This window comes from Pseudopodoces humilis, chromosome 2 (genome assembly GCF_049639895.1).
Source record: "Pseudopodoces humilis isolate 2021_Gansu_Grassland_sample_001 chromosome 2, ASM4963989v1, whole genome shotgun sequence".
In the NCBI taxonomy this organism is placed as follows: domain Eukaryota; kingdom Metazoa; phylum Chordata; class Aves; order Passeriformes; family Paridae; genus Pseudopodoces; species Pseudopodoces humilis.
Window position 1 is genome coordinate 101,451,620 of NC_142201.1, and position 576,716 is coordinate 102,028,335.

The window sequence follows — 576,716 nt, forward strand, 5'->3', positions numbered from 1 at the left end:
ACTATTTGTCTCAATTTTCAGTTGCAGTAGACAACAACGTAAGGATGGACACATGCAATTACTGTTGTCAAGGTAAGGACAGGGACAACTTTCAAGCTATAGCAGATAAAGAATTACCTTCCCTCCTCCCACCCCTTTTTTCTCTAAGGAAATCTTCAAAGTGGACTGAAACATCTCATGTATACCTGTATCTATACTTATCTGTGATTTAGGTCACAGAATTTAAATTAATTACCCAAGACATTTTTGTATGAGGCACAAACAAATAATGTAAAAATACACATTTTATTATGTACATTCAGAGGTTCAACTTAATTTAAATTGATACAGTTTTTCCCTCTTCAGTTCCATCTTTTGCCTCAAGACACTGTGCTGCTGCTTCCAAATCTTCTTCAGTGACCTGCAGAAAGATATCAATTTTGTTATATTTTTAAAAATTACTTCATTCTCCTTGATCCTGAAAATCCTTGCCTCACACTGTCACTGTAACAAGAAAGGACAACCTACAAAGTCTACTATCTTCTCCAAAATGAACCTGAAGGACAAGAATATTCAAACTAAGTTCAGGGAAGATGCCATGGGCAGGCTCAGAATATATCCTTGGCTAATAAGTTTCAGAAGACATGAAGTACTTCTTTTTTCTGTCCCTTCCCAAACAAGTAAGTAAAATTATTGATTGGAAGGCTCTAAAACAGCTGCTCTTTAATTCTTAAAAAGACTTCCTATGTTTATACATGTCTTGATAGTGGTTATTTGGTAATATGTGGGTTATAGTATCTTATAGTTCCATTTACCTTAAAATATTTTAAATTGGACAAATCATATCAATCAACTAGTATATGTTTTTTTAAATGGCACAGTGCATTTTAATAACAGACCTCAGAAACAATGCTACCATGTCCTCTAATGAACAAGCAGTTAGATTTCTGATTTCCATTCACCTGTGAATATTTCCATTCCTAAAGATATGTTCTTGAGTATGTTACCTACCTCTGATCATTCAAATTGTCCTCTATCAGAGTATACCCTTGTATTTGGTAACCTGTAGTTCACCACAAGTGAGACTTACCAGCCTCTTTGATCTTTCCAGCAGTTTGTGCCATACAGTGTGGTGAGCCTGCATGAAATGTCAGTAAATGATGTTAACAGAGGTAAAAAATACTCTTATTACAGAATAGATTCTGACAAATGTATAGAAATAATGGCGCAAAACCACAAAAATGCCCAGTTCAAATGCCACAATTTACAATTTTGATGTCCAATCTGCCCATATTTACATGGGGGACTTGAATAAATGTCTACCCATCACATGCCCTATCCCTGGAAGTGCTCATGGCCAGGTTGGATGAAGCACTGAGCAACCTGGTCCAATGGAACATGCCCCTGCCCATGGAAAGGGAATTGGTACTGCATGAATTTTAAGGTCCCTTCTAACCCAAACCATTCCATGGTTCTATGATTGATCCAGTGTATGGAATCCTTGAGGAGTTAATTGGCAAAAAATGGGAATTATGCTTAGGATGGGAACACAGAGGTGAGCTGAGGAGCCCTTGAAAACATCTCCAACTAAGATAATAACACATGTGCTAGACCACAAGCTCAAAATCATGTAAGTCAACAGGAATGGGAATAAAGACTCCTGCCTCCATATTGAGTCCTGCAAAACGTTTAAGATTCATTAGAGCTAGGACTTTTAGTTGTTGTTGCTACATTTTACTTTGGTGTCATGAAATTCTTTGAATGGTATATTTATCATGAGTATAAATACAAAATTCTGATCTTTTAAGCACTGTCAGTAGCCTTGATATCAGAAGACTAGCATGCACAACTTAGGCAAGCAGAATGAAATATCCTCGCAGAAATTACACAACCAAAACACTTTCCATATGGAAAAACAAAATCATGAGGCCTCTCATGCAAACTTTTCTAGTTCTTACTGCACATCCACAACAGTTTCAGGAAAATGAACCCCAAATATCCAACAGAGTCATTATCAGGGCCCCCCCCACTTTCTACGGCTCTCAACTCTGAATTCCGTTTAGCTACCAACACAACATCTAACAAAGATGGAAACCCAGGCAAAATGCTCTACCTTAAAGAAGGAAAACCTGTGCAAAATGGATTATTTACCTTCAAATGGACTGGCAAGGACACACCCTGGAATCTCCTTATTAATTCAGACTGGTCAGTCTGAAGATTATGGGCTGCTGTTATCTCATACTGGAAACAGAAACTTGTCCTTGGAATATGAGGACCTTCACTAACATCTACAAAGTCACCAAACCTGGGGAGATGAAAAAAAACCCAGCTTATATGCCAAATATTTGGAGTGAAATGCAAGGAGATTAGGTTTTATTTTTAATTAGGAAATTACAGTTAACAGAAAGAAAATTCACACAAATTACATACCATATATAAACAAATCTCCAGCTCAGCATTTTTAAGTTTCCTAAACCAAAAGTACAGGTCACACAATTTCCTCAAATGAACTTAGGACATTTAAATCTCAAGTCTAGAAAGTATCTTAGGTTTAGAAAATCTTTGATGCCATGTTGGCTCTAAAACTGAGTTAACTCTCATTCACCAAGAAAAGATTTGTCTCCAAGACTGCCACAGTACTGTGTTTACTATGTGCAGTTATTTCCCTTTCCAGTTCTTTGAAAACTGCAAATCAATTAAGAAAAGAGAGATGGCAAAGAAATACTGAGAATGAACCTCTCCAAGAAAGCAATAGGTAAGGCCATTTTCCCCTTTATTGAGCAAATCAGAGTGGGAAGAAGAATGACCCAACATTGTTCTAAAATTTCAAGGACCACCACTGCAAAGACATCTGTTCCTTTAGATACATGTGCACCACAAAAATTAAGAACTCTTCAGACATCTGCAAAACTGAATATCCTGCAATAGCCTAAGACAGAGAATTGCCTGAGACTCAATACAAGCTTCCTGCCTCCAGGCTAAAAACTCTGTATCTTATTGTGGTGGTTTGGCATTTAGGAAAAAAAAGTGGAAAATGCCCATGGAAGTGATGACTCGGAGAGAGGCTGCTGGGAGTTTCTTCTCTGCTTGAGATCAGGCCAATAGCTAGCCAGTTTTAAGAACTGACAGCATTTTAAACCACTGAAAAATAAGATCACCTTTGTGAATGCCACCTTTTAAAAACTCAAGCCCAGAAACTCTGGCTCTATTTCTTTCCAGCCTTGAAAGGTAACAGAACTCTGGTGCGGCTGACCCACTCCCCCACGGCCTTTGTGGCCTGGGGGAGGGCTGGGCCAGAGCCCAGCAGCTCCTAGGAGGGGGATGGAGACTGTGGGGTGGCAGGAGCCCCTTCCCAGAGGGGCTGAACCCCTCAGGAAGCCCGCTGAGCCCTGTACAGTGGTGCGGCCGGGCCAGGCTGGTCCCTGGATCAGCTGAAATTTCTGCCACTGCTGAGTTTCACCAGAGACTGCCGAGTAAGGGGAGGGGAAGCCATCGGCCCACAGAGTGCTGCCTCTGACTGCTAGCCTGGCTACTGAGATCCTAGCCACCCTCTCCCAGCACAGCCACCAAAAATCCTCCATCGCAAACATCCCTGGCAGAGATCATGGGACCATCCACAAGACTTAACCCTTTCACTACACAGATGAGACCTGCAGATTTAATCCCCTCTACAGAAAGAGGAAAGCAAGAGCAATCAACATGTAAAGAGGCAACATGAAACATCAAGGTCAGTAAAAGGAGTCAAGCCTCAGGTAGAAGGAGAATGAAGAGATGCTTTAATAAGCTGAAATATTCTTTTGGTAGAGCCGTGGAAATAGACAATAATGTTCTGAAAAACTTCATTAATTCATTAAAGAGTACTGGGGGGAATGAATTATTCAAACTGTAGACCTGAGCAAAGGTATCCCTTGATGAAGGTAAGCAGATAGTGGAGTAGTTGTGATCCCATGAAATGCTTGAACAGAGAAAGAAGTGAGAGTTGATGAAGACCCTTTGCCCCCAGGGAGAAAAGGAGAAAACCTGTTCCCAGAGATGATCACAGAGACAGATGAAGAGAACCTTTGCATTTGAATAACTCATCCTTAAAATAATACCCCATGAGTTCATGGCCCATGGATACACCTCAGAGTGGTGTAAAAATGAGAGGAAAATATGATGGCAGAGTTTTTTTCTGGGCGGCTGCCAGGCATGGAAATGAAACACCATGAGAAAACTCTTTTTCTTGTAGAGAACTCTCTCTCCATGGAATGACAAGAGAAAATTCCTCTCTCTACAAAGACTGATGAAAAGACTTGTATAGTTAGTACTGCTTTAACATCTCAGGTTTTGTCTCTGTGCTGTCAGTTGAAAAAATAAAAAGGTTGGGTGGAGGGGAGGAAAGGTTTCTGGAAGTTTTATTCTGGTTTCTTATTCTTATAGTTCTATTAATAAGCTTTCTCTGTTACTTTTAAGTTTTAAGCCTGTTTTGCCCTTCTCCTAATCTGTATCTCACAGCAAGATAAATGAGTAAGTACTCTGGCGATTTTAGCTCGAGATAAAACCACCACACTTAGGCTGTATCCCCAGGATGCTGTTCTATTCTCATCTCCACCACTAGGGAGCAGTAGCTTGCAAGTTAGGAAGATCTTGACAACTTTGAAAGAAAAATTCATTATACAATGCTAACTCTTAATTTCAAACCAGTAATTGGTTTGTATTTTATTTAGCCTGTCAACCTAAGAGATTTATTTAGTTTTCATGTGAAACCACTGAAAGCAGTAAGACTTCTTTGGCACTTACCACCCTTAACATAACAAGAAATAGAAATGTAGTATCACAAAATAATGTTTGTATTAAAATAACTAAGCAAACAAACCACCCCAAGCAACTTAAGACAGACCACAGACAGTAATGAATACAAATAATCTTTAAATTTAAAACCATCACAAGTAATTTTCTCTTCTCCCTTGCAGAAAGTACTTGTAAAATACTCAAATGTTCTAGTGAATCATTACAGAATGGGAGTTCAGTTTTGCTTACCTATGTAACTGTACAATTCCTCCCATATTCTGAGAAGCTTTTCTTTCTATCATCTCCATTTTGTATCTGGACAAGAAAAAGAATATTTTTTTAAAAATCTTCACCTCTAATACCTAGTTCTTATAAGAACACTTCAGAAATTAATTTAATTCATTTAAAATTCCTAAAAAAATCATGCTTGTATTTATGTGAGCTTTGAGACTGGTTTAAATTCCTAATGACAACACATATTGATATGCTTCATTAATAGACCTGTTAGTTAACTCAGTTCATGGAAAAATTACAAAGACTTTACTAAGCACTGCTGAAAGGCACTTTAAAAATAATGCAATCATCAGGCACTATCAGGATGGGATCCTGAGACAGGATGTTTGGGAATGGCCCAGTGCTGTGCTGGGAGGTAATTCAGACTGGACACTAGGAAGCATTTCCTTAGGAGATGGTGTTCGAACACTGAACAGGCTTCTCAGAGAGGTGGTTGACGCCCCAAGTCTGTCACTGGTTAAGAGGCACCTGGGCAATGCCTTTAATAAATTGCTGTAACTTGTCAGCCCCCCATCAGTCAGGCAGCTGAACTAGGTGGTTGTTGTAGGTCCCTTCCTATTGAAACATTTATTCCAGTCTATTCTGTGCATATTTTATATGAGGGCCTTGCTCCCACACCAGAGTTTTATTCAGAAAAACAACGGACCTACTACTACAAATAAGAGTTTTTCAGGTAACCTGTAAGACTAGAAGACACCAATAGACCACATAAACTGATTTTATGCAATGTGTAGCCCTCAACAGCAAGTGCTCTAGTCACACCTCGGGTCATCCTGCTCCTGGGGTGTGACCCACTCCTGGAGCGGGCCGAAGTGATAGAGCCCGATAAGCTCTGGCTGATGCAACAATTTTACCCGTTTTCCCCATGAAGAGTTCAAAAACTGCATTTCACCAAATCTCCATTTGAAGATACCAGGACATGAAAAAGGTACATTTCTTTAAATATGGAAGCCTTTCAGCAAAGGCTACCATGTCAAGGCTAACCACCAGAGCTTCAATTTAATAGTAGTGGAATCTTGAAGCTTGCTAGTGAACAAAAGAAGTCTCAGTCTTTCAGCTTGTCACAAAACGACATCCAGTAAAGGTCCCTGGTGTTGGCCTCTGGAGAGAACAGTAAGAACTAAGTTAGCTGGTGTAAGTTGGTAGAAAGAGAATGGAGGCAGTCTCATTCAGAGCAGTGGGAGAAGTACCTTCTTACTTCACCTGTCACATCTTACTTTAGATTTATAAAACCAAGCAGTAATTTGATTGCCTCTTAGAAAGAAAGGAAAATTCAGACACTCACATATTATGCTGAAACATTTCACGTGCTACTTTTGCTTCAACATGCAGTGTTTCAAAGGGCAGGTCTTGATGGATTAGCTTTTTGGCATCCCTTGTAAGAGAACGGAAGTTGTCCTAGAAAAAGGACATAAAAACTGTAACCACCTTTTCACAGATGTAGTGAATAGATAAGCAAACACTAAATATTAGTCAAAACATCAAAGATCATCTACTATAAACCCTAAATACAGCAATTTTACTGTAGGAGTATCTTACTATTATCGTAAGAGCACTACAGATCTTCACTGTTTTAATGGACAGATTCAATGCCCAATAGGCATTTTTCAATTGGAAAGAATATATATTAATTAACATATGCCCAGGTATTTCTGACATGGCACTAAATACACAGTCTTGCTACTGTAAAATACTCATCTATATATCTCGTTTCCCAGAGTGGTGTTTTCACTTACAAATAAGATCTATTGTGATAGATCAAAGCGAAAAAAGGTACTGAATATTTAATAAATAAAAATTGGTCACCTTGGACAAGAATCTGAGGGTCTGCGTAATTCAGATTTACTCATAAAAAATAAATTGTTATGAGGTGAAATTACATTTAAAATGTCAAGTAGAAAATATTTCTAACTAAATAACTTCAGGTGCAAGATCATATTGAAGAAGAATTCTGCATTGTACCAATATTGCTTTGCTAGCCATACACACCTCTGATGGTTTTTGGGCACAAGAACAAGAATGGGTACCAGAGTGGCAAAACACTTGTGATCACAAATGTTTCTGACATTTAGAGTATTCAAATCATTAGATTTACTGCAGAGAATGAAATATAAGCAAGCTATCAAGGAGAGCTGCAGCTGAATGTGCTCACAGATTTGATTCAACAACAAACTGATTCTGCTGCAAACCACCAGAAAGTATGCCTTATACACACTTTAATTTTCAGAGGCTCTACTCACACAAAGACTATGGCTGCACCTACATTACCAGGCAAGAGCAGCTGAGGAGGAACAGATCTGTACAGTAACAAAAATGGCACTGAGGTCCCGAAGGCCCATCAACTGTTTCTGAACTCGTACTTCAGACTAGAATTTTCTCGCTCCACAGACCTAAAGCCTGAAGCATGTGGAAGACAGCACAAGGTTTATTTTTGTCTGAAAGGAAATCTGAGAGCACTCTGCCATAGCACCAGTGTGTGGTAAATGCAGAGATGAGCTCCCAAAGACTACTCCTAATGTGCATTAACAAAAAGGGGGAAAAAATCTCTGTCTATTAAAAAAGAGCAACTGGACAAGGAAACAAGCTATAGAACCTTTTGGGTTTACATTTGAAAAGTGCTTACGTTTGTTGGTTTCCAGTCATTCAGTTTATTGTCCAGAACTACATCATAACAGAAAGCTCCAGAGATTACTGCAATTCCAACACAAAGAAAAAATATTCATGTTTGTAACAAAGTTTGTATTTCATATTCATACTATATTCTTACAACAAAATGAATGAGAAGAAAAACAGAATTATCTCTAGAAATTCATCATAAAACCAAACTTTTCAGCTCAGATTATGCTATGAAATGGCAGATTGAACTTGTGTTGTTTTAATTTTGTTTCACTGAATGAGAAAGTAATTTGAAAGGCATTTTAATGCAATGTCAGTATAACAGAATGCCAAAAGAGAGGAAAAAATACATTGCTTCATAAAACTGCATCTAACACTGCAGAAAAAAAAAACACTCACCTTAAAAATATTTCATTGTTTTTCCATTGTACGCTTCATACAATAAATGTGTGCTATTAAATTATAAAGAGGAATTTCTTGCATAGAGAAATCAGACAATATTAGAGCTGTTTATCCATGACACAAGCATGGCACAAATTTCTGGTAAAGGCAACACAAGTTTCTCTGACAGTTGTTGGAACACTCTTGTGTATATAGAGCTATGGCTATTTAGAAATCAAATCTAGGAACTCAGTAAGATCATACTGTTTCTATACATGCAGTATAATGGCATAGCTGAGTATATTCAAGATTATTCCAAATTCTGCTAGAACTGAAACTTATCAATCACAACAAGTGCTACAATTGCTAAAGAGAGAATCAGTTATACCACTTCACATGACCAGCAACCAACCTTCTCATATATTAAATGCACAATTACACAGGTTTTGTTATTGAAACAACCTCCTGTGCATTTTCCCACTTTTCTAAATCTTAAATCAGATCACAGATGAGCAGAAGTTTGTACCTCAAGCTTGTTTGTACCTCAATAATCTTCCAATTTAGTGTAGACATTGTCATTTTTAGTAACTCAAGTGCTAGACAAGGTTATGCAGTTATTAGAGCAAACTCCACAGAAACATGTCACATCACATCTAGAAACCTTGCTCACATCACTTCACAATACAGAGGTTTAGTTACTAATTTCAGCTATGGAATCCTAAGTGGTCTGAAACCCAGTGGCCACACGGACCAGTTTTCTGAACATTGATAACAAAATCGTTTTTAGTTGGGTTGTTATTAATTAAAGGCAACTACAACAGCATGTAATACACATATTTATGCTAAGTACCATCAATCACTGCTAAAAGAGCCTCTGATTTTTTTTCTAAGTTTGGTTATTAAACACTCACTTGAGAAGCAGCAAAACAATCAATATAAAACAATCAATAATACAAAACAATCAATATAAAACTCTTTTTTCACCTGGCACTTCTGGAGCTTTAACTAGGTTGACTGCATATTCATTCTTGAATGCTCGCTTTAGCACACATGCCATGATCATGGCACAGGAACGCCAATATGCCTGCAAAGAGAATTTCAGAACATGGATTTACTGCCTAGAAGCTAATATTAAAAAAAAAACCAAAAAAAACACAAAACTTAACTGGATGACGCACAAACCTAGCTGTCAACCCAGGCACTCCACCCCTGGAAGTGTTCAAGGCCAGGCTGGACAGGGCTATGAGCAACCTGGTCTAGTGGAAGGTATCCCTGCCCATGGCAGGGGGTGGAACTGGATGAGCTTCTAATGTCTCCTCCAACCCAAGCTTTTCCATGATGCTATGATTACTTTCTTTAGTATTTAAACTTCTATTTGGAGATGATTCTCCAAACAGAATCAAATAAAAATCAAAACCGCATTTAGCATGTAAGCCAGACATAACTCTGGAGATACTTAAATCTGAAATCATAGAATAATGCAACAACTGAAAGGGAAGCAAATAATTCACCTAGTCCACACACTGGTCCAGCTAATGATAGCCACGATGCACCATTAAAAAGACATTAAAAAAGTCTGAGCTTTAATGACAACAAAGCTCAGAAAGCAGACAGGCATGGAACTGAAAGGTGCACACAGAATCAAGTGGTCATAATCAGGGCCACCTGCAATGAGATAAGGTAGAGAGAGCCAGGGTCACCTACAGTGGAACAAGATAATAACTTACCTTGTTTACTTCCTCTGGATCTTCATCTTTGAAGGTAAGGAACTGAATTTCACATGATTTGGTCAGGGGTCTGTACATGTCCCAGATTTCGCCATCCACTAAAGCCAGAACAGAGTTCTTGCAATGCCATTCACTTAAATCTAAAGAAAGTAAAAAAAAACCCTTAAATATTAGTTATTAACCACATTTCCCAGGATCAGCAGTTCAAATTGCTGCACTTCTAACAACTGCAAATTTCGTATTTGTAAGTGACTTGGAAGGATGAACTGTGAAAAAAGCCTCCAAAAAATAACTGTTTCTTTTTCAATTGGCAGCACAATATTCACCACGAGGGGCTAGTTCAGAAGTCCATCCACTTACGCATGGCACAGTTGTATGGTGTAGACAGAGCCTTGTTCATGACAAACGTACTGCCAGGCTGCAACTTCCCAGTGTATTTCACTTCAATTTTCTCAATCCGTGGGTGAAGAGACAATTGTCTCTCTTTTTCTTTGGTGAAGAGCTCACTACGCATCCGAATCACTTCATCAGGTCTCAGATGAGAGAAAGCTGGTGTGGAGATGTACCCTGGTGACAGGAGAGATACTGAGTAAGCAATAATCCTGGAGTAAGCAATCTTGGGGTGGGTCCAGCAAAGCAACACTCGTATGAGGAAAGGCTCAGGGAACTGGGCCTGTTCAGCCTCGAAAAGAGATGAGTGAGAGGAGAACTCATCAATGTCTGACAGTGTCTGCAGGGAAGGGTCAGAGCATGGACCAAGCTCTGCTCAGTGGTGCCCAGCAATAGGACAAGAAACAGATGCACAGGAAGTTCCACATGAACATGAGGAAGAACTTTCCTGTACAGTGACCAAGCACTGGAATAGATTGCCAGTAAGGGTGTGGAGTCTCCCTAACCAGAGATATTTCAGAACCATCTGGATGCAATCCTGTGCCATGTGCTCTGGGATGATCGTGAGCAGAGAGGCTGGACCAGATGGCCCACTGTGGTCCCTTCCAACCTCAACCACTCTGTGACCCATTCTGAGTTTTCAAAGCCTCTTTATAAGGTGTTGGTTTCTACAACGCTACTGATTACTCACCTGTCTGTCTCAATATTTACAAGGTAAATTGTAAACTACACTTCTGCAGCTCCAGCAAGTGACCATGCTAGGCCCCTGTACTACCTGCACAAAGTCACAACAGGAGACTCTGAGCCAACAAAAGGGGTCAAAAAGATAATGAGGGGTCTTGAGCATCTCTCTTATGATGAGAGACTGCAGGAGCTGGGCCTGTTTAATTTGGAGAGAAGACTGAGAGGGAATCTCATTAATGCATATAAATATCTCAAAGGCAGGTGCCGAGAGATTGGAGGCAGACTCCTTTCAGTGGTGACCAGTAACACGATGAGAAGCAATGGCCACAAACTAAAACACAAGCAGTTTCACTTCAACATGAAGAAGAACTTCTTTCCATGGAGAGGGGCAGAGCACTGGAATAAGCTGCCCTTGGAGGGTGTGGAGTCAATTGCCCTGAAGACATTCCAAATCCACCTGGACAAGTTCCTGCGTCACCTGCTTGTGGTGACGCTGCCCTGGCAGAGGGGTCTTGGACTGGATGATCTCCAGAAGTCCCTTCCAACGCCAACTACTCTGTGGTTCTATGCAAAGATTAATGGCTGCAAAGGCCCTTCCCTCAGACAGGCCAACTCCCCCGCGGCGTAATAAAGACATCTCAGTCCCTGAAAGCACCGCCGCAGCACGAGCCCAAGCTGGGCCCGGCCCCGCACTCCCGGCTCCCTCCCGCACTCCCGGCTCCCTCCCGCATTCCCGGCTCCCTCCCGCACTCCCGGCTCCCTCCCGCACTCCCGGCTCCCTCCCGCACTCCCGGCTCCCTCCCGCACTCCCGGCTGCCTCCCGCATTCCCGGCTCCCTCCCGCACTCCCGGCTCCCTCCCGCACTCACGGGTTCCCGCCCACAGCCCGCGGGCGGCCCACGGCGCCGCCATTCTCTCACGGCCACGGTGCCTCCTCGCTGGGCTCCGCCGGAAACACCGGCAGCAGCCGCGCGGTTCCGCCGCCGCTCCGCGCGCCCCCGCCGGGCGGCAGGAGTCTTCCGGCACCCGGGTCACCGCTCCTTCCGCAGCCCCGGCGCAGCTCAGAGTCACAGACTGTATTCCGCATCGGCAGAGACCCGCAATGATCATCGGAGGATCTCCTGGTGGGTGAGAGGCTGGACATGCCCCGGCGTGTGCTCAGGAAGCCCAGAAACCCCCCGTGTGCTGGGCTGCATCCAAAGCCCCGTGGGCAGCAGGGCAGGGAGGGGATTCTGCCCCTCTGCCCCTCTCTGCTCAGACCCCACCTGCAGGGTTGCATCCAGCCCTGGGCTCCCAGCACAGCAAGGACAGGGAGCTGCTGGAGCCGGGCCAGAGGAGACACCAAGCTGACCAGAGGGATGGAACAGCTCCTCTATAAAGACATGGTGAGAGAGCTGGGGCTGTTCAGCTTGGAAAAGAGAAAGCCTTAGGGCGTCCTAATTGCAACCTTCCAGCACCTGAAGGAGACTTACAGAAAAGAGAGGCAACACAATTTACCAGAGCTTGTAGTGACAGAAGAAGGAAAAATGGCCTGCCTCAGTTGAAATAGAGTAGGTTTAAATTAGATATAAGGAAAAAATTCTTCCCTATGAGGGTGGTGAGGCCCTGGTACAGGCTGCTCAGAGGAGCTGTGGATGCCTCATCCCTGGAAGTGTTCATAGCCAGATTGGATGTGGCTTGGAGCAACCTGGTATAGTGAATGGTGTCCCTCTCCATGGCAAGGGATTGAAATGGGAAGATCTTCAAGGTCCTTTCCAACCCAAACCATTCTGTGAATCTATGACTGTGATTGCAGTCCAGCTTTTGGCCCTGCACAGGACAACCCCAGGAATCCCACCACCATGTGCCTAAGACAGAGGTTGTGGAAACACACCATGTTTGCCCAGAGAAGTTCTGGAGCCTCTCCCTCTGAAGATATTCCACAACCGTCTGGACACAATCATGTCCCATGTGCTCTGGAATGACCCTGCTTGAGCAGGGAGGTTGGACAAGGTAGTGCCTTCCCACCTGACCCACTCTGTGATTCTATGATTCTGAGAGCATTGTCCAAACACTGTGTGTGCTCTTGACAGTTTTGGGGCTCTGACCAGTGCCCTGGAGAGTAGTTCTGAGCATTACTCTAGGCAGGAACCCCATCCCAGAATGTTGTACCACCACCACTTGCTGCCTGCTCCCCTTTGCTAATACTGCCCACCTGCACTAGGTTTGCATGGCTAGGCTTTGGGAAGTGGAGCGGGGGAGCTACAGAGGACCACCCAAGTATTTTGATGTGAGAAGCTGCCAGAAGCTTATCCAGTGTCCAACAGAGCCAATACCAGCTGGACCTAAGGCAGACCCACTGTTGGCCAAGGTAAACCATCATAGTAGTAGTGCTCAGGGATAAAAGATTTAAGAAGGGGAAAAGTTACTCTTTAGCAGCAATTGTAAGCAGATAAGGAAGAACTGAGAATGCATGAAAGGAACAGCCCTGCAGATGCCAAGGTCAGTGCAGATGGAGAGGGAGAACATGCTCCAGGCACCAAGAGCAGAGGTTCCACTACCCAGACTGGAAAAGTGTGAGTCCTCCTCATGAGGAGCAAGCAGCAGAGACAAACTGGCTGGCAGCCCTCATTCCCCATCTTCCTGTGCCACTGAGGAGGGGAGGAGGTAGAGAAATCAGGAGAGAAGATGAACCCAGGGAAGAAGGGAGAGATGAGGGAAGACTTGTTTTTATTTTTCACTTCCCTATTCTGATTTGTCAATAAATTAAATGAACTTTCCTCAGTTTGGTCTGGTTTGCTGATGGTGGTCATTTGTGAGTGATCTCTCAACCCACAAGCCTTTAACTCTTTCTCTTCCATGTCCAGTTGAGGAGGGGAGTGATAGAGTGGTTTCAGGGAGCACTTGGTGTCCAGCCAAGGCTAACCCCTCACACCTCCCAACTGTCTTTCCTCCTCAGATATGCTGCCCATATAGAAAAAACATGGTTCACATTAAAACAATACATTTATGAAATAACTCAAGAGTTCATTTTGATGCTTTACAATGTAGCTGATGATGATCTTCATTGCAGCCCTCAGCTGGCAATGATATAAGTGGGCATCATGAGCCCAGTCTCAGACAGTTACACTGAATTAGTATCATTAAGAGCTAAAGCATGTCATTAAACTCAGCATCAAAAAAATAAAAGACATGGAATTTTCCACTGTGGAAGCACATCTGTGGAGCAGTGGGACAGCTGGATCCCCTTGGTTTGGTACCTGGCACTAGCTTCCCTCTTCACCTGGGCTCTCATCCAGAAAACCAGGAGTGTGAGTATGGTAACTATTTGTGCCCTTCGTTATGTTATTTGATAATTTGATAGGTTAAGAATTTCAGAAAGTAAATCATCCTGCTTCCTCATTTTTAAAATTAGTTAAATACAAGTTACTTAGAATGATGCTAATATTTGTGTAATTACAGCTCAGCTACACCATTTCATCTATTAATTCAAGGAGTCATATGCAGTTAATGATCACATGACAATCATTTTGGTTTAAATGGTTAAAAAAACATAAGCAAAACAAGGTTACTAGTGTAGGGTATAAAAAAACACATTAGTATTATATAAGTAGATAAATGCAGAATGTTAAGAGAATGAGAGACAGAAACTACCCTGTTCTGTCACTCTGAGGGAGTACTAAACAACAGAAGTAAAGTCCTACTTAATACTGCACACTGTACAAGGCACTGAATGCAAGGTCACTGAAGTGATACAAATTACAGGATCAGTACTGCTGAGAGATAATGTTTTATTCACATGATTCACATTATTTCTTAAACTAATTTCCATGCACAAGCTAAGTGAGAGCCGTAATGCATGGCCAGAAGCAGCAACAGCCTTGTAAGACAACATGCAGTGTAACTGCGGAGAGGGCCCATAGCGGGCTGGAGGTCAGACTAAAGAGTTGACAGAAAGAAGAAGCCAGCAGGATTCCTGTGTGTCTGTGAGAAGAAGAGAAAGAATATAAAAGTAGAAGAAAACAAAAAACACCTTTGCTGTGAAAAACACCATGGAAAAACAGGATTTATCTGTATTTTGGATTTTTGGGGATGCTTTCTCAAAACTACTTCCACAAATGGACTTGAGGGGTGGTGTGATGATGGCCAATGAGATGGGATGCACTATGGGGTCAGAAGGGTATAAAAATGTTATGTATGAGCACAATAAAAAAAACTTGGAAGAAGTTTCTTAAGGATCTGCTTTGTGTTGTGTCTGCTCCAACTATGACATGTAACTACATCTTAAGAGGTGTATTCTTCATAACACCATAGAATTATAGAATCATAGAATCATTAAAGTTGGAAAAGACCTCCAAGACCATCAAGTCCAATCTTTAACTGAATACCACCATGTCTACTAAACCATATCAGAGTGTACCACATCTACTCATTTTCTGAACACTTCCACCACTTCCCTGTGCAGCCTGTTTCAATGATTTACAACCTGTTCTGTGATTAAATTTTTCCTAATATCCAGCTTGAACCTCCCTGGCACAACTTAAGACCATTTTCTCCTGTCCTATCACTGTTACTTGAGAGTAGAGACCAACCTAGCTACACCATCCTGTGAGGTAGTTGTAGAGAATGGTAACATCTCTGAGCCTTCTTTTCTCCAGGCCAAACATCTCCAAATTCCTCAGCCGTCCCTCATCAGACTTGAGCTGCAGACCCTTCCCCAGCTTTGTTGCCCTTCTGGACACATCCCATTAATGCCCTTCCTGAATTAAGGGGCCCAGAACTGAACACAAGATTAGAAATGTTGCCTCACCAGTGCTTAGTGCAGGGGACAGTCCTGCTGGCCATACTTTTTCTGACACAAGCCAGGTGATACTGGCTTTCTTGGCCATCTCTCTGGGCATGTGCTGGCTCATGTTCAGCTGCTGTAACCAGCACCCCCAGGTCCTTTTCCTGCTTTCCAGCCACTCTGCCCTAGCCTGTCCTGCAGGGGGTTTTTGTGACCAAAGGGTAGGACCTGGTAATTGACCTGGTTGAACCTCAGACCACTGGCCTCAGCCAATTGATCTAGCCTGTCCAGATCCCTCTTGCAGACCCTTCCTGTCCTCCGGCAGATTGTCGTTCCCACCCAACTTGGTGTTATCTGCAACTGACTGGGGGTACACTCATTCCCCTCATCCAGATTATTACAAAGGTATGAAACAGGGTTGTCCCCAATATTGAGCCCTGGGGACACCACTTTTGACCAGCTGCGAACTGGACTTAACACCACTCACCAGAACTCTCTGGGTTCTGCTATCCAGGCATTTTTTTACCTAGTGAGCAGTAAAGTGCTATGGACACTGTGGCAAAATAATTCTGAATTCTCCACCAACAGCATTGTGGCTAATGCATTGTCCACTGTTGCTAAGGTTGAATTGTGTCCTACAATGCCATGCTGTGTGATGGATCTTTTATAGAAATGTACCTTTGATTGCTACTGAGCTGCTTACTCAGTGGCAGTAATCTTGCAAGTTCAGTTGAAAAGAAAAAAAAGACAAAGACATTGATTCTGTACTTTGCAAGTCAAAGATAAAATCATACAAAACATTCCAGAAAATGAAGGTGGGGTGTAGGGGGTTTCACTGAAAAAATCTACTGAGAACAAGTAATTTGTATTGTCTTTACTGGTACTACCCTCACATTTTATGGCCTCGGTTCAAGTTTGGCAGTCCCATTATATATAAAATATTTTAACAGTCTAATAGTGATACAGTGTTTATCACAGTACTCTAGTCCATTGCATTAAAGCCAGACAACTAACCCATGGCATACTCTGTCTTTAAACACCCATTTGTGACAGCTTGGAGAAAAAAACCCATATCTTAAAATGTTTTAGTTCTTTTCTCAAAACTATACTTGCGCACAGTTTTTAGTTTCAAGGTACAAAACAAGCAGATAATCTCTCAGATAAATCAGAATTTTTCCCCAGATGTAAGTTAATTCACATGAAGCAGCTGTAAAAAATAATAAAATGCCACAGAAGTCAAAAGGAGACGAGGCCTTCTGTAACCAGGGGAGTGGACAGCCATTAAAGCAATACCTCAGGACATTGTAAAAAAACAGGTGTGGTGATAACTAAAACTGAAAAACAAAAAAGTGTCCCTTAAATTGGAAATACCAGCCTGTCCACACACACATGGCTGCTGATTATTCATTATGCAAAAGGGCAAGGCTTTCAAACTGATAGATTCAATGTACTGCAGACTGGCAGTCAAAGCTGCACAAAAAATACATAGTACATCAATCAATGGATTTTTGAAAAAATATTTGTGACACAGATAATAAAATATGCATATTGGCAATTGAACTAAATTAAATGAAATCTGTTTTAGCAGTTTTGCAAAATAGTTTTCCATCAGCTTGTCCCATAACTATGCCTGGAATCACATCAGAATGGTCACTTTACAGCTTTGTGCTACTGTATTCAGCATTTATTAGAGCAAATATATGTGACAACAATTAATGCACTTAGAAAAAAGATGTTTACAGAGATCTTTTGCACAGGCTGTGGCACCAAATCTCAAATGGCATCTCTGACCACCTCAGACATAATATATTTTTTTTAGAAATATGAAAACTTCTATTTCTTCTTCATTAAATATGGAAAAAAATATTCAAAGGTGTCTTCTTAATCAAAGCCTGATCCATGTAAGTTCTAATAACAGAAAGTTCTTAACGGTCCATATAAAGAATGATAGGCATGCTTATGCACAGGAACACTTTTTTTCCTATTTCTTTTATTTTCTCCCTTTGTGGCTCCACATTCTTCATCTTCCCCACTACTACTCCTCATATCATTATCACGCTCAGTCATCAGCAAACTTGCTGCATTACCTTCTATTACAGATGAACCAAGAGACACTAAAACATTTAAAGAGCAATCATGATAATAAAGCACAGGAAGAAAAAAGAAAAGCAGAGCAGAACTGTAATCCTTTATGCTTTTACTGGCTTTTCACTCTGCAAACAAGAGAACAGCTACTCCAGATCATCACACATCTATACTACCTGTTTATCAACAGGATAAATAATATGTGCTTTCTAACATGGAATGAGGGTTGTATTACTTAACCTTCTTAAATTTAGTGAGGAAACTTGAGATATGCCTGAATGTTACATACTAGGGAAACATGTTTTTTGATTAAATTCTTTTCTAAAGTTATTTTTAATGGCAATGCAAGGATGAGCATTCATTATCTCTCCCACAGCTATCTTGTAGTCTGGCATGTGTAAGTCATAACAGAGAAGAGATTCCAAAGAAATTAGCATCTTACTCTTCAAGCTGCTTATTAAACAGACAGTTCTCTTGATGTACTGCACTGCTTTTGCCCCTCTTCTATGCAGGTTTTTGAGAAGAGGAATCACAGTCATCTTCCTTGCTAGTCTATCTGTGGTAGGTGTTTGAGTATCTACATTGCAACACCTTTGCAACCAAATTCAGCAGTTATAATTTGGTTTACTGATTTTTTGTTGTTGTTATTTTACATCAAAGCTATTCTAGAAATCAGCACGCAAATTGTAGAGGAATAAATCTAGAGAGATTTTGTTCCCCCTGTAAATTCAAACATATTTTGAGTGGAGAAATCACCAAAAGGAGGATTTTCTTAATATAACTTAATTTCTCTTTATTCATTTTTAGTGTCCTGTAGCTAGGAAAGATAAAATGTTTCCCAAGTGAAGAGTCAGATCCTTTGGTGTTTCACAGAATTTTTACAAATTATTTTTCAAAACAGTTTTTTCTGTTAGGTAAGGAGAACAGAACTCTTTGACAGTGTGTCAGGGACTGAAGTGGTTCATGCCTTAAACATTGTTATGAAGAAGTTTTGCCCATTATAGCAAAAACTGTATAAAGAAGCTACAACCACAGAAGCCCACCTCTCCTTGAAGATGTCTGACTGGAATTTTGCACTGTGAGTTAAGCCACCTAGATAAGGGCAACATTATGTTCAATCATCTTAAGTCCAGGGAGAAACAAACAAGGCTGAGGGAAACGAATGCATCCACAAGAAATCCAAATACAGCAGAGAATCATCCCTGGCTGGGTTTGGGGTCGGGGAGACCACAGCCCACAGAGGCCAGGTTTATACAGACTCCCCCCCAACCAAGGTGGGAAGAGGAGGTTTTGGTTGTGTGTGTTACCTTGGTCAGAGGCAGTGAATATGCATCCTCCCTCACACAGACTGTCCCAGCTGTGAAACCTCCAACCCCACAGGCCACATCCATGGGACATTCATGTGAGAGGCAACTGGGGGGGTGTCATAATCCATCAAAGATCCCCAAAGTGCTCCCCAGAGGCCTTGCACCACAGGACTGCATGCGATGCAAAGTGATGCAATAGATCCAGAACCTGCCGCAAGAAACTGTGTCAAACTCCCCACCCTAGGGGAGGTACCTGGGCATTCCCAGCTTGTCTGAATGTATATGAATCCATTGGATTCTGTGTTTTTCAGGGGGGGACCTTCACCACTGAGAAGCTGGAGAGGATGAACAGAACATCATTGGGATTCACACAGTGGTGAATATTTTCTTTGATCTACCTCTGTCACTCTCTTTGTCCCCCCACCTATTTTCTATTTCTTTCTTTCTCCCACTCTCTCTCCTATTTACTATTAAATAAAACCCATATTATTGACTTTGGCATATGGTCAAGCAGAGGCATTTCTAATAACTCTAAAAATTGGACCATAATACAGTGACGGTGCAATAATTAAAGAGGTAAACTTATTATTAGAACAGATTATCATCAGCACTTCACATTTGCAATAGAAAGTTGCATTAAAAAGAGGAAGAATTCCATTGCAATGTAAGAATATAGATTTATCTAAAATATTGTCTAATAAAATGAGGGCAGTCTTTAATTTTATAAATTCCTGGGTTTGTTACAAAACATCCAAATCTTGAAATTATGTTGCAATTACACAAATTTTTTCAAGGTTTTTCTGTATGAAGAACTCGACTAGAACAGCTAACACAAAATAAGATAGATATTCTTGACTGGCATTTTGTGTGCAGATGTTAATTATAGACTATTTTTCTTATTCTGAAAAGGAGTGTCTGTGGAAAGTTCTCCAAGAATAACTGCTAAACTGAGCATATCAAACAAATTCTTCCATTTTGGGTTCTATGTGTTATTTACTGAAAACATTTCTACTACATTCAAGTTTAAAAGATAAAAAATATGGATAGCAGTCTTGTGGTCTTCTAACAAAGTACTTAACAGTATTTTTAAGAATACCATTGTTGAGCAAAGTACATAGAGGAAAAAGTGTATATGTTAAATAACTATATGTATTACAATCACTTTTCCATTAATTCTGTAAATGCTTTCAAAATACTGACATTTAATTGCTGATGTTTCCTGCAGCTGCATAAAGCAAGCAGAGAAACCATGGTATAGTCATTGCTGAATTAAAAGAAGGGAATGGGAAGAAAATATGAACTATACTAGAAAAAGTCAGAAAAATGTGGGGGAAGCAATCCTGTGCACTAGGAATTTGCTTCACTTGCAAGAGAAATGAAACAATGAACAGGAAAAAGTTAGTTTTTCATCACCCATCCTTTAATTTAATTCCATAATGCCATTTCTTAACATTCCCCACGTTTACAACTTTTCCACCACACTTGCCATATATTTAAATGTTAAATCAAGACAACATTTCCATCACTGTCTGACTAAATAGTAAAGCAGTCCTACTGAAATCAATGAACTTTTGTACATGCCTATAGCTATGATGTGCTGGGACACACAAAAAACTTTTCTGTTTTCAATGGGACAGTTTTGATTTAATTAAATGCACGTTATGGTACCAGTAATATATACTGGACATACATACATACATATATGTATAAAAAAAATTTAAAGAAATATTACTTGTGTTCTGTATACAATTTTCCCACATGAAAAACAAACTAAAAAGATTTTGCTGTGAAGAGCATCATGACATCCTACTTCCTTGCTCTCCATTAAAATAGCTGTTAGAGATTTTATTTATAAATTATCTTTCTTTATTGCTGCCCTCTAACAAAATATAGCCGACATTGCTGTTCTGGTTACCAAAAAAAAAAAAATAAAAAAAAAAATACTTGTGATACTTTTCTTGTTATAGAACTGCTTTACATCAGTGGTAATGCATTTTTAAGAAGTCATTGGAAACTACTCAGATACACTATTAACTGTCACAATGAGTAATTTTCGTTGATTCATAAATTTAAAGGGCCACTACACCATCTGTATATTTAACCAAAACCTCTCCCGGTCTGGTATAAAATAGTAACATAAAAGCTTTTGAAGGTCACCGTGTGACCCATCTCATGCTTTAGGTGGGATTCTGTCCAGTCCAGCTGTACAGACAGGCACAAGGAGTCACTGTGCCTTCTTTTGCCTTAAAACAGCGCGTCACCCTCACACGGTTTTTCTGTTAGCCGGAATATCCAAATGTTTGTTCCGTGATTTCACCCCTTTATCCCTACTTCCAGCCCGGGGGGCGGGGGTCCTGAGGGAAACGCACCAACAGGGAAAACGCTCTTCTTTGAGAAACTAAACCTTTTACTAACGAAAAGTTTATTCTGTTGCAACAAATGTCCTTGAGCTTATGAAGATGTCCCAGCTTAAAAACAAAGCAATGAATTAACCAAACGGGGAGAAGAGCTGCTGGATTCACCACAAGACAGCCCCCGGGATGCGCGGGGGCACTGCGGAGGCGGTAGAGGAAAGGGATGCTCCCGGAACCGCTGCCCGCCGAGGATCCCCTCCAGGGCGGGCGGGGAGGCGGCCTGGGCACATCCCCGCATCCAGCCCCGGCTCCTGCGCACCAAGCGGGGAGACGCCTCCTCGGATACGTTAAAAGTTTGGGGCGGCTCCGGGCTCGGAGGAGGTAGAGCAGGGCCGGTTAGTGGAGGAGCTCCGCGGGCGCTGAGCCCCCGGGCTGCCGGGCACCGCCCCACGCCGCCGCCGCCGCGGGAAGATGGCGAGACGCAGCCTGCGCCTGCTGCTCCTCGTCTGCGTGGGGGTCCTGAGCTGTAAGTGGCTGTCCCTGTCCCGCAGGGCGATCGCGAACCGGAGCCTCGGGCAGCTCCCCCGGCCCGCTACGGCGCTGCGCTGTGGGGGGACGGTCCCCGCCAAATGTGTGTGTGTGTGTATGCGTGTGTGTGTGCGTGTGTGTGTGTGTGTGTGTGTGTGTGTGTGTTTGTGTGTGTGTGTGTGTGTGCTGAGGGGGATGGCTCCTGGAGGTGTCGCTTCCCCTCCCTCAGCCCGCAGCGAGAGGAGCCAAGTCGCGTCTCCAAGAGCGGAACGCAGGCGAGCGCGTCCCCTCGCCAGGGACAGCCGGAGCTGTGTGCGCTGATTCCTTCCATGTGTCTGTCTCTTGTTTTCGCCCAGACGTAACCTGTTTAAGGCCGGCCTGCTTGAATTCAAGTCAGCGGCCGTCTGCCGCCGCGCAAACTTTAAGATGCGGGCTGCATAGTTTTTCCTATAGCCTTTACGAAGTGAATGAAGAAGGGGCGGGAGTGCTTTTTCTGTTGCCAGCACTGGATACTGCACCTTCGGAACAGACTTGAGCTTCCAGTATTTTTATGGTCCTAACTCCTTAAAAACAAAAAGGAGGGGTTGTAATAAGTTGGACAAAGATTCCCCAGTGAGAAAGCACGTATAAATAATAGGAAAAAGAAGATTGTGGGGCCATATACCTGCAGAGAACCACTGAATTAACACAGTGTTAGTAGTGCCAGTCGTGATAAGGCTGTCAATTTCAGATCACATCTTACAGTGATCCTGTTCTATGTCTTTTGTGTCTTTCTGATGTTTTTGGGAAAGGGCTGTACATGAAAATAGTGTTTTGAAAAGACTTATGTAGCACAGTCTTGCAATGAAATGACCACCTAGGACCAGCCCAGGATGGATTCTCAATCCACTGTAGACATGGAACATCCATGGTACTGATGCTGGGTATATTTTGAGGTTTACATTTAATTCCTTTTAATAGAACGTTGCCTAACAGAAGACTCTGTGTCTGTGAACTCCTTATTTAATTTTTTTTTCCCAGAGTTTTGCAGTGGAGGGACTTGGTTATGCATGTCTGATAGGTCACTGGCTTGGAAATTTTTCTTTTCCTCTCTTTTTTCTCCTACAAGACCTTATGAACAGCTAATGCAGAAATTCTCTTTCACACAGTAACTAAAAATAATAAACATGTTCAGTTTTTAAACTTAATTTCTTCTTAATTGCATGATATATCTGAGCAAGTGAAACTGCTGTGGTCTTTTTTGGTGACAGGTTTCAGTGTGTTCAGGCTGCTCAGCCTTCTGGTTAGTTGTCTGTTGGCAGTGCTGGCTTTGATTGCTAAGGAAATGATAGAAGGTGCAATACAGTGCATCAAAGTCTGGTGCCTACGTTGTTATCAGACTTGGAGATTTCTTCTCGGTGGTCTTTTTTTCTTTTCCTGTCCCAATTCCAAAGAAACACTAGGTGGAAAGGAAATTTACAAGCAAGGTGCTGATAAGAAGTCACTTCATGAAGAGAGTGACTTTAGGTGCATGGGTGCCTATTATTTGTGGGAGCCAGAGGAAACCCAGGCAGAAATTCAGGCAGTCAAAAGTCTGCTGCTGCTCCTGTGGCTGGAGTGTGTTCACATGAACAGTAAGTCTGAGTAATTCTGGTGTCCAAGTCAGACATATGGGCTGAGCAGTCTCTTCTGTGGGACCCACGTCTTCTGGAGATGGTGGGGAATGGGCAGAAATTGGTGAGGAAAAGGAAGTAGTGGTTGATACCTCATAAGCAGCATAGAGGTCAGCCTCTTCTCCGAGGCAGCCAGCAACATGGCAAGAGGACACAGCCTCAGGCTGAGTCAGGGGAGGTTCAGGTTGGACATCAGGAAGAATGTGGGAAAAGTTGTAAACCATCACTGGGATGGGCTCTCAGGGAGGTGGTAGAGTCACCATCCCTGGAAGTGTTCAAGAGACAACTGGACATGGCACTCAGTGCCCTGGTCTAGTTGTGAAGGTTGGACTCAATGACCTTAGAGGTCTTTTCCAGACGAAATGATTCTGCAGTTCTATGGTTATATTGAGGAGCAGGTGTCGAGAACTTTCTCTACAGCTGACCTGCAGAAATTAAAAGCTGTGTAAGTTGGTCACAGGGCATCAGCATGGCCAAGGTAGATGAGGTTTGGATTGCTTTTCATTGAAAACTTACTAAGAAATATTCATGACCTGCAGAAATTTCTGTGAGCTAATCTTCCCTTCACCTTTAATTTAAGGGTAAGTGAGGGTGCTGGGGGTCTTTAATCAATTTCTCTCTCAACATGAGCTTCTGGAACTGACATCTGAAAGTTGTAAAAAGTGCCACAGCATCTTGTGACTTGTGAGCTCTGTTGGCAAGAAAATATGTACAGAAATTATTGTTATTAACCATCATGGGAAGAGATAGTATGTACTGACCAAGTGGCCTTTCTGTGAAGCATCTAGGTGTGGTTTTTCTTAATATTAGTGCACATTGAAATTAGACTTCAGCTGGTGATGCTGGTAGCAAATGCAGTACAATGTGTGTATGTGAGGACAATGCAGAGGCAATAAATAGTAGTCTTACCTAAATATTTGATGGAGCTCACTGGGGTAGTTTGAGCAGCAGACAAGGTGATATTTTGTTTATTTCTTTATTTTGGCTTAAGAAAACCCCATTCCTATTCCTTAAAAATCTTTCACTCAGATACAGAGATTCTAGATCCCCAACTCTGACAAGAAATCATAGAGTATGACTGCACTGCTGTAGAAATTGACAGTGATGCTTTCTTGACTCTATGTGAAACACAACTGATGTACTCAAAATTAAGACTATTGTCAACCCTCAGTCTTCTGTTGAATCCTCTTTGTTTGCTGGATTGTCCTAGTAGGAACTGATTTCTAAATTAGGCCATATTTAGGTGAGATAGGAATTCTTAAATTTGTAAAAGTCTGTATTACTGTAGTAATATCTGTTCAACATAATGCTGTAAAGCAGACAGCCTGGTTTTGGAGGAGGAGTGGGGAAAGAGGCATCAATTGAACCATTCTCTTGCTGGTTTAGGTGAGAAGCAGTATTTTTTTGCTACAGGCTGCTCAAGGTTTATAAGCGTGCACAGACTCTTAGACACTACAACAGAAGTTGTAGGAGGAGAATAAACTGCTAATATATAAACAAACAAATGAAAACTAAGTACAAAAACCAATATTTGTTTCTAGTCTTCAGCCTAACATTTTTCATGTATGGCTTTGGTGAGACTGCAGAAGATATCCAGATGCTTCTAAAACTGATACAAATTTACATGGTGGGAAAGATTATTTGTGTCTTTAAAAGGGTTACATGCTTCTCTCAGCTTATTTAATAAGCTTTACAATTTCACCCTCTTGCTTAGGTCCTCAGGGCTCAAAAGAAACTGGCTGTGAGTTACTGGCATGTTTCTCAAAAATCATGGCTTTTGCTGCATTTCAGCAAGTCATGCTGTTTTCCTTAAACTTGGGCATGCTGCTTTGAAAGGGCTCTGCATTCCTGAGAGGGCTCAGCCAGAAGTGTTGCTGTTCTATCTCCCTCCTGTCTCTCTCCAGCAGAGAGGAGGCAGAGAGAGCTCTTCCTTGGCTGGCCCCATGGTATCATTCTTCTAGGTTGCTGGCCCCACAGACTACTGTTGGATGTGCAAAAGACAAAATGAGGGTGGCTGTCTCCCCTCACTGCATACAGGAGATAAGAAATATGCCTGGAAATGTTACATCAAGACAGTTGCAATTCCTTGTTTCTTTTTTAAGGTGGATGTATGCAAGAGGAGGACTTGCTTTTGTTTTTGCTTGGCCTCTGAGGTCCTCAGCTTTAAAGTTGCAACAATTCTTTATTCATGTTGTAGGATACATATTTCTGGTAATTGTGAATATCATAGGGCATCTGGTATTAATAATGAGACTTAAAACTACCACTGTGATTAGCAGATATAATTGAGCCTGGATGAGGTCTTCCCATTGGCTATTTAACTGAATTATACAAAGATATTTATGTGGTTATTTCCTGTGTTACACCTGTAATTCCTGCAGCAGCCTGTTTTGGTACCTGCCAGATTCTGCTTCAGAAACTGGCTGATGCCAGTGCAAATTATTTGAAGTAGTTGAAGTAGAAGCAGTTGAATTTTGACATCATCTTTTCAGATGGTTGATTTAGCAGAACACCTGGTTTCATCTTTCATGACCTAGAGCTACCAAACTTGTCTGTGTTCACTGGCTCCAAATGTTATTTGGGGTGTGTGCAGACCTGTTTTTAAAGAAGTGAACTAAACACATTACAGCAGGCACTTACCCTTCCTCCAAGGGTGCCCCAGTTGCTTTAGTTTCTTCTCAAGTGCTGGTGGTCACTAGGGAGAAGTCCTCTTGTGAAGTATGGGAGAATCTTCTTGTACATCTGATATTCAGAATATTCTGTTTTCTCATAAATTCACATGAGTAAATAATAGTAGTATTTCTTAACTGAAGATAGTGACATGCATGTGAACCTTTGTCAGTAGCAGTAAGCAAGCTTCCTTTGTTTGAGGGGGAGTAGATTAGGGTTGGTGGTGCTTTTAGAGAGCCAGGAACAACTAGTAATATAGTTCTGCAGTTAGCATGTAAAAGTTTCCATCTGGTGTGGTCTACTTAGAATGCATCAATACTCAAAATGTAATCTTTGTGTTGGAGCACTTCTGAAGACACTTGCTCCCTGCATATGGTGAGCCCTTTTAGGAACACTTTTCTTTAAGTAAGGCTTAGTGTTGTACTTTCCCTTAGAAATACTAGAGGTGACTCCAGTGCAAATGCTTATGTAAAGGAAGGTTATTTAGAAATGTGTGCACAGCCAGAAATGTCCACATTGCAATATAAATGTCTTGTATATTAAAGCAATTGAAGTACAAGGTAGACATTTGGATTTGTCCTTGCAGACTGCTTGCCAGGGCCATATGGAATGGCTAAACTCCCTTGGAGTTCACTTGAAGTTATATAATGGTATCAAACCAAACAAAATTTGCATAAAATAGTGTCCTTGTGGATGTGTACAATGACCTGTCTTATTGCTGGTTTTTCTTGTTTTGCTGTTTTGTTTCTTTTCTCCACCATGATAACTTTGTGGCAGTATTGCATAGATGTGGGAAAAGAGATGGTTTACAAGTTCTTATTGTCTAGTTCAGTGTCTAGTTCAGTACCATGGGGTGAGCACTTCAATGGAAACTGAAGGAAATGTTATGTGGAAGCTGTTTATTTTTTTCAGGTCATTAATTGTATTCTGGTTAGCTGACCCTCTCTCCCGCCACTCCCACTTCACTTTTGTTAAGCTAACTTTGTTACAGTTTTACTTTCTGGCATGTCTTCTCCCATCCCCAGTACTTTTGAAAGAACCATCAGTTTTAGTTAAACATTTCTGAAGAAAAGCCTGTCTTCCTCAAAGCACTGTGATTGTGCTGTAATTACACTTCAGGAAGCTTAAAGCAAATATTATGGTGTCTTGTAATCAAGACAAATTATTTGTTTCCTTAATCTAAATGCTAGGGCTTTTTAGAGAATGGAATATGAATTTCAAAGAATGAGACAGCAGATGAGGCTGGAGAAGCATTTGGATGGTTGCCAGTGCTTGTGCTCACCTGTATTTCCAAAGTCACTTTTTTTCCTGGAGGACTCCAATTAGTTATGTCACCTCTGTGCTCACAATATATCATCAAGCACTCAAGTGTTTACATAAAATTTATTAAACCAGGCAGAAAGTAAGCTTGGCAGCCAAACATTTGGTCCTATTCACTTGTTGGTTTCTAACACAGTGGGAAGTGAAGGAGCTTTTGGAGAAAGAAGGGGAAAATGGCTATTTCTGAACAAAATAAGTCCTATAACAGTCATAGTTGGTGAACCACTAGTAAGTTTGTAAACCTTTCTGGTTAATGAAAATTAAAGCAGGCATCCAATTTCTCCCAAAGATTATTTGCAGGGGAAAACAGGAAAAATAAAAACCCAACTGGTAATGAACCTTTTTGAATGATTGCATCTTAAAAGTTCAAAACTTAGCAGTTTTCAGGTACAGGTGGGAAAATTTAATTCTGATTGTTTAAAGAGGTAGGAAATAGTCAGATTTGAGCTGGAAAGAATAGGACCTACAAGTATAAAGTTTCAATAGATATATTTCATAGCTCTTAGGCGTATTAACATCTTAAGGATTGAATATGCTTTTGGCCCCATCCAAACCACTGGAGCACTGGAAGGGGAACAAAACATACTATTGTCTGGATGGAAAAATGATGTATTATAGGGTTGTTTTGATACTACATAATTTTAACAAAATTTGCTAATATATATATGTATTTGTTGCTCACAAACTTCTGATATATTACTTGGAGGTAATGATGGAAAATTCCTGAGCAATTACATTTGCTCAAATTAATATAATATACAAATCAAAATGATTGTATCTCAGCCTGTAGAAAGTGCCCAGTATGAACTGCAAGACAGTCTTGGGGATGTTATGCTAAGGACTTGTGTATGTTTGTTAGAGTTGGACAAGCGTTTGTGTTTGGCATACTTGTAAAAATATGAGGAAAATACATGCAGAAAACTAGCCTATTATGTGAGTCAGACAGCAGTTTGCCACTAGAATGTATAGATAGTACTTGTCTCTGGAGGCCTTGGCTCATAACAGAAGCCTTCTAGTAGATGGCAAAAATGAGTAAAAAAAATGTTGGATGTTAGGATTTTTTCTTTTTTTTTTTTTTTTCTTTCTCTCAAGGAATTTTCTTCCATTTGCTGATTAAGAGATGATAATGATGATACTTGATACAAAAGATGTAGCTGAGAGGAGGAGGATGGGGAAGGGTGCAGTTGGCCACCCTCTTGGCTGGGCGACTTTCTCTTGGAAGGTGCATAGATACTGTGAGGTTTTGGCTGGTGGGGGAGCGGGGCACTGGAGCTGGGCTCAGCTCCTTGCTTGCTCTCAGGATCAGGGGAGAATAGTTGGGCTCATGCTGCAGCAGGGAGAATTCACTGCCTCCACTGAGTTCTGTCCTTCACTCCTTCTCCTACTGTGGGTGAGCCTTTGCTCCTGAGAGCAGCCATTGTACTTCTACCTTCTCAACAGCCAACCTCACCATCAGCTTGGGTGCATTAGGAGAAAACTGGGGACCATGGCCCACTGTAGAGGGAGAATCTCCCAGCTGCCATTCTGCAGCCCCACCATCTTCTGCCGCTGCTTCAGTATTTTTGCTTTCAGGTCTTTAACCTGACAGCCCATGCCCATTCAGACATGCCGCAACTCCAGTTTTTGCTACACCTTGTTTTGTCACCCTGGTTGTGCTCACCTCAGCTGTTCCAGCCTTCTGCTCTGAGGTTCCTCGTATACTCCATTTTGCCATCCATAGGGGCACTGGGACTGGCCAGGGAGCCCCATTTCTATCTCTCCCGCTGGCTGAGCCGCCATTTCCAAGTGGTGAGGCGGCTGAGCTCACACTACAGTGCCCCCTGCAGCCGTGGGGGACTCATTGCACCTGCCCAGCCAGGGGCCAACAGCACCCCTGCTGGCTACGACCGTAACTACACCAAAGGGGAGGTTGCTTGATGGACTAGAGAGGGCTGTTATTGGGTCTCTGGGGTTTTCTTTTCTGTTTGTTGCTGCTCTTGTTGTTGTCTGCCTTGTTTGATACATATATATATATATCTTTAACACTCAAGAGAAACGGAATATTTTCAAAAAGGGACATAACAGATTCAAAGGAGAAGAAGGAAAGGAAAAGCTGAAAAGCCTCATCCCCTGCTCCTCCTCTGACAAACTGGGTGCAGTTACAAATAAACCGCCAAAACATGCCACTGGGACTCGGAGGCAGGGTCAGACAAAGAAACTGTAAGCCAGACATACCTGAAACAAACTTCAGTACCTTTATGAACTTCCTGTAAATCGTTATCACTGAGCCCAGCACAACAGCTATTTTAATCTGTGCTTTTCTACTGTAAAAGCTATGTGTTGGGGACAATACTGGAGCTATCTCTGGGAAAGAAAATAAACTTAGGGGCCAGAAAGGTGTTAAACATCAAAAAAGTCTAGGGACCAGAACCACATGAAGGCCTCCACCCTGAGAGACATTATGTATTCAAACAGCATGGCTACTGACTGCTTTATCCCAATACAGAGTGAGTACAACCAAAATACAATTAGTAATCAGTACAGGTTTTTTCTACTTTCTTAAGCCCCATGTTGGGCGCCAAGAACTGTATTTGTCCTGGTTTAGGGCAAATTTGGGAGAGAACTGTTAAATAGGGCTCCTCCAGAAAAGCAAATTCAAGCGGCCCCTCCCCCCAGCTGGTTTGGGAAAAGAGATTTTCTTGGAGAGAAGTGGAAAAAAATGTTTATTTAACAGAAATTTAATAACATTAAACAATGAAACTTCTTGCTGTTCGATGAGATGGAAAATCCAGGAAAAATGTCCTTTTCATGGGGTGTAGCTCTGCTCACTCTGGTTCTTATCAGTCCCTCCAGCGCTGGAAAGTGCCGAGGCCCAGGCCCCGGTGGGCCACAGGCGTGAGCTTCTGTAGTTTGTCTGGGTTTTCAGTCCAGAGCAGGTTTAAACAGATTCAAGAAAAAAGGAAAAAAAGTCCAGGGAACTCCTCTGCCTCATCTAGCCAACACTAACTAACAGCAAAAGAGAAGCTCTGTCCCGCTGTCTGTCTGTGCTGCAGACACCACGGTCCAGGAGCAGGATGTGGGGGAGTGATATTTTTCTTCAACACAAACTTTGCACTTCTTCTTCCTCCCCTTCGCTCTCAGAGCCAGTCTTAAAGGTGAAGAACTTAATATGCAGCATAGACAAGGCAACTGGGGATACAAGCATCACAAAATCACAGCAGGACACCATGTTATAAGGTTATATGGTCCCCCTATTTGTCCTGATTCTAAGTTTTTAATTAGAACTGGGAGGTGTTCTTTCAGTTTTGCTTTTTTGTTGTTTAAAAAATGTCTGTAAATGGGGGGATCAGTCTCTTCTGCAGAACTATTCAAAAAATTGTAAACATACAAAGCTTTATTTAGTCTTCTTTGGGGTGTAGCTGGGAGTTCTCCCCCTTTCTGTTGATCTAAAATGAGTTTTAAAGTTTGATGTGTTCTTTCTATTATTCCTTGACTTGTGGGAGAGTAGGGAATGCCAAATATATGGTGAACATTCCAGTTATTTAAAAATGTGGCCAATTCTTGTGAAAGTTAAGAAGGACCATTATCAGTTTTAATTTCTTGAGGAATACCTAACGAAGAAAATACTTGTGAAAAATGCTTGCAAACATGCTTTGCTGTTTCTCCTGTGTGTACAGAAGCAAAAACTGCATTTGAAAATGTGTCAATAGAGACATGGATATTTTTTAATTTCCCAAAAGAAGGGTACTTAGTAACATCTGTTTGCCATTTTTGCAAGCTCTTCAACTCTTGTGTATTGGTAGGTCCTGTAAAAGAGAGAGGCTGGACAAGCTGGCAGTCGGGGCAGGCCTGTACAATAGCTTGGGCTTGCTCTAAGAAATGTGAAAATCTTGTTTGAGTGCTTGCGCATTTTGGTGAAAAAAGGCATGACTCAATTTGGCTTGTTCAGCAATGTTAGGCAAAGTAGTTGCAGCAAGCACTGAAGCAGGATTTTCAATGTCTGCTGCTCCTTCATTAGATGCTGCTGATGCCAGTGCATCAGCTTGTTCATTTCCTTCTGCTATAAATCCTGGAAGACCTGAGTGAGCTCTAATGTGAGAAACAAAATAAGGACTAGTTCTGTGCAACAAAATTTGATAAAGACAGGTAAGCCAAATACACAATTTCTCATTGTTCACATCTTTTAAAACAGATCCTTCAATTCTCTTAACAATGTTAGCAACATATAGGTTAAAAGGTTCTGGAAAGAGTGGAAATGCTCTTACAACTGCTGCCAATTCAACAATTTGAGGAGAGCCTTCAACTTTCTGAACATCTTGTTTCCAGGCATTAGTATTTTTATTTTGCCACGTAATTGCTGAATTGTGTGTTTGTTCTGACCCATCAGTGAAACAAGTAATTGCATCTAAAGGTTCTTCACTGATCGGAGGTTTTTCTTTGTAGCATAATTTAGCTTTAATCAATTTGTGTACTGGATAATGAATAGAGCAAATGCCTGGAAAATCTAGCAAGGCATATAGCAGATCCTCTGATTTTTGCATTGCCCAATCAAAACAGGTTTTAATCATGGGTAAATAAATGATTGCAAATTCGCAGCCTGCTATAGAAAGAAGCCTTGCTCTGCCTTTGATGATAATTTGAGAAATTATTTCTAAAGATGTGAAGATTGTCTTTGGTGACCTGTAAGAAACAAAAACCCATTCAATTATTAACAAAGGATCTTTTTGAGAAGGGTTCCACTGAAAAATGAGGCCATAAAGTCTTAATGTTTTTCCTAAAACTGCAAGGAAAAAAGGTTTCTTTGGAACATAACAATGTGCCTGTCTATTTTGCAGAGCATCAGTGATATTCTCTAAAGCTTTGTAAGCTCTAGGGTAAGAGATCTGGGGGATTTGATGTCATTGTCTCCTCTTAATGAGTCAAAAAGTGGAGAAGTTCACCAGCAGTGATTCCTAACACAGGCCTGACCCAATTAATTTCTCCTAAAAGCTGTTACAAGTCATGCAAAGTAAAAACACTGGTTTTGAGTTGCATCTTCTGAGGCCTAATGGGTTGTTCTGTTAGCTTCCAGCCTAAATATTTCCAGGGAGCAGTCTCTTCTATTTTAGATTCAGAAATAACCAGTCCAGCTTTCTTTACTTCAGTCGTAATGCTTTCACAGGTCTCTTCCATTTGTTTTTGTGTTGGTGCTGCAATGAGCAAGTCATCCATGTAATGAAGAATAATTGATTGCGGGAATAGCTTTTGGACTGGAGACAAGGCGTGGGCTACAAAATATTGACAAATAGTGGGCAAGTTCTTCATGCCTTAAGGCAATACGAGCCAATGATATCTTTGAAGTGGTTCCTGTAGGTTTGTGCTTAGAACTGAGAAGGCAAATCAAGGTGGAATCATCTGGGTGGAGTGGAATGTTGAAAAAACAGTCTCTGAGATCAAGAATAACAAGTGGCCAGTCTCTTGGGATCATGGAAAGGTTGGGCAGGCCAGGTTGGAGTGGGCCCATGTTTTCAATTACTGCATTTATAGTCTGAAGATCATGTAACAATCGCCAGGTGTCAGAAGTTTTCTTGTGGATGACAAGCACAGGTGAGTTCTAAGGACTATCAGTGGGTTTAATGTGGTCTTTTTGTAGTTCTTCAGCCACTAGTTTTCTGAGGACACAGTATTTTATCTTTTAGGGGCCACTGGTTGATCCATACAGGAGCATCAGTTTTCCAGGTCAGCTTCAGAGTGTTGAGTGCCTCAGTGGCCCCTATTAGAAACCCACTTAAATTTTGGCTCCCCATTGAGAAAGCAAATCTCTTCCCCATACCATGATGGGTTTTTGCACTACATAAAGACAAATCAATGCTTTTTTCCCTTCTGGTCCTTTAACATTAATCATAGATTCACTTTGCAAGCACAGAGTAGCACCTCCAATGCCTGTGGGAGCACATGAGGGATTTGTCAACTTCCAATCTCTTGGCCAAAGATAATGAGATATTACAGTAACGTCAGCTCCTGTATCCAACATGCCTGTGCTATCAACTGGAACTCCACTATTTGACAATTAACAAGTCAGCAATGATTGTTGGTTACTAATTTCTTGGACCCAAAAACCTCAGGATTATTAGGAGCAACTGCAAAGCAGCATAGTGGCATTTGATCTGCAGTCCCCAGAGCCAGTGCTGTAGCAATGGCTATAGGAGTTTAAGGTGGAATGTGCAGTGAGGGATAGCAGGCTTTAGCTAATACTAATTATTCTTCATTGCAGTTAACAGACATTATGCAAGGCAAAACAAGTGGCCAACTTTCAACCTGTCTCTCCACCTTGACTCGGAGCCTTTTGACAAAATCTATAAAAGCCTCAAAGGGAGACTGTTTAATATTCACATAACTTTGCTTAGGTACTTTTGTGGGCATAAGGATAAAGGCCTTCTCTCCAGCTATCTTTATCTGTTCTAACACAGGCTGTGGTATTTTTCCAGCCTGCGTTCTAGCTTGTGACCAATCCCCTTCACCACACAAGTGGTCCATTGAGATACTGTTGTTATCTGCATCAATGGCACAGTCAGAGTTTTGCAAGAGCACAGGAAGGAGCTCCAGTACTAATATCTTCCATGTCCTCTCTTACAACAGATATTCTGTTTGGGTTAGAAGACATGCAAACAAATCCCTGATATCATCAGGAACTAGTGTGTTTGAGGAAAAGGTGGCCTTTAAAGGGCCTTTAAAATATTCACTTTTCCTCCCAAACTTCTTCTGAGCCTTGCAAAGCTCATTTTTATGCTGATAATCAAAAAGTTGCCACCTAGGGGTTCCTCTTGCTTGGGTGTAGGTAACAGGTGCAGCGGAGGGGATGGTCTCCTGTTCCAGGTTCTGTTTTTTGGACTTGTGGCTTCTGGTTCCCATGACATTGTGGAAACCTGAAGCTGGAAGAGGATGAGAGCTGCCAGAGATGGAGGAGGGAACAGGGGTGGGACAGCCATTGGAATGGGAAGTGCTGTTCACAGGTGACATCATGGGAACAGATGATGTCATGGGAATGGGAGGAAGAGCCAGTGGAAGGGAAAGGGGGGTACCTGGGGAAGTGGTGGAGTTTAGGGAGAGGGGAGGAGAAGGAGGGGCATGAGTAGGGGCAGGGTCAGGAGATAGGAAAGAGTTGGAAGTAGCAGGATGAAAGGAATTCTGGGAAGAAGCACAAGGAGGGGCCTGAGCCATGTGGCTTCCATCATCTTGTGTCTCTTGGGGATCATTCTGAGGGGCAGGGGCAGACTCAGGGAAAACTTGGGAATCTCCTTTAGGGGCATTCTCTTGAACTGGAGGATTAACAGCTGGGAAAGAGGGGTTTAGGAAAGGGTCCTTGAGAGCGTGGCCATCGCTCTCAAGGCAAGGGTGCCGAGAATGCTGTGGGAGGCCAGGGAGTTGGTAGCTCTCCTGCGCTTCATTGTGGTTTTCCTGGCACAGACTTCCCGATGCAAGGGACAAGGATTTTGGATCAGGGGACAGGGGAGGTGGGGGTTTTAGTTCGAGCTTTTCCTCCACTTTCTTTTCTTCAACTATCACTGACTGAATTAGCACAAACAAGGAAAAGAATTTAGCAACGAAGACATCCCCTTTATTTTTCAAGACTGTTAATTTGCTCCCAACTACATCCCAGAAGGGGATGGTTGGTATTTTCTCTGGGGATACCCTTGGAAAGTGGAGGAAAAGCCATTGAACAAACCGTTTTAACAACGCCTTTGAAAACTTTCTTTTCCATCCTCCAGGGTACCCACAATTTGAAAATAAATCCCTCTCTGCTGCGCTGACAATTCTGCACCCATTTTCCTTGATGTTGAGCTGCATCAGCACAGCAAAAATCCATCCTCCCCTGTAGCAAAAGAAACAACAAACTAAAGAATTCCATGGCCAGTCTAAGAGACAGGGTGGTTTCCGCAGCCAATTATCATGGCCTGTAGGATTGTGGGCCCCCCTCCACCACCCCTGGGGTGCAATGCACCCTTCCCACAACTTGTGAGCACCCTCAGCCTAACTTGGGGTATACTCACCCTCCTTTGGCCCACTGGACAGGGGCTGCAGGGAAGTCCTCCTCAGGGAAGTGGTCCTCTGGATGCTAGACGGTTATCACTTCCTCCCCCCAAGAGCCACTGGAGAAAAACTGGTCTGCTGCACTCGGAGGCAGCTGATGGCCAGAACTTCTTGGATAAAATCCACAGTTCATCCGTGGGGTCCATTCACAGGGTCCTGCACGGTGAGTGCCAGCTATCGCATCTTGCTGGAGCTGATCTGGCTCTATCACTTCGGCCTGCTCCAGGAGTGGGTCACACCCCAGGAACCGGATGACCCAAGGTGTGACTAGAGCACTTTCTCTACGGCTTTTTGGCTGTCAGTCTGTGCTCTGAGGAGACAAGGATGAGAGGGACATCTTTTGCATGGGATGATAGAGGATTTATTGCTCTGGGGAATCTTGGGGGCAAAAGACACCAAATGTGAACGTGCAGCAGCTGAAATAGGGAGACGGTTCAAAGGGAGGGTACAAAGCATCAGCTAATCAGAGATATCCTGGGGAGGGTAAAAGGCAGGGTTCACAAAATCATCATCCAATGAGGGTGGTGGTGGGGGAAATTGGGTCACATGGATTAATCAAATGTCAAAATTTAGGGGATTTGCAAAGTGGAATTCCAAGCATGTGGTGGGCCTAAGGTAGGATTGACAGGAGACTCAGGGTAGATTGAGAACGTGGGGTGGGAGGGTCTGGGCAGGGTGATAATTTGGACCAAACCATCACATTGGGCAATAACAGAACATACCATTAAAAAGAAACACACTGCAACATGAAAGAAAGACATGGAGGTGCTGGAGCAGGTCCAGAGAAGGGCAACAGCTGGGGAAGGGTCTGGAGCACAAGGCGGATGAGAAGCAGCTGAGGGTGCTGGGAATTTTCAGCTTGGAGAAAAGGAGGCTCAGGGGGCAGCTTCCCACTCTCTACAACTCCCTGAAAGGAGGGTGGAGCCAGGTGGGGTCATTCTCTTCTCCCAGGGAACAAATGACAGGAGAACAGGAAATGGCCTCAAGTTGTGTCAAGGAATGTTCAGGTTGGACACTGGGAAGAAATTCTTCTTGAGAAGAGATGTCAAACATTGGAATGAGGTGCACATGGAGGTGGTGGAGTTCCCATCCCTGGAGGTGTCCAAGGAATGACTGGACATGGCACTCAGTGCTCTGGTTTGAGAGATAAGGGAGGGATTGGTCACAGGTTGGACTTGATGGTCCTGGAGGTCTTTTATAACCTTTATGATTCTGTGACTTCTAAAGGAAACTTTAAGCAATAATTGTGTCACCCAAGTTTCTAGAACATCAATATGCCATGAGCAGCTGGTTATAAAGGGAATGTAGGCAGAAGCAATGTAAATGACAAAACAGTAGCTTAAAGCAACATATATGCTTATATGGCAGGTATGGCTTAATAAAATATGTTGATCTATTGACTCTAACAAGAATTCTAGAAATGTAATGTTGATTTCTTCTAATGAACTTTCTCCTTTGAGTGTGAAAAACAGCTTCTGTTTGTTCTAGCTTCTCTAGGCATGTGTTAGCCTTAATGGGATTAGAATGGCTTCAGTCCTGTTCAAATGTGCCAGATGTTTTTATAAAATTTGATATTAAACAACTGAATTAATGATGTTATATGTGTTGTAGAGATATTGCAGACAGACATTTTAACCACCAGACTTTTAAGCATGGTAGTTGTGCTGGGGATAGTAGTGACCCAGAGGGCAGAATCCTTAATTGCATATGGCTTACTCTAAAAAAAAAATCATGGCTCTAAAAAATATTTTTATTGTGTTTTTACAGAATTGCAGGATTGCTGACATATTTTTCTTGTTTAATTTTTGTCTCAGTTTGAGATAATTTAAAGGCGAACATTCTGGAATGAGTTACCTCCTCTAACGGGTTCCAACAATCCATTTCCAGCAATAGGAAATGAACAAATAGACAAAAATGGAAAAAAACCCCACACAACAGTTTATTAACTAACAATGCCCACAAGGCAGGGAAAAAAGTAAATGATTGGTAGATATCAAACTGTTAGACTTCACCCCCCACACACTGGAGCAAAGACCCAAAATGCCAGAGGTTACCTTGCTCTCAACATGCAATACAAGATGGTGTAATCTTCCATCTTGGGAAGGTGGGAGCTTTCACGGAGTAGTTCCAGCAACAAATGGAGGCCCAGTGGCCCATCTGGCATCAACTTTCTCTCCACAACAAAGCACAGCAGATCATGGCAGGTAAAGCAGCTGGTCTGGAGCCTCTCAGTGTGTTTTCTCCCCAGCTCAGCGTGGTTCACTGTCACTTGCGTTGGAGTGGGGCAGCTCTACTGCTGGCACAATGTCCCTGGTCTCTGACAAGGAGCTGCTCAGTTCGCCTTAAGGCAGCCCAAAGACTGCAACTGCAGCTTCTCCAAGCCAAGGAAAGGAAATGCTTTTTGCCTGGGCTGGAAACCAAACCAGCCCAGCAAAACCCACACCAGAGCCATGAAAAGGCCATGAAAAACCTGGACAGGGAGCTTTTAAAAATGCTTATGGAAGAGCAAAACTCTTCATCCCCCTGGTCCCCCCACATACCAGGTGTTGCATACAGGGTCTTAAAGATACAATGCCCATTTTTGGGCACAGAGCAGAGGATCATGGAATACACTGTCATAATAAATAGTTCTAAGACAATTTTTGCAACAGTGAAACAGCTTAATGTATGTACCTGCAGACAAGATCATCAAATCCCATTACATGAAGAAGCAAAACACTGAATTGTGGATATTGGCTCATGTACTGAGCTTTGCCTTCTTCCAATGCAAAGCTGCAAAGTGTTTCATCAGGGAAACACTCTTGAGGATGTGACTCCTAAAACATCTTTCCTGTGGAAACCTGTGATGATCACCGAGTTAAAATTTATGCTTGATTTCACAATAGATAAGGCATAGAGTTTGTTTATTCCTGTTTCCTGTGTAACTTTCCAGTGTTGTTGTAATGCTTTCAAATCTGAATAGCTGTATGTTGTTTTGCTTGTGTAGCTTTTACTGTGATGAAGACTGCAGTGTTTTGTAGTTGGGTTTTTTAATTTTCTTCTTCCCCCTAAGGAAAACTTGGCACCTCTTATACTGTGGCCTATTGTTCCTAGCTTTACCTTCTCCTTTGAGTGTGAAAAACATCTTCTGTTTGCTATAGCTTCTCTTGGCATGTGTTAGCCTTAATGGAATTAGCGTGGCTTCAGTCTTGTTCAAATGTTTCTATACATCTACAGAAGATGTTTCTATAAAATTTGGCATTAAACAACTGAATTATCTATTAAAGGCCTGTGGAATTAAAGTTAAAAATATGCATTCATACTGTAAAACTACAACATTGATTGAAAGTACTGGTCATCAGACATGACTGTTAGTTGCTTCTGCCAGGAAGGGATTATTGAGCAACTTTATGTAATGTAAAAGATCACGTGCGAATGAGAATGGGATGAGCAATTTGGCCATTGCATTTGGATTCTTAGGAAGGGTTCACCATATTCTTTTAGCTGTGAGAACTGGTCATCATATTTCCTGCTCATATTAGCAAAGAATCTAGTCTTTAGTCTGCAGAGCAAAAAGCTTAAAAACTAAGTTCCGTGCTGTTGCTCAATAGGATGCAGTCCTAAAATTAATGGTTCAAGTGATATTTACACAAGTGAAACCCCCACCCCAGTTACTGAAAACATCTCAGAAATTCTGAAGTCACAAAGCATTGCACAAGACCCTTGCTGAATATTTAAAGAGCATCCTACCAGTGCTGGAAGGACTTTTTATTTTTTTTTTTTATTTTTTTTTATTTTTTTTTTTAATGGGAATGCTAAATAGAATAAAGTCATGGTAGTGTGGTCCAAAGTCAGACAAATTTTAATGAGAAAAAGCATATGTAAAGCCCTTTTTAACAATTCATCTCAAGGAGTTATATGCATTGCATGTAGAAATATATTCTAGGTCAATGTTTACTTCTGAGAGAATGGGTTTTTAAAAAAAATTAAAGGATTTCATATGTTTTATCTCCGTCATTGGGGGAACGTAGTGGGATATAAAGTGTCGATGCTGACTTGGTTTTGGTCATTATACTTTGCTGCAAATGAGATATTTGTCTGTAGTTTGCCAAATTAGCTATCTTGCCAGCTATTTGAGATGTTTGCTGTGCACAATTCTGGTTAGTTGTGTACTCCTATACCTTTAGAAGCCAGAACTTAATACAGCGTTGTATGTACTCATCCTCTGCAGTATGTTTTGTAGAAATACTGAGATTAATCAAAAAAGCTTTGAGAAAATCCATTTGAGAGGGACTGAGGATGGCAGACAGGTTGAAACTGGATGATTTTTAAGGTTTTTTTCAACCCAAATATCACAGATATATATTCGATATATGTTCACCCAGATACATATTCACCCACATATCACAGATAGGATTTTGTGATGCACAAGAAATTTGGTTCCATCTTAAATTACTAGGACTAACTATAGGATGCGACACCTCCCCACTTTATCGATGTATTTACTTAGAACAATTGTAAATTATACTGTCAAGGTGTTCCTCCGAAACATCTGGAAACATGCTCCAGCAGTAAGGGAACTTGTCTGACTTCACTGGCTCTGAATGAGCAAGGTCTCCAGTTTCATATGCAGTTTATTGGAATTGTAACTAATACTAGTTGATAAAGTTTGAAAGTAAACTAAATCTGTTTTCAGGATTTCAAGGTAAGTAATGAGTGTATTTATAGGTTTATAAATGAGGTGACTTCATGAAAGTGTTTATTCTTTTCAAATTGTTTGGCAATTCCAGCAAAAGTCACTTAAAGGTTGTAGGCGACTTCAGAGGTCTTTATTGCAAATCATGTGCCGGAATCAGTGTGTTCATTTAGACAGGGTGGGGTATTGTTTGTTTCTTCTGGTCTCCCAACTTTCTTGTGTTTCAGAACTGATTTTTCAGTTGATGTAAATCAGTCTTGGTACTATTGACTCCAGAGAAACACGCTGGTTTGCACTGGGTACCAAGCTTTGTTTTGGGAATTTAATAATGGAGTTTCTCTAGGTGTTTGCACAGGCAAGTGTTTCTGCTGAATTCTTACCCCTAGAAATGCAAAGGGAAATCTGTTTGTTCAGCTTTGCACTGTGTGATACGAGGAGGGTGGGACAGCAGTGGTAGGGGGCTTCTACACCAATGGCCTCTTCACACAGTCTTTTGAAACATGAAGCGCTAGACACATGTCCTCAGTATCTTGATGCATCCTAAAATAAGCAACAGCTGCAACAGCTATAGGCTCTCACTGCATTTACAAGCTGTCTTTGAGCTGCCAATGAGTTGCTGTGGAAACCATTCCTGAGCAGGACCAGGAGAAAGCTGTAAAATAGGCTTTTTTTGAGAGCCTGACTAGTTTAAACCACCATCCCCCATTTGCAGAAGTTCCCTCTGAATTGCCATGGAGACAAGAGGAGTACTGGTGTTTTGAGACTTGTAAAAGTGCAAGCTATAAATATTTATTTGGCTAGCAGCATATGTTTTCTGTGATGTCTTGGAATAAACTCCATGCTACATTGAACCTTTGCAAGTTGTGCATTCTGTGCATTCAAACCCTTCCTCTCTTCTGTGTGAGTAGAAAAGAAGGAAGCTATATAAACATTGAAGGGAATTAAATATTACATTTTGATTATTAATTATAAAACATTAAATTATAGTTTTTCCTCAGCATTTCCCTCTCTCATGCAGTACTCTTTCAGTGTTGCAGACTACTGAAAGCACATAGGAGTCTGTTGAGTTTATCTAAAATTGTTCTACTTTTGTGTTCAGTTTTTCAGAAAGGCTGACCTAAATAATCTCTTGCTTTCTTGCCCTGTGCCACTTGATTTTCTTTTTTCCTTTTCAGTTTCTCCTCTACAAGCACTTCAAGTTTTGTGTTTCCAGAGCCAACTGTCCTTGGGGCTCTGAAATGAAATGAATCATTAACATGACCTTAAATTCTTAGGACTCCTACTGATAACTTTAGATAATTGGCTCTGAAAACTTTCGTCTTTTGTTACCTTTACTTTCAAGATTTATTTATTTTTTTAATTTAAAGTTAAGAATAAAGACACCATGACGGATGTGCTGGTCGTTCTTACGTTGGCATTATAAATAAAAATCTCCTGCTTGGTCTGATCTGTAGTTGTGGCATTTACCACAGGAACTTCTTGTCCCTGTGAGACTTAGTGTTCCTCAAATCATCCAACACCAGCTTTTATTACAGGTAGAAATCCTGCTCTTAGTCACTTTCTGGAAACACTTGTCTTCCCTGTTTAAATAACTCCTAGCTGAATGAAAATGCTGTTCTGCATTCTGTTTCTCAGACAGTTACTGAAGCTGCTTAAAACCTACTTTCTGTAAAGATGAGTGGGAAGGACTGTTTTTCAGATTATGCTATATCTAAGTAAAATAATGTATTAATTAAAATTAATGTAATTTTTGTATTAGGCTCTGGAACTCTGGATATGTAATTAGTAAATTGACACGTATTTCCTGTTCATGTTGCAGTTGTGTCCAGATTCTCAGCTGCTTTTTTTAAGGGGGAGAAGAGAGGTAAAACAGTTCAACAAAGGCTTTGCCCAGTTGTTAAAGAGTGCAGTGGCTTGATAACATAAATTGCTGTTGTGAGAATGCACTGACTTTTTTGAGAAAATAATAAAGTGATGTCTCTAGAAGCATTTGAATATATTTAAAGTTTGTTCAAAACTTTAGAAAGCTGTGTGAACAGAGAAAGAGGAGAGGGACAGCTAGTTCTTCTTGCATATATAGACTTTAGGGTGCAGAACTTTTTTTTCCTGAGATAACCCTTTTTCCAGGCATGCTATTTAAAATAGTATGTCCACTATAGATATGTTAATAACTTCAACACCTTTCGTTTTGGAATGGGACTAATCATCTGAAAACACAAAAAATTAACTACTGCATCATGTTGCAGTACAGGAAAGCTATTTCAAACTGGGCAGCCATTTAAAATCTGTCACTTTAGCTTAACTTTTGGTTGGTTGTGGTTGGGGATTTTGGCTGTTGCTTGGTGTGCTTTGGGGTTTTGGTTTCTTTTTCCTCTAAAACTAGTACTTGTCAGGGGAGGAACCTCCCTATAAAGTATTTTAGGGTGGCACTTTGCTTTGTGGCAGTAAAAGACCTGGAGGCAAGAGACCTTAAAACTTGATGAGTTTGTCTTACTTGAGTATCTGTAGATATATTTTTTTAATAATTTGACTGCTTTTGTTATTGAGATCTTTTATTAAAAAAGGTGAAGAGTGTCTTCTGACTTCTCAGCAAAACATTTAATGTCTGTATCATATACCTAATTGACCTATCATCTAGATGCTGGCCTTGTTGTCAGTCTCAAATGTATACCCCTGCTCAGGAGAGCAGCTGGAGTGGAGGATTAGACAAGACAGAAAGTTGGTTCCAAAAAGGCAAGTGTAAAAAAAAAAGTGTAGAGGATGTTTTCCAGCGCCTCACCGTCCTCACAGGGAAGAATTTCTTCCCAATATCTAATTTAAACCTGCCCTGTTCCACTTTAGAGACATTCTTCCTTGTCCTGTTGCTACATACCCATGTAAAATGTCACTATCCATAGGTCTTGTAGCCCCGTTAGGTACTGAGAGGCTGCAATAAAGCTTTTCCAGGCTGAATAATCACATTTCTCTCAGCCTTTCCATAGCAGAGGTATTCCATCCCTCTGATCAACTTGGTGGCCTCCTCTGGACTGGCTCCAACAGGTCCATGTCCTTCTTATGCTGGGACCCCAAAACTGGATGCAGCCCTGCAGGTGGGGTCTGAGCAGAGAGGGGCAGAGGGGCAGAATCCCCTCCCTGCCCTGCTGCCCACGGGGCTTTGGATGCAGCCCAGCACACGGGGGGTTTCTGGAGGCAGTTCTGCAGGTGGGGTCTCACCAGAGCAAAGCAAAGGGCCACAAGCCCCTCCCTCCCCTGTGCCCAGAGGGCTTTGGATGCAGCCCAGGACATGGTTGACCATACTGACATGTCATTGACTTCACACAATAAAGCTGAATTTTTTTCCAGTTATTTCAGGTTATGTTTTGATGCTTCAGTCACCAGTTTCAGAGATGGATTAAGGGCTTTGGGTAGCTCAGGAGACTCCAGCAGAGGCTGTGAATACTCCCAGTCTCTCTCCAGCATGCCTGCTGAGGGTTGGCATTGATCAAGCAGAACTGATCTGTTGCTTTATGTTGCAACAGAGTCATGTCCAGGGAGGGTGCAGCCACCAGTGACCAGCGTGGGAAATCAACAAGACTGGTCTCTGTTTAGTTAAACTCAGGAGTCCATTTATTGGGGCATCACCAACACAGAATTTAACCCAGCATGAACCAGACGAAGAACCCAGAACAGAAGCAGGGTGGTGGGTTTTATGGGGTAGAGCAAGGGTGGAGTTTAGGGTCTGGGTCTGATAGAGATACAGCAAGGGAGAAGTCTCAGCAGTACAAAACAATGGGGGTAGAATAGGAGGAGTTAATGCAGCAGAATATGACAAATAGCAACACAAGAAGGGTAGAACATTTTGGGCTGATACTTGATAAGGTATTTGGGGGTGGAGTAACTCTTCCTGGGTTTGTAGGGCACAACCCCCAAGGCAGAGGGGTGGAGTCCACTCTTTCCAGGATTTAAAGCCATACTTCTCACCTTAATCCTGCCTGTCTAAAATCAAATCCTTGCCTCTTCGGGCGAGGGCACTCCACACCAATCACAGGGGATTGTCGCCCTGAAAATTAAGCCTTCTGACCTTGTTTTTCATCGTTGTAGCTACTTTCTCAGAAAAGTAACTATAAACATAGTTGTTTATCACATTCCTTCTAAGAAACATCTTTTGATGGATGTTTTGTTTGACCAGTGTGCTTGGCAAGGTGATAACTTAATTATTCGATCCCTGGTCATTGTCAAGAATCTATAAATACTGGAGTCAGGAAATAAAGGGACAGGTTTTTGTTCTAGCACTGAAAGTAGTAGTGTGAATCATTTTGTGTCCTTTTGTGACAGGGGAAGGCTGCTTAACACGTACCCTGACAGGAGTGTGAGTGGGGAAGAGTGGGGGGGTCTGAGCCCTGGGTGCCTGTCAGTTAACATGGTCCAGCTTGCTGATGCCACTCTAGGCAGGTTTGGTAGACTTTGGGTTGTAGCAGCCACATCTTGGACTACTAAAAAGAATGGGAGCTACTAGTTTGGGTGTTTTCTGATAATTCATAATTAATCCTGTCCAAAGGTAGGCATCTTCTCCTTCCCCTTTCTCTTTTACGGACTTTGTAGTCTGTGGGCTACTTCTGCTAGGAAGTATGGCAAAAAGGGAGCCAAAACAGGTATGCATGTGACAATGGCAAAACTCTGGGCATCATTTGAATGCCTTGTGGTAAATAGTTCCATGACTGAGAAGTCTGCATCATCACCTAATTGTGTTGCTGAGGCTTTACCCTGGAGTGATCACATCTGGAGGATGCTAACACCAAACAGATGTCTGGTTTCCTATTCTCTTTCAAGGACTTCAGTAAGAGAATTGGCTTTACTCTTGAGATGTTGGACTTCCTAAATTTACAGTATCCTCAGAAACCTTTTGTTAAACTTTGCTTTAGACCACGTGTTGTTTGGAACTTGGCAAAACAAATGCAAGACTGGTTTTTCTTTTGTACTTATAACTTTGTTTTGATTCTGTTCTCATGTAATTTCCTCCAGGCACACTGTTTCTTTCAATTTGATTTGACTAGTACTTTTTTCTTAATGATTTGTCCAGCTTCAGTTTACAGTAGTTTCAGTTTACAGCTGTGTTTATCAAATGGAAAGTGTGTTTTTTTGGAGTTTACTTCTAAACAAGTATAATTACTGACATGTAAAAGCAGCTTTTTTTCCCCCCCTGGTCTTTAAAAAGCAGCCTGAATAAAAGGCTTACTGGTACAGTAATATGTCATCTATTCACTATTGCTCTTTATATGGTGAATTAAAATCCAAAGCTGAAGATTTGTATTCTGAATATATGGCAGAGGCGTTTCTCGAAGGATGTCTAAGGGAAGAGATGCTCTAGCTTTAAGGATCTCTCCCATCTTTCTGCTTGATCAGAATATATGGTCAGCTGTCTCTGCACCACCTTACATTACTGTTTATAGCTTCTTGAAAAGGGTTGTTATAGATGATAAAATAATATTGGCTTTTGCATTAATAGATTAGCTTTTTGCATCACAAGTATTTTGATATAGTACAACTTTTAACTGCTTCGTAGAATCTGTCAGTTTATGTATGCACTGTATAGTTCACATTAATACAAGTGTGATAAAAGTATCATAGGCTTTAGCAAAATGTTACAATAGAGACTAAAATACTTCTATGTAACTAACTCAGAGAATAGTGTAAAGCAATTACGCTATTTCTTACATCTGTGGACTGGCCTCTCCAAGTGATAACAGTGACAAAAAACAGAGCATGAGTATCTGGGAAGGATTTATCAACTCTATTGGCACTATCAGTGAGTGTGAACCAACAGGATAAAACTACAGTAAGAAATAAAATACATGTACCTAATTTACAGAATGTCCTGCTGATAAGTCAGAGATTAAAACCAAACAATAAAAACATAAAAAACTCAAAGGAATATTTGAATAATGTATAGTCTAATGAATATGCATGTAACCCCAGCAATGTAAGTGTATATAGAGAACATGATTTTAAGTTACCTCAGTGCTCTTTGGCTATTTGCCAAGAGCACCCAGCACTGGATTGTTTGTCCTTTTATCCTTTATTAAACTTCCAAAAATTCTAAAGAGTGAACTCTGTTTTTCAGAGTGTGGTTTGTGTGTGTAAGGAGGAGGGCTGTGTTTATGCTGAACTTCTTTCTCTCCCTTTCTTCCCCCCTTTCTCATATTTTCTACTTAATTGTATTGCATAATAGAATCTTCATGTATTCTATAAATCCCTTGATATAAGGGTAAATGTGGAACTTTGTGCATTTGCAGGCTCCCAATAAAAAGCATGTAAAGTAATTCTGTAATGACTTTCATAGGGGAAAATAAATACCATGGTCCTGTCCCAGAAGACATAAAATATGTTTTCCTTTTGTGGCTTCATATTCTGTGAATATTTTCAGCATGACATGAGTATGACACCTCTATTAATGAGGAGAAGAGAAATTTCCAGGCCCATGAAACAGTGAATGTAATACAGTGGTGAATTGCATGTACTTGAGCTGTTTTGTGTCCAGACAGAAGAGGCTGATGTGCCAATAATTTAGAAACGGTTTTAGCCACACACTGGAGACCCAGAAAGGCTTCCTTATGAAATGTTGTCAAATGTTAGCTGCTGTGAGAAACAACACACACTTTTAAAATTTTAAAGGTTTATTAAACCTTAACAAAATACAAAATACAACCAAAGACTGAATAAGGAGAAAGAGCAGCGCTGGGAGCATGGAACTAAACTGCCATGTCCTCGTCTACCAAATGGATGCTCTACCTTTTATATCCTTGGCCCCCTCCTGAAGTCTTGTCAGCCAACTCCTTCACCATCCATTGGTGGAGATCACTTTCTTACATCTTGATTGGAGGCCAGGTGCTGCCATGCCATGCCTCTTATTAACAGACCCTCCCCAAATGCCCCGACTATCAAGGCCATCCAGTGACAATACGAGGGGGAGGGGAAGGTGGACTATGGGGAGAACATACCACGATAACATAACTATACATCTGTAAAACTTCTCTCAACCTACACATAATATTCATCCCTTGTGAGAGCCAACCATCACATTACCCATCTGTAACAACCGCTGTCAGAGTCTTAGAATGAAATGCTTCTCCCCATCATGAAGGAAGCTGTTATTTCAATAGATAAATGTGATTTATTAACTATTGGCATCTAGAATATGGGGGAAGAGGGATATTGTTCTAGAAACATGGTTTGGGTAAAAGTCACACACATATTAGGTCTAAATAGGACCTAATATGTTAAAAAGTAAATTACACACAGACTTCAGGCTATTCTAGAACAAGCCTAAACAAAAACAAGGAGCTGAGCTGTGTGTGGACTTGCAAGAATAATGATTGCTTTGGGAGGGACTGGAGAAATGGTTTCCTCCTCCGATTTCAACAGGATGTGAGGGGGCTTATATAGAGGATTTTAAAAATTTCTTTCTTTAAAGTTCTGTAGGAAAGTTTTCTTTTTTGGAGGAGTGGAAAAAATTTCTAAGTGCTGTTTGTAGTGCAAATATTTTTTTGCTATTTCAGTATTCCCAGAGTATGTAAATGTCATTGCTAGAATTCTTCATTTCTTATTTATTTAATATTATAAATTTCTGATTATAACTCTTTTTGGGTAGCATAAGTTGATAAAATTGAAATACATTACAGACAGGATAGCTACAGATAATTTGGATCTTTTGGTAATGTGCACACATAAAAACTCACTTTATAGTGTCAGGTGTGAGGCTGTGTTCTTTTAAACAGAATTGTTGGACATGTATTTGGAAGAGGATGTGAGATAGCTAGAAAGCACTACAGAGAATACATGTTGGAGCAGGCTCCTGGCAGTAACTGTGACCTATAGAAAGCAGCCCATGCTGGAATAGGGGAGAGCGTGCAGAGGAAGGAACAGCAGAGAGAAGCTCAATCCCACAACTACTGCATTTACTCTGTTTTAAGCAGGCAGTAAATTTAATTATTTTTTACTAAATTTAGTCTATTATGCCTATGATGGTAACTGCTAACTAAACTCCCTGTCTTTCTCTTGACACATGACCTTTTTAATCTTATTTTCTCCCTGGTCATGTTGAGGAGGAAGAGTGAGAGAGCAGCTATGTGGGTGTCCAGCAGCCACCCAAGGTCAACCCACCACAAGATACAGTGAATGAATAACTGAACTCTTGCTACAGTGCCAGGGTCTCAGACACCAATTCTGAGTGTTGCTCCATGACTCAGAGGCAGTGGTTGTAAATACTTGTAGAACGGTAATTTTTAAAGGATACTGAAAAAAAACCCTAGAAAATTAAGGAGGAAAAAGGCCATAGGAACAGAATGAATGAAGACTTCCCTCTGTTGTGCCAGACTTCAACCATGTGGAATGATCTTTAATTGAGAAGAAAACTGTGACAGGCTACTATGGTCTATGGGATCAGTGCTGTTTAATGTCTTCATTATTGATATAGATAAAGGGATCGAGTACAGCCTTGGCAGATTGACAGATGACACCAAGATGAGTAGTGCTGTTGCCACACTTGAAGGGTGGGATTGTCATCCAGAAGGACCGGCACTGGCTCAAGAAGTGGCCCATGGGAATGTCATGAAGTTTAAAAAGACTGAGTTCAAGGTGCTGTACCTGGGTCAGACCTAGTACCAATCCAGGCTGGGGGATGAACAGATCCAAAGCAACCCTACTGACGCCTTAAGAAGGCTGTCCTAGAACGGAGGCTAGGCAGAGTTAAGAATAAAGCAGGCATTTATTGAAAGGCCTTAAAGGATACACCTTGAGCAGTACAAGAACCTGGCCAGGGCTACACCCAAGATGGACCCAAAAATGGTCACAAAATGGACAACTGGTCACAAGGTCTTACATTTTTATAGGTTTTGGTGCATCTGCTTATCAGGGTTAATTGTCCAATCACTACTTCAGGTTTTGAAGTCCCATCCTTCTTGTTTTCTCTCTTCAGTCCATCATTGTTTATTCTTTGGGCCTGAAACTTGTAACTAATATTCTTGGTATCAAGCTGGAAAAGGAATTGTTTTGTCCACCTACTCTGTGAAGAGAGCTCACTAACAATTAATACAAATTATCATTAGTATCAATTATTAATTGTTAAGTATTATTATTGTTATTATCTATAATAATATGAAGGTTAAAACTACACACTTAGGCTCCACAGAATATGAAAAATATAAAAGCTAAAACTTAGGGCATCCCTACAAGAAGGACTTGGGGGTGCTGGTGGGTGAGAGGGTGGATATGCCCTGGATGTGTGCACTGGAAGCCCAGGAATCCCCTGTGTACTGGGCTGCATCCAAAGCTCCATGGGCAGCAGGGAAGAGAGGCAATTCTGTCCCTCTGCCTGACTCTGGTGAGACCCCACCTGCAGGGCTGCATCCAGCACAGATGTCCCAGCACAGGAAGCACATGAATTTGTTGGAGCCAGTCCAGAGGGCCTCTAAAATGATCATGGGGATGGATATGCTACATGCTGGTCATGGCACACAGAAATCCACAACTTGAGTCCTCTTGATCCTCAGACAAAACAGCCTGGTTTGTCGTTTGGAACTTAATTATGTAGTCAATTCAAAACTCCTGTGCTTAGATAGCTCATTGGCTGGGATCTCTCTTCACCCCAGATCTCTGGCCAGTGATGTGCTTGCAACTAAGCTTGAATGGGGGTGGCTGAGGGTCCCCTGTAACTTATCCAGGGACTTGTTCTGGCATGAGCTAAGCTAGCCAAATTGGATTTGTGTCATGGTCAGATTTACGTTGTCCAGTACAGACCAGCTGTACTGTGACAGGGATACAACACTTCTCCTGTGAAAATAGTCTGAGAAAATTGGGGTTGTTCACCCTGTGAAAGAGAAGGCTCTAGGAACACCTCGCTGCAGCCTTTCAGTACTTAAAAGGGACTTCCAAGATGTAGACAAACTTTTTAGTAGGGCCTGTTATGTGTTAGGACAAGGGTTAATGGCTTAAACTAAAAGAGGGTTGATTCAGACTAGATAGAAGGAAGAAAGTTCTTACAGTGAGGATGGTGAAACATTACTGAAAGATATAGTGGATGCCCCATCCTTGGAAACATTCAAGGTCAGGCTGGATGGGGCTCTGAGCAACTTACTCATGTTGAAGATGTTCCTGCTCATTTGCAAGGAGCTTGAACTAGATGACCTTTAAAGATCCTTTCCAACACAAACCATTCTAAGTTTCTATGACGGTATCTTCACATAAAGAAAACAGCGTGTTAACTTCGAGTACTGAAAGCCCAAATAGACTCACTCAAGGCAGAAGTGAGGCACTAACTTCAACAGAAGTAATCAACTGTTAAAAGAAAGCCATAAGAATCAAGAGATTGTTAATTTGTTTGTTTCTTCAGGTGAAGACTAGATATTCATCTGGTGGGGTGTGGGCAGCTCTTTTCCCCATTAAAAAGGGGAAAGGGAAATTATTTAGGGATGGACAAAGGAGGTCTGTGTGCTTAAGAAAGTCTAATCTTGTTATTTTATTAGTTTCTATCAGTCAAAAGAAGATTGTTCTTATCCAAGTCAAGTTTCTAAACGTTGATGGAAACATGTTCTCAGTTCTTGTCCATACCCTCTATACCAGTTGTTCAGTTGGCTGATGCAGACGGAGGAAATGGACTGCATTAGAAGTGTCTGTGCTGTCTTCAAAACTAGTCCTAAACCAAGGGAACTTGAGATGCTTTTGGGGAAAAAAAAGTAGACCTGTGCTAAGAACTGTGTTCAGCTGTTGTTAAGCATTTGCTAGCCTGACATGGACTAATTGTAATACTTGTGACCAACTCCTGGTAGCTGGGTGGGAGTTGATGTAGGTCTAGTGGTTATTTCACTTGTTCTGTCTGAAATTTCAGAGTTCCCAATACATGAGTGTAAGGAACCAATTTAATTTTGAGTTCTGTCTCAATATTGTTTGAAATTACCAGAGGTGTGGGGGGAGAGGCTGAAGAAGTGCTACTTGCAGGAGGCAGCGAGGAGAAGATGGAAAGCCCCATACTTCAGGAGACTTTGCCTGGCAGCCATCTCACATGTCACATACCATAGGTAGTCAGTAAGAAACCAGACAGGATACTGACCTCCAAAGAGCTTCTCCAGTCAGACGGTGAAAGGGTCATGAGCTGCAGTGGAATGTTGGACTGGGCCGATGATCTCCTGTCAGCATTGCAGAACTTGGGAGGAGCCAGGAGGTATAAAAGTAACTGTGTCACGAGCTTCAAAGCTTTTTGTTATTTTGCCCTGACGAGGTGGTTCTAGGTGCCCCCATTTTTGCCTTCACTGGCCCTCTCTTGCCCTTGTTCACTTGCTTTCCCTCTCCCTGGCTGGACACTTGCTGACCACTTCCTGTGTCCTGCTGTTGGGGGTTAGGTGTGTCCTTATTTTAGTTCTGGCTCACCTGTGGAATTTTTACCCATTAGTTGCGGGGGGAAGAACCTGACCGCAGGTACTTGGTGGGTGCTTGAGAAACATAGAGGGTTCGGCTGGGCCCAGGGGAGAAGGGGGGCAGGAAAAGGGGAGGCTGGGGACAGTTTGGCTGGCTTCTTCAGCTTCAGAGAAGGACACTTTTTGCTGGAGCTGTTGCTGTGGGGAGAAGGGAATTTGCCATCACCCAGACGGAGCTGCTGCTTCTTCTTCCCTCTTCATTGGTGGCCTCGCACCCCCTGTCCTGCTGGGACATCCTGCAGTGCCAGCCACTGCTGCAGAGCTGCTGATCCACCTCAGCCACCAGCCCAGGATCTCAGCTCATCCCTGCTGTTCCAGCTGAGTGTTCCTCAGAGCCCTGCAGGAGCACCGGGACTGACTGCCCGAGGGGTTTGTGAAGCAAAGCCTCTCCTCCATCCCTTCCCGTCTCAGCCGAGAAGGCTGTCCCGGGGTCCCTGGTTCTGTTTTGTAGTTATTGTTGTTTGTCTGCCTTGTTATACATACTAGTAAAGAACTGTAATTCCTATCCCCAGATCTCTGCCTGAGAGCCCCTTGATTTCAAAATTATAATAATTCGGAGGGAGGGGGGTCTACATTTTCATTCCAAGGGAGGTTCCTGCCCTCCCTAGCAGACACCTGTCTTCCAAACCAAGACACCTGTCCTGCCACTTCATCTCCCTCATATGCTCCAGCTGTTGCCTGTCCTGCCTACCTGCATTTCTGCCTGATGCCCTATCTGCTTCATCCCTGCCTGCCTTGTTCTTGCTCCCAACTCTGTGTTGCTGATCTAGCTTGTCACCATGATCCCCATCATGACCCTGTTCAGGGTTCTGCGCCTTCTGCCCTAGCGCCCACTCACCTGGTGTCTGGTCACCCACTGATGCAGGAGCTGTGCCTCTGCTTCAAGAACTGCAAAGGCTCCCCCCAGCAGGGCATGGGCACATGCCACCTGCCAGCTGGATGTTGACAGCACACTGAAATTCTTGAAACTCACATTTTTTCTCTCTGTCGCCCCCCTCTCTCCTTCTCTGCCCATTCTTTTTCCTTCTCTTCGTTCCTTTTCTGTCTTTTCTGTTCTTCCTTAGCAGAGCAACACTTCCCATAAATGGTTCTCAGATACAATACTTGCCTTGTTTCACTTAATTCCATCCTTGGTCATCTGTTTTAAAAGAACCCCCTGAAGTTCCACCTTAGTGGAATGCAGCGATGAGATATCCAAGAGTGTATGGGGATTTTTTTTCTCTTTTTGAATTAAAACTATATAAATCTTGATTACATTCCTTCCCATTTCAACAAGAATTGGAGATAATTGCCAATTACTGTACATATTTTTTACCCTGTAGAATCTGTAAGTGGTATTCTTCCACAAACTTGTATGCCTGAAATAAGAATGTATTGGAAAATACACTTACGGATTAATATATATCTTCCCAGTTATAAACAGACTGAGACATTACCCCAATATAAAATGTTTAGTGTTTATATAGAACTTCTTACATGTAAATATAATTATGTTATTGTAAAAAATAAACATTACTTATTTTTTACAGATGCCAGAGCCTGGAGAAAAGAGATGAACTGTTCAAGGCCAGCCCTGGTCTAGGTTTCAGTTTGTACTCTTTCTTGTATGCAGTGTCTAACTTGTACAGTGTGAGGAGCTCTCAAAAATATTGCTTGTAGCTGCCGAAGCACATAGGAAATCAAAAATGTTTATTGCTGAATTGTCTTTTTTTGCTGTCCCCTTGCAGATCCTGATGTGTCTGGAATCTCCATTGAAACAGATAACAAAAATGTAAAAGCAGAGGAATTTAAGGGTACAGTATGGGCATTGTTGTGATAATTTTTAATATATACATAATATATGCAAACTATGTATACAGAACCTGTGCAGCTATTGAGGTTGTCTTCCTCTTTCCTGAGGGGTCTTGTGTCTACTCTCTCCACTGATTCTGTGTTATCTTGGTCTTGTCCCTGTTTTCTCTTACTCAAGGTGGGGTTGAGCTAGGTGCTCCCCAGAGATCCTTTTCAACCTCACCTGTTCTATGGTTCTATGACTTGTTTGTCAGTCCTGTAACTTCTGCCTGGTTTCCTTCCACACAATATTACGGGAGCCAATGGAAAGGAGAAACATTAAATATCTTACAAGACAGAAAAGTGAGGGACTAGAGAGAACAGGTATAAGTTAGCTATATAAGTATATAAGTAACAATAATTTAATGGCTATTTTTACTTGTCAGTAGCTATAGTGGCTATTTACATAGTTATATATGTATGTGTCATATATAAAATGGCAAATTACTTTCAATAATGGGGTGGGGAACTTACAGAGGCAAAGAGGAAAACCTGTTTGCTGGGTGGATGAGAGAGGGGTATACTGTAGTCTGAGGTTTATGGGTTATGTGGGTTTATTTTTTGAATTTGGTTGGAGTGGAGAGAGGTGGGAATTTGGAATAAAAAAACCCTGTTCTCTGAGCTTTAAATCTCATTCATCTTCTTGAGGTAATAAATAATTTAGAGGTCTCTGTGTCATCTGGACTTCTGTTAATTATTCTTCTCTTGACAGAATACATTTAGAGCTCAAGGCAGGCAAAAGCAGAGAGAAATGCTTCAGGTAATATTAAAGCTTGATTAGGTTCTGTCTTTTTATATGGTATATAGCTTGCATTTTGTTCTTTTGTTATTTATACATTGAATTAAATCAGTTTAGCACAGCCCAGATGCCAAGCCAAGTTCTCCATGTGTAGCAGCACTAAAGGATAGTAGGGCTGATAGACATAGTTGTTCCACTGAGTGCAGCTGGTCTGAAATGCATTTTCCTTTTCTCTTCTAATTCCTGTTACTGTAGAGGAAGATGGTCAGGCACTGGGACAGGGTCCCCAGGGAAGTGGTCATGGCACCAAGCCTGACAGAACCCAAGGAGCATCTAGGTGACACTCCCAGTCATGGTTTAGTTTTAGGTAGTTCTGCAAGGAGCAGGGAGCTACGCTCACTGATCCTTAGGGTTCCTTTCAACTTGATATATTCTGTAATTCTATCACCAATGATAGCCTCCAGACCAGATGTAAATCCAAATTAAATATTGTGCAGATCTCTCCAAGATTCCAGAGGGCTTTTGCAGGTCTAGCAGTACCAGTGCTGATGCACAGTATCCTGTGAGTCTACTTTAATGCAAGTCAAGTGCACCTGCTCTGGAAAATACCTCTCCCTGACTTCATTTCTTCCATCCATTCATTTTCTCTGAATAAGATTAGTGGGTGGGCGTCAATGCTAGGGTTTTTTTCTGAAACAAAAACACATGTCATGCAAGAAAGGGGCAGCTCATTCAAGAGAGGTGACTTGTTCAGCTGAGAATGCTTCAGCTGAGATGTCTCTGTGTCAGCTAATAGAGACCAGCTCATTTGACAAGCCAATTGTCACAAGGCCAGTAGCAAAAGCAAGCTGAGCTTGAATTATGGTTTTTCTTTGTCAGAAGGACACAAAAACAAAATGGGAAGGAAACTAGCAAATCTTAAGATTCAGGAAGCCTCCACCCATCCACTTAATCTGAAGTCAGGAACCTCAGACTTCCTGAGTGCACAATATGTTTTTCAAAACGGCCAGTGCATGTGTAACATGTTTCTGGCAAGGAATGCCCTCCTGCCTCAATTTTTCTTTCAAGTCTGGATATATTTTTCCCCTGTGAGATATCATCAAGACTACCTTTCTGGGTTTTTGTTTCTTTTCAGAGCAGACCTAGGAAATCAGACTCTGAAGGGCAAGTGAGAAGATCTGTCAGTAGCTCTTAATTGCGTTTCAGCCTCATTTGCTGAGAGTGGAAAGAAGGATGATGGTTGATTATGTTTGAGCAGTGCATATTTGCATCATGAGAGTTAGATAAGCCATGTCAAAACTATAAAGGGTTTTGCTCTGGATATGTGGCCTGTATTGGAAAATTAGTAGCCTACAGGTAGCAAGGTCTGTATTGCATTTGTTTCTTTAACTGTCTTACTGGAATATTTTCAATCTCCATTAAGTTATACATTTAAACAGAAAAACTACTGATACTGAATTCAGAATGGTAGTTCAGAAAATATGTTCATAACAGGGTCAGAGTCCCTTCTTTAGGGGTGATCTGCTCAAAAATGTTTAAGCTAAAATGAGGGTAGTAATAAAGAATGTAATTGATGAACTAGATATTCTCATGTTGGATGGGGAAAGTAATAAACCCTATCCAGCATGGAAATATCTAGTCCCCAGAATCTGAAGTTTGACCCAAAGGCCGCTGAAGTATAGGAATATACTATATAATTATATAAAATATAAATATAAATATAAAATAATATTAAATATAAACAATATACTATAATAATAGTATTATTATATTATGATATTATTATAACATAATAATATAATAATACAGTAATATAAGAATATAATATAAAATATAAATATACTTGTTTCTTTTTCTCCACTATGTTTGTGTAAATCTGAAGAAGCTTCACTTTGAGAAGTAGATCTGGCCATTGCTGACTGTAAAGTTCTTTTGAAGGGGGAACATGAATTTTAATGGATCCTGAATGTGTACCAATGCAATACTAAAATCTCTAATTTTCCCTTTTTTCTTCATTCTTTTTCTTTCCTTTAGAGGCTATTCTTAGTTGCAAACACAAATTTTCGAAAGGGATGAGTTTAAGAATAGAGTGGAAGAAAATCCAATCTCAAGGAGTTTCGTTTGTCTACTACAATAGTGAATTTACAGGTACAGTACTACAAACAGATGATTTAACATGTCATTCTCTAGCATAGCTATTTACTCTTTCATGGGGAACATCACCAAGAATAAGACTGAACAAGAAGGCTCTTGAGTGTTCATATAGAAGAGCTCTCCTTTTGAGAAAAATAATTCTTCTCTGGGGGAAAAAAAGGCATTTCTTTATAAAATCATCAATTATTAGTTAACTTTTAATGCAGTTAAATATAATAAAATTCAAGACTAAGAAAAATGGCATGGCAGATTCCTTGGGATTTTTCAACAATGAAATTACATGAGGATGCAAACTCCCCTAAACTGCTGCAGGCTCTGCACTCCTATCCTAAAAAGAGGATTCTAGAGCCTTTTGTAAAGCAGGAGGCTTAGATATGAATAATGCAGCATTTTTTATATACATAAAATATAAACTCAGCTGTATATTTAAAATAATTTGCATTCTTTTCAGAAGTAGAATTTTTCTTTTTATATTCTGAAAAGTACTTACCTCAGCTTTGTGTGTTGGAGAATGTACAGGTCTTTGTTACATTGTACACAATAAGTGAATGTTGAGAAGTAAAATAAAAGCACAGAAATTTCGTTAGTTTGTAGAACTTGCAGATGAGTTGACCTTGATGGTGAACTTGGGTTTTTTCTCCATATATTTAATTTGGAGAAACACTGGAACTCATGGTTCTATGTGTGCATGTAACTTGAATTTCATAATAAGCTGTAGAATTAAAAAAACTTCTTCATTGTAAGAAGTCTGATGGCAATATCTTTGCTAAATCCATCAAGTTTTTCTTGCCAGGTCAAAATGTCAAATACTCTGCTGTGGTCTCACAACTTTTTCTTTAAGGTAATTAAGTTAGCGATTGCCTGGTCTCTAGTGGAAAGGGATGTCTTTCAGTCACTACTGCTATACATATTTTATTGAAACACCTGCAGAAAAATGCATTCCATCTTCCACCTGTGTAATGTATGGCAGATGGAGGTTTTTTGCATTGAGGGTGGTTTTTTTTGACTAAATGGAAGGTTCATAGTGTCTTGAGAAGGGGATTATATATTGCTCTTTGCTGATAGGTGACTAACACTGAACAAATAGTTTCATGTACAATATGACATAAAATATCAAGAAATAGTACAGGATTTCAGAACAAGCCAGTGAGCCATAGATATTTGCTTCGGACTGAAAGAGGGGAAATTTAGGTTAGATATACAGAGGAAATATATAAAGGAAATTCTTCCCTGTGAGGGTAATGAGGCACTGGCACAGGTTGCCCAGAGAAACTGTGGCTGCCCCATCCCTGGAAGTGTTCAAGACCAGGATGGGGCTTGGAACAACCTGGTCTAGCAGAAAGTGTCTTTGCCCATGGCAGTGGGGGTGGGACAAGATGATCTTTAAGGTCTCTTCCAATCCAAACTGTTCTGTGATTCTATGATTCTATAAGCAAATAGCAGAAACCTGTCTGTCTGTTCTCCCTAAAGGTGATCTTCGGGGCCGAGCAGAGATGCTGAATACAGGAATCCGAATTAGGAATGTGACTAGAAGGGATTCTGGGACCTACCGCTGTGAAATCAGTGCCAAGAGCGAAGAGGGGCAACGTCTGGGAGAGGCTACTATTACTCTCACAGTATTGGGTACAAACTTTATTACTTAGGCTTTTTAAAGGAACTGGATGATGGGGTGTTGGGATGTTGAAGGTAGGGTTGTCATAGTGTGTGGCTTCTGGGTTTTTGGGTCTTCTTTGGGCTAGGTTTATAAACACACCTGCACATGAACATTCTGCAATGGGTAAAACAGCTTAGCAAAGGTCACACTTGCATTAGAAAGGGTCATAACTGGGGTTTTATTATATCAAAGTAAGTTTCAGTTCTCAGAACTGAAATTGCTCAGTGACTGAGAATCTGGATAAGATGATCATGGTGTTTGGCACTAGAAAGTCAGCATCTGTCAACACTTATTAAATATTCATAAGCAGAAGTTCGTTCTAATATGCTACAGTGTCCTCCTGGTTTTGGAAGGAGAGAGTTTTTGTGCAATGACAGCCAGAGATCTGGCAATCGGTGGACTTTATTTACAGGAGAGATGGTGGTACCTGCTGGGGAGCAGTTGTTCTTTGTGGGTCTTTGTTTTCTTTCCCAGTTAGGGAATGGATGGAAAAGTGAATACTGAGCACATTGTTCTCACACTGGGTTTGGTATTTGTCCCACTGGATGAGTGGTAGAGGCCAATAGTTTTCCTTTTTTACCTGTGCAGACACAAAAGAAAATACTTGTATTTGTAGATTCTATATTTGTCCTATTAAAAATAATAATAATTTGTCTTTAAAAATTATATGTAAAGTCTCTAAGTTCTTCATAAAGGATGATAAATGCATGAACTTCTGATTAGCACCAACAATGAGGTAACTCCACTTACTCTTTCTTTCTTCTACTTTCTCAATAGCTTTCCTGTTTTAAATGTGGCTTCTTATTTTAAAGTTGAAATCTTGGAGGCCAAGGGAGAAAGAGCAGGATGGGGCATGTTGTGTTGCTTACAAACCTTGTTGAAAGTTAATGTGAATTACTATTACTATTGGTTTTCTTTATTTCTGCTTTTTATTTTTAAATCAACCAAGAAAAAACTATCAATACTAGTTAAGGTGTCAGTTGTTCTTTTAATGTTCCATGGATGCCTCTTCACCATTATTTTTCTTCTATATAATGTTAAGTACCGAAAAATAAAAAAGTTTCTTTTCTGTTCACATATTAAAAATCAAAAAAGAAAAGAGACATTTATCTTCATAGGAGAAGGAACAAACAGTTCTCCTGCATCTGTGTGAGGGAATGTTCATTTTTAATTTAAACTGGAATGCAGTAACCAATTGGTTTTGGTCCTCAGACTGGGGTTTACAAAGTGCCTATGATGACTGCCAGTGTCTCGGTTAATCTTTCTGACAATCACTTCTCAAAAATTTACTCCTTTTTATACAAAAACTCTTTTTGGTCTTCCTCACTTCCTCACTAGTTTTAAAATCCTAGAGCAGGGAAGGGGGCAATTGCTGAACTACGGATTCTGAGTTATTCCATCTCTGTCTGTGAACAAGAGGCTCCATACAAGAAATTATGTGAAACAAACTCTCTGGGGTTGAATGGAAGTACACAGATTTGAGACAGGATGACAGAGCATATGGTGGGGGGAGGCTGGCAGTAAGCACCTCTTCCATTTTTAGCAACTCATAAATTTTACTGTGCTCTCAGTAGCAGGATTGTACCTTCTGGCCCTTCTCCTGCACCTCATTTCATTGATGTGGTAGTTATCAAACGTGCACAAGTACTCACCTCCTCACAATTACTGCCAGGCTGTTGTTGATCCCATTACTAAAGTTCTTAGAAATGCCTCTGCCTGAATTAAGGTGCAAACGAGACATATGCCAGTGACAATAGTATGGGGTTTATTTAATTGTGAATAGGAGAGAGAGAGAGAGAGAGAGAGAGGGGAAATAGAGAAATAGAGAGAGAAAAGAGAAATAGGAAATAGATGGGGGGGACAGAAAGAGATTAACAGGGGGACAGAATAAGGAAAATACCACCACTGTGTGGATTCAAATGATGTTTCATTGATCCTCTCCAGCTGGTCTTCTTGGTGGTGAAGGTCCCCCCCAAAAGCATAGAATCTGATTGGTTAATATACACTCAGGCTAGGTAGGAAAATCCAGGCACCTCCCTTGGGGGAAAGGGGAGTTTTCCATTGTCTCTTACAACAGACTCTGGGTGTTTTGCAGCACATGCAGTTTTCTGGTGCAAGGTTTCAGCAATGACTCTGGGGAGCATTTGGGTGGTTCTTTGATGAATTAAGGCATCCCCTCAGCTGCCTCTCACATGAATGTCCCATGGATGTGGCCTTCCCAAGGCTGGGGATTCCATAGCCAGTTTGTGTAAGGGAGGATGGATGCACTGCCCCTGAGCAGAAGTTAAAACACACTGAACCTTCATCCCCGCGCCTCGGCTGGGAGGAAAATCTGTGCAAACCTGCTCGCAGCAAACATGTCTGTGGGCTACAGCCTCCCCCACCCCAAAGCAAGCCAGAGATGATTCTTAGCACAGCTTCTGGGTTTGGCTCACATTATTTTCCTTGTTTACTTGTTTGTTTCAGGTGATTGAAGAATGCGTTTTCCCTTTATCTGATCTCAGCAGTTTGACTTTCAGTCCAAAGTCTCAGTCAGGTATCTTTAGGGAGGCTTCTTTGGTTGTAGCTTCTTTATATAGTTATTGTTATAAAAGGCAAAACTTTGAGGCATGAACTATTTCAGTCTCTGACACATGTGGACAGTATAAGCACATATGTAACAAGTGCAATTTCACTGTCCAGTTGCTCCGACTACTCCAGTGTGTGAGGTACCCAGCTCCGCAATGACAGGAACGGTCGTGCAGATGACCTGTAAGGAAACTGAGGGCTCCCCTCCATCTGAGTACCAGTGGTACAAGAATGGTGTTGCCTTGCTGGAGAAGACAGGAACAGGCAGTGCTAGAGAAGCAAACATAACTTACACCATGAATAAAAAGTCTGGCACTCTGGTAAGTGTAATTACCAACTCTGTCATAGACAGCTATCAAGGAGACCAAATTTACTGTACAGTACAATGATGCACAGGGGTCTAAATCCAAAAGCTCACAAGGTCTTTGTTGGAGGACAGTGTCATGCTGAAATATGTGCTGAGAAATGTAGAAGGTAGTTTCCGTCTCAAACCAGTGACAAGCCATAGACATAGTGATACACGCAAATTGGGTGAGGTGCAAGGCTGCAGTAGTGATAACTGAGAATCTAGAAATATGTGACAAATTTTATCTTGTCAGTTGGTAAACTAGGGCCAGGTGAGAATGAGGTTCAGTACAGCAACAGAGCTATATTTGACAGAACCTTACAATTTGGAATAGTAGCTTCATACACTTCAGGGGGAGTGCAGCACTCAGGGCAGTGCAGAATCTCTGCAATCCAGTGCCATTTACAAGTTCCCATCCAGGATCTGTGAAGTCAGTGGGAATGAGTTGGGACTGTGAGTTTAGTTCTTCATTCTAGTTGTAGTTTGTTTTGTGGGTTGTGGTGTTGGGTTTCTTTTCCTTCAGAACTAGCTGTCTCTCTCTTGCTTCCCTCATTAGCTGGTCCTTCAAAAGAACTTGATGCTGCTTAGGGTGCTGAGATTTTTAAGAAGTAAAGAGTTGTTCTACAGACTCTACTCATGCAAAATCAAACTTAGAAACTGAGTATGACTAAGCATTCAGATGTTCTGAGGATCCTTCAGCACATCACAGAATCAGGTGGACTACTCAAACTTACTAATCCCTTCTAAAAATATCAAAGTATGGCATATATTAAAAAGAAACAGTAAACAAGTCTAGTGATTAAAAAAATAGAAACACTGGAATTGACATGAGGTCAGTCTCTATCCATCTCTTTGTTATGGATCAAGTGTGAGATTTAGACAAGCCCTGCCTTAGATTTTTGGCAGCAGCTCTACTTAGGTGACCTGCACCTAAATCACTCTGGCTTGCAGTAGTTGCAAGTCTATTATAAAATGAGTTACTTATTGAATTGGCAAAAGGTAACAGACAAGAGACCTTAAACAGATACTTATTATACAGTATAAAATAAAAGAACTACTAATAAATTACATAAAACAGTGCATGACATTAAAGTACCTATATCATAGCTAGCAAAGAAATAGTATAGATTAGGAGTCAATGTAATTTACCACCAAATTGCCAATAGCATACACAGAGTCCTTTCACTCAGCCCCTAGGAGAGTAACCACAAAGTGCATCCTGACTGTGGGGAGAAGACCCCACACATCTTCAGGAAATGTGCAGAAGATTTCTGCTTTGTGAAAATATGCTATAGCTTTTATAATTTGTAAAGTGAAGTGTGTGTCAGTCAGAATTTCCAGCTTGTCTTCCCACATCTGCTTCCAGGAAGATGTTTACTGTCAGCTGAAAGCATCAATCCCATGATGATGAAATAATTCACTGCACAACAAGCTGTCCTAATTTAATTACTTCATCAAGGATCACGTGAAGCTCATGTGAGAGCAAGATGCCCTGAATTATTGCACCAGCTAAAAAGCAAGAGCTAAGCTCTTCTGTGGTGGAGGGAGATGTCCTGCTACAGTCTCACTTCCTCATTTTCATTTTTACAGTAGTAGTATTTGATAAGTAGTGTGTTTTAGCATTTCTCTGTTGGAAGACATAAAATGTATTTTTGGAGGGTTGAGAATAACCCAAACAACTCTTTACTTCCAAAACATTTCAGCTGATAATGCATCCTAAGTAATATGTGTCAAGTTTTTTGAAGGATCAATTAATGGGGTTGTTGTTTTGATAAAATGAACAAACTGTTTGATTTCAGGTATCCTGAAATTAGAGCATATCTTAAAAAGTGGATATTATTGGAAAGTTCTGATCCACTGAAAATTAATTTTCTTGTAGCTACACTCCACTTAGTTAAATGTCCATCTAAAGGAATCTCTTAGGCAACAAGTAGAAGGACCAAGGAATGTGACTAAGGAGCTGTTACAAGGTTGAAATGGACCTAAATTTCTTACTTGCCTTCAGGGGTTTTTTAGGTTTTATTTATTTAAAACAAACAAATACACACATTGACATGCCAGCATTTCTATCCAACAGGAATTATTTTTTTTCCCTGTTCTGATAATGTTTTTTGACTCTTTCTTAACAGCTGTTTAATACAGTTACAAAGAATGATACTGGAGAGTATTTCTGTGAAGCCTCCAATGGGATTGGATTATCTCAGAAATGCTCAGTGAAGAGAATGCAAGTTGGTATGTGTTAAAGAAAACAGTAGTGGAAAACAGTCTTGCAGTAGGATTTATGTAATTGCATGGTGCAACTAAGAAGCTAAGACCAGATTGAATTAAATCTTTTTATTTAGTTGTGGCATTTGCAGGGAGGAGAAATACTAAGTTCCTTATCACAGTAGCTAGCTTTTAGATTGCTAAACGCTGAACTTCACAGAAAAGCATCAGCCTATATAAGACTGTTAATATTTCCAAAAGCTTTTGTGGAAGGCTTACAGAAGAGTGTGCCAGTTAACTGGGGTGTTTTCTTTATGTAAAGCCTCCCTTTTGGGATTCATTTGTGGGAAATCTTAATGTAACAGTCTGTAATAACCCAAAATGCATGAAGATTTTTGCAAAATATACAACTGGTTCTTGCAGATATCATAGGAAAGCAAATGGTAACAAATCCTAATAACTACTGCAGAGAAGATCCTGTCCAAATCTTCCATAAAGCAGTACATGGAATTGCAAAGTTCCACATGGTGCTTTCATGGGACTTAGCTGAAAATCACTGTGTCATGGGTTTCAATGCATTCCTGGTGGATTATGAGCAAATGTTCCCCAAGCTACTGAGATAGAATCTCAGTATTATGTATATGCCTGAGTTAGAATCCAAATAAGTAATTGGAAACATAACAAAAACCAATGAAAATGTTTCTGCTTGTTGATAATTTTGGTTTTCCTGAAATGGATGACAGTCTGAAGCTCTAAGTGATTATATCAGGATATGGGTGTGGTCTTTGTCATGCTTGAATTCAAGCCATCACCTTCAAAATAAAAATGGCCAGATGTTTCAGTAGGCTGGTGCAGAGCTTAACTTCAGGCAACTCAGCTTTATTGTGTTGTATTTTAAAAGCCTTGCTATTTAAAAATTAAAAAATCATTGCATTTCAAATAACTGATTTGAAGAGTTCTTTAGAAGTGGAACCCAATTGCTATCAGCTATTTCAGTTGTGTAAAGCAAATTAACTATATGAAGAAACTTGCTTTAACTCTTACAAAGATTTTAAGATATTTTTCCTCAGAGACATATGACTTGGGTAATACTTATCTGGGGAGTGTGTATGATGGGGAATATGTATCCCTTGGTCCTTCTTATTATTTCCTTACTTTTTGACTCAAACTAAAAGATAATGTGTACCAAGAACTTCTGTTAAAGTGGCTGTGGCACATTACTGCTTTTTTACTGCTTAAAAACATCTAAGTGTTACAAATTATTATATGTATCTTAGGCCAAAGACCATCTGTAGACACAAAAAATGCCTGTGGTAATTAGGTAAAAATCCAGTCAGTGGATATTGTTACAATTTAGAACATTGGACCTCTGCTTTATAATTACAGATGACCTTAATGTAAGCGGTATCATTGTGGCTGTAGTATTTGTGGCTCTGGTGATGGTACTATGTGGTCTTGGAGTATTCTATGCCCAAAAAAAGGGCTACTTTGCAAGTAAGTAGAATAAAATCACTCCTTCCTTGTGTTAAAAAATGTCTTTATTTAGCAGAGTTTCCATGACACTCTCCCTTGCCTAGAGAAGCTGTAGATGCCCCATCCCTGGACGTGTTCAAGGACTGATTGGAGGGAGTCCTGAGCAACCTGATCCAGTGGAAGGTGTCCCTGCTTATGGCAGGGAGCTGGAACTAGATGATCTTTAAGGTCCCTTCCTAGCCAAACCATTCCATAATTTTATGGTTCTGATGACATGTGCTCCTTTCCATGAAGGTTCTAACTCCATGGTACTAAAGCTGGAGAACATTAAAACAGCAACATTTTGTGCAGACATTTTTATTCTGCCAACATCTACTGCAAAAGGTACTTTGAAAATGACATGGAGATGTTTGTGCAGTTTCTTAAGGCCACTAAACAACAACCTAGGGAAAGCAACAAGCTAGACCCTGGTTCCTGGAACCTCTCCACCCTAGTTTTGATAAGGAATGCCTAAGAAAGGCAACATAAAAATAAACCAATTTTAGTCTACTGCCCCTGTAGTTAGTCTACAGCTAAGTTCTGATGAAAGGGAAACTAGATTAACTGTCTTCTTCCTCTGGGTCATGGATAAAGTTTGTTTTTTGGGATTGCTCTAAAAAGCTTGAAACCGAGCAACCCTCTCTGTAGCCTTTACATTGGTACCTGTAGGGTTGAGCACAGCAACAATGGATGGCAAATATTGGGGTCTGAAAAGGTCAGCTGCCTGAAAGAACCAGAGGCTACAGACCTGCTTGTTAGAATTCACTTGGAGCTTCATTTACCTTTGAAAGCAACCTAATCTTTCTTCTGCCTAAACTCACTACACCAAAAAGAGACATTTGGTTCAGAAACTCCTTCTAGAAACTGAAGAGCTGAATATTCTAGGAATAACTATTTCAAAGAACTTTAAATCAGCTAAGGGAACTGTTCTTGTGCTAATTATTTTCCTTTTTTCTTTCTTTTTCAGAGGAAAGCTCTTCCCAGTAAGTATCTTGATGCAAGTAGTATATAAATCACTGTAAACCTCATTTATGTTTCAGGTGATTCAGTAACTGTAATGATTTTTACAGCCTTTCTAACACGATTCTTGTGCAATAGCTTTCTTGACACTGAGATAAACCTGATCCTATACACTAGCTGGTTTCCTTATTAGAAACCAGTGTGCTAGTCAGAAAGTAAATCGTTACATTACTGTAGTAAATACAGAGATGTGTCTTTTCACATAGTAGCTTACACCCCTAACCGAGCTATAGGCTTTTTTGTGTTTCCTCTTCAAACTAGACAAAAGACAGTGAGAACCAAATTGAACTGCTCTCATATCCACATCTACAGGTTATTTCAGGAAGTGTTTTGTAAAAACATAACTGGTAGAAACTTTCTGATAGTGTCTGGTCTATTCCTCTGGTATGTGTTTATTTCACTCAAATTTCTTAGTAGTAAGTCAGAATTCCTCAAGCTATTTTAGTTGTGGCCATGAGCTAGACAAAAAGTATAGCTGGAAGACGTGAAAAGACAAGGTTTGGCAGTAGTTTATGAGATAATGACTGCTATCTAAAAGCATTCAATGGATTTGTTATGGTAAGTTTTTTCTAAGAGACAGGGAAAAAGCCCTGAGGATTGCTGGAAATCTGGAAAAATGCATTCATATATAAGGCTCCCAAAGGGGTAAACCCAGCACCGGAAAAGTCACTATTTAACCTGCATTCATTTCTTGCTCTGTTAACAGAAAGAAGACGAACTATCAATCTACAAGTGAAAAGGCAAGTCTTTCGTGTGCACTAGTGTGTTTTAAAAGCTTTAGATATCTTCCTTAGATCTGTAATGTCTTTGCACATGTACACAAACTCCTCACACCTGCTATGCCATACCTGGCACCAGTACCTGGAGATACTTTATCTCTGCATTTAAAGCTTTCTATTGCATATTCTCAAGTGCCACACAACTACAGCACCTTGCTCCATACTTTGCATCTTCTTGTACATATTGATTAACTGAGACACAGTCCAAGACAGCAAATGAAAGATGGGGTCCTAACTCTTCTAAGAATAATGTGGGTCAAAAGACTTGACTAAATATGGAAGCTGAATTTACTACATCCACCCCCACTTCCTTGAGTGGGCTCAAGGGCTTTAACTACATGTACATCGTTCCAGCTTTTCAGATTGGTGCAAAAGGAATAGAGTTCTAAGTAAAACTTCATCTAGGAGTGACTTAATATCACTATCTACAGTTTAAGGACATTAGGAGTTTTAAGAAGCATGAGGAATACTGATATAACCTTAAAAGATCCCTGAACACCACCCATTTCCTTAATCAAAACAAAACATACTAAATTGTATAAGCTTATTCCTTGACTTAGTATGTATATAAGAAACTTCCTGAGACCAACTGTCTGTTTGCTCTGAGTGAGAAGGATAAAGCTTTGAAGAGCTATGGTATTTGTTTATCATTTCTAATGCATTTAAAAATCAGATGCTGTATTTATGAATAGGTTACTACTTCTATGTAGAGTGCATTTTGTAGACCTCCCATCCCAGAAAAGAATAAACATTTAATAACAGTGTGTCAGACACATTTCTTGTCAAGCTCAATGCCTTAGTTTTTTCTGAAACGTTCAATAAATATTAACCGGCTTAAAATCTTTGAACTATTATTTATGTAACCTTGTTTGTTTCATTTAGGATTTCAAGCATACCAAGTCCTTTGTTATTTAGAAGATTTCAGCCTCTGTGAGGGACATCAAATGACTACTTGTTATAAAAAAAGTATCAGTGTCCTGGTTTCAGCTGGGATAATTTTCTTCATAGTAGCTGTGTTTTGAATTTAATATGAGAATAAAGTTGATAACACATTGATGTTTTTAGTTGCTGCTGAGTAGTGCTTACTCCAAGTCAAGGAGTCCTCAGATGTCCATGGTCTTCCAGTGAGGAGGTGCAAAAGAAGCAGGGACAGAGCACAGCTGGGACAATGCTCTGAGCTGTCCAAAGGGATATGCACAGAATCACAGAATCATAGAATAAACTGAACTGGAAGGGACCCATCAGGATCATGAAGTCCAACTCCTGGCCCTGCACAGAACACCCCAAGAATCATACCCTGTGCCTGAGAATGTTGTACAAACACTTCTGGAACTCAAACAGACGTGGTGCTTGGTGACCACCTCCACACCAGAACATCATGCCCAGTATTTAAATTGGGGAAGTTGGTCAGGAGGACCTAACTGCTGCTGTGAGACAGGCTGGACATCGGTCAGTGGGTGGTGAGAAACTGTTGTGCATCACTTGTCTTAGGCTTTACTCCTCTCTCTCCTTTTCACTACAATTAATATTATTGTATTGTTGTTATTATCATTAGTATTATTAGTATCTTATTTTGCTTTGTTTCAATTATTAAATTGCTGTTCTCTCAACCCATTGGTTTTACTTTTTTTTCTAGTTCTCCCACTGGGGATAGTGAGCAAGCAGCCACATGGGGCTGAGCTTCTGGCAGTCCTTTTTGGCACCAAACATGTGACTCAAAAGGTTGAGATAAAAGCAGATCTGGCTAGAGCATGTTAAAACAAGTTTGTTATAAGCCTTCATTGTATTGGTTAACAGTTGCTGGTTACCATATTGATTCATTTGCCCTGGGCATGGGCTAAAGGTATCACTGTGTTGTTCAGTGTTGTACTGGCTTGTGATATGATAGAATGGCTGGTCATGAGCCTGCCTGTGTCCCTGCTGTCCTTTGGGAGCCATCTGGTGGAAACTATCCACAGTTACATCTACTGCCTTTTACCCTCAGAGAGCCAATCCATGGGAAAAACACCTTTCTTCCCCTCCAGGATGATTACAGTAGCATTCTAGAATTTTAAACACCTTGCATATCTTGTGACTACCCTTGAAACCAACCTGGTCCTTTTGGTAACTATCAGTATGTTGTTGCATATGGTTCAGACCTTCTTTAGGGTTAAGAAACAATCTGTGGCTACTGAAAACCCACCAACACATACTGTGCATACACAAACTTCAGTGACAGGCCACAGGAGGCAACCACTCAATCCTTATTCCTGAGTGAGCTGCAGGATATACATAAATATTTCAGCTGTTGTCCTGATGAGCATACTATCACCTGGCTGCTCTGATGCTGGGATAATTGGGCTAACAGGCTGGAATTAGAGGGTAGGAATCGCTTTCTAGGAAAGCAGGCATTGACAAGGTGATTCCACAAGAGACACAAGTCCTTAGACTCTGGAAGTGACTCCTGTCAAGCATGGAAAGTTATCCAATACTTGAGGGAATTAGCTGTGCTAGAGATTACTAATTTTGACCTGGACAATACAAGGTTTCCCACAGATCCAGACCAATTCCTCAGCACATGAACCACGTGGTGCAAGTTTGTAGAGTTGTATCAAGACTACACACCAACCCACTAGCAACGTTAATCTGGAAAGACATCACACCACCATCTGTGGATGCAGTGGCTTGCCATCTCTAGGAATTTGAAGACAACCCCTCTTCCTCTCATCTCATCCGTGGATAAACTATCAGATAAAATGTCCCAGGAGATTAAGCAGTTCAAAGAGGGTATGCTCTATTTCCCACCTCTACAGACCCATGCTAATGACAGTAAACATTGGCTCAAGAGGAAGGATATGGAAGGTACATACCATGGGATACCCTGTGGATTTAGCTAAGAGATCACAGAGAGGGCATGAATAATTGGGATGGAAGACCTACCTTGACCCTATAGACACGGGATATGAATTGTAAGGAAAACAATCCCAAATGGGGGTTCTTCCAGGAAAGCCGCTACTCCCATCTCCAGTGGATGGTTTCCCAGGCAGAGTGGAAGGGCTGAATTTACTCCTGATCCTATGGAAAGAAATTCTAATCCATTTCTTCAAAAAGTAAGCTCTTAGATGTTGTGGGTTTTTTGAAAATGCATATTCCAAACTAGTCTCACTGTAAGCCCTCTTTATTAGGTGACTCAGAAGAATGATTTCACATGAAGCCCTGAGCAACACCAAGCCTTTGAACAGATTAAACTAGAAATACTTTGAAAACACTCACAGACACTTGGGCCAAAGAACGTGGCATTTGTTGGTATACTGTGCCATGAACCAGCTGAGAAAACCAAATGATCCAACAGACTGTTAAGACTACACTGAGAGTAATGGGTAGGGGGACGTTCAAACATTGGTATGCATATTGGCAAAGGCTACCTGGGAGTCTGCCCTAGATCTGCCACGTGGCTGGCCCTGCCCAATCAAAACTTGTACTGTAGAAGGGAATAAAGTTCCTGAAGTGCACATGGAAAATGTGCTGCGGAAGACAAACTGGGATATTCCTGCCTTGGGCACAGGCAAACTCATCAGTGGGATTGTTTCTGCTCAAGGACCTGGGCACACTTGTTAAGATGGGAGGATGGGCGAGTCTGGTTTGTGCATTGAGTGGATTTGATTGAATAGCCAGTGAGTTGTGTGATGTCAGTTGCTGTGTAGTGCTGGGTATTAGCACTTCCACGCCAGCTGCATGCCAATCATTGCACTGGATACCTCATGGTGCCTGCCTCCACCCTTCCAGCTTTGAGGATACGAACCCAACTCCCCTTCCACAGCCACATTAAGAATGAACTTTAATATAACCAGACAAGCAGAGCAGTGATGGAATCAGAACTGACTTCAACACGCAACAATCCAACACCAGACACCCTTTCCTGCCCTGAAAAGCTTTATGACAGTCCTGACTGTCATAAGCCAAAAGTCATGGACTAAATAAATTCAGTAGACTTCCACAGAGATTGTCTACAGATTAAGGAAATGGTATATGTGTGTGCATCTATAAGAGAGGAAAGGTGGTGGTGTATTGGGAAGTGTAGGATCTGGCATGACATGTTATGGAATAAGCAGCTGATACTTTTCTAGTCTTAGCTGGGAGTTAATTTTCTTCCTAGTAGCTGGTACAAAGCTGGTTTTTTTCAATTGGTATGAGAATGTCAGTAACACAGTTTCAGTTGTAGCTCAGCAGTACTTACCCCGAGTCAAACACTTTTCAGTGTCTGATGCTCTGCCAGTGAGGTGTTCAATCCATGAGGGAAGAGGGCCAGGACTGTGACTGAACTGGCCAAAGTGATAAAGAACATCATGCTCAGTATATAAAATGAGGGGAAGTTGGTTTGGAGGGGCCATTTGCTGCTAGGGAACAGGCTGGGCATCAGTCAGGAAATGGTGAGGAGCACTTGGGCTGTGCATCACTTGCGCTTCTCAGGTTTTCTCCTCTCTCTTTCCCTTACTATTACTTTGGTTCAATTATTTAACTGCTTTATCTCAACCCATGAGTTTTTTTTCTAATTCCCTTCCCTACCGTAGGGGGAGGGGACAGGGAGTGAGCCAGAGGCTGTGAGATGCTTAGTTGCCAGCTGGGGTTAAACCACAACACCAAGAGATCTTTTGACCTCTGCTCTGTAAATATTGTTTCAATGTCTTACACGCTGAAAACAGAAACTGCCAATATTTAGTCAACCTAGCTTAATGGCATTTCAAAAAAAATAACCCCCAAAAAACTTACAAATTAGCTTGTATGTTCAATTTAGTTCTGTGTGAAAGCTTCTCATTTTGTTCATATGTACATGCAGCAGTACAAGATTCACTCTTGCAGCTTGGAACAATCTATTCAAATAAATTTCATAGATGACCTCACTACTTGCGTTTCAACCATTGTCAAGGGCTCAATTTCTCCTGCAATTCTGGTTTACTAGGACTCAAGAGACGATTTTGGCAAATCTGATACACTTCCAAAGTGTGTAGCTGTGCAGAAGTAAACTCACTATGCTGACAAAATAAATCTTCCTGCAATTAAAGCTCAAGCAGTGTTTCAGTGTCTAATGTGGAAATCTCCCTCTCTGTAGACTGCATATGTAGTTTCATTCTGAAGAAAAATCATGTCAATACAATTCAAACTGTAGTATGTAGACTCAAACTGTTGAAGTGTTTATGTATTTTCTCAGATAGCAATTATTATAAACAAATAGCTCCTCAGAAGCTTAAGTGTTTTTGTCAATAGTTCAGTCACAGAAATTCACACCTTACAACCTCTTTAGCAGATTTCAGTTTCTTCTGGAAGATTAACTTCATCACCTTTGTGTTAATTGATGCAGTGTAGAATTTGGGCGTTCGTGCCTATGCTTTCAGCTGTGCAGGCTCCATCACTACTGTAGGGATTTGCTACAGACTTAAGGTTCATGGAGTTTTTTTTCTGCAGAAGCCTTTTGGATAAACTCAATAGAACAAGTAGTTCCTTCCTGGTATATCATTATGAGTGTTATAATATGTAAGCATTAAAACATAGTACACAAAGGAGTTTTGCAGTTAACATTAAGCAGCACTACTCAGCTGCCTCTGTCATGTAAGAATTGATGATCACAGCTAGCTATGCTCACCATGCAATTAAGAGCTTCTTCACACCACTGAAATCAAACTGAAGCACTACATTTATTAAATTACAACTGGTGCCATGTTCAGCAACTCCATGGCTGTACACTGCTGTTCGGTGTACAAGCTGCAGAGATCACTTTGGAGTCTCCTCAAACTTGGGCTCTACAGGAGGAATGGGAGAGAGAAAATTCGTATTAGTCTCTTTTTATATCATCTTCAAACACCACAATTAATTTGTAATTCAAAGAAAACTAACCATTACATTGGGTAAAGCAGTAAATTGCAGTCTATGCACCCACTTACCGATTAAATGTGGGCAGCAGTAAACAGTAACTAGGCTGGAGACAGGTCTTTTTCACCTTGCAGGAATATATATAAAGGCTAAGCCTCAGTAATATTCTGCCAAAACAGCTTTTAGCAACACCTGACAGCAGAGAAACTGAAGAAGTCAACCAGAGTATTTCCACCATAGCTCTGATACAAGAACAAGTAATCAAGCTCTTCTCTCCCCTTCTTTAATGTATTATCAGTGTATATTAACAGAGAGAAGCAGACAATTTCAACTCAACTAAATACTCTCCACATGCAAACATTGACCAAGGAGTTCTTGATGTCAGAGGTACAAGCTCACAAAGGTTAGGGCTTTGGGCACCTGGGCTACTAATGCCTGTTGTCTTTAGTACAAAGTCTGAGAAGCAGGGCTCAGTTTATAGCAAGCATCCCTAAGGTGAAAAAACTGAAGTTCCTACCCATATAATTACATATATAATTACAATTTGAAACCTAAATGAAATTAGATCAAGGATAGGCAACAGTGGCAAAAGAACATAGTCATGTTGTGTCTGTGCTTTGCTCTATTCCTATGGTCACACAAATTCTTTTTCCTTACGAAAACAAGTAAAATTTAAATATGCATTGTTTCACATATGACACAGAAATAAAACTGAATATAGAGAAACTACATCCCTAAAATAGTGGAAAAATGAAAAAAGAAAAAATATAGATCCTACTTTACAGGTACTCTGTTGGTGCAACCTGACACCAACTTTACCCAACTGAAGTATTATCAAAACCCAAAACATTTTCAGGTGTGTTCCTAGTCTAAATTAGAATTCCCAGACAGTCTGATCAGAACTACAACTTACTGACTATGGTGGCTTGGCCTTGGCTGGCTGCCAGATACCAACCAAGCCTTATGTTGTGCCCTTTCTCTTCCAAGCTGAACAAACTTAGAGCAGTTAAACAAAAGTCATATCCAAATACCTGAAGAAAAAGGTTTAATATAATTTAGCCACAAAACATTTGTAAGTAAGAAAGTTAAGTCCTATGTTAATTTTCTGAAATCAGTGGCTTTCCAGAGGAGTTCACAAAATCAAAAAAGTCACTTTGGATGATGTTAAGACTAACTGATATTCACATTATAGTCTGCTAATCTCTTTGGCAAGATGAGAAAAATACAGACCTGAGGCTATTTCTATTTGAGCTCTTTCTTTAGGGTGTCTGAAGGACAATTAAGATAGCCTGATCTGAGTTCAAGTTTTGTTAATCATTAGTATAAGGAAGATCACATCTCTGCCAAAAAAGGCAAACGATCTAACTAGAAGTCATGTGGAAACAGATGTGAACTATGCAAAAGTGTAAGATAACTCACCCTCAAACTTAAATTCCGGAAACTTGGTGAGATCTCCCTCACCATATGCCCGTTGAAGTCTTGCAAGGGATTCATTCATATCTTTTTGAAAGTCAGGTCCTGCATCAACAGGCCCTCCAGCTTGCCTAATAAACATTAAAAGTTGTCATCAACAACTCAGTTCTAACATTTCATGTGGAAAATTCTACATTTTCAAGCCCACTTATGAATTAAAACATTTTCAACAACCAACCAAATGAAATAAAGTATTTCCAAAACTCAAGATATCACGCCTTAGGGCCTCCTTACCTTACATATAAACAAGATTTTCAGGGTAAAGTAAAGGTTTTCTGCTATGAAAATCCAAGCCTTTTGAGACAAAAGATGGTCTTATGAGGCAAAAACACTGATGGGTATGCAGGTTCTCAGGGCTTTTAGTTTTGTTTGTTCCAGGTGTGAATTCCTAACAAAACTGTGATTTTCACCTCTTCTATCTCTGAATTAGTTATCCCAGTTAGTAAAGCTTAACAATTCTTGCCAGGGAAATGCATTTGGAATGCTGAAGAAGCAAAAAACTCCCACCACTAAGGGAGCTTCTTGGGATTCAAACATCAGATAACTAAAATAGTAACTCTTTAGATTGCCAGCACTCAGTTGTACCAGCACAGGATCCACGCTTAGAATTGGTAAAACCACCAAATATCTGCCTCCCTACACAGACGCGTTTGCAGGTAAGGATACACACATCTTCCACCAGTAGAGCTAAGAAGTGTCTTAATTCCTTCCCAGGAATACTTCCCAAGAATAAATTACACAGAATTACTAAAATTTTAGTTTCCTGGTCAGTAGTTCATTCAAACATTACAAGAATCTAAGATTCCATTTGAAGGAACTGCTTATTAACTGAAGATGTTAATTGAACCATCCTGGTTAATTCCATTAATTCTCAATTGCTTTTGGAGGCTATTTCCATTCAGCTTCTGGAAACAAGACTACATAATAACTGTTTTCCCCAGCTGAAAAAAAAGAAAAGAAAGGATTTGTTTGGCTTTTTTCGCCCTATTTACAGAGCATGTATATGGGTAAAAATTAACATACCAATACATTCATGCAGTGTGTAAGAGACCTTAACTGTGTGCCTTACCTACCCAAAAACAATTGGTATTTTCTATTAGATATAAAGGAATAAGCTTTCCCACTAGTGAAACCATCACTAAGTGTTGCAGAGAAACACACCTTGAATATTTACAGACTAGCCTACAAAACTATCAAATTGTCATAAATCAAACACTTAATGTCTGATGTTTTTATGTCAAAATCAACAGATTTTCGCTTTTTGTCATCAACACCCTCCTTAAGACAGTTTCCTTTACTTACTTGCTCTTTGTGTTGTACTCTCTGATCTTGTCTAAGAAGAGCTTCTGAACCGGGTCGAGTTCTTTTGTCTTGTTGAAGACAATCGCAGAGAGCCCAATGTTCCTGCGCAAGTGAATGGACACAGCAGAGTGGAAAAGGGAGGAAAGCCGCAAGATCTGTCGCAGGATCATGATGGCACTGCTGCTTAACCATTAACAAAACACCAAAGAAGGAGCAATGAATTAGTCACAGCGATATAAATGCATATGAAAGGCAGGAAAAAAAAATAACTTGGAGCTGAAACCAGAAAACTATTTAAAATAGATTTATTAAGATATTATTAAGATAAATATTTAAAGAAAAAATAAAAACGTACTTTGGAGCTAAATTTAAAGCAGAGAGGTATTTAAAGGTTATTTAAAACAGCACGGAGGGGAGGGGAAATTCAACCACCCACTGAACCTCAGGGTACCGTGATCCCACGGGTGCAGCTCCGTGGCCCGCTCGGTACAGAACCACGAAAGAACAACCCAGACAAACGCTGTATTCAGCTCTTCGCGTTGTTTAAGTAGAATATAAGGTAACAGTTCCAACCCAGCAAAGGTCCCCGGAGTCACCTTGGCCTCACCACCGCTTCCGCTCGGCCCCGCCGCCCTCGTGGTGCGCGCCGGGAATCACCCCCCACCCCCAGCGCACACCCGGGGCTCCCCCATCCCCACACACCGTTCGGCCCCGCTTAGCGCCCGCCGGGACCTGGAGAAGCGCGGGAGAGCCCCGGGATCGCCCAGCACACACCGTGCCCGCACAGAGCCACTTCCGAGTGAGAGGAAAGGGCTTGAGGCTTTCCGGAGCCGCTGGAACTGCCGGGAGCCGTAGTTCCCGCGCGGGGGCCGCCGGGAGTCGTAGTTCGTGTGGGGGCGCGGCGGTGTTGCGGGCTTTCCCCGCGCTGGGCCTGCGCGCCGCCCCGATCTCGGCGCAGCCCGCTCCTGGACCCGCTCCCGGAGCCAGTCCTGGACCCGGAGCTGGGGGAGTTCCCGGACGCGGACGGACGGCGGGACGTGTCGGTGCGGCGGGCGGACGGACGGACGGACGGACGGACGGTGGCGACGGGTGAGCGCGGCCCGGCCCGTGTTTTGTTTCCGTTTCTCTCCCGGCGGCTCTGCCATCCCATTTCCGTTTCGGGTTCAAACAACGACACGGAGGCGCCGCGGGAAGCGGGGCCCTCGGAGAGGTGGCGCCTCGGCTGTCGCAGGGAAAGGCCCCCGGTACCAAGGACCGAGCGCTCCCGCTCCGGAGCTTGCGAGGCCTCCCCGGCGCGTAAAAACTTATCCCCGCTTGTAAAATCCTTGTTTTGTGGAAAAAAAAAAAAAAAAAAAAAAGTGAAAGCGTAAGACGATGCGGCGTCTTGTGGTTTTCCCCTTGCAGTGGTGAGAAGCCCCTCGAGTAAGCCCCTCCAGTTCTGGGCCCCTCTTTCCAAGAAGGACTTCGAGGGGCTGGAGCGAGTCGAGAGAAAGGCAGCGGAGCTGGGAAAGGGTCTGGAGCACAAGTCTGACGAGGAGGAGCTGAGGGGGACTTATCCCGGGGAAAAGGAGGCCCGGGGAGGACCCCATTTCTCTTTACAATTCCCAGACAGGAGGTTGCAGCCGGGTGGGGGTCGGGCTCTGCTCCTCTGCAAACCAGTAATAAGCCTTAAGACGTGCCAGGGGAGGTTTAGGTTGGACATTAAGAGAAATTTCGTCACTGAAAGCGTGATTTGGAACAGGCAGCCCAGGGGGGTGGTGGAATCACCATCCCTGGAGACGTTAAAGGAGAGACTGGATGTGGCAATTAGTGTCATGGTATAGCTGACGTGGTGTTCAGTCCTGATGGTCTCGAAGGTCTTTTTCAAAGTAATTGATCCCATGATCTTGCATAGTTTGCTTCCCAGTGTTCGGCCAGGTACATGCTGCACAGCTACAGCTCCCATTTTGGCTTTATTTTCTCACTGCAGGCTCTTGATAGGGAAGTTAAACACATTATATTGGGTGTGATTTTCCCCCACCCTGTTCAGTGCTCCACTATCTCCATCATAAAACTGAACTGGCTCATGATTTGTAAGAGCTGATCTGTAAAGGACAGGCTATCTGCTTTCTTACATGCTTTGTGGTGATATTTATAATTTGGATAATACAGATGGATAGGACACCAGAGCTTCTCTGGGGCACAGATAACTCCAGTGAGTGGGCTTCAGTATCAGCTGATTATGTGTATGAGCTCCAGAACTGGAACCTATTTCACAGTTACCACAGTTTGGATAGCAAACATCATTCTACTCAGAGAGTTTGTGCCCATTTCATGGCGGGCTCATTCCTTGCTTAACTCCTTGTGTTCTAGGGAAAAGACAGATCTTAAACAGAGCAAAGGGATTACTCTCCTTACTGTAAAAGATACTGGAGAAGCACTGGGCTGTGCTCTCCAGTAGCTGTGAGGGAAGAAGGTTCTCTTGATAGGTGCCTTCTTGTATGTTAGTGGAGGCCAGATTTCTTCCTGGCTAACAGGTAAGTCTTAGGGTGTGTTAGGTTGAAGGAAAAAGTAGAAACAAGCAGAAATCAGTAAGCTGAACCTTCCAGGAATCAAGCACAGTTTTTATGCTCCATTGAACAAATGCTGCTGTTCTAGTGTTCCAGCCACACTCCTCCAGGCAAACCACGCTCTTTGAGTCTTCTTGTCTCTCAGTAGCCTTCAGGCAAGGGTGAGGCAGCTCAGTCCCATCTGAGCTTATGTTCACTTTCAAACTGCATAATCCTGTACGAACAAACAGCTAGACTTCATGTGAAAGTTTAAATTGTAAGAAGTCTCTTTATGCTAGTATAGGGAAGACTGAATAATTTTCCCCTTTAGGCTTCTATGAACTTCAATGATTTTATGTGTTTACATTATGGTGTTATTCTTCATACCTGTCTCCTTTCTTTGTATCTGTGCTCAGGGGAGCCATCTTTCTTCCTCTTTGTGTACTTCTCTTTGTGCACCTTGCTCTTTGTGCCTTGGTTCCTCTTTCCTGCCCCTCCAGGGATCCAAAAATACAGCAAAGCCTAAGAGATTCAACCATGAACTGCCTTTGAAGAGAGAGTGAACAGTTACTAGTCCAGGTGCCAGTTTGGAGTCCAGTCCGTAGGGACTTCTAAATGCCTTACCTAATTCTGTGAGGTTACTATGGGCAGTAGTATTTTCTCACTTTGCATCACTCTGCATTTAGCTGTATTGAATATTTTCTGCCAGAAACCTGTCAAGATGGTCAGTTCTTTCTGTAAGTTTGCACTGTTTTCTCAGTAAATAACATAAAATTATGTCAAAGAACATAAATTCCAGCCTAACCCCTTTGTGACCTTCCTGGTAAACTCCATCACAAAAAAAAAGACAATTTACCGTTGTTTTGTGTTTTCAATCTGATTGCTAATACAGAAAAGACATTCACCCCTTTTTTATCATACCAGTTTGATTCTTTGGGAGTTTTCAGTAAGAGACATTGCTCAAATCTCAGTTTTGAAATATTTTTTAACAGTCTGACAGATCACCTGTAACCATGTGGATGTCAGTGCATTCAGATAATTAAGCCTGTCTGCATTCTTCTCAAGTTGTGTTTCAGTCTTTTATATTTATCATGAGAATAACAGGCAAGATTAAGTGATAAAGGAATTGGACTTCTGGTGCCCTATTCAGTGGACACTACACTGGCTCTTTGGAGATTTTCACAAAGCCAGATCTGTGAACAGGTTCTGGGTTTGCTTCTAGTGATAAGATATTGATAAGGTGACGTTTTACTTCCTAACCTTGGTAGCTTCTTTCAAAATGAACCACATGCAGCACTTGATTTCTTCACAACTGATCTTAAAAAATAGTTTCTGAAGGAGATGATGAGTAGTTTGAATTTCTTTAGGCAGTTTATGTAGCAGCTGTAAAACATAGGTGGTTACTATTACTTCTAGAAGTTTTAAAGATTAATATGTATTCTTGTTATCTTGTCTTCAGTAGATATTCTTGCTAACAGTTGGGTTTGGGATAGAGTAGTACCTAGGAAAGGATGATTCCAGGATAGAAATCTTGGTGACCTCCTCTAATTTTGGATATTTAGGTAGTAGTCGCTTTTTTTCCAGTGGTTTTTTTTTTTTTCTTCCTCTGTATTTCTACTTCCTGCTTCTTTTGAAATGAGTTCATGATGTTAGTTATTGTAAACTGTTAATATAATTGGGCCAGGGTTTTATCATTCATATTTCATAGTTACGGCATATGTGCTGGTTAGTGAAAAATAGTAATACCAGACCAGCTATGTCTTTACAGACCAAATGCTGTAATTCTTTATTTCCTGATACATTCCTAGCGGACTGGGAATACGTTCCCAACACTGTTCTACAGGGCATGAAAATCGGCAGTGTTAGTGAGAATGTCGTCACAGAATAGCTTTTCTTTTCATTACTAGTGTCCTGCTTCAGTTTGGGACTTCACAAGCTATGTTTATGGTGCTCATGTCATCAACCATTCACCTGTGGGAGGCATGAGTGGAAAGATGGGATAGCTGACAAGCACTTTGTTGTTGACTATTTACCTATGAAGAAATCATAGATCTTCTCCCTAACTGCCTCTTGCAGCATTTCATGTAAAATGCTGCTTAAATTTATAAGCATCTTTCAGCTGTGCTAGGAAGGTAGTTTGAATTTTCAGATGTGCTTTACTGTAGGTGGCCTGTAGCAACAACAAAAAAAATCCATAGATTTGGGTGCCTCCAAGAGAATCAGACTTTGGGCTCTGTGCAAATGTCTTAATAGTTACATGTTTGCTTCTAGAACATTTGTTTGAGGACAGGTATAGTAATATATTTTGTGAAATCTGTATTAGCTTTTGGATATATATTTTTTTAGATTAATTCTTTGCTTTAAAAGGCTATTCTGGTATTTGATTAAAAAAATTGTGTGATAGGACACAAAACATTGCCTAGTGTTGGTCTGTGACTTACACAAAAAATTCTTTTCTGTTCATAGCTCTGTTCTTAAGACATTGCAGCCATGACTAAGAGAGAGGCAGAGGAGCTGATAGAAATTGAAATTGATGGAACTGAGAAACAGGAGTGCACTGAAGAAAGGTATGTACTGTCTTTGATTTTTGGGATCCTTGGGCAATTAATTAACTAATTAGTTTTTCTGTTTCTTATCTAATTAAATGGCAGTTTTCCAGAAGCTGAAATGTAGTCACTATAGGAAATCAGTATAGTGCTGTCATATTTCTCAGCCTTAGTTATCTAAATCCCAAACAGTTTTGGTTCTCTTTTGCTAAGTTATTAGCACTTTACTTTTCCCATTTTTATGTCTGTATTAGTATGTCTGTGTGTGTGCTGCAAACCTTTCAGCTTCTGTCGATCCTTCTATAATTGAGATCAACCTTTCTGTATCTCCAGTCATTTGCTTTACTGTTACACAGGATTTATGCAGGATGATTGATTTTTAACAGTGCAGAAATGATGCTGGTTATCAACGATACTGTTGCTGGGGCCATTGAAACTGTAAATGCTGAAGTAGGATACCTGTTGACAATTCAGTGGGGATTCAAGAGAGGATTAGTGGGTCTCAAGAAAACATGAGTAGTTGTTGGTTGCTAGAAAGACATTTATTGTATAAAAGCATCAGTCTCGAAGGCAGAGAGTTCAGAGCATTAGAGTCCTTGCTAAAAGCTTTGGCATAAAGCTGAATTCTGAGCAGCAGCTCTTTGGTACAAAGTCCTAGTGTTATGGGCAGCAGCTTCTTGGCGTGGAGTTCTGGGCCTCAGAAGCAGTTGCAGTAGTTCTTCATGGTGATGATGATGGTGCATCTATTCTTCTTTGGGTGTGTGTGTGTGTATCCCAATACAGGGGATTAAATTCATCAATCATCCAACCAGCTAAAAACATAATTCTAAAACAAAACTTTCTGTGCCAATCTAAGCTTAGTTCTTAATTCACGAAAGCTGTGCTAGCCTTACCTAAATCCTACGTACAGGACATTATCTATTTATGTATATAGTTCTATCTGTTCTATCTAGACATGTAAGCTATATTTTCATTATGTCTGGAGCTAAGTTGAATCTGTGAAGGTTATTATCACTGAACTTTAAACAGGGTAGTAACACTTTTCTCTAGCTAACACAGACTCTTAAGGCATTTAAGCTATATTAACTTACTTAAAACTAAAACCTACACTCTTACTTCATATCTATGTGGTTTAATATCTTTCAATTCTTTTCTCTCTCTGGGGGACTTAGAGGGACTTTTATTCTGGATTCCAACAGATACCCTCTGATTTAATTACCTCAGCCTGGATTTTTAGTTTCCAATGCTTCCCTTGTAATTTTCACTAATGTGTAGTATAGTGTTGCTATCCAGTCTGAGCAAAGAAAACTAATTCTCTGTGAATAAAGCAGATCAAACCCAGAAGGTGTGAAATATATCCAAAAACTTGATTAAAACCAAATGAGGCTAGATGTTGATACCAAAAAAATTATATATTTTAGTTAATACTAAAAGAGGTAAAGAGAAAGAAAGAGAAAAGAAAGAAAAAAAGAAATAGAAAAAGAGAAATAGAAAAAAAGATGGATGAGTGGGGTCAGGGAAAGTGACAAATACTAAGTAGAAGCATATCGCCCTTCCAAGGGTCCCAGCAATATCTCGTTGCTTTCCTGCATCTGGTCTTCTTGGTGGTGAGAAAAGTATAGAATCCAATGGATTAATATACATTTGGGCAGGTGGGAGCACACAAGTACCTCCCAGAGTGGGGCACGTTTGACACTGTCCTTTGCAAGACTGTGGATCTGTTGCATCATGTAGTATCTGCACATGCAGTGCTCTGGTGCAGGGTCTGGGGACCCCTTTGGGGGCAGCCTTTGATGGGCCACGACACCCCCTCTGTTGTCCCTCACAATGATTTGGCCTTCCAGGGGTGGGAGGCCCCACAGCTGGGCCAGTCTGCCCAGTGGAGGATGGGCATTCACTACATCTGGCCAGAGGCTATGCCGCACACATAAAACCTTTCCTCCTTCCCCTCTTTGGTGTAGGGATCTGTGGGAGCCTGGCAGGGAAAAACCTGGGGCTGTGGCCTCCACCCCAAAGGGGTGCTGGGCTTATTCTTTTTCCTCAACCCAGACTTGGGTCATTTTATCTTATCTCTATTAACTTGCAGTCAAAGGCCTTGGTCAGGAAGCCCATTCAGACTGCAGTGGTCTTCATGCAGCTCTTGTTACCCACTTTTACTATAATAGGCAAAAGTTAGTCATAAAGATGTTTAAGCCACAAACCGTAACATCTCAGTCTCTGACAGGTAGAAAGAACTAAGGCTGGTTAGGTTAACGACTCTTTACGAACCTGCTCTGGAGAGTCGATTCAAAACCACTTACTGGTTTCTTATTGTTCTAAGTTCCTTTTGCATTTTTACCGCTTACAGACTATATCTGTGTACATTCTGGTTTCCTCCTGTGTAAATGAAGAGAGCCCAACTGTGTACGGTCATTGTTATGACATGAGTACCATAACAATGACATTTCTGAATACCTTTGCCAATACTGTCATTGTTGTAGTGTGGGACAGCCATGTCATGTGACTAATAGTTCCTTCAAGGCTCCATGTTGCTGTACTTCCTTCTGGTTGTCCCTTTTATTTGTTAGCTTGTTATTCTTGTGCTGACTGGTGAGAAGACATGAAAAGTTGCTATGTGTGAATGTATCTTTTTCCTTCTATTTTCCCTGTCTGTTAAGTTTCTGTGTTTGCTTTTAATTTGAGTATCTTTTAAATACAGTCCAGGCAAAGCAAATAAAATTGGTTTACTCTACGTGCAAGTTAACAATATATAATATGCTAACCATGGCTTACTCTCTTGAAAAAGGTGATCTGAATCTTGGTGTTTACCTGAGCTTTTTAGTGGTGACAGGGTGAAAAAAGAGTTACACTGAAGAATTAATGAGAGCCAATTTAATTTGGTCTACTCAAACAAACAGTACTAAAACTAATACCGCATTGTATTAAGATTTCAGAGTCAGTATTACTTTTTATCTAGTTTACTTCTAACTTTTATTAAGCTTTCCTATACCTGCTCTATTAACTTGTAGGTAATGATTTATTATATTAATTTGCTATTTAAGCATTGTCGAGCAAACCTACACCACTGCAGAATTTGTGAGTCAGGCTATTGACATCAGTGAACCCATTGGAAATCTTAAGAAGTTGCTGGAACCCAGACTGCAGTGTTCCCTGGATGCACACGAGATTTGTCTGCAAGATATCCAGGTAAATTGAAAGATTATGAAAGATTTAACTTCATAATAGATGTCCTAGTTTAGGGCAAATTTTGGGAGGAAACCTCCAAAAGGGATCCCTCTAGAAAGCAAATTCGAGTGGCTTCTCCCCCATCTGGTTCGGGAAGAAGATTTCCTTAGAGAAAAGTGAAAGAAACTGTTCATTCAACAAGCAAGGTGTTCACAAGCATAAAGAATGAATAATATTGAACAATAAAATCTCTTGCTATTCTGAAGAGATGGCAAATTTAGAAAGTCCTTGCCATGGGTTGTAGCTTGCCCAGTCTCTTATCGGTCCCTGCAGCACTGAAAATACCGTGTCCTGGGCCCTGGTGTGCCTGGTGTGGGTTCCTGGTGATTTTATGGGTTTTTAGTCCAGGTTTAAACAGTTCCAAGAAAAAGAGAAAAAAACAAAACAAAACAAAACCAAAACAAAACAAAACAAAAACCCAAAACACAGTCTGGAGAACTTCTCTGACTCAGCTAGCTCAAAAACTACCTAAAAAGGAAAGGAGAGCTTTCTCCTGGTGTCCTTGCTGCAGACAATAACAGTCCAGAGAAGGATGTGCGGGAGTGAGTGCAGTTTCTGAAAACAAACTGCACACTTCTTCTTTTCCCCCTGTTCCCTCTCAGAATGAGTCTTAAAGGTACAGAACTTAATATCCAGCATAAACATAACAGACAACTGGGGATACAAGCATCATAAAGTCACCCCGGGACAACAGAGAATTTTCTCTTTTTTCCATTGTCTGGAATTCATGTGGATTAACTACAGTTAAGAGTTTAATTGCACGTCAGGTTCATTATCATCAGACCGTTTAATATATACACACTAGTTCAATGTGAATACAATCAAAATATTCTTGGAGTTCCTGTGAGTTAAACCACCTTGCAAGTGGAAGAAGAAGGAGGGCGATGACCATACTACTTTCTCTTGAGGTAGCCCATGTCATTTGTTGCTGCTGGAACTTCATAAATCTAATCTTCTTTTGAATCTAAATGAGAAGGTTTCTTTATTATTGAGGTATAGAGGTAGCAAAGCATTACTCAAGAAATCCCCCCCATTTTTACAGGCATTGCCACATGTTAGACAGTATAACTGATTTGCTTTTCATTTAGCTACATGTTTTATTTGAAGTTAGAATCAGACATTTGTGGCTTTTCCAGAAACAACAGGAGAATATTGTTATAAGATAAGAATTTATATGAAGGTGTTAAAAACTCAGAGAAGGAAGTCTAGATAGTTTTCAGATCGTGAAGGTTCCTCCCTGTATTGCATTGCTTCTTTTAGGTCAGAAAATGTTTCTGCAGGTGAAAATATCTTAAACAGAACAGAGTGGCAAGTTTCAAATATGATTAGATTTTTTTCTGTTGTGTACTGTGTTTACACGGTACTAAAAATAATTGCACACTTCTTTGGAAAATTTTCTGCAGGCATCAAGTGTTTCTAAAGTTTAAAGGAAAATAAATGTATTATAACTATGAGACTAATACATCTTTTTAATTTTTTAATTTTTAATGCTATTATCAAGCTGGACCCAGATAGAAGCCTTTTTGATCAAGGAGTGAAAACAGATGGAACAGTGCAACTCAGTGTGCAAGTAATATCTAGGCAAGGTAAGTAGTTACATTTGTCTGTTGTACAGACAAACTAATACTGCAGGAATACTTGTGAGCAAACCTAATCTCCTATTCCTAGCTGTAAAATTGAGAAAATCAATGAATGGTCACAGAGTTTCAGAATGTCTTTTTCATTGTGTACTGTAGTTCTAAGTAGTAAAATTAAATGTCATGGACTAGTACTATTTGAAATGTTTTTTAAAGGAATTTCATATCATTTTTATAAGTAACAAAATCAAACACAAATCCAGAACCCAAACAACTCTTCCTTGACTAGTGTCCATTGCATTATGAGGTTTTCCTCAAGGCTGAGTAGGTAATCATATCAGACAAAGTATTGACACAGGCAAAAGATTGTTGTGAAGGTAGGTGACAGTTTCATTCCTGTGAGGCAAGTGAGCTTGTATGCTTTAGGAACAATTACAATTTGAAGGTAAGTGTAACTAATTGAAAATCCTTATCAGGATCACTGTCTATTTTTTCTTTGGATGAGAAGTCAAAATAAATTGTTGTGTCAGAGGAACATTAACCAGTTTGGTATGGATTTGTTGAGGCATAGTTTTTATTTGTGTTATCTGGTATGACAGGATTTCCCCTTGTCAAATTCTCAGGAACTAGCAGCTTCATTGTTTTGCTTTTTGTCCTAGTTTTCTGCTTTGCCCCTCCATATGTCTTGAGTGGAAGGACAGCCACCACTCTCTAAAGGCAATGTACATATTGGGCTGTGGGAACAGCTACAGGTATTTATTCCTGGATTTTTAAACAGGGACAGATTCATTCAGGAGTAGATTAGTTATCTGTTTTGAGTTACATCAGCAAAGCAAATGAGCAAAATTTGGGGGGTACTTCTTGTTTCCTTGTGGCTTCATTGTCAATTAGACTGAAGACTGTGCTGCTTTGTATTAACAGTCTTTGGTAAGACACAATTTGTACTTAATGCTGAGTGTCATGTGACTAGTGCTAGATTGCGTCCTCAGTTCCCCATATGTAATGGGAAGTGCACTACCTTTCTGCTTATAAAATAGAATGGAAATATCCTTCAGGGAACTAGAATATTAATTCATGCTCTTAATTCATGCCTAGTCACTTCCAGTATTCAGTGCTCAGACTTCCATTTTCAAAAGGGTGTGAGTGATTAATATCTTTGCTATCATCCTGTGTTTTGTTTTCTTCTCTTTTATGTAAAACTGAGGTTCATGATCACATAGCACAAGGAGCTTCTTGCTCCCTGCCCCCATCACACCTTCTCTCCTCTCTCTCCCTCCCTCTCCCCTCCTCCCATCTTAAAAGAAACATTTGAATATTAAAGTACTTCTGTGTCACTTTGGAACACTCTTCAGTGTTGTTTTTCAGGCCTTGATACTTGAGCAACTCATAAGAAATCTGTTTGTTGAAAGCATGTAAAATATGGCAGGGCAAAATATTAGAAAACAAATAGCATACATTTAAGTAGAAGGAAGATATTTAGATCACTAACAGAATAATGGACTTGTTGCTCTTGACCACAGTACCCCTTTGAACCAGATGGGATAAAACGGCTTCTTACTCCATCCTCATGTTTTACTTGCATGAATGAGGTTTTGAGAGATTCTCAGTTCACTTATGTTAATTTTTCCCTAACTTGTGTAATGTATAGAATTCAGCTAGGAGTAATCAGTGATGCTTGGATTGGACTCTTTTTTTCTTGAAAGAAAAGCTGCTTTGTCAGTTCAAATGTTCTACCACATTTTGATCAGCTGACCTTAAATTCAAAGACAACAGGTGAATTAGAGTTGTTTAAAAAGTCTCTTTGGTTTTTTTTCCCCCAAGGTCAGGATTAATGAGCGAGAGAGAGACGGTTTTTGTGTTTGGACTCAGTTGTTTATTTTTTCCTATTTGTATTACATTCTCACAGACAGTGTGTTTGTCTGCATACTAAGCTAACAGTTTAGAAAATGGAGCTTCACTCTTCTGTAGTTGAACTTGAGTGTAGTTCTTATATAGCATTTCATTCTACAGCAGATAAAATAACATTCCTATTTTTTCATTTTACTAGTAAGATCCTTATGGTGCTCTGCCTTGTCCTGACTAATTTCCTCTGGTTGGAGGAATGGCAGTGTATGTGGTTTTCCTTTCATTGTGAGAGCAGCAGCTTTGAGTGCAGCCCAGTTCTCTACTGCTCTGAACTGGGCCTCTTGTATATCTGTGGAACTGTGGGTAACTATGTTCCACTGTATGTCAAAGAATTTGAATAAAGCTTTAGTTTTGAAGACCTCCACAATAAGATATTTTGTGGTTTTTTCTATAATAATTTCTGAAATAAGTAGGCTTTTGTTATTTTTAGTATGTAGAAGAACAAATAGTAAGTGTAATGACACTTTATTGGATTAAAGATGCTAATGTCCAGTTTCTGGCTATGGTTAATACAAGAAATTTCAAGGTGAGTAAAACCAAGCAGGCTGCCTGTAGTCATCACCCCAGTATATTCCTCTACCTTCAGACAGTTGGCAGTCCTGTCAACATCTACATGTGTCTTGATGGCTCGTGTCCTGAAGCTTTGTATTGCTTGTACCAGTGTATACTTCTGGGGTGTGTGGCATTGTGTTCCACAACTTGGGCGCTGTCCGAGGAAGACTTGTCATCTCTTATGCAGTAGGTAAAGGGAGAAGAGATGTGAGGAGAGATGCAGACAAACCCAGGGAATTAATGTTGATCTAGTGTTGCAGTAAGTTAGATGGCAGACTGTTAATTCACGATTTTACTTACAAAGTGTTTCCTCTACAGACGCATTGCTTTTATCTCTGTGTTTGTATTGTGAATAAAGCATGAAGTTTTTTGACATGTAGTTTTGTGACACACAGTGAATTACTTTGTTGAGCAGTAATGAACTGTACCTCTCTAGAAGCTTTTTCCTTTATTTTTTGAAGATTAAAAATAGAGTCTTGACCCTTAGTGGCTTCCCTTACCCATTTTCATATGATTTTGGAAGGAGCATATGTTGTACATGTTAGTTTTTCATGGCCTAGGTAAAACACTCTCCTAAGGAAAATACTTGTTTGCTTTTTCTTCTTGTTTGCTTCTTCATCTAATCAACCACTTACTGGTTGTCAACATTTATTTTCACGTCCTCAATTTCACATTGCTGAATTTTGTACTCAGTGTCTTTGTAATGTTTGTTCCCTTTCTAATATTTTTTTCAAGCTGAATGACTTTTAAAATCTAGAGGAATACTTGTCTGAAAAAGACTTATTTTTTCTTATTTGTAAGACAGGTACATACTCCATTTGTTTTCCCTTACAAACTGTGACTGGATTCTGGATTTAGCATTTAAGGCTGTTACCTGCAGAACCATCTCATGCTGTGCTTTAATGTAGATTAGACGGGAAGGACACAAAGTAATACCTTTATGGTACAGAATATTGAAATTACTCTGGCTGTATGATGTTCTGTGAATCCTACTTTCATCAGCCTAACCATAGTCAAAGTTTTCCAATTAATGATAAAATAGAATTGTAAAGATTGTTTATGTGAAAATATGTTTGATAAAAATCTCTTAACATAAGCGTGGTTGTTGGCATTATAATGACAATTGTATGTCACAAAAATTGAAATAATTTTGAAAAATCTTCTATACAATGTCAGAAATGTGATGAGGCACCATCTGGACAAAACACCTCAGAAGACAACAGAGAGGGTGGTGATACAAAGCATTAGTGAATGTGTTCTTTCTTGCTGCAGAATGGATACAGACATACCTTGTTAGCTCTGTGATCTAATATCTGAAATGGCACACATAAAGCCAAAACACGAATAGCTGATGAAGCCTAAAATGGGAAGAATTTTCTTTTAACTTGCTGTTTAACACACTGCCTGCTGCGGAGTACTGAAAGAAAATGTTAAGTGCTTTGTGTAGACCCCAGAGATACCAGGGAAGTATTGTAAAGGCTGAAAGAAATGCCTTAGGGTTGGAGTGAAGCTGGATACTGGGGTCCTTTTGGAGTTTGCTGTTTCTATTTGTTTTGGGGGTTTTATTTGGTATATTTCTTACAGACCAAAATACTTGTACTTTATGCACACATGTTGAACATTCTGTTCAAGATCCATGAAATAGATCACTTAACTAGAACAGGAAGCTGTAGTACTGGGGGAAGAAGGAGGGACAGCTTTGTTATTCACGTTACTAAAGCATACTTAATAGAGTATGTCATTGTAATATAGGACACCCGCAGCAATTGGATGACACTTTTGTGTCCTGCTTCTTTCCTGAGTTTGCTAACCCTACTAATCAGAAAGCTTTAAAACAATGTTTTTGTCATATTTGCATTACTCTCGTTAAGTTTTGTGTTGTTTCCATGCTTAGGGATAGAGCCCAAGTTGAACATCCTGGAAATCGTGAAGCCTGTGGAGACGGTGGAGGTTGTGATTGACCCAGATGCTCATCATGCAGAGGCTGAAGCTCACCTTGTTGAGGAAGCTCAAGTGATAACCTTGGATGGGACAAAACATATTGCAGCAATTTCAGATGAAACGTCTGAGCAAGTGACACGATGGGCTGCAGCACTGGAAGGCTACCGGAAGGAGCAGGAGCGCCTTGGAATACCTTACGGTATTATAGTGCATATGTAGTGCACAGCTATGGGTGTATTCAGCTGGGGGCTGGGCCATTGTGTTCTGTGTGGGGTTGGTGCTCAAGGACCTCAGAGAAGGAAACCTGTGGTATGGGTTAGTACAATGCAAATAATCTGCATAATGGAATTATATAATCATGGAATGGTTTGGTTGGAAGGGAACCTAAAGACCATCTGGTTCCAATCCTTGCCATTGGCAGGGACAACTTCGACTAGATGAGGTTGCTCCATGCACCATCTAGCTTGGCCTCAAACACATCCAGGGATGGGGCAGCCACAGCTTCTCTGGGTACTGTGCCAGGGCCTCACCACCTCCACAGGGAAGAATGTTTTCTTAGTACCTAATCAAAAAAACAAGTAAAATGGATGCTCATAATAGTTTCATTAAATGAGTGCTTTCTTGCCCTAACTTACCTTGTCAATGCAGTTTTTAAAAAGCACTTTTCTTCCTGCCCTCCTTAAAAATGCGTGTGTTAGTGATAAAGCTCTTCAGGTTGTGTGTGGAATTGAAAAGACTCAGTACTTGGTAATGGGGCCTGTAAAGTTCCTGAAACAAATTGTTCATGGACTGGAGGATCCTGGCTATTCTCTTTAAATCAGATTTTGTATGAGAAGCTGTACTGGCCTTCATCATACTGGAGGAAGATGATTAAAACTGTAAATAAATATTATTCTGGATGATCATCTTTTTTTGAGTTAATTTGTTACTTAGCAGGTTGCTCTTTGAATGTTAGCTTAAAAAAAATTCTCTGAATGTCTGTTTAAGATTGAACTGGAACTGTGGGATGTAGACCTATATCATATTTGTGAGATTATCCAGCTGAATTGCTTCTTATGACTGGCAGAAATGTACTGTCAAGGCATATTCAGGAAGCTGTTCTATATGAGCAGACCTGTAAAACTGAATATATTTGGCAAGGAGGATATTTGGAAGGGTTTAAGAATTCCAGTCAAGTCACAGGTCTTTGCAGGATGTAGCTCACCTATATTTTGAGTATATTTTTGCTAACTAAAGCAAAGTCTCTTTCATGGCTTTTTAGTTTTCTAATTGGTAAGTACTTAAAAAATAGTTTTCCTCATGTTATGTCTGTCGATGGTCAGGGATTTGATGCAGAATGTTTGAAAAAAAAAAAGTGAGGGATTTCAGAAGCAGACTAATATTTTCATCATGCTCTCTAAAGAAAATTACTTAAGCCAATGTTGTTATGTTGAATAGTATTTTTAATAAACTTTAATAATGTTGATGCTTTAAGAAAACCCTATAACCCCCAACTGTGGCTTCAAAAGTTTAATGACCTTTGGGCCATAGGAGTGCAGATTTTTTAGGAAAACTGTATTAGTTCATTATGACAGAGATCCATGGATTGCAAATAATAGTGTTCTCTTGATATCAAAAAAATGTGCTAAATTACACTCCTAGAAAGAGTAACACTTTAAATGTTTTCTGAGTAGACATTACAGGTACTTGGGCTGAAATAAAGTGCCCTAGGTTCAACATTATAACCCAAAATTATTTCTTCAGTCTTTTCAAGAAGACAGGATGTGTTGATGTTAAGAGTCAAGGCTATTCAATAAATAATCATCCAGAAAAGTAGTGGTTCTTTGTCTTCATTCTTACAGACTTCTCTGCTTTGCTGCAAATGGAAAACTAGCTTTTAGCAGGTCTTTAAAATGTTGTGGCTTTCTCTTTATGTTATGTTTTGGGTGGGTTTTATTAGAGATTATAAATACTCTTCTGTTAAAAGTATTTCTTCTATTAGAATCCAAATATTTGGTGCCTAGAAGGAAGGAAAATACTAATTGTTATGAGAAATAAATGCAGAAAACAGAGCAGCAGAAAGCTTGGGAACCACAGAAGTGGTTAGAGAAAGTAATTATGTTTGTTTCCTTGCAGATTGTGTTCTGTCAATGAGAACAAATTAGAAGCTTTTTGATGAAAGTTCACTGCTGCTGATATTTAGTAGATCAACCCCCTTATGGTGTGTCTTCTGCCACAGGATTACATTGCACTGTTTTAGGTAGCATTAGTGAAAAATGATGCCATGTAGCTGTCCTTTGCTAACCAAAACTAAATTTGTAGCTCCTAGATAAATGTTTAGATACTTTACTTTCTTTAATTCTTAATATTCTTAATTTTTCTTAATTCTTAATTTTATTTATTTTGGATCTTGAAAATTGTCAATATAACATCTGATTGGAATATCAGAATTTAAAAATACATTATCACTCTGCTCCAGTGAAAAGTAGATGTCCTTATTTTAGTTACTAGTTCTTACTTGTTGGCATATTTTAATATATTATGTACAACATTAAGATCTCAAAAATTTATGCTCTGTCTGAAAAAGTCATGCAGAAACAATCACTTGCCTCCAGCAGCCCAGTGCTCAGCCAGGCTCTATGCAAGGGATACTTCAAAAAAACTCTGTTGCTCAGTATTCCCTGTAGTGTGGAATATCCCTTTGGTCAGCTGGGATCAGCTGTCCCTCCTCAGTTTCATATGCACCCCTAGCCTACTCACTGGGGTGGATGAATGAGAAACACTGAAGGCCTTGCATTGGAGTGCAATAGTCTGACCAGGTTCTTTTAGATATTCCATGTGTGGAGGCTGTCATATTGAGTATCAAAGTTACTTGAAAATCATTGCTGTTATATGGGATTTATGGTTTAGTAGAGTGATACAAGGTACATTGTATGGTACAAGGTACAAGGTATATTGTATGTACATTGTATGTGCTCAGTAAAACCCAGCACAAAGGTAAGATAGATGAATAGAGCAATTGCAGAACATTGCACAGTCCCAATCCCAACAGGATTACTGGTACAGGTGTCTATAATATACTCATGAGATTAGGCATCCCTAATGGCCAGGAAGGAGAACATGAGTTGCAGCCAACTTAAGCCCATTGTTCTGTTCAAAACTCTCTTGCTAGTTTTGTGGTTTATGTTCTCTTTGTTGGGCTGAGCCACATCTTTGCAGCTTCTGCAAGAGCTGCTCAGCAGTAGACAAAACATCTCAATGTACTATTAAGAGTGGTTTGGTCACCAGCCTATAGTACAACACAATAGTGGCTTCTGGGAAGAAAATTAATTCATACCAGACATGTCCAGTGGTGGTTTTTGTCAGCAGAAACTGAGATGATATGAATGAGTTTAGAATTTATTATTTTGTCGTAATCACAATCTGATGAACAGTTTTGAAGAGTATCCTTCTGTGAGAGAAAGTACTCTTTTTTTGAAGCTAAAGACCTGTGGAAGAAGAAAATTCTTTGTGTTTGAGATATGTCAGGCATAGTTCTGATATAAAAACTTTCTCTGAAGAAAATTGCTCTTTCACCTTTTCTGTCACCCCACCATCCCACACCATTCCATCACCATTTTCCAGCACAGTCACCAACTTTCCAGGCAGATTTGGTCTCAGTAACTCTGCTTCTTGATGTTGTGCTTTTACTCTTATGGAAGTTATTATATAATTGAGGAGGAGCTTTGCAGTGTATGATGAGGTGATTTGCAGTTTCATCCATCTTTTTCAGACCCAGTTCAGTGGTCAACAGACCAGGTGCTCCACTGGGTGGTGTGGGTGATGAAGGAGTTCAGCATGACTGACATTGATCTCAATGCACTCAGCATTTCTGGGCGGGACCTCTGCAACTTCAGCCAAGAAGATTTCTTCCAGCGCGTCCCAAGGGGAGAAATCCTCTGGAGCCACCTTGAGCTTCTTCGAAAGTGTATGGCAGTTAGTTGTTTGGGTTTTTTTCAGACTTCTTTCTTGAACTATAAAACCAATTATAAGCAGTCATTTTTCCTTTACTTAATGTTGGGGGTAAAAATGAGGGTATCAATACAAGATAAGAGGAAGTATTAGAATGTTTGCTGCCATGAAACATTGTCTTGCAGACTGCCTGTCTTTTATCAAACCTCATAACTGGTAGAAAGTAGTAAATGATTATTCCACCTTTGTTTTTTATAAAGCTTCATAGTTTGTGCATCTGCTGAATTTGTTATTTTTATAATTAAATATTTATTTAGAGTTAGTAAATGTACATTTATGTGTCATATAGAAGTGGAGATTATTAAGCACAGGAAGTGAAATCCTTAGTACACAATACAACTGCTAAGTGATGCATTGTATGTGCATACTACAGTAACATATATGTGCATTTCAGATGTACCATGCTTGAATGTAACTTGCCAGACTAATAACTATTTCTATCTTAATTTACATAATATCCCTGAAGGTTTTTGGGGATGGAGAATGCATAAGGTTGTGGAAATTTGCCATGTACATCGTTCTAAAATGAATGACAGATGTTAAAGGTCTCCACTTGTAAGACCATGAACTGTACATGTCTCTTGCAGACTGATACCTAATTTTTATTTATTTTCCTCTATGAAATATGAAAGTTTTTGATCTTCAGGTGACATATTATTCACAGGTTAAATATAAAACTGCTGGGTTTTTTTTCCAATTTGTAGATGTGTTGGCTAGCCAAGAACACTCTGGAGAAATAGCAACTGTTACAATTGATCAGCGTAAGTGCTTCTGTCAGCATTAATTCACACAATTCACTGTTTGTAGGTTTAGTACAGTACTGTGGTTCAGCAGTATGATAGTACAACATTTAGGAAATCACTTGGGAGGGTATTTTTCCTTAGGGAAGGGAGGAACACATACTTTAAACTTCAAAACATGACATTGAGTTTCTCTACATTTTGTTTGGCTGAAGGGTAGTGTTTGACTTGAACTATGGAAATTTACAACTTTCATTTTGGATGGTAGATTTTCCACTTTCTTGAAGTAAGCTCTCTAGGATACATATTTGAGGTTTTTAGTTGTTTCAGGGCTTGAGGTTATATACTGCATTAATGAATGGATCTATTTAAATATTAATTTAAAATAAAAAAGAGTTTCAAAAAACTGAAGGGTTCAGTGGAAGAGATGATTTGCTTAGAAACCAATATTAAAAATAATACATTAAAGTAGCTTTCTAGTTATTTGAAGCTCATTCTTCCAGCTAAGCAGTGTCATCAATTATTAAAATGCACCAATTTTCAGAAGACTTATATATTTAATAGACAGACTGTTTATTACATCCTGTGGTTGTGTCTAGTTAAAGCCAGCTTGAGTGGGGCATCTGCACCCTCCTACACCATTGCAATAGGTGTTTGCTGTTTGAGTATCAGGTATGGAGGTTGTGCGGTGGCTGTAGAGGAAAGGGCGTTAAGGCAGATCATGTGGGAACAGCATGAAGATGAAAACAAGGGCTTGAGAGAGTTTGGGTTCTTTTTGTGGAAGCATGTAATAGTAATACAATAAACTAAAGCTGGTGTTTTATCTGTGATGTGACACTTCTGCAATTAGTCTAAAACTACAGTTTTCATGCAAGAGGTAAAAAGGTCTTTAAATTATACTTAGCATTGTGACTTAATGCAGTGTACATTTTTAGCAAAGGGAAAAAAAATAGCTTCTAGATGTTATGATAATAAATAAAATATGCCTATTTCTGTGCCAGCAATTTATAATTGATGTTCTTTAACATTCTCTGCTCTACAGCTGTGCAGATTATACCAGCGTCTGTACAGCCTGCTACCCCAACCACCATCAAAGTGATAAACAGCAGTGCAAAGGCAGCTAAAGTACAGAGATCTCCAAGGATCTCCGGGGAAGATAGGAGTTCCCCTGGAAACAGAACAGGTATTGCCTTCATCATTTTTACATGCTAATGCACTGAACACTGACCCATTCATTTGAATTACTGTTTGATGAAACATGTCTTTGTAACTCCAAATGTGATGTTTGTAGGAGTCCATGTGGTGTGAAGGGAGCCCTAGGTACAAAAATCTGGTAACCACAGGCAGCCTTGGCAAGTTGGTCAGCTCACACAAGCACCATGTCAACATGATGCTGCAGTTTTTCCATCCTGCAGCAAATAAAATGCATAAATTTCCCCATCACTTAAGAGTCTGTCATCTCAAACCACCGCATAGCATTTAAACTTTTAACTTCTATTTGCTAAAAGGGAAGAAAATAAACTGTATGTTGTAAAAAGTAGCCTAGCTGCTACTTGAATTGTCTGTTCTGCTCCTCCTCTGTTTTTCCCCAATCTGTTGACTTCAAAATTTATAAAGTTTCTTATTTCTTGTCTAATTAAATGAATGTATGTCTGGAAAACGTACTAAATCTGCAGTTTAATTTTGGAATTATTGTTATTTGTACGTACTCTTTGATTATTAATTTCTTTATTTTTTTCTTGCTGTCATTTTTGTTTTGCTTCTCTTTAATGTTGTGGATTTTTCTGTTATAGTCTTCCTTCACTTCTTCCTTGAGTTTTTATTTTAGTTATGTTAAAAGGCCTCTAATGATGTCACTCAGAATTTTAAGGCCAAGGTTTTATCGGCTGACATTAGCAAAGAATACTCTGTGTTTCTGTCTTTAGTCATCAGGTCTCCCTGTATCTCGTTGAGAATTCAGGAATTTAACTGTGGGTACTAGAGTTAGAAGGAAATCTTAACGATTGGATGTGAAAGATGCTACATTGATGTAAGCTGAAGTTTGGGGGTTTCTTTTGTGTTTCTCATATTTCATGTTGAAAATTTGAAACCAATTTTTTTTTAAAAAGAACAGCTTCTATTACACATATGTATGTGTGTGAAGAGGAATAAGCAGCTCTTGCTAAATCTATTCTATTTTAAAGACAGGTATGTGTCTAAGTGATTATATTGGGGGGTTGGGTTTTTTTAAGTTCTAGGGGAAGATTTATGTGAAATCTTGATGAATTTTTTTCCTGTATTCAACATGTTTTAAATAGAAATGGATACTGAGACTTTGCAGGGAAATGTTTGCCAAAGAATCATTAGAAGGGAATAATTAAGTGGAAGTTTTCTTTCAATCATATAGACTGCTGGTCTGCTTTAATATGTTGATGGCAGGTTTTCAGCCATGAGTGGAACATAAAAAGGACAAGTTGAAGTGAAACTTGTTATTCCTATTTTAACAGGGAACAATGGCCAGATCCAGCTGTGGCAGTTTTTATTAGAACTTCTCACTGACAAAGATGCTCGGGACTGTATTTCTTGGGTTGGCGATGAAGGAGAGTTTAAATTGAATCAACCTGAACTGGTTGCACAGAAATGGGGACAGCGCAAGAACAAGCCCACGATGAACTATGAGAAGCTTAGTCGGGCTTTGAGGTAAGAAACTTAAGGAACTCATGGGGTATGATTTGCTTTCATTTGGCTACGTCGTTTTTAATTAACATAATGCAAAACTTGCAGCTTTTTTAGTAAAGGCATAACCAAATCTTCTGAAGCTGGTTCTTGCAATGAAATCCTGCTGGTCTTAGGGGAGAGGTATTTGCTGGGCTTTTTGCCTTTGTTTTGTTGGGGTTTTTTTCATTTTTAAAGAAGCTAGTAGAATAACTTCTTGAAAATAGATTTTCTTTTTTCAAGATTGTTAATTTGGGTCACTCACTTCCAGAAATATACCTCCTTTTTTTTTATCTTCAATATTTATGCTTTTAGTAGCATGCCAAACAATATTGATTATTGGTGAAGGATACAGAAATATGTGAATTATTAACTTTTTTATATGTTCTACTGTCCGTGTTCTTCTTTCTCTTGTTATGGAATAAAGCAGATTTACTTCTAACTGGTAGTGGTTCTCTGTATGTAAGAACCTTTTCTAACTTCAAATATTCATTGTTTCATTTCATTGTTCTTGTTGTGTGGATCTTAAATAGAAAAATACACGTGATAGCTATATTTCAACGGTTGCAATTCCAACATCACACTGATCTGAAGAAATGGAAGTGTCTCAGTGTCTTCATTTCATTTAGTTTGACATACGTAAAAGGGACTTGTATTATTGAGTCACTGTGGGTGAGGTACTTGAGGAGGGGGAAGAATGCAATTTTAGAATTTTAGACTGCTTTTCCCTGATTATTTTAGTCTTTGGAATATTTTAAAAATTCATCCATGTTCTTGGAAATTGTTGAGAGTGAACTTCTGGTCTTTTTATTGTAATATCATTAAATATATTTGTCTTGATTTGTTTTCAAGATGGTTTTTGCCTAATCCTGCAAATTATTCAAGCAGGTTTAGAAATTCTTTTTGTATGAGTGAAATTGCATTTTGAATGATGTCTTTGTTTTACTTCTTAGCACTTTCACTTTTGGATATGTGTTGTTTGCATGGTTGGTTTTTTTGAAGTAAACTCCTCTAGCATTATATAAAAATATCAACTTCTATTTAAAAATACCTCTGTAAGAAATTATGGTAAAGTATCATAATCTTTCTTTACCCTTTTAGGGAGGATTTAATTAACATTTGACAGGCTCGAGATATACAGCTATACTATACCATTTTGTTTGTCTTAGAACTTCTTTAGGCACAGTATTGTGGATACCAGAATTATTTTATGTGTTTGACAGACAAGTGGAAAAATTAATGAAAAATAAATATTTTTAATGATTTTAGGTATTGAAAGATGCAACTTCTAAGAGTTCTTGAGCCTCAGGTCACTAAAAGCAAGAGCATACAGTAGATGCTGACTCTCATGCTTTTCCTTAGGTGTTATGTTTCAGTCTGTTGGAGCCTTTGCCTGTTTTAGATCTTTTTTGGATCTTTAGTCTAGTCTCCTATGGCTGTTCTTGCATTATTTATATATTAAATAGAATGTTCATTTTTTTCATAGAATCACAGACTCTCTTGGGTTGGAGGGGCCACAGGAGGTGTTTGGTCAAATTTCCTGCCCAAAGCAGGACCTTTCCATTACAGTTCTTCAGCCTTTATTGTTCCAGTACCATTCTCGTGTTTCCAACCTGTGTATCTCTGAGTCTGTATGCTAAAAGCATATGTGAAAACCTTCTGGTACATAAAAACTATGTAAACCATGATGATGTTTTCAGGTTTCATCAACAATCTTCACAGAAGATGCCCAAGGCAGCTGAAGAACTTTGGAATAATGTTCTTATCAGTGGGATATTAAACTCCAGTTTGCATAAATCACTATTAAAAAAGTTTCGCATTTATATTTTAGTCACAGAATTGCAGAAATCACATTCCTCAAAGTGGTGTCATTTTGGCAGCTGCATCAATATTGACATGTTTTCTAACAGTTTAATGTCTGAAGGGATATTTAATGCCTCTTGCTACTCCTGTGATAAACACTGTTGCCAAGCTAAAGTTTGATAAATTATTATGTGTTTAGTTTACTAATCTATTGAAATCACTGTGTCAATTATTGATTAGTACAGGAAATTATGTTGGTATTATTGAGAAATACACTGGCTCTTCTGCGCAGCTGTAGGAAAAGCAGGCGTATGGAAACTAGGGCAGATGGCAGAAAGGGAAGAGAAGCTTTTTTTTGTTATAGATATCTTGGTAAATGTTTTAAAAATCCAGGTCTGTTTAGTTATCCAGTAGGGAGGTGAGACTTGAAAAATAATCCATTTCCTGGATTCTTAAACTTCTTAAACAAAGTTTCCATGTGTCTTGGAATGTTCTGGTAACTTTGTGAATTTGCATGGGTGTTTAATTTTATTTATTTTTAGCTTTCTGTATTTTTGAGTAGGCAAATGCTGTAATCAGAAATGCATTTAACATAATATTGAAAATACCCTCTTGCCACATTGACTAATTTTAACATGTGTTTCAACCATGAGATGTAGGAGTCTTGCATGTTTTGGGCTTTTGTATAAAAATAATTTCTTGTGATCCTTTTCCTTTCTGATCATACCAGTAGTGTGGACTAAATCATTCAAGGTATATTCTGTTTTTTAAAACATTTTTCTACAACATTTTTTGAGACAGGAATGATTATATGGGATTGTACAATAAATGTAAAGGCTTGTACATAGTTAACTAACTTTAAAAAAATGATGACCACTGCCACTTGACATATGCCATGGCCACATATTACAAATTATTTGTTTGTATTATTACAAATTACAGTTACAATTGTAATTGTGCAAATTACAAATTATTACAAATTACACATATTTGTTTTTGTACGGGTGCTTCATATTGCCCCAAGTGAGCAGAGTTCAGTTTCTCTATGTCCTCTATCCTGTCATATTCAACATGAGCCTCTGCCCAGTGTTCCTACACATTATTTCACACACAAAGGACACACCAGATTATTCCTCATCCTTCCCCAATTTTGCCCAGTACTACAAGACTCTACTTCAAAGCTGAACATAAATTATCATCCCACCCTCATGGTTACAGAGTTCATTCAACCCACTGCAACTAAACCTCGGTAAGAGGTTGAAAGTGCTGGACACCATTGCACAACAGTTCCTTCAGCTGGTGCTGAGATATTTTGGAGGACAGGGCTGGCATGAAGAATTGCTGGGTGGAAGTTGTAGTAGCAGCCAAGAATGTAGAGATGTAGAGAAGGAAACGGAGGAGTTGAGGGATGTAGGTGGCAGTTTGAGGGGTAGAGTGAGGAGAAGGACTGAAAAGGAAGCTTTTTTATAATTGTATGTCGTTCAGAAGGAGAGCTTTAGGAAACAAACCACACTGTCTTTACCCACAGAGCAATAATAAGCTACTCTGACACTTCCTGTAGTCCATGACAGACCTCTGTGGTTTCTTGCATGATCTCAGTAACCAGCAGGTTTACCAACATTGTTTTCTACACAGCCTGTCTCTCATATATCTTTGGTCCTGGTGCTTAGGTCCTAACCCTCAAAAGTAAGGCTTTTTTTTCTGGAACGGAGATGTCTGAAGAATTTACTTGGATTCTTAGTTACCTCTTTACCACTAGAGCTGAGGGTCAGAAGTTCGTCTTTTAATTGACTTAATTTTGCTAGCGAACAAGAAACATCTTTGCTTTATGAACGTGTCCCACGATTAAGTTTTAGACAATCAAGAAATCTGGGTTCATTTGTTCTACATTTGGGTGATGGTTTTGAGGAAATTATATTGTGTGAGTTGTGTTGGTTGAGTTTTTATTATTTTCCAAATTTATTACAAGCTTGTCAAGCTTATCAAATCCAAGTTACATCCCAGTCACTTAAATATCCTTAAAGAGAATGTGATATGCATTCTATTAAAGCTTGTAGTGAGAGAAGAACAGCAAGAACTTCTGTTTTATTGGTGTGACCTGAACTGTCTCTGGAGTGGGGCAGGGAGGTGTAATAAGGTCATGTAGACCTTGTTATCTCACTACATTTCTGCCCAATCTGATAATTCTTTTTGTCACACAATATAAAAGATATTTATTGTTAGAGAACTGTCTTTTAGTTGTAAATAAAGGGAAAGATGTTGTTTTGACAGCATATGAATTATAATAAAACAAAAAAACACAAAAAAAAACCCAAAACAAAAAACCTAAACCAACAAAACCCCACAAATTCAACCAATGTCTTTATAGTTTTATTTCCCTCTTTGAAGACAGTATGGAGGGAGTAGCTGCTTTAATATCATAGAAACTGCTTGGTAATTTTCAACCTGTTTCCAGCATTGTTTTTTTTCTTCAGAAAAGCAAAGCAAAAGACAATAATAAGGGGAAAGACAATATTTTCTTATTATGACAAAGCACTATATATAAGACATCCTTCCTGCCAAGCTGTTTTTAAACTACTGTAAGATTTATTCCTGAACTGGTGCTTCCAATGGCCTGTAAAATAATTATTGTGTTTTGTTTCTCCTTAATATACCAAGGTACAGACTCAATTTTCAACACTTCCCTTTTCTCATATCAGAAAATGCCTCAACAATGTCTTAGTATATGAAATTACGAGAATCTCAATGAGAAAAAGAATAATATTTTAGCCTCTGGTGACCTTAACTAAGTAATGGATGCATGTGAAAATTTCAGATGCTAAAATTCTCTGTTATTGATTTCAATTTTGCAGGTATTACTATGATGGAGACATGATCTGCAAGGTGCAAGGCAAGAGGTTTGTGTACAAATTTGTGTGTGACTTGAAGACTCTGATTGGTTACAGTGCAGCAGAGCTGAACCGCTTGGTCACAGAGTGCGAGCAGAAGAAACTGGCCAAGATGCAGCTCCATGGCATTGCACAGCCAGTTACAGCAGTGGCACTGGCTACAGCATCCCTGCAAGCAGAGAAAGATAATTAAGCACTGGGACCTGTAAGTGGGAACCTGAGGCCTTGCATCTATAACCAGAGCAGTTGGTGCTCTTAACCTTTATCAGAGTTGGAAACTTTTTTTGTTTCTTGACCATACAATATAGAGCATGATTTTTTATAAAGAACTCAGACTTGCATAAATTTGGATCTTTTAACAGCATATATTTTAATGTACGTTAAGGGATCACCCCAACTTCTGCAGCTAGTGAGAGGTGGAGCCACTCAGCGCTGTGACCACAGCTGTGCAAAGTAATTTCTGCAACACTTAACAAAAATGAAGTCCCTTTAGTCCCCAGGCTGATCAGTTCTATAAATGCAGCCTTTTCCAGTCTTTTGTTCTCTGCTGAACTACCAAATGGCATTTGATGCTTTCAAAGTTTACAGTATATTCATTCTGTTAATCAAGTGGAACTGAAAGATGTTAAATGTTACAAAGCATCAAGTTCTTAAAATAGCTTGTGTTTAAAAGCAAAGGAAACTTAAGACTAGACTTAACTGGAGATCAGTGCTGAAGAAGGAGATCCAGGTTTAGATATGGCTTAGGTAAAAAGCCAATTAAGAGTATTTCATTGTAATATACACATTATATGCATATACAAGGGCAGATACCTGTTTTGAAATACGTACTTGATGTTAGCCATTTCACAGAAAGCAAAGGTGAAATTCTTCCCCCACTGCCATTCCCCATCAGGTAATTCAAAAACTTGAAAAAACAGCCCTCACCCAAAGAGTAGATTGTTTTGGTGGGGAGTATTAATTCTGTGTTCTGCAAGGTGCTTATACCTGCATGGTAGTCAACCTTAGTAACCGAAGACTTAAGTTAATCACAGTCAGTAGTCCCTGGTTAGGAACAGAAAGCAAACTGAAAATAGTTTCACAGAGAACTGAAGTTTAATTTCCCAATCATTGTACAGTCTAACATTTATTAACTACAAAAAGGTACTTTTTATTTAAAATTAAATTCTCTTTGAATTTAAAGTGATATTTTTGAAGCTTCTTAGGCCAAATGTATGCTTCAGAGCTGGGTGCAATTTGAAGTCTGAGTCAGGATGATAAGTCAGAAATAGTTGGGATGTATCCTGAATTCTGGACTACTCAGTGCTTCTTGCAAACTTACACATGCAGTAAAAAAGTAGGCTTCAGCTTTTGAGTTTCTGTACTGATGCTTGTTAGACTGCTTCTTTTGATGTCTGAGAACAGTATGATGTCTGAGAACAGTTGCTTTTGCCTCTTCATGTTAATAAACAGCATAATTGCTATGTCACCATTGATGTTCATCAACTTTTTATAAATTAAACCCCCTCTGGTAACACTTAACAATTACGAGGGCAGACGTTTAATTCTGTTAGGGATTGAGCTACTCTTAAACCTTAAATCCAAAGTCCTTGAACAGTGAGGTTCTGAACATAAAGTGTGCTTGTCCTGAACAGTGAGAGCACTGGGCTGGTGCTCTTGAGCCGAGCAGGAATGCTTACACTTGCAGGCAGAAGGCAGAGAATACAAAGACTTGTGCATATGCTAAACACGTGTTGAGGACAAGGCTTTTTGTAGGTGGATGCTCATCTGCAGGTAGTTTTTGCTTGACTAGAAGTATTGCATATAGTTCTAACTTGTGTTTTTTCATCATTGGCATGATTATAAAATCAAAGGGGTTTTTGCTGGATTCTTTTGGTAACTCTTGCTGTTTTTTTCATCCATGAGTACTTACAGCACCCCATCTGCTGAATATGCTGATGTCATTTTGCTTTTAAAAAACACTGTAAGCCCTGAGCAAAAAATGTAAATGTATCTGTCACAAAAGGTCAGCATCACTCCTTTTCTTGCTATTAGAGTTGATGTCACTGATTGGCAAGTGTTGGAGGTGGCTTGTGCAGGAGATTCAGGTTTGCTTACCAAGAATTATGTGAAGTTTGTATTTGAGGGCAGCAGTTCTGCATGTAACAACATTCCGTGACTAAACACAAGTCTACTACAAGTCACTAGTCCTAGTTAGCAAAGTTCTTGAGATGCCTTTTTGGTTAAAATACAGGATAAAAAGAAAAGAAGGTTAAAATACCAGCTTTCTAGATCAAACCTGACTGTGGGTAAACACAGCAAAATTGAAAAGTAGTATCAATACTTCATTCTCCTGCCTCTTCTTGTTTCATGGTAAGCCCCATGGGAGAAACTTCTGCTCCCAACCTTTGTTTGTGATTATATCCTGTTGTTGCTTTGCAGTCTTTCAGTAGGAGTAATTGTCCTTGAGGTTCTTTGTTGTGGTTCCATCTTTTCCACCATGTTCTAATTAGTAAAGAAAGAACCTTTCAAGCAGTATAAAGTTATTATCACACTCTCTGTATCAAGGGAGAAATCTGTGACTTAACTTGATGTTAAACTTCAGTAAACAAACTAACTTCAGTAAAGCAGAAGATGTAGAATATATTGTCAAAGGGTTTTCTGTTGCTGCCAGAAGGAAAACAGAATATTCTCAATTTTTGTAAAACAGAAGGGTTTTTGCATACTTTTTACTCTTAAATAAAGACACTTATACTCTGCTAATAATTACCTATTTCTTTTGTGTTTTGCTTTTTTGTAATTTTACATGAAACAATTTTCTATTTTTACTCTGATAAAGTATTTGTGCATAAAATGTCAATATAGTAAAATAAAATGTTATACAGCTAATTTGCCTTCTTAATTTTTCAGACATTTGTAATGTCTTTCAGGGACAAGCAGTTCAAAGATGAATACCTGCCCTTTATTCTCTTTTCTCTTAGAAGTCAGAATGTCAGTAGAGAAAGAAGGCAAACTCAGTTTATATTCTGAAGATGCCTCTTCTTTGACTCAGTATTTGGCTATGTGTTTCTACTTTTAAACTGTAACTCGCTCTCCTTTATTTCTGTAGCAGCTTTCTTTAACATCTTAATTGTAAATCTCAGAATGGTCCTTAGGTTAAACGAATGACAAAAACTCAGTAGGACAAAATGGAGCCCTGTGAAATGTTTCAATTTATGCTTTTAGCAGTGTTTAAATCAGAAGGGTTCATGTTGACTTGTAAATTTTGGACTTTTTCATTCCTGAAGCTGGCCCCTTGTGTATGGCCACATGTACTTCATGTGGCTCTGCTAACAAAACTGCTAGTACTGTCCATGTTAAAAACAAGATAAAATTCTGATTGTATCACTCTTACTTTATTTCTACTGAGACATGATTTAAAAATATTCTCATTATACTTTTGAACTCTTCCATCTGAAGGATGCATTATTCCAAATTAAAGACTGCAATATTTTGTCATCTTCAAACCTACCACATCACTTGATTTCAAAATATTTGTGTTTAGCTTAGCAGCAACGACATGTAATGGACTGAAAATACCAGTTTTCAGACATTTCAGTAACTGTTTTGACTTGATGATCTTAGAAGTCTTTTCCAACCTAAACAAATCTATGATTTTAAAGTTCAGTTACAAGTGTTCCGGTACCATATTAATGGAGGACCTATTATTTGGGTTTATAGTTATTAGTGTATTTATTCAGTGTGAGTTTCTTCTGGGATTCCTCTCATACAGAAATTATTATTGAAACAACATAGGGAATTACAACTAACAGCTTGCGATGTCTTTCTTAATCAAGATAAGTTGATGTGAGACTCTACTGCTGATACTGATAAAGAAACTGTTATATGGTCCATTAATACAGGTTTGTGAGGAATATTTTTACTGACTGGACTGAGGTGTCTTGTTCAAGATCACACATGATCTTAAAGGTTATAGATTTAATATTGTTATATCAGGGCTGTTAAAATATATTTGGGTTGATACCATTTAATTTTTTTCCTTTGGAAAAGTAATTCTTAATATGAATGATGCTTAACAAGAAATTAATTAAAGGAACGGAATTAATGATTGACTGGTTTTGAGGGTTGTGACATGGAACCCTGTGCATTAGATACATTATTACTCTACTACATTTTGCCTCATTTTTCCATGATTGGAGCCCAAAGAATCTAATTACGCACCAAACTGAAATTTTACCATATTGTAATTTTAGAGTATTGACATCTTACCCATTAATAACTTGAAACAAAGGTTAAAAAATGCTGAAGAGGAAGAAACAAATATCAAGGGTCTGATTTTAATTAAAATTGTCTTTTACTTGTGAAACTGGGCTTCTGAAAACCAAAACGAAATGGTTCTATTGGCAGTTGTATCAGAAGATGGATCTGGAAGCCACAGAACAGTTCTCATTTACTTTGAAAAGACAGAGGAATCAGTTGTTGCATTTGTGGTTTGTGGTGCACAGTGTCCATGTAATTTCTTTTTGTAGGTGGTGTCACTGTAACCAGCTGTGATAGGAAGGAAAGAATTCAAAGAAGTAATTGATCATAGTGTTAAGCAACTTAATTGTGCAGCTACTTAATAAAAATTAAGTCAGTTTAAAAGCAAAGATAATTATAAAGAAACAATTGGAATCCTCATGTAAATAGTTGTTACCAGAAAAAGCTAAAACTCCCTACAGAACATTAGTTTTTTATAGTCCAGCAGTTCTTGACTTATAAAACAACTACTGGACATAAAATAGTAAAAGAAGTCAATTTATAGTAATTTTCATGTTGCAGGAGTTGAAATAGTTGTTCAGAAAAAAACAGAGAAAATGCTTGTTTCGTTTAGCACAACTTTGGGGAGTGTGAAAATTTGTGGAAATGTTTCATTTTGTCTATGGAATTGCTTCAAGTATTTGTTACTAATGATCTAAATGAGCTCACATAATAAAAAACTCACACTGTCCATCCACAATAGGTCTGAAATCTTAAGACAGTTCTTTTTTCTTACCTCTTCAACCTGCCTTTTAACCTAAGTGTATGGAATTAGCATTTATGAGCCATATTTCTAGTCCTATGTGACCTACCTTTCAGAATTCGCTAATCAAGGTAGAATATGCCCATCTCAGTAGACAAAAAGCAAATTATAAGAATTATATGAGTATGATCAATTACTGATTATAGGGGAAGGAAACATGGATAGCACTAAAAGACTTGTTTCTTAGTTATTGTTCATTTGAAATTCCTCCCAGTCAGGGTAATGTAATTTAGGATGAAATAATGTGAGTTAGCTGCTTCCCTCTTAATCCTGGTAGTCTTAGGTTTTTCAATATTTTCATTTTTAAGGACTCTGCAGGAGCTGCTTCATAGGAACTGGTTTCCATAAACCTTCAGTTACAGAAGGCAATGAGAAACCAGCATGTTTTATACAAATATCATCAGGGTGAAAGCTGGAAACCATGCATGGAAAAAATGAGTCTGGAAGTGTGAGAATGCAAGAGATGAAATCTAATGAGATTAACTAGACATTAATTAGACACCTGCAGGGTGCAGTTCCTTAAACTTCAGGGTTAGGATAGAAAATACTTTTTTTTTTTTCTCTATGAAAGCAGTGTTTTATTCCAGAAACTCAGGCCTATAGTATTCCCATATCCTCTGGCATGCCAGCCTGTTGGGCTTCAGAGAAGATGCCGCATGTCAAAACCTGTAGTACACACTTTGATGTCCTGAGTGAGAACAGTGAGGGGAGGTTAGGGACAGTCAGGCTGCAAAACTCACTGTGAAACTCAAATTGTTCCTGGCCCTTGTCCTGTGAAAAGAGCTGAGGGATGCAGAACCAATGGGAAGCAGTTTGGCTAACAACCATAAATTAATAAGATGACCTGAACTGTACCCAAAAATGAACTAGAAGCTGTAACAGGAGCTTGAACTTGTCCTCGGGTATAATTCACCAAGCCTAAAGTGAGATTTGTACAAATGAAAAGGAAAAAAAAAATCACCTGGAGGATAGCTACAGAATAGAGGAGTTTTAATAGAGAAATTTGTGTCTTTCTTGCTCAACCAATGGGAAGAGCTGTATACACAGCATCTTAGTTTCTATCACCAGCTTCAGAAGGTGTTTCTTTATTTCCCCATTCATCCTTTCAACCCGGCCCAAACCCTGGGGGTGCCAGGGGGTCTGGAGGTTTCACTGGATCCCTAAAGCAGTCATAACTCCTTTAGGAATTTTTCCTGTAAAATGAGTTCCCCTATCTGAGTCTGTTGCTTCCACAATCCCATATCTCGGAATTATTTGTTCCAAAAATACTTTAATAACTGACGCTGTAGTTGCTGAAATGGCTGGGAATGCTTCTGGCCACCCTGTTAACTGACATACTATTACCAGAAAATATTTAAATCTTGCCACTCGGGACATTCAGTAAAATCTACCTGGCATCTCTGGAAGGGACATAGAGCCCAAGCCTGGCAAGTTTCTTTGTAACTGTTATTTGTTATAGCACAAATCAAACAACCCTCAATAGCTCACTTTGCTAGAGTAAAAAGACCTACAGCAGCATACATTTTGAGGAAGGCTCCTGCCAGTCCTTGGGAGCCTCAATCACTTTCTTCATGAGGTTGTTTTAACAGCTGTAAGGCCAGAGCTTTTGGTATCCACTGTTCACCATCCCTTGTAAACCAATTATCCCCACTTTTAAATTCTGCATACATTTGTTCCATTAAACAAAATTCATACTGTAATAACCTAGCACTGCTCATCCACTTAGAGGGTCTCTGTTAACAAAGCTTTAATCTGATGTGAAACTTTAACAATCAGATACCCTCCTCTTGTCAGCTTCAGGCCTCAGCCACCACAAGAGCTGTGGCTGCACAGTTTTGCAGACAGTGGGACCAGCCTCTGGCCACCAGGTCTAACAGCTTAGAAAAATAAGCAACAGGTAAAGGAAAACCGCTTGGAATATTCACAGAGTCCCCATAGAGGTAAAAGTGAACTTCGCTTTATTTCTATCTTTAGCACACTCTTATAGGGTCCTACAGGGTTCACACGGCTTAACAAGCTACTATTGGCTAATACATTTTGTTTATCATTCCTTCTCTTGTACACATCATTGTTTTTCTTCATTCTCACTGCTCTAGGAAAGTCCCAAGGACACTGTCTTTGGAATTGTCGTCTGGGTTGAAAGCTGGGTTGTGCAGACAGGCTTTGACTAAAATAGCATGCCCTTGGTCTGTTAAAATGTTCTCCTACAAACAGGCCTCTGTGTTCCCCCATGCTCTTGCACCAAAACTCCTTTAGCATGACCCTGTTTAACATCTGCATATAGTTCAAATTCCTTTTCTGAGCCTGGACGAGCTAAGACTGGCATTAACCAATTTGTCTTTTAATTTTCTAAAGCTTTGCTCTCCTTCTGGTGTCCATACCACAACATTAGGACTGTCTTGGGTTAAAAAGCCATAAAAAGGTCTGGCCACAACAGAAAAATCCTTCATCCATACTCTGCAGTACCCCACCAACCCTAAAAACTGCCATAACTCTTTTATTGTCTGGGGTAATGGTACTTGTAAAATCCCTTGTATTCTTTCTGGATCAATACACTGTAACCGTCCAGTCAGAATGTGTCCCAAATATTTGACCTCTTTTTTTTTTTTTTTCTACCAACTGGCCTTCTTTTCAGACACTCTAAGTCCTTTTTTAGAAAGAAAATTAAACAGCTTTACAGTAGCCTCTTAAACCACCTTCTCCTGTTCCCCTGACAAAAGCAAATCATCCACAAACTGCAACAGCCTAACTCCTGAGGCTGGAGTAAACTCTCTTAATATTTTCTGCAAAGTTTGTCCAAACAAAACCAGTGACTATATATCCATATATCCTTGCTGGAGGACTGTCCATGTCAATTGTTGCTTTACCATTTTCTCTCCCTTTGTTCCAGTGATTTTCCTTTTGAACATGATCCAGTTTAGCAGCAAGCAATACCACTGCTTAAAGACAATCACATTTTTTAGTAACCAATTGCTCCCTGTCCCAATTTTTCACATCAAGTCCATCTTAGACATAGGGAGGTGACTAACAAATTAACCAAGCAAAGATAATAAAATATTTTCCCCTGAAGTTTTCCTACGGCTCCCACAGAGGAAGCTGCATGTTAAATACCTAGGCCTGCATAGGGACAACACCATCCCCACAAGGCAGCAGCTGCAGAATTGGCCTCAGGATTAGAACCTGACAATTCTAGCTCTCCACAACAGACCACAGACTGGTGGGGGGGTTCCCCACAAGACAGAGGTTGCAGAATTTGCTTTAGGACTGAAACCTGCCAATTCTGGCTTTTTACAACAAAACACACAAAAAGCAGAGGGGCGTGGTCCCCTGCAAACTAGAGCCTTTCAGCTCTGCACAAGACCCCATGTGGACAAAGGAATCAAATCCCCAAATTAATTTACTACAATTTCCACAATTCCCCCAAAGAAAGATGCATTCAAGCTTCTAAGCCTACAGAAGAAACCACAATTTTCACAACTTCTTTGAACAATCAAAGATCCTTCTGACAATTTTCCCCCATCAGGGATAAAATTTAAGGTGGATCGAGAGGCCCCTGTGTTTACTAGGAACACACCTCCTGTCAATCTGGACCCACTTTAAAAGTTAACAAAGGCTCCAGGGTGGTGGGTCCTTGGTACAATGGGAGCCCCTGACACCCCTAACAATCCATTTCCATTATCCTCTGGACTTCCTCCTCTTGAGGGTCCAGCTGTTTTTGTGGACATTGCTGTTTCCACTGTCACTCTTCCCTGCAGATAACACATTGATTTTTTTTTCCCCAACTGCTGTTTGGGTTGGGTCTCCCCTGCTGGGGAGAGAACGCCTCTGCCACATCCTTGTGGCTGATCCAACCCCTTCTGTCCCAGTGGACCCCTTGGGCCCTGTGGTTTTTCCCTCTTGGGCCGTAAAAATTCTGCCATCACCTTTGCCTTTCCTCTTTGTGCTCACTCTATTTACCACACATCATATACAAGAGCCAGTCCCTGTCCTGCCACATTGTCCAAACAGCTCCTCCCTGCTCTGGTGCTCCCGGTGGGCACAGCCGGCAGCACCACAGGCAGCCAGGGCATTCTGCAGCCTCACAGGACCAGCAGCTGCTGCTGCCCCTGCCTGGGACTGGTGGGGTCAGGCACTGCCTGGCAGTGAGTCCCAGCAGCCCCACAGGCCCCCATCCCCATGCTCCTGGTCCTGCACCTCTGTGCCTGGTCCTGCTGTTCCTTGCCTCAACTATATCTCTCCACACTCCCCTTTAACCAGTTCTGTTCCAACACAACAGCAAGATCCGTCCATCCCCTGTTGTCAAGACTCCTTCTCAACTCCCCTTATTGCCACCCTGGGCATGGATTCTCAAGACCCCTTCTCAACTGCCCTTACTGCCCACCTGGGCATGGAGTATCAAGACCCCTTCTCAATTTTCCCTTATTGCCCTCCTTTAGGCATCTATATCCTTAATTACCTCTGGGAGAATGTGTAAACCAACACCACAATCTTCCAAGGGAGATATTTTGGGATCGTCATCCCTTTCGCTGGGGCCCCTTCCCAGCTGTACCCTTGCAACCCTCCAAGGGTACCATGTTTTACCTGGGCTACCCCCCATGGGTGCTCTCCCAGGCTTGCCTCCTGAAGATCCCATTCTACTCACTGGTGCGATTTTCAGTGGTCCTTCCCTGTGGACTCTTCATGGACTCCCGTGGTCTGCCACTCATCTGTCTCCTGGACAGTCTTGGGAACCCAATCGATTGCCCGGTGCCGGCCACTACCAAGGGGAGCTGATCACCGAAACTGGGTGAGGCGCCTTCAGCTCCGCTGCCTGCCTGCTGCCCTGGATGGTGGAAATATCCCGGACGAGCCCCCAAAATTGTCAGGAAAATTAATCCACGAACACCAGAGGTTTATGTCCAAAAAGGAGATGTAATGAATAGAGACCCTTTTGTTCGCCTAAACATGTAAGATACGATGCTTTGCAAAACTATGCTTTGTGTAATAGAGATGAGGTTGAAGGCTGCTGCTGACGTCTGTATAATTATGAGAACAGCCTTGCAAGCTCTCTTGAATTCCAGAAAGTTAAGCCACTCAGATAAGCCTTAAAAGGAGAACAGTGAGGAAAGGTCAAAAGAGGAAGACTCCTGATCTTCATCCTACGACCACCAGAAGGCAAAAAGCGACCACCAGTGACTGGAGGCACATGCGCAGAGACACCCGAGAAAGGACACGTAACCCGGAAGTCAGACCACTTAAAAGGGAAGACACGGAAATCGGACGTGCGGCAGCCGAAGGAGTAGAGACTCCCCTGCCGCCCAGCGCTGATTTTTTGCTTATTGCTTGCTTGCTGTAATTAATAAAATTTTTACCATATCACTCTCTTGAGTGCGTTCATAACAATTTGGTGCCGTGACTCGGACATAACAGGACTTCATAACAGGAGAGAGAGGAGTCCTTTTACTTTATTCGAATAAAGGGAGAGACCCCAGGGGAATGCCCCGTGGCATTTACTTTATTCGAATAAAGTAAAAGGACTCCTCTCTCTCCTTTTTGGACATAAACCTCTGGTGTTCATGGATCAATTTTCCTGACAACTGTGACAATATTGTGACAGGCTGCAGGGGGACAACCTGCTTCACCATGGTCCTCACCACAGCCGGCAGAAGAGTCTCGGCTCTGGCATCTGGAGCACCTCCTCCCTCTCCTTCCCCACTGACCTTGATGTCTCCATGTTGTTTCCCTCACATGTTCTCACCTCCTCCTCTTCTCTGATTAGAAGCAATACTGTGTGACTTTGTTTTTATTTCCTTCTTAAATATGTCATCACAGACGCATTACCAACCTCTCTCATTGGCCCGGTTTTGTCCAGCAGCATATCAATCTTCAGAGCCATGAGCTCTGCCAGACATGGTGGGAGGCTTCCAGCAGCTTCTCACAGGAGCCATCTCTGTGACCCCCCTGCTGCCAAAAACCAGGCCATGCCAAACCAATACATAGGAACTCTCACTAGAAATGTATACTGTAATGCTCTACACTTTTCCATTGCTTGAGCTACTGATGACAATTTTCTTTCAACCAGGAACAAAATAAAAGTTTTTTCACTGCAGAGAAACTCACAAACTTCATACCAGCTCAATATGACTTTCACAAATAATTTGGGAATTACTTGAGCTATTTACTTTATTTAAGCACTTTGTTCCTTCCTTTTACTTATATGACCTTTGAAAGTCTGCAATGAAGTGGAAGTATTCCTTTTTCCCAAGAGTGGTCCCAGGGAATGTGTTAGCTCAGCACCTGCCTTTTTGCCAAGGGGCACTGGTGCCAAAATAAGTCCAGTAGTCACTTTCTCCTTGGAAGCTCGGCTTTTTCCTTTCTTCCAAAAGGCATGTGTGTGCATACTGGTTTTCAGGAGATATTTTCAACATCTTTTTAATTAGCTTGTGTCTAGAAAATGCATTTTTTTCCCTATGACCCTCAGGGCAATCAGTTTTCTGTATGGAAAAGAGGCAATTTCCCTTTGCAAGGCTTAACTTAGACAATGAAAAAATGCCTCCCACTTCCTGGAGCTGTAAATCTTTAGTCATTATCAAAATCTTAATTGTAACCCTGGTTGTAGTGGTTCAGCAAACCAGTAATAGGTGTAAGAGAAGCAAACACAGATATTACCAAGTAAGATCTCATACAACTTCTTTCCCAAAAGATGAGCTCAGCTGTACCTATAGAGATTTTTGGCTAAAAAAATTTAATAAATAGTCTCCTGCTCCAAGGAAAAGAAACCTTTTTTTCAGTGATCTGAGTGTCTGAGAATTTCTTTACCTATCTTCCTCTTCAAGAAGATTTATCCACCCACACCTATCACACATTCAGAAATGTGATATGCATTCTTTCTTGTAAAAAAGAAATCCTGATATATTTCCTGCTCATCTATGTATTCTAGAACTGTCCATGGTACTCTACAGCAATTCTTGATACCTTTCAGAAAGAAACACAGTTGTGCTTAATGCCTTGATCATATGAAACACGTTAGATTTTTGCATAGTAATACGTGTTGGCAACCTGTGACAACAATTATTATAAACACGTTGACTCAGTGTTGTGTTGTAACGTTTCGCCTTTTAATGAGGAGCCTGTAGTCTTAATAGTAAGTTAAAATACAATTACTATCACCAGAAGGACCAGGAGAAAAACATTCCCAGCAGCCAGCCCTTCAGTATGACGGCTGTCACCTCCAGCCCCCATAAGAGCTGATGCTGAAGCTTCATTCCTGTATGACTAAAAGAGAAAACTCCACTGTGCTGAGCTCTATCCCTCAGCTGTGCTGCTGTTCTCCTCTTCACTCTTGCTCATTTCATCTATAAAGAATTTACAGTGATAAGAAATAATTAAAATACAACTTCACTGGGTATTAATCTGGGTAATGCTCTTGAAGAGGGAGGTAATTTCTTGCTTTTAGGTTATGGAAAGTTATCATTTTCTTAGAACATTTTGATTTCAGAAGAACTGAGTTGATTTTCTATGCACTGTAGGGGGAAACACTTTTGAGTGGAAAGAAACTTCTTAAAAAGAAGTCCTGCTCCACTACCAGCATTTCCCAGCTGATGTCACTCTGACAATAGATTCAAGCACACCAAAGATCACCATCACTCTTTATAAAATCTAGTGATGCTTCTGAACAGAGACAGTATGTCCTGGGGTTGCAGGAGGGAGATGCATTAACACATACAGCAGAACTGAAGGCTGAGCATGGGCACCACTGGGCAGCTGAAGCCCACTGGGAGGGGGCAAAACTGCTGTGGGGAAGCGGCTGGTGCAAGGACATATCCCAGCAGCCTGACAGCCCAGCCCTTCTGCAAGAAACAGGAGGCCTGAGACTCCCAATCTGAATTTGCAGCGAGTCTGGCACAACTGTGCTGAAAAGTATCAATAGCTCATTTGTTTTTACTGGATTTTTGTAATGGTGCTTCACTCTGTTTTGTCCCAAAGCCCAGCACAGAGCTTCCCATTTGCTGCTGCTGCACCTTCACCCTTCCAAAGCTGCCTGGTTGGGTTCCATCTTTCTGAGCAGATGAACATCTCTCCTCCTCCTCCTTTCCACCACCTCCAACTGCTGGCTGTAAGCACAGAGCTTTCGCCTTCCTTGCTGGAGGCAAGATGTGTCTCCTGCGGCAGCAGGTAGTGAATTCAATTAATCACTTGAAAATGGCTATTTTCAATCCAGGATTTTTCTGGGTATATGGCAATTACTCCCATCCATCCCAAATAAGCACTTTGGCTGCCTGCTATGACACTCTCTCTGGAAATGGTTTGTCATGGTTTCTGAGCTTTGAGCTGAATTAGAATAAAATGGTCATCTGAAGTAAGACTAAAATCATCACTCTTCTCTCTTCCTTTGGAGAAAAGTGTCAGGCTGTAGCATTCATAGCAGCAAAGTCTCAGCAGAAAGGACTGCTCTCTGTGGCTTCCCATATGATACAGCTGTGCATCAACAGCACTCTCCTCTCCATATACTGATTTTTCTCTGTAATTTTCAGTGGTGTGATTGACACACTTCTATTGAATTAATGTGGGGGAAAAGGAGGAGCAGGGGTGAAGCTGTGAAACTACAGAGTCTGTGTGCCTCCTGTGTCACAGAACTCTGCTCCCATGTATTTGCTGGAGAAGTACTCAGAATTCCCTGTGACCATGGGTATTGCTGCAGCTATCTCTACTAACCTTTGGTTCTCTCAGTCTATTGCTGGTAAAATCCTGGGTGCATGTGTCTGACAAGATGGATGAAGGGTATATGTTCTCTTAAGTGCATATACAAATAACAGGGAAATTAATAGAAGATTGCAGTACCAATAATTTGAATGAAAACTTAAAACATAATCTTCAAAATTCCTACTCATTTGTGCATAATTCCAGCTTCCTAATGAGCTGAGTCAAAAGATTTATGATCTTTTTACCTCTTCAAAAGCAGGGCCATTTTTATTAAAAAAACATTCCTGTTATGTGTTATGGCACAAGTTGATGTTTTAGCGAATGCAGGGAGCAGGGGGACCCCTTGGGCTGCAGCTCCCAGAGCAGCAGAGATGTCCTGGTTTGGTGGGGGGCAGCTCCACCGGGCTGGAGCTTCTGCTGAATGAGGCCAGACCCCTGCCAAGGGCACAGCCCTGCTGCTTTCAACAGCTCTGTTTTGGGGAAGCTGAGAAGGAGCCTCTCCCTGCTTTGCCCCTCTGCCTGCCTGCAGCCACACAGGTGAGCAGGAGTGAGGGCACCATCGGGTTTCGCAGGGTGCATCCCCATATCTTATGAGTCCCCATCACCAGGTCCCACAACCAGCCAGCAGCACTGACTCAAATGGTGCCACCATTCTCAACACCTGGGTTTTGTGTTTACTTGGGAAGAGAAATGATGTGTCCTGCCTACTGGGCTAGGACTGGATTCCCAGCGGGAAAACAGTGCCAGAGGACAATCAGAACTAGTGCATCACAGAGTCTTCAGGAAATATGAGTGTGTTAAATATGCTGTGCTTCACAGGAAGGTTAGCCATGGCTATTAACTCCTCTGGGTTAAAAATGGCAAGTTTTGATATTGGGGCAGATAGAGTAAAAAAATAATGATTTCCTTGTAGGAAAACATGCATAGCAATTATATATGACATAATATATGTTGATATTTTTCTAATATTTTCCTGGAACAGATGAATTGTTTTAAAACAATCTTTACAGTTGTTTTGATGTGTTTATTTTCAAGATCAATTCAGTGTTGTATCCCCTTGAGCTGCTGTACAAACTCAGCAGTGAAGATTGCATGGGGACAAAAATATGCACCTGCATCTGACAAAGCCTTCTCAGCCTGGGTTTGCTGCCAGTATCAGTGTCCTGAGGCCTTGAGGCACTACAGCTCTTAGCTCTGATCCCTAAAACTTTCCTTTTTCAGTTTACTGGAAATGCAATTTAAAAAGAGAAAGTAAGGATCAGCCAACAGCAGTATGTGTCATTAGAATGGCACCACTGCTCACATCTCTGGAATGCCAGCAGCTGCTAAAATTACACTTGAACTACAATAACTGGGCCCGTGGTGTTGCTTTACAACTGGAGGGAAGCCTTCTCATCTCCATTTTAATGAGAAGTGGTAGGTGGCTTGTCCCAGTGTGTTGGCACCAAGTCCTGCTCACACTGCATTAGAGGGTTCCATGCTGTCACATGTAAAGCAATTGGAAGGAAAAAACATCCTTCTCTCCTCAGATGCTTTCTCCTCTCCCCCTCCCCTCCACACCCCCACCCCCCCCCCATTTCAAACCGAGGCTAATTTTTGTCATTATGAAATGTCACTGTGATGGTGCTGGAGCCTACAACTCAGTAGCCAGTAGCAGCTACTTCCTGCATTCAGAGTAAGAGCAGAAGGATGGGTTGGTAGGGTGAGAGAAGTTAAAATGGGACAGCTATTTGCAGAGAGTTATTCACTGAAGTGCCTCAATAAGCAGTAATTTAGAGACACAGGAGTCTAACATTTTGTAACCATTATTGCTTAACAAGACAAAGTCTCCTCCTCTTCCTTCAAGCACCACATTAGTCCTCAGTCCTGTAAAAACTATGGTATTTTCCGTTTTCAGAGGCTTCCCATCAGTGTCTGCAATCACGCTGAACCTCAAGACAGCATATCATGGGTTTTACGGATCTCAAGACAAGCAAACTGAAATAGATGGCTGTGTGCATAACTTACACTTCTGCTTCCCAATTGTCTCATGGCAGAGCCCTGCTCCAGGGTCCAATGTCAAACACCACTGACAGACTGAGCTCATGGCATGGAAAAACTGATACTCGGATGAGTTCCCACAGCATCTGTAGGCTTGAGCTGCTGGTGTCAAGGTAAAGCTCATTCCTATTCAACTGTGACTGGGCAGAGGCAGCCACAAAGACAGTAGAGTGGTGTGTGTGATGGATTAGCATCCCTCAGCACAGCTACCAAAAAAAATCTTCCAAAAAAATCTTCCATCACAAACAGCCCTGGTCATTGCCCTGGCAGAGATCACGGGACCATCCATAAGACATGGGCAAGATTTAAACCTTTCACTACCCAGATGAGACCTGCAGATTTAATCCTTTCTCCAGAGAGAAGAAAACGAAAGTGACCAACATGTAGAGAGACAATAGAAACCATCAAAGTCAGTGAAGGAAGAAGTCAAGCTTCAGATGGGAAGAGAATGAGGAGATGCTTTAATAAGCTGAAATATTCTTTTGTTAAGGCTATGGAGATGGACAATAATGTTCTGAAAAACTCATTTAATTCATGAAAGAGTATTCTGGGAGGAATGAAGTATTTCAAAGTGTAGATCTGAACAGATGGTGGAGTAGTGATCTCATGAGACACTGGAACAAAGAAAGAGAAGTGAGAGTTGATAGAGACACTTGGCCCCCAAGAAAAAAAGAGAAAACCTCTGTTCCCAGAGATGATCACAGAGATAGATAAAGAGAACCTTTGCCTTTGAATAACTCATCTTTAAAATGACACACCTTGACCCATAACACACCTCAGAGTGGTGTGAAATGGGAGAACTGATGGCAGAGGTTTCTGGGCAGCTGGCATCAGGGGAATGAAAATCCGTAAGAAAACTGTTTTCTTGTGGAGAACTCTCCATAGAATGACAAAAGAAGACTCCTTTTCTCTACAAAGTCTGATGAAAAGACTATTGTATAGTTGGCACTGGTTTAACCACCAGGTTTTGTCTCCGTGTTGTCAGACAAGAGACTGGTTGGGTGGTGGGGAGGAAGGGTTTTCTGGAGGTTTTATTCTGGTTTCTTATTCTTGTAGTTTTGTTAATAAACCTCCTTTATTCCTTTTAAGTTTTAAGCCTGTTTTGCCCTTCTCCTAATCCATATCTCACAGCAAGAAATAAGTAAGTTTTCTAGTGATTTTTTAGCTAGTGCTTTAAAACCACCACAGTGTGAAACACCAGTCTCCTGCTACTTAAAAAATAGTGCACTACAGTAGTAATTATAGTTACCTATACTGTGCAGTGAATTATTTTGATTAAGATATTTTAGGCTAATAATAATCATTATAATGATAAATTTAAATAATTTATTTTATTTAAATAAATATATTTGTGTTGCTATCCTTAGTCCTGTGGAACAAAATCATATAAAGGTTCAAATGCATCTATATAGTCTATTAGATCCTCTTGGGACTAGATTTGGATCCAGCTGCATCTAGGCTCCTCTTTGAAGACTATAACAAGCAAGGGGGCACCTTGTGACTCAACAGGAGGGTCCCCCTGATAAACTTTGTCTGAAGCTCCCATTCTGCCTGCAAAAATAACAATCCTATTTAACCCTAAAAGTGAAACCCCTAACCAGGCAAGGTTATCCTGTTTTCCTACAAATCTGTTATTTCTGACAAGTTTGATGCACGGATGCAAGTCAGTGAGTCCCTGAAGCCTTCTGAGCCTTCAACCTGCCTATGCTAAGAAGGAAAACCCTTTTTTTGTCTTAGCAACCTACTGCCATATGCCTGAGTAGAGGCTTCTCAGCAAAATCTTTGCTGATGCCTCCTAAAGGGCATTGGAATAGTCTTATCCCTTCATCTTTTGTCTTAAGAGTAAAAAGAAGCTAAAGGCATAATGAAATGTTCTCCTACACACACAAGCTGCCCATGTAATAATAATAATTATTATGCTGTGATACTTTCTGTGAAATTTGTTTATATTAGTGAAAAGAAAGACACAAATTATGTAGATGTAAAGGTCTGTAACCAAGATAAAATGATCATTGACTGAATATGTTTCAAAGATGGTAAATCATATGAAAATAGGACAATAAATATAGGTTGCCACAGAAATAACTCCTAACAACATTTCCTCCAACTCATATAGGAGAGCCCTGCCATGGTCTCAGGCAGCAGCCTGGAAATGTGTGGCCAGGGAACAATTCCACAGACTGCAAACAGAGAAGGTTTTCAGACAGTGCCAAGGCTAATGGATTAAGTGACAGCCTAAGAAGGGACTCTGCATCTGAGCAATGCAGATGTCCTTGGGCTGCTTCTGTGACTGGGTGCTCTGTGAAAGCTGTGTCCTTCCTTCACACATACCTCCCAGCCCCACTAGAAGGCATGTGCGTGTATGAAGATGTCAGGACTCTGTCCTGGTTTTGCATTAATTGAATTTTTGGTGAAAAGGAATAAACCAGCTACAGAAGTAATTCTCTGAGAGAAGCTGCTTAACAGCTTCCTCTGTGTCTGGAAAAAGCCAATTGATGGCTAGCTCTGAGAACTGGCACACTGTTAAGCCAATTAGAAAGGCTGGACATGCCTCTATGAATCATATTCAAGAAAGAAAAAAACACAGGAGGTTCCTTTTTTCCTACCTTGGAAAAAAGGGAGCGGCCTCAGGAGTGGCCCCACGCGGCCCCAGTGTGGCAGCTGAGATAATGCTGCTGGAAAAGCTGTCCTGTGCTGCTAGCAACTATGCAGCTGAGATCTGCACTGGGAGCGACCCTGCCATGACCAGTGTCCGGCAGGGATCATGTGGCCATCAGCAAGAGACAATTCCCCAATGTAAAGCCTGGACAAGATTAACCTTTTTAGCACTGCAGAACTCTATAAAGTCTTCAATTAACTGAGCTTGAAAACAGGTGAACCTATAGACACCAATTCTCTCCCAAAACAGAGAAAAGAAAAAGGTAAAGACACGTGAGGAGAACAACATGGAAAAACAAAGTCAGTGGAGACGGAGAAGGAAGAAGAGATGCTCCACGCCTCAGAGCTGAAATTCTTCTGCAAACCATGGTGAAGACTGTAATTCACCTATTTCCCTGTAATTCATAAAGCATATGATGCAGCATTCACCCACAGCCCATGAGAACTGGAGAATGTAGATGTTGAAAAAGCTGTGATCTGACTTGAACAGAGAGAGGGAAAGAACTTTTGCTTTCAGAGAGATAGATGACGACTCTGCTTCTATATTAGAACAGTTCATCCTTAAAAATTGTACCCCATCCAAAATGGCCACGAATGGCCATGAACTTCCCAGTCTTGTGGGAAGACTGCCAGACCATGGGAGGGATTCCACGTGCAAGCAGGTGCTTGCAGACTGGCAGACTGTTTAGCCGTGAAATTAATACCACAAGAAACTCTTTCCTGTGGCATGGCAGGAGACACTTCTCTCTCTAAGTGAACTGAAGAAATTAGTTTTAGAAGTAGTAAACTTACTCAAAGTCACAGGTTTTGTCTCTTTATGTTGTCAGTGGGATGGAAAGAGGGGCTGGGGGTAGGAAAGGTGTTCTAATGGTTTATTTTAGTTCTTATCATTCTTCTTTTAATAAAGTTTTCTTTATAGCTTTTAAAGTTTTGAGCCTGTCTTGCCCCTGAAGCATTTTCTCCTAATCCTTATCTCAAACCCATGAGCTTTATTTTAACTGTTTTTTGTCTCCTCCTCTGCTCAATTATAGCAGAGGAAGATGAGTAGATGATTTTCACAAGTGCACTGGTGTTTGGCCAGCAGTCAACCTGCTATAGAGTGTTTTTCCATATCTACCTCTCATTACAAGCATCAAAGAGAGAGAAAATCAGTAGTTTTGTAAATAAAGAGATGCCATCAGAAATCTCTTGACCAAAGTGATGCACAGATGACTGAGCTTACCTGGCTATTCCTTTTCTCTTTTCTCCTCACTCTGATGTGAAGCTTGGCAGCTGCATGGGTCACCTTGATGGTACACAAACAAGCCTTGACTTGAACTCTGAATTACTATTTAATCTCCTCCTGGGGCTGTGCATGGGATTTGACCAATGACATCAATGAGTTGCTAGTGAAAATAACACCCTCAAGTCTGTGTGTGTTTGGTTAGTAAAATTGCAATACAGTTTGTTACAACTGCTCTTTTCTGGTCAGGAAAGCCCCAGAATCAACATTTTGATGTAAACAGGTGAAGGACCACTGTGTGCTGCCAGACTTTATCAAAGGGAATTAATGCCTGATGATAACACAGCCACTTGTCTTCCCATGTTTGTGACCTCCAAAGTCCCCTGCAGTTATGTAAGATCCAGTGCAATGTTTTCTTAAGTGTGCATTTTAAATTAAATTAAATTACATTAAATTAAATTTAAAGTGGTTCTTATGGACTTCCTATGAAACAAATGGATTCCACATGCTCGCCGTGCAAACATCCGAAGTGCAAAAGGGTCTTCTAAATAAACCTCATTATACATCTATCTAGTATTCATTCGAGCCTGTACAAAGCAAGAAATATTTTATACCTCATTCTTCTGAGTTAGAGGATAAAAGGACATGACCAAAATGCAAAGATGAAGCTTTTCTATGACAGCATCAACACTGGTCTTAATTTGGTCATAATTAAGTTTTTGCTAACAGAATTTTTATTTTCCAAAAAAAACACATGTATTTGGGCATCTTGTCTTTCCCAATGACATCTCTTTCTTATTTTCCAAAAATGAAAATACTTTACCAGGAAAACCTTGATCTGGACTTCTCAGAGGCTTTTGTTACCTCTCTGAAGTGCTCTGAGATAAAGGTAAATATGGAGAATCCCTTGGAGAGGGAGTGCATGTGCTGTGCTCCACACACCTGATCAGGGGTCTCCTGCAGTCATGGGAAATGCCATGCCAGAGCAGGTAGGTGTTTCCTGCATGTAGCCCATGGAGAGGCCACACTAGAGCAGTGAGAGACTACACAGAGAAAGGAGTGGCAAAGTGAAGCCATTAAGGACTGACCACAGCCCCCCATTCCCTATTCCTCTCCACTGCTTCAGGTGGGGAGAGGGAGGAGGAAGAGGAGTTGGGGATGAAGGAGTGAAGCTGATCTTGGGAACAAATGGTGGGGGGAGGGGTGTTCTAATTTTTGGCTTTGTTCTTCACAATCCAATTCTATTTTAATCATCAATAAATTACATTACTGCTTGTCCATGAAGTAACTAGTGAGTGATCCCCTTGTCCTTATCTTGTCCCATGAGATTTTTTTGTCTTCTTTTCTTCCCATGTCCTGTTGAGGAAGTGGAGAGAAAGAATGACTGGTTGGACATCTGTCAGCCAGACAAGGTCAACCCACTACCTTCCCCTTCCCTTTGGAATTTTTTGTAGAGCAATCAGCTCTTTGGAGAGTCAACATGCCAGGGAGGAGCACACACAAGCCGTAAGGAATAGGAGAGTCACTGATCCTCTCTACCCAGCCCACAAAGCACCATTCCCTGCCCGAGAGGGCATATGGCTTCTGGCTGTGGCAGATGCCAGCAGCAGCCTACGCTCTTTGGATTTTGCATGTGATCCCTGGAAGTAAGTTGTCTCTCCTAAGCTCTTGAGTGAAAACTCCACTCTCAGGTGCTCTCCACTTGCCTAAAGATATATCATCCTTTTGCAGCTCTGTCCCCACCCCATCTCAAAAATGAGTCATCCCAATGCTGGGATCAGGGAAACCTCTCATACTCTGCAACCCATGCATTCTCCTTGACCTGCTGCCTTTCTTTAGTCAGAGAATTACTCACTGCTCCCAAGGCAACAGGCTGAGCATACTGCTACTCAGTTCCTTTTTTGAAAAAATCAATCCACCTTAAGGGGGTCTATTTGCTTCAGGGTACCGTGATATTCCCCCTACAGATGAGAGGAACAGGTGACAGGTTGTGTTGAGTTTGCATGGCAAGGTTTTGGTAGCAGCAGGGGGGCTACAGAGGAGGCTACTCTGAGAACGTGACAGAAGCTTCCCCACGTCCAACAGAGCCAATGGCAGCTGGTTCTAGGATAGACCCTCCACTGGCCAAGGATGAGTCACCAACAGTGTTTGCACCTCACAGAATCACAGATTCACAGAATGGTTGGGTTGGAAGGGATTTCTGGAGATCATCCAGTCCAACCTCCCTGCTCAAGCAGGGTCATGTTGAGCAGGTGACACAGGAATATGTCCAGGTGGGTTTGGAATGTCTCCAGAAAGGGAGAACCCAGGACCTCCTTGGGCAGCCTCTTCCAGAGCTCTGCCATTCTCCATGGAAAAAGTTCCTCCTCAGTTTGAGGTGGATTTTCTTGTGTTTTAGTTTATAGCCATTACTCCTCATTCTGTCACCGAGAACTGCTGAAAAGTCTGGTACCATCCTCTTGGCACCCACCTTTGAGATATTTTTATGTACTGATGAGATATCCTCTCAGTCTTCTCCAGACTAAACAGACCCAGCTCCTATGCTCTCATCTCCTAAGACAGATGCTCCAGGCTTCTCATTGTCCTGTGGCCTCCACTGGCCCCTCTCCAGTAGCTCCTTGCCCTGAGGAGCCCAGAACTGGACACAGCACTCCAGATATTACCTCACTTGGGCCACGTAGAGAGGAAGGATCACCTGTCTCGACCTGCTGGCCACATTCTTCCCAAGGCATCCCAGGATAACTTTGGCCCTCCTGGCTACATGGGCACTGCTGGCTCATAGTCAACTTGTCACCCACCAAGACTCCCTCGTCCTTCATGCTTTTCTCAGCAGAGCTGCTGCCCAGCAGATCAGCCCAAGCTGTGCTGTTACTTGGGGTTATTTCTCCCCAGGTGCAGGATCCCTACACATGCCTTCTTTGAGGCATTAAGGCATTTCAAACTTAGTCATAACACATTTATGTAGGAGGAAGAACATCCCTGCTGCTTGTTTCAATGCCCATGTCTGACTAGTGCAGTGGTGTCTAAGTTCACACCTCCAGCATTTTTAAAAATTTCTTTTCATGGGAACAAGAAATAGAGAAATCTGAGAGACTAGTGGGGAATACATTATCTCCAGGCTTCCTGAGCTTGCTCCTTGTCAGGGCCAGAAAGCTGCCCCTGACAAGTGTACTGGGTAAAGCCAAAAAACCTGGCAGTTGCCTGGTAACTGCAGATGTGGCATCCCACTGCCTTTAGGTATCAGCAGCAGAAAGGTCTTTTATTAAAAAGTGAAGTTATTTTCTCATGTTCTTTTTTGCAAAGCTGCCTTTTTCCTTTTGATTACAAATCCTATTAGAACATGGGGGTCCTGAATTTGAATGGCACAGTACCCTAAAGATCATGTAAAAAAGACAACCTCACATTCAAAGTCCCTATAGTGTCAGAAGGCACTTGTTCATAGGGAGAGAGTAACAACACATACAAACACAGGTGTGAATCAGAAGTGACAGTGTAGCTGGTCACCTCACACAGGTAGGTCAACATGAGTGGTACAAAGAAAAAACAAGGTCTCTCCTGTCATATCTTTAGTGGCTACTTGGAGACAGGTTTGTTAATCTCTGGTCTAAACAGTAGCACCACAAAGGCTATCTGCAACAGCTGTGTTCAGGAACTGGGCCCCAAACTTCAGTGCCACTGAGTGATAAATCTTGGTTGCATCCTCCCAGAGATCTCTACCTGGAATCTCTACTGACAGAGATCAGTTCTTGTTGTCACTGTGTAATGGCCATGGCAGTTCATCCATCCTCCCCTCCAGCTTGGGATGCATGTCTTGGCTGCTGCAGTGACAGACTGAGACAGCATAGCCTGGACTGGATCAGCACAGAGGGTAAGACATTACTTCAGTGATGTCTGAGGCAGTGCATCCCTGTGGCACTGTTAAGGATGTATGCTTCTGAGCTTCCATTGCTCTCACACTGCTGGATTCAAATTTGACCAGTGAAGGGAACACTGACCATGCACACCCTTAACCTCTCCCTGGTCGGAGCTTATTCCATGTCAGCATTGTGGTGTTACTCCTCTGTGTCAGTACCCATTCCTGCTCCAAAATTGCCATTTTCATTCTAATTTTCTTATGCATGTAGAGCAGGAGAAGAGGGCAGCAAAATGACCACAACAGTGATGTTTGCTGACAGCCCATATGAATAATTACTCTCAGTGCTTCCCAGTGCTGGCTGACTGCAGAGTGGTCCAGGGAGAATAGGCTTTACACTGTAGTTAAGCAGCTCCTGTGATGGACAACACTGCCAAAGCTTCCAGGGAGTGTAAGTGGTCTCTTCATCTTTCTCACTTCCTGCTTTTCTAGGAAAAAGGAAGTCACATGGAAGGGCTTATTTTTTCATTCCCTGCCCAAAGGCATGTTTGTAACATGACAAATGCTCTCCTATGTCACTAGAGGACATGAAGTTTAGAGTGAGTAACACAATCAGCCAGCCAGAGGTTTTTCTTGAAGCAAAAGCCATTATTTTGTGATTTTTCAACCCTTTTTATAAGGTGTTCTGTTACAGGTTATCCTGATTGGTAGAAGTAACAACACCTCCCTTATCCCATTGGTGGCACAAGAGAGAAACACTCTCAGAACATCTGTGTCTTGTTTTGGGAAAGTGAAATCTTATTTACACAACAGTCCTTGAGAGAAGAAAGAGTTCCCAAAGACTTTCTCTTGGGAACAAATCAGAACCTGAGAGCTTGAAATTCTCTCAGGTTCAGAAAATCATGTCCACATTCCTAAATCAGATTAAAGGGCCATCCCTGCCACCCAGTAGCTCAGTCCTGACAGTGCCAGCTGTCACTTAAGGTGAGCACATGAGCCTGTGTACCAGTGGCAGTCCTTCCTCCTCACTCTCCTGGACTTCCCAGGTGCTGTATTTGGGCTGTTAGAGGGCACATCCTTGGCTAGTCCCTTTGGTATTTGTTTATGGACCTGCTGTAGATTAATTTTTCTAGCCCATTTTTGGAGCTGATGATCCCGATGCAGCGAGTCCAAGATGACTTGCTGTGTACAGATGAATGTACTTTTCCCTCTGGACTGATGGCCTGTGAGGTTCAGCAGGTGTCCTCAAACTCTGGTTGTGCACAAGGTGGTGGATAAAAGTTCTGCATCCTGCATCACAATTCTGAAAACCTTGGGTCACACTGTCCACCCCATGGCCACTCCAAATGATGCTCTCTGTTTTTACCAAGTAGTTGGTGAGTTCTTTATATTCCACATGATGGGTAAAGTTGTGATCTTGTTAGTTAGGAAGAGAATATATGGTTAATGTGTGTGATGTGTAAATGCATTTTTTGGAGGTTAAAAAAAAGAATTCTGAAATGTTGATACCTTAAGTTGTGCATATTACTTTTTTTTTTCTATCTCCTTACTGAGGTTTCCATAAGTGGTCTGTTTCTGGTTTGGCTCCATATTAGTGTCAAGTTATAACACACTAGTCTGAAGCTCTGCCTCTGGGGCAGCAGAATGTGGATATTTTAGACAGACTTTATTTTCCTGCTGTGTTTTGATCTGCTCAAATGAAACAAGAATTTCTCCCTGTCTCTCTCCCCAGCTGTGCATCGCACTGCTGGGTGAAGGGTTCACCTGCGTCTGAGGACAGGTACCAGTACCAGCAGGAAAAAATATTTTCTGCAGTACAAGGCAAAATTGTGGATCATCAGTTAGCTGGGATGTCTCGGGAACTGCAAATCAGCCTCAGTGTTTTCTCCCCCTCTTCTGTCCTTCTCTACAAAGCTACAGTCAGGGTTCCCTGGGAGGGAAAAAGACCTTTCCTGGCACTTCCAGATAGCCAGCTTGAACCCTCAGTTTTTGGTTTAATTGCCTTGAATTGACTCCCACATTAACATCTAACACCTTTACACCACCTTGCACCTATTCTGCCGGTACTTCTTTTTCTGCATTTTAAAAATACAGCTGCTACTTAGTAACAAAGGAGTTAGTTCAGAGTGACCCAGAGTCTGTGGTGTGCTGTGCCTTCAGAGATTGTTTCTGCCTGGGAAAGGTTTGCATTTAATTGCCTCTGTGGCACACAATCTGACTGGGACACCCACATTGGAGCCTGCCTTCCCTGACTCAGCCCAAAAACTCTTTCTCCTTGCCCACAGAGCAAGCACAGGACAGCTGGCTTGCTAACTCACACCCCAAACCTTGTGTATACCAGCTCCCCTCCCATGTCATGAGCATCATCCACATACCAGCTGTCTAATTAATTACTTGCAGGCATAGAGATGATGGTGTCTTACAACCAGAATGGGAAAGAGGCAAACACTGCACCTTGGCACCAATAAATACCTATTGCTGAATGAAGGAGCTTTCTGAGGCAGCCATTGAAAGCTATTTTGAGCAAAAGGTTTAAACTGATGCCTGTACGATTTCCTGCTGTTTTTTACCCTTGAATTTGGATTCCCTGACTTACAAAGACTCTAAATTTTTGCTAGTTACATGCTCAGATTTGGCATTCTTGCTCCCAGCTTTTTCAACCGGAGTCTTTGTTGTAGAGCTAGCAGCCTCTTCAGCTGGATCCTTTATTGCTCCACTGTTTCTTGCCTTGTAACGTGAAGGTCATGGGTGGGGAGACAGAGAATCTCCATGACTCATGCTCCAGATGCTCATGAGACAAACAGCCTCATTTATTAATCAGAGCTCACTTAAATATTCAATTCAAATTTCCTGGCCTAGACAGCCATTGGCTGATACTTCTCTCCCTGCCCAGTGTCCTGGCCAGTTGTGTGCAGTGGTTCAGACATGAATTAGGCTATCTAAATTAGATTTGTCTTGTAGCTAGACCAGATCTGTGTTATGTCTATATTTACTTTGTCCAGTCCAGACCAGCTGCACTGTGACACTACTGCAACATTGCCTCACTGTAAATCTCTATCGTGTAACATGAAATTGCCATGAAAAAATGAATAAATTTTGGGTTGAGATGACTCTTTGAGGTGACTGTTAATGCACAGTGTAGAAGCACGGAAGCATTGACAAACTGCATGGCCTGGACTCACATGACCAGGATAGTGACAAAACCTAATGCAGCTTTTGCTTTTTGGTAGTGTGTCTGGTGAAGTAAGAGGCTGGTCCTGTACACCTGTTAGATGGAGGAAGTAGTTACCATGAACAAACTCAGGGCACTCTAAACAGTAAAAAAAAATCTCCAATTGTCTGTCAGGCAAAAGCAAGTCTATGTTCCTGCTGAGTCAACTTAGGTTCAATTACTTTTAGCTTTTTGTAGATTCAAGATGGATTACTGAAAAATCATTTTGCATTTTGAGGGTAGTGCTAACATTTCTTACTGATGGGGGAAGGGATGGAAAAAGAAGGACAGGAAAGACTGACTGTGTCTCACACCTGAAAAAGAGACACTGTTGACTCTAATGGTTTGGTTAGGATCTACTAGGGGGGTTAAAATAACCCCCCTGAGAGTGTCCATGTTACCTATTGACATATTTGTTTCCCAGAGGGATTTTGGTGTATGGAAGATAGATCCCTTTCGGAGGACATGAACCTGCAAGGTCTATTTCAAAGATGCACAGGTGCCTGATGGAGATATAAGAGCACAAACCACTGAGGACAAGGAGAGGGGTAACCAAAGTAACTCTTCTTGCTCCAAGCTTGTAGATTGAGTACTACTCAGGAGTGAGAGACTGGAGTAAACAAATCTTAGAGGAGGGTGAAGGAAGTCCTCTGAGGAAAGGGAGAAGAAAAAGATGACAGAAAGAAGCACTGGGATTCTTTTGTATTGACAGTACATTTACTACAATGACAAAAGCTTTGGTCACTAACTACCTTACCATGCAAACCACTCCTGATGACCAGTGTTTGTGGCACTCATCAGTGACAGCCATGAGCTTCGTATGCCAGATGCCACCGGAAGACTGGCTCCATTTCTAGGTAGAAACATCCATTTAACTTCCACCATGAACATGGTGAGGGCTTAAAAAGAAACATACTGGCAAAGATATGGAATCCAAGGCTGGGATCAGATGCCCTGAGTGACAGAGTCCTTCTGCAGAGATGTCCATACCTATATATATGAGGGTCCATGAAAGCCTTGGCAGTCAGAGAGTCCCTGAACTAAGCTTGGGATGGGAAGGTGAACATAGCCAGCAGCTCCAACAAAGGAAGAGAGCCTGGAGGACTATCTGACAAACTCTGGGCACCACCTTACTCTGGCTGTCTTGTCCAGCCCAAACTGGGTAATGGTTGGATGGCAGGACTGGCATGGTGAGAAGCCCCAGGCAATAGCCCCAGGGCACCAGATCTTCTGATCCCAGAGATAAGCTCCCAGAAATTGACATGGAACACCAGAGTCTACTCACAGCTGATGGCCTAGACTGTGACCACTCACACTGAGAAGCTGTTTGCCATGCACACCAAGAGGGATGAGGCAGCACATGTCCCTGAGGTCCTGGTCACACTCAGACAAGGCATGGTGGCCACTCAAGAGAAAATCCCGCCATCTTCATCCTTTTGGAAAGACAGCCCACAACAACAGGTATCAGCTATCTTTCCACTTTCAGGATTAATCTCCCACCCTTGACACACATCCCCTTGGCAATCACGCTGTCCTCACATGAACACAGTGAATGGATAAGCCAGCTTTGTGGTGCCCCTCAGGAGCTGCACCAGGAAAAACAAAAATAGAGATTTTTCTGGCATTAACACTTAAAAGGGAGATAATGTGTGTACAAATTTGTGAGCAGCAACACAGTGACAAAGACAGAGGAAAAGACACTGAAATAATTTCTAGAAAGGGTGATGTGTGCGTGAGACAGGGTTTGATGGGCTTGGCTCATTAAAGTGCCAGATTATGTGTGCAGCTGAATTCTTTAGCCTTGAAGGCTGGATTATAGATACTCTGAGATAAACACCTCGAATTTAGGTTGTAATGAGTGTGGCATGATGTGTCCTTCCTCTGACTGCCACAGATAGTTGATGCATAAAGCAATAACCTTGGATCAAAGGTCCAGAAAGGGGTCATCACTGGTGCCAAAAGGGCTCAGAGCCCAACTAAGAATCACCATCTTAGTCTGGAGAGCAGATGTGGGAAGAGATAAAAGAAATATTCTTGACTGAAAGACACTGTTTTACAAACTATAAAAGACACATGAGTTATCACAGAGTGTTGGGGGTTGGGTGTCCTTCTTTTTGTTCCATCTCACCTATGGGAATTTTTTGCCCATTAGTTGCGGGGAAACCTGATTGCTGGTACTTGTTGAGTGCTTGAGAAACACAGGGAGTTTTGCTGGGGAGAAGGGGGGCAGGTGAGGGGGAAGGCAGGGGCAGCTGGGGGCTGGCTGTTTCTGGGACTAGAGAGCAAGACATGCTCTCAGAGCTATTGTGGCTTGGAGAAGGGAATTCGCCATTACCCAGACGGAGCTGCTGCTGCTTCTTCTTCCTTCTTTCTTCTTCATCTCTGGACTCTCACCCCCTGTCCTGCCAGGACAACATGCAGTGCCAGCCACCACCGCAGAGCTGCTGATCCACCTCAGCCACCAGCCCAGGATCTCAGCTCATCCCTGCTGTTCCAGCTGAGTGTTCCTCAGAGCCCTGCAGGAGCACCGGGACTGACTGCCCGAGGGGTTTGTAAAGCAAAGCCTCTCCTCCATCCCTTCCCGTCTCGGCCGAGAAGGCTGTCCCGGGGTCCCTGGTTCTGTTTTGTTGTTAATGCTGTAGTTATTGTTGTTTGTGTGCCTTGTTATACACACTGGTAAAGAACTGTTGTTCCTATCCCCAGATCTCTGCCTGAGAGCCCCTTGATATCAAAACTATAGTAATTCTGAGGGAGGGTGTCTACATTTTCATTCCAAGGGAGGCCCCTTCCCCCCCTACCAGACACCTATCTTCCAAACCAAGACACAGAGGCAGAAGCCTCTTACACCCTGACAAGAATTTGAGACTTCTTCCCAGAGTTTGGGCGCAGATTTCATGGTTACTTTCCTGGGAACTGAAGGAAAGTATCTCTATGTGTGCCTCACCAACAGTTAGATGATAGGATACATTGAATCCTAAATTATATTATTTTTTCACAAGCTGTAAAATTAATAGGTACTTTTAATCTCACTCTGTATTTACACTAGGGGTTTCTTTATGTGTATATGTTATAAATATGTGTTATATATATATATGTTATATGTTTATGTTATGTCTATATTTCTTTAATATTCCTGTGTAGTATTAGTTTAAGTCTTATCCCTGTTAGTTTTGTGTCTATTAAATACATCATTAATTCCATAATAAACTGAATCAGTCATTTCTGATGAATTTGCAAACAAGAGGGGGTTTTGGGGTGCTGGCCACATCAATAAAGCTACTGCCTGCTGCCAGAGGCCTGGGCAAAAGGTAAGGACTTGTCTAAACCCACATCTATTAGTAACAACAAGAACATGAGACACTTGAGTGCTTTGATCAGTGGATCCACATTTATTACATTGCATTAATTGATAAGATAGGCTGAACCAGATGTCACACCAGGTTTCTCTTCATCAAAAGCAGCAGCAGCAGCATGAAGTTTCCAATGCATCTCAGCACTCATTCCTACGCAGAACAGCTTTTATATTTTATGGTTTCCTTGCTCCCCTGCTTTCTTTTCCAGCTGATTGAAGAGCTTTTTTAAAAATTGAAACTCATGCACTTCCCATTTTCATGAAGTCCTAAGCTGGAAGCAAAAGAAAATGACAAATGTTATATGTTTACAGATTTCAAGCTACTGAAGACCTTTGCTCACAGGTAAGAAAAGGCTATCAGTGCTTATTGAGGTCTAATTATTTATTGTTGGAGAAGATCTGCTTTTGGACCAGAGTTTCCTTCAGCTACATGCCATTGAAGTATATTTAAAAAAAGCTACTTTCGAAGAGTTTTTCAGTTGACATGGTCTGCAGCCAGGTTGGAGAAATATAATTGTAGTGTCGGGTGGTGATGATAAAGTGATGCTACCTTTCTGAAAGCAACTCCAGGGAGGAAGGTGGCTGGAAAGGCTACAATCGCACTCACACACACACACACACACACACACTCAGAAGCACTCCACAAATAGATAAGCAATGACAGAGAGTCAGGAAGGGTCCTTGTATGGAGTTCCAGTGGGGTTTATTACAGGCACGCACTGAAGGGGTCCAGGAACAAAGACAGGGAACAATGGAGGATCCAGGGTTATATATGGGTTTGAGGGGGTGGATCCAAGGGTCAGGGTCCAATAGGAACAGGGTAAAGTGGTGCATAGGAGGGGTCAAGGAGAGGGAGAGCCAAGGGATAACAGAGGCAGAGGATTGCAGCAAACTGGGGCCAATGGAGAAACAGGGAAGGGAGAACTTTCTAGGGGAAGAATAGAAGATAAAAACAGAAGGGATGACCCACAGGCCAACTGGGTACATACAACTGGGGTACACTGAAATGGAGGTGCAAAGAACTATGGGTAAAAATTTCTTCCTTCTATTCTTATATTGGGGGAAGACCTTCTCTTTATGCTTTAACTTCATACATTAGAGGCCTCCTTCCATGCCATTACTGTCCTTGACTCTGGAGCCCCCACATATAATCAGAGGGGAGTTATTAAAAAATGTATGGGTTTGTGTTAATGAAGCCAGAGTTTGTTCTTGAGTTGTTTAATAGTCTGTTTAATAGCACGAGCTAAAAATCACCAGAGTACTTACTCATCTCTTGCTGTGAGATATGGATTAGGAGAAGGGCAAAACAGGCTTAAAAAGAATAAAGAAAGTTTATTAACAGAACTACAAGAATAAGAAACCAGAATAAAACCACCAGAAACCTTTCCTCCTCACCCCCACCCAACATTTTTCTTTCTCAACTGACAATACAGAGACAAAACTTGGGATATTAACGCAGTACCAACTATACAATAGTCTTTTTATCAGTTTCTACATGAGAGTTTTCTCTTGTCATTCCATGGAGAATTCTCCACAAGTAAAATAGTTTTCTCATGGCTTTTCATTTTCATGCCTGGCAGCCGCCTGGAAAAAACTCTGCCATCACGCTTTCCTCCCATTTTCACACCACTTTGAGGTGTGTTCATGGGCCATGAACTTAAGGGGTATTATTTTTATGTTTCTGTTTCTATGATCATCTCTGGGAACAGAGGTTTTCTCCTTTTCTCCCTTGGGGCAAAGGGTCTTCATCAACTCTCACTTCTTTCTCTGTTCAAGCATTTCATGGGATCACAACTACTCCACTATATGCTTAGCTTCATCAATGGATACCTTTGCTCAGGTCTACAGTTTGAATAGTTCCTTCCTCCCAGTACTCTTTCATGAATTAAAGGAGTTTTTCAGAACACTATTGTCCATCTCCACGGCTCCACTAAAAGAATATTCCAGCTTATTAAAACATCTTCTCATTCTCCTTCCATCTGAGGCTTGACTTTTTTCTCTTACTGACCTTGATGTTTCATGTTGTCTCTTTACATGTTGATCACTCTTGCTTTCCTCTTTCTGTAGAGGGGATTAAGTCTGCAGGTCTCATCTGTGTAGTGAAAGGGTTAAAATCTGGCCCAAACTGACCATGAATACCAACCAGGTATTCATGGTGTCGGATTTCAGCTCGGCAGCACTGGAAGGCAGTGGACATTTTTCAGCCACTGTCTCAGCCTGGAGCCATCTGTGCAGGCCATGGGGGTGAGATGTCAGCTGTCGTGGCTTGCCCCAGCCCAGGGCCAGGGGCCACAGCAGAATCCAAGCCCCTCATTCTCCATCCCCACCTGGGAGCTGCTGGAGTCCAGCCTGGCCTCCTCCCCAGCCCGCCAGGCCAAACAGGCCAGGCAGGGGAGCGAGTCAGCCACACCAGAGCTCCAACGCCTTTCAAGGCCAGAAACAAAGCAGGAGTTCCTGGGCTTAAGTTTTTAAAAGGTGCCATTCACAAATGTGATAAATGAACTTATAAAAATTCGTAGAAATCTAAATAAATATATTTGTAGCAATAATAATATAAAATATAAAGTACAGTGTGGCCCACAAGTCCTTCCCAGATCTAGTCGCGAATTCCCACTCAAGAGATAACGACCCTAGCCGGCGCCCATCAACGGAAAAGAATGAACAGGACGTGGACCATCAGGCTGACAGGGACAGGCTCGGCGCCCATCAACGGAAAAGAATGAACAGGACATGGACCATCAGGCTGACAGGGAAAGGCTCCGACGAGATGCTCATCACCGGACCTGAACACCCCGCCTTGCAGGCCACCGTTGGGGAAGCAATCAGGCAGACAAAGGGAAAAAGTCCAGCCGAGATATCCATCAGCTCCAACCCGGATCCAACCATCCCATCCAGATGGCCTGAACCAAAATGAAATCAAGGAACACCCAGAACTTCTTTACATATGAGGAGACTCTGTCCGGACGTGCAATTGGCTCTATTCTCCAACGCCAGGAAATCAATTCATACAACAATCAAGGACCCTTGGTGAATGGTGCCTGCCTGGAATTTGGCCTCAAGGCACAAAATCCCCTATAAAAACCCCGGACAGTCTACCCTCCTTCGTGGATTTGGGAACACCTATACCTTTGGGTATAGACCCCTGTCCACCCAGCGCTGCGCTGTTTATTTTATTGTGGTTTTTCCTCATTGTTTTTTTTTATTATAAAAAAATTTTTTTAATAAATTGTTTTTTATTTTAACCCAAATTTGCCTTTGCATTTATAACAGATTGGTGCCGTGACTCGGATCGGAGAAACTGCGGGGAATCTCGCTGCCCAGGACGGGTACCCCCGCTGATTTTGGCGGCCTGGTGAGTTGAGAGCCCCCGTAGTTCATTCCGATATCCGAACCAAATTTAGGCTGAGATAAAAACCACAATAAAAAGGAAAAGGATCCGGATCGGAGAGCTCGGGAAGGCACGGAGCCTTCGGGAAGCCGCGGCTTGCTTTGCTCGTAAAACGTCTATTGTGCACAAAGACACCCACGCAGGAAAATAGCTGTAAGTACTGCTGGTTGAGTGGGCGATCGGGCGAGTGTGTGAGACGTGATCTGATCACGAGGCGAGTGTGGACTTCAAGGCCGCGTTTCCATCCTCCCGCGAGGGAATTGGCCGGCCGCGAAGGAAGCGATACAGAGTGAAAGTTTTTTTCTCTCAACACACACTTGTAAAAACCTGAGGCCAAAGGGTGTCTCGGGGGACTGATCGCAAGGAACTAAAAGGGGAAGGATACGTCTTGTCGAGCTCGGGAACTGGTAAACCCTTTTAGTTAACGGACCCCAGTAGAGGTCCAGGAGAGGATCAAAAGTACCGATTACAAGAGACCTCAGCTCAGCTCGCTGAAAGGTGAGTATCGGCAAATTTTGATTCCTAGAGTAAGTACACAACGCAGAAACAGATATCGACTCCCGGAGAAGTCGAAGAAAGGTAAGAATATATATTTGCGAAAGTATGGGGCAGAAAAAAGAGTAAGCTTCAAGGAAGAAGCACAGGGAAAGATTCCTCCGATCAGGGGAGGAATCACCAGACATCCCACTGGAGAGTCCCTTGGGGTGGATGCTAAAACACTGGGAAGATTGTCCCCAGAGGAAGGGGAAATCAAAAGGAGAAATTAATACATTATTGTATGGAGGTTTGGGAGGACAGGAGTTGAGAAAGTCACCTCACTTGGCCAGTGTTAGGCACATTTGAAAAATGGACGTGTAATAAGTTATTCTCCTATGTGAAGAACAAGGTCCCCTCAGATCCTGAGGAGAGGAATATGCTAAGCTCTGGGTAAATGTCAGAGTAGGGCTATTTCCAATAAAACAAAAAGAAAAACGTGAGTCGAGAGCTGAGTCCTGGGAACCCCTCGATCACTTACCACCCCCATATCGTGGACCGGCGGGACCTTCCTCTGCAGATCAAGTGGTGCCTTCAGCACCCTTGGGCCCCGAGACCAACCCACTGAGATATGTGTGTCTCAAGCGGGAGACTCGGGGCCAGCAGCGATGCCGGCAGCCCTTCCCCTTTCCCCGCCTGTAAACACCGTAACCACGGCAACCTCCTCGGAGGTTTTTCCTGCACAAGGCTGGGGACCACCCTATCCGTCCTTGCCGGTCCAGCCGCCACAACCGGGACCCTCCCATACAACGGAGGGGATTCCTCCCTTCAGCCGGGTGGCGGCAGAATTCCCACAATTGATAACAGGGAGGCAACCCACAATCACCAATTCCCCTCCCGCAAGTAGAACCCGTTGAGAGCGAGAATGACGGATAATGAATGGGGAGAGAGTGAAGAGGGCACCGTTGTTCCCCTCTTAGGGAAGTACCGACGGCCCCGGGAGTGATCGGTTTTTGTGAATGTACCCCCCCTTAACTCTGGAGATGTAAGGGCATTTAAAAAAGAGATGGGGCGGTTGTTTGGATGACCCTTTTGGTGTGGCTGAGAGGTTAGATGAATTTTTTAGGGAGTAGTTATTTATACCTTTGAACGATCTTATGGCAATCCTGAGATCATTGTTTAATCAGGAGGAAAGGGAAATGATTAAACAAGCCGGGATCAGAGACTGGGGGACAGACGCAATCCACAGGGGACGCCAGGTAACCAGAAATGGCCTAGCGTAAGCCCGAGCTGGAATGCACAGACGGAGGAAGGCAGAACGGAACATGATGGATTTAAGGAGCATAATTGTACAAGGTATAAGAGAAGCGGTCCCTAGGGGCCAGAATATTAGCAAAGTTTTTAGAGAGTGTCAAGGAAAAGAGGAACCACCCACTGAATGGATCGAGAGATTATGGCGAAGTTTACAGATTTACTCTGGGACTGACCCGAACTCTCCTGTGGGGGAGGTTCTGTTAAAAACACAATTCGTTGCTAAATCTTGGGAAGACATTAGGAGAAAATTAGAAAAGATCGAGGGGTGGCAAGATAAAAGCCTCCAGGAGCTCCTAAGGGAAGCTCAAAAAGTATACATGAGGAGAGAAGATGAGAAGCAGAAATTGCAAGCTAAGATTTTAGTAACTGCGGTAAAAGAGGTCCAGAAACAAGAACAGATGCAGGGTAAGTTTAAAACACTACCTGGAAAAGGTCGAGGTTCTCACCGGGCAGCCCCGGCCCCACGGAGAGAGCCCCCTGAATGCTACTACTGTAGACAGGTAGGACACGTTCAGCGGAGTTGTAAACAAAGAATAAAAGATGAGAAAATTTTTCAGGAAGATTAGGGGTGTCAGGGGCTCTTTAATTTGGGGACCGGAACATCCAAGGAGCCCTTGATAAAGTTAAAAGTGGGACCCCAACAACAGGAGGTAAGTTTTCTTGTGGATACTGGGGCAGAGAGAAGTACCCTGCAGAAATTGCCATACGGATGTGTGGCTAGCAGAGAAAAAGTTTTTGTAATCGGTGCAAAGGGAGACCCCTTTGAAGTGCCTGTAATAAAAGATGTGGAAATAGAATCTGAAAATAAAATTTGCTTAGGGAATTTACTATTAGTAGAAGAAGCAGAGTTAAAATTTTTTGGGAAGGGACATGATTGTCGCTTTAAGAATTAATATCATGATTAAAAAACTCTGAATTGGTGGTGAAAATATTTAAGTTGACTCCTAAAGATGAGGAGAAAATATACCCTGAAGTATGGCATTCAAAGGGAGAGGTAGGAAAGCCAGATATCAAACCTATCAAAATAGAAAATCGAGAACTCTGAGGACCCCATAAGGGTTAAACAATATCCCATCCCGATGGAAGGGAGAAGGGGGTTGAAACAAATAATTGATGACCTCCTAAAAGGGGGTACTTTAGAACCTTGCATGTCTCAACACAACACCCCCATCCTGGCTGTAAAAAAGACGGATGGCAGCTTCCGATTGGTCCAGGACCTACGAGCGGTAAACGCTAGGACCCGGACTAGATTCCCGGTGGTGGCCAACCCCTATACTTTACTAAATAGGCTCACACCAGAAGATGTGTGGTATAGTGTGATTGATTTGAAAGATGCTTTTTGGACTTGCCCTCTGGATGAAAGAAGTAGAGATTATTTTGCATTTCAGTGGGAGGACCCAGATACAAACCGTAAGCAACAGCTAAGGTGGACAGTCCTCCCCCAGGGGTTTGTGAAGTCTCCGAACCTTTTCGGACAAGCTTTAGAACAAATGTTAACCCAATTTGCTCTTGAGGACAGGACAAAGCTTTTGCAATATGTAGATGACTTGCTAATAGCTGGACCGACTGAAGAAAGCGTGAGGAAAAGCACGATTGCCTTGTTAAACTTTCTAGGAAGGAAAGGTTTGAAAGTATCAAAATCCAAGCTGCAATTCACAGAGCCTGAAATAAAATATCTCGGACATTGGATATCTCAAGGGAAAAAAAAATTGAGCCTGGAGAGGGTAGCAGGCATCCTTGCATTGCCTGCACCAAAAACAAAAAGGCAAATTAGACAAATTCTAGGGCTCTTGGGATACTGCAGGCAGTGGATTGAGGGTTTCAGTGAAAAAGTGAAGTTTTTATATGAAAGATTAAACACTGACAGGCTGAAGTGGACTGAACAGGATGAGTCTAATTTCCAGAAATTAAAAACTGTTCTTATGACTGCCCCGGTACTAACTCTACCAGATACGAATAAAGAATTCCAGTTGTTTGTGGATGTGAGTGGACAAACAGCACAGGGAGTCCTGACTCAGGAATGGGCAGACAAAAAGAAGCCTATAGGGTTTCTTTCAAAGATCTTAGATCCAGTCAGTCGGGGTTGGCCTACGTGTTTACAAGCAATTGTAGCAGTGGCTCTGTTAGTGGGAGAAGCGAAGAAAATAACTTTTGGGGCTCCCCTGGTAGTTTACACTCCCCACGATGTGAGAAACATATTGCAACAAAAAGCAGAGAAGTGGCTGACTGATTCCAGGCTCCTGAAATATTAAGCCATCTTAATCAGCTCACCCGGTTTAGAATTGAAAACTACTTCTGCACAAAATCCTGCTCAGTTTTTATTCGGTGAACCTCTAGAGAAGTTAGTGCATAACTGTTCTGAGATCGTGGAGCTGCAGACCAGAATAAGACCGGACTTAGAGGATCAGGAGTTAGAAGGGGGAGAGAAGTGGTTTGTAGATGGATCCTCGAAAATTATTGAGGGAAAAAGAAAATCGGGATATGCGATAATAAATGGTGCGTCTGGGGAAGTTGTAGAATCTGGTCCTTTGAAAGCAAGTTGGTCTGCACAAGCTTGCGAGCTCTATGCTCTCCTAAGAGTCCTCCGGAGGTTGAAAGGAAGGAGAGGGACCATATACACAGATTCACGGTATGCTTTCGGTGTGGTACACACTTTTGGAAAAATTTGGGAAGAGAGGGGTCTGATAAATACCAAAGGAAAAGACCTAATTCATGGGGAAATAATCCGACAGAGTCTGGAGGCAGGGGGGGAGCCGAGAGAAATATCAGTTGTCCATGTAAAAGGACACCAGACAGGGTTGCAGTTTCAAACCCGAGGTAACAACCTAGCCGATAAAGAGGCAAAACGAGCAGCTCTGCTCACCGTAAGTATTCCCGAGGTGACTCCGGAGGAATCACCTGAAATCCCCATGCTCCCTTCAGAGAAAGAGATTGAAGAATTCAAGAAAATAGGGGGAGTCATGAAACAAGGAAAATGGTGGTTACCTGATGGGAGGGAACTGATCCCGAGGGGAGTGGCAAGGAGGGTATTACAAAGACTACACAAACAGACCCATTGGGGAACTCGGGCGCTGGCTGATCAGTTCCTGAAATTTTTCGGATGCAAGGGGATTTTTGAAATTGCCAAGCAAGAGGTACAGGGGTGTGTGGTTTGCCAAAAAGTGAATAAATCCAACTCCAAACAAACTGTTTGGGGAGGGCGTCCTCTCTCATACAGACCATTTGAGAGGATCCAGGTGGACTTCACCGAATTACCAAAAATCGGGAGATATAAATTCTTATTAGTAATAGTTGACAAACTAACGCATTGGGTAGAAGCCTTTCCCAGGGCAAGGGCTACGGCCCAAACAGTATCAAAAATTCTATTGGAAGAAATCATCCCTAGGTATGGGATAGTGGACTGTATTGATTCGGATCAAGGAACTCATTTCACTTCAAAAATTATAAAACAAATCTCAGAAGCTCTGGGTATTAGGTGGCAATACCACACTCCCTGGCATCCTCAGAGTTCCGGGCAGGTGGAAAGAATGAACCAGACACTTAAATCCCAATTGTCTAAACTCATGATAGAGACGAAAATGTCATGGATTAAGTGTCTCCCCCTTGCTTTACTAAATATTAGAACAATGCCCCATTCTGAAACGGGTCTGTCCCCTTTTGAAATGTTGTACGGAATGCCATACAAACATGGAATGCCAGTAGGACACCCTCAAGTGGAGGATGTGCAAATACAACCATATCTCATTGCTATCAACAAAAATTTACAGGAACTGCGAAAACGAGGACTGATCCCCCAAAGCGCCACTCTGGGATTCGCAATACACCAGATACAGCCTGGGGATAAAGTCCTCGTTAAAGCTTGGAAGGAGCTTCCCCTCACCCCCCATTGGGAAGGACCTTTCCTGGTTCTCCTGACCACAGACACAGCTGTCCGGACCGCAGAAAGAGGTTGGACGCACTCATCTCGAGTAAAAAAAGTAAAGGAATACGACACACCTCCAAGTGGAAAAGTCACCACCCCTCCGGGAGAACTGAAAATTAGACTTCAGCGTCACCACAAATGACCAGTGACGACCAGATAAGTTGTATCAACCCTGAGTGTGATTGTTTTCCGTTTATACATTTTAAGTGCGCCTATTGTAACCAGATTTGGGTAACTCACTGTTGGGGAGGGTACAAACCTAAGGGATTGTGTACAAAGTGTCTAGAAAAGGAACAGGATTTGACTAGCCGTCTCTTAATACTTGCCACCAGGGCGGGGTTGTTGGAACTCGACTCTCCTGAGTGGTTCCTACTTTTTCAAAAAGGGATAAGGGGGAAGCTAGACTCCAAGGCAGAAGCTTTGGAAATCGAGTCCCGAAAGACAGTAAAGGTACCGTGCAGGACAGACACGATTAAGTCGTCTCGGTGGGCTGCTTTCAAAAGAAGGTACGCCATAAGGACTACAAGGGCCCCTGAAGAATATCCTTGCTGCCGGGAAGATGGTAATCCCCGCCGTATATTTTTATATACGGGCGAAGGCAAGGCAGGGGGATACACTGGTGGGGAATCCTGATAGTCCTGAATCTAGCCATGTGCTTGACCAAGGGAATGAGCCCCGAGGTGCCTCTGGGGGATCATCCCCTAGGGAAGTGTGAGCAGTGCCAGACTGCCACAGATGCCGGACGAATAATTGACTGTCCTCCAGAACAACAAAAGGGGTTTTGTTTATCCAACGGCACTCAGTATAATCTCTGTGAACTACAGGGGGAGGTCTGGTGTTATCACTCAAAGGCAAGTTTTAAGGACGGGCAGTCTAAAACTCCTATGAGAAGAAAAACTGAAGCTACCCACTTCAGGTATAGGAGAGAAGTGGGAATGCTCCCTCCAATTCCAATCTGCAGCCAATGTAACAAAACTGTCTGGATAGGAGGAAAAAGACAATCCACCTTTTTGGCATATTATAAAGTTAACCCTTTATGTTACAATAAAGCAAACTTAAAAATGTGTACCATGGGAGGAAAGTGTATTGGGAAGGTAGAAATTTAAAACATGAAGAGAAAGCTTTTTTTTTAATAATGAACCGATAATTCTTGATTTGTTAAAAAGTGATGATGACCAAGTATGTTTCCAATTCGCCCAAGTGTTCTGCTCCTCCAGGGATGAGGAAGGGATGGACCCTGAAAACAAAATAATACAACTAACCCTAGAGTTAAAGAGGCGAGAAGTGGAAACTCGGAAAAAAGAGGCTAGAACAAGAAGGCTTAACTCTCTTAGTGAGCACTATGAGCAATTAGAGAGACAATACAGCAATTGGGGATTGCCAGCCCCCAACCAGAACCTTTTCATAGAACTAAGGCAAGAAAAAGCCACAGAATTAGGTCTATCTAACTGGTGGCTCTGTGGCGGTTTAAAATCGGCTGAAAGGTGGCCTTGGAAGGGAGAGGGACTAACCCCAGAGCAACTTCTAAAATGGGAAGGCTCTAAAATATCAAAAACAAAACAAAGACCAGAGGGATGGGTTTATAGACCAAAGAATAATCGGTACCGTCTGCATTAGCAGAGAAGGAAAAGAATTCACTGATTTAGTAGGCTATACCCCGTGTGTAAGCACACTCACGGTGAATTCGGACAGCAAAACAAAAACCTGGCAACCTGAACCACCCGCGGGCTATTGGAGTCGCTCCCGGGGGAATAACTGTGAATGGATGGAAATAATTGGACTTTGCTGGTACAAAAACTCTGGGGCCAATCCCTTCCATGAGCTAATAGGCCTGAAAGAATATTGGGATGATCCGGCAAAGTTGAACAAGGGTTGGGAAGCTCCTGATGGCATATATTGGATATGTGGAAAAAAGGCATACAGCGAGCTACCTAGAAAGTGGAAAGGATCCTGCACACTTGGAATAATTCGGCCCTTTTTTTCTTTACTCTACCTAAACCAGAGAGTAAAGCATTGGGGCCCTCCCTTTGAGAAATTAAACAGACAAAGGAGGGAATTAAAACGGGAACTACCAATAGCGGGAGGCAACCAGAAGTGGAACGAGGAAGAATGGCCTGCCGAAAGAATCATTCAATATTACGGGCCCGCTACTTGGGCAAAATGATGGCAGCTGGGGTTACAGAACCCCCATTTATCTCCTCAACAGACTTATCAGGTTGCAAGCGGTGGTAGAGATAGTTTCCAACCACACTTCAGAAGCCCTAGAACTCCTAGCCAAACAACATTCACAAATGAGAGCTTTTGTGTATCAAAACAGACTAGCTCTCGATTATCTGCTAGCCGAGGAGGGAGGAGTGTGTGGCAGATACAACGAATCCGAGTGTTGTATGGAAATAGACGATTACGGAGAAACAATAAAAGGATTGGCTGCTGAAATAAAGAAAGTAGCGCATGTACCACTCCAAAAATGGAATTCAATCCTACAAGCCTCCTGGTGGGACCAAATATTCGGGCAAGGGGCTTGGTGGAAGAAGCTAGTATTCTTCATAACTTGTTCAATTGCCGGAATCATTTTCCTTCCCTGCTTAATTCCTTGCTTCATCAGACTAATTCACTCTGTTGTGCAAGGAATGCAGACCCTTCCAATCGATCCTGAGAAGGCACAAGGGAAACCTACTTCCCTCTCTAAACTAATGAAATTAGAGGAGGAAAAGGAAAACAAAAACGCGATGAAGGCCTTAAAGAATTTTGAAAATAAACATAACCTGGCACAAGCATATGGTGGGAATTCGTTAACGGACTGGGAAGAAAATGAATGTGAGTGAAAATTATAGTCCTTCCCCCATAGAATTGGATAAAATAACACGAATTTTTAATGTGATGGATTATTAGGCGGGGGACTGTGATAAATGAACTTATAAAAATTCGTAGAAATCTAAATAAATATATTTGTAGCAATAATAATATAAAATATAAAGTACAGTGTGGCCCACAAGTCCTTCCCAGATCTAGTCGTGAATTCCCACTCAAGAGATAACGACCCTAGCCGGCGCCCATCAACGGAAAAGAATGAACAGGACATGGACCATCAGGCTGACAGGGACAGGCTCGGCGCCCATCAACGGAAAAGAATGAACAGGACATGGACCATCAGGCTGACAGGGAAAGGCTCCGACGAGATACTCATCACCGGACCTGAACACCCCGCCTTGCAGGCCACCGTTGGGGAAGCAATCAGGCAGACAAAGGGAAAAAGTCCAGCCGAGATATCCATCAGCTCCAACCCGGATCCAACCATCCCATCCAGATGGCCTCAACCACAATGAATCAAGAAACACCCAGAACTTCTTATACATATGAGGAGACTCTGTCCGGACGTCTATTTGACTCTATTCTCCAACGCCAGGAAATCAATTCATACAACAATCAAGGACCCTTGGTGAATGGTGCCTGCCTGGAATTTGGCCTCAAGGCACAAAATCCCTATAAAAACCCCGGACAGTCTACCCTCCTTCGTGGATTTGGGAACACCTATACCTTTGGGTATAGACCCCTGTCCACCCAGCGCTGCGCTGTTTGTTTTATTGTGGTTTTTCCTCATTGTTTATTTTTATTATAAAAACTGTTTTATAATAAATTGTTTTTTATTTAACCCAAATTTGCCTTTGCATTTATAACACAAAGGTGATCTTACTTTTCAGTGGTCCAAAATGCTGTCAGTTCTTAAAACCGGCTAGCTATTGGCCTGATCTCAGGCAGAGAAGAAACTCCCAGCAGCCTCTCTCAGAGCCATCACTTCTGTGGGTGTTTTCTATTGTTTTTCCTAAATGCCAAACCACCACAGTCTGCTATCATAGTCAGCTCTTTGTGATCCAGGACCAGTCCAGCTGGGCAGTGTGGCGATAATAATGGGACAGGTTTGATGGAATTGCCCAAGATAGATTTAATGTTCATAGAGACGCCGTATGGTCTGAGGGGCAGCTTCCAAAGACCCAGGGGTGTTGTGGGCTTCACAATACCTAGGGTTACCTGGGGAGAAATAGCCAATCACCGCCACAGGACAAGGTTTTGACCTTGTAAGTCTAAGGTAAGATGACCCTATCAGCCCCCCCGCCAGCACCCTGCCTCCCAAGGCTTCAGGTTTATTCCCTTTGTGCTAGGAACTCTGTCCAGGGTATAACCTTTCCTATCTAATTAGGTTCCTACAGTCTGCAACACTGTAAAACTGAAGGAAGCATTCATTATACCTTAGCAAAATGTTGAAGACTTTATTGTGTACATTACAAAATAGTTTAGTCAAACCATATGGAGCCATTTTAAATGCCATTTGGCTAACACTGACTTACACTGTGCATATATTTAGTGTTTATTATCATTTTAGAGTGAGACATCTTTGTTTTTAATGAGGTTGACTATGAGATATTAACCTGTTTTTATTATGGCCTTTGACTTGCAATGTTTCTTGAGTTGTGCAGTTAAATCTGAATTTTAAATATGAAAGCCCAAGGTAATGGGAATTTTGTGTATTTTATAAAGCTCTGTGGAGCTACAGACCTCAAAGAGCTCCAAATTATTTCAAAATAGAAATAATAGTAACATTTTCCATCTTTCTTCACAAAAAGCAAGAGAAATTGTTTGATTAGGTATTAGCTGTTTGTGTTTTTACATACTGTAGGGCTAAGAAAGGGAAATTACTGGGGAAAAAGAGAATATCTATGATGCTTTCTGAGTCTGAAACCTGCCTCCTTTTGTCTTACCTGCACACAGGCACTGAATTTTGAACAAATACGTATTTTAGGTGTGCTAACTTGGTAAGATTTCTGACACAGAAACAAGTGTGTTATGCAAGTGCCACAGGATTTTTAAGGGGAAATTTTATTATCAGGGAAGTCCAATATAATCTTTTGCTCTTTTGTGTCAGCCACAGCAGCATTAGGGATTTCATTTGTGCTGCTGATAGATGGGACTAATCTGACCAGTGTCTGCCCAACCACAGAATCACAAGCAGGCTGTATCTATGTGACTGAAGCTGAGCACTTGAAAGTGAGATGTGAGTGGACCTTCAAGGTCTTGAAAAAGAGGCAGATAAGAATGCATAATATATTAAAGTCTCAGGATCTTGCATTGCTCAAGCATGTTTTGAATGCATAGGAGTGTGAAACCTACAGAATGCCCCTTCTTTAAACTAAACATGTTACAGCTCTCACACACAGTTATCAAAGCCATGTGCCAGGGCCCAATTTTAGGTAGATCAATGGAATACTCATGTACATAAAAGCTGTGGGTTGTTTTGGTTTGGTTTTTTTTAATGTGTTTGGTTCCCAAGCTTCAGATGATGTCTTACAGTCAGGATAATGATTGGAAAGTCCTTTAGAGAAATCCAGTAAGAAAAACAGAGGATATGAATGTTTATTCCATATCCTCAGGGCTTCAGAGCTCTGTCTCTGCTTCCTCAAAGCAGGGCAATGAATCCTTTCCAGAAAGTAGGTTTGTATGTCTCCTCCTTCCAAAAACTGTGCAAAGTCTACTCTTCTGCTCATAAAATAAAATTAAGGTTTTTGCTCACTGTTTATGACTACCTTACAGGAACCTTCTTAGTCTCTTTTTTAACTCCCAGGCTCAGTTAACTTGCAGCTATGAGATGGCACAAGCTGAGCAGAAGGCCCTCCTTACCTGTGAGTCATCTCACTGTGTAGCCAGCTGCTGTGCTGCAGAAAGTGGGACAAACATGTTTGTGACCTCTTGAAGGCTTGAGCCATCTTGTGCTGCATATGCTGAGGAAGGTCCCTGTCACTGGACTTGTCACTAGAAAATAGAAACTGTGATGAGATTAACTTATTCTTTGTACCCTGAAGTCACAAAGAGCTGAATCTCTTCATTACGGTACAGTGAATGGACCCTCCTTGGTAGGTGGGCATGGGACTGAACCCACACTTCAGGAGAGACAGGCAAGCAAACTGGCTTCCTTGACTTCCTAAAGTGTGGGCACTGCCTGGGTTCATAGGCTCTGTATATTTCTTCGGTCCCAGGGGCAGTCATGAAATCACCGACATCTTCACAGAACGAGTTTCATGTGGTTTTGCTGCAAAGGCAGAAGTGATCTACAGATTTTAGCTTGGGGTAGCAAGAGGGGACAGCGGAGCATGAGAGCTCACTGAACTACAGCCCATTCCCTCCACCAGGATCTGAGGCTAGGTGTACCCAGGCTGGTCTTTTGTAACTGTGACAATCTGCAGCAATGCATCTGAACAGCTTGGGCCATAGTGTGCACCAGCCAAAATGTCTGTAGAGTTTCTTATCAGACCCTCTGGAATTTCTCAAGGTTGCTGAGATATAAGCTGTTCTAAAAATAAGAAACAAGAGGCTGAAAAGGAAGAAAACTACAAGAGCCAGATAACAGAGGGCAGTTGAACACCTGGGCTGTAACCAGTCCTGTGCCCTGAGGGGTGCGTGCAGAGTGTGTGGACAGGACAGGGGCACCAATGAAAAGATGCGTGTTCCCGTGAACAGTAGTTTTAGAATCTATAAATAAGTGTATAAGGTAAACAATAAATGGCTTCTGCACAATCATATTGGTGTTTTGGTCAGAGGTCCTGAACTGACTTTCCTGATGGCAACAATCAGCCATTCCGTAGATGTGGTTCTACAGGGAGAAGTCCAAAATGCCATTTACTGCCACAGATTGCTTTTCTGTCTGGAGTTCAGATTTGAAAGCTGAAGCCACCTTCAATCTGCATTTACATTGTTTAGCTTAATCGTGAGACCAGCAGCAATTTATCTATAAATTTACAGAATCCTGATAGTTTAATATGGCCAGAAGACCAGAGAATGTGGGAGTTTTGGGGAATCCACAAAATAATCATTATGATTTGCAAAATGTTTCTTAACCACTATGTTTAAACATTGTATTATTTTATCAAAGTCATGCTCAAAATTAATGACTCAGCCCTTTGGCACAACTGGTGTTGGGATCGATCAGACCATAAATATTAACCTAAAATTATAGGAGTCTGGTCTTTAGGCCAGTGTCACCATAGGTCGAGCAGTATCCTGCCAGCATTGCCCCCTGGGAAAGAGGCATGTAAATAGTTCTATCTTTATAAGGTTGTGGTTCTAGAAAGTCCCACAGTTCTTCCCTCTGATTGGCTGTTGTGTGTCACATTGTTTTGCATATTCCTAATCATTGTTTCTTATTGGACTCTTACCCTCAGATTCTGCCCCTAACTTACCCCTCATATACTTTGTGCCTACCTTGGCCCTGGCCTTTGGAGTTCACCCTATACTTGCTGTTCAGATTATCTTGTTTGTTGTTTTGCCCTTAAAGTATTTCTGTTTCGGATTACTGCATTGCATCCGTCCTTTCATTTTATTGTCACCATTACTCTTGGCTGATGTGGTCCCAAGGTGGGAGCCAAGTGGACCTTGGCCAGGTTTCTACAGACTGGTCTAGAAGTTTCAAGTTTACTGGTTAAAGAGTTTACTATCAGACATATCACTCTCCTAAAAGCAGTGGGTTTCACTCTAATGATTCTGTGCCACAGAAGTGATTCTGTATTAAAATGTCAATAGAGGCCAGTTGCAGTTGTCTTGGCTAGTCACATTCTGCTTTGTAATTTCTATTATATGCAGTGTGTACATTTCTGAATCCCATCAAAGCCCCACCTTGCACTGCCATGTTCTAGATGGGCCCATCCTGAACCAGGCACTGTGGATGTTAAAACTTCTTCAAGGTTAGTACCAGCTGACATACACTCAGTCACATAAACACAGAATTGTTGAGGTTGGAAAACATTTCTGAGACCACTGGCACCAACTGTGCCCCCCCAGCACTACCAAGCTCACTACTAACCCATGTCCCCAGCTGCCACATCTACATCTCTGTTAAATCCCTCCAAGGATGGGGACTCCACCACTGCCCTGGGCAGACTGAGCCAGGGCTTGGCAACCCTCCAGTGAAGAAATTTTTTCTAAATTCAATCTAAATGTCCCATGGTACAACTTGAAGCAATTTCCTCTTATTGCCTGGGAAGAGAGACTAACTCCTCTCTACACTCTCAAGCAGTTGTAGAGAGCAATATGGTACCCCAAGCTTCCTTTTTCTCCAGGCTGAACACCTCCAGCTCCCTCAGCTGATCTTCACAAGACTTGTACTCTTCTCCAATTATGTTGCCCTTCTCTGGGCACCAGGTCAGAACTGCAGCATTAGAACTGCAGCTGTTCTGGGCAAGCAGCAGAGAGAGGCTTGGGCAATCCTCCTTGGGGAAGACAAGCTCTTCTTTGGGGCCTGTCATCAGCTTGCTCCTCCTGACTTTCCCTTCATTTGTGGGATTTTTTTAAAGATAATACTTATCCTGGGGCACTGAATGGAGAATTTCATTATCTATATCTAGGTTTATACACCTTCTTTTATATCAATCATGTAAAATTTAAACTTTGCAAAATGCAGGCTGTTGACTGCAATACTCTTTTGGCTACTGAATTTTGGCAGTCCAGAGACTCTCACAGCAGATTTTCTAGCAACTCTATTGTCAGAAACAGTCAAGTGTCTTTGTTTTTGGTTTTTTTTCTGTGCCAGGGAAACAAAAGAAAACTGTACTACAACACTTTGTATAGATAATAGGGTATAAATTATATTTTAAAAAAAGACTTGGCTAGTTGCAGCTCAGTCTTTTATTGCTCATTTTTTATGTCACTTCTGGGGAGACTTTATGCTGTTGCAAACAAGGGGTTTCTAATGAAGGTATCTGCAAGGGAGGTGAAGATCATCTTTTGTAGTGCTGTGTCAAGACTGCCCTGGCAACAGACCAGGGAGTTCATCCTGACTCCCCAGGTGTTAAACCCACATGCTAAATCAACTTCCCAGATCCATCCCTTACAGATCTAATAATCACAGTTTCCCCAGTAGGTCAGTGGGCAGCCCGGGTATCAGGCATGGAGTAGGATTCCAGCCCCCACTGCTGCTGTTCATTCTGATTCATACAGAATCACTGCTGTGATTCTGTAACACCAAACTTGTCAGGAGTAGGCTGGATCCCAGCTAACATAAAACATTGGTGCACCCCTGAGAAGCCTGAACATTACAGACACATCCTTGACTGTGCCCTGGACCAGGAACACTCAGTGAAGGAGCAGAGAGTTCAATGTGGTTGTTACAGGCTGGCACAGCCGCACAGCAGGCCAGATACAGGGTTTGGAATTCTCCCTCCAGGCAATCCTAAATGAGTGCCCTGGGCCTGCAGCTTCATCCCAGTTAGGTATGGGAGCACAGCATCCAGCCCCTCCCCAGGAAGCAGCCAGTTCACATACACACAGTAAAAAAAAACAATAAAAAAACCCCCCACCCAAACAAAAACCACCATCAACAACAAAAAACAACAACGAAACAACAAAAAACAAAAATACTGCTCTTTTTCATAAAGCAGGTTGAGAGACAAGGCTGTTGAAAAGGAAAAAAAAAAAACACTTCCCCAATATTTATTTGGTTTAGGTTTGTTAGAAATGAAGCCCACTACTCCAGGGAGAGTAGAAATTTAAAGAAAATTTAATAAGGGACAACAGGGGACAAAGTCAATAACGCAAAAGGAACAGCCCTCAGTCCTTATCCAGAGCCAGAGGCACACCAGTGAACACAGCAACTCCCCTTATATACCCCGGGTATTGCATCAGCCAACTACATATTCATAAATGGTCATATATATTCAAATATTTTAATATAGTTCCTCCTCTGTCCCACCTTTTTGGAGCATGTGCAGTGGTCTTAGCTGTGGTCATTTGTTACTTTTTGATACATTCGACAGGTTTTGATTCCTTCACTGGTTAAATGTTCACATTACAACAACTTGTCAATAACATTGGTATTACAATACAACATTCACATGAAAAGAACTCTGAACTGTACCAGAACTCCTCTTACAGAAGTCAACATTCTAGAACACATAGTATTCACTCTTAACAATTTCAAAAGCCAACACTGTAATAGATTTATCACAGGTTTGGTTTTGTTTTCTTCTCAAGGGACTCTAAAAGTCAAGTTAAGACTCCAGAGTTCAGTTGCCGTCCAGGCAGGGAGCACTGCTGGCCATAGCTTGAGTTTGCTTTCATCTCTATGCAGTATCATCTCTGCTTTCATCTCCTCTGCAGCTGCAGGGATGCAGACCTTTCTTCATAAACCTTCCTAGAGGAGCAACATATGGGGTAAATAGGATTTTGCCTGTTTCTTCTGTTACAAATACATACTGTGATATTGGCTTTTCGCAAGTATTAAGATGAATGCTATATGTATAATGTTGGATAGCTCTTGCTATGTCTTTTTCTCCTGATAAAATTTAGGCGTAGGTGAAGAAGAATTTCAGATGTTAGGGTTAGGTCCTTCTTGAGCAAAGCAAGATAACCTCCAGTGAACAGATGATGGGGCCCAGGCTGCTATCAACGCTGACCACCTGTAGAAGAAAGAACCCCAGCCCAAATAAAAAGATGATAAGAGACATTAAAACCAAATGCACATGCTGCTCTAAAAGGGCGGACCCGAGGAGTGGCCATGCAGAACAGATCCTGGAAAAGTTTGAATATGCATGAATCCATGTGGCAGGAATGCTATATAAAGGGTGTTTCCAAAGCATAGGTGTGTTCTTGGCACTTTTAACCCTTTGCTTTATTATCTTTTTTTATCTTTGTCTCCTATTGTCTTTTTGTTTATAACAAACCTTTTAAAATTTATTAGGTGAGTGAACCTTGTTTTTCACACTTCCAAGCCCTCTCATCCTAATTAAATGGAAGAAAGATCCTGTGCATGCAACACACCCTAGACCTATAGCCTGAAGTAGTGCTTAAGGCACAGTTAGATGGACTTGGTGTGGGGCTCAAAATAACCATAATAACCAATAACCAAAACCACAGCCTGTTTTGGACCAGCAGCAATGTCACAGCTATTTCAAGTATCTGCTTCCAGCAGGTGCTGGTCAACTCCTGCTGAGGTGTGTCTGCCTTGTGCCAGCTAGTTTTCTTCCTCTGTTTCTCTCTCTTTCATTTATTTATTAATTAGTATCATTTAAAAAGACCAGTTGTCTCAGTTTTGGAGACAAATTCCAGGAGAAAAAGCCCTGGAATGAGCGCTTCCTTTAAAGAGAAAAGAGCTTCAATAACTCCCTCCCTTTTCTTTTGCCAATGAGAGAAATTGATACCACTGGTTAAAAAAAAAAAAAAAGAAAAGTTTATAAAAAAAAAAAAAGGGGGGGGGGGGGGGCGTGGGCTATGTGCCCACAATGCACAGAAAAGGATTGAACTCCCAGAACTTACTCTCCACCCACACCCACAATAGAACAAAAATAAAACAAAAAATGCTCGGGGAAGGAAAATACACGGATGGACCCCATGGCCCAGAAAATGGCGACTGGTCCCTTTTGTCTTCGGTAAGGGGAAGAAGAGTTCACGTAGCAGCCCGGAGCAAATCAGATGAGAAACCTGTTGAATTTCTGGTGTGGGTGTCCTCTTCACAGCAGCCAAAGTTGGTGGATTTTAATGTCCTTTCTCGTGTTGGTTCAGCTCTTCCTAAGTCTTGGGTTCAGGGTGATCCCGCCAGTTCCCTGGACAGACTGAAAACAAGCCAAGCCTAAAACAGTTCAAGAGAACAAAAAATCCAAAAAGCTGTCAGGAGGATTCCCAGTATAGCCTCCAAGTTAGGGGAAAGGAGGGGAAAAAACTTCTTGCTTTAAGCAAGCAAAAAAAACCCCAATCCCACAAAAGTAACAATGAAGTGTTCCTGGTCCACGCTGTCTGGAGCACACCAGAGAGATATTGAACAGAGCCTGTGCCTGGTTCCGGAGCCCAGGCTTCAACCACACCCCCTGGTTCATCTTAAAGATACCACAGCCATTTCTGGGCATAAAGCAGATGTATTAGAGAATAAAGTATCATCATAAAATCACCCCAAGACACCAATCACCCTTTGACCTAGGTAGTATCCAATCTGAAACTGCTGGGGATGCTTTCCCCCAGTGATTTTCCTTAGAGAAACTAGGTTACAAAGGCAGAACCACAGAACTGTCAGGGTTGGAAGGGACCTCTGTAGATCATCCAGCCCAACTTCCCTACCCAGGCAGGGTCACCTTGAGCAAGTGACACAGGAATGTGTGCAGGTGGGTTTGGAATGTCTCCAGAAAGGGAGAACCCAGCACCTCCCTGGGCAGTCTGTTCCAGTGCTCTGCCACTTTCCATGGAAAGAAGTTCCTCCTTGTGTTGAGGTGGATCTTCTTGTGTTTTAGTTTATAGCCATTACTCTTCATCCTGTCACTGAGCACCACTGAAAAGTCTGCCACCATCTTCCTGAAAACCTACTTTGAGGTATTTTTATGAACTGATGAAATACCCTCTCAGTCTTCTCCAGACTAAACAGGCCCAGCTCCTATGGTCTCTCCTCACAACAGATACTGAAAACCATACATGGGATGCACTAGTTAGGAAGACTTAATTTCTAATTCAGTGTCCAAATTCAGCTTTAACTAAGAAACCTATTAAAGCCAGAATATTTCATTACTTCAATATAAATCTCAATACTGCTATTTGGAACCTTGAAAGATTTTGCTATCTAGTCAGCCAAATTAATTTCTCAGAACTGTAGAAAGCTCTGGGGAATATTCACTGCTTGTTTCTTGTAGGAAGGAAATAGATGATTACTGGAAAGCAAAGAAAGAGAGGAGCCATCATAGCCTGACTTAATTGAGCCACTCATTTTCAAGGGATGGGAAAAGTGCACAGAAATACAACCACACGTTATTTGTAACCTGTTCCTATGTATCATTAGGGTACTTTAACAGCAGCTTGCCTGATGCCCACAAAATCCATTAGTTTAAAAAATAAAAATTAGCCATTTGGCCACACAGTGAAGGCCCTAAAAATGCTTTGGTAAAATTGGATTTTGGTAAAATTGCAGACACAATGAGGATGGGGACTTTGGAGCTGTGCAAAGATCACAAGAGACCTAGAGGAAAATACTGGTGTTTTTTCTAGAGGAAAAAGCTGCTGTTAGGTGTTGCCTGCAAAGGCAACACAAAGCCTTGGTTTGCTTCTCCTAGATCACCAAGTAGTCAGAGGAACACAGCATCATCAAGGTTGGAAGACACCCTCAACATCATCTAGTACAACCGTCAACCCAGCACCACCATTATCACCCCTAAACCATATCCCCAAATGTTGGTTCTCCAGTTTGATTTGGAGACAGACTGGATGCAGAGCATGGCACATTTTTTAGGGTGGCTCCACTACTATGTGCCTGAAAATGTCTGAAGGTTCACCTTGCACTTGGTACTCATTAACTTGAGCAAGCCAACACAAGCCAGCCAAAGGAAGATCACCAGCATACCCCCAAAGCTGAGGAGGCTGAGGAAGCTTGGGCTGGCCCTCATCCCTTCCTGGAACTCACTTTCCAGGGACCACCCTAACCAGCTCTGCTGATGAACCTGAAGTGTAAACACTCCCTAACCACGTTCTGTTGAAATGGACAGGCTAGAAAACTTCTCCCATTTAATATATCAACTCAACAGACAGGGATATTTTTATTTTACTTATTCCTCCACCCCTCCAAGAGTAATTTCCTCAGGGCTGGGGAATACCATTTTGTTTCCAGCCCACAGCTGCATGCAGTGGCCCTGACTGGTTCATTGCTGAAGAGGGAGATACCAAATCAATCCCACACTTAGAAGCAAGACATTCAGCTACTGTCCTCTGCTTTTCTACTTTATGAGCCTGTCAAACTCTTTTTATTCATACCTAATATAATCTTTCCACAATAAGGAGCTTGCATGCCTAGAGGTGGGCAGGATGCTGCCATTGTTACCTGGGAACATCAACTTCCAGAGTTGGGAGCAGTTGTGGGAGTGTTTCTCTTGAAGTTTTGAGAACTTTTTTCACGTCTTGTGCTTCTCATGCATACCATGGTGTGCATTTATTGTCTTTCTTTCAGGAGATGTGTGTGGAAGGAATCATAAAACTTGATCACTTAATCAGTGCATAAAGCAGCAATTTATTAACAGCTCATGCACAAGTAGCAAGAGCAGCACCAGTATCTCACTAGACACATAACCCCACACCAGGAGGCTTGTTTGTCTGGGAACTGGTGTTCAAAGCAATTGCATTTTTCTTTAAGTGGGATTGCATGGGATTATGGTATTATAAATGGGATTTGCTCTAAAGGCTAGTGCCTCTCTGTATTTTACGGATTACTCCAGCTTCATCTAAAAGGAATTTTGATAATCCCTCTTTAATGAGACTAGGCTAAATTGAATTGCATCCTGACTTCCCCCTAAAGTGGGATCTTCTTCTATGATACTGGACATGCACAGAAGACAGCCTTACGTATTCTTTTCTAGGTGATATGTGTGACCTATATAACACCACCTATACAAACAGACACAGGCTTAAACCTAAATATTTGTAAAAGATCTTTCTTTTGAGCAGTTTGGGGCCTGAAAGCCTCTGCTCATCATCACACATTATTCTGGCCCAACCAGTTCAGTTTTAAAACTGGAGATGGTAAATCCCCTGGGATATTTTTAAAGTTTTTTGTAACATACTGCTACTCCAGGGCCTGCAAATAACACCAACCATTTCCAGGGCTCTGATCCCTTGAGATGAATTCCCTTGACACAGCAGGGGTGGAAGAGCAAAGGAAATAAACATTTGGTTGGTAACAGGCAACAGGAAGCTCTTTTCCCAACTACTGGTTCAGAGTAGTTGGTGTCACCTCATTATCCTGAATCTCCACAGCTGGCTTCTGAAACTCCCTGACCTGGTTGTTCCTTCACTGACTGAACATCCCTCTTGGCCAGTCTGCCAGCATGGCTGTGTTCCAGGCCAGCAGGTGAATTACCTGAACAGGTGAGGTTTTGTGTAAGATCATGTATGGGGAAGGACTAGTGAGTAACAGGACTGGAAACTATTATTTTCTCCTAGTTGAAGTTGGGAGTGACTCAGCCATTTGCCTGAGCTGTGCGGCCCCACTGCAGCCATGCCTCATCTTGCTTGCCGAGACAAAAGCCAGCAGTGAGGCTGAAGAAGAGACTGCCATGGCTTGCACACAAACTGAGTTACAGGAGGCTTTCCCTGAAGAGATTATACTGTCTCTATTCTGCTCCTAGTTCTTCCCTCAGTCCTGCTTTATCTAACACATTCACTGTAGAGAAACAGTAATTCACTTTATTTTTCACAAACACACCCCTCCAGTTTTATTCCAGAACCCACTTCCAAGTTCAAACTGAGGAGTCCTTACTTAGGGCTGGGTACAAAAGCCATCTTAAAGATCCCCAGGTTCCACTTGCCCACTGTAGTCTCATCTCTCTTGGCAGGTGAGCCCTGTGGTGTGAGTTAACTGTGCTCTCCCTGTGCCACAGAAGTATTCTGGATGGCCAGGAGCTGAAGGAAGCTCTCAGGCAATGGAGAGAACGTGCTGGGCTGGGGGTTATGTATCAGAGCTCACCGATGGCTTTGCCCTCTTCCTGCAGAAAAAATTCCTAGTGCTGCTGTCCTACTCTTCCTGGGCACCCACTGTGAGGCAGCAGAACCAGGTTGGATGCAGCCGCCGAGGCTCCTCCTTGCCTTCACCAATATAGCACATTGCAAGGCATGGATCTTGCCAGAAAGCCAGCAGAGGTGCAGGGAGGAGAGGGAAGAGCTTGCTGGTAAATCACTCCAGGGGATGACCAGGAAAGTGAGAGGTGGGTTAGTCATCCACATCGTGCTCCTCTGCACAAGGGCGGCTGGTTGGCACAGAAACGCACTACTACAACAGGGCTCCTCCACAAATGTATTTATTTACATTAAAACACTGTTATACAAACTGAAAGTAAAAGAATAGGAAAAAAGAAAAAGACATCTTAGAGGGGTAGCTGTGCCAAAGATGGCACTCCCCACTTCCCACCCTGTCTCTCTGCTGCCTTCCTTCTGCTCTGGTCCAACTGTCAGTGCCACAGTCTCTGTAGGATCCCATCTCTCTCTCAAGTGTGAAAACCTATGTATCCTGTTTAAATGGCTTTCTGAACTCTTTGTCTTCTGCCTCCAAAGAAAACTCCCACACATTCTTTTCTTAATTTATTTATGTAACACAGTGTAGAAAGCTATCAATTCATAAGCAATGACTCTGTACAATCATCCTGCAGAGGACACCCATTAATTTTTGGCCAGCAGGCACTTTTTCCCCAGAAGTGCTCACAATTAACAGGGACTCTTTTTAATAATTTTCTTTTAAGATCAAAAAGATACATGGAAAAGAAAATAAAGTTTACGTTTCAATGCCTAAAGTGTGCACATAAAACAGGCACAAAGAAACAAATGTGTATGCTCATGATTTCTACATCACTAATACAGCAGGAGCAACAATCCGTACAGTAAAATGCAGCTGCAGAGGAAAAGAATTTCAATAACTCATCTGAAATACTTTTTAAAAATGTTGGTTTACTTTAAAATGCATAGTGATCAGAAAAAATGCTCAGCAAAGAGAAGCAGCTAAACCCCACAGACACAGAAAGCATCCCCCATCAATTCTTAAAGCATGTTTCAACTAGGACTTAATTTTTGTCACAAATCACAATAATAATATACAACTGGCTAAGGAAGCTACATGATAAATAATTGGGAAAGAGAATCTATCCATGCACTAGTTAAATACAGCTAACCTCTTTACAGTACACAAAAAACATTCATTAATAATGAAATGTAAAGAGAAAGAGAGAAAATACATTACTGATTTTATTAATTCAAGTTCAGGCATCTACTTGTGTTACAGCACAGCTGTCAAAAGGCGAGAATGAGTAAATAATAAAGCAGAGTGTTTTTCTTTCTTTCCACATTACTCTATAACTGAACACCAATGGGCAGTGAAGCAATTTTTCTTCTGTCCAACTCATGAGGCTGCTATGATGTCCTAGTTCTGCATCTGTTCAAAGAACTTGTATGTGGGATTTTCATAGCCATTTTGCTGCATCTTGGAAAGGTGGCGCTCCTCTGGTGTCACTGCAGCATCCACCTGTCAGGAGAGGGGACAACTGGGGTCACAATCCTGCTTAATTCACAGCATACCCCATATTTCCCCACTTTACAGCCATCCAATGTACTTTGTACCCTGTGTGTTTGGGAAGAAAGCATCCACTGGCTCACTTCTTGAACAGATGATAATGCACCAAGAACAACTCCAGGACTTCAAAACCAGCTAACCAAAGTCAGCAGTACCAGCTTTGGAATTTGCTGTCTGGTTTGCAAAGCAACTCTCCAAACAAAAAAGGAGGATGGCGTTTGTCTCTCTCTGCTAGTCCCTCATTAAGAGATTTTTTCCCCCTAGTGTATATATACATATATCAATATCTATACTTAGGATCAATTTGGTCTCAAAAGAAAAGAAAAAGCTCATTAAAAATATGAAGGCAGTGGCTTGAGTCTGTCTTCTGTCTGCATTGTGCTCCCACATCTGTCACAGGTGTGGTGGTTTCAAAACAAAAAATAAATTGGAAAAGATAAAATGAGGGTAGCAAGGAAATGCCAGAGCAGCCAGGCACAAGGTGAGCAAAAAATCCCATTTCACTCAGGGACACAGAACTCCTCTGCCTCCAAGGCTGAGTTTGGTTTAGTTTAGCAACAAAAAATTTGACATGTCTGCACTGGTTTAAGTATTTACACTTAACAAAAATTGACCTTTCTTGATTACTTAGAAGACAGGCACAAAGTTCAGTTTTGACTTCGCTGTTGAATACCTGTATCTCTCTTTTCTTCCTTCACTGAACTTTACAATAATATAAAACTCCATCAAATTAGAGTGGATGAGAACTGCCTCTAAATCTTAATTACATATTTTACCTCTGCTGTATGAGCTCAGCAGTTGTGTTTTCAAAACCTACCAAATCCTGGATATCTTGCTAAGCACCTATGAAAACTGTCCGCTTGTCAGTTATTTCATTTGCTACCTATGTCTCCAGTGTTTGATAGCTCCTAAAAGCAATGGTAAGAAGTGAATTTTACAGTGTCTAAAATCAGGAAGGTGCCTAAAGCTCTGCTGTTAAATGTTAAAACATTTTCCTGTGGATTCCTCTAAGCAGTGACCTCTTGGAAATACAGCAAGTCACCTTCAGCAACAAACTAGCCATTAAGATAAAGGAAAGTGTATTCTCTCAAGAAACCAGAACTTAATCTAGCTAACCTTTAAATAAAAAGGCAAAGGAGAAGTATTGATGTCTGACACCAATTTTAAATCTACTCTGAAATACTGGAAATATCTCAGCCTAATGAGAAGATGTTGGTAAGTTGTTCCCTGATACCCTGGAGAAAGACTGAAGGTATCTTCTTCCCATGCTTGGGACTAACACAGGCTGTTCAGCTTATTTTTGCAGCTGTTCCTTCATTGCTGCAGGTTACAATACACTGCTGACCACCTTTCCTACAGTTCCACCACAGAATGGCTTCTCTCAGAGCCATATCTACTTTATATGATCTTTTATTTGCTATTTAAGAAATGGTTCTTTGTGTGGTACATGCATTTGATTACTCAGGTTAACTGCTAACCCCAAATCTGATCTATTTTTGTATCCTTTTTTATGTCCTGACTCTCAAATTGCATTTTAAATCAACACTGTATCTCCCATCAGATGTGTTTTTCTTACACAATAATTAGACATTTTTGTGAAATATCCAACTTAAAGGTTATATATTGCTCTCTATATATGTATCATTCACCAGCTACTGTGAAATTCTTCACAGCTGGGAGCCCTGAGATTTTCAGCATCCCTTGACTCCTATGGGCAAGGAACAGGATGTCAGAAAGGATCACTGGGCTGTGCTGACTGTGCTCCTTGTGTTTCAAATTCTGCAATGTAACTTGGACTTCTAATACTGCCATTCACAGGGTTTTTTTCTCTTTCTTTTTAAATTAAACACCTATTTCTTCAACTCCTGTAACATGTTTTTAAGTCATACTAAGCATACTTTAGCAAGAGCATACTTAGATGTTGCTCTTGCTTTGTCTCCCTTGTTCGAGAAACTGGGGAGGGGAATATTTTTTTTCCTTTCCCTGGCCCCTCCCTCTCCAAAAGTGACAATCTTGTTCTTCTGACGGATGCAAGCTTCCCCTGGCCAGCCCATGTGCATGCTAAATGCTCAGCTTGGCTATCAACAATAATTTTGATCCATCAAAGAGAGAAGGACCCCATGGATTTTCACAGTCTGTCTCCTCTTCAACCTCCCTCTCCCAAATCTCAAGACATCCTGTACAGCCATGCTCAGCAGTCTGGGTACAGCTTTGTGCTTGCATTTTAAAGAAGGGTCTGGGCCAGCTGCTCTGTGTCCCCTACACCGGCAGCAGGGCTGGGGAGGGATGGGGACAGGCCCACACCTCACAGAACTAACCTTTGCCACTACCCCAGGGACTGGGTTGCTTTCTGCTGCTTTACCTGTCCTTTCTGGGGGCTGACAACTTCTCCCTCCACAAAAATACACCATCTAGATCCATATGCAGTGAATCTTTTACTGGCAATCCCTCCATGCTATTGCTGTTCAGTAGAGCACTTGTTTTGCCAGCAGTTTAACAGCAGTAGGGTCTAACAAACCCATTCTGCATAGATTTTATACAAATGTGCCAAAGGCCTAATCCCCACCCTGAGGACTCAATAATTTAGCAGTATTAACAGCATTCTGCTGCTGCTGAAGTTGCTGTGAACATGGCTGTGAAGGCAGGAACGAAGGAGGAACATGGCAAATATTCCTGCAGCCTTTTCAGCACTTATGGAAAATAAAAACAAAAGCAGGTACAGAGGAAAAGCCACGTTTCTGTTCACTCTTGAAAGGGCTGCTACAGCACCCAGTCAGCCCTGGTTCTTCTACACTATATCACCACTATCTCAGAGCATCCAGAGCATCTTCATATCATGAAGTGAGAGTCTCACAATTCCCACTAGTCCTACTAACAGATTCTCTTCTAACATAAAATTAAAACTCAATATGAAGCTCTGGCATTTACAGACCAGTGTTCCATATGTATCAATACCTGCCCAAGAGCTTTTTCGTTACTAGGAGGCTCCGCCACTAGGCTGGGATGCAACAGAGGGGGATGCCAAAACATGTCCTGGACTTCTGTCTTTAAGCTCCAAACAATACTGTATAGAACTCTGTCACTCATTTTAGTCTAAGTCTTTCACTCAGCTTTTCTTATTCATGACTAGAAAATGTGGTAAGTACACAGCATAACCTGCTTGTGAGAAAGAAATGGAGTGAGAGACAACCATAAATTAAAAATAAGTCAAGAAAACTGCAAGGCAGAAGAGACCAAAGAACTGACGAGACACTTGGAAGAAAATCAAGGAGGAAAAAGAGATTAGGAAAAAAAAAAAAAAGGATAATTAAAAAAGATCAAATTTTTAATGCCTTTGCACAATTATGGTATTAAAAATTTTTGCTTTGATAAAACCAGTTTCCAATGAAATTCCAATAAACTCCGAAATATGGCATTTATAGATAAAAGGGATTTAGTGAAGTTCCAACTTCCCGTCTTAGTCAATTATTTTTTTAATTTCTCCTTCAGCCTTTAAAATAACTAGTGCTGGTACCTCATCTCCTTCCTGTAGCTCTCTGCTGCAGGGTAATCTGTTTAACCATCAACCTACATGTGCTATCACCCACCCTGAATGTCTTCTATTCTCTTTTATACAATTTGATGCTACCAAACTCTTCACATTCCTTACAACCTCTGCCCTAGGTACCACTCTTTCAAAGACATGTTTTGAACCCAGTTATCTCCTTGTCAGTAAATTCCCAAAGCCCCATACCATTTAAAAAAGCTTTTAGCACCCATTATGGAGGTGGCAGAAGCTGAACACAGCATGTAAAAGGCATAGGTGCTCTGGTTCAACACTTCTCTTTTCTATGACGTGATGTCTCTTGAAAAAACACCTCAGTCAGGCAGATAACCTCTTGTGAGACTGTTGTCCACCTATCCCCTTCAGCATTTTCAGTGTCATCTCTGCTCCATTCTGCAAAGCCCTCCTGTTGTCACTGCTGGAGGTCCTGCTTCTGTCAGCAAGCAAATGAGCTTTGAACAGGACATCCTCAAAGAGAAGAAGCTGAGACAGTCAGTGGTTGCCCAGTGCACAGCAGACGTGAGAATCTCTGTTCTGCCACCTGCTTTCATGGAGAAAATAATCTCCTGCAGACAGCTGGGGCAGGTGCACCTGCAAAAAAAACCTTCAAAACATTTGCTGGAGCCCCTGTGTGCACATGTGGTAAGTAATTTTCAATCTCAGTCATTTCTTTACTTTACTATGAAAGGTTTTTTTCTGGGAAGGCTGAACATCTTTGGAACATTTTTATTCTCAGAGTAGGGAAAAAAATGACACTTCTAAATAGGGCAAGTATATCTATTCTCTGAGCTTATAAAAAGGCTAAAAGGATTTTTAATAACTTATTTTGACAAAAAAAAAATCATAGTGAAATGAGAGTGTACAACAGAGGTAACTTTTTGGAAGACAAGAACACAGGTGGAACAAGACCTGTTTTGTAATCTTCCATTACCACTGAGTTAAATTGACACAGTAACTTCTGACACACAACAATGAGGTGGCAAATTAGTTAAAATACACTCAGCCAAGCTAGAGCTGATGGACAGTTATTTTTACATCAAGTGATTTTGCTCATCCATGCTTTCTGTGCACAGTATACTAGAGGTGGGCAGTAGCTAAATAAATTAATTCTCTTTAGACTGTAACAGATTAATTTTGAAGACATTTTATTATTAAACATCAATTCAAAAGGGGTTTTTTTGGTTTTTTTTGTCCCCAATACGAGTGCTACAAAATTTTTACCAAGTTAGAACAAAAACAGATGTTATGCCTTTCTTGTAGGCGAGAAGATGGGACAGTGAGACTGTGCAGTCTGTGAGGACCACTGAGCAAGTCAGGCAGAAGGAGGAATCCTGGCTGCCAATGCTAGCAAATCCATAAGGTGACACAATGTGCAGTGTGATACTATAAATCCACTAATATTTTTCGTACATTTGCATGCTAAAACTTTATGGTTCTATCTGTAAAATTTTTTACAGATAAAAATCACTTAATATTTATTAAGTGATGATGTAATTTTGGCATTAATTACTTATTCAGCTTGTTCATGTTATTTCTAGGCCAACAGTTCCAAATTCACTGTTACCAAAGAAAGCTTGTAGAAGTCCAGGATGGCCTTTGTCACGTCATTCTATCAAGCAAAACCCACCTGGAATTTTAAGGTTGAGAAGCCAGATTGTCTCTCTCACTGCAATAATGGTATGTCTACACTCAATGTCTGATTTAGGGTTTGGCCTAGTAAGGTTCCTGCTTTTTCCATTCTCACTAAATTCACCCAAAGGAGAATTTCTGGTGGCACAACTGTTGGCAGCAGATACCAGCTTGGTGGAATAATACTAAGATCTTCAATTTTCTGAAAATGGGCTGAAAGCTATCACATCAAAAGCTGAAGCTGGGATTCCTGTTTGCTGTTTTCTGCCTCTTGGTCCAAAATTCTGGACAGATTTCTACCTGTGCAAATCACCCCATGCTATTGGTGATCTTCTGACCATGTCTCTTTGGAAGGTTTCAAACCACATGGATAACCATTGTGGACACAAGGATTCACAAGCACAGGCTTAAGACAAAGGCTTACACAAATAATTCTTAAGACCCTTCATAATCCCAGATAGTGGAATAAATGCATCATGAAGCACGTGTGTCTCCAGAAAGACCAAAGCAAGGTTCATTTGACTCGAGATGAAACCAACATAAACTATGGACTTGATCAAGATTTCAGTTTCAATCAAAAATGTAAATTACCAATTCTAAAAGGAAAAAATATACAAGTGTCTCAAGTGCTTACTAATACAAGTACTGTCGCAAACCAGACATCACACAGAAAACTAAATAGGAAGAAAAATAATTACATTAACCCCTTCCAGTTCTCATAATGAAGTTTTTCTACTTATAGAGATTTTATCTTGAAGCCATGAAATAGATATAATATTTTAAATTACTGTAAATTGACCACAAACTTCCTTGGCAGGCTGAGAAGAGACAAAGATTTTTCTTGAAAATCCTATATAAGCCGTATATACTATTGGTTTCTCTAAAGTGTGAGTTTCAGATTGTAGGAATCCCAAAACAGAGAAACATTTCTCTGTTTGCCCTATCCTCCAAAAAAAAGCATTAATTTTGTCTCTCACTGACAGAAAAGCTTCCAAATATCCCTGGGTAAATCAGGATTTATTAAAAAAAAAAAAAAAGATAGAAAGTAGTACAGAGTATAATATATCACTGAAGTAAAAAATATAAATTTTAAAGTGTTTTGTAAATAAAGTTGAAAGAAAAAGGGTGTGGTTCTTAACCCTTCTTCCTTCTTTCCTCTCTCTTCTCCATAATTCTGCAGTTTTTAGGAGCACAAGGGGTGATTAGTTAGAAGTTAGTTGCAGTTTTAGTTACGCAAGTAGATATAGAAAATTTATTGGTTAATATATAAAAGCAATACATGTGTCTATTGTTAATTGGATGAAAATGAGTATAAAGATAAAAGAGCTGCACCTTTCAGAGCCATTTTGTGCCATTCAAGCCAATTTGAGCCAGTTGATAATGAGTTGAACTTGAGCAGAAAGTCTGGGAAGGCCTGCCAAGTCTTTTGATAATATATTAATAAACACGAGAAACAAGAGCCTAACATGCCTTTGGAGTATTCTTCCTGACACAGAACTAAGATAAGCGAGACTCCCAAAAGAGCTCAGCCCTGAAGAGACCAAAATCCTGCATCACAGATTAGCCATAAATCCAAAGCTGTTCGTGGCAACAAAAAATCTTCTTTAGAGAACAGAGAGCAATAAAATACCTGTCTAGGGAAAATCCTTGCAGTGCATTACACAAGCTACAGGAGGGCCAATCTCAAACATTAAAGCTAAATAAAGAAATTGGTGTGTGAACTCCCAACAGTAAAACCAGATTTTTCCTCTTGTGCAGTATCTTCTCATTGGTTACTGTCAAATTTCTTACAAAATGGACTGTCACTTTATGAAATGACTGGTCTGGAACAGTTACAGAAGAAAGTTTTGTGGTTTTACACCCACTTTCACATGGTTTACATTGTGTTTGCATTTACTAAATAAAGCAAATTGATTCCATGCTGCTGGATGTAACTATGCACACATAGCCAAAACCACAGTTTCTTCCTTCATAGATTATTATTTATAAAGCAGTGTGTTGACTGTGCTGCACCAGTTATGCTTGGAAGTCTTACCTCCACAACTCCATGATGAATAGATGTATACTGCTTCTTCTTCAGCATCACCAAAGTAATGACAATCACTGTTGCTATGACAACACCTCCCACCATTAGTCCAATGATGGCACCTTTATTTGAACCCACATCTTCAGCAAAGAACACCTACAAAAGAAAAATAAAGGAAGATGGTTAATAAAAAGCTTACTGAACATTTGACTAACCTGGCCTGCTGCCACAGCAATATGAAGACTATTGAAGCATCTGTAATTGAATGGCACTGCATGTCTTCATAATTATTCAAACCTGGATCGCTGTGCCACAAAGCTCTGAAAGCTGGAGAGGAGCAATCTGGGACATACACATGGCCTGTGGTGTAGCAGTGCTGTGCTAAATGGGGACTCAGCTCCATGTTCAGCTTCACACAGGCCTCAGATAGTAGCTCCCTTTTTCACTTGAGTAAGAGAGAAAAGCTAATTGCACCAGTGATAGGCTTGAGGGGAGTAACCCTGGAGTAACCCTGTGTTTTCAGAATGTTAATCATGAGTGTGGTCATAAATTTACATCTGTGTGACCTGTTTGAACTACAATGCATTCTTTTCATAAAAGAGTAGTGAAGGACCTGTAGGACTACAGTGAAACTTTCACACAACCAGCTGGGAGAAAATTCTCATACCAAAGGAGATGAGCCAACAAAAGCTATCACTGATTTAAGTGACCACCAAGATTTTGCAGGGTAAAGAGAATAAGCTGTATCTGCATGATGTACTTCTGTGAGACCTAGGAGGTAACAGCTGTCTGAAAAACAGAGAAAATCCACTTGAATTTTATACACTGATAAGGCAAAACAGGACAGCAAAATGCTTTACTATGCATATAGTAAGACTGGCTTTTATAAGCAGGAGCAAGTATGAAAAATGGGTGATAGTTTTCATTGCCATGTTCCGTATTCAAAGAATACATAGGATTAGTTCACATCTGAGCATATATTACAATCCTTCTGTCTGCATGCCAATAGCAGGCTATTTTAATTTTTATTATTAATATTATTATTATTGTTGTTGTTACTGTTATTATTTTAAACCAAAATGGGCAAAAAGGATTGGAGAAGAAATTGCATTCACAGAATTGTACGGCTACCTCATGCTGGAAGACTAAATACTTTGACAAGTATTTAACAAAAATGCAGAGAGAAGCAAGAAACCAGCTGAGAATTATAATTCTGAGCTGTATAACATTTGCACTCTTTAATAAACACAACCTTCCTCAGAAAGGTATTAAAGCATGCAGTATAAATATTTAAAGTACAGACAATGGATAGTGTTGGCATAAGCCAGTGCAAAGCAGTAATTTCTTCCACGAATTTTACCTGCCTAGGACTGAAATTCTGTGACTATACAATTTGAAGAGCACTGTGAAATGCCCCAGTTAATATGCATGTGCAAGAGAGGAAGGCCTTAAGCACCCTGAGACATGAAAAATCAACTTAATGTATAGTTCAAACATGAACCTCCATAAAGGAGAAAATAAATGCAATTTCAACCCGATTCAGAGGTCTGCATGTAAAATACAATGTGCAGCTGAATTCAAAGCAATATCCTTAGGAGACTGCTGCAGGAAATTTTATCATAGCACAGAATGGAAGCACAGATCAAACTGTTTTCTGCTTCCTGCTTTTGAATTAATGCTTAATGGAGAGGGACACTGGATAGGACATGGTGCATGGCAGGGAAGCAAGGCCTTGTAAGCATCAGTCCAGAATCCCTGTTCAGTCTCAATTGAAAAGATAACCTAGAAGACAGCTCACTAATTTTTAAATAGTGGTTGTACCTATCAGTAAAAAGCATGGCAAAAAATGGCTGTGAAAAGCTGGAAAGCTCCCATTTTAAGCATGACACAAATTACCATGTGCAGGGATGCCCTCTCCCCATCAGCCACCATGGTATGGGGAGTTTCCAGCACCTAATTCCTTGAGATGATATCAAACCACTTACACACTAAAGGGTGCTGCTGAAAACTATGACAACCAGTAACTCCTGTGTCTAGCACACGATCCTGAAAATTTCTTCCCTTCTGCACCCTGCACAGTTTTGCCCCATTGGCATGTTTAACCCATTTGAGCTAAGCACGTCAGACTTTCCCAAATTACTGCCAATGCATTTTGGATTAACTCATCACATTGGAAATTCCCAGTTCTTGGCATGAAGAGATTGCAGAATATCGTTTCACAGAGTGATTGTCTAGTTCAAATGCAAATTTGAATCCCATGTTAATTTTGATTTTCAGCACTACTTAGCTTTGAGAATTTATTAAGAAAAAGAAGCTTTCAAGTTTAATATCAGGATATTGAAAGCTATGGAACTGAAACCTCATAACATAATAAATATACCTTTAAAAACAAGAAACAGAACATGTCTATAGTCAACATTGCTGTCTGGGTTCTTCAATGCTTATTAAGTGACCAAAAAAAGCTTTTAGTAGATGCTTTTCCTACCCATAGTGCTTTTGTTTGTCATTTTTATGTTCACAAGAAACACAGTTTAAATGTGGAACAATATTTTGCTCCTAACTGCTTTTCCCCTGTTAATAACTTCATATACCTTAAGGAACAAAAACACACAGATGCAGCCAAACACAAACTAAAATCAAGGCCAGTGGAGAATCTCCTTTTATCCCAAGCAGCCATTCTTGTGAAAGGTTATGCTCCATGCATACAACACTACCATTTGTTTTGATGGGAAAGGACTATATTCCTGAAAGAGTGCAATTCTGTCTTTTTTTTCTTTTTTTTAACTCAGCAATTTCCTCTGTATCCCTTGTATGATTCAGAGACTATGAGACAGATGGACTGTGGGACAAGTATTCTCCATATAAGCTATAGTGGTTTAGGTTTGCCAATTTGAGTTTCCTGGCCAATACACCAAATAATGTGGTGGGATTAGCACTGGCTAAAATTACCAGTGCACTTACTAAAACTATTTATTCATTTCCTGCCATGAGATATGAACTAGGAGGAGGGCAAAGTAGGCTCAATTCTTAAAAGGTATAAAGAAAACTTTATTAACAGAACTAAAAGAGTAAAAAGAATCAGAATAAAACCTTCAGATTCACCTTTCGTCCCCCTACCCGGTATTTTCTTTCCCAACTGACAACGTAGAGACAAAACCTGGGATTTTTCAATCAATTACTACCTCTACAATAATCTTTCATCAGTTCTTGTAGGGAGAAGAGTTTTCTCTCCCCATGCCATGTAGACTTCTCCACAAACAGTTCTCTTGTGGCTTTTAATTTCCATGAGTAGCAGCAGCCTGGGAAAAAAATCTGCAATCGTGACACCCCTCCCATTTTCACAGCCCTCCCACAGCTGAATTAACAGGCCATGTCAGCTTACAGGGTACTGTTTTAAGGATGAGCTGTTCAAAGCAAAGGTTCTCTTCATCTATCTCTGAGATAATCTTTATGTCTGGGAACAGAGGTTTTCTTCTTCTTGTTTCCCTGGGGGCAAAGAGTCTTCATCACTCTTATTTCTCTCTCTGTTCAAGCTTCTCATGGGATCACAGCTCCTTCAACATCTACTCTGCCTCATTATGGATACCCCTGTCACCCTGAAAACTAAAGCTTTCTGATAATGTTTTCAGTTTTAGTTACTTTCCTATGAAAGTTCTATAAACATAAGTTGTTTATCACATTCCTTCTTAAGAAACATCTTTTGATGGACGTTTTTTATGTCCAGTGTGCTTGGGAAGGTGGTAACTTAATTATCCAATCCCTCGTCATTGTCGAGAATCTATAAATACTGGAGTCAGAGAATAAAGCTTCTTTCCTGTTCCAACATTGAGAGGCATTCGTGTGAATCAGTTTGTGTCCTTTAGCAACACACCCCTGCTCACATCTACAGTTTGAACACTCTATCCCCCATATTTTCTCATGAATTAAAGGGGATATTTTAGTGTATCACAGTCCATCTCCATGGCCTTACCAAAAGAACTTTCAGCCCCAATACTACGGCATCTCCTCATTCTCCTTCCATCTGGGACTTGACTTCTTCTTTGCTGACCTTGGTGTCTTCATGCTGTCTTTTACATGTCCTCACCTGAGGGGAGGATTGAGGTCTGCAGGTCTCGTCTGTGCAGTGAAAGAGTTAATGTCTCACCCAGGCCTGCAGATGGTCATGATGGTTTCTGCCAGCAAGTGGCTGAAGCAGTCACGGTGATGGATTTCAGGCCGTGCTGGGGCTGTGCCAAGAACTCAGGGGGCCCAGCCAGAATGGTTGTGGCCGTTCTGGTTGCATGGCTAGACTCTGGCCCCTGTTTCCTTCAATTTCAGCTCTGGGCTGATGGCTTCCCCTCCCTCTGCCTGGCAGCTGCTGGAGGTAGGGCGGGGTGCCATGGAGGGGGCCTGGCCCGACCCTGAGCCACTCCCAGGGCCCGGCAGACCCCGGCTCAGTGCGGGCCGATGGCAGGGCCAGGGCTTGGTGTCAGCAAGATGTCAGCAGTGTGAACCAGCCCAGCTTCAGCTGAGGCCCCATGGCCTCCTGTCCCTCGCCTGGCCACCGCTGGGGTCCAGCCTGGCCCCGCCAGGCTGCACAGGCCGTGGCAGAGTGGGGCTGGCCCAACTGGAGCCCAGTTACCTTCCAAGGCCAGAAGCAAGAGAGAGCTCTTCCAGGCTTGCCTGTCTTTAAAATGTGGAATTCACAGAGGTGGACCAAGCTTCTAAATGGTTTAATAGGATGTCAATTCTCAGAGCTAGCCAGCTATTGTTTTTTTTCCAGGCACAGAGGAAGCTCTTAGCAGCTTCTCAGAAACATCATTTCCGTGAGTGGCTTCTTCCCTCCTCACCAAATATCAATCAATACAAAACCAGCACATAAACACATCCAGTGACATGGCAGTGCAAGGACAGGAACTGTCAGAATTTCCTCTCATGTAAGGCTGTGACTTTCTATCCTTTTTGGTGACATTGTTCCAGGTTTACTCTCACTGAAGAGAGAACCAGAAAAATCATAATCTTTTCACATGGTAACTTTTTGTTAGCACTTTCAGCTTCCGCATCACTCAAGAAAAACATGGCCATAAGTGACTCACTAGTTCAAGATTGAATCAGCATCTCAAAACACACAAGTGGAAAGCACTGTTTGATCACTCACCAGCTTTTGATGATGAACTTCATATCCTGAGTCATGCCGGAACTCCGCATCCATCTTCACCTCAGATATCTCTTCTGTCTTAACATTGGTCAACCCGGAACCTGGATTGTACCACAAAGACAATTCAATAAAGTCAGCATTCAGATTCAGGAAGATTCTGCTTAACCCCATTGCTGGAGAGCAGAAGGCAACAATTCACACAGTGGAGGTGTGACGCAATGTGAAAGGGAATTGGGAGGAAAGTGAAGCATATCTGGTGTTTCAGTCTCACTGAAGTGACACAGAATGAGCTAGTAAAGTTTCTCCTCTGTTAAACGATCCTTAATCCTCAGAAGCTATATTGGTACAGGCATCAAAGGCTTCCAGCATGAAACACTGCATGAACTAAGCTGTGAGGGACCGACAGAGGCCTCCTGAACTGGCTCACAAGCTGCATATAGATTTGCTCTGACAGTGTCTTTAGTAATGTCAAGAAAATTTGTTGTTTAGGCCAAAATCTTCCCCCTCCCTCAGCTCAGGCTGCTGTGGGGAAAACACAGAATACTCATGGTGTAAGTAAGAGAACTCCAGATATCTTATTTTTTTGCATCCTGCAACATTGTACCTTTTCCATAAATACGCACAAGCTAATAAAATGTTTGTGAAGTTTACAGAGTTTCTATTTGTTTTCAGATTTCATACTGCTCAGGATTAATGATTCTTCTTGTCTTCTTGCTGAAACTTCTCTCGATTGGAAACATACAGAAAAGCAAGTGAGTACAGTCTGCAACAATTATAATCACACATAGTTTGTAGTCCTGTTCTCTTATGGGTGTGAAGAGGAGATGCTGCACTTGTCTAGCTGGAGAGAAGGCCAAAATTTCCTCCTGGAAAAATAGCCTTAGGAGAATGAGCCAGACTTAACAGCAGAGCACTGAATCTTGTATATGTCTGGATCCTGAAGAGCTGGCTCTGGCTTAGAGAGAATACATGGATATTCATGGAGCTGGTTGTTTTCCTTCTCAGTACCAATGCACCAAACATTTGTATTTCTTGGAGGCAAAAACACTGCAGAAGAATGGTGTTTATGAGATGTTACTTCCTCCCTCTACTGAATATAATAAAAACAAACCAGTTCATATTCCTTGCTTGCATTTATTTCAGCATCTTTTCACCCCCAACTCCTCTCTCCAAGGCTTAATTCTTAGAATCTTGTGCGGAACTTAAGTTTTGATGAAGAATCTCTTTTAAAATTCTCAACACTACTGACTGTTCCTCTGCTCCACTGTCTCTCTGGACTCTCCACAGTAATTCCTTAAGACTTCCATATGCCAATGAGCTCCACAATCTAAAATAGCAATCAATCAATTTTATTTTTTTTATTGCCCTTGAATGTGCAATTTCTTTTTTTATTAGGTAGTGGTTTATTTTTGAATTATGAACCAGCAAGAATAGATCTTCCCAAGAACTTCTCTGGACTGAAGAGACAACCCACTCTAAGGTTCTGATTTTTATTTTCATAGGAAACCATGCAAAGGAGAGAACAAGAATCATCATCATGTTATAAAGAATTTATAGTTATTTTTTTGTAGAGTCTGACTGCCCCATAAATTTTACTTTTTTTGATGCTACATCACAGTACTGACACAAATATAGCATGACATTTATGCATGGGAGACCATTTTTAAATGCAAGAACTGTAAAGTACTCAAGGAATTGCAGTCTGAAAACAAAACAATTAGATTCTGTCAAATAAATGCAGGAGGAAATGGAGCTGCAGGAAATTAAGCCCATGAAAAGGTACCTGAAAACAAGTTTAACTTTCTATCCTTGAAGCAGCTATGGCCAGTTTCCCAAATTAAGAATAGGATTTACTCTTTTGTGCATCATCTCAAAGTACTCCCTATGCCTGCATCAATGGGAAATGAGGAAAAGCATGTTGGAGACTGAAATGTTATGGTTTATGGCTTATATATTTTTACAAAGGACTTTTGCCTATTTTAGCAAAACTGTACAACAAAAGCTGCACGGAAGACCACTTTGCTCCTGAGGCCCTGGACTGTAAATTCATTAGAGATAAGACAAAGTGACACTATTCGCAGGTATGGTTTGGGAAGAATAGTTTCACAGGAGGATTAAGCCCAGCACCTTCAGGGGTGGAGGCTATAGCCCCAGGATTATCTTTTTATCTTGTAATTACCAAGCTTGTACAGACACCAAGGGGAGGAGGAGAGGTTTCCAGTGTATGGCAAAAAAGCCTCTGGTCAGAGGCAGTGAATGCCCATCCTCTACTATGTGGGAGCTGCAGGACCTCCCACCCCTGGAAAGCTATGGGACATCTATGGGACATTCACATGGGGCACAGATGAGGGGGTGTCATGGCCCATCAAAGGCCCTCCCCAAAGGGGTCTCCAGACCCTGCACTAGAGCACTGCATATGATACTACATGATGCAACAGATCCACAGTCTTAAAAGTGTCAAAGTGGCCCCCCTCAGGAGGGTACCTGTGTGTTCCAACCTGCCCAAACATATATTAATCCATTGGATTCTATAGTTTTTTGGCAGGGAAACCTCACCTCCAAGAAGACCAGATGGAGGAAAATAAGGAGATGTTGTTGGGACCCACAGAGGGGTGGTATGCTTCTACTATCTGTCTCTGTAACTCTTGCTGTCCTCCCTCCCCCCACCCCCATTTCTATTTCTTTCTTTCTTTTCATTTCCTTTTCTTTCTCTTTCCCTCTCTTACAACTAAATAAAATATATAATTTTTTTTTGGTATCAACATCTAACCTTTTTGGTTTAATCACACTTTGGGGATTATTTCAAACATCCAGGTTTGTTCCATTTCACTCACAGAGAGTTAGTTCTTTTTTCTCCTCCCTGATTAGAGCAGATTGCAACAAAGGAGAACATGGATCTGCCTGCAAGGAAGCTTGATCTGTCAACTCCTCTTGCCTTTTTGGTTTTGGAATTAAAAGAGAAGGGAGAAAATTACAGTAGTGGAGTACCAGTGCAGTAACTAGAGAGAAAGGGCTTTCCCAGGACTTGTTTCACTGCCCTTGGCTGCAGCAGCTGAAGAGGCAGCTACTCCCAGCTGCTCACCACTGTCCATGGCCACACTTGCTGTCCCTTGTAGATACCCTGGCAAAAGCAGGGAATGAAAAATTCCTCCAAGGCAAAGGCTTGAGGAACTGCACAACTTGGCTGCTACAGCTTCTATTTCATGCATTCCAACAAGCTGGCAAATCCACTGAAGCTTGATTATTAATCCACTGAATATTGATTAGAACATATCCACACACATATAAAATCAGTGAAGAATCTGCTTGTCTTTTGCTGAGGGAAGTCCTACCTCCCAAAACTCTTAGAGGTCACTGGAAGAGTTAGGAATCACATGGGAAACAGTGATTCTGCTTGGAGTGAATCTGGATTTTAAAAAAACTTTTGAGAAGGTCCCTGATCAAAGCTCTGGCAGAAGCTAAGATGCCAATGATTAGAAAGGAAAGTGCTATGTTACTTTCCATAACTGACTAAGAGAAAGGAAATGAAGTCTAAGTACACACCTGTTTTTCACGATGGAAGAACATTACCAGTGGGCCTGTGCTGTGCTGTTTGTGAAGTGATCTGGATAAGAGAGTGAATAGTGACAAGACAAAGTTTACTGATGAAAAAGAAAAGAAAAAAAACCAGGGCAGTCAAAGTAAAAATAGTTGCAAAGAACTGCAGAAGGATCTTACAAATTCCAAGAGCACAATAGAAAGGAAATTATATTCAGTGTTGATATAATGCAAAATGGTGCCTGTGGGGACACACAGCCCTAACTATATATAGTTATAAAGATTCTAATTTAGTTCTGATCCACAGAGACCTTGCAGTCACTGTGAGGAACTCTGGGCACTTGGCTCAGTATCAGTCAAAAAGGCAAAGAGAAATTATTATAGGAGCAATTATGAGAAAATAGAGAAAACAGAAAACATTGTTATACCACTATATAAATGATGCATCCTCATTTTAAATTTGGCAATTTGTTATGGTCACCTCACCTCACACTAAGGCAGAGGAACTAAGAAAGATATAATGGAGGGAGACCGATGATCACATGTATGGAATGGTTTCTGTACATGAAGGGCTGAAACTGTGAGTCTTCAGACTGGAGGAGGCAAAGGAAGTGAAACGCAACAGAATGTGTGACTGAGAATGACAAGGAAAGTCTACAGGAAATGGGCATTCATTACTTCTAAGAAATGCAGGTCACTAATATAGCTATGATACAGCAGATTGAAAAGTAACACAAGAAAGTGTGTGCACATATATATACAATTCAGTATAATGCAAAGCTGGACTGTGGAACTCACTGGCATAAATCATGAGGATATTTAAAATACAAAGGAACTAATGCAGAGGAAAGCTTCCTTCAGGGTTACTAAACACAACAGTGAAAATACAGTTTTCAGTCCTGGAACATACCAAATGCTACCTGCTCAGTGGATGTGCTGGGGTATAAGGCAGAGGTCAAATCTGTTCATATTCTATTTGTGCCACTGCTAGATGTCAAAAAATGGACATGAGCACTTCTTTTCTTGGGGTTTGACCACTTTCACTGAAAGCAAAGCTTCAACAGCTGAGTTTGTGGGTCTTTTCAGCTTCTGTTCAACAGTCAAACGCCACAGGCAGGAGTTACAGCAGCATTTCAGGGGCAGAACAGGTCACATCAATGGGCACCAGAGGGTGGTAAGTTCACCAGTAGTCTCAGCTGCTGGAAAAATGCAGGCTCTGGCTTCCCTAGAGCAGTATTTTTTAAATTTGGTTCCCTTCCCTCCTCCCATTTCAATCCAACAGTGCATGGAAGTCATACTTTCAGTATGTAGCAGGTTAAACCATGGGTGTTTGCCTTGAGATCAAGCAGAAATTTTTTCGTTTGAGCCAAGTGACCAAGGCCCCAGAAAAATGCCATGGAATCTGAGCACAAGGTAGGATCTGGTATTAGGAAGTTAATGATGTTAAGACTTACTGAAACTTGTTTTTGTCAACTTGCACTACAAAAAATTCAGAAACAGAGAAATAATTTTTTTTAGCTGTTGCACTAACAAACCCGATAGCAACCTTTTCCTTCTTTCTATCTCCCTTACAAGTGAGGAAAACTAGGGTAAACTGCTGGTCTTCTGCAAATAACTGATTATATAGTAAGGCAAAGTATGGCATTGCACTGGAATCAATTAAATACCTGGTATGAGATAAAAATATATATGGGGTTACATACGCCTTTCCATAATGTTATAAAATAACATATAGAGATATAGAGACTTTTTGTTGAAGAGTTTATCTTTATTACCAGTTTATTCACTTTACTGTCCTGGTGACCACACATTTAGACTTGTATGCTAAAATTAAAGATATACTTTTTAAGGGTAGTAACTGAAGAAGGAAAAACTTCAGGGTCTTTCTAAAACTTTGATCAGGGGTGAGATGCAAACAGTCAAGGGATTCCTAAGACCTCTTTATCCTTGCACTGAAGACAATCACACAAAGAACAGTTCTCTTTCTGACAAGAACTTCAATCCTGACCTAGGACAAAATTATGTTTTTTCAGTACCAATTCTAAAATAACCAACTCAAACATGAAAGTTAATATACAAGATGAAAAGTGCGAGCAACAGCCTCATTGCAAATTCACAAATAATGATAATTGCTAGCATTTTCTTCTGAATTACACACCATCTTTAGGGAGCTGCATTCCTAATCACTTCAATTTAAAAATGCTTCAATTCAGCTGGCAAATACATTAACTCACAGTTTTTAGAAAAACTGACAGAACTATTTTGTTATAAAAACCATGGCCTTAAAGGTTTCTAAGGAAATTCAACAAAATGAGATTACTATGATGGGCTTTTTATTGATATTGCTTTTAATTAGCAATATTAACTGCTTTTTTATATACATGTGTACACATGCATGTGTGCACACATACATTTCCAAACATCAAAAAATGAAGAGTATGAAACCCTTATTTTTCCTTGCCCTAAAGGGAAAAAAAATCATATCAAGTGAAGAACGACTCATATGAAAGAAACACCAAATAGCTGCTTTGGGGAACACTTTATAGTAGCATTGATGAGCTTCTACATTTGTGTAAATATATGTTTATGCTTTCAGAAGACTAAAAAAAAGAGGATACAGTGAGTCCCACCAAGGATATAATTAGGTGCACATTATCTACCAAACTGCTTGCAATTACTTACTTCCTCTACTGGTTAAATAAACAGCTAGAAAAGTTTTGTGATATTGTTTTGCACAGATCTAAGATAGTGTTAGCTGTGTCTGAGGTTACATCTAGAGTTAAAAATTAAATATCCAAGTGAAGCACAGTTGAAACAACTAGACCTGGGTGGTCTGTACACAGAGAAAACCAAAGTAGCAGTTTGAGTGTGCGGTACTGACAGCATTCAGGAAAACACACAGCTCCATGTCCATGAACTGTGCTTGAGTCATGTCAAGAACAAGAAAAGAGTTGTTGAATCAAAGCCTACATGTGTAATCTACATGTGGAGAGAACAGCTTTATCTGGGTTAAGCTTCATCAAAGATAAAAAGGGTGTAAGGGAAGGAATGAAGTCTCTGAACAACTCCCCCAGGGTAGAGAGCTGCCTGCTCTAACTAGAAGTTCAACTATTACTTCCATATGACTCTGTGACTTTGTGCAGGTCATTTAATTTTGAAATGAAAGAAGAATGAATACTGTAAACTCATAAAGAGGAAAATGAAGACTGTATACTCTTTTTTGTAAGGATAACTCACATATCTCTGGGGGATATGTACTTTTAAGACTGCATGGAACTAAAACTTTTGGTCTCTCCTAAGATGTCAGTGAAATGCTGGTTCACTTTTACTTCACGTGGCTCTCAAACTGAAGAAAGCAGAAAATCAGTGCAATAAATTGTTATCTTTTTCACAAAAGAATCTCACTGGAACGGAGTATAAAATAATTATTTCTCAGAATACATGTGTGTAGAAATGAATAATCAAAACAAGTAAAATCTGGCTCGATAATTTTTCTGGCATGTCAATCCAGATGCTGTGCATATGCACTATAATTGCATTCACAGTTAGCACTGATCTCATTTATAAAACAAACCAAAACAATCTAATGGAAAAAAACTCATTAATGATTTTTATTTAGTAGCTGCAGACTTTAAACAGTTAGTTTGAAGCAACTGTATTGAACTAGCATCACAAAGACAGGAAAAAATATGTTAGCAGTTACCAGCAAGAAAATCATAAATAATTAACTAAGCTGCTCTATGCCCTCACCTCATACAGACTGCAGCATATGTGTTAATGATTCTGCAGAACAGCCATTAGACTTACAGAGCCACTGCATGAGGAGAGAAACCCCTCAGTTATTATGTGATGTAATAGACATGTCATGATTTATTAGAAGAAGGGCCAAAGACTCAGAAACAGCTTTATGTGCAGCATTTCCCCAAAATAGTTAAATGTTTGCAAAAATGATCAACTGGCAAAGAACTGGAATAACACAAAAAACCACCAAGTCTAAACTATACTACATGGAAGAAATTAACATACTTAATAGCATAAAATCCTTGCATTCTGAATTATGAGCATCCTGTAAGTGATGTATTTACAGGTGTGAGGGTATACTTACAACTGCAGCTCTGCAACAGATGAAAGTATGATCTTCCCAGAGCAGAGCATTTGTTGTTTATCACCTTGAATTACAGAAGATACACTAATACTAAGCAATGTCCCTTCTGATGGTACATTTTTTAACCTTCACTCAATTTCCACAGATCAGACCTGCTGAATTAATGTAAGTAAAATGAGCTTGCTCATTCATGAGCATCTAGAGATGTTTTTAGATGTATTTTTATCTGTGTATGTCCTGATATGTACACGTGTACACACACACCAAGAAAAAGTTACTAATAAACAGATGCCCAAAATTCAGTTGCAAGAAATTAAGTCAATCAACCACAGGACTGCATTCCCAAGAATGGGATCCAGCCAGTGCCTCCCTGTCCATCGGTCCCCAGGAAAGGCAGGAGGGTTTCTCTAAATGAAGCAAATTTCTTTTTCAACTTCAGTGCTGGCTTTGGCACAGATACCCTGTTGACATGGAAACATCGGGTTGAATACACAGTGTCTACACCATAACAAAGAAGAAGGGTTTTGTGACTCCCTCTGACTGACTGTATTCATTCAGACTCATCCCACATCCAAGCCCTCTGGAAGGAGAGAGAACACCAGGTCAGGAAACTCCCCTTATATCAACATACATTCCCTTTCTATTTGCTGTTGCATCAGCTCAGGAATAGCAGGTCCCTGGGAAAACAGATTTCCTTTCATGTCCCCTTTATTTTACATGCTGAGCACTGAAGGAGTCATGGTGGTTCAGCCAGGTGGTTCAGAGCTGCCAAGGATACTCTAATAGAGTAGAGCCCAAAAGATTTCTTGCAGGAGGGACTGGAGTGGGAACAGCAGTAAGAACTTCCCCAGCTTCCTCTGGTCTGCTGGCACTATGGCATCAGAGGGGCTGATAAAGCATTTACCTGACTTTTCAGTCACTTTCCTTCACACATAAGCTGAAAAAAAGAGTTTTAAACGTTTTTAAAATATTAAGATGTGGCTGTCCCATCCCTGGAAGTGTCCAAGGCCAGCTTGGACATGGCTTGGAGCAACCTGGTCTAGTGGAAGGTGGCCCTGCCCATAGCAAAAATTAAATCATGAAAAAGTGAGTACTGGAGCACAGGAGAGAAGGAAAAGCTACTGAATAAGTTGTTACAGTGAGATTATCAAGGAAAGAGGTACTCTTTCTATCTGAAGTTCTTCCCATGGAAGCTCTCAGGCTGGACTGGAGCCTTCCAACATCTAACATTTCCCTGTATAAAGCAATTTATAAATAGCAAGAAGTATGTCATAAATCTGTTCTAATTTTGTGCTGTATTAAAAAATAGCTCACTGATGACTACTTAGTACATCTAGATATTTTTCTTCCCTTTGACCTTTTACCATCTCATTTACTTCCTTTTTAGAAAGGAGATGATAAGAGATGGTTTTAGGCATAATTTTTATTTTTGTTTGCCCATTTACAAATTAGGAAGGGGAAGGGCAGTAAGTTAAGGCACTAGAGTCCTTTTCTAATGCCCATGTGAATTACACAGAAGTTTTATCCATACTAAAAAATGGGGTTCATCCAGACAATACTCTTTCCCTAGGACTGATGCAGATCAGATTCCAATTCAAGCTTTAACTGTGGACAGCCAAGGTGAAGCACAACAGAGGTGGGGGTTTAGACAACTGGCATAAATTTCAACAAATGCTTTAAACTTGGTGCTTACTCATAAACTTTTCTACTCTATAACTGGACAGCTCCTTACTTTCTCTGACTTGACTGACAGACTTCATTTTTTGAAAGAGAATGATGTGGTAAAGGAAAAAGATCCTACATATCATAAATACTACTACCACCTAAATACTTGTTGAACCAGATGATCGTTGAGGTCCCCTTTCAACCCAGTATTCTATGGGTCTGTGATGCTATTCTGTACTGTGACCAAACTATCTCTCTTGTAAGAAAGTGACAAAGATGATCTGCATGATTTTGATCTGCCTTTAAGAAAAACCTACTGATCATTATAAAAATGTTGTGTGAACAAGAAGTAAATAAAATAGAAAAGAGAAAAAAGGGCACATGTTTGCATGTTTCTCTTAGTTCTTTCAGAGCTCATTTTCTTCAAGAATTTCAAACAGCTACTAAACATTCACTTGTTTTCACTTCTTCAGTCTTGGAGTGTTGCAGGCTGACATGACACCAGTATTTTCACCCCCAAGAAGAAGGTCACTTGAGCCAAGCAAGTAGAAGTATCAACTGGAAAGTCAGGCCCACAAAAAGGGCAAACCTTTCAGGAAACCAACAAGAAGCAGGGCAATTAAAACAAAAAGTCACAAACATCTGGATGGATTAATCTGCAGGTCTTTCATTAATACTTTTTCACTCTAGAGAAATCTACTAATTTTTTTACGTTTTTTTCTTCAATAATAGCCCCAATCTGTAAAAACAGACTATCCAAAAGGACAGTTATTGATGACTGAGAGAGACTGGGACAACTGACTGCTGATCAGAAACCAAATTTACTGTGGGCAATATATCATTATTTACCATTCTAGGAAGGTTAGTCATTTTTTACTATAATGATTGGGTTAAACATCACACAAACAAGCTTATACATTTTCGCAACATCTTTTCTATTTGCAGAAATTGATTCGATCTTCTTCCTTGTCACCAGTCCGATCCAATCCTCTTGCAATCTTCAAAGCTCCATTTGTTCTTGCAAAGTCATCCTGATTATTAAGTCTCTTTTACTAATCAGATCCAAAGTACTCTCTGTCTTTGCAACAGCAGACAGTTACTGGACAAAATGCATTTTTTTTTTCTTTTGAACCTCTAATATAGAAATTTTATTTGCAATTAGCAAGTAAAGTAAAGCAGGTTTAAAGCACACCTTTTTAAACTATCAGAATCCCTTCTGTACTTCAGTTTAAATAAGCATTGCTTTGCTTTCCTCTATTCCTTGCTCATGAAGATATTCAGATTGGGACAGTTTCCCTGTTAACTTGAAATTTTGTCACATAAATTGCTTTTGAAGGATGATGAAAAACTACATGGACATTTATAGACAGAATCTGTATCAGTAAGAAAATTTTTTTTCTAAATCTGTAAATGATGATTAAAGACATCAGGAAGTTAAGCACTACTTTTGCACTTTAGCAGAACACTGAGAAAATATCCCATGCTATTTTCACAGTGGAAAAGTTATAGCATCTGCTATCTGCCAAATTTCAAGCCATAATGGTCAGATGCTTAAATATTTTTTACCTATCTTTAGTAGTCTATCGCACACATTCACCAAGGTGACTCATGACTGAGCCTACTAGTATCAGTACTACTTGTACTGATAGTACTACTTGTACCACCACAACCAACAAAGCACTCTAATGCAGTTGACTAAAACATACAGTTTCACTCTGAAACTCGAGAGTGGCAGTGAGAGAAAATCCTTTCTCTAGAGAAGGGACAGGAGGAATTTCTGAGATGTATGTCTATGTGTGAAGGAACAGAAGGGAGGAAGTATAACCTGCAGTAATAAGTATGAGCCTCATAACAGGAAATTTTCCAGGATGTCTGAAACTAAAATTGTAAATAATAATAGATTTCAATATAGTAAGAAAACTGCTAGACTGAATTAACATTTGGATAACAAAATTTGGATTAAACCATATGCATGTCTCATCTGTGATATTTCTACTACTCCTGAGGAAGAAGGTAGATAATGCAGTACTGGAGGGATTTTCCCTGATCCCAAGATTTTTGGCATTGTAGTTCTGTACCTGTTTCCAGGCTCTCTTTATGGACTGATTAAAGACTCTAAACACAAGTAAATATGTCAGATTCCTAAAACAGTGCCAGGAACACACTACTTACAACACATATCCCAACATATGAGCTTATTTTACCTCCCACTGTAGCAATGTCTGTAGTTGTAAACATTGGTGGGTTAAGATCTAAAAACACTAGGAGGGTGCTATCCATGATGCTATCTAATGGATGTTTGGAAGACAAGAAGAAGGGAAGAAGGATACAGATCAATCAGTTTAATCTGATCTGAAGGAAGAAAACACAATTATGATGTGACACTGAAATAATCCTGACCCTAAACCACATTCTTACTACATTGAAGAGTCGGAGAGTAGCCTCTTCTGAAATAAAAGGCTGTTTCCTTTCAGTGGTTTTAACAATTTCAGATAATTCTGAACAAAAACCAGAGGAAAAAGAACCCCAAAAGAAAAAAGAAAAAAAAAAGAAGTTAGTATGAAAAGCTGAAAGTATTCTTCCTTTTGGAAACTGGACTTGTCCCATTTTAACTTTTCCAAACATTTGCAGCCTGACTCAGCCTAGTGATCTGCTGTTGTTCTGAAATCAATACAAAGAGAGAGATACCTACAGAGGAGAAACAATCACCCTGCTCTGTCCTAGAATGGAATGAATAGCTGTGTCCTCAGGCATCCTCAGGGAATCCAGAGGGATAATACCCATTTTTAGGTATTTGGACATAAGATAAGTACCATAGCAAAAAATATCAATGTCCCCTGAAGTTCTGAAACTATACGCATCAATTCTTTTTTAGCCCTGCTCACTCTAAAATAAAGGATTTGACATTTCTATTATACCTTCCCAAATTAGAAGTAGTGTCTGTACTACAGGGTACCAAGTTTACCATCTGCTGCACCTGCCAAAGTATTATTTCTGGAAGGGATGAGATCTTTGATACAAACCAGTTCTGGGTCTGGGACTCACTCCCGCTGCAAGCACACATCCCAAATACCCTCGATATGCACAGCACACACACAAGGGATTTGTGAGGGAATGATGTTTCCATCATTCATGGAATAGCATTAAATTTTGTGAGAGGGGTACACCAAAGCAAAGGTAAATCATTTAGGCCCAGGCAGACCACATGCATGCTGGAAAAATACAGATTAGGTAAAAGCCATGCAAGTCATATACCTGGTCGTGTGGTGAGTCCTCTGTCTGCAGCTGGGCGGGCATCAACGGGCTCAACTAGGTATGTGCAGAAAAGAAACAAAAAAGTAAACAAAAATAAACAAAATTCCCCAAAATTACAGAGTCAAGGGCTCTTCTGTTTGGATAGTGCAGGAGAGACATACTGCATTAACAGTTACCAAAGCAAAAACTAGAAAATATCTGTTATAACATATCTGCCTGATTTTAAAAGGAAGGGATGGACAGGACTTCACAAGGAAAGTTCAGAGTTGAGGCATCATTTTTACATCATATTCTGGTTATTCCTTCAAGTCAGAAACCATTAAACAAAAGAATTTCTGTCAATAGAACAAAACCATATTCATTACATGCAAACTTTTCCCTATTGTCTGATCAGAACTGGCAGCCAGAATGCACATGATGAGCTCCTGCAGCTGCTCTTTATCAATATTGACTTAAAAGTTTCCTGAATCCCTCCTTTTTCCTTTCAACAGGGATTCTTTACAGCACCAGCTATAACATTTAAAAAAAGTCAAATGCATCTTGAAAATACAATCAATATTCCTATATGTTCTGATTCTTGAACATCATACTTCCAGTTTTTGGAAGGGAAACAAAGTAAAAACACAAATTCCTATCTAAATGTGTGTCATATACAGTTTAACAAAACTCTTTTATTACCCTACTAAGGTTTTGTCCGTTGAAACCTAAAGTTGATGGAGCTCGCTGGCACTAATAGAAAAACAATATTTGCAAAACTTAGAGCTATTTGAGTCACTGTCTACTCCCTCAGCAAGTTCAAACATACTGGAAATGTTGATTAAAAGATTCAGATTTTTACCGCTCTTTTTTGGTTGTTTCTCTCTTTTGCTCCAATTGTGCTGCCTTCCTTATCTACCCTATCTTTGACAGTGTCAAAGAACTTAAATTCAGAAATTAAGTGTTACATTGTTCCTTAGAATTACAAATTTTTAACACATATTCTAATTAATTTGAATTTCTGGATTCAGGTATGAGCCTTTATCAGCAGTAAGTATGAGATAAGGTAATGATGTGAGGTAAGTAAGAGATGCAGTAACACAGGAAATCTGACAGAACCACAGTTTTCAATCAAGAACTGCTCATCAGAAAATCACACAAATCTGATGATACTGTTGATTTGAGCAATGGAACTGTCCATCTTCTCAGGAAGTCTGTGTCACTGGCTGTGGTCATTGGCCACTGTTCCTGTGGGTTTGACAAACAACCTACTGTGCTTGTGAGAGCCTAAGTGTCTTCCGTGTCCTTTGCACACAGGAGATGACTGCATGAGCTCCTGCCTCTGAATAAAACCCAGTAACTTAGTAACTTTAGAGTAGCTGCAGACTAAAAGCACATCAGCATATCTGACTCACTTGTGTCTCCAGAAAGGCAGACTTTCATACAGCTTGTTGCAGAGCAGGTCTGGTGCTGCAGAGGCACTTCTCTTCACAGCAGTTTAGAGTGGCACTAGCATACCATGTAATTGTTTTTCTTACATAGATCTATACAAAATGCAATTTCCATCCTTAAGTAAAAACCAGTTTTGAGTAGTTTCCTGTTTATGTATTCTGCTACATTCTTCAATATTGTTAAAAACGACAATATAATATTGGCTTTCACATTTATGTATTAGCTTTTACATGTTGTTATTAATCATAAGTATTTAGATATGGTAAAATTTGTAACTCCTTTTGGCTGCTTATTAGTGTAACACAATCTATTACTTTTGCACTGTATAGCTTGTAGAAACAATAGTGATGAATGTATTATATCATAGGCCTTAGCAAAACAAGAAATGTTAAAGTTCTCCAGTGTAACTAAGACAATGGTGTAAGGCAACTATGCTTGCAAGGCAATTATGCCTGTTTCCCCCTCATCTGCTGACCAACCTCTCCAAGTAATAAAATAACAGTGACACAAACCAGAGCACTGGAGAAGAATCTTAGAAGAATTTGTTAACTCCTTATCAGGGAGTGTGAAACAACAGGATGGAAACACAAGAAGAAATAAAATATATGGACTTAACCCAAAGGATGTCATACAGATAAGTCAGAGTGTAAAATAAAACAAAAGAGTTCCTGAAACATCAAAAAGCTCACAAGAATGTTTGAATAATGTATGAAACACATGATTATGCATGTACTTCTGTAATGTAACAGCATATAGACAACACTGTCTTAATCTGCCAGTGTGTTCTTTGGCCAATAGTAGTCAGAAACACCCCAGCACTGGACATGGTCCCTTTTTATCCTCTTATTAAACTTATAAAAATTCTAAAGAGTGAATTCTGGTTTTCACTATATTTTCAGCACCAACCCTCAGATTGCTCAGAAGTAATTTTCAGTGGCAAGGACCCAAGGGAAGAAACAACCATGAGCAAACACTGCCCAAATTGCTCTTGCAGATTCCTCCTCTGTTAACTTGCATCCTCCCTAGAAGTCTGAGGGGGGTTTTCCCTCCTCTCTGTAATTCTGCATGACAACACCTATGGAGAACTGAGAGAGAAGCCTGTGCAACAGAAATGGGAGTAGGTGTAGGGAAAAAGGATGAAAGAAGTTTCTGTTGTACAGTAGCATGGACCTGACCATGTATTTGTGGTTAGGTGAGAGTATTGGTAATGAATAATTCTTATCATCTATAATCTTGGAAGCCCTTTACAGGGGGGAAAGGCTGGGACACTGGCACATTTCGTAACTGACACAGAAGGAAAAATACCTGGTCAAGGTCACAAATTACCTTCAGGGCAAAAACTGGAGGCAAACAGTAAGAGTCAAAAGTCTTCCAAAGCAGATGTGACGGACTGGCATTTAAGAAACAAAGGGAAACACCTAGGGAAGATAAAGCTGCTGGAGGATGGGAGTTTTTCTCCTGGCCAATGACTAGCCATTTCTGAGAACTGACAGCAGTTTTGACCATTGAAAAGTGAGATCAACCTGTGAACACCACTTTAAGACCTAAGTCCGGGAATTTCATATTATCTTTGGTTTCCAGCTTTTGAAGAGGTAACAGGGCTCTGGTTCAGCCTCCTCCTCTCTAGGCCGGACAATGCCGTGGGAAGCGGGGCTGGCCGGAGCTCTGCGGGTCCCGGGGAGGATGGAGACTGTGAAGTGTCAGGAGCCCCTTCTCGGAGGGCTCACTGGGCCTTGTACAGCGGGGCTGCTGGGCCAGGCCGGTCCCTGGCTCAGCTGCAGTTTCTGCTGCTGCTGGGTTTCACCAGAGACTGCCGAGTAAGGAGAGAGAAAGCCATTGACCTGCGGCAGGCTGAGACAGTGGCCACACTCTCCAGAACAGCCAGGAAAAATCTTTCATCACAGACAGCTCCAGCCGCTGCTCTGGCAGAGATCACGGGACCATCCACAAAGCCTGGGCAAGATTTTAGCTCTTTCACTACCCAGATGAGACTTGCAGATTAATCCTTTTTTCCAGAGAGAGGGGAAGAGAGAGAGTGATCAACAGGTAAAGAGACAACATAAACTATCAAAGACAGTGAAGAAAAGAATTAAGCTTCAGATGAGGGAGAGAAATAAGGAGATGCTTTAATAAGCTGAAATATTCTTTTGCTAAAACTATGGAGATGGACAATAGTGTTCTGAAAAAAAACTCCTTTAATTCATGATAGAGTATTTTGGGGGTAGTGGAGTATTTCAAAGTGTGGATCTAAGCAAATGGTGAAGTAGTTGTGATCCTATAAGATGCTGGAACAGAAAAAGAGAAGTGATAGTTGTTGAAGATTTGTGGTCCTTAAGAGACAAAGAGAAAACTTCTGTTTGCAGAGATGGTCAGAGACAGATGAAGAAAACTTTTGCCTTTGAATAACTCATCCTTAAAATGACACCCCTTGAATCATGGCCCACAAACACACCTCAGAGTGATGTGAAATGGGAGGAGAGAACTGATGACAGAGTTTTCTGGGCGGTTGGCATCAGAGAAATAGAAAGCCATGAAAAAAATGGTTTTCTTGTGAAAAACTCCATAGATTGACAAAAGAGAACTTCTTCTCTACAAAGACTGATGAAAAGACTATAGCAAAGTTGGGACTGTTTTAACCACCTGTTTTTTTTGTCTCTATGTTGTCATGTGAACAAGGGGAATGGTTGGGTAGTGGGGAAAAAGGGTTTCTGGAGGTTTTATTCTGGTTTCTTATTCTTGTAGTTTTGTTAATAAACTTTCTTTATTCCTTTTAAGTTTTAAGCCTGTTTTGCTCTTCTTCTAATCCATATCTCACAGCAAGAAATGAGTACGTTTTCTAGTGATTTTTTAGCAAATGCTTTAAAACCACGACAGCAGATTGTGATGACAGGCAACATAATACAAAGAAAGTCTGGCTTCTGCAGAGCCCTGAACTATCACTTTTTGAATTTCAGCCGGATTTGAAAACCTTCTTGTTATGCCCCAGTATTGGTATATGCACAAACAGCAGTTAACTCTGAAAATCTTGTCTGTGGGTTTTCTCACTGCTTGCCCTCATATGGTGGTTTTGCATTAAATTGATTTTGATGAGGAGGAAAAACATCAGACACTGAAGTAATTCTCTGTAAAAAGCTGTTAACAAGTTTCTTCTGTGCCTGGCAAAACCAATAGCTGGCTGGCTCTGAGATCTGACACACTGCTAAAACAATGAGAGAAGCTGGGAACACCTCTATGATAACAATACTTTAGAACAAAAAACCACGGGAAGTTCTTTTTCCTGCTTTTGGAGAGGTGGCTAGCTGGGGGCCACTGGGCCCCTGGTGTGCTGCTGGGCCAGGCCCTGCTGAGCCATGCAGCCACCACCATATCTTGGCATGGCCACTGCGCTCCTGGCTGCTCCTGCCACTGACCATGAGCCTCCTGCCATACTGGCCCGGCCAGTAATAGACTTTGTTTGAAGTACAGCAGGTTAGAAGCAGACAGTCATGCAAAGGGACAAAAAGGACAGCAGCTTTTCTTTTTTCAGTGTCCCACAAGAAGAAAACCACAGAGTGGAGCCGACAGCTGGCGCAGATTGTGCAGTGCTGGGAAAATCACATGACCAACAGAGAGAAAAGCACAATGAGCGTTTCCACCGATTTGTGGAATCTGGATAAGATCTACTTTTCAGCATTGCAGAACACCACTTGAGAACAGATGAACCTACAGACACCAATCTTCTCCCAGGTCAGGGAAAAGGGAAAGTGGGGACATGTTAGGAGAAGAACATGGCGATACCAGGTCAGTTCAGAAGGAGTAAGGGGAGGAGGAGATGCTCCACGTGTCGGAGTTGAAAATCTTCCGCAAGCCACGATGGACTATGACATGATGACAGGACTATAATACAACAAACTGTTTCCCTGTAATTCAGGAAGCGTATGGGTGGATGTAGCATTCACTCGCAGCCCATGAGAACTGGATGAGAGGAATGACAGGTTTGTCTTTACAAACAAGCTGTGGGTCTGCTGGTAAATAAAACTAGCACTGAGAGATAATAGAAAAAATTGGATGGATTCCACTGATTGATGAATAGAAAAAGATATTTGCCTTTACAAACAAACTGTATGTTTGCTGGTAAATGAAACTGGATATTGAAAGATGAAAGAGACAAGGGGGAAACACCATAAATTCCGTAAGAATTAAAAATTAAGAGTGAGAGTTATACACATTAGAGGGGAATCTTAGGTATTAGGCATTTCGGGAAGCCTGTACCTCTCAAGTACCTCAGCCAGTGGGGAAAGAGAGAAGGGACATGCAGCCAGGAAATTAGGATAAAAAGGAGGCTGCACCCTCCAAAAATCTAAAGACCCCAGGGGAATGCCCCGTGACGTCTCCCTTTATTCAAATAAAGTAAAAGGACTCCTCTGGACATAAACCTCTGGTGTTTGCGGATTAATTTTCCTGACATGGAGAACGTAGATGTTGAAAAGCTGTGATCAGAGAGACAGAACTTTTGCTTTCAGAGACAGAAGAGGACCCTTTGCTCTTGTACTAGAACAGCTCATCCTTAAAAACTGTACCCTATAAGCTGAAATGGCCCATGAAAGCAACTGAGGGAAGACTGCAAGACGTGGGAAGGATTTCATGATGCAAACAGGGTTTTTCAGGGTGGACTGTTAGCTGTGAAAATTGGAACCATGCTGGAAGAGTTCACAGGGAGCTGTTTCCTGTGGGAAAGACTCCATGGGGTAGCAGGGGAGTCTCCTCTCCCTGAATGAACTGAAGAAAGATTCTTTTTAGAAGTGATAAACTTCCTGAGAATCCCAGTTTTTGTGTCTGCGTTGCTCGTGGGAAGGAAAGAGGGGCTGGGGGAGACGAAAGGTGTTCTAAAGGTTTATTTCAGTTCTTATCATTCTTCTTTTCCTTCTTTTAATGAAGTTTTCTTTTTACCTTTTAAAGTTTTAAGTCTGTCTTGCCCTTAAAACATTTTTTCCTAATCCTTATCTAAACTCCATGAGCTTTATATTAACTGATTTTTTTCTCTTCCTGTGCTCAATTCTAGCAGAGGAAGATGAGTAGATGATTTTTGTGAGTGCACTGGCATTTGGCCAGTGGTCAACCCACTACGCCTCACTGGACCACATCATCACAACAGCCAATGAAGAGGGGAGGAATTCAAACCTACTACAGCATTTATCAATAACCAAAACTCAAATATGTACTTTGTGTTATTATAAAAAGTGCATTCATTTTGATGCTCCAGCATTTTATTTCTCTTGAATATACTTCCAAGTGCACAGAAATAAGACTGAAAATGCATTGTCTAAATAGACTCATCAAACTAAACTGGTACATGTTTATTTACACTGGCTACTCAGACTTCATAGAGGCCACACACTCCCACCTTTACCTAATACATCTCAGAAGAGCAAGAGAGAATATGTTTACTTCTCTTTTCAAAAGTAGAAGAAAAGTACCTTAAAACCTGGTGCAAACCAGCAGGTGAGGAGCGCTACGTGATGCTCACCTATCAAGAACGTTGTTGAAGGGAGCAACTGAAAACTCATACACAGTACATTTACAGGAATCTCATTTTAGATAAATACTAGATATTGGCATTAAGGCTCCCCATAACCTAAAGCTAAAATACAAACCCAGTTAGTCATTGGCAAAATGCCTAGAGGGCTTGGCAGTGTCAGAGCTTCACAGCTGTTGGGGGCTTGTTAGTGGTCACCTCTGAAGATGTGTTCTGCATTGCTGAAATACAGTTTCCTGACATTTTTCATGGTGCCTCTGTACGGTTCTCAGAAAGTGTTTTCTTTGTCAACCTAATTTATGTTGCAGCATGGTAGACATCCATACAGTATATTAACTGCTGCTTTGGATTAACTTCTGTCAGCATTTCCAGGGAAACTACCTCAGGGGAAAATAAGTGAGAAAATACTTGCAAAAAATACTGAGTTATGCTAGACTTTCAAAGTCTATTTATTTTTAGACTATTTTTCACTTACTTGTCAGTAAAAGCAATTCTAGGGAAATAAACTATTTGTATAAAACCCATTCTTTAAAACAGTTTACATTGGGAAAATTTCAAAGGGAGTTATGGAACCTTAAGATTATATGGCAACATACCAATCCAATACACTATTAATATCTCTGGGTGAAACCTGGGATTAGATCATGGCTATGGAAGGAAACAGACATGGAAACTAATAATAACAAATTTTAGTGGGGAGGGTTGTGGTATTTTAAATTCATCAGAGGGGAAAAGAAAGAGTAGGAGAAAATTACGTCAATTGTTATTAACTTCTTGCTACTTCCAAACCATATTATAACACAGAAACATATTTTTGGAAGCAATGTAGACAAAGCCAGAAGTAAGATCACTGTCAAAGAAGAAAACACTCATGGGAAGTGAAGACAAATGACACAGTCAGTCATGGGATTCTGGAACAAGACGGGAGACAAACACAAGGGAAAAAATAAAGCTGTGAAATTCCCCTTTGATGCTATGGGTAAAGGTATAGAAACAGTCACTAAAGAAAGAAGGTATTGTTGGCATGATCACATAAAGAACACTGTGATTTGGGTAAAGGACAGAGAAGTATAAGGGGAAACAAGAAGGACTTGAAGAGGTTTGAGTCACTAAATGACTTCCACTTCTAACTGTGCATACTTGAACAATTATAATGGTTGACCTAACTGAACTGACTGCTGCAATAAGTTCATGACAGATACAATGTGATCCTGGTACAAAAAACCAAACCAAAGCCCATCAACTTGAAGGCATGAAAGACTAAGTGCTGCAACAAACCACATGCTGCATTAAAACACATACTCTAATAATTGAGTATGGTATTCCATGCAGGAGAGTTTTTGTTTCTTATTTGCTGCCATACATTTGAAAAGGAGAACCATGCTCAGTATAGTTGCTTGTGGCAATTCAGTGTCACTTTGAAGTACCTTTCATTATTAGATTCTGACCTTAGACAGGTTTCTGAAGGATAAATACACTTGGGTGATTAAATTGTGGATATGTCTGGGGGCACCTTCTACCTAATAACTTTTAAACCTGGTGACTGAAATAGATATATTTTGAAAGCTGGAAGGACAGACATCAAAAATAATTAATCCCCACCATGTTTTATGAAAGCAGGCAACAGGTATAGAACTGATGCCCTAGGTGCCTCAGCTACAGAAAACACTGAAGCAAGAGCTGCAGTTGAAAATTCCTGCAGGACAGACATGAGCTAGACTGTGACCTGCTCCTGGCAGACAGCCTTGACAGGTGTGCTAGGGTTAGAGCAAGCTGCAGCTCCTTCCCCAGGAAAATGAGGTTCAGCCTCCCAGCCTGTGAACCATCTGTACCCATTGCCAGTGCCTGATGTGTTTCAGCCAGCTGCTTTCAGTGCCTGGCATGCCACTTGGCTGCAAGTGCCCTTCAGACACAGCTGGAGTCCTTGCCATCATCTCCTGCCTTCTGGTTCTTCCTGCCAGCTGGTCTGTTGAGTTTGCTCTGCTCTCAGGTCTTAGACTCTTTGTCCCTAACTTGCAGTGCTGACTCCCTGGTACTCCGATTTTAGCCCTACTCCTGACCACCCTCTCCTGTTTCCCTCAGATCTGCTGAATATCTGCCTCACTGACCTTTGTGCAGGTCTTTTCTTTTGTCTGATTCTAGGCAAGGAGTGCCAAGTGGCAAGGAGTCTTCTGACTCCTTGGGACAAACTTTGATTGCAAATTTATCTCTGATTCCACTGATTTCACCTGGTACCAACACCAGACCTGGCAAATCCGTGTCCGTGTCCCACACACACAGTTGCTCACTGTCACTCACCGTGCTGGAATGAGACTAACTGCATAAGGATGACCTCAGAACTCATTCTGAGAGCAGGTACAGCCTAAGCCAGTGGTTTCAAAAGACTTAAGGAGGATGTTAATGTCTGTGCAGTTCAGCTACAAATCACAAATTTGCCTGAGAAGACTTCTGCAGTACCAGTCTCTGTGTGTACTGTGGCTTTGCAATATCAAACTTTTATCACTGATGTGGTTAACTTAGCACTAGTAACAGTGCAGTTGAACAAAGGAAAACCAAGGCAAGAACAGGAACTTGAATGACATGACCAAAGTCCCTCAGGTTTCTGATTTATTTGCTCCAGCACCTAAGTGAACTACCAATTCCAGATGTTACATGGATTTTTCACGGAGCGTGCAGTCACTTGAGTGAAGTAGTCCATATAAGATTCCTCAGGAAAAACCTTTTCACTAGCCAAGTTGTATTGATGTGCACGTAGGAACATTTCTGCAGTACATTCCAGGCAACCAGTGTATGGAGTGAAATAACAGTATCTGTCTGCTAGGATTATGCTGGAACTGTAATAATTTTCATGCCAGCAAATAAAAAGCTCTACCTGAAATAAAACACTCACTTCATCATGGCACAAATCTAATAACTTATCTGCCTTCATTTATTGTCATGTATTGTTTAAGACTTACTCATAATCTCCTAGAATTTATTATTGTTTGTTTCTGAAGGCAAGTAAGCTCAACTCTGAAATTTATTGTGTGTTTAAATTACAGATTTTAGTCAGGACTTTCTATTCCATCAAAGAAACACAACTGACACAGCAGACCTGTTCCAAATGTACATTTCAGGACCTCTATCTCACTTACACATAAGAAAAATACTGATTTTCAGGGAACAACGTGAAGAGAAACCACAAAGAAAAGTTTTTCACCTCAGAAAGTTCTGTGGTTTCTCCCCCTATTGTACTTACCTTCATTTTCAGTATTGGCTGGAACAGAATCAACTCCAAAGGGATGCCATGGCTGAAGGTCATCTAGGCTGAAGTCTCCATCCACTGGAAGAAGTTCAACTGTTGTCTTTGTTTCAGTCAGTGAAGGCATAAGAGCATCATTTCCATAGCTGATTCTGGGTTCACTGATCATATTGGCCAAAACATCATCAGAGTAGTTTTGCTCTTTCTGAAGTAATTCATCTGCAAGGAAATTTTAATGCAGAAATTATCTGAAAGAGCCAGCATATCTAAGGACCTATTTTCAATGCTACTCAAGTAAGAATTCACTGTTGTGAGATTCTGTTTTCTTCTGATAAATAAAAACATTAAGGCTTGGAATAGTCAAAACCTCATGATAAGCGCTGCAGCTAAGGCATTTTTTTGAAACATCAACCAGAATTGCTTAATGCTGTTTCCTACCCACATGTTCACGCATAACAGATCACAGGTCTGTGCTATATACATTCCTTGTCTCTTCCAAACCATATTGAAAGGAACCACAAAACAATACCCTTCAACTCAACATGCTGCTGCAAATGAACTGGTGAGAGATCAACAGGAAGAAATGTCTGCAATTTCTCCTTCCTCTTAAATGCTTGCTGTCAAAGCTCGTAACTCTTAAATCCTAAATCTTCACAGAAGTCACTGTATCAAATTTGGTTTACTATAACACATCAAATCTGAAGAAACATTTGATTTTTTAAACATATATAACTTCATCATAATGCTGAAGAAGTTCTTTGTTAAAGAGCAGTAGTAGACATCTACTAGTAGTAGTAGTAGTAGTAGCAGCAGCAGGCAAATTATTTTACAAGCCACCAGCCCCTAAAGCTACATTCTATTATCTATGCTGTGGATTTTTTTTATTGAAGCAAGGTGAGAACAATCAAAGCACTTTTCAGTTCCATCAGGTGTATAAGACAGACTGTTCAACTTAGTGTTAAAAATAAGCTCAGAGGTTGTGTGTGCTTCATTATTCCTATTCCCTTCTCACATCAAAGTTCCTCTGCTCTCAGTGCAGAGAAGACATGGACTTGTTGGAGTGAGCCCAGAGGGCCAGAGAGTTGATCAGAATGCTGAAGTACCTCTGCTATGAAGACAGGCTGAGACACCTGGGGCTGTTCAGCCTGGAGAAGAGAAAGGTCCTAGAAGACCTTACTGTGGCCTTTCAATACTTAGATGGGGCCTATAAGAATGGACAAACTTGATATCAGGGCCTTTTGTGATAGGACATTGGGTGATGGTTTTAAACTGAAGGAGAGTAAATTTATGTAAGATATAAGAAAAATCTTTTTCAATGAGGGTGGTGGTAGATGCCCTGCACCTGGCATTCATGGCCAGGCTGGACAGAGCTCTGACCAAGCTAATCCAGTTGAAGATGTCCTTGCTCACTGCAGAGGGGGCTTGACTACATGACCTTTAAAGCTCCCTTCCAACCAAAACTATTCTACAAATCCATTCTTGAGTACCCCTGCTTCACTGACATCTGTTTTTGTAGAAAAACATACTATTTGCAAGTATTTTGAGGGAACTGGCTGCACAAGAGCACATTCAAGTAAGCAATTGCAATTTGGACCAATAACTACAAATAAGGCACCAATAGTAAGCAGGTGCCACAGAGCTAAATAGTTCATAATAGGACACTGTAATAGAGTGCAAGTGAGCACATGAGAACACACATGGCAGCTGATGATACAACACCTTTTATTAAGACTGTCTTCCCTGCACTTCATTAAGGACCTCCTGGACTGTCCCACCCACACATCTCACACTTCATACCCACATCTCTACCATGCAGCAAGTCAGGGACATGAATCACCACTGCTGCTAAACCCTTTATGTCACTCCATAGGGGCTCACTCATTTCCTAGTAATATCAGTGATGAAGGGCATCTAATTTTCTATACATACCACAGCTTTAGACACTTCAGCAAAATCTTTTGAATGTTATGTTTCTCCCAGCTTTACACTATGAAGCTTCATAACACAGAGGTACAATGTAAACATGCAACACCCTCAGTAAGGATTCTTACCACCTCACAAGCATTACAAGTGCCACTGTTTCAGTGCCTCTATCAATGATGATGCAGTAAGGTTCTGCACTGTAATACATCTTTCAAAGGCCACCTTGAGATAGCCAATGAATATCTCTGCCACTCTATTTCCATAACTAAATTCAGAACATCAAAAATAAATAAAATGTTGCAACCTTAGCTCTGGGGCAAACATGGGTTTTGAATCTTGTAAAGTAATGTTTTAAGATGAATTTTAAACATTAATTACTTGAGCAGATGGTAAGACTAATGTGAATACAAAATTTAATCCTGTGATTTAATTTGCCCATTAGAATGACTTACTAGGTCAGTATAGAAAGCCTATATCAGTCACACCGAATTGTTTTTCTTTTCATGTTCATTTTACTGAAAACAGTACTATTTTATGACACCTACGAAATCTTCAGCATAGATGTTAAATCTGTTTTTGTCTCCAAACCCTTTTTCAAATTAAACTACCTCCTTTTATCAGAAGAGAGATAGGTGAAGCACCTTGATATTCTGAGCAGACACTATCACTTGACATGTTTTCATTAGATAGGGATGAAGAGACTTTACAAATAAGAGCTGGATTTTAGTGGCCTGAGGGAAGAGTCTGGTGTCCATGTGCCTTGCAGGGAGCCACAGACGACAGCAGCTGAAAATATTAATACCATGTACTGATGGACCACACGAGAGAGTGTTACAGTACAGAAAATCTTTGTGACCACAGACCTTTCAAAACCTGGGCATTGGAGTGGTTTTGGGACACAGCTCCCCTTGTTCCTGCTGTCCTCCCCATCCCCAGAGGATGGTGTGGGGCATCTGTAGAGACCTGGAGCTCAGGCAGCAGTGGCAGGGGATGGTGCCGGAGAAGCTGTGTCCCTTATTTTCCAAAAATAAGTCACTCCTCTGCCCTGGGCAGTGCCTATCCTGTACAATTCCTGTCCATACTCTGCTGCCAGCTCACTCAGACAGCTCCTGCCCTTGGAAAGGAACAAATGGTGCACAGAGGGGAAGGAAAGACCTGAGCTCTGGCAGTGCAGGAGCAGCACCAGGACTGGCACAGCACTCAGGAGAGGCCATGGTGCAGGCATAGGTGGGCCTGCCAGGCTGACAGAGAGGGGCTCCAAACTCCCATCATAATACCATCATTTTATCCAAATTTCTGAGGGCTGGGAGTGATCACACACAAAGTCTCTCTCAAGGCTACTCAAGTGGGAGCACATTGTTGCCAGCTCCATTGTTTTCCACTCAGCTGTGGCATGTGGCATGGAGAGGAACTGACCTGCACAACAGCTCAAGTGAGGCAGATAGATATTACAACCAGCAGATTATGATCACATCCATCTTACAAGCCGGGAAACAATAGCCACATGAGTCAAGCCCATCTGACAGGAAGAATCAGACATTGAATGACAGTGAGAAATTGGAAGTGCCTGGCATAGAAACTGCTGGAATCCATCACACTAAGGCAGCTGTATCTGCACTGAGTAAATGATTCACGAACAATTGCTTCAATCATTGAACTGCTAAAAAAAGTTTGCCTTAGGATTTCCACTTATTGATACTACTGGTAAAGTCCAAGATCAATTTTTCAGGGCTGATTTTGTTCCAAGTATTGATGGCTACTTGAACCATCAGTTACGCTAATGGAAAGCCATACATCTATTCATCAACACAGTACTCCCTCCATCTGCAGCTGCCAACTCAATTCCCCCACCGTGCAGACAAAGCTAGAGGCTAGGATGTGCATTCAAGACTGTTTCAGGGGTTTTATTTGTATCGTAAATATCATTAGGTGCTGAAAATAGAGAAATCCTAGGTTGCTTCTCAAAATTTCATCTCACATCAAACCAACAGGACAAAAACTCTCTGAGAATCTTCCTATAATAAATGGGTTTTGCTTGGCTTATTATCACCTTGTAGCATTCTGCTAAGCCTTGCCATGAAAAATAAAGAGGATGACAAATCTTTCTGTCCCTCTGAGAGCATGTGCTCCAAAGCAGCCATGACCTTGGGAAAAGACCACACTCAGCTGGGACCTCAGACCTCCCACCAGCTCTGGATTTGGTGTGAAGGCACAGAATTGCTGCTTCTCCTCCAGACACTCAAACTTCTCCTTGAGGCACCTAAACCCTTTCCTTCACAGGATGAGAGACAGGCTCACTTCTGGTATTTTAATAACATGCTTCTTGGACTTCTCGTAACACCTAAGCAAGTTTCACTCATTCTTGGACTCACTGCAGTCATTTCCTCATGGGTCAATACTCCTCAACAACAGCATGTAGAAAAACTGAAGTGAAATATGTTTGGGGAACTGAATGAAAGTGTAATACCACTCCAAGCTCCTTTCAAGATTATTCTCTTATCCCACAAAGAGGGAAATGGAGCCAAAAACAAAGAAAGAGCTGAAGAAACTTACTTACTACAAAAATACAAAATCATCTGGTAGGTACTGAGTTGTTAGAAGCTATTTACCTGCAATACCCCAAGACAACAGTTCTATTTGCAAATCTTTGCAAATAGCACTGTGCTATAAAAGATATGACAAATCTCAACAAAGTTGATGGAGTCTTTCAGTGGCAAAACCCATGTTATGTTAAAACCTTATCTACTTTTACTGTCACACAACATTGTTTCCAATGTTGAACTTGGGGACATACTCCCCAGCCCTTAACTGTCACAGCTATAATGACAAGAATTTCATATAGAACAGCTTCTCTTGCTGTCCTGGAGTGCCAACAACCCATTAGCTCTCTTTCAGACCATAATTTTTATTTGGTTCATAGTTCATTATTTAAAATTTCCAAAAATAATTATATTTGTTTGTTGTGTTTTCAAGGAGATCATCTACTAGATGAAAATCTCTGCAATCACTATTATGTACCAAGACCATTGAATTTGAAAAGCACTTGAAAAGCAGCTTTAAAATTGGCAATTGTAATTGTGGAGTTCTAGAAAACAATTTCTTAAACCAGATTAGAAATTAAGTGCACCCAAAATAACTCTAATTAGGACTAGTTAAAATACCACCAAATTATAGGCCATAATTTTGACTCAACATCAAACTTCCTTTGTAAAATGCCATCTACACGGTAGAACATATACTTGATCCAACAAAGATAGGCTTGGAACCATCTCAAATAAACTTGTACAAATGCAGAGTCATATTGCCTCACTTAGCATCAATGACCATTCAGTCTGAACTGAACACGTTTTTCCCAAAGTTACTTGCTTTTGAGCATGTGCTTTCAAAATTACAAAACTAAAAAGTGTCAGTGACCTCTCTGTTCTTATTAACAGTAGAAATTACAGAGCAATTGAGTCACAGCAACAGCTTCATTTGTACTGGCACACATATTGCCTTAATCCAGTCTGAAGGCAGTTTAAATCATGCACATGCTGTATATCACAATTAGGATTCACTAAGAACACAAACACAATCATTTATTAGAGTGCACCTGGTAACATATCAAGCTGCATCTTTCAATTCTACGCCTACTTTATGGGCTAATTCAATATGTCGCACTGATGTTATGCAGTCAGGTTTTAACTAACTTTGAGTGTCTCCATCTTGTCATATACATGAATCTTGCCTCTATAAATCAAAATTCCCAAATTGGTAAATAAGAAAATAAGATCTCCTGAGCCTTAACACAAAGAGTGAAGCTCCGCTGAATTTCAAGTATTATGTTATTTTAAGATGTTTTGCTGAATCAAACACTGCATGATCATGATGTTACATACTGCCATAAGTCATAATTATAACATTATCAAGCTATAAAACACAATTCTGTGGTATTCAGTGCTGAACTAATTAATTTGTATACTACAAGCCAAATACAATTTAGAGAGACTGATGAGAATGTTATTGAAAGTGAACTGCCTGCTGGAGGGTAGAGGAGTGACTTTGTTGCCTGTATGTTTTGAAAATGATGAAAGAGGAGTGATATGGTAGATCATTCCTGTGAAATTCTGGAAATGAGCCCAACCTTCAGTGCTCAGATCCATACTGACAGAGAAATATGACCACAACATCAGATCTAAGCTTTCCTCTCACCTCCTCATCAGCCTGTGAAATTATGCCACAGGTCTTTTTGTCTGGAAACTTTTTCAGTGCAATGTATCTCTCCCTAAGGACTAAAGGGAGACAGAAAGAGCAATGGAACCATGGAAAAAAGAATTTCATAGTGTTTATTTTCTGTCCTTCAGAGATATCACCACTAGGTAACAGCAAGTAGCAGCCAAAACCCTCCACATTTAAGAAATTTCTTATGTGTGTGAAAACATTGTTCAGTAAGTTGAAAAAAGTTTGCCCTTTTCAAATTCTCAGAAAGTGAACATTTAAGGTATCATGAAACAATTGACCTAAAAGATTTTTTCTAGAAGTTGGTAATAGAATAAGCATCCCATAGCCTTAAACAACATCTTGATGGCTAAGAACCTAACTTTAGAAAAAATACACATTTGAACTTGAGAATAGATGCAATAATTAGAACCATGCTAAAAAGAACATGCCTCTTCTAAATATTTTTAAAAATCACAACTTTAGCACTTCCATTTCTCTCATATTTCTTGCTCCTTCTATTTCAGCACATGTGGATTTTGCTGTTTCCTGAATTGTATCATAAAAACAACCCAAGTGAGTTTCCTCCTGTCAGCTGGTAAATGGAATAGTGTTTCAGTTAAATCTACCTTGCAGACTTTTGTCTCAAGTCATTAAAACTCCCAAAGATCTTTAACTAATATACAGAGCTACTTTCCTTGTGTGGGTAAATCACAGGTTTTCTGGTACAGAAGAGTCTTTAAAGCTTGGGTAATCCAATTCAGGAAAATACTTATTACCAATGTTTGATTTCAAAATGACCTCAGTGTTTTTTCATTAGGGATGGACTTCAATGCAAATTTAGTTTTGTATGTGGCCATGCAGTTACTGAGCACTCTGAGCAAAGGTTCATGACAATTTTCACACCAATTCATCAGCCTGCTATAAAACTCATGATGTGAAATTTTGTCTAATTTTCCTAGAAGGCAGGTATGATATTCTTTAACTTCAGTGACAGAACACTTTAATTACTACAGACCCATAGTTATCTAACAACTACCAAAACTAGCTATTAACTCAAATTAAATCTCAACATATGGCTATAGCTAAGTGCACATTTATAATTGTTTTGGATTTAACAGCCATTCATCTAATTAATAACTGCATTTCATCCTCACTTCAAAGCAGAGAGTATCGAAGTTTGTATCATCTGAGAGTTATTTAAGGGAAATTAAAGACCCTGTTCTTCCCTTTCACAACATGCCTTTTTGTAAATTTCTGTTGTCTCTTTCCCTTCCTCTCATCCCCTCCTCATTCAATTTGGTTAAATTAGGCAGTTCCTCTCCAAGTAAGACATGGAAACAACCTAATATTAAAGTAGACAAGATAATATTAAAAAATACTTGGGGAAAAATTGAATTGAAATTATACCATAATCCAGAGCATATATTGTATATCATCATCCTGATCCACAGAAAGCACTGTGACAAACTCCAAGTTTAAATTTAGCTCCACATTTAATTCCAAATTAACACATCATTAAGTGCTTTAAAATAGGCTGAAGAGTCTAAATTAAAACAAATAAACAGCCCAGCCAATCGTCACTGATATTACTGCCAGATGAATCAACAATCATTATTCCTGCTCAGGCTTGTATGAAGTAGAAAAAACCAAGTACCTTTCCCTCTTAAGTATCCTATAAGGTTTATAAGTGAAACTTCTCTGCAAAAAAACCCATTTATATGAAATATTGCTACAGAATTTTATTGTCGTATTTTCTGAGAATAATTATTTACTTTATTTAAAAATTATTTCTTGGTCTTATTTACTGATAAAAACAATTATATTTACTTGTCAAACTTACAATACGCACTACAATTTAAAACTGCTGTAGGACCTAAAACTACCACTTTCTAACACCTGAAAGAAGTTACCCATCATTTTCTACAAACACTCCTAAACATCAGATTTTAAATCCCACAACAATTTTTGATATGCACTGATCTTGGAAGCAATAAATAATCCATGAAAAAATATAAAGATCTGCCCATTAACTTGTTGCAGTCATGCCTTAAGATTTTAGCTTTTATATTTTTCAGATCCTGTACTGCATTAGTGTATAACTCTGAACTCCATATAGAGTGTTAGTTAATTCTCTTCACATTTTGATCAGACAAAAAAAAATCCTTCTAGGCATGAGATCCAAGGACACGATCTACCTCAGGCCCCAAAAAGTGTAAACAAAAGTGAATGGGTGCCTGGGGGGGAGAGGGGGAGGAGTGAACTAGGGGTATATGACTTCATTACCTGAAGCTGTATTTGGAGGATTAACCACTGATATGCTAATAGACCAAACTTTGTCTGAAAAACTTGTGACCATTGTCCATTTTGGGTGTTACCTCTTACTGTACCTGTAGGCCCTTCATTGAATATATCCCCTTCTATCCTTTATCCACTTTGTCTTGCCTTTGTTTCTAGGCAAGACCAAAATAGCCATTAGCAGCTGATACCCTTGGTCAAATTAGAGTATTTTAAAATTTAAATCCAAATTTACCAAAACTGAATTCTGCAGTTCCTGCTCCAGATAATAAGTATTTTGCCTATTTATTAACTACAGATTCAGCACTTGATAGGCCAGATATATCCTAGGTTGTCAGAGTAATCTAAAGAGATGCATTTATTAAATTTACCAAATACATCTATGAAGTGGGATGTGGTCAGTTCTTATGCCTTTTGGGCTATTTTTCATACACATGATCTAAAAGAAGGATGCAGAACAGAGCAAGAAATAGAACCCTGCCCAGGCATTCAGAAAAATGCATTTTTCAGTGGATTTGAGTATAGGAGAAAGTTGTACTGAAGAAACATCACTTCATTTGTAATCCCATGTGCATGGGAATTACAGGACATAACTGCAACTTCTCCATCAACTCAGCCATTCTGTAAAATCACATATCCCCTGTAATTTTTTCCTTTTTTATCCCAACAGTAAGAATTTGCCAAGGAAGAACACCACAGATACTCTTGACTGTAATAAACACCTGCGAATTTTCCCTCTGCACTTCTGGAAAGCAAGCTATGCTCCAAACAAAATTTATTACGCCATTGGCATTAAAAGCTTATTTCGCCAACCCACTCAGGATACCTGCCCACAGTGATGCAGTTCAGACTTCAGTGTTTAAATTCTTCTGGATAACAATTCCAGAGACTGACACATTAGCTCTGTAATATATATAAAACTATATTAGCTTGTGTAGACGGTCTGTAACTGGTTGTTACTGTAGACTTGCAATTTGCCAGCAGGTAAGAATTAAGATGATTCCTTTGTTTCTTACACAATTGAAGACCTCTTACTAGGAATCTGATCTTAGAGTGAATCATACAGAATGACACAACTGTATTTCCAAAACATGTTAACTGGGAAAAAAAAAAAAAAAAAAATCCATCATTCAACAGCACAAATAAGCAGATGTTGGAGTGTCTATGATCCCAAAATTTTGGGCTGCTTCAGTGCTCGTGGGCATTGACATCATGAACTTGATATAAGATGATGTATTTATGAAAAAAAATACACATATATTCAGTCTATAAAAAAAATAAATTTCCAAATAGCTCAGTATAATGAGATTTCTGTAAGCAGGCAACATTTTACCAAGCCAGACCCTCTCCTCTGACTGGAGCTATGCATTTGGAAAGTCACCTGCTCTCAGATCATATCTGAAAGCTGGATACCTGGAAGATGTTTTCAGATTATAGTTATCTACAAAAAAAAAAAAACAAAAAAAACCCAAAACAAAACAAAAAAAAAGAATGACATCTTAAATTTGGCACGTGATGAACTATCATATGAGTTACTTAAAGCATAAAGCTAGAAGCAATTATTAGGAAATGCTAATGAGAAAGGCTGAGAAGCCATTCTGCTTTCTAAGACTAAAAGCAGACTTTAAAAAACATTTTGGTATCACCATATGTTTTATCTGCATCATCTCAGAACTGAGTGCTCGGCTTTCGACTTTTCACTGAAGATACAAAAGAACAGGAAATCTAATCAACTAGACGTTTATGAGCAAATCTGTAGCGACAAGGTAATCCTGATGTATAATGCTTTTTAAAATTAAATATATCCAGTATAGTGATCTAAAATAATACATGTACTCCTTTAAATACAACATTTTCATATAATTATAACCCTACTACTTGCAGAAACAAAGCTCTCCAAGACAGAATTTCCCAGTCTGTTGTCATCATGACACCCGAAAATGACTGGTGATTTAGAAGAAAATCCTGATCAAATCTGTGTATCCAATCAAATAAAAAAATTAGGAAACTATACAACCAATAATTGGACAATTATTCAAAGTTTAATGCATTTTTTCCCATTGTGCACAAGGTGACTGTAGACTGAACTCTTGCAGAGGTGTTTCAAAAGAAGTTTTTAAGTGTACACTGTCTCAGCCTCAGCCTATTGCCACTGTGAGCCCTGAGTGGTCTCATGAACTCCCTGTGGGATCTGTAGTGGGGATGACAAATTTCTATTGAGAGAGAAGTGACTATGAAAAAATACTGCAGGCTAAAGTAATGGAAAGGTCACAGAATAATCCCCTCCTTCTTTCAAGAAGGATCTAACAAAAGGGCAGAGTGCTCTCTCCATCAGCTCCTGAAGAAGAAAATCAAGGCAACACCTTTAAACATCTGCAAATAGGTGAATTTAGAGTGAAAGATTTAAATACTCATTGAAATAGCAGATGCTCAGAAAATGTTAAAATTACTTTGTTTATAATTTACAGGCCCATGATTATTATCACTTTTCAGTTCTAACATCTGGATCATGAGACCAGATTTTTTAAAGGTGGAAGTGAAACAGAATAGCATTATTCAACCCAGAGGAAAATGTTCTCTTAATAAACTTAGTCACTTCTATAAAGTTTTTATTCTGATTAAATTTCTGAACTGGAAAACAAGATGTCTCATATATTTTCCTTAAGAGAAAGCTACCTCAATCCAAAGTCACCTGAAGCCATTTATCCTTTTCCCAGTATCTGTGAGCCCTGGAGGAAGCTGTCTCTTTTACTGACTGAAGTCATGTTCACAGTATTTATGAGATGGAAAGAGGGCTTGTGCACACAAAAATTAGGATTCATATCTTTTCTGGAGAACATCAGTGCCCATGACAGAACACAATAGCCCATTTAGCTACAAAAGATGGGGAGGATATAGCACATTGCTAATGAAAGCAATTCAGAATACCAGCATCTGTGACGTGCATTTATATCTATTTTTAATCATCTACAATTCTCTGTCTAATTTTCTATGACAGTTAAATAATCTTGACAAATAATAAGAAATGCTTAGAAGAATAAATTGTTGGATCTATTTCCAGGATTTTTTCCCTTCTGTCCTACCCTGAAGCAAAGAACATCTCTTATTAGCAGATAGGGCTGAGTCTCTCAAACATAAACATAAAAAAGCTCTTTCATTGTGAGGGTGACCAAACACTGGCAATTGGCTCTGGGTGGCCTTGCTTTTGTAGAGGGAACAGAGCAGATGTCCTCCATCCTCCAGAGTTTCTTCCAACCTCAGCCATTCTGTGCTTCTGTGACATTGGCTGATTCCCTACATAAACATCATACATCACCTTGCTCCAACAAATGGCATTTTATTATTTAGGGTGTTAAAGTAATTGTAAGAATATTTTACAGAGATAACGAAGTGATAAAACTGATAGCTTAGTAAAGACCATAGGCTTGTGAAGATTAAAGAAAAAAACACTTGGAAAAAAAAAAAAGCTCAAGAGTGTGTGTATATATATGTATATGAATTCGTGAAATGCTTTAAAAGCCAATGTCCATGGGTGGAAAAGGTCTTAATTGCTCAGGCATTCCACCTGGGCTGTATGTCAGCATTTAAGCATGCAAAATCTATCTCAATGTAGCTGCGGAGAGTTTAACACAGAATTCATTTGCTTTTGTGGAAGGACTCAGCTATTTTTGACTACTGATACAACAATATATATTTTGCTAGAATGCTAACAAACCAGCTTTTTGACTGAATGCTACAGGCCTACAAGGTAGAATATTAGAGGTAAATAACCACTTTGCAGAAAATTAAATTTTTTCTTTGAAAAGCTGAGGTTACTGGATATACATAAATATGTCGAAACAATTATGGGGAGAAAGCACAGGCATAGTTAGTGCTGGAAAGTCACTTTAGTGTACCTGTACAAATACACATTCTCTGAAGGCTGCTTTTGACTGCTTGTTCCAATTGCATTACACTTATGAGCACAAAGGCAGGAACATGGGCTTGTATGATACAGCACAGACACACCAAAGAGGCCCTTTAAAACTAGAAGGCAGGTTTTACAGAACCTTTGGTAAGACCTACATACTACTGTCCTACTTCCACAAACTCTGTTTATAGTTTACTAAGCAATTTCTGTGTGGTGTAGATATCCAACAAATCTCAATGGAACACTTGCTGTCACAGAAAAATGTGCTGGTTTTAAAGAGATGAGGGTGGAAATGCAATACTTCTGCTGTGGCAAAGAAGGTGTTTCCTTGCATCCAAAACTGAACACTCCCCTACACAGTACTAGCCAAATGGCTGGGGCAATTTAGAAATGACAATTCCATTGATCTCCAGATGTCAGAAAGTATAGAACTGAAAAAGGACTGTCCAACTTTCCCCTGTTATGGGTTTTTGAAACTACTGCAAATACTCACTCTATTTACACTGTCTGGATTAACCACATTCGTCAACTAGTACAAAACCCAACTGCCCTGACAATAAGCACCACTGGTGATTGACTATTCATTTTCTTTTTCTATGCCAGTTCACTGAACATGGTCTGTCTCAGTGCATATTCATTTGCCCATGCCTCAACAACACTGTTTTACTTTACCAGAAAAAAATATTAAGGCATTATAAGCACTCTGATGCATGACATTAAAGCGTCAATCAGATGCTACCAATATTTTTGCCTCTGGTTTTAGAGAAAGGCTAGAACTGGTTCCTATTAAGCAGCTTAGAACTACCACCTCTGCAAACAATAAGCAATTTCAAGAATTTTCTAGTTAACACACTCAAATTGAGTTACAACATAATTACTGTTCTTACTAGATAGGAACTACACCATTTTGTATGATCCCATACAATACTCCTTGAAACCTTTAAACAAGCTTTTGACACAGCCAGTGTAAGTCAACTTCCCTTTATTATTCTGATACCTTGACAGGGCAACCCAAATAAAGGTTCAGAAATCCTAAGTATTGCTTAGACATCTTTAACATTTTTGAAGGCTGAATTCTTCCCATCAGCTAAATTTTAAGACAGAATGACAAGGAAGAGTTACAGAAAAACAAGACACTGAGAAGTCCCACTGCAGTCTGAATGACATTACTAATTATATATTCAAAACACAGCATTTTAAGAGAGAGGATGAAGAAAACAATCACAAAAGGAATGGCACCAAACAAGACAGCACACAGAATCTGCTTTTGCAAAGCCTCCATGAGCATGTTTTGGTTTTGCAGTACCAGTCCCCAGACCACTCTGGTTGTGGGTTTGAACTGTCAGCCTGTGGCAAGAAATTAATACCATTAAACCTCTTGAAAAGGATACCACAGAATGATTGGGAACAGTATCCTAATTCAACTCACGACAAGAAATGCAGTAAGGCTGTGGACTGACTACAGGTCAACATTACAAGGAATCAAAAATTAGTCTAATAAATGCTGAAAGACCAGACCCAGCTGAGGTAGCACTAACTTTGTCCTCCACTCAGACAGGTATTGGGCCTGATGATTAAAGACGAACTGTTAAAAGAAAGGAAGTCATCAGACATCCTGAAGCTTGTCCTGTTTCTAAAAACACAAAAATCTTCAAAGCAAGTTGCAAGGCAAATGTCAAGAGACAAATGTCTCTTGTTTCAAATTCTGTCATGCTAAGCTGGAGTACACAAATGCTTTAAATAGCACCTGACCCACAGCACACTATACATATCTGAAAGCAGGCACTGATTTGGGGTCAGCCCGGGTTTGCCTTCACTTCTAGGCAAGTAATGTGGGTATGGCATCTAGAACATGCTGCAGAAGAACAGGACAGGCAGAGTGGAACACAATAATAAAATAAGAATAGCCTGATTTTATTTGTCAAGGGACAGATGAAATAATATTTTTTACTTATTGCTCGTAACTGAATGCTTCTGGGCTTGGGTACAATACTGCTGTAGTATTACTACAGTGCTTAGTATTTCCTCAGTGATGGGCTAGAAAAGTTGAAGCTGAGGATATCAGTTTGGAAACAAGTAGCAAAGACAGAATTAAAAATTCAGATCACTGCCTTCTCATGTGACTGATGCACAAAGTTGTGACGTAGTTTCTGATCCAGAAGCTGCGCCTGCTGTGCCACTCTCTGCAATAAATTGCCTTTTACATACATGGATAAGCAATCTAATCAAATAAGGATTTAAAGCAGGATGTGCTCAAAGGAACTGTTGATTTCTCTTAAAGCCTACTATTGCTTTTTCTCGGTTTCCATACATATTAAATAGTATATGAGATTTATCAGAGGGAAAAGGTGAGTACAAATTTCTAGGTAGGCAAATAATCTGCTCAGATTTTTTTTTGTGCCACTTTCTTATTCACAGGGCATACTCCTGCTCACAAGAAACTCCATTTATCACCAAGAACTACATCAATTGCCAAGAGTGACCTGTTTTTTAGCACATTTGCATCACTCCCCCTTGAGAAATCATTTGCAGCCAGAATGCCAGTCTCCAACCCAAATGACCTGCTTATTCTTTCCCAGCTTTTTCAGTACAACCATGGTCATGTGGCCTCTTTCTGGAACTCTCAGACTGGCTCCTTTCCCCCTGCCCCCACATGAACAAGAGACAGCCAGCAATATCCTTCCTCACACAGCTGGAATTTGCTGCTACACTACCCTTATGGGTATTTACACATTACACATTGGTCAAATGTTTAGGATGAAAACCCTCACTTAAATTAAGTGCTGTTTTCTACCCTCTGGAGTGCTGTGGGTCTTCCAACTATCTATATGCTCCTATGACACCCACTGTTAAAGCTGGTGGATGTCAGCTGGTGATGGACACCTGTAGGTAAGGACTTCAACTCTGTTAAATTTTACCTTATCTTTGCTGGACTTATGAAAATAGCTAGAAAAGGCTGCTCTTAAAAGGCATAAAAGCCTGTTTTAAGCATAGAACCAGAACTTTTTATTTTGGACTTCCCATATTAAAATAATGGCTGCAAGCCTGCCTTTTAAGGTAGAAACTTCAAACATAATCTATATTTTAAGAAAACTTCAAATGTCCAACTGCTAGACTGTGATTTATCTGATCAACTGTGCAAAAATAGGTCATAATATTTCTAGCAATGAGAAAAATTGAGTGAAAAACAGCACCACATTAGATGTAAGAGGAATTAAATCCATGGTACAAATTCACAGCAAACTAAATCTTATTTGTATTGCTGCTTATGGAATTACTTGTTTGATTCAGGGAAAAACTACCTTTATCAGAGCCCTGTTGTCTAAAGCAAAGACTATCCATTCCTCAAGGTAAAAACTGTTCATGAAGAACTCTGCTGCAGAGTGGAACTAGAAATTAAAACTATAATGAAGAAAGAAAATTAACTATTTTCAACTGTGTCTCCTTACCTGCAATTTATTAGTCAGACACTCCATGTGAGATGTTCCTACCTCATTTATTTTTCAAATTTTCTACTGACTCAGACTTTCTAAGTCAATGGTTCCAATAAAAGGTATTTAATCAAACATTTGTCTTTTTAATGCGAGTTGTAATATTTCTTGGGAATGCTACAAAGTGAAGTGTTATTAGAAGTTTACTTTTCCACAAATTTTGCAGCTATAATAGAAGTCCTTTTCCATGAGTTTAGGAAAAGGACTAGAGAGACTAAGAAATTCAGTAATTTCAGAACAGAATTTGAAACAGGCTGATCAGAGCTAGAAGGCTCAAAGCTAGAAGGATACTATCTTCTTGAAAAGATGGGAATGACCTCCATAAACTCTGATTAAAACCAACATGTAAAACCAAATATACAGACAATATTATCAACAAAAAGCATGTTGATACTGAAAGACATCGCCTTATGGAAAATTATTTTATCTAGATCTGATATTTTACCCAGAAAAGATAGCACTTTAATTTGTGCTGCTTAGTAACTCCCAATTATGAGAACTTCAATTGCTTTAAACTTTCCAATGCTTTGAATAGTTTTTTAGCACAGCCTAAACCAGAAAAAGAAGAAAAAAAATCAAGGTAAGGAATGTGACAAACATTTTCTTTGTGATTTCTTAGCTGCTCTCAGCTTATTAGGAAATAATACCTTACTATGTTTAGGCTCTTTTTTGCCCCTAAAAATTAGTATTAAACTTGAGATTAAGAGTCAGATTCTTGTAAACCACTAAGCAGTTAACAGACTTTTGGTCTCATGTCATTTGAAAGATTCTGAAATTCTTGTTCCACTTCAGTACATAGAAGGAAAACAAAATTTACAAGAATGTCCTCAGCAACAAGCATTAACATTAGAATAGAAGAAATTGAATTTTGAAGCAAAAACCCCAAGGGAATGACAGCAGTGCAAAAAGAAAACTGAGCATCTCTAAGACCTCACAGTACTGATACCTTGTTTCTACAGAAATCATATGCTTTCAAATTATCAGTAAGACGTTGTTCCTCCCTGAATGACTACACCCACAGACTGAGGCTGTTGATTGTACTTATAATTGTGGAGCATAGAAACACATGGTTAAGGACAATTACTAACCAGTTATCTTTTGGCTGCCTCCCAATCCCTTCCACACTTTCTTGATCTCATTTTCAGCCCTATCAAGCAGAAGCACATCTCCATCATAACTCATACTTTGGGCAAATGAATCCACCACTACTCCCTGCCCATCCCCTCCCTGTGTCCTAAATGCATCCTAATCCTTACTGCAGTGGCATGCCTCTCTCCCTTGTGTTTTGAAGAAATCAGTGACTTATTTAGTCAGCTGAAGCTGGTTATTAGTAACATTAATACATTAACTGCCATTTGGCAGAGTAGTACAACTTGTGAAAAAAGCTGCTCCAAAAATGACTGTCCCATCTCTGGGACCCATCATCTACCTTTACATTTAACCATGTGTTATTTTTCTTAAAGACACACATAAACAACGTGATGTCCAAAACTGAGTGCAGTTGCCTTGCTGCAATAGCAGCACACAGCAAGAGTCTGAGTGCTGTACTGGAGATCTCTATGCTCCAGAAATGCCACAGCCAAGAGCAGGAATCTGGATGGAAGGAAAGGCCATTCTCCCTCACAGCTATCTGCCATTACAGCTCTCAGGGAAGAGGCAAACATGGGACTGCTGCTACTTGATTCATCCACAGTCCACCTTGTATGCTGGAAAAAGTGGGAGGAGCAAAGATACTGATTTCATAACTAACCAAGAACTAAAAGGCGTGACCACTAGGACAGTGCCAAGTTGATACCTACACTTTTCTCAGACGCTTGGTTCTGCAACCAATTTTTAGCTGTGGGATTTCCAAACAGTCTATATCATGTAAATACTTACCACATAAATTACATATCCAAAGGATACGATTTGCTAAATCTCATTGTCAATTGCTGCATCCTTACATCATGGAAGGCTCCAAATGTCAATTACTATTAATATTTCAGGGAAGATATTTACAACAATATGATGATGCCACTGCATGGGTGTAAGAGATGGTCCAAAGTTTCCCACATCTGCCTCATGACCGTCGCAAGAACAGAGACTAAGACCCTGGAGACCCCAAGGGACTTTGTACAGGGGTTCTGGCCTGGTTGAGGTGGATGCTTGCCAGGTGATTGTTTGCAGGTGTACTTGCTGTGCTGCCATGGTACCCTGCCTTTGTTCCTGCTGGTGAGCAGGGACTTGTAAGGAGCGGTCTGTTCTGTACCTTACACCTGCTTCCCAGACCAACAGGTCTCATCACAATAGCGTAGGAATTTCCCCACCTCTTGGCCAGCTGCCCCTCGCTTTTGAAACAGACTATGAAAGTGACTTTCTAAGTTACTTCCTCTGAGAGAGATCTCCCCACTGAAGAAGACACTGGTGATCCTGTCTCATCCATTGATAGCTATAACTCCCCCTTCTCCGTCACATAACCCCTGTTGTTGGCACTAAAATAAAGGTGCATTCTTGTTGTGATTTAAACTGAAATCCCTTTGTGTCCTTTTTGCACTCTGAGATCAAATGAACCTCTCATGACTCCCACTTGTATTAGTGGATCGTGACAATGGATTACATCGGATTTGTCTTCCAAGGGTTCATTATAATTTAATTCAAAGTTTAAGAACACTTCCAGGTTTACTCTTCTATTTTTCAACTAAGGTAGTATATCAATAGGAAAAGTGAGATGATGTATTTTTGCTTCTGGTGGTATTTTCTCATCACAGAAGTACATTTTTTTTCTACATTACTAGTTTGCATACCAACTTCATCCTGGATCTCCTCTGCCACAGCAGGCACATTGTAGAGGAAGGAGAGAGACTGGTTCATGCGTTCATATATCACACGTAGATGTGTCATAACCTATGGAAACAAAAATATTCAGTGGAGGGGAATACTATGGATAATTTGACATTATCACAAATTTCATAGATTATAGGAAGCAAGACCATTTTCACGTGTGCAGGTGTAATATTTCAATATGCTCTATGTATCAAAACTGTAATGTCAAACCCATTACAAAACTCACCTCTCTCCTGAATTAAAAATAGCATTCTAAATGGTCTTCCATAGCAATCACCTGAAATCCCAGGGAAATGCAGTAATTTAAAGTAGGGGTTTACATTTGCTGTGAGACAGAACATGAATGTAAGCAGCTGTTGTGGCAGAAATCCACAGCTTCATTCTTCTTTCAGCAACATTTACATTTGCTCATACTCGTAAGTTTTCACATAATGCGTAAACCAAGTGAGGCACAGTGATTACTACATCAGAATGTTTACTTCCTGATCCAAATACTGAGAAAACAAACAGGTCTCCAAGGAAAAAGAAGGTAACATTTGCAAATTGTAAACACTTTCAGCTGCAAACAAAAACTATTTCCACCCAGAAGCATTACTGCATGGTCTCATGAGATCACAGCTCTACTGCCCCAAGTGCCTTCACACTGTTACAGGCTGAGTTATGACATCACATGATATGTGCTCCCCCAGGGTACTCTTCACAAGTATCACCTTTCTTCAGTAGAAAGAGAAACTGAGGTGCATCTTAAAAGAGTTAGAAGTCTGACAGGATAATTAGGCCTAACAAGTAAAATGAGTTGCAGACAGCAATTTTAATAAAGCAGCAGTATGATTTATTCAAATCCAAATATTTATGCTATTGAACAAAATATTTTGTTCTCCATTTTCCACTAAAAAAAAATTTCACAAATAGAACTCTAAGGCCACGTTTCCCCAACCATCTGACCAGTTCTAGACACAAAGATGCTGTATCAATACTCATTCCTACAATGACATATTAGGCAATACAGTGCACTTCTTATATTTATATGTCAGTTTCAATTCTTCACCAGTGCTACCACACAACCTGTGCTCTGCAAAATTTCACTGATTTCTGTTATTAAATAATCCAATGGCTTGGAAAATAAAAGTAATGTTAGATGCTTAAGCCAAGGCAAAGACCACAGTCACTGCAGAGACTTTTAGAAGTGTGAATTTCTCACTCCAGCCATTTCAAGACAGCATGATCTCAATGTACACATTTGGCTGAAACAGATGTTTGAAAATCTTATCTGCCATCCAGGGAGGTATATAGTTTTGATTTTTCTTTTAGTAATATCAGTTAATTCAAAAACGATGGCTGGAACAGTGCCTGTCATTGAATGCTACAAGAGGGAACAGCAGCAGATTCCACAGATTCCAGTACATTGTTTTTACAGCTTATCCATTGTGACTCCAATTTTAATTGCTGTTTTGAAAGCCAGCTACATCTTCAATTTTGGTTGTTTTCTTTCTGCTTACTTGCCCTCTGTGATTTATGAAGACAGGATAAAAGAAGTTCCAAAACATATGCATTGAGGACTACAGTACCATTCAGCAGTTACATGCCATGAACTACGGTGTCTATTTTAAAAGAACACATTAAACTCAAGTGCATTGCAGTAATCACATTTATAGACATTACAAGTGCCTCTGCAATGACTGTAGAAAGGTTGGTCACAGTCAGATGGCTACACTGCTTCTGGTTCTGCCACTTCAGCTGAGAGAAGCACAACCATGTGCTGCTGTTAAATCGATTGTTGATGTTTTCCCAGAGGTATTATTTACCAAAGCACTAACAAAGGCTCTCAGCATTACTGCTCTGGAAATCTCCTCAGGACATGCTCACGACTGACTCATGGTCCATGAAAAAAAACCCGTTTTCAGTTCTTCTCAGAAGAAAAATCATACCCATATTACTATATCACTTTGCCTTAATCTTCTCAGGGAAAACAGATTATTTTTGATTGCATTTAAAATTGTCCACGGAAGGGAGTTGGGTATTTTATAAAAAATAGGTTGACAGAAATTTCACAATAGTTATGAACTAACATGACCCCACAAAGCATCAGTGGGGATTACCTGAGATCTGATTTGGGCAGCTTTCTTTGGATCTACCATGCGGACGTGTTCAAAGTGTTTGAGTGTGTGCTGTCTGTCTTTCTGCTCAGCACGCACATACTTCTTCAGCATGTTGAACACGTGACGAGGCTACAGGGAAGAAAAAGAACAAAAACCTATCAGTTTAGAACAACACACATTTTTATTTCTTGCACTGGATATGTATCCCAAGCCAAAAGCCCTTGGTGCTATCTTGTAGAAGACAACTCTGACTACTTTGAGGAACATCCTTTCAACTGAACACCATCAGGATGCGCCATTAAATAGTAGTTGTAGGCATAGATAATGTTCCTGAGGAGGGTGTTCAGATTTTCTATGTTTCTACTAATCCCCAGACTTGACTGCAATACTTAAGGAAAAAGAAAATTCATAATGTTCCTGTCCTGTCACTAATGCTACTCCACCAGAGGAGAAAACAGGAAAAGAACCACTAAGCTGAGGTAGAGAACATACACATCTAGAACACACAACTGACTGAAAACCCGTAAGAAAAAAAAGACATCTGCCTACTAGTTTTCAGAAGCTTCTCAGCTTAGATGCTAGATTTTGAAAAAACGTGAAGTCTATTGTAAGTAATATCAATTAGTAAAACCTACTAGATATAAGCCTTCAGGCACGTAATTGCATACAAAGAAAGAAAAGATAGCAAATGAAGGGAACTTGAAAATATACACTGTGATGGCAAAGCACTGAAGGTTAAGACATGCATTTCTATGTACTTTCCTGCTCTGCACAATAATACAGTGTCAAAACAGGAAGTGTTCTCCAGCTTCCAGCTAAGACATCCATCTTTAACTGAGATTATGATGGATTCTGAAAATGCAGTCCCCTTCTATCCATTCCCACTTGTGGTGCTGTGCTTGTGCATCCTACCTGAAGCTGCTAAGCAGTAAGAAAGAACAAAAAGATTACCTTATTGTGTGGCAGATTAAAGAATGAACATAAGTGGTAAACAGCTTGTCTAGGCACTGACAGTGACACAGGGAAGGTGTGGAAGTGGTAAAATAAGTGTCAGAAGCTCTGTGCATGGCTTTCCAAAGCAGGAAGAAGTGTGGGTGAAGTTTTAGGAAGACTTAGATTCATGGACAAATATAGAACCTAAACTGATTTAACATTTACACAAGAGAAAAATACTAAGATACGGAGTCCAAATATTTCAGAATCTTTTCAGTTTAAGAGAAGCAACAGATTCAAAAATGCCTAAGGAAAGTAAACTAGAGGTTATTTGGAGAAAATATGTCAGATGTGAAGCCATATCCTGCCAGAGAATTAAATTGTCTCCATTGCTGAAAATTCATTAATGAGGAAAATAACTCCAAGTTCCCAAAGCCATGTGTTTTCAGATGAAATTGCAAGAAACTGTGGACAAATGCTAGAAAGTGAGTAATCCTCACGACATTGTGGTAATGGCCAAACAACTGAAACGTCAACTGTAAAGCTTTTTCAAAATGAAGGCTAGAAAACTAGAAAGTTTAACAACAAGAAGAAAATTTTGAAAACAGAAAATTTAGCTACCTTTCCTGATAATTCAACTTTTCTTGCCCCCAACACTCATCAAGGTAACAGACTAGGGCAGACTAGACAGAAAAGGATTAATTTATTTTTTTTTTTCATGAGATATTACAAGTTAAATATCATGTCTAAAACCAGAAGGGAATAGCTTTTGTTTTTCCATAGCATGTCTGTATTCACTGGAATGTGTGAATGAGACTTTACAAGTAGATTTGTTAATAGGACAACCATCTTGAAAATACCTAACAAATACCACTAACAGCAGTACTTGGGTACACTGTCAGTCCACTTTCAGTGCCTTTTCTAACACTGAGAAATGTCCCACATATATATCACTATAAAGCAGAAATGGAGATGTGTTCCTCCAGCATGTCTGACCAAGAAATCTTCCTGTTATGGCAGCAGAAATCCAAAATTCAAGTTTAGGACAATGAAAGAATATTTAATGCAAGGTGTTTCCTTAGGACAGGCAGAGACTGCTTTTTCTCAAGCAGGAAAGAAACCCCAACAAAACACTGGAAACTCATTCTGTGAAGGAATACAAACCTAGGGAGTTTCAATGTTTTGGTTTTAGAACTATCCATTTGCACGCTTCAGCCCTGATGTGGTGATCTCACATGTCTTAAGAACTTGTGACATTGCTTGAACAAGTGATCCAGAGCTAAGAAGTCCCTGTGAAGCACTGAATCACCTGGCACAGACACACAAGGACTTCCTGGTCAGCAGGGCATTGCACTACATGTGACCTCTTAGGATGTATGTAGGCATCTATGGAAACAACAGGATTCTCTGAATGGAATGCTGGAACCTGAGATATATATGTGCCTCCTATATATATGGACCTCCTGATGTCTAAGTTGAAAAGGATTAGAAGACTCACCACATACTTTTTATTGCCAAAAATGTCTTTATTGTGACCTTTAGGAAACATGCCCTGCCCCAGCTCTTAAGGTAATGTCCTAGGTCATTTCCACATAGATCAAAAATCCCCAAAAGGTGGTGGTATCCCTTGAACATCTGACATGAACTAAAACAGCTCTTCTTCCTTTCTGGAAGTCCCAGGTACATTGGATCAGGTCAGACCTCCAACTTGCCCAACTATTTTTCAGTGCTTCTGCCTCATGGCTTCAGGGCTGTGGCTGGAGGCAAAACTGCCAGAGTTGGTGATGAATAATGACAACTCTTCACAGGGCTTTGCAGACCCTAGTGGGGCATCTACCATAAATGAGGCCCATGTTGTACAGTTGAATTTAACTTAGACTGCAAAAAAAATATTAAAAGTTATTTGAAAATTTTCTTCTTGATGCAGGAAGCCATAGACTTACTGTTTGCAGAGTTTTGACAAACTTCTGCATCATCAAAGTAGTTGATCTCAAGTCCCAACTCTATATTGTACTCTATCCCCATTTTCTTTTAAATGTCATTGAGTGAACTGATTCTACTTAAAAGTTCTGCACATATAGACACTTTTTGCAGAAGCACTTCTGTTGTCAAATTAAAAATTGTTTGCAACTGTGGGTTAATACAATGCTTATTCTTCAAAAAACCACTGGCCTATAGAATTGCAAAATTCTTATTCTGCAGGAAGAAGAACTGAAAGCAACTAGTCAAGTTATGACATATAGAGGAAATCACTATCATATATTTGTTTCTTCTGGGAAAACTGAAGCCATTATATCCACAGCTGTCTACTACTTTGACCCTAAGCAGGAACTTTCAGACTAAATTATAAATCAAAGTGGTTCTATTATGAGCTAAATTAAGTTCCCAAGGTCCTAGCTCTGACACTGTCTGTGGCAGAAGAACAAATGGCTGACACGTATTTAGGCCAGCTTGGCACCTCTTGCTCTTCTTAAATAATGTACCAACCACCAAATTTCTTTAAAAAATTCTGGGTCTAACACGTGGAAGTTCTGCTGTGTATTTTGCCAGGGAAAACTCTGCATGTTTATGGCTGAAGTCGTCTTAGTAAAAAACATCTCACAGAATATCTGGGATCAGCCACCAGTGGCTACACCTAATCATCATGAAATAATTCCACTATTTTCAGTGATCTGTACCTGTTCTGCTGGCTTGTTTCCTTTTTTTTTGTTTTGGTCTTCCTCTGAAGGCAACCAGGATACTATTGATGACATTGGTGATTTTCATTTAGGCAGTGACAAGAATGGCCAGTGACTTCCTCAGCAACAGGATCCATCATCAAATTCTGAATACATTTTATTCCACTAACTATGCTGATTAGTTAGGAATAACATAGGTACTGTGTATTCCAAAACTCTGGCCTGGCTGGCAAGAAGCTTAAATCCACAGTCTCATGCCACACACTATTCAGGCATATGCAGCAAAAAAGACATACCTAATAAGATGTGAACCTACCAACTAATTTAAGCATATACTGTAACATAGTTTGCTCCTATCAAACTCATTTCAAAGCTCCCCCTTCTCAGCAGATTCAAACATCTGTTTTTTATCTAAACTGAGCACAACTGAGATTGATCATGGTCCTTCTTACAAGCTATTGTGACCGTCCAGCAGATGTGCTCATGTTCTTGGGTATTTTATAGTTGTTAGTTTAAAATCCCATTTATGCTGGAGAATGTTGTCAAAGTACTATTTTAAATAGCTTTCCTGAGTATATGAGGACTTGCATGCATTTGATACATTTGGGACAAATTAGACAGGTTCACAGACAATGTATGTGGGCTACACAGACAATCTGAGATGACAATGCACCATTAAGAACAAATGTTCTACCTAGAATTGTAGAGAATATGCCTTGTCTCATTTGGAAGATGATTCATTCTGTGGTCTTGTATATGAGATCTAAAATAATCCATAATCCAGTTTCTAGAAAGTTATATATAAACACATATACCTAAAATACAAATACATACACATACAGATGTTTCCCCACCACTATACTGATCCTGATCTGCTGTTTCAGATTTTAAGGGAGTGATGACACAGTGCTGTTTAATTGAGCTTGGAAAATGGAAACATCAAATGTAGTTTGCATAGCTAAAATCTCTCCTCATGGAAAAAAAATCATCTCATCGAAATCCAAAATACTTACTAGAGAAACCACACAAAAACCATATTAAACCATATTAAAGCACTTTGAAAACACAACTTGCTGGCTTTGTGCCATGGAACTTCCATGGGAAATTCTGAGCTGGCTTGTCATTTTCATCAAAATTCACTTGAAATCAGAAAGGAAACTTTCAGAATGCTGTATTGCTATTTGACCTTGCCTTTAGAGAAAAATCAATCATCAGTCCTTCAGATTACTCCTCTTGCAACAATTGCTTCTTTTCATTTACTATTTTGAATACCTTGTGTACCATATTCAGTACATAGTTCACTTGCTACATTATTAACTTACAGGTCATGTTTCATCTAGGAGAATTAGCTCATTTTAGAAACATTCAAGAAAAGTTGAACTGGATGAATGCAAACACTTACTCATGGGCAAGAGAAATAAATCCCCATCCAGATACCTGTTCTGTGGAGTTAAAAATGTCTTCTCATAATTTCTGCTAATTTGTAACAAAGCATGTTATCTCACACATCAAAACTGTGTGGGTAAAATGATGCCCAAGACTTGCATTTCTCTCCCCTCTTAAAGACTCCTCTGGGGGCCAAATAAAATGAAAGCTATTTGCAATTTGTGCTATTTCACAAAAAAACTTAAAAAATTAAGTGTATGTGAAAAATTCCACATCTAGAAGTTAATGGGGTTGGAGGAGCAGAGGTAAAGGGTGGAGTATTAGAGCTGGACTGTTGTTTCCTGCAGCTCAGGAAGATTTTTATCACGAATTCTGCAGCAACACTTTGGCCTGCCTCCAACTGCGATTTTACACAGCAATCTCCTTGGATTCAGGAAATACTCTGACCTTCCCAAATACCAAGACACTGAGCATGGGCTGCCCTGCAGATTCCTCTTCCCCATCCAAATAGACAAACCTGACTAGTTTTAGCCCACACTGTGCTCTCTCTGTGAATAGACACTGCTCCCAAGCATAAAAGGTACCAGAGTGAATTCTGAAGAAAAAGAAAACATGGAAAAAAAAAAATCAGATGGATTAATATATATTACAGGGTTGATCTTAATGATCCCACTCTTCTAAGCAAGAATTTGCATTTAAGTAAAATAGTGCTGAATTAGAAGAGAAGCATTTTAAACTGATTTCAAGAATTATATACTTACTTTAATTTATGTGCAAAGTAAAGAGGTTAATTAATTACCTTTCAAAGTTTTCCTGTATGATTCACTCCTCTAAAATCCTTTATTTCAAAAATTTTCTTTTCTGCTTGTCTTCATTACCCACCACCAGCTTCCCACAGACAATGTGCCTCTCTTACCATCAAAGATTACAAAGGGAGACATAAATCCACAAAAATCTGACATGCACATGAAGAAAGGAATACAAGAAAATTACAGAATAGATCTGCTCACAGAGAATGATGGATTTGAATTCCCCTATTTAATGTACAAAATGAAGGGGAAAATTTCCAACTGTTTAAAAACTAGAGGCATATTGCTTCCAGATGCCACTAATCCTCCTTTCCTGTAGTAAGCCCATTAAGCAGGATGAAACAATATACTATTTTGACACTGGATACTGAACAGCTGCACCCCATTTTCAAAGGCAGCAAAGTACAGCAGCACAGCTAAGCTGCATCAGGAATCAAGAATGAGGATCAAATTTTGAGTTTCTGGACAGCCTGCATGACAGTGCTTCTGAGAACAGAACAAGAGTAAAAATATTTGGTTTTGCTTAAATTTATTGTCTTATACACCTTGAAACTATGCAATGTCATCTCTGTGTGCTCCCTCTCTCCCTTGCTGCCCTAAATGGTACTCAGAGGCACACCTCTGACACTGCCACTGGGCAATCATCCAAGTAACACATTAAAAAACCTGCAGTTACAGTTTTTAATCTGATACAGAAGCTATTCACAAAGGATTCACAGAATTTTTAACCCTCCTAACTGCACACAGCACTTCCATAAAAAAGTCTAATTTATTTTTTACATTTAAATCCAAATTCTTCCATGCAATTTTAGGGAAAGAGACTCCATCACTTAAAATATTTAGAATCTATTTTTGTAGTAAACATACTAATAGCATGTGACTTGAAGCAGGCTGTGAAGGGAGTTCTTAAAAATAATTTGAGAACTCCAGAACCCTCCACTCACACACTTTTTCTAATAATACTTAACAAGTTATCAGTAAGGTTATGAATTACTCTCCCAAAGATAACACAACTGCATCAAATGCACTTTTAGTTTACTAGGGAACTGCCAGAGCGAAATACAGCTAGGGTACGAGAGTTGCATTTTTCATTAAGCCCGTTTTCTCTTTGCCTAGACAGCCAAATTTGGATTCACAGTGTATTCAAACTTCTGGCTCTATATCCTGCAAAGCTGTTAGTGGACTGGAATAACTCATTAGGTTGCTCAGCTATCATCAGCTGCTCCCCAGGTTTCACCCTCACAGAATCACTAGGTTGGAAGGAACCTTTAAGATCATTAAGTCCAACCCATGCCCTAACACCACCTCAACCAAACCACAGCACCGAGTGCCACACTCAATCTTTTTTTAAGCACATCCAGGGATGGTGAATCTACCACCTCCACAGGCAGATGATTCCAGTACTTTATCAGTCTTTCAGTAAAAATATTTTCCTAATATCCAGCCTAAATTTCCCTTGGCACAGCTTAAGACTGTGTCCTCTTGTTCTGTCAGTGGCTGCCTTGAGAAAGAGACCAACCCCACCTGACTACAAACACCTCTCAGGAGTTGTAGAGAGTGAGAAGGTCACCTCTGAGTCTCCTTTTCTCCAGGCTAAACAAGCCCAGCTCCCTCAGCCGTTCCTCACAGTGCTTGTGTTCCAAGCCCCTCAAAAGCCTCATTGCCCTCCTCTGGACATGCTCCAGTGTCTGAGGGGGCCAGAACTGGACACAGAACTCCAGGTGTGGCCTCACCAGTGCTGAGTACAGGGGAAGAATGACCTCCCTGCTCCTGCTGGCCACACTATTCCTGATACAGGCCAGGATGGCATTGGCCCTCTTGGCCACCTGGACACACTGCTGGCTCATATTCAGCCCACTGTCACCAGAACCCCCAGATCCCTTTCTGCCTGGGCACTGTCCAGCCGCACCATCCGCAGCCTGGAACATTGCAGAGGGCTTTTGTGGCCAAAATTCAGGACTCAGCACTTGGACTTATTAAATGTCATCTTACTGGACTCTGTCCATCCATCCAGCCATTCCAGGTCTCTTTAAAGAGTCCTCTTACCTTCCAACAGATTGACACATGCTCCCATCTGCAGATTTAATGACAGACTCACCCATGCCATCAATAAAAATATTTAACAGAATTGACCCCAGCACAGCCCCCTGAGGGACACCACTGGTCACTGTCCCTCAGCTGGATGCAGCACCGTTCACCACCACTCTCTGGGCCATCCAGCCAGTTCCTATCCCAGCACAGAGTGCTCCTGCCCAAGCCGAGGGCTGACAGCTTTTCCAGGGGTGTGCTGTGGGGGACAGTGTCTAAGGCCTTGCTGAAGTCCAAATAGACACATCCACAGCCTGTTCAACATCTACCTGGTCATAAAAGGAGACCAGGTTGGTAAACATGACCTACCTCTCCTAAACCCCTGCTGGCTGGGTCTGATACCCTGGCCATCCTGTAAGTGCTGTGTGATGACACTCAGTATAAACTGCTCCATTACCTTACCAGGTACTGAGGTCAGGCTGACTGGTCTGTGATTACCAGGATCCTCCTTCCCACTCTTTTTGTGAATGGGTGTCACACTGGCCACCTTCCAGTCATCTGGAACCTCCCCAGTGAGCCAGGACTGCTGGTAAATGATGGAGAGTGGCTTTGCAAGCTCAGCTGCCAGCTCCTCCTCACCCTGAGATGGATCCCATCTGGGCCCATAGATTTATGAACATCCAAGTGGCTCAGCAGTTCTGACTGCCTCCTCCTAGATAACAGGGGGAACATTCTGCTCCCTGACACCATCTACCAACCCAGGAGGACAGTTATATTGAGGACAAGCTGTCTTTCTGCTGAAGGCAGAGGCAAAGAAGGTGTTAAACACCTCTGCCTTCTCCTAATCTGCAGATACTAAGTTCCCTCCCACATTCAGGAGAAAACCAAGGTTGTTCTTACCCTTTCTTTTGCTGTTAATATATTTGTAAAAACACTTTTTATTATCCTTCACAGGAGTTGCCAAGTGAAGTTCTAACTGAGCTTAGGCCTTTCTAGTTTTTTTACTACATGCCCTAGCAATCCCCTTAAATATTTCCTGGGATACCTGACCTTCCTTTCAAAGATTATGCTTCCTCTTTTTATTCCTAAATTCCTTCAAAACCTCCTCTCTCAATAAAACCAGAGAAATCATCCTGCTGAATTCAAGGTCAGTATTTTCAAGTGCTTTGGCATGCACCTGATCAGCAGTTCAACACCTCAGCTGTCATCAGCTACAGAGCACACAACCAAAAAATGCTGAGGCAAGGACAAGACCATCTACAAGACTGAACAAGGACTTGTTTAAAGACATTATTTTTAAAACTGTTCAACCCTGTTATTCTGAGATGAGTCCCTGGCTGGTAGCACCTTCAGCTGATGTTACTTCCATGCTTGCTGTCTCCTCCTTTCAGAATTATCAGCTTTTGTACGACATATATAGGACATATATTCAATACAGGATGCACTTCAGTTTTTCAAACAGTACCTTCAAAACTTGCTTTTACTGGACTCATGTCACCTTTCAGGCCTGGTGCTCTCCCCCTAACACAGGAAATGTAACAGTAATTCAAACATCCTGGGAGCTGACTACAAGCTACACAAGCACAAAATGCCAGTATTTCTGGTCCCAGAGTCACTGATAACATTTTTTCCCTTTAGAGTTCTGTAGCTGAAGTTCATTTTGTGTCTTCTGCATTCCACAGTTTGGCAGCTATAGAGACCTCTCTTGCTGTTATGTGTGGCCCCCATCACACCCTTCAACAACTGCAGATACCTGCAGAACCAAGCTGCCAGCCTGACACACATACAGCTTGTAGTCAATTCATTTTACTGGGGTACCTTTCTGAGAGGATTACATTTGTACAATGCCAAACTTCAAAGCAGGAAACCCTACCTTTGGTGAACTACCCAAATGTGAGGTGCCCCCCACCCAGGGAGGCAAAGATTTCATTTCAGATAAGCATTGTTAAAGTGAGAGGTGTGGCTTCAAGCCCAGGAAATGTAAATTCTAAACTTTTGCCTCAGGAAATGTGCCCTTTGAACCCAGGAAGAGTTGCCCCACCCCAGACCCCTTGTGGGGTGTCAGCCCAGGGAGTTCTGATTGGGTTTGAGCCCCTGGGGTTTCTCCCTTGCTGTGTTCCTAGTGGTCCCTGATCTTGAACTCCACCCTGGTTCTGTCCCTCAAAACCCATCACTCTGCCTCTGTTCAGGGCTCTCTGTCTCTGGATCTGAGTTTGTTCCTGTGCTGAATAAATGGTTCCCTGAGCAGAAGCTCATCTTGTTGGTGTCCCATGCTGGTTCCTGGTAACTGTGGCTTCTCTTGGACACGATCCTGCAGCTGAGGAACGTAACACCCAAATCCACAGTGGAAGAAAGCAAACATGACCTGCAGCCAGTCCATATAATCACCTTACCTCAGTTCTGAGCCACAGACTCCAGCTTCCTAAAAGAAACTGCATCCCAACTTATAACTCACTAATCACTAATGAGTTCAAGCCTTTCACTACCCTTACTGTGGTCAGAGGTTATAACATGAAACTCATATTCAGGCCAAATAATACCCTCTATCAATTTAACACCAACTAGCTTAATTTTCCACAAATTACTATGGCAAAATATATGGAAACTCTTCACACAACTATCCTGAAGTCACCCCATGACACTTTTACCTGAGTGAAAGATTTTAACTTTTACTTGGCAGACATTGTAAAAGCAAGAGAGTTAAAAGAGAGACATGGTAAAAGCAAGTTCCATCAGGTGGAGGAAAAAAATCAATTCTGATGAAAATTATAAAGAACTAAGACAATGATGACTTTTACATGGTCACCAAATATGCAGGTTTCTCCTCAGGAGGAAATTTATTGAAAATATATAATGTAATCATGTTAGCCATATTGGTGTAACTCCCTGTGAGGTCAAATTCACTAAAAGACTAAGCCGTGTAACAATGTTTTTTTTCCATCTAGGAAGTGTTCAAGAGGCCAGAGATACATAAAACAATTTACTGCTTTCCCCGAGTCTTTTTACAAATTCTCTTTCTCTGGAGGTCACTGACCAGCTATTGTGGTATTGAAACAAGTATCAGAGATAGAGAGTCATTAAATTCCATTAAATCTGCATTCTGAATGTACACCCACCAACAGCCATCACATCCACAGCAGACATTCGAATTGCTAGTGTGCTAACTTCATGCCATCCAACAATCCTCACAAGATCATTCACCAAATACTTCAACAGTTCAACAAACAAAACAAAAAATCACAACCATCCTATCTTTCAGCTCCATGTTGTCATGATGAAGTACCCTAATACGCATCATTTGGAGAGACACCATCCCCCAAGATCTGTGAACAGCTACCATTTCTGACAACCAAATCACTTCCACATGATTCACTTAAGTATCTTTATTATGAATCTATCCATCAACAGGTATGCACATGGCGAGCTCGTGTCTGTATTTAGGCAAATTGTCTGACTGCTTGTCAAACTGTCACAGATCTTGCACAGTGAACACACTCCTGGCTCCAAAACTGGACTGTACCTGGGCACATCTACATTTCCCCCACATTTCCCCCAGGACAACCACAATGATTTTGACACAGCTGGCACAGCTCATGGTATCACACTCACCCTGGGTGGGACAGTTTGCAGGGCTGTGATGTAGTTCTCCAGAGCAATGCGTCGACGGTCATTCAGCATGGCTTCCACTCGTGCCATGTGTGTCTCCACAAGCTGCTGTCTCTCATTTGCTGCTTCTTGTTCCAGTGATTCCACTTTCTCCTGGAAATGCTGAAAAAACATCAATCACAACAGAAATAGAGAAGACATCAGCATAGACCAGCATACATGAACACCTCTGCAAACCATGAAAATCTTTCCCCACGTCAGTGTAGTTTGCCTCCCAGAAACTGCACTGCATACACCTTTTACTCATTTCAGTGGGAACTTCAGTGCCTCTTTCAGGAACACCTGGCCATGTTTTATTAATCTAATAAAAATATTCCTGACATGTTCAGCACAACCACCAGTGAATCCTTTGTGTGCCCCGAGACAGAGGTTCCGCACCACAGAATTGTGCCTGGGGGAGGGTGAAGTTTAACAAGTGTAAACCTGTGCCACTGAGAGCCATCAACACAACTTCATGAGCAAATCTATATGGGGAGAAAAAAATGTTCCGCCTGAACAGAGTCACTGTGATTTCTTGTAAACTGGCCACAAGGAAGAAAAATTGAATGCAAACTTATTCCAACAGAGGAAAAGATTGTATGGATAAAATGCACAGACAGGAAAGCTGTGGGACCTAATGTGCAAACCAATCTGGTTCTGAACATTACTTTTTTATAGTTGTGCACTGAAATCATTCCAGCAGTACTAAATAATACCAACAGTGGGATTCTAGGAGTGTCTGGCTCATCAGAATTTTTCAATTATAATATAATTTTTGATAAAATAATTTTTGGCTAAGGGTTTCTTCTAGATAAAACTGATGGCAATTCCTTCCTTAGATCCCATTTTCCATCTCTGCTTTGAGCTTAGGTTCTACAGCTTGCATTATTTTATAATGGCCTAAATTTTGATAGGAGCCCATGGGAACCGAGTTTTCAGATCTCACTGAAGGCAAATCTCAATTCAAGTGGAATCTACCTCTCCATTCAGTCAGGAGCAATGTCCTGCACTGCTGTTCCAAGGATTGGCTGCGAAGTACAGAGACACCCAGTGGCCACTAACAGCTGGGGTAAAAAAAAACCTCAAGACAAAAAGGGAGCAAAGACAAAAAGGGAGCAAAGAATAACATGAAATCTCCATAAAGTAGATTATTAAATTACATCACACTCAGTACCCCTTGTATCTGAACTGGGGCCCTAGATGTTAAGGTTGTGGTTGCATTTTCCTTTACCTGGATAACAGCTTTCTTGTCGGCCTTTGGCAAGTTCTTTGCTTGGCGTTCTGCCTCTTCCCACTCTCTCATGACCTAATGAACAAAACAAGGAGTGTGACTTTCCTATTTTCCTCTCTTGTCCCACGGCTTAGCATCAGCCAAGCACTGCAGCTCCAAGAGTCATATTTTTACATTCCTCTCCTCCATTTATCTCTAGAAAAAAAGGCAGTTACAACATTTTATGAAGGTAGGATCCTGTTATTAAATTAAAAAAAGACAGTATTTGTGTCTCTGAACACTGTGTCAAGCTCTCACAGCTCCACTGTGAAGGAACACATTAACCAGCCCTCAAGCAAGGGAAGTGGAGATCTCCATGGGTGAACACACCAGCCCTTTTTCATCTCAGACAGGAAGAAAACAGATTCCACCTATTGTACATCCTTGGACAAAACAAGTAAATTTCAACTCATCCCAATTGGATCATGCCACCTTTTTTGGCAACATAAAACCTTTTAATTTATTCAGTCTGCATAACTCACATGAGTAGGGCAGATCAAAAATGACACATAATTTGTGCTAGTCCAGCTATTTGTCCAGAAACAGAGGTTGTAGAAACACTTCCAAGAACTGAATATGTATCTCAAGTACAACACTCTCAGAAAAATAATGTAGGAGATCTTTTGGTGTCATTTCTTTCAGCAATGTGAGAAGCCTCCTCTCCCAGTAACACAGAGCAGTAGTATTTCAATAGTCAGGGAGTGGGTTACTCTTGTTATAGATGGGTAACGTGATGCTTGGCTTTCACAATCAAGGGATGAATATTATGTGTGTGTTAAGAGAAGTTTTATAGATGTATAGTTATGTTATTGTGGTAAGTCCACAGTCCTCTTCCCTCTCCCCCGTGTATTGTTTCCATTGTCACTGGATGGCTTTGATAGTTGGGGCATTTGGGAAAAGGGCAGGCTTGTTACCAGGAAGCACATCATGGCAACACCTGACCTCCAATCAAGGTGTAAGACAGTGATCTGCACCAATGGAAGGTAAAGGAGTTGACTGACAAGACTTTGGGAGGGGCCAAGGGTATAAAAGCTGGGCATCTATTTTGTAGATGAGCACATGGCGGTTTAGTCCTATGCTCCCAGTGTTGTAATTTTTCCTTATTCAGTAATCTGTTATATTTTGTAAAGTATAAAGTACAAATTTGTTATATTTATATACTTTGAAACTTTGAAAGTGAGTGTCATTTCTGGCAATAGTGAAAGAGGTAAAGAGAAAGAAAGATAAAGAAAGAAACAGAAAGAGAGTTGGGGGTGGGGGTGGGGACCAGGAAAGAGTGACAGGGGTTAGATAGAAATGACATTTCGTTCTTCTCCATCTGGTCTTGTTGGTGAGGGTCCCCAAGCCTGCCCTCCCCTAAATGTCCCAAACAGTGACAACAATATAAGGGGGAAGGGAAAGAGGACTATGAGGAGAACATACCAAAATAATGTAATTATATATCTCTAAAACTTAACATACACGTAATAATAATAATCTCTTAATTTTGAGAGCCAACCTATGCATTACCCGTCTATAACACTATTAAATAAAATATATTAAGTTTCTTTGCATCTAACCTCATTTGTTCTTAATCATGTTCTTTGGGTATATTTCAAACCTTCCTGGGTCCAATCCATTTTCTTCACAGAGGCTTAGTTTCCTTTGGTCTTCTGTGTTAAACTGGTTTGTAAGACCCCCCAAAGGGGTCCCCAGATCCTGCACCAAAGCACTGCATGTGATGCTACATGATGCAACAGATCCACAGTCTTGCAAGGGACGGTGTCTAACTGGCTCCCTTCAGGGAGGTACCTGTTTTCCCACCTGCCCAAATGTATATTAATCCATGGGATCCTATACTTTTTGGCAGGGGACCCTCACCACCAAGAAGATCAGATGGAGGGAAACAAGGAGATGTCGTTGGGACCCATGAAGGAGTAATATGCTTCTACTTAATTTTCTTTTTCTTTTTTTCTTTTTCTTTTCTTCTTTTCTCTTTGCCTCTTTTAAGTAAAATATATAACTTGTTTGATATCAACATCATGTTTTGGGGAACATTTGAACTAATATTTGAATGAATACTCAGGGTTCTTTCTGCTTTATTCACTGAGTTAGTTCTCTTTGTTTCTCTGTGATTAGCAAAGATTGCAACAGCACATGAACTTACAGAAGGCCCAGAATTTATGGCATTAAGCCAAGTCATAAACTACAATGATGTGCTCAAGCTTGAACGTTGGCCTAGGTTAGCAACTTTATTATTTTTTTCTCCCTCTTCTCCCTTTCTGTCTCAAAATCATACTTCTGACATCTCCCTAATTTTTTGACTCTGAAAGAGCAGTTATGAATTTTCAGAACAAGAGTTCCCTTGCCATCTTTATCCCCCAAACTAACCCTCTGCTAATCCACATGATGAAAATAAGCACTGTGGGTAATGAGATTAAGGGGACCTTTGGCTACACCAGGTCTGTCTCTGTCCATTTTATTTCTTTTAAGGCATGGAAGGCAGGATGATAAACTGACAGCCTATACAGCTAGTTGAGAGAGATGTAAATTAGTGGCCTCTTTATTAATTCGAGTTTAAAATTATAAAAAAAAAAGATTAAAAAAAAGTAAAAACTTTAAACAGACACCTGAACTGTTCAGGCTGGTTGAGAACTGCAGTATTTTGAGATGTTTGCTTTGGAAATAAACTTACAAGAAGCAAAACTATTCTTGGACAAAAGGTATCATGAAGTTCCTATCGTAAGTATTCTATATGCTACAATTCCAAAAATATTGTAGACAGCCAAAGGAAGAGCAAATTTAAGACATGAAGATATCACAAGATGTCTGATGAGAGAAATGTATAAATATACTGCTCCCTTGAATAAGGTTCAGTATCTGGTTCATCAGGCTATTTAGCAGCAACTAATTAACTAAGGGAGCTGTATAGGCATCAACAAACTGAAAAGAGAAAGAGAAAAAGGGTAATTGTACCAACAAGAAACAGGAACCATGGCACCTTGCAATCAGTTAGCATAACAGAGGTTATCTGTTATTCTTTTATCTTTTTGGAGAACAGCAAACATTTAAAGATTGTGCATGCATCACTGAATGACTACCCCTGCTGCATGGCAATGCAGTTTTCCTTCTATTGAGGCTGTATTATTAATTCTTGGGAAAAGCTTAAAATTTTATGTTAATGTAATTCTCCTTACAATACTTCTGTAAGTTAAGAAAGTTTACAAGCCTTGTTGCTTCAGGTGTGGTGCAGAAAAACTTTCATGATCTGTAGTATAATGGGATGGACACTTTAGAGCACAAGAGATTAAGAGTCTGAACCAGAGGTGCATCAGATCGTCACAGAGATGGACTTTCCTACTGAAACACTTTTATGAGCTGTGAAGTAGGATGTGACATAGGCACTGACAGAATCTTGGTCTCTACTCGTGTGATCATCTTTATACAAGAGAAAAAGAAACACAAATTGTCAGATCTTCATGGTAAATTAAGGGAAATCTCAGAAAGAGAATATGCAGAATATCTACATTTTCCCTGATGATAGTGTTTTAAAATATTTCAAGTTTACTGATAAACTTCCCTATTCCTTAGATTATTATATTTTTTGCATGTCAACTAGAATGCATCTGATTTTTTTATTAGTTAATTGGCTGTTGCAAAATAAGGTGTGCACCAAACTCAATACTATTTTAAAACTAGCCTTTTTATTAAATGAAATAAATTATCTATGTTTTGTGAACAAACCAATCTATTTCAGATTAGGACATTTATCAAGATTAAAGAATTACTTCATCAGTTTTTCTCTTTTTAATAGAAGAAAAATGGGCATTTCTGATGTTTTATAAGCCTTCACTTTTCAGCTTTGAAAGAACTGGACTTTGAATAAAAAAAAAAAAAGAGTTTGGTGCAGTTGGAAGACTTGGCTAGTGACTCTCATTTGTTACCTTTTCTTTTTACCAAGAAAAATATTGACAGCAAAGGCATACTGAGTTAACTTACTCAGCATTCTTTTTAACATAACAAGTATGAGTTCCATATTAATTTTCAGATAAGTATATATTTTAATTTTATATTAAGAACATACCTGATTTTAAAGAAAATTTAGAAAGCCATTTTAAAATAAATTCCAGAAAAGGAAATCGATATTGGTATTAGACATAGATATTCATGTGAGGAAACATAGAATGGTGAACCAGCTGGCTTTTCTACCTGCCCATAGCATCTACTATCTTTTAAACATTTGACAAGTTAACATGTAGAGGGTAGTTCAACACTGTACAAATAATAAGTTTCTAAAAATTAGCTTTCCCTCTATGAGTAAACTCTGGTCTTCAAAGTTCTTCAGGGGTCTGTGTACTTCAAGACATATGTCCTCTAAGATGTGATTTCATAAGCAGCTTAGGCAACTGAATGATTGATTTTTTTTTTATGTACCTATCATGCTGCTTTTTCCTAGGGCTGACTTGGGTTGCTGAACTGGCCAGAGATGGTTATTTGACTCGTTTTTGGAGAATTGACATTGCAGGAGGGATGCAGTTGACCTGCCTCACCTCCTGTGTGCTCAGTGCTCATGCAAGGATGGCTAGGAATGTGCTAATGAGGGCACCAGCTCCAGTTTCAGTCTAACCCCTGAATCACACTCTTCAGTTGAGAGGGTCCCCCAGATGCTCATGTTAAAACAGAAAATACACAGTTGACCCAAATACTGCCTCTAATTACACACCGGGATTTTGGACACAAACGTGGAACCACAGAGAGAATGTGAAAGCTGTGCCAAGGAAATCTGCACTGACTGTCCTTTGCTTTCAGGAAACCCACATCAACAGTATTTTTTACAAAAAGGTAATTTTAAGATGAAGGAATGATGGGGTGTTGACTATTGTCCACCAACCCTCTGCATGCCTAGCCAAGGCAGGGTGTCTCCTCTGCTACGCAGGCTGTGTGCCTTTTTTATTCTCCAGATTCCCTGTCCATTAAATTGGTTCTATTTTCTCTGTTTAAAGAGGAGACAGATTATTTGTGCTTCAATACTTCCCAGGCAGATGAGGAGCACCTATCTTCCCATTATGACATGTCATACTCTCAGTATGTGGCTTGCACCAGGTGGATGAGTGCTTCAGGTAAGATGCCCTGCCCAATTTATTGATTTATTTTTTAAATATACTATTTATTTATTTATAAAAGTGGACAGCTATGGTGCAAATAGACAGGGAGTACACTGAGATTTCAATTTCATTTTCATTCATAACATTTTCTTTTCATTTTTGGAATAACATGTTAGCACAATGTAATGTATCTAAAGACTAATAATGTATCAGAGCAACAGACAGACACACTGCAATCTCATCAGGGGAACAAAGTTACAATGAAAAAATACAGTACATTAGCTACACAGGTATATGAAGTGCATCTGAATTCTACTACATTCACTTTTTCTGGTTGTTTCATTCTCAAAAAATATGCATACAACTTCCCTTTAAACCCCTTATATTTTTTCTTTGTTGTTATTGAAGTAGAGCTGTGACCATTTTTTATTGTTGTTGCTATTATAAACGCTGTTTCTGAGAGAGTGGGTAACTCACCTCTCACTGGATTAAAACCCAGGTATACAGTTTCATGCTGCCCAAACCTCTTTGGTTCAAGGGAAAGAAAAAGCTTGATTCAGTTTGAATTTTTTAGTTCAAAAGCATCACTTTTTCCTCTTTTCTTTGACTTTAGATGCGTATCATGTCACCTTGAGGCTCAAAATCATTAGATGAACATATGTGATCTTACGCTGCCCCCAGGGCACACAGAGAAAAGGAAGCTCAATACAGACCATCTCCCTCAGCTGCTCCAAGGGAAGGACAATTAATACAGTGGCCAAGTTCTTTATTTTGAAACATGAATAATCTCACAAAACAAACATTCTTCCACAAAGACAAGTGACATTTTTTACAGTATTTTTTTTCTTTCAACCCTTCTAGTAACTGTAGTGACTTATGATAGCAGTGGTGACACAACCACAAACGTGTGTCAGTCAGCTGAATTCTGAGGTAAGAGTCAGAAAGGCAGTAAATCATGTGTTTTCAGCATTGAAAATTGACAGAGCATCTGGATAAAGCCTTAGGAAAGAGGAAGATGAAAGATCACTTAATTATCACTTAATAGACAAGCTCACACACTTAGGAATAAAGAAATCTCCCCTTACCTGAGACATTCTTTCACGATGCTTAGCTTCAAGCCTTTCCTTGGCTTTCTGGAAATGGGCATGTTCATTCTCATCTCCAGGTGTCTCCAAATATTTGTCAACAGCATCAGGAGTGCTAGCAGCTGTGGTAGGGACTGACATAAAATTTGGAGGTGGAGAGAGGGAAGGGAGGGGAGGGAGAAGAAAAGGAGAATTTCTACTTTAGTATGGGAAAAATTTAGATGGATTAATAAAGAAGCATCTGTCCTAATTTCCATTGGAATACAGCCATCTAATTAGCCTCAGAGGAAGACATAGAAACAGTGTTTAAATGGACATGTTTTACACAGCAAATATATATAAATGCATCAAGATTTCTTTCCCCTCCCTCATCCCATTTTATAAACCCAGAGAAGCTCTGCAGAGTGAACAAAACAATGTTCTTGGAACAGGTTAGAAACTGCTGCCAAAAGAAAAATTCCAAGTACAAAAATAAGCCTGGCAATGAATAAAGCCCGTAAGCCAGCAAAACACACTTTGCAAAGTTATATGATTCGTAAACAAAAGTTTATTTTTAAAAGGCAAATTGTAACATGTAAGTATGAGAGCAAATCCCTCTTAAAGCACTTATGGATTCCACAGTACCTAATGAAACGCCTCAAATCCTTCCCTTAACAACAGTTTGGCTTCACAGATAGTTACTTTATTTGTAACAACTTTGATTTTAAAAAACCCTCAGAAAGGCTGGAAATAATCCGCAAGCTTGCACTAATTGCCAGCCATTGCTGTTGGAGCACTAGGAGATAGCTGTGACGCTGGTAGTAGAAAGATTTACATTTAGGGTAATTCAAGTAAAGTGAGCAACAGCCCTCATGATGCAGTGATATCCAACCCCTACTTTGCTAAGACTGATTCTGTTTTCCTTTAATATGTTGGAATTTAAGTAACTGGTATGGCATCAAACAGGCAGCTTGAAAGATTTTAATGAAATCCCTCAGAGTCTCCTTGGAGAAGAAAAAAACCCATTCAATGAAACATACCATACTCTTATTATTCCCGATCCATTATTTTAATTAAAGATGCCATTTGCCATCTAAACTAGGTTTAAGTTGAATTTTCTCATACAAAAAGCCTCCTGAGTAAGAACTTCAAGATACATTTCCTACCTGTGCACACCTAGAACTTGGCTATCAGGCCTTCCATGAATAACTTCTTTTTCACCAATCCTGAGAAATACAATTTTGCCTTGCTGATATCCATTCAACAATCATCCATTAATGTCTCAGATCATGCCTCTCCAAGTTCTTTGATGCACTTCATGATTGGGAGGAGGGCCCCAAAGCAAAACCTCCTCAAGTATCTTTGCAATACTCTGCTGCAAGGTCATTCTCTTTTAAGTTATCATAAGTTTAAATATTTATGAGAGGAAAAAAAATGTTAAATTCTTCATGTGTTGCTTCAAATGAGAACAAATACAAGTATTTGTATACAAGAAGTATTTTCCTTAACATGATTTCTGCCAAGATTGTAAACAAGAGTCATCAAGTTCCAGAGAGTAAAAAAATCCAAAACAAGAAATGCTTTGGTTAGACCCGGCAAAACAAGTTACAGAAAACACTGCCCACAGCAAGACCTTATACTAATTAAATTATTCATGTTTGAAATTAATAGTAGTCTAACTTCTGGATATGAAAGTGTTTGCATTATTTCCTTTTTGAATCCTAAACTCTACCCACTTACTTATTAATTGTCTAGTACAACATATGTGGTTCAAAGGTGAAATAAAAGTGCAAATTTCTATAAATGAAAAAACTGTAGAAACAGAAATTAGTCGGTCACTTGCATCCACTAAAGGTCATAGTCAGAATTAATAATTTAAATAGATGATATTAGAAGTAACAGTTCTTTAATGTCGTAGACACTGGAAGTTGGCATGCAACTTTAGTTGCCAAAACATTTTATTTCCTCCTAAATCCCAAACAAACAATGGATAAAGGAAATGACTGACAACAGGAGTATCATCTTGTAAGCTGCTGCTGTGAAAGGTACAGATCTTTATTTGCAATACACCTCCAAAGAAAAAATAAGGTGGACAGTATCTGCCACTTAAAAATCACCAAGAGATTTAGCAAGTTTGGAAGTTCACAGTATTTAGTCTAGAGAATAAATACTACTGTACCTAAATTCACTCAAAAACCTGTGATAGTGCTCTAAAATGATAAAAAATAAAATCATGTGTGTCAACATTTAAACTTCCTACTAAGTTTCAGGGTTTATGCAAGGAAGGAGGGAACAGACAACACTGAACCCTATTGGTTCCCTCTGTTGTGAGCCCCAGAAATTCAGTACTAACAAAAAATAAAAAACCCTATTTATAAAAGGTCATTTTAATGGTGTATCAAAATTTTCAAAAACTGACCACACAGTTTTTGAAGTACACCGAAGTACAACTCACTCCCACTTTGAATGAGCAACAAATGAAAACACAGTGAATTCCACTCAGCTCTGACAGCTGCTGGAGCTGCTGGGAGAGCTATTTGAGAAATGAAGTACATTTAAGAGAATGTATTTTACCAGCTTTTAAATCCCCAAGTTAAGAATTAAACATTAATGTAATTTTAAAATAGCAGTCATTTAAAAAAAATATACTTCCTGTAACTTTAAGGATGTTTAAAATGCAACAATTAACTGATAAGTAAAAAAAATAATACAATAGATTATTTTTTAGTATAAGACAAATCTTTCCTTTGGTAACAGCAATATGTTTGCTTATTCTTGTAAATATATACTCATTCTGAAGCCATTAAATCCAAATTAACCACCTGACAGATCCTATGACTTCAAAGAAGCTATTATGGACAGCCACAGTGTGAATTTGAATCATTATATTGAAAGGAAACCACAGACAGTACTGAACATTCTTATTAAAAATCAGTAGAGACTGAGCAGATGGTCTGACAGGCTGAAGGAATTGGTTAACATCGGCCTCAAAGCCTTCTACTTCTAAAGCAATTATGTATCAATTTCCATGGAGCTGGATGATAAATGAAAAAATATATGACAACAGTAGCTCCTACCCAATAGATAAATCATTTCTATCAGACCTCAGAGCACCAGTCAAATCCACTGAACATGAAGGGAGTTTAAGGCTTTCCACGACAGGACAGACCCACCTTTCCAGATCAAGGCAAAGAAACTCAGCAAGAAAGCAGAACAAAACATGCTTTTTTAAACTCCTTTTTTTTAAGAGAAAGTGTTCAGGACATTAGTATTCAGATTTCACAATGTATGGGTACTTGTGACAACAGAATATCCTCACATTTTGGTTCAGTCCAATTCCAATTAATTACCAGAAAATCTGACTCACATCCCACACTTTCACCCTTTGCCCAACATACAAGAGAAAACCAATGCTATCCACTATTTCACATTACTCTGTAAAATCTAACTAGTTTATCCTGAAAAGCAAACTATAGCTAGACAAAGGAATGATGTGCTTTAGCATCCATCTTGCTTCCTGCCTCATAGAGGCTTGATTTTTTTTTTTCGTTGAACAGGACACAAGGGAACAAGAACAATCCAAACTTTGGAGAGAAAATAAAGAATGGAATAAATACATTAATAATAATTAAGTGGGGAGGAGGAGGTACAAAGATCAAATACAAAGACTAAATTAAGGGTGAAAAATGGGGGAAAAAAATTACAAGAGAGACAGGAGTGGCCTTGATGGAAACTATTCTCCAGTGTTTTTCTTTTCTTCTTTTCTTCTGTGAGACTGGGGTGAAAGATGGTCTGTGCTACCTCTTTCAGCAACATTAGATTAGTACTAAACACAAGACATCATTTCAGTGATGAAACTTATTATGTTCAGCACTTCCAATTATTTTCATTAAAATTTCTATTCAGCAAAAATATGATGAATAAGGAGAAACAGCATGGTGAGACTGTAACAGTACATGAAACTAAAAGAAAACGAAGTTATTTCAGGAACAGAAAAAACAGGTGTATAGATGAGGGTATAGAACACGCTGACTAACATTAAAAACCAGGAATAAAAATATAACTGAAATAGCTTGGAAAGTGTGTCCTCACAGACTCAACTGCTGTTTAAGAAACTATTGAAGAAAAAAAAGAAAAGTCAGGGGAAAAAAAAAACCTATGGGAGATACAAACTCAGTTTGAGTTGCACAAATGAAGTCAAACAGGCTCAAGTACTCAACCTAACTCCATTATCCTTAAAAAGAAAATTACTTAGACCAAAAATTTAGAATTCCAAATTAAAACAAGAGAATCATGGAAATGGTAATAGTCTTGTCATTGTTTCATTGAAATGAATCTGAGGAAAACAACACCCAGCCAGACAACAATTTCCATGAGCCAAAGCAGATTCACCTGAGCAGAAAAGAAGATCATTTATCTTCCCAAAGAGAGGAGTCAATCAGAGACAAACTGTGTTTTGCATCTCTGGAAATACCTTACCTAACACAGAAACTTAATGGTTCAAAATTAGACCTCCCTCCAACCTCCTGCACAGATCTCTTCCTTCACTACATCTTCTGTCTTGTTGCAAAAGCTGATCATGGTTCATGAAGTATCCTCCTCACTCCCACCATGGCAGATTTCTCCATGTCCCTTCCCTGGAGCTTTGCCATGAACAGCTCCAGAAGATGCTGAGATAAAATGTCACTGGAGCACCAGTTAAGCAATCCTGCCTTCAGGACTGCTCTTGCTTCTGCTCCAATATAATATGGGTCAGCTCCTCTGCTCCATGACACACATAGTACCCCTTGCTAAGGCTCTTCATCTGTTTGTGGGCATTTTTAACCCTTCCAGTTACTGAAAATGCTCCTGAAAAGGCCAAGTTTGGAAAAAATTTTACTAAAAGGAGCCCTCAGATGCTGCTTGTGTTCTGCTCCTCCATGCCCCGTGAGCAGATGGGGCAGAGAGACATGTACTGACTCTGTGATGTAAATTTCAGCTGATGCTTTCCCAGGAGTGCCTGCCTGCAAAGCAGATTGGGAGGAGAATGTAAAAGAGGCTCTCAAAACAGAACACATCTGATAAAACTAGCACCTAATTTATCAGCCTCAATGGTGTATGGTGGAGAAAGCCACCACTCTCAAACAGTGCAAACACCTTTTTCTCAGCAGAAATAGTCATTAAAACATATGGTTTGAGTTAAAGTAAGTGAGAGGTTATTCACATCCATGTGCACCACAGCTCTTAGGGAAACATAAAAAATCAAATACCATTTTTCCCCTTTTCATTGCAAACACACACAAAGAATTCAACCAAACAAAGCCAAAAAATCTGGAAATACACATTCTAATATTTTTTACCTTTGGAAAAAAAAAAGGTCAGAAACACATGAAAATACACTGTAAAAATATGAGCCATTTTAAAACTTACCTGGGGCTTCTCTAAAGTTAGTGTTTTTTCCTGCACATGCATTGTACATGCACAGACACATGAAACATCAGTACACTTTGACAGAGAATAGAGACAAGATGGGTGTGACAGTCTCACCCAAGGAGGTGTTAAGCTCTCAGCCCCCAACTCAGAGCCCGCCTACAGTGCCAAGAAGTCACCCACTACCATGCCAGGTTAGCAAGAAGCCAAGAAGGCCCGAGTGGTGAGCAGAGAGAGGTGTGGACAGACCGCGGCTGGGGTTAGTGTGAGCCCAGGCCCGCTCCCCCTCACGGTGGGCGCTGTGGAGGGCACTTACTGATGCTGCCACAGACCGCCATGCAGTACTCCTCCGAGTCAAAGTTGTTCTGGTTCCCGCCACAGCCACCGTAAAAGAAGGGTGCACACTTTCCTTCAGCCACGTCAAAGTACCAGCGGGAGATCATCGCGCGGCACGGCCCAGTCTCAGCTTGCTCAGAGCACACCTCTAGTCACAGGAGACCCGGAGGAACCACATTTAGCATGGAAATGGTATCTTCTTGGCTTCTTAATTAGGTGTCTCTCTGTGTCCACACACTCAAGTGGGGAAGGAGATGCACCAAGAAAGTGCTTTGGAAGGAGATGCACCAAGGAGATGTTTTGAAGACTAGGAAACCCTTCCCCAGAGACAATGAAGGTAAATTTTGAACTGACACAGATTCCTGCCACAAAGTCTCCCTAGCTTGCCTATATCTTATCTTTTTAGCAACTTTATCTGCACACATTGAGAGGTGTTGCCCTGAAACCAATGTGGAATTTCATCTGCTTCCAGGCCAGAGGGGTACAACCACCAACTGACTGGGGGTTTTCCCAATAGCCCTGGGTGGATTCCTGCCCAAGCAACCTACTTGGTACCTGAAAGGAAACATCTGAAAGTAGAAGACACATTTTCCCTTGCTCTTTTTCAGCTCTATATACCCTCCCTGACCAAATTATATAAAAGAAAACAAACAAATAATTGTTTATACATTATAGTGGAAAACAAATTTTCTTCAGACACCTATTTAAATGTAGACAGTGATGAAGAAACTCCCTTTTGTAAGCCACCCAGCACAGGGTTTTTGATTCACAGTTTGACAGCTCACATATAAAAAAATTACTGCTGCAGCTTGAACCATCCATGGGAGGAAATCTCACTCCAAGTAAATACATCAACAGGAAAAAAATTAATATTATTTGTGCTTGTGTTCACTGTGAGTTGCTACAGGTCACTGCCTACATCCTGCAACACAGGGAAACCTGAGGGAAGAACCAAACCACACAAATTAAAGACAAAGTAAATTCTGCCTGCAATTTGGAGTTCAGCCAATTACACATGTAAACATATAGCCCTTTACCAATAATGTTCCAAACAGACAAAACCAGTTTTATCTTTCAATGTGCTTCACAAGTAATTTCAAATGTATGTAATATTAAACACCAATAAACCCCTCATTTACTTTCATCCACACACTATGTGGCAGACAAACTGCCACATTCAACTACAGGCTTCTAAATTCTCAGCATAAATTTGAATTTTGTAGAAAGCAGATTCCTAAGGGTTGAGAGGTAGGAAGAAATATCAGTGCACCAGCACTGGAAATCCCCTGCATGATCATCATCTCTCAAGTGTTGGCTACAAAGAATCCTGCTTTTCAGTGTCTGTCCTGATCCATCAAATTCACTATCCTCAGAAGCATCACTACTTATAAATAGCTTTTTATGTCCAATTGTCACTGGTAATACAACCTACATTTCCTTAAATATACCATATTGGTACCGTTTTATATGCGTTTAATTCATTCATCTATTCTAACTATAAATAATGTCAAGAATCAATTTCAGCAACCATACATTTGGTCTGAGAGAAGCAGATCTGAGAATATGCAGTCATCAAGGATGTGCTAAAAATGCTGCACTTCTGTATGAAGAGATTAGGGGAAAAAGAATACTGAGTTTTACTTGAAGAAAAAACAAAGTATCATTAACTGCACAGTGCATTAATTACAATTAATTATATATTACCATATGATTATAGACCATTTTTAGTATATAAATAGTTCTCCTGATTTATTTTAAAATGAAATCCAGCCACACCACCTGATTATACAGTCAAATCTTGACAAAAAGCTAACTTAGCACAGTCTTTGAAAAGCTGTCACATGTGAATTAAAAATTAATTGCCTCTTCTGATATAAAACAGACCGGTACAATCAAAGAAATTTTACTGACAGGAAATGCCATTTCTGAAAATACAAAGGTCTCAACAATTCAGTCTTTCTTATTTAATGGTGATTGTAGGCCTCTAGCCACACAGTAAGCGCCTCCTAGGTTTCCCTCAAAATATTTGTTTTGCTATACAGACTGATTTATTTTGCACTGATAACAGGTTGGAAACTGTTTACAGATTTAATCTGAAATTTCCTATAGGTACCTTTCTAACAGAAACAGCAAGAGATTTGAATGTGCAAAAGCAAAGGTAACTGCCCACCAGATTGGACACTGGAATTAGCTCTTTGGTGAACTAGGTCATTTATACCCATGAAGATGCACTTGAACAAGTGTTCAGTAAACTACAGAGTAACATATTAAAAAGAGCAAGCCTGAAGCTTTGCAGCCCACTGTTGTGGCCATCAACAGGCCCCCTGCCTGACCTGTCACCTTCCCATCAGGGGAGGGACATCCTTCCCTCCAGCCTGCACTGCCAACCCTACTTCTCTTGGTGAGACCTACATGGTACTTAGGTCACCACAAAGAGAAATGCTCTATTGTCTTCTAATGTTCAGGACCTAAATGGAGAACAAACAAGAGAAGGGGAAGTGCTTTGGTTTACTTTTTCATGACTGCTCTTTTTGAAGGAAGTGTGGTGTCAGTCCAGTCTAGGAAACACATCACTGCTGCCATTCATCCCTTTCCTGATGTTACCATGCCTGTCTGCCATTCTCTGTAGGGCTCAGAGTAGCACTCCTTCACCCCTGCTTTAGGGCAAAGGTACATTTCTAAACCAGCTTCTATTCCTGGGCAATGGTCCCATCACTCCTGTTTGTGGGCCAGATGCTCCTCCCCCACCTCCCTATATCCCCATCCATCACTTGTCCTTACAAGAAAAAAAAACACTGCATTTGGTTCTCAGCTGCAACACCTCAGCTGAGAAGATAGAGAAATGAACTGCTGAGATGCAAAATTCAACAGATTTTCCCAGGCTATTAATCCAAACACCACTTCCCTTTCCTTCTGCTGCTGCCAAGTATAGCAATTAATGTCTAGAAGGGGTGAACTATGGTATTTTAGCAGATATTAGGAGCAGGCAGGTAGCATGCACTGATGTAGAGGGTTGGGGTTGATTATTTGAGATACAGCACTAATTCATGTAACGGGCTGAGATAACGATTCATAAAAAAATTGCAAACTGTCTTTGCTTCGTATTTTAATTCTGCTGCTGAAAACTGAGGCAAAGATGAGTCACTTTTCACACATGTGCAATTCAGTTTTACTTGATACCATAAATAATTTCTATACAGCACTGCATCAACAGTGAGTTTTGTTTTGTTTAAGGAACTTTCTCTGTCTTCTCCCACCAAAGACAAACATTTGCCTTTAGCTTCAAGAAATTGGATACAACTGAAGAGGACAAGCCTTTGTGATAACTCAGGTTCATGAAGAGTTGCTTTTAGAGACTTCAGAGTTTTCAAACCATCCTACTCCAATAGTCAAATTTCTCTCATCCTGTGACCTAAACCACAGGTGCCAATACCTCTGTTCTCCAAAACCTCAGACATGACAAATTACTTTTGAGATAATCACGAAAGTGTAAGTCAACTTTCCCCATTCCAAGCTTCTTGTACTTATTCCAGCATGTTGGGGCAAACCCAATTGTTTCCAGCCAAGCAAGCACCACTCCCTGAAGGACAGTGTTATGGAAAAGCTTGTTGATTTGCTCTTAAATTAAGTAGTTGAATACTGGAGACTAATCAGTTACATTAAACATTGGCAATGAATGTGTTATTTCTCCTTTTCAAAGCCTAGACTTCAGCACTCTAGGAAATACAGTCTTTAAGTACGTGAACATTGATTTATACTGACTTCATACAAAGTACTTTCATAAGAACTCATTTACCAAAATGCCGTAAGTAGAGCTCATTAGAATTTATGTGCAAACATTTTAGATATTTTTGACGATTATTTTTTACAGAGAGAAACATAAAATATGGTTCTGAAAGTCAGTTTATATTTTTATTACCATTTTTCCCCTGCTACTTGAAGAAAACTGATTTCAAATCTAAGTGAAGTTATAATTGCTTTATTTCAAAATCTTGACTCCATGCTTTTTGTTTTTCCCTTTGGGACTTAAATTCTTAACAATAACACTTTCAATTGAGAAATTGGAAATAAAATGTAAATTTCTAACAGGGAGAAGAATTAAAGCTACATTTGCATATTTCTATCACTCTAAATATCAAGTTTACTCAATATTTTTTCAGGATTTGAATTTATTTACATGATCATGAGAACTAAGCTCATTTAATGCTGGCAGTCAGCCACAAACCTTAAATCAGAAATTAAATTTGAAGAGATCTAAGAAAAAAGGGACCAACAGGAGGAGTTAGATTACTAGCTCTGACCTGTCTTGGAAGTTGGCTTTCCATGTCTAGTTTACCCGTCTAAGAAACGTATTTACCTTAATGCTACAGAAGAAAGATACCATCATGCTGACTTATAAATACTTGACAAATACAGCCATGGTAATGGAAAACATATTGTACTGATGAGCCTTTCTGTACTACCAGTCCTACAAGTTTGAAGCTGATATAATCAAGGACACACAACTAAATCGTACTGAGGGTCTGAATGAGCCCATTAGCACAGGTGTGTGTTTGTTGTCCCTTCGAACTGTGTCACAATCACATGGGACCTGAATGCCTCTTAAATGAGGACCTCATTTACCTAAGTATATGGGATCAGATCTTTTATTTTACCATTTCTATCTCACTAAAGAACAGGGTAAGTAACTGATAAATGCAAGAGAGGCCAAAGGAATAAATCTCTCAAATATGAATCATGAGGTATCCCCTTCTTCAGGCACTAGCATGTAAAATATCACAAATGGAGTAATTTTGGCTTCCATATCAGGAATTGAGCTATAGTTTGAGGATATTAATATGCATGCCTCTATATTAGTCTTTATTTTTTAAACTAGCTGAGAAAAATTAGGCAAGAGCTGATATATACTCTTTATGTTCTAAAAAGACACAACTGTTTTTACTTAATCAATCAAAAGGGAATATTTGAAGTTAATTTCACTGAAACAAAATTTCCTTATTCTGAATATATGGCTAGAAGAGGCAACAAAATTTTAGTTTGAGTATTTAAAGATGAGCTAATTTCAGAAAGGGTTTGTGGAATTAGGAGAATACAGCTGTAAAGCTGGCACATGCTCTGGGACTAAAGTTAGTGCACAAGCTACACAATTGCTAAAATGCTTTTTTACAAAGGGAAGCTAAGAAAGCAAAATGATGACTTCTCAATGCAATACTGAGGACAGCTCCTCTAAAGCTGTTAAATACTCTTAAATTATAATTTCCATCCTGTGTAATCAAGATTAAATTGTCTCTATAATATTTATTCTTAAGCTACTGCAAGGGCATATTTAGAATATTAAAAGAAATTTAGTTGTATACATGGCTAGAATACAAAGCCTTATAGTTCTGAAGTGGAACAAATATGTGAAAATATATTTTTTATTTCTGGTGCACAACAGAACTATATTTGTAACTAAGGTGCCATAAAGTTACTACTGATGGCCAGTATGCAAACAAAATCCCAGCCTGACTTTAAATCTAGGTTAATATAGTTTCATGAATTTATGTGTTTTAGAAAAAGTATTTCCACATAACATCACAATTCTGCTAACACGGCATGACAGTGAGTATGAAGATTAGCCCAGAAGTCCATTCCTTTTTATAAAGCAAAAAAAAATGCAATTAATTACTGCTCCAATATAATAAAATAACATTTCTTCTAGAGAAACAGATTCTTGGTAATTTTTTCTGGCAGGATATATTTCAAAATAAACTACTCTCCACCTTCCAACCTTACATAAAATAACATTATTACTGTGTTTAGTATTTCAGTACTTTTGCCCTTGACCCAAAAAGGTAATACTACATTGCACCTCCATCAACAAGGTCACCAAATTATAAAAAAGATTTTCTCCAATTGCAACACATAAAAGCATTATATTACGGTGGGATAGCTGTCCTTTAAATTAAAAAGTCTAATTAAAAGCTATAAATGCAAATCCATTAGGTTAATTTTATCTCTTGTTCATAAATTAGAGTAGATGATCACTCTTAATGAAGATCTTGTAGCAAAACATCCCAGTGGATCTATCCTAATGTGTACTATTTATGTAGAAGCCAATCATGTTTTTTTATATGAAAGGCAATCACACATCATCCCTCTCCAAATAAAGCATACTGCATAGTTTTGAAGGCAAGGAAGAAGAACAAGGAAAGTAGTTGTACAGTACAGCTCAAAGACGATAACCTTTCAAAGAAGAAAAGTTGACCTGGAACTGTGGACACCCCATCCCTCAAAGTGTTTAGTGCCAAAATGGGCAGGCCTTGGAGCACCCAGGTCTAGAGTAATGTGTCCTTGCCCTTGGCAGGGGGTTGGAACTGGGTGATATTTAAGGTTCCTTCTAAACCAGGCCATTCTATGATTCTGTGATAGTGGGGCAAAGCTATGGAATGTGGAAAAAAAAACCCAATTGATGTAGCATACACTACTATTACTGTCCCAAAATTCCTAGCTGACTGGTCTGGCAATCAGGGTTAATCTTTCTTGCTTTACAATATATAGTAGGAGTCACTGAATGGATTTTAAGTCTTTCAGATAAAAATCTTCAGGAAAAAACCACTCATGATGGGTCAATGGCACTAAGACATACCATACCATACCATACCCCACACCATACACCATACACCATACACCATACACCATACCATACCATACCATACCATACCAAGATCAGGCTACTTTTCTCTTGCTACAAAATCAGTATATGGTCTCTCACTTGTAACTCCAGAATGTAAATACAGTTAAAATGTCATGTAAAGCAGCACTACTTGGATTGTTTCCTAACTGCCTAAAGAAATCCAGCTGAATTAGAGAAAGCAAAACCAACTGATAAAGGGCAATATTACACTGTTGGAGGAGGCAGGTGAGGTTTATGCTGCTGATTCCCCCACATCTGCTGGCAGGTGTGCAGAGAAGCTGCCAAGTGTTTTGTGCCAGGCTGCTGGGCTGACCCCGCTGCACTACTTTAATGAGATCTGATTGACTATGATTTTGATGGGAAGCACTAAGCCAAAACTGCTTATTCTTTTTTGCATGCCAAGAGAGACTGATTTTTCATGTCACCTCCTTTGTCCTTCTGCTGTCCTCTGCAGAAGGACAGCAAAAACAAAATCACAAAACACTGCACATGATGGGGGAAGCATTGTTCCTGCTTGTCTCCATCACACACTGGAAAAATCACGGGGAGTCTGGATCCTCAGGAGCAACTCTGCAACACCCGTAACACCATGGCAACGATAGCAGAAATAAAACCACTCCCTTGCCTAAATCTTGGCCATCAGAATAATTTCCCTTGCTCCACACAGAGATAAAAATCAATAGCAGGGCTTCATAAATGAGCCATATTTTCTGCAACACAAATTCGATGCTAACATCTCCCCATGACCAAAGGTGAAAAATACAGTATATTATATAGTATATTATATATATAGTGTATATATATACTATATATATATACACTATATATATATAAAATTATATTTTGCACTAATTTCACCATCCGTATCCCTGTAATCTCAGACCCACAATCATCAGGATTTAAAATCTGAAGCCCAGCAAGAGCATATCTAAAAGTAAACTGGGTCTGCTGCTACACAACATATGAAATGAGAGTAAAGATGACTTCTCACGGAAGGTAGGAACGTGAATACTGGCAAATACTTGACTATGAAAAGTTTATTCACATTTTTTTAATAAACACATAGAAATATGGCTGCTGCAGAAACTGAATGAAAATACTATCCTCCTGCCAATGGACCTTTCTCATTCTCTAGGCAAGATTAATCTCCTTTTCACTGAAAATAAGCTTATTTTCTCTTTACTATTACTATTTTGGTCATGACACATTAAAATATACACAGAAAAAAACCTGCCTGAAAAACTGATTATACAATAGCTCAAGTATCTTTAAAGTATAATATAAAGAATAAAACAGAGAGTACAATGGAACTAAGGAGCCTGATACCTTATCCTGATCCAGCAGAAACCGTTGGAAAGACAGACACAGATAAGTGCTTCCTGGGCAGTAAATGACCAAGAAACACACTGCGAAACTTTGTAATAAGATAATGTTACCAGGTGAAGTGATGTCATGAAGAATGTGTAACTAATCATAAATTGTTATCAAAAATAGAACCCTATATAAGTGCCATACAAATAAAAACCTATATAAATGCCTTGTATACTCCATAAAATTGGCTTCTGATCTCGACTTGGATGTCCCCATCTCTCAATTGCTGATAATATAACACTGCATTTATGCTTTTTAACTATTTATGGCTGCTGGCAGCCATTCCACTGATTTGGCAGAGAAAGGACTCAGTACCAGCCCACAATTAGGTTTTTACTTATGGCTTTACAACAACTGTTCATTTGAAAAGCAGCTCCTCTTAAACTGGATAAGCCCCACTCTCTGTGTTTTTTATGCCAAAGATATAATATTAGTTATAGCTTCATAAAACTGGGTGTAAAGGGTTGTGAAGAGCATTCTAGGATGATTTATGACTAGTGCTTGGGCAAGGCAGCCTGGTACAGAGCTCAGTCCACATGAATGAAGCTCTGACACTTCAATCCTTCTAGAGAGGTTTTCAAGATGTCTCCATGGTAAAGACCACTTCTTAATACATATGTTCTCTACAAGGTCCCACTGCCTCTTTCATTTACAATGACACCAACAAACTTTTGTGTTTGTATCAGACAGACACTCACTGCACAATTCCTATGTTGGATCTGCTGCCTGTACCAGGAGGACAGAGCCCTGTAAAAAGCTTTCTGTAGTGTGTAGCAAGGAAAGTAAAAGCAAGGATCAAGGCTATGTCATTTGGACACTTCTACCTTAATAAAAAAGCAAGCACTTTGCACTTTCCTCTCCAGGACAGTTCCTACACCATCTGTGCCCCAGCAAGGCTGAAGGTCAGGAAGCCGAAAGGCTTGTGGCAGAACTGCTGAAAACATGTATTGGTAACAGATTGTCCTGATCTCCTTTGAGCCAATGCATATTTCCCTCACTGTCACCCAAGGTGGGAAATGTCAGTCTTGGGAAAAACAATATGCTACCATTTCATAATCAGCAAATATATACATTTCTAAAGGGCTTCTAAAAGGTCACTTCAATAGTTTATCTCATCTTTTGTATGTTATGTTTTATATTCAGGTGATTGTACACTACTTTCCTGAAAGTTATAAATCTTAACATCTTTGAAACATCACCCTCAGTGAAGAAACTTGTTCTACTAAATTTGTCCTTATTTCCATTCATCCAAAATCCCATTAAAGTCAAGTGCACTTTTTCTTTTTTTTCCCTTTCAATATTCATTTACCAGTGAGAACCAGGCATTTTATCCCCAGGGGGTAAAAGCTCATGTACGGAAATACATTTAATTGGTTTAAAGATAAAAACTCCTACTCCCTCCTCACTGAAAAGGCTCTCCAACAACTGAGCAAAACACTCAACAGTTATATAAGACAGAAACACACAAGATTGAGTTGACAGCATTAGAAAGAAACATTTGCAAGTAATTTTACCAAAGCTTTAGTGCTCCATGTCGACTAAACAGAAAAATATAACCAAGTAACTCTGCTTTTCCCAAAGCATCCCCTGGGTGTGCTTCTGTACCTTGTGTGATAAATTGCAGCCAGCACCCTCTGCTCTGCCGAACACTTAGAACCCAGGCTCAAGAGAAAGGGACACTGCCACATGCAAAATGTGGGACTCCTCTACCACTGGAGTCCCAAGAATACCCAGAGGCAGGGGATAGGGAAGCATGGGGAGAAGAAAGGAGGCAGGCCAGATGTTTTCTGCCTCACTTCACAACAGCCCAAATTTCTATAATTTTCTCTCTGCCTCCTGCATGTCATGACTCCTTTCTTTTCAAATGTAGTCTTTAATCTCATTTCCTGCCACCATCTTCAGCATTTACTGGTAAAGATGTAAGCACTGTAGAAGAACTGGGATCTATTTTACTTAGATTTACACCACACTGTATTATTAAAATAGAAAAATAAAGATAATTAAAATATGCATTGTAGGAGAAATGAGGCATTAAAAAAAACTATGTTGTTATGCTGATCATACATTAGTATAAAATTCAAAGTTTAAAATGCAATCCCATTAATAACAAAAAACGATAATGAAAATTAAATTTTAGAAATTAAGAATTTTCTCACTCTATGTTTTCTATTTTTTCCTATTTCCTTCTTCCCCACACAGTTCAACAGTCAATAGTTTAGGTTCATTTTTTCGCATAGTTATTTTAAATTAGCCTAGCTTTACTGAATTACTAATTCATGGAGAAACATAGCAAACAAGTATCTAACAGAATCACACAAAATAACCCATCAGTGATGTTAATATGAGAGACCAAATCAGCTTCTGCTACATCCTGCTGGGAACTGATACTCCTTATCCTTCTGTAACTCACGTGCATGATAAACCATACACACTTTCCTATCCTATTTGTTATATATGGCAGTTGAATTTTATTTAATACTACTTTAAAATAAAACCAACCCTTCTGTTTACACACACACAGCAAACACACTTCAAAGCATCTGTGTGCCAGGAGGGCTGGAGGTCAGAAAACCTAAAGGGCTGTGGCAGAACTAACTCCACAGAATATATGTAATAGGAAAAGGAAAGGTGAGGGCACAAATTACAGGAGCCAAAGTACAACAATACTGCAATTTTGGGTATTTTGCTGTTTGGAACATTTTTTAGTTGTAAAGGGCAAATATGCAAAGCAGCAGCATTAGTTTATCAGCCCCAAGCCTGATGCTCATTAATTTACCTCTGACAACCTCTTCCACAGACTCTGTTGTAGTGGTGGTAGTAGTTGCAATAATGGTAGTTCTTTCAGTTGCCTCCTCATACTCTTCTCCTGCCTCTTCAATTTCATCACCATCATCATCATCATCGTCGTCATCTGCATCTTCGTCTTCCTCAACAGTCAGCTCCTCATCTTCCTCTGCTTGTTCTTCTACTGCCTTATCATCGCTAAATGAAGAAAATTATCATGATTTGTCAGCAACAAAATTGCTTCAAGGTAACATGAGAGAACATTTTATTCAAAAACTCTATAAGGAAAGCAGTTACCTGTTTCTCAATCTCCCTCCCTTCCCTTTAAATAGAAAATAAACAATCAGGGACTCTGGAATGTCCCAAATAGTAAGAAATGCTAAAGAATTGTCTAAAGAAAAAAAAAAAAAGTCAACATTAGCATACCGTATTTTGACAGCTGAATAATACTGTAAACATGCTCACTCCATGATACCACCAACTAAATTTTATTTTGAAAGAAGATCAAATCTACACAAAATGCACTCAGTTAATGTGAAAGAAGCAAGAACTTCTCAGGAACTTCTCCGCCTCACTCATAAGACAGCTTATCTAGAGGCTCCCTGCAAGCCCTTCATAGAGGACCACCAAATGTTGAATTGACCTTGAATTACCAACTGCAGAGCTTTTCTGTCTGCTGTTACAAGTGCTATGTGAAAGGAAAGGACACTTCTACAGGACAACAGGAGGAAATACTGAAGTTGACTAGCCAATGCTTTTGGTGGATTAATACATCAAGAATCTTGTGGGATCATTCTTAGCTCTGAGTGATATAGATAACAGGTAAAAAAAATTAAGTTTGGCTACTGCTACTGTTGCCTTTGAAATATTTTCGAAGCTTAGTGCTCTGTTGTGACAAGGTTTCAGACTTGTTTTTGATCTACTTGAAATTTACTACTAATGAATAAATGATCTTTAAATATTTAAACACGCAGTGACTTTCTGTCACCTTCATGGACAAGTGGGTGTCAATCTTCATGGCATCACATGTGCTTGAACAGTCCTCTAGGTGAAGTTAACAACTTTTCCAACTCATTTCAGAGATGAAGGCTTTAATATTTCATTTTATATTATGTTGCCTACTACAACTTTGAAAGTAAACTCAGCAAAATGGAAGACAGTATGATTCCTTTTTAACAAGGCATTAAGAAGTTAAAACATGTTGATAAAATTTTTATCTGCCAAAAACCTGACTCTACTATGAGCAAGCTAAGCCTCTACACAAACAACGATTTCCCTGTTCCCTTCTCCCCAAAACATCTAGCCTCCAGAAAAACAAGAGAGACTTTTTAAATAATACTTCAAATAATACTGAGGCTTTCCACTGAGAAAACTGGGGGAAACCCAGGTATGTTTTATGAATAGATGTGGTTAAAGCCACCTTGCAGAAGAGTCTGCATAAAAGATGACTTGCTTCCACTTACACAGGAGAAAAAGTTAAAAAGGGGCACAAACCCACTTGGCTCCTCTCTTAATTTTTCTTGATTACTAGAAACTGGCTTGGAAATTTCACCACCTCCACTGTACTGTTCTCCCTGAAAAACTAATTTCATTATGTCTGAAATTTCCAACTACACTTTAAGTAACTCCATTCTGAATAATGTATATCTTCTGTCTTTATTTCTTCTGTCAGGTATTCTTACTTTTTGCAAGCATGAAATAAACATTATACATAAACCATCAGCTCTGAAATGCAAGAATAAAGTGGATTTGTCAAGTCCAGTACCTGCAGGTGATCCCCAAGTTAAGGGGCTTCCAGTCTTGGCTCACTATGGACATTGAAACTAGGCATGCTAAGGATAAGACATCCAAATTTTGATCAAGAGCATCAGATACCATATGCTTATCAACACTAAAGATGTGGTCTGTCTTTCACCTAAGCTGCAAACACATGTTTTTAAAAATTGGCAAATTATTTTTCCTCTTCCTTTCTCATGAACAATCACTTTCAGATCACTCAGGCACACTCATAATGTTAAAAAAGGACAACAAAAATAACCAAGTGAAACAAACAAAGTAAAACCAATTAGTCACATGGAAGGTACTTAAAAAATAATTTGCATGCATGCATCCAACATCCATCTTTTAACTACACAAAAGCAATCAATTCAGCTATGTCAGTCCACAACATTTTACTGTGAAATTATTAAAAAAAAATTTATATATATATTATTGTTGTTTATTTTTTATTTTTTAAGGGGGCACGATGGTGAAAAAGCACCAATGAGGGATGAAAAAGAACAGTTCTCTGTGTCCACTGGCTGGCTGTACCTGCCATTAAAGTAGGCCCTGATTCTTTCTTCAGTTACTCATCAGAAGCAAATGCTTAAAGGATAGCCTTCACCTGCCTCCTCATTATGACTTGCTGCTAGATGAAAAAGCAGACATCTGAGAATGTAAAAAAAGAGCCACAAGTAGTGGGAGACTACATCAGTGTATGGGGTCATGTTTCTGAAAATAGTCTAAAAAACTTGCGCAAAAATGTACTATAATATTATCAAAATATTTTTCTACAGTTTTCATTGCTCCTAGAAAAATCTTATTTCTGCTAGCTACTCCACAAGACTTAGTCACAAAGGTCATATTTCACAGAATTATGTTTTGTTCCATGTTTCAAGAAAAAGGAACAATGGAAATAGAAGTGGGTTTACCTCAAATCTAGATTTATCAAAATAAAAGTGAATTTTGTATATTTTTAGTATTGCAAAGGTACTACATCTTGCAAGAAACATGATGAAATACACTTAGGTGTTTTTCCTTGGATTTAATCACTGTTATCACCCTGGCTCCTCTTCGAAGAGAATACACATGAGAGGAATAATAGAGAAAAACAGAGAAGGGAATGAACAGCTACAACATCTGGAATTACAGCATGAACCATTCACATGGGGACAAATCCCTCCCTGTTGCAGAGCTGTTTCTCACCACCATGCTAAATTCTCTGATTCCATTTACACTTCTCAATTAGCAGCACCTCAGTGCTGTTTCCCACATAGTACATATTGCTTCTGAACACTTTTACCTCAGTAATCAGTTTAAATCCACTGTTTTCAAGCAAACATCTACTACTAAATGAATGTGTATATCTGTATTTTTCTCAGAAGTCCTGGCGCTTTATTTAATGTATATAATAGGTATGCTTGCTCCTTGGTATTATTATTATTACATTTTACCTTCTTCTGTAAACAAGTATGACCCAGTCCTGTTTCTCCTGGAAGAATAATAATTTTTCTGCCTATTCCCTCAATATCATCCCAGCCAAGGTTTTATTGGCACCACAGACTGTTGTGTCTAATTTACAGGAATTTGTTGACATTTCACCTTATCTTAGTGTTGCCAGTGCCAGTATTTTTCAAAGGCTGCTAAAAAAATTACTTGATGCAGTGAAAAATTCACATATTTGTAAAGCCATTCAGACATTGTCTGAATTTTACAGTTCAGCAGTAAACAACAGAGGGAAATTTTTAGGCTTGATATAGCCATGAATATACCTGCAACCCCCGCCAACATCTCAATCTCCTGTTTGTGGGGACTTCTGGCAAGGGGGGCCAGCACTTTTCTTTCATATGGACAAAGGCCATCATGGTTTTGAACCTTCTTGCTTCAACTTCCTCACACATGGGATATAAAGATCCATTTCCCCCATCATGGAAATGATGTTCTGCTTGAGTCCAAGTAGCACAATGGGTCATTGGTACAAATCATCTCCAGTCCTATGTGTGGTGATGATGTGGTGAAAGAGGGTATTTGAAGTTTGGTGGTTTCAGTTCTCTTTCTCTTGCTACAAACATGCTGGGCCTCCAGGAAGCCTTAAGTCCTACTCAGTTCCTTCTTGACTCAAACAGGAACATACTGACCACTCTGGCGGGCATATTTCTGGTTTTAAAACACAAACCACTGTACAGCTCCACCTAGTATGTATTTAAGCACATAGTTACAAGCAATGTTTCAACCATGGACCTGTAAGTGTGTATCTAGTAACTTCCTTTTCTCAATCTATCACTGTGGTAAGAACTGCCACCAATGTATTATTTATTACTTTCATTCAGAAGCCTGAATTGTTCTGTTATTTCAAGAAGGTAAAACTGAAGGAAAGGTAAAAAGAGAGTGAAGAAAAGCCAACTATGTTACTTCTTGCTGCTCAAGAAATAAGAAAACATTAGTAAATATAAGTTTTCTTTCTGTATTCCAATAACTTGCAAGAGTGACAAAGGCAGACAACAGATGACAAGAACAATGAGTTTTCCTTTCTAATGTTGTTGCAGAAATAATGGGGCTGCAGTATAAGCTATGTTTCAAGAAGTTATATCTCTGCAGCTACTAACTTCATGCAAACTTTTCAATTTAGAATAGCAAATAGCTATGGACTAATTACTGGTATTGAGAAGTGTTTCCTGCTTGTCCGCAATGAACGCTCACCCATTTTGATGCAATTTTACCATGATTTTGCCAAATAACTTGAAAAAACCTGCATACTCCACAAGTGGATGAAAGAAAGAATGCAAACATGTTCAAGACAGGTGTTTTAATATCTGGAAAGATTAGCATTCACTACACTTTGCAACTGTATTTTACTGCAGACAGAGCCCAACTATCTTGACTGTAGATTTACCAGCCACCAAGCCTGAGCCAATAGCTGGGGGAAAGCTAATTCTGGGATAAGAACCAAACAGCAGCAGCAATAAAGCTGCTGCCTGGGCAAAGAGGGCAAGGCCAATGCTGGCTTCAGACAATTCCCACAGACAGCTGTGGGAATTACACAGGAGAAGCAATTACTGTCTCTGTTCTTTCAGCTAAGCCAATGGTGTTACATACAGGTAAACCCTTAGAAAAGAAAGGCCTTGTAAAACCATACTCCAGGCTTTGTTACTCCAACTAAGTATAGCTAACAGCTAGCCTGTTCTGTGAGAACCTGCAAGCACATCAGCCATTGCCCATGAAAACTACCTGATACCTCTGAAAATAAGAAGTCTATCCTGAGAGTATCTGTGAAATAAAAATGTAAACTTCTAGGAAGAAGAGAGCCTTAGTATGTATGCACATGAGCACCTACTAACCAATGAACTGAGTGACAAGAAAGTTACTAACCAGTTAGAATTAAATACGCTACCTTCTGATAACTCTATAAATATGAGGTGTATGGAATAAAGATTTGGCTTTTGCTGCTGGAACTTTGAAGTGTTGTGCCCATCTTAGTCCATCATCGCATTGACAGATGGTAATTTATACACCCATAACCTTTACCACTGAAGGTACCAACCATCATTCCAGTTTCCAGCCTCTTGTGCTTCATCTTCCCAAAAGCACAAAACCACACCCCTCCACAGCTCTTCCAGATGAACTCCAGGACCACTGGAAGGCAATGGGATTGTCAAGTATTCCACCTGGGGTTTAGCTTTGCTTACAGGTAAAGAATAATGTTGAGCATAGATATATATTTATCCTTGTGTATAGGAAAGATCCAAAAAACCAAGTTCTTCAGCTGTGGGAGAAGAAACTGACAGATCCAACAGTGGATTTCTACATGCCTTACGAGAAAACACAAAGCAGAAAGAAAATTACAAAAGTAAGACATACGCTTGGAAACCAGGAAAGAAGATGAGTGCATTTGAGGTGGCTTAATTACCAGTCTTTTGGTTAAAAGAAAATCAGAAAGCCAACAGGCAAAGAAACAAATACTCCCTCAACAAACATGCATCTGAGGCCTGGGCACTTTTTACCTAACGTATTTCCAAACCCTGCATGCTAGAGAAATTTCTTCTGAACTAAAATTTCAAAGGAAAAGATTTTTCAGAAACCGAGTTTGATGCCACCACCACACTCTGAATGGTGTCACTAACCAAAAATTTGAGGCAAAACAGTAACTACTTAAATCTAAAAACTAATTGAATGGCACGTTTATGGCATATGAGCACTTTTCCCACTGTACTTTATTATATAACCTTGCCACACAAGCTGACTTCCATATTAAGTTGAGTATAGTTAACTATGATACTGAATCCAGGTAGCAGATTTAAGCAACACCTACCAAAGTAGTTTTGCATGAGCTAGAGAGAGGAAAGGAAGTAAAAGACAAATATGAAATAGAGATTTCAACACTCACCTCTAAAAGTCTTTGAGTAAGGGATTTAAACAAGACATCTGTTTTTTTGTAGCAAAGGGGAGGTAGGAATAGACAGCAGGCCAAGAATCAAACTGCACTGCAGTTGTGAGATTAGGCACAGAGTCGGGAAAGGAAAGGGTTATGCCAGATGTCTATGATTTTTAAAATGGCTTATTGCTATCAAAGTCTGGAAAATTACAGAACTGACAGTGTGACCCACAGCAATGTTTCTAGCCTGTTAAGTGACCACAAAAACAAAAAATTGCTCAAGATGTGCCTTGGTTATTTTCATTAGGTTTGGATTATAGATTAGGCTGGGAAATTTGGTACCTCATATGAAGAAGATATAATATCACACTTGGACACATCTGAATTCTTTGAAGTCTAAAAATGTTGTAATAGTGTTTACCTATTATGACACTTTTAGACTTCAAAGAACTCAGATGGACACCTTCCATTGCACAGCAACTTGGGACAGACAATTCATATTCATAGCATTTTTCAGACATTCATGTTATCACTTATTATAATTTTCCATTCTGGTTTTTCCTTTACTGAAGAGGTTTCAATGATCTCTATTTTTACATTTCCTAATTAAAAAAATCAAGTAAGTTATTTCAAAGGTGATTTCTGAGTTCTTAGACAGAAAAAAACCTGAATTTTGTGCTTCAGACTCTATTTTTACTGTAATTAAGCTTTTATAAAAAAAAAACCCCTAAATATGCACCTGTTTTAAATTTGTAAAAAATGAGAGAAAAATTGCACTAAGAATCTTTCATCCAATTTTTAAATAGAACAGTTATACTAAAACCCCCACACATTCCTTGCTCTACTGCCTCTGAGAGATATATTTACCCCTTCCCCCCATAATTAAATAACATCTTTTATACCATTAGAAATGTCTTTCCATACCTGAGTTGCTTAAAAAGACACATATACAAGGTAGCATTTCATTTTACAGAAGGTACCTGTTTACTGATGGGCAAAGAAACTGCGGCCACCGTTTAATTGTGTTCTTTATCTCTTCTACAACCCATCCTCCCCCTCCAGGGGGATCTCTTCTGTTAATGGGCCATTGAGTATCACTGCATGACTGATAAAAATTACATCATCCCACTGTGAGATGCTCCACCCAGGGAGACAAGCCAAACATTCCTACCTGGATAAAAATCAGATTTGGAACACCACAGGCAGCCTTTTTCCACTGGACTGCGAGAGGAAGATCAGACCCATCTACACCACCACTGGACCTTCAGAGGAAAACAACGCCCTTCTACAGGATCACCGCTTCAACAGAACCACATCTGTCATTCCAGGACTGCAGACACCATTTAACTGGACTGTTACCAACACCCAAACCAACAGGGTGTCAGGTTGTATCCTGACTCAGTCAGTGTTTTGGTTTTTTTTGGTACTCCTGCATTTTTATTTTAATTTATTTTAATTTTCCTAATAAAGAACTGTTATTCCTATTGCCATATCTTTGCCTGAGAGCCCCTTGATTTCAAAATTACAATAATTTGGAAAGAGGGGGTTTACCTTTTCCATTTCAAGGGAAACCCTAAACCAAGACAGACCTGTCTTTCCAAACCAAAATATTAACCCATTTGCTTTCTTGCTTTGATTATTTTTGCTAAGGAGAAACTTAGAAATTAGAAAATCAGACCCGCAAACATACAAAATCATGATTTGTGAGCCTGATGATAATGAATAAATATGTTCAAAATCCTGACAGCAGGAATGCATGAAGAGTGTATGTAATGGAAGAGTGCATAGGGAATATCACCTAGACAGCTCTGTTTGAGAAACAGCAAAAAAATCTGGATCTGTTACAACATATTTATTCCTACAAAACTTCTGCTGTACTCAAAATGAAATATTATTTTTCTTTGTTCAACGAGGTTTCTTTGTTCAACATGCTATCCTACTGATTATCCAGGGCAAGACAGTGTGACATCTGTACCAAACCAATTACTCGCCCTGCTTGTGGAACTCGTAATCTTGCTATTCTCATACAAGGACAACAGGAGAAAACTGGAAGATTAACTTGGTTCTGCAACTGAGAAAAAATTCAAAACAAAACCACCAAAAAAACACCTTAAAAAACCAGAAACATGCAATAATGTTCAATTATGATACTGTAGTTGTATGTATGTTCAATTTAAGATACTGAAAAGCATTTTTTCAAGAATGTGTCATCTTAAGCTTTCTAAATGCGATTGCCACCAGCAGCAGCTGCAAGAGGCTGGGACTTCTGCATAGCAGATAATCTCCACTCACACCGCCAGAAGGAAAAGGGGCACCTTTCATACTAAATTTTTTTATGGTGGCCACAGCATGCTAAGCTTGGCAAAAAACTTGGCAGGAAGAAGCACAGATCCAGTTCTACAACTCATCATTTTACTGTTTAAGCCTTTTCTTCTTTGTTCAGGTCAGAATTTCAGTGTTATTTTTTCTATCAGCAGTGATCAAACTAGAGAAGCCATGTGAAGGAAGGGTTTCTCATCATGTAATAAAGCTGAAACATTTGCATTCAAGATTAGAATGCAATGTTTTTTCTGCCAGGTAAAAAACAACCTAGATGTTTTTGGTGCTTCAAGCCTTTCTTAGAATACAAAAGGAAAAAAGTACTACCAAAGACCCTTTAGTCCACTGTGGTATTAAAGCACAACTGCACAAGAGGTGGAATTCTGAAATTCCTACAAACCACCCCAATGCCAAGCTCTTACTTCTAGTGCAGTTTACAAGTATCTCTGAAAGGTAAAGCAGAGCAGGAACTGCTGGATAACTTTATGACAGCATATCATACTATGCATCTTCCAGCACAGTCATGCTGGTATGACAGTATGTGTCAAAACCACCAGGTTTAAATTTCCCATGTCCTATTTCTTCGTGCATTATAAGTAATACAGCTCTTAAAATGGGTTAGTATCTATCACAATGTCACAAGAACTTCTGAGAACCTCTTGCAGATCTATCAGAAGGGTTTCTTAAGCTGATTACTACACAAACCTTCATCTCCCACATTTCAGTCATCACCAGTCATTGTAAGTGACAACTTAAAATTTTTGCTTATAAAATGTTGCCTGGTACTTGTGGAAAACTTGGCAGCTGATGGCTCTCTTCTGTGAGGTCAAAAACACATAACCCTTCTCTGCAAATAAACCTCCTACCAAATGAGTCATTTTTCATGCCTCCTGAAACAAGCTCAACATTCTTTGAAGTCATATAGGTAGCTTGCACAGCTACAACTGCTTTCATCAAGGTCAGGAAAAGCCTGATTATCTTCTACTCATCACTTCCTCAATTAGATTCATTCTCTCCTCCTAGAGCCTCATCCATCAATTCAGTTAATGCTTTATATGAAATGGTGATTCTATTTGCCAGCTCAGAATCACTGCTATTATCTCTTGCAGCAGTGTTCTGTTTCATCAATTCCACTCTAACTTTCTTGTCCTAAGAAGAAATCCAGCAATTACCAGTCTTGTGAGTCATTACTGTTCTGGTGTTTCCATGCTTTCAGAATTTTATTTCAACCTCACCTCCATGATAAAATATGGGAAATTCAGGAACAGAGAGCTCTCAGGGCTTTGAGCATACAGACTCAGAAACAGAGATGGATACAGTGTTTGACCCGAGACCTTGGAGAGGGCTTGGGGATTTAGAACAATGAAGCTATACAAACATGAAGTAAGAACAGAAGATTGCAGTTGAAATAGAAATATGTTTTAAGCATATTTTAAGCAATTAGAAATATGCCATACATAAGTGAATAAATATGTTAAGCAAGACAAAAGAAGACTTTAAAGTTTAACAATAGAACCTCTTATAGAGTTAGTAAGAAATTAAAGACGTAGCAATGTATATTTCTGTAGTGTTATATGACTGGATGAAAAAACATGCATTGTGGCAGTATCATATGAGATGAAGCAAATAATGACTGGTTTATGAAGATGTTGGTGAGCTTTTGTCATACTTGTTGACTGGTTAAAAAGTTTATAAAAAACATTGTAACTAAAATTTAGAAGGCTTCTGCGGTGATGGCATCAAATATAACATCTTAAGTGTCTCACCCTTCCATGAGACTGATGGACTATGCAACAAAACACCTTTTATAACATCACTCAGTTGTTCCCATCTGCTCTGATCCCAATAATAAAAAGCTTAAAAATTGTTATTAAAAAATAGAATGAGCTAGCTGAATATTAAGTAACAGCCAACACAAGTGCAAACCCAATTAATATAAAAATGTGAGACAAAGACTATGCTAATAGATACAAAATATGCAAATAGGACAAAATACTTCTAGAGTTCTTCAACATAAGCAGTAACATTATGCAATTATACTGTACACAATTCAGATACCTCAGTTTAATTTACAAATACAAGTGATTTTTATCATTAAAATATTTATAAAAAACGAAGATTTCAGAGAAGCTCTACCATTAATAGATCTGTTTAAAACAGATATACAATTACTTCAGTTTCTAACACTTCTACCACAAAAAATCAAGATTATGTAAACTTCTGACCAATTAGCTGAAATATTATATTGCAAAATACCTTCCACACTATTTCCCTAAATGAATTATTACTCTGAAATAGCAATTTAGTGATTGATAACTCTTGTACTGCAAAATCCATCTATCTCAATAATTGGTGTTAACCTCTACTCATGGTAAACTTTGGGAGGGAGGGAAGAAAAAAAGCAAGATCAGCAAAGCAAGTTTGTAATTCCTAGTGTTTATTTTAGGGCACTAAAAACCGACTCTGAATTAGGAACAATTTGCATTAGGACAGCAGATGAAAATACTGCCTCTGGCTGCACCCCTTCCTGCTTCTGTGTCGCAGCCAACTGAGTTGTCCATCAAGCAGATCCTGAATCACTGCAACAGGTACAAGGCTCAGTTTTTCCTGAAGTTTTCAGGGTTATAAACAGCCTATATTTCAGCCTGCACATATAGAAAATGGGAAAACTTTTTTATACATCCAAATGCAAGTAATTTCTTTTTTCTAAAGCAGAACCTGCATTACAGATCCTTTGTCCAGCTTCACATCTGGTTGAGGGTCACCAGCTCAAGCGTAGGGAAGTAGGTTTTTTTTTTCATGTTATATTTTTTGAAAGAATCATTTAGGATATTCTCAATGGAGCCTTTCCCACTGAAATTTTAAGAATTAGCTTTCTAATGAGAACTTATGGTTTATCATGACTGGCAAGATGGCTTGAAAACAGGTGAACACACTAGAGACAAAATTTTTAATTTCCTTACGAGTAACTTTTTTTTACTTTACTCTCTACAAGTGACAATGTTTCCAATGAAAAATTTAGCCTCAACACCTTTCTTTTTCTTGATCAACACTACTAACAGCCCTAGAACAACAAAAATTCCAAAAAAGAAAGACAACAAAGCTATGGAACAGTCTGTTGCACAAATCTTACAGAGAATGGTTGAGGGATGTCTCGGTTTAGAGACAAGTTTAGGAGGAAAACACTCTGGAAATGAGTATTTCTCTAAAACAAAGGGTTCCAACAATCCCTTTGTGCCAATAAGAGATGAATACTCGTGGATGAAAGTGAGAGAAGCCCCAAATGTTTATGGACCAAGTGCCCACATTGCATGGGAAAGAAAAGGTGGATAAATGCTAGATATTGAACTGTCATGCCTTACACCACCAACCACCCCCATCCCCCTCCCCTCCTCCAGAACAAAAAACCCCAAAATGCCAGGGAGAGAAAATAAAACACTACCACAGTGTCTGGAAACATGATGGGGACAAAAACATGACACCAGCTCCTGTCTTGAGGGAAAAAAAACAACAAACAAAATTTCATGCAGCAGCTTGGGCAAACAGATAGAAGCTGGTGAATCTCTGATGTTGGTCCTCTCTTCACAGTAGATGAAGCTGGTGGATTTGTCATCCTTTCTTTTGTTGGCTTGGGTCTTCTGAGCTCTGGAGCCGAAAGGCAGCAGCCCCTTTGCCTTCCTTACCTTTGCCTGGCCAATTAATCTCCAGTCAGTTGTTTTTTCTGATCTCAGACCAAATCCAAACTGTCCAATTCACTTTGAAAAAACACCTGCCAAAGGATTGCAGCTGCAGCCTCTCCAAGGCCAGGGAAGGGAAAAAAACCAAACCCCTTCTTGTCTAAGCTAACAAAAAACCAAACTAGCTAAGCAAAAAAAGAGAATGCAGTCCACACAGCACCATGTATGCCTGGGAATAAGGCTTTGAAAAAGCCCACACAAGAGCCCAAGGTTCCAACCCCCTCCACCACCAGACCCACCTTAAAGCTATATTAACCTTTTTTTTTGTGCATAGAACAGACAATAAGGGAATAAACTAATCATTATAAAATCATGCCAAGACATTGGAGCTGGGGGGCGGGGCTCAGCCTAGAGAAAAGGAGGTTCAGGGGGGACTTTCTCTCTCTACAACTCCCTGAAAAGAGGGTGTAGTGAAGTAGAGGTGCGTCTCTTCTGCCATGACTCAAGTGACAGGGTAAGAGGAAATGACCATAAGTTCCACCATGGGAGGTTTAGATTAGATATCAGAAAAAGAAAAAATCACTGAGAGAGTGGTCAGACATTGAAATAAGTTGTCCAGGGAGTTCGTGGAGTCACCATCTCTGGAACTGACCAAGAAACATCTGGATGTGGCACTTGAGGATTTGGTTTAGGGGTGAATATGATGGGGCTGTCTGTTATGATGTTCACAGTTGGACTAGATGATCATGAAGGTCTCTTGCAGTTTTGATCATTCTGTGATCCTATATTCTGCAGGCAAGTCTTTTGGACTCAGTGCTGGACTTCCAATTAAGGCTCAGATTTTAGACTCAGTGTCACTGACAACACTAAGAACAAGGGAAAGAAGGAGGACAGAGAACAACCATCAAGATACACCATGTCACTGCATACTAGATACAAGCATGAGGAAATGCACAGAAAATGAAGGATTTAAGAATCTCTGAAAGATCTGGTCCTCCCCCATGACTTCTTCCTTCACAACCCTCCATTATCCAGCCAGCTTGTCAGCCATGCAGCCCTTCCTACTGCAGGGGGACTGTAATGCCCCAGAGCTCACACAGCCAAAGCCTGGCTTTACTCCAGGTATCTGAGCTGGCCTCTTCCCTCCAGCTATACTTAAAAGCCACCAGCACCATTTGATTCTTCCTAGCTTATCCTATTTTTCTCCATGTTTGAGCCACGTGTGCTTCCTCCAGCAAATGCCAAAGAGAGTATCCATCAAAGCAATAGATATGGAAGATTAGAGCTTTTTGATTACTTGTGTCCTTGGTCAGATATGGTAAAATATAATTGGGTCAAACAATTTGGTGGAGGAAGCCCAGTCCTCTGACAGGCTCCCTCCCTGGAGATCTGCCCCCTAAGATAAGACAAAACTGCCTAGTCATGATGACTAAGCTGTGGACCCCTTCCTGCTTCACGACCCCATGTTATCTATTAACCCCATGTTAACCACTGGTCATCTTACCCCAGTCTCAGACCACTGGTCCCCTTCCTGATTCTCCCCTTCCCTATAAGAACCCCAGCTTTTGCCCAGATCAGGGTTAGTTCATCAGTGAAGTCTGCAATAAAGACTCTCTGAGGAATGCCATATGGTCTCCCATCTCTTGTCTACACGTTGGCTGGGGTAACCCCTGAACAGAGCTGGCTGGGCTGAACAGAGCTGATCACAAGAGCAGAAATCATTTTCTAAAAGAGCTGATCACCTGAAGCCTCTGCCCATGCTCCTAAGGGTTATTCCTGCCTGGAAACCCCATATGGTGGGTCCTTCCTGGGACGTCTATCTGGGCTTGTTGCCGGCAGAAGCTGGGGTCGGACAGATCCCCAGTACCAGCAGCAACACAATTCTACCCTGAGGGCTCTCTTTTTGTGCTGTAATTCCAAATACGTTTTTCCGAGGGATGGAGAGATAAGCAGGGGGAAAAGAATGGAGATGGGATGGAGAGATAAGCATGGGTTTTAAGAACATGGGGAGAGAAACAGTGAAGGAGGATTTAATGTTTTGGACAATGCTTGCCAATAAACACCATGAGCACAAAGAACATCATGGAGTTTGTAGCATTTACTTACTTTTCAGCTGTATTTGCAATTAAGACATCAACATCTTCCTGACTCCTGCCTGCAATATATCTCCCACTGTTTTGGCATGCAGAGACCCAAACAAAAAGAGCTAGTCAAAGTAACACAAAAGGAAAGAGAATTTTTCCTAAAGTGTGAAGTGAAATTACTAACCCCATTAAATTTGACTTTTAAAATTCTTATGCAAATTCTTGCATACTATTAAATTGACTTGCTTATGTGTCATTCTTTAGACTTTAAGGCATTTTTCATAAACTTCTCCCACAGGCAGATATCCCAACTGCCTGTCTGCCTACCTTCTGCAAGGCAACAGTGGGATAGGAGTTTGTGTGTTGTTATAAAAGATCAGGGCACTGTACAACTGAGACCAACTTAACCTCACTTTGTGACAGTGTGATTTAATGGCAGAACTCAGGGGAATTTAGGTAGTAACTAATTTGATGCTGAGGTTGACTTGCAGATGTTTCTGAAGGGAAGACACTGGGTAACACGTGTGTTGATATCCTTGTAGCATGAGTTATAGATGAATATGTAAGAAGAGCAGAAAGCAAAAGAAATTAAATATATACTTCCTCCATGTTTAGTGCAGATTTTATAACAGATTATTAAGCAAAGTAAATCTTCTAGGCCCTGTCACTCCTCTTCCCCAGAGAAGCACAGGGTGTCACCTGGAAGCTGTTCAGCTTAACAGGCACATATACAGTGCTGCTTTCACCACCACAAAATTTGACCAGCTTTAAATAACTTTCAGGATTTCTTGGATTATAATTGAAGGAGGCCATTAGGAAAAAAATTTATTTTTTCCAGATACTACTGACAAAAACCACAAAGCTCTTCATAAAGTCAAGAAGACACATCATTTCAACTACATTATTTTTTTTTCAGCATCTGAAAGGTAAGCACTCATCCTTAAGCTCAGTCTGGTACAGGGTTGCAAAATCAGAGAACATGACTATCATGCTATATAGCACAAATTTGTTTTAGTTGTATTTCACAGATGGCTAATTATCAGCACAAAATAGACTGTGTTCTTTTGGATTATTTATACTTAATATACTTTTAACTTAGTAGTAAAAAAAATACTGTATTAACCATGCTAATGGAAAGTATGAAAAACCATAAAACTTTGCTTGGCAGAAGTTTCTCATAAACTGTAAATCATACCATTATTAAATACACTACTCCCCAAAATGCAACATTTACAACACTATCCCATCATTACATCAGCATTTTATACTTTTTTCACCAAACAGATAAAATTAATTTTGCCTAATCTACTGAGACAAAAGCAATGAGAAATGACATCTCCTATTTTAGACCTTGAAAATATATTTAAATGGTCTAGAAATATTTGAATTAAGGCACCAACTTCTGCTCCTGAGCTATGGGACTTTAGGAAAAGCTTTCCATATAACTCTCAAGAGTGAGACTTACAGTGCTTTGGATTCCCTGCTGTGAAAGAAGGAAAATGATAGCAGACTGCTTTCCTGGTGGGAAGGAAAGCCTGGGAGGTTTGATATACATTGACAGGAAGATAAGCAGAGGCAGATATAAGACAGATATAGACAGAGGAAAACCAGAAGTTTCCAGCTTGGCAGTCACTCCTAAACATGTTCAGCTTTGGACATCAAGGACACCAAAGCTTCCAGCTAGCTCCCACACACAGGCAGGAGGGCCACCAGGCTGTGCTGAGTCAGTCACAAGGGCAGCCAGAGCTTGCAGGTCACTTGAGGGAGCTGCAGCTGTGCAGGGAGAGGTCTGCAGTTGTACTGAAATTCAGCACCTACATCTAACTGTCCCTCAGGCAGATCTCAAGGTAAATTTTAATTAAAAGTCTGGATAGCAACAAGGAACTCCACTGCTTAAAAATGCTTGTGATGTCTTTTTCAGAGTTACAGACTATTTCAGGATGAGCATGACAAGACAATTTCAAAAGCATATGTGGATCCTGCCTCTTGGCCTTATGAATAAAATGGGTATATATATATATATATATATCACCAAAATATACCCTCCCACCTTCCTCCAAGTACTGCCAACAAGCCACACCACAAGCAAGTCACACAGTTTTCCATCCAGACCCAGGTGGTGGTCAGATATTGGGTAGGAAGGACACCCAACTATGAGGTGCTGCAGCCCAAGCTGCCTCCACATGTCCTCTCATAGTGTGGCTACAACATGCAGCTGAGCTTTTCCTCCCCCTGTGGAGAAGAAAACACCCTTGACAAAGCAAAAAAAAAATAAAATACAGTGCATCAGGAACAACTGCTGGGGGTGAAAATACAACAATCTGAAAAAGGACATTTATTAACTGAATGGCTGCAGTGTGCTTTTCTCTACACATTCAGAACCATAAATGCAAATATTTTAAAATTTAGATCTGATAGCTTGAGATATAAAGTTATCTCAAAATAGATCACGCAGATTTGCTGTGTCATAGTTTTGAGAAACAAGATCTGCTTTTCGGCTTCTCATTCCACCTCAAACATGTCCCCTTCACTTTGACTTGGATACCCATGTAAAGTGACAAATGTAGACTTGAGTAAGCACTTCAAACAGAGGTGCTTTAATAGCAGAGAATATTGGCAATTTAGCATTAGCAAAGTGTTCCTGTACCTTACATTTCTTTTCTCCCTCACGATCAGTTTAGGACTAAGTCATATATGTACTGATAGCCACACAAACATATGCTCAGATATGAATAAATATATAAACACACAAAATTTGAATTACCATGTACTGCCATGTAAAAAAAAAAAATATTATATACATATATATATATATATATCACAGAATCACAGAATCACAGAATCACAGAATGACTAGGTTGGAAGAGACCTTCAACATCATTGAGTCCAACTGATGCCCTAATACTTCAACTGAACCATGGCACCAAGTGCCACATCCAGTCTTTATTTAAACACATCCAGGGATGGTGACTCCACCACCTCCCCAGGCAGACCATTCCAGTATTTTATTACTCTTTCCGTGAAGAACTTTTTCCTAACATCCAGCCTAAATTTCCCTTGGTGCAACTTGAGACTGTGTCCTCTCATTCTGTCACTTCTGTCAGTTGCTGTCTGGTGAAAGAGACCGACCCCCACCTGAGAGTGATAAGGTCACCTCTGAGTCTCCTTTTCTCCAGGCTAAACAACCTGAGCCATTCCTCACAGGGTTTGTGTTCCCAGCCCCTCACCAGCCTCGTTGCCTCCTCTGGACATGCTCCAGTGTCTCAACATCCATCCTAAACTGAGGGGCCCAGAACTGGACACAGAACTCCAGGTGTGGCCTCACCAGTGCTGAGTACAGGGGAAGAATGACCTCCCTGCTCCTGTTGGCCACATCCTGATCCAGGCCAGGATGGCATTGGCCCTCTTGGCCAGCAGGGCGCAAGGCTGGTTCATGTTCAGCCAGCTGTTGACCAGAATGCCCAGGTCCCTTTCTGCCTGGGCACTGTCCAGACACACCGTCCCCAGCCTGTAACATTGCAGGGGATTATTGTGACCAAAATGCAGGACTCAGCACTTGGGCTTATTAAATTTCATCCCACTGGACTTTGCCCATTCATTTAAACGTTCCAAGTCTCTCTGCAGAGTCCTCCAACCTTCCAACGGAATTGACACACTCCCAGCTTAGTGTCATCTGCAAATTTACTAATGAAAGATCAATACCCTCATCCATGTCGTCAGTAAAAAATACTGAACAGACCTGGCCCCAGCACAGCCCCCTGAGGGACACCACTGGTCACTGGCCCTCAGCTGGATGCAGCACCGTTCACCACCACTCCCTGGGCCATCCAGCCAGTTCCTAACCCAGCACAGAGTGCTCCTATAACTAAAGTTCAAGAGTATTTGTGGCTCCAATACACTGTGCTGTTCCCAGTGTACTTGGGAAGCTTAAGAGGCAGCAAGAAACATCAGTAAGTCTAAAAGAACTACCAAATGGTAGTTCTGCAGATGAAGGACAAGTGCCCCATAGGAGGATCTTTCATCTTCCTTTTGCAATCACTTCTGTGGGAGGGGAGGATAAAAAAATAAATCACTATTTGCCTGGAATTTCAGAAATGGATAAAAATGCTATTACAGCTCCTGTTCCTAGAGAATATAAAATTCATCACGTTATTCTTGAACTCATCTCTTTAAATATTAAACTGCCTTATGAGGAAGAAAATGGGCTACAACAGTAAATTAAATGTTTAATGACAAATCTAAAAAGACAGAAATAAAGCGGATACCTGTCTTGCAAACAGAAGTACTCTATACCCCTGTGGGCTATTTCACTTAAAATAATTTTGGCATCTTTGATCTTATATGCATAACATGTGCTTTATATAGAGGTGCGTATATATATAATAAGTATGTTACCTATGTAATAGATATGTAAGATAGATCTATCTTGCATATATAAATACATATATATATATATATGTGTGTATGTATGTATGTATGTATGTATATATATAATGAAAAAGCCAAACATTTAAATTAGAACAAAGTCTGCATTCATTTCTTAGAATGAGAGAACATTTAAACACCCAATAAAAAACTAAATTAAATATACAGGAATGACACAGCAACAGTCCAAAGACAGCTTTACAAATCCTACTGAAATGGTTATAAATAGTGACACTGACAGATGTTAAAAGTACAAATCAGAAAAAAGTCTAAAGATATCAATATGAAATATGCTAAGTTCTTTGATGCAGGCTCTTGCATCAAACAGTCTGATCATACACTACTGTTTATGACAGAAAACTGGAAATTACCATGGGGAAATATTTATTTCAAATTTATTCCATTATTCACAAAGGACTCTACCTTGCAACACTTACTAATGCTTTGTCAGGAAAGATTTAGTTGCCCACCATGATATAGGTTCTAATTATTTTAGGTCTTAACGCCACCTCATTGCATCAAATTACAGCAATTTGGACTCTGTCCTTCATCTCTGCACTGTTCTTTGAATTGTTCCCATCTAGATTATTAACAAGTCCAAACATAATACAATTTAGACATATTAACTTTCTGTATTATTCATATAATTTGGTGCCCATTTATTTTCTGGGTACTCCTTGAAACCACTTGCAATCAGACAAGTCTTAAACTTTTTTGTGTGTCATTTGTATAAAAAAAAAGTAGAAATACTGCATTAGCACAGTATCAAGTGCTGAAAGCCTGGGGAGTACAAACAGAATTTGAACACTGATCTTAGTTTATGAAGAAAGCCATCTTTGTAAGTTGTTCGCATCCAGTTGCAAGGATATGACATGGTACTCTCCTGTTGCAGTGTGTTTTCCATTAATGGTATGTTCTGTTATTGCCCAAGGTGATGGTTTGGTCCAAATGAGACCCTCTCACCCCACACTGTCAATCTACCCTGAGTCTCCTGTCAGTCTGTCTTAGGCCCACCACATGCTTGGAATTCCACTTCAGAAATCCCCTAAACTTGATTAGTCCAATTTCCCCCCCTACCTCCCTCACTGGATGATGATTTTGTGAACCCTGCCTTTTACCCTCCCCAGGATATCTCTGATTAGCTGATGCTTTGTACCCTCCCTTTGAACCGCCTCCCTATTTCAGCTGTTGCACACTCGCATTTTCTGTCTTTTGCCCCCAAGATTCCCCAGAGCAATAAATCCTCTATCATCCCATGCAAAAGACGTCCCTCTCGTCCTTGTCTCCTCAGAGCACAGACTGACAGCCAAAAAGCCGTAGAGAAAGTGCTCTAGTCACACCTTGGGTCATCCGGTTCCTGGGGTGTGACCCACTCCTGGAGCAGGCCGAAGTGATAGAGCCAGGTAAGTTCCAGCCAAATGTGATACTCTGCTCTTCCAACTGCTGTCTGACATGCTCAGGAGAGTGATATGAGAAGGCTTTAACAGCACCAGATCACTCAGCTACCACTGAGTGTTACAACATACTTATAACCCATATCCAGCTTCAAATTAGCCTAGGTGCAGAGGGGATGGGAAGGGTAACGACAGGGATGGTAGCTTCTTACCCTTCACTGCCTTGCAAAGGAAACCTCCATGTTCCTTTCTAACAGCAGCATATGAATAAACCTGTCACAGGCTAGATAATAAAACACATTTTCTTTTAGATCATATTTAGAAGCTAATTGTCAGCAGAAAAATATTCTTACAGCAATAACAGCACATAGCTAATGCCTATTACGAATTAAAGCATTTCAAAACTTCCACTGGTTAAGCTGGCTGGTATCTGCTGCAGTACCCCAGACTCCACATGAAACATCTTAGGAGTACACCATTTGTCATTTATTTGTCAAAAATTATGAATTTAAGCATTTTTGTTATAAATATGGCAATAATTCTCACTGAAGAAATTATAAACGCACTAAAAAGTGTGCCTTAAAAGCGTTTAACAATAAATTTTTCTGTAGAAAGCTAAAAATAAAAGGAGTAGAACACTGATGCTTTCAGCTACTGTAGAAGATGCAAGTTCATGTATAAGGTGCAAAGACTCTTCTGTGCCTAGGTAGACAGATTTTTGGCATTTTAATAACAAGTTGAAGGGTACAAAGTCACTGTACCTTCCATCTGCGTAGTCTGCATCTGCACCTCCCCACCAGACATCTGAATCATCATCTTCAGCATCAGCTGAATCAAGATTGTCGCTTTCCTCTGCCAACGGGCAGCAGACAAACTCCACACCACGAAACTTGTCGATTCCACAGGGCAACAGCATGCCATAGTCATGCAGATTCATGCTCTTCTCACTACAGGACTGCAGAAAAGAGAGGAGAAAAAGCAGCTACAATATTGGCATGGAGGAAGACTAAAAAATGTCACAGACCTTGAGAAAATATGAAGGGGCTGCATACTGCAGTGTGGAAACACACTGCGTTGGGTCTAACATCTCTGCCAGTACAGTACTCCTAGCCTTGTTTGAAAACAGTCAGTTTGGCATAATTATACCTCAAAGATACAGTGATGTATGACAGGTGAAAAAATTAAAATAGTTCAGTGGTGCACAGTGATGATGTTCTTCCAGGCTGTTGACATTTCAAGTTTGCAAGTAGTCAAAATGAACTAGAAATTCCCTGTGTGAAGGCTGGTGCCTTAAATGTTTCATTTAAGTATAATTCAAACAAGAACTGAAAATTTGAAAAGCTGCTGATAACATTTCAAACTTCATCTCCCGAAGGTGGAATAATGTACAAGCTAAAAGGTTCCAAAAAAATAAGCAATCAGAAATCCTGGAAACTCATCTCAGTTTTTATTCATAAAACCTCTCTACATAAAGAAAAAAAGTCCAAAGCACATTAGCGATTTTAACACTAAGTTTATTTCTATTTTCAGTAATGCACTGTTAAACTGTAAAAACTCTGTGCCTGCAAAATGTCTTTGGCTAGTCCTAGTTTGATCAGCTCTCCTTTTCTGCTGAATTTGACATAGTGCACTCCCTGAGGTCTGTTTGATCTATCCTGATTTGATACCTGATTGGTATTGGCATACCAATATCCATGATAAATAAGGGATAATATCTACCTGGGAAAATGATTCAAAGCAAATCCTAGGCATTTAGTTCCAGCACTAACACGGGAAAATGGAGGAAGTAGAAAACAGAGTTTGTGAGGAAATGTGAAGAAAAAATAGTGCTATGAAAGAGAGTCAATGTTCAAAGGCCAATGGTAACCAGTCATGGATTCTGTTGTGCTCTGACTTCCATTTCCTACCTTATAAAAAAACCCCAAATGCCATTCACTCACACATTTGAAAGTATTGCTATTTGTTTTCCCTGTCACTGCTATATTTAAAGTCATCCTCAGAAGAGTTACAAAGCTTTAAAGAGGCAAGGCAGGACATTTTAAGACAGATGAATGTACCTCTTTAGCAACAGTATGCCAATGCAGGTGAGTTTCACACACATCCATTCTTTCCTGGTGAAGGAACTTGCACTTGTCTGGCACCAGAAGGGCATCACTCACAAATTCACCCACTGGAAGGGAAAAGAAAAAAAAGTTAACACCCAAGAAATATTAATTTTGCTTCAGATATCTCATCCTGTTAAACCTCTAGCTACTCCTAGCAGCTTTTGTGAATGAGTGGTAGGTTTGCAGAGAATGGAACAGTTTCTAGATGGTGCTTCAATTATGACCTTCTTCCAACTTGCCATTGGAAAGAGGCTCTGGCCTTTCATCTCAGACGCATTTGATTATGAAAACTTCAGCATAATACAACTTGAAGGACCCACTGCAGATATGTGGGATGCAACATGAATTCAGGAGTTGGCAGATCTAGTTCCAGGAAGGGGACTATGGTGGCAGGGAGGGACAACTACCTTTTGCATCTTAATAGCAGCAGGGAGAGGGTATGAAGTGTTCTGAAATACTTCGGTGTTCTACATAAAACAAATGACACCAACACCTTGTTTCAAAGCATTTGAGAATACTTCCATTAATACAGTGCTAACAGCAACACAGTCACCTTTTTGTTGCTGCAGCCTCTTCATTGCATCCTCATTTCATCAGCCAGATGATTTTGGGTTAGCCCAGAAGGTTGATAAGCAAGTAGAGCTCATCAGCCAGGAAGCAAGATGATTAATGATCACCAGAATATCCAGTCAGATCAAAGTGGGTGAAGAGCCTTTTTTTCCCCAAGGACATAAATAACCAAAGGAATTGTTCCATCTTCAGCAGCAGAACAAAAATTTACATGCTTATGAAATAAACACTGCTCACAGCATCAGTACTCAGAAACTCAGGTGCTAAGTAACATGATTTATTACACTAAAATCACTGTAATTCTGTACAATTCCGCCATTGCAATTAAATAACCCCAAACCCTCACAAAGATATTTTATGAAGGAAAATGACAGAGTACTTTAGAGAAGTGTATATACTGAACAGATACTGGATTGTGAAATCACATAACTCAGCTTGCATAAATCAACTCCCTAAAGACCACTTGTTTACAGCCTACAAAAAACTACAGTCTGTGTTATATGAAAGAATCAAGATGGTCCAATGGCTACTAGGATGTAATGATAGGTTAATTGATCAAAACGAGATGATTACTAGTTTGCTGTTGAGTAGAGAGTCATCTCAGGGAGCTGATGAAGTAGCACTTAAGGCTTACAATTAAAATTTCAGTTTAAAAAATAACCAACACCCAATGCTTAGGAAAAAAAAAAGCAGAATTCAATGAATATATATACCTTTGCTGTATACCATACCAAGATGTGTATTTTGCACTAAATTCCTGGCTGTATTTCAGTGCCTTTAATCTGGAGCCCTTAAAGTCAATTAGTCAACTAGGAACTAGTAACTAGTTTCTGTAGCTCAATTAACTAGGAAAAAAAAAAATAATTATTTTTATCCTTCCCTAGCACACCCTAATACCTGCAAATTAATAGAAGCATTTTCTAGAGGTGTCCAGAATTACCTTGCAAAAATAGTAAGTACACTTTCTGGTAACTGTAAATACAAAATCTGCATTTTCATTTAACAAAGTCTCTGTTCCCAATGGTGACACACACAAATCTTGCAGTGAAATTTGCATACATTTGCAACTTTTTTGGGGACCAGCCTGACATATACATGAACTTTCCCAGGCCACAAGTAATTGACAGCTCTTAATGCTTTAATTTAGTCATGTGCCTGAGCAGTGGGCAAGCAGAGACTCTGCTGAAGACTCAAGAGTATGATGATTTCATGCAGAAATACAGTGTCCTGCACCTGGAGAAGAATAACCCTAGGCACCATTGCAGGCTGAGGGCCAATCTGCTGAAGAGAAGCTCTGCGGAGAGGGACCTGGGGGTCCTGGTGGATAACAAGTTGTCCCTGAACCAACAGTGCCCTGGGGACCAAGGAGGCCAATGGGATCCTGGGACACATTGGGAAGAGCACTGACAGCAGTTTGAAGGAAGTGATCATGCCCCTCTGCTCAGCCCTGGTAAGGTACATCTGGAATGCTGTGTCCAGTTTTGGGCTCCTCAGTCCAAGAGACATGGAGCTCCTGGAGTGGGTCCAGTTGAAGTTGCAGAGATGATGAAGGAATGGAGCATCTCTCTTATGAGGAAATGCTGAGGGAGCTGGGGCTGTTCAGCCTCAAGAGGAGATGTCTGAGAGGGAACCTCATCAATGTCTGTCAGTGCCTGCAGGGAGGGATCAGAGGAAGCACCAGGCTCTGCTCGGTGGTGCCCAGAAATGGGACAAGAGGCAGCGGACAGGAACTGATGCACAGAAAGTTCCCTCTGAACATGAGAAAGAACTTCTTCACTGTGCAGTGACCAAGCACTGGAACAGATCATCCAGAGAGGGGGTGCGGAATCTCCCTTACTAGAGATATTCCAAAATCACCTGGATGCAATCCTGTGCCATGTGCTCTGGGATGATCCTGCTTGAGCAGGGAGGTTGAACCAGGCCCACTGTGGTCCATTCTAACCTAACCCACTCTATGATTCTGTGAAAAGTAACACAATTGGATGTACCACTGAGTTGCAGCCACCAAATGGAAGATGGAAAGCTGTATGTCGACAGTTCTGGGCAGTGCAGCTTGGGCTGCAGTGATGTTAAAAGTATGCATAGTATGTAATTAATTTTTTAATAACCACATTAATTTTTGAGCATCTAACTATATCAATCAATTCATAACAATACTCTGTAGAAATAGTAGATGTTCAGATGTCAGTGAAGGTACAGTGTTAGATTTGACCAGCACACAGAAAATGTGCATTACTTTATAGAATAATATTGCTCAAAAATAAAGCAAAAGTATCCTCACAGTAACCCAAATTCTTATTTCAGATGAGTCTCCATGTTGTAAACAATTGCTGAATTTCACGGAAATAAACAATCCATTGGTACAAGCCCTCCTCTGCTTTTTGGAAGGAACAGAGGACCTGGGGAGAAGGATGGCTGCTCATGGTAATACTTCAATATATAGAATTATAAATTACATCTAAAGTAAATTAAGTGTGTGAAAATCTAGGCAATAGTAATCACTTGCAACTTTACATGTGATTTATATTGCCTTCAATGCTACTTTTTTAAAAACTTTTTTCATTCCTTTAATGATAATTACTACTAAAATTTAAATGCAAAGCTTTAAACTTTTGTTCTATTTTTGTTGTTTCTTTTTCAAATAAATTAATGTTCAAGTAGCAGTTTGACAAAGCTGACTGAAGTAATTTGACAACTGCAATGTTTAAATTGCTTGGAGCAGCCCAATAGGAACACAAATCCATCAGAAAGAAGCACTTCTAGCACCTCAAGCTTGCAGGCAAGCTTCCACCAGTATTGTTCCTGTACATGTTTAACTTTCAATTCTGCTGAGTCATAAGATTTCAAGGATTCTTTACTTATTTGAATGATTTACCCACAGATTACACTGGGCAAACAAGCACACGTGAAGGGAGAGCGATCATGCACCTCCTAAGAGAGGCTCCAAAAATAACAAAAAATTGTCATACTACTCTTCCTTGCCAATACATGCCATAACAGAGAGAGCTGTGCATTACTACATTTCGTTGACTGATGGAGCAAACCAGCCCAGTGCTGGCTGAAATTTCTACTATCAGGTGATGGGATTGCCAAATTCCACTGCGATATTATTTTTAATTCCAACACAGTAACACACTAACTTTGCATCATATTGGGCTGGTCCTTAACATCCTGCCTGTGATGCTTAAGCAGGATAAGCATTTCCCTAGGTAGCAGCACTGCCCTTAAAACCCTCCTTGTCCCTAAGCTGTCCCTTTGCCCTTACCAGCACCTTGCTCCTGCTCCCCCAGAGAGTCAGGGTAAACCCTGACCACACCATGAATGGAGGAGCTTTCAAAATTTGTACCAACCACAAAGCATTGGTATTACCACCACCAACACTACCTCTGTCTGCCTTATAACTATTTTACAGTACTTTTCTGCCTTCTTTAGCATCTCTTGTATTTTGATTACAGCTGGAAATCTGTGCAGAGGTACTTTAATAATAAACCATGACGGCACCATTTGTCTGTTGATGAGTTCATAAATCACTACATTCTCTCAGGTTGTCCAACACAACAGTGTAACAGCTACTTGTGTTCCAGTAGCAGCTCACCCACTCTTGCAGGGAAGGGCTGGACAAAACCAGACCCTGCTGGCTTATGGGTTTCTGGCCATCTGGAGAAAACAAAGGCAAGTCCAAGTACCTCACACTAGAACTCTAGAGTGAAAGGGCTAAAATCCTTTAGGTACAATCCATCAAAGTACATTTATCTGGACTAATCAATTAAGTATATGTTAAGAAATATACAAATAATTAATTTGTGGTGGTTATTATGTCTTCATTTTCATAGGGCACCGTACATTAAAAAAAGTTATTTCTTAAATGTTCTTCCTCCTTCCTCTGTAGTTCTTCCATCAGAGACATAAATGGAATTTCAGCTCACTTTGCTACTTTGTTGCCTGACTGAATTTTCTGATGTAATTGTCTTATTTCCCAGATAAAACATAAGATCAGATTTGTTGCATTATGCCGCCAACAGATATTTGTGTTTACATACAAAAAGATTCAAATGCACATCACCACACACTGGCATCTTTACAAACAAAGGAAATAAACATTCTTCAAAAGTCCATAGTATGTCAACAGTTTATTGAAACTTTAAGTTCATTAACTTCTCTCATGCTTTTTACTTGTCTCCCCAATCTTTGAGGAAAAATTTTGCAACATGAAAGAGCAGTGCTAAAGCCCATTACTCTAGCACCATGCCACATGGATTCCTGCTCCTAAAAAACATCACCTTCCTAAAAGGCCTACAGTGTCAAAAAACACCCACCCAGAAGTTACCAGTGTGACCAGCAGCAAAGGTCACTTCAAAAAAGGCTCCCTGAGGGACTTTCTCTTCCTTTTTCTTCCTCTAGGTACCCACCACTCACACTAGCAAACTTGCTTGCCCTGCACCACAAATCAGGAGTTTGCTTCTCAAACACTATTTACCAGGAAACAGGCCCAAAAGTAGGCTGCAAAATTCACCTTGGGAAGAGGACGAATTTTTGGACTGAGTTGCTCTCCCTTCCAATTCCTTGGCACACAGGTTATGTCTGCAATGCTTCTCCCACAAATGACAGAGTATTTGTTGTAGACACAACCCCTTCCCTCACAAATACATAATCCTGCCTAATTATATTGGAATATTGGAATTATTGAGTTAGAAAACAGCAGGAATAATGAAGTCTGGATAGCCTGACTCCACCCTGCCTCAGTCACTGAGCTCTTATGTGATTCTGCCCAAGTAAAAACCTTTTGTTCTCCTCCCACACATTAATTGCTTAATGCTTCTTCCCCTCTCTTTTCTACAGCCCCAGCAGATTCCTTAGATCTACTTTTTCCTTTTCACTCCAACATGGCAGTAATTCTTTCTGACACATCTGTAAGAAAACATGCTCAGCTGCTCTGGAGGGATGCTGAGCACATTGGTGACTGAAGCATAGCTGCTGACAGTGGTAAAAAAGATTATAAAGTGAAGAATGCCATGTGTGGCTGCTTGCTGCAGAGTAATTGGTGGAAAGTTTTGGTGTTTCCTCAAGTAGGGAAGTTGGTTTTTTGAGATTCCAGGTCCCACCCTAAACTGACAGCAGCATGTCTAGCTAAAACAGGTCTACTGCAGTGCTATAAAAAGAGCCAGCCATAAGAAGTTGGAAGGTGCTGAAAGCCAAGGTAAGTTAGAAAAGACTGCTTGATCCTGCATACAGAATAACAGAGGGAATTACTGCACTCCCCAAATGGGAGGACAGAATAACCAAAAAACTACTGGAAATTATTTTATCTACAGAAAAGTCAGTAAAATTCACATAAAGGAATAAGCTTGAAAAAAGAACAGTACCAGAAAACTCTTAAGAAACAGATCTGAAATATGAAAGGCTTAATGAGACCATTTTGTGAAGATTTACTAAGATTTTGTCAAGAACCCTGAGCAGAATTCTGGCCACAACCCAGTAGGACAAAAAAAATATCCATGAGGAGCATAGGACAGTTGTACCTTCAAGGATAACAGCACTTTTACTCAAAAATAAAAACCTGTGCCCTCAGAGGCTGCTGACACAGTACTGCCTAAGAGATGCAGTTATATCCCTGCCATTACATGCCACTGCCATTCTGTTTGCAAAACATCTTGTCTCTGTATAGCTTTGTACAGCAAGGTGCAGTGAAAGAAACTCAGAAATGTTCCTTAAAGCACTGACCACCTCAGCCTGAAAAGCAAGTGCGAGGGAAAAGAGGTAAGAGTATCTAACCTCCATGTCCCTGAAAACTGTCATAAAAAACAAAACCTGAGATGTTCATAAATATTTCTTCTCCTCCAAAACACGTAGAATTTTCTTCCTTCCACAATGAAGTGCATACATCCCTGTCAAGTACTTAGGGTGACATATAGGGTGCAAGACATTGTAAAGGGCACTTTGTTATTACTATTAGTCATTACTTTATTGCTTTGTATTATTCCATGCATAATAAAGTTGGTGAGCCACTTGGTAGAAAATACAGTAAAGAGAGTTTGGCTGGTGCAAGAAGAAAAAGGGGGAATTGTAGCAATGCATCTGAACAACTTGGGCCATAGTGTGCTCCAGCCAAACCAACTGTACAATTTCTTATCAGACCCTCTGTAATTCCTCAAGGCTGCTGAGCCATAAATTGTTCTAAAATAAGAAAGAAGAGGCTGAGAAACAGAATAACAAGACCACAAGAAGCAGATAACAGGGAGCAGTCAAACACCTGGACTGTGACCAATCACATATCCTGTGAAGTGCGTGCTGAATGCATGGACAAAATAGAGGCACCAATCAAGAAATGTGTGATCAGTGTGTGCAGTAGTTTTAGAATCTATAAATAAGTGTATAATGTAAACAATAAAGGGCTTCTGTGTAATTATATTGGTTCTTTGCTCAGAAGTCCTGAGCTCCCGCATATGTGCACCACTGAAAGTCTTTACGCCAGCATCATCAGTCTAGTGCTGAGGTACTGTTAATTAAAAAAATCACAGATACTAAGAAAAAGCCTCAGGTGGTGTGAATTATTTTGCAGAAACACATTTTCTTCATAATTTTCAGGCTTTTCTTATATAAAGTAGACTTTAATTTTTTTTCTGATTCATTTTGCATCTCAAAATATTAATTGCCTCGTATGTTGTAGTCTTACAACTTTACTGAAATTCCCTTTATTCCCTGTACCCAGGTACTTGTACAGTTCTGTCAGGAAGGACAATAAATAGCAGAGCATGGCATGATTCGAGTTAGGGGGAAACAGAAAAGCCTACTCACACATGCTAACTCTACAGTAGGAAAGGAATTGAGTTATTCAAGGCACTCTTCTCTGTAGTCTGAGTTTTTAATGAAGCTGTTTTTCACAAATGTCAAGACTGAACAAAGACAGCAGCTTTTAAAAAATAAAAACTTTTCTAAGAACCTTTACAGAAATTATTAACAAAACTATATACCATGATTTGATGAAGATGACTGATACTGTAGGTCCCATTTCAGTGCCCTTCCTTATATTTAAACATAAACACTAAATAAAACTTAGTGGTATTTCTAAAGAGCAGATACATTCCAAACCTTCAGGAGTCTTGTATTTGTGCACGTTTTTCCCCTCCAACTGCCTTCAGGTTTTCACAAGCGTAAATTGTGTCTGAATTTCAAAATATATTAGGCTTCATAAATGCTACCAAATGCACAAATTTTAACACTCTGGCTATTAAGATCACATTCTGCTACTGCCAAGCTGCACAAAGAGTTGCACACCAGCTGCCAGCGTTCCCGCTCCCCCTCTTCACAGCAGGCAGGAGACATGTTTTGCAGCAAGACCTGCAAAATGCAAATCTCCAACCATTTTAAAATTTAGTATTTAAAATAAGTATCCTCTCTCTGAAGGGATACTTAATGCACTTCACTATGTAATATGTACTTGGAAAATGGGCTCTGAAATGGCAACAACATCCAGTGAGAAGCAATTTGGATTAATGAATTCTTTAATACCTTACGCATTCATACCAGTGACTTGCTATTGACACCAATCAAAGAGAAAGATGGCATAAAAAAAAAGCTTGAGAATAATTCAGTACAACTGGGATAAGTAACCCTACTGTGCTTTGCATTATTATATGATGAGATGCTTTTCATGGGCAATTCCTGGTAATTGGAGTAGAGCATCTGGTGTTAGGAGTAAGACTAGAGAAGGGCCTGCTAGTCATTGATGTCTAGAGGGAGAATTGACCATAGATACGTGGAAAGAATGAAAATACTACAGACATTTAAGGTTTGGTCATCAAAAGCCATTTCAAATTGCTTCAATTTCAATTCACATTTTAAACAAGGACATATTTACTTCAGCAAGATTTAATTTCTGTTCCCCTGTTCCCTCTTCCCAAACACCTTCATATGGCTTGTTTTTAAATAAAAATTTGTATTCCTTCTACTTCATTAGTAATTTATTCCAGTTGTTTCCCTCTTTCTCTCTCTTCTGACAAAGAACAGAAATTAGTACAAAATCCAGTTGAGGCAGTAAATGTTTCTGCAATACAATCTTGTGCCAAGGCTATCATGAGTGAACAAGTAACCCTTTAAGCAGCATTTGAAATAAATAACTAGCTAAGCAGCAGCTGAAGATCAACTTTGCAGATGTACTTTGTTGATTAACACTCTAAGCAATCACTTCCTGTAACACTACTGAATCCTGACCAAACTTTCACTGAAATTGTTACAACTCATGGGAGAAAGACTATGCCATATTACCAGTCACATGGCAAAACAAGAAACTGCTTTAAGGCTTTGCAAAGTTTACAAGCTATCAAATTAACGATTACCTGAAAAAACATTACTTTGTTCTATGCTAAGCAAAGCCTTTACCCATCTCGTAGGAAGGATGGCAGTGTGGTCTGTCAGCTCGGCCAGGAGGCAGCTGGGTAGGGGCAGCATGGGAGAAAGAGAAGAGACTATTTGCACATGTTACTTAAAGAAGATAAAAGCAGTAGCCACACAGACTGAATGCAATGTCACAATCAGCATTCAGCTACTAACACTTTTTAGAAATAAAATAGTAATTATTAGCAATAGACAGCTGATAAACACTGGCATTTCTTCATGTCAAGGACAGTTCTGAATGGTTAGTAAGCCAGGTTTTAAGTATTAGGGCAATAGAGAACTTCTTGAAACTTGCCTGTGGCTACCATATACTGGTTTACCAAAAAACACCTTCATGGTTAGAAGTTTTAAGTTCTCTAATTTATAAACCAGACTAAAATACAAGGTTTAAAGCAAAACCTGACTGAGTTACATATTCTAAGATACAGAGTCTGAGGTAGCTTTTCCTGACATCTGGAAAATGCAGAAGCTGCAACCACATTACAACAATGCTTTGGGGAATTACAGGCCAGTCTGTCTCACTTCATTTTCTGGGAAAATAATTATCCAAGTCCTACTGAAAACCATTTCTGGGCACATGGAGATGATGATGATTAGCAATATCCAAAACAGATCTAACAATGGTAAATTGTGCTTGATCAACCTAACTTGCCTTCTAGGATGGAACAGCAAAATTGGTGACTAAGAACAGAGCAGTAAATACCATCCACCTTAACTTTAGCAAGGTATGCAACACCATCTCCCTCTTGCAACATCTTTGTATCCAAGCTGGAATGTTATGGTTTTCACTGATGCAGTCCTACTTGGGTGAAAAACTGTGCTGTGGAGCTCTATGGGTAATGGCTCCAGGCTGTACTCTACTCATGGCCGTACTCTGCCTGGAAGTAAAAACACCACAGCTCAGGGCTTCTTTTCAGCACTGGCGTTGTTTAGTGTATTCTATCAATGAGGAGAAGACAGGCTGCCTAATGAGGAAGATAGTACATTAGTTTAATTACCTGCCTCATTGGATATGCAAATTATTTGGACCCACTCCAGATATTAAAAAATAGTTTCTAAAAGAAGCACAATGCAAATACAATTTCTGGCTTCTATCATTAAACACACCAAGAAAGGAAATGGGACAGGACTCTGTTCACCAGGACTCCAACTCGCCCATCTTCAAGGGTAGGATGTGAAAGTTGTAACTAATGATGGGACTGAGTTCCTCCGAATAACTAAGAAACAAAAGCTCTGGGTTGTCACCAACCCTCTCACGAGCACATCCAATAATACAGAAGTCAGCGTAACATACTTCCTGCATTCAGTGAAAGTCAACAATTTTTGTAAATGTGCAATGCCACATAAATATTTAATACAAATATTACTACCAACAAAAAATCTCACCCTCTTTATAAAAAAAATTGCTCCTCTCCAGTTCTCATTGTAAGAATTAACTCAGTGAACACAACGGTAGTTACCAAGAGCTGATAGAAGACATTCATATTTTTATCAAGTGATTAATTCCAACCTGTTTCATATTTTTTTCTTTGTTGTAAATGAGTCATTATGAACAGAAGCCAAGTCAGAATTAACATGTAAGGTCATGTTCTGTTGAGAATTGAATCCTGCCCTTAAGGAATAATATCAACAATATGCTCCATGCAAATACTGAGTTATATATAATAGTATTTCCTATTTGCATTGACTTTATGCTCAAAAACACTGCATAGTGTCTTACTCTAATCCCCAGTATCATAATGAAGATTTTTTTTTAATTAATATATTTTGTATCACATCAACAGATAAAAAATAATTGAGAGAGTAAATGGATTTTAGACTAAAGTGAGTAATAATAAAGAATACATGAAACTCTACAAGAACACAAAATATATAATATTGTAGGCCTACAGTAAGGATGACCAAATAAGATGGAATACATCAAGATTAACCACTGAAGTAGAACATTTTGTAATATATCTAAAAGGTCTATAAAAGCTCATTTTTATAATGAAATCCTTTACAGATTTCTGCCCCTAGTCCAAAGTGTCTAGTTGAACCATCACTGAAAAGAATGTAATGGAAAAGCATCTATCTCAAATGTGTAAGACAACATGAGAATGATATTAATGAAAGTCTGTGTATTACATATTTTTATATACATATTTGACAACATATATATGAGCTGAAATGTATCTTATTAGCTCCCACACAAAGAAAACATTAAGTTAGCTGAAATGAGCACTGCTCAGGAGAACTCAAATTCCATTTGGACAAGTTACACACAACACAGGGAAGCAGAGACCTTTAAATAACAGGTTAGCAAATCAGGCGCAAAAACTTTCAAAAGGGCAGACGAAAATTGGCATTATGCTGTGCCTCTGACATCAGCAGCAAGGCAGCATTGCAGATAAGCCTCTAGATGTGTTAATAATTAAAAGTGGAAACAGACACAAAATGTGTCTACAACATCTATTGGTGGTGCTGCCTCTTCCCCTAAGTGTCTCTGCCCTAACTGGCCAGGAAGCTGAACTTCTCTATCAATGCTCCTCTTAAAAGTCACCTCAGCAGAGGAGACACCTTGCCAAAAAACTCACAGTCAGGCCAAGACTGACCCAACAGGACAGCAAGAAGCCTTGACTGGTTTTGAAGTCAAACTGCTACCATGAAAAACTTCACATATTAAAGTTTATAAAGATGATGAAGGGACTAGAGCATCTTCCTTATGAGGAAAGGCTGAGGGAGCTGTGACTCTTCAGCCTCGTGAGGAGACGACTGAGAAGGGACTTCATCAGTGTCTGTCAATGCCTGCAGGGAGGGATGGATCGGGCATGGATCAGGCTCTGCTCAGTGGTGCCCAGAAAAGAGGCAATAGGAAGAAATGGATGCACAGGAAGTTCCACCTGAGTTTCTTTCCTGTGCAGTGACCGGGCATTGGAACAGATCACCCAAAGAAGATGTGGATCTTCCTCATCAGAGATATTCTAGAACCATCTGGATGCAATCCTATACAATGTGCTTTGACATAATCATGCCTGATCAGGGAGGTTGGACCAGAGGACCCACTGTAGTCCCTTTTAACCTCAACCAGTCTGTGATACTGTACATAAGATTTAATTATTCATATAAGAAGTTTATTTGGACTGTCATGGTTAAAAAGTCTTTTTAAAATATACTGCCTAGCCAAAGCTTCAGACCACAGCTGCCAAAACAGATATTCAGGTACTTTATTGCAACACAGCCCTTCTTGCTCAGAAAGAAATCTGAGTTTGCTGTATCAGACAAAAGAGTCAAGTTGATTGTTCCAGTTCAGCAAAACACTTTCCTTCTATCTTAGGTTGCAATGCAAGATGTAACCAGAAGTATGTATTCTGTGACCATCTGTTGAAACCAGGTGGAGCTGTGTTCTTTATCTCTTCCACAAACCATCCCTCCTAACTCAGGGGCTGGGGTGGGGAGGAGGGATATCCTCTGTTAATGGGCCAGCTGTTAAAACCAGGTAGGGCAGTGTTCTTTATCTCTTCCACAATCCATCCTCCCTCCAGGGGGATCTCTTCTGTTAATGGGCCATTGAGTCTCACTGCCTGACTGATAAAATTACATCATCCCATTGTGAGATGCTCCACCCAGGGGAGGAGCCAAGCATTCCTACCTGCATAAAAATCAGATTTGGAACACCACAGGCAGCCTTTTTCCACTGGACTTTGAGAGGACGATCAGACCCATCTACACCACCACTGGACCTTCAGAGGAAAACAACACCCTTCTACAGGATCACTGCTTCAACAGAACCACATCTGTCACTCCAGGAGGACTGCAGCGACCATTCAATTGGACTGCTACCAACATCCTGACCAACAGGGTGTCAGGTTGTATTCTCAGCCAGTGCTTTTGTATTACTGCACTTTTATTTCAATTTTCCTAGTAAAGAACTGTTATTCCTACTCCCATATCTTTTCCAGAGAACCCCTTAATTTCAAAATTATAATAATTCAGAGAGAGGGGGTTTACCTTTTCCATTTCAAGGGAGGCTTCTGCCTTCCTTAGCAGACTCCTGTGTTTCAAACCAAGACACAGTACTTAAAAAAAACCCCTGCTTTGACAAAGGAAAGGCCACATCAATGAGTTTTTCATCAAGTGTTCCCCAAAGATGCTATTTTATCCTGTTTCATGCTCAGCTACACTTGTCATGTAAAAAACAGAAATCTTGAGAGAAAAAGGAAATTCTATGGCAGAGAGACAGATGGAAAAAAGGGAAGTTCTAGGCATCAGTACCATAAAGTACTACCGAGTCCCAGTTTCTAAGAGGAGTTTTTGGGCATTCCACATCTCCTAGTGTGACACACAGGCCAAAACACAATGAAGGCACTGTTCAGATGTTCTCCTGTGACATGTAGTTGACAACAAAAGGATTTCTGGCCAATGAGCAGTATCATAGACACCTTCTTTACAAGCCATATTGCTACAAGAAGGGAGAAGGACAAACTGGAAGAGGTGGCACCTTAAAGCACTTGGGAGGATCTGAAAGGCATCCTGCCAGTTCTCCAACATCCTTAACTAAAGTAGCTGGTCACAATACAGTGCAGGCTATGTTAGGAAACATTTCACTGCAGATCTGTAGCTCTGATAACATGCAAAAACCTGCTGTAAACAGGTTCTCTTTTAACAGACCAGGTAACAATAACTGTACACAAGCAATTGCTCAAAATAATAAAATGGCATAAGCGTAACTTGAAATTACACCTTCCATTCTTATTAGAATATAAAAGTTACTCTTGAATCAGCTTGATATAAGAGACATTTTGAGGGAAGTTACAGTCCTGAAAAACTGACATAAAATACTAAAGCTGCCTATCATTTCAGAGAACTTCACAAAAAAGAAAGGTGCGTAAGAATTTAGTATTACTCCATTATGACATGTCAAATTAACTTGGGATATCATTGTTATTTAATAAAGGAGAAGAAATGAAGGTGTAAAAAGGCTCTGGATAGGCTTCAGATAAATGTTAGATTAAGATTAAATTAGATATACATTCTAAAATCCTTGTTTCCCAGACTAACTGAGGACAAAGCAACATACAAACTGTTTCTTATTTACAGAATGGAGCACAAGGTCATGTGGAGAGGAAGTTCATCCTGTAACTATAATGAAGTTTGACTTCTTTTTTTGCCAAAATCTGAAACATGAAGATTTAGAAGGAAAAGAAATATTAAAGATTTATCACTTCAGTTTTCTACACTAACAGCACAACATTCATTGTGATTTACATATGCTGTGTTTTCTATATTCCATTTTATTTCTATATTCTGGGCATAGAACCCAGTATTTCAGAGTATAAAACCCAAGAGAGCTAGAAAAAGCCACACTGGATAGCCAAATATTTCATGGATCATTGATGAGCCTGGGAGCTTGCATTTCAACGAACTGTGAAATAAATTTCAAAAGCTTCCTCTTCAGTCAAAGGAAGCTGTGTCAGGGGAGGTTTAGGTTAGATACTGGGAAAAGATTTTTCACCCAGAGGAGGGCTGGGCACTAGAACAGGCTCTCCAGGGCAGTTGCCACAGCACCAAGGCTGACAGAGCTGACAGAGTGTTCAGACAATACTCTTGAGCATGTGGTGGGATTGTTTGGGCTGTTTTGTGCAGGGCTAGAAGTTGGACTCAATGATCCTGATGGGACCTTCCAACTCAGGATATTCTATGATTATAGGACAGGGTGTTCCTGTATTAACCAACACATAAAATCTCTGTTGGGTGGATCCAGACAACAGGAGCTCATAATGAACAGTTTGTAATCTTCCAACAGATTAAGAGCATTCACATTTGAAAGATAATGACTTGACAAAATAACATATTCAAAAATCATGCCCTAGGTTAAATTATAAGAAAAAGAAATCAAAACGTACCACATGTAAGACCAACTCAATTAGGAACAGCTAAAACTAAGAAAAAACTCAGCCTCCTTCAAACCATTGTGGCTCAGACTTCCTAAGACACTGGTTATATATTCACCTGAGTACCTTCTATTCAAAGAAGTAAAAGCCAATATTACTTCAGAGTCAGCATTATTTTATGTTACCAAAAGTACCTTTGATATCAAGTAGTTAAGATTCAATTTTCTGTTGACCTAGTTGCAATGACCAAATAGAAAAACTGGGTAATTTAAATATTTTATACATCAAGAATTCATTAACAAAGCCACTGGGAGTTAAAAATCAAATACTGTAATTCAAGAAGTAAACAACTTCTATTAATCATGATCCTCATTCATTATCCCTAATACAGTTTTTTGCTGTCTTTCAGTATTTTAAACTGAACAATCAGGAAGCATTTTTAATGGCTGGCTTAAGTACATCAACTTGGCTACAGAACTAACAACTCTTAAAATACAACTCTTTAAAAATCTCTGTGGATTTTATGTACACACAGATTCACTAGGAAACAACAGAAAGTCAGGAGGTTAAGAAGAAAGATTACTACTAAAGTTGTTTTTCTTTTTTGAAGCACATTCATATGTTCTAAAAAGGACTTTGTATTAGCTTCAGTTTCACATATTTAACTGGAACAAATTTCCCTTTAAGTTCCTTAGTGATCATTAAGAAAGTTTCCATGTGATTCTGAACATACTAAAACACCCTAATATTACTTCTCATCTTGAAGGTCAATAAGAAACTTCAAAACGTCAGAATAAAGTTTAAATCCAAAAAATGTAGAACTGCATATACATGCATTAATATAGATGCAATCACTGACTAGGAAAGAGTACACTGCAATCAGTAAAACAGCAATCCTTCAAGCTAACAGAGTATTAAAACTATTTGGTTGATTTTGTTAACAAGGAGGCTGTAGGTATCATTAAGGTGTGACCTCACATTGTCCAGTCCCAGACCCAGCAGTATTTCCACGAAATGACAAGCTGGAATGTGGGGCAGGCATGATCTATGTATAAACAGATCAAGTCTAGGAAGTTTAAAGCCAAACTGGCTATGGACAACTGCTCTGCAGAACCAATTTTTCCTTTCTATCATTTTGTGACTGCCCTACACAGGCATTTTTCCTCACTTTTAGCCTAATGAAGGCAAAAGAGGAGTCCTGTCCAAATAAACCAATGCAAGTCTTCTCATGGAGAATAAATAAATAAATGCAAGCACAGGATTAAAAAAAAATCCCAAACAATCCCATCAAATGCTTGCTTTGGCAAGTTAATGAATTCCCACACCTGAGTACCATCATTGTTCTTTCTTTAGCTTCCTGTAGCTATAGGGAAGTAACCTGCAGAAACTTGTGACACTGCCTGTGCTAACAGGCAAAGACTGGCAGGCAGATAATGGTGGTAGGAAGGAAATAAGCTCACTCTGGAGAGGCCAGAATACCTATCCATCAGCAGTTCCCCAGCTTCCTGGGGCCAAGCTGGTGGCTTCTCAGAACATCCACTCCAATCCCAACCACTTATTCCCTGCCTGACCTTCACACAGGTTTCCAAGCACAAAAACCTCACATACAGTCAAAATGGCTCCTTAAAACACACACACTGCTGTGCCACTTGTTTTGGCAGAAGACCTGGATAGAGGACTGATAGCTGTACAGAACTTGGCTCTCAGTTTTCAGTGCTGCTGACAAACCACATGGCCAACTTAAAAGAGCTTTAAGAGAAGTAAACTTAAAAAAAAAATAATAAAAAAACCAAACCAAAACAAAACCCTGAAGAAGTCACAGCCAAAAAATGTTACTAAGTGTATGAATTGATGGAATTTTGAATGGATGGAATTCTGTTAAAAAAAAGAGCCCCAAAACACCAAATACACCTGCATGAGAAAGTTATTAGGTTACTGTTGCTACTCATCTCATGACAAGAATATTATTTATTTATATATATATATATATATAGTGCATAATCATTCTCAATTTATATTTTCCATTGCAGAAGTTTTTTGCCAGAACCTAAGTCCCTACATTTCAATACAAAATGCCTCCTGCTACACAGCCTTTCTTAGCATCAGCCACAAGTGTAAGCTTTCATGTAAAAGTGAGAGGAACCTAAAGGGAATTTCTGATTGCATGACAAAGATGCCTCTGCAAGTAAGGGAGACTGGATATGTTGAAGGATGTTTGACCTCAAATTCCAGCTCAACTTGCAAAGATTTTGGATGTTCAACTTGCAAAGATTTTGGATGTTTAGACAAGCATGAACAATTCTTCTCTCAGGCACACACTGAGCACCACAATCGATCCAGCGGGAAGGCAGCTGGTGTCGTCCCATCACAGCCCTGTAGCCATTGAATCCCAGCTTGTCCTTTGATGAGCACACTGCAAAGTCCACGTCTGGTCAATGTGAGGCCAGTCCTCTTCTATCTCCTGATGTTGTCAGTAATGAAGTCTGATGAGTGAACATGCTAAAATTAAGCAACTTCCAGTACTTGGAACAGAGCTCCGTAATGTTGCCATGCCTCCTCTTGCCAGTGCGGACAATTTATCCTTTGAGAGCAGATAAACACTGAGGCACTGCACTGTCACATCCCAAGTACCAGCTTTATCTTTGCCTGAAGGGCAATGTGCCCTAAATGAGAAATCCTTGACTGAAAATTAACCAAGATCTTCCCCACACTTACTGAAAGTCAAGGTTACAGATGAGCTCTCTGACACAAACCTTGCCCAAAACCCAGGCTACCCACTAAAGATGAGACTGTAAGAGCATATTTATAAACAATGAACCGTCTCTTCCTGCTCTTCAAGCAGTAATTACAGTCACAGCCAGCAGGAGCACTGGCAGACTCCTGGTGGGCAGTGTAGGTTCAGTGATTCCCCAGCAGCTGCAGAGGGTGCTCTGGTCAAAGTTCTGGGATCACGCAGTTAATAGTGACTGGGCCGAGACAGGAAGGCAGAGGAAAAAGGTTTGCTTTATAAACCCCCATGTTATAAATTTGTATTGTGATATTGGCTTTCGCAGATGAATATTATATGTTAAATACTTTTTAGCTATGTATGTACTTTTTTCTTGCTAACAAGTCTTAAGCTTAAAAGAATTTCCTAGGTACAAGGCAAGGAAACCCCAGAGGGCAAGGACAGTGGGGCCCAAACTCTTATCAAGAGAACAATAGAAGCCAAACTGTTATCAGCGGAAGATATGAAGCCCAGCTGTCCTCAGGGAAAGGATGATGGCCCCGGACTGTTATCTGCCCTAACCATTTGCAAAAAGAAAGGAAACCAAACTCCAGAAAAATGCTGACCAGCAAGAGTAATGATGACCAGCAAAAAATATATGCTGACCAGCAGAAAATAAAACTGTGAAAAGCATGATCCAAGAAGGCGGAACCAGGGAGGGGACATGCTTGAATATGCATTAACCCCTCACAGCAAGGAGGGGATAAAAAGGGGATCCCTGAGATACCAGGTGTGCTCTTGGCAGTGCGCCAAGGCACCGGCCGTTTTAACCCTTTGCTTTATTTCTTATGTCTCCTAATTGTCTTTTATTTATATTAAATTCTTTTTATAATTTATTAAGTGAATCTCGTTTTTAAGACCCAGGGGTAGCCGATCCCGGTGCCCCAGCAGGACCTTTGGACACAGCAGGAATGGAATGGCAGGAATGAGCAAAATCATGGGTGGTAGATGAGATGTATCAAAACCTCCATAGCTTTAGCTGTAGTGGGGGCATCACAGAAGGCAGGGGATGCAGGGGTTCCAGTGCAGTAGAAAATCCTGAGCAGTGCTGAAGAAACAGCGGGGTGCTGGGCAGCGGCAGCCCGGTTCCCAAACACAGCAGAGAGGCTCCCTTGAGGAAGCAGGGTGGGGAGAGAAGGGGCTTGGGGATCCTGGGGTTTCCCCTGAAGCACCTGAGTAGATGGTGAAGGGTCCCCTGTTTGGTGTTAATAAGGTTCCAGTATAACAGCTGCTCTTGTGAGCAGAGCCCCACTCACAGTAGGACAGCAGCAGGACACAGAACCCTGCAGTGGTGACGGATTCTCCCCACAGCGACCGCAGCCTCTCTCCCCTCTGAATGCTGAGAGCACAGGAGAGCTAGGAGCCCTTTTCCCCAGCCCAAACCTCGTGATATCTCTGCCCTTCTCAGAAAAATCCGCAGGTTAAAAAAAAGAAGAGTAGCCAGCTGTACCCTTCCCCTGAGTTGCAGCAACTTTTTTTGTCCCTCTTAAGTACCTGGGCGTTATTGTCTCCTAGCAACACATATGGGAAGAAATTCCCTGGGAGAAAGAAACTTGGAAGACTCCTAAACCCCAACACAGACCAGCACTCTAATAACAAAAACCTACTATATATACTGGTGCCTGTATTACACACATTGATTTTTAAATATATTTTTATATTTTATTTCTATTTTTATATTATATATGTATTTTTAAATAATTTTTGCTACGGTTAACAAATTATTACTATTTTACACTGATCCTTAAAAGCACATATTTCCTTAAAACTAATTCTGATGTTTTAGTGAAAATGTTGTGTCATAAAAAAAAAATACAAGATCTAGATGCCACTTAAATTCAAAGTGATCGAGCTTAAATGCAATGCCACCTCTAAATTACATGGGTAATATTAGTATCAAATACTGTTGAAAACCATAGAAAACACAACACAGATATACACAACTCAAGTGCACAATAACAGTGTTTGTTCAGCAGCTGCAGATACCCTGGAAGTGTTGCTGAATTGCATTTCATGCAGTGAGCAGTGATTCAGCAATTCTCAGACCCAAGGGGACTCTAGATGCACTGAGATACACAATGATAAAAACAATGAACCATGCCCAGTGTTCCCAAGTGTCATAAATACATATTATAATACCGGCTTTTTGCAAAATATTGAAATTGGTATTATATATAATGTTAAAGAAGCTTTGCTATAGTTTTTATTTCTATATTTTCTATATAGTTTTTATTTCTAACTAAACTTAGACATAGTAATGAAATAGCTGATACAGTTCTGCTTGTGAACTGCCTGTTTGGCTGGGATAACATCCAATGAATCTATGATGAAGACCCCTGCTACCGAAATGCCAATTATCAGCACCTACTGTCTGAAGAAAGTATGGACCAAAACCCAAACTGGAGGTGATAATAAGAACGGACTAAAAACACAGCCAAGGAATGTGCACACTCTAAAAAGGTGGTCCTGAGGAGGAGTCATACTAAACAGTTCTTAGAATATGTGAAGTAGTGTGAGGAAAGGTTTAAATATGTATAATTGTTTATGAATACACAATAGGCTTATGCAATAGAAAAGGTATATAAAGAGCGTCTCTGAAATGGCAGGTGTGCTCTTGGCAGAATGCCAAGCACCAAGCTGTTAAACTTTGCTTTATTATCTTTGTCTCTTATTGTCTTTTATTAAATTTTAATTTTACCAGGGAAGTGAACCTTGCTTTTCACACAAGCAATCCATCTGCTTCTGCACAAAGCAACAGTTCAGTGAGAACACTGCCTTGCTGGTGATGTGTATGTCATGTGTATGACAGAGGACAGTGCAGACTCAGACAAGGAATGACAGGTCACAGGCCCAATTCACTGTTTTAAGACTTTGAAAATGCAGCAGTTTCAGCACCATGACTGACAACCAGGATTCTCCTTTCCACAGTGCCCATCACTGTGGGTTTTTTTCTCCTTCGGATTTCAGAGCTCAAAGCATTATTATTCCAAGTTTTCCTGATTTGTTCATTTTAATGTTGGACTTAATGCTTAAGAAGAATCACAATATCAACACTTATAATAGACCAATAATGCTGTTTCATCCTGTCTACAAGATAATGGACTTGAAATAAAGACTAAGGAAATCTTCAACCAATGTTATAAGCCACAAACAGGATATAAATAAGGGAGAAGAAAAAATACCTTAAGGTGAGGTTTTTGTTAGGGGCTTGTTTTAAAAAAATAATTAAATGCAACTATAAGGAATCATGGAATCACATTTTTCACTGAAAAAGGGAAAATTAAAGACCATTTAAAACATTAATCAGAAGCCACCAAAGGGGAAATAACCATGTTTGTTATACAACTTGACATCATCTTAGCTAAGCTTTAAGTAGAGTATCTTAAGCAGCAGTCAGGTCATCTAACAAACAGAGCATCAGAATCCTCCTCCAAGACAAATAAAGCAACATGACAAACAACACCCTGTCTATAGCAGTCTATTTAGAATACTTCAACAAACTAAATTTTACTATAGTTTGTTGAAAAATAAAATAGAAACTAATTTGAGGTCATTATAGCTTTCTTTACATTTGATTAAATGCTGACACACACGCTAACACCTTAACACCCAGAACCCAGAGCATTTTTTGCTGTGACAGAAAGATAGTTTTCCTTTGTCTTAAATTTTCTTGTGGTTTACACTGGCAGGCAGCTAAACTCCAACATGGCTGCTTCCTCACTCATTCCCTGCACTGTCCCCCTCCCCATTGAATGTGGGAGAAAACTGGGGTGGGGGGGAGAAAAAAAGTAAGACAGAGATAAAGACAGCCTAACAAGATAGAAATGGAAGTGAGGAGAAATGCTACTACTAAAAATAAGAAATTACTAGTAGTATTATTGTAGTATAATAGTAGTATATTGTAGTACAAAAGAAGCTTGCACTGACCACCCACCACCTGACGCCCAGACAGAGCTCCCAAGCAGAGTCCATGGCCAGCTTTCTCCCTGGTTTATATATTGAGTATGCCACGATATGGCATGGAATATGACTTTGGTCACTGGGATCAGCTGCCTTTGCTGTTTCTGCCCAGTTTCTCACTGGAAAGGGTGAGAGGCAGAAACACTCCTTGACCAATTGCAAATACTCCTCAGCAACAACTAAACCATAAGTGTGTTACCAACACTATTCTCACCCTAAATCTTCAACACATCACCTTGCTAGCTATTTCTGTCCCTGCTAAAACTAGAACAGGGGTCCTTTGCCATCATGCTGGAACAGACTGATCTCATTACTTCCAGAAAGGATCAAAGAATCCTTATCTGCTTGCTCAGGTATCACCAAGTGAGGTGTTCAAAAAGATGGCAATAGATGCATGGCAGAGCTGATGAAGATCTGGGATGTGGACACAAACAAAACTGGCTTGGATAGCAGATGCTGACAGGAAGAAGAACGTGCTGAGAGGAAAAGGCAAATGTCAAGGTAAGAAGAGGATTACTCAGAAAAAAAAGAGAGGTGAAGAAACATCATTGCCTGGGAGACTTGAGTGGAATGGTGATGGTCAAGACAGTAGCACCTGGTGAGCCAAAGAACAGAGCAAGGCTGGAAAACCTGGAGCAAGTGGATCTGTAAGAAGAGCCAGACAGGGGCAGTACCCTCAGAGATACAGAAAGGCAGGAGAGAAGAAGAAGGGGAAGGAGTAACTAGTCTGATCACAAGCACTCTGATATGGCAGAGGCAGCCACCTAAGCATGACAATGCCTATCTCAGTCCACAAAACATTTTAGCTCAAGTGTTCAAAAGCAGGTCAACACTGCATCACAAAAGGGCATAAGGTGTATGCAGACCAGCATGCAGCAGTACTTCCCCAAGACCCTATTTCACCACAACTTCTACAGACACAAGACTAGGTCCCTAACACCTTATGAGTTATCTTGTAGTGAACTGTTGGGTTTTTAAACTTTGTAGGCTCTCAGCATCCAAAAGACACTGTGGCTAATGGATGAGGAGCTCACATATACATTGTGCAACAGAATTTATAACTACTCAATTACTTCTGTTTGCTTGAAACCTAAAGCCTGCAAGTTTTATTTGATAATCTGAGGTCTTCTCATGAAATACAGGATGAATGACCATTCCCCAGATATCCTCTCCAAGCTACTCATGAGTTTGCAAAGTGCTGTCAGATCCTCCAGTCATCTTCCTTTCCATACTGGAAAGATCTAATCTACTGTGTCATATTTTTTATGGGAGCCATGTCATATTTTAAGCACTCCCCATCACTCTTAACTCTTCAATTTCCACTCTGCACTTCTGAGGAAAACCAGAACTGCACACAGTGTTCACAAATACATGAAGGTCCATAGCTGACATAGTGATGCAGTTATGTTCTGTGCCTTGTTCCCCATTCCTTTCCTAATAATCCCTAGGACTGCTGGGTTTCAGCACTAAAGAACATACATTTTCACAGAACTATTAATCCTCAAGGTCTCAATCCTCAGAAGTTTGAAGCTACTCAAAGTCTCACCATATCTACTCAGATTATTGCATTTCGGGCTTCTCCAATAAACACCGCCTTTACGACATTAATTTTTGTTTCCATTTTACATCCAGTCACTCAGTATCAAAGACCCTTCCGAAATTCTTCATAATTTGTCTTTATTAACTCTACCTTGAAGAGCTTAGTATCTTCATCAAACGGGTTACTCTGTGGGCTGAAGAATTGGCCAGCAAAGAAGTTGTGGCACTCCCCTGGAGAGCTAACCCTTTAGCAAGGTATTTTTGCTCAGGGCAAGAAAGTCTCCCACCCAGAGGCCTTTGCAGGTTGTATGTTGATTTGTTGTATCTCATTGGTTCTGTCCCTGTCACCCCACCAAGTTACTTGTATTCTATTTGTTACTAGTTTCTCCCTGCCCCTCTCTTTCCCTATATAAAACCCAGTTTTTCCCCTGCTCTGGGAGCAACTGTCCCTGGCTCCCTACTCAGAGGGCCCTGCTTTCAATAAAGGCTGATTTCTCTGTGTATTGCCACACTACACTCCAGTCCCTTTTCTGTGTTGCCTAGAAGAGCTGCTGAGCTAGCCACTGAGCTAGAAATCACTCTCTGGGGAAGGAGAAGGACATGCCAGTGCCCCCAAGCAGTTCTTCTCAGGATGCTTCTTTGGAAAGGTCGCAGCACCCCCTCCACCATCGCCCCTGCTGTGGCAGGTCACCTCAAAATTTACTCTTTTTTACAAATCACACATACTTTGAACATCACTGGCACAGGAACTGATCCCTTTAGATTCTACTACTGACCCTTCTCTAGTTTGAGGATGGACATTTAATTCCTGCCTTTTCTTATCTTCATTTAGCCACTTATGAGTTTTCTCTTTTATTCCATGGCTATTCTTTAATAGCTTTTGGTAGTATATGTTGTTTAATATCTTCAGAAAAATCAAAGAAGGTGCACTATCCATTTGTCTAGCTACTCCACATAAAAAACAAACTCTTTCTCAGTATCATGCTCACTGACAAGTCCAATATTCCTGGATGTTCAGCACTTCAAAAAAGTATCCCCTCTCCCAGACAGGCTTACTGAACTGTATTTCCATAAGATTCCCTAGCACCTTTTCGAAATACCCAGTGAGTCCCATCACTGGCCCTCTCTCTGCAGTTAACTGCATCAAATCTGCTGACAACATTCAATTCCACTCTAAGACCAGAATGTATTTAGCATGAAAATTCACAGCTACCTTCAGTTAGATGAGAATTTTTTTGAAAGATGCTATATCTTTTCAATTAAGATCAGTTTAATGACTACATGATAAGATGGATGTTTCCTTTCTGTTCCTCTCCCCATCCTTCCTTCCTAAGATGCTAAAACAAACTACACACTACTCAGAAGGATTCTCCCACTGCAAAATTAAGTTCTTTAGGTTGAAAGAAAAGCACAAAAAAAAAAAAAAAAAAGGATCAATCAGCTCTGTGGCACTACAAAGACATTTGGATAAAAACTTCCTGGTCTGTCTGTTCCAAAAACTGGATGTGTACAATGAACAAGACATTAAACTCATGCAGCAGGTTCATGCATCACTCATGGGTTATTTGCATGTGTGAACATACCCATCTATAAAAACCAAAGGCACATGCTTCATGCTTCCTTGGGTACATACACTCACATACACATTGAGACTGTTTCAAGCATTTTACAAGTTGGAGCCCAACTACCAAGGGATATTTACGATTTGGAAGCTTCTCTCCAGCTTTTCTCCAGCTTCCGACCAAAAATTAAGGATGATACGCCTTATGACATTTATGAAATGAAATGTATGATATCTGAAGTGTTTGGGTAAGATTCAAGAAACTTCTAAGAGGAAAATTAGTTTTGTCTTGGATAGGATCTGAGTGGTGAACAGTAACTTGGGCGTGGGAGAGGCTGGATCAGGAAAGAAACACAGAATAGCTCATTCAAGCACCCACAGTGTAACAGAGCAGGCAGACAGAGCAGCTCCACAGTCAAAGCCTCCCTGTAACCCTGTGCACAGGAAGGGTTGAACTATGATCAGAGAGGCCCCTTAGTTTCCCCTTTTTCCAATTTTTGAGCTCTTTTTAACCTTACTAACTGCCTTTAGGGCTACTTTTTGAGGTTAAGTCTTTTTACGTGAAGCACTGCAGAAAAAGCAGGAACACCTGTTTTTAATCCCTGATACTTCAGCCTGGGTGGTTACAAGTGACAAAAAACTTAGTCCAACTAGCTTTAGTCACTCAAGCAGAAAAACTGATTTTCCTTCTTAAGCTCCTTAAACATAGAAAGGCTTACTACAATGTGTAATGCTGTCTTTAGCTATGAAGAAGACTTGCATACTGGTGACCAATTCTTGTGAGCTGCTACTGTGTACACTACTTGTTTTGGTTTCCTTAGCCCATTGCAAAGAGACAAGCATATACTTTTCAATCCTTACCTATAAGAAATTATTTTACTGCTTTAGAAGTAGATCTGATGTTCAAGATCTCAAAAAGTTTTTGTGTCACGACCTGTTCTTATTACAACCTTACTGCACCCACCAAATAAATAAAACATGTACATCCCAAGAATGCACAGCAATATACAAATTTGGAATTCTTTCTTCTTCTGGTCTTACTATACAAGAATTAGATGTTTTACATTGGTATTTACATATATATATGTATTTACATATTAAATATTTGCATATAAATATGTAAACACTAATTATAGTATTATAATTAAAATACATTCTGGTCATCAGCAGAATGTTGATTTTGTTTTATCTCTGCCCTTCTATATTTCTATGCCTTCAGCTAGGATCTGGCTAACCCAAAAGCTGAAGCAATGTTTGGCTTGAGTGAAGAGGTGGAAGCCTCCAGAAACATAGTTGTGACAAGCTGAGGAAGTTTTTGTGCTGCTGGTGGGTGATCTCATTCAGGATTTCTTTGCCCACTCCCTACCTCTTTGTCAAGCTGATGGAATTTTGTCCCCTGGTTTATAAAGTCCTGCTTTGAGAAGAAAATACTTGAAAAGACACAATTATAAACCATGAGACAATAGACCTTAGAATGAAAATAAATCAATAAATTCATTACTGTTTATATGAATGATCAGTAACTCCTCTGCTTCCTGTCAGCTAGTACTGTCAGAAAAACTAGACATGTTGCAGTTCTGTAGGCTGAAACTAAGAATTTTTTTTATTTTAGGAACAGTGTGGTGTGAGGCTTGTCTGCATCACTCACATGGCTGACTGAAGACTGAGGCAAGCTGGAGGTGAAAAGCTAAACTAACAAGGACAGGAAAACTCCAGGACAATTATTTAATGTTAATTAGGAACTGCATGGAAAAGCCATTGGAAAGTGTTTCCAATTACCCAGAAGCTCTGCCACTGCAACAGAAATAGGTGCAATGTGAGTTTAGAGGAGGTAAAACCAGCAAGTTTTGCTATGTATGGAAATATACATGCACTTCACATTCTTGTGTGAAGAAATTCCACCATTAAAACAGCAAGTAATTTTAGAAGAACTACTGCTAGAAGGACTGCAAATTACATATATTTCTATTCAAATTATTCATTCCAAGCATAACCTTGGTGTTTGATATAATTGGTTAGGCATGCATATCAAAACTTGAGTGTGCTTTTTCTTCTGACATGAGGTTGGAGGTTAGAAGTTTTCCTTTTTTTTCTTTCTCCCATGGACTTTTGTCCCATTTGTTGCTGTCCTGGAGTGATTTTATGAGGCTTGTGTCCCCAGTCGCCTTGTTTATGTTACATATTAAATTCTGCACTTTTAAGACTAGCTCTAAAAGCAAAAGGGAGAAAGAATAAGCGCACAGTTTCTGTTGAGAAAAAACACTCCCCCGCATCCTGCTCCTGAACTATGCTGTCTGCAACACAAACAGACAGCAGGACACAGCTCTCCTTTGCTTTTAGTTAGTTTAAACTAGCTGAAGCAGAAAGGTTCTCCAGACTGGTTTTTTCCTCAGATCTATCCAAACCTGCTCTAGACTAAAAACCAGACAAACCCCAGGAGCTCACACCTGTGGCCCATCGGAGCCTGGGCCTCGGCACTTTCCAGTGCCAAAGGGACTGATAAGAACCTAAGCAAACTGAGCTACACCACCAAGATGAGATAAATTGATTTGCCATCTCATCAAACAACAAAAAAAATTGTTTAATATTATTCAATTTCTGTTAAATAAACAGTTTTTTTCCATTTTTCTCTAAAAAAATCTTTTCCCAAACCAGGTGGGGGAGGGGCCAGTTGAATTTGCTTTTTAGAAAGACCTCATTCATAAGTTCTCTCCCAAATTTACCTTAAACCAAAACAAATACAATTACTGGCCCCCAACGTGTGGCTCAGGAAGGTGGAAAAGAAGTGTACTAATTACTGATTACTAATTGTATTTTGGTTGTACTCACTCTGTATTGGGATAAAGCAGTCAGTAGCCATGCTGTTTGAATACATAATGTCTCTCAGGGTGGAGGCCTTCATGTGGTTCTGGTCCCTAGACTTTTTTGACGTTTTAATACCTTTCTGGTCCCTAGGTTTATTTTCTTCTCCAGAGATAGCTCCAGTATTGTCCATAACACGTAACTTTTACAGTAGAGGGGCACAGATTGGAATAGCTATGTGCTGGGCTTGGCCATAAAGATTTATAGGAAGTTCTTAAAGATACTAGAGTTTGTGCCAGGTATGTTTGGCTTATGGTTTCTTCGTCCGACCCTGCCTCTGAGTCCCAGTGGCATGTTTTGGGGGTTCATTGGTAACTGCACCCAGTTTGTCAGAGGAGGAGCAGGGGATGAAGCTTTTCAGCTTTTCCTTTCCTTCTTCTCCTTTGAATCTGTTATGTCCCTTTTTGAAAATATTCAGTTTCCCTTGAGTGTTAAAGATACCACTTTCCTGGTGATTCAGCTGTTAAGCTTCCTCTCTATGATCTGCAACTTCTCTAGAATGAAGGCTGAGATATCCAGAGGAGCCAGTGAGACCCCTGCCCCAGAAGTAGACTCAGGTGTGAGAAATCCTGAGCAGTGTGGAGAATGGGAGAGAATGGGCTGGACCCTGAAGAAATTTTCTGATCCCCCCAGCCTGGGAATTTTCACGTGAACAAATTCAAAACCCAGATGACGTGGGGAAATATCTGGAAGAGAATTGCCATGATGATCCTAAAGAGAAAAAAATCATTACAATAAACTGGGCCCTAGCGTATGCTTATCGCACACTGCTAGATACTGTAAAGCAGAGAAATAAATCAGCAACTACCCCAATCTCTCAAGCTATAGCTAAGCCAGCAGCTAAACCAAACAATAAACCCAAGCCAGCAGCCAAACCAGACAGTGAGCCTAAACCAGTGGTTGTTGCTCCCACCACAAGAGGCATGAAACACAAAACCAAAACCGATCTGCCAGGAGATCACGATAATAGTGATGCAGGGGGAGGACTCTCAAAGCCAGCAACTGACACAAAATCAAAAGTCACTAGTGAGTCCTTTGCCTGAAGTACCTTCATGGCCTAAAAAAAAAATTACACTCAACAACCTAATGAATCTATAATTCGTTAGTTAGTCCATCTGTGGGACGCTGCAGGTGAGGCTACAGCTCTGGACGGTACTAAAGCAAAGCATTTAAAATCCGATTATAATTCAATTATCAACCAAAGAATGATGAGGGGGCTGACCCCTATAGTCTCTGGGAACGGGTCCTGGCAAGTATGGCACAAAGATATCTGTGTGCACATGTTCTCTGTATACAGCAAATCCAGTAGAAAACCATAAAACAAGAGATTCAATGCTTAAGAGAAATGGCAGTGGCAGGGATTCTCTTCTCAGATAACCTAAGCACTAAAAATCCAGACTTGTTACCTTGTACATCCATGATGTGGCGAAAACTTGTACAACATGGGCCACAAAAATACACTTCTGCTTTAGCAATAATGAAACAAGATGACAGGGAGAAGACCGTGCTTGATACAGCAAAAAAGCTCTGAACATATGCAGATACCATGCATGGCCCCACACATACAAAAATTGCAACTGTAAAAACATGTCCTCAAAAATTAAAAAACAAAATAAAAAGGAAAAAAAAATCACAAAAATCTTAAAGAATAGATGAAAGAAAGCTTTCTCCAAATCTTGGCAATACAGATCAGAAGTCCTGGTACCAAACACAAAAGTCCTCCAAATTAAGAAAAAAAAATATACCCCACAAGCTGAGCTGCAGTTCTTCTTGCATGACTGTAAAAAACCCAGAAGAAATGAAGAAATGAAATAAGAAATCTACTATTGCTCTGGCAAAACGAGTGCTTGAATTAAAAACCAGCAATGCTGGGGCCAGAGGTACAGAATATGTGTCCTTATCTGTGATGTCTGGCTCTGACACCCAAGAGAGCACTGAGTTTCACATAACACCATGGAGACAGCTGTTAAAGCTAAGTAGAGAAACTGGGAATGTGAGTATATATGTTAGATAGAGTTTTCTTAAGTCACTGGATGAGAAAATTAGAGTTTAAGGTTTAAGCTATTTTAGAAAATAAGAGACATGATGGAGGACATAGGGCATTGTCCCTTTCTCCTTCTTCTTCTAAGGGTTTTTGTGTAATAATGAGTGATTGGATAGAGAATGCCACAGTGCAGCACACAGGTGTCAGGTCACTGGATCACCAAGAAAAATAACTTACTTGGCATTTGTTAATTGGACAAATAGACATATAAAGGACCTTGAAAAGGTTCTTCATTAGCTATTTTACATTCTCTATCTTGATGTATGTAGCTCTTTGTACTCTGTATATATGTAATATTGATAAGGAAAGAATAAACAACCAAGTCCAAACACGAGAAAACAGCCTCTCTCTCATCAATCTCAGTCCTGGGGAAAAGAACCCAACAGCCAGTGTCGCACCCTGACACAGCCAAACTGCCAAGTATAATGACAGTAACACCACGTCCAATCCCCTTGAAGAAACCTCCAAAACAAACATGCAAAAGAAAAGAATAACCAGGCTTAGAGGGGAACTGTCTCTAGCCAGGCAGAGGCTAGGGAAAACCATGTCTTTTAAACTGTGTAAATTCATTAACCTGCACATCAAAACAACAAAAATATGAAGCCTTAGTTAATACTAGTACACAGTGCACATTAATCCCATCAAAGCATGTAAAAACAGAATCTGTTTCTATTGCTAGCGTGACAGGGGGATCACACACACTTTAATAAAAGCTAATGTGAACCTGACTAAAAATGAGTAAAAAAAACACCCTATTGTGACTGGCCTAGAGGCCCCATGCATTTTGAACATAAACTTCCTCCAAAGCAGGTATTTCAAAGACACAAAAAAACTCAAGTAAGCATTTAGATATAACAACTGTAAAAACAGATAAAGCCAAACAATTGAACACCTTTCCTGGACTATCAGAGAACCCTCTGCAGTAAGACTTCTGAACAGGGAAGAGCAGCAAGTATCAATAGCCACATCAACAGTGCACTGCCCTCACTATAAAACAACTCAGGATGCTGTGATTCCCATCCACAAAATAATCTGTAAGTTAGACAGCCAAGGGGTAGTCAGCAAGACCCACTCACCCTTCAACAGTCCCATTTAGCCTGTGCGCAAATCTGAAAAAAAAATAAAAAATTGACTGTAAACTATCGTGCCTTGAATGAAGTGACTCCACCACTGAGCACTGTCGTGCTGGACATACTCCAGTACGAGCTGGAGTCCAAGGCAACAAAATAGTACACCACTATTAACATGGCCTACACATTTTTCTCCATTCCTTTAACAGCAAAATGCAAACCTCAGTTAGCCTTCATCTGGAGGGGAATGCAGTACACCTAAAACCGACTGCCCCAGGGGTGGAAGCATAATCCCACCATCTGCCATGGACTGATTCAGACTGCACTAAAAAAAAGTAAAACTCCAAAACATCTACAGTACATTAATAACATCACTGTGTAAAAGAATACGACTGCAAAAGTCTTTGAAAAAAGAAAAAAAATCATCCAGATTCTCCTGAAAACCAGTTTCACCATCAAAAAGAGCAAAGTTAAAAAGTCTGCTTGAAAAATCCAGTTCCTAGAAGTAAAGTGACAAGATAAATCTGATGGCATTAGATTCCCACCATTGTCATCAACAAGATCATAACAATGTCTCCACCAACCAGCAAAAAAATTTCACAAGCTTTCTTAAGCGCCGTAAGTTTTTAGAAAATATATATTCCTGAATACAGCCAGATTATAAGCCCTCTCTACCTGATCACCTGCAAAAAAAACCAACACTTTCCAGTAAGACCCTGAACAGCAACAAACCTTTGTCCAAATCAAGCATGAAATCACTCATACAGTAACTTTTAGCCCAGTCAAGACAAGACCAAATGTGAAAAATGTGCTCTACTCTGCATCCCGGAGCCATGGTCTGTCCAGAAGCCTTTGGCAGAAAGTGCCAAGTGAGACTCGAAACCAACCACTGAGATTCTAGAGTCGAACCTACAAAAAGTCTACAACCAAATACACTCCCACAAAGAAAGAAATTTTAACAGCCTGTAAAAGAGTTCAAACCACCTCAAAAGTAATTAGCACAGAAACACAACTCCTGGCAACCCAACTACCGGTGCTGGAGTGGATATTCAAAGCAAAAGTCCCCTGCATCTACCATGCCATCAATGCCACATAAAGTAAAGTAAGTTACTCTCATCACACAACGCTCTGGTATTAAAAAAATGAATCACCCTAAAATTTTAAAAATAATTACAAACTAACCAAAAAGTAAAAACTTTAGTCTCACTAATGGAAAAAGCCAAACACAAATAACACCTGCTAAAGAAATTCCACCATACAACCAACAGCCAGCAGAAGAAACACGCTATGCTCTTTTCACCGATAGTTTCTGTCGAATCATAGAAATGAAATAAAATTAAAAAACAACCATATAAAACCCAGCACAACAACTTGCAAAAGCTACTGAAAAACAAAAAAATTAATCAAATCAACTTGCTGAACTCAAAACTGTTCAATTAACCCTAAACACAAATAAATCAAGCTACAAAAGTGTCAAAAACAAACTTAAATTAACAACAAAAAAGAAAATTGTTCCTAGCTGAATGAGCTCATAATACCTCAAGTCATCAAAATAAAAATGCCACCTAGAAGTAAGCAAGAAACCAAAAATTAAATTCAACCATAAACAGTATTTCTCAAGTTATCCATGACTGTGAGATGTGTGCTTCAATCACACAAGCCAAGCGAATAAAACCCCTATAGTATAGTAAACAGTAGTCCAAATATAAGTATAAAGAAGCCTGACAAATTAACTACATCACCCTTCCCCAAATCTGCCAAGGCACACACTATGTGCTCCAATAGTAAAAACCCCCACCAAATAGTTAAAAAGCTACCCTGTACCTCATGATACTGCCTGGAACTCCATCCTGAGCCTTAAAAAACAAGTCCTTCAAAAACACAGTACCCCTGAGAGGACTGAGTCAAACAATGAGACTAATTTCAAGAATAGCCTTATAAACACCTGAGCTAAAAGCTTGGGTGAGTGTACCATATCCCCTACCATACACCAGCGGCTGGGAAAGTGAAAAAATACCATAAACTGTTAAAATCCACTTTAAAAACACTGGGTGGGGGATCTTTCAAAAATTGAAAATAACATCTAACAAAAACCACCTAGTTAATTAACACTTTAAGTTCCACTAACTGAGCAGGCCCTGCCCAATCTGAACCCCTGCATACAATAAATGAAATCAAAATTCCAGTAATACGTGTCAAAAGCTTGTTAAAAAAAACCAGTTTAAATCAGTTCTACTTCAAGTATAGACAAACCCATTCATGGAGTTGTCTTTGCTCAAAGACCAAAGTGCACATAGTTGATAATACAAAAAAAATAAAACAACACAAGGTGTACCTCAAAGAAATCTAATTGCAAAGTAAGAACCATGAGTAAATATCACTATTTGCTGACTATCACTACCCTTGACTGTGTATATGTATATATATCTGTATATATATAATGTATGTGTTTGTAGAGTTAAAATATATATATTAGTTTTAGTAATAAGTTGACGATATGAAGATAAGGGGTGGAATGTCCTGAAGTAACTTTATGATGCTTGTATCCCCAATCGCCTTGTTTATGTTACATATTAAATTCTGCACTTTTAAGACTAGCTCTAAAAGCAAAAGGGAGAAAGAATAAGCGCGCAGTTTCTGTTGAGAAAAAACACTCACTCCCCCGCATCCTGCTCCTGAACTATGCTGTCTGCAACACAAACAGACAGCAGGACACAGCTCTCCTTTGCTTTTAGTTAGTTTAAACTAGCTGAAGCAGAAAGGTTCTCCAGACTGGTTTTTTTCCTTTTCCTTAGATCTATTCAAACCTGCTCTAGACTAAAAACCAGACAAACCCCAGGAGCTCACACCTGTGGCCCATCGGAGCCTGGGCCTCGGCACTTTCCAGTGCCAGAGGGACTGATAAGAACCTAAGCAAACTGAGCTACACCACCAAGATGAGATACACTGATTTGCCATCTCATCAAACAAAGAAAAGTTTTGTTGTTTAATATTATTCAATTTCTGTTAAATAAACAGTTTTTTTCCATTTTTCTCTAAAAAAATCTTTTCCCAAACCAGCTGGGGGAGGGGCCAGTTGAATTTGTTTTCTAGAAAGACCTCATTCATAAGTTCTCTCCCAAATTTAGCCTGAACCAAAACAGTTGCCTGAGAGATTATAAAGACCACTACTTAAGAGACTAAAGAGATGGCTGGCAAGGGGAGGAGGTGGAAGGGTGCAGCTGGCCACTCTTAGCTGGCAGGGGTTTTCTCTTTGGAAGGGCAGAGATACCACAAGATTTTGGCTGGGGAATCAGGTACTGAGCTCAAGCTCCTCGTTCTCTCTTGCTCTCGGGATCAGAAGGGAACAGTGGAGTTTTTGCTACCTTAGGGAGAATTCACTGCCACCGACAAGTCCAGCCCTTTACTTCTTCTTCCTAACCATGGGTGAGCCTTTGCTCGTAAGAGCTGCTGTTGAACTGGGAGCTTATTAATACCTAATCTCACTGGAAAGGACACTCACCATCTACTCAGGTACCTCAGAGGGAAAGACAGGACCCTGAACCCTTTCCCCTTCCCAGATAGCACCTCTCCTGGCTGTTTACAGTGGCTGCTTGCAGAAACCCAGCTGCCCAGCCCCACTGTCTTCTGCCACCGCCCCAGGCTTTTTCACAAAGGTGCCCAACAGGACAACCCACGGTTCCTGCCAGGACTGTGGAGTTTCTGCTACGTTTTCTTTGTCACCCCGAGTGTGCCCATCTCTGCCATTCCAGCCACTGCTCCAGGGTTCCTGCTACAGCCCATTTCACCATCCAGAAGGGCATTGGGACTGGCCTCCTGACATGAGTTAGTGAAGGAAGCCCCTTTTCTCTCTCTCTCCCATCAGCCATTACCACACGGAGGGATGGCTGAGCTCACAGGGGAGTCATCGCACCTTTCCTGCCCTGCCAGGAGCCACCAGCACCACTGCCAGCTGTGACCATAACGAGAACAATGGGGAAAGTGCTCAACAGCCCGGAGAAGGCTGTTACTGACTTTCTGGTTTTTGTTTGTTGTTGCTGCTGCTGTTTGTTTACCTTGTTATATGCGCGCACACACACACACAAACATATATATATATATATATATATATATATATATATATCAGAAAATAACTGCTATTCCTTTTCCCATATCTTTGCCTGAAAGCCCTGTAATTTCAAAACTATAATAATTTGGAGGGAAGAGGTTCATATTCCAAGGGATGTTCCCACCTTCCTTGGCAGACACCTGTCTTTCAAACCCTGGAAGTTTGGAAGTAGATAACTTCACAAACTGCTAGAGTTATAAAGCATGACAAGTTAATAAATATTTTTGAAGACATTTTTGTTAAAACCAGAAACAGAAGCCACTATTTCAGTGAATAACCAAACATCGAAATATATTTTTCATATAACCTGCTTGTTTATGAACAAATGACTGCACATAATCGCTTTCTGATTGACAAAGGCTATATACATAATGAGATTCCGACACATCTGGATCTTTCCAACACTTAGCAGCATACATTAATGGGATAATGAGGCAGAGCCACTCCTGAACATGCACTTCGTACAGCACAGTTAAGCTCCTGTAATTCCCCCTTTGGCACACCTTGTCATATCCCATCTGCCATGCCCACATAATGATCCACACCCACATAACTGAGTGTCCCCTCTTTTTCCAGGGTGTAGGATGCATTTCATCAACAGAAAATGAAATGCCATCAATTCAGAAATGCATATCCACACACTTATCCAAGGTATTCAAAGAATCACACTGTGGGACAAGGATGACTTCTACAACCAACAAGGAACATGGAGTGAATTACTTCATTTCACTGGCCACACTGCACAAATTCACCAGCTGTTTCTCCTCAGGCAAGCAGTGAAGAGAAGAGAAAGTGCAAAGTAGAAATGCTTATTGCCCACACTGCCCCAACAGTGGCAAAAATCCTGCTCTCCTGCTGCGGCCAGCAGTAGAGCTCCCACCAACATTTACATGGTCAAGTTGGTGGCCATAGTATTTTCCCAAAGAAAGTTTCCATAAAGCAAGGAAGGAATCATTGGTTTCTTAGTGTTATGTTTGTCGCAGTTTTGGAGACAGGCACACGACAGAACACACCAAAGTTCATGCGACAACAGCCAATGTTTATTGAGGAATGCCTCCTTTTATAGGGGGTTCAAAATTCCCACGCTTGAATTTTGATGCAAATTTGATTTTTTTAAATTCTGGCTGGGGTCTCAGCACTGCCCAGCTCAGTGGCCAACAAGACGTCTGCATCCAGCATTGAATGGGATTGACTGGGGTTCCCTGTTTGAGTTCAAATCCAGCCTAGCATTGTCTTACTCGGGGACTTGTTTACTTCTAGGCTGGTCATGCTGGATGTTCTGTTATGGCAAATTTTATCTGTGCAGCCTACAGACCAGCTGTAGCTGTCACATCTTGGCACTGTCTGCTGTAACCCTGCAAGCTGTGCCACACAGCAAGTGATGCAGGTGTGAGGGTGGTACACACACCTGAGACCAGGAGAAGGGAGTTCTGCAGATCTTCACTCTTCGACCAGCACATCTCACAGCTCCTCATTTTTGCTGTGTACCCAAACACGTACATGGCTCTATGTCAAGCACCACAGTCCTCACTCAAACAATTCGAGTAATTTAATTCTTTAAGATTTAGATCCAATTAGAACATTTTTAGGGAATATTTCTATGGTCAATGCAAAGACACATGGCAGACTCAAATAAGGGGCTTTCATTTTGCCCTGTTTGAACTACTATTTTTATGCTTTAGTTGCATTCTCTTAAGAAACTATGAAGCTGTGTAATCTAGTAAATCTGATGGATGTTACTGAAGCATGCTGCTACAAATAACTGCTGTAACAACCACTCTGCAGAAGTCTCAAAGAGAAAAACTCCTGGAGCAGGCAAGGGCTGTAGTGAAATGGGCTCCACACGTTAGAAAGCCTTGGCTGAAGATTATGATACAAACAGATTGTAAAGATGCTCTGGCCTGAAAGCAGCCAGATTTCTGTCACTTGCTGTTTCTCAACTGTGAAAAAAAATGTCAAGATGGAAGAAATTACTGGGCTGACTCAAGATACTTGAAGTGACCCTCAGAACAACGCAAAGTTAAGACTTAACCCTGCAATCAGATGCCCACTGACAAATTTTCTGTCGGTATCTTAATTCTTACCAGGTGGATTGGACAGTGGTCTAGGGCAAGGGTCTGTTAGCACTAAAATGACAGAGGAATGGGCACTGCCAATGCCCAACTTCTGGCAATGTCCACTAAAAGCTACCACACAAAGAACAGCTGAGGAACTTGCAGAGCTGACAGGCTCAAGATGCAATTAAAAAAAAAAAAAAAATCTTTTAATACTGAAGAAGCACTAGGAGGAGAGAAAAAACAAATTAAAAGCTCTCTGGATTCCTTAGTTCTATAGAAAAAGATAGTTTAAGGAAAAATACTCCAAGACAGACATAGTATACCACAACCAGAGGATTGATGGAGAAATTACAGATTATGGCCACTGTCACCATTTTTCCTCCAGAGGACGTAATTATGTGGCCATCTATCCCCCAGTATACCCTTGGGAACAACAGTATCTAAGGTTTATTCTAGTCAGGGTCAAAAGATGAATGTCAGCATACAAAAAGGATAGCAAACACAGTGTATCAGACACAATTACATAAGCCTCAATTCAAATCAGAAATCAGAAAAAACTTAGCATGTGTGAGGATTAAAAGAAAAATAATTAAGGTCTAATGGTTAATGGGAATGAAGTGCTTAAACATCTTTAAAATTTTTGTGTCCAAATCTTGCTACCTAAGATAGCAACCATACAACTTGCAATGACTTTTCTTTCAAAACTTCAACTCAGGGAGGGCACTTTAAAAGTCCTAGTCAAGTTCCTCACTCCTGCAAGGAATTGTATATAGCCCAGTCCATAAATTTATGAACTTCCTTCCATAAATTTATTAACTTCCTTCCATATGATTCGACTTTTTTCTCCTTTATCAGAAGACTTCTGGAGCTCCTTATGCTTGCAGATACTTCCTTATAATTTGCAGATTAAATTTATTCATAGCAAATTTATATTAATTTGCCCTTGTGATGACATTGTCTTTTAGCTTAAATTAGGTTGTAAAACCACCAGGGCACTGACCAAATCTGACATAAGCCTGAGCCTAAGAGTTCCCTTTTCTTAATTCAGAGCTTTGCTTGGGGTGACAATAAAATAAAAAATTAGTTCTTATAGTTCCACTAGTCTAATGCTCTTCTGCCATATCTCTAATTAGTGCAAGTGCACCCTCATGGAGTCTGACCAAATATACTGTGATGCGTTCTAAGTGATACTGCAGCTCCACCTCACCTCTCACAAGTTGCTTATCTGCCTTTACACATATATTAACACTACTACTATCCTGACTATAAAAAATTAAAGATAACACAGCAATAAATAGGTAAAAGAGCATGTCCTTTTAGCATTAAAGCTTGTGGTGGAACCAACCAACTCAACTCACGCAGAAGTCTGGGAAAACACAGAAACCAGCAGGTTCCTTCCTACCAAATTCCAGTCAGAATCTGTAATTCCTAGAGGCAGGTTCTTCTCACTAAAAGTCTGGAAATTGGGTTCTCCTTGGGGATTTTTGCTCTGAATAAACTAGTCCTGCAGAGCCTCAGTAGCATCAACAAGGATATACTGCAGGTTTAGAAACACCTATTTTATATCTACACAAACAAACATCAGATCTAGAAACTTTACCAAACAAAAAAATTTCCCTGATACTTAACACAGATTTTATACACCTGCTGTTTTGGCACTTTGACCACACTAGTAGCATTTCTGTTACTTACTCTTCAGTCCCAGCTTTGCTAAGGGCAAATTGTATCCTTTGTTTTACCTACTCTACACAAATGAACAAAAATTCTAGAAACAATGCATATTTAAAAAAAAATTCTTTCATTATTTGTTTCATGGAATAACTAGTCTGAGTTGGTTTCTGTGCCTTTTAGCTGTCCTGGCTTACAACTCTGAGCTCCAGCATTAATCACAATTCAAATGGCAGTAGTAAATCAACATATTTAAATATGGAATAATATAACGAAATGTAATACCTGGAGTATTAATGAAAATGGCAAATTAACAATTCTATTTTCTAATGCAGATAAAAGTAAAGCTTGACAAAAAAAATGAGGGCCCAAACTTCCCAAACCTCCCTTTTAACTGATTCAAAGCACCAAGGACACAGAAGAAAACAGCAAGCAACTGCTACAAAAATAAAGTTGCAGGATGAAATGGGGGAATTTATAAAGTATCTTTTGCTTCATTTCAACAAATACAGATTCCCATAGTCTTTCATGGTAAGAGTCCAAGTACTAGATACTCAAAAATTAATGTGAAAAAAGAAGCGTTTAATTAGGAGAGAAAATGAGTACTTTCTTTCTAGATAATGCAGTTTCAAAAGACTGAACAATTGGACAGAACTCCTTTCAGAAAAGACAATAATACTGAGGTATATGACATTCATGTAGATTCTCTATCTTTTGCATGAAGAGACTGAAAAAAATAGAGCAGGAAAAAACAGACTTTTTAAAACTGAGTCACTCACCCAGACATCTGTAGGGAACCACAATATGCGGGTGACCATTGCACTGCTTCCATCCCCTCTTGCACCAGTTCTGTACTGTAACAGGCTGGTTAGCTTCAACAACATTGGTGATTTGCAATTCAGGGTACACCTAGCATTAAAAGTACAGAAAAAGACAAATGTTATCACAAGTACGTACTCCAGGTCACTGTAACACGTTTATAACAACACAATATCCATCTTCTCTCTCTTCTCCCTGTTCTGCTGTGCAAAATATTTATGTCATGGTATGACTGTGTGCATGTACCTGGAAAGCTGATGTGTCTGTTCATCAGGAAAAACATGTGTCTGCCAGTTCAGAAAGATTATGGTGGTAACAGCTGACTGTCAAAATTATAACTTGGCCAGTTATATTTGACCAAGGTAAAGATCAGCTAATCATGGTTAAATACCTTCTTCTCCATGTCTAGGCTACTGCAAAACTCCATATACAGGGCATCTTCTCCATACAACTAAACTTCATAGCATGCCTTTATGTTCATCTCAACCATTTTAACACACATAATTCTTGCCTGCTGCAGTCTGCCTCATACTAAAAGTCTGTTGAAACAGTTATTCATATTTAGGTTTACATTAAACCTAAAATTCTATCTGCTTTAATACCGCAGTACATTTCTACACCCATGACCATCACACCAGCAAACCTGCTGATTAATTTATTGGCAAAACACAACTTTGGCTTTTTATCCCAGCCCCCTTTTCTATGCTAACACAGCCTACAGCTCTTGCTTTACATTTTTCAAATTGGCAATCTATCAGCCCTAACATGAAACTCAGAAGGGACTAGTTTTCCTTTGCTTTTCCTCAAGCAATCCTTACCAATTTCCAGCTGTGTGAGATCTGAGGATTTAAGTGCTCTGAAAACTACTGTCTACTGATATCTACCAATGGAAAAGAAAAACAGAAATAGGAACAAGTCTTTAGTAACTGGAGATGGTCCAAAAACATCCTGCAGAGAAATAACATAATCCCAAAAGAAGAAAACTGGGTTAAGATGGGGTGAATTCTGAGAGTCCAAAACTGGTGCTTGGAAAAGTACTCTAGGAATCTTGACAGACCCACCTTAAGTAAAAAAGATTTGTCTCAATCGTGGATCTCCACTGAGGTCATGGCATCTGAGAGGCAGTGCACTGATTAAATCAGTGCCTCCTGGCACTGCCCTGATTAAAGGCTTAAAATATAAGCATAGCAAAAATGAAGCAAGCAGCTTGAGCTAAAGTCTTAAACTTTAAAAGACACTAACAAACAACAGTACAGCCTTCTCAGATTTGAGGTCAGTGGTCTTTAAATTAATGTGGCCTAGTCCATACACATGGGAACAATCAGAAAGCAATCAAAGCATAACTGGAAATAACTAGGAAAAAAAATCTTACTTTAATTAAGAGACATGAAGAGGCTGTTACAATTTTTAAATTGAATTGTATTAACAGCATAATTCACAAAACAATGGCAGATACAATCCATGGAAATGACTACAGAAAGAAACACTGCCTAAACAACACACCTTATGATAAAGAGCTTGAATATCAACCCTGTCTTCTATTCCAAAATATAATTTATTAATCAGATATTTCTTTCCTTGAGCTAATACTTAATGGAATCCATCTGTCAGATCTTTGCCAGTTTCAACAGCACTCTCACCTCACTACAACTCATGGCTGAAGAAGTAGAGAGGCTGAAGGTGCAGCCTGGGATGTTAACCTAGCATACAAGATACAGTGACCTCAAGAAACCGCACAGGCAGAACTGAAAAGTGTGAAAGTTTCCTGAACTCAGAAGACTGGAGCTTCACTTTCTTTTGTCAGCAGGTGGCCAAGGCTGATGGTCATCATCCACATTACATTCAGACTCCCATTTTGACACTGCTCGAAAAAAGCTGGCTCCAGAGGAATTTGCTGCTCCCCCTGCTCCATCAGTGCTTCAAATACTGAACTCTGCACTGAAATAGCAGGTTTAAGGAAAGCTCTTGCACATGCTTATGAGCCCTGTAACAGCACTGCCAAAATGGATTATCGGGAAACTTCACACTTAACTGCTGTGTAAGTATTACCCTGCAAGACTCCATAGCTGCTTCAAGAGCTAACATGCCATGAAGATTTGATTTTCTTTGTGTACTTCCTTTAGCATTGTGATGCTGAACTCTTCCAGTTTATACCTCCACAAATGTCACACTGACGTAATTGCAAACCATGGTTAGGTAATACTGGGTGCTGTCACAAGCCATGTGCCTGATATATCAGTGTCAACTGACATGTTCTCATCAAAGACATTTAACATTGCCCAGGGTTAAGTGTCACTTGTCATTGGTAGAAGAAATAAATGCCTTAAATGAGGACAACTAAGGAAATTTCAAAATGGATAGACTGGAATGTTTAAGAAATGAAAACAAGACAAAGAAACTCAAAAGCATTTATTTACCAACATAGCTTCGTACATAGCTTCAAAGTGATAGAAAATAGTATTCTGATCCACAAGAGCAAAAGTACACTTAGTTGCTTTCCTGAGAAGAATTTATAAAAAGTAAGAGCGCATTATTACTGTAGGGCCTTGTTGAAAAAGTATTAGTGGGAAAAATAAGTTCATGTATTATTTTTATTTTTACTGTTACCCAAAACCACCATTTTAACTGCTGGTTAGTAAAGTGGAACAAATGCTAAGTAGTTAGTGGTATTTGTCAAAAGTACACAAGGACAAAGAAATACAAATAAGCCTCTTCTTCTATTACTACATCACTAATCACCACATAATCCCATCACCTAATTTCCACTGACAGCTCACACAAAGCTCAGTCTGCATTTCAGGAGAGAAAACAGGCTTTTAATTTCATTATCAATAGGTTAATAGGTTAATGCCAGTGTATGTACCAAGAAGAGTTTCCCTACTAGAGCTACATAATGTATTTGCTCTGAATTGAAGTGGGACCATTTAGTGGTACAGAAAAATGAGCCTCATATTTATTTATAGTGTCCCTAATGAGCTACCACTCCTTCTACAGTGTCAGTGCGAGCAGCACTAGAAAGTTGCAAGATAACCAAACTTTCAACATTATTGTATCTTGCTGTAGAGAAATTCCTTTAATTCATCTTAAATGAAAAAGCCAAGAATACAGAGACCAATGTAATCTAGAAAATTTAACTGGCAATCAAGAGTTACAGCTACATCTTTGTTTACTTCAATTTCCATGACCAAGTCTCCTTATATACTGACTGCAGAAACAAAAAAATCTAAAAAGCCACTTAGACTATTCAGTTAATAATAAGTTAATAAGTTAATAATAATAAGTTAATAAGTTATTAATCTTGCTAAAAATCGTGTTTACCACTACCAGCTTTGATGCCACATAGATTTAGGACTAAAATGTAGACATAATTAGCAAAAGAAGGGGAGAAAATGGGATGAGAAAGCTTTTGGGTTGAGATAGAGAGAAAGTCTTTACCAATTACTGTCACAGGCAATAGAGACTCAACTTGGGGAAAATATTTTTAATTTCCAGTTAAAGGAATTAAAAAGGGGATATAGTGGGACAAGCACTGATCTCTCTGACCAGTAGGAACAGCAGGAAGCTGAGTCCAGGAAGGTTTAGGTTGGGTACTGGGAAAAGATTCTTCATCCAGATGGTAGCTGGGCACTGGAACAGGCTCCCTCGGGGAGTAGTCACAGCACCAAACCTCACAAGAGTTCAAGAAGAGTTTGAACAATGCTCTCAAGGCATGTGGTGGCATTGTTGGGGCTGTTTTGTGCAGGGCCAAGAGCTGGACTTTGCTGACTCCCGTGAGTTCCTTCCAGCTCAGGATAATCTATGATTTTATAAAATGGCATGTGTATCTGTCTACATACAAAGGTGTTGATGATACCACTAGCTGGGTGTGTGTTACCCAAGTGGAGATCAGAAACTATTTTGAAACAAATCTGAGAAAACCAAAGAGGCTACAGCAGAGGACAACACTAAAGCGAAGAAGCAGCCAGGCCACCTCCACCACAGCTGCCTCTCCTGCCGGCCTAAGGAAGAGCAGCCATGAAGCATGCTGCTCTCAGCATGGTTGGTGCAGGTGGCTGCATCCCCAAACACCTCCTCTAGCCATCTTTGAGGATTGCCCTGATCCCTACAGAATCACAGATCTGTTAAGATTGGAAGGAAGCTCTGGGGGTCATCAGATCCAACCTCCCTGCTCAAGGAGGGTCACCCAGAGCTAGGACTCCAGGACTATGTCCAGATGGCTTTTGAGTATCTTGAGGGGTGCAGACTCCAGATACTTTCTGGACAACCTCTGCCAGCATGCAAATATGAGCATTATACGCAACTTATGAAACTTATATGAAACTTATGAAATTCTATGAAGCCTCTATGAAAGATGCTTTTGTTTTTTTAAATCAATCTCTGATACATGATTATATAAAATAAGTTTCTCCATCCAGTCACACATGGTCAGCACATCTTGGTTCAATCTTAAAGTAGTACTTGAGCATAATCATGAAGCAGTCATCTCTGATACCAAAAGACATTTAAATTCAAAAGCTTAGTATTTCACTTATTGATATTATTGATTATATCCTTCATCTTCTAGAGTAACCTTGACTATTCAGAATGTTACTTTTATCATATTTTCAAATAAAATATTAAAATATTTTCAGGTTTACCTGATGATTAGGAGATTAGTGAAGATATTTCAATTTATATATCCAGTTTTTATTAGACAATCAAAACAACAGCAATAGAAATATATGTAAATCTTGAAGTAGTGTACGTGAATATGACTGGAATTAGTAGTAAGATTTATTCTTACTTCTCCTTGAACATAAAAATCTTTTCCTGTATATTCTTGTCATGGGGTAGCTTTACCTTTAAGGTGGTTTTGAGAGCTAAGGAAGTTGAAACTGCTGGTGGTTGATGGGAGTTTTTTCTCCTGACCAATTATCTGTCATTTCTAAAATTGACAGTAGTTTTGACCATTAAAAAGTGAATTCAACCTGTGAACACCCCCTTAAGAAGTACAGTCAGAGCTCTCTTGTTTTTCTTTGGTTTCTGGCTTTTGAGAAGGTAACAAGGCCCTGTCGTATCCTCCTCTTTCCCCCCTCACCTCTCCCTCGGCCGGATAAGGCCGCACAGGACGAAAGGGGTGGGGGAGGAAAAGAAAGCAGAGCTGCTCAGTTACTGCTGCTGGACTGAAACATGATACCATGAACTCCTGCAGTTTTTCTAAAGCTTTTAATTCTTTTACTACTTGGATAAACCGTACAGATTACTCCTTTTTCCCAGAAAGACAGAGAAAGAGAGAGACAATCAACATGCAGAAGACATCATAGAACTACCAAAAACAGTGAGGAAAAGAGTTAAGTTTTAAATAAGAGAGAGAGAATAAGAAGATGCTTTACAGCTGAAATATCTTTCTGTTAAAGCTATGGAGATGGACAATAGTAGTTTAAAAAGACTCCTTTAATTCATAACAGAGTATTGGGAGGAATAGAGTGTTCAAAGTGTAGACTTTTGATGAAAAAGAGAGTACTTGTGATACTGTGAGTTGCTGGAACTGGGTAGAGTGAAGATTTTGAAGCCTTGGGGGGCAAAAAGAAAACTGTTTTTCCAGGAAAGCTCACAGAGACAGATGAAGAAGACTTTTGCCTTTGAATAACTCATCCTTAAAATGACATCCCTAGACTCATGGCGCATACACACCTCAGAGCGGTGTGAAATGGGAGGAGAAGAACTGATGACAGATTTCCAGGCAGCTGACATCAGAGCAATAGGAAACTATAACAGCAATAGTTTTCTTGTGAGAAACTCCGTAAGTTAGCAGAGAGAGACTTCTGTTTCTCTACAAAGACTGATGAAAAGATTCTAGCAAGAATTGGGACTGTTTTTGACCACCAAAGTTCTAAAGTTTTTTGTCTCTATGTTGTCATGTGTACAAAGAAATGGTCAAGTGGTGGGAGATAAAAGGGCTTTCTGAAAGTTTGTTCTGGTGTTCTTGTTCTTGTAGTTTGTTAATAAACTGTCTTTATTCCTTTTAAGTTTTAAGCCTGTTTTGCTCTTGTTCTAATCCATATCTCACAGCAAAAAAAATAAGTACTTTTTTTTTAGTTATTGGTTTAAAACCACAACAATTCTAAAAGCAGAATCACCATAGAGAAGCAACAAGATTCAGAGTAACAAATGGTATGAATTCTTAATTGAGTATGCTCCATCCACAGAAACTGTGAAATGGAACACACATGCACAGACTTGCAGATAAACACATTTCTGTGCACCCCTTGTGTAATACAGGGTGGTGTTACACCTTAACATGAATTTAATGGGGTAAAAGAAACCCCAGTATCCTAGAGAATGTAAAGCATAATCAGGAATTGGTATACACCTTCACCAACAGTTTGAAATGCTAGATGACCTGGCAAGAGGCAAGAAAAAAAATCTTTAAAATTAAGGTGCAAAATTAATGTAATTGCCCTTTTTAAATTTAAACACCTCAGTATTTTTCTCAAAATTGCATCCCACATCAGTTAGAATTCTGACTACTCTAAATCAGAGATATGTATTCATTTAATTGCCAGTCTGAAGTGGACATATTTTCTTCTTATTTTTTCTTTCTATTGTCCCCTAAATCCTTCAGTTGTTTGCTGTACCTACTCATGATATCCTGGCTTAAATTAGATCATATATTTGTGGGTATTAAATGCTCCATTTACCCTAAGCTTCAGCATCTGGCACAGCAAGACTTCTAAGTCAGACTGAATTCAAATGTAATATTAAATTCTCTGCTGGCACAAGGAGAAAAAGCTACTCAGTCCTTAAGAAAGCACAGTGTCCAGATTCTCTGAACAATTCATGCTGACACAACCTGCATCTGACAGGAATTTATGAGCTGGAATTCTGTTTGAAGTTCATCTCAGGTGGTCAGTGACAGTATCTAAATTAAAAACTAAATCCAAGAGTGACTACAGAAATGCTTACTTTAGAAGAAATATTCATACAGATAAAAGAAGAAATTATAGCTGTAAATAGAACAAAAATAAGGGTGGTTTTAGCAGTTGCATCTTTAGCAACTTGAATCATTCGAATACTTTGATTCACTTATAGGGAAGTAGGATAGAGATTGTTTACATACAGACTTTCCTTGATTGCTATCCTCCCACAGCTTTTCCCAAAAAAGAAAACAACCAACCAAACCAGTTGGTGTGTGGACACGTTTACTCTTACCTGAACACTGCAACTTCATGTGTTGAATATTCTATACTTACAATATCAATGTTACTTTAATAAAAAGAACCATTCACAGAAATTATCGGACAATCTGCTTTTTAAAATTGTAAACACAAATCACAGATGTCACACAAGTAACTATCTCTGTGCTTTTAACAGAGAAAGAAAGGTTTTACCACTTGAGTGAAGTTGCAGTGAACTGCAAACAGTTACTACAAGCACAAAAGGATGCACACATTTAATAACCAGTGTTTAGGAAGACTGCGGTCTTAAAATTGCTTGTGGAAAGATCCTTTGACAGCAATGGCATCTGAAGGATATCTAAACAATGCTTCAAAAAATAAGAACAAGGTTTCAATTCCAGATTAACAAACTACAGTTGGATCAAAAACTATTTCTATTCCTTTCTAAAGCATTTATAGAATCTGTAAAGTTTCTGCTTCCCAGAATTTTGCATTGATGTGTTGAAGAGCAGCAACAAGCATGCTACATTAATTTCCAACTGTTTGGCATATCCATGAATAGGAAAGATAAGTATTTCTGTATGTCCATGCACAGTCCCAAATTAGCTACAGGAGTGGTGTCACACAAGTAGACGTGACACAAGCACCATCAACTCTAAAAGAAATGTCTTGTTCTCAGTCTTGTAGTCTGTGTCTGGAAAATGTACAGCTATATGCATAATAAAGACATAAATGTCTTATGTAAAATATCCTAGTTTATTACTGAATTTTACAACAACTATTCTACATTACTTTACAGTAGCTCCGTGGCTTTCCTTGTGGCAGCCCCCTGCCCAGGAACCATCACCCCTCCAATCCAGAGCACTCCCATCACGAGCAGAACACCTTCCCTTCTCTGTGTCTCTGTGGCTTCAGCTGTGTCCTATCATGACTGACCACAACCGAGACACTTGCTCCTGGCTTTCTCAGCTGTCAGGCTGTGCTACACACAAAAGCAAGGCTACAGTGCTAGCTGAAGCTGGCATCCAAACTTTTCCTGTCACTTTCTGTAACCCAAGCAAAGCCTTCACTTGCTCAAAGAGAATTCTGACAGTCAAACCCAGCATTAGCAGCATCAGAGCAGTTTTGAAATTCTGTCATGAGCCAATGAGAAATAGCAATGCAACCAAGAAGGAACAGCTCTGCCACTGTACCACAAGTTCCAGGCATCTACAGCGGAAAGTTAATCAGCATAACATCTCAGGTATTTGCACTAATTTCCAGCAGCCACTTGGAAAAAGTGTATGCATATTTTAAGATATATATATAATAAAATAACCCTTTTAACCCCACAGTTTAAAAGAAAAAGTTTAACAGCAATAAATTCCTAAATTAAAACCCCCACCAAATTACTTAGCATAAATAAATAATCCCAGGCTGAATGTCTTCCTAACCAGCCAGGGAATTTCTTATATTAATTAAATCCTGAGGACAAATTTCCAGACACACGCTACTTCTTATCTTCAGCCACTTTCTCTTGCATCCATCCATAATATCCTTTCATGTTTAATAGCTCCAGAGTCACTAGCTATCAAAGTCAATCCTCAGCCTCACCTAGGAGTTTCACATACTGGTCTTATAACTATTTCTTTAGGCCCATCTAATAAACCACCCTTCTTTCCAGTATCTCAGCTGCTTCACTGTTACACACAGAGCTGCTCTTCAAGAGTTTCTTGCCCATTATTTCAACTCCTTTCACCCCAACTCTTGCCTCTTCAATCCATTCATCTTGGTGTTCTCTAAGTTCTCATTTCCCATCTCTCTGCCCACTCAGGGCCTCTTAAGTTCCATGCTAAGACGCACATGCTGTCCTCTTTTCTTTAATCTTCTTCCTCTTTTCTCTAGGCATGCAAAAGACAGCAAACATTTCAGCACTCCAACTAGTTTTCCTTCTTACTGATCTTATCCTGTGGAAAGGAAAGCAAAGCAAAACAAAACATGCAGGTGTGAGTGTATGTGTGAGAGTGAGATGAGATGATGAACCTTCTAGGCATTAAGCACAGATCAGGGGGAGATGGGGTCAGAGATGCTACTGCAATTTTTACTCCTGGTCATGACAACACACACTTAGTACTTTGCTCTGTGAGCAGGGTACATACGAGATCTTGATGTATCATTCCATTTGCCTTGGGTATTGAGTTGTAGAAACATGAGCTGGTTTTAGTGCAGTGATCAGTGGGGTTTGTTCACACATAGGAAACTTCATTAGATACACGATCTCTTCTCTTAAAATTCTCTAATGTGTTTTTATCTGGAATGTCACGCAAGTTTGCCACTTTTCCTGTAATTAAAGTGCTCAGAAAGACTGCCAGCCATGAGGCAGCCTGCTCAACCCTAGTCTATGCACCGGGCTCCATATTTTACACAGACCTAAACTGAACACTCATATTGGCTTTCTCTTAATGTTTTTCTCTGCACATGGGGAAGGCAGAAGCCTATGAAAGCAGAAATATGGCTGCATGGTCAAACACATCCTACTCACTGCCCTTCAAGTTCTTGATTTGATATCACAGCTGTCTGTATGCAGTAAGAAAACCAAACCAAAACTTGAGCCTTGCCAAGAATATTCTGTTTAGCACATCAGGTTCTCTAAAGTCTTTCTTGTGTAACTGCAGAGGTCATCCAGCTTTTCATACTGTAAAACCTCAGAGTAAACAGGGCTGGACTTACAGTCTCTTCTAAACTGCTTCCCTATCCACTTTAAGCACAACAAAGACTTCTACTTCTCCACAGGCAGAATATTTTATTCACAGAGTCGGCAAAGTCCACTTTATCATGTCACCACAAGTCCGTTCACACATTCACTCTCCTTGAGTTGAAATCTCATCTGCCTGTTACTCTACAGGATCACCAGAAGCAATTAACAGTTCAGGGTTTGGGGTGTTGGTGATTTTTTGCTTTTTTTTGCTTCTGTGCTTGCACTTTTTAATTAAATTTCTGCATGAATAAGGTTAAGTATTCGAGCAGTGAGACAGAATAATACCTAATGAATCCAACATGATATTTTTATCTCAAAGTAACACGATGTGCAAAGGACAAGGACTACTGTCCTCCCAGAAAGGGGGTGGAGGGGAAAGGAGGAAAAGCAGCCATAAGGAGTTATAAAACAATGATAAAAATCTTCTCGTTTAGGCATGATACAATATTTTATCCACCACTTCCCTCTTTAAGGGTGTGATAGATTAATCTGGCTTTCAGTGGGGGTGGAGAAAAACCCACAGAGGCTGTTTCTGGGAGAGAAGCTCCTCGAAACTTCTACTCTGTCCACCAGAGCCAATCCCTAAAGGCTCTGATGGTTGACATATTGGCTGGCCCAATTAGTGAAATTAGCAACGCCTCTGTGATGACATATTTAAGAAGCATAAAAAAGCGTGCAATCACTTTCTTCTTGCCCTCAGAGAGGTGGTGAGGGGGTCATTGGGTGACTTCCTGGTGGGGCAGCCAGGGCCCTTTCCAGTGCAGCTGCCAGGATCATTCTGCCAGGGCTGGGGGCGATGCCGGCGGCATGAGCAACCACATGGCTGAGACCACACAGCCTGGAGTGGCCATGCGGCTGAGATCGGCACTGAGATTGGGGCCACACAGCCAGGGCAGCGCCACGCAGCCACTGCTATCTCAGCATGGCTTGTAATGAACTTCATTTACTTAGCCACTTTTAACCAGCCATGCTGCAGACAGAAGGGAAGAAGTGGCAGCAGCAGCTTTTTGCCTTTCCAGCGTCCAGCATGAAGAGAGGCACTGAGTAAAGCTGGGAGTTCACGGAGTTACCAGCAGGAATGATCAACAAAAGGGGCATGGCCAACAACTCCCTAGTGCAGAGCCCGGAGGGGATCAACTCTTAAGTGCTGCAGAACTCTGTAAAAATTTTTCAACTGATAGAACTTGAGAACAAACGAATCTACAGACACCAATTCTCTCCAGAATCAGATAAAAGGAAAAGGTGAAGACACGTGAGGAGTCTTACGCAAATTGCTGGATTCTGTGACATGAATTGGTTGGAGCAGATAAAAGGGCATCACAGAGCTCTGGTATGGCTTTTGTTATAAATGAACTTAGGATTTCAGACAACTAGATCTCTTGAGTTAATAACAGCTTAATTAAAAATGAATACAATTTAGTAAGTTGAATAGTAAGAAAAAATATAGTGTAGTAAAAGAATACAGTGTAGTAAAAGAATAAAATTTAATAAAAAAATAAAATTTATGTTTGTAATTTGCCAGTAATTAAGTATGATTAAAGCAGAAACAAAACTGACGGGGGTACGGGGAGGCCTTGTTAACCTACTTCATGTACAAAACCGACTGGGGTATGGAGTGGGCTTCCTACCCTGCCTCATGTACAAAACAAAGCACTTATATATACTTATATACTGTATGCTTATACATATTCATTAATGTTTCCCATAAGTTTCCTCCTACTTCCAATTTTTTTGACTTTATGTTACTACTGCTTGTGGCACATGCCTCACTTGTTGTTAAGGGGTCTCCAGCCTTCTTTTGGTGGTCTTTGGACGAAGGCTTACACTCATCCTCGCTGTCCTCTGGATGGCCTCATAGATTTGTATGTGTGTACTAAGCGTTGTGTTATGTAAGTCTACTAATTAGTCTTACATTTAATGAATATTAGGCCTTATGCCTAAAGTCGTTCTAATATTGACCATTTCAAGGTCGTTTTCATCTTGGGACATCACTTATCTTCCAAACTACTTCCTGTACCTTAATTTTAACATGTAACATCTGTAAAGGGATACATCTGCTTTGTAACACTGATTCTTTTGATTGCTTCTAATAATAACTTTCCAAATAGTTACAATTTAGTTAGCACTAATGAATTCCATTTATTAGACATTTTACCCCCACTTACCATGCTTATGGGGTTGCTACCCACAGCAGGTGTATCTTGGTGGCGAGTACAGAGGCCAACTTGGTTTTGCTCTCTAGTTCTTGTCTTACTCTACTTGTCAATTGTACCCATATAGAATTCTAGAGGGAAAGGCAATTCTATGATACAGGTCTCAATATAGCTTATACCCCCACCTTACCATGCCTGCAGGGTTGCTGCCCACAGCAGGGCTATATAATCTTCTCAGTGGCAAGCACAGGGGCTAACTCAGTCTTGCCCTCTAGCTTGTCTTACTCTACTTGTAAAGTCCCAAGTGAATTACCCTAGCACTTCTCACTGTTCCCCATGTACTTTCTGAGAGGAATGACAGGTTAGTCTTTACAAATGAGCTGTGGGTCTGCTGATAAGATGAAACTATCACTTAGAGAGATAACAGAAACAATGGGACGGATTCCACTGAAAGATGAAAGGGACAATGAGGAAATACCATAAATTCCCCAAGCGTTAAGAATTAAGAGGGGGGGTTATACATTAGGGGGAATCTTAGGTATTAGGCATTCTGGAAAGTCTGTACTTCTCAAGTACCTCAGCCAATGGGGAAAGAGAGAAGGGACATGCAGCTGGGAAATTAGGATAAAAAGCAGGCTTCGCTCTCCAAAAATTTGAGAGACCCCAGGGGAATGCCCCATGGTCTCCCTTTATTCAAATAAAGTAAAAGGACTCCTCTGTCTCCTTTTTGTACAGAAACCTCTGGTGTTTGTGGATTAATTTTCCTGACATTCCCCTCAACAAACACTCACAGTCTCTATTAAAATAGGAAAATTACATCAATAACCAATATAATTTATATTCCCTGCTTTAAGTATTTATCTCAAACAGTCTTCAAGCTGGCTGGTGGAAGCTTGACTCTACTTTCTGGACATCTTGGAGGCTTTTCTGGTTACTTCTCACCCGGTCTGGGTGTTATGGTTTATTTGTTGGGTTCTTTCACAGAGCGTCTTAATTCTGTTTTAGGGAGTATTCTGAAAAGGAGAAGCAGTAGAGGTCAGGTAATCTTGCCAGCCTGGCCAGAACTGGCTTATGAGCCATTGTAAGCAGGCGTCCCCTGGCCATCACATCTGGTAGAGACATTGCAGTTACCTTAATTGAGCTTACATGGAGAAAGAAAGCCATCAGCACAAAAAACCCAAAAGCACAAACAGGTTTTCTCTAATAAACTGGTGGATTTATCCAGAGTCTGATTTCTTTTAGCAGCAATGCTTACCAGCTTACACACACCCCCCACCCCACCCCCCCCCCATCTTTGGTTCTCAGGGTCTTTAGGATGCTCCAGGCTTGTCTGCGCTGGCAAGATTTGTGTGTTTGCTGCTCTAGACTGTGGAGATGTGCCAGTGTCATGGGTTTCTATCAGACCAACAGAAAATGCTGTGGTTTTGTGCTGGCAAGTGAAAGGCACAAGCAGCAGTTGTCACTGATGTGGTTTTTGCTGTCAGTGATGGGGGGTACTGTTGCATTCCAGGGTCGCAGGATCATGTCCAGAGAAGCTACGGTGGCCAGGAACTGGCATGGGACACCAACAAGATGGGCTTTTGCTCAGGAAACCATTTATTCAGCACAGGAACAAACTCAGCTTAGATCCAGAGACAGAGGGCCCTGAACAGAGGCAGGGTGATAGGTTTTGAAGGACTGAACCAGGGTGGAATTCAAGATCAGGGACCACTCGGAACACAGCAAAGGAGAAACCCCAGGGGCTCAAACCCAATCAGAACTCCCTGGGCTGACACCTCATGAGGGGTCCAGGGTGGGCCAACTCTTCTCAGGCTCACAGGGAGGCAGAGAATGGAATTCCCTCTTGCTGGGCTTAAAGCCATGCCTCTCACTTTAACAATGCTTATCTGAAACTAAATCTTTGCCTCCCTGGGTGGGGGCACCTCACAGGGCAATGCTACATCCACACTGTAGGCTAACAGCACAGAGATAGTGATTAGGGGAAGGCAACAGTACATTACGATTTTTATATTGCTACAGCTGCCTGTTCTTCTAGTAACCAGTTGGGTACCCAGCTGTGCTAGGCTGTCCAGCTCTTGGGATCATGGAATGGACAGTTCTCCCAGAGAAAAGGGACAAAGGAACTGGCCATGCCTAGGATACCTCCTTTTTAGGGTGGGCAGCCTCTCCCTGCTTCAACAGCAACAAAGGGCAGATTCCCTCTTCTGTGAAAACAGAGTGCACACAGAGAGCCAGGGGCTATTCTAGCTAGCAGAGCCCAGCAGTGACAGACACACACATCTGCCCTTCCCAAGTGGGACACACAGGCTGTGCATTCAGAGCTGTGCACCCGGAGCGATGCCTCTGCGTGTGCCCAGCTTGCATGTGTACCTAGGTACACATGGAGAGCCAGTGCACACACACAGGCACTTGCTCACTTGCACAGATCCCCTGGTGTACATCAGTACTTGTCAGCAGCACACACTTGCACATACACATGGATTTGTGCACACCAATACGTGTAGTGTTATATACATCAACAAACATATCTTAAGGGCTATGCTTATACATGCAGAGGCTGTGCACACCCACAAGCACAGAGCTGTGCACAAACTTACACCTGAGAGGGTGTCATTTAACTCAAGTACACACATCAGTGTATACAACCTGTGCTCACATTATAAGAGGAATCCCACAGAAGATCTGCAGCTAGTCCTAGAAAGAAGCAGCTCCTCTTTGTCAGGAGCTGAACTTCAGCGTTCAGTGGTTTATCAGAGGAAGGGAAGGGGAAGTGCAGGTGACAGTAGTTAAACTGTTGTGTTTCATTAAGGAGCTCTTCTTATCCTTTAATTGAAGGGGGGGTACTTGTGGTCCTTACTACCATGTAGGGCAGCTCACACTCTCTTGGGGATCAGGCACATAGTAAAGAAAGCTCCAGGCCTCTCCATGGGGGTGACACTGACTTTGAAAAAGAGTTTAAGATTTAACACCTAAGCTCTTTTCTTAACCTGAAAGAAACCAGTTAATTTATCTGAGAGAGAATGTTACTGGTAGTGTTTATTGAGAAAAGACAAAAAAAGGCAGAAGGTAGCAAAAGGGGGAAGGAAAACAAAGCACACTTTAAAGCAGTAGGATTTTCCTGAATTCAAACTTCCTGCCTGGACAGATTGGGGTGCCAAGCAGCCCCCTTTTGAGGTTTAGGGCTGAAAGGCCAAAGCTAGAAGGGTTGTTCAGTGAGAAATCTCTTGTCTCTAATAATAAAAGCTTTCCCCTTAAGAACTAACTACAGGTCTCTGCAAGAAAAAGCCTGCTTTCTTACAGCCATGAGAAGGAAAGAAAAAGCAAGGAAAGAAAAAAATAAACAGAAAACTAGCAAGAGTCTAAGTGGCTTATTGCCTGCACTATAATGGGCCGATGCTACTTCTGCTTTGGCCCCACTGCACACTGCTGACACCAGCCCCCCTTCCTCTCAGCTATGAGAAAAAAAAGGAAAAGAAAAAGAGAAAAAAGAAGAAAGTCCCTGCTTTCCTTTAAGAAAGCAAAAGTGAACAGAAACTAGTGAGAAACCACATGACTTACTGGTCTTGCTCCAATGAGCTGATGTTATTTCTGCCCCAGCTTCACTGCCGGTGTCATCTCCTCCCCTTTCCCAGCTCACCTACTGGAAGCTGCTGCCACCGCTCGGTGTTTGGGACTGTGGCAGGCTACGAGTCCCAGCCCCCTCCTTTTTGGCCCATAGTGAGGTCCCCAATGCCATCTCCCACTCTCCCTGGCTGTTGCTACTACACTGCTGCTACTCACACTGCCACGCAGCCCTGGCAGGGACGAGCTCCACCCCAGCAGCTCATTCTGGAAGACAGCAGCCCACACGAGGGCAACCACTTTGTGCCTGGGCCACCCGGCCCCAGCTGGGCTGGCAGGGCCGGGCACCGCCACGCTCAGTGCCCTTGGCCCAATGCCACTCACAGAGGCCTGCGGTGGCCGTGTGCCCTGGAGTCTTCCGGTCCTACATGAGCAGGGGCAGCCACCGAACACAGCTGCTGCCGTCAGCCCCGCACAGGCAGGCCCACGGCTCTGGGCTCCAGTGCCTCTGATCGCCACCACCTACACAGAGCCCCCGTGGCCCCAGCCCAGGAACCCTGCGTAACTGGACCAGTGCCGAGCGCCACTGCGCTTGGTGAAAGCTGTCCCAGTTGCCACTGGCAGCCCCCTTGCCAACCACAGTCCTCCACCACTTCCGGGCACCGCCGCCCCCAGGCAAGGCGCCACTGTCCCCGGTCTGGAAACCCCATGTACCGGGCCTGCCCTGCCAGGTGCTGCTGCGCTCAGCGAAAGCCGCCCCAGTCACTGCCAGGAGGGGCAGCCCCATGATGGTCTTACGGCTTTATGCCAGCAGGTTTTGCAGGGGAGCCACCATGGTAGCACACCCCAGTCTGCAGACACTCATACCACTTGGCCGGTCCCCAACCGCCTGCAGCACTGTGTGCTTCACACACCAGGTCACTGCCGCCCCCCTCTCATCGGGTTGGTGTGCACTGGAACCTTACTGCGTTGAGTGTGCACCAGAAGCCCATCACCATGCACACCGCCACTCCATGTGGACTTGCGTCTTGGTTTCCTTTGTGCCAGCAGATTGGAGAAGCTGCCGCAGCTCTGCGCCCTGGTATGAGTGCAGTCCTCACCGATCAGAGATTATTCCCACTAACCCAACATCCCCTAAATCCGGTAACTTTCAACCTGATGTTCACAGGTGCTCTTGAGTTACCTACCGCTCACAGTTCTCTCTGCTCACAGGTTTTTCTACTTTTCTTTCAAATGGGTCCCCACCACCCATGGGTCCCTGCTTTCCTCTACTATGCATCCCGCCCTATACCTGCCTAACCATCCAGTCCTTAAGCTTCAACGGAGGCCAGTATGGATCTTATGCACTACTGCCTGAAGCTGGATTAATGTACTCCATTCATGGGAGTACATTACAGATTATGGGCCATCAATCTGGCCAAATCAACTATGAGGATTTTTCTTTCAAGTCTCACATACTAAATACCTCACTCACACGTCAAGCATACTCCTGGTTCCCACACACACAAATACTCTCAATACTCCAGATCTGAAGTTGGTTTTTTTTATTCAGTGGTCTTTCTCCCTTCTTTCCCCTCTTCTTTTTCATTATTCATTCCTTTGCTGTCCTCAGGGTGTTGACCTGCAATAACCGATGGTCCCAGGAGAAGTCGACTGAGCTGCCGAACTTGCAGAGGGGTGCACTACTCTTTCAAAATCTCCTCGGGCCATGGAGTTGAGGTTTTTATCCCGGCAAGTCCCCTTTTCTGAGAAATAACGCTCACTTTAAAATTTCAAAGGTTTATTAAACCTTAACAAAAATACAACAAAAAAATTAAACAAGGAAAAAGGTATGCTGGGAGTTGGCAACACAGCAGCCATGAGTTCGTTTATAAAATGGCTGTGCCACCTTTTTTACTCCTGGGGTTGCATCAGGCAACTCTGGCCCCTCACAAAGGTTGTCAGTCAATTCTTCGCTGTTCATTGGTGCAGGCTTTTTTCTTGACACTTGACTGGAGGTTAGGTGTTGTCATGCCATGCCTCCAAGCAACAAGCCTTCCCTCTTCCCAAAATGCCCTATGCAAGGGCACAGGTACATTCCCTCCCTCCACATGTCCCAACTACCAAGGCTGTCCCTTGGCAACCATGGGGGTGTGGGGGGGAAGAAAACTATGGGGAGAACACAGGACATCTAAACAACAAATCACAATAACATAACTATACATCAATAAAACTTTCCTTAACACACACATAGTATCCATTCCTTAATTGTGAGAGGCAACCACTGCATTACCTATCTATAACAACCATGAAAGTTTATCAACAAAAACTGTCACTAAGCATTTTCTGAAGCCCTATCTGCTTAAGTGAACTGCTATTTGGAGCCACTACCAAGACAGAAGTTCAGTAGTCTTTCATGTTTCATGTGTCAGTGTTTCAAACTACAAAGTAACAGTGCTCCAAAACAAAGGCAATAAATTCCAGTCCAAAAGCTCAATAAGCTTTAAAAATCTGTTTTTTTCAGATCAGACCCACATGAACTTACTCAGGATTTCATTTTAAACTTGCAAGCCTGAAGTAACTTTCAAATGAAAAAAAACCCTTATGATACAAATGTGTTTGAAGATATGCCCCCTTCCACTCTTAAAAGTATTCCCTGAAAAAAATATTGGAAACATTTGAGAAGTTTTGATACTACACTTCAGGAGAAAAAAAAAACTTCTACACTTTAATTTGCTTTACATTTTCAACTTCAAAGTAGGAATATTTTCAAAGAACTGTCGCCCTGAGAATCAAGCCTTTTGATATTGTTTTCATAATTCCTAGCCACTTTCCCAGGAAAGTAACTATAAACATAGGTATTTATACATTCCATGAAAGATATGCCTTTTGATGGACGTCTCTCACAGCCAGTGTGGTTGGGAAGGTGGTAACCTGACTATCCAATCCCTGGTCGTTGTTGAAAACCTATAAATACTGAAAGAACAAATAAACCTTCTTCTTCTTTCATCTCGCTTTGAGCTGCATCTGTGCAAATCATTTTGTGTCCAACAGTGACAAAGAACCATTGTTTTTCAGGTTTGTTTTTTTTTTTCTTTGAGTTTTCACAATTCTTCTCCAAAGAAACTGGGAACTTCATAAAAGAATAATAATACGATGAATCATAAGCATTGCTGAGACTTTATTGGGGATTAAGTTTTCTCCTTAGAGAATTTTCCTCCCATTTGCTGTCATAGAGATGGTGAATGGATCTTGATTTAAAAGACAAAAGATGTAGCCAGGGCCTTGGCATATCACTGGAGTGGTTCTGGGGGAGGGGAAAAAGTGGTGTGGTGGTTGGCAGTTTCTTAGCTGGGGGTGGGTCAGTCTCTGCCTGGCTTGGAGGGCCGAGGATGGTGGGTTTTGGTGCTGGACTTCTCTTGCCCAGGGGGACTTGCTGCTACAGCTGAGCCCTCCTTGCCATTTCTCCTTGCCTTTGGTGGGCCACTGCTCACAGGAGTGACCATTGGACTGGGACTTTTCAGTACCCACCGTTGCTGGGAGAAAGCTCCTCACCATCTGCCTGGGTGCCTCAGGGGAAAACTGAGCCCCCACCTCCTCTGTCTCCAGAGGGAGCACCTCCCGGCTGCTTACTAGGGCCTCAGTGGCTGCTGCTGCTGCCATTGCCAGGACACCCTCGAGACACATGAAACATGGAAGAAAACAGAAACACCCTCCACCCTCCACCTTCTCTCTCCTCCTAGGGCCACCATTACCGCCCGGGTAATGCTTGATTTGGCTGCCCTGTGCCTCACACTGAGCCATCAGCATTCCCTGCAGCTGTGGAGGAGTCACTGCAGCCTCTCTGCCTCAACAGGAGCCATCAGCACCTCTGTTGGTTGAAGTTGTAAGTACACAAAGAGGAAATTGCTTGATGGGTGGGAAAAAGGCTGTTATTGCGTTTTTCCTTTTCTTGTGTGTTCTTGCTGTTGTCTGTCTTCTTATATATAGATATATCCTAGTAAAGAACTGTTATTCCTTTTCCTATATCTTTCCCTGAAAGCCCCATAATTTCAAAGTTATAATAATTTGGAGGGAGTGTGGTCATCTTTTCCATTCCAGGAAGGTTCCCAGATTCCCTGGCAGACCTCTTTCTTTTAAACCAGAACAGACTTCCACAGCAATTTGTTTCACATTTCTACACTGTGGGGAAAAAAAGGGGGAGAACTCAGCATCAAGGCAATGGAGGCCTCAGTAAGTCACACAAAGAAGAAAATCTGCCAGCGAGGAGTTTGCACATATGTGGTGCAAATTCTGCTTTACAGGGAGCAATATTTATTGCTTATATCTTTGATAACACTCACAAGCATTACTGAAAGATAATGCTCCAACAGGATATAAGAAATCCTCATTAACCTATAAAAGCATCAAAGCCCTGCAGATCACTTATCATTCAGTTCTACTCATAAATCGCATTTACTGTTTCTCCAACTTTGTTTCATGATAGAAGAAGAGAAGGAAGATAAGGAGATCATCAAGATTGCCACCTACAAAGATCTTTGCAACAAAGTTTGGAAATTTGTCCAAGAAAGATATAAAACTTCTGATTTACTTTAGTAAACTGTTTGGTGTCTTCATTTCTAGTTAGTTAATTGGACTGAAAACTCAAGTAATCCAAATTTTCTGCTAAACACTGTGGCTAAAGAAGTAGGCTGTCATCCTGAATCCCTCAATGATGTCCATGTGGGTATTTATCAGCAGGACCTCCTAGTCATTCCTCACTTCTGAAAACAAGGGCACCTGGCTATGATCCTTCCAGTGAAGCTGTACCCTGGAGTCCACCAGCAAATGCCAGTTTGAAAGCAAAGCAAGGAATGAAGTGGACATCATCAAATGTGCATTACACAGCAAAGTCCTAACAACCTTTTTCTCCACCAGATTTCCATGACTTACGGACTCCACACACAAGCACAAGGTCTGTAATGGCAGATTGAGTCAGCCCTAGGTCTGAAACAGAAGTACACATGAAGCATCTCCCAGGGCAATTCAGCTGTTTAACACACCCTATGCACTCTTTTTTTGTAAAATACACATTTTTTTTCAGAAGGAAAAACATGCAGCAAAAAGTTCCTCTCTGTTGCTGCATGACTGCATCAGACCCTCCTACCTGGGTTTATTTTCCAGTGAGAACAGGCCCATGGTTCACCCTTATATTTCCTCAGCAATCCACACTACTCACAGGCTCCAAGCTGTGCACATAGCACAGAAGAAATTAGGGTCCAAAGTTTCTGGGTAATTTTTTCCACTTACAGGTAAGGAACGTTACTGTAGAGCTGGCTACTGAACTTTGTTCTGACAGAAGCTCTCAACAACAAACTCACATAAGCACCAAGTCTCCATGTGCATGAAGTTGCCAGTCACCAGGCTGCCCATAGCCATCTTTACACTTACCAGAAGCAGCCCAGAAGTCTGCAAACCAAAGAACATACTGTCTTAGTGCTCCATTCCCCACCAAAAAAGAAGCTGAACATTTTGTTGCCAGCTTTCTTCCTCCAGCAGTATGTTCCCACACAGATGGCAAAACATTTTTTGAGGCTTGGTATGCATGCTCCACTGAAGTCAGTAGGAACCCTGTGATGCCTTAGGATTTAGCTTTTATATTTTTCAGATCCTGTACTGCTTTAGTGTATAACTCTAAGACTCCATAAACTGCCAGATACTGTTCTCCCATTTTATTCAGACAAAACAATTTCTCTTTAGACCTGAAACTCAAGGACACCTTACTGTCTCACACGCTGAAAAAATGTAAACAACAGTGTACTGTGAGGGGGGAACTGGGAATAAATTATTTCATTACCTGAAGCTGTAATTGGAGGATTAACCCTTGATATGTAAATGGACCAAACTTTTATCTGTATGAAAAACTCGTGACCATCGTCCATCTTGGGTGTAGCCTCTTGGAGACTTCTGACTGCCCAAGGTGTACCTACTGAAGGCCTTTAATAAATACCTGCTTTTATTCTCTTTATGTTGTCTAGCCTCTGTTCTAGGTAGCCACTCTTAAGGCATCACCTGACACCAGTTTCTCTAACAGAAAGATTCAATCCAAGAAAACCTGAAATATGAAAAATTTAATTCGTTTCCTCCTTCTACAAAAGACCAATTGCAAAAGGGTTAGGATGGCTGCCAAATAGAGAAACCCCTTCAAATTGTTCCTGATGACTCGACTAACCACAGTGATGTCAATCCCTAGAGAACAACACTGTTGGGGTGCAATAAAGTCCAATCATATCCCCAAAAACTTCAATACCAATATATTTAAGACCTTATTCTCAGAAATGGGATACTCATTTCCAGCTGCCTAAAGGCACACTGAGCTAAAGGAACATCAGAATAAACTGAAATCCAAGTAAATTATGAATCTGCTGAGATGTGTTGATCCTGAATTTCAAAGGACAGAGTAAAGACTGTAACCCTGCATCTGCTTTCCAATATAAACCACTCCAAAGCTGGAACATGCCCATGTACATGTCCCTCTGCACCCTGCATCTTGCCAGCAGATATCCCAGACTACTCACAGAATCATCAAGGTTGCCAGTTCCTCAAAATCCAGAGAGAACTTTAATATTAAAAGTTACTATGATAATTTATTGTATGGGTCTTTTTTTACTTTTGTTTCACAGTAAGGCTGGCAAACAATACATCTAAATTAAAATTATCCTTTCTTCAACAAAAATTAAGTTCACTGAATTGGACTGAAGTAAACATAAATAAATCAAATGTACCCATTCTAATTAAGGACTTCTGTACTGAAAGGATTTTCAATTTGCTGAAAGAAACAAACAAGAAATCATCAACATTCTGTACTGCTTTGGCTCATCCTTCTTGCCTCTCAGAACTACACCTACACTTCTCTTGAAACTTTGAGAAACAAACAGAAAAGAAAAGCAGATCAAAGTTTTAAATGCTGCTTTTAAATGTTTTAATGCAGTCTATTACCGTGCTCTGTGGCTTAGCAGTTCCTGTTGTTTAGTGGGGTAACTGAGATAAGCTTTACTTCAGCACTCATGAAAATTAAACATTAAACTAGAATGAAGTTTCTTCTCCAAAGATTAGTCTAAGAAGCAAAGTCAATGTAAGGATTTGCACAGATTTCTGTATTTCATTTCCAGCACAGCGCAAGCACTTTGGCACCACTCTGTTGCTGAAGCCTAGTAAAAAACACCAGGCTGACCCTCTGTGGTGGTTTCACATTGATTGACATTTGGGAAAGAAGAAAATACCCACTGAAGTGATTTCTTTAAGAGAAGCTGTTCAGAGCTTCCTCTGTGCCTAGGACAGGCCAATAGCTGTCTAGTTCTGAGAACTGACAACATTTTGCACCATTGAGAAATCAGATCTGCCTCTGTGAAATCCACATTTTAAAAACCACAAGCCAAGGAAAACTCTTTCTTCTTTGCTTCTGACTTTGAAAAGTATTGGAGCTGAGGTGAGGCTGGCCCTGCTCCCTCACAGCCTGTGCAGCCTGGGGGAGGCCGGGCTGGGCCCCAGCAGCATCCAGGTGAGGGATGGAGGCTGCAGGAACCGGCCCCAGGCTGGGCTGGGACACGGCTGCTGACATCTTGCTGACACTAAACCTCCCCGGCCTGCACTGAAGGCTCCAGCCTGTCCACTCCCCCTCAGTTCCCCCCAGCGGCTGCCAGGCAGAGGGAGGCAGCCTGAGAAATCATAAGGAGGAATCCAAACAGTCCTTAGAGAAGGAAAACAAGCTTTGTAGGTGTTGTTTGTCTCCTTGTTGTTTACTTGCAAGAAACGGTCAAGGGCTGTTGTTCCTAACTGTCCAGTGATGGTGATGTGTTGGTTTGATGGCCAATGAAAGTTACCTTTTGGGACCTTCTCAGAACTGTCTATAAAAGAAGATCTGGAAGAATAGAAAGCACTCTCTTTTGCAGCTAAAGCTAGAGAGCCTGTGTCGTCACTACCACAATTCCTGACACAGTGTGACAGATAACAAGGTAAGATTAAGAAAATAACAAGCTATAGCAGAGGAAAGCTGTGAAGCCATCCGAAAGGGATGGGGACAATCAAAAAAGTATGAGACATGACACAAAACTTCCTACCTATTCATATACATACAACCATGCACAGAGACTTGAGGAAGACCAGAAGAAGATGAAGTCCCTAAACACTCAAAACTACTCAATCACCCAAATCCTACAGGCAGCCTTCAGATCTCAGGAGTACCATTCCCAGGAGGCATCACTCATTCATCTGCAGAGGTACACTCTTGCAAATGCTGGAGCTGTGGTTTCAGTGCCTTGAATTGGACACAAGTCTGACATCGCCAGGGCACAATTCCTACATTATTCCGTTTCTTGTCCATTTACTGCTAAAATCTCTCTAAGAGCCTCTGCTAGCACAGAAACTGGATCAAGGAACTGACTTATCTCTGAAAACATTCCCCTAAGAATAAAAACTGCATCACAGTGGAAAGTGTCAGGAGTTCAAGAGGACCCAGACTGATCTTGAACAAAAGTGGGATAAATCTGTGCCAGACTGAAGTATCCATGTAATCATGGTCTCAAAAGGCGGATGAAAAAAATCATAGAATTGCCTGGGTTTGAAGGGACCTTAAAAATCATCTTGTTCCAACCTCATTGGCCTTGGACACATCCAGGGATGGGACAGCCACAGCTTCTCAGGGCACTGTGTCAGTGCCTCACCACCCTCACAGGCAAGAATTTCTTCCTAATGTCTAATATAAACTTACTCTGTCAGTTTGGAGACACTCCCTCTTATCTTGTTACTAAATGCTCTGGCAAATAGCTTCTCTCTATCCTCCTTAAAATGGTTGAAACAGATTAGCTGTATATTTATAATAGATTTTACTTACTTAACGTATTAGCTGTATATTTATAATAGATTTTACTTACTTAAAGTAACCATCACCCTTTATGCCTATTACATCTCAGGCTTATTATTTATTAAAGGAACAGCTGCTACCAGTCCTTCTCAGAGTTACACAGTGAAAGACAAGGAGATGTGTCCATAAAGAAAATTGCAGACCACATATGATGAGAACTCTGTATGTAAGACAGAAAAGAGAATGTGAAATGCAGCAATAAATGTTGGCTGTGTTGTCCCCATTAGGATACCAGCAATGTGGGAAATTCAACGTCTCTACAGACCACATCCAACACTACACAGCCCTCTCAGAAGTATCTTGGGCCATACTAGAGTTGGGTCAGCTGAGCTTCGCTCCCTTGGCTGGGCATGCTGAGCATCTAGTCCAAGTGTGGCTGGTCTTTTTGTAACCCAAAGGAGCAAACCACAAGCACAGAACACAGACTGCTGGTGATAATGAAGAGCTTTTTCTCAGTCATGTGCTAAATGGCTGTCTGCTAGCTCAGCTATGAGCCAAACAAGGCAGGAGGGCTGCTGCCCTGCATATAGCCATTGCATTAGTGTCTTTTAGAAGACAGAATAAACTATTGGACTTTGGCACAAACACTATGCTGACTGAACCCACTGATTAAGCACAGAATCACTAGGTTGGAAGAGATCTCCAAAATCATCGAGTCGAACCCAGCCCTAATACCTCAACTGAACCATGGCACCAAGTGCCACATCCAATCTTTTTTTAAACACATCCAGGGATGGTGACTCCACCACCTCCCCGGGAAGACCATTCCAATACTTTATCACCCTTTCTGTAAAAAACTTTTTCCTAATATCCAACCTATATTTCCCTTGGCAACGCTTAAGACTGTGTCCTCTCATTCTGTCAGTTGCTGCCTGAAGGAGACCAACCCCACCTGACTACAACCATGTTTCAGGAAGTTGTAGAGAGTGATAACGTCACCTCTGAGTCTCCTTTTCTCCAGGCTGAACAACCACAGCTCCCTCAATCGTTCCTCACAGGGCTTGTGTTCCAAGCCCCTTGCCAGTCTTGTTGTCTCTGGAGGTGCTCAAGCATCTCAACATCCTTCCTTGTCCATCATGTCTGTGAAATTCAAAATTAACCTACAGGAAAAAGCAGCATTGCAGTTTCATTAAATGCTGCAATACATGTTTACCTAAATATTTATTTATGCAGACAATCCTCATCCCTTTTCATCCTTTTTCCTCCCTCAGCCTCAAAACAGAAGCACTCTTTGAAAAAGTCATCATTTTTTCATTTCATTTCTTTTTAAAACATGCAAAAAAAAATTAGTATGGGAAAAAAAAGAGGAGCAATTTTTTCTAATCAACAGAAAGACAGTAATCATCTTGCAACATTTGCTCCAAGTTTTGTTAGTCACTTGATTTGAAATGTATTTCAATGGTAGACTACAGTCTGGGCTAAAAATCCCAGCCTTCTTTCTCAAGAAGGTGAGAATACTGAGGTTTAACTGCAGGATTAAGATACCATCAGTAGTCATCCTCTATGTCCAAGCAAATTAAATTTAAGCACTGGCAGAAAGTAAACTAGTTCAACATTTGCTGTTGACCAATAGCTAAATAAAACCTAACACCTCAGTAATCAATGCAAGGAGTGCTAAGATACCATTCAGTCAAACTTTTAAGCATGACTGCATACATCTCAGAATATACCAACACTCATTTCTGTTGAAAATGTCATTTGTTTTTAAGGTCATTTTGTGCTGCCAAAAATCTGTATGTTTCCCTTTTTGTTAAAGGGATCATTTTCCTCAGAGCAAAATTTATGGCTTTTTAGACTGCTGAATTTCAAGTAGTGCAGGTTTAAAGTTCATTTTCACCTTCAATACTATGGCTATTTGCTTTGAGAAACTAGAAAGGGCACATAATGCAACCTAGATAAAAACAATTTCTATTGCAATGAAAATGACAAGGTGGAAAGAAACCATTATCAAAGCAGTAAGACCATTGTCATTTCATCTCAAATTCTCAGAAAAAACAGGCCAAACAATTTTTCTCTTTTTAAAAACTTTGTCATCCCTGTCAGTTTAACAAACTCTTTAGCAGGAAGACAAAAGACTAGAGGGAAGGAACTGCTGCCATGAGTGCTGCCTGAAGTAGGCTCCAGGACAAACAAGCACAGTAGGATTATCAGACATAGCAACAAGAGAAAGCCAAGCAAGTGAATAAAAAGAGATGGTCCGGTCATTTAGTGACCCTTTTGGCCAATATACAAAAAAGGGGGCATCTGGGGATTGTGGGGTGAATTAATGTCAAAGTTTTAGTATGGTCATACTCCAGCTTGTACTGGGCCTGGCTAAAAGTGGCTTTTGGGTTCCACAAGCAACATACCTAAATACACAGCACTAAACCAGGGGATTTGAGAAAGTGACAAGATAATAATTTCTTGAAGCATTATGGTTAGAGATCAGAAATTTCAACAGTGTTCTGTCAACAGTTATAATTAATTACCTATTACAGGAATTTACCCTTCTATTTTCTGCTCCATGTAACACAGAGATAACAGTTAAGAATGTAGTAACATGCATTTATAATTTTGTTATTTCTGGGGAGGATTTTTTAAGAAATACACACTGACCACAAGATGGTCATTCCTCCCAAGTGATGTTTAAAAAAAAAGGGACGCATGTAATGACTTTACAAAAGAAACCAAGCAGACGTGAGAAGCCAAGTGTAACACCTTCCAAAGCAAATACTCACGACTGAAAGCTACTCTAGGCATCTAGCTAAAGACTGCAAAGCAAGCCACTTGCTGATTGCAAAGTGCACTAGATCTCCAAACTCCCAGGTTTAATTCATCCTCACAATACCCAGACCCAACCTTATTTTATTGTAGCTGTGGTTTGTTCCTGGGGGAAAAGAAAAAAGCCAACAGTTACATACTTAAAATGGAAATAGAGATCTCCAAACAAAACTAAGTGGGGGAAAAAACATGCATTGAGACAAAATAATTTTTTGCCAGCTGTGACTGTTTCACAATTCATTTCGGAAGTTAGTTCAACACAGACGGCAAAATAATTTCAGTCCTTCAAGGAACTCGTAAAATGTATCCTAATTACTAGACATAAAATTCTGCACATAGTAGCTGCTCAAAATTGCTAATATAATAAACATACACCAGTATCTTCCAGCTGATCAGTCTTTCCCTTTTTACAGGGAATGAAGCACACCTAAATTAACTTCATACTCTGCATATTCATGTAACTTTGAAATCACACTTAGACAAAGGGGAAGCTTTGGTTTTTATGAACACTGTTAGGAAGACAGGAGCTGACTGACCTCCAAAAGCATCTTCTTACGACAATAATGTATAGGTGGGAGCAACCCAACTCCCCCCATAAAACAACAAAAGGCAAATCCAGGAGCAGCTGTACCCACCTGCTCTGGGACACCAGCTAACCACTCACAAGGGACTGTTAAGGAAGAAACTTTCCTCAGGGTAGTAATGGAGTAATTGTGTAGCATGGCAGGGCTTTCCTAAAATTCCTCTGAAACAGCTGGTGCTGCAGTGTCAGCAGTAGGACTCCGTGACCAGCGGCTTGATCTGATGCATCATCAAGATCACTCAACATCTTAAGAGTTTACGGAGTTGTAAACCATCCAAATTTACATCAATGCCACATTGTTCCAGCATCTGCAGTACTTGCACTTGACAGCTGTTTGCAGATGAGGCCCACGCAGTTTTACTTCTCAGTAACACGTACAATCCATACTGCAGCATGCTAGCTAGTTTGACATTAAAAGAAACCACTAATAAGTTGTACTTCTCTAAACAGCATTTCATTCCACCTGAGAAAGTTTCATCTTGTGGTATTAAAAAAAAAAATCCCAAAAAACCCCAAACAAACAAACAAACAAAAAGCCACCAGCTTACACTGAACACAAGAAAATGTTCAGATATGCTTCCAGGACCACTTCCTAGGAGTTCAGTGTTAGACTTTAACTGAAATCAAGGAAGCTGGAAGGCAGCATTCAAGTATCTTCCATTTCCTTTCAAAAAGCAATCTACTGTCTGAGCTGTGCCCTATTTAAACTGTTTGATGTGCTGTCCAAATACAAACTCTGATCATTCCTGTGCTGCACTGATCTCCCACTCAAAAGAAGTAAAGCAAAAGCAAGCAACATTAATCTTTAAAACATGTAGGTGGTTCTGCTTATTCACTGTTCCTCCCTTTCTGCTTTGCAATGCTCCTCTACTGCTACTTCCTGCATCAAGACTTCAAAATCCACTAAGCTGAGGTGGACTGCAAGAGGAAACAATGAGAATCTCAAGGTTCACAGTACATGTCTGCAGGAGAAATAAAAGTCCTTCTGTTTACGCACTTCCTAGCTCTGCCCACCACTTGGGCATCTAGACTTGCACTGTCAAGAGAAGCTCTTTTAAAAGAAGACCTAACAAGGAGGCAGAGGAACACATATAGTTGTAAGTTCTGATGAAAGGAGAGATGTTATTTTTTGGTTTTTAAAAAATATCTTCAAAGAAGAAACCAGAGACAGAGAAAACGTGAAGTATTATTTTTTAATTAGCAGTGAGTGAAGTTTCCCAATATATTAATTTTGTATTATTTTAGAGCCAAGGAGCTGCAGAGCAAGATCACTGCACTTGTGTGTTGGGTTTCCACCCAAAAGGCTCCTTCTGGTGTGTCCCTTCTGGTCTTTCCCAAGCTGGAGGAAGAACTGGGTGCACGGGCTAACTCTACAGGTTTTACCACAGGAGTGCATCTCCCCTTGCAATACAGTCATTATCACAATTCCTTCAACAGTGCGCACAAGTGATCTGCAACAAAAAACAGATGGACAGATTTCTCAATAGAAGTACAGGGTGGAAAAGCCAAACCTTTCCTTGCTTGCTGTCACATTAAGGTTCTGTTTGGAGCTGGGTAACAAAACTCAATTCCTCAGCAAATGGTACAAAGAGCTACTGCTACAGCAAGAGTGAAGAAGCAAGAAAGCTGCCACAGTGCCAGGGAACAAGAAGGCAGATGGAGGAAGAGTACCTGTCCACTGGATTAGCAGAACATTTATACTCAGTCTCTACCTAGAGCAAGAAATAAAGCACACAGGAAGAAGCAATCCTTTTGCGGGATAAAAGCGGCATTAAAGGAGAGAAAATAAAGGAAGGAAAATACCATATTTGGCAAAAGCAATCAAAAAGGAGAGTTTTACCTGCGTACTATTCCAACACAAGAGATTCCACATCTCAGCCTTGCTGCTTATTGCTTCCTGCTAATGGGAAATGCAAATTTGTCCCATTCCCTGATAGAAGTACTGTCTTGCAGCCAAGGTAAATAGCAGAAAGCAAGACAAATACTAGGCATATTTAGAATACCAACCACAATAACAAGGAGTTCCCCAAAGCTAAGAAGCCAGTTTAGTTGCATTTACTAGCAATCCTCTACAAATTTATTTCTTCAGTAGAAGTCGGTGCTGTTATTCAACTCTAATTTCTCTTGTGGGGTCATAGGCAAGTTCAAAAATAGCAAAGCTTCAGTGCCACTCCCTGGCCAAAGCCAAAGCCCAGCATGCCACAGACCTGGTTAAAGAGGTGTGGGGAAGGAGGGAGGATCATGGGCAAGAGTGGTACAGAACAGGGAGCTTCTTTCCACGCTGCTGGGTTGGATCAACTTCCATGTGGCTTTTTGTTTTAAACCGCTGTCAGCAGATCTGAACTTCCTCATATTTGCTATCCATTTCTAAACTTTATAACAGCATTGAAAAGCCTGGGGCTCACATGATTCCACCCCATCCCAAAACACCAGGTGGCACATGCTCTTACACCCCAGACGACCTTGTCTCTTCTCCATCAGCAGCCTACAGCAGCTGCACTGCGCATCTCAAGGGAGTGTGTGGGAAGGACATGGCAGGGCAGCAGGACATCAGCAGCTTCCAGCAAACAATCCAAAACTGCATCAAGAAAAGATGGGTGGGGTTTTGCCAGATTCCCGTGCTTCAACACACCATAGCAGAATTGTTCACTTCAAGCTGGTAAAAGCATACTGCTCCACACAATTAACAGAGACAAACTAAAATCTGCAAAATTCTTGCCCCATTTTTAGGGAGTAGACCTGCCCACACTTTGCCCATGACAGGGCATAACCCTGTAAGCCATACTTTTACCTGGAACTGGAGACACTCTAAAATCATGACAATCATCTAACACTATGCTACTAAGCAGTCATGCACACAAAATAGGGCTTAACACACTGGAAATTAAATATTTACCTTTAAAAACAAGTAACACAAGGTCTCTCCTCTGTTTCAGTTATGAGAAAATTTCAGATTTGCAAAAAAATTCAGGTTAAAAGAGACCTATTATGGTTATTCACCTATCATTAGACCTTCCTCAGCTCCAGCCAGGACTCACATCTATGCCAGACCAAGCTTTTGCTCTCCAGTTAAACTCTCCAGTCTCCATGCATGGCAAACAAATTTTTTTCTTAGGGAGCCAAAATTTTTCTTATTAGTCTCTTTGTCATTTAACATTCTATGTCTATTACCTTCTGACTGCTTTTGCTTACCTCTTCCCTTTACTTTTGAGAGAGCTTTTTTTTAAAATGCCACCCCAAATTTCAAAATCACCCAACAGTCAGTTGACAGTTACACTCAGACTTTGTTCCAGAATCCTTCCCTGCCTGCAGCATTTGTGGTTGAACCTCCAACCTACTGACATATTCATGCCTTAAACACTCTCAAACTTTCTAATCTTACTTCTATAAGTCACATATTTATTTCTGTAACTTTAGATAGACTTACTACCTTTAGTCACTGATGCATTTTTAGTTACTGATGCTCTTCTTTTATTATTCCTTTCCTCACCCACAATAATTTCATTATGCATTAATCAACTTTATTTAGATAAATCAAAGAAGACAACAGAAAACCAGAAAAAAATCTTTGAAACTGCACTAGTAGGATAGGTTAGATATTTTTGTTGGTGATAAACAAAATTATGAGTTTCACAGAGCAATTTTCTTAGTAAAGAGTCAAAGCTACTGATGAAGAATAAATCTCAATTGCCATTACAATATCAGCCTTAATGAAATCACCAAATGCAGTAAAAACAGAATAAAACACTACAAAACCTAGAAAGAGCAATCAGTGGGTGAAAGGACAGGAATGAATATGCTAAGAGAGCAAAGATCTGAAAAACAAATTCTCTTGCTTTCTAAAGAAATAGTTTCACAGGAACTGGTTTGACATTTAGGAAACAAAGCAGCTACTGCTATGGCAATACGCCACAGCCCTCACCCCCCCCCCCAAAAAAAAAAAAAAAAAGCATAGTAAATGTAAGGACAGGCAATTCAAACCATGCCCTTTTGTTCCACTGCATGAAATAACACATTTTCTTTTCAAATTGTCACACACTGGTACAAGGTTATTGTACTATCACATCACAGAGACAAAACAAAATTAGATACACATGTTTTTAAGGACATAAGCAAGTGGGAAAGAAGTTTCTGCTCCCAAATATGAAATCTGTCATTGTGACTTCATCTGTAGGGGACGGTTTTCTATTAAGAAACTCTGAATGGTTCTGTGTGCAGCAGAGACAAATAACTATGGACTGCACAAATGCATTTCAGTGTCATGGTAGAACAGAAGCTGATCTTTTCAAAGCAGCCCAAAAAGACCTACGACATTTTAAATAATAAATTGCCACCTCAGCTTTCTTCAAAACACTTTGTAAGAAAGAAGTCCACTGCAGACATACTATACAAAAATTATCCCCCAAGGATAGAAGACAGACAAAATTTTCCAACAGCCCCAGTGACTCCCTCAGCAACCAATTCCTGAAGCTGTTGTAACAGGCACTGGAGAGAACCTCTTCAGAAGGGACAAGAAGGCAATGGAGGAAAAGGGTCAAAAAAGAAAGAGAAGATTCCCTACAGACTGAGCTCTCCAACACATGCCTGCACTTAGGCTTTTGAAAGATCAACCATTGCAGTTATTCCTGAGACAGCACTTACTTCCTGGCAGTACTGAAGAATCCCTTCTTTCGTCCCAATACAGGTCTTGGTGCCAGAGGGGTCTGATTCCCACTTTCCGTTCTGCACGTTCATATGCATGTTGAGTTTTCCACAGAACATGGCGATCTGAGGCTCTGCCAGCAGCCCTGCATTTCCATCAGCAGGCACCTGGAAGGAGAAGAAAGGTTTTAATCCTCACATCTGACATTCCAGTCCAGCCAAAGCAGCAACAGGTCAAGCAGGTCTGCGACAAACTCGAGACTCATCCACCCATCACAGCAAAGACCAAAATTTTTGTTTCAGGGATATCTGAGAAATGTAAATGTGATTTTCATAGAAATCCAGATTACAACAGTATAATTTTAAAGCTGTAACCAAACTGTTTTGTGGCCCCAAACTGTCTTCTTACCAACATAGGCTAAACATAGAACAACGAGCACGGTTGGAGCATAGTTAAAGAAGTTTAATTTTCCAGATACAGCTGTTATACTGTGGGGGAGGAATTTACTAAAAAGTAATTGAAACAGTAACAAGTTTTTAGCAAGAGTTTCCTAATAAACCTCACAATTTATTCTTCAAGCCCCTCAGTAGTTCATCTCCTTGTTGAGCACACAAGCCCCATTTTATCATGTCTTATGAAGATGGCGGGTTAAAAGCAGCTTCCACCTAAGCTTTTCTTGGATTGACCTTTAAAATGCAGAGGAGCTGAGGAGGTACCAAAATGGCTCTGCTGAATGTTTAGATCACAACCAAGAATTACAGAATACCACCTCCCCAACAAGCATTAAAATACTACACTCAAGACAGGTGCTCCTCCTCTTGAAACACAGACACTGCCCATGAAACCCAAACTAAGCACTGCTGGGACACAGAGCCAGACATCAGAGGCACCCTCAGCACAGGTTTAAACCTCTCCCACAGGACCACAGCACTGAAGACAAACCAGGAGTCAACCCTGATGGTATAAGCTGAAAAGACTTGCTTCTGTTTTACATCTGAGGAACATGACACAAAGGGAAACCTCCTCTCTGGGCTAGGTACCTCAAGAGACAAGTCTAAAGCTCTGCACTGCCCCTCATGCTCCAAAGGCCAGTTAGTCACATTCAAGGTGCAGCAGAGTATTCATTTTGGTTTAAATATCTATTTTTAACTTTTACTCTCTTAGCGAGAAGGATTCTCAAGAGAAAAATTAAAAACATTTTTAAAAATCACAAAAAACTGAAGAAAAAGAATTATGGTATCATACAAGGTATGCAAACCCAGGATATTAGTTTCACTCTTTGTTTAAACAAACACAAAAAAAAATTAGTGAATTTTATCTGCCTGCAATACAAAAAAATCCCCAAACTCCCCACTAAGAGACATTGCAGGAATGAAAATCTAAGTATCTATTGTATTAGCACTGAAAGTGAAAATGCCAAAATTACCCCAAAGTTTTCTTTGGGTTTCTTTTTAAGAGAAAAGAGAGAACATTTCTTTTCCTGTTTTCATAAGATGTTAACTTGTTACTGCAATTCAGCTCAAAAAATAGAAAAATAAAAAAATTTAAAAAGACAGGAACACCTCAATTGGCTGAGAATTCTCTTTACTATCTCAATTTCTCTCCTCCTGTGCAACAAGTACATTCTGTACAAATTAACAATCAAGTATCATTGTTGTTCCACTGAGTAATTAGAGAATTTTCCAATAACTGGGATGACACCTTGTCTTGGCTTGCCTTGATCAAGAAAACAATCACATGCTTACTCCTTCAGAAACTTCAGAGAGCAACTCAAATGTACCACATCTATAACAATCTGAAAAACATCCTCCAGGTTAAGTTTTTTTTTATACATACAACATAACCTTATCAAAATTTCAGTAAAAATAGAAGTGAGTCATTCCACAGGTGATGTATGGATGAGAACTCTACATTCCCAGTCTGCTCCTCCAACTGAGATCTTTAGTAAATTAATAAAGCACACTGTAGCCACACTGAGGCAGATTTTAGATTTCTTTTCACTCAAAATCATAAATCAAAATCAAAGTATTTAGATCATAGAATCAAAGATTCATTTAGGTTAAATGAGACTTTAAAATTGAGTCAAACTGTAAACCTAACACTGCCAAGTTAAACCAAAATAAAAGCCAAAAATAAAAACTAAAATTTAGCTGAGATAAGTAACTTCAAGGAATCTCTATATGGTGCAAGCTCCTGATAATGTAAAATCTCATTAAATACCACTCATTTTAAGAAACATTGAACTGCTGTTTGATCACAAAGGGGACTGAACAGCAGTATTTTTGGGGAAAGGTGGGGAATCACTTTCTGTAAAATATGTACACTTACAAAGATTAAAAGATTAAAAACTCAAAAAAAAAGCAGGGGACTAAAACATTAGTAAAACTTACACAGTGATAAGTGATTTGTACCACATATACTATCATAACATTTTAAAGAGGTGGATGAGTTAATTGCTGGTCACATCAAGGCGATATCCAGCCAAAATATGTGAGCTGGTAATGAGTTTTGTGTATCACTCAGGTTTTCTTCATAACCAATGGTTTCATTCATTTACATTCATACCCTCACAAGAAAAAAATACCAGCATTACAATGCAATTAAACAATCTAGAGCACCGATCTACACTGATCAGCATCCAGGGAAAGAAGAAGATCTCTGTTCCCAGAGATAAAGATGATCACAGAGACAGATGAAGAGAACCTTTGTTTTTGAAAAGCTCATCCTGAAAATAGTACCCTGTAAGTTGACGTGGCCCATTAACTCAGCTGTGAAAATGGGAGGAGCTTCACAATTGCAGATCTTTTCCCAGGCAGCTGCTATTCATGGAAATTAAAAGCCACAAGAGAACTGTTTCTTGTGGAGAAGTGTCCATGGCATGGGGAGAGAAAACTCTTCTCCCTACGAGAACTGATGAAATATTATTGCAGAGGTAGTAACTGATTGAAAAATCCCATGTTTTGTCTCTACGTTGTCAGCTGGGGAAGAAAAGAAGTCGGGCAGGAGGAGGAAAAATGTTCTGAAGGATTTATTCTGATTCTTCTTATTCTTTTAGTTCTGTTAATAAAGTTTTCTTCATACCTTTTAAGTTTGGAGCCTGCTTTGCCCTCCTAATTCATATCTCACAGCAAGAAATGAGTAAAGAATTCAAGTAGGTGCACTGGTGATTTTACCCAGCGCTAAACCCATTACATTATTAGGTCCATTGGCCAGAAAACTCAAACTAGCAAACCTAAACAACTACAACTAAATTGGTGTTTCCATCCAGTTTCAAACAAAAAACCACCACAATCTTAGTTTTAATGCTTCCCTCAGGTCATGTTCCAAGTACTTGTAGAACAACACCCCAACCCAGCCCCAAGCATTTGTTTACCCTGAAACCAGGTATCAAAACCAAACCAAAAAATATGCCAGGACTGAGTTCACATCTTTTGGAGCCAGAGGGAAATGCGTGCTCCTCTCCTCAAAGACCTGAGTGAAGCAACAACCAAATGCATAAGAGATATTCACAAGACTTGAGCAGAACTGTCTGTATAAACAGCTGACCTGCATGTGCATGTGTGAATACACACAAAAGCAAACCCTCCCTGCGGTCCCTGGAATCACTAGGAAGCAATGAGATGAACCACAAGAGCAGCAGAAGCCTAGCTCCTGTGCTGAACCTGTCTAGCACCATCCCTGCACACATGTCCCTGTGAGAGTGACTAAAAATTAAAATTTAACTACAAAAATCAACATCTCTGAATGTAGTCATAAATGTGAGGAACTATCACAGGGGAATACCCATCAAGTCAGAGAAGGCAGATCTTTGCATCAGCTACATGAATATAACAAAAACACATTCTTCTGTAAGTGCAGTTTCAAGAGTTTCTTACCTACCACCAACACTACCAGCAACATGTCTGCTTCCAAAAAAACCTCTTAAAAGCCACACTCTCACAATCTCCAATTTGAGTGTCTTAATTGAAGAAGATGTGAAGGTGCTTGAATGCATCCAGAGCAGAGCAATAAACCTGATGAAAGGGCTTTAAAAAAATGACATCCTGCAAAGAAAACCTGAGGACTCTGGGCTTATCTAGCTGGATGGAAGGAGGCTGAGGGGTAACCTCCTTGCTCCCTACAGCTTGCTGAGGAGGGAAGTGGAGAGGGAAGTGATGAGCTCTTCTCTGTGGGATCCAATGATGGGATGCTTGGGAATGGTTCAACCCTGTGCCAGGCTCAGACTGGACATTAGGAAGCATTTTTTTACAAGGAGGATAGTCCAACAGTGGAACAGGCTTCCTGGAGGGGTTCGCAATACCCCAAGACTGTCAACAGCAACTGGGCAATGCCCTTGGCAACAGGCTGTAACTTGGTCAGGCAGCTGGACTAGACAACCACTGTGGCTCCCTTCCAGCTGAAATACTGCACTGCATTCTAGCCTCTATGTCACCAAGGTCACAACCAGACCAGGAGCACCAGCAATTTGCTATGGGTGATGATGTGCACCACCGAGGGCAGGAGGATAATGGGAGGAGCAGGGACAACCTTCAACCAACCAGGTCTTCTCTGGAGTTAACTTCAGAGTCCATACTGAAATTTACATACCTTGAAGTTAACTATCAATATAACTGAAAACCCTCACAGCTAACAGGTAACCCCAGCCTGCAGGTGCCTCCACAAAGTTTAGTCACATTTTTTAATAAAAACTGCCGTTTTGGCAGGAAGAAAAATTGCAACAAGCAGATTGACCAAAATTACCCAAGACTGGAATGATTTTCAGGAAGCATTAAATCTAGTGAAGCACCAATTAAACTTTAATATAGGGGATGGGAAGGTAGAGGGAGTGGAATAACATCAAGATTTTACAAGCTGAATAAAAAGTGCATTAAGAAGATAAAAGTAAAAAACAAAACAAAACAAAACAAAACAAAACAAAAAACCACTAATCTTGCTCCCAAGCTATTAATTTAGATTTTGAAACAGTCTTTGATCATTTACCTGGCTATATATGTTGACTAATAGCAGTAAGGTAAAAAAGAAAAAGACAAATCCTGTCAGAACTAATTATCTTTTATTCATTTGGAAAAATAGGACAGAAAAAAAGATTGAATTCAGCAAGTGTGCAAGTTTGACAAAATAAGTATTTAATGATACCAATAAATATGACAAGGGTTATGGTTTCTTTTGGTATGTCTACATGTACAGAAATTATAATAATACTGCATTTAAATTTCATCACCTGCAGGGCTGTCACAACCCTAAAACAAACATAAGACTGATTTCAGGACAAATCAAGGTTTTGCACTGAAATAAATCACTGTAAACCATCTAATTCCAGCACTGTATTTTCTATTCCAACACTCGAAGCCACTATCACTTACTTTAAATAAATGCATTAAGTAGAAGAAAATAAGAGCGCAATTCACAGCAATGCAGCAGACCACAGAACTACTCCAATCTCGGTAATAACTTCTGGGGTCCTATCAAACCCATGAAACTCACTGCTGCAAAACTAAAACTACAAGGTGAGAGCAAACATTAGAAAAGGCCCTAACTTCTAGTTTGTGTTTTTGTTAAAGCCCTTTTTTTTGGTGCTGTAGATTATATTTTAAACCTATTCCATTGCATGTATACCTCGGAAGGGTATGAAAAGGAAAATTACTATATGAAGTGTAGCAATGAGGAATAAAGACACACTGATTCCCTTTTAGCAGTCATAAAGAGAAATTGTTTATTGCCAAAAAACAGGCCTTTTTATGCTCTAAGCTGAAGCAAAACAAGCATGCATTGGCTGCCTGCCATTGCAGGTGTCACTGTTCACTGGGTTCTTTTACCCAACCACCTTTTTGGTCACCCAGTGTCCATGTGTCTCCCCAACCAATCAGTGCCCCATGCACAAGGTGACCACATGCTAGCTATACAATTTGTCCTCTGCTTATATAACCTGGTTTTTACCTCACTGTTAGTTGAACCTTTCCCAGAGTGCTCTGTGCTGAGCAAGAGTGAACAAAGTGAACAGGATTTAACAACAGTGAGAAAGGCCCTTATTCTATTAGGCTTTCCTTCTCTCCCACATCTCCCCCTTCTTTGTTTAATCAATAAAAACCACACCAAAGACAACTATGCCATATACTACTAAATATTTAAACCATACCTCGAAGCCAAGGCTGTCTAGCCAAGAAAATAAACCCCAAAAATCACCTTCGTCACGTTGTTGCAGCTACCTAGTAAGCTGCTTAAGGTTGTTGATGGTTTTAGGATTTTCTATTTGCCCATTTCGAAGTAATCAAATTTACTTCTACTTACTACGGGGTGATCACTTTCACTTCACAATGAAAGCATGTTCTCAATACAAGTGTTCCACGGAAGTCCAGCCTAATTTACTGAACAGTATGAAGAAAAATATGCTTGTTGTGATTCTCAAGTGATGGAAGGACGTCACCTACCAATCCCATTTGTAGCACATGCTTCTCATGGTACTTCAGTTATATGCCAACAAAAGACATCCTGTCAAATATAATTATTTGGAACACCCCATTTTTGAAAGAAAACTTACACTTAATACAAATAATATACAAGATTAGAAAAACCTTAACAGATACTAAAACATTTTCAGATGTTAAATGACTCAGCAAGGAAGAGGGGGAGTAACCCAGTAACAGCTCTTCAAAAACACCAACATATGTCTGTGACATGAACAATATGCATATGGTATCAGTATGCATAGCATCATAAGCGTCCATCAATCTTAGGGGGTAAGACATTCATAGTGCCTTTGCCATTCAGGATGGCATAACAAATGGCCACACACACTGGGAAAGAAACCATTTCAAGAGGTGACCTGTGGAGACACAAGCACAACCTCTGCCTCATGTTAGTAGATACAAGGGTCCTTTTTACTGCCCTGTTAACAGGTCCTTTACCATCACCAGAGGTCTGGGATGAGCCTTTGTATCAAAAGAATATTGTCTTTCACATGCTGTTTGGCTAACTTCATCTCAATTTAAAAAACTGAGAACATACAAGGCTTTTGCTAACCTGTCATGTAGCCATCCTGACTCCCCCTTCTTTTGTTTTTCAAGCATAGTTTTCAATGTCCTGGGGCAAGTTCAACAATAGCCTGCCCAGTGGGAGAGCAGGAAATACCTGTGTTTGTGGGAGACACCACAATGTTGTAAGAATTGCCAAGTCCACTCAGAAGTGTAGGCAGGCCCATTGTATGTTTTAATAGTGTTCAGATGGCCTAAAGTGGCAAAGCAGGTGAGCCAGGGTTGAGTGACGTTATGAGTTTTCTCTCCAGTGTGGGCGGCTGCCATCAATAAATGAGAGTAAGTGTCAACAGATACATGAGTATATTTCAAACAACCAGATTTGGGAATTTGAGTGACATCAGTTTGCTGAACAGAGTTCAGAACAGATGATCAATAGACCCTATGAAAAAGATCCTCTGATCTATCCATATGGAATCTCCAAATTGTCCTAAAATATTCCTTCCCCATAATGTACATGGTATGGCAGCAATAAATGGTGCGATCCAGGTAGTTTGCCCGTCAGGGCCAAGAACAAGCAGAGGTAAGTGCTCTGTTTAGGGGGCTACATCCCTCCTACCCCAGTTAGGGTCAAGGTGGGGTTAATCATGGGACAGTCACTGGGCTATTCACTGATTTCAGTGATGGAGACATCAGCTCTGGTATCAACAAGCCCTTCAAATTTTCTTCCATCTATGCTGCATACCAGGGTTGGCTGAGCCATTGTGATAGAACTTGTCCAAAAAATTTGTGGCTGGCCTATGCTGTCAAAGTCATGAAAAAGTCAAAGCTATGTCACATTTACCCTTACACCAGGGGTTTTGTTGGAAAAGGGAACAAGCTGTGCTAAACACTGACCTGCAGGTATAAAGCAAAGGTGGCATGGTGGGGTCACAGCGTAATTTGTATTTCAGCTTCATAATCAGAGTCAATAACATCAGGTAACATAAAAAGCTCCAGCTTAGTGGTGGAAGAAAGTCCAATTAACAAGGCATGCATATCACTTCCAAGTGGACCCCACACTCCTGCAGGAACTAAATGAACCAAGGTCATGAGGATTACTGACTCTTTGGCAGCCAAATCCAGTCCTGCACTGCCTGCGGTTGTGGGCTCCAGCTTGCTTGCCAAGTGTTCTGCTTCACATTTTTTTGATTCTGCAGGATGTGCAAGCCCACTACCTGCCCCTGGCAGTTTCCCCAACTGTATGGCTTCCCCTTTTGCACTGTAGTGAGAAGGACATTCAGTAGGCCCAAAGTTTTCCTTTTCCACATAGGGGACAATCCCTAGTAGCCAGTTTCATCCTGCCACCTTTCAAGGACAATCAGTCCTAAAGTGGTCAGATGAATAATTTCTAAAACAACCTCCTGCTCCTGCCACTGAAACCTGGAGGTGCATGGCTAAAGCCACACTGAGAAAACTAGTGTGGTGAGGGATAGAATCCACATTTTGACAGGCCCTAACCATGTCTGTTATATCACAAGCATGCAGATTGGGAACAATGAGTAATGCTTTCTTAAAGTTTTCATTTGCATATTCAAAAGCAAGTTGCCACAACAAAATAGCTCATGTGTCATTATTATCAACTTGCCAAAAAACTATACAAATGATTCTGCTGGACCCTGTAAAATCTTAGCTAAAGACATATGAGCGTCAATGCCTGCCCCCAGGAGTCAGTGCAGAGCCTGAAAAGCTAAGCAGGTGATTATGTCATACACGTCGCAAAGGTAGCCCATCTGTGCTGCAGAGGTTACATGCAGGCCTTCTCCTGTTAACTGAGTGACAACAATAGGTGGATCTCTGCCTCACAGGGCTCCCACCTGAGCAGTACATAGCTCACAGTAATCAGTAAGCCAAACTGAAAATTGTGTCATGGATAAGATTCATTATGCTTCTCCAATCACTAGGTGAAGAACATAGGCAGTACTTACAGACTCCAAGTAACTTAAAACATGATAGAAGATACACCACTTTCTTTTACCACTGTCCTCAGTTCTTTGATAATTTTATAATTTAAGTCTTTCTAAGTAGGAAGTTAATTTGGTGTGTAATAACAGGACAAGCAGTAACAACCATCAAGTCGCCCCCCTTCATTGCATCTTCACATTTCCACCAGCACTGTGCCATAGCATCATTGTTCCGTGGATGGGTACAAATCTGCCTCTTCTTTGGGGTCTAAGGGTCCAGGGTCAAGAGGACTGACTGGGTAAGGACTTTCATCAAGGTCAAGCAGCACCGTAGGGGATGGGATGACCTCAGAATGCTCTGGTGTGTTGGAAGTGGGTACAGGCAGGGCCAAGGGTTCAGGGAAGTCAGTTTCTGAAGTCACCAAATGTCAGAACTACATGCAGGTTTCTTTAAGAGTTGCCATAATAGTCCCCTGTCGCAGCGATATGTCGGAGGCAGGACAGCAACAAATACACCTAAAGGCCATGCAGCAACAGCCCACTTTATTGAGACCTCTTCTCCTAACACAGACTGGAAGGCACACATGGTTAATAATCCTCACTGGTCAAGCTAGTTGCCACCAGCCAGCCAGCCAATAGCAGCCTGAATCCCCAACAGCCTGGGCTTGCTCTCCAATGGGCCTTACTGGTCCAGTTACATAAGCAAGGTAATTATATAATCCATCACATGTCATTTATAAAGTTGGGATTATTTATAACTGTGAGGCCTCCAGGCCAGCTGTAGGTAACCACAGTCCCCCATGTGGTAAGGTGCTTGCAAGCATCAGCAGAGCCATTCCTGGCAATATCACAAAGTTTCTGTCCTACTCTCTGCCAGGCCTCCAATTGAAAAGTCACTGTAGAAGAGAAGTCTTTTATATGCATGGACACCCAGTCCAGCAAGGTAACATCAAAAATGTCTATATTTTGCCGATGTAGGAGCCGCCGTAGAAGGTTTAGGCTCTGCCTTTGTTCCAGGGACATTTTTCCTCCCATAATTCCCCCATGGCTCAGCTGGTAGGTGACTGGCATGCAGTTTGGGTCCCTTTGTCAAATTTTTCTGGTCAACCAACTCCTGTGGTTCAGTGGAGGTAAGCATCAAGGTTGCTACCAGTGCAGTCCACATACTTCACTGCCTGTGACATGCCCCTGTTCAGGCTGCCATTTCAGCAATGAGGAATAAAGACACACAGACTCCCCGTTAGCAGTCATAAAGAGAAATAATGTATTGCAAAAAAACAGTCTTTTTTATGCTCTAAACTTAAGCAAAATAAGCATGCATTGGCTGCCTGCCACTGCAGGTGTCACTGTTCACACATCCTTTTACCCAACTGGTGCCTTAAGTTTTAGTTTTCATATTTTTCCCTAGGTGTGTAGTTTTGAACTTCATGTTAGTGAGCTCTCTTCACAGAGTAGGTGGACAAAACAATTCCTTTTCTAGCGTGATACCAAGGACAATCGTTACAAGATTCAGGCCCAAAAGCATAAACAACAGTGGACTGAAGAGAGAAAACAAGAAGGATGGGACTTCATAACCCAAAGCAGTGATTGGACAATTAACCCTGATATGCAAAACTTATAAAAATGTGAGACCTCATGACCAGTGGTCCATTTTGTGACCATTTTTAGGTCCATCTTGGGTGTAGTCCTGGCCAGGCTCTTGTACTGCCCAAGGTGTATCCTTTAAGGCCTTTCAATAAATACCTGCTTTATTCTTAACTCTGCCTAGCCCCTGTTCTAGGTCAGCCTTCTCAAGGCATCACAACCACCTTTTTGGTCACCCAGTGTTCATGTGTCTCCTCAACCAGTCAGTGCCCCACGCACGAGGTGGCTACACACTAGTTATAAAATTTGTCCTTTGGTTATATAACCTGTTTTTTACCTCACTGTTCGCTGAACCTTTCCCAGAGTGCTTTCTGTTGAGCAAGAACGAAGTAAACAGGATTTAACAATGGTGAAAAAGGCCCTTATTCTACAAGCCTTTTTTTATCTCCCACAATGCAGAACCAAACTCGATGATATGAAACAAATTTAAATTCTAACTGTTTGGTCAAAAATTGAAGAACAATCCTAGTTCAATGAACTTGATAAAGAATTTAACATTTGAGCAACATCAGTTTCTCAAATTAACTTTATCCCTCAAATGTCAATGCTCAGTAATTTATTGACTTGTTTTTAATTTGAAGTAGCTGATAACTGTAAGATAGCTTCACATTTCATTCATCACATTTCCACCACCATGCTTAAGCATCCCATGGAAGAAGAATTCTTCTGCATAGTATCCTCATTCCTTTTTTATGCTATTTGTTTTTCAACTTTTCCTGCTAAAACTGGGCAGCAAAAGGATCATTTGTAAGAGGACAGCAATCCTTTTCAGGGATGCTTATATTTTGCCTCCATCCCAAAATAATTGCTGTTACTCGGCCTCTCACAGAGTCATATCCAATTTATCTTAGAAAGGCTTGTGTTGAAAAAGACCTTTAAAATTATCTCATTCCAATCCCCTGCCATGAACAGAGACACCTTCCACTAGACCAGGTTGCTTAGAGCCGCATCCAACTTGGTCTTGAACACTTCTAGGGAAGAGGCAGCCATAGCTTCTCTGGGCAACCTGTGCCAGTGCCTCTCCACCCTGCATAGGGAAGGATTTCCGCCTAATATCTGATCTAAACCTATTCTCTGTCAGTGTGAAGCTGTTCCCCCTTGCCCGGTCCTTGTAAATAGTCTCTCTCCACCTTTTTTATCAGCTCCCTTCAGGTACAGAAAGGGCGCAGTAAGTGCAGCCTGAAGCCTTCTCTTCTTCTAGGCTGAACAATCTAGGCTGAAATTCTCTCAGACTATTTTCACAGGAGAAGTGTCTCATACCTGTGATCACTTTTGTGCCCCTCCTCTGGCCTGGCTCCAGCAGCTCCCTGTCCTTCCTGTGCTGGGAGCCCAGGGCTGGATGCAGCCCTGCAGGTGGGGTCTGAGCAGAGAGGGGCAGAGGGGCAGAATCCCCTCCCTGCCCTGCTGCCCACGGGGCTTTGGATGCAGCCCAGCACACGGTGGGTTTCTGGGCTTCCTGAGCACACAGCCAGGGCATGACTAGCCTCTCATCTACCAGCACCCCCAAATCTTTCTTATAGGGCTCCTCTGGACCTGTTCATCCTCCAGCCTGCATTGGTATGAGGGGTTTCCCTGACTCAGATGCAGCATCTTCCACTTGGTTAAACCTAATGAGATTCCCCTGCGTCACTTCTCAAGCTTGTCCAGGACCCTCTGGATGACATTCCATCCTTCAAGTGAGGAGCACCACTCAACTTAGTGTTATCGACAGATTTGCTGAGAGTGCACTCAATCACTCTATACCATTAATGAATGATTAATTAATGAACCTATCCCAATACAGACCCCCAAGGGACACCACTAGTCACTGATGTTCACTGGGACTCTCAGCCATTGACCACCACTCTCTGGATGTGACTGTTCTCTTTCTTATCCACCTAGCAGTCCAATGATCAAATAAATCTCTCCTATTTAGAGAGAAGGATGTTGTGGGGGACTGAGTCAGAGGCTTTACAGAAGTCCAGATAAATGACATCTGTAACCTTTCCCTTGTCCACTGATGTAGTCATTACATCACAGAAGGCCACTGGGTTGGTTAGGCAGAACTTGTCTGAACCTTGTGAAGCCATGCTGCTGTTTGAATCACCTTTGAATCACCTCCTTGTCTTCCATGTGCCCCAGCACAGGTTCTAGAAGGCTGTTTAGAAGCATTTTGAAGGAGGGAAAAAGGAAGAAAGTAAATAAAGTATTTAAATTACCTCTTTCACACTCTTTATCCTTTTAGATCCCTTCGGGCAAATCAGCAAAATCTGCTTACAGTATAGATGACAATATGATTTCAAAGGCATCCGTTTTAAGTAATTGGACTTTAAACTTTCTAAATAAATAAATAAATACTAATAATAACAACAATTTAAAAAAACAGTACAAAAATCACAACACTGGAGTTATGCTTCTAAGCATGACTCTTGTGTGACTGATTTATTACACAGCGCTAACATCCTGTATTTTGACAAGACAGTAATTAAACACAGCGAGTTAAATTACACAAGGCACATGAGTTTTCCTGAAACAAACTTCCTTGAAAAAGAGATACCACATTTTTCAGATTTGGAAAATCCTGTGGGCTTACATCATTTTCCTACTGTAGAAAGACAACACTAGATGACTGAACTAATTACTCTAAGTCTACAGACTTATTACTGCAATGCAGCAACTATACAATGAATTTGTAAGCTTCTCGAAGAAAGAATGGAAGCTGAAACCAACCTGCTCAGAGGATTTTTCCTGTGTTCCAAACTGAACAAAGCTGTCTCTACCCAAGCGAAATTCACCATAGCCAGAAGAGCTATAATTTTCTTTGTGAAACAGGACCTCCACCCTGCATCAACTGGATTTCAAATGAAGCTCTGAGATGGTTATTTTATTCTCATTATTACTTGCACACAGTTCTTTATCTGCCCTTGATACAGAGGCATCACCTACACTGCTAAAGCAACTCTTCCACAGACTGCATTACTTATGTTCTCTAAATGATGCAGAATGGAATCATCCTCTGCTGCCACTGGTCTGAGCCACAAACATCTGAACAAAGCCATGTGGGAAGTCTGATGTAATTCACCAGTTTTAACATGAGGTGTTTCAGCTATTTTGCACAATGACTGCACTCCACGTGTATGCCAAAGATCCCTCTCGCCTTCTTTTGATGTAGAGCTATTCTTTGCTCAAGTGTTGAGTCTGTGACTCAACCTGCTCTGCAAGCTGTCTGACTAGTTAGATTACTAGAATTATTATTATTATTATTATTATTATTATTATTATTAAAAAAAAAAAAGGCAATTTCCCAATTTCATTCCACAAACAAGGTGAAGATGAATTAACAAAATATTTCTGGCATTTGCTGACTTCAGCCAAGTGTTTGGCATGAGGAGGACTTGCTGACTGCCGCAAGGAAGAACATGCCCAGAAGATCCTTCCTGAAATATTTATGCTACCCAAGATACCAACATATCTCTAATTACCCAAGCCTTCTAATGGCACACAAAAACACCGCTGTAAGCAAGCCAGAAGGAAGTAATCTGTCAACAGCAGGATTAAACAATGTAACACATTACCTGGATTACTTTCAAGGCATATACAAAAGCAGGACAGATATATATACACATACAACAGCCAGAGTCAAATAGATGGCTGACAGACTTGATTAATTTTGAGTTGAAGGTCCAGTGCTTCAATCCTTCCTCTATAAAAATCTATTAATTTTATCTCTCCACAACAGAACTGTGATGAGGGAATTAATACAGCTTTACTAGACACCCCATGCTAAAACAGATCCTGCCCTGTATCTGTTTTTAGGGTACTTGAAATATCTGTTACCAAAAAAAAACCAAGAAAAACACCCCACCATAACTTCACTGTCCCACTAGACACAAGCTATATCACATTTCCATATCACTGTGCACCCAGCTGCTGGTTTTTGAGCAGCTACTCCATGTTCATGAGTTTTTTTCATAACAATCAAGTAGCACATTCAAAAGAAAAGTATGGCCTTCAACCTCTGATGCTATGCCCCACTCCCATGGTCTCCAAGGTGAAGCCATTTCTCCATCTCTCTGCTTTCTGGCTCTAGCAGAGAGAAAGAGCTTATTTATTTCATTCACCAGACCAAAGACAAGATCACCATTACTGCATACATAAAATAATATATAAAATATTAAGTAATAAAGAAAATGACCTTCAGAAGTGCTTAGCAGGAAAAGGCAGAGGATTACTCAGTTTGGGGAAGAATAAAAATATTTTTTTCATTCTCTCAGTTGGGCACATTTCATGTTTCAACTCTATAGTTTGCATTCTGCAATCTTTTACTGATTAAATGCTACTGTACATTACCTGTGCTAATGCTCAAAACCAGGAACTATGAGCAAGAAGTAGAAGTAAGGAAAAAAACCAAGCAAATGAAGACACAGTGAAACCCTCACAGAAGCAACCCAGCAGCTTTGTTCAGGAGTCTGGGCAACAATAACACATGACGGGCCCCAGCATCAATTCTCCCACCAGCAGGGATCACACACCAAGTACATTAGATACACAGCCCTCTGCACCATCATGATCAACAAACAAAAACATTATATAAGCCAGGAGTCTCAACCTTACTGGAAATAACAAACCAAAGGAGTTAGAGGTTTGACCACACATACTAGTTATTCTGTAGAAGGCAACTCTTCAACTTAAAAAGCTTAACCACCCAAAACTGGATGTGAAGGAATTCAGCCAGACTCAAAATCAATCTCTAATGACACAACAATCAAAAAGATAGTTAAGTCTATGACTTTCCAAAATCCACTATTCAAGAGATTCAAGAAAATAACAGGAAAAAAAGCAACTAATATGCAGGAAGCAATATGGGACAAGATGAAAAAAGTATTCTAGCTACTCTTTCCAATACACGAAGGGCACCCTACAGAAGTACACTAGTTTTTCGAATATTTATTATCCAAAATTAAAATTTTCAAACCCTACCTCTGGTATCTTACAACAACTGTTCTCTCTTTGAAGACACGGCCTTCATCTGAATTCTTCCACAGACAGTCTCTAGCAAAAGCTTTACTGATTTCAGTATTTGGAATGCTAACCAAATAGAAGCAGAGTACCCTGTATATGTTCTCACTCTTTCCCATTTAGAAAGTATACTCCCACAATGAGTTCTGGATTTCTGATATTATTGAGTGCTATGGAATACTCCAACAGTCAGTTAGGTCTGGGAGATAGGGAAACTAGAATTTGTCAATCCAAGAACTTTCTTCCAGCATGGTATTCTTACAGTAATAATAATACATAATATATATGTATAATAATAGAAATAATATAAATATAAAATAATACTAATAATACAGAAGTAGGTACCACATGCAAGTTTAGTTACGCAAAACATTGAAACACAAAAAAACTATACTTGACAACTCTTGTTCTTCTATGGGAAGACATACTGTTACTGTGGTTGCCAGAATCTTACACAAACTTTTCTCATTCAGACAAAGACAAAGAAAGTGATTGATTGAAGAGGTGAACCAGAAGCCAAAAATTCAAAGTATTAGTTTCTGGCTTTTTCAACTATATTAAGGCCTCAGAGTCCTTTTCCAGGTCCACCCACTAACAGCAGCTGCTCTCTGTCTTGACAACAGTGATAGCAACATAGATATGCTCACATACATTTGATTTGAAGGCTCATGAGAAGTACTGCATTCAAACTTAACTCAATCCTTATAGACTATATTTCAAATTCATATTAATTGCATTTGACAGATTTCCATGAAAAAAAATTTAAGATGAACTTGGAGGCAACTTTCAGATCCTCAAACTATGAAGATAAATGAGATTATCCATTGTTAACTATTATATCCAGATCCAAGAGAACTGATCCAAATAAGATGACATAATGAAGATGAAGTGCTGTTTCCTTACTAGTAAGTAGAATAAAATCACCACGGATCATTAAGCACAAAAAATCCCCAAAACATTAGCCCTCTGCTAAGGAGGGTAAGAAACCCTCCAGGTTTTTAATCATGTTGGAACCATATACTTAAAAAGTGAGCATTTTTTGTCTTAAACAGCTCCATTGTATTTGTGCTATTTAGAACACATAAATCCTTCAAACAGTGACTTACTTTTGGGGGTTCTTTTAATTTGTCTTTTAAATGAATAATCTGAAAGATTAAAACATCATCTTGCTTTTGACAGTCATCAGCTAGAGCATCCTGATAAACCATCATCACAAAAGAGAACGCAATATTATGCTTTCCCACCTCCTGCTTGTTGCTTTATTGAGATGTAATGAGTTATACTATGAAAGATGTCACACACATTTTGACAATGGAAAGGAAAAATTTTTATTTGGCTACTGAACCTAGTGCTCTACTACAGAAAATTCCACTGAACACTAATGATGCCTTGTGTGGGGAGTACAAAGAAGCCTTATTTCCATGTGCAGACAGAGAAACAATGGCTGTCAACTTTTATTTAAGACTAGCGAGGTGACAGTGTGCAGTGAAAGCAGAAATAACATGTATTTTATTTCACTTGATGCAATATCCAAGGACTATAAGCAGGGCTGCTGACTCCTGAGAGGGAATTTGACCAGAGTACTAAACGTAGAGCACAAACTCTACACAAGCTGTCCACAATCCAAACACCACAGTGCAGCAACACAACAGTTTATTTCTCCTCCAGTTCTCCACAGAGATTTACCTGCAGATATTAAGAAGTACTTACAACCCACATTGGCAAAAGTTGCCCCAAGTTGCAACAAAGCCTCTTCTATGGATGTTTCTTCCTCTTCTGAAAGAATATGCTCTCTGAAAGTTGCACTTGTTTTTATACTCAGGGCAAGAAACCTTTAAACACAAGATGTTTTACACAATTAGGCTTCATTTCACTTGTGCTGAGAGATTGAAAGAAACGGTACCACTGCAAACAGTACCAAATACAGCTGACATCACTAATTATCTTAATACTCTCCTCTTATTCCATGTACTAGCTAAGGTCTTCCAAGGCAACCAACACCTACCTTTCTATTCCCACATTCAGAACTCCCTTCACATTCTTCTATTTACAACCCTGTTCTGCTGCTGAAAGCAGCAGCAGCCATACTAAGCAGCCACAATAACTTTGACAGGATTCCTTGAGCATGGCACAGCAAAAGTAGGAAAATAGTAAAAAGAAGACCTGAAAATATACCACAGAGCTGAAAAGTCCAAGTAGGGAAGACTCCATCTTCACATAAGCCTTGAGATCATCTCAAGCACTGCCTTCAAAACAGAAAGCCACCAAGAACTACTTAGTACTTTCAAACCCAGACAAGTGAAAAGGTCAGAGATCTGCACTGGAGCTTAGTCCTTCTCCTTCCAGCTGGCAACAATCACCTTCTAGCAAGAGACAGACTTCTCAGTGAGCTATAAGCAAGTAACCTTCGCCCCAGCTCCCCCCTTTCCTGTCCACAAGCTCAGGAACATGGTCACAGCTCCTAGAATTTACCAAGATGTCAAGAGGGTTTAGCTTAAAACAGCACAGCAGCAGCAGCAGCACAGTGTTTGGCTCCAGAGGCTCTGGAAACCCTCAAGGGAAGATACAGCTGTTTCCTTACTGGTGCCCTAAGCCTAGGCTTAGCCAAGATAAGTGCTTCTCATCACATTCAGTCCGCAGTGGTGAGGCACTCCACACAATGCAGGACCCCAAAATGAAGATTTACTCAATATAAAGCAATTCTTAGTATTACATTCACAGTATGTACACACATTCCAAGCAGACTTTTACTAATGGTATATTTCTATATCAGCAAATCACCCACAACCATAATATTTTGAAAACTGAGTATTTTTAAGAGTTCCTCAACTCATTCAAACTGGCAACAGAGTTCTCCCTGTTGGTGACAGGGCCACATGGTCTTTCATCCTCACCCTCTGCAGTCAGTCAGTGTACATTATGTGGTTCTTGCTTTTGTTAACATAATAGGGAATATCACCCATTAACACCAGCACTGTTCTGACTTCCATTGTAGAACACGGAAGACAGCTGAAGTTGTTTCAGGGTAACAAAGAGTATCATCAGAAGCACAAATACTTAGTTTCAGATAAATGTTAATTTTCTTTTGCTACATAAAGGTAGAAAATAAGTATCAAAGCTATACCAACCGTGAGTTCATCCCAGGCTCCCAAAGACTAAATTGTCACGAAGGCCTTTTTCTTCCTCTAACCATCCCTGACTTTGGCAAACATCTGTTCACCTTATTGATTTACAAATGCAAACTACTGAGAGAATTTTAGTGCTTCTGCAACAATTCCTCAGCTTTTAACAGGAAAAACTGTTATTCTTACTGTTCCACATTCACAGTGAATGAGATTCCAAACCCATGCTTTTCACCATGTCGGTAAATCTTCAGAATATGTCTGCCTGACAAGTTAAGAGTCTACAACACGTATCTCTTCCCACATTATAGAGAAGAATAAATTAAATGCAGATTTATTTTAAATGCCAAATCATCAGTTCATAGCCTTTTCAAACAAGGGACTGAACATACATTTTCTAGTGCTTGCAAGGTTTCAGGGTGGTCACATCACCAGACCTGTCATCAGACATTTCAGCCTGTTTGCACAGACTTGCAAAACTCTTACACAGGTACTATATTCTATATAGTCTCTAGCTCAGAGCTTTCTGAGAAATTAGCTATCTAGCCACTTGTGATTCAAACTTTTTATTAGACTCTGTCCAAGGCAATTAGCCTGAATGAAAAAACCCTATAAATCCACTGCAGTGACACACAACAGACACATATGATTATACAAGCAGCAACACCTGAAGCACTAAAAACTGATTTCTCTCCTGCACTAGGGCACACATGAAATAATAAGGTGGTTTCACACACAGCTACAAGGGAAGGCAGAAGACTACCATGAAGTTTCTTTTCTAGGTTCAAGACCATTCAAGCCACCGGCCCAATTATTTGTGCATTGAGGGAGATATAAGACACTTTATTAAGAGATGTCCAAATAACAGCATTGAAAAGCTGTCACTCCCACTGAAGAGGAGACTGAATTAAAGACATGCAAGAGTTTAAATCATACTTTCCGAGTTTGAGTATTACCAAAGTATGCCAAAAATCTGGGTCAGAGATGTAAGGCGGACAGATGGAAAAATGCTCCTACAGTGAGATTCTCCACAGAGATGTCTTTCCTGCTCTCTCAAAACAATATTATCTTTTACTAGAAAAATTAAGTAGTCATTCTTAGAAGTTCTAGTATCATGAAGTGTTAAGGCCACTGCAGAGGCTGGGAACGTTGCCATGCAGAGCTCTCTCCACTCTCCCTCCCAGGAGGGGCATCCCTGGGAGATGCAGCAATGCGGTCACCCTGCATTAACACCATACTGTGAAATAACATCTGAGAAAGTACATTACTCAGCTTTCTACAGTCAGGTAGCAAGCTTGTTAAAAATAATCAGAGCCTTTACCCAACACTGGCTTCACTTCACTCCAAACACACCACTGAGGAAGGCAGAAACTTTAAGGACTGAAAAACTTGAAAAAAAACTTTTGTGAATCTGTATTTGAGGATATGAAGGTATTATTATTGTGCTATCTGCATATTAAACTGCTTACAAAGTCTGTCAGAAAAAATCAAAGTTATGATGCAATTTACTACTGCTAAAATTTGATGAGAAACTAACTTGAGAGTTAACAGCAAATTACTAGAAACGCAAACACTCAACTCTGTTTACCAATACCTTCTTCAGATCATTGTCTGAGCACTCCTCTCATTCTTTATTCTACTGAAAACAGCATATACATAACCTGCATTTACATTACCAGGAGATAAAAAACCTGTATTGTCCCAGCTGCCATTCAGTCTTTCATGAATCCCAGATCTCCAGCAGAATACAAAAACACTCAAGCATTTATTCTTGGAAGGAATCAGTGTTACATGTGTGATGTTTTCATTCTGAGCCTGAAAAGGCAATTTATTTACTACATTATTATGTAAAAAAATGCACATGTGCAAAGGCAAGGTAACAAATTCTGACTCTTTGCTTGCCCAGGACAGCTCACAAGGGATGGAAAGCAGAGCCTTCTACCACAACAGGACATTTCTTTCCTTGACATTAGTAAAATAGGACAAGCTGTAACTGAAATACACCCTACAACAATAGGTCCCTTCAGAAGAAACCAATTCTGACTCTTCTCAGAGAACAAATGCAGTAAGGAAGGGAGCGACAAGAATGAGGGGATGCCAAACGAGGGGAAGGACTCCCACTTTTTTCACCTATTAGCCCACACCACCTGCAAATCTTACCTAGACAGTTCTGCTGACACTTGGAAGATGGAAATGTAAGATTAAAGCATCACAGAAAATATTTGCTACTTGTCAATGCAAAATACTACATTCAGTTTTGGAAACCATTTGCAAAGACAATTTCAATGTAAATGCCCACCAAGTTTCAAGGAACACAAAAAATAAATAAAAGAATGCAAAGCAGTACTACTCCTCATAAAAATCAGTACATAGGCTGTCTACCATCACTGAATTCTGAGCAAATGAAAAGCAAACAAAAAGGAGCCTTTTATTTTTCCTGCACAAAAAAGACGGCAATATTGTATATTGTGTATACACTGGTACAACAACAACAACTCCATCTCATACACCAAATAAATCCACTGGGGAATACAAACCTCTAGCCAGTTTGAGGACACAATTTAAATAGCAAAATAGAGATTTATTTTGTCACAAACAAAACAAACAATAAATTCAGAATAGTGTCCCACAAAGTCCCACAGGTGAAATATTAAATGCTCCTCACCCAACCAGATCAATGCACTGGTGAGGAACATCCCTCATTTTCCCCAAGCAAAACAATGCTTCTCTGTGAAACCCATTACCATTGAAGCTACAGATACTAGTTATAAACCAAAATACTCATAAGACAGATCAACACCAAGACCATGTTCTGTTGATTTCTTGTTTTGAAAAACTATGTAGATTACTACAGAATCCCAGGGACTGCCAGCTTCTGAAAGTCAATATACAGTTAAGAACTGGGTCACCAATCCAGGCTCAGAGCCTGACCTTCCTTCCACCAGCACAGTGAAGGGCCAAGACAACCAATTCTGAACTACCACACAAACGTAAATGAAACATAACTGAAGTGCGCATGCATATGGATCACATAAGGTTTCATTTTTTAACAGAAATGTTAACCCTTTTTCTAATTCTTCATTCCGTTTATCACAAACAAATGGCAAATATCAGAAAATAAACTTGTGAGTGGTCAGGCAAGCATTAAAACACAGTGTAAGATACAGGGTGTGTAACAAGATCACAGAGCACAATATTTGATCTGGGTCACATTGAGGCCAAATGGAATAAGAGGAATCCACAAGCACCCAAGCTGGCAGTACATGACCTTGAACAGCCCCAGAACAGCAATACACTGCAGGAGTCTGTGCAAAACCTGTTTGTCAGTAAGAATGACATACAGATATGGTCTAATTATCACAAACTGGCAATGAGGACAATACACAGAAGAAAAAAGTACACATTGATTAATATGCACACTCTAAGTTTATTTTGCTATGGAAGAGGGGATGTGTAGAAAATCAATTAAATCTACACAATTAATCTAAAGACAGGCTTCCAGATAGTAATAGAACTAACTGGCTGTGGCATCTTCCCTTAACACACTAGCCCAAGATGGAAGTGCTTATAAAATCTCAAAATCATTTAGGTTGGAAAAGTCTCTCAAAGGCATCAAGTCCAACCATTCCCCCAGCACTGCCAAGTCTACCACTGAATGATGCCCCTAAGTGCCACATTTACCTACGGATGTTCTAGTTTCTGTCAGGACAGAGTTTATTTTTTACAGTAGGAAGAGGGCATGGCCAGACTACTATTATTTTATATTATCTTACATCATGGCAGTAGTCCAATATTGTTTTACTTTCCATGTAAATTTATCTTATACCTTTTGTTATTAATATTGTTGCTGGTTTTACTGTTTTTCTTATCTCATTGATCTCTCCAGTAAATTGTTCTTATCTCAACCAATGATTTTCACCTTTTTGTGCTTCTGGTTCTCAATTCCACCCCAAAACAAGAAGCGGGGGTGGTAATGGAGAACAAAGGTGGAGATGGGGAGCCAGTGTGAGCTGTGTCTCTCTTTGGGAGAGTCATGATGGGAGCACTAAACTGAAGAATATCATTGGGAAAATAACTGAAAATGTGCACACTGTAGGTTTTTAATAGCTACAGAAAGTGAAGTCAATGACAAAAAAAAGCCTGATTTGGGCTGCTCTTTTTAATACTACTCCTGACTATAAACATGACTCCAGCACTTTATTTTTATCCTAACTCAACAGAAATAGTAAGGATACAGTAGCAATAATAGATGTTCTTTTCCAGAAGGATAATCCATAAAGGCCAAGACCACATAAAACACTATCCACCTCTAAAACAATTATTTTGAGTGCCTGATAGAAAAAAAACCACACATGGCGCCTAGTACTTCTCACTTACACTCATTTTAACTTCAGTTAGGGCAATAAAAGAGTAAAATTTTCAGTAGTGACCACTGTACAAGTATTAGCTAGTTAAAACCTCAAAACTTAAACCACCTTGAATTATTCTTCTTGCACAATTGCTGCATCCCACAGGATCCTGAGACTCCCAAGCTTAAGCACAGCGTATTATGTTACACACAACAATGCTGTATTTATTTTCAGGGCAGTTTTCTTCCATTTCAGGATGAGCTCGGTGCAGTAGAAGTGCAGGAAAAGGGGATGACTCCCAGGCTGGTAGGATTAGCCCTTGACTGAAAAGCTGCCATGCTTATTTATTTCACACCCCACAACTAGGTATCTGTAGTCTCTATGATCCCAGATGGCCTGCATATGATGGTCTACCTTCCTAGAGCAGCACAGCTCTGAAGCTGTACCACACAGGCTGGGACAACCCTGGGCCAACACACCCTGCCCTGCCTCCAGGCCTGTGTCCATCAGAGCACATAACTGATGCTATATACTTTAAAATATGGAATGATATCTATTGAAAAGACAGAAAGTACTTTAGACCTGATTAGCTTAACAGATTTGATAATCCAGATGCCTTGATAAGAATAAACAGAGCTTTGAAGATTGCAAGATTAGATCAGACTGGTGATAGGGAAGAAGACCGAATCAAGTAGAAGAGATGCTGCAAAAAGGTCTAAGTTTGTTTGTATGCTGTTTAACCCAACCACCGTAGTAAAAAATTACTAGCCTTCCTATCATGGTGTATAAGTATACATAGCACACAGTAATGTCGGATTCTGATCACCCCTCAGTTATTGCTGTCTCTCTCCATCACCAATAACTGGTGTCCCATGTGAGGTGAAGGACCGACCTATCCGTCAGCAATCGGCAAGTCCCCATAACTGGGTAAAGGGGACTCTTAGGGGACAGATCTCCAAGAAGAAAGCCTGTCAGAGGACTGGGCTTCCTCCACACCACTGCATCTGGACGATGCACCAAAATTCAGTTTTTCTACGCCAAGCATTAATATGCAGGCACCACGAATTCCGTATCATTGGATCGTAGTACCCGAAAGAATGTGAAACAGCCCCACCGTTTGCCAGTGGTTATACTGCAAGGATCCTGAGCCCGATTTGGGAACATATGTCTGATGTTCTATTGTATCATTATACAGATGATATTCTTATCTCTGCAGAAACTGTGGTTCGAATGGAAGAAGCAGTGCTGGCTGTCAGCCAGGCTGTTACATCAGCAGGTCTGACCACTGTTTCTGAAAAGGTTCAAAGGACATCCCCATGGAAATATCTGGGCTGGCCCATAGGAATGTGTTCTATTTCAGCACAACCTTTGCAAACTTTAACTGAAATCAAAGCTCTGCATGATGCACAAAAATTGTTAGGAACTGTAAGCTGGGTTGGTCCCTTGCTCAGAATCTCAAATGCAGACTTGGAGCCACTGTTTGCCCTATGAAAGGGAGAGCCTGATCTCTCATCACCTAGATATTTAAACACAAATTCACAAGTTCCATTACAAAGAGTGGCTGATGCTATCTTGCTGAGACAGTCAGCTTGCTAGGCTCCTGAGTTACCTCTATTGTTAATAATTTTCAGCTCTGATAAGACTGCCACATGGTTTGATATTTCAGTGGGAAGCAGAAAAACCAGACCCGCTGTTAACTATGAAATGGATCTTTTTGCCTAACAGTATGCCCAAAACTATTTCCATGCAAGATTAAGTTATGCCCATGTTAATTGTCAAAGCTCATCAAACACTGACCTCTTTGGCTGGAAGGGATTTTGGTCATATCTTTTTACCTCTTACAATGTTCTATTTGGATTGGTTGCTACAAAAGTCTGAGAAATTGCAAATTGCTCTAGCCAATTACCCAGGGCAGTTATCTATTCATCCACCCAAGCACAAAATGTTAAACAGTTCTTTTAATTTGCTCCCAAAGCCAAGGAAAAGTGAGATTCCTATGACAATATCCACAGATGCCTCTAGGAAAACCCATAAATCTGTAATTGCCTAGAGGAATTCAGAAATGGGAGCCTGGCAATCTGACGCTGCTGTTGTCGAAGGGTCTCCGCAGATAGCAGAATTAGCAGCCGTGACCAGAGTGTTTCAGAAATTCAGTACACCTTTTAACCTAATTCCTGCCTATGTCACAGGAATTATATCTAGAGCCAAAGCCTCCGTCTTAAAACAAGTTAAAAATTATATTCTTTTTCACTGGCTGAACCTACTAATTCTTCTTTTAGATCAAAGGACTGCTCCTTACCTTGTGATGCATACACAGTCTCATTCTAATATGCTCTGATTTCTTTCAGAAGGCAATGCCCATGCAGACTTGTTAACCTAACATTGCAACATGTTTTACCAAACAAGTAGGACAGGCTAGAGTGAGTCATCCATTTTTTGACCAGAATGCTTTAGTAAGACTTTTTGAGCTTACTCCAGCACAAGCTTCTAGTGTTATTGTTACATGTCCTGATTGTTAGTGTTGCTCTCTTCCTAATGTGAACACAGGGGTCAACCTGAGAGGTCTACAGAGCCTACAAATTTGGCAAACAGATGTGACAAACTTTCCTGAATTTGGTCGTTTGAAATTTGTGCATGCTTCTATTGATACCTTTTCAGGTGCTCTGTTTGCCTCAGCCTACAAAGGAGAAACAGCAAAGGATGCTTGCTGTCATTTCACTGCTGCCTTTGCCACATTAGGAATACTGCAACAGATTAAAACAGATAATGGCCCCACATACATTTCCTGTAAAATTGCCAGTTTTTTCTCCTTGTGGGATATTATCCACAAGACAGGCATACCCTGCTCACCCACCAGCAGTCCATTATAGAGCAGGCCCATGGCTCCCTCAAGCCTCTCCTGATACAACAGAAGAGAGGAGCCAGAGACACACCTGCTGAAAGACTACAAAAAGCCCTATATGTTTTTAACTTTTTAAACTGCTCAATGATGGATTTTAATCCCCCTATGATCAGGCATTTTGCATCATCTACATCACTTTCCTGCAAGGAGAAACCACTGGTACTGATCTGTGACCCAGAATCTGATAAAATCATTTGCCCTCACCCTTTGACCACCCTTGGTGGAGGAGCTTTGCTTGTGGGTCTACAGAGAAAGGACCACACTGTATCCCCACACAAAATGTGAAACCCTCCCAGGAACCTCCACCAGCAGCTGACAGAGGCTAGGACGCCACCAAGCCCCCGGAGGAGGCAGGGGAGGGAACCACACAAAGACTGCAGTTCATGACTAACATCTTTTATCCCACCTGTAAAAGAAACTGTGAACCTTGGGTTTTATGTCAGTGTAAAAAGTGTGGAAATTCGTGGTATCACAGAGCCATTATGGTGATAGCATGGTGTGAATCATGTTATGATGTGGAGTTACAAATAAGGTATAAGGCCATTTAATTTTTCATTGCAGTAGGCCACAAGAAAAAGGATAGCCTTCGCCTCCCTGTCCTCAGGAGGGGTGTTCTGAGGAAATACGAAAATAGCCATATATGCAAAGTAGAGCACAAACAGAACAACTTAAGTGCCCTATATTTGGCCAGTCCCTGAAGGAGCTTGGGAAAGGACAAAAAGGGAATGTGCTGAAAGATATGCTTAGAAACTAAAATACTTGCCACAACATAGTTAAGAAAAAAGCATAGAATTAAATTGAATGCTATGCTTATGCTTATTAGCATTGCTTGCTTTTATTAGCACAGCTTAGTCTGTTGAGCAACACAAAACCAATGTTTGGATAACCCTGGCTAATGTAACAAAACATGATACCTTGCTTGCTTCAATGTCTGAAGATTAATTAATAAGGCCATTAAGTGAATATTTTTGGTAGAAAAGGAAGGGGGAGATATTGCAAAGACAGAAAGTACTTTAGACCTGATTAGCTTAACAGATTTGATAATCAGGATGCCTTGGCAAGAATAAACAGAGCTTTGAAGATTGCAAGAAGATTGGATCAGACTGGTGACAGGGAAGAAAACTGAATCAAGCAGAAGAAATGTTGCAAAATGTGCAAGTTTGCTTGTATGCTGTTTAACCCAATCACTGTAGTAAAAAATTACTAGCCTTCCTAGCATGGTATATAATCATACATAGCCCACAGTAAATTTGGATTCTGATCACCACTCAGTTGTCCCTGTCTCTCTCAATTGCCGATAGATATCCTCAATAAATCACAAGTGCTGAAGCTGCAAGCACATTGTCTTAAGTGACACAGTAAAGCCTAAAATGTAATACAAATTTTTCATGTCAGAGTGTTGAGATTCCAATATGTAGGTTTAGGAGTTCTGCTAACAGTCAAACTTTTAATCTGTCATTGAATTTCATATCTTCATGTTCTTCAAAATTCATATCAAATTTCGTATCTGGTTTTTCTGTAACCTGAATCACAAGCAACCTCAGCCTAGGTTTCACAAGGCTATTCAAACCTAATTGTGGCAGATAGCAGAGGGACATACATATAAACCTATTACAACTACTGCATAAAGCCCATGCCTCAGTCTTTTCATCTCTGCAATAATGCATCACTGCCTATCTATATCAAACCATAATAACTTCAAACTATTCATACAACTGCAACTACATTAACTTGGGTTTACACATTTTCTGCTTCTATGAACTTGTGGAGACCAAAGATCACCCTCTAGAGAACTATCCTCAGACCAAGGCCAGTAGTCTAGCTTCCAGTGTCAGAATTAAGACATCTTCCTCCAAGACAGACAGAACACTTTACTTTTCCTCTCATTCTCATTTGAGAGCAGCAACTCAAAATTTGGGTTTCTTTTCAGCAACCTTCAAAAATTTCCCCTCTGCTGCCAACCTAACACTGGAACAGCAATTACAGGAAACATGTGAAAGCCACATGTAATGCTTTGGTGAGAATATTAGTGCTACCCATTATCCTGAAAACATTGCTTGCTGTCTGTAAAAGTAAAGCCTCCTGTTCACATGTGAGCTGCCATATCCAGCTGTTCCTCTTCATACCCGTACTGCTCCAATCTTTTCTTGCTTCTAAGGCCCTGACACGCAGCAGAGCCCCGTCTAGCAGCATCTCTGTCAGTCTGATTTATTTGCAATTACAAGCAAGACAGAATATCTCTGGAAGCAGCAACAACAATGACTGAGGAAGATATACTGGCAATCAGTGCTGCAATGGCTAGAGCAGTGCATGTACTATACACAGTCACTGCTTCTCTAAGTATGTTCAGCTTCAAGATACGCAAAATGCATAGTCAACCTAGTATTTGCTTCAATTACACTTCATCATTTTATTTCATCTTCAGGACCAGATTTGTAACTGGCATTCATTTAATTTCACTGTTTTAAAATATACACCACTGGTTAACTCAGTAGATAATTAGCAGAGAAATACTCTGCACTGAGAGAGCAGTATCCCGCATAATGCACATTTATTCCTTATTCCCAGCAGACTAAAAACTGAAGCTCTCCAGGTAACCAAGAAAAAATGAGCATACCAGTGAAACATCAAATTGGGACTATCACCTATACGACAATAACTGATCATCGTTTTCTCTTCTTGGATTGCATACCTTGATTATTTTTGCACTTCGAGGAATCACAGTGGGAAACACCTACAGCAATAGCTGAAAGAAGACACTGCAGTTCTGTCCAAATGTCTCTTTCCAAGACTGTAAAATTTTTTATGTATTGCTAAAGAACACTTCTACTACAGGGCCATAAGTGAGCTGCTCTCTAAAAGTTTTTGAAATTATTGAAACTATGATAGTTATGTTTCTTCTTAATTCTTATTTTAATTAAACAAATCTAAGAAAAAAATAGTATCTGGAAATTCTTAACAGATTGTTAGTTTAAGAAAAACAGAAGAATAGATTAGTAGCATTTAAATTAGTCTGGTAAAAATTCTGAGAAATACATTATGCTAGAGCATTAGCCTTTCTGCAAGTCACATGAATATTTAATCATAAATTATATTAATTATAAATAGGTGTTTCTTATAAAAATTATTAAGAACTACCTCAACTCAAGCATAACATCTGAACTCTGCTGCTAAACCTAACTGTATCATACTTAGGAAGAAGTAAAAGATGAAAGCTGAAAAATAATTCAGGTGCTCAGTGACGAAGATTGAACAGCAAAGTATTGGATAATAAAGTAACTTATCAGCATCTCAGCTTTCAGCAAGAGTATGAAAATACAGATACATTCTTTGAAATCTTTACTGACCTATATTTAAGTGTCAGAGTGGGTTCTATTTATTTTTCTAATTGTGTAACGTTGTAATTTTCTAGAGATGGTTTTGTTTGTTGGGTTTACCACTAGGAGGTGAAGTGTTCAACCCTACACATGGACTGTCACTATTGTGATTTTGCCTAATGCCAGGGAGCTGACATTACATTTGCTTGTGCAGATACAATCAAAGGAACTAAAGTCAAATCTCACTATTGCCCAACTTGCTACACTCCATCTTCATCACATTACTGCACAAGTAAACTTTAGCATAATATTAGCAGGATGAATTAAATATATAATTTATTACAAGGGAAGGCAGTCTAAGACAACCCCAAGCTTATTTTCTACTCAAGCAAAATTCAGAGGTACTAATGAGCCTTGTCCATCTGACTCTCTCCTCAGACAGGCACTATACAGCTAATCGTAATTATCATTAGTTATCTTTAACATGCATACTCAACACCCAAGCACTCACAGTCTACTACCTCAAAAGCCTGCAGTGCCATTTCAGACTTGTATTTCACCTATTTCATATTTACACTCTATGATCACTACCCCTTTTAGCAGGGGTAATTTTATTTTGACTTCTATGCAGCTGTTCTGTATCCTCACCAAAAACAAGCCACACAAGAAAATTTGACCTGATCTCCATGTTTTGAGTAATAATTTTGCTGAATTTCAGCGGATTCTAAGTAGTCAGTAACTAAGGAAAAAAACCCCAAAAACTAAAAACAAAATCCAACCAAAATCACATACTCAAGTGCCAGTTAGGCATCAAGCTTTGCCAGCTATAGCCTACATTCAATCGTTATACACAAACCACATCCTTGGAACCTCCGCTTCACAGCCAGAAGAGACTGCAAGTGATGCCTTAAGTTTCAGCTTTTATATTTTTCATATTCTGTGGTGCCTAGGTGTGTAGTTTCAAGCTTCATATTAAGTATTAGGGAGCTCTCTTCACAGAGTAGGTGGAAAAAACAATTCCTTTTCTAGCTTGATACCAAGGACAATCGTTACAAGTTTCAGGCTAAAAGCATAAACAACAGTGGACTGAAGAGAGAAAACAAGAAGGATGGGACTTCATAACCCTAAGCAGTGACTGGACAATTAACCCTGATATGCAGATGGACCATAACTTATAAAAATGTGAGACCTCATGACCAGTGGTCCATTTTGTGACCATTTTTAGGTCCATCTTGGGTGTAGCCCTGGCCAGGCTCTTGTACTGCCCAAGGTGTATCCTTTAAGGCCTTTCAATAAATACCTGCTTTATTCCTAACTCTGCCTAGCCTCTGTTCTAGGTCAGCCTGCTCCAGGAATCAGTTTCTGGCAACCACAAAGGGACAGAAGGCATCTGGAAAACCCCCTGGACTAGAGGAACACCCAGCTTCTGCCCCCAACTCCTGCCAGCACTCCCAGGGGGGCACATCTGTGGTCCATAAGGTATGAGAACCCAAGAATCCTTGGGTCTGGCACAGAGGCACACGAGCAAATAAATGGGTATTCTGGTTTAGCACCTGAGTTAGGTGTTAAGAGATCTCTCGTAATTTTGTTTAGTGTAAAAGGACCCCAGGTGGTCAAGGTGGAGCTGCTTTCGCTCCATCTCATCTGCTAGGAAGGGACACCTTCTGAAACACTGACCTTTAGATTGCAGTGGTACAACTTGGCCTGAGGCCAGAAGTAGCACAGTGAGTTAGCTTGAGCACTATGGCACTGAAAGTCAGTTCATATCCCCTGCTGTAGGTGCTCTTGCTATTTCACTTGCTCTCTCTGGTTCTTTCCATCTCTGTGGACTTTCTTGCTTTGTAACTCTTAAGATATGCGGTGTATATTCTCCTGTGAATGTTCTAACAGTAATATCCCAAGAGACAGCCCTTTGGGGTTAGTATTGAAAAACTGGCAGTACTTGACTGGTGGGGAATCAATGTTTTTTAAATCCAAACTTATCAGACTCTCAGAAAATATCTGGCCGACTTATGAACTTCATAACAATGAGGCGCGGCCTAAGTTTGGCAGCTTTGATAAGAGGTTTGTATCAAGTTTGATTTCCCATGTACATGAAGACAGATACCTTGATGAACTGGAATATGCTAGGCTTTTTATGATCTCAGCATGTCAACAAAGCCCAGAGAAAAAGGAAGCAGAGTTAGATCTAGTTGTCTCGCCATGAGGGCGGGGTTGGTTCTTGCCGCATTCACAGTGGGCCTGGGCCTGGGTCAGGTCGCAGCCCCACCATGGCTGCCACCCTCACCCCACCGCTGTTACCACCCAAAGGGGAACAGGCAGGGGGAGACAGGGCTCAGGCAGGGTCCCAGTCAGTGAATGAGGAGAAAGGTGGACTTTGGCAGTCATGGACACTGCCCCCACCGCCATTACCACCCAAAGGGAAGGGGGAGGCAGCGGGAGGTGACAGCCAGCATCTGCGGCCCTCAACACCGCCCCCAGAGGAGGAGCCGGGGGGCAGAGCCTCCCACAAAGAGGAACCTCCCATGGCTGGAGCAGCGGCTCCTCAGCTCTCAGGCCTGTGAGTTTCCATAGCAACCTTGAAGGCCAGGAACTGCCTCATCATCAAAGATCGCAGACACACAGCGTAGCAGTAAATCTTGCGTGGTACTTTTTAGGACTGGGACTAGTCAAACTAGATTATTTGCTACAACAGAGTCAAACAGCTCTTGCTCAAGCAGCTCTGAGGAGGAGCAAGATGAGATTGACGAGATCATTGATGCCCTAAATAGGCGAAGGAGGTGAAAGATAGTGATAAAAGCCATCAAAGAATGTAGTCCAATTGCCAAATGTACTAGGTCAAGAAAGGACAAAGGAGAAGGACCAAAAGAACCAGTTTTTCAAGCCACATTAAGGCAGGCAGATGGCAATCAGGGACCAATATATGTGAAGGTTCCATACTCCCTTATCGAGTTAGAGCAGTGGAAGACTACTGTGGGAAAATATAAAGAGAACACAGATAAAGTGGGAACGCAGAAAGAGCAATTAACTCACAAAACCCTGATTGGGCTGATTTGAACTCTATGTTGGACACATTACTTGATCCCACTGAGAGACAAATGGTCAATAAAACCATCACAACGTCACTTGAAGTCCATTGCTAATGGACTGCTCCAAGGTACTCAGATAGTTCCCCTTGAAAATCTGGGATGGGATCCAAATATACCAGAACATATGGCAAGGTTAAAACAATATCAAAGCTTTCTGGTATATGGATTAAAGCATGGTGTCCCCTAAAGCTATAAATTGGTCAAAGCTTTATGAAGTAAGGCAAAATTATGATGAATCACCCACTTATTTTTTAAACAAATTAAGAGAAATTGCCATCAAATATACAGATTTAGATCCTGAATCAGCTGATGGTAAAGCACATCTGGTGTTATTTTTCATGGGTCAGGCTTCAAATGATATAAGAAGAAAGCTGGAAAAGATTCATAGATTCGATACACAGATAAACTGCTAGAGGTCGCCTGGAAGGTATTTCGAGACGGGGCCCAACTGAAAGAGTTAAATCCCAACCTAATAAGAAGGCAACTCAGGAAAAGTCATCCAAGAAAACTTCCCCTACAAAGAAGGATCAATGTGCATACTGTAAGAAGTGGAGGCATTGGAAGAACTAACTGTCAAGTGCTGAAAGAAACATCCTCAGTTCCCCAACTCCCAGTGGTACAAACCTCAAGCAGCTCAAGCTCTGAATGATGGGGACCAAAGGCGACCCCCCCTACCCCCAGCAGAGCCTCCAGTTATAGCCAAGCTGGGGAAAGAGGACATTGAATTTCTGGTAGATACTGGAGCGGCATATTGTGTGTTAAAAACCTTAGAAGGGAAACTGAGTCACAATACTGTACATGTTGTTGGGGCAACTAGGGTAAGCAAAACACGGCCTTTCTTCCAACCTTTAAAATTTAAACTGGAAAAGCACTGGGGAACTCATCAATTCTTCTATATGCCTAACTCCCCTAAATCATTGCTGGGGAGGGATTTGCTAGAAAAATTGGAAGCAGAAATTAAATTTTAAAAGGGAAAAGGTGTAAGAGTTTTAATTCCTGAACCTAAATTTGTCCAAGTTGCTGCACTTTTTATACAAGAAAAATGTGGTGAAATCCCCACTGAAGTTGAGAATGTGGTAAATCCAATGGTATGGGCTAGTGATATCCTGGGAAGAGCCAAACAAGCAGAACCAGCGAGTATTACACTCAAACCAGGAGTTACACCCGTAAGGCAAAAACAATACCCATTTAAATTAGAGAACTGCAAGGGACTGGTATCTGTAATTGAAAAATTCCTTCAAGATGGTTTATTAGTGCAATATGAGTCCAAATTCAACACCCCAATTTCAGCTGTTAAGAAAGCAGATGGTAAGAGTTATTGATTAGTGCAAGATTTAAGAGCAATTATCAAAATTACAGAGGACATACACCCAGCGGTAGCCAATCCCTACACCCTTTTGACACTGACAGATGAATTAGGGTGGTTTACTGTCGTAGACCTGAAGAGTGCCTTTTTCTGCATTCCTGTGCACAAAAACAGACAAGAGCTTTTTGCTTTTTAGTGGGAAAATCCCAAGACAGGGAAAAAGTTAGCTTACTTGGACAGTTTTAACCCAAGGTTTCAAGAACAGCCCAACAGTATTTGGAAACCATCTAGCAAAGGAACTAGAGGACTGGAAAAGATAGGAGCCAGAAGGACTTATTCTTCAATATGTGGTTGATATTCTGATTGTGGCTGGAACCAGAGATGACTGTATATGACTTAACAGAAGATTATTAAGCTTCTTGGGACTGAGTGGATACAGAGTTTCTAAAGACAAGGCACAAATTGGTAATAAGTCAGTAGTTTACTTGAGGCTTGAGATCTTCCATGGACACTGACAGCTCAGCAAAGAACAGAAAGAAGCCATCTGTCAATTCCTAGAGCCCCATACTGTAGGTGATGCAAGCTTTCCTGGGAATGGTAGGTTGGTGCCATTTGTGGATAGCAAATTATGGACTGCTGGTAAAACCCCTACATGGAACATTAAAAGCAGCTGAGAGAGTAATGATCTGCCAGTAAACCTTTTGATCTTTTTACATAAGAATGTGAAGACTAAATGTGGCTTTGGAGGTAATAGCACAGTGCCCCAGGAAGCAACAGAGGGCTGTGGCCTACTTTTCTAAACAGGTAGACAATGTTGCCCAAGGCTGGCCAGGATGCCTGAAGGATGTGGTAGCCACTCTTGTCTAGATCCAGGAAACCCGAAAGCTCACCCTTGGGGCGACGTTGTAGTGTATGTACACCTGCAGCTGCAGCAGCAGCTGTGCTGGAACAAAAGGGGGAACATTGGTTATCTGGTAACCGGATGTTAAACTATCAAGCACTGCTATTAGAGCAGGATGATGTTACCCTGAAAACAACCTCTGCTGTTAACCCTGCCAAGTTTCTGTCCTCCACCTTAACTGACAATGAGCCTGAACACGACTGTTTACAGACTATTGAAGAGGTTTATTCTAGCCAAACAGACCTGAAGGACATACCCCTGGAAAATCCAGACTGGCAGCTTTTTACAGATAGGAGTGGCACCCCAGATGGAACAAAGCTACCCCAAAGCAGGGAACTGTTCCTTGCTCTTGCACTGCTCCTTTAACCAACAAACAATCTCAAAGCCCCTGAGGCTCAGAAGGGATGCTTGGGGAGCCTGGGTCCCAGACATATGCCCTACTCAGCTCAGCACATTTTTATTCGCAACAGTGGATGTGACCATGCCCAAATTAAACAAAGGAACCACTAAACACTTTGTAAGAGATATGGATTGCTTAATAAGTCTTCTCCAAATGGCTGCACACCAATTATTTCCCCCCTATAGAAAGAGGAGTGATGAAAAAATAAACAACCAAAACAAACACTCTCTTCAAGCTGAACTTCTCTCTTTGCAAACACTTTTTATATCCTCAGTCCCTTATTTGGAGCCTTAGCACAAGGACAGTGGTGTGACTATGGTTCTGACCATGGAGACAGCATACCCAGTGCCTTTATTAGACAGGTAACACTGGGAAACAGGAGAGCCAGCACCACCTTACAATAACCAACCCATCAAAAGGAAATTCCCAAAGGAGTTTGATACACACACTTTTCTTTTAGCACTCACATTTCTGACTACAGTATGGCAGGTACACTACCTTATAGAAACTGAGCATCCCTACAAGCTGTCACAGCTGTAAGGCACTGGTTCTCCCACCACTTCTGCAGCTACAACTGCATTAGAAATGGAGAGGACATGCAAAGCAGAACTATTTCCACCAGTACTCAGTGAGCTTCATTTCCAATAATTAGTCCAGTTACACACCACTAGCACCTGTGAGAGGCCAGCATATTTCAGGTGCACTCCTAGAGAGCATTACCTAGTTTGTTTGGGAAGATGAAACAGGGAAACCTAATGAATGTGATTGTTTAGCAAAAGATTCTGAAAATACAAAACCTTGGATCGAAGTAGAATTGAAAACTATATAGCTTTGAGCTATAGGATACTGAGTGCTAGTTGCTATATAATCAAAGAACAATAGCCTAGCCAGCGGAAGGAGAATCCCTGTTGATTAAACAATACCCTTCTGCTGACAGTGAATCCAAAGGTCAAGCAGCAAGTGAAGAATTTGAAAGGTAGCTTTTAGAGTTTAAAATGTAACGCTGTATGATAATGTAGTAGTTCTTAAACGCTATATGTAAATTCTATAGAACGTGTGTCGTATACTGGTTGGTCACTAGGAATTAGAATATTCACTATAGAAAAAGATATAATGTATTGTAACAAGAACTTCAGTCTCTTACCTGCTCCTCTCTTAATCTCTTAACTTGCTCTCTTCCCCTCTCTTAACTTTCTCTCTTACTCCCCACTCTTAGCCCCTCTTGCCCTCTCTCTCTACCCCCTTAATTATCTTCTTCCCTCAAGTTCACGGACTCCTTGCTCCACTCTCTCTCTCCCTCTCTGACCACGCTGTGCTCATGCTGTGGCTGGCAGCGTAAACAGATCTCTTCCACCCTCTACCTAAATAATAAACTGTTTATACCTGAACAGCCTGACCCTGGAGAAATCTCTCACCATGAGCCTGTGTTTTTTACACCAATACTAGTTGAGTTCCACTGTGGAAGATGTCATTCCAAGCACTCTGCGGTACAGCATCAAGCCCAGTGCATGAGCACAACAGCACCTTCTCACACATGCTTGTGATTTGAATATAAATGCCAGTATAGGCACAGCATAAAGCAACCAACTTTAATCAAAAGGAAACACCAAATCATAAAATATCGAAGTCCAACTACTATCCCCGCACACAACAGCCCCAAGAAGTCCAACATGTGCCTGAGACCATTGTGAAAATGCTTCTTGAACTCTTGCAGCCTTGGGGCAGGGATCACTTCCTTGGTGAGTGTGTTCCAATGCTCAAACCGACTCTGGGTGAAAAACCTTTCCTTAATATCCAACCTAAACTTCCCTTGAAGCCCCAGCTGTTCCCTCAGGTCCTGCCACTGGTCACCATAAAGAAGTGATCTTCCCCTCCAGAAGAAGCTGTTGACTGCAGTGAGGCCTCTGCTCAGTCTCTTCTTCTCCAGACCCCTCAGCTGTTTCTCATGTGATTTCCTCTCCAGGCCCTTCACCGTTGGAGTCCATCAGGGCAAAGGGGTAGCAAGGGACTTTGCCCCAGGCCCTGAGAAGAAGGATCTTCTCAAGTTAGGGTGAGCAAAGCTTACCCACAATTCGCCCTGGAAAGTTTTATGTTCATGCTGCTGGAAAGTTCTATAATTTCTCTGTTACTATCAGTTAATATCTGTCAGTCTTTTACATATTGCTAATCCCTATTTGTTATTGGTCTCTTTCCCTTTGACTCTGCCACTAACCTACCTTATATAAGTTATTGTCACATCCTGGACACTGGCCTTTTTGGTGCACCCTATACTGTCATTTGGATTACCTGTTTTGTTATTAGAAGTTTTTTCCTTTCGGGTCACTAGATTGTGCCAGTCCCTCATTTATTAGCTACCTTTAAGCAGACCTCATGCCAAGAGTCTCTGAGGTAACACCTGGCCAGACCATCCGGGCCCAGCATGTTACACTTCACCATCTTCACAGCCCTCCTTTGGATTCTCTCCAACAGCTTTAGGTCTTTCTTACATTAGGTTGCCCAAAGCTCAACACAAGTAAGGATGCAATAGTTTATTGAAAACAAAATGTTGTACCAATCCTCCCCATACCATAACACCAACCTATTCTATCCTCTATGCTCACTGTGCTATCTTCCCCTTCAAGGCTTCACTGTGATACTTTCCCCTTTCAAGGCTTAACAGGCCTTTTCACTGGGGTTTATCAACTGATAGCAGAACATGTCCCACTGCCAAACAAGGCTCAGCATGATTACTTCCAATTCACGTTCCAAGAGGCTCTAAAAATAGGTGTACAAAATGTACATCCTAGCCCAGAAAGGCTAGGCTTATGCAAGCTGGTCATTTTTCCTCACTTACTATGGCAATTATTAGAAATAGTCCACTGACCTAACAAACCTGCTGGCAGACCGATCACCACTGATTTGAGGCATGACCTCATTCAGAACTGGTATCAGTTCCAGGACAGAGGGGGGATATATCTCTCAAAGCCGTAACTGTTCAAAACAAGTGCCTCACTTCATAAAGGTATGGCCGAACCTGACAAAAATATGTGGCTAATAGGTTGTAGTAGTTTAGATTTGCCAATTTAGTTTCCCGACCAACACACCAAATAAATGTTGTGGTTTTAAAGCATTTGCTAAAAAATCACTAGAAAAACTTACTCATTTCTTGCCATGAGATATGGATTAGAAGAAGAGCAAAACAGGCTTAAAACTTAAAAGGAATAAAGTTTATTAACAAAACTACAAGAATAAAAAACCAGGATAAAACCTCCAGAAACCCTTTTTTCCCCACTACCCAACCATTCCCATGTTCACATGACAACACAGAGACAAAAAAAAATCCTGGTGGTTAAAACAGTCCCAACTTTGCTATAGTCTTTTCATCAGTCTTTGTAGAGAAAAAGAAGTCCTCTTCTGCCAATCTATGGAGTTTTTCACAAAACCATTTTTCTCATGGCTTTCTATTTCTCTGATGCCAGCTGCCCAAAAACCTCTGTCATCAGTTCTCTCCTCCCATTTCACATCACTCTGAGGTGTGTTATGGGTCAATGAGTCTAGGTGTGTCATTTTAAGGATGAGTTATTCAAAGGCAAAAGTTCTCTTCATCTGTCTCTGTGATCATCTCTGGAAACAGAAGTTTTCTCTTTTTCTTTTAAGGGCCACAAACCTTCAACAACTATCACTTCTCTTTTTCTGTTCCAGCATCTCATAAGATCATAACTACTTCACCATTTGCTTAAATCCACACTTTGAAATACTCCATTCCTCCCAATATGCTCTGTCATGAATTAAAGGAGTTTTTTCAGAACACTATTGTCCATCTCCATAGCTTTAACAGAAAAATATTTCAGCTTATTAAAGCATCTCCTTATTTCTCTTCCCCTTCTGAAGCTTAATTCCTTTCTTCACTGTTTTTGATAGTTTATGTTGTCTCTTTACCTGTTGATCACTCTCTCTTGCCTTCTTCCTGGAAAAAGGATTAAATCTGCAAATCTCATCTGGGTAGTAAAAGAGTTAAAATCTTGCTCAAGCCGCAGGTGTTCATGGTGCTGGGTTTCAGCTCAGCCACGCTCAGAGCAGGAACTCTCTCGAGAAAAGTTTCAGCCACCCTGGAGGCTTCCCAGGAAGCTGCAGCAGAGCCCGGCCCGGCCTGGGCTAACGAAAGAGCCCCGCAGGCCCCATCTCCTGCCCAGGGACCGCAGCCGGCCCGGCCCAGCCCCTGCCCGGGCCGCATGGCCTGGGCAGAGGACAAGAGCCAGCTGGAGTTCTGTTACCTTTCACAGCCAGAAACAAAGAGAGACAAAGAAATTCCTGGGCTTAGGTCTTAAGGTGATGTTCACAGGTTGATCTCACTTTTCAATGGTCAAAACTACTGTCAGTTCTCAGAAATGGCCAGTTATTGGCCAGGAGAAAAAACTCCCATCAGTCTCCAGGAGCCTAAACTTCCTTAGGTGTTTTCCTTTGTTTCTTAAATGCTAATCCATTACATAGGTGAACTGTAGTGCCTTCCCAGAGCCTATACTCATTGGTCTGCCATGACTTCCACAGGAGACAAGGGCATCTGCACACACTTGCTCCTTCCCATTCCAAAAGATCATCTCAAGAGCTATATTTCATTCAGAGAAAATTTTTTCCTTCTGACACCTCAGAAAAATCATCTGTGTAGGAACTTCATGTGCTTGCACGCAGAGAAAGGAAAACAACAACGTGTGTAAAACACACCCACATGCTATCACAAAGCAAAAATTGAAACAGGATTGCAAACACCACCCAAGCAGAGGACTCAGAAGAGGTGCTTCTGGAAGAGAACCATCACATGCAGCTGAACCCTGTATCTGGCACTGCAGCTTCAAGGATGAGGACTGGAGGAGGGTGGCAGAGAACAACAAGCAGAGGTGGGGGGCACATCAGTGATGGTGTAGGGGACACACTAAGCACAAGACTTAATATGAGTCTGTAAGACTTTCCACCATCAAAGCCAATAGGGGACACTTAGGAAGCATCACCTTACCTAGGGATAATTACTGCAAGCAAAGCATGCAATTTTAATTCATCTTTCTCATCACCACCCATCATTAACTGGGAAGAGAAAGAAATCCACCTAGAGACATGGGTGTGCCTGCTAAGCATTAATAAAATATTTGCTGTATGCGTACCTTCAAGTACGACTGAGCTACATATTTCTAACAGTTTCAGGCAACCAAACCCATTTCCTAACTCAGAATTAGCTCTGCAGATAACTCCAACTACTGAACGTGTCAGTGGAAGGTAAGGATTTATGTAATACATGGATCTAACAACCTACCTGCAGAAAAACAAATAAACAAAAACTAACTACCACTATTATACAAAAGCATACATTTTTATTAAAAAGAAATAAATCTGTGTGTATACCAAATGTTTCTTCACAGAAGTCATAATATGCATTAGCATGGAAACCAACTACAAAACTAAAAAGTTCACTGAAAATTGAGGGGACACTGAGATGAAGCACTCTTATTCTAAATGACAATCTCTCTTTTGTTAACACTGCATTTTTAGCTATGTCTAAACAAAATATGATTTTTCCAACACTGCTGTGGTATGCTCTAAGAGAGTACTTTCCTAAAAAATCCCAGCTGTGTGTTGTGAGTGCCAGTGATCCAGCAACTATGATAAGCATTTCTGAGTACCTAATCAAAACAACACAAGCCACAGAACTGCATGACTGACATGGTTCTGCAAACACAAATTCATAACCAGTATGCTGTTTTTGAAAGCAGAGCCATTACATCCTTTCCATTTTTTGGCTGCTTGTGAGTTTTCTTTAAAACTTTATGAAACTCTTACCATTAACTTGTCAACTGGTGCTTTACAAGCCATTTGCCCTTTATTGTTCCTTATAAGAGAATCTAATCTTGCACCCTGAAACCAAAGGCAAAAAGACCAACAGTCACTATTCTGGGCACCAAAAAATGGGAGACTCAGTATGGGAAGTTCCAAGAATACTTTTAAAGTATACTGAAGATGGATCTACCAAGGGTTCTGTAAAAATAAAAACAGAAATATACACACAAAACCACTCCAAAAAACAAACCAAACAAACCCAGCCAGAAAAAGAGCCCACCAAAATTTCACAGTGTTTTTTTATTCAAGAAACTAAGCATTATTTGAGGTCTGAGACAATAAATAACAGAGAGAAGAGAAAGTTTCTAAGCAGACTAAAACAAACAGCACAAATCTATACAATTATATTTAAAAATATATGCATAATTTTAGTTTAACTCTCCTTAGTTTAACTCCTATTTCACTTCTGCATTCTCTTAATCTTCTGGCCTTGATACTCCCTTACTGACTAAAATGAAACCTTCTCTGAAAGACATACCTGTGTAGTCAGAATTCCTCATATGCAATTAGTAACACCCACCTCCTCCCCACCTACAATTTAAATAGTCTCTTAAATAACACAGAAACAACAGACATTATTTTAAAGGAAGCTGTGACCTCCCCACTTTCATACAGGAAAAGATAAAATTCATACATAGCACAGCCTCTCCTATAGGCTTCAGGGGCCACATCCCAAGGAGGAGGGCAGGCCACTACTGCCTGCATGCCCTTCTTACCCCAGGTGCGCTTTCACCTTTCAAAGCACAAGCAGAACAATGGGGACATGGCACACTAAATTCAAAGCCTATGTTTTTGACACCATACCAATTTAGATGCCATTAAGTGATTTGGATGCATAGGTCTGAAAATGTTGAGACATTTTCCAGTGGAATTTTTATATGCTTTTTATCATATGTAATTGAAGTCATGGGAACAGTTGACTCAACATACTCCCCCCTTTCTTTTCTGAATACTTGACTCAAAAAAAACCCACATCAGTTCCAGATTTCTGTACCACCTGGCTTAGGAAGAAAACTTGGTATTATATGACAAATACTGTTCATCAAAATAAAGCCAAAGGATGAATCTATAATGTATACATTACCAAAATCTATAGTGTTTTTAACTAGGACATGCTAAACCACATAAAGATTAATTTGCAATTATAAGGCTTTCTCTCTATTCTTCCCCTTGATTCTGACAAGGGAACCACTAGCTTTCCAAAAACACTCAGTAGGTTGTCTATTGCCTTTTCCCTCAACTCAGGAAAACTATTCAAGTCTGGTTCTTAAAACACCTGCCACAGAGCAGCAAGTAAAATCATCCATTTTCCTACTGAAGATCACCTTTAGACAGACCAGCAACTTGGCTGCTGACATGATCAAAAGCAGTCTTAGAGCTAGGAAACCAGTGATAAAATGCTCCTCAAAGTAAGATGACTAGGGTGAGAAGTGGGGGTAGGAGTGGTGTTGATGGGTGTTGTTGATTTTTTTTCCTAAATGAACCTCATATTGTATTGTTGCCCCTGAAATAAGAATTAAAAGCATTAGAGCAAGATAAAAGATGATGAACATCAAAAAAGACAACACTGACCTGAAAACAAATCTCACAAGATTCCTAACAGTTTACTGATTGCACAGTGAGAACAGGATTTTTCATTGGTGTAGAAGACACTCACAAGCCCCTCTGGACCTGGTGTGATGGATCCTGGCAACCCATCAGCCCAGACAGGCAGGAGAATCTCAGGGGAGCAGCACCAGAACCACAGAATTTGGCAAGGGGACAGAGTTCCTGCGAGGTCCCCCCACCCCCACTTCTGCAAAGGGCAAAATAAAGGCAAGAATTCAAAGAAAATCTTGAAGACTCTGGACAAGCATAATACAAAGAAAACAAATGATACTCTGATGGAGTGGTGTTGACACCCACAATTACTTCAGTTTTCTTTCAGTCCCTGGACAAGCCCATAACTTGTCAGAAGCCTAGTTCTAGAGAAAGCTGATGGCAGCCAAGGCAATGGTATTATACCAAAATTTAACTTGCAGATTTATCTGGAACTATTCTCTGGAATTAAAAAGCAATAAGTAAGGGATAAAAAAAGCCTGTGCTCCAACTTAAACACAGTATTCCTCAAAGGCTCCTGTAGCCTTGTATACCAGCCTCAGCTGTCACAGGGACACAGGAGCTATTGCTCCTAACCACGTTATTTAGTGATCTTCCTCACAAGGGTTTTTTTCTCTGCAGACTCAGTCAAAAAATGAGAATATATGAAAATGCATTAAGTACTCCTTATCCGTTGACATGAACCAATTTCTTACAAACTGTTTCTTCTGGAAAACTACTCTTTTGAAGAGCCAAGGAGCAGGGCTGAATGCATAGAGCAAAGACAACCATAAACAGATACAATGCAAACTTACTCAGCACTACCCAACAGCATCCAGGATCTTTATTTTTTACCAGTCCTGCTGAAACAAAATTTTTGAAAGGGTTCAAAAAAAAATTATCATTTATTTTTTATCACAATTTAACACCAAGAAGAAACACTTTCCAACTGTCTCCTTTATTAGTTCTGTAAATATTACTGCATTTTTATCTGTGAAATCCCTAACTACAATAACCAGTTTTTCAAAGAAAACACTTGCTTCACAACAGGCTTAAAAAAGAATTAAAATCAAGATTAAGGCTTAATTATGTTTTGACAGCACCAAATCTCGTATCCTGAAATCAACAACAAAATAATTTATGCTGTATTTGCAACCAGTCTTATTGTCTACCAAATATGGTATGACCAGACATCACTGTATTCCCCTCAGAGTATGTGGTTAAAGCGTTGGGAGTCTTGGGAGTACCAGATGCAAACAGAATTCAAATCCCACAATTAGAACAGAAAAATCTGACCTAACTTCTTCCACATTACAGGTCATTATTCTATCTCTCCTGTTTGCAATGATGAAGCCATCTTTTATCTCCTCAGAAAATTAGTTCTGCAGTCCTCATATCTGAAGGCAAAAAAAAATACAACTATCTTCTCAGATTGCCCCAAGGCTGTACAGCCAGAAACATGTCCCCAGTTTCCCATCTGCAAAGCCTTCCAGACAGGATATTTGGCATGCCTTTCATTGCCTGGTATTTATTCTCTGAGGAGGCAAATAAGGCACTTTTCAGTCTTCATTTTGATAAATTAGATTATTCTTCCTACCTGGTTTTACATTCAGAGTTGGAATTCATTTTTTTGTTTTCAAATGACTTCTATCCATCAGACACCAACTGCTGCCCCAGATTCCTCTTCCCTACGCCCTTCTCAGAGAGGATGGCCTACTCTCAAAATAGGCTCCAGGCCCCAAAATCCCTCTTAAAAAGGAGGCAATCACTTGACTGACTATCAGAGTCAGTGTGCAAACACCAGTTTTACAGCAACAACAGAAAACTCAAGGTTTCCATCTGTTATTAGATACATATTATATTATTGGTTTTTCGCAAATATGAAAATGAATACTACATGTATAATGTTGGAAAATTTTGCTGTATTAATATAGTTTCTTTTATTTCTGCTATTGATGAAACTTAGAGGTAGTAGTGGAATACATATGTATTTCTTAGGCTGTAGCATAGTATTAAAATAGATTGCTTTTGTTCATATAACCCAGAGAACGGAAAGAGAGTCAGGAAACCGCCCCTGCACTCTTAAGATTATCTTATCCAGATGAATACAGCAGTGACTGGAGGTCCAAGAGAGGAATTTACTGAACCTCTATTATGGAGGAGTGTGAGACTGCAAGGAGCCATAAGAAAGATTGATCTGCTGGGGTGGGGAAGTTGAAACTAAACAGAGGAACATCTAAATTTAAGAGGAATGTTTGAATTATGCATAAGAATATATGAATATGCAAGAGATTGGCGTTTTTAAGGGACAATCCTTTGTTAGTAAGGCGTGCTCTTGGCTGAATGCTGAGGTACCCAGCCATGTTCACTTTGCTTTATTTCTGTCTCACAACTGCCTTTTCATTAAACTTTTTAAATTTTACCAAAAAGGTGAACTTCATTTTCCACACATTGATTACTGTTGAGGCTCACAAGTAAACAGCACTATATGTCATATCTTCTCTCCCTGCTTGTAAAAGAAGTAAATAACAGTTTTTTGTTACTTTGAAGTTTTCTGTCAATTGACAGATTAAAACTTTTTTCCTCTTATCAGTTAAGAGATACAATTTCCTTAAAACACATTATGAACATTTATGCTTGCACTGATACTCAAGCATGTCCAGTGTCACTCACATCAAAGAGGATGCTTCAGATGAGACAAGCAACCTATGCCAGTCCCAATTTTTACAGCCTGAGCCTTGACCTTCAGTATTTTTGCTATTACCCGTGGCAGTTCTGTAAACAGTTTAGCATTTGTATTATAGGTATTGTCTCCGTTTTGGAGAATGAGCTGGAATGAGCATTTCCTCTACGGAGAAAGGACTTCAATAACTCCCTTTTCTTCTGACAATGAGAGAAATGGATATCAAGGGACAAAGTGGAAAAAAAAGTAACACTGTTAATTAACAAAGCAAGATACCCACAAAGCACAGGAAAAAAAAAATTTGAACCTTACACTCCACCCCCACCTCGCCACACGGCCAGGAGGTGGTGGCTGCCCTTCTTCATCTCTGACAAGGGAGGAGAAGGGAGTTCATGCAGCAGCTGAGAACCTGTCGGATTTCTGGCATGGGTTTTCTCCTTGCAGCAGGCGAAGTTGGTGGAGTTGAATGTCCTTTCTTGTGTTCATTCAGTTCCTCAGAGGTCTTGGGTTTGGGGCAGTCCCCCCACCGGCTCCCCAGAGGGGCCGGAAAGAAAAACAAGGCAAGTTGAAAACTGTTCAAGGAAAAAAAACCAAAACGAAACAAACAAATAACCCCCCCCCCCAAAAAAAAATTAAAAAAAACCAAAAAAAACCCCCACCATGCTGAGAGGATTTCCCAGTACAGCCCCCACACTATGTCTGGAGCACCCCGGAGAAAGACTGAACAGAGCCTGTGCCTGGTGTTCCTAGGCTCCGGCCCCGCCCCCTGGCTCATCTTAAGGATGCCGCAGACATTTCTGGACATAAAGCAGATCATTAAGGAATAAAGTGTCATCATAAAATCATCCCAAGACAGCTATGAATTAATTTAAAGGTGTTTGACAAAGCCAAAGTCTCATTTGACTATGTTTTCAGAAATAGTCTAGACTGGTTTCTAAGTAAAATGTTCTGATTTAATTTTACCCTGCTATTCATCTGCAATTACACTTTTCTCTCGAGGCTCAGCTATCCACTGGATTTTGTTGCTTCAGAAAAGCATCAGTTCCTCTGACCAAATGAACACCTCCTGAACTGGATCAGGTATGTTATGAAGACAGCCAAGGAGAGCCAGCAATCCTCCTTCCTTCATGGCACAGCAGGAACGGCATCTGCCTCTCTCCCACCCACCAATCTCATCTTGGCCATTCACCAAATAAAATCCATGCAGGCAAGTGCTAACTTTGTCAAAAATACTGCTTCAGCCTGGATTCCAGCAGGAGGCTGTCAGAGAAAGGTGAGTCACTCCACCTCCACAGCTCAGAGATGTGACCACGACTAGGAAGAACACTCTGCACATGGAAAAGGAGAACCTAGTTTTCCAGACACTATGGCTGGCCGGAAAAAGGAAAAAAAATCCTGACATCTTACATTACCACTATGAGAACAAAAGAAGACAATGCCAAAGCAGAAAGGAATCTAAACAAAAGTGAAACAAACTGCTAATGTTTAGGTCTCTTCAGAAGACTTCACAATTCTCTCACTCATATGTTTGTGTTTCTTTCATATTCAGTCTTTCAGGCTTTCCAATTCCCCTCCTTACCCTTCTGCATAAAATTTAAATACTAAATTTTAATTTGGGGGAGTTTTTTTGATTCATTTTGGTTTGTCTTTTTTTAAAATGACATAAAGCTGACATTCTCATGATGTATCTGGATGTTGGGATTATAGACAAATTGTCATCTGCAAATTGCTGGCAATCAAGTACTATGAGAAAAGCAACACTGAAAGACAATTTGGAGTTCCAAAATTCTTACTTTAAAAAGCTTGTTCTTAAACAACTTCAGCACCATAATCCTTTTAAGACGCAATGGAACTGAGGACAGAATTGGCAAAAGAAAACAATGAAATTAGGATGCTGCAAAATGAGCCATTAAAAGCAATTTTATTCTACTTCATAATTAAGAAAACTGGGCAGAGGACAGACAAGGCACACATTAACAGAACTGCAAAAGAGTAGAAAACAAACTTCAAAACAACCCAACAGCTTAAAGCATGTGACAGGTCTAGATGCTCACTAATACTATTCATGAACAAACCCCATACATTTCCATAAAGGAAGCATTCAACAATTAGACAACAATCAATCAACATTCAGTACATTTAAATTTACAACACCTTTAAAGAAAAACAAAAGAAAACACCCAAAATAATGAAGACTTTTTATTGCATTGCATTTTCTTTCCTTCCTCAGTTTACCTTCCCCAAATAATGTCGTATTTTCCATTGTTTGTATAAACAAATATGTACACATTATATCGGATGTATACTAAAGAAATGTTTTTCCAAGGGGGAAAAAACTAATTAGAAGCCATGACTTAGTTCAAGAGAAGCTTTAAAAACTAACTACTATGAAATGAAATCTTTAGCAACAATACTTCAAAAAAATCTACCTACAGACCCTTGTTTTACAGGTAAGGCATAGAGATCAAATAGCTTGTAGTTACATTTGAATGATGAGAAAGCAGAATGCAATAATTCTATCAGTTCAGGACTCTACATTTCAGATCTAAAACTGAAGCAACAAATAAATTTACATAACTAAGCATAGGCAAGAGAGTAAGTTAGCCATTAGTCATTTGTCACAAAACTGTATTATGGGATCTGACCAAGGGAAAAATTTCACCCCTTTCCAGAGACCATGATTTAGACAAAAATCAATTTTACAGGGTTAAATCTTCAGAATGAGCATCTCTACTTAAAAATTGTGCTGATAAGGTAAGAGAAGGTTTGCTGCAGGCACAAAGACAATGTGATAGTGTGACAAGGAGATTGGAAACAACTCCAGAATCCTGCCCCATCTCTATATTTTTTAATGTTTATGTCCACTGGACACTAATTCTAGTTGGAAGTAGATGAGGTTGCAGTTTTCACTTTCACCACAAGTTAATGGTATACCTCAACTCTAGTAGAATCAATTAACTGAGTTACTTAAATTTAAGCTGTATACATGTAAACTTCTGTTTCATAGTCTCAGAAACCTCTAAGTCCAGTATTAATACAGTTCCACAAAATACAGGGAATTTCCCAACCTCCTCCCATCTTGCACATCTATTAAACATGTGCTTTCTTTGATTAATTATAATTCCAAACAGATTTTGTAAATCGCACAAATTGTCACACTGGATCATTGTGATAGCCTGCTCTGAAAAGGAACCACTTTTAAATGTTTTTACTAACAGGCACAACCAGTTGTCCCATTCCTGTCATGTTACCTGCTGGGCTTGAGTAGGTAAGCTCTGCTCTGGGGAAATATGAGACCAGATGAAGAACAGACAATTCCTATCTGGATTAGGGTCAGTGGGAACTAGTAGAGTCATCCTGAATGCACTTCCGTGGAGATTTCTGACTTTTTGCAGTGATTCAGACACTAGGTTTTAACAACCAGACACTCAAGGGGTGATATATGAAAAGACTTTCATGTCCTGCTGCAAGTCACAAGAGGGAAGAAATGGAGCCAACACCTTAATTAAATGTTATTGCACAAATTTCAGTAAATGTGGTTTTGGAGGTTGCTCTCTTCCCAGAGAAGCTGCCTGCTCTTTTAGATGGACTAGCCCAACTGCTTGTGGTCAGTTTCCACCTCAGGAACCTGAAATGTTGGCCAAAAGACGACCACCTAACAAAAAACATACAGCTCGTTCCTTTCAGCACAGCACAGATTGTAAAACCATCCTAGAGAGGGGTCACAGAGCACGTAACAAGTAGTGGCTATTGGAGAAGCAGCTCTTTGCAGCCAGCTCCTGAGTGAGCTCAGTTGCCAAAGAGTGGTTAACTACTGTCTGGAAAGAGCAGCTAGACTGCAAAACCACAAAGCACCCTGGGTCATGTGCTCCTCTGTTTAAAGCCTGGTTGTCCCATGGTCCACGGAATGCCAGCACTTGGCCAGAAGCGTTACTTCTTTTGGAAAGCTTCAATCTATACTTACTTATCCTTTAATATTCAATCCCTGTGAGAAGATTAAGTTCTCCTGAACTTGCAGGGAGGACTATCAAGAAAACAAAGCCAGAAGTCATGCTCCCCAGATGAAGAAGTCAGAGCACTCTGACCAAGTTGTTACACTGGGAGCTCCAGTAAAGAAACCAGCAACATCCACACCTACTGCTCAGTCTTGTTTCTGTGAATCAATGCAGGGTAAGAAACCTGCAGCACACAAGCATGGAACAGTGATGTCCTTACTGTAAACAGCTGGTGTACAGTTTCCTACCCTTCTAAAAAACATCACTTGAACACCTTTACTTTCACACTCCAAGGTGTGCTTGTCACCTGGAAAGCATGTTCTGCGAGCCACTGCACTGATTACAACCTTAGAGTGTACTGCCCCTTACCCTAATTTCCATCATATGAAATTTTTGGTTTGTAATGACTTGAACCATTGCTCTGCTAAAAAGGGCAGAATCAAAACAGTCCTATATCCTCCATACAGTAAGGAGCCTGAGCTGTGGCATTCACATATATATATATACACATATATATGTGTGTGTGTATGTGTGTATATTTGTATACATATGCAAACATACTAATTTGCTGTAATTCAAATTGATCTTCCTGAATGTGGTCATTTTCCACATCTATTTTGTTTCTCTTTTGTTCTACGAGTAAATTCTCACATGGAAAGATAAATATTTTTGGCGACTGAAGGCATCTGGAGAGCTTTGGAATCTACATCAAGATTTAATAATCAGGTAGCTTTCTAACGTTTTTTTGGTCCAAATGAAGAAAGAGCCCCTAGATTTCAGAACCAAGATCACATTACAATCAAGGGCAGAAAAGTGACTTATTTAGGGGTTAAGACTCAAAGCCATACAGCCATTACCAGCTGATATTCTCAGCTGGCAGGTATCTCCAAAGAGGACGGAAAATATTTTTTCAAAACAAAACCTCAGCTATAGGTTGAAGGAGAGTTAAGGGAAGGCAGGCAGACTCCAGATCAGGTTGTGAGAATGAGGACTCATCAGACTGCATTCAGCTTTAAACAAAAAAGAGGTCTAAGTGGAAGTTTAACTTATCTTAAGAGTCCTTTGACTCCAAATTATTCCAGGCTCAAGCCTGCTATCAACATTGCTCCTACCATTCCTCAGTCTGGCAGCAACTGTTGTAAACTCTCATTACCGGAGCATGTTCTAAGAGCTAGCCAAGCTTACATAAAGGTCTTTGTTCAGTATTTTCTCAATTTGCTCTACTTTTAACCTTCTTATACCACAGAAATTTTTTTTAAATCCCCAGAATTTAAATCCAGTAAAACACAGCTCTACACTTATCTGTTAAAATCACACCAGACATCTCACCTAACCACGTCAATGAACTTATTACAATATATAAATCCAGTCTTCATCTCTTCATTGCCTTAAGGAGGTATATAAATGTCTGCTGGGTTAATACACTCTATGGACTAACAAGATACAGATGTATACATACAGTAATGTTAAATGTAATACATTATATATGCAAGTATGTTCAGGGGTTGAATATATTCACATACATTATCTTGATATATAAGATTTATGTTTTAATGAGTTATGTGTATGCATACATGTATAAACATATACGTGAACTTTTGTCAATTAAATTTTTATTTATTAAACCCAAACACAATTTTTTCAACTTCTGGTTATTGCATACCTATTCTGGAAGGTGTCAAAATGACATCATTCAGAGTATTCAGGACTAAGGATGTCTATTAAGCCTAGAGAATTCCAACACAAGTGAACCAACCAAACAGTGGATGGCACAGGCTACCCCAGAGAGGTGGCACAGGCTCTGTCCTTAGGGCTCCATTTTCAAGACACAAATGCAGAAAGCCCCATGCAGCCTGCTCTCCTTTGGGCACAGGGTCAGACCAGAGGCCTCCTTCAGGTGAAGGTATCTACCAATTTCTTGACCAAGCCTCCACACCCAACAGCTTGTGTTAATTATTTTACTGAGTCACTAAAAATAATTATTCTAGTCAGAGAAACAGCTGTCATTTTGTCAAGGAATTAAATGAAGTTACTACACTCTTCTGCTATTTTGCTAAGCCTTGTTTTGGAAAAAAACTACTCATTAAAAGAAACTGTCATCCCTTTTCTTCACAAAACATATAAATCAAACTGTTTATTATCCTTCACAGTTTATTAAACACATGCAAAGAGCAAGTCATGAAGAGCCAAAGGAGATCTATGCTTCTTGTGGGTTTGCCCTATAATTCAGCACCAATCAATTAAAAATGGGTAAGGAAGATGGTTTACATCTGTCACTCAAACAGCTCATGGGGAAAAAACTAAAATTTAAAAACACGAAGATCTTGTCAGCTTCCTCAAGTTTTCATAGATGTTTTGTGAAGAAGTACAGCAGTTAATCATATTTTTTCCACAGAAAAACCATCTGAAGACCATGCAAGTCTCAAAATTGTCTATTAATCATTAACAAACAAAAGACATGTGGGAAAGCAAAGGAGAAGCACCTTTTCTTCATTCACTCATTTGTTCACCTGACTGCCAAGGATACTGATGATCCCAGAGAGCCAGCCTTATGTACCCACTAAGCCACCCACCCCATGTCAGCAAATTAAATAAAAGTGCAAAAGGGATCCTGCAAGAAATGCAAACCTTTGCCAGGGAAATCTGGGAACAGAATCGACAGAAAGAGGAGCAGAAAGTCTGTAACAGAAGCAAAATAAAGACTTTGCTCCCCCTTCCACATTGAAATGTCATTTCTTGAAATATCTACTAGGAAACTAAACACTGAAGAAACAAATATTTGGGGTCTTCTACTAAAAAACAAAAAATGCCAAAATAACAAAAATAAGAACTTATAAAACACTATATTACCCAGTTCAAAGAAAAACACTGTCAAGAAACATCCTTTTTGTCTTTTTTCTGAGGTACAGCTTATGAGACATCTCAACAATTTAATTTCAGTCAAGTGGTAAGGGAACTTTGCTTAAAAACAGGCAGCTAGAGCCCAGAGCAAAATAGGTATGGCAGAAACCTGTGTGCTAATGAGAGGAAATTATTTGTAAACTAGGACCATTCAGTTAGATAGTTCCTGTCTGTTGCATTTATCTACTAAAACCAGACAATTACTGAAAAAGATTAAATGCAAAAATAGCTACTGCAGAATATGGCAGTTTCACAAAATTTTCACAAATAATGACAACTCTCCAAAGGATTTCCTAACTACAATGAGTATTATTCACATGAGGGTCAGAAATTAACATGCTAAGGAACCATGGCATCACCAGGACATCATTACAGAATATTTCCTTTCAAGATGCTAATTTGCTAATAATAATCTACCTGCAATTTTAGAAAGGAATTCTTCACGTGTAAAATAGAATTTGTTTTGCTCACACTTTTTCTCTTCCTTACAGCATTTCCAAAAGTACACTACAAAGCAAAGTACAGATTCTTTGCTGCTTTCCAGAAAGTATATGTCAAAACGGCAGGAAAAACATTTTATTTCATAAAACAGATCTACAGAAAATCTAATTCAAACACAAAAACTTCACCATTTATCATAAAAAGACAGTTCAAGAGCAGAATATGCATACACATGATTTCTATTGTGAAATATTTTAGTGCTATAAAAACAAGTGGCTTGCTCAAAACATCAACCTTACAGAATCAAGACTGATACACACCTTATCACAAGACCACCAGATGTTAAAACCTATTTCACCATCAAACATAAGGAAAAGGGATAAATGCCAAGCCTCAAACATTCACATGGAATGACAGAAGGCAGGAAGCTTCTGCAGAAACGTCACTGCCCGTTTCAGTAAATGTTTCCAGGAAGAAGATGTCTCTCAAAATTCTGGCCATCACTAAGGCAGACACGATCACAGAGGTCTCTGAGCATGGGTGTTCAGTCCTCTTGAACAGTTCTGGTGCAAAATTCAACCTTCCTTTCTTCCAGCACCTTTGTAGTGGCAACACCTACACACCTATCAGTGAAGCCTGGGCTACAAGGACCCAAAAGAAAAGCCCATCCTTCTGTGGTCTATCCTGAAGCATGGTCTCAATCATAAAACCTCATTTTTTACTTAACTACATACCCAAGGCAGACATTTCCTTCTACTACATTCAGACAAATGTTTGCAATATGCTATTAAAACCCCAATGAGTCCTATAACCAGAAGCTTTAAACATCTGAGCATCTGTAGAACTGCTCAGTTTGATACATCCTGCTCAATGTTGGCAAGATCATGCCTCAAAGCAAGTGCCTGTGGCTGGCAGCCTTGGCTGCAGGGACGGAGTGCTGGTATGAAACTGTGTATCTTCTCTTATTAATGGGGTACTGAGGTCCCTCCCGGGAAGGTCACCTGAGCCACAGACCTGCATCCCCATGCCGTGTGGGGAAGGACGACCGCGAGCATCTCTCTCTACTATCCGGCTAAATACTGTCATCCACCTCAGTCCCACTCAGCCCTTGACACTCCCGGGAGAAGGAAGAATTGACACAGGAGGAGATCAGAAGCCGATGTCTTCAGGCCGAAGTATGGCAAGCAGGGAGGAAAGGAGACCAGGAGGTGACTCACCCCTCCCACACCTTCTTTTTTGAGATCTGGCGGCGGGGGAGGGGTTGAACCCAGCCGTGCCAACTCCTCCTCTGGGGTCCAGCTGGCTGACAGCCCGCCCCGCAGGGGCTGCGATGCGCGCACACGCCCGGACGGGTGGGCACGGGGGACCCCCATCCCCCGCCCCACCCAGAGGGAGGGACCCGGCAGAGGTGCCGCCCAGCCGGGTCGGGCGGAGCCGCCCCGGGGAAGGAAGGAAAGAGGGCGGGCAGGGGCGGCGGCGGAGGGGCGCGGGCTGCCGGCGCCTCCTCTCTGCTGCACTGCAGAGGCGCCATCTTCCCGCGCCTCCGCGCCGCCGGCCGCGGGGGGCTCGGGCCGGCCCCGACCACCACCCACGGGTTACCGCCTTCCCGCGGGGCCACTGCACCAGCCGGCGGGGAGCTCTGGCCGCCGCCCCGCACACCTGCGCCACCCCCGCCCGCAGCCCTGCCCCCCCCCCTTATGTGGGAATACCACTGGCTCTGCAGCTCGACTTCGCTTCCCTCCCGGGGGGACGCCCCGGCATCCCCCGCTCACAGCCTAGCTGCTAGCCCCTAGCCCCCACCCCATCGGGAGATGCCATAGGCCCACCCGCCTGCGGCGTGCCTACTCGTGAGTCGAGTTTCCCTTCCCAAGCCCCCAGCGGAGCCAACCCCAAGGTGGAGCCGGCGCCCCTGCCATACCTACGCAGCACTGCCCATAGACCCCTGCCCGCTGCCGCTGCAGGCGGGCGGCGGCCTAAGTTAACGGGGCAGCGCCGCGGCAACCGAACCAGCGCACGGGGCCGGACACGCGCAGCGGGGCCGGCGGCGCCAGCTCCGGGAGCTCCCAGCCCGCTCCCTCCCCGATGCCTCTGCCACCTCCCGGCTCGCCGCTTCTATTGTTCGGCGAAGGGAGAGCGGCGGCAGCTAGGGATGGAACACCTCTGGGAAAGCAAACACCGCCCGCCCGCCGCGGCCAAGCCCACGCCGCGGGGACGGCTGCCGACAGACAAAGCTTCGGAGAAGCGGTAGAGAGTGGCGGGGAAGCCTCCGCCCGTCGCTTTCTGCCGCACTTACCTCGAGAGCCCGGGCGGCGCCGGTGGCAAGCAGCAGTACGGCTAAGTGGGGCAGCATCGCGGCGTCCGGGAGCGGGAAGGGAGGGAGGAAGGAAGGAGGGACGCCGTCCGGCGAGACGCGACGAGGTCCGACTGTAAATCCTCGAGGCCGTGCCGCTGCCGAGGAGAACGACTGATCTGCGGCAGCGCCGGGAGCGGCGCGGCGGAGCCGGTCAGCTGATGTCCCGGCCCGCCCCCGAGCAGGCGGTGCTCCCGCCCAGCCTGCGGGGACCCCTGGCGGCGGCGCCTGGGCGCTGCGGCCGTGGCCAGGGGCAAGCGGACCGACCCTTCCCTGCCCTCTGTGGTTCTCAGTAGCCGCTCCCGTTCCCTCCTCGGCCGCTCGCGTACCGCAGATCACCGTCCTCGAAGGCACCGTGCTGCCTGTGCACCGCCTGCGTCTGCAGGGACCGCGACGCCTCCACGCGTGGTCCCCCTTCGCTGAGGCACTACATTCAGAAACGCACCCCCCATCGTTGCAAGGTGCTCACAAAAACACCCAGATCTAAACGTGTTGTGTGATTTATAGGTTATTTAACACATTCTGCGTTTCCTGGCAAGGTTGCACACCAGCCCGGGATCGCCCGCTCCCTTCGAGCTGGAGGTGATGAGTCAGCACAGACGTTTCACACATGACACACCACACACACCATTGATAACAAAGATATGCAGGAGCATCAGAAGAGCTTATGGCAGGTGAACAAGGAAAAAATCAAATGAAAATGTAGGACTTCATCAAATACCATCAAATCAGGAGGCCAACATAATCTCACCCTCATAATCATTTCACCCTCTGAACAGCACTGTTATAACTGAAAGTGAATATTTGGATCTTCATGTTGAAACAGCTGCTTTTGTAGCCAAAATTCAGTGTGATAGTGACCCATTCTGCCACTGATGTGCAAACTCTGTGGCAGGATTTCTGTTCCCACCAAGGCTCCCAAGACAGCAGCTGATGGACCCACCCTGTAACGGGGACCTGCAGCCAGGCTGTGTGAGGGCAGGTGGTTGAAATCTGGAGCATGAGTCTGATGAGGAGTAGCTGAAGGAACCTGGAGTGTTCAGCCTGGAAAAAAAGGAGTCTCAGAAGGGATTTTCTCACTTCCTGTAATTACCTGATAGGAGGCTGCAGAGAGGTAAGGGGTCACTCTCTTTCCCCCATCATAAGTGATAGGATAAGTGGAAATGGCCTCAAATTGCAACAGGGGAGATCTAGGCTGGATCAAGCTGCCCAGGGAACTGATTGACTCATGAACCCTGGAGGTATTTCAAAAGTGTATGGCACTTTGTGGCAATCTAGGGACATGGTTCAGTGATGGACTTAGTAGTGCTGAGGTATTGGTTGGACTTGATGATCTTATGGTTCTTTTCCAACCTAATTGATTCTGTGATATAATTCTATGACATGCCCTTGATGTATGGTTCACTACAGAAGCCCAGTGTTGTGCTCACTGCCACTCTCACACTCATCTTCTCTTGAAGTCAGAACTGCAATCCACTGAGACTCTTGGGCAAAGTTATGTCTGGATGTGGAAGAATGCTTTGCAGGTGAGAGGAATCCAGGTTGCCTGTCAGGTGGGCCACAACATGCAGTGCAAGACCATAGTGCTATAGCAGTTCACCCTGCAGCCAAGCCTTAGAGTTAGGAGACTGTTCTCATACAAACATGAATCTTCTCATACAAGCCTATGAACTGGCAATGCATGGAGACTTTTGGGGAATTTCTTGAGTCACACGTGGTGAATTTAACAGCTCTCTGACTGGCAGATAACAGCTGAGCTTCTGAAACACACCAGTGACACAACTGTACATTGAAATGGTTAAACAGTAACAACGGCAGGCTTAGCTGTAATAATTTAACACCATTTTTCTGCTTTAGGATGATGATCACATGGCTTTCAGGCATTAGAAAGGATTTGCTGTGCCAATTTTCTAACTAGTTGGCTTCTAAACTCAGACATTGGAAAAGCAACTCAATGGCTGCAAATAAGCAGCCTGTTAAAGCTTATAGAGGTCATTCAAAAACAATTCTTCTCTGAAACAATGGAGGCAATCAGAAGGAAGATCTTTGCAAGTTTCTGGGGAAGAAAAGGGGGGGATGGATGTATGGATGGATGGATGGATGGGAAACTAAAATAGATTCATGTAGCTCTTCTATTATAGGTTGGCTTGGTACCTTTTTGTAATCACTTCTTCCTAGTGCTAAATTCAAAGACTATTTCAACTGCTGCTTCTCTGGATCAGCCAAGCTTGCTTTTTTTGTCACAGTGGGAGTGTAAGAAGGCTGGAGGTTCTTTTTGCTTATGGCTAGGAGTGGAGCAGACCCGTGGGATTGCACTCCTTCAGGGAAAGCAGGAAAGACTCCAGTGAAAAGATGGAGAAAAGTCAAAGGTACCAGGAAACCTTTATGAAAAAGGTGTTTGCATTTATAGCCATTAAACACCAGTGGCAATATCCAAAGTACAGTGATAATGTTTGCTTAATATTTCATTAAGTTACCCACTGAAAGGTCATAGGTAAACACACAAAAAAAGTTTACAAAATTTGGAGATGACCTGCTGGTAAAGAACAAAGATTGTGTCCTGTTTTCCATTCTTTATCATCTTTCAGGAGCTGTACAGAAGGTCCAATACACTTTCTTCCTTTCTTTCTCTACTTGTCATCTTAGTATAGCAATACATTCTTAACAGACCTCATAAGCTGTCATTGCTGGAGTGCAACAAAGTCCACTACCACCTCACAGCAGGGCCAACAATGGAAACCATCTTCCTGAAGAAGAAGGCAGCACAGGTTGGATCACAGGGCTTACATTCTAATTTAATACAATGCAAATAATTCCAAACTATACCCAGATGTGATTTTCCCTTTAGCTGCTGAGCTTTTTTATTCAATTTTAATGTAGTAACTTTCCAGTGATGAGCAATCATGCATGTCATGTTTCAATTTTTGGCCAATTCTGTACTCTGCCTGTGTATTTTTTTTTTTCACAGATCATGTCTAATATTATTTTACAGCCTTGTCATTTTAATATATATGCAAACATTGTTCAGCCATTCAGTTTCTCATTGAATACTCATGAAGCAAGTGGACCTTAACCACAAATGCTGATACTACTCTACAACAGCTAATAAACCACCTCAGCCTGTTCGTAACCTAATGAATTACATAAGAACAGAACTTGTCTGTGAATTCTGAAGAGGGACAGGCAACCTGTGGCAGGGACAAAATTATGTTGCCAGATATCTCTGAATATGTGCAAGTGGTTCTACATAATACCTGCCATTTACCCATGTTCACTGAATTTCTAATGCCAGAGTCCTGTTTCATTCACACCAACAAAACAGAAGTTATTACTGCATTTGTCAGCTATATGTTAGTTGTATGAGAAATAGTTCCTCAGATTCTTTCAGAACAATGCTGCAGCTAGTACTTTCATGGAGACGATTTCTCCATTTGTTCTCATCTCTGAGAAGAGGGCTCCAACTTGGCAAACTTGATTTTTAGTCCAGGCTTCAATGCTGACTCACTGTCTCCTTCCAAAATTGCTTCACTTCTGTGCTCTCCATTTTCTTCACAGGGGATAATACTGTTTGCCTGCTTTTTTTATTCATGTACAGAACAGATCAAAGCACTAGGGTTATTATTTCTGAATGAATATATGGAAGCTAAAGACTCAGATCCTACTGAGCTGACACCTTCTCTATTCGTCCCAGTCAAGGAGTCTTTCTGTACTCTGAAAACTAATACAGCATAACTTACTGTGCTGGCTTGAAAATAAACCAGAGGGAGAAATTAACTCCACACAATTACCTTGAGAGGGATTTCAGGTTGGAGTTACAATTTAATAGAGAGATGACAATAAATGCAATGACACACAGAAACTTGTTTAAACCCACAAAATCAGAGTAAACCTGGCACCCTGTTGGTCAGGATGGTGGTCACAGTCCTATCAAGTGGTGGGTACAGTCCTGTTGAAGTGATAGTTGCAGTTGAAAGCAGTGGTCCTGTGAAGTCCTGGTCTTTCTCTGGAGCCATCCAGTGGTGATGATGATGGTGTCCCAAGTCCCCAGTTATATATGATCAGGCTCTGGTGGGAATGTTCAGTACCTCTCCCAGGGCGGGGAACTGTGCAATGGAATGCTGTAATCCTGTGAGTCAAAGGATATTTTTGTGAGTTCTTGATGGTTTGTCTTGATGGTGCTGCCTATTATGATGCTGTCATTGAACCATTATGGCTCATTAGCAGAGATGACACCCCTCAGGATGGATGTAACTATGCTGGTGCTTCTCCAGAGAGAGTTATCATGGCTGAGTCATTTGTGAAGACAAAGAAAACACTTCCCTTCCTCAAAGGGTTTGTCTCTTATTAAACACCCAGCTTGTAGCCTGAGGTGTCAGATATGCACTGAGCAGCTACTGGAAACCACCCATCATTAACAATTTGTCAGAAATGGCATAGTAATACACAGTTTGGTTACACCCCAAACATTGACACTCTCCTTCTGCAGTGCAGGACAATGACCAAATTTATTTCAGACAGCTCTAGGAGGAATTTGAGTTTTCAAATGCATAACATGAATTTTAATGCTAAAACTTGAACCTGAATACTGCATGTATAACTAATCTGTTTACTATCATGCAAGCGTACTCTAGACAGAGTTTTTTTCCTTTGGAGTCAGCCTGCAGCTCTGAGAAAAAGACTGTCTAAATATTAATCCAAAATAGGAAAAGAGAGATTGTACCTAATCAATCCTACAGCCATATGTGCTGATAGCCACAGGAATGGGTGCTGTGGTGGTTTTAAAGCATTAGCTGAAAATTACCAGAAAACTTACTCATCTTTTTGCTGTGAGATATGGATTAGGAGAAAGGAAAAACAGACTTAAAAGGAATAAAGAAAGTTTATTAACAAAACTACAAGAATAAGAAACCAGAATAAAACTTCCAGAAACCTTTCTTCCTTACCACTCAACCATTCTCTTATCTAACTGACAACTTAGAGACAAAACCTGTTGGTTAAAGCAGTCCTAATTTTGCAATAGTCTTTTCATCAGTCTTTGTAGAAAAGGAATCTTTTGTCATTCTATGAAGTATTCTCTACAAGAAAACAGTTTTCTTATGGATTTTTATTCCCCTGATGCCAATCACCTGGAAAATTCTGCCACCAGGCCCTCCTCCCATCTCACACCACTCTGAGGTATGTTCATGGGCGATGAACTCAAGGGGTGTCATTTTAAGGATGAGTTATTCAAAGGCGAAGGTTTTCTTCATCTATCTCTGTGATCATTTCTGGGAACAGAGGTTTTCTTGTTTCTTCTTGGGGGCCAAGTATCTCTATCAACTCACTTTTCTTTCTCTGTTCCAGCATTTCACTGTCTGCTCAGCTTCATCAATGGATTACTTCTGCTCAGATCTACATTTTGAAATACTTCGTTCCCCCCAAAATACTCTTTCATGAATTAAAAGAGGTTTTCAGAACATTATTGTCCATCTCCATGGCCTTAACAAAAGAATATTTCAGTTTATTAAAGCATCTCCTCATTCTCTTCCCATCTGAAGCTTGATTCCTTCCTTCACTAATTTTGATGGTTTATGTTGTCTCTCTACATGTTGATCACTCTCTCTTCCTCTCTCTGGAAAAAGGATTAAATCTGCAGGTCTCATCTGTGTAGTGAAAGTGTTAAATCTTGCCCAGTTCTTGTGGATGGTCCCATGATCTCTGTCAGGGCAGCAGCTGGGGCTGTTTTCAATGGAAGATTTTTTTGGTGGCTGTGCTGGGGGAGGGCGGCTAGGATCTCAGTAGCCAGGCCAGCACTCAGAGGCAGCACTCTGTGGGCCGATGGCTTCCCCTCCCCTTACTCGGCAGTCTCTGGTGAAACTCAGCAGTGGCAGAAATTTCAGCTGATCCAGGGACCAGCCTGGCCCGGCCGCACCACTGTACAGGGCTCAGCGGGCTTCCTGAGGGGTTCAGCCCCTCTGGGAAGGGGCTCCTGCCACCCCACAGTCTCCATCCCCCCACTCAGGAGCCACAGATCTCCAGCTAGCCCCCACTCCCCCCGCTGCCTTGTCTGGCCTGGAGGGAGGGGGCTGAGCTGGAGCTCTGTTATTTTTCACAGCTGGAAACAGAGAGAGAAACACCTGGGCTTAGGTAAAAGGTGGTATTCACAGGGTTGATCTCACTTTTCAGTGGTCAAAAACACTGTCAATTCTCAAAAATGACCAGCTATTGGCCAGGAGAAAAAGAGAAAAAACTCCCATCAGCCTTTTTCTCAAAGCCTTCACTTCCTTCTTATGTACTTTTTTTTATTTTTTTAATGCCAAATCATCGTAGGAGCAGATATGATTTTATATACTGAACAGCTGGTCATTGTCTGAATTCTGTAAAGCATCTTTAACTTTGTCTTTTACAGATGCAGTACACAGTTAAGTACCCAGTAGCCATAGAGACCTTCTCAAATGCAAATGGTTTGTTCTGCATAGCACAGTAGTATTAGGCATTGATGATACCCGCTGGAGCAGGTACACAATACAAATGGCAGAGCGAAGTGAATAATGAAATCACAGTCCAAAATCCCAGGCATGTTCAGCCAAGGAAATGAAATGGAGATTCAAGCAACAGTAATTGTTGCAATTGCTCCAGTGATTAGGATGTGAATATACATGGACATCGCTCCATATCAAACAAATATGGTGCTAGTCTGGCTTCTTCTTTTGTTGACATAAAGCTATTGTGCTTGCTGATGGTGTCAATAAAGGAGAAATCTTCAGGATATCTGCTTCTTCATTTGATTCTCTACTCCTGATTTTGTTTACCTAATTACTACACAATGGAAATATTCCTAGCAGAATCTGAGTTTAATATCTATTCTTTTTTTTTTTTTTTTTCCCCCACACTGGATGCACTGAATCTTCCTAAATATTTTTGGCCTCATGCTTGTGTGGTTTATTTACTAGTGAAGTACTGCAGCTGAAGGCTTTCTTCAGCTGTTTTAGTTCACCATCCTATATGCAAACCACTCAATACTAACATGCTTCTCCCAAAAAATAAAAAGGCTACTCTACAGTAAACCAAGCCAATTTCTTTTTAAACAAATTATGTTTGGCATTGCTTACAGAACAATCAGCATTTCTGAATGATTTATGCAAATCTTTGAGAGCATCTAACTTCACAGGAACCCCAGAGCAAATGACACTTGGCCATTTGCTCCCCTCTAACTGAAAGTTATGATGTGCTTCTTGCATTCCCAGCTATGGAAGCCCCCAGATGAGATGGTTCTGGTCCTCTCAGCATCTTTTCAGCGGCCTGTTCTACTGTGATTTCTCTTCCTAGATAAAATAATATTGCAGTTTGTGGTGTGAATATCCCAAATCAGTAACACTTAACAAAAATAGAGGCAACCAACAGGATATCTTTGATTTCTTTCAATATCTAAGTGCACTAGTAAGCTTTTTTAATACTATTTAAAAGTCATAAAGTAATTTTTTTTTACTGTCTAAGATTTACTTCATTATTTTATCCCCTCCTGTGCTTCCACAATACTTTACCCAACTCTCCATAGACACAGCTCTCAAGGTTTGTCCAGGTTTCCTCCAGGATATCTAACTCTTATGTAGCTTTGCTCAGAGCTGTTCTGCTGTCTGTCACATGTCCTGCCCAGCCCCCCAAACCAGGAATACACAAGCATTCCTCTCAGCTTTTAAACGTTTGTCTTTAGACACTTTCATAGTCATAGTGTTAATACACACTTTAATCCCCTTATAGATTTTATATGAGAGAAGAGTACTGCCAATAAATTAACCAACTCTCCTTGGAAGTTGTGAAGTTACTAAAGAAAAATCTTGTTATTTTTGAATCAGCTTCCACCTTTTCCAGACCAAGCAAGCCTTCCATGGATACCTGAACAGACCTCAAGATAAAAAAGGGTCTCTGTCTGGCCAAAGGAAGCTGTCGGTAGAAAGCCAGACACTGTGCTTTGTTTCCACACTATCTTAGAACAGAAATAAAAATAAGGAAATTTATCAGATGCTTATGTATGTATACATATATAAGCACAAAATATTTCTTAGATTCTGAGTTCAGTTAACTGAAGACATTTGTACAGAAGGAGAGAATACACTGCCATTTTGATTCTTGCAGCATCGTGTCTCAGACCATGAAACACCTGCTTAATTGCTAATACAGCAGGTTGGGATACTCAGACCCATCCTCCCACCTGTTGCTAGAAGTACAATGCTTGACTCAATTTTGAAAGACCCAGTGTCTTGGTTTGAAAGACAGGTATCTGCTAGGGAAGGCAAGATCCACCCTTGAAATGAAAAATGTAAACCCTCTCCCTCCAAATTATTATAATTTGGAAAATAAGGGGGCTCTCAGGCAAAGATATGGGGATAGGAATAACAGCTCTTTACTAGTGTGTATAATAAAGCAAACAAACAACAACAGCATTAGCACCAAACAGAACAGGAACCCAGTGACCGCCTACTCAGCCGCAGGCACTTTCCCCTTCGGTGCAGTTCCAGGCACGGCCGGCAGGGGCACTGGTGCTCCCGGTGGGCGGGGCAGGTGCAGTGATTCCCCCACGCCTGCAGGGGCGCTGTGGCGCCGGCTCAGGGAGCACGCGGCAATGGCAGCTTTGTCCGAGACGGAAGGGATGGAAGCGAGGCTTTGCTTCACAAACCCCCCTGGGGCAGTCGATCCCGGTGCTCCAGCAGGACTTACAGAAACAGCAAGCTGGACTGGCAGGAATGAGCAAAAACCCTGGGGTGGTAGCAAGATGCATCAGAAGGTCTGGAGCTGTAGCTGGAACTGCAGGACATCTCAGCAGGCAGGAGGTGGGGGATTCAGTGCTAGAAAGCTCAGAGCGGCACTGAAGACACAACGGGAATGGGATAGCAGCAGCCTGGCTCCCAGCAGGGCAGAGAGGGGCGAGCCCAAGATCCCAGGCACCCGAGCAGATGAGGATAGGTCCCTCTAGAGGGTGTTAATAAGGTCCCAATCCAATGGCTGCTCTTACGAGCAAAAGCTCACCCACAGAAAGGATGAGGCAGTACAGGACTGGGCTCCGGTGGTGACCATGAATTCTCCTCACAGTAAGCAACAGCTTGACCGTCTTCCTCCAAAACCCAAAGCAAGAGCCCTAGCAGCTTCCCAACCCCCTGTTTGCTGTCCAAATCTCCAGATATCCCCTCCCCTCTCCTGAGTTTGACCACTCTTTTGTTTTTCTTAGTACACATAAGTACCCAATAGTTAATTTCCTAACAACTTATGGGGAAAAAAAACATAAGTACAAAAGAAAGAAACCCAACACCCAGCTAGATTGCAACAGTGGCATCAAATCCAATAAATTCAAGAATAGTAGCAGACCCTACTTAATACAGAGAATCTGTTTGTCAAGGAATTTTAAGAAAAGCATTCCCATTCTTCAACCTCCCTACAGCAGACTTAACTCATCACATGATTTAGCCTTTCCTCAAATGTCTGTGAAGAAAAAAACATAGTAGTTTTCTGAAGGCTGTGAAAATCTGAAGCGGTCAACAGTGACTCTTCAGAGGAAGTGAAGCCTGAGACCTTTACATTATGAAATGACAATTTAATCTGGAACACAACTGCACCAAAATTCAGCAGGTGATAAGAAGGTCTCTTGAGCCATAAGCCTGCACTTCAAATGTGGACAAAAAACACCCAACCCAAAAAAATGTTGCATGGATTCAATTATTTCAGCAGCAGTGAGGTTGAAAAGAATAGGCAAGGAGACCAGCTCCTTTTTAATGCCTTTATTAAGGTCAGCTCTAGGTGGGGGAGCTCAACCACTGCCACCGTTCCCAATGGACAACCCAGAGGAGGAGATGTTCAGCTTTGCCACATGGCAGAGCTGGGGCTTCCATCCTCACAGGTGTCCCCAGGAAGACACTGGCTCGTTGTAAATCTAGGGCAGTCATGGATAGCAAATGTTGTTTAGTTATGGCGACGAGGTCCAGAACATCAGTCAGTTGCTCAATGTTCTCCCTTGCTCCTCAATGTAGTTTGGAGTCCAGTTTGTATCACAGCTTGCTGATTCTAGGGGTCTTTAGATGTTAATTCCACTTCCCCTGGGTGCTAACCCCCATGGGAGTTTGGCTCTTCTACACACTGGGTGCTGTCATCGGTGCCATTGGGGGGTGCCAGGAGCAGCAGAGGCAATAGACAAGGCAAAGTGGTCATCAACAATGTTAAAACAACATCGATATTTAACAAACATGACACAACATGAGGTATTTTAACAAAGAAGGCACCTTATGGTGACAACATTCTACTGTTCAAACTGTAAACATCTTTGTATACACTCAGGAGGTCACATTTTACTCTTTACAAGGTGTGTAGGTGCCACAATTTTCTGTCTCTTCACTCCCTGTACAGCTGTTTGAAAGACTAAAGGCATTGCCTGAAAGTCTCTGGTTCCAGTAGAGCATGGTAGCAGCTATAAATGGTGATGCTGCTGTAGCCCCATATGCTCACTCTGTACGCAGCTGAGGCTTTCACTCTGATAATCATCCTCCACACCAATGGTATGCTTGCATTCCCAGTGCTGGGCTGCAGCAGCATTTGAGGTGGGAGGAGCAGGAGGAAGAGGCTAAAGTGTGCATCTGTAACTCTCTTAGCATGCTGTTTGTAAAGTTACATTAGGAGACTTAAAGGGTGTAATGGGGCAGCCTGTGCAGTGCTTGTATGTGTGAGGGTGTTATTAAAGGGGAAACAAACTAGAAAGAAAAATAATTCTCCCTTCATATGTATTACAAAATTGTGGTAGGTTTTTTTCCTTAAGATCTATAGTTCAAACCAAGTGGTAGACCTGAAAATAAACATACTTGTTTTAAAATAAAAGTACTGCTTCTTGTTGGCTTTCTATATTTTGGCATGCTATAGATTGCAAATGCCTCCCATGGTTATCAGCCAGAAGCATATTTATTTTGCAAAATAAAATGTAAGAAGAGAGAAGGAAGACGAGGAGAAGGAAGCCTCAAATATTACATCATTTTTGCTGAGTCCTTCTATGCACCCTCCTTGCAGCTGTCTTTAACATTTGCCAGGCAAGCTGACTCAGTGTACTCAGCGCATGCAAATATGGAACGTGAGGCATTTTCTCATCTATTAGCTGGTGCTCAAAATAATGTGCCTGGCCTAATATGCACACGTTAGAAAGTACAGGTGAGATCACTTGATGACACAGTTGATATTGTTCTTGGACAAGGACTCATATAATCTCATGGGGCTGTCAAAAACTGGCTGTAGGGTAGCCATCAGGGTTTTGGTAACACAGGCTGCTACCACAAAGAATAGTACATAGTGCAGCAATGCAGATTAGGCCATCATCAAAATGTAAATGAACTCTTTAAGAGAAAAATTTCTCTGGAGTCTCATAGTAAGTCTGAAATCATTGATGAGGCCAGGAGCATAACAAAGAAGCTGCACAACAGCGCAGGAATAGATATCTAGAAATCACAAGCATCTTTTATAAAACACAGTATTAGAAGCAGGAAAGTTTGATCACAAGCACATAAATCAGTGACTGCAGGAGCTTTGTAATGGATGGTTCTGTGTGGAAAACAGGGGGAAGGGAATTTGCAATGAAGAACCACAGCCTGTTCTGTATACAAAAACAGTGCCATCCTTAGAGCCTCTGTGTTTTGAAATCACCCTGCAATTCCTCTCAGCACCAGGGTTTTAAAATATTTGTTTAAGTTGATTTGGCATACATCTGCCTCATTCCTTTACACACAAAAAAAATTTGACATGCTGTTCTCTAACTTACAGCAGAGACACAAAAACATACTGAAATAGGAGAACAGGTGAAATTTCCTTCTTGCCTGGCAGTATTTGTGAGACAAATGGTAGGCACAAGGTTGGTTCCACCAAAAAAGGCTCTAAAACTAGACTCTGCATACTGGTAAGCTAAGGTCAGGCTCGTGTCATCAGGTCCTATGTCATAACTTGATCTTACAGGGTACAGAGGGCTTGTACACACTGTACACTCAGCCTCAGTGGCCAACAGGGCAGGAGGGATGCAAGCTGGGATGCCAGCACCCAGCACCTGTGCAGCTCAAGGTGTGTTCCTTCAGGCACCCAGCAGTGTGAATGTCAAAATATTCATAGTAACAGAGATGCTGACATTATTCTTTGCATTTTTAACAAGCTGCTAGTGAAGGATTGTAAGTGATGCAGCTGCTTTTTTATTAGCATAGAATTATGCAGAGTTAATGAGGATCAGTGTCATGTCAGACATTTGAAGAATCATCCACTTTTTTCAAAATATCAACATGGTGCTGTAGAACGAACATATTCTGACACCTGCTTATGAAAGCCTATTGCTTTACAGTACAGATAGACCTCCCTGGCAACTAACTCTAGGTGCAGTTTATTGTGAACGACTGCAATACAGAATCACAGAGCAAGCCAGATCAAGCTGTAAAAGCCAACATCCAGTTAAATCTCATTAAGTTCTATTTTGAAAAGCAATTTGTTTGAAGTTGACTTCATTCCATTTAAAGCCAACAGACTCTGAAATCACCAAGGTTATTTCAAATACATTTCATATCAGAAATACATACATATTTTGTGTATGTTACGTTAGGGTCAGAGTTTTGAAGATTGAACACACCAAAGGTCATGTGGCAACAATTGCCATTTATTGTTGATGTCCCCTTTTATAGGGGGTTCAAAATTCCCGTGCTTACACACATGATTGGTCATGGTTTCAACACTGCCCAGCTCTGTGGCCAATGATATGTCTGTGTTTAGGGTTGAATGGCATTGGCTGGGGTCCCTTGTTTGAGTTCAAATCCAACCTATCCTTGTTTCACCTGGGGATTTGTTTACTTCTAGGCTGGCTGAGTTTTGGGGTCTGTTATGGCCGATTTTATCTGTGTGGCTTCAGACCGGCTGCAGCTGTCACAGTTCCCCCTTTTCTGTTTAAAAAAATTCAGTGTACTTTGTCTTCCTCTGCAGGCACCTTGCAGACAGGATGACACAGATAATAAATTTAGCTAGAGTAAGACTTCCCACCCGACTCAACAAGACTAGTTTCCTCCAGCCAGTGATGTATCTCATGTATCACTGGAGTTGCAACATTCACATTCAAGAGCTGTTAAATGAGATCACCAGTAATACAATCTTTCAGGCTATCATGCCCCAGGTTCATTATTTAGAAGTTACAAATTACAATTTATAACTTACAAATTACAACTACAAACAATAAACTATTCAACTCAAAACCATATAAATTAAAACACACATCCTTCTGCCACTGATATCTCCCAAATGTTTGAGTCCTGGGGTCCAAGTAGGGTGATGGGCAGATTGTCCTACCACTGCTGATAATCTTCTGCCTCTGAAAAGATGTCGGCTTGCTAGGTCAGGTTGTGACTTGATTGAAAAACATGAGAATACCCAAGACTTTTGAGGGGGGTATACACCCACCTCACTCCACCTTTCTTTGTTTTAACAACTTAACAGGAACTTAATCCAATACCAACAAAACATGCACTTTTCAATGAAATTAACTAGATGAAACTTACAACTGCCTGTATGTTTTGTCATCACCCAGGGTCTGCCATCACTGAGGAGCCCCCTTTTCACAATGACGACTTGGAAAGCCTTTTCTGGGTAAGGCTCTCATGTCTACTTCAAAGGAAAGGGGTCCAGCTTCTGCAAAGCCAAGTCAGCTAGTCAAAGTGACCTGCTTCCATTTTTAGCACAGAAACACCTGGGTTTGATGGCATATTTTCCCTTGCTAGTCAAGGCCATAGCTTGGCCAGAACTAAGACCCAGGCTGGGAGGGCTTCCCTATCATATCCTTAAAAGAAATCTCTCAGTAATAACTCATAGAACAGCCAGCTTTGTAATCTATCCTTATCTAAATAACCAGTGATATTATAAATAACCTGTAAATAACTATAACTATACACATATATATACAACTCCTTTGAAAGTACTATTTACCCTTTTGTTACAAACAAAGCAATTCAAAACTATAAAAGGAAACATCTCCTTGTGTCAGTTAGGTTTTACAGGTCACATCCTGGTATATGATTAAAAGTGACACATCCTTGTATTAGTAATGTCCTTAAAGCATTTGATTCTTGCAGTCCTCAAGTAAAGTCATAAGTAAATTGTCATTCCAAGGGTGCCATAGATGATTTACGGTGTACATTTGGAGCTTTCGGATTTCCCTTGTAAAGGCTACTTCACATGGTTGTGATTTTAGCTTACTATTTGATAGGTAGATACAACATTAATAACATCATTCAGCTGTATTTGTGGAATCCCTTTGTATAGTCACAATACCAGAAACATAGTGCAAAATCAGTTGGGCTGTCTGTCTCTATAAATACAGATAGTTTGCAGCATTACAGAACAGAGCAACAAATTTGGATGATTTTGTTATCTAAAGACATCTATGAAGTTGTTTCTTGAGGTCAGAGGAAATTAGGTTACTTATATAGCTACTGTACTGAGTCATCCATTGTAAAAAATGACACACTGCAGGTTCTCTAGAAATCAGAGGAATTGATAATAATTTAACATAATTTTCTGTCATTTGCAGAAGTGGTGAACACACATGCTAGGTTAATTAAGTATGGTCAATAATATCTGGTAGAAAGGGTTTCAGATCTTGGTTTCAATCTATCCTGTTTGATGGCATTTTATTAAATAAGTGAATATAAAGAGCCTGTTTTGGTTTGGGCTTCTGTTTCCTTTTAAATGCTGCAATACTTAAGATTGTCAAATCAGCATTTCCATAATAATTTGACTTGCAAAACTCAGTTTGTGGTAACAGTTGTAAGCTAAAATAATAGCATTCCTCTGTAAAAATTAAATCACATTTTAAAGAAATTAGTGTATTAGGAGTTATATACAAAAGAAACTAACAATCATTATTGAAATAAAATGCAAGATGTTACTGCTAATCTTGCTGTCTGAAATACCTTTGAATGTGTCCTTTTCGGAAACAGTTTACTATGAAGAGTCATGGTTAGTCAGTGAAAACAAAAGAGGAAGGCGTTAATTTATAGTATACATGGGCTAATCAACAATTCCAATTAATTTAAACATGTTTTTTGGGATAATTATGCATCTTCAATTAATATGTTTTCTTCAGGGAAGGTATAAGGGCATAACCTTAAAGCTGCAGGACAAACCATTTTTGTTATTTAGAAGTTCCTGCTAATACCCTCTCATGTACAGTTTTTAATTTTTCTGTAATCTCAAACTACTTCAGTTTTGTGATTATTGCAACTGCATACTCAGCTGCAAAACCCCAACACTACAAGCTATGGTCATATTTTGGTACAAAGATAAATAAACATGCAAATTAGTATTTTAGTGATAGCAGTGATTGACTTGCTATGTTCAGAAACCTGCTATTGACTTCAACAGGAGCAGGCATGATTGCCTTAGCCATGAATAAGTATGAAAGGTGGCTGTTAGTAGTTTTCAGCTTGAAAATTATTTTATAGACATTATAAATAGAAGTGACAGGTAGAAAATACTTGGTCAGAAAACTCTTCAACTGGAATTTGCTAATGAAACAATTTAAAGCTGGAACACAAAAGGGAAATTTAACTACATGCACTGTCTTTAGACACTCTAATAAATGGGTTTTTTTGCTCTACTATGCTCTAATATATTTGGGAAAATATTTATGTAAACTTGTGGGTCAATTATAGCCAGTTATGGTGGTTGTATGACTGGATATATGTACAAGACTTTTAGATAGAAAATATAAGTTCAGATTTTCTTAATTATTACTAGTGGATTAGGAGTGCTTAGGTTGATTTGATTTCATGGGCTTGTGGTGTCTCTTATTTTTAAGGCAGTCTGTAAGATACAAACTCTCTACCTCACATGTAATACCATAAAATGCAAAACAGCTCATACTTGTGAGTGAAATACAGCAGAGCACCTTTGTTATATACTTCAGGTTATAATTTTGAGATGGTTTTTAGAGAAGACTGAATTCTAGTTAAAGTATAAGTATTATATAGACATATAAATTTAGCCATAATATATAGACACGTGTGACCATTAAGACTTAAGCATGTTATTAACAGATTATTAAATACAGTGCATATTTTAAGGATAGCAGGCTTAGTAGAAGAGTTCACATATTTTTAGAATTCTCAGGGTGACAGTTAAGGAATGTTATTGATGCTGTGGTAAACTTAAAATACGATAATTGACAAATATATAAATGGCACCACTTGTATATATAATGCAGTTGTTTCTTTCAGTTTCTTTAAGGAGGAAGAGGGTACTTTGAAAAAACACATCAGTTAATTTCTGCTTGAAAGGATAGCTTACAAATTAGAATTATTACAGGAGAATCTTTTCATAAGAAGTAATCTTAAATGCGGGTCTGGAATAGAGATATCACAGATACATCAGCACTGACTCCCTAAACTGTGCAGCGCATGCTACTTGAACAGTAAAACCAGAAAAGTTCTGCAGACTAGCTGTAGAAACAGCGGTGTTGTGGTTTGTTTATTTAATTTTGTTAAGAATATGTTAAAGTTTGTTGGTATGTTCTTGTTTCCCCCCTGTTAAGTCTAATGGTTTAGCCCCAGTTGTCTATCATACAAACCCCTCCCCTTTTTCCTGAATGTTCCCCATCAATCGCCTTTACCCTGCCCCATCTCCCCATCCATCATTGTAAACCCCACCTCTCCTTCCAGCTCCTTCTATGTACCTCATCCCTTCCTCGATGTTATTGGTTATTATGTCATGTTCCCACCTTCTTTGTATCCCCATTGGTCCCCGTATTGTACACTCCTCCCCTTACTCCTCCCTCTGCGAACCCTGATTGGACCCTGGATTGTGCCCACCCCTGAATAAAACCCAGAGCACAGAGGTGCTCTGCGCTCTCTCTCCTGTTCTGTTGTCCCACTCCAAGCCCTTGTGTCCGTCCCTTTGCCTTAATAAACTTGTTCCTGGGAAGTACAGTGGATTGAGCCTCCTCTGTCCTTTCACCGTCACCCACGACACCGGAATTAGCAGAGCCTGGCAGGGGTTGGAGCTCTGTAGGTTCTGTAGTGGGGTCGCCATTCCCCTGCAGTTCCCCACTCCTGGCAGCTGCCCGTGCTGGAGTGGCACCACAGAGCTAGCCCAGAGCTCCGGTGTGGCTAGGAGCAGCGTCACAGCAGGTTTAGCTTGCAGTTGTTTTTGCACAAGGCTGGGCAAATGCTGCAGTTTCCCCGAGGAAGGGGTTACCTGTCCAGCCAGGTCTTTTCTCCAGCACAATATTGGCTCACAAGGATCTGCAGAAGACAGGAACTCTGGCTGCTACAGGAGTGCAGGGGCGGCTCGCAGGGCTCTGCTAGCCCATAAGATGGCAGCTGTGCCTTATCGGGTAAAGCCTGCTGTCGCTAGAGGAACAAGGTATTGGGCTGAGGTCCGAGCTAGAACACCACACACAACCAGTTTTTCATGTGGCTAAAAAGCCTTTATTGCAGGGTTTTCTCAACCCTTATACAGTTTATCTAACCAGGTTACCCTGATTGATAGAAGGAACGACACCCCCTTTGGTCCCATTGGTGGGACCAGAGAAAACACACCAAGGACGTCTGTTCAGTATTGTTTTGAGAAATACTATCTATTTATAATAACACAATCCTGGAGAGAAACTGTTCCCAGGAACTTTTCCCCTGGGAACAGATGAGCCCCTGACAGGCCGAAACTCTCTCAGGCTCAGAAATCCTGTCCACAGCCTGCTGTATATGGGGAGCAGGGCCGCAGTGTTGCCTCTGCCAGTGATGCCTCTGCCGGTGCCACTGGGCTCTTTGGGCTGCTTCCTCACTGCCCACATGCAGAGTTACAGGTGCTTTGCTGGACTTGCTAAGCAGGTGGCCCACCACTTGTTACCATCTCAGCTGTGCCAGGTGTTCACTGGCACGGTGCAGCCATGTGGTCTCCTCCATGTGCTTGGTACTGCATGCTTGCTGCTGCTGCTAGAGCATCACAGCCCCACAGCTCTGCATGCACCCCACCTCCCATCCCCACCTCTGTCACTGCTGCTCCACTCTCGTAGATTGTAGTAGTGCATTTAAAACATTATGGTATGTCCCAAGGAAAGAACTCGCCCTCAGTTTTGTGTAAGGTTAGTCCCTACCTAACCTTCCTTTATTTTTCCCTATCCCATTGGCTGTAACCCCCCTGTATCCCCTGACCACCCCCTCCCCCTAGTTTAACAGATAGCACCTGAGGCACTTTGGTCTCTTTCTTGCCCCGGGCAATCCACATACAATAAACCCGGAACCATGTCTCGCAAGTCTGAGCCTCCTTTGTCTAAAATACCTAAGTCCATGTTGTATATATTATGAGACCCCTCCCGCCCATGTTCTGTGAAGGGCAGGCACATCCCCACGGGGAACAAGAATGAAGGTGTTCTTGGAATATTTACAGCAGTAGATGGCAGGCGGAGGTGGAACACACTGCTAGGAAGAGCCCCCTTAGCTCCAGCCGCTTGCCACAACTCAACTGCTGTGGTGGTATGTTCTGCGGCCCCGGGTGCTAGTGGCTCCACACATGCCATGGGCATGCATGGCACTTGGGGGGGCTCCGATGGGGAGGCTACCAGCTTCCCTTCTGGCTTCTGGCACTACGATGACTCCAGGTTCTGGTAGGCACACCGGAGAGAGTCCTGGGTGCCGTGGCAGGGGCAAGTCCAGCTGCTGCCCCCACATGTTTGGCGTGGCATCCCTTCCCTGCAGGCTGCCTCCCACGCTCTGCCATTTTAGGATGTTTTGGAAGGCTGCATCTGCGGTGTGCACACTCCGCTGTTGATGGGCATGCCAGGCAGTGGCAGGCTGTCCGATCAGCTGCAGGCAGGAGCGTACCACGCACGTTAACAGCGTGAAGCCCAAAAATGGCTCCTGCAGCCATGGCGTAGGTGGTCCTGGGCATTCTGAGGATGCAACCAGCGGCGGTGGCTCGGGGGATCGCGGTGTGATAAACAAAGCAAAGTTTCCTTAGGAAAATGCTCCCGTTTATTCAACAAAAAGAACAAAATCCCAACGAGAAGTGGGACCCCTGAGATAAGCTAAAGGATCCAGCCCAATAACCAGATCTGTTTCTACAAACAGTCAGCAGAATGGGCGTTCCTCAGGAGTCCTTCAGACGACCTGGAACTTAGTTCCAGAACAGTCTTTATACCTTTGGCTCACTCAGGATTGGTGCATTTTTCAATCTTCAGTTTGATTGGTCCAAAGACAGTCCTCTGATTGGTCTTTAGGATCATGTGATTTTTACCAATCATTTCTGAAACTCGACCTTCCATTGGTCAGTCTCTTCAGCCACCGAGGATCCACAACATCATCTGGAATTGTGACTTCACTGTTCTAGAAAGTGCCATCCTGTTCTGCTTATATCACTCCTATAGCCGCCTCTATTGCTCAAAACTGGTTATTACACTTTTCTTGCACACCCGTACAATCGTACGCAGTAAACAACATCGTAACCATAACATCTCTAATCAAACAAGTTATCTTATTCATAACAGCAGCATGGGCAAACTGCGTGTGATGCAAACATTGCCGTTGCCAGCGGCAGCAGGGGAGCTCCGGCAGTGCAGTAGAACAATACTGCAGGGATAGGGAGCCTGAATAACGCCCCACGCCTCCTCGGTTTCTCACCTGTCCTCTCTTCCCACAGGCATGGGATGGCATTCACTTCCTCTGCCACTCTGTCCTTGCTGGGCAATCCTGCAGGCAGCCCCTGCAGCATCTCCACTGCCATCCCTGCATTGTGCTCAACGTCCAACCACCCCAGCCAGTCTGAAACCAGCCTCCTAGACTTTAGAACGTCCATAGCAGCTTCCAGAGCCTGTTGCTCATACTTCAACCCCTGCTGAAGTAAGAAGAGTGTCCATACTTTAATAACTGGGTTTTGTCCCAGTGAAAACCATCCTCCCATTTTCTTGGCTTTCTTCTATTTACAGGGGTATTTACAAAGGGCATCTGGACTTTGGTTGGATCTCCATGCCACACTTCTTAGGCAGCCTTATTACCCTGGATGCAGCTCTCCACGTCACCCTCTGTCTCCCCTGCTCTTCACGTGGATGCTGCTGTCATCACATCTGGAATTCACCACTTGTTACATTGGGGTCGCAGTTTCAGAGACAGGAATACAATTGAACACACCCAAAGGTCACCCGACAACAGCTGAAGTTTATTGCTGGCATCCCCTTTTATAGGGGGTTCAAAATTCTCACACACGTGATTGGTCGTGGTTTCAACACTGCCCAGCTCTGTGGCCAATGATATGTCTGTGTTTAGGGTTAACTGGGATTGGCTGGGGTCCCTTGTTTGAGTTCAAATCCAACCTATCCTTGTTTCACCTGGGGATTTGTTTACTTCTAGGCTGGCTGAGTTTTGGGGTCTGTTATGGCTGATTTTATCTGTGCGGCTTCAGACCGGCTGCAGTTGTCACATGCGTATGCATTCATTGCTCCAAATTGAGTCTCTAATTTATTTTTTCAAATTAAAAAAAACAACAAATCACCACATTTTTGAAAATTGTCAGGAAGTTATATAACACAACTGAGGTGGAAAATATATCTATAATTTTCTTAGAGTTTTGAACACAGCATATTCAGGAAAACTCATACAAATTTAGGTTTTGGAGAAAAATGAAACAGAGAAATTCTTATGGCTGAGAAAATTAATGAAAATTTAGCAGCATCTCTAAGTATAATGTACAAATATTTCTACCACAATAGCTGTACATTATGCCTACTAAACTATGGCTATATACCTAAATATATTAAAAGCAATAAACAGATATAAATACTGGTGTTCAGCCTCTAAAGTCTCAAATGAGAAAAAAAAAAAAATGAAGGAAATTAAGCAGATAAATCCAATGTTAGTAGGTGCAATATCAGAGTTGTTCTATTTGACTTCTTACGCTTTTTACACCAAATGTAGTAGAGCTGTTACTGTCACATTGTTAAAGCAACTATTCCTTCCCCCCAGCACTTAAATATCATATCTATACCTAGAAATTATTTCTATACCTAACAACATTAAATATGTATATCATATGCACTTCCATAAATATATAAAACATGATACACTCACTGTGGTGTATTTTACAGCTATCTCTGTTAAGGTAGTTATTGGTGTCACTATATATCTAAATGAGAAAAACAGCCTGGACTCCCATTAGTCATGTGGGATGCTGGAAGCAAACCACTAGCATTGCAGCAGCATTGGTGAGGTTCAAAACTGACTGAAACATCACTGACCTTATGAAAAACATTTAAGAAAGCAGGTCATTTGTTGCTCTTTCTACATGCACGCATGCTGGTCTGTCTTACTGTGATCAACAAAAGCAGATACCACACAGGATTTGAAAGCAACAATCCTACAATCTCCAGTTTACATCAAGAAATATTGAAGATATTCTGGTGCAATTCCATAGCCATTTAAACCACCCAACATCTCCTTTGGTGAACTTTGTTTGTGCAGTCATCTTAAATTATGCTTAAATTGCTCATTGTAGGTTAGCATAGGCTTAAAATATCATGGAACTCACTCTTCACACTGGCATCTGGTAGGAAAGAGGTGTTAAAAACCAGTGTGCTTGAATTACCAAAATATACATGTATATGTACATATAGATATGGACCTAGAATACAGATATAGAATACAGATATATAGATATAAATGAGAATTACCATCATCATAAGGATGATTTTTCTGTTCTTGCAGAACTGCATCATATACTGTTTTAGTCAGTTGTTAACAGTACCCTGCTCAAGCTGAAACAGAAATTATCTAAATTCTTTAAGATTCCTGGTCTAAAAAAAAATGAAAAAAGGAAAATTTAAAAAAGAAAGGAGTTATGTATAGCAGCAAGGGTGTGAAAAGCTGGTATGTTTCCAATGCGTTTCATGTATGAAATTCATTTGAATGCATTTAATGTCACAACAGAAGCTTGAATTAAGTACTGGTATCCATAGGAAGTATTTGACTTATTCTCTGTCTTTGTGCAAATGTTAAGCAGAAAACATGGACTGAAAATATGGTGACATTTTTAAATAAATGTTTTGAATTAATTTCTTCAGGATTGTATCTGGGCAGCATTTAAATAAAATGATGCTTAAATTGTGCTTTTCAAAACTGTTCAGGCTTGACATAGTTCTATTCCCAAGTAAAAATCAGTAGGAGTTTTATTGCTGACTTCTACAAAACATAAGCCAATGCTGAAGACTTCTGAAAATAGCTTTCCATCTGTATATCTATGTAAATGAATAGGGACTGTTAGTAGAAATAGGAACAGAAAAGATCAGGCTTTTATTTTTTAAAGTTGAAGTTAAATATAGTTACTATACTAGAAAACAAAAACACAAGAAAATTTCAGACAAACTAATACTTTTTGCTTACATTTATGGCAGTAATGGATGGAAAACAGCTCCACTGCCTCAGGTGACACAGCTCCAGGCTTTCAAAGGTCATTAGACACCACCAACTCCTTAGTAATGGCATTGCATGCTTCTAGTCAACAGATGAGGACTGAGCCATCTCTGGGTTAGTTCCAGGCAGTCAACCACTGTAAAAAGAAATAAATGTATCAGCCAACACAGTCAAAAACATGATTTTCTAAATTTAGTAGAAGTAGAAATCTGCTTCCTGTAGCAATGCATCTGAACAGCTTGGGCCATAGTGTGCACCAGCCAAACTATCTATAGAGTTTCTTATCAGACCCTCAGGAATTTCTCAACGGTTGCTGAGACATAAGCTGTTCTAAAAATAAAAAGAGGCTGAAAAGCAAGAAAACAAGACCACAAGAGCCAGATAACAGAGGGCAGTTGAACACCTGGGCTGTAACCAGTCCTGTGCCCTGAGGGGTGCGTGCAGAGTGTGTGGACAGGACAGGGGCACCAATGAAAAGATGCGTGTTCCCGTGAACAGTAGTTTTAGAATCTATAAATAAGTGTATAAGGTAAACAATAAATGGCTTCTGCACAATCATATTGGTTTGTTGGTGAGACGTCCTGAGCTCCTGCATGTTGGTGACCTGGTGACGTGATGACAGTGCTGTGATATGAAGCAGACCCAGACCCTTTGAACTCAGAGTGGGGTCCTGCAGAGTGAAAAGGCAGGAGGCCTGGTCAGAGACTGACATGGCAGGACCGTGTGGGTGAGGGGTTGGAGGACAACTCCACAAAGAGTGCAGGAAGGGAGGCTTTCTGGAGAAAAATCTCCAGATAATTCACAGTACGCTGCAGTGGTACACCCAAACAGGTGAGCAGCTGGGGCTGGAGAGAATGGGGAAGGGTCTGTCAAAAGAAGAGCAAGCCATCCTCCAGCATACGCCCTCAGTGAGCAATTAAATATGACCCAGAAGTCTTAAAAAGACTTAAAATGGGGTCAGGAGAGAGGATTTTTTGCCACCTCCAGGAGGGTTTTTGATACCTTTGAGTAGGAAAGGCTGGGTGTAGTTCTCTGGGATGGCGTGAGTGATAGATTAAAGGAAACTAAGGGATTTAGCACAGCATGGAAGTCGATGCTTGCAGTGTTAAAGCAGTTAAAAGCAAAGAGAGAAAAGCACCGAGGTTACCCACAAAATGTCCTGTGGTATCCACTAAAGAATTAACAAGAGCAGCAGGAGGGCGAGTCTCCACCCCCTTCTCCGCAGGCATAAAAATGCAGAGTGCGGCTATTCAAATGTAAAAAGTTTCTGCTGCTTTGAGGAGCACCAAGTTATGTTTATTATAAATTTAAAAGTTGATAAGAAGTAATTATGGTACAGTAACTAAGCAAGAGTTAAGAGACTTTCTCATTTGGATGCAGTGTAATTTGCCTAATATGGACCTTGAGTATGCCTTCAGAAAGTTTCTCTGGAATGCTGTAGGAGTTTGGCTACTTTCGCTACTTTATCTGCGCCTTTTGGTAATTAAGAGCTTTAATGGGCGATCTACAGTCTGTGAACTCTGTAATTCCACCTTTGTCACAGAAGCAGTCATCTTCATCCCACCCTCGAGCCCCCTGCCCCGCCGAGCGAGCATTCCCGGCTGCGCTACCCTTAGAGAGAGGAGAAGAGAGTCGGAGACAAGAAAGGGAGGAGAGATCCCGTGCTTTTAAATCCTTGATGCTTTTAAATCCATCGTGGAAATACAGGGGTGGGATATTGTCTCTGCCGTTCAAGAAGAGTGTGAAAAACGAGGCGCACATTTTTTAATATAGAATTTAAAATGTTTAATAGAAAGACAATTAGGAGACAGAAATAAAGTAAAATGAACAAATACAGCCGGGTACCTCAGCATTCAGCCAGGAGCACGCCTTACTAACAAAGGATTGTCCCTTAAAAACGCCAATCTCTTGCATATTCATAGATTCTTATGCATGATTCAAACATTCCTCTTCGTTTTAGATGTTCCTTTGCTTAGCTTCAACTTCCCCCTCCCTAACAGAACAATCTTCTTGGCTCTCTTGAGTCTCACACACCCTGATAACAAAGGTTCAATAAATTAATTCCTCCCTTGGAGCTCCGGTCACTGCTGTCTTCATCTGGATAAGATAATCTAAGAATGCAGGGGGGTTTCTCACTATTTTTTAAGTCTCTGGGTTATATGAACAAAAGCAGTCTTTAATACTTTTGTTCATATAACCATGCTGCAGCCTAAAATTTATATATATATATATATGTGTGTGTGTGTATATATATATTATACCACTATTTCTAAGTTTTATCAATAACAGAAATAAAAGAAACTATATTAATACAGCAAAGTTTTCCAGCATTATATGTATAACATTTGTTCTAATATTTGCGAAAAGCCAATAGTATAATATGCACTTATAAGAGGAGTCAGATCTGGATCGGTTCCCCTCTCCCTGACTCAGAAGGGCATGGTTGGGGAGCGTTGGAACGCTGTAGAGAGCAGAGGCACCCCCATAGTGGAGCCACTGCAGAAAAAGCTCCAATAACACACTCTCCCCACCACCTCCATCCCACATGTGTCTCGCTCAACCCTATGTGAGTCCCTGCAGGGGTCACTGTCACAAGCAAACCCCTGGGCAGGAATGCAACCCCCCTGAAAGAGCATCGTTTGAACAGCACGCAGGTTCCCTGCAGCAGTGTTGCACATGCCAAGGTGCCGCCTCCGTGCAGAGACCTGCTTTGCCTGTAGTCCTTCACAGCATATATGCAGTCACTTCCATATATTGCCAACGATGTCATCTTGGAACCACCGAGACTTGCAACCTCCACCTACAGCATCACCTCTGGCTGCTTCTGTTGTTGCAAGGAGGCGGGGAGAACAGCGAGGAAAACATTTTAACACAGGAGAAGGGACAGATTTGCAAGAAGCAGAATCACCAGATCCAGAAAGAGACCCATCACATTTTAAATCAAGGGGATTTTACGGAAAAAGTTTAAAATCAGTTCATTGGGGTGAAGTGGGACAGAAAGCTTTAAAGGGAGGAGATTTTGACATAGCAGAAGAACAGTTTACAGCCTTGCCAATGCTAATGCTCTAACACAGAATGAGATGAAGAAGGATCATGACAGTGTGAGCTGAGAAGTTCAAACTGCAGGACAAGCTACATTACATCTCCAGGAACACTCGCACCTGAAGCTCAGGAGGCTCTTGGTGGACTGGCAAAGGCCTTTCAACAGAGTCAAGCATGCCCTACAAAAAATTCTTTGAATGGGTCTTTTTGCCTTATAGATCCCCAAAAACAATCTTTACAATGCCAGAGATGACAGCTCACATTATAATCAGAGCTGGAGCAAGATTGCTGACAATGGCCCACAAAGATTTTGCAGTGATCTACCCACCACTGAAAAAAGAATATTTTGATTAGACATTGCAAAAATCAGATTTACAAATTGCATTATTGGATTATTCAGGTGTTTGTTCTGTCCACTTTTAAGGTCATGGGGTGTTGCAAGCAAAATTGAGCTTTAGAGAAAAGCCATAAAGTGCCTTTTGTATTAGTAGTATCAAAATGAGTTTGGATGTTTATGGATGTTGAATTTTAATTTTGCTATATTTAATTGCATTTAAGTTTAGTGTGGGTAAGATCAAGCAAAGCTAAGTTTCACTATACTTAAGTCTGAGTGTTCTTAAGTTAGGTTTTATCACTTTGGTATTCTTTTGAGGTTAAGTTTTGTTACTTCCTTCTGCCAAAATTGATTTCTACGAGGTTTGAATATTGTTTAATTTAAATTGTCTCACATTTTGTTGAAGACACTAATCTAGACTCAAAGTATAGTTATAGACAAAGTATATATAGTATAGACAAAGTATAGTTATTTTCCTAGAGAGGTGAAGATGACTACGACTGAGGCAACTGCAATGAAACCCTTATGCACACCTGTTGCAGCTGGTTTTGAGGGTCTGTCCGACCCCCAGCCACCACCAACATCCCAGATAGGGGTCTGGCAAGGCACAGCTGTCCAGGGGTCTCAGGCAGTTTCCAGCTGGGGCTAACCTGTATGAACTCGGCCTGAGGCTTCAAGTGATTAGGTCATTTAGATGTGATTTCAGCTTTAGTGATCGGCTCAGCTCAACTCCGCTCATGGGTTACCCCAGCCGGTGAGTGGACGAGAGACGGGAGGCCATGTCCCACAGAGCATTCCACAGAGCCCTTTAATAGCAGGCTTCAGCAAAGGGGGCCAGTTGTGAGGTGCCCCCTGCCCAGGGAGGCAAAGATTTAGTATCAGACAAACATTTTTAAAGTGAGAGGCATGGCTTTAAGCCTGGCAAGAGGGAATTCCATCTTCTGCCTTGGGGGATGTGCCCTGTGAGCCCGGGAAAGAAACTGCACCCCAGAGCCCTCGTGGGGTGTTAACCCATGGAACTCTGATTGAGTTTGAGCCCCTGGGGTTTCTCCTTTGTTGTGCTCCTAGTGGTCCCCAGTCCTGTGACAGGCATCCTCCCTGGAGATCAGCCCCTTAAGATAAAACCATCTAGTCACTGTGACTAAGCTGTGGACCCTTTCCTGCCTCAGGACCCCATTTTATCTCCCTGTTAACTACTGGTCATCTTACCCCAGTCTCAGACCATTGGTCCCCTTCCAGATTCTCCCCCTCCCTATGAAAACCCCAGCTTTTGCCCAGATCAGGGTTAGATCATCACTGGTCCCCTTCACTGAAGCCTGCAATAAAGACTCTCTGTGGAGCACCACATAGTCTTCCCGTCTCTTGTCTCTTGTGTCGGCTGGGGTAACCCCTGAACAGAGCTGGCTGGGCTGAACAGAACTGCTCACTGCAAGAGCAGAAATCACTTCTGAAAGAGTTGGTCACCTAAAGCCACTGCCTGTGCTCCTAAGGGTTACCCCTGGCTGGACACTGCCTGGAAACCCCAGATGGTGGCTCTCTTCCCTGGGACGTCTATCTGGGCTTGTTGCCAGCAGAAGCTGGGGTCAGACAGATCCCCAGTACCAGCAGCAACAGTCCCTGACCTTGAACTCCACCCTGGTTCTGTCCCTCAAAACCCATCACTCTGCCTCTGTTTAGGGCTCTCTGTCTCTGGATCTGTGTTTGTTCCTGTGCTGAATAAATGGTTCCCTGAGCAGAAGCTCATCTTGTTTGTGACCCATGCTGGTTCCTGGTAACTGTAGCTTCTCTAGACAAGATCCTGCAGCTGTGGAACACAACAGCCAGTGATGGTCACATCCCCTGAACTGGGCAAAGCTGGGGTTTTTATAAGGAAGGGGAGAATTGGGAAAAGGACCAATGGTTTAAGACCGGAGTAAAATGACCAATAGTTTACAAAGAGATAACATGGGGTCCCGAAGCAGGAAGGGATCCACAGCTTAGGCACCATGACTAAGTAGTTTTGTTTTTTCTTAGGGGACAGATCTCCAAGGCAGAAGCCTTTCAGAGGACTGGCCTTCCTCCACAACTCCCTACTCTGTATTTAGTAAAAAGGCATGTCTCCTGTAGTTCTTTCAGAGCAATGGAGAAGGCACGAGAACATAACTAATACAATAATGATCACAATAAAAATCCACAAAATTCCTTTAACTAAAGATGACACCCATCCCATTGACCCAGTCCAGGCTGTTTTCCACTTTTAAGTCCTTCACTAGTTTCTTCAGTTTTTGGATGTTTGTGTGGATGGATTTTGAGTGTGAAGAGAGGTTGAAGCAGCACATCACTTCAAAGTCCTCATAGCCATGTCCATGGGCAAGTAGTAGGAAGTCTATAGCCACATGATTTTGTAGGGATGCATGTCTTATGGTTTCCTCATCCCTTAAAAGATCGCTCAGGGCAGCAGCTGCCATGTTGGCCTGTGTCCTGGGGTGACTTTAGGATACTAGTATCCCCAGTCGCCTGATTTATGTTATATATCAAGTTCTGCACTTTTAAGACTGGCTTTGAGAGATAAGGAAGTTAAAAGTGCTGGAGGCTGATGGGAGTTTTTCTCCTGGCCAATAACTGGCCATTTCTGAGATTTGACAGTGGTTTTAACCATTGAAAAGTGAGATCAACCTGTGAACACCACCTTAAGACCTAAGCCTGAGACTTTCTCACTCTCTTTGTTTTCCAGCTTCTGAAAAGGTAACAGGGCTCCGGTTCAGCCTCCTCCCACCCTCACCAGGCTGGACAAGGCTGCGGAGGGTGGCGGGGGGGAAGCGGGGCTGGCCGGGCCAGGCCAGGCCAGTTCCCTGGCTCGGTTGAAGTTTCTGCCGCTGAACTGACACCTGACACCATGAACATCTGCAGCTTGAGCAAGACTTTAGCTCTTTTACTACCCAGATGAGACTTGAAGATTAATCCTTTTTTCTAGAGAGAGGGGAAGAGAGAGAGTGATCAACAGGTAAAGAGACACCAGAAACTATCAAAGACAGTGAAGAAAAGAATTAAGCTTCAGAAGGGGGAGAGAAATAAGGAGATGCTTTAATAAGCTGAAATATTTTTCTGTTAAGGCTATGGAGATGGAAAGTAGTGTTCTGAAAAAACTCCTTTAATTCATGATAGAGTATATTGGGGAGAATGGGGCATTTCAAAATATGCATTTAAGCAAATGGTGAAGTAGTTATGATCTTATGAGATGCTGGAACAGAAAAAGAGAGAAGTAATAGTTGAAGCCTTGTAGTCTTAAGAGGCAAAGAGAAAACCTCTGTTTCCAGAGAGGCTCACAAAGACAGATGAAGAGAACTTTTGTCTTTGAATAACTCATCCTTAAAATGACACCCCTAGACTCGTGGCCCATACCACACCTCAGAGTGATGTGAAATGGGAGGAGAGAACTGATGGCAGAATTTCCAGGCAGCTGGCATCAGAGAAATAGAAAGACATGAAGAAAACGGTTTTCTTGTGAAGAAACTCCATAGATTAGCAGAAGAGGACTTCTTTTTCTCTACAAAGATTGATCAAAAGACTATAGCAAAATTGAGACTGTTTTAACCACCAGGTTTTTTTTGTTTCTGTGTTGTCATGTGAAAAGGGAATGGTTGGGTAGTGGGGAAAAAGGGTTTCTGGAAGTATTATTCTGGTTTCTTATTCTTGTAGTTCTTGTTAATAAACTTTCTTTGTTCCTGTTAAGTTTTAAGCCTGGTTTGCTCTTGTTCTAATCCATATCTCACACACAAAAAAATTAAGTTTTCTAGTGATTTTTTTAGCTAATACTTCAAAACCACGACAGCCTGCTTGCTAAGCCAACACCCCAGGTGATTTATTTCACCAAGGGCTTTAGCTGCAGCTACCCAAGGGAGAAACAGGGATGGGGCTTCTGATAGGGAATATAAGCAAAATTTGCTTGTATGACCCTCTGGCTTGTTTTTGGGTCCTTGATGCTGTAGGACTTGGTAAGGGAAGCTTGGGAGGTTTGGGACCTAATGAGGAAGGTCCAGATTCATCCCACTCACTGTCACCACTAGGTTGTGGTGTGTGTGGCCTTGTTGGCTCTCCTAGTTTGGGAGTTGGTGGGGAAACTCCTACCTTAATTGCTGTCCTTTCGAAGAAGGATGAGGCCCCAAATGAAGTGGGGGACATGGGTGTGGGGGAGGTCGGAGTTGATGGTGGTTATGAGCTTACTTTCTCTTCCACCCTCCCTCTTTCTTGCCTTCTAGGGGGTGGTCTAAGTAAGTCTGCTGTTTCTTGTTCCAAAACCTCCACTTGGTATATCTTGTCAGGGTGTGTGCATCTTTGATTTATTGAGCATGCACTACAACACCTGTTAGCTTTATTCTCTTTCTCAAGGGCCAGTACCAAGGGATCAGATGGTGGTCTAATCTCACAATCTCTCTGCCACTCGGGGTGACCCCAAAGAGAAAAAAGCATACCAGCATAAGTCACTTCCAACCACTTCTGTTCACGCCAGAGAAAAAGCAATAACTGCAATAATGTTTCGTAGTCCAGTGTACCATTTGTGGACCACCTCACACCTCTGTCAAGCCTATAAAGTGGCTGTAGCCCTGAAAATTAAAACCTTCTGATAATGTTTTCATCGTTTTAGTTACTTTCCCAGGAAAGTTCTATAAACAGAAGTTGTTTATCACATTCCTTCTAAGAAACATCTTTTGATGGACGTTTTTTATGACTAGTGTGCTTGGGAAGGTGGTAACTTAATTATCCAATCCCTGGTCATTGTCGAGAATCTATAAATACTGGAGTCAGAGAATAAAGGTTGGGCTTTTCTGTTGTGACACTGAGAGGTGTTTGTGTGAATCATTTTGTGTCCTTTAGCGACAAGTGGCCACCATTATGTACTAAAAACAATCTCCCTCTTGGTTTCTGTACCATCAAAGGCAACCAGCTCTTTCCAATGTGTTAAAATGCATCCTAAAGGGCTACTCTTAGGAATCTCTTTGCTCTCACTTGCCCCCATGCTGGAAGTTCTTTTTCTCCTAATGTCTCTCTACTTTGTTCCAATGTCGAAGCTTCACTTTGTAATATTCTTGTACCTGAGTGTACTGGGCACACTCAACCCTAAGGATTTCAATAGGTTTTTGTAGGGTCCCTGAGACTCCATTCTCTAATAGCTAAAATACCTTACCACTGCCCTGTGCTACTTTACCAGTTATCAACAAGACTTTTATCGCTATCTGGGTGGCTTTATTTTCCTCTGAATGACAAAGAAAACAGATTTCTCTTAGGGGTCCTCCACTTTAATGCCCAACGTCAGACCCAAGGTTCCTGACAAACTACACAGTGAAACGCAATGCATGTACTACAATCACAGCCTTTCCTTAAACAGAAAAGTTCTTTCACACTGGGTTACCAGCGCCCCTTATTCCTAGGCACAGAACGTTAGTTAAGAAAAAGTTAGCAGTATCCAATTATAGCTTTTGTCACTAGATGGCAGCGTTTCCTCAAAATGTTCACCACACCAAACCACGGTGGGGGAACTCGTTATTAAAGGGGTTCACTCAGCCAAACATCCCCCCGAAAACACTTCATCCTTCTCTAGCCACTCGCGGTTGCCCAGAGTAGAAGCGTAGATTTGGACTGCCACAATCACAATCACCGCGTGCTAATAGCATGTCTGAAACACACACGTTTGCTCACCTTTCAGGACACACACACACACATACAATAACAAAACAATTTATGTCTCAAGCTACACAGATTGCTGCTGCTGGGCTGAAACTGCATGGAGTACCGTGTGGACTATATTTGCAGTGCTTCCCAGAGCCATGGGTCGGGTCCCTCGGCTGGTGCCAGACCTATGTCTTGGAGACACACGCTCCCTCCGTGCGGGCTTCTAGTAAAACTTACCATCCCTTATCAGACAAATTACCTTGCTGGATTTAGCAATTTAAGCTTCAGCTTAAATTAGATGTTTTCTGAAAGGTATTTTATATGGGGTTTTAATAACATTTTATATGTTATATTAATATATATATATATATAAATAAATAATGACCCCATTTCTTAACTGTGTCAGAAAAAACCTATAAAGATAAACCAGATAAAAACTTAAAGCCAGATCTTTCTATTTGCCTACCTAGGCTCCCAGCTTAGATGGAGCCGAGAAGCTGTAATGGGAATGAATTACGACTTTATTTTGCAGCCAGCCAGTTATGGGTTGAGGGATGAGAAAATGTCTGTCCATTCTCCATCTGATGCTCATCTGCTTCCAGCCTCTCACAGATGCACTGAATTGTAAATTTACAATGCAATCCGGTCCAGAAGAGCCATGACAAATGAGGACAATTGGACAGTAATGCCAGCAGAAATGACCAAATACTTAAGCAGCTGAGGCAATCTGAATAGATATGTATTAGGGGATGGGGATGGAAAGGCCATCTGGTCCACAACCAAACCAGAGGGCTTGTTACATGGATTTCCACTCAGAATGAATAAGGTTACTCATGGCTACTCTGTAAAAAGACATGGTTACTCTGTAAAAAGACAAATCTTGTAAATACAGGCTCTTTGGGGAAATGTTTAGACAGCACAATCCAGTTTTACCCTGACTTTCCAGCCGCTGGTCATGTGTTGGCATTCCTTTTCCATTTGCTAACGGTCTGACATTTACAAGATGTTGGATGCACAAACAGCAAAAAAACCCCAACCAAACAAAAACCAACCAAACAAAAAACAACCCAAAGCAAAACCAAAAAGCAGCTCCCAATCTGGGGTTGCCCCAAGGGCCAAGTTTGCTTTTGGGAAAATCCTGCCCTGCTTTCTCATGGAATAAATATATTTCCCCTGATAAAAATTTAGGTATTAGGTTCTTGGTTTCCCCAAAGCCTCTGCTGGGTCAGTGCTTCCCCTCTTCCTTCTCTTGTGGTGGTAGAAGCAACTCAGACTCTTCTTCAAAGGGAGGGGAAATCCTGACTAAAAAAGCAATGACCATTTCAGTCATTAAAGCTGTGAATGATCAACTTGCAAAATGCATCATAAAGGTGTCAGTTGTGCTTAATAGCATTTGGATGGCTTTATGAGTCTGCTCTGAGAAATCATCAATGAAATTACCCTAGAAATAAGCAGATATGAGCAGAAGGGTCTCACGTGGTAAAGCACAGGCTCTGCTGCAATGATCCAGTGTTAACCTGTGGTTAGTAGACCACTAGTGAGCTATAAAACCATGAGAAGGTGTTCCACAGAACAGAAACCACGTGTATTGTGTATTAATACATTGCTGAAGTCTGTAGACATCATCAAGGGATGGTCCTGACTATAATCAGTATCCAAAAGCTAATGCAGAATTGTACAAATTATCCTCATTTAATTAACTTTTTATAGTCATTATTGTATAATTGTGCTTTTTTTAGAGCAATAAATTTATTATTAAATTTAATTTATTAAATCAATTTCTTATAAATAAATAATTATTAATTGTTATTATAGAAATTAATTTCCATTTTAATATTTAATATTTTATTTAAAATATTTTATTTATTTCTTTATAAATAAATATATATTTATTTTAAATATTCTGTTTATTCTCCCCAAATTCATCCAGACTATTTCACTGGTTTCCAAACACAGATGCAAAGTGCAGTGTATCTCCAAATTGCTTGGATGCTCCTAAGACTGAAAAGCATTTGGGAAATCTTTAATGCCCTTACATTTTGAATGAAGTACCTTCTTCCACCCAGCCTGAGTGTCAGGACGTAAAAGAGGGATCAGTAGGTGAGAGATGTCAGTGGCATGAAGTCCCCAGGCAATTTAGCTGTCATGTCCAGAGGAAATGGGCCATACATGTGGGATTCACAGTGGGAGTAGGACATGCCCATGGCACATGCCTCATCTCTGGAAGTGTTCAAGACCAGGCTGGACAGGGCCTGGAGCAACCTGGTCTAATGGAAGGCATTCCTGTCCATGGCAGGGATTGGAATGAAATGAACTGTCATGTCCTGTCTCACCCAAACCATTCTGTGATTCCATGGTTTCTTCAAAGATGGCATCTTGGAAGAATGTAGCAGCCAGGTTTCCCCACTGAGTGATACAATATCTGATGCAAATCTTGTGGGTTTGCCCCAAGAATTTGCCAGTGTCATGCAAATTCAGATAGCTTTTCCCTGTGAAGGCCAGTGATTGTAGTTCCAAGATTTTAGTACTGAAATTAGAGCTGCACATTGAAATATTGGTGTCCAAGGAAGAGAGAGGAAAGCAGCTCAGGAGATGGTGGTTCAAGGGTAAGGCAGTAAAACAGAGTGTTTTCCTTGCCTCTTCCTGGGGAATGAGTTAAACATTGGGTTGAAACACACAGCAAAAATAAAGACAATTACAGGTCCTGAAAATCTCAGCTAAGGATTTAAATATAATAAATAAATAATGCCTTGGAGGGGAGTAACAGAAAGTTCTTGCTTCACAGGACGTGGCTGGGTGCATAGGAACCCTGAGGAGTCAGGGAGGGCCAAATTTTGTCTATGTCAAGTTCTAAATGGTTTTCATTCAAGCTTCTCCCTAAGCAAAGAAGAAGAAAAATTTCATAGTTGCTGAGAGTTTTGCTAATGGAAATAGTCAATAACCATAATTTGAGCTTGGCTTTCTCTTAAATTCAAAGTAATTTCTCCATAACATCAGGAAAATAAATGGCCTTTCTTGAGGTGGCAAAAACACCAAATAAATCAAAATTTTAATTGACTCAAAAACATTTGCCAGCATTTCAGATTTAATTTGTCTGATGAGATGGAGTCAGAACATAAAACCAAGCAGTTATTAGACCATGAATACACATTAGTGAATCATAACAACAAAAAGGGAAGGAGCCACAACCCTAATGCCCTAAGAAGCAGCTTACCCGGAACAAAGCTTGACCAGAATCTTCAAGTACTGCAAAGACAGGAAGTACTTTGGACCTGATTAGCCTAAGAGATTTGATAATCAGGATGCCTTGGAAAGAACAAACATAGATTTGAAGATTGCAAGAATGACCAGACTGGTGACAGGAAAGACTGAATCAATTTCTGCAAGTAGAAGAGATTTTGCAAAAAATGTGTAAGTTTGTATGATGCTTAACCCAATCATTGTAGTAAAAAATTACTAGCCTTCCTAGAATGGTATATAAGCCTATGTAGCCCACAGTAAATTTGGATTCTTATCACAACTCAGTTGTCCCCATCTCTCTCAATCACTGATATTCAAGGACCAAATCTTTGATTTTTGTGTTTTTTACCAAAAAATGTAGATTTTAATAGATGGATAAAATATTACTACCCCTGAGATTGTTGTTGGAAATGGGTTGAGAAATGCACAGAAGCCAGGTATGTGGTCACACAACATCCCTTCCATCTCAGGACTGGTCCAAAGCACCTCTTGAGCATCCTGGAAAAGAGTTTTTCCTAACTGAGCCACTTGGGAGCTGAAGCAGTGGGGAATGTTTCTGAGAATGAGTGCTCTTCAAAACCCCTTTGCATACATGGGGAAACTGGAACAGGCAGTAAGATGACTTTCTCAAAATTAAATTACAAACTGAGTCAGCTTTTTTGCAGACTTATAAAATTGCAGTTGAACCATGCTGGCAGTCTCTGTGTTTGCTGACCATCCCCAGTAGCACCACTGGAGTGAAAAGTGCCTTTTTTCAGAATGGAAGCCAAAAGATCAATGCAGAACTGAGCACCCAGAAATCAGATCTATGAGAGCTTGTGCTGAACACCGTAGGCCATAGAATCACAGAATGGTTTGGGTTGCAAGGGGCCTTAAAAAACATCATCTTCCACCCCCTGCCATGGGCAGGGACAACTTTCACTTGGGAGATTGCTTCAAGCCACATCTAGTTTAGCCTGGAACACTTCCAGGGATGGGGCAGCCACGGCTTCTCTGGGAAATCTGTGCCAGGGCCTCACCACCATCACAGCCAGGAATTTCTTCCCAGTATCCCATGTAACCCTGCCTTCTGTCAGTGCGAAGCCATTCCTCCTTGTCTTTTCACTCCATGCCTTTATCCAAAGTGCTTCTCCAGGTCTCTTGGAGCCCCTTTAGGTACTGGAAGGGACTTTAAAGTGTCCCCAGAGCCTTCTCTTCTCCAGGCTGAACAATTCCAGCTCTCTCAGCCTATCTCCAGAGCAGAGAGGCTCCAGTCCTCCTCATACTGTGTGCCTTGGGATGGCTCCTCTCCACACCCTACAGCAAACCCTTCAGCATAAGCTATTTTGGGAATCTCTATGGGACTGTGGCATTGCTAGAGCTGGGATTTGGCCTCAGCACCTTCCCTCCCCACCCCACTGGCATCCCATAGGACAGTGCATTCATTTGGAGAGGCACTGACCAAGAAATTCAGCCCAGGAAATTTAAGGCTGATGGTTCCTGAGTGGCAGCTCATGCTGGGAGACACATGATGGTGTCATATCCACTGGTGGACAGAGAAATTGAAAAAATGTGAATGAATGACTTTGCAGAGTCTGTTTTTACTCCCTGCTGCTGCCTGTTCCTGCACAACTTGCTGTCACTGCATTTCAGTTTAAAAGACTTATTAAAAAAAAATAAAATCACTGGAAAGGGGCTAAATTGACTGGCTTTGCTTTGTTTTCAGCAGAAAAGATGAGATTTATTTTTAATTTACCTGCGTCTCTGCAATCATTACCTGCTTTCCAGCTATGTTGCTAATGAGTGTTAGAACCATCATTTTACTAATGGAGAAACTGAGGCATGGGCAGTGACTGTAAAATTCCTCAGGACATGGGTAGGGGTTATTCCTGGGATCTGAAATCCCCTTGTCTGGCTCTGGTGCTGCACCCCCAAGCCAGTGACACAGAAATTGCACTTCATTGATACAATCTTACTGACTGCTTTTGCACACATCTTTATATATGACTTTTCTTACAGGTAATTATAATGGAGAAACAATTGCAGAAGCAGGGAAGAGAGGTAATGGTCCATGTGGACCATTTGCTCATGGCAAATGAACATGAGCAGTAGACCTCCAGGCTGACTTGTAAAGGAGAAAAACAGCATGTTTTAGATTGGTTTAGTAAGGAACCAGGCTAAAAACTCCAACCAACATGTATGGATACAGAAAACAGGAGGGTTTTCAGGAAAAATAAGCGTAAAATATATTTCCACATGCTGGAAACTGGAGTCAGGGCTGCTTGAACATGTTGGCTGGTTTTGCATAGACTGAGTTGCAGTCCTGGACCTCTTTAGCTTAAAAGAGCCTACAAGAAAGATGGAGAGAGACTCTTTACAAGGCAGTGTAGTGACAGAACAAAGGGGAATGGTTTCACGCTGACAGAGGGCTGGGTTAGATGAGATACTGGGAAGAAATTCTTCCCTGTGAGGTGCCAAGGCCCTGGCACAGGTTGCCCAGAGCAGTTGTGGCTATCCCATCCCTGGAAGTGTTCCAGGCCAAAATGGATGGGGCTTGGAGCCACCTGGTCTAGTGGAACGGGTTTTTAAGATGATGAAGAAGATTATTTTTAAGGTCCCCTCCAATCCTGGTCATTTTATGCATTTATGATTCTAAAATCTTTCCAAATGGGTTCAGTGAAATTGTGCAGTCCTACCTCCAGTAAGCAAAACCCATAAATTCCAGAAGGAATTTACCTTCCAAGCAGTGAGCCAGAAGAGATATCAACTGCCACTTCAATGCTCTGTCAATCATGTTGTTGCTTTCCAATGTGCAGAGCCTAGCCTGTGGGCTGGCAGTGGCTGCTTGGTCAGGACTTACCAGCCGTGCTTACCCAAGAAGGTCTGTGGAGGCAAGTGAGCCTGCCAAGGCTTTCCCTTGGAGGAATGTGCCTTAAGGGACCTGTAATAAACTTATCTCAACCCTCTCCTGGAGAGATACCCCTCAGGTGGGACCATCCTCTCTTCTCATGGTAAGCTATCCCATCTTGCTTTGGTGACTATGCTGATCCTTTGTAACCCATTGGTTTTCTCCCCTGGTACCACCCTGGCCTTCCCCCATAAAAACCCCAGCTCCTGCCCAGTTCAGGGGGGAGCTGCTGTCCCTGGCTACCCTTCACAGAGCTGCTGGACAATAAAGGCTGTCTCTGTGGAATCACCACACGACACTCCTGTCTCTCTGTCTCTGAGTCGGCCCAGGATAACCTCACAAGCTGAGCTGAAATCACTGAGCTGAAATCACTGAGCTGAAATCACTGAACTGAAATCACTGTGCTAAAATCACTGAACTGAAATCACTGAGCTGAAATCACTGAGCTGAAATCACTGAGCTGAAATCACTTGCAGCCACAGGCTGCCCCTTGCTGAGGTTACCTGGTGGGCAGGAATTCCCAGAGATCCCTCAAAGGCTGTCTCTTGCAGGACTGCTCCCTGTGGGAAGGTTGTGGCTTCCCAGGCCAGATCAACCGACCTGGCCTGGCCCACCACAAAGGTCCAGGCAAGGAAAGTCAGGCTAGGAAGTTAAGGTCAGGCTGGGAAGGTCCTCTCCACATAGCCACCTCATGATGGGGGGTTCCTAGGAATCAAGGAGCACATGCACCTGTAAGGAGAGTTGTTTCTCTTCTTTAGTGAAACTTGTTAGAGTAGGTGATGATCAGGGTAAAGTGGGTGGATGTGTGAACATGCCAAAGGGAAGTAGGGTTTTTCTCTCTTTCAAAAATAAAAGGAACTTGCCAATTACAGAGTGACACATTGCTTTTAAGAGATACTGCTTTAGATGGCAAATTCCTGTGTCTGAAATCTATAAAAAAAGGTTGAGATTTAAGAGCTTATGCAATTATATTTCTGCCAGTGGTGTGTGTTTTCCCAGCCCAACATTTCAGTTACACTGCCTTCCCCACAATGCTTCTTTCTCATTTAATGCCCAGAAATGATTGAGGACAACCCAAGCCTCAGGGGAACCACACAGGCTGATCATCCCAGCATCTCCATGCTTGGCTACAACATAAAAAATGTTGACTTAGCACCAAGCTTTCACTAACAAAACCAGAGAGCCAGCCAGTGAAGCAAGAGGCAGCAGGACATGGGTTCAAGGTGCTGCAGTGCCACATTATCATCATTCACAGGCAGCAGCCTGTGGGTTGTGCTGAGGTGCTGCTGCTTTGCTCATCTCTGACAAATATTGATATATTTAAACATAATATGGAATAGAAAAACACAACCAGATGTTGCTGGTTATTGGGTGACGGGATACCTGATAGCCATTCCCACTTCTCCAAGGACTGACATTTACCTTGTGACACCACCACATCTCCACCCCAGGGGCTTTTCAGAACAGACCATGCTCTCCACAGCATGTTTATTAACCACCTCTCCACCTTCTGCTCCAGCTGCCCCAGGGATGATGCTGCCTCTTGGAAACTGGACCCACACTGGGAGGCATAGCAAATGCAGGGTCTGGGGAAGACAAATCACCACTTGTCCAGAAAGAAACAGACCCTGAACTCCCAACAAAAGTTCAAACCAGTGTGGTTTGGGATAATCAGATTAGTGCCTTATGAGGAGTAAAAGGCCTTTAAGACCCCCCTGTAGTTGCCCATCCAGGGTTCTGTTTCATTTTGCTCAAAAAGGAAGTGTAGGCATGCTGTGGCATTTCCTCTTCAAGGTTAGGCTGGACTGGGCTTGGAGCACCCTGGTCTAGTGGAAGGTATGCCATGGCAGGGGCTTGTAATGAGATGAGCTTTAAGTTCCCTTCCAATCCAAACCATCCCATGATTCTATGATTCTCTTCCCCATCTTCTCTTCTACCTCTTTTCCACAGCAACCCTCTGCTTAATCTGTTGAGGAGCAGGAAGATGTCCTCAACCAGATCTTTTCACAGACCGAGAATGGGAGAAACCTCCCAGAGATCTGGCAGTTGTATTTGCAGTGGGCAGGCTGGAACCCAAACAAGCACCTAGGCATGACAGGTCTTTGTCACACCCTCAGCAATACTAATTGCTGAATATTTAATATTTTGGTAGAAATTGAAAGAAATAGGATTAATCTGACAACATCCATCCAGCTCTGTCCCTACTAACAGTAAAGGGGAAAACATAGAATCACAGAACTGTTTAGGTTGGAAAAGTCCTCTGAGATCACAGAGTCAAACTGTTCCCCCAGCACTGCCAAGCCCGCCACTAACTTATGTCCCCAAGTGCCACATCAACAAAGCTTCTGAATCCCTCCAGGAACGGGGATTCCACCACTGCCCAGGAAAGCCTGTGCCTGGTTTCCTCTGAGGAAGCCATTTTCCCTCACATCCAACCTAAACCTCCCCTGGCATAACTTCCCATTTGCGTTAAATCAGAAATCTCTTAAACTGGTTAGTCAGGCCTGTGAATTGTGAGCCAAGGCTGCAGAGCCAGACAGTAAAAACAGGTGGACAAAGCAAATTCCACCATATAAAAACACTGATGTGACTTGGGATGGGTATTCCAATGACCAGGAAACTTCTATTCGTCATAAACAGCAGGATATGGTGAAATCATTGAGCACTGATTTTATTCTGAGGCAAACAACCTTCCCAACTTGTACTTTTGTGTATAAATTACTACAATGAGGCAGCACCACTGTAACACCTGTGCATTTATGCATGGAGAAGATGCAGAGTTGTTGTGACCACAGGCACACAGATCCATTTTAAACAGACCCCCCTGCTATATAAAGGGTGGCTCAACAGTTCCCCTTGCCAGATGAAAGGAGGAAACATTCACTGTCAAGCAACACCTGAGAACTCACCAGGCAGAAATGGCTCCAGGTACTTTTTATTACAGTTTTAAAGGATTTGTCAGTGCTGCCATGTGTGTAGGGTGAGAGGAGATGATGATGGGGTGGTATGTGGTGGGATACACACACTCTGTGACAACCCTAACTTAAAGTATGGCAATTTATAAACCAATGAGTAAGAATACCTTTCCCTGAAACGTGACTTTCCTTCATTAATTAATCTTTAGCCTAAACAGGCCAAGTCCTACAGGGTCCAGGGCATTTCTCCTCCAAGGGGTATTTGTCTGAGATTAAGTTTGTGGTCTTTGCAGCAGACAGATACTAGTGTGAGTTAGATGTCACAGGCTGAAAATATTTAGGGTTGACAAATTCTTCAGTCATATCCCAGAGTGTCAGTCAGAGCACAGGCAATGTGCTCTCACCCCAGTGAAGCAGACAGCCAGCATCACATTAACAGTACAGCATAAACCATGGCTACAGTGAGGTTCTTCCAGGCCCTCACTTGGTGCTCATCATCCACTGCTTGCTCATGTGTGTAGTGCACCCTCAGAGTGCACCATGCTCTTTTCACATGGGCAAGGACTCATGAGAAAAGGAAAACCTTGAGTGTATCATGTGAAAACATTGGGATACACACTAGTTTTCATGGAGCAACCATGACTCCTCCCAGGAAAATATTGCTGGTAACACTAGGAGAAGCACAAGTTCTTGGTGGGGGTAGGTCTCGGTAAAAAGGGTTTCAAAGAATTTTGGAGAAAGCTAAGCTTACTCTTGGTGCCAACAGGCACCAAGGAAGATAAGCGTTCAGCCAGCATGGACAGAAGAGAATGGGAATTAATTCCCAGCTGCCACTCCCTCCTCAACGCAGTTTCCTGAGGACTACTAACACCTTCAACTGTGCTTTGCTGCAGGGTCATGGTTCTCTCCTCTTGCCATTGCCATGATCATTCTGGGACTGCAGTGGCCACAACAAGCTGCCACCTTCCCGGCCATACCCCTTTCCAGCTTGTTTACCAACGCTGTGCTGAGGGCTCAGCACCTTCACCTCCTGGCTGCCGAGACATACAAGGAGTTTGTAAGTGATGTGGCCTCTGCTCATCTCCTCCACTTTATCTTTATTGCTTCAGGACTCTGTAACAGACACCTTTCAACTATTGGTGTCTCCTTTGTCCTCTTTTGAGGAGGAGAGAGGGTGTTAACAGAATAGCACAGGTTAGGTCTCATCAGACTAAACCCTGTTTTCTCCTCTCAGCCCTCTGCCCCCATACTCTGTATGTCCCCCTTCTCAGGACCATGGCTGCACAAGATCAGCTGTGACATGGCATAGATGTGTGATAAGACTTCCCTGTGTTGGTCACTTTTGTCCCTGGGAGAGTCTGAGTGCTTAAAACTATCTAGTTTCTTCTGCCGACAGGAGCTGGCATGAGCTGTCACTTTGTCAAGAACTATCCTTTGGAGTCTTTTACTCCTTGGGAGAACCTAGTTCAGATGTGGTTCACCTCAGCACCTTGGCTTAGGAAGACCTTTAGGCCCAGTGGCTATTGTGCCAACCTGATATTCCTGCTTCCCACCTACCAACCCTGTCCAAAGGCACCTTATGTCTCACGTTTATTTCTTGCAAGGAGTAACCATTCAGAGCAGCTTTGGAAGTGTCTGAGGTCTTGTCCAGAACACAGGCAATAGATCTGAGTGTATTTGGGATGTCTCCATAGGAACGCACCTACATTCCAGAGGACCAAAGACACACAAACAAGAATTCCCAGGTAGCATTTTGTTACTCGGAAACCATCCCCGCTCCCATGAAGAAGGATGATGCCCAACAGAAATCAGTAAGTTTTTTTCACCCTCAGGTCAAGCACAGACATGCCTGAAGAGCCCAGCTGTGCTTCACTGCAGGAACAGAGGGTTTTCATCTGTGAACCTTTGAGTGTTTCATCTCTCTCCTCCCTTTTTCATTACTTGAACCAAGCATAAATAAAGAAATACTATTTTGGGCTACACTATAAATCACATTCCTACTCCAAGCATGAGAAAAGCTATTGTCTGCACAGGACACAGGTCAGGGTGGTGCCTCCCAGCATGAAAACTTTCTGTCTGCTGAAGTTGTAAGAGTGGTGGCACATCTCCAGGTATTCCAAAGGGTGCAGGACACACTGTCAAATACTCCTGCACAGCTTTGACCCTTTCCTGTCTTAATTTCAGGACACTGAGCTTCTTCAGTTTTCCCTGATTCTCATCCAATCCTGGCTGACCCCGATGCAGTACTTAAGCAAGATGTTCACAAACAATCTGGTTTTTGGCACCTCAGACAGAGTATATGAAAAACTAAAGGACCTGGAAGAAGGGATTCAAGCTCTGATGAGGGTAAGTTGCAGCATGTAGCGTGACTATAGAATTGATCTCCCAGACAGAGGGCACTCAGCTCTCACGGATCCAAAGACCTTGAGAAATCTCACCACCATCCATGCTAAAGACCAGTGGCATCCTTAGGACTTTGTTTACCTTTAGATAATGAGATCATGATACTACATATTGGGTTTCATTGCTAGGGAGGATAAGAAAACGAAAATGTTAACATCCATCACAAAGCACTACTGATCAGGAATCACAATTCACACCCAAAGTCTTCCCAAACACAGCAACAAAAAAATATTCAGTTGTACTAACAGCAAAATAATGTTTGCTGCATCTCCATGCAAACTACTTTGAAATGTGGCAAATTTTGTGATGATTCACAACATTTTATAAAAACATCTGTGTGCAGATGGAAGCCTGCACTCTGGTGTTTCCCTCATACATTATTACAGCATCCAGAGAGCTGAAAGGTGAGGGGTGATCCTCTTCAAGGAAGAACTAACCACAGATTCACAGAATGGTCTGGGTTGGAAGCGAGCTTAAAGCTTGTTCCAACCCCATGCCATGGCAGGGACACCTTCCACCAGACCAAGTTGCTCCAAGCCCAGTCCAACCTGGCTTTGAACACTTCTAGGAATAAGGCAACCACAGGGTCTCTTGACAACCTGTGCCAGGGCCTCACCATCCTCATAGGGAAGAATTTCTTCCTAATACTTTATCTAAATCTCTCCTCTTTTAGTAAAAACCATTCCCCCTTGTCCTGTCTCTATCTGTCCATGTAAAAAGTCACTCTCTAACTTTGCTCTAAGTCTCCTTTATAATCTACTTTATTTTTGCACTCTTATTTTAAATGAAGTTGTGCATTACCTGCCAGGACACTTTTTCAGTTATGTTTATTCTGTAATTAAGTTTATCTGGCAGGTTCATGCTGTAGCCAGAGTTCTGAGACCTGCAGCTGTGAGAAATGAGTCTGGAATATTGTTTACATCTTCCAGCATTAAAATTATTCTGAATGTCAGGCTCAGTGGGTAAACAGAGACCTTCTGTCCTGGCACTTCAGTAGGAGAAAGTAGGGGTAGGTATGAGTACTACTTCCAGATTTTTGTGTGGGTGAGAAATTCTTTACTGTGAGGGTGGTGAGGCACATGTTGCCCAGAGATGTGGCTGACCTTCCCTGAAATTGTTTAAGGCCAGGTCAGATGGGGCTTGGAGCAACCTGGTGTAGTGGAAGGTGTCCTGGCCCATGGCAGGGGGGCTTCAGATGAGGTGGTCTTTAAAGTCCCTTCCAAACCAAACCAATCTGTGACTTCACGATTCTATGATTTTGGTCCCCATTAGGTATGTGCTTGGACATTAGGAAATGGTGCACAGAAACCAGAAAACAATCATATTTCACCCATTTATGGCACCTTTTTTTAACCAAAACTTTCCTGTTTGTGGCAGCTGGTGACCACAGCAGGGCAGGAGGAGTGCAGCTCTCAGCTCCAGATGTACATGGCTTGGGTCTCGGTCAGAGATTTATTTGCTGGCAAAGTGGGAGAAAAGAGAGAATTATTTGCCTGGTTCCCTGTCTCCTTGACTGGAGGAGCTACAGAGAGACCCTGAAACTTTCCCTTTAAGACCCCAAAGACACACTCCTCCCTCCCTGCAGCCCTGTGCCCAGCTCCCTTCTCACTGTAGCATCACCCCTGCATCACCGCTCTTCCTGCAAACACACACACTCAAAATATGTTTGAAATATGCTTTAAGACTGGAGGAAGAAACCCCTGACCTCATTTAAAGTTCAATGGGAGCTGTGGCACTGGGCCTGTAGAAGATCATAGAATTATTGAGGTGGTAAAAGACCTCCAAGATCACTAAGTCCAAGACTAACCACTGCCTTGTCAACCAAACCGGAGGACTGTGCCATGTCCAGCCATTCCCTGAACACCTCCAGGGGCAGTGACTTCACCACCTCCCTGGGCACTCCCTTCCAATGTTTAACAATTCTACCTGTAAATAAATTCTTCCTGATGTCCAATCTGAAACACCTCTGGCACAGCTTGAGGTTGTTTCCTGTTGTTCTGTCACTTGTTCCCTGGGAACAGAGCTTGACCCCCACCTGGCTCCACCCTCCTATCAGGGAGTTATAGAGAGTGAGAAAGTCCACCTAGAGCCTTCTTTTCTCTAGTCTGAGCCCCAGCTACTTCACAGCAACTAGTCAGCTACTTCAGCTGCTCCTGAAGCTCCAGACCCTTTCCCAGCTCTGTTCCCTTCTCTGGACATGCTCAAGCACCTCAATGTCTTTGTTGTAAGGAGGGGCCCATAACTGCCCCTGGGAAGTATCCCAGCAGTACTCAGGACAGGGGGGCCATCATGGCCCTGGTCTTGCTGGACACACCATGGTTAATGCAAGCCAGGTGCCATTGGCTTCTTTCCCACTGGGCACACATGGGCTCATGTTCAGCCACTGTCAACCAGTATTCTCAGGGCCATTCCCAGCCACTCTGCCTCAGCCTGAAGCACTGCATGAGGTTATTGCGACCCAAGCTCATTCCCAGGCACCCACCACCTCCTCCAGCACCTCTCAATCCTCTTGCAGGAGCTGCAGGACCGAAGCCCACAAGGTCCCCAGATCCTCAAAGCCACTTATGAGAAATTTGACATCCACCTGCGCAGTGAGGACGCACTACTGCAGAACTACGGCTTGCTCTCCTGCTTCAAGAAGGACCTGCACAAGGTGGAGACCTACCTGAAGGTGATGAAGTGCCGGCGCTATGGAGAGGGGAACTGCACCATTTGACACCAGGGACAGTTCTGTTCCCACTCCAGCCTCCTGCTGACCATGGCTGCACTACTTCTCTGAAAGAAAGCTGGAGAATAAACTTGCTACTGCCAACATGTCTGTTTTTTGGGGTGGGACAGGCTACTCTGAGGGGCTGGGAAGGGGGAGCGGCCAATGGGACAGGTTGGATCTGGGGCTTGGGATGTAGATATGGGATTAAGAAAGCATATTTGGAGCTTGGGGGGACAGAGGATTTAGGGGTAGATTTGTACTGGGGAGTAGGTTTGTTACTATGGGGTTAAATGTTTCTGAAAATCATGAAAAAGTTGGGCACAAGAATGCTTGGTATTAGGGATGGCTTAGCAAACTAAAATGTTTATAGTAATGGGAACTGGTACTTGGGTCTCTAAGATACCCAGAGATAAGATTTGTACATGTTTGTATATGAATGGATGAGCTAACTCTAATGAAGCAATATTGATGAAGTTAATGAAGCAATATTGATAAGGTTGTTATAGTGATTACTGCTACAGCTGAAATTGTATAAATATGTGCACTTTGGACAAAGAAAATGGAGCTAGATTTGGGTTGCTGATACCCCTAGTTCCTGTGTGCCTCAATAAAAGCACCTGCATGTAATCATTCTGTGATTATGTGTGTTGCTGAATGCTAACAGGTTTAGGACTGTGGGTAGATTTGGGGCTGGGGAGCAATTTGGGAGTAGGTTTGGGCCTGAAGTGTGGATTTGAGTCTGAGCAGGGTGGATTTGGAACTAGGGGGTGCAGATTTTGAGCTGGCGTGTGGATTTGGAGCTGAGGGTAGATTTGAGACTAGGGGGTGGATTTTGGGTTGCAAGGGATAAAGTTTAACCAAAACATGTGGAGCTGGGACTGATCATTGGATTTAAGGCTTGACGGAACGGAGTGCAATGAAGAGTAAAGTGCAAGAGAAGGTAGAATGGGCTTGTATTCCCAAAGTAGACTTTCCAGAGACATCTGTTTGAAAAGGGTTCTTGGAAAAGGTCCTGCTGTGTTTTTTATTTTTATTTTTCAGTATGAATGTGGTGAAGGCCTGGCAAAGGTACTCAGAGAAGCTGTGATTGCCCCATCCCTGGAAGTGTTTACAGCCAGGTTGGACAGGGCTTGGAGCAACCTGGTCTGGTGGAAGGTGTTCCTTCCCAAGGCAGGGGGGTGGAACTGGACAATTCTAAGCCAGTCCATTGTAGGATTCTATGCTGTGGTCCTATGAGTATGACATAGTCTCTTGGTGATGGACATTCCATGCCCAGAGCCCCGGTCCTGCTCCAAGCCATGACATGAGCACCATCACAGCAATGCCCCAGGCTCTGCCTCCTCTGTTACCAGGTGACTGCAGGCAGTCATGGTTCAGACCTGCTCACACATCCCATGTGTGATCTGCTCCTGCTGGGCTTGCTACTGGCACTGGCCCTGTGCCCAAGGCACTCCAGGAAGCCCTTCTGGCACCCCTGCATCTCTCCACGGTGTCAGCTGCTGGACTGCTGCCATGCTGGCCTGACCACTGTGCCCCCAGCCACCAGTGGATGGGATCTTGCTATCTTGTGAGTACCTGCCAATCCTCAGAGCCCCTTCAAATCCCTCTCCTCAGCTTGTTCTTGCTGGCAACCCCTCCTGGGACTGTGGAGGAGGCCAGTCCTCTGACAGGCATCTTCCCTGGAGATCAACCCCCTAAGATAAAACTGCCTGGTCACTGTGACTAAGCTGTGGACCCCTTCCTGCTTCAAGACCCCATGTTATCTCCCTGTTAACTATTGGTCACCTTATCCTGGTCTCAGACCATTGGTCCCCTTCCTGATTCTCCCCTTCCCTATAAAAACCCCAGCTTTTGCCCAGTTCGGGGTTGGATCATCACTGGCCTCCTTTGCTGCAGTCTGCATTAAAGACCTTCTGTGGAATGCCATACGATCTTCCCATCTCTTGTCTGCGTTGGCTGGGGTAATGAATGGAGCTGGCTAGGCTGAACAGAGCTGATGACAGGGCAGAAATCACTGCTAAAAGAGCTGGTCACCCTAAAGTTTCTGCCCATGCTCCAGGGGTTACCCCTGGCTGGAGACTGCTTGCAGAACCCTGGACGGCGGCTCTGTCCCCCGTGACAGCCTGACTATCTGGGCTACTTGCCGGCAGAAGCTGGGGGTTGGACAAGCCCCCAAGACCCAGCAGCAACATGGGACAGTGTAGGTCTGAGCAAAAGTATCCACTGATGAAGCTAAGCGTGTGATCCCATGAGATGCTGGAACAGAGAAAGAAATGAGAGTTGATGAAGACCCTTGGCCCCCAGACAGAAAAAAGAGAAAACTTTTGTTCCCAGAGATGATCACAAAGACAGATGAAGAGAACCTTTGCCTTTGAATAACTCATCCTTAAAATAACACCCCTTGAGTTCATGGCCCATGAACACACCTCAGAGTGGTGTGAAAATGAGAGGAGGGCATGATGGCAGAGTTTTTTCTGGGTGGCTGCCATCATGGGAATGAAAAGCCATGAGAAAATTGTTTTCTTGTGGAGAAATCTCCATGGAATGACAAAAGAAAACCCCTTTCTCTACAAAGACTGATGAAAAGACTATTGTATAGTTAGTACTGCTTTAGCCACCAAGTTTTATCTCTATGTTGTCAGTTGGACAAGGGAAACGTTGGGTAGTGAGGAGGAAGGGTTTCTGGAAGTTTTATTCTAGTTTCTTATTCTTGTAGTTCTGTTAATAAACTTTCTTTATTCCTTTTAAGTTTTGAGCCTGTTTTGCCTTTCTCCTAATCCATATCTCACAGCAAGAAATGAGTAATTCTAGTGCTTTTTAGCTAGTGCTAAAACCACAACAATAGAGTTTTAAGGCACAATGATTAAAGAATCAGCCTTGAAAGTGAGGCACTTTCAAATTTCTTTTGCAGCCATCAAATATGCAATTGATGCACACATGGACCATATCTTTGGAGACAATGAACTTGCACTGAAGGAACTGTTTACTCTGGGTTGCTACTACATGCAGTTGTTCATGATTTACTTTTAAAAATAATGTTATTTATATGAATTTCCATTTTCTTCCAGTAAGGGAAGGGGGGGAAAGCCAACTCTGCCAAAGAAATACTTAATCAGTAATTTTGGCTAAATGGTTTCACGATCAAGCCCCTGGAGGGACAGAGGCAATAGCTAACCAAATTAAAAAGATATGGATAGCTCCAGGAATTTATGTTGCCACGAAAAGAATCATAAACTGTTTCCTAACTTGCCAGAAGTTCTCTAGTATCAGATGAGCTCAGAGTTAGGATGGCAACCATGGACCTACCTCCCTTCTCAGACACTGCAAATGGACTCTGGGACATGCCACCTATGCTGGGTGCAAGCATTTTCCAGTGACAGTAGATAGCTGTCAGGCTGGGCAGAAGCCTTTCCAGCAAGAAGGGCTGACACAGGCAGAACTGTAAAAGCCCTGCTAGAGGAAATTGCACCTAGATATGGGGCTCCACAGTCAATTGAATCAGCCAGAGGTGTCATTTGACAGCAAATATAATTGATCAGCTGTGTCTTTGGGGATAGAGAGATTCTTTAGGAGGCACCCAGCTGGATGGAGATTAATGCTAGAAACAGTGATCAAGCAGTTGATCAGTAACTGACTTTTGAAATATGTGATTTTATATTGATAATCATTTCCACTCTCTTAAGGCAATCTTGTTAGCCTTAATTGTGTTACATTTGGTACTTGAAATAAAGTTATATGGAAGGTCAGTGTTTAAATGTATTGAAATTTATTTTTTCCTTTCAGAATATTAACAGCAGTGCTCAATTAAAACAAAGTGATGGCTCTTGAAGAACACATTCAGTGCAGGTAACTTGGTGGGCAGCTGCAGTGTGAGCTGCAGGTCAAGCTCTGGACAGGAACCTGGGGAAACAAAAGGCACAGGGTGACCAGACAAGAGACACAACAGGAGCCCATGACCCAAGACTTTAACACTTAGATGTGAATGTAAAAAAGCTCCGGGTTTCCTTTGTTCAGATCCTTGTCCACAGTCACTCTCCACCTCTTTTGGAGCCCCTATATGCATTAGAAGAGACTCTAAGATCTCCCTGGAGCCTTCTCTTCTCCAGGCCGAACACCCCAGCTCTCTTAGCCTGACCATAGGAGAGGTGGTCCAGTCCTCAGAGCACCTCTGTGGCCTTCTCCAAACTCCCTCTTGCAGCTCCACAACCTTCTGATGTGGGACCCCAGAGCTGGAGGCAGCACTACACATGGGGTCTCACCACAGATGGACAGAATCCTCCCTTCCCTGCTGCCCATGTTGTGAGATCAGCCCAGCATGAGGGGTATCAAGGTGCCAGTGCACACAGCTGGGGTATGTCCAGTTTTTATACACTAGTACCCCCAGGTCCTTCTCCATTTCTACTTTTTTTTTGGCAGCCTTCCCTCCTCTCTATTTCTAAACCAGACCTTTGCAGAAAATAAATCTTTGCTACAAGATTTCCTTTCTCCATAGAGAAAGAAGAGGGAGAAAAACCCTCCAAAGGAACAATTTTTGTGATTTAGAGTCTCAAAGTAACCATATCACATTTCCAAATAGATACATAGTCTGTGGCATGAGTGAGGCCATTGCCTGTTTAAAATACTGCCTTAGGCAAAGGTTCATTTCCAAGTGCACTGTTTACAGAGCTCCTTGAACACACTGGAGGTGGGACTAACTGGTACCCCCTTGTCAGGGTGGGACACTTGTGGCTGGGTTCTTTTCCCCCTTGGACTGAGATTGATGAGAGAGAGGCATTTTTCTCTTGTTTCGACTTGATTATTTATTCTTCTCTTATCTATATTACATATATACAGAGTAGAAGGAGCTATATACACTAAGATAGAGAGGTGCAAAATGGCTAACAAAGTACTATTTCAAGGTCTTTTATATGTCTATTTATCCAATTAACAAATGCCAAGTAAGTTATTTTTCTTAGTGACCCAATGACCTGACACCTGTGTGCTGCAGTGCAGCATCTTCTATCCAATCCCTTATTACCCAAAAGTCTCTAGAAGAAGATGAAGAAGGAAGAAGGAAGGAGAGACAACACCCTGAATCCTCCATCTTGTTTTTTGTTTTTTTAAAAGAGCTTAAACTTTTAACTTTTTCAGCTAGTGACTTAAGAAAATTCTCTAACTTAGACACTCACACTCCTAGTTTTTCTACTTAACTTGAACAGTTGTCTCCATGGTGTTATGTGAAATTCGGTGCTTTCTTGGTTGTCAGAGCCAGGTATCAAAGATAAGGGCACACACTCTGTGCCTCTGACTCCAACACACCCTTCATTCTGTGTTTGCTTGTCATGATCAAAATATGGCAGGATAATTTCTCCAAAGAGATCAGCCTGCATTTGGTCATGTGGAGTTTCTGAAGCATCTGCATCCCCATGTGCTGCCAGATCCCCCTACTGAAAACAACTCAGGAGCTGGTGAGCTCTTCCAAAAAGGAACTTCCTTCTGCACAGATGCACTCTTGGCTTGCTTCACACAAGTGGTAAAATTAAATCCAAACCACAACTTACCAGATGATTGAAGAACTCAGAGTTAAGGATTATAACTCATATATTTTTAAGCCCATTAATAACACAACATTCATTCTGAATGTTCAAATAATTCTGAATTCAAATAATTTGCCTTTTTTTCCTCTCTGGCTTAGCAATGAACTGTTCAAGACATGTCTTTTCTCTGCACAGAGGAACAACAGAGATAAGACAAACCAAGAGGGGAAATTTGGTCTAAGAAAATGTGGATGATATCTAGAAGCTTTTCAGAAAGAGCCAATGAGATTCCCAAATACTTCGGTTTGTAGCACAAAGAGGGACACCTACTATCAAAACCTTCTCTGGTGTCTACAATTAAAAACACTAAAATGCAAGGGCAAAAAGGAAATCCTATATCTTGTATTATATACAGTGGCAAAAGAGAAGAGAAAATGAAGGAAGAGAAGCTGGATGCTGCAAAAAAACCCCAAGGTGTCTGGGGAGAAGATAGCAAAGAAGTGCTGCAAGAGAAAGGGAGGAGCTCTAGGAACAGGTTGGAGCTGTCACTAAGAATTAGTCAAACCCTCAGAAAGTCATGTTGGATGCTGTATTTCACCTGCATGACAATGACAAGATATTTCTATGCCATCAGCAAAAGGAATGTTGATCAATGATACAAGAGAACAGGTTTCCATTACCAGATACCAGCTGGGTGACTTCAACTCTCTAATTGCTTGCAGAACTTTGGAATAGAGATCCACAGAGGCTGCTACTAGGCTTGATGCTCTTTAATGTTTTCCTCAATAATCTGAAAAGAAATATAAAATTATTGCTGATACAATGCACAGAAAACATAGAAGCCACAAAAACTGTCCAGGAGACCACATGGGTCACCTGGGGGACGTAAAGCCAAAATACATGCTAATAAAACCAAAAAGATCTTGGAATCTGGGAAAAAGCAGGAGGCTGTGGCCTGATTTCTTGGGAGGAAGGGCTCTGAATAGGCTTTGGAGGTCACCAAGAGAAGGCAGTAAGTCTCATCTTCTGGGGAAAAGGGGCTAGTGAAATCCTTCAAGAGGAAAACACCGCCATCAAGAGAAGCTCCTAAAAATTCAGTGGGGCTGTTTATTATCAGACAAAATAAAGCAATTCATATTTAATTGTCAAGGGAGAAGAGCTTTGTGAGGTAAGGGGTGACTTGCCATGTCCTGATAAGATGCCCTGCTAGATGAGAAGGATTAACTCTGAGCTCTGTTCAGAGCATAACTGGGAAGGGTGGAAAAGCCTTGGCTGCAGAGCCTGTCCAGAGAGAAAGCATCTGACTACGCACTGCCATGAGGAGGGGATTGCAGGATCTTCCTGTTTCTGCAAACCCACTAACCTATTTTTATTTCTGCATTACTAGAAAGCTGAACCAAAAGCACAGCTGCACACATATCACATTTCCTCCTTATGCAACTGTTCTGAAAATTAACACCTGTCATACAAACCTCATACTACATATTGGGCAGGATGGAGGACCTTTGCTGCTGCTAGCCCAGAAAGGTGGGCTGAGGAATTAAACTGGTATTAATTAATTAATGATGGGGAAACCAAGACCTGGGTTTTTCACTCTGTGCTAAATGGTTGGTCTGAGACACCACTGTCACAGGCAGTCCGATCAGCTCAATGGTGACACCAGTTTTCAAGGAATTATGGATTGCAATGATCTCTCTTGGGCATAAGGCCTTTCAGGATTGGGGTCTTCTGGATGACTAGATGTATAAGAAATGCTCCATGACGGTTTGGAAGGGGAATCCCCTCTTGAAAGAAATTTCTTTTGCAGTTGTGGCCATTACACTTAAGCCTAGGGGCTGTCAGTGAGCAATGGAGTGTTGCTGCCTTGAAAGCCCATCAAGGATGGTGGAAGTCACTGAATTGCTGTACTGGATAAAACTGGTCATCTCTCCAGTGTCCTAGTGCTAATGAGGCCAGCTCCAGAGGGATCAGAGGAGAAGCAGCAAAAACAATGAAAGAATAACAGTGACAACATAGACTCAAAGAAGATCTAAAGTTTACTTCACTCCATTGAACCCTTCCTCATTTTGTAGTCTCCTAAGATCAAACTCAGCCTGTTCTTAAGAAAGAATATGTCCATTTTCCTGCACTTACAGCCAGGCTGTCCTACAGCAGGAATATGTTGAGGGCACAATCTGTAGAAGGGCAGTACATAGGAGTTCAAGTTCAGTAATGAAGACACCAACTTAACCATGGGCCATGCCAGTAACAAGTGTCTGCTTGCAGAAATTATTTAATCTGTAAGAGTGGACATTGATTGACAGCACAGAGGTGCTTTTAAGGATTTTTTTCTCCAAGGACTTTGCTCACACTGCATGCACATCTGAAATTATCTCTGAAAGCTATTGAGACTCCTTCTGCCATGGATAACACAAAGTGACTTCAACATCTGAAGCGTGCAAATGGGATCTTGAAGCATAGAAAAGCAGGGCTCCACTGCAATTCAGAGGAATATGGTCAAAGATCTTCCTTCACTCTTTTAATCCTGTGATAAGTGGAGATGATTAGTGCTAACTAAACTGCAACTATTTGGAAAGTTATTATTTTAAAGCAATCAAGGGAATTAGTGTTGGAAAGTTATTATTATAAAGCAACCAAGGGAATCAGTGTTAAAAGGCAGATGGACCCCTTTGCAGATGTTACATGTTAAAAATAGGATACAGGATGTAATTTTAAGGTAAGTAATGTCTCAAGACAGAATCGACCTTGAGATGGACAAAGCTAAAACGACTTCAAGCATAGAGTCTAAAATTCTGGTTTTATCTATGAAATGCAAGGCTAATTATTGGAATATAATTCTTACTCAAGTAACACAACGCTTAGTACACATGTGCAACCTGCAAGGTTATCCAGAGGACAATGAGGATGACTGTAAGCCTTCGTCCAAAGACCACCAAAAGAAGACTGAAGACCCCCTAGCAACAAGTGAGGCATGCAACATGAAGTATAGTGACGTAGAATTTAAGAATTTAAAGTAGGAGGAAACTTACAGGAAACATTAATGAATATGTATAAGAATATAGTACATAAATTTAGTTTGAATTGCTTTGTTTTTTATGTGAGGTAGGGTGAGAAGCCTGTACCCCAGTTGGTTTTGCTTATGTTTAATCAGACTTAATTACTGGCAAATTATATATATATATATATATATTTATTTATTTATTTATATTTATATATATATTTATATATATATATATTTGAATATATTCACTAAATTGTATTCATTTATATCAAGTTGCTATTCAATTCACTAAATTGTATTAATTTTTAATTAAATTGCTGTTAACTCAATAGACCTAGTTGTCTAATTTCATTCATAACAATTCAAACTTCATCTACTTATGCCAAGTATAAGGAAATTCATGTATAAAGAAGCAGTGGGTTGGTTATTTTCCCCCACTGGAAATCTGGCCTCAAATTTTTCTTTAAAGTAGTGGGCACAAGAGATTTCAGACTTAAAAAGCCAGCAGTGAAGAACTAGATTTTTTTTATGCTGGAGGTGAAAACCCTTAATGCTTGATGTGTGATATTTTAGGGGAAAAACAGTCTAGAAGGAATACTGCAAAAATAGCTTATCATGAAAAGAGATTACTACCCTAATTGAAGCAAGAGCACCTATTTACAGGTCCATAAAGGTAAACACAGGAAAGACACTGACTTGTTGGAGCGAATCCAGAGGAGGCCACCGAGTTGATAAGAAAGATGGAGCACCTCTGCTGTGAGGAAAGGCAGAGACAGTTGGGATTGTTCAGCCTGGAGAAGGCTTAGGGATGACCTAATTGTGGCCTTCCATTACCTGAAGGGAGTCCACAGGAAAACTGGAAGGAGATTGTTTACCAGGGCCTGGAATGACAGGACAAGGGAGAATGGCTTCCCACTGATAGAGGATAGGGTTAGAGCGGATGTTAAGAGAAAATTCTTTGCTGTGAGGGTACCAAGGCCCTGGAACAGGCTTCCCAGAGAAGCTGTGGCTTCCCACATCCCTGGAAGTGTTCAAGGACAGGTTGGACGGGGCTTGGAGCAACCTGGTTTAGTGGAAGATGTCCCTGCCCTTGGCAGGAGGTGGAATTGGGCAATCTTTAAGGTCCCTTCCAACCCAGATCATTCTGTGATTCTGTGATTTTGTGACTTACAAAGTTCTCTAAGGTTCTGACTCCAAAGCCTATTTGGAAGAAGTGGTGAGTGCTGTGGGGAGGGTGGATAAGGAGCATCAAGTTCTTCTCAAATCTCTTTGTAGTACACCTTTGGTTTAACCTTTTCCTTGCACTTTTTACTGGGAAATCCAGCATATAATGTACATAATGTCATGCAAATTAAGACAAATAAAAATTTTCCTGTAGTAATTATGAATAATTTGTGCGTACCTAGACATAAGCATGAAATCCATTACTCACTCATTTCTATATTCTATACAAATGCGTGAAAGCAATTAAATTCTTTATGATTTGGTTTTCTATTTGTAGACAAGCAAAAAAAAGTATCTTGTTCTTTTACAGCATCAGAGTAGATGATCTAATGCTGTGTTAGCAGATGCAGCCCTGACATTTTTTGGGGTTGGTGTGTGTATATATTAAATTTAGATGCAAAGAATCCACATTTTGGCACTGTAGCAAGGCTTTATCCTCTATTTTTTATGCAATCTTTGATGCAATGCACACTTCATGTAACTTTTGTTATGGTTCATGGACTTTTTTATATGCTTCTCTGGGCCACACCAGGGAGTTCGATTCCCTGGACATCAGACATCTAAATATAAGTATTTGAGAAGATCATCCCTGACCCAGTTCTCTGTGACATGATTCATGCAAGCTATTTTTACCATTTCTCTTAGGATGAAGTGTGTTGTCTCCTGGAAGTGCTTGTTTCTCTTTCTTGGCCATGAAGAAGGCTGGAGTGAACATCTTGGATGGTGTGGACTTGTGTACTTGGATAAATCCCTCCTTGCAATTTCAGACCTTCTGCCCTTCTCTTCTGCTGCCAGCCTCCCAGGCCACTGCCTGGACCAGTGCCTGGGCCTGATGGCAAATCTGTCTCTCTTTCCACCTCCTTCTAGGCTGAGGCTAGACCAGGCCTCCTTTCGGGATGTCTCGAGTCCCTCTAATTCTAAGTGAAGTTCAATAGAGGCATTTGTGGTAAACGTGGAAGAATCTGAATAAAATATGTCTCTGGTGATGCTTTCAGCTCCTGGTTGCCTTTACACATGCATACAACTATAGAACCATAGAATCACATAATGGTTTGGGTGGACAGAGACCTTAAAGATCATCCTGTTCCAACCCCTACCATGAGCAGGGATGCCATCTACTAGATCAAGGTGCTCCAAGACCTTGGATAACCTTGGATAACCTTGAACACTTCCAGATATGGGGCAACCACAGCTTCTGTGGGCAGCCTGGGCCAGGGCCTCACTACCCTGAAAATTAAGAGTATTTTGCTTGTGCCTCATAATTGGTTATTCCTATTAAAATACTGTATGTGTGCATTGGACTTCTTAATAAGCCCTTCCAAGGACACTGGAAGGGTCTGGACCAGCATCCTGCACTCAGTTTGATGTAGCAGTTCTGATCCTAAGAAAATGTCCTCTCAAACCCTTGTTCCTCTTTATAATGAGTTGACTTTGGCTGGATGCCAGGTGCTCAGCAAGCCGCTCCATCACTCCCCTTCCTAGCGGGACAGGAGAAGGAAAATAAGACAAAAAACAGCTAGTAGGTTGAGATAAGGCAGTTTACTAAAGCAAAAAGAAAGTGAAGGTTTTTGCACACATAAATAAAAGGGAAGAAAGTTTAATCTCTACTTCCAATGTTCAGTCACTTCCCCAGAAGCAGGACTTCAGCATGCATAGCCATTGCTCTGGAAGGCAAACATTGTAGTATAACAAATGTCCCCTGTTCTTCCTCCATCCCTTAGCTTTTATATCTGAGCTGACAGCATACAGTGTGGAATATCCCTTTGGTAAATTTGGATCTGCTGGCCTGGTTCTGTCCACTCCCAGGATCTTGCCCACTTGCAGCCCCTTGATGAGGAAAGGCAGTGTTAGAGAGATAGCACTGCTCAGGAGTAGTCAAAAAAGTCGTGTGTTGTCAACAGCTTTATAGCTACCAATGTAAAACATAGCACTGTGAAGGCTGCTATGGGAAAATGAACCAAATCAAATACACTCTTCCAATAAAAGATAAAATAGCTACCAACCTTGCCTCACAGGTATCCCTACATCACCAGAACTACAGCAGCTCTCCCATCTACTGAATGAATTTGTCACTGATGTTGGAGACAGGCACACAACAAAACGCACTGAAGTTTGTGCAACAACAGCCAAAATTCATTGGTCAGTGCCCCCTTTTATAGGGGCTTCGAATTTCCCACGCTTACATACGTGATTGGTTGGGATCTTAGCACTGCCCAGCTCACTGGCCAATGATATGTATGGCTCTGTCATTGAATGGGATTGGCTGGGGTCTCCTGTTTGAATTTGAATAAAAACTATCATTATCTTACCTGAGGACTTGTTTACTTCTATTCTCTGATGAGCTAGGCTGGTCGAGTTGGTGTCACTTATGGCTGCTTTTATCTGTGCAGCTTACAGACTGACTGTAGCAGTCACAGGATTTCATGAGGGTCATAAGTCTCATTTACATCTTGGGATCCATTTTGGACCAGCTTGGGGAAATATGCAGCTCAGGAAAGGTAATAATGGAATCTTGAGTGGTTTTGGAATCCTGAGATGTGTGAGTAAGATTTTATGGCAAAGATGTTTTGGGTCTTCCTCTTTAAAGTGGTTCATCTCTGTGCTGCTTAGCTCTGAGTCATCAGTGAAAGTATTTTGATGGTTCACGTCCTGTTTTTGGCTGGGATAGGGAAAATTTTCTTCTTAGGTTTTTGATGTTCTCTACTATAAGGCAAAGTAAAGGTGGGTCTATTCCTTTCTCTTCTAATCCAGACCCCAAACACTACCATCATCTCAGCTGTTCCAGCCTTCTCTTTCCCCTGAATCTTGTGGCTTATTTTGCACCAAAATAGTATCTGGGGGTAATACCTTCCAGCCCATCTCTGCTCCATTACCTCAGCATGGAAAAGTCATTTCAGGATGGTGATTTCGTTATACATCTTTGATGTGGGATAAAATATTAAAGCAGATTAATACAAAATTAAAGTTATTTTACACAGGAAAGAAGTCCTGACAGTAACCTAGATATGCCACAAAAACTGACTCCACCAAAAGGAAAACCTGCCCCTTGCCAGAGGAAAGTAGGGTGAATTATGAAAGATGCATAAGGGTAGAAGGAGAAATGAAGTGACTGGAGTGACAAAGAAGAAAATAAACACATCAAGGTAAAGGAAACAAAAAATAAAAGTCAGTGGAGGAAAGGGGGAGTCAATCAGGGTTAAATAATTCAGGTTGGGATTTATGAGAGTCGAGTAAAGAAGGGAACATAAGTCATCTAGGAATCACTAGAGGAGGGGAGGGAACCAACCAAACGTAATATGATATTCATGGCATTAAAAAGACCTGTGGGATATTTTGTGCCATTGAAATTGAATCACCCCAAAGCAGGTGAAGAGATGTTTCCGAGGCAAAGTCCAAAAAATGCATAATTGCTTTATTCAGTGTGCTGTGTGTGTGGGATATCTCCTCCTCATACGCACACACCAGTACACAACAGATGACAAGATACGGTTATACTTCATGCATATTCATTGTTTGCCTTAGAAAAGGTGTGGTTACTATGTACAGACTATTTCTTAGAACTCATCATTATTGTTAGCATACACAAAGAGCAGGCATGGTGCACCCTTGTGGTCGCACTGAGGAAGGCTCTGCATCTTCCTCGGTGACCCTTTGATGAAGGTGAGATATTTTCCTTGCCGTGCCCTTTTCACCTTTCTCCTCTAGGCATCCACAGTCTCTTGTTAGCTGTTTCAGTGATTTCCTAATTAGTTTTAGCAAGCTTTGTCCTTCATTATTTTCGAGTTTTGTTCCCTATTTCTTGCCATGTTTCATCTAGCTTCTGTCTTGGTTGCAATGGATCTTATTCTTGCCCACTGTTGCATTCTGCAGCTGCAGGATCATGTCCAGAGAAGCTACGGTGGCCAGGAACCAGCATGAAGGAGACGGGCTTCTGCTCAGGAAACCATTTATTCAGCACAGGAACAAACTCAGATCCAAAGACAGAGAGCCCTGAACAGAGGCAGGGTGATGGGTTTTGAGGGACAGAACCAGGGTGGAATTCAGGATCAGAGACCACTAAAAACACAGCAAGGGAGAAACCCCAGGGGCTCAAACCCAATCAGAACTCCCTGGGCTGCCACCCCACAAGGGGTCTGGGGTGGGTCAACTCTTCCTGGGTTCACAGGGCACATCCCCTGAGGCAGAGGTTTAGAATTTACATTTCCTGGGCTTTAAAGCCATGCCTCTCACTTTAACAATGTTTATCTGAAACTAAATCTTTGCCTCCCTGGGTGGGGGGCACCTCACAGCCCAAGAATGCCTAGGCACAATGCTTTTAACCCTTACAAAATAAAGAATTGTTTTGCATAAGCAAGCAGAATAAATTAGCATAAGTAAGTAAGTTCTTAGCACAAGTATACGGAAGTGCTTAGCATAAATTAGAATAAGAAAGCCTGGCAGGCCTAGCTTGACATGAGTGTGACTTGACAAAAAGTTTTAGTATACCAGAGTAGCTAACAGGCAAGTAGGGAATCAAGGAAGCAATAAGGAAGACTAGCTGCTTTAGGCTATGTAGATTGTGTGTGGACAGCGCAGGGACACTAACTTAACCTATAGGAATCTGATGCAATACAGCTCTAATCGCTTTCTTATAAAATACTAACCTTAGAAGTGTGAGGATGTATGGTATTTTTTATAAAAAAAATTTATATATTCAGTTTTTCAGTTTTTATACAAACCCACTGAAATTTTTAAGCATTGGAGAAGCACTTTGGTGTCCTGTGGACCCCTGCTCTACTGACAACTAAAATAAAAGCGCTTTGGCAGACAATCCATTTGTCTGTAAATTCCTCTGAATCACTGTTATAAATGGCAACGTAGTTATTGGTTTTCGCATTTAGGTATTGGCTTTTGCAAGTTATTATTGATCACAAAAATTCTGATATAGTTCAATATGTACTCTGTTTTAACTGCTTTTTGATATAATATAATCTGCCAGCTTTTGTATACAACTGTATAGCTTATATAAACAGTAGTGTGATAAATATAAATATATTATAGCTTAGACCTTCACATAATATTAAAATAGAGGCTATGTACTGTTAAATACAATTATTTGTAACTAACTCAGATAATGGTGTGAAATAGCCATGTTGATTCAATGTATTTGTGGACTATACTGAATTATAAGATAATTAGATATAAGATAAAGGTGACAAGAACCAGAACACCAAGAGAAAATTTACTACCAACTCTCCAGTTATCAGGAAGTGTCAAAACAACAGAATGGAGCCTTGAGAAGAAATAAAATATATTGATTTAATCCACTGGGTGGCATGCAGACAAGTCAAAGGTTAAAACCAAGCAAAAGAATTCCCAAAACATGTAAACCCATAGGAATGTTTGAGTATGGTATCACCTTCATTAATATGCATTAATGAATGTCATGAAAAGTATATAAGAAAATTGTTTTAAGATAATGGGGTGCATCTGGCAGCTTGCCAGGAACCCCAGTGCTGGATACTGTCCCTTTTATCCCTTATTAAACTTTTAATTTTTTTAAAAAAATCCTAAATAGTGAGCCTTGTTTCTCACAATCACCATTTGGACAGATTGATTCAGGTAAATCAGCAAGAAGTCAATCTAGTTCTGGGTATTTACACCTTACCAGGACTGTGAGGAACCAATTTAACTTTTATTTATGCCTCAACATTTTCGGATTTTTTGTTATAAAGCTATTTTCTGACATCAGGTGGAAAATTACCAGATGGGCTGAGCCCTAAGACGTGGCATGTGTAGAAGGTGGCTAACACATGTGAGGAGGGGTGGAGACTGCCAACATTACAGTCCCTACAAAGGCAACCCTTACAGGTTACAGAATATAGAGGGGAGCTCTGTCTCTGGGGGTGACTTCGCCTGACAGCTAATCAGGGGAGAGAAAACTTCCACCTCTACTGGGAACAACCATTCCACTTCAAACTGGGCTGCAAGTCTCTCCCCCTGCAGGCAAACCCCTGCTGCCTAGGAAAAATTTCCCTGGCTAGCCCATGGTTGTCCTCAAAGGACTGGACTACGGGAGGAGCCTGAGCACACAAAAGCTGTTAACTGCGCCATATCTGGTTCCTCCCATCTCAGTTTCTTGGTGGGGAGGTTTGGCTCCTTTGGCCTCTGCTTGCCTTTTCCTTGCAATCCTGCTTCTTCCCCACCTGTGTCCCCTGTCAGCACCTGTTCCATCTACTCTTGCTTCGCTGCTTGCCCGCAGCAGCCTGGATGCCTGCAGTAGCCGCACCTCGAGCTTGCCCACCGCCGCTGGCAGCAGCCCGCTTGTGCCTCAAGCCTGCTATTCCTGCCTTTGCCTGGCAACAGCCCATCATCGCTGCCCGCGATCCTGTCGAGACGCTCTTCGTGCTTCTCATCGCCGCCACGATCCCGCCGCAGCCTGCTGTGGCACTACTGAGGGTTCTGACCACCACCACCATCATCCCGCAGCCGGCCCTGCCCGCCAGTCAGCCTGAGCAGCAGCTCACCAGGTATCCCGCTGCCCATCAGTACGGGAGACACGCTGTCTGTCAACCATCGAAGCCTTGGCTCTCACTAGAGTTGCACAAACTCCCCCTGCAGGGAGCGCACAGATGCCAGCTGCGGATCGAATGCCAGTGGTGCATCCCAGAAAGAGTCCTGGTGGTAATGTTCTGTCCCTGTCCTCCTTTCTCGCTTTCTGTCTTTCTTTTCCTCTCTCCGCTTGACTTTCTGTCCTTCTCTGGTTGAGACCCATACATGTCTTTATCAATAACAGTTCTCATATGCAATATTCGGCTCGTGTGTGCTTGATTTTGTCTGAGCAGTCTGTTAAAAGTCACATCCCATGTTTTCCCTTACAGCAAAATGCAGTGAGGACATAACCCATAAATCAGATGGACAGATTGAACAATCCCAACAGTTTTGGTCACTTTACACCAGAGATGCTCTTGCCCTCAAATCCTAATTGAATCCTCCCTCACTTCTGCCCTGGTCTTTGATGGATCTGTCTGGGAGCTCTCCTTAGCCACTGAACAAGTTCAGTCACTGCCTCATTAAAAAGAAATAGCCCATAAATAAGGAGCTTTGCAGCATTAATCCCTGCCCATACTGCCAGTGCTGCTGGTGAGTAAATCATCTCCAGTGTGAACATTATACATCTCCTATCCCTGGGCAATGCTGTTCCCTGAAAAATCAGCAAATGCCCTCAAAGCTGTGATGCCTGGAGCCTACAAAGGGTGAAATCCAGTCTGAAACACTCACTCAAGCACTTTCTTTTCCTTTGTTTTTCAGTACAGCTGCTCCTCTTCTCTAGGGTATATGTACTCCCTCCACCAGTATTATTACCCAACTCCTGGATGGAGGAACAGAAAACCTTGCCCCCTTGCCTCTATATGACTCCATTTCATTAATTTCTGAATCTGAAATGCTACTTTTCTTTCACTCCTCTAATTTCTGGTCTCCTGTGTTGCTCTTATTTCAACTTTGCCTTTTTTTGCTTGAGGTATTTCCTCTTCTCCCTCATTCTTACACATTTACACCACTCTGATGCAAACCACAGCCAGGGCTGGAAGAATGTGCCACATTCACAACACAACAGATAAAAGCAGGCATGCACAATTCAGCAGCATTGAATTAAGCTTGCTGGCAGGAGGATAATTCCTACTATCACATGTATTACAGTAATAGCTCAGGATAAGATCAAGGTGAGCAGGTCACAAATGTAGGGAAATTCCCAGCTGGAAAGACTTTGCAATGTAAAAGGAAAACCAAGGCAGGAAATCATCTGTAATACATAGGATGGGCAGTGCAGTTAGTAACCTGATTATTTTTGAGAGTAGGAGGAACCTGAGGAGAACATAACATGTAGGGAAAGAAAATGTAATGGAACAAAAAGTGAAAGGAAACAGGTGTCTGAGGATAGCAGCTGACACCAAGAGGGAGGGGAGAGAAATATGAGGAATGGAGAAATTATTGATTTTTCTTTATAAACCGTAAATATTCCAGCCTGTGGTAAAATGAAAATTCTAAGGTGATGAGGGGGTGATGCTGGTCTGCATCCCCACAGTGGGGACAGCTGAGGAGGGGGAAGACTGTCCTGTTCAAGAGCTCTCCACCTACAGTGCTACCTCTGGCTTTGGGGTCCAACATTACAAGGACATGGAACTGCTGGATCAAGTCCAGAGGAGTCCATGGAAATGCTCCAAGGAATAGAGCACATCTGTTATGGAGACAGGCTGAGAGAACTGGAGGTGTTGAGACTGGACAAGAGAAGGTCCTGGGGAGACCTTAGAGCCCCTGCCAGTGCCTAAAGGGACTGAGAGAACAAGACAGGGACATTGGACAAAGGACTGGAGTGACAGGACAAAGGGGAATGGCTTCCCATTGCCAGAGGGCAGGATTAGAAGGGATGTTGGGAAGAAATTCTTACATGTGAGGGTGGTGAGACCCTGGCACTAGAGAAACTGTGGCTATCCTATGCCTGGAAGTGTTCAAGGCCAGGGTGGACAGTGTGCACCTGATTTTTTGAGCCTGTAAAGGTTTTCAGCCTGTCAGTAAAAAATCCTCTTCCCAAGGGAAAGTTTCTTGAGAAAATTTCTGCCTCGAGGACTATTTTTGTAAATAGTTTATGGTTCTCAAAACAATATTGTACAGCTGTGCTAAGTGTGTCTTCTCTTGTTCCACCAATGGAACTAGAGAGGTATTGTTCCCTTTACCAATCATGTTAAACCTGTATTGGAACATCTTATAAAAGGGGCAGAAAGTTCCAAAAATAACCCTTTCTGATGATCTACCTCTGCTGCTGTATTGAATCAACACTCCTTATTTTGTGTCCAACAGTGACAGGACAGGGCTTGGAGCAACCTGGTCTAGTGGAATACGTCCCTGTTCATGGCAGGGGGTGGGATGAGATGGTCTTTAAGGTCCCTTTCTGTTGCAATTCAGCATTCATGACCTCAGGACCGGACCAGCTGGGAGCTGTGTGGCAAAATGAAATAGAGATGGGTACAATGGAGTAGCCCAGAAAAGAACTTTAATAACAAGCAAAACAACAAAGGAACATAAGCTGTGCACAGAATAGGGCAATCTCCAAAGACCCCAAAATGGGGGAAACATAACAATATATATAACACAAGCAACTAATCATCAACAGGAACTCAGAACATAATCTTATATGTAAAATGATAATAACCAATCAGAAACAAAAACTAGAAACATTGTTTAGTATGGAATGACAACATTAGCATAATAACTCCCATGATCCTGTTCTTCTCACCGTAGCCTAGCCAGATGTTTTCCCTCTTGGCATCCTGCTTCCCATGGCCTTAAGTTGATGCCTCCTGTGTGATTGGTTGAGGCCAGCCCCCTGTCCATCCCAGCCAGCCTGACTCCCACACCTTTCAACCCAAACCATTCCATGATTTTATGGTAAGTCAGAAAGAACACTGCAGTACTATATGAAATGAAATTAGAACTTTAAGTTTTTTTGGTTTGTCTGAAATATTGTACCCAGTCTGGTGGAAAACCATGTCACTATTTACACAAGTGTTACACAAATGTTTTCTTCTGCCTTGATTTAGGTCAGCATTTAAATCAACTCTACTGCTACAAAACCTACCTCTGGGAAATTTCACCTACTTAACTCAGACACATTTCCCTACATTTTCCACTGGTGAAATGAAAGCTGGTGACCATTTTTTCCTGCTCTTACCTTCAGTGAACTGAAGAGGCAGACAAAATGTTTCTTCTGGTGCATATTTGAGTTGGATTTTCTGCCTCTCAAGCCATTCTAGAAATGAGATACTGCTGGAAGAACATGCCTCTTTTTCTCAAGTTTTCCACTGTGGATATGTGGGTTACTACTCATAATTGTGTATAGATAAGATTTTTGGCTAACTGGACACCAACAGCTCCAGGGAATTAGAGCAAAACCTCCTGCAGGCAACCAGCATCTGGCACTTGACCTTTGGACTGGTCTCCTTTGTAATAATTGTGCAATCATGGTAATTATATACAAGAACAGTTAATTACTTAATCATGTGTAACAAGGATCCTTGAGCTGCTGAGGCACACAGTGCAATTATTCATAGGCATGTAATCTCCATCCCTTTACAGTAAATATTTAATTAGTTACTATTACTTACTCTTGTCAGAGTAACTCCTCACAGGAGGGCTTATCTGTTCTGCCTGTCAGCTGGTGGGATAGCTCAGGGCATCTTCCCCCTTACATGAATTTGCTGTTTGGTGAGATAAGCTGGACATCTGCCTCGTAGTGAGTTATTTCTTGAGACACTGAGGTGTCATTCCCAGGTGACAATAAACATGCCCTGAGAGTGAGTGTGGAGGCTCTGGAGCCAAAAGCTATCATGGTGTGGAAGGAGGCCTCCAGGGTGTAAGGTTTTTCCCCATTTTTAAGTTAATAAGAAAGGCTTTTCCCATAGTGCTTTGCACCTCCATTTTGTTGTACCCCAGTTGATACACCCAGTTAGCCTGTTGGCTGTCCCTCCCCTTTTTACCTTGTATGTCCCTTCCCTAGAAAGTTCTCCCTACCCTGTTCCCCCATTGGCCCCAGTTTGGTGCAATCCTCCACCCCTGTAATCCCATTGGCTCTTCCTGACCCCACCTCTGCACCACTTTCCCCTGTTCCTATTTGACCCTGACCCTTGGAACCACCCCCTCAATCCTGTATATATTCCTGGACCCTCCATTACTCCTTGTCTTTGTTCCTGGTCCCCTTTGGTGCGTGGTTGGAGTAAGCCTCACTGGCACTCCACACAGAGACCCTTCCTGCCTCTCCGTTAGTGACTGCTATCCATGGCATGTCTGAGAGAGTGTGTGTGTGTGTGTCTGTGTCTGTGTGCGTTTGTGTGATTGCAGCCTGCCCAGATGCTGTCTCCTCTGGAGGTGCTTTTGGGAAGGTAGCATCGCCTTACCATCCACACCTGACGCAACAAGTGAGATTGAAGAAAGATAAGCTCAAATTTCTGATTGAAAGACACTTCACTTTACAAGCTGTAAGAGCTGCACAAAACTTTCACAAAACAGAAGTCTTCTGCACAATTCCTGGATATGTGTGGGGCTTTTCCCTGAAGTCAGGACTACACTTTGTGGTTACTCTTCCAGACACTGAGTGAAAGGACCTATGTGCCATTAGCTCGTCATCAATTGGTATAAATTAGATTGACTCCTAATCTATACTGTTTCTTTGCTAGCTATAGTATAGGCACATTTATGTTGTGCACAGTTTTATTGAAGTCTAGTAGTAGTTCTTTGTTTTAATCTGTGTAGTAGGTAAATCTCTTTAAGGCCTTTTGTCTGTTAATCTTCTTCTATTCAATCAATAACTCATTTTTATAATAGACCTGATTGGGCATTCCTGAGAATTTGCAAGCCAGAGCTTTTTAGGAGCAGGTTGTCTGAGTAAAGCTGCTACCAAAAATCTGAACCTAATGCAGAGATGGTCTAAAGGCTCTCACTTGATCTATAATGTGTTGTAGAAACACAGTTGTGACAAATATTTCTCTGTATTTTATCCCTTTAACAAGGATGTTCTTTCCAACTTTCCTGCTACCAAAGAGAACTCCCCACATTGTGAACATGAGAAGGAGGGGGAGAAGAACAAGGATGATGACAAGGAGGAGGAGGAGGTGGAGGAAGTGTGTCATGCACTTGCATTTTCACTTTGAAATACATTAATGACTTCTCCAACCCCAAGGCAATTTTCTTATGAACTAGACCCAGCAAGCCATACCCTCTGGATTTGGAGGGCTATGGAGCTGCCATGCTCCGTGGAGTATTCCAGTGAAGTACTTCCTTTGCATAACTAATTTGTGAAGGAAGAGCAACCTTTTGCCTAGTTACCACTTTAGGAAAGTAAACCTAATCTCGGCTCTAAGTGTTAGAACACTTCAGCCTAAACCTATAAATATATATTGGAGTATGCTGAGTCACTGCTTTGCTGGAATTGCAGTCTGGGGACTCCATGCCATCTGTACAGGACATGCTGTAGAACTGGATTGCATCTCCTGTCATGGTGCCACATGCATCCTATAGGAATCATAAAGGTTGGAAAAGACCTCCAAGATGACCAGGTCCAATCTTATAAACATATGGAACCTCATTCAGAAAAGATGAACATACAGAACAACTATGAGTAGACTATATTTTTCGTACATCTCCATTTGTGAACAACCTCACAGTTTTTCAGTAAAACATGTTTTAGAAAATAAGCTGAGAAGAAATACTAATTTTCCAGCAAGTTTTGATGTCTTGTCCAGCATTTGATAAGGAAACACCTCCCCTAAGAAGACAGGCTGAGAAAACAGGTGCTGTTCAGCCTGGAAAACAGAAGGTTGTCTGGATACCTCAGAACATCTTCCAGTATTTGAAGGGGTCTACAAAGAAGACAGAGAGGAACTCTGCATCAGGAAATGTAGTGACAGGACAAGGGCTCAGACTGAAAGAAATAAAATTTAGGTTAGATATCAGGAAGAAGTTCCTCCCTGTGAAGGTGGCAAGACCCTGGAGCATGTTACCCACAGAAGCTGTGGCTGCCTCATTTCTGGAAGTCTTCATGGCCAGGTTGGATGGAGCTTGGAGCAACCTGGTCTAGTGGAATATGTCCCTCCCCATGGCAGGGCGGTGGAACGGGATGATCTATAAGGTCCCTTCCAACCCAAACAATTCTATGATTTGCCTTAAGTGATACCCAAATTTGCAGTCAGTTGAATATTAGCAGCCTCAGAAGGTCTGAAATACTTGTGGCTACAGCACAGTGACAAGGGGATCCGCCAGATGTTGCACAAGGTGTGCCTCACTTGGCAATATCCAAACACAAGTTCCAGTCAGTGATTAAAAATTTATAGTGCATTAAATCTTCCAAGGATCTTTGAAGTGAGTTGTTGCTTCTATCAGCTTGGATTCTGGCCTAATCTCTGAAATCTAGAGTGATATTTCCACAAGCTATGGATATGCATCTATCTCTCTGTTGCCCATGTAAAATACAGAGACCTTTAAAACCAATGCTGCTTCCCATCTATGAATAAAGGGAGAATTGGACTAATTTTTTTCTGTAACTTTACTATACATAAATCAAGGCACAGACATGCTAACTGCATCACACAATAACTTCAAAGTGCTTGAGAGACAATAGAAGTTGTCATTCAGCTCTCATCATCAGCTTTATTTTATGCCAGCCAGACAATACACATTTCATGCTAACTATACATTTGCTTCAGCTGCTGCTCAGTCCGAAGTTCCTGACTTCACGTGAATTCGTCCTGCACTAAGGTTCTTGGTCGGTAGCACCAGTGTTTTTTTCATGGGTCCTGGAAAGCAGAGAAAGAGCATCATTGCAAAGCTATCAGAGCAATCAGCTGGCCCATGACAAAAAAATGCCACCCCTGAGCTGGACTTTTCCCCATTACCAATGGCTTTGCAGAGTGTTCCCCAAGCAACCACACATTTGGTATGTCCTCAGGCTGGCTGGTGAGTGGTTCTGCTCCCTGCAAGGAACTGGTCCAAAAGCCATGGATGTCCACAAAACCTGTGAGGGCTTGAGTTGGACTTTTTGACCAGCCCTTGTTTTGACTGTGACCAGGATCATGTCTACCATCAGCTACAAAAAATGCTTGCAATTTGATTATAACCTGCATCAAACAAACACCTTGCTGTAAAATTGTCTCACAAAGAAGCAGTTTGTTTCCCTCATGACAGGTAACAAAAGCCCTGTCACAGCTGAGCTGAGCTCTTGTGCCACTCAGGAATCATCTGGAACCTGTTAAAACAGCTGGCAGGAAAATAAGCACAGCTAAAATATACTAACTCCCAGTTTTTGAGAACACCCCTTTTCTGCTTGATACCCCCAGAAGACATCAGGAGGTGATGGTGGCACCAAGATACTGGATGCCTGGCAGGGTCACCTTTGTACCTGGACAGTCTTGGATGGCAGCACAAAAGAAAAAAGGCACCCTGGAGTTAAGGTAGATGCTGCCAGTAAAATCTCTGTGACATGTTGGAAAGAAGGCTGGGTCTTGAGAAAGCACAGAGGGAGGGATGGGAAAGGAAAGACCTGTAGGGAATGAGGGAATCAATCTTCATTAGGAAAGAGGAGGAGGATCTCTGGGGATGAGGAGAGACATGGATGGATGGGAACGGGTCTCTGAGGGTGCAGAAAGGCATAAAGCGGTTGATGATGCACAAAAAGCCTGTTAAGATTTAAAATGAGCAGCTTTACATGGTGGTTTCATCAAGGGACTGTGGAGATCCCCATTTGTACCCCAGTCTTGCATCATTTTTCTGGAGGGAATGGTTGCAGGTTAGAGGAGGGAAGGAGGGGCTGACACCATGGAGTGGCTGGTTACCATTTTCTTCATCTATTAAATCAGCCCAACCCAGACACAAGAAAAACCATTTCTGTGTGAGAGGCTTGTGGGGCAGGACCATGTGAAGAGCCCTGGAAGGACATCTGTCTCTCAAATACTCACCCTCAACTTGCTCTTTTTGCTTACTACAGAAACATTTGCTGCCAGAAGCTGCTGGCAGAGGTTGGTAGGAAATCTGACGAGTTCTTTCAGCCCAGTAGTTCCTATGGGAATGAGGTGAGCCCAGCACTGTAAATCAAAGGATTAGGGAGAAAAAGCAGAGCAGCTTCTCTTTGGAAAGATGCCCCACTGTCAGGGTAGACCAGGTCCATACTGCTGATGCAGTCATCTGCTAGGATGGGACCCATTGTCTGGTCACTGGAGGAGGCTGGAGATGCCTGCACATCCTTGCCAGTGGAAGTGGTGCCCAAGGGCACCTGCACTTGCAGTTTGAAGGCCATCAGCAACTACTCCAGATACCGAGCACATTGTCACACCTCATTTAGTGAGGGAGGATGCAGGAACTATGGGGTATGATCTCAGGTGCCAGTGTGTACATGATGATCCGGGTTCAACTGGCTCCAGGAGGGTCAACACCAGAGCCATCCCACCTCTTCCTTGGTATCCAACCCTGCTCTTGCTGCTACCCTGAATTTCAAAGGAGAGCTTTGAAATCAAAAAATCATCTCTCCCTGAAGCAACATAAACTGTTTTCAATCTGCCAGCATTTTCCTGAGCCCTTGCTAGAAACACCAGGGGAATTCCTCTATCTCAGCAGCATTTGGGATGGTCCCTACCTGTTGAGACAGTCAAAAAGCATGCAATGTATGTTCTTCATTTTAATATACTGTCTCTTTTCCCATGACTGTGTGCATCCTTCAGCCATGGATTTCAGGCCTAAGGAGAGAAAGAGACTATGTCACATCTCATCCCCTGGCTTCCTCTTTGTTTGCATGAATATAGACAATTTTGTGATTGTCCATTCAAACCTGTTTAAAAATGGAAGGAGTGTGAGCGGTAGGTAATTACAATATTTTCCCCTGGGGTTGCATGAGCATGCACAGCCAAGAACAACTGTGGCTGTTCTCTTCAGGGCTGCACAGTGAGGTCTAGTCCTAGGTACCAGCCTTGGGAAGAGTGAGCTGGCAGTGTGCAAATTGGAAGGTTGAAAGGAAAGCCTGATCCTGAAACATAACAAGCCCCAACACACATGCAATAACATTTATGAATGATCTTTATTCAAGCCAAGCAAGGAAAGTTTTGAGATCTTTGCCCTCATGAGGGCTGCTGATGACAAGTTGTCGGGTTAGTTTTGTGAGAAGGTGAGAAATGTAGAAAAGATGAATTGGAGGTCACAGATTTCTCCTCCTGTTATGTCTGAGAGAGGTGCAGAAAAAGAGTATGAAATTCAGCAGGGGTTCATTTCCCAGAGGCAGCACAAGGTGTCTGGAAATAATCAGGGGTGTTCATGTGCCACCATGAGCACACATAGAACTATCTCCTCTTTGTTGGTCCTGGTATAACCACATGGAGCTGGGATTTTGTGACTTGGGTCTAAACTTGCCTCTGACAGCTCCAGCAGTATTATCCTGTTCCTCAGAGATGTGGAGGACCTGCTCACATCTCATCCCTGTTCCTCTATGAATTCACATCTTCATGTTTTGGTGGCCTCATATCAAAATGATCCGATAACTTGTCTTCTGCAAAGTTACTTTAATTTAAAGCAGTTTAGCTATTTGGGAGCTTTTATGAGTCTGTAAAGGCACAGAGAAAATTAAAAGTTGTCTTTAAGAGAACTAGAAGCAGCAGGAATCCTCGTACCAGTAGCTCAGAAACAGCCTCAGGCACAGAACTTGGGTGCTGAAGGAACATTTTAAAGAAAAAAAGCCACGAGAAATCTGTCCTTTCTTTCTCAGAGAATTCAGGCAAGGAGACAGCTCTTGTCTGTGGAGGAACCACCTTTTGGTTAGTGCCCTTATCCAGGAGGACATTGGCAGGTTGATATTCCTCAGAAGACAGAAAGCCATTGATTTCTGGGCAAATGCAATTCCTAGTTAGATTGTAGTAGGTTATGACAAGTCACTTCTGTCTTCCAAATGCTGTGTTGCCCTTTGTGCACTGAAACTTGTTGTCTTTACAAAACAGCAACAAAATTACAAGCCTTATTTGTCCTGAAAAATGGTCTTGACATGGTACTTTATAATTGGTCTCAGGTGCATTCTTTGGAAAAGGCACATCAAGCAGTAGAGGTATCACTGTGAATCGTATCAGGGAAGTGCAGAATTTCAGCCTTACTGTATACCTCAGCAAGCAGAGGGGTTGCTGTCCTTGCAAAGATGTGAGACCTGGAAACGTGCACCTGTTTGGGTCCAGCAAGGTCTGAAGAAGAAAGTGCCTGGTTGTATAATCTGGCCTGATGTAGGTGTGGGATGAGCAACAAGGAATTCAGCCCTTTGGAGTTCAAACCAAACCAGCAGATAGGCAAGCTCTTACAGAGCTCTGATAGCAGAAATCTAGATGCTAGAAGACTTCTGCATACCTCCAAGTCAGATGAGGACCTGAGCAGCATGGAGGTATCATGTCCTAAACACTACTCAGCCCCTAAAACTGCAGCTGAGATTTTTTTCAGTGCTTTTTTGCTGGTGGAATCTACAGCTTGGAAGAGGAGGCAGCAGCACTGTGGAAGCAAGGCAGGTGGAAGTAAGTCATGGTGGCACATAGGAAAAGATGGAGGATATCACCTTGTCCTGGGGTGACTTTATGCTTGTATCCCCAGTCACCTTGTTTATGTTACATACAAAGTTCTGCACCTGTAAGACTGGTTCTGAGAGTGAAAAGTGGGGAAGAAGTGCACAGTTTGTATTCAGAAATAGCACAGAAATTGCTCCCCCTGCATGCTGCTCCTAGACTGTGTTGTTCTCCCAAATTTGCCCTAAACCAGGACACACCTACATCAAGTGATTGATCCTCTTTCCCGATGCCTCCTTCCAGCACCTACACCAAAATTCTTGCAGCCTGGAGATGTCAGGCACAACCCAGCTGCAAGTCTTGCTTGTTCTAGATGGCATTTCCAGGCTCATCACTGAATATTTGAGCTCTCCACACATTTAATCTCTTCTGTCTGCTCTTGCACTGAAGGAGGCCCAGGGGACTGAGCACTGCTTGATCCCTCTCCCCATACATGTCCACCAAACCGCTTCAGTTTTGCCTCTTGTTAAGTCCTCAGACCTGCAGATGGCCCATGAAATCAGGCTGATGACCATGCTCTGAGCTCACTCAGCATGACCAGGAGTCTCCTTTGCTTTCTGGCAGGCTGGTGTCACACCACAGGCAGGGAGGGTCACTGTAAGGGTAGAGGAACCAAGCTGCTCCTGTAACTTTCCATGTTTATAAGGAGCACTTGGGAAGAAGTACCATCTTCATGTGCATCAGCAGCTCCAGCCAGCACCAACCAAACTAGCACTTTGAGGCAATAAATTAGGACAAGGAGGTAGCAAGGAGCCATCTGAGACTGGGTCACAACTGGGTCCTTGATGTACTCACAGGTAGAAGGAACCACAGGCAGGTGGTGGTCCTTCATCTTGCCTGGGATGAAGGAAGGAGATATCCAGGGCACCTTCTGAGTCACAAGATGCCTCCTGGGCATCCATCTCTGAAACGTGCTAAGCCATCTTTTGCTGTTTCCCCTGAGACATATATCTGCTTGGATTTCCACTGAAGTATCTCTGCCCACTGTTTCCTCTTACAGTGGAATGTCATTCCTTTACCATCAGCTGCTTCTGCTCTGGGCTACAAGATTTTTCCTTCACTTTCCTCAGCTGCTGCATTTGTTGAGCCACCTGGCAGCACAGGACATCTCTGCAAGAAGCTGCAGAAAGGCCAGCCTCTTTATCAGATGCACCAGAATAGCAAGGGACAGAAGATCCTGCAGGTCTGAATGTGCCAGGCTCCTACACTGATAACAAAGCTTGTCCCTGTGGCTGTAAAAAAAAGGAAACAAAGGTACCAGAGGACAAAAGCATAAGCAGTGTCATCCTAAAAGACAGACAGATCTGCAGAAGCAAGACTGGCCACCAGGACAGACACACTTGCAGACACATCTAGTGAAGTCACACCAAGAAAAGAGATAGAAGGGGCAGTTGGTAGGTGAGGTATCATTTATTCAAGCAGTGAGTGATATCACACGGTACAGGCAAAGAAAAAGGCTTCCAATCTAAGAGAGACAGGACATGAGACAGTAACTGAGAGAGGATGGGAAGGAGAAGGTCCTTAGTGGAGCTGGGTATTTGGGGTGATGTGGAGGGGAAAGGTGTTGGAGGGGGAGGGGTGGGAGAAAGCAAAGACTGAAGAAGCAGCTGTGGGACGGACACAGAAAAGCTGGCAGAGAGGATGGAGGGAAAATTATTCTGAAGGCAAGAAGAAATGGTGTTGTGGCAGGCAAATGGGGTCAGATGGGGAGGTGAGGGCATTGCAAGGGCAGGAGCCAACAGGGAGAGATCTCTGATCAGCAGTGAACCTTGGGGAGAGGGGAGAGAGCAAGGGCAAGGAGGGCAAAGACATTCACTGTCCTTTGTGCAGCTCCAAAGCATTATCTGTTTCATTAAATTCAGGGTACACTGCAGGGTTGTGTCCCTGCTGATAAATTACAGGATCACAGAATTATTTGTGTGGGAAGGATCTTCAAGATCCTCTTGTTCCAACCCCCCTGCCATGGACAAGGAGACCTTCCACTAGACCAGGTTTTTCCAACTCCAGTACAATCTTGCTTTGAACACTTCAGGTGTGGGGCAGCCACAGCTTCTCTGGGAAAATCTCTTGGGTCCAAACAAGGCAGCTGCAGCTGAACTTGTCTTCAGTTGGGTACTAAATCCTGAGGAGCAGGTCAGTCCAATGGGCAGGGTCTGCTCTCAGGATCTCCCTACCTCAACCATCTGGTACAGGAATCATGAAGCGCTTATGGGTGTTGTTAACTGACAAGAACAGACCCACCTGCCACCCATCATATGGTGAGATTCCCTCCACCTGTGCCATGCAGGGTGCTCCTCACTCTTTGCTGAGACCCAGTTCTCCAGACCTCTTTCAGAGCTAGAGAGGACACACTGGATTCTCCAAGAAGATATGTGAACATCCAGCTTTCTTTGGGGCTTGGGGTTGTTGCATGCCACAGGCTAGGTTGGGTAGGCAGAGGACAACAAGGAGGGTTCAGAAATGCTTTCCCTTTCCCATTTCTCACACCACTGAACACATTGAAAACAGTCAGGGCTCTCGCATATCACTAAGATCTGCCACTACTATCCATCATTTTTTTGGTGACTGGTCCTTGTCGTTGGCTTCCATGGAGTAGACTGCCTGAAGGGCAAGCTGGCATTTTAGAAAGCATAAAGATGCCTTCAATGCACTAGTAGGATTCTTTTATTCTTGCCTCACATGTCCTTGTCATGACAGCCAGGATAAGGCAGTTGTTCCCAAGGCACCCTGCAACAGAAATTAAGAGTGTTTACAAGCAATTCAGAGTTAATGACAGACCTGTTCTGAAGTAGTCAGAGCTGTGTTACCCCTCATCACACACCCCTGAACTTGGGAGTAGACTGAGTGGCATTAATGGAACTGCTCTCAACCCAGAAAGCTCAGGTGAATAAGGACAAATGGAAGTGAGATGCCAATTCCCCAACAGAATCCAACTTACCATGACACTGCTGGAACAAGGCAGAGCAGAAGCCTATGTCTGAACATCACAATATTTTCCAAATTTGGAAAAGACACTGTTCTTAGAGCTGAGCACATCCATATCATCATGTTTATACTAAGGAATTTCTCCTTCCTGTATGTCTTCTCTTCTTGATCTGACGTCACTGTTGGGGATGGTTGTTATTCCTTGGATGTTGGGAAGTACAAGCCATGCCAGAAGCATCTTCTTAAAAAGTCTCTTTCTCTCCTGCACTGGCACATCTCTAAATAAATCCTAAATCAAAAGAATATCATGACATGCATTTGTATAAGGGCTGATATGTCAGCTGATGAAACATCCTTTTACCAGTCAGGGATGTAAAAATGATAACTGAGTTTATCAAAGGGAGCTCAGTTCAGTGCCCCAGCTGAAATGGAAGGATGGAGAGTGTCAAGGAAAAACTTCTTCATCCACCCATGCACAAGGATCCTAGATGAATGGACACAATGTATTCAAAAAGCAGCTCAGTAAAATTGGACGCTGGGAGGCAACTTCTCATGAGACTACTCATGGCAGTCAAAGTGACACCTCTGCAAAGCCTCTGATCACTCTCTGATCACAGAATTACTTAGGTTGGGAAAAAAACTCTAAGACACTCTGTTATTAAGTATTTGAGAGGGAGACTCGACTTTCAAAATTCCATTTGTTGTCTGCCCTCCTTGTTCACTTCACCCAGATGCCAACACTGACAAAGACTCCTCCAGCCAGTGCCTCCACACCTCCATACTAAATGCTCTTGTAAGACAAAGTACTTCACTTTCAGTGAAGCCCTCCAGCACATCCCTTGTAAAGAGGTGGGCAGTGCCAGTCACTAGTGATTTGGAGAAGATTAAGGGGTCAGTCAGCACCAGTGGGTTCGGGTAGTGATGGTTAAACACCAGGGAGTCCAGGCCTTTCATTAGCCCAGTAGGTCCCACTGTTCCCTTGAAATGCATCCTGCCCCTTTCTACATTTGGGCTTTGCAAGGCTGAGCGAGTTCAGAGGTTAACAGGGCAGGGAAGGCATGTTTTCCAGCATTCACTTTGGGCAGCTGCAGGGATCAGATGGATTACCTATCCAGACTGCAGCATGGAAAAGACCCCATACCATTGTGTCATGGGGGAAGCACTTTGTTGCCCATCATGGATTGTCACAGATAAGCCCAAATAATAACCAACCTTTTAGAAATGGGCATTTTCTCCACTACCAGCTGTAGAGAGTGAAATGATAAATCCTGCAACCTACAACCCAGCTGAAACACTCCCAAAATCATATAGGTAGGTGTAACTGATGAATGGATGAAACTGGTGGGGAAGGGAGAAGGAAGGTAGGGTAATACAAAGGACATCAGAAAGCAGCACTGGTCACATGTGGTCACAAGTGGAATAAATTCAGAAAGTGATTTGTAAACCAGGCAGGGATGAGAAATAGCACCCTTATGAACAGGAAGGCAAAAAAGGTTTGGTGGTCCATGGATGTCAAGAGAGAGGAGGAGGAGGTGGAAGAGAAGATTCAAAATCAGAATCATGGAATGGTTTGGATTGGAAGGGACCTTAAACACCATCTACCTCCAAACCCCCTACTATGGGAAGAGACACCTTCCACTAGACCAGGTTGCTCAAAAATACAAAAATTTTCTTCAGTTAGGTGGGGATATTAAAGGAGAAAACATGATTAAAAATTGGAATTGCAGGCTAATTAAAAGAAAAAAGAGATTAAGCTAAGATTAGGGTTCACAATTAAAAAATAAAATTGTGTCCTCAGTCGTGCTTTCTTCTCAAGCGACATTTTCTCCAGATAGCCAATACTTTCATTAATAAAAAATCACTGCTTTACACTTCTACAGACTCTGCCAGGCACTTGCTCAACAGTGGCTGGGTTTGCAGTGCACTGAAAGTGTTTTTCACAGAACAATATAAAGGTTTGGGCTGCAAGGGACTTTAAAGCTCAGTTAGTTCCAATCTCCTGCTATGGGCAGGGACACCTTCCAGTAGACCAGATTTTTCAGGTTTGGTTTAGAGAGAAAACAAAAGCTGTAGGCAGCTGAAAAATGTGTAATTAACATTGGTAAATACACATCATCTACCCTCCTCCAGCTCTTGATGGCATTTGGTCTCTGTTCCCTAAGCCAGTACAAGGTAGACATGAGCAAGGCACTGCACAGACCCTCTACTCAAAAATATTTTATATAGAAAATTAGAGTTTCACCATCCACATGACTTCACTGTCCATCTTTGCATTTGCAAACACCTATAGCTCATGACAGACCGATCTGAGGTTAGCAGCCACCTAAAGGGAGTTAGACTGTGCCAGCCCAGCTGTCCCTACAGCAGGCATGAAAGTGGCAACTCTAAGCAACACAAGCCTCATTTTGGTTGGATAGGCATTTCTTTCACTTAACTGTGCTTCTGATTGAGAAAACAAGATCAAGGAGGTGGTATTTGTCTTCAGCATTTATTTATCATTGGAAAAAGAACCCTTTGAGCAAGCAAAGATCACAAGCACATCACAATCAATTGGCGGTACATTAATGTGTGTGTGTGAGAGTGTGTGTGTGTGTGTGAGACTTTCATCAGAATATCAACAATGAAAAAGCACCACAAGGAGGTATGCTTAACGTGTTTACAAGAGACAATTTGTGATATGCAACCAAACCCAGGCCACAAAATATTAATTAGACACTTCCTATCTGCCTCCAAGAGGCAAGAATTCTTGGAATGCATGGGTGCCAGGTTTTGGCACTGGCTGTGCTGCAAATGAAGAAGCAGGTGGTTGGTGTGCAAAGCAGTCAGGAGCTCAGCCAGCAATTAGCACCATTTTGCAGAAAGGAGTAACAGTACAACAGTGAAAATGCAAAAGCAAGCAATAGCACAGGAGCTCTCACAGAGTAAAAAGCAAATAATTTCTTTATTTTCTTTTTACAATAAAAGTATAATACTACAAATCAGCAGTGGAACAGAATCAGCATTGTGGTAGGTGGAAACACATAACAGCACAGCACTGTTTCCCAGTGGGATTGACAAGTTCAGAGCCCAAAGTGAATTTGAAATGGCAGAGATTTGGTCTCCTTTCTGATAAATGCGAGTGGGTTGGATGGGCACAGAGTCTGTGGAAGGTACAGCAATGCAGGATTTCACCCTGAGGCTTGCCTCTGCTGTAGTTCCTGGCATTCAATGCAGTGCCAGCCCATGTGCTTGGATATGTGTGTGTGCTTGGATGCATGCTGCAGATGTGGTGCACATGGAGCACAAGCCAGGATTTCTATACCTATTTTGCTGATGTGAGAGGAAGGCATCCAGCCCTTACCAGTCTCCCAAGCTCTTTCTGCAAAGAAAACCTTTCAAGGACCATTCATCCCACCCAAAGACAGGTGTCAAAAATAGGCAGCTCAATGACGCTTGGAAAGTTCCTTCACTAGGGAGGAAATTAAAACCACTGGTTAACACTTCACACCTAGCTTTGTAGTGAGCTCATGGAATGGCTTGAGTTGGAAAGGACCGTAAAGATCTTCTAGTTACAAGCCCCTTACCATGTGGCTTCATGTATTATGGGAAAATTTCATGTATTATGGAAAAGAAAAAAACTTCCATGTATTATGGAAACTAAATGGAAAATATTTATATGCATATTTATTTAAGAAAAATAAAGCTATATTCTGACCAGTCACTGTGTATGTTTCAAATACTATGATGGATGCTCTTCATTAAGAAGAAACCATCCCAAGCTGGATGATCAGCGGTTCCTCCAGAATCATGGAGACGCTTGGATTAGGTGATTTGAGCATCTTAGTGATGTTTCTTGGGCAAAATTTAGTTCACCTTGAAATCAAGGGCTAAATTCTCATTGAATTCCAGGTGAAACAGTGGCAAGTGTGGTGTATCTTTAAATGTGAAACTTAGGGCTGAAAAATAATAGGAAGAATTGTTTTGTATGGTCTGTCCTCATGTAAGATTGGTGTGTTGAGCTATTTGAGCTGTCTAGTGCCTTCCTGATGTGTTCTGCCTGCTGTGACGTATCATCTTCACAGCTTATGCTACATCCTGTAGGAAAGGACCTTACTGAGGAGTTTGAAGATGCATGAAGCATCTTAAAAGCCAAGGAATCACACCAAGTCTTGGGAGCTCATCTTCTCTGGCCAGTTGTCCCTCATGTGACAGGTAGGAAGAACTGCAAGCAGCACAACACTCCACCAGATCAACACAAGCCTTTTGCCGAGCTGATCTGGAGACAGAGCTGAGCAGTGCTGCAGGGGCTTCTGAGCACTCAGAAAAGCAATGATCAGTATGGACAGGTCAGCATCTCCATATGGCATGCACATAAAAAAAATTCCAACCAAACAAAAAACAAACAAACGAACAAAAACCGAACAACAACAACAAAAAACCCAACCAACCAAACAACCAACCAACCAACCAACCAATCAAAAAAACCTACATTCACAAATGTTTCAACAGTTTTACTTCCTGGAGGATTTTCCCTGGTTTCCTCCTAAACAGTGGAGGTTTAAATATATATATGTATTTATATATATGAATATATATTTTCCACATGCACAACCTGACTAGCTCATAGCACACAGTTCTAACAAAGCTAAGCTTGGAATTACATCACTTAATTCAAACACTACACTTACTGATACTCAAAGGTTTAGGCTATTAGTGCAAGGCAAACAGGACACATCACATGATACACTGAACTTGGCATTTACTCATTACTAAAGCCAGCAAATGTCACTACCTGTATATCACAGAGCTTTCCTCCTCATTGGAAACTTTCACTCAACCTTGTAGCCCACCACTCATTTATGTTTCCAAAAGACCAATTCTAATGGGATGTAACCCCCAAAATAGGACTCCTCACCTTCCCAACTCATCCATTTTTCTGCTAGATAGTTTCATATCTCTAAAATACCCCTAGCATCCTGCTAGGGTCTTACCCCTAGCAGCAAGACTTTCCTTATTCCACCACCTCTACAGCAACACACCACCTCTCTACTCTATCCCATCTCTGTCTTCATGCTTTCTAATTGTCCACTGCAAGTTTCAAGCTGGACTTCATATTAAGAGAGAAAATTTGGAGCTGCAAAAATAAGTAACAAGAACTCTGCATCTTACCTCACAGCCACTCTGCCATGGGAGAGTTTAACAGCTCCGTTTGGTGGGATAAAGATTAATCCTTATGTATTTAGGACCCAATCCAGAAATTAGGCACATAAATTTGGATTGGGACCACAACTCTCCCACTGATCCAGTGACCCAAATTCTATGGCATGCAATGCCAATCTGTTGGGCTGGTTCATACTCACTGACAAATGGTCCTGCTGTATTTACGGCTTCCAAACTGGTTGTGGGGATTTCCTAGAGTAAGAGCACAGTAAATATGATTGAAACCCTGAGATCTTGTCTGGAGGGAGTCTAGGGATCCCAGTAATTTTTTTATGGCCCTCTTGAGATGCTCATGAGCCAACATGAACAGCTGGAAGAATAAACACAATGGGGGCTGACAGCTCTAGCCAACCTTGGTGACACATTTCTTTCTACCCCTTGGAAGGTCAGGCCTGCAAACTAAATCACTTTCTGAAACCTAGCTCTGCCTATTGGCATCCCAGAAGTGGACAGACCAAGATTCAAAACAAAACAGGAATAATTAACAAGATCCATAACTTAGGGGAAACAATAGGGAAGAACAACCTGCTGTAACCTAGTCTAACCTGCCATATGCTTGGAATGTTTTCACTGCTCACTGCACCTTCCCTCACTAATTTTTTTTTTTACATCAAGGACTTCAAGTGGTGTTAATGAGTGAAGCTGCCTTGATGCAGCTACACGTATTTCCAGCTACCCTTGGAGAGGATTTGGCCCTTTACTTACATGGGATCTCCTTCCCTGTTGCTTCTTGGAGCAGAATTCCCATCACTGTCACCAGGGGAAATCCTTCTTGGCCACACCATTGATTTTGGTGGATTTACAGCATATCCATGGCATCATGAATGAACCTGATCCTCTCTGCCTCCAAACTCTTTACCTGTTGATACCAGTGGGAGATGGCATAACAATGGCCAACCCAAAAGGGCCTCACTGGATGAGAGCACAGCCCCACCATGGCTCAATGGGCACTTGCATGCTGTCAAAGCACTGAAGAACCAAGCCCGAAGAAAGGGACAAGCTGTTGAATGCAATCACTGTTGATCCATCACCTTCATCTTTTAGGACCCTGCTTATGCATTCTCACATCCCTCACTCTGTGCAGAGCCGTGTTGTGCAGGCAAAGCAGAACAACCTGACCTCAGAAACAAGGATTTCCTAATCCTCCTTGGAAATAAAACAGAAAAGCTTCTAATACAATCAGAACAAAAAGCAGATTAGAAGCCTCTAATTAATTTTGTGGCCTTTATTTAATCAAAAGGAAAAAAAAAAAAAAAGAAAGGAAAAAATGAGAAAGAAAGAAAAGTGCAGTGACATTTACTCTTTTGCCTCAGCCAGTTTATTGTTCATCTCTTTACTTTTCTCCTTATCCTCTGGCTTTGCGGTGTTGGAGGTCTCGGCGCTCTTTTTCTTGGCAGCCCGGCCAGATGCAATCTGCTTGTCTTTGGCCTTTTTCAGGGGTTTATGGCTTGTTGTGGTCTTTTTTGGTTTGGAAGGCTTTATGCTAGGCTTTTCCACCTGCATGGAGGGTGACAGGCAAAACGACAACACAGAGATGGAGAAAGAGAGAGAGAGAGAGAGAGAGAGAGAGAGAGGAGAGAGACACAAGGACAAGTGGAAAACAGGATTTAGATCTGAAACAGCACAAATGCTACTTATCTGCTCATCTCTGCCCTGCCACAAAGGCAGGGGAGCAGCTGAGCTTATGCTGAGCTGCAGATGGCCAGCTCCTTCCAGGATGCCCTGAAGTCACTGCCTCTGGAGCCAGCAGAGCCCATTGTATCCAGATCAGGATAGAGCAGAGTGAATAGGAGAGGGAATGTTATCGGTCATTTTATCAATTTCTGCATCTTTCTCTGACTTCAGAAAGGGTTTTGCAAACCCACAGAGGATAGTCATTCTCTGGACTAGAAGCAGAGAAATGATGCTCAGGAAAAAGAGGCTGCTGTAAGTCTCCATCTTTCTTGAAGGAGGGGATTCCTCTGTTTGTCCTCAAACAGATTCCCAAAATGGAGGAAGATTACTTTGGGATACCTGAGGTGCAGAACACTAATTGGCACATGAGAAAATTCCACAACAATGTCTTGTTTCTACACCCCCAAAACAGGAAGGACAGTCACAAAAATCAAGGGAGAACAGAAGCTTTCATCTCTTTCAGTTTCTTACATGCTCACCCTGCAATCATGAGGACTGAGAGCAGTCCTCACAGATCTCAGCACTAATCAACTTAGGGATCAACTTATTTCCTCTATTTAAATCAACTTAGGGAACAACTTATTTCCTCTGTTTAAAACTTCACAGACTGACTCCTTTTATATGCAGATGCTCTGCTGGTCCCAGAAAACAAGGCTGGAAGCCATTTCAGCTCAGGCCCTTCTCAACACATGTTCTCGACCTGATCAAAGCCAGAAGTGCATACTGTCAAAATATGTGGAATGCTCTGAATTAACAGATGTCTGGCTCCTGGAATAAAATGTAAGGTGGGGCTCCTAAAGTTTTGGACGGAGGAAGAGAAAGCTGCCTGGACAATCACATAGGAAATGGCAACAGAAAAACCTCTTCATCTCAGCCCTACCCTCACTTCTTTACCATTTGATGTAAGGCACTATTGTCTTGAAGTGCCTCAAGCTGTCCCAGAGCCGATAGAATTATAGAACAGTTTGGGTTGGAAAAGTCCTTAAAGAACATCTCATTCCCTACCCCCTTAATGGGCTGGGACATCTTCTACTAGATCTGGTTGCTCCAAGCTCCCTCAAACCTGGCACTGGACACTTCCAGGCATGAGGCAGCCACAGGGCCTCAGCACCCTCACAGCCAAGAATTTCTTCCCAATGCCCCTTCTAACCCTGCCCTCTGGCAATGTGAAGCCATTCTTCATTGCTCTGTCCCTCCAGGCCCTTGTCCAAAGTCCCTCTCCAGCTCTCCTGGGGCCCTGTTAGGCACTGACAGGGGCTCTGAAGTCTCACCGGAGACTTCTCTTCGCCAGGCTAAACATCCTCAGCTCTCCAAGCCTGTCTCCATAACAGAGGTAGGTGCCCATCTCTTGGAGCATCTCCATGGCCTCTTCTGGACTAAGTCCAAAAGATCCATGTCCTTCCCATGCTGAGAACCCCAGAGCTGGAAGCAGCACTGAAGGTGGGGGTTTCACAGAGCAGAGGGGCAGAATGGAACAGTGGGGCAGAATCCTCTCCCTGACCTCCCTGTCCATGCTGTGGGATCAACCTAGGACCCTGTTGGCTTTCTGGGCTAACAGCCCACACGGCCAGGACATGCTTAGTTTTTTATTCACCACCATCTCCAAGGTGGATCCCGAGATGCACCTGTTGGTTGAAATGAGGATACCACATAAGGGGAATGACAGTGAGTGGTGTTCAGCCCAGCCTTACTGCATTGGACATGTCCCACCAGGAGCAGTGATGGCCCTGTGTCCTTTCTGCCATGTTTCTCACCTTTGGAGGTTCTTTGTAGGGTTCACTGTAGAGAGTGCGTATTCTTCTGCGTTCCAGGTATTTGTTATCAGCTGGAGAAGGCTTACTGGTTTCCCCCTTGAACTGAGCACTGTAACTGGTTTCATGGGTCATTTTCTCCTCTGGCGGCTTGTACTGGGGCTTTGCTTTTATCGCTTTCACAGGCTTGACGTCTATCCAGGGTCTGAACTCATTTCTGAAGATCAAAAAGAAAAAGGGTTCAGGAATTAAACCAACAGGAGAACAATGATAACATAGGAATGGAGTCCTGCACTGCTTAACCAATTTTATGTGGAAAGGATTTTGCCTTCATCCATCCAATCAGGTTTACATAGAAACTGTCTCCCAACAATTTGTTTATTACCTCATCCAAAACCTATTGACACATTATGAGAAATTTAAATGAAATGTGGTCTATTAACATTAGCTGGTCCTGGACACCCTTTAGCCATGCCTGTAAGTAGAGACTGGTATTATTCCACCTATATTCCAACTATTAGACAGAACAGTTAACCAATTAACACAATGCCAACTGAGATGTAAACTCAAGCTGAGCAGGGGATGCAGTTTATCAGGTATCTTGTGAGCTACAGCTTCCCTTTATTCACTGATAGTGGATTCCTGATTTACAGGGAAAATAATAGATTTTTATTAGTTTTAGTAGGGACAGGAGGTTTTTTGGTTATGTTATGGAGACTTTTTTTATAAGAAATGGTGGTTTTTTTATTTTTATGAATAGTAGCTGTTTGGGGAAAAAACTGTAATTTTAAATTTTTTTTTTCTTTATTTTTGCAGCTTTCTTACACTTGGGTAAATGAGTTATGCTAACTTATGGGGTTTTATTTTAAGGATGAGTTGTTTAAATGTAAAGGTTTTTTTATTTATTTTTATGATTATTTTTATTTTTGGGAATAGAGATCTTTTTCTTCTCTCCCTGGGGAGAGAGGGTTTTTATTCCTTTTTTTGTTTTTAAGTTTTTTATGGGATTACAGTTTTTTGTATTTATTTTGCTTTATTATGGACACTTTTGTTTACATTTATAGTTTGAATACTTTATTTCTTCGTACTTTTTTATGAATTAAAGGGGATATTTTAGTGTATTACAGTATATTTTAATGCTTTTACTGTAAGAACTTTTAATATTAGGGTATTTTTTTTTGTATTTGAGACTTGATTTTTTTTTATTGACTTTGGTGCTTTTATGTTGTCTTTCTACATGTTGTTATTTTGCCTTTTTTTTATTTTTGATAAAAAATAAAAGAGAGAGAGATAGGATTAAGGTCTGCAGGTCTCATCTGTGTAGTGAAAGGGTTAATATTTTGTTTAAGCCTGCAGATGGTTATGGGGTTAAGTAGTCACGGTGAGGGATTTTAGGCCTTGCTGGGCCCTGCTGCCTCTGCCTGGCAGCTCCTTGGCGGTGAGGGGCCTGGCCCGGCCTGGAGCCGCTCCCGGGGCCTGCTGGACCCCGGCTCGGCACAGGCCGATGCCAGGGGCAGGGCTTGGTGTTAGGAAGGTGTTAGTAGTTGTGAATTGGCCCAGCTTCAGCAGGCCGCACCAGAGCTCAGTTACCTTTGGAGGCGAGAAGCAAGAGAGAGATTTCCTGGGCTTGCCTGTTTTTAAGATGTGGAATTCACAGAGGCAGACCCAGCTTCTAAATGGTTTAATAGTGTGAAAAACGAGGTTCACATAATTTTTATAGAATTTTGAAGTTTTATAAAAAAGACAATTAGGAGAAAAAATAAAGTATACAGATACGGCCGGGTGTCTCTGCATTCAGCCAAGAGAGTACACTTTACTGACAAAGGATTGTCCCTTACAAACAGAATCCTACTACCTATCCATAAATTCTCATACATATTCATACATTCTTCTTAGGATCTTTGGTGTTCTTCTGTTTAGTTTTCTCTTGCCCCCTTCCCAATAGATCAATCTTCTTGGCGCCATTGAGATTTACATTCCCTGATACCAGAAATGCAATAAATTCCTCCCCCCAGAGTTCTGGTCACTGCTGTCTTCATCTGGATATGATAGTTTACAAATGCAGGCATTCTCTAGCTATTTTTTTTTTTCCTCAGTCTTTGGGTTATACAAACAAAAGCAGTTTTTATTTTAATACTATGCCATAGCCTGACATATATGTATTATACTACTATTTCTAAGTTTCATCAATAACAGAAATAAAGAAAACTATATTAATACAACAAAATTTCCCATTCCTATACACATAACATTCATTTTAATATTTGCGAAAAGCCAACAATATAATATGTATCTATAACAATAGGATGCCAGTTTTTAAAACTAGCCAGCTATGTTTTTTTTTTTTCCAGGCACAGAGGAAGTTCTTATCAGCTTCTCTCAGGAAAATAATTTCCATGGGTGGTTTCTTTCTTTCTTACTAAATATCAATTAATACAAGACCAACACAATTCTAAATCTAAATCTAAATCCTTTTCAGGCAAATGTTTTAACATCGCCAGCTATTATACTACAACTGGTCACTTCAAGTATGTGAGAGAGCATGGGCCATATTCATATGGAGTCCTACCACACCTGGGATGGACCAGCCACTCCCCATTGTTACCATATACACAGAATCAGACTGGTTTGATTTAAAAGGACTTCTAAGCTCATGTAATTCCAGTTGCCCTACCACAGGCAGGGACACTTCCTACTAGACCACTGAAACACCCAGTGTGTCCAGTTCTCCATATTTGCCATCCAGAGCATGCAGAGACAGCAGAAAGAGGAGAGATTCTCTGACCCTTTACTACAGCTGCAGCTGGTGCAACAGGCTGGTTTCAAAGCCTATTTATGATATTCAGGCAACACATAAACTTTGAACAAGTGTTACTAGAACAGACACAGGCTATTCTCTGTTGATTGCAGATTGCAATCAACTGATTGCAGCAGTGCCCAGAAACTCAACATGGTCAATGAGAACTAATTCCAAAGTCTCTCCATTTCCACCACAGATTAGTGAGGGAAAACAACCTATTGGGAAGTGCTCTTGGAATATGCCAGCTCCTGAATCCAACCCAACAATTACTTGGAAAACATCAGTTACAATGGGACAGAATTGCAGCCAAGAGTCTGCTAGCAACTTTGCAACCTGGATCACCATGTTTGAAGGTCAGGCACAGGGAATTTCCTAATGCAAGGTACGAAAGAGGAGTCAGGTGCCTTGCTTGGGGTCTGCATCTCTATTGCTTGTAGGGATGAAGGGGATGTCTCAGGAAGGTAACCTATATCCCCCTTCCAGGTCTGATGACTCTGAATCAAATGTCTGTCTGATACTGTTCAATGTCACCATGACCTCGTGTTGTCCAAACAGTACATGGCACAGCTACACTCTCTTAAGGCAGTTGCACTGTACTTCCTGTGCAATGCCCTATTGCTAGAAGTGTTCAAGGTCAGGTTGGATAGGACTTGGAGGAACGTGGTCTAGTGGAAGGTGTCCCTGCCCATGGCAAGGAATTGGAACTGGATGGTCTTTAAGGTCCCTTCAAACCCAAACCATTCTATGATTTTGTCATCTGGAACTGGCTTGACTCTCCAGGATCTTTATGTCACTCAGAGATGTTGTGTCATACATTTACATACTTCTTATATGCAGTGAAGAAATGGGAGGAAAACTATCAGCTTTAAGAGTTAATTTTAGAAAAAAATAAATTATTCTGGGTATAGTAAAAATATTTGTACTCTAAGGTACCTTATCGGTTGCTCCTGTAACATTAAAACTTAGGCTGGTTTGTGTGGGGACTGACAGTGGTAAAATATGAGATTTTTAGGTTTCAGGCACTAGCTTGAGCCTGAAAGTCTCAAGTGGGAAAGTCAAGTACACAGCTCTCTCACTCTTGCCAGAGAAATCATAAAGAGGAATCCAAACAGTCCATAGACAGGGAAAACAACCTTTGCAGGTGTTGCTTATCCCCTTGTTGTTTACTTGTAAGAAATGGTCAAGGGGTGTAGTTCCTAACTGTCCAATGATGGTGATGTGTTACTTTCATGACCAGTGAAAGTTCTGCCTTTTGGGACTTGCTCAGAACTGTCTATAAAAGAAGATCCTGAAGAATGAAACTTGCTCTTTTTGCAACCAAGACTGGAGAGTCTGTGTCGTCACTTCTCCGTTCCTAATACAGTGCGACAGGTTTGGAGAAAGATCCTGTCATTTTGAGACTTCCCTTATTATTATTTAACATTCCCAAAACTTACAAATTCCTTCTGCAATCTGAAATAACCCCTGAAAATGTTACTTTCCCCTTATTTTCAGAACAGTAGGTCATAGTGGTGTCCAGGCCTTTGAAGAATTCTGCACACCAAATCAGCTCTCCCAAGTATTCAAGGACCATGTTAGAACCCGTTCTAAAAGAGGTCGGTCTCACAGCTCTCTTAAACCTTTGCTCAAACAGCAAGTACGAACCATGGATCAGCTCTAGTCTGGATGTAAACAACAGGCACAGCTTAGTCCAGCTTTGAAATTCTTTATTGAAGGGATTTTCAGTGCTCTTAATTTTGCTGAGGAAGATTTTTAGAACTGCTCTCTTTGCATGAAATGGAGGGTTTGAACTGAAATAGCAGGAAATTACATGTCTCCTAATTTTCTGCCTAGTTCTGGTCCCAGTCTTAAAAAGAATTATTAGAATCAACAGGGAACCCAGTGCTGACCTGAAATGGAACTTGAAATAAAACTCAGTGAGAAAGAGTATATCAGGCATCAGGTGACCTTTTGCAAGCCATGTTCAACAGGAAAATTTCCCAGTGCGTTTCAAAAGAGTTTATCCATCTACAGACCTGATGAGAACATAAGACTGCCCAGAACAGGGCAGATGCCTTACAAATGCATAGGCAGCAGATCTTACCAGATGACAGTAGCCTGGGGAGGTGGTGGTCTGAACCATATCCATTAAAGCTAAGCCTGGTCTCCACATGTACCAATCAACACCACACTGCTCTTGCATTAGGCTTCGTCCACCCTGGTTGTTTTAATTGCTTTTTCCCTTTGACTGAGGATTGCGGAAGCTGGTGCAAGATAGAGGTGGCCTGAACACCCTCTTTCAGCCCAGCTAGGGCACACTGGGATTGAAATGAGCTCCCATTTGTCTCTGCAGATGATTGTCAAGTCCTGTGTAGACACAGATTGCCTTGATCTACTGATGCCAAAGGAAAGCCAAAAGGTGGAAGGAAGGACAGAGCAGGGCAAGCTTAACTGTCGCCCTGAAAATTAAACCTTCTGATCTTGTTTTCATAGTTTCTAGCTACTTTCCCAGGAAAGTAACTATAAACATAGATGTTTATACATTCTTTCTAAGAAATGTCTTTTGATGGACATTTCTCACAACCAGTGTGATTGGGAAGGTGGTAACCTAACTATCCAATCCCTGGTCATGTCGAGAATCTATAAATACTGGAGTCACAAAATTAAAAGTCTTCTTTTTCCCTATCATACATTGAACTGTGTCCGTGTGAATCATTCTGTGTCCAATAGAAACACTTAACCACTTCAAGCTTCCACCTTTTTTGAAGGACTTTAAGGAAAGGCTACATTTGCTCAGCAACAGCACAGAGTGTTCAATGCATTCTGCTGACAGCAGCTCTGCTGGCACTGAGCCAGGCAAATTCCCTCTTCTTGATTTACACATACAAAATAATGAATAATGCAGAAAAAGGAGATTGGGGACTTCATGATGGAGACCTGTACAGGAGGGATATTTCTAGCTTAATCTGGAAAAGTACATCTCATTGAAAAAGAAAAATATTCAGATTTTTCACTGAAAAAAAAAAGAAGTTACAAAATGTTAGGCCTGAAACATTTAATTAATTCTAAAATGAAACTTTAATTTTCTTTTTCAGTTTCTTTAATTCTTTCCCATCCCATTTTTCCCCCCTTATTCTACTCAGGAAAATAGCAAAGACTGTGAATCCTGTTATGAAGCAGAACATCAAAGTGCTTTACAGGAATATTTCAGAACATCAGATTTCTCTTTAGCGTTTCTCTAAACAAAACAGCAAAAAATGAAAAGATACATTTGAGCCAAACTAAGCAGAAAATACGTCTGGGATTTTCAAATTATTTTGCCTTTCTGGAATACAGTGTCACATACTCTTAAGTATTCTCCTGCTCTTAAAACAGTAAATGAGATGTTTGGTGAAATGACATAGTGGGAAACCCAAAATCCATGATAATGGCTGGTTGAACTCAATACCAAAGGAGGACACTGAATTTCAGTTACATAATGAGATTTAACTAAGTTGTGGCTGTTTAGATGGATATCACGAGTATTCAGAGTTTTTTTCAGCATTTAACTGCTCATGAAAAACCATGAGCCAAAGCAGAGTTATTCCATGATGTAGAAATCTCCTCCAACCCCCCCTCCGGCTGTCTGGTTCTAGCTGTAAGATTCTGGACTACATGTATTCCAGGAAAATTCTGCTCAGAAAAGATTGCTCAGATGAGGAGCAGGCTTGTGTTTTGATCCTAAAGCTGTTATCTTTTCTAATGTGAACAGAAAGAAATACAGAATTTGGACTCAGCATAAACAGGTGCATCTTCCTGCAAATACAACTGATTTTAAAGACAAGCCTGATCAAGGGTTACTGCTCTGCAAGAGCCAAAACCTGCCTCCTAACCCATTTCCAGCATAAAGGAATGCTGCCCCATGCTGAGTTTCCTAATGAAATAATGAACAGCACAATGTGCTCTTGCCTTGCAGAGAAATAAACCTAAAATTCTGGACCAGAGTGATTTCTTGCTTTGCCTGACATTTTACTGCAACACAACATGTCCCGTGCACCTCAAGATACTGGAGCTGAGGAGGCAACAGAGATGCTGCAAGGGCTGGAATCCCTCTGCTCTGGAGACAGACTGGAGAGCCGATGGTTTTCACCTGGAGAAGGGTCTTAGAGACCCTGCCAGTACCTAAAGGGTCTCCAAGTGAGCTGGAGAGGGACTTTTTTCAAGAGCATCCTGTATCTGACTAACTGTTCAAGACAACACACGCAACTGCTCAGATTTATGGACATGTGAATTAAATAGGCTCATCTATTAGGGTCCCAGGGATAAAAACCTTTGGGAAGAAACCTTCATGTTATGAAAAGTGGCAGAAATTGCAAAGACAGCATAGCATTGAAAATTCTTCTCTAAGTGCTACGATTTTCTAGTCCAATTCGTGGTGAATGCAATGAAGTAATTCAAATATCCAATGGGATGCAGAGAAACTGGCAGCTACCTGCCTCTGCTCATCCCCAGGCAAAATGGGCACAATGAATCACTGAATATTTAACCTCTAAGATCACTGAGTACAACCAGTCCCCCAACATTTCCAAGCCCACCACTAACCCATGTTTCCAAGTGCTATATGTATCTGACCCTGTTAAATCTGCCTGTTAACTCCCTCCAGGATTTAACCAGGACTCTACCACTCTACCACTGCCCTGGGCAGCCTGTGCCAAGGCTGAAAAACCCTCATCTGATGGCCTTGTGAGCCTTTGGTTCTAGTGGGATTCTTGGCAGAGAGATGTTTTCAGCACCTCATTTAAAGTGTCTGAAGATACAAATTTGCAGATGAACTAAAATGCATTATTTTAGTTCATCAGAAAACTTCAGCACATGCATAGTGGCCCTTAACTGCTCCATAGATGTAAATATGGACAATAAACAACTTCCTGAATCAGACTTTCATACTGCAAAAGCTACATGGGAATCCTTGGTATGACTTGTAAGAGGAGAATCTGGTGCAGCAAAACATGCTAATGGACACCTAGGAAAATGAAGCTTTTTAAGATCTCAAATGAAGCCATTGCATTTCATGAAGTCAGTGTCATCAGTCTTTGATGGAGATCCAGCAGCAGGATGGGGAGAGAAGCTAAAGGCATCACTTTTCAGCAAAGACAGGACAGATGGCTGGTTAAAGAATTGAAGAGCTACTGCCCAAGTAGAGGAAGTGCATCTCACTGACTGGCACCACTGACAAATTCATAGAACACTAGAATGGTTGAAGGGACCTTAAAGCTCACGTCACTTCAATCACCCTGCCAAGGGCAAGGACACCTTCCACTATACCAGCTCCAAGCCCCACACAGCCTGGTCTTGAACACTTTAAGGTATGGGATAGCCACAGCTTCCCTGGGAAACCTGTGCCAGTGTCCATTCACACTGCTAGGGGGGAGTTCATTCAGTCAAATTACTCTTGTAGTGCTGGGCAGGGACTGCTGGGGAAACACTCCTTCCCAAACTTTAAGGGAAGCTCTGCTGTGAAGCTGCTTAAGGCCATCACCAGCTCCTGTTTCCTAAATCGTGCCCCTTCTCCAATAGGTGATATTGCAGTCCACTGCATGGGAACTGCAAGGTTTGCCCTTGAAGCAAAAGATGGAGATGTGTGGTGCTTGGGACCACAAGTAAGATATTGTCTGAATTACTTCAATTATCATCCGAATCATGGATACAAAAGGATGGATCTCCTTGAAGGAAAGTCAGGACATCACCATTGACAAGAAGTAGCTTTTCTGTCACAGGAATATAATTCAATTTGCTGTATTTTGCTGCTACCTGCAGGGAATCATTTCTTCCCTTCTTCCTTATTGTTACTCTTAGCTTTCATTTCTAGTCTGCATGACAGTGCAATTGCTCACATGGGAGTAGAAGTAGATTCACCTGTGAAGTGTGTGAAGGAGGAAGATGGTGAATATTAAATAGCAGCTGTATTGTTTCACCACTCCATTGATGATTTGGGCAATATTACTTGCTTCTCATTGCAATAGCTACTATACGATTGTATCTCAATATCCTGTAAATGCTGATTGGGCAGGTGTCCTAAAATTTAACTCTACACATGTAAAGTGAAGGAATTAGGTAATCACATGTCTTGGAGTGATTTATGATGACAATATTCCATGATCCTTTGCTTTATGCCCAGAAATGGTTTCTGTATCTTTAAGGTCCAGGACCAGATGTGTACAGGACTGGGGAGGGGGGAGCTTTGGGCTCTTTGGCCAGTTTTTTTAAAGCCTTATTAGCAAGGTATTCCATAACCATGTGCAGTTTGGTTTTGGGCTAGCTTGGTTTTGTTGGCCCAGGTGAGAATCTTTTTCCTTCCCTGGCCTTGGAGAAGCTGCAGCAGCAATTCTTCAGCTGACTTTGAGGTGAACTGAACAGCTACTAGTCCGAGATCAGAAAAGCGTGACCAGCAGCAGCAGGAGATGGGTTACTCTGTTCCAGCCCCCAAACTTTGGGAAACCAAGATGGGGAGAGAAAGCACAGCAAGAGGTTCCAGCCCAGCTGCTTTATCTGCCATGGAGGAGGCTGATGCCAGAGAGTCACTGAATTTTTATCTGCTGCTCAAACTGCTGTGTGAAGCTTCTGTTTCTTTGGTTTTTAATCCTGAGAGAGAAGCAGGCACTATTTTGTACTGCACACTGTGAGCAGGTATTTTCCCTGGCACTTTGGGTTTTTGTTATGGTGTGTGTGTGTGTGGGTAAGGTCTGACAGTTTATTATTTAGTACTTACTTTCTCCCCCTTGCCTTGTGGGCATTCTATTTGTTAATAAACTGTTGGGTTTGGGTTTTTAACACTTTCATCCATTAATATTTGTCGCTAAATGACATAAAATGATTCACACAACCACTCTCAGTGTCAGAACAAAAACCAGTGACTTTATTCTCTGACTCCAGTATTTATAGATTCTCAACAATGACCAGGGATTGGATAATTAAGTTACCACCTTCCCAAGCACACTGGACATGCAAAACATCCATCAAAAGATGTTTCTTAGAAGGAATGTGATAAACAACTTATGTTTATAGAACTTTCCTGGGAAAGTAACTAAAACGATGAAAACATTATCAGAAGGTTTAATTTTCAGGGTGACAAACATTCATTTCCTATTGGTGGAAAGGGATTATTGGAACCCTTTTAGAGGAGGCGACTCATTAGAAGAGCGTCCTCTCCTAAATTTGTCTCAAAACTGAGACATCACAATCTGAGTTAATACATGAAAGCAATTCCAGTGTAGGCTTTCATAGAAGAACTAGTCATCTGGTTTCAAATAGTTTTTATGTCCAAGGTGGGAACAAGGCAAACACCAGGAAAAAAGTGACAAACTTTGACTGAATTCTGCTTGTCAATTGATGCCTTTCTGTTCAATGCCACCACTGACTGTTTCTGTAGTTGAAATTAAGAGGCTATAATTCTTTTTAACTGGAAAAACCATAACAGGTGTGTGAACTAAGTAGATGAAAGAAGAGAGATGAGGCTTCAGCAAAGATTTTAAGATAAAGGATTGCTGAGGTAAGAGAAAGGCTCAGTTGGATTTCCCCTCCCATCATTACCCTTAAATACTGTGTTATTGCAAAGGCTGCAAAATCCAGTTATAAAATTAGTTTGTACTGTGGACATTAAGGTGCAGAGTTTGCATAACATATGTGGAATTGCTGGAGAGGAAATGTGGATTATTCCATTGAAATTGCCCTGAGTGCTGTAAGGAAGGTTGTTCTAAAAAGCACCATGAAAGTCTAGGACAAGGCATAAGGGCTTTAAACTGAAAGAAGGGTGATTTAGATTAGATATTAGGAAGAAATTCCTTTCTGTGAGGGTGGTAAGGCCCTGGCACAGGTTGCCCAGAGCAGCTGTTGCTGCCACATCCCTGAAGTGTCCAAGGCCAAGCTGGATGGGACTTGGAGTAATCTGTTTTAGTGGAAGGTATCCCTGTCCATGGCAGGGAGTGGAACTGGGTAGTTGCCCTGGGGTGACTGTGATGTTAAATTGTATCCCCATTCATCTCTTCCCGAACTGGTTGTGGAGGAAGGGGCCACGTGGGCTTACTTCCTGGGAGGGGACCCCATTGGAGGCTTTCTCTCAGATTTACCCCAAACTAGGATAGTGGTCTTTTAAGGTCCCTTCCAACCCAAATCCTTCTGTGACTGTGACTAAAGAGGGATGAACAGACAAGTTTCAGGTTTCAGCAGACAAGTGTGAGAGAACTGTGAGTTAGGAAAGCTTCTTTGGGAAGAGAAAAAGATTAGGATGCTCATGCATCTTTTTAGGAAACCATGCAACACACCAGCACAGGTTACTGTGGTTACACAGGACTGTGTTGGTGTAATGGAGATAAACTTTAAAGTTTATCTCTTCTAACAGTGTAATACTCAATTCATTCCACTTCCAGTTAAAGTATCTTTCTTTAGAAGCTATCCCTACTAGAGGGAGACAGAAAAGTTACATGAATTGCAGGAAATTCAAAAATGCTCTGTGTTTTTCCACCCCAAGCTTGGGAAACTGCTGGGATCACTTAAACATCAGTAATGTAATGGGGAGAACTCACTGACTTCAGTTCTGTAACTTGATTAGTCCCATGGTACCAAATCTATAAATACTGGGACCACCAAAGCTGCTTGAGAGAGTATTGGGAAGAGACAGCAGAAGGCACTGGAACAGATGGCTCTGTTGTGAAATCTCCTCATAATTACTTAAAAACAACGACTGATATGAATGAATGAAGCAACAAGTGGTCTCTACAGGTACCACGCTGTCCACACCAAAGACGTCACAGTGTAATAAAAAGGGGTAAGGATGACTGTAGGAAAGCTTTATATGGAAAACAGTGAGAAAGCGTGTTGTGGAAGATGGTTGTTTTATAATTAATTGGTTATTTTCAAGGGCTCCTCCAGTGTTTGCACAGAGTGTAAAGCTCTGAAAGCAAAGCTCACACTATGTAGGTTGTGTCTTTATATCAAAGGTGCTCATGTCCAGAGGGTCCCACTGTGCTCCGTCAAAAGCATCATGCCGATGCTTTTCACCAAAAATATCAGGGAGACACACCATTCACACGCACGTGAGAAAGAAAATCCCTGGCTATGTGCACTTCTACCTGTGCCAGCAAAGGTGCTCTAGAACTACTGTGTGCAGCAAAGCCTGAAGAGCTGCACAGGCTGGGAGAAAACCATAGAAACACTCAAGAGACTCAGAGCCTATTCTCATTTTGGGGAGCATCTTGCATTGTCATGATTTGCAAAGCTGATGGGATGTTACCACCCAGGGATCTGATGTCCTGGCATCTTTTGGCACGTCCAGGCCCAGCCTGAAACATCTGAAGGAGGTTGCAAATAAGCCACTTGCTTAGAGACAGTGCTGTACTGATGCTCATGTGGCCAGAGACACCTGGTCTAGAGAATCATGCCATTGTAATGTGGCTGTAAATAGCCTTAAATGTATGATGGAATCGTGATGGATCGTGGAAACAAACTTCCCAAAAAAAGGTACCATTAACATAGAACTAAATAAAAATACTCCTCCACTGCAGTCTCTTCATGCATCACCCATGCCAGACCTACCTGCCAAACTCAGCTGCCAGCACACAAAACTGTATACAGCAATCCCTTTCTTAAGGCAAAAAAGCTCCCAGGCAATAAATTTAGGAACAAAGAAATAGAAGCACTACTTTTTTAAGTATTCTGGGAAGAACTAAAAGGAGGATTTGTTGTTACAATGCACTTTTGTACACACAGCAAATGTTTACAGCCTCTCCAAGCCGTTTGTATCCTGTTTGGTAAATAATTTGTCTCATTTGAAAATGAGGTGATCTGCAAATACTTCTTCCTTTGGAGTTGTTCCAAACTTAATCAAAAAATAAAACATGCTAGGAACAAATGTATTAAGCAGGTATTGAGAGAAGAGATGATGGAAAAAGGCAGAGTTCTTTTCTCCCAGGCAGAGCATGCAAGCTTTAAACACACTCTTAGTTTGATCCTTATTGCAACTGACAGCAGAAAGGCTCAGAAAAAGCACTCCTTCCCTTCCCATAAATGATTCACCTCCCATAGCAGTTCATAAAATATTGATATTAAGTAATAATTAAATTTTACATTGCAAAAAACCCAAACTAACATGCTAGCCAAGAGAAAAATCAACCCAAAGGATGATAGGGAAATGATTGCATGGAAGTTATCACCACTAAAGCAATTCAATGGGGTCATTCTTGGCTGTACTCTGCTCTATTTGGTCAAATCTTGATCCTGCCCTGAATGGGGTGCTTCCCATTGATCTCTGCAACAGCTATATAAAGCCTGCTCTTGAGTCATAGAATCATTTATATTGGAAAATACTTCTATGATCATCAAGTCCAACCATTAACCCAGCACTGCCAAAGGCCACTATTAACCCATAACCCCAAGTGCCACATCCACACACTTTCTGAGTACCATGAAGTGTTTTCCAGCCAAGCAGGGCGGGTTCAGTGGTCTCACATTAAGCTCTGCTGTCAAGCAATAATGCTTTTGATTTCAAGCCAACATGAATGTGAGGAAGCTGCAAGCCCACTGACAGGTTATTTGGTCTTGGTTGCAAAGATACACAAGGTCCAGCATGGAGTAAGACTCCAACAGTTGGACCCCAACATGGGATAGAGGACAGAGAGCATGGCAGGGAGGAGAGAGGGTAGTGGAACAATGACTGATGATCAGCAGAAACCATCAAAATAATGGAAATCAAATGTCACCACACATACACCCAGGCAGCTTCTATTAAAACTCTAATTGCTTGATCCAATCTGTGCCCTGGGGAGCATAAATAAAAGCTAGCAGCACCAAACATTGCAGACAAAAACATCAATGCAGAGAATGAGTGATAATGATTTTTTTTTTTTCTCCTAGATTCACAGAGAGGGACTGTAGAGAAATCTTCCTGGCATCCCCAGAGATTCACAGTAGCACTTGGAATTTCTCTGGCAATGCACTTAATACATTTTCAACTTTTGACATCCAAGTTTTGCTCCTCTGGGCTGTGACAACAGCAGGTTTAAGCATCCTAACTGTTAAAAATAAAAAAATAATAATGTCTTTCACATTTATATATTAGCCTTTACATGTTGCTATTGATTGTAAGTATTTAGATATGGTACGATTTGTAACTATTTTTAGCTGTGTATTAGTATAACACAATTTATTAGTTTTGGACTGTATAGCTCATAGAAGTAATGGTGTGATGAATACATTATGTCTATGTGTGCACCATATAGCTTATAGTGGTGTGATAAATGTATTATATGTAAGCCTTAGCAAAACATGAAATGTTAAAATGCTTCTATGTAACTAAGAAAGCAGTGTGAAGCAATTAAGTTGTTTTTCCCACATCTGCTGACTGACCTCTCCAAGTGATAACAGGGACACAAACCAGAGTACCTGAGAGGAGTTGGAGAAGAACTTGTCAACTCCTCATTATCAGAGAAGTGTGAAGCAACAGGATGAGAGAATTAAAATATGGTGACCTGATCTACAGAATGTCATGCAGATAAGTCAGCATGTAAGGCCAGACAAAAGAGTTTCTGCAAATTCAAAAGCTCCCAAGAATGTTTGAGTACTGTATGAAGCGCATGAATATGTATAGACCTCTGTAATGTAACAGTATATTGATAACACTGTCTTAATCTACTGGTGCGTTCTTTGGCCCATAGCCAGAAACTCCCCAGCACTGAACATTGTCCCTTTTTATTCCCTTATTAAACTTTTAAAAATTCTAAAGAGCGAACTCTGCTTTTCACAGATTTGGAGCTTCCACCAAGATTTAGATCTCAAGTCCCCGTGACTCCAGAGGATCCCGGGCAGGGGACGCCCTGCTTAATTAAGCAGCTTGTCCGGGCTTCTCCTGCTGCCACGATACACTGCAGGCTAACCCTCAGCAGGATAACAAGGGACAAAAAGAGAAAGGGATGTAAAACTCCCTAAGAAACCACAGCAGCTCCTAATTTGTGAACAAAAACCTAGATGGGTGAGTATATTGCAAAAAACAGGGGTTGCAGAAATCCTGGAGTGCGTGCATGTGTGTGTGTATGTGTGTGTGTGTGTGTATGAGATGCAGACAGGACAGTCCCTGATCTGTGAAGCGAATTGCAGAGTCCTTCTAACCAAAGTTCTGTTTCCTCACAGGGGGACTGGCTGGTGAAGGGACAAAGCGAATGCTGGAGACTGAGTGGGAGCCCAGAATGGGGGAGATTTAGTTACTTTGGGATTTAAACAGGGAATTAAGAAAACAAAGAGGAGAGGAATTGCCTGTAATTTTGACTGCAGAAATCCTAGTTCCAGGTAGTTCTGCATTTGACCCACGTCTGGTTGCCTGCAGGAAACTTGGCCATATTGGGGGCTGGAACAGTTAAAAGTTGGTGCAGATTCTGCAGAAAGGTGAGAAACTGAGAACCTGAAATCCCAATATATCTTGAGGCATGAATGACTGGGCTGATCTGGAGTGTTATGCTGCTGAGTAGAAAACACTACCTGAGAGATGTGAAGAGATGGATTAAGCCTGCTTGATATCAGGGAAAAAGCTAAATCTCTGTAATAAAAGCGTTGAGGTTCATTTCAAGTGATGTTATATGACCAGGGTTTTATAGGTGTGTGGGTGGCAAGAGAAAGATTTTAAATTTAGGAAAGCTTTAGAAGGATTTAAGACTAGTTTTGGGGAGTAAGTCATTGTGTAACAAATAAGCGCCTGTAAAGGAATATTGATACCTAATTTGACAACAAGTGTGCCTTCTTATTATTGTGTAAATGTCTGTGAGGTATATGTGCGTGTCCCTTGTCTAGTGTGACTGGCAAGTATAAATAAATATATAAATGGATGGGATGCACTGTTAGTATGAAGTGAGTGGAGAGCCTGGATCTGGAGTTTCATTCTCTGGGTGACCAGAAAAAGGCTTGAAATGCTTGTTGTCTTATAAGATTTTGTACTGTTTGTATGAGTGCAATATTGTGCTCAAGTTATAGACCCAGGTGTGAGCCTTAGGTTTTGTGTGAGTGTAAAAACTATCATAAGAGGTGGTATTGCACTGCTATTCGCAAGAGTGCCAGGTGCCAGGAGTGCAGCAGAGCAGAATTAAGAACCAGATATTGGGCACTGAATTTCTTAATTTCTGTAGAACACGAGGAAGTAGACAGCCCCAGGATAAGAACAGCTTGGAGGGAAGCAGAGGCTGTTACAGCAGGCAGAAATAATTAAAGTACTTTATAGAAAACAGTATTTAGTTCCCAGAAGTTAGACAGTATCTGAGGAGAAATGGGGAAATACTTGTGAAGAGTGTAGAGTTAGATTCGCATAGAAGTTAAGAAAAAAAGAAGCAAAAAGAGTAATATGAGAGGTGATAAGATAAACTGAAAAAATAAAACACAAAGCAAGCAAGGAGAAAGCCCCCAGGGGAAGGGGAAGCCAGGAAGCATCAATAGATGTACCTCCAATAGGCCCCTGGGAGTAAAATTGACACAGTGGGAACGTAACCCTGACACAAAAAATCAAAATAAGATCAAAATGATACATTACTGTGTGATAGAATGGACCAAGGAGGAGGTAAGATCAGACCATTTATTCTAGCTTCTGCATGCTTCCTTTAAGGAGATGTACCAAGCTTATTTATGTAAATGCCAAAAGTCGGGAAGAAAAATATTACACTGCTTGTTGTGGGGAAGGAACCTCCCTGGGGGAAGTGAACATTTTTAAATTAAAAGGAATTAAAACTGAGACCCCTGAGATTGTCTGCCCCCTCCATATCCAACAGCACCTAATGCACCCCCTCCACACCCTGATGGACCTAGCCAGAATACCAGGGGAAGAGTGGTCCAGCAGAAGGAATTGAAAAATGAGGACAAGCAGTATCACTATAACCCCTCCAGGAAGTTCCATTGGGAGGGGCACAAGGAGGAATTAGATTTGTAACTGTCCCACTTAACTCCTCTGATGTGAAGACATTTTAAAAAGAATTAAAAGGCCTGTTAGAGGATCCTATTGGCTTAGCAGAACAAGTGGAACAGTTTTTAGAGACCAATATTTATACTTAGGATGAAATGCAATCTATACTAAACCTTTTGATTACATGCAAAGAGGGACAAATAATCTGAGCAGCAGGGATGCAGATACAGGAGAGGGAACATGCAAACAGACCCTGGGGAGGAGAAGATGCCATTACAACGCCCAATGAGAGATCACAATAACCCCAGAGGAAGACAAAACATGGAAGAGTATAGAGCATTAATTATCAGGGGAATTAGGGAAGCCACTCACTGAAACCAAAATGCCCATAATGCATTTGCTGAACAAAAAGAAAAAGGAGATGCCAACTGAATAGCTAGAGACATTAAAAAGAAATACGAGACAGTACTCAGGAATAGACACTAATACAGAGACTAGACAAACTCTGTTAAAAGTGGCCTTAGTCAGTAATGCTTGGCCAGATATAAGAAAAAACTGGAAATATTAGATTAGCAAGACAGAAGATTGAATTACCTGTTAGAAGAAGACCAAAAAGTATATGTACAGAGGGATGAGGAGAAAATAAAGGCAAAAGCTAATGTAATGGCAGCTGCTATTGCCAAAGGAAACCATTGTGCAAGGAACCACTCCTATAAGGAGGTGAGGCCCCAGTCAGGCCAGAACAAGGGGGACCAGGTAGAAGGTTAAGGGAAACAGAGCTCCCTGGGAAAGAGGCCCTAAAGAGGAAAAAGGGGAGTTTAATAACTGGGGCCCAATCTATCCTTATTGCAAGGAAATTGGACACTTAAGGCAAAGTTGCCCACAGAGAGAAAAAAAAAAAAAAAAAAAAAAAAAATCTGAATGTTTTCAAAGAGATTCAAGAAACAGATGAATAGGGGTGTCAAGGGCTCTGTCTCCTAGGGTCAAAATATCAGCAGGAGCCTTTGATAACTTTAAAAGTAGGTCCTCAGGAGGAGGAATTTGAATTTTTAGTGGATACAGGGACAGAGAGGACATGTGTTTGTAGAATTCCAAAAGGATGTGATATATATATTTATTTATAAAATACAAAAATACAAAATACAATTCAAATACAAATACAATACAAAATACAATTCAAGTATTAGGGGCAAAAGAAGAAGGATTTAAAGCACCAGTTATAAAACATGTAATACTTAAAGGAACAAACAAAATAGGACAGGGGCAAGATGTAATTTGCTAGGGAGGGATTTACAAGTCCAGTTAGGCATCAGGGTGCTTCCAGGAAGGGATAAAATAGTAGTCAAACTCCTCTGGTTAAAAGAGGAAGATGAAAAACAAATTGAAGAAGTAGTTTGGGCCAAGCCTAGAAAGTTAAACATAGTTAAACATAACCCCTATAGTAATTGAAATAACCAATGAAGACCACCCAATTCAGGTACAGCAATACCCTCTACTCTCCTTTGAAGTGAGAAAAGGGTTGAAAACTCTAATTCAAGAACTAATAAACGATGGAACTTTAGAACTGTGCATGTCTCCCCACAATATCCCTATATTACCTGTAAAAAAAGTCAAATGGGACATACAAGCTCATCCAAGACCTGAGAGAAGTGAAAAAAAGAACTATAGCTCGATATCCAGTAGTACCCAATCCCTACAACCTATTAAGAAAAATTCCTCCACCCCATTGGTGGTTCAGTGTGATCAATCTTAAAGATGCTTTTTTGGCTTGTCCCCTTGCAGAAGAAAGCAAAGATATATTTGCTTTTGAATGGAAAGATCCCAATACAGGGAGAAAGTAGCAACTTAGGTGGACAAAATTACCCCGAAGATTTAGTGAATCCCCTACCTTATTTGGAAAAGCTTTAGAAGTATTACAACTCTTTCCTATTATACAGAAATAAAACTTATCCAATATGTAGATAATTTACTTCTTTCAGGAGAAGATGAAGAGAAAGTCTGAGAATTCTGTATCATTACTGAATTTCTTAGGAAACCAAAGGCTTTGGGTATTGACAGAAAAGCTTCAATTTGTAGAGAATTAAGTGAAATACTCAGGGCATATAATAAGCCAAGGAAGCAGGTGATGAAAACTTATAAGGATTACAGGAATAACCTCACTCCCCCAGCCTAAAACTAAAAAGAAACCATAAAACTTTTGGACTTGTTAGGATATTGTAAGATATGAATAGAAAGGTATACCCAAGCTGTTAAATTCCTATATAAAAAATTTATGAAGGATGAAATTACGTGAGAAAAAGAAGATCAACAGAGATTTGAAAATTTGAAACAAAAGTTGCCCCTGCTCTAAGTCTCCCTGCTTTATATAAATCTTTTTACTTATTTGTAGATGTAGAAATGGGGTAGCCCATGAAATCCTAGCCCAAGAATAGGGGAGGGGCAAGAAACAGTGGCTTACCAATCAAAATTGTTAGACCCTGTTAGAAGGGGGTGGCCCACCTGTATCCAGGCAATAGCTGCCACTGCCTTATTAGTAGAAGAAAGAAAAAAAAAAAAAAAAACCAACTTTTAGAAGAAAATTAGAAGTGCACACCCCACATGTAGTTAGAAATACTTTGAATCAAAAAGCTGAGAAATAGCTCTGACTCTTGAGTATTGAAATATGAAGCTATTCTCATAGATAAAAGTTATCTAGAGCTAGTTGTAGATAAATGTCTCAATCCTGCCCAGTTTTTATATGGAGAATCAGTAGAAGAACTAGTGCATGATTGCTTAGAAATTATAAACTATCAAACCAAAATGAGAGAAGATCTGACAGACCAACCCCTTCAAGGTGGGGAAGCGATTATACATTGATGAGTCTTCAAGAGTAATTCAGGGGAAGTAAATGTCAGGATATGCTTTAGTGAATGAAGAATTAATAACCATAGAAAAGAAAAAGTTACCACCCAGCTGGTCAACCCAAGTGTGTGAGTTATATGCTTTGAAACGAGCCTTTGAAGTATTAGCACTAAAAAGAGAGACCGTGTACAATGATTCTAAGTACGCTTTTGGAGTAGTGAATACTTTTGAGAAAATTTGGGAAGAAAGAAGATTACTAAATTCAAAAGGGAAAGAACTAGTCCATAAAAGGTTTATCGCAGAAGTGTTAGAAGTGTTACAACTGCCAAAAGAAATTGCTGTTGTACACGTTCAGCGATACTGGAAAGAAACCACCTTAGAAATACGGGGAACAACAGACTTAGAGGTTAAAAATGCAGCCAAAACCAGAGAAGAGAATATAATGATAGTCCTAACCCTCACAAAAGAAATTCAGGATATACCAATATTCAGTGAAACAGAGGAAAGAAAATTCCTAGAAATAAGAGCAAAAAAGGACAATAAAGAGAAGTGGGTGTTATCCAATGAGAAACAGTTCTTAAATAAACCACCAGCAAAGAAAATATTAGAAAGCATGCATAAAAAGACTCACTGAGGTACCCAAGAGCTGAATGATCAGTTCCTGAGAAACTGAGGTTGCATAGGGATTTTTAGAATAGCTAAGCAAGTAACTGAAAAGTGTGTGATATTGCCAAAAACGTCATGAGGGGAACATGCTGAGGAGGGCAGGAATTAGCCCAAGTGCCCTTTCAGAGTATCCAAGTAGATTTCACTGAACTCCCCCAAGTGCAACAGTAGAAATGTTTGCTAGTAATAGTAGATCATTTAACCCTTTAGGTAAAAGTGGTATCAGCAGTTAAAGCTACTGCCAATGTGGGAAGCAAAACTCTTTTAGTAGTAATCATTCCTCAGTATAGAATAGTAAATAACATTAACTTGGACCAAAGAACTCATTTCACATCAAAAGTACTACAGCAGGTGGTCCAAGCTCTGGGTATAGAATAACACACTCATGGCATCCACAAAGTTTGGGGTGAGTTGAAAGGATGACTCAAACTCTTAAGAAAACTCAAATTTAAACTGATGAGTGAAACCCAAATGTCATGGGTCAAATGCCTACCCCTAGCTTTGTTAAGAATCAGAACACAGCCCAGACTGGATTTAGGGGTTTAACCTTATGAAATGGGTTTTTCCAAATAGTATTACCACTTATGAAGAAGGGGAGGACAGTATCAAGAAATATGTCCTGTCTATAGCACAAGCTCTAGAGGAACATGGGAAAAGGGAAGAATCCCTCAGACAGCTACCCTAGATTTCAAAATTCATAATATTAATCCTAGGGAATAGGTAATGGTTACATAATATAGAAAAACAGCCTTAAACCCCCCAGTGGGAGGGTCCCTTTCAAGTATTGCTGACCGCTAAATCAACTGTATGAACTGCAGAGTGAAGCTAGACTCATGCTAGCAGAATAAAAGGACCAGTAGAAGAACCCCATGACTAGAAGATCATCACTCCCACAGAAAAACTAAAAATGACCCTAAAACAGAAGGCACGGGCTCAATGTGGCAAGTAAACTATGGGCAACTGCACATCAATCCAGACTGAGAGTTCCCTGTAGGCTTTATAGATTCTTTTGTATTCCCAAAGGCTTTCCAAACTCTGGGGCAGTAATTCATTACGTTCTCAGTCATGGGGATCAGGGTTATATAGATTACCAAACACCAGGTCCATAAGTGATCCTGGAGTTTTTGTTTAGCCTGTGACCTACAAAAAGCAAAACCATCAGCTCTCCCTGTTAAAACATCTCCCAGATTTATTCCTAGTCACATACCCTTCCTAAAACACTCTAAAGCAACACGCTCAAGCTAAGTACAATGTCAGTGTGAAAACTGTGGCCAGCTCTAGCATTGTAGCTCCCCCAGGTGACAAGCGTGTTGCAAAATTTGTTGAGAGAAAGGGAAAAGTTCAAACACAAATCAAGAGCAAGTACCAATTTTAACATTTTGTTATAGAGTTGGATTGACACTTCCCAATACTCATGAGCTATTAGAAGCTGAGTGGGAGGCTGTAGTAAAAAACACGAATCATATTTTGAGTGAAGACAACAACTCCATATAACTCCATAAGAAGTAGTAAGGCCCTATTCTGTAAATGAAATTACTAAGTGCTGGCTTACTAAAAAAAGAACCGAAATACAAGAAAAGCAGGTAAGATGGATAACTTTGTAGTAAGGAGATAAAGAGGCAAGATCAGATTAATCATTATACTTGTCACCAAGAAGATCATACTCACATGCTGTGGGCAGCAATCCCATCAAGCATGGAAGATGGGGGTACATGTTATACTAGACTCCTGTTACTCATTATTAATCTTTGCCCCCTTGAGAATCCAGATGATCCATGTCACAAATGCAACAGACCGCTGTATCATGGAAAAATTCAGAATTCTTATTTTAGCTTTCATACCTTCCTCAGCCACTGCTGTTATAACTCATCCAATGTAGACGCCTACAAAATGACTGAATGTATGGGGTTACAAAAATTCTAGGGTCAAAACCTAGATGCCCATGGGGAGGCATATGGGTTTACTTCTCCATGGGTCAAACCTAAGAATGAAAAAAAAATGAGATTTGATGCAAGACTTAATATGGGAGATAATGATAAGCAAATAGAGAAAACAGATACAGCAACCCACCCCAGAGCCAACTCCACGTGGAGGTTTATATGCAAAACTCAACAACTGGAAAATAAAATAGAAATCCCAAAGTTAGGAAAGAATTTGTTTGTAGATCTGGGAGAAAGAATCAGTAAAGAACTAAATGTTACTAGTTGTTAAGTATGTGGGAGAGCTTTAATGTCCAAAGAGTAGCCATAGAAGGGTAGTAGCCTAGGCCCAGCTGAACTTCTCAAATAGAACAGAACCAACCTAAAAATCAAAAAATGGCCAGAAAGGTGGATATTAAATTCAGAAATAATAGGAGAGAAGCGCTTCTAGGGTATGAAAAAGGAATTTCTAGACAATGTATGATAAACCTGCTGTAAAAGATATGAAGTTTCCAATAGAACTTTCACATAGTAGATTCCTGAAAAACCAACACAGTATTGGGCCCAAGAGAAAAAGAAAGAATTATAAATATGAGAAAATAATTAAAACTTTTCTTGTGTAATGACCCTAAGAAAAAAACCCTGTTATAAGATTCCTGAAAAATCTAAATTTTGAGAAAACATGAATAACCAAGGAAAGGAGTACTAGAAAGCACCAGATGGCTTATTCTAGATATGTAAGAAAAAGGATTATCCAAAACTTCCTCCCCTATAGAAATGAAGTTGCACTCTAAGAATTATACAACGAGGATTTTTCCTGTAACCAAACAAAGACAGAAATAATTTAGGAATACCAGTATACGATGTCTTAAAAAGAGCAAGAGAAACCTAATCAGAGAAATTAGAAGGTACCAGAAATAGGGCAGTGAGGAGTGGCCTCCTGAATTAATAATACAAACATATGGTCCAGCTACCTAGACACAAAATGGGAGTCAAAGATATCAAACTCCAATTTATATGCTAAATCACACCATAAGTCTCCAAGCAAATTGTAGAAATCATAACCAATGAAACAGCCAGGGCCATGGAATTGACTTCTAAGTCAGCCAGCAAAAGCAAAGCAGAGCTGCACCATATCAAAATCAGTTACCGCTAGACTGTTTATTAGTGGAAGAAGGAGGGGTTTGCAGAAAGTTTAACATATCTGATTTTTGTCTACAAATCGATGGTAATAGAGATGCAGTTTTAGCCAGAAACATCCAGAAAATAGTCCATGTACCAGTCCAAAACCAGGAATCTATAATGCATAAAAGATAATTAGAAGAGATTTTTGGAATATCCTGTTGGAAAATGGTGGGGGTTTGTAGTGTTATGTGGAATAAGAAGTCTGATTTTTCTTCCATGATTAATCCCGTGCCTTATCCGACTAATTACTTATATGTTTCAAAATATGCAAATAATGACAGTACCCACCCACCCAGAGTCAAGAACCATAAAAAATAAGCAGAAAATTACAGTACTGAGAAAAATGAAAGAGGATAGAAACCTAAGGAAGGCAGCATTTGGGATCTGTGAAATGTATCAATATGCCAAGAGCACAAAAGATCAGAGAGTATAGCTCAAGCCAAATGCAGTAAAAAAGAAAAAGGGGAGGAGTTGCTAAAAATAACAATATAATATTGTCTTTTGCATTTATGTATTAGCCTTTACATGTTGTTATTGATCATAAGTATTTAGATATGGTACAATTTGTAACTCTTTTTAGCTGTGTATTAGTATAACACAATTTATTAGTTTTGGACTGTATAGCTCATAGAAGTAATGGTGTGATGAATATATTATATATACATGTGCACCATATAGCTTATAGAAATAGTGGTGTGATAAATGATAATATGTAAGCCTTAGCAAAACATGAAATACTAAAATGCTTCTATGTAACTAAGAGAGCAGTGTGAGACTGACCTCTCCAAGTGATGACAATGACACAAATCAGAGCACAGGACAGGAGTTGGAGAAGAACTTGTTAACTCCTCACTATCAGAGAAGTGTGAAGCAACAGGATGAGAGAATTAAATATGTTGACCTGATCACATGGACCTCTGTAATGTAACAGTGTATAGATAACTGATAGCCAGAAACACCCCAGCACTGGACATTGTCCCTTTTTATCCCAATTCTAAAGAGTCAATTCTGTTTTTTACACTAACCCACTGTTACATTTCATAGATGCAAAGATAATAATCCATTTCTCTCTTCCAAAACCTACCCATACTTTCCAGCTTCCTGCAGTGACCATGTCTGCTGCACTCCTGGCCTCTCTAATGGGTGTCCTCAGAACCTTCTCTGGTCCATGACTGCTGAAGTACAAAACCAAAACCTGAACAAAAAAAATCCACCTGAGTCTTGGCTAATGTGGAAAGATGTTACATTCTCTCCATGTATCTCACTACATTACTTGCCCCAAAGTATTTATTTTGGAGTGCTTTTTTTTGTTAATTGTTTTTTAAAATGTTTTTTAAAATCACTGACATGTGATTTGTGATTCCCTGCAAAATTGTTCTTCCACCAGCTGTTCCCATCTGCACCGGCACCACTGCTGATCCCTACCTCTCCTCTCCTACCAGCCCTCACCTCTCCTAAAGTGTCACTTCTTTGTTTCAAGCTATTTCTTCAATATGTCAAGATCTCTTTGAATTCCAATTCATGCTAAATTATTTAGTCAAACATAAGTGAAGGACTCAGCACAAGATTACATGGATGAAATATGGCTCTGGACAGCCTCTTAGGTGGGAGGGTCCATCCTAATGCCACATTCTGCCCTTATAAATCTCTTACCACTAATAAAGTATCAGTTAGAATTACAGGAGGAACATAGCGCTGCAAATGTGAATTTCCTATGGGATGTTGCCCTGGGGTGCCTTTGTGATGCTTGTATCCCCAGTCACCTTGTTTATGTTACATATTAAGTTCTGCACCTTTAAGACTGGCTCTGAGAGCCAAGAGGGGGAAAGAAGCAGCCGCAGTTTGTTTGCAGAAACAGCACTCATTGCCCCACATCCTGCTCCTGGACTGCATTGTCTGTGACATGACAGACAGCTGGACAGAGCTCTCTTTTGCTTTTAGTTAGTTTTTAGCTAGCTGAGGCAGGGAAGTTCCCTGGACTGTTTTTTCCTTGGATCTGTTCAGACCTGCTCTGGACTGAGAACCCAGCCAAACCCCAGGAGCTCACACCTGTGGTCCATCAAGACCTGGGCCTTGGCACTTTCCAGCACTGGAGGGACTGATAAGAACCTGAGTGAGCCAAGCAACACCCCACAACAAGGACTCTTCTGGATTTGCCATCTCATTGGACAGCGAGAGGTCTCATTGTTTAATATTATTCCATTTCTGTTAAATAAACAGGTTTTTCCCACTTTTCTCTAAGGAAATCTTTTGCTGAACCATTTGGGGGAGGAGCTGCTTGAATTTGCTTTCTGGAGGGACCCCATTCAGAGGTTTTCTCTAAAATTTGCCCTAAACCAGGACAGGCATTTAAGGCATCTTACACCTAAAGAGGCTCCAAGAGAGCTGGATGAGTGTCTGGAGGAACAGGACAAGGGGGATGGCTTCCTACTGCCAGAAGGCAGAGTTAGATGGAATATTGGGCAGAAATTCTTCCTTGTATGGTCCTAGTCACAGGTTGCCCGGAGCAGCTGCAGCTGCCCCATCCATGGAAGTGTTCAGTGTAAGACAGTCCTGTTGATGAGCTATTCAAGGATAAATCTGAGATAAATAACCCCTAAGTGATATGAAAGACCTGCCCAAAACTGAGTTTGTCACCATCAGCTGAGAAAAACCCAGGAATGACATGAGAACTCAAAAGTTGGTGTCCCTCAGGCTGTCTACCAGTGATCTTTGTCAGATCGCCTGAACATGGACATCTCTCTACCTGCAAGGTGGGTGTAAATGAATGAAATCAAAGGAAAAAAGAGGAAAAAAAATCTATTTTTTTATACATTTTGTAAATAAGTATCTTCCCTTTCCACAAAATCTTACACTGAACATTATACAATCATTTCCTATAATATTTTGTAAGTGGAATATCCTTGATCGTTTGTTCCTGTGGAAGCTTGAACACATTTCCAGCACCTGTGCAGCTGCCCAAGGGATGTCTCCACACAGCAAAGAGGGATAGAGTGTGCACAGCAACTGAGGTCATGGTGATTCCCCTCATTTCCCCTTCTGCATAGCACATCCATGCAGCTTCTATGTCAAGGGCATAGCCCTGAAGCTGGACACTGCCAGACTCTAGCACGCAGTAATACTTCTATGGGCTGGAATGTGTCTGCTGAAGTCCAGACTGGGGACCAGGTTAAATAGGAGCTGTTTGCAAGTGTTTTGAGACTTCAAAACTAAAGACAACCTCTATTTCAGCCTCTAATACAGCCTCTATGTTGCTCCCCTCATTAGAGCAACACGGCTACAAAAGTGAGGTACAGCAGTGCACCACCTTCGCATCTTCACTCTTCCCAGGCCTGAATTACAAGACAAGCCTCTGTTTCCTCTTATTTTGCATCATGTCCTAAGTCTGACATGAAAAGGCCAATTTTACACAGCCATCCAGTTTGACTTCCCACCCAATTTCCATATCAAACATCAGTGTGATATAGTCCAAAGCCTGGTTACTAGATCCCAGCACAAACTCCTTGGAGCACCCCTACTGCCCAATAGGGTGTGAGAAAGATGATGATGATGAGTCCATCACCACTGATGGACTACTAGACATCAAGACCCACTGGAAGACCAAAGATTGAGATAGGAAGGGCTTGACAGACACACTTGGCTGCAACTCACAACCACAGTGTATTGAGTTTAAAGAAACATCTTTCAGTTACTCACTGCCAGCTTTGGATATTGCACCACCCTGCAAGATTTTTATTCTAGAGGAAGCTGAGGGCTTCCCCAAACCACATAACTCCAAGAGCTGGGCTTTGTAAACACTTACCAAAAATACTGCCAAGACTTCAGTGACTAGAGGACACTAAAGAAACCCAATTGGAAAATCATCCTCTAAGGCATGCTTGTGTTTTCTGAGGGTTTCCAATTTTCAGAGCAGCCAGGGAGACAAACTGCAACTGGTCATAGAAGAGAAATCTTGGGAGTATGAAAATCTTCCATGTACAGGGATCAACATGCCATGTTAGTATGCAGTCCTAGAACAAGCATGAAGGAGAATCTCGGGAAATGGGGCTGGGGAGAATCGCAAGAACACATGTATTTCATCCCATGCTCTGGGATCAGGATCAAGCAATGGACCTTTGTATCTCCTCTGAATGTTGGCTGGCTTTCTGTAGAAGCTACAGACAGTCAGTGGCTGAAACAACCTGTCCTGTGTCATCCCAGAATTCACATCAGCCAAAAGCTGCAGACCTACTCAGCCTTGTGGGTTATACAGAGCCATGGGAGAATTTCTATGAGACACCAGGAAATCACCTCTTCCCTTAAAACAAGCTGTGGCTGCCCGATCCCTGGAAGTGTTCAAGGCCAGGTTGGATGGGGCTTGGAGCAACATGATCTAGTGGAAGTTGTCCCTGCCCATGGTATGAGGTAGAACTGGATGAGCTTAAAGGTCCCTTTCTACCCAAACCATTCTGTGATCCTGCTCTGAGATTTGTTCCAGTGCTGCAGTGCTGTCAGAAGCTTTTACCCACCAAGGGAGGCTCAATCACTGCAACTTTCAATGCTACTTTCTCTGCTCTCTGCATGATGACACTGCCAAACCCCATCCCAGTTTCCCAAAGGGAACATATGTTTTTTTCTTGTATCCTTCCTCCACTGGGCTGCTTGCCAACACATCCCTCTCTGGGAATCCTCTGTGTGAGTTGCCATAGGTGCTGACTGACAGTGACAAAGCTCCACTGCTTGGTTGAGACTGGTGCCTTCATCCCCTGGATGCACAGGGTACCTGGCTGGGGGCTATCACCCAGCCATGGCAAATGCAACCCAGGGCTTTCATACCTTCATAGGATCTTGTTTGGGCAACCTCCAGTCCCACCTTTCTTCCCTTACCTCACATCTTTCACACATCCATTTATATCCAAATAAAAAGAGCACAAAACATGTTCAAAGTACTGATCTGCGATCCAGCATGCTGATGTGCACAAATCCAGCACAATGGAATAATCAGACCTTGTTGGCTAATTCCCTCCCTAGTTTTAGGAACTTCACTGATAGTCTGCTCTGATGCACTGGTGGAAAAGTGTGGCTCAGCCTGCAAAAGAGTTTGCCAGACACCCAGGGTCCTTTCAACTTTCTGCTGAGGCTCACAGTGATGGAACTACACAATCAAAATAGATGTGAGAAGGGAGAGGAGCCACCCGTGCAGTGAAACAGCATCCTGAAGGCATCTGCAGATTTTCCTTTAAAGTCTCATCCAATCAACTAACCAACAACCCCACTGCTGCCTCAGCCTGGGAATGGGACCAATCAGGGTTCACATCTCTGCTTGTGTTTCCAGCCCATTGGAGTGTGATGCTGATTGCTTTCAGACAAAGCTCCCTGCATGAGAGCAGATGCGCAGCCTCCTCCTTCAAGGTGAAAGGCAAAGTGAAATCTGGGAGGAAGCCTGAAGCTCAGCAATCAGGTCTCAAGAATTTCCTTCTCCTGGATCTGGATAACCTCTTCTTTTCCCATTCATCCAGCATAAAGACACTATTTGCTCTCACAGGGTGTTTATCTACCCAACTTTTCAGATGCTGAATTAGAAAACAGACAGATTTCTCACTGGAATATTTTGCAAGGTTGCTGGTGCCTGACTAATGGTGCTTGACTGCTGCTCATTTTTTTCTTGTGTTTTAAAAGGGTTAAAGATGTGTGATGCTGTGCAGGTGCTTTGCTGCTTAAGAAAGGGAAAAAACCAGAAGGTGATGGTCTTAAAAAAAACTGGCTGTCTGCAGTGAAGCTATATACTAATTAATTAAATTAATTAATCCCAAAATGGCTTGGAATGGGAGAGACCTTAAAAATAATCTCGTTCTGACCCCTGCCACAGGCAGGGACACCTTCAACTAGACCATGTTACTCCAAGCCCCATCCAACCTGGTCTTGGAACACTTCCAGGAGCTTCTCCAGGCAACCTGTGCTAGGGCCTCACCAACCTAACACAGAGGAATTTCTTCCCAATATCTTACCTAAATTTCCTCTACTTCAGTTTGAACTCATTCCACCTTGTCTTAAGATGAACAGTGCCCCTCTGGCTTCTTGTAGGCCCCTAGAGACTCTGCTAGGTGCCGTGAGGTCTCCCTGAAACATTCTCTTTTCCAGGCTGAATCACAGCTCCACCAAACAACAAACAAACAAAACCCACCCACTCAAAAAAACCCTGAACAAAAAACCTCAAACAACTAAAAAATAGTTTAAAATTTAAAGAAAAAATTAGATTTATTTAGATAATTAAATTAGATAATTTAAAAATTAAATTAGATTTTAAAATTCTTAAAATTTATTATTTTATACTATCATAATCTAAATATTTATATAAATTATTTAAATTCTTAAAAATGTGAAGTTTTATTTTTAACATTTTAAAAACATTCATGATTTTTTTTTAAACATAACAGCCTCCCTACCTTCTCAGCTCCTATTTTGTAGTGTCAACAGCACAGCTTGCATCCAGCTCACCAAAGCAGCAGCAGTGTCTCCATATGCATACTGTGTGTGCAAAGTGCTGCAGGGCCCTCTCAGCTAGAGGCACTTTTTGATCAAAAAGAAATTACTAATTCAAAAAATAGTTGCCATATAATGAGCTATTAATCAAAATAAAGCAGTTGTTAATAGAAAGCAAAATGTGTTTGCAATAGAACAATGCTGCAATGCTGGATTTGGGGAGGAGAAATGAGTTGGAGGCTAAAGGATTAACAGCCCCATTTGGGCATTTAGTATTTTAATAATATACAAAAATAGATATACATAAACATAATATATAAAGCATTATTATATAAAATAATCTATAAAAATAAATAATATATAATTGCAAATAGTTATATATCCTTACAATGTCCTTTATATATATATATATATAGGCCATTGGAAGGGTATTTGGAATACCAAGTCAGACATCAAGAGAAATAAAACTTCCATCCTATAAAACTTCCCTAAAATGGCTCTTTCCCTCCTGGCTGGTGCTGACCACAGTAGCAGAAAGGCATCCATGCTCTTGCCACAGTGGGGCAAGGCTTAGCCAAAGACACCATATGAATAAATAAACAAACAAATAAATACAGTCAGCTCAGAGCAATGAACAGTGAGATTGATGCAAGATTGGGTGCAGAAGTACTTAGTTTGTTTAGCTGGTAGGAGACAGAAAAAGGAAATGTCATGCTCTAAATTCAAGAGGAGACAGATTTATAACAGCTCTTAGTGATTCATTTGAAAAAGAAAGGATGGGTAATCTAAATAGTTGATCTCTCTCCTCTTTATTTGCCCTTTGTGTTACAATGGTGGCTTGAAGCCACCAAGTAAAAGTGGCATCTGCCCTACAGCATCAGCTTCTGCATCCCAAAGAAGTTGGTGGCCTCACCAGACACAGGAGTGTGTGGAAAAGGAGGATGAGAGATGCTTGACACAATAACTGACTTAACAAACAAAAGAAATGTGAAAATCTATTTGGTTTCAGCAAAGCATTTTATCCAGGGCCATGTGGGAAATGATTAATTAAGCCAGTGAACATGAACATCAGCAGAATGGGAAACCAGGCAAGGGAAATGATGAGTGTTGGAATACTGAGCTGCAGCCTGGAAGGAGGTTAGCAGTGTTTAACATTTTTAAGGTTGACTTTGGCACTAAAAAAGTAGGGCAACACTGATAACACTTCCTAATGACACAATATAATTAGGAACACCAATGTGTAGGAGAATCAGGAAACCACAGAGGAAGGAAAGGATTGACCTTGACTGCCATGTTCAAAATGTAATGAAAATCAGTAGTTAATTCTAGCCTTTATACTAATCACCAGAATTATTTTACTATGGGATGTAACTACCTAAGAAGGAGAAGAAGGAGAACAGTGTGGACATCCTTGTTATCAAAGAGAAAATGAGAGATTCAGAATGAATCCGTGATGCCCACAAACATGACTCATGAATCTTCAGTAGAAATGACAATGACATTTGATAACAATGGACATCCTTGTTATCAAAAGTATCATAATTGAATCCTCAGTAGAAATGACAATGACATTTGATAACAATGGACATCCTTGTTTTCAAAGAGTAAATGAGGGATTCAGAATGAATCCGTGATGCCCACAAACATGACTCATGAATCTTCAGTAGAAATGGGGACCTCATATCCAAAGGGCAATAGTCTGCATCTCTGTTTAAGAAACAGAGATTTTATCTAGGAAGAGCTAGAGAGACAAGGTTAATAGGAAGTAAAAATTTTTATTTCCTAGCTATAGAGCTAAATGATGTGGATACTGTACTTGGAGACACTAAGCAGTGACATTTGAACAGGAGAAAATCATTAAGTATGCCAATAAAACAGAAAAAAATATAAGAGAGAAATAAACCAAATAAAACAGCAAACTACAACTTGTCCATTGACAAACAGACTGGAAACAAGTTGCAAATCATCAGAAATGGAGGTCTTGGCACATCCTTCCTGCTGGCATAATGCAACTGAAAATTCTGCATTTCTGAGACAGAGCATTGGGTGTTATTTATAAAGACTAAACAACAAACCAGATAATTGTCCTTCAAGGTTCAGAGGGTCCCATCCAGCTCCATGTGCCTAAAGGTCTCTCTGAGGTGACCCACCTGAGCAGGAGCAGAGGAATAGTTGCTCAAGCATGTTGACTCCATCACCTGAATGCCGCCTCCACCTCTTCCACCTGCTCTGCCATGTCCTAAGGCCTGCACAGACCAGTTCCAGTTTGCACACAGTCAAAGCAGCAAAATTCGGTCTTACCTACACTGCTGAGCAGCTCCTCATTGGCCTTTGGGGCTTGATGTTGTCCACCTTAAACTGATTGCAGGGAATACATTGCCAACTTGGAGCTACCTACTGCAAGTGTCCCCAACTTGGAGACACCAGCAGTCTTTTCAGCTGATAGACTAACATCCAGAGGAGATCAAGAGTGTGGTAGAATAGCTCTCTGTCTGTGTGTTGTGGTTTGACACTGGCCAAATGCCAGGCACCCACAACAGATGCTCACTCACTCTCCCCTGCTACAACTGGGCAGAGGTGAGAAAAAAAATTAAATGAATGGTTCATGAGTTAAGGACTGAGAGAAAACATTCCAAGGGCAAAAGATGCTCAACTTAGAAGTACAAAGTGAATTTATTACTAACAAAGTCAGAGGAGGATAATGAGAAGTAAAATGAGCCCTTAAAAATACCTTTTTACCCCAACCTCTCCCTGCTTCCCATCGACAGATCAGGAAGACAGAGGGTGGGGGCTTTGGTCAGTTCATCACCCAAGATCTTCCACTGCTCAGGGAGAGAAATCCGTCCCCTGATACACTATGGGGTCCCTTCCCATGGGAGACAGTTTTCTGTGAACTTCTCCAGCATCATTCCAATCTCACGATCACCAGTCCTCCCAAAACTGCTGCAGTGTGAGTCCTTCCCATGGGAAAACATTCCTCCCAAAACTGCTGTGGCGTGGGTCACTCTTCCATGGGGCACAGTCCTCCAAGGACAGGCTGCTCCAGCCTGGAAGCAGGGGTCCCCTCTCTCTACCAGATCTCTCACTGGTCTCCGCCAGGCATCCACCCACTCTGGTGCTGGTACCTCCCCCACGGGCTGTGGGTGGATCTCTGCATCCCCCACAGATCCTCATGGACTGCAGGGGGACAACCTGCTTCACCATGGTCATCCCCATGGCCTGAAGAGAAATCTCGGCTCTGGTGCCTGGAGAACCTCCTCCTCCTCCTCCTTCTCCACTTACCTTGGTGTCTCCATGTTGTCTCTCTCACATGGTCTCACCTCCTCCTCTTCTCTGGTTATAGAAAAACTGTGCCCCACTTTGTTTTGATTTTCTTCTTGAACGTTATCACAGAGGCATTACCAACATGTCCCAGGCTTGTCTAGTGGGATGTCCATCTTCAGAGCCATCAGGACCAGGCTGCTCCAAGCCCCATCCAACCTGTCCTTGGACCCTTCCAGGGATGAGGTAGCCACAGCTTCTCTAGGCAACCTGTGCCAGGGCCTCACCACCCTCACAGCCAAGAATTTCTCCCTGATATCACTTCTAACCCTGTCCTCTGACAGCGGGAAGCCATTCCCCTTGTTCTGCCTCTCCAGGCCCTTGCTCAAAGTCCCTCTCTGGCTCTTGGAGCCCTTTTAGGCACTTTAGGTATCCCCAGAACCTTCTCTTATCCAGTCTGAACACCCCCAGTTCCCCTAGCTGGTCTTCAGAACAAGGAAGAGTATGAATTTCCTGCCCTTTTTTATCTTGGTCCAGCCTTCCTGTGTGGACATCCCTCCCTAAATTATCTCTGCTGTATCTCTGAAAACCATGCAGCAAGTCTCCAGTGCTGACTCATTTGTCTCTATAGCTACTACAAATTCTCATTTGCTCCACATCTTTAGTAACTCCAGGGTTTGAGATGAATGACAGAGCATTAGCAACAGGCAATTCATTAGTACTAGAGGCAGTCCAAAATTTTCCACTGAAGCCTATATTGTTTTGTTTCCTCTGCTAGGAAAGGGAGTTGGTGAGAGAGAAAGAATAATTGGTTTGGTTTGGTGAAAAAAAAATAAAAAATTCAAATCTGGTTTTGTAATATTACTCCTCAGGGGGAAATTAATTTTCTTAGTACTCATGTCGATACTTTACAAAGGGAGTAAATGGTTTCCCTTTTGTATCTTTTTTCCTTCAGGGAATAAAGGTAACAAAATAAGCAGAATGTAAGACAAAGAAAGGAGGGGAACATCCAAGAAACACTTAATTCTGTAATTTTCCCATAATTTTCAAATGAAAATGGAAAGCATTCATTCCTTCTTTTATTTTTGCCAAATGTGCTTCTAATTTTTTCACATCCATCAGCAAATGCCGCTGTGTGCACATTTAGTCACTTCCTCTCTCTGGTCCCAAATCCCTGGGGTCAGGTCCAGCCCCCTCCATCCTTTGGTGCAGTAGGGAGAAATGCTCTGCCCATCCCCATCCAGAAGTTCAGGGGGAAAAATCCCTTCACCCAATACAGATAAAGCCCTCACAGAACTGAACAAGAAACTGCTTCATCCACCACCAGCAGCTTTCCAAGGGGCTAGTCACTGACCTGACTGAAGGATTCCCTAGTCCTTGGTCCCTCAGGGTCCACAGGCCACCCTGAGAAGCAGGACCAAAGAGAAGAGGGGGGTGAAGGAGATGTAATCTGCCTTGGTAACCTGTAAACTCGGGCAGCTCATATGCTGGGGAGGGAAACTGAGGCAAGAAACCCTCAGTGCTGGAACCTTGCTTGACCACGGCACAGCCAGTGAGAGCAGTGGGAATAAGTACATATATAAATCCCATATATAACTGAACAGTTAATAAATTATCATTAATAAATATCTAAATATAAATATATAAATAATGCAAATACTATGAACGAGATAAAGAAATACTAGAAATATTGGAAATAAATCCTATTTTTTCTGTAGGATCCTTGGGCACAGGCAGTCTCTGGCAGACATCCACAGTCCTGCCACTCTGGCCTCACTGAAGGCTTCTGGCTCAAATGCTAATACAAACAAATCACTCATTCCTCTGGCTGGGAGGAACCTCCATCTTCCATGGACATCACCACCAGGCACCACCTCTGCTGTGTACCTCTGGGTGGACCTGGGAGGAGGTCACAGGCACATGGTCTTTGTGATATTCATCTGTCTAGGTACACAAAGGTTAAAAAAGAGAATTCTTCCCTTTAGCATGGACTTCCCCCCATGACCTTGGGCTAGTTGCTTACTCTATCCCATGCTCTCAGGTATTCCTCACATGGAAATAACACCCAGTGGGACAGAGTGAGCTTAACTATTGCTGATTTGCTCTTTGGTTTCACCAAGGAATTGTTTCTCAGCCTTGGTAACACTGATTTGCATCTAAGGAAATCTCCCCTCCACTCTCTGCTGATGGGGAGCCTTGATCCATGCACAAGGAAGAAAAGCCCCATGTAAGCCATCCTTGCTCCTTTCTAGCAAGAGTTCATTAGGAGGTAATTTTTGGCTCCTGGGTGGCCCATAAGGTTGCTCCAATAGGCTGAGAGTCTCCATCCTTGGAGATGTTCAATACCCACCGAGTATGTCAGCAGACAGGATCTTGGCAGTAATTAGGATTTGGAGAATTTGGTTTTTAAAAAGAACGCAAACAATAAACAGCACTTAGAAGATGCCTAATTTGAACAGAAAATGAGAACAATTAGCCAAAACATCACTTATTCATTAATGAAGAGGTGCTTATGTTCTATGGCTGAGCGTCAGAGCAAACACTTCTGCAATATGCGGCAAGGAAGAAAAACATGGAAGTGGGAGAACACTTTCTCAAGTGGAAAGAGAAGGCCTAAGAGTATTGTGAAAGCCAACAAGCAACACAAAGAAAGCTGAATCCTTCTAGTTCTTCTTAGGTTTAACATCCCTGCTCATCCAACCCCTTTCCTTGAGGGGGAATCCTAGCCCACTGCCTTAGGAATTTGCTGGAGCTGACTGGAGGGATAGGAAGGTAAGCAATCTGCATTTGAATATGCAAAGAAATCTAATTATCCTTTGTAGCAGTGGAAGAGAAGCAACACATCGGCTTTCCAGTTCCAGGGGAACTTTCTGCTTTAGACCTGCTATCTCCAGCACAAGCCCAGAGGAGCAGACAAAGAGCTGAGTCTCAGTTCACAGCAGATTTAAGAGCTGTGTCACTCCTAGAGACCCCTTTCCCCGCACTCTCCACCCCTGCAAAACAGAGGCCCCAAAAATCCCTGGCCATTTTCTTGTGTCTCAGCACCAAGTCACAACTCTACGCACCTGAGCCCCCAGCAATATCCAGTGAGAGCTGATGCCAAAAGACAGCAGAAATCAAGATCTCATTGCTTGAAGTGTTTCCCACTTACATAGGGGGGAAAGCAGATGACTGACAGCTTTTCTGCACCACCAGTGGGACAGAGAAGTCAAGTCACAGCTGCCACCTCTAATCTCCCCAGAAAGGAAAATAAATAATTCAAAGGCATAAACACCTCAGCATTCACACAGCTATAGGGAAAAGCAAAAAGGCTGCAATCACACTTTTGTCACCACAACCCCCAGCTTTGCTCTATGCTACCCTCACCCTGGTCTCGGCAGTGGTGGGCTCTGACAAAGAAAGCACTGGAAAACACAACCGCAGCAAACCCTCCTTGCAAAACGTACATGCAGGGCAACCACCCCATCACTTCTGTTTCTGCATTCCCAACACATTGAACATTGACCCAGAGAGAAAAAACAACAGCAGCTCACTGCAAGGAGTTTCACACTCTGAATCCCCAACAAAGTCTACTGCTGAGGTGAAATAAGGGCATCCATTTCTAGTTGGCTGGGGAGCTGTTAGGGGGAGACAGAAAGATGTGTCATCCCCTGCTGCGCTGCATTAAAACATGGCAGCATCTCAAGGCTGCCCCACCCAAGCGGCCTAGGATACAGATCCCTCATCCTGGCGCATAGCTGGGATGCTTTGTCTTGAGCACGGGCCAGCCTGAGATGCTTCCTGGGATGCTCCTGCGTGTGGGGCATCCCATTCGTGCATGGGCCCCCTGAGATCTGGTCAGGTTGCTGATCCTTTGGGTTGGCTCTAGCAATACAGCCAGGGATGTGCTTGGAAAGGACTAGAGGCGATTTGCACATCCCCACGGAGGTGACCCTAAACATTACCCCTATGGAAATCCAAGGTGGCGGCTGTCTCTGAATTTTGGAATGCAGTGGCGGCGGGGGAGTGGGGTGGGGACGACGGCACGACACAAAGGCACTCAAACCCGCTGCCAAACCCGCCGACAAAAAGTGTCCACAATAGCACAATACCTACTGCCCCATCATCGATTCCCAGAGAGATAGGGAATTTAAGGACACCCCCCCCACCCCCCGGCAGGAAATCTGCAAGCCCCCCCTGGAATGTTTCACAGCCTCACTCCCAGGGTGGGATGCTCCTCCGGGGAAGCGCAAAGAGGGACTAGATAAGACCTGGCAAGGGCGCGGCAGACTGGGGATCTAGATGGATGGGGGTGGGGACGGGGAGATGTCTTCTCACCTGTAGGACGAGCTGACCCCCGCCGCCACCTCCTCTTTGATCTGCCTGTTGACAGCATCGGCAGCCGCCCGGCCTCTGCTCGGCTCCGCCGGCTGCCCGCCCGCCTCTTCCGGCCTCTTCCGACCCTTCTCTCTCCCATCCCCGGGCCGCACTGCTTTGGGATGCTCATCCTCCACCTCGGGGTGTTCCTCCTTCTTCTCGGGAGCGAGGTGCACCTTCCGCCGCTTCTCCTGAGCCGGTTTCTCCGGGGGAGCGCGGTCCAGGGCCAGGACGGGGGAAGGTCCCGCTTTGGGGATCCAGGGATGGTCGCCCCGCTTGGGGATGGGCCAGGCACGGAAATCCTTCTGGTACTGCGTCTCCTTCTCGAAGGGAGTGTCCGAGGGCTGGTACTCGCTCTTGGGTTTGCAGCTCGGCTCCGGCCGCTGCACCTTCCAAGGCTTGTAGTCGTGCCGCATGACCGAGTCGGCCGGAGGAGAGGCGTGCGGGGCCGGGCCGGGCCGGGCGGGACCGGGAGTCGGCTCGCTGCCTCCGGCCCCCGCAGCCGCCTCGCCGCCGGGCTGGGTCTCGATGGGGGCCGCGGGGCGCGGCTGGGGCGCGGCGGGATGCTCGGTGGCCTCCGAGTATTTGGTGAAAACGAGGGGGACGGCAATGTCCGCCTTATCCAGCTGGTTCCAGAAGCGGGCTATGCAGCAGGCACGGGTGATGCAGGGCCACGCCATGGCGGGCCCGCACCGGGAGCGACCGCTCCGCGCTCCGAGCCCCGCACCGCTCTCCGCCCCGAGCTCCGCGCTCCGCAACCGGGGGGCGGGCCGGGGAGGGCGGCGCTTGCACGCACACGGGCAAGGCACGGACATGCGCGACACACCTGCACATCCACGCACCTGCACACGCGTGTGGTTCCTGGCTGTGCGTGTGCCCACACCTGCACATCCACGCACCTGCACACGCGTGTGGTTCCTGGCTGTGCGTGTGCCCACACCTGCACATCCACGCACCTGCACACGCGTGTGGTTCCTGGCTGTGCGTGTGCCCACACCTGCCAACATACGCATGTACAAGGCATTCATGTGTACACCCGCATGCAGGGTCACAGCAACCTGCACATGCACATGTAAGACATGCCCGTGTATGTGCACACACCTGCACTGCCACAGAGCTGCACAGCTGCACGCCTGCACACATACGAGGAGACACACCCATGTGGCCCACGTGTGCACAGACCTGCATACTTCATACACACCTCGACAGACACTTCTGCACAATCACACACCTGCCAGACATGCAAACCCAACAAACACTCCTGTGTGCGTGCACACATGCATGGTCACACACCTCCACACGTATGTGCAAGGCTCCCATGTGTGCAAACACATGCATGCGTGGTCACACACTCCTGCACGCATACATCAGAGATGCACATGTTTGTGTGCACACATACATCTGCACAGTCACACACCAGAGCACAAACATGCAAGAAATGCCCATGCATGTGTGCACACACACAAATGCTTGCTTACATACCTGCACACATATGTGTGAGGTGCTCGTGTTCATACACATGCATGCGTGGTCACACACACCTGCACACACACGTGCACAGGAATGCAAACACATATGCAAGACACACTTGTGGGCACACACCTGCACAGGCATACGTGCACATGAACACACATGTCAGCTCACACACACACACACACATTTGCACACAGACACATGGACATGCAAAACCACACAAATCACATTCACACGTGTAGGTTCTCATGTAAGTGTAAATGCAGTGCACACTGACATTTGTACACACAGGTGTGCACACACATGTACACACACATGACTGCATACACATGGAAGCACATCCAAACAGATGCATGTACACCCAGACCTGTACACATACACTTCCCCCTGTACACACATGCACAAACATGCACATGAACAACTGTGAAAATACACCCCCATGCACAACAGTGTGCACAGTGTTCACATGTGCAAGCACATACGTGCACACTACATAAATATGAACGTGCACACAGATATGAACACACACACAACTAGATGTGTCTGTCCACTCACATGTGCACATGCTGCATACGCACATTTGTATGCACAAGCACATGCCCCTATACAAATGCATGCACACATGTGCACATACACAGTCACACACACACATGTCCAGTCTCACAAATGTGCACATGCTGTACACATGGATGTGAACATGTGAACCTATGCACCCATGCACAGATAGATACAGATACACAGATAGATATAGATAGATGTAGACACAACAGGGGTGTGCTTCCATGTGCATGCACTCATGCACAGATGCTTGCACACATGTGCACACATATGGGAGCTTCCCATTTGTGTGCACACATATGTGCAGACACACCCACCCACACATTTTATCTCTTATTTTGCCTCTTTTGCAGTTGAAAACCCAAACCAAAACATCCCCCAGCCATCTCCTGCTGAAGGCTTCCTCTGAAATCTGATTCCCAGGGTGGATTCACAGCCCCAGATCCCACCCTCCTTTCTAGCCTTGCCTGCACCTTCACCCCATCCATTATACCAGCCGTCCAACCCTTCCTCCATCCTTCTGTTTCTCCATCAGTCCCTCCATCCCTCTCTCTCTCCATTCCTCCCTCTGTTTCTTTATCCCTTCATTCCTCCTTCAGTCTATCACTCCATACCTCCATCTTTCCATTCATCCCTCTATTTCCATCCCTACATCACTCCATTCCATTCTCCCACTGTCCCTCTGTTATAAATGCAAAGGCAAATTTGGGTTAAATAAAAGAACAATTTATTATAAAACAATTTTTATATAAAAAAATAAACAATGAGGAAAAACCACAATAAAACAAACAGCGCAGCGCTGGGTGGACAGGGGTCTATACCCAAAGGTATAGGTGTTCCCAAATCCACAAAGGAGGGTAGACTGTCCGGGGTTTTTATAGGGATTTTGTGTCCTGAGGCCAAATTCCAGGCAGGCACCATTCACCAAGGGTCCTTGATTGTTGTATGAATTGATTTCCTGGCGTTGGAGAATAGAGTCAAATAGACGTCCGGGCAGAGTCTCCTCATATGTAAAGAAGTTCTGAGTGTTCCTTGATTTCATTTTGGTTCAGGCCATCTGGATGGGATGGTTGGATCCGGGTTGGAGCTGATGGATATCTCGGCTGGACTTTTTTTCCCTTTGTCTGCCTGATTGCTTCCCCAACAGTGGCCTGCAAGGCGGGGTGTTCAGGTCCGGTGATGAGTATCTCGTCCGAGCCCTTCCCTGTCAGCCTGATGGTTCATGTCCTGTTCATTCTTTTCCGTTGATGGGCGCCGGCTAGGATCGTTATCTCTCGAGTGGGAATTCGCGACTAGATCTGGGAAGGACTTGTGGGCCACACTGTACTTTATATTTTATATTATTATCGCTACAAATATATTTATTTAGATCTCTATGAATTTTTATAAGTTCATTTATCACACCTCCATCACTCCCTCAACCCCTCAGTTTTTCTCTGCATCTTTCTCTTTATTCCCTGGTGCCAATAAAGTCCATTTGCACTCAAATCACATCTATACTTGAAGCCCCCCAGCCTTTGTCAGCCTTGTGGCACTGCCAGCATTTCCACTGAGAGCAGAACTCCAATAAAACCAGTGAAATTCACACACCCAAATGCTGAATTACAAAGAGAAAAAGCAATTCCCACTCATCAGTGACTGCAGCTGCTGGGAGTTCAGTGAAAGACAGGATTACCCCTGCGGGGATTGCTTCTCTACTACAAAGCATTGTATCCCCTTACTGATTCTTAACCCCTGAGGATTTTGGGATTGGGTTTGATTTTTTTTCTTTGCTTGTCTTTGCCTGGAATGGCTTAATTTAATTCTTACCTGTAGGCAGATTGTGGAAACTCATTTTATGGATGGTATTGGAGCCCTCAGTGATGGGGATAGATGGTTCAAAGAGGTGCTTTTGGAAAGAGAATAAATAAGTATCAGCTAGAGATGTCTCTACATAGACATTGCTTTGTCTTCCAAAATTATATCATTCCTGCTATTACATCCAGTGCAATTAAAAGGGAGGATTACAGTTAAAGATTTAGGAAGCTCCTCAGTATTTCCCAAGTTGGGACCCAAGCCATAGTGCTCTGGGGCATCAATACACCATGTATCACCTTTGTAAGTGTGCAGTGTACTTCTGTGCTCATCTCTGCTTAGGCTGGGTTTTGCAACAGAATCACAGAATCATTGAGGTTGAAAAGTCCCCTAGGATCACTGAGTCCAACCATTCTGTCAGCACTGCCAAGGCCACCACTAAACATGTCCCAAATGCCACATGTACATGGCTTTTAAATCCCTCCAGGGATAGGGACTTCACCACTGCCCTTTGCAGTCTTTGCCACAGCTTGACAACCCTGTCCATGAAGAATATCCAATCTAAACCTCCCCTGGTACAACTTGAGACCATTTCCTCTTGTGTTGCTCGTTACCTGGGAGCAGAGCCCAACCTCCACCTGGCTCCAACCTCCCTCCAAGGAGTTATTACAAATGGAGATGAGCTTAGACAAGTTCTGCCTTTGACTCAGATTTCTGGCAGTAGCTCTGTTTGGGGGGGCCTGCACCCAGATTGCTTGTTTGCAAGTTCCTAATAATGTCTGATTAGGTCTATTGCAAAATGAATTATTTATTGAATAGACACAAAATTAACAGACATAAGACTTTGAACAGTCTTTCTACACAGGGTAAACAAAAAAGAACTACTAGTAGATAAAATACATAATCCACAATAAAAAGGTACCTATATTACAGCTAGCTAAGAAATAGTATAGATTAGGATTCAATGTAACCACCAGATTGATGATGTAGTACACATAGAATTCTTTCACTCGTTTTTCGGGAAAGTATCCACATTATTTGCGTCCAAAATCTAGGGAGAAGTCCTACATAGTTCCAAGGTGTGTGTGTGAAGCTTCTGCCTCTGTAAAAGTTTGTGTAGCTTTAATAGTTTGTAACATAAAGTGTCTGTCAGTCAGGAATTCCAACTTATCTCCCCAGTCTTGTTCTCAAGGCAGTTGTTTATTGGGATTTCCACCCCTGGGGCCAGAGAGAAATATCTCACTAGCTAGGCAAGCTGGCCTGGGTGGTCTTATCAATTCATGTGGGGGCGGGGGGAGAATGTCTGGAGCTGTCAAACCATCTGATGGGCAGAGCAGATGAGCTCTTCTGTGGTAGTGGGGGAAGTCCTGCCACAGGAGTTGAAGACAGTGAGAAGGTTCTCCCTTTTCTCCAGGTTGAAAGGAGTAAAGGAGCATCCTTTCCTCCAGGTTGAACCCCCCATATCCCTTGGCTGCTCCTCGTATTCCAGACCCTTCCCCAGTTCTGTTACCTTCTCTGGACAGCGTCCAACTCTTCAATGTCCTTGTCAGAGTGAGGGGCCCAGAACTGCCCCCAGGACTGGATGTGCCTCAGCAGGGCGCAGCACAGGGGGATGGTCACTGCCTTGGTCCTTTTGGACACACCATTGCTGACACAGAGACGCCCCTGCAACAACTTTTCATAGGGCATAGAATTGTTAAGGTTGGAAAAGTCCTCCAAGACCATTAAGTCTGACCATTCCCCAAGCACTGCCAAACCCACCACTAATCCAACATCTACATGTGTGTTAACAGGAATGGGGACTCCAGGAATGGGGACTCCACCACTGCCCTGGGCAGAACCAGGGCTTGAAAACTGTTTTGGGGAAGGAATTTTCCCTAATAACCAATCTAACCCCTCCTTGGTCCCACCATCCACCTCTCTGAAAATGTTGGTGTTGCACAATCCAGGAAGACCAAGAGCCCTGGGCCCACAGATCTCCCCACAGAATTTTGGAAATCACTGATGTTTTCTCACCAGGAAACATCCTGTCTCAAGGTAACGGTGCTGAAAGAATTAAAAACCTCCTTTGCTTTCTTGAAGCAGGCAGGGTCTGAAGCATTTGCAGCAGAAGACAAAGGATGGGGAGAGATTTGAGTGAAATCTAAACAAGTTTTATCTCAATTAAAGTAACCAATACCATTAGGAAAAGATCCCTTGGAGTTTTACCAGAGCCCCGTTATCCTAGTGATTTGGGAAAACTGAGTCTAACAGATCCCTCATAGCCCAGCGTCTTCCTAGGCCTGACAAAGTGTGTGTGTGTGGGATTATTTTTCAGCTAATATCTCTGATCTGCTTCTGCCAAAGGCTGCTTTTAGTTTTCTTCCTGTAATTCTTGGCTGCAGTGACCTTGGGATTTGAAATGCCTGTTAGACATGTGAGTGAAGCCTTTGTACGTGGCCAGTCCTTTCACAGTGCTCATAGTTCAGTGCAGTCTGTTCATAGTATTATTCTGTATCTTGGTTACAATGAGACCTTTGGTTTTCCCAGCCTTCCCATGAGATGATTTCTTTGCTTACCTGAGTGGCTTGCCAGTTCCTTGATGATTTTTTCCCCTCAAATTTCTAATTTTTTTTTCCACATAGTAAATTGCATCTCTTTGCACATGACAAGGCAGAGGCTCAGACTGTGCACCTGCTTGGAGATAGAAATGCAAAATGGGAGTAATATTTCCTTTCTCGACACCTTTATAAATGTGTGCAAGAATGCACATGGGAACTCACCTGCCCCATCCATCCACCATCCATCCATGTCTTGGCAGAGGCATGAGGTTGCTTATGTGCCCTGTGGTCAGCAGTGAAACACCCTTGTGTTGTCTCCCCACCTCCTTGGCTGAGACCGAAACCTATCCACATCACATCATTTGCAAACAAAAGTGACCTGCCTGTGCTCATCCCTTTTGCTTGTCCCTTGCTGCTGCTCACAGGGTGAATTGATTTACCAAAATATGGATATGATCTAGTATCAATATCCAACTGAGATGGACAAAGACTCTTTAACTGTTTTAAGGTTACAGAGTGTATGTTTATTAGCAGCGCTGGGCCACCCCTTACACACAGCCCTGAGTGCAGATGATTACAGGCTTTTTATTTGCAAAAGTATTGAATACAAATACATATTCATAACCCAGTTACCACCCACTCTCCACTTCCTATGCTAATTAGCAAAAAAAGCAATTAAGCATGTGTAGTTTGTTCCTTGAAATGGGTCGGTGGTCTTTACATGAGGAGGCATCACAGAAGGGAGGAAGGCATATAGCTCTTCCTCATCCTGACCTTTCTACCTTTTCCATGCAAAGTGACAAATGGACCCCTTGCTGGGCTCCTAGTTTCATGTCTTCAATGGATTTCTGATTTGCAATTGTCTTATATTCTTGAAGTTCCTTACCAGATTCCTTGTTTCTCATTACAAGCCCAGCTGAACAAGCATAATGTTGACAAAACTTTATTGACAAAACAAAGTTGACTTTATTAGCCAATGATTAACCTCTAATTTTAGCAAGGCCTCTCTATCTACCTTTAATTTTAGCAAGGCCCATCTATTTGTTTTAATTAGCTGTAACAAGGCTTATTTTTAATTAAGGCCTTATCTTCTCTAAAATTATAAATTCTTCGAAGTTTATGTCTCAGAATTGTAGGGGAAGGGGGAAAATAAAACTGGTTTACAGGCATGAATGCCTCATTGTCTCTGCCAACATCCAAATATTGCCAAATTTGAAAGAGACAGGATCTTGAACCTGTTGGGTCCTGAATGGAGTTTAGTTCCCAGATTTGTGTGGTAGAAGCATAAAATTGTCACCATCTAACAGTGTTGTGAGTCATGATGGTGTAAAGTCCATGACACCTCCCTCTCCTCCCCATACAGCATGGTGCTGTGCGCAGCCACCACCTCAAATGTATGTTGCACAATCCCTTCTACTTTAACACTGGGTAGATATTGACAGGTGACTTTGCACTTTGCATTTGCCACTTGCTTCCTTCTCCTTGCAAGACGTGCATGCAGAACCCAAGATGAAGGTTGAGTTTGCACCATGGTCTGTGCCACTGCAGAGAAGGCTTCAGACAGCATCAGTGGCTCAATGGGTCTTCAGCTTCCTGTGTCTAGGTAAGAGACATCTCTTTTTCCTTTTTCTGAGAAGCCAGAGAAGCTTTCCATAGAATTGCAGTATGCTTTGGGTTGGAAGGGACCTTAAAGATCATCCAGTTCCAATCCCCTGCCACGGGCAGGGACACCTTCCACTAGATTGGGTTGCTCCAAGCCTGTCCCACATGGCCTTGAACAGGGCCCCAGAGATAGGGCAGCCACAGCTTCTTTGAGCAATCTGTGCCAGTGTTTTTGGCTTCTTCTCACTACCTGACCAGAGCACAGTGGCACTAAGGAATTGTGTGGCTGACTGTGCATGCCAGTGCGTGGGACTATTTATGGGTCTTATGCAGCATCTAAAACCAGGGTGGGGTTTTCAGTTTCTCTTGCTCTTTAGGTTAAGTTTTCCTGGTTTAAGCTGTTGCTCTGCTTGGTGTTAGGGATGGCAAACAGAATTACCATGCTTGAGGAATGGTACTACAGGAACAGTGTTAGGGATTCTGATTTGCAGCCCTGGGAACCAACACTTCGCTTTTTACAGATGCCTCTGCACATCCTAAAAAGTCATTTTTCCAAGAAAATCCAAGTAGTTTGAGGAAAAGACACATCAGCAAACTGAGATGCAGACAAAGTCACTCCTTGGTGGAGAGCATCAGGTGCCGATGGAAATGGCACACATGCAGTTTTGGATAGGATGCACAGGGAAATGATGATGGGAGACACAGGGGCACATCATCAGAAAGTGCAAACTTCCTGGGTATATATACAGCCCATCAAGCTGGAAAGTGATATCCCAGTGTTTCCTAGTTTTAGGGAAATAAAGAGATGGGAGTATCAGAGGTAGATTACCAGTGTAAAGTGTCTAGGGCCATTTACAGACCATCAGGAACCAAGCTGAAAGGTAACATCATAGAATTTCCCATTGTTATGCCAGCTGTGAATCTCAGATTGGATGTGTGTAAAGATCCTCGTTTGCTGTGGCTAGACATTTGCTAACTAGCCCAAAACACAGCAGATCTTTGTGTGTATCCAGTTACAGGTACACAAATATCTCCAGAACTATACCTGCACAGAAAACACAGGCTGTGCTTCAGACTCCCACTCAGTTTCTGAGATGGGCCCTTCCAAGATCTGCCACAGACCTGAGCCTGAATGGCCTACCTTTGCACCAGTATCTGAGGGACTGGAGGACTGTGCCATACTTTTCCAGACAATGCAGCTCTTTAAATGTTTCTTGGTATAGGATTGGCCCATGCTATGTGTCAGGAAAATTAATCTACAAACACCAGAGGTTTATGTCCAAAAAAGAGACAGAGGAGTCCTGTAACTATTTCAATAAAAGGAGAGGCCATGGGGCATTTTCCTAGGGGGTCTCTCAAATTTTTGGAGGATGCAGCCTACTTTTTATTCTGGTTTCCCAGCTGCATTTCCTTCTCTCTTTCCCTGTTTGGGTGAGGTGCTTAGGAGGTACAGACTTCCCAAAATGCCTGATAACCAAGACCCCCTTCTAATATGTATCCTCCCCTGCACTTTTTCTGTTCCTTGTGTCAATCAATGGAATTCCTATGGACTTTATAGTTCTTCATATTGTTTCTTTCATCTCTCAGTACCCAAATTAATTTATCAGCAGACCTACAGTTTGTTTGTAAAGACAAATCTCTCTCATTTAATTTATCAATCAGTGGAATCCTTCTCATTGTTTCTTTTATCTCTCACTGCTAGTTTTACCTACAAGCAGACTCACAGTTTGTAAAGACAAATCTCTCATTCCTTTCACTCCCTCCTATTTTATTTTCTCAATAATTGTTTTTACAAACTTTAGTTATCATTTACTTAATTTCTGCTCCTGGGTCTTTTTTGGTTGTGCAGTTATTTGCAGTGACATCAATTTCTGTCCTTTTATAGACATTTCTGGATAGGCAAGGCTACTACCTGCATCCCTTTGATCACACATTGAATACATTGCACTAAGCAAGGAATCATACATGGTAAAAAGATTAGAGTTGCTATAGCACATAAGAGGAAAAAAGCATTTATTTAACCCATAGTCCACCAGGTAACCATGAAAACATGTCCCATTCCCATCCTTTCCATGTTTGGACTGGTACATGAGCTAACTTTCTTATTCCTTTTGTTACTTGTTTCACCACTTTTCTATTTGCTAACAGCAGTTTGAGTCATTTAATTTTCCATACACTTCCCCTTCTTCTGTTAATTGATAATCTATTACCATTCAATGTTTAAATATCACATTCCTCATCTGACTGGATTGGTTAGCAAGGTGGTCAAGAGCTGTTGCTGTCTTGTTGGTTATTATTTCAAAGACAGCTTGTAATCTAATTATCCAATTTAAATTATAAATGGGTTGTCTGGCACCTGATATTAGTTCATTTGGATTCCAAGTGTCTGCTCCATAGTGTTGTATGATTTGCTTAGGTGGTCATTCATCTTTTCCTCACTTTTGGGTGCTCCATCCAGCCAGGGATGCATCAATTGACCACTTTTCTCTAGTTAGATCATCATATACCTTGATTCCTGATTTGCCTGAACTTGTGGTAGCAAAAATAACAACAGTCTAATATACCCTACATAACATATCCCTGACCAGTTTGAAGGTAACCTGCGATGCCACCCATGCGGAGCCAGCCTTCAGATCTTCCTGGCCCTCTGCAAATCCAACAAATGTTAAGGGTAAAGATTTTTGCTACTTCTTCTCTTTGGATTAAAAAAATGATTCTCCCACTCCTGGCCCAAACATAACTGACAATATAAAGGTGAGATTATTAAGAAAACCATTCTAATGGTGTAATCTAATCTCCTAACTTAATTCTTCTGTTGTCTTCCGCATCACTTCTGGTGACTGAAGGCACAGAAACCACTTAACATAAAATAATGACAGCAAGGATTAGCCTCCCAGTGACTGGAGATCCGAACGGAGGGATGCCCATACAGATTATTTCAGCAGATAGCCTGTGGGTAGGCACACAAGGCTTCCCCCAGTGTTGATGCACTGGCTGCTGCTGTGGTCCACTCCTGTGTTAGTGGAGTGTTGGTCGTGGTCTCCTGTCCTGCTCCTCCAGCTGAGATGTCCAAACCTCTGGGGCATTAGAGATCTTGACCTGAGTGTGATGGGTCCACCCATATTCAGCTGCCCTGAGGGCTGTTTCTGTGGTCAGTAACACTTGGAAAGGTCCACACCACTTGTCCACCAGTGGTGCTTCTTTCCACTCCTTAACTAGGACTCAATCTCCTGCTTGGATGTTGTGAACAGCAAAGTCCAAAGGCAGTGTCTGTGCTAACTGGGCTTCCTGTCTGTAACATGCCAGTCATGGGTCAGGAGAAAACCCACAACTCATGCTCCAGGTGCTCATGAGACAAACAGCCTCGTCTATTATTCATAACTCACTAAATACCCAATTCAAATTTCCCGGGCTAGACAGCCATTGGCTGATATCTCTTTCCCTGCCCAGCTTCCTGGGCTGTGGTGTGCTTTCTTCTCAGCTTGAATGGGGCTGGTCAAGGGTATATTATGTCTTCTATAATTTATCCAGGGACATGTTCAGACATGAACTAGGCCAGCTGAATTGGATTTGTGTTATGGTCAGATTCACTTTGTCCAGTCCAGAGCAGCTGTATTGTGACAATATTGTGACACCTGTCAAAGAGCTTTCATGAGACACAGTATCCTGGCCAGGTACTGGTTTAAATATATGTGTTCACCTCCCTGCCACAATGAAAATTAGCAGGGTAAGAATCCCGAACAATTTAAAGGGGAATAATGGAATATTCCCTTGGGTTTGGCTCTTATTCTTGCCAAAGCTAATGGCAAAAGCTGTACCCTTGGCATTTTAGTTTCTGTCACCAGTTTGAAAGGGTATTTCTTTATTCCTCCATTTATCCTTTCTACCTGATCTGAATTCTTGGGGTGCCAGGGGGTATGGAAGTCCCACTGTGCTCTCAAAGCAGCCATAATCCCCTGCAGGATCCCCCGGTAAAATGAGTTCCCCTGTCCAAGTCCACTGCCTTCACAATCCCATTTGTTAATTGAGCAAATGGTTGCTGAAGCCACTGGGAACTTTTCTGGCCACCCTGCCAGCTGGCATACCACTACCCTAATCCTAATATCTAAGCCCTCTTGTCCAGGGCATCTCAGCAAAGTACACCCAACATCCCTGGAAAGGATGTATAGCCCAAGGTCATTTCCCTGCCTTGCAATCTCCTTTGCAGTCTGGCTATTAGCTTTAGCCAGGCACTCTTCAACAGCTGGTTTTGCTACAACAAAGACCTAAGGCAGTACATCTTGAAGAAAGTCTCTCCCAATGCTCAAGAGTCCAAAAGATTCCCTTCATGGAGACTCCCAATATTTGCAAAGTCAAAGCTCCTGGCATTCAGTGTTTATTGTCTTTTGTAACTCAGTTCTCCCCTTTTTCCTCTGCTGCACTACCTTTAATTATCTCCAACTCCTCTGGTGGAAAAGACAGCAGCAGAACCACAACCACCACAACCACTGCTTCTCCCCTTCCCCTGGGAACAGCAGAGCCACAGGGAGCAAAGGGGGGATTCCAGGGACCTCCAGCAGAAAATCTTTCTGAATCTTTCTAGACAGTCAATTACCTATTGTCTCTTTTGAGAACCTTGCCTGAATGTCCCTTAACAGCTTTTTTTCCTATTTCTCTGCGTAAATTCGTTACCTCCAACAAGCCATAAATTGAGCTCTTGTGAGCGGACTTTTCCCCTGCAACTTAACAAATTTCTCTCTTCTTATATTTCCAAACAAATGTACCACCCCACATGCATATTTGGTAAACCAGTAAATATTCACTAACTTACCCTAAGGTATGAGAGCTGGCTTTTTTGTATTTTATGCCTGCCCTGTTTGCAGTCTACAGCTGCTCCTCTTGGTTTAGGAAGGGGGATTCAACCATTTCTCATGTAACATTTCCTTGGGTTTTTTGTTAAGATTCTTTTATTCACTAATTAGTAAATAAAAATATTTAGCCAAATTATAATAATTTTGAAGCCTTCTGAGGCAGAACTGGGAAGGTTAACACATATTAGTCTGTTTCCAAATATATAAAAATTCTTATACCAACTCAGCATAAAATTGGTTGAGACAAATTATACATCCATAAGACCTTTAGTGACATCATTTTTCACTAAAAAGACAAAACAAATTAGACAAAAATCAAACTCAAGAATATGTAGAATGCTTTAACTAATATTTGATCTTTCACCAAGTTACATGCAATGAAAACAGAAATTACAAGCATTAATAAACTGACAATGCAAGCAATTATGGTGATACTTTAAATTTCATTTGTTTTCATGCAGCTCCGTCTCATGGGTTGGCATGTTCCTATAAAAGAAAAGTTAAAACTTGGCCTGCTAGACCGATTATTAAAAAGAAGTAAAAACTTCTGGTGGCTAACACAAAGTGACAGAGGCTGTGTGAAGAAATGGTTATCACATTTAGGTGTGATTTTGCTGCTTGCAGTTTCTCTGCTCTCAAACTGTTTTCCTTATCTTTGATGCAGGGAAGTTTGACATTTCTAGAAAAGGCAAAAGAAACAAAGTTCCCTGGCAAAATATGCCTGAGTGAAACAGTTAATTGCATTAACTTATTCAGTGGAATTTTAACTTTTATTTTATGAAGTGCTTGTTGCACCTCCTTTGTTGTCTCCCACAGGTTCTCAGTGCAGTTTCCTTTGATGGATTGTTCAGCTGTTCAGCAGAGGGAGTGAGACTTTTAAAAAGTTTTGTAAGAGTTGTAAATATTTGTGAATTAGGTATTTGAGTTGTTTTTATTTCAGGGTTTTAGTAGGCTTCTGCATTTTGCCCAGGAGCAGTTTGTCTTATCAGTTTGCTCCTTTTGTTTTAGTGATTTTCCTTTTGGACGCAATCTAGTTCAGCAGCAAGCAATGCCACTGCCTAAAGCCTTTCTTAATAACCAAACACTTTTTTTTTAATTTTTTTTTTTTTTTTAGTAACCTATCCCAATTTTTAGCATCAAGTCCACCTTAGGGGTAGGAAGGTGACTAATAAATTAACCAAGTAAAGATGATAAAATATTTTCCCCTGAAGTTTTCCTACGGCTCCCACAGAGGAAGCTGCATGTTAAATACCTAGGCCTGCATAGGGACAACACCATCCCCACAAGGCAGCAGCTGCAGAATTGGCCTCAGGATTAGAACCTGACAATTCTAGTTTTCCACAACAGACCACAGACTGGTGGGGTTGTTCCCCACAAGATAGAGGTTGCAGAATTTGCTTCAGGACTGAAACCTGCCAACTCTGGCTTTTTCCACAACAAAACACACAAAAAGCATGGGGGCTTGGGTCCCCTCCAAATGGAAGCCTTGATTCCACATAAAACCCCACTTAGAAATTGGAATTAAATCTCCAAATCTATTTATCACAATTTCCACAATTATCTCAGAGAAAAATATGTTCAAACTTCTAAGCTTACAGAAGAAACTACAATTTCCACAATCCCTTGAATATTCAAGGATCTTTTTGACAATTCCCCCCTCCAAGGGATAAAATTTGAGGTGGCTCAAGAGGCCCCAGTGTTTACTAGGATACACATCTCCTGATCTGGACCGACCTTAAAAGTTAGCAGGGGCTCCAGGATAGTGGGTCCCTGGTATAATGGGAGCCCCTGACACTGTTAGCAATCCATCTCCATTATCCTCTGGACTTCCTCCTCCTGAAGGTCCAGCTGTTTTTGTGAACATTCCCGTTTCCAGTGTCCCTCTGCCCTGCAGAAAGTACACTGATTCTTTCTCAACCGCTGTTTGGGTCAGCTCTTTGCTCCTGAGGAGGGATGAGAGGGTCATCCTTGTGGCTGACCCTATCCATTCTATTTCAGTGGACCCCTTGGGTCCTGCAGGTTATCGTCTGGGGCTGTAAAAATTCTGCCATCACCTTTGCATTTTCCTTTCTCCTTTTCCTCATCCCTTTTTACATACACTTGCTGTATCTTTTCAACCAGTTCATCCAGGGACTTACTCTGTCCTTCTTCTAGTCCCTCCCACAACTGCCTGTGGGTACTCATTCTCTGACACCTCAAAACTATTCATTTTTCCAGTGAACCAAACAAAATCCTTAAAAGAAAATCCTAATCTTTTGATGTACAATCTGCATTTCCCGGGTATTCCTTCCTCCTTGTTCTCCCTCTATCACACACCGTAGACCAGAGCCGGTCCTTCTGCTGCAGCATCCAAAGGCAGGTCCTCCCCACTGGCAGACTTGGCTGGCATCACCACACGTGGCCAGGGTGTCCCACAGCCTCACAGGTGTCAGGGGCTGCTGCCACCCCTACCCGGGGCTGGCGGTGTCAGGCACTGCCCGGCACTGAGTCCCAGCAGCCCTACAGGCCCCCAGCCTGTGCTCCCAGTCCCACACCTCCACGCCTGGTCCTGCTGCTCCTTACCTCAACTATATCTCTCCACACTCTCCTTTAACCAATTCTGTTCCAACACAACAACACAACAATCCATCCCCTGTTGTCAAGACCCCTTCTCAACTCCCTTTATTGTACACTGCTCCCCCCAGTCATGGGTTGTCAAGACCACCTTCTTGCAATTGCAGGTCTTCAGGCAACACAGAAGAGACAGAGCCTTTGTAAGGAGTTCCTTGGGAGGCTTTATTCAGCTTCTTCTTCAGAGTGCTCATGAGACAAAGAGCCAGGGAGTCTGATGGAGCAGGGGTCTATATAGGAGGAGCAGGACTAGCCAACTGAGGGTTCAGGGGCAGAACAAAGGGGAAGGTCCAATGGGATACATACAATCTGCATGGGATACACAAAATTTTCATGGGCTGCAAGGCATCCTTGGGGGGTGGGTGGGGTGGCTCCTTTATGCTTGCCACAGCTGGAAGTTCTGATAGCTGGCATTTCTCCCCCAGAGGGCATGTAGCAAGCTGGAGTGTAAGGGCTTTTTCTGCAGGGGAGAGTGGCTGCCCTGTTGGCTGCCTTATTGGCCCCCACACAGGATCTTCTCTTAAGATGGGAAGTGTAAACTCTCTCTGAGTTATTATTATTTTGAAATTAAAGGACTCTCAGGCCAAATATATGGGAATAGGAATAATAGTTCTTTACTAGTATGTATAAATAAAGAAAACTTCTATAATTTAATAGGAAAATTAAAATAAAATGCAGTAGTACAAAAAACACTGATTGAGTTACAATACAACCTGACACCCTGTTGGTCAGGGTGTTGGCAGCAGTCCTCCTGGAGTGGCAGACATGGTTCTGTTGGAACAGTGATCCTGTAGAAGGGTGTAGTTTTCCTTTGAAGGTCCAGTGATGATGTGGAAGTCTGGTCTTCCTCTGGGAATCCAGTGAAGAAAAGCTGCCTGTGGTGTTCTGAGTCTCAGATTATATCCAGGTAGGAATGCTTGGCTCCTCCCCCTGGGTGGAGCATCTCACAATGGGATGATGTAATTTTATCAGTCAGGTTGTGAGACTCAATGGCCCATTAACAGAAGAGATCCCCCTGGAGGGAGGATGGATTGTGGAAGAGATAAAGAACACTGTCAGACTTGGTTTTAACAGATGGTAATAGAATGCATACTTTTGGTTACATCTTGCATTGCAACCTAAGATGTTTTTGTTGTTTTGTTTGTTTCATTTTTGTTTTGTTTTTGGGTTTGGTTTAGTTTGGGTTTCTTTCAGTGATACAATCTGAAACCAAGAGCAATTAAGAAATGCTCTTAAAAAGGGCATTAGAAAGTTGATAACAAAACCTCATGAAGCAGTTCCAGCTGGTTTGGTACATTTTACAAAGTTTCTTTAAGCCTGGAGCTTTCCACCCAAAATCTCCCAGTTTAACAGCTGCGTAAACTAGGTGCTAAGAGATACCCTTATTTTCATCCCATAAGCTGCCAAACACCCCTTGTTGCACTGTTAAAATCCTCAGGCACAGAGCTCACACTTCCCATGGGCAGCATTTAGCTGCCAGCTGCTCCTTTGTTTGGGAGATAGGCTTGTGTCTGAAACACCGATTTGACTGATGCACAGCCCTTTGGCCAGAGATCCCCACAGCACTGATTGCAGACAGCTGTTGCTATGGTTGTGCAAATGCATCCTCTAAGAAGCCAAGTACTGGGGAAGGGACTCATTCATTCCTGGAGGGATGCTGGATGAGGGCAGCAGCTCGGCCCCAGTGCTGGCAAGGAGCTCTGCTCCAGCATCCCTTGCAATAGGCAGGCACTGTCCATACTGCCAGTTTTCTTGAGGATGCTCCTGACAAGAGCATGGAGACAAAAGGTTCCATTTATTTCAGAGGCTGACAGCTGCTGGAGGAGGAGTGCAAGGTGTAAGAATAGGTTGCAGGATAAGGAGTGGGGACCCCCTTGCCTTCGAAGTACATGATCTGAGTACTGACCTTGTAATGGAGTTACCAGGCTATTGCAAAGAACTGAAATCAGCAGGCTGGTGCCCAAGCCTGCTACACTGCTTCCTTCTGCCTCTTTCATTCCCACTTTCCATTGGGCATGGATGCCCATCCAGGCAGACCATGCAGAACTATGACTGCATGGCCGAACCATGGCAAACAAACCCAGTGCAGGGGCAATACACCTGGGAATTCTGCCTCTGCAGACCCAGCACACCAAACCCAGCCTTTGAACCTTCAAGTCATCAGGGTTGGCTCAAAGGGCATGTGGTACCAGCATGATCAGGCTTCCTTGGCAGCTGAGTGTAGTCCACAGCCTGCCCAGATCAGCTGTACCTACACAGCAGTATCTGTGTAGGTGGCCACAATCAGGGACTCCAGGCTGGCACTGAGGACTTCAGCAACCTGTCTTGGAAGTATTCAAGGCCAGTTTAGATGGGACTCTGAACAACCTGGTTTAGTGGAAGGTATCCCTGCCCATGGCAGGGCAGTTGGAACTGGATGGTCTTTAAGATCCCTCTGACCTAATGCATTCTGTGATTCTGTGATGATCTTGCAAACCCTTCTGACAAGTGCAGTATGAATCTGACTCACTTTGGGGCTGCTGTGATAACAAAAATCTCTTTCTGTGGGCTGCAGTTTTCCCTGTTTCAGGCTGAATTACCACATTTTGGGTTAGGAGCACTTTGATGGGACATGGTCTTCATTAGACTTGGCAAGAAAAGTCCTCCATGTGCTTTGAAACCTGTGGCCAAACCTTTGGAATCCACTTGGAGCCTATGGCATATTTGTGCTCTCTGTGATATGGCCATTTTCTAGTCCAGAGAGGGATTTACAGCTCACAGCAAAACTACTCAGCATAAGAAACCCACCACTTCATTTTTGCTATGAGCTTCTTTGAAGGAATCCAGCCCAGGAAACTATTTGACCTGTGAAAAAATCCAAAAAAAGCCACCAAATACACATTGATGTGTCTTTTCTTTGCTGAGTCCCATACAGCCATAGAGATGTGAGATGCTGGGTCCTGGACCATGACAAGTTGTTGCACCCCTGCTCAAGGGGTGCACTGCAAGAGTCCAGGACCATGATTGGGTAAAGCAATCTTATGATTGCTTTACCCAGAGCCAGACCTCACCATGGACAACCACAGAGGAACCTTCCTGAATCTGGACTCATCATAAAATGCAAGATTTAGGGTCTGCATATGGCATTCCTTCTTGTCAGGGACCCTTTGATTTTAGTTTTTGTTTGAACCAGTCTTTTGTTTCCATGACAGTGCAGCAGCTAATCTCAGCCCAGCCCAGAATTATCTGGCTGTTTTTCAGATAACAGAACTGATGCATCTGCATTTGCCCTTAACCCTGCTCTTACAGCCCTTGTCTGCCATGAAAGACCTCTGTATAAGGGCTTAAGACATTTTATAGCAATTTAGTATATACCATTAGGCTATAGCACAGGAGTCCAGACCTGCAGAAGGAGGAGATGAGGATCATGTCTGTTTGCAACCTCACACCCAAACCTGCCCATTTCTTTTGAGCAGTGAGACTGGTGGTGGTAGACTCAGTTTGGGGACCTGACATGACTTTTGGGAAGCACTAATAGACCTCTGTGGCAAATATCCTGCCACTGGTGGCACAGAAAGTGTCAGTGTCCAGACAGTGGTACAGAGTTCCTCCTCACCAAATTGCAGACCATAAATAATCAGGTCCTTGCCTAAGACTGGAATTTGTTTAGATGCAGATTTAATTGTATATTCTCTGGAACCTTCCTGTCTCTTTGGCCCCATCCACAGTAACTTTTAGACTGACAGTCCATTCTGGGACAGGAATGGGCTACTTTCCCACAGAACACCAAAAGGTTTCAAAAGGACAAAAAAAACCCACATCTTAAAATTGAGTGAAGGTCACTGAGTGCAAATTCTGCTTTGGGGGAAAAAAGGTTGAATTGTAAATGAATCAAGGAAGAAATTAATAATTATATAATTGTGAGATAAAACATGGATTTGGACCAGAACTACTCCTTCACTTTGCAGAATGTACTTTGAGCTTTGCACAGTATGATAAAAAGAGAATTAGGTACTGCACTGTTTTGCAGCAGACCTGATGACCTGGGTCCCAGGTGCAGTAAAACTGTGTTTATTTATCATATGGACCCTGGAGCTGCAGTTTATGTTCTAGGCGGTTCTTGAGAATTATAAAGTCTGTGTCTGTGGCATTTGAAAAAGAAGTGTGAGCAGCAGGCTGAGGGATGGGATTCTCTCACTCTGTTCTGCTTTTGTGAGACTCCAGTTGGAGTGGGTCCAGAGGAGGCCATGGAGATGCTTCAAGGGCTGGAGCCCCTCTCTTCTGGAGACAGGCTGAGAGAGCTGGGTGTGTTCAGCCTGGAGAAGAGAAGCCTCTGGGGAGACCTTAGAGCCTCTTCCAGTGCTAAAGGGGCTCTAAGGGAGCTGGAGAGGGATTTTGGACAAGGGCCTGGAGGGACAGGATAAGGGAGAATGGCTTCACACTGCCAGAGGGCAGGGTTAAATGAGTTATTGGGAAGAAATTCTTGGCTGTGATGGTGGTGAGACCCTGGCAGAGGTTGTCCAGAGAAACTGTGACTGCCACATCCCTGGAAGTGTCCAAGGCCAGAGTTATGGGGACTTCCATGATTCCATTAAAAGTGTGGCACCAGGTGCGAGCAGTGGTTCTTTTTGAACTGCACAATGCATTATAGGTTAGATCTGTTTCTTTGCTGAGAGCTGCAGTTTCTTTCCCTACTGCAAAAATCTTAGTGCCTACCCAGGTGCCTGCTGCAGTATCTTTACTTATAGGAAGATGCAATCCCATTTGGCTTTAAGGGGATTTAGGATCCTGTTAGATTATTGCTTTTTTTTCCCCATAGGAATTATTGGTACCATCATGACAGTTTTAAAAAAGGGCAAGAATTTTTTTTCCAATGCAAAGCTTTGTAATCAGGGTGACTTATCACCAAAAAAAAAAAAAAAAAAGAGCTACAAACACAATCTACTTATCTATTCTTAAGTGAAAGCAAACAGGAGGTACGTGAAGGTCTTAGATGAGAGCATATTCCACTTCTGACGGGCATTAAGAGAGAAGGTGGAAAGAGCAGGTATTAGGTGACTCCCAAAGATGGAAAGGATGTCTCAGAGCATGAGGGTATGGATGCATCTGTATCACAGCAGAAGCTGAAGCTGAGCAGGGCATCTCCATCCTCATATCTTCCAGACCTGGGTGGTGGATCTGTAATGAAGATGCAAAGTAGAACAAAATATACAAAACATTATGTAATCCATGAGCTGGGGAAGGCAAAAGACTTGGATGAATCTTTGGATTTTCTTCAGCTCAGTCTTCCCATTCAAAAGGGTTCCAGAGGGACAGATGGAGAGGATGCAGCTCTTCCCAAGGTGCTCTGAAAGAGCTCTGTGTAAGGGCTTAAGGCATTTTATAGCAATTCAGTGCCACTGGGCTATAGCACAGGAGTCCAGATCTGCAGAAGGAGGAGATGAGGATCATGTCTGTTTGCAACCTCACACCCAAACCTGCCCATTTCTTCTGAGTGGTGGGACTGCTGGTGGTAGACTCAGTCTGGGGACCTGACATCTGCTTTACCAGGTGGCAGCTTAGTGGCCATCATCACTTTCCAGTATCTGCAGACAGACGGTGTTGGGCTCGGGTGGGATTTTATGTACCAAGTGATGTTTGTTTGCACAAAGACTTTTGTTCTCTTGTTTCCAAAACATAGGGTATAAGGGAGGTGAGAGATAGTGGTCAAAGCTGGGCACTAACTGGAGAAAGTCCCAACCATGGAAGTTTTAGAGAATGAAATAGAGCATTCTTATAAAATTCACGATGACACCGAGTTGAAAGAACTGAAAATCCTCTAGAGTCCAAGATTAGAGACTGAACCTGAGAAGTGTAGGAAAGGGTCCAAAATCAAGAATAAAAAACTCAGTAAAGAGTAAAATCTTATCTATGGGTATAAATCATGGACATAATTAAAATGGGGAACCATGAGCTCAAAATAAAGCTGTTGGGGACTGTACATACTGGACATCACATATTTTTTTTTTGCTTTTTACTTTTTGCTGCCATTGCAAAATATTGGATGTCATCAGGGGGTATTAACAGAAGTTTTGGGATAAAACAAGGCCATTATAATTGCAGAGATAAGCTGGACTCCAGGGAAAAGCAAGACAGCAAAGGGATAGAGAGCTGATCCATGAGAACACTGTGAATAGAATGAGATTTCATCAGTCTTTTGGGAAGAGGGGGACATGGTGGCTACAAGGGAGGTGACTGGTGTCTTTTCAGGTTCCTGGGGCAGGTAGAAAACAAACCAATTCTGCATCAGAGGTGCCTTCACACTGATAAATTCAGCAGCAAGCCCAGAGGAGGCTCTATCCCAGGACCAAAATGCCTCTCCAAGTGAACCATTCCTCTCCCAAATTCTACCAAACCCAACTATTAAGTCACTGCTGGCTTTTCTTTCAGCACAGTGCTGTACAGTTGCCTTCATCGCCCTCTTCTTCACTCGTTTTTGGCTGGTCAGTGCCCTCTATGCTGCATGGTGGTTAATAGACAGGGAGAAACCCAGGAAGGGTGGGCGGCGGATCCAATTCTTCCGGAACGGCATCATCTGGAGGTACATGAAGGACTATTTCCCCGTCACGGTAAGTGCCACCAATCCATTGGCTTTTCAGTGTTTCAAGGACCAGCTTTGTCCTTGGAGTCTAAATACAGTCTGGGGCCAGCAGTCATGGCATGGGGTGCTAGGAGTTTGGTGTTGAAGGATAATATTGCCATCTCCCAAATTACTCAAAGACACAGTAAAAAACGAGGATTACCATTTTTAAAAACTGCGTCCTTCAATCAGCTGTCTATTCTGCACCTTTTTAACCTTGTTGCACTCCAGCTGTTAGGGAAATCTCACCTTTGTTTTCCATGTCTATATTACAACATTCCTGCCCTCCAGTGTTGGTCAGAATTTACCCAGTGGGCACAGGGCCAAGTTTTAACCAAAATCTAAGATATCCTGGGTGCCTTGCAATGTCAGTATCCCATTCTGCTGAGGAAGGGGATGGATGGGCAGAGCTGGGGGTGGACTGGGCAGTCTCACAGAGCTGCTGTTCTCTTGAGAGGGACATCTGAGACATTCCCTGATTTACTTAATGAATGTGGCTGGCCATTGCCCTTACTCTGTTATCTGGTGTCCCTTTGGCATGGTATGGATGCATGCAGCAGCAGCAGCAAGTCCTGCCTCAGAGCCATCACAAGTTGGTATAAATCTGAGCAAGGCAGCAGAAGAGTTCATGGGTTGTGCAAGGAAGCTTCAAGGGTAGATCAGGCAATGGGAATTTCTAAGGTAATTCCTTTAGGAATATATTAGATGGGATGCACCCAGCTGGTCAGAGATCACCTAGAGTCAGAAGCTGAGTGCTACAGTCCAGGATAATGAAGCTGGGAGCCCAAAAAGCCAAAGAACCTACCAGCCCAAAGGCAAAAACAACCCAGCCTGAGAGTCCATTCTGCATGGAGTAGGGGCTGGGATAAGGATTAAGGGGAGCCAGGGCAAAGTGAAGACCAAAGATTACATGCTCATCAGCTTTTGCTCAAACAGAAATAACCCTCTTCTCTGCTCTCATAAGATGACACCTGGAATACTGTGCACAGTTCTGGTGCCCCAATGTAAGAAGGTTGAATGGCACTTCTGGGGCAAGTCCAGAAGAGGCCACAAATTTGATAAGGGGACTGGAGCACCTGCCATACAGAGATGGCTGAGAAAGTTGGGGCTGTTCATCCTGGAGAAGGTTGTGTGGACACCACACAGCACCTTCCAGTATCTGAAGAGGCCCTAGAGGGAAGATGGAGAGAGATTGTTCATCAGGAGCTATAGTGATGGAACAAGGGGGGAACGGTTCAAACTGTAAGAGAGTAGATTTAGATAGGATATTGGGAAGAAGTTCTTGGCTGTGAGGGTGGTGAAGCCATGGTACAGGTTGCCCAGAAAAGCTGTGGTTGCCCCATTCCTGGAAGTGTCCAAGGCCAGGTTGGATGGGGCTTGGAGCAACCTGGTCTAGTGGAAGGTGTCCATTCCCATGGCAGGAAGTAGAATTTTAAGGTTCCTTTGATACTGAAATCAGTCAGAAAATAAACTTTCTAACACAGTTTGAAGTGTTTGAAAGCAGGCATTCTTTATCTGTGTGGGACACATTGCAAGGATGTATCCTTTAATCTAATGTGGTTGGTGAGGCTTTACAACATTATAATCATGTATATTCATTAAAGTGTGACTCAGCTAACACATAAACATCACATTTCCTAGAACTAATTTGCATGCATCTGCCTTCTATTGGAAATCACTATATGATCCTGGAGTGATCTCTGGTGGTCCTATTCAGTGAATACTTCAATTTTAAACGTGACCTTTCCTTGAACTTTTTCTTTGAGTATGTGCTGTTGGTTCTTGTTACCTAACTTGCAAAAAAAACCACTGTAGCCCTCTTTATCTGTTCCTCAACTGCTAAGCTACATTTATCATCCAGTGTGCATACCTTTACATAATTTAATTTTTTTTTTGCTAGTTAGTCTTTAAGCTCTATTCAGCAACTTCAGGGGAACTGAAAATTTATATTCTCTGTTATTTATCACATTCCAACCCAAACCATACAGAAATCCAATGATTTATGTGACTGCAATAACTATATGCAAGATATATTCTGTAAATTATTTGTATTAGCCGTAAGCCACCACTTGTGAAGTGTTAGACCAATCTCTCTGCTGAAATTTAGCTGCCATCTCAGCCCAGCGACGACCTTTCTCCTCTCCCTTTCTAAAGAACATGGAGCCCCACTCCTGAATGCCTCACTGCATTCTGTCTGTCCTTTCTTGTAGCAGGAGCACTAACACCAGCAGAGGGAGCATGGTGTGGGGTCTGGCCGCAGCTCGCTGGGTGAGGGCCCAGGGGGCTCCACAGAACCTTTCTCTCCACTTCTCTGGGAGAACACAGAGGAAGTTTCACAAAAGGACAGCAGAAACATTTAAAAATATATAATATAGAGAGCATTATAACCAAGAAATCACATAATACTGTTTCTCCAAAATATTTTTTCAGTCATGGAATTGTAGAATCATAAAATGTTTTGGGTTGGAAGAGACCTCAATGATCATGCAGTTCTAACCCCCCTACCATGGGCAGGGACACCTTCCACTAGACCAGCTTTCTCCAAACCCTGACCAATTTGGTCTTGACAATTTCCAGGGATGGGGCAGCCATAGCTTCTCTGGGCAACCTGTGTCAGGGCCTCACCACTCCCACAGACAAAAATTTCTGCCCAATATCCCATCTAACCCTGCTCTCTGGCAGTGGGAAGCTATTCCCCCTTGTCCTGTCCCTCCAGGCCTTTGCCCAAAATCTCTCTCCAGCTCTCTTTGAGCTCCTTTAGCAGGAGGCTAGAGCCACTGGCAGGGGCTCTAAGGTCTCACCTTTTCTTCCTCAGGCTGAACAACCCCACTTACCCGAAGTCCAAGTGCAAGGGACACAAGGAAGTGAGATCTGGGGACACAGACTGGGTTGGCATCCAGGACTCTGGGTTGTATTTGTGTGTAGATGGAGTTTGTTAAGCCCTGGAGAATTAGGCTTTCTGGGAAGATTAAGTATGACTCCTAATCCTACCAGATCCCAGCAGCAAACTTAGTATGGTCAAGTGTTTGGAGGCAGCAAGTGCTGCCTGCTCTTTTATTTTAGGAAACAGCTTTAAACACTGCTTTTAAGGGATCCCTGTGCATGTTTGCTGTCTTGAAAGCAAAGGGAGGTTGGGATGAGCATCTGCTTTCCAGGCAGTGTGAATTTGTAGTGTGCTGCAGAACATGGAGCATGCCAGTGCTGAGCCAGGCCACCACAATGTGTGCAAGGTACACCTTCTGCACACACTTGCACTTCACCACCCTTGCACAAGAACCACTTGTTGTTGGATTTATTCCCCCTTGGAACTGACTGCCTTTTAATTAATGATTTGAAAATGAGAGTCAGGCAGGACTTGAACGAGCTTGAGTGCTTTTAAAAGGGGGATAAGAAAAACTGCAGTGAGAAACCAAATCAGGGTCCAATGCATTGCCCAGGGAAGTTATTTCTGCTTAATTTCCCTGCATTTTAAACCTATTCTAGTCTGGTTTTGTTTTGTTTATTAAAATTTATTTCTTTTCCTTTTAATTTATTTATTTATTTTTGAAATATGCTCTCATTATAGTCCTTCAATTCGCCTGGAATTGTTTCAAAATCATGTAGGTGTGGCACTTGGGAACATGGTTTAGCAGTGGCCTTGGCAGTGCTGGGGTAATGGTTGGACTTGATGGTCTCAGAGGGCTCTTATGACCTAAATGGATCTATGATTCTTCATTTCCAATACATGGCTGAGCTCAGCTGCATTATAATGTTGTGAAAAATACACCAAAAGGTTTTAAATTAATCTGTTTGAGCTAGAGTATGTCAGATAACCTGTGATGCTTGCTGTGTTGATGTTGCCTACAGCGTGATTTTGGATGCTGTCAACTGCTCTATCTATGCTATGTTCAAAAACAAGTCAGTAATCTGTCTGCTGCTGCCCAAACCCTATCTCCATTTTCATAATGCCTTCCTCATCATTTATCAGTGCATCTTTACGATGAAGGATACACCCAGACTAACAGTAAAAACAAATTCTGTCCCCATGCCAAGTGAATGGACATAGCTGATTTTTCTCCGCAGACCCATCCTGTCCTGTCACCATTCTCCCTCATACAGACAAGGTGCTTTGGTAACCTCAGATGAGGAAGGTGAAATGGGGAAAGTGTAAGCATAAGCTTGACAAAATCTATCTTTACCACAGTCATCAAACAGAAGTCACCATCTTTCTCACTGACTGAAAATTGGGGCTGGATGTTTGGCTTAGACAAGACATCTCACCTTTGGATCACACAACTTGGGTTATGAGTCCATTCTAGCAAATAAAGGTCTCAGATAATTTTGGGGACTGTCGTGGTTTTTTTAGGCTTCTCAGTGAATTTCTTCCTGTTGTTATCAGGGAGACACTGGAAGGGGGAGTCTTTTTGGGTGACTAGTTAGCGATCAAGACACAAAAAGAAGTCTCCTGGCATTCCAGTGGAGTTGTTGTGGGGTTGGGGAGTTTTGGGCTGGGGGAGTGGGTTTTTCTCTTCAGAGTTTTTCAGGATTTGTGGCGTGATGTCACCACAAGTTGTGAACTAGGACTGGAGTCGTGGTGGGGGTGAGGTCCTACCTTCCTTTCCTCCTTTCCTAAGGGGATTGAGGGGAGCGGTCGTGCCGTGCTGCAGGAGTTTGTGTACTCGGCTCCAGGACTTTGCTACGCTGCAATTCGGCACTACCATCCAATCTGCCTGCTTCCCTTGCTTCTGCCAGCTGCTCCTTGGTAGTGCCGAGATCGAACGCTGCCCCTGAGTTTGCAAAAGGAGCAATTTCCTTCCTTCCCTCATGCCGCCAGCTGAGGGGATCGCTCTGCCTCGCTAGGGCTGCCAGTGGCCCCTGCCATCTGTGGTCATAACTACACCATGAGGAAAAACTCTAGTTGGAAGGTTGGAAGCTTCTGTTACAGAATCCCAGAATCACAGAATCACTAGGTTGGAAGAGACCTTCAACATCATCAAGTCCAACCCATGCACTAATACCTCAACTAAACCATGGCACCAAGTGCCACATCCAGTCTTTTTTTAAACACATCCAGGGATGGTGACTCCACCACCTCCCGAGGCAGACCATTCCAGTATTTTATTACTCTTTCCGTGAAGAACTTTTTCCTAACATCCAGCCTAAATTTCCCTTGGCGCAACTTGAGACTGTGTCCTCTCATTCTGTCACTTCTGTCAGTTGCTGTCTGGTGAAAGAGACCAACCCCCACCTGAGAGTGATAAGGTCACCTCTGAGTCTCCTTTTCTCCAGGCTAAACAACCTGAGCCATTCCTAACAGGGTTTGTGTTCCCAGCCCCTCACCAGCCTCGTTGCCTCCTCTGGACATGCTCCAGTGTCTCAACATCCTTCCTAAACTGAGGGGCCCAGAACTGGACACAGAACTCAAGGTGTGGCCTCACCAGTGCTGAGTACAGGGGAAGAATGACCTCCCTGCTCCTGCTGGCCACACTATTCCTGATCCAGGCCAGGATGGCATTGGCCCTCTTGGCCAGCAGGGCACACTGCTGGCCCATATTCAGTCGGGTGTCAACCAGAACTCCCAGGTCCCTTTCTGCCTGGGCACTGTCCAGCCACACCATCTGCAGCCTGTAACATTGCAGGGGATTATTGTGACCAAAATGCTGGACTCAGCACTTGGACTTATTAAATTTCATCCCACTGGACTTTGACCATTCATCTAAATGTTCCAGGTCTCTCTGCAGAGCCCTCCTACCTTCCAACAGATTGACACACGCTCACAGCTTAGTGTCATCTGCAAATTTGAAGGACTCAGTACCCTCCTCCATGTCATCAATAAAAATATTGAACAGACCTGGCCCCAGCACAGCCCACTGAGGGACACCACTGGTCACTGGCCCCCAGCTGGATGCAGCACCGTTCACCACCACTCCCTGGGCCATCCAGCCAGTTCCTATCCCAGCACAGAGTGCTCCTGCCCAAGCCGAGGGCTGACAGCTTTTCCAGGGGTGTGCTGTGGGGGACAGTGTCTAAGGCCTTGCTGAAGTCCAAATAGACACATCCACAGCCTGTTCAACATCTACCTGGTCATAAAAGGAGACCAGGTTGGTAAACATGACCTACCTCTCCTAAACCCCTGCTGGCTGGGTCTGATACCCTGGCCATGCTGTAAGTGCTGTGTGATGACACTCATTATAAACTGCTCCATTACCTTACCAGGTACTGAGGTCAGGCTGACTGGCCTATAATTATCAGGATCCTCCTTCCCACCCTTTTTGTGAATGGGTGTCACACTGGCCAGCTTCCAGTCATCTGGAACCTCCCCAGTGAGCCAGGACTGCTGGTAAATGATGGAGAGTGGCTTTGCAAGCTCATCTGCCAGCTCCTCCTCACCTGGGATGGATCCCATCTGGGCCCATAGATTTATGAACATCCAAGTGGCTCAGCAGTTCTCTGACTGCCTCCTCTTGGATAACAGGGGGACCGTGCTGTCCCAGGAGGACAGTTGTCCTGGGGGCAAGTTGCTTTCCCACTAAAGACTGATGCGAAGAAGGCATTAAGCACTTCTGCCTTCTCCTCATCTGCAGTTACTAAGTTCCCTCCCTTATCCAATAAAGAACAAAGGTTGGTCTTCCCTTTTCTCTTGCTGTTAATATATTTGTAAAAACATTTTTTATTGTCCTTTACAGAAGTTGCCATTTTAAGTTCAAAGTGAGCTTTGGCCTCTCTGGTTTTTTTTCCTACATAATCTAGCAGCCCCCTTAAACATTTCCTGAGAGACCTGACCCTCCTTCCAAAGATGTCACGATGGAGGATAGTCCCACTCCTTGACACCTCAAATCCAGTTCCATTAGGCAGTTTGGCTGGACAGCAGGAGGGGGAGACTGTGCAGAGTCACATTATTAATTTTCCCAGAAGTTTGGGAACGGACCTCTGCCAGGTGGAGAGAGAAGGAGTGAGACAGTGAGAACAATCCAGAAGAGAAGATGGAGTTTCTGTGTTGAAGAGTTTCCAGAGGGAAAATGGTAGTGTAGGGTCTAGACCTATGGTTTAAGAGACTTTGCCCAAGTTTCTCCTCTGCTACAGATTTCCTTCTCAGTCTTGTACAAGCTCTGATTTCTCAGAGTTTTGGCCAAATCATCCAGATGTGAGAAGACTCTGTGATAAAATGAGGACTTTCTTTCCTAAGGCTACTGCAGGGAACAGCTCTTGCAGAAACATTACCCAGATCCACCAAATCCTGATGGACTCAACTGTTACCCTCCAGCTGCCTGGTTTAGAGCAGGGAGTCAAAAAACAAGATTCAAAGACTGGGTGACATTGGAAGAGAACTCTAGAGGTCAACATACCCAACCCACTGCTCAAGCAGGGCCATCCAGAGCCAGTTGCCCAGGATCATGTCTTATCACAGAATCACAAAATGGTTTGGGTTGGAAGGGGCTCATCCTTGTTTGAATGAGGACACCTTCCACTAGGCCAGGTTTCTCTAAACCCTATCCAACCTGGCCATGAACACTTTCAAGAATGGGGAAGCCACAGCTTCTCTGGGCAACCTGTGCCAGGGCCTCACTATTCTCATCATAAAAATTTCCTCACAGCTAGTCTCATAGAATAGTCCTCATAGCTTAATTTAAAAGTATTCTCCTTCCTCCCTCGTGTTATCACTCCAAGCACTATCCTTTGTTATTTCCTTTCTGCTCCTCCCTCTTCTTTCACTGGGATGACCACCAAGATAGCAGCTGGATGTTTCCTAGGGAGTGTTTTTACAGATGTGTGGTGTCTTACGAGAGGTGAACTCTCCCATCAAGGCAATTTGACCACTCAGTGGCTGCCCTCTTGCACCAGCCTTCCCCCTTCTTGTCTGTACACACAGAGCCAGAAATGTAGCAGCTTCCAACAGGCCTGAGAAAGGTTGTTTGGAAGCTGAAGATGAATGCAGGAAACATTGATGCAAGCTGAGATTACTCAAGAAAGAGCAAATGGTGGAAGGGGCCTTGGGCACTTAGTGATTCAGCCATCTGCCTCTCTTCCTGCCTAGAGATCTCTGCACCTGGGCAGCAGTGGGACTTTTGTTTGTCCATTCCCTTCATTAGGAGCAGGTGCTTGAATGGGCACATGTACAGTCAATAGTGCTTTCAGACAGGTGGAAAATGAGCCATGATGGAAGAAAGTAAAATACACTCTCATGGTTAACCTGCAGTTCTAGCTGCTTCTAGGAAAACACATGCACCATTAACTGCACCGAGTGCAGATGGAATCAGGGTATTTGGAGGGGTGACACCGAAATGCATAGGGCTTTGGTTGTTCTTGAGCACAAATGCCTTTGAGTTGTCTGGAAAGGCATGGTGGCTCTGTGATAACAGAATCACAGAATTGTTCAGGTTGGAAAAGCCCTCTAAGACCATTGAGTCCAACTGCTCCCCAGTCCCATCACAAACACCGCTTAATCATGTCCCCAAGTGCCACACCATATTTTTTGAACAATTTCAGGGATTGTGGTCCCACCACTTCCCCAGTCATCTTGTTTCCATGTCTGACCACCCTTTCAGTGAGGAAATGATGTGATGACTAACCTTGGAAAGGTTCATCCTTCCTTGCTACTGTGAGCGTCCTCAGCATCCACAGAAATGGTGCAGAGATGTCAGCACTCAGTTTTGTCCGCTTCTGCCTGGGCTGTGCACATGCTGGCTCATTGCATGTTGGCATGTGAGGTCTTCTTGGTGCCAGAGCTGGAGGGTGGCTTTGTCACACCAGCTCCTCTCCCCTGGGCAGCCCATAACAAGTGTAATGGAGCTCAAATCCCAGTTGTCCTTTATCTCCCTTTAACCATTCCCTTTTGTTCTGTTTGGTACCCATTCTCCCACGTAGTATATCTGAAGCTTCAATATCACTTTCAGATCGTCTGAGGGTTTTAACAAGCTGCTTAGCCAGCCCTCAAGGGCAGGCCATGAGCTGCACTGTATCTGCAATCCATGCTGCTCATCCCTAAAATGCTTGACATGGGCATTCCCCGTTCCCTCCTGCTAAAGTCACAGCAGCCTTGGACAGACATCCATTGCTCTTTGATGGATCTGGGCACCCAACACAGGCACAAACAGCTGGCATCCTGCAGGCTTTCCCCAGTGGGAAGAAAAACCATCAGCTTCTCAGTTAGATGTCTGGGAATTAGATTTCAACTTACCATGTGTGAAAACATCCTAGAATCACCTGGCACATGCTTCTGGACAGGATAAACCTTTGATCCACACCAAATTGTTGGGTGGGACATGTGCTTGCACTGTGTAGTAGGTCTACCAGAGTGATTATGTACTCCCTCTACAGTTCTGATTGTGGGATAAAGTGGTACTGTGTGAAAGAAATCACCCTTTTCTCGCTTTTTTCCCCCTTATTAGAAAATGTGTTGGAGGACATTTTAAACAAAGTTGGTTCCCAACAGCACCTAGACCAGTTCTAGGCTACATAAGGAACTGTGCCATTAGAAAAGTCATTTTAGGCCAGTGGGTAGGAGGAGATGGAAATATGGGCAATGAAATACATCTCAGTTGAAAATGAGGGAATTGTTCCAGTTGACTTTTCCCAATAGAAAGACATGGTGGGTGCAAGACACTGCCCTCCAGGAATGCCTTATCTGCTCTGCATAGCCAGTGTTCCACCCTGCTGAGATTACAGCACTAACTCTGGCCCCTTTTTGACTTCATCCCTGACTCTAGTTGATGAAGACAGCAGAGCTGGACCCTCAGCAGAACTACCTGCTGGGATTTCATCCCCATGGAGTCCTGGCAGTTGGAGCCTTTATCAATTTCTGCACAGAGGCATCTGGCTTTTCCACACTCTTCCCAGGCATCACCCCCCACCTGATGATGCTTTCCCTGTGGTTTCGCTTCCCATTCTTCAGGGATTATTTGATGAGTGGAGGTAAGGAACATGGGCCTCTGGCAAGCAGTGGTATGTGTGGGTGCTTTTTTGAGGAACACAGAGTGAAGATGCATGGGGAAGAGGAGTCAAGGATCTGTTTTCCCCCATCTGGAGCCAACTGGATCCCATTCAGGGACACAGCTATTTGAGATGGCAACCCAAAACCTCTGAAGTTAAAAATTGCCCTCCTTGCTTTTACCTCTCTTGTTCAACTTCATAAATGGTCTCTGTGCTCAGGGCATCACTGTGCCAGGTGCTGTGTAACAGCAAAATGCAGAGCAAATTGTGAACAGAAATGCTGAGAGCTGCAGGCCAGGATGTTTCTGTATTTCTTTCCATAAAAATTATATTCAGGCTTGAAATTGTGAGGAGAAAACTCTTTTTCTGAAGCATCTGCTGCTTCCAGGGAAGCTGTATCTAGGGACAGAGGATGAAAATAGTAGCTCATGCTGCTGCAATGGAATGTGGCGGTGGAGAAGATGTAGTGAAAAGGAATTTGAAAAGGGATAGGTAAAAATTAAAGAGAGAGGTGAAAAGGGAGTTTTGAGAGAATTTTGAACACCAGCAGGATGATCTCCATCTCTCATCAGTGGGCTTGGCAATTCAGCTTCTCCAGCTGACCATGGGCAGAATTCAATAGGCTAAACAAAGGCATCCAGTTCCATCTGATGTACCCCAAGGCATCCATTACCCCGTTTCCCACATAAACTCTTGTTCCTGCTGCCAGAGTATTTACGTGGAGAGTGAGAAATCCTAACAGTGAGATATATGAGAGACCTATGACCCAGGTGAAGGAAGGTTTAATCACTGTAATGTTGGAGTTGGGTGCATAACGCTCAGGTCAATTGAATCCATTTCACAGTGAGGTTTTAACGTGCAAATTATTTTAGCCCCTGAAACAAGGGCTTTTTTTAAAAATAGTCAAAACAACATTGCTTTGTCATTTTGGAATTAAAGATTTCTATCTTATTCAAGTAAATAACACCAAAGGACCAAATCCACCATCAAATTCCATTTTTAATTAGCGCCATCCACTGAAAAGTGTGTGTGTTTTGACCTGAAGCAAACGTTTCTCTGACTTTAGAATTATTCAGAATTGGATGTGATCTCACTTGACAACAAATTGAAACAGATTTTACCTAGAGCTCAAGTGCAGTTAGTTCCCCATTTATTTTTTTTCCTATTTTTTTTCCCTCACTTCTCACTTCTGAGCCAGACAGCAAATGGATTATTGTGTACTCATCCAGCAGAGCTGTAGGCAAATCTAGTACCTTTAAAGGGAATTGGGCTGGGGTTTTCAAGTCTGAATATGAAGTGTTCAGCATCTCTCCAGAGATGGGTTATGGGGAAAAAAGGTCCAGAGCAGACCACAGACAGGTGGGTTTTACTTTTAATTCCTCTCTGCTCTCCAGGCCTCATCCCCTCTGACAAGGAGAGTGCATCATACGTGCTGCAGAAGCCAGAGGGTGGGAACTTGCTGGCCATCATTGTTGGTGGGGCACAGGAGGCACTGGATGCCCATCCAGGATCCTTCACCTTGCTGCTGAAGAACAGGAAGGGATTTGTACGCCTGGCCATCCAGCGTGGGTAATGCAGGGTGTGGGGTCCAGGGGTGCTGAGGGAGACCTGCTCTGCTCTGTGGCTGGTTAATGCGTTGTTTTGGAGAAGAACAAAGGGGTTTTGGAGTGGGCTTTGCTAATCATGACACCCTATTGGTTTTGACTCCCTGCAGCACACCCCTGGTCCCTGCCTTTTCCTTTGGGGAGAACAACGTCTTTGATCAGGTGAAGAATCCTAAGGGCTCCTGGCTGAGGAGGATTCAGTACTCTCTCCAGCAGATCATGGGCATCTCCCTTCCCCTCTTCCATGCACGAGGCATCTTCCAGTACAGCTTTGGGCTGATACCCTACCGACGGCCCATCTGCACCGTGGGTGAGTCAATCCACAGAACTCTGACATGATGCCAGACACGCTTAGGCTGGCCAAACTGGGAAAACAGGGACAGTCCCTGGGCTGTGTCATCCTCTGGCTAGGCTGAAGCATCATGCCAGAGAGCACAAACAGTGGTGGGCTAGAAAGGTGCTGCAAAGCAGTGTTCCAAATTGTTCATGTGTCGCACTGGTTTGGTAATCTGGTTTGATCTCATGACAGATCCCAGGCCTTCTGGGCTGTGTTGGGAAAAGCCCCAGAGCAAATGTGGCCAACCTCATCACTCCTGTGAGATGCAGATTACCCCAACACCACAAAAAAACAGGTGACAAAAAACACTGCAGTCGAGTTGTGTTAAACATCTTCCAAGGAAGTTTTACAAACAAAAGTAGGACCAGCAGGTCTAGGGAGAGTGTTCTGCCCCTATTCTGACAACCAAGGGCTTGGAGCATCTGGGTGACAGGCTGGGAGAGCTGGGTATGCTCTGCCTGGAGAAGAGAAGGCTCCAGGGAGACCTTAGAGCCCCTGCCACTGCCTAAGTGGCCTCCAATAAAGGGGTAATTTGAAGGGCATATTTGAAGGGAATTTGAAGGGGGATTTTGGACAAGGGCATGGAGTAACAGGATAGCAGGGTTAGATGGATATTGGGAAGAAATTCTTGGCTGTGAGGCCCTGGCACAGGTTGCCAAGAGAAGCTGTGGCTGCCTCTCTTCTCTGAAAGTGTTCAAGGGCAGCTGGGACGGGGCTTAGAGCAACCTGGTCTAGTGAAGGGTGTCCCTATTCATGGCAGGGGGTTGGAATGAGATGACCTTTAAGGTCACTCCCAAGACAAATCATTCTGTGATTCTCTGAACATTCAAGCAGTTTGTAAGTTTGCTCACTGTCCTGTGCAGTCATATCTGAAAATCCAAACCTATTTGCATGTGAGGAAGATGAACCATATTGACCATGTCCATGGGAGACCAAATTTCAAGAAAATCTTTGTTTTTGAATAAGTTTTTCAACATCTCCATGCTTGGCCCACCAGGGTGGCTGATGCTCTGTGAATTAAAGTAATTAAAAATGCTATTTGGAATGGCACCACTGATTAAGTTTGACAACCAGCAATTACTCCTAATTGTATTACAGCCTGTTTGTATTGTCTCAATGGTTTTATGTGCTGTGTGGTATCACATTGGCTCATCATTAATTGGATGAAGAACAGCCTTATAAGATGTTGAAATCCTCCATCACTTGACAAAAACAATTTGAGTAAGAGACCGGAGCAAGAGAGGTACCTCATGGATTTTGTCTGTCCCCTGCCAGGTATCTGGTCCTGCTTCTGGTAGCTCTAGGAGATGGAAAGGCTCTTCTAGAGATAGGAATCAAAATAACTAGATTTTCTGTTGAATAAAACATGATTTTTAAAAGATAAGTAAGTACTTGGTTCCTAATAAAAATCAGATATTTCACAGAATCTTTAATCTGAGCAAAGTAGAAGCACCTTTACTGCAAGTGTTTTTCAATAGTGTGGGGCTCCCCTGTTCCTCACATTCTTCATTTGCAATGCAGATTCCCAGGGTCATGTGGAAACAACTTGGAAAGCCCAAACCAAGTATTATCCTGTCTTCATATTGTGTTTATCTGCAGCACATCTGAGATGTGAGAAGCACTCTTGGGACTGCACTGGGATACAGCACTTCCTACTTCAAAAGGCTACACAGAGGGTCTTTAACCAACTTTGCAGATGGGTAAACTGAGGCAAGGACCAATGTGATCCTGGAGACCAAGAGCTTGGTCAGGATCTGAGCCACCATCCCTCCTTGGTTGTGCTATCTCCCAGGCTCCAGGAAACAACTGGTGATACTGATGTGTCCACCCTGGAGAGGCTGACCTCAGCTCTGTGCTAGCATGAGCAAGGTGTTCAGAGGTACCTGACATTGGCTCCTCCTAACACCTGTGCTTCTTTTCCAGTTGGGAAGCCAATTCCAGTGCAGAAGAGACACAAACCCTCGGAGGAAGAAGTTGATCAAGTCCATCAAAAATATCTAAATGAATTGTCCAGCCTCTTTGAGAAGCACAAAGCTAAATATAATATCCCAGAAGAAAGCCACCTGGAATTTATATAGAGTGCCTCAAGCAAGGTGAAACCATGGAGATCAAGCTCCAAGTTTCTCCCTTCTCTGGAACTACTTCACAGCCTCAATATAGTCACAGTTAACATGTAGTCTATATAGTGTAGGGAAAAGAGCTTGATTTGCCCAGTATTTGCATGGGTGTAGAGCCATGTTTTTATTTTTTTCTCCATGTAGAACACATAAAAGATATAAAAGAGAAGCAAAAAAAAATCCCATCTGTGGTCAGCACAACTGAAACTCCCCAGCACAAAACTAACACTTCTAGTCTGGCATGGATGCCAGTTTATACAGATATTTCCAGGCAGATCTGAATTACTGAAATTATTTCCTTTTCATTATTTTCATTTTGAAATGGGACAATGAGCCATAACTTGCGTTGAAGGCACATGTTTTTAAAAATATAATTCATCTAGATCAACAAGTGAACATTGTTTGTTTGGTGCTCTTCATGCTTTTATTTACTCTAGGGTCTTTTCTCACCACCTCAAGTACAGTTTATCAGAAGGGTCATATGCCTAGCACAATGCCAAGCACCCTCAGCAGCACTATGCCATAACCCACTGGTGCAAAAGAAATTAAAATCTTTCTAATTATTATAAAGAAATCAGGAGCCACTCTGGCAGTCACACTCACACCACCTGAGCTGGAACTGAGGCCCCTTAGCAGCTCCACACCCCACACTCACTCAGACTGGCTCAGTTCCTTACTGGCTCAACCCCTGGTTTCCTATAGCACAGTCTCAGACATCTGGATACTTCAAATAATTTAATCATGCAAGAACAAAATAACAGCTTGGGGTGGGAGCCTCCAGAAGTGATAAGGAATCTCCAAAAAAAAAGAAACCCTCGGCTTACGTGCCCTTATTATCTGAGTGTGGGGGAAAGTCTGGGCTCTTCTCGCCGAGTCCTGGGCTCCTGCTGTGTTGGTACATCCATGTCCCTGGCTGTGCCAAAGGTCCCTGGGCCCTTTTGTTTTGCAAAGGGTTGGCAGCTGCCTCTTGCCTCCAGCTCTTGCCACCACAGCCCCATCTACACCTGGCACTGCAGCTATCCCTCAGCTGCCTGCTCTGAATACATTTTTTTCATAATTAATTTAGAAATACAAATCAGAAATAAATTTATAATGTCTAGGGACTTATCCAAAGGGTTCACTATACTGGGGCTCTGGGAGTCCTGCTTCCAGTTTGATTGGTTTATCCCAGACACCCCTGCATAGGAATGCCCAATTATCAGCTATGGTAGCAGGTCACTGTGCATTTTGTTTTAGAAATGAGACCATTTCCTTAGGAAAGAGGAGCATGACCAGGACATGGGGGAAGGGAAAAGTGATTTGGGCCAGAAATATCTATTGGGGTTTGGGGGAGCCACATTTGGCAGGTGATTGAGGCTTTAAATAGCTGTTTCTTTTTGATATCCAGCACTTCATTAAACTTTGCCTTTAATGGGATTTTGCAGTGTGGAAGTTTCAAGTGGCAGGAATCTAGCTGGGAAGTTCACTCTTACAGAGCCCTGATACTTTTATCTTTTTCTTCTTTCTCCCTCCCTTCATTTCTTTCTCTTCTTTACATCCTACTCCCCACTTGCAAGGAGCTACCAAAAATCCTGCAGATCACAGGCACTTAATTTCTGTTCCTGAAACTGCAAGAAGTGCATTTAAGGAGAAAAATTTGTTAAAAAATTGAAAACTGTCTTGGCTGACAATACCAGGCCATCATTGAGGTTTGTTTCCTTTTCCTGCCTCCTGTCTTGACCAAGGCTGTAAAGATTTCACCACATTCTTAATCTGAAAATTAACCCCTGCAAATGCCTCCCATTCCCAGAAAAAAAGCAGCAGCAAGGAAGAATTTAATGGAGACCTGCTCAATATTATAAACACTCCTATAATCCCACACTTAATCCAATCCCATAAAACAGGTCACATGCTCTGATTTCTTGCTTGCTTTCTATTTTTCTTTTCCTTTGTTCTTAGTTAAGGACAGAGGTGCCCAAGGAGGAAGAAGATTTTCTGCACCAGAAACAAACAAACAAAAAAATATACATCTCCCACCCCTTTCTCTCAGAGTTCATTACCATCCAAGCTTTACCCTGGCTCCAGGTTATTTTCTCTATCCTTTCTTCTGCCATTCCTTTTACTTGGCCATCCACTCACAGACCTCAAGGATGTTGCCATGACCCTCTGGAAACATCCCAGTGGGGATCAGTGCCAGAGGGAAGTAAGTGATGGGGATGTCCCCAGCATCACAGGATGTTGTGGGGATGGGGGAGGTCTCCAGAGGTGAGGATGAGGAGCTGAGATCTTGATGCAAGGGGATAAAGAGTGAAGGTGCTGCTGTTGGGGTGAAAATCAGCAGTGAGGGGAGGAAGGGGATTTGTGGAGATGTGGCAATATTTTGGGGGTGTAGGAAATGGAGAGGGGCAGGATGCAAAGTCACAGCCAAGGATGGCAGACATTGGTACTGACAAGAGGGGTTTGGTAAGTAGGAGAGACTTCTACCTCAGTGAGGAGCCACATTAGAAGGTGTGTTTGCAATTGTCCACAGAGGCCTCAGTCTTATCCTTTTGGGGCTGTCACAGTGATGCCCCTGGTGTGGGAGACACGCCTGCTTGAGAGGTGGGCTGACCCCTCACCTTCCTGGCTTGTGTTACCATTCTGAGAGAGAAAAGGCAGAAAATGGGTGGTCAGGAAAAAACCTCAGGGAGGCAAGGGAAGGAGGATGCTGGAGCTGTCTGAAAGCTGTTGGGGTGGTCAGAGACATCCAAAGGTGAAGAAAGACCGCTGGATGAAAAGAATGCTGGAGAGGAGGAGTCAGAGGAGAGTGTTGGCTGTACGTAACTGGCTTCCTTTCAAGGTCAGTTTTATCTCACAGGCTGGAAAATACCCTTGATCCCTTGGGGACCTATATAACCCAGGAGGGAGAGGTAAGTGCCTGGGTTTGTGTTAAATACAACATTAAGAACAATAATTCATAGGCATCCTTGCTGCCTCAGGAGCTCAGGGAGCTCAGCACAATGAGAGGTCCCATCTCAAGAGGCCAGAGCTTCTCTCTGAGCTGTCTCTGAGTGAAACACTGTAAGACAAGAAGCTTTTGTGCTATTTCAGCCTCACACAGCTGTCTGGAGGATTAAAGCTCTGATGCTACACAAGGCAGGAGAAGTCTAAAGGAAAGAAAAGTGCTCAGATCAACCAAATCAAGCAATGTTTAGGTTTGACTCTTCAGCTTGAAACTGGCTCAATTGGAGGCACCCTCAACTGAGGGAACTCCAAGCTGTCACCTCAAAATAAGGACCCCTCAAAGCTAAAACAAAACTGTATATTTCCTTCCAGCATGTCCACTCCCTATTTACTCAGCTGGTTGAGAGGCTCTAATCTGGATTTGCTTTACTTAGGTTCAGATCATGAGGCTCAGAAGAAAACCTCTGATGACTGATGAATACAAAATATGGACTAATTCTCCAAGAGGAGGAAAGCCAAGCAAAAAGATGCTTTTTTGCCCTTTTGCAGCTCTAGAGCTGCAAAGTTGTTTTACTGCCCTGAGAATGGGATTAAAAAACTGCCTGCTGTTGCAAACAAAATTAAAAGGTTTTCTGCTGAAAAACATTATTTTCTACTCAGGGAAAGATTTGCTGCCTTTAGTTCAATAAAGTCCCAAAATGTAGTATGCTAAACATCTCTCTCTTATGGCATACCTTTCAAGAAAGGAAATAAAACTGCAAGTCCATCTGAAACCCATCACTTTGCATTAGAAAAATAAGCAAAGGAAGAAACACAAAACCAAATCCAAATCAAGAAATGACATATTTTTGTTTCCTTTTTAATTTAAACATTTTGAACAATAACATTTAAAACATTTAGAAAGCATGGGTCTCCTCATAAATAATGACACATATTTTGGGATAATCTGTTAGTTCTGTCTGACTTGTACCCAGTGAACTCTTTTCTGCATCTCCCATTATGTGAACTCACCTCTTGACACAACCTTTCTTGGAGGAAACATCTGATACAGGATTTTGGCAAACCACCTTGTTCAGGTTATAAAAACCCATCAGTGAAGGAATAATCTACAATGACCAACAAGGCAGGAGGGTATATATTGGATTTAAGGAATTATTTGGTATGATTCATCCATTTTTCAAGCTTGTGCTTGGCTTTACTAATACCCATGTCCTAACCCCAGCCTCCTTGGAGATGCTAAACCATTAACTTTGGGCTGGCAACCTACTGAGCCACCACATCTCTGGGACACAGGGGATTTGTGTGCTTCAGGCAACAGGTGACCTTCAAAACAGAATGCATTTATCAGGAGGGAAAGCACCTGTAAAATCAGGTAGTTGTGAGCCAGCATTTTGGGTGTCAGGATACCAAATAATTCCTGTGAGCTAAAGGGATTAATATTTTATTAGATTATAAGAAGCCAACAAAATACAGACCAAACATGATTTAAATGAGCAATTCAAGACACAGAAAATACATGCAGAAAACAGTACAGGAAGGATTTGAAATCACTTGGGTTCTTGAAAAGCTTGCAGAAAACCATGAATGCACAGAATATCATGCATTGTGCATGCACAGAAGAAAAATAATGCAAAGGAAAAAAAGTTCATGCTTAATTCTTGGTAAAAAAAGTTTTCTGATCCCCTAGAATTGAAAGGGAACAAGTGCTAGCAAGCAGTGCTTTTATCTTCACTGCTGCCAGCAAGAACAGAACTTGGTTGCTTCATGGACAAGGGTGCATGTGGATGCTGAGGAGCTCACCTCCACATCAGAGTACTTTGAACTGGGAGAGCAGTGTTGCATCGTCAAGAGCATGTAAACAGGGCTGTGAGGTCAGGATTTTCGGAATTATTTACAAAGTGCTTAGCTTCTACCTTCTGAGAGGGAGATCCTCTAAGCTGCCATGTGGCAGGATCTCCTAGGAAAGCTAAGCACCTCATTTTCCTCATCAGCACCCCAGAATCTAGAGATGCTCGTTCGCCAGAATCAGTGTGTCTGTCAGAGGAGGGAATGAGCTGGGTGCCAGAGTTTTCCATGCTGTATTTTTGACATTATCTACAAGTCCCACAGTGTGCCTTGATTCCAGGAACTGCCAAGCACTTTACAAGGAAATAGGATCCATAATCCCTAGAGAGGTAGAGGAGGAGCTTCTTTAACCCTTCTGTTGATGCTGGGCTACTGTCAGCCCAAGATCAGGAACGTCACGAGGCCAAAGAGCAAGAATAAGAATGACCTGTGGCCCAGATTACCCTATCATATAGATCCATGTGATTTGTGGCTGGTCAGAGGAAGACTGTAGCAAAGCTGAGACCCAAATCCTCCTGAATCATAGCATAGCTTACCACCCTCGTTGTAAAAAAACTTCTTCTTGATATCTAATCTGAATCAACCTTCTCTTCTGTGAATACTTACAGTTAAACATAGAGGGGGGGAAAGAAGAGTATCAGTCTAGGAAGAAATAGGCCAAACAAGTTGAAATTATAATTATTTTAAAGCAAGCAAGCAAAATGGCTAAATTCTTACATAAAAATTAGAAATAAAGAAGTGATGACCAGATTTGACAGGTATTTAGTACAAAAATTATTCCCTTCCTTGGAAAGTGCAAATGACACAGAAAAAGTCCTCTCCACATTAGCCCCATGGCTCAGGAGTCCCTACAGCCCCACCTCCTCTTTCAGTGGCCATCTCTGTTAGTCTCTATTCCCCCTCTCCTTCCTTCTTAGCTTGCCACTCTATTTGACCTCAGTTCCCTTGCAGAAACTCTTGCAATTGTGCTGTATCAGACCTCCTTGTGTCTGGGATGTCCACATCCTTTGGCCAAAGGTTGAGGTGGAATGGATTTCACATCTTGCTGAGAGCATGTGCTGCAGCACAGAGGTCAGTGCACACCACGTTGATGATGATAGGATGTGCTGCTGTTTCCCCCTTGCCAAACTTTAGGGCTGGCCATGGCTGGAGCAGTAGGAAAGGTTAATCTTTGTTGAAAGCTTTATTTGGGTAAAGAGGCCTTCTACCACTTCACTTTCCTTTGCACTGACCAGTGCAGAGCATTAGGAGTGTTAGATGCATTAGAAGCAATGAAACCCAGTAACAAGCGAAGCCATTGGACACTGGTGTCTAAGAAGGAAGAAATATTCACCACTTCCTAGCAGGTCACGCTAAAACTGGCCTCACATAAGATCTTCTGAAGCCTATTAGCTAAGGCACATCCTGGGGGAAATCCTCTTAGAGCAGTGGAGGTGATAATGTAGCTGAAATTACTGTTCCCAGGACTGCTGTCATAGAGAAACAGTGCTGGGAAGGGGTATTAAGAGGTCAGTGGGGCCATGCCCTTTATCTCAAGGAAGGATCAAGTCCATCCATGTCATATGTCACCAGGCAGACATGGTGTTAATATGCTCTTGAAGACTTTCTATGTGATAAACATGCCACAGCCTTCCCAGAGAATTTATACCTAACCCAAATTTTAACTCAAATTCTCAAGATTTGCTTTGGCTCATGGCTTTTTTTCCCCATCCAGTATGGGAAGGAAGATAAGATTATTCCCTTCTCTGTCTTCATGTCATCACATATCATGTCTTCTCAATCCACAGGTTTTCAGGCTAAACCATGTTTATTTGATGAGTTGGATCCAGTAAAATCTCCATAATAATCTCTATCACAAGGGGTGCTTGAGTGTACACAGACAAGTGTATTTTGATGATCATCTCAACTTCTGGAGTTGGACAACACAGGGTTATAAGGACTTCCATGAGTCTGAAAGTACTGCAGCACAAAAGAGCTGATAGAAAATGACCTGTGAAAGGAGGTCTTCCCATTTATACCCCAAAGCCAGTGATCTGTTCTTGGGTGTCCTCAAGACACCAGTCCATATTTGGCCAAGAAATTTCTCATGTGGCAGGTTGCTGAAAGGACCTGCAACATGGTCTAGCTGAAAATGTCCCTGCCCATGGGAGAAGGGGGAGTTAGAATAGATGACATTTCAAGATCCCTTCCAAGCCAAACCATTCTCTGATTCTATGATAAACTTTTCTAAGAACACTCCAGAAATGTGGGATGAGATGAAGAGCACTTGAAAGGCTCTGTAGAGAGTAAAGACAACCTCACTTGACTAGATTAGTTTTTTGTCCTTCAGCCTGTAGATAGCACCAAGAAGTACCACTCTTATTCTGCATTTCCTGGCCTGTTCTTGCTGAAGTGGAGTGCACAGGGAGCATCTGCAGAAACAGTCTTGTTGAAGTCAGTGTGACTCCCTGGTGAATAAAGGGTTGCAAGACTGAGTCTGATGCCTACAGTCCAAATACACGTGTGGAACAATTCTACTGAGACCTGCAGGACTTGTGAAATAAAGCTGGCACCCTCTTCCTGCAGACTTTGTTAACTCTTAGTTTTTATAGTTTTATATTTGATTGTGATGCAACCCCCTAAATTTCACAGCATGGTGAACTCAGACAACTCTAGTCCAACACGTAATCACATCACGTGTAATCTCTACATCAATTCCTGCAGTAGAAGGGCTGAAAAAAATACTATAGAAATTATATTTCCACATTTCAAGCTATTCTAACACAGTGGGAAGGCTCAGGTTATTGCTCAGATTGGCTGACCCAGAAGGAATTAAGATTCAGCCTCCCACAGGATGCCCACAAACCCCTTCTGCAAACATGCAAAGTACAGTGGGGATGGTGTGTTAGCTGTCTTCCTGAGGGAAGGAGAGGAATTTCTATTGCAAGATCCTTCTCCACCCACAATGGGGAGGTACTTTCAGCCATGCATGGTTTCTAGAGATGTGCTTTGAAATTCAAGAGCCAGCATAGAATATGCAACCACGCATGAGTCAAAGACCTAGAGAAAAAAGTGTTTTTGCACCACAGCCCTGCCAAGCAGGATGTAGCAAGGGGTGCTGGAGGGTGTCCAGAGAAGGACAATGGAGCTGGAGAAGGGACAGGAAAACAAGTCCTATGAGAAGTGTATGAAGGTCCTAGGGGGGGCTTAACCTAGAGAAAAGGAGGCTGAGGGGGAACCATCTCACTCTCTACAGCTCCCTGAAAGGAGGGTAGAGCCAGGTGGAGGTTGGGCTCTTCTCCCATGGGACAAGTAGCAGGACAAGGGAAAACAGTCTCAAGTTGTGGGGCTTTAGGTTGGATATCAGGGAAGATGTCTCCACCGAAAGGGCGGTCAGGCATGGGAACAGGTGGTGGAATCACCATTCCTGAAGCTGAAAGGTGTGTAGATGTGGCCCTTGGGAGACATGGTTTAGTGTTGCCCTTGGCAGTACTAGGGGAGTGGTTGGGCTCAAAAATCTTCGAGGGCTTTTCCAACCTAAAGGATTCTTCGACTCTATGACTTTAGGACTCTAAGTGCCTAAGAAGAAACCAGGCTGCAGAAAGAACATCAGGAGAAGCTCAGGAAGGTCCTGACACTTTGCTCTGAAAGTTATATGCTTTTTCTCTTTGCATCTGCATTTACAATTTTGTAACTAACATATAACTTTTTTTCTGTGCTAAAATAACGCTCAATTTTAATTGGTGTGGTAGCAACACTTGCTCTAAAACAGCAAACTATAGCATTGCAAATAAGCCCTAAAACTTTTCCCCATCCATTTCTGTAGCAGAGAGATGCAGGTTTTTATAACCAGAGGTACTTCAGGGAAGAGCATTTGTGCCATTTGTATCTCCCACACCACCGACAGTGACTGTGTCCTGCATTCAGAGGAGAGAGCTCTGGGACACGGTGAAAGGAGGCAAAATTATCTTTGCAAGATTTAATTAGCAAGCAGTGGTTTGATTGCAGCTATTGTCAGAGGTGAAGGCTTCTAAATGAGCATCAGCAGCAGATTTGGGTCCTCTTTTGAATGTCCTGCTAAATTTCAGATGATTATTACTTATTTGTGTTGCAAGAGCTTCTTATGTGTGGTCCAAGGAGTATCACAGTAAGTTTTGATTTGGGATCCCAATCCTATCTTGCAGCTGGAAGTTGCAGCCAGACTTAGTCAAGGGGGAAAGTCCATGAAAATACAGGGGAAAAGGTTAAATCTTTGGTAAAAATGTTGAGATCAGACTTCCAACATTCCTGGGGAGGAAGAACATCCTTGGGAAGAAGACTCACTCAGTCTGAGACCCTCCCGAGTCCCCTTGTTTGGCTTCCAACCTCTCATCAGTGGAAACCACTTGGTTCAAGACTTCAGTGGCAGCTTGGACAGACTAATATCTGGGCCTCTGCATTACCCATAAAGCACAGGTAGGTGGGTGACAGTGTGTTCCCAAGCCTGTGGGCAGACCCACATCTCACTCAGTGGGGAAAGAGGTGCAGCAGATGGCCATGTATTTCTTCTCTTGCACATTTTCCCCCACACAGAGCTCACAGATGTTCTGGCCCTGCAGACCAAGGATGGGCCAGGGCAGCTCAGACTGAAGAAAGTTTCAGCCTTTACATTTCAGGGCCGGGATCAAAGAATCATGGGATCATAGAATAGTTTGGGTTGGAACAAATATTAAATCTCATCTCATTCCACCCCCCTGCCATGGGTCTAGATACCTTCCACTAGACCAGGTTGCTCCAAGCCCCATCCAACCTGACATTGAACACTTCCAGGCTTGGGGCAGCCACAGCTTCTGTGGGCAACCTGTGCCAGGGCCTCACCACCCTCACCACCAAGAATTTCCTCCCAATAGCCCATCTAGCCCTATTCTCTGGGAGTGGAAAGTCATTCTTCCTTGTCCTGCCACTCCAGGACCTTGGCCAATGTCCCTCTCCAGCTCTCTTGTAGGTCCCTTTTAGTATTGGAAGGCTTTTGGAAGATGTCCCCTATCCCTGTGCTCTCATGCACATCCTCTTCCTCTTCTCCTTTGAGATCCACATGCTGGGAGTCATCCATGTGCAGTCTTCACTTCCTCTCCTCCCACTGAGGCAAATCCTTAGATGTAGGCATGAAGTTAGTAACAAACCAATGTCTTTTGCCTCCAAATTACGCCTCCCAGTTTGCAGTCCTAAGGAACCTTTCCTAACATCTTAAAAAGGCCACAGGCATCCTCCTGTAGGAGGGATGCATCCTCCCTTCCTAAAAACCTACAGCTTTTCTCCAGTGAAGGGAAGAGACAAGCAGCCAACAACATGGAACAGAGATACACCAGCTTAAGGCACACAGTCTCCTCAGAAACAACCTACAACTGCTTCTCATGGAGCAGATGTACCCAGAACACGTCATGCTACAACCTTGAGAAGCCAAGTGCCTGTGCAGCAGTGGGGTACTTGTCTCTCTGCCATGTAGCAGGCTACTTTGCAAGGCTGAGGCACATCTTTCCTTCTTCCCTGCTTGAAGTTATCCTGCTCTCTGTGCATGGCTGAAACCTGCAGGGAGGGTTGCAGGAATGTGGGGCAAAGGGAGGACTTCCCAACCTCTGCTTTTCTCTGCAATGGATGCTGGTGCTGGAGTGACCCCAAAGGGTTCAGGAAGGTTTGCTGCAATTGGGAAAATCCTTGGAAGCTGGAAAGCACAGGATGGGCTAATTCCATGGGCCAATTCTTGGATTTGTCCTTGCAAACTGCAGGTAATCTGTTGGGCAAATTTTTACTTTTTTAAATCAATCTTTCTTTATGATCTTGGGACTGATGAATCCTGCACAGGATTTGGGGCCATACCTGTCATGCCCAGGGTGGTGGAGAGCCCTTAAGAGGTCTGACTGGCTGAAAGGCTGTGGGAGAAGGACAACCTCGGCTAATAGCTTTAAAGCCTTGCTTATCAGCCCTTGCTGTGCCCAGGGGATGGAGGGTGTATGATGCTTTTGCTAGGAATTTGTCTGGCATGAGAGCTGTGATGGAGGCAGGGAGGTGCACAGGAACACTTGCCTTGACTTCATCAGAAATGCATGCTCTGTGTGTGTGGCTGGTCACCTTTCCAAGATTCGTGCCTCAGTTTCCCCACCTGTGTTTGGAGACCAGTGCTGTCCCATGGCTGTCTGGTTGCAAACACAGGGAAAACCACAGAGGTTTGAGGGTTTCTTGGGGAAGCCTTTAGGAAAATGCAATCTTCATCATGGGCAAGAGCTGAAAGTGCTCATTTTCAAAGAAGTATAGCAAGATGCTTCCTAAAAGATCATGGAAGTTTCCCACCCTTCAATAATAACTTTTTTTTCCTATTACATTTAACCACTTTCCCATGTCTCATTCTCCCCCACACCTCTTAGCAAAGAAATCAAACCTATTTAAGAAATACACTAAAATCACCGTTTTTGGTCTGTGTGTGCCAATTCTTGTTTTACAAAACATCCTGTAATTGCATTAAATGTGGAGCTGGTCAACTGTCTATTTAGTAACTCTCCTGTTATTTGTCCTGTGCTAAGTAGTGCTCATTCAGCACAGGGAACAAAGTTCTTTGGACATACAGTTAATTTTTAGGTGCTCTAATTTTAGACTGCAGCTAGGCAGCTCTACCATGACTTGCTGCTGACAGCCAAAATCTTTGCTTTCTGACTTGCATAAATCTTCTTATCTGTCTGCTGGGGAAAAGTGAGGGCGGGACTTAAAAAAAAAAAGAAAAGAAATAATGCCCTCTGGCACAAAGCTCACTGTGAAGTCTCTCTTGCAGTTTTGGCCTGGACTCTTCCACTTGTGAAAAAAAGGAGGTGTAAGTGCAGCTTAGAAGGGGAAGAAATAGCTACATTTCAAAACCTCTGTAAATGTTAAATAACTTAGCTACATGAACAAAAAAGGCAAGTGCTATGAAGACAGCTGATGCCAGCTTTGGGTTTCGAAAGTGGTTGTACCATTAACCAGTGAATTGCAGAGGAAATACTCTTTACTCCAATACTACAAAAACAGTGGCTGTGTACACAGAGCATGGAGGTTTGCAGTGTTGGTGCTCCTACCCCAGACAGTACCTAATAGGTGCTGAGGCATCAGAAAGGATACAGGACTAATATCCAACAAGCAGAGAAGGAATGTGGCATTTCCCCCGGTGCTGGGCACTGCCAAGACACCTCCAGTCCTGAGGGCAGTTCTGGGCCCCTCACTCCAACAAAGGCACTGAGGGGCTGGAGTATGCCCAGGGAAGGGAACAGAGCTAGGAAAGGGTCTGGAGCACCAGGAGTGTCCGAGGGTGCTGGGGAGGCTCAGACTGGAGAAAAGGAGGCTCAGGGGGGGCCTTTTCACTCTCCACAACTCCCTGACAGGTGGAGGTTGGGCTCTGCTCCCAGGGAAGAAGTGACAGGATGATAGGAAGCAACTTCAATTTGCCCCAGGTGTGGTTCAGGTTGGATATAAGAGAAAATTTCTCCCCTGAGAGAGTTGTCAGGCATTATAATAGGCTGCTCAGGGAAGTGGTGTAGTCACCATCTCTGGAAGTGTTTGAAAGGCATGTGGATGTGGCACAAGGAACATGGTTTAGAGGTGGCCTTGGCAGTGCTGGTTTAACAGTTGGATACAATGATCTTAGAGGGCTTTTTCATCCCAAATGATTCTGTGATTCCATGTCCATTGGGGTTTTACCCTCTGCTTGTCCTTTGCTTGCATCAGTGGTCTGCTAATCATTCAAATTTGCTTTTAACACAGTCTGGATAAATCCAGGCTTTACACCATCACCTAAATAAATGCTTGTTCTTTCTTAGTTTCTTTCCTGGGGATGTCCCAGGATGCAAAAGTCACAGGGATGTGTTGGTAGGGGTTTTGAACAACTGGGTCTAGTGGAAGACGTCCCTGTCCACTGCAGAAGGTTGATCATTAAGGTCACTTCCAACCCAAACCATTCTGTGATTCTGTGATTTTACCTGTCAATGTACTCCTAAAGTGCCCATTGCTGCAGAAACCCCTCTAGAAAATAGGGTTTGCAAAGCTCTGTCATGCAAACATCCCCTTCACAAGCAAGTTCTTTGAACTCAAAACCTGATAAATAGCTGTGAGATAACAGCTGGATGTGATACCAACACATGGGGAGGGTGTAAAGCACAACTTGGCTGGAAATCAAGCCATGGCCTGGGGGCTTGGGCAATTTTTTAGCCACGAAGTGGATTCTCCACATGCAAAGGTCAACCAGTTCAATTATCATGGTGGTGCTCAGCTGTCTGCATGGGCTCTGCTGAGGTCTCCTGGGGAGGGAGGCATTGCTCCCTGCTCATTTAGCTCTTTCTGGCTCTGGACATGGTAGTGCACATCTTTGCACCCTGGAAAAACATAAGCCAATGTCACTGGTCCGTGCCGATGACCTGGACCAGAATGACTTCATGCATCTGTAACATTGTAACCTGTAACCTGTAACCTGTTAAACTCTTGTTAGAAAGTGTATGATGGCTTTAAACTGAAAAAGAGTAGGTTTACAGATTAAGAAGAAATTCCCATGAGGCTCTGGAACAGGTTGCCAAGAGAAGTTGTGGCTGCCTCATCACCTGGAGGCATTTAAAGCCAAGTTGGATGGGGTTTGGAACAACCTAAGAAGTTGCCCCTCTTCATAGCAGGGGGGTTGGGACTAGAAGATCTTTAATGTCCCTTCTAACTGAAACCATTCTGTGTTTTTATGATCCTGTAATTCTATGATCAGTGGTTGATCAAAGAATGGGCCATGCACAATTTGTTAATGGGTTCAGAGATACCCTGGTTGACACTCACTTTGCATGTCTGAAGTGTGGCTGGTTCCCGCTCATATGGCAGGCACTTCTCTGGTGGTGGAGCATTGGAAAGTACCGGTCTGGGCTCCTAAAATATAACACCTCGCTGAGAAGCATGGACAGAGAAGAGACATCCAGGCACTGATGTGAACCTGGGGTGACAGAACAATTCCACCCACCCACAAGAGCAAACAGGATTTGAAGGATCCTACCAGAAGCCACAGCCAGAAGCAGGAGAGAGCAAGGGGAGCTTTGAAGCTCATGAATTCAAGACTAAGGAAAGGGGTGAAGGACCAAGCATGAAATTCCTACAGCCACCTAAATCTGCATTGTTTCTTCAGAAGGATAGAACAGCTTAGCTCCCCAGTAAGCTTGTGCCTCAGTTTCCCTCTCCATACCCTGGGGTTACACAGCTTTTGGGTTTATTTGAAGTTCTGTAGAGAAGCAGGTAATGTGTGGGGATGTGGGAACACACCTCTTCTCCCTTAGCTCAAGATTTAGCTCATTACTTGGGTGAGCCAACAGCACATTTCCATAAATATTACCTAGAATGTGAAGTGCTCCCATCGGGGCAGGAAAAACAATCAAAAGACAGATGAACCCTCCACTGTTTTTCTGCTACCTCAGTACAAAATGCTAAAAATACTTGTAAGAAGCTGATGGATGGACCTCCAAAAAGGCAGGAGCAGATGTCCAGGAGCATAATTTTGCCAGCATTGATGTTTGTGAGAGCCTGAGCTGGGGTTCTTGTGGTAACGCTGTCCTTGCCTTCTGTTTCTTTCTCCCTCCTCCTTTTCCCCCTCTCTGCTCCTTTTGCTATTCCTCCCTCCCCTCCCACCTTAGTAGGAATACTTCCCCTTTTTATCAATAAACAGTTCTCAGATGTAATATTACCGCGTTTGCGCTTTTTTTTCACCTGAGAAATCTATAAAATAATCCTTCCTGACTCCTCCTTTCATAGTGGAATGGATATCTTAGCAGGCCAGGAGTCAAAACTGTGCAGAAAAGGCCCTTTTCAGATGCTGTGGTTGCAGCTTGTACAGAGACCACTGGAGTAATGAACAGTCCTGGTAGCTGTAAATCCTCTGTTTTTAAGACATATATCAACTCTTGAAACAAAAAATTTCTAAAAATACTACTGCTCTAAAAGAGAAAACTGAAAAATCCATAAGCACAGATTTAACTCATGCAGGTAAGTGATTCTATGGTTATAAATCAGAGAAGGTAATTACAAAGACGCATAATCCCTACACTGGGGGGGTGTAATGTGTTCTGACAAGCCAAATACAGGAAGTTTCCATACATCCAAGCTTCTGGGTGAAGACATTGAACACTGATTCTTTGAAAGCAAGGCATTTTCTGCCACTAAGTAGTCGTACAGAGATGAAGCTACAGAGCTCTACACCCAAGTTCTGACTCAAAAGTACTGCAAATCCACCCCACACCTTGGAAACAATTTCTGCAGTCTCTGAATAGAAGTGGGAAGGGAAAAATAAATGTGTTTTTAAAAGCTTTATTCAACAGGCATTGCCCTAAAAATTCAGTACATGTATTAAAAAAAAAGTGACTGCATAAGGATTTTTTTGCTGTGAGATTTTGTTGCCATTAAAACCCAGAAATAAAGGTGTCTAAAACTATTGTGAATTGTTCTTGGCTGCAGAGAGCTGGAGGATTGGCTCCTCTCAGTGTTTCTCTGTCCACAGCACATGTTTTTTAGACTCATGTGAAGTAATAGTAAGGTATTTGAACAGATGTTATTGCTGAAGAATAATCATGCCAGACACACAGGTTAATATCAGACAAAGTTATGTATCTCCTACATCAACCAAAACATCAAGAAAACGTCCTGGGCTTTTCCAAAATCATCTATCAAACCACCACCCAGTGCATGGCTTCTTGTTGGAAAAAATATCCTTATGGGAACATTGCCAAGATATTTCTAATCTATTATTTGGGACTGCTGATTTTCAGTGAGTGGGAAAAAAGTTGCAGAACAAGTACTGGTAAAAGAAATGAGATATTGGACTGCACTGCTCAAGTAGTGGGAGTCAAAGAATACGAGAATGGTTTGGTTTGTAAGGGTCCTTAAAGCCCATCTTGTTCCAACCCCCTGCCAAGGGCAGGGTCACCTTCCACGAGACCACATTGTTCCAAGCTTTATCCAACCTGTGCTTAAAAACTTCCAGGCATGGTGCAGCCACAGCTGCTCTGGGCAACCTGGGCCTGGGCCTCACCACCCTCACTGACAAGAATTGCTTCCCAAAATCCCATCTAAACCTGCCCTCTGTCAGGTTAAAGGGATTCCCTGACTGTGTCACTACATGCCCTTGTGAAGGGAGAGGCTGTTCTGGGGCTTAGTTGTATCATCAGGTCGAGGCTTAATTTTTCCCTTCCTTACAAGAACCTTGGTGACATAATTTGCAACTTCAAGTCACAAATTAAAGCAGCGGCTTAGGCTATGTATGGTGGTTGCATTTTTACTCCTGACAGCTGTAATAATCCACTAAGCACTAAAGGATGTTATCATTATTATTATTATTAGTTTATTTATTTAAATTTTAATGCATCCATCTAAGCTGGGATACCATTGCAGTATATGGAGCAGGAAAACCAGCCCAGAAAAACCCCATGTCCTGGGCCTGAGCTAATCCCACAGCATGGACAGGAGGGGAGGGGGTGATTCTGCCCCTCTGCCCCACTCAGGTGAGACCTCACCTGCAGTGCTGCCTTCAACATCAGAAGGATATGGAGCTACTAGAGACCTTAAAGCCTGCCAGTGCCTAAAGGGGCTCCAAGACTGCTGGAGGGAGACTTTGGACAAGGGCACGGAGGGACAGGATAAGGGAGAATGGATTCCCACTGCCAGAGGGCAAGGTTAGATGGGATATTGGGAATGAAATTCTTGGCTGTGATGATGGTGAGGCCCTGGCACAGGTTTCCCAGTGGTTTCCCCACCCCTGGAAGTGTTCAAGCAAGTGGCTCACAGCAACCTGGTCTAGTAGAAGGTGTCCCTGCCCATGGCAGGCGGGTGGAAATGGATGAGCTTTAGCTTCCTTACAACCCAGACCATTTTGTGATTGTATAATCAGGATTCAGAGAATCTGCACCAAAATATATAAAAGGTGAATATATAAATAGTAAGATTATGGATCTGGACAGAGACAACAATTCAGCTGTTTTCCATCTGCCTGTCTCATGCCTGTCATGACCTAGCAGTGTGATTCTTTTTTTTTGCAGGCTTTTCTTTCAGTTACAATAAGAAGAGATACCTCAGCCTTTCTTTGCTTGCAGATAACTTTATTTAATTCAACAGGGAACATAGGCAGGCAGGAAGACATCTTTTCACTCAGCAGTATGCTAGAGTGATTTATTTCAGTTCTGCGCTCCCTTTTGGAGGTCTTAGCCAAGACCTGTTGGTCAAGACTCTTTCTTCAGACAGGCTCTTGCAATTTTACATTATTATGCAGATTTCCACAAGTGTTGGAACACAGCCTTATGGTCTAATGGGGAGCAAACAAGTCCTGTTGCTATTTTGACACATAAGGATGGGTGTGGGAATGCCTCAAGGGACTGAGAAGAAAAATAAACCATTCTTTCACCTCTGAATTGTATATTTAAGCTTTCAACAGCAGAAAATATTAATTTATTTTTTTTTCAATGAAACACACTGCTAGACATGTCTCTCTGGGCCAAAAAGTGGATATTGCAGCAGCATCTCCAAAGCAACCAGAAAAAACTGCTGACACAGCTAGGCATGATCCTGCTCCCACTAAAGAACTAGTCAAAAATTGAAGCATTTTCAGAGTTGTTTCAGTTGTGATTGCTGTCCTCTGCATGTAAGAAGCTCATTGCATTTCACAGGCTTTTCTTTGAGGGATGCTGAAGTGCTTCTTAAATACAGATTATTCCATTTTCTCCAAATTACAGAAGATGAAACTGAGATTAGGGAAGAGACAGAGGCCTGATTCTTTGTCCAGAGCTATATCAAAGTCCCTCCTTTACCATCTTACCCAGACATGATAAAGTTATAGAGAATCTGGTTTAATGTCATGGAAGCTGGGACAGACCCATCTGTCCCCAGGAATCTCAAGTGGCAAGTGCAGCTACATTAAAACCTTGGTGCAAACCTAAATAACACCTTGTTTCTTATGGATCAGTTGAATAGGCCCTTAAATATATTAGAAGAAAATGAGACTTGATCAGTGGTTTGGACATTACCTGCAGGTCATCTTAGTGAAAATGATACTTAATGAAACCATTAGAGCTTCTGTTAAGTTTTAAAGTTTTCATTAATTCCATTTTCATTAAAATTCCTTTTAAAAAAATCATCAAAATGACAAAATTTTCCTCCTTTTTACCTTTTCTCTTAATTTGATGATTCTTTCAGGAACCCAGAACTCCCAAAGCCAAATGGGGAAGATAAAATCCGCCAAGAATGGGGTGGGAGAGCATTTGAGCAAGAAGAGGGCTATGGTTTCTTAAATAGCCCATCACTAGTAGAGGAATGGGGTGATCCTCTCCCCACCAGTGAGGGGGGAGAATGGATTGAGAGCAGCTCTAAAAATGAGGACTTGGTGCTGGTGAAGAAGAAACTGAAGATGCCCCAGCCATGTGCTCTGCCAGCCCAAAGCCCCCGTGTGCTGGGCTGGTCCCACAGTGTGGGGAGCAGGGGAGGAGGGATTCTGCCCCTCTGCCCCACTCAGGTGAGACCCCACCTGCAGAGCCGCCTCCAGCTCTGGGGTCCAACATCAGAACAACACTGAGCTTTTGGGAGTGTGTCCAGAGGGGACCATGGAGATGCTCGGGGGGCTGGAGTCCCCCTGCTCTGGGGATAGGCTGGGAGAGCTGGGGGTGTTCAGCCTGGGGAAAAGAAGGCTCTGGCAAGACCTCAGAGAGCCTGCCAGTGCCTAAAGCAGATGCAAGAGAGCTGGAGAGGGACTTTGGACAGGGGCTTGGAGGGACAGGACAAACGGGTATGGCTTCCCACTGCCAGACGGCAGGTTAGATGGGATATCGGGCAGAAATTCTTGGCTGTGATGGTGTGAGGCCCTTGCACAGGTTGCCCAGAGCAGCAGCAGTGGCTGCCCCGTGCCTGGAAGTGTTCAAGACCGGGCTGAAGGTGGCTTAAAGCAACCTAGTCTAGTGGAAGGTGATCCTGCTCATGGCAGTGGCAATGGATGACTCTTAACGTGTGTGCCAATCCAAACTGTTCTGTGATTCTATAAAACAGGCCATGAAATACCCTGTTTCATGAGGGGGCGGGCCTCTGCTTGCTCTCCCCGCTCCCAAATCCCGATCCCACGCAGAAAGCAGCATCGGCCGGGCTGGAGAGCCGCGGGCGCTCCGCCGGGCCGGGCCGGCCGCTCCGCCCTCCTTTCGTCTCCTCCTCCTTCCCGGGCTATATATGGATACGCGGCCGGAGCCTCTCCTGCCAGCCGGGTGCCCTTCTCCATCCCATGGCCCTGCTCCAGTCCTAACCACGCCTCTCAGCATGAAGACCATCATCGCTGCCTACTCCGGGGTGCTCCGAGGTACGCAGGGGGGAGGCGGCGGTGGGAAGGGCTGGAAGTGAGTCCTGTCGGCCGGAGGGGGATGCTGCGGTGCGGAGCAGCATGCCGCTGGTTCAGGGGTTTGGGGGGCGGCGTGGGGGATAGCACAGAAACACTCAGCTTTATGATGTCCCCCCCCCTTTTTTTTTTGACCGCAGGAACATTGTTCAAGGGCATTAAGGAGGGGGAAGAGCGATGTGCAATGGCGGGGAGACAGCTGTAGCTTTTCTTGGGTTGAGGATTACAGATCTCTGCGCAGGTTTGTTGTTTGAGCGGCTCGGGCTGCGCTCCTGGGGCTGCTGGAAACGGCTCTGGGTGGTCTTGCACATTTTGCCAAGGTGCAAACCATAGTGAGCTTGCAAAATGTGGGCGTGGGACACTTGAGTATAAAGGAGTCTTTTCGTCGTGGTAGGAAGAGAAGTGGAGTAGTTTTATAGGCACGGTGTGGCCGAGTTCAGGCTCAGCTTTATTTTCATAGAATCATGTAGCTTGGAAAAGGCCTCTTTAGCAAGTCCAACTGCTTCATAATTCTGTCTTCCCGACACCTACATCGAGGGGAGAGGGAAAAAATGGCAATATGTTGCTATTTTTGCTGTCTTACAATGAGGAGTTGAAGATTCAGCGCTCAGCAGGAGTTTGGTGGTAACCAGTTCTGCCAAGTTTGCTTTAACAGCCCTCCGTGCTGGTATGGTATGTGACTGTCTCAGAGAAGTGCAGTGGGTGTCAGTGGCTGACACCCATCGTGGGCAGAGCTGCTGCAGACACCGAGCACTTCCCTGCACGCTGGAACATGTTGGTTAAAGGCTTTGGAGAGACACTGTCGGAAATCCCAAATCACAAGTTACCTTGCCTGCTTGTAAAGGAATCTCAAAGGATCTTGCAGGAATAAATTCAGCAAGTCTTAATGTTTTGCTGGGTAGAGTTTTGTATCCCTTCTGCTAGGCTGCTTGTCTAGAGAAAGATCAGGATTAGCAAACAGCGAGGGCTTTTCATGAAAATGCAGTTTTCATGAAAACTGCAATGACAATGATTTACCCTGCGGTTTGTGGAGGGTCTTTGAGAGATTGCTATGTGTTGTGAAAGGCTTTTTACCCTCAGAAAGCAATCTGGTAATACCTCCTGGGATTAAGAGACCTGTGAAATGGCTTATTGATTAAACAAATCATTAGCAGAGCTGAAAGGACATGAGCCTGGTGTATTAACCCCTGAGGTCTTGCTTTTGCACTGTGCTGCCCCTGGGTGTTGAGCTGCTGGTGCTCATCTCAGGCAGAAGGATATTAGAGATTGATATGAAGGATCAGTTGTGAACCGACTGGGGAGAAGACCTGCATGTGTTTCCTGTATTCGGATCTGTTTCTTAAAATAACTTTGCTTGCTTGCATGACTAACAGAGGAGAAGTTTTGTTTTCAGTTGAGAGAAGTCATTTGAATTAGCAGTATCTGAACCATAAAATTGAGAGTTAACTGCAAACTAAGTGCAGAGAATAAATAATTCAGGAAACCTATAAAATATGTAGGGTTGACCTGAAACCTCAGCAGCCTCCTTGTTAGAACGGGCATGTTAATGATGGATCTAGGACACATGGATAATTCAAAATGGAGTGTAGTTTAGGGACAGTGATTGGCCTCATCTCTAGATAATCCTGATTAGTGATGGAAAGATGTCTTAACTCTCCTCAGGTCAGTTTTCCTCTGAGGCACCTGGTGGGGATGCTACAGTAATATTTGTGCTTTTTAACTTAATGTAACTTTTTTCTGCCTGGGGAGACAGGGGATGTTGCCTTGGTGACTGCAACATCCACCAACCCCTCGCCAGTGCTGTAGCCTGCCTGGGCAGGAGAGCACAGGACTGGCTTCAAAGCTGAACCCAGGTGCCTCCCAGAGGAGCTCCGACTTGCGCTGGGTTTTGAGGATAGTGATGTGGGATCCTGCAGGTCAAAACTGGCAGCGGTCGTGTGGTATAGAGGTTCATTCATGAGATCTTATGTACTGCTTGATCACTTTGGACAACTTCTCCCACTACAGAGGATGTGTAGAACAAACATGCTAGCTTTCTTTTTTTTCCTACCTCCCTGAATGTTTTTTTCCAAGTATCATGCTTGTGCAAAGAGCTGACTTTAGGGTGAGGATCTGAATGGCTCATACTGTCCTTTAGTCTCATTGCTTTCCTGGCATCTGATTTTGTCTTGGTGCTTGTAAATTTGGCTGAATTAAGTCTGGTCCTATTTAAAAGCAAGCAGAAAAAGAAAGAGCTGCAGGCATCTGCCTCTATATTCATCCCTGTATATATGCAGAGGAATATCCTTGGATATCAACTCAGTATTGTAAAAATCAGAGTAGATCTTGGACCAATGCCTAGGATTTGATCATGCTCTAAAACACCTGGTTGGGTAGGAGGGGTTGTGGTCTCCTCATCTTGACCTGCCCCACACTGGCCATAGGATGCCCAGGCAGTCTCCTTCTTGTGTTTGGCAGAGCAGCAAGGAGATTTCTCATCCCTCTCTCCTGAGGAAAGATGCCAGTGTGGCTGGAACATTGAAAGGTGTCCTGTGCTGAAGT

General features: G+C 41.5%; 9 protein-coding genes across 20 annotated transcripts in view; 5 read left to right on the top strand and 4 right to left on the bottom strand.

Moving 5' to 3' along the window:
* Positions 1-266: 266 nt before the first annotated feature.
* MRPL39 (mitochondrial ribosomal protein L39) lies at positions 267-11,836 on the bottom strand. The gene is made up of 10 exons (XM_005524163.3): positions 11,710-11,836; positions 10,128-10,334; positions 9,768-9,907; positions 9,025-9,124; positions 7,667-7,734; positions 6,329-6,441; positions 4,999-5,064; positions 2,131-2,284; positions 1,070-1,117; positions 267-400 (listed from the first exon to the last, which is right to left on the bottom strand). The coding sequence occupies exons 1-10, from the start codon at positions 11,750-11,752 to the stop codon at positions 317-319; spliced, it is 1,023 nt and encodes a 340-aa protein (XP_005524220.2). The 5' UTR covers positions 11,753-11,836; the 3' UTR covers positions 267-316.
* A 9,834-nt stretch (positions 11,837-21,670) lies between these two features.
* Positions 21,671-68,109, top strand: JAM2 (junctional adhesion molecule 2). Of its 3 annotated transcripts, XM_088052058.1 has the most exons (11): positions 21,815-21,877; positions 53,420-53,485; positions 54,235-54,282; positions 56,296-56,409; positions 57,886-58,038; positions 60,752-60,957; positions 63,113-63,215; positions 64,575-64,682; positions 65,668-65,683; positions 66,427-66,460; positions 67,382-68,109. In XM_088052058.1, the coding sequence occupies exons 4-11, from the start codon at positions 56,334-56,336 to the stop codon at positions 67,412-67,414; spliced, it is 729 nt and encodes a 242-aa protein (XP_087908184.1). In that variant the 5' UTR covers positions 21,815-21,877; positions 53,420-53,485; positions 54,235-54,282; positions 56,296-56,333; the 3' UTR covers positions 67,415-68,109. The 3 variants fall into 3 exon arrangements, with proteins under 3 accessions (XP_014109115.1, XP_087908185.1, XP_087908184.1); XM_014253640.2 differs by lacking the exon at positions 54,235-54,282 and having other exon boundaries at positions 21,671-21,877; XM_088052059.1 differs by lacking the exons at positions 53,420-53,485; positions 54,235-54,282 and having other exon boundaries at positions 21,685-21,877.
* A 4,043-nt stretch (positions 68,110-72,152) lies between these two features.
* Positions 72,153-76,086, bottom strand: ATP5PF (ATP synthase peripheral stalk subunit F6). 6 transcript variants are annotated; one of them, XM_014253554.2, is made up of 4 exons: positions 75,896-76,086; positions 75,122-75,301; positions 73,766-73,890; positions 72,153-72,276 (listed from the first exon to the last, which is right to left on the bottom strand). In XM_014253554.2, exons 2-4 carry the CDS (start codon positions 75,289-75,291, stop codon positions 72,248-72,250), a joined length of 324 nt encoding a protein of 107 aa, XP_014109029.1. In that variant the 5' UTR covers positions 75,292-75,301; positions 75,896-76,086; the 3' UTR covers positions 72,153-72,247. The 6 variants fall into 6 exon arrangements, with proteins under 6 accessions (XP_014109029.1, XP_014109028.1, XP_014109032.1 ...); XM_014253553.2 differs by having other exon boundaries at positions 75,854-76,086; XM_014253557.2 differs by having other exon boundaries at positions 75,824-75,974.
* On the top strand, positions 76,072-106,488 carry GABPA (GA binding protein transcription factor subunit alpha). 2 transcript variants are annotated; one of them, XM_005524161.3, is made up of 10 exons: positions 76,072-76,210; positions 80,116-80,216; positions 83,237-83,381; positions 84,922-85,006; positions 89,349-89,594; positions 93,147-93,341; positions 94,090-94,146; positions 95,168-95,308; positions 96,612-96,804; positions 101,475-106,488. In XM_005524161.3, exons 2-10 carry the CDS (start codon positions 80,140-80,142, stop codon positions 101,701-101,703), a joined length of 1,368 nt encoding a protein of 455 aa, XP_005524218.1. In that variant the 5' UTR covers positions 76,072-76,210; positions 80,116-80,139; the 3' UTR covers positions 101,704-106,488. The 2 variants fall into 2 exon arrangements, with proteins under 2 accessions (XP_005524218.1, XP_014109027.1); XM_014253552.2 differs by lacking the exon at positions 94,090-94,146.
* A 49,963-nt stretch (positions 106,489-156,451) lies between these two features.
* APP (amyloid beta precursor protein) lies at positions 156,452-397,846 on the bottom strand. 2 transcript variants are annotated; one of them, XM_005524152.2, is made up of 17 exons: positions 397,624-397,846; positions 342,925-343,092; positions 310,412-310,541; positions 271,112-271,224; positions 269,816-270,009; positions 249,018-249,223; positions 238,175-238,342; positions 232,471-232,604; positions 226,263-226,337; positions 224,996-225,154; positions 213,553-213,681; positions 211,414-211,513; positions 192,809-193,030; positions 182,628-182,681; positions 170,066-170,166; positions 164,938-165,084; positions 156,452-157,681 (listed from the first exon to the last, which is right to left on the bottom strand). In XM_005524152.2, the coding sequence occupies exons 1-17, from the start codon at positions 397,678-397,680 to the stop codon at positions 157,580-157,582; spliced, it is 2,259 nt and encodes a 752-aa protein (XP_005524209.1). In that variant the 5' UTR covers positions 397,681-397,846; the 3' UTR covers positions 156,452-157,579. The 2 variants fall into 2 exon arrangements, with proteins under 2 accessions (XP_005524209.1, XP_087924830.1); XM_088068704.1 differs by lacking the exon at positions 238,175-238,342.
* A 41,214-nt stretch (positions 397,847-439,060) lies between these two features.
* LOC102108332 (somatotropin-like) lies at positions 439,061-443,287 on the top strand. The gene is made up of 4 exons (XM_005524151.2): positions 439,061-439,225; positions 439,863-439,979; positions 440,353-440,514; positions 443,087-443,287. Exons 1-4 carry the CDS (start codon positions 439,091-439,093, stop codon positions 443,285-443,287), a joined length of 615 nt encoding a protein of 204 aa, XP_005524208.2. The 5' UTR covers positions 439,061-439,090.
* A 29,919-nt stretch (positions 443,288-473,206) lies between these two features.
* MAP6 (microtubule associated protein 6) lies at positions 473,207-519,802 on the bottom strand. Of its 2 annotated transcripts, XM_088052238.1 has the most exons (4): positions 519,019-519,802; positions 481,683-481,896; positions 479,555-479,751; positions 473,207-473,344 (listed from the first exon to the last, which is right to left on the bottom strand). In XM_088052238.1, exons 1-4 carry the CDS (start codon positions 519,735-519,737, stop codon positions 473,251-473,253), a joined length of 1,224 nt encoding a protein of 407 aa, XP_087908364.1. In that variant the 5' UTR covers positions 519,738-519,802; the 3' UTR covers positions 473,207-473,250. The 2 variants fall into 2 exon arrangements, with proteins under 2 accessions (XP_087908364.1, XP_005524207.1); XM_005524150.3 differs by lacking the exon at positions 473,207-473,344 and having other exon boundaries at positions 475,601-479,751.
* A 7,100-nt stretch (positions 519,803-526,902) lies between these two features.
* MOGAT2 (monoacylglycerol O-acyltransferase 2) lies at positions 526,903-555,445 on the top strand. The gene is made up of 6 exons (XM_005524149.2): positions 526,903-527,025; positions 540,893-541,071; positions 550,769-550,973; positions 552,386-552,560; positions 552,706-552,905; positions 554,856-555,445. Exons 1-6 carry the CDS (start codon positions 526,932-526,934, stop codon positions 555,008-555,010), a joined length of 1,008 nt encoding a protein of 335 aa, XP_005524206.1. The 5' UTR covers positions 526,903-526,931; the 3' UTR covers positions 555,011-555,445.
* An 18,574-nt stretch (positions 555,446-574,019) lies between these two features.
* The window catches only part of DGAT2 (diacylglycerol O-acyltransferase 2), a 24,840-nt gene continuing 22,143 nt past the window's right edge, over positions 574,020-576,716 (top strand). Inside the window, exons 1-2 of one of the 2 annotated variants that reach the window (XM_014253608.2) lie at positions 574,046-574,139; positions 574,316-574,416. In XM_014253608.2, the coding sequence (XP_014109083.1) occupies positions 574,353-574,416 (64 nt within the window). In that variant the 5' untranslated portion in view covers positions 574,046-574,139; positions 574,316-574,352. Of the gene's footprint in view, positions 574,140-574,315; positions 574,417-576,716 lie in introns of both variants that reach the window. The other variant, XM_005524148.3, reaches the window with a different exon arrangement.

Excerpts from the sequence above, each read along its gene's own strand:
- MRPL39 (XM_005524163.3), bottom strand. The coding sequence starts at position 11,752 with ATGGCGGCGCCGTGGGCCGCCCGCGGGCTGTGGGCGGGAACCC. Across the intron at positions 9,125-9,767 it reads ATCCAGAGGAAGTAAACAAG|GCATATTGGCGTTCCTGTGC; the intron begins GTAAGTTATTAT and ends TTCTCTTTGCAG. Across the intron at positions 1,118-2,130 it reads CCTTGCCAGTCCATTTGAAG|GCTCACCACACTGTATGGCA; the intron begins GTAAATAATCCA and ends CATTTCATGCAG.
- JAM2 (XM_014253640.2), top strand. The coding sequence starts at position 21,823 with ATGGCGAGACGCAGCCTGCGCCTGCTGCTCCTCGTCTGCGTGGGGGTC. Across the intron at positions 58,039-60,751 it reads TATTACTCTCACAGTATTGG|TTGCTCCGACTACTCCAGTG; the intron begins GTACAAACTTTA and ends TTCACTGTCCAG. Across the intron at positions 63,216-64,574 it reads AGTGAAGAGAATGCAAGTTG|ATGACCTTAATGTAAGCGGT; the intron begins GTATGTGTTAAA and ends TTATAATTACAG.
- ATP5PF (XM_014253554.2), bottom strand. The coding sequence starts at position 75,291 with ATGATCCTGCGACAGATCTTGCGGCTTTCCTCCCTTTTCCACTCTGCT. Across the intron at positions 73,891-75,121 it reads GAGTACAACACAAAGAGCAA|GCAAGCTGGAGGGCCTGTTG; the intron begins GTAAGTAAAGGA and ends AATGTTTATTAG. Across the intron at positions 72,277-73,765 it reads TCCGGAATTTAAGTTTGAGG|AGCCCAAGTTTGAGGAGACT; the intron begins GTGAGTTATCTT and ends TTCCTCCTGTAG.
- GABPA (XM_005524161.3), top strand. The coding sequence starts at position 80,140 with ATGACTAAGAGAGAGGCAGAGGAGCTGATAGAAATTGAAATTGATGGA. Across the intron at positions 94,147-95,167 it reads AACTGTTACAATTGATCAGC|CTGTGCAGATTATACCAGCG; the intron begins GTAAGTGCTTCT and ends TCTGCTCTACAG. Across the intron at positions 96,805-101,474 it reads AAGCTTAGTCGGGCTTTGAG|GTATTACTATGATGGAGACA; the intron begins GTAAGAAACTTA and ends TCAATTTTGCAG.
- APP (XM_005524152.2), bottom strand. The coding sequence starts at position 397,680 with ATGCTGCCCCACTTAGCCGTACTGCTGCTTGCCACCGGCGCCGCCCGG. Across the intron at positions 343,093-397,623 it reads GCGCCGCCCGGGCTCTCGAG|GTGCCTGCTGATGGAAATGC; the intron begins GTAAGTGCGGCA and ends TTCTCCTTCCAG. Across the intron at positions 193,031-211,413 it reads GGAGATCCAGGATGAAGTTG|ATGAATTACTTCAGAAAGAG; the intron begins GTATGCAAACTA and ends ATTTCCTTGCAG.
- LOC102108332 (XM_005524151.2), top strand. The coding sequence starts at position 439,091 with ATGATCATTCTGGGACTGCAGTGGCCACAACAAGCTGCCACCTTCCCG. Across the intron at positions 439,980-440,352 it reads ATGATGCCCAACAGAAATCA|GACACTGAGCTTCTTCAGTT; the intron begins GTAAGTTTTTTT and ends TCTTAATTTCAG. Across the intron at positions 440,515-443,086 it reads GGATTCAAGCTCTGATGAGG|GAGCTGCAGGACCGAAGCCC; the intron begins GTAAGTTGCAGC and ends ATCCTCTTGCAG.
- MAP6 (XM_088052238.1), bottom strand. The coding sequence starts at position 519,737 with ATGGCGTGGCCCTGCATCACCCGTGCCTGCTGCATAGCCCGCTTCTGG. Across the intron at positions 479,752-481,682 it reads CCTACAAAGAACCTCCAAAG|GTGGAAAAGCCTAGCATAAA; the intron begins GTGAGAAACATG and ends CCCTCCATGCAG. Across the intron at positions 473,345-479,554 it reads AAACTGGCTGAGGCAAAAGA|GATTTATTTAGAGATGTGCC; the intron begins GTAAATGTCACT and ends CTTTTGATTTAG.
- MOGAT2 (XM_005524149.2), top strand. The coding sequence starts at position 526,932 with ATGAAGGTTGAGTTTGCACCATGGTCTGTGCCACTGCAGAGAAGGCTT. Across the intron at positions 550,974-552,385 it reads GGATTATTTGATGAGTGGAG|GCCTCATCCCCTCTGACAAG; the intron begins GTAAGGAACATG and ends TCTGCTCTCCAG. Across the intron at positions 552,906-554,855 it reads ACGGCCCATCTGCACCGTGG|TTGGGAAGCCAATTCCAGTG; the intron begins GTGAGTCAATCC and ends CTTCTTTTCCAG.